Here is a 576,716-nt window from a genome sequence, read left to right on the forward strand (position 1 = left end):
GGGCCCTGGGGATAAAGGGGGTCCCCAGGATGTCACAATGGGACCTGGGGACAAGGGGCTCCACAGGATCTCACAATGGGCTCTGGGGACAATGGAGGTTCCCCAGGATGTTCACAATAGGCCCTGAGGACAAGGGGTGGTCCCCATGCTGTCACAATGGGTCCCCAGTGACAAGGGGGTCCCCAAGGTGTCACAATGGGCCCTGGGGACAATGGGGGGTCCTGGGACGTAACAATAGGCCCTGGGGACAAAGGGGGTCCCCACGGTGTTACAATGGTCCCGGGGGACAAAGGGGGATGCCCAGGATGTCACAATGGGCCCTGAGGACAAGGAGGGGTCCCCATGGTGTCACAATGGGTCCCCAGTGACAAGGAGGGTCCCCATGGTATCACGATGGGTCCTGGGGACAAGGGGTTCCCCAGGATGTAACAATGAACCCTGGGGACAATGGGGGGTCCTGGGACGTCACAATGGGTCCTGGGGACAAAGGGTGTCTCCAGGATGTCACAATGGGCTCTGGGGACAATGCGGGGTCCTGGGACGTCACACTAGGTCCTTAGGACAAAGAGGGGTCTCCAGGATGTCACAATGGGCCCTGGGGACAATGTGGGGTCCTGGGATGTCACAATGGGCCCCAGTGACAAAGGGGGTCCCCTGAATGTCACAATGGGCCCTGGGGACAATGCGGGGTCCTGGGACGTCACACTAGGTCCTTAGGACAAAGAAAGGTCCCCAGGATGTCACAATGGGCCCTGGGGACAATGTGGGGTCCTGGGATGTCACAATGGGCCCCAGTGACAAAGGGGGTCCCCTGAATGTCACAATGGGCCCTGGGGACAATGGGGGGGTCCTGGGACGTCACAATGGGCCCTGGGGACAAGGAGGGATCCCCAGGATGTCACAATGGGCCCTGGGGACAATGGGGGGTCCTGGGACGTCACAATGGGCCCTGGGGACAAGAGGGGGTCCCCAGGATGTCACAATGGGGCCTGGGGACAATGTGGGGTCCTGGGATGTCACAATGGGCCCCAGTGACAAAGGGGGTCCCCTGAATGTCACAATGGGCCCTGGGGACAATGGGGGGGTCCTGGGACGTCACAATGGGCCCTGGGGACAAGGAGGGATCCCCAGGATGTCACAATGGGCCCTGGGGACAATGGGGAGTCCTGGGACGTCAGAATGGGCCCTGGGGACAAGAGGGGGTGCGCAGGATGTCACAATGGGCCCTGGGGACAAAGAGGGGTCCCCTGAATGTCACAATGGGCCCTGGGGACAATGGGGGGTCCTGGGATGTCACAATGAGCCCTGCGGACAAGGGTGGTACCCACGGTGTGACAATGGGCCCTGGGAACAAGGGGGGGTCCCCATAGTGTCACAATGGGTCCTGGGGACAAGTGGGGTCCCCAGGATGTCACAATGGGTCCTGGGGACAATGTGGGGTCCTGGGATGTCACAATGGGCCCCAGTGACAAAGGGGGTCCCCTGAATGTCACAATGGGTCCTGGGTACAATGTGGGGTCCTGGGACGTCACAATGGGCCCTGGGGACAAGGAGGGATCCCCAGGATGTCACAATGGGCCCTGGGGACAATGGGGGGTCCTGGGAAGTCACAATGGGCCCTGGGCACAAGGAGGGATCCCCAGGATGTCACAATGGGCCCTGGGGACAATGGGGGGTCGTGGGACGTCACAATGGGCCCCAGTGACAAGGGGGGGTCCACAGGATGTCACAATGTGCCCTGGGTACAAAGAGGCGTCCCCGGAATGTCACAATAGGCCCTGGGGACAAAGGGGTGCCAAGAATGTCACAATGGGCCCTGGGGACAATGGGGGGTCCTGGGACGTCACAATGGGCCCTGGGCACAAGGAGGGATCCCCAGGATGTCACAATGGGCCCTGGGGACAATGGGGGGTCCTGGGACGTCACAATGGGCCCCAGTGACAAGGGGGGGTCCCTAGGATGTCACAATGGGCCCTGGGGACAAAGAGGGGTCCCCTGAATGTCACAATGGGCCCTGGGGACAAGGGGGTGCCGAGGATGTCACAATGGGCCCTGGGGACTATGGGGGTCCCCAGGATGTCACAATGGGCCTTGGAGACAATAGGAGGTTCTGGGATGTCACAATGGGCCCTGGGGACAATGAGTGTCCCCAGGATGTCACAATGGGCCCTGGGGACAATGGGGGGTGCCCAGGATGTGAAAATGAGTCCTGAGGACAAGGAGGGGTCCCCATGGTGTCACAATAGGCCCTGGGGACAAAGTGGGGTCCTAGAATGTCACAATGGGCCCTGGGGACAAAAGGGGTTGCCATGGTGCCACAATGGGCCCTGGGGTCAAACGCGGTCCCCATGGTGCTACAATGGGCCCTGGGGACAAAGGGGGTGTCCCCATGGTGCCACGATGGGCCCTGGGAGCAAGGGGGTGGCCAGGATGTCACAATGGGTCCTGGGGACAATGGGGGGTGCCCAGGATGTCACAATGGACCCTGAGGACAAGGGGGGGTCTCCATGGTGTCACAATGGGTCCCCAGTGACAAGGGGGGGTCCCCATGGTGCCACAATGAGCCCTGGGGACAAAGGGAGGTCCCTAGGATGTCACAATGGGCCCTGGGGACTAATGAGGTCCCCACGGTGTCACAATGCGTCCTGGAGAAAAAGGGGGGTCCCCAGGATGTCACAATGGGCCCTGAGGACAATGGGAGGTCCCCATGGTGTCACAAAGGGTCCCCAGTGACAAGGGAGGTCCCCACGGTGCCACGATGGGTCCTGTGGACAAGGAGTTCCCCAGGATGCCACAATGGGCCCTGGGGACAATGTGGGGTCCTGGGACGTCACAATGGGCCCTGGGGATACAGGGGGTCCCCAGGATGTCACAATGGGACCTGGGGACAAGGGGCTCCACAGGATCTCACAATGGGCTCTGGGGACAATTGAGGTTCCCCAGGATGTTCACAATAGGCCCTGAGGACAAGGGGTGGTCCCCATGGTGTCACAATGGTTCCCCAGTGACAAGGGGGGTCCTCAAGTGTCACAATGGGCCCTGGGGACAATGGGGGTCCTGGGACGTAACAATAGGCCCTGGGGACAAGGGGGGTCCCCACGGTGTTACAATGGTCTCGGGGGACAAAGGGGGGTGCCCAGGATGTCACAATGGGCCCTGAGGACAAGGGAGGCTCCCCATGGTGTCACGATGGGTCCTGGGGACAAGGGGGTCCCCAGGATGTAACAATGGACCCTGGGGACAATGGGGGGTCCTGGGACGTCACAATGGGCCCTGGAGACAAAGGGGGTCTCCAGGATGTCACAATGGGCTCTGGGGACAATGGGAGGTCCTGGGACATCACAATGGGTCCTGGGGACAAAGAGGGGTCCCCAGGATGTCACAATGGGCCCTGGGGACAATGGGGGGTCCTGGGATGTCACAATGGGCCCCAGTGACAAAGGGGGGTCCCCTGAATGTCACAATGGGCCCTGGGGACAACGGGAGGACATGGGACGTCACAATGGGCCCTGGGGACAAAATTGGTCCCCACGATGTCTCAATGAGCCCCAGTGACAAAGGGTGGTCCCCAGGATGTCACAATGGGCCCTGGGGACAACAGGGAGTCATGGGTCGTCCAATGGGCCCTGGGGACAAAGGGGGTCCCCAGGATGTCACAATAGGCCCTGGGGATAATGGGGCGTCCTGGGACGTCACAATGAGCCCTAGGGACAAGGGGGGGTTCCCAGGATGTCACAATGGGTCTGTGGACAAAGAGGCGTCCTCTGAATGTCACAATGGGCCCTGGGGATAAAGGGGGTCCCCAGGATGTCACAATGGCCCCTGGGGACAAAGTGGAGTTCTGGGATATCATAATGTGCCACAGTGACAAAGGGGGTCCCCATGGTGCCACAGTGAGCCCTGGGGACAAAGGGAGGTCCCCAGGATGTCACAATGGGCCCTAGGGACTAAAGGGGTCCCCACGGTGTCACAATGGGCCCTGGATATAATGGGGTATCCTTTGATGTCATAAGGGACCCTGGAGACAAGGGGGGTCCCCAGGATGTCACAATGGGCCCTGGGATAAAAGGGGGTCCTGGGATGTCACAATGAGCCCTGCGGACAAGGGTGGTACCCACGGTGTCACAATGGGCCCCGGGGACAAGGGGGGGTCCCCATAGTGTCACGATGGGTCCCCAGTGACAAGGGGGGTCCCCACGGTGCCACGATGGGCCCTGGGGACAAGGAGGGGTTCCCATTGTGTCACAATGGGCCCTGGGGTCAAAGGGGTTTCCCAGGACATCACAATGGGTTCTGGGGACAATGGGGATCCTGGGACATCACAATGGGCCCTTGGGACAACGGGGGGTCCTGGGACGTCACAATGGGCCCTGGAGACAAAGGGATTCCCCAGGATGTCACAATGGACCCTGGGGACAAAGGGAATCCCCACGGTGTCACAATGGGCCCTGGGGACAAAGGGGGTCCCAACGGTGTCACAATGGGCCCTGGGGACAAAGGGGGTCCCCAGAATGTTACAATGGGCCTGGGGGACAGTTGGGGGTCTTGGGATGTCACAATGGGCCCCAGTGACAAAAGGGGTCCCCATGGTGCCACAATGAGCCCTGGGGACAAAGGGAGGTCCCCAGGATGTCACAATGGGCCCTGGGGACTAATGGAGTCCCCACGGTGTCACAATGGGCCCTGGAGACAAAGGGGCTTCTTCAGGATATCACAATGGGCCCTTGGGACACATGGGGGTCCAGGGATGTCACAATGGGTCCCCAGTGACAAGGGGGGTCCCGACGGTGCCACGATGCGTCCTGGGGACAAGGGGGTCCCCAGGATGTCACAATGGGCCCTGGGGACAAAGGGGCTCCCCAGGATGTTCACAATGGGCCCTGAGGACAAGGGGTGGTCCCCATGTTTTCACAATGGGCCCTGGGGACAATGGGGGGTCCTGGGACGTCACAATGGACCCTGGGGACAAAGGGGGTCCCCATGGTGCCGCAATGGGCCCTGGGGAGAAAGCGGGGGTCCCCAGGATGTCACAATGGGTCCTGAGGACAAGGGGGTTCCCTATGGTGTCACAATGAGCCCTGGGGACAATGGGGGTCCTGGGATGTCACAATGGGCCCTGGGGACAAGGGGTTAGGGGGTTGTGTTAGGGGGTTGGAGGATTAGGTGGTGCAAGGCTGGGGGAGCAGGATTTTGCGGAGCCTGATTTGGGGCTACAGGGTCTGGGGTTGCAGGTTCCAGGGGTGCAGGATTTGGGGGTTCAGGGTTTAGGGGTGCAGTGGTTTGGAGTGCAGTGTTTTGGGGTGCAGGGTTTGGGGAAGGAGGATATGGGGGTGCATGGTTTAGGGTGGAGGATCTTGGGGTGCAGGGGTTTGGGGTGGAGGGCTTGGTAGGGCAGGATTTGGGGGTGGAAAGTTTAGGGGTACGGCTGGGGGTGCAGGATTTGGGGGTGAAGGGGTTGTGGGGTGCAGGGTTTGGGAGATTGGTACGTGGGGCTGGAGGATTTGGGGGTGCAGGGTTTGGAGAAGCAGGATCTGGGGGTGCAAGATTGGGGGTAGCAGGGTTTTGGGAAGCAGGGTTTCGGGGTCAGGCTTTAGGGGGACAGGGTTTGGGGGGCAGGGTTGGAAGGGATGATTTTGGGGTGCAGGGTTTAGGGCAGCAGGATCTTGGGGTGAAGGGGTTTGGGGTGAAGGGTTGGGTAGGACAGGATTTGGGGTGCAGGTTTTTAGGGTGCAACTTGTGGGGGTCAGGATTTGGGGTGCAGGGTTTGGGGGTGCAGGGTTTAGTGGTGCAGGGTTTGGGGGTGCAGGTGAATTTTGCGGTAAAGGATTTGGGGTGCAGGGTTGGGGGACGCAGGATCTGAGGGTGCAGCGTTTGGGGTGCAGAGTTAGGGGCTGCAGGATCTGGGGTGCAGGGTTTGGGGGGCACTGTTTTGGGGGGAAGGATTTGGGGGATGCAGGGTTTAAGGGTTTAGAATTTGTAGGTGTCGAATTTTGGGGTGCAGGAGGTGTGGGGTTTGGGGTTGCAGGATTTGGGGGAGAATGGTTTGGGGGTGCAAGACTTGAGGGTGCAGGGTTTGGGGGTTTGGGACGTGGGGCTGGAGGATTTGGGGGTGCAGGATTTGGGGTGCAGTGTGTGGGGGTGCAAGATCTGGGGGTGTACGAGCGTTGGGTGTGGGATTTGAAGGACAATGATTTGGGGGTGCAGGGATTGGGGGTGTAGGGTTTTGGGGTTGCTACGTTTGGAGATTCGGGATGTGGAGGTCAAGGATTTGGGGGTACAAGGGCTGGTTGCAGGATTTGGGGGTACAGGGTTGGTTGCAGGATTTGGGGTGCAGGGTTTGAAGTGCAGGGCTAAAGGGGGCAGGATTTGGAGGTGGAAGATTTGGTGGTCTGGGGTACTGGGCTGCAGGGTTTTGGGGTGCAGGATTTGGGGGTGCAGGTTCCATGTCTTCAGGAACTGGGCAAGGAGGGTTTCTTGGTGCGGACTTTTGAGTGCAAGTTTGAGGGGCCTTGATTTTGGGGTGCACGGTTTGGGGGGCAGGATTCCGGGTGTAAGGTTTTGAGGTGCAGGACTTGGGGGCGCAGGTTTCACACGTTAAGGAACTGGGGCTGCAGAGGTTGGGGGTGCAGCGTTGTGGGCTGCAGGGTTGAAGGGTGCAGGATTTAGGGGTACAGGTTTTGGGGGTGCAGGAGCTGGGGGTGCAGGCTGTAGGGATCAGAATATGGGGGTGCAGGGTTCTGGGGTGCAGGATCTGGGTGAGCAGGCTGTTGGGGTACAGAACCTTGTAGTTCAGCGTTTAGAGGCAGGATTTGGGGGTGCAGGGCTTTGGGGTGAGGGGTCTGAGGTGAGGGGTTCAGGTGTTCAGCACCTGGGGGTGCAGGACCTGAGGGTTGGAGGATTTGGGGGTGCAGGGATTTCAGGGTGCAACTTGTGGGGTGCAGGGTTTTGGGTATAGGGTTTAGGGGTGCAGAGTTTTGGGGGGGAGGATTGGGGAAGCAGGGTTTTGGGGTGCAAGGTTCAGTGGTGCAGGGTTCTGGGGGTGCAGGGTTTAGCGCCAGAATTGGGGGTGCAGGGTTTGGGATTGCAGGGTGTTGGGGGAAGGATCTGGGGGTACAAGATTGGGGGTAGCAGGGTTTTGGGGAGCAGGGTTTCAGGGTCAGGCTTTAGGGGGACAGGGTTTGGGGGGCAGGGCTGGGAGGGATGATTTGGGGGTGCAGGGTTTAGGGCAGCAGGATCTTGGGGTGAAGGGATTTGGGGTGAAGGGTTGGGTAGGACAGGATTTGGGGGTGCAGGATTTTAGGGTGCAACTTGTGGGGGCAGGATTTGGGGTACAGGAGGTTGGGGGTGCAGGGTTTGGGGTGTAGGATTTAGTGGAGCAGAGAATGGGGATGAAGGTCTTGTGGAGGCAGAATTGGGGGTGCAGGTCTTGGGGAGGCAGAATTGGGGGTGCAGATTTTGGGTGTTCAGGACCTGGGGGTGCAGGATTTGGGGATGTAGGTTTTGGGGGGTAGATTTTGGGGTGCTGGGTTCGGCACATGGGTCTGGAGGATTTGGGGGTGCAGGGTTAAGGGGTTTAGGATTTTGGGGTGCACAGTTTAGGGTGCACGTTCTGGGCATGTATGATTTCAGAGTGCAGGGCTTTGGGGTACAGGATTTGGGGGGCAGGGTTTTGGGGTCAGGATCTGGGGGTGCAGGGTGTTGGAGAGAAGGATTTGGGGGTGCAGCATTTTGAAGTGCAGGGTTTGGAGGAGGGAGGTTTTGGGGGTGAAGGATTTGGTGGTTCAGGTTTTTGGGGTGCAGTGTTAAGAGGGTGGAGGTTTAGGGGTGCAGGATTTGGGGGTTCAGGATGTGGGGGTGCAGGGTATGGGAGGGAAGGATCTGGGGCTTCAGGATTTGGGGGTGCACTGTTGGGGGTGCAGGGTTTAGAAGTCAGGTCTAAGAGTGCAGCATTTGGGGTGCAGACTGTGGGGTGCACAGGACTGGGGCACAGGATTTGGGGGTGCGGGGTTTCAGGGATCAGGATTTGGAGGTGTGGAGTTTTGGGGTGCAGGGGATGGGGTTGAAGGATCTGAGGGTGTAGGGTGGTGGGGGAAGGATTTGAGGGTGAGAGATTTGGGTGCAGGATTTGGGGGTTCAGTGTTTAGGGCAGCACAATCTTGGGGTGCAGGGGTTTGCAGTGAAAGGTTTGGCAGGCAGGATTTGGGGTGCAGGATTCTGGGGTGCTGGGTTTGGGGTACAGGATTTGGTGTTGCAGGGATGGGGTTGAAGGGCTTGGGTTTCCAGGCCTTTGAGGTGCAGGATTTGGAGGTGCAGGGTTTGGGAGGGAATTCTTTGGGGTGCATGGTTTGGGGGCAGGGTTTAGGGGTGGAGGGTATAGGACGGAAGGATTTGGGAATGCAGGGTTTGGGGTGCAGGTTTCAGGGTTCAGGAAGGTAGGGAGGGCAGGATTAGGGGGTGCAAGGTTTCAGTTGTAGGGTTTAGGGGTGCAGAGTTTGGTAGGGCCGAATTTGGGGGTGCAGGGTTTGGGGTGCAGGGTTTGGGAAGACAGGATCGGGGGTGGAGGATTTGGGGGTGCAGGATTGAGGGGCAGGGTTTTGGTGCAGGGCTTGGGGTCAGGATCTGGGGTGCAGGGTTTGGGAAGAGTATTTTGGGGTGCAGGATTTTGGGTGCCGTGTTTGCGGGGCAGGTTTGGGGTGATCACTGCACCTTTTCCTTTCTCCAGGTGCAGAGCCCGTGCCTCACTTGGTTCCCTCTGCAAACAGCGCCCATCCCAGCTCGAATCCCCCTGCCCCTCTCACCCTGTGCAGCTCTTTGTGCGCTGAGCTCCGCACTCAGCACCAGCGGGTGCGGCTCCTCCTGAGGGGCTGGGGGGAGGGGGCGGGGCCAAGGGCTGGTTTGAGGGGGCGGGGCTGAGGCGGCGAGCTGCGATTGGCCGGCCGGGACGCAGCGGCCGTTCCCGCCTGAGCCTTGGGGCGGAGCCAGAGCGGGAGTGCGGGGGGCGGCCGGGCCAGGAGCCGCCCGCAGAGCGCCCGGAGAGCGGGCTTCGGGGACTCTGCCCGGGAACGAGCGGCAGGAGGAGAGGAGACGGCCCCAGCGGTACCGGGTGAGCTTCTGGCTGGAGCCTGGGAGCTGTTCCTCCCAGCGAGGGCTGTCGGGCACTGAACGGGCTGCCCAGGGCAGGGCTGGAGCCGCCATCCCTGGAGGGGTTTCCACAGGAGCTCCTGAGGGCCGTGGGCAGTGCCGGGGGGTTGTGCTTGGACTCCAGCACCTTCAAGGTGTTTGACACCCAAAGGGATTCTGTGGCACACTCCATTTTCACATTGCCATGGAGCCCGGAGGTCCCAGCGGGGTTTGGATCAGCGTGTTCTGGAACATTCTCAGTGGTCGGGTCTGTGTGCAGAGTGTGGTGGGAACAAGAAGAGAGGAGATGGAGAGAACAGTGGGGAGGTGGAGGAGCAGGAGTGGAGGTGAATACCAGAGAGAGCGAGTGTGTGCGGATCAGCAGTGATCACCCCAAACCTGCCCCGCAGACACGGCACCCAAAATCCTGCACCCCAAAATACTCTTCCCAAACCCGCCCCCCCACATCCTTCCCCCCAGAACCCTCAAACCCCAAATCCTGCACCCTAGATTCTGCATCCCTGTTAACCCTTCACCCCAAAACCCTGCAACACAAAATCCTGCAGCACCAAATCCTGCAACCCCAATTTCGGCCCTACCAAACTCTGCACCCCTAAACCCTACAAGCGAAATCTTGCACCCCCTAAACCTGCCCTCCCAAATCCTAAACCCCCAACAATGCACCCCCAAGCCCTGCACCCCAAATCCTGCCCCCCCAACTTGCACTCTGCACCCCCAAACCGTGCACTCCTGTCGAGGGTTAGGATTGCGGGGTGACAATCAAACCCTGGCAGATGTATTGTTAACCTCCTCTCCCCCCCACTTCCCCCTTTTTCCCCTCCCTCTTCCCCCTTCCCACTCAGGACAGGCGATCGGGAGGGAAAGAAGGACAGAGAGAAGAGAGTTGGAAAAGTTAAAGATGTTTTACTAATGCTACTAATAAGAATAGAGAAAATAATACAAAATATACAAAACCAATCTTGTAAGTCTCAGCAACTGCAGAGCCAGCACCCAAAGTCCTGGATTAGACTCTGTAGCCAACCGGAGCTGGATTCAGTCTCTCACTAGGCCTCAGTTCGCAGGGACGACCAGCAAGGTCCTCTCCTAATGTCAGCCATGAGGAAAAAGGGAAAAGGCAAAAGGGACGAGATCCTCGTGATCTCCCACTTTTATATGAAGTATTCACGTGAATGGAATGTTATACACCGTTGGTCAGTCTCTCGATCACCAGTTTCTCGTTGCCCCTCTCGCGAGATGTCCATCCGTGCTTATCAATAAGTTTGCATTCCATTGCTAGGTTTAACCAAAACATGTGTCGGGTTCTCCAGGAAAATGCAGCTAATATGAAGGCTTTAGCTGACAGGCAAATTCACTAAAAGAGAAACTTGTTTTTTAACAAAACCAGGACATTCCACCCCTTATAATATGACATTCACTGAATACTTAAACCTTATCAATACAATCTATCAATACAATCTAATTAATCACTACTACTATATATATATATATATACATATGTACATATATACACAGGAGTAATTAATCAGTGGACCATCCTTTGAAAAGTTCATTAAGCTCATTTTGTCACAACAGTCTCCCAGGGCAGGGAAAATGGTACAAGTGCATCTCATGACCACTGTTTGTGGGTTAAGGACACCAACTTCCAAGAAGGTGTCGGGCGCCACTCGAAGAAGCTAGCTCTAGTTTCATCACCATTGTCTTGATCTGAAAGACACTTATTAAACATTGTTAGTGCAGCAATTCACATCATACAGTTCAGCATTGCATATTTTCACCTGAAATCAAATCCCCTTGAGGTACACACCGAACTTCTCCATCCTTAAGCATCACCCACCAGGTGCTGCCAGGTCCCTGGGCAAAAACAATCCCACGAATAGGTTTGCCTTTGCCTGAGGCAGGAGTAACCCAGACTGCCTTTCCTAAGATATTTTTCATGTGTACTACAGGGACTTTATCTCCTTCTACAGTCCGTAGAATTTCTGATTGGGCAGGCCCGGCTCGATTGGTTGATCCCCTAGTGTTGACCAACCAAGTGGCTTTTGCTAAATGTGAATCCCAGTTTTTAAAGGTTCCGCCACCAAGTGCCTTTAGTGTAGTTTTTAACAAACCATTGTACCTTTCAATTTTCCCAGAGGCTGGTGCATGATATGGAATATGATATACCCACTCAATACCATGTTCTTTGGCCCAATTGTCTATAATACTGTTTTTGAAATGAGTACCATTGTCTGATTCAATTCTTTCTGGCGTACCGTGCCGCCAAAGGACTTGCTTCTCAAGGCCCAAGATAGTATTTCGGGCTGTAGCATGAGGTACGGCATATGTTTCCAACCATCCAGTGGTTGCTTCCACCATTGTAAGTACATAACGTTTACCTTGACGTGTTTGTGGAAGTGTAATATAATCAATCTGCCAAGCTTCTCCATACTTATACTTTAACCATCGCCCCCCATACCATACAGGTTTTAACCGTTTTGCTTGTTTGATTTCGGCGCAAGTTTCACATTCATGAATAACCTGTGAAATAGTGTCCATAGTTAAATCCACCCCTCGATCACGAGCCCATTTGTATGTTGCATCTCTACCTTGATGCCCTGAAGCGTCATGGGCCCACCGAGCTAGGAAAAGTTCACCTTTATGTTGCCAGTCCAAGTCCACCTCAGCTACTTTAATCTTAGCAGCTTGATCCGCTTGTTGGTTGTTTAGATGTTCCTCGGTGGCTCGACTTTTAGGCACATGAGCATCTACATGACGAACTTTCACAGGCAGGCTCTCTAGCCGAGCAGCAATGTCTTGCCACAGTGTGGCAGCCCAAATGGGTTTACCTCTGCGCTGCCAGTTGCTTTTCTTCCATTGCTGTAGCCACCCCCACAAGGCATTTGCTACCATCCATGAGTCAGTATAGAGATAAAGTATTGGCCACTTCTCTCGTTCAGCAATGTCCAAAGCCAGCTGGATGGCTTTCACTTCTGCAAACTGACTGGATTCACCTTGTCCTTCAGTGGCTTCTGTAACTTGTCGTGTGGGACTCCACACAGCAGCTTTCCACCTTCGATGTTTTCCTACAAGACGACAGGATCCATCTGTGAACAGTGCATACTGCTTATCAGTCTCTGAAAGCGTATTATATGGTGGTGCTTCTTCAGCACGTTTTACTTCCTCCTCATCTGGAGACATCCCAAAGTCTTTGCTTTCTGGCCAGTCTGTAATAACTTCTAATATCCCTGGACGGTTGGGACTTCCAATTCGAGCTCGTTGCGTGATCAGTGCAATCCATTTACTCCATGTAACTTCGGTTGCATGATGTGGAGAGGGAACCGTCCCTTTGAACATCCAGTTCAGCACCGGCAGTCGAGGTGCCAGGAGGAGCTGTGCTTCAGTGCCGATCACTTCTGAAGCAGCTCGAACTCCTTCATATGCTGCCAGTATCTCCTTTTCAGTTGGAGCATAGTTGGCCTCAGATCCTTTGTATCCTCGACTCCAAAAACCTAAGGGTCGACCTCGGGTTTCTCCTGGTGCTTTCTGCCAGAGGCTCCAGGTAAGTCCATTATCTCCGGCTGCGGTGTAGAGCACATTTTTAACATCTAGTCCAGTTCGGACTGGTCCAAGGGCCACCGCATGAGTTATCTCACGCTTAATTTGTTCAAAGGCTTGTCGTTGTTCAGGGCCCCACTCAAATTGGTTCTTTTTACGAGTCACTCGATAGAGAGGGCTCACAATGTGGCTGTAGTCAGGAATATGCATTCTCCAAAAACCTACAACGCCCAAGAAAGTCTGTGTCTCCTTTTTATTAGTAGGTGGAGACATTGCTGCAATTTTGTTGATCACATCCATTGGGATCTGACGACGGCCATCTTGCCATTTTATTCCTAAAAACTGGATCTCTCGTGCAGGTCCCTTGACCTTGCTTCGTTTTATGGCAAAGCCAGCATCCAAAAGAATATGAATTATTCTCTCACCTTTCTCGAAGACTTCTTTCGCTGTGTCGCCCCATATGATGATGTCATCAATATATTGCAAGTGTTCTGGAGCTTCACCTTGCTCCAGCGTGGTCTGGATCAGTCCATGGCAGATGGTAGGACTGTGTTTCCACCCCTGGGGCAAGCGATTCCATGTATACTGGATGCCCCTCCAGGTGAAAGCAAACTGCGGCCTGCACTCTGCTGCTACAGGAATAGAGAAAAATGCATTAGCAATGTCAATTGTAGCATACCACTTGGCTGCCTTTGACTCCAGTTCAAATTGCAGTTCTAGCATGTCAGGCACAGCAGCACTCAGTGGTGGTGTAACTTCATTCAGGCCACGATAGTCTACAGTTAGTCTCCACTCGTCACTAGACTTACGCACTGGCCAGATTGGGCTGTTAAAAGGTGAGCGGGTCTTACTGATCACACCCTGGCTTTCCAATTGACGGATCAGCTTCTGGATAGGAATCAAAGAGTCTCGATTGGTGCGATATTGCCGGCGATGCACCGTCGTGGTAGCAACTGGCACCTGCTGATCGTCAACCATCAGCAGTCCTACAACAGAAGGGTCATCTGAAAGACCAGGCAAATCAGACAGCTGTTCAATTTTCTCAGTGTCCACAGCTGCTATACCAAATGCCCACCTATACCCTTTTGGGTCCTTAAAATACCCTCTCCTGAGGTAGTCTATACCAAGGATGCACGGAGCATCTGGACCAGTCACAATGGGATGCTTTTGCCAGTTTTTTCCAGTTAGGCTCATTTCAGCCTCTACAACAGTCAGTTCCTGGGATCCCCCAGTCACTCCAACAATATTGATGGATTGCGTTCCTTTATAATTAGAAGGAATTATTGTGCACTGAGCACCAGTGTCCACTAAAGCTTTATACTCCTGGGGTTGTGTTGTACCAGGCCATAATATTTGTACAGTCCAATAGACTCTGTTATCCCTTTCCTCCACCTGGTTGGAGGCAGGGCACCTCTAATTCCTGTTTTGCACAGTCTCTGAGTGTGAATTAGAGGTTCCTTCAAGAGCATCAGAATCTCCTCTGCTCCTTTTGTAAACTGGAGCAGCCACCTTCCTAGGAGTTTTTCCTTTTATCTCACGTACTCGTTCTTGAAGTTCTGAGGTAGGCCTTCCATGCCACTTATTCATGTTTTCTCCCTGCTCATGTAGGAAGAACCACAGTGAACCTCTTTTTGTGGGCTGTCTCTGCCCTCTCTCTCGAGATTGGAAACGCCTTCTCCTAACAGCTGAAACATAGGTTTGTGCAGGTCGTGAACGGTACGAGTCTTCTCTGAGCTCTTTGATTTCTTGCAACAGCTTTTCAAACCGGTCATCAGATTTTTCACACAGTTTCTCCACAGCGGAGACACAAGCCCGTAGAGAACCAGCAAGGCTGTCCTCAAAGTACCGGAGCTGCTCAATCACTTCATTAATTTCTTGTACACCTCTAGCCGACCAGACCATTCCTGCCAATGACTTAGCATATGCAGGTGGTGCACTTTGTACAAATCTGCGCCACATAGATTTTGTACAATTGATTCTATCTGGGTCTGTCCCCTCTTGGCTGTTTGGTCCTAGATAGATGATCTCTCGCACAGCTAATTCTCTCAGGAACTGGATACCTCTCTCCATAGTATTCCATTTCCCTAACTTGGATATACAATCTTCCTTGTAGGGAAATCTGACTTTCATAGCTGCCAGGAGTCGGGTCCAGAGAGTAGCGGCATTAGACTCTCTTGAAATTGCCCTATCAATGGTGGAATCTTTTGACAGAGATCCCAGCTGCCTGGCTTCACCACCTTCTAATTCAATTGTTTCTGCCCCATTGTCCCAGCATCGCAGCAGCCAGGTTAAAATATTCTCGCCTTCACGACGACTAAAGTCTTTTCGCAGATCTCTCAGCTCACCTGGAGAAAAGGACCGAGTGGTGGTCACTTCATCTCCACCCTGTCCTGATGATGATGCCTCTTGGGTTGATGTTGGCCCTGTGCCATCACCTGCTGCACGGGTAGTCTTTCTAGTGACTTTCTTACAACCAGCAACTGATGCTGATATGGGTTCACCATCATCTGATTCATTTCCAGAGTCTGAATGACTGTCACAGTGATTGCTGTGGTTACAGCAGCAACAGTGCCCAGTGTGTGAAGACGGGGGGCTGCCTTGTTAGCCTTTGAGGCTGGAGAGGTAACGTTATCTGCAGCGACCTTGGCAGAGGAGCTCTGCGGAGGAGCTGTAGCTTCAGCCTGTGAAGCCGCGGTTGGGGGGGCCGTGGCTGCAGCAGCAGCTTTGGCTGTTTTGCCTTTTCTCGAGCGGCTAGGAGTGCTTTTTGCTAAAGCTTCCGAAGACGCACCGCAAATCTCAGGACTAAGAAGAGACGCAAACCTCCTATTGAACCTCATTTCTCTTAACAGTAACACAAACTGACACACATTCAGCAAAACAGATAACACCATCACAGTTCTATCAAAGCTCCAAGGATATTCGAAGTTCTCTAAAACATTTGCAAACTGTCCTAGCGAAAACACAAAAGTATTGTTAGTCAGCCTTTCTAAATATTCGCTTGACCAATTAGCAAATATAGAGCCATTCTGCTCTTTAATCTCTCCTGGAGGTTTTTCAAGGTAAAGCAGAAGCGAGTAGAAATTCATTAGCGGCTGCAATATAATGAAATAAACCAGTGCCATACCACACAGAATCATCATGACCGCTGTCCAGTTTCTTGTTGTTATATAATGAATACTTCGATTCCGAAAGAAACACCAACACAGATATGGGATCAGCGAGCACAATGTAGAAAATAACTGATACAACTTTTGCCATAACATCTTTAAATCAATGTAATTCACTTTGCCTTAATACCACTAAATAATATCCCAAGCAAACAGACGCGCGAGTATCACAACTCTATGAGTTGGCACCGTGCCAAGAAAATTGAAAGGTACGTCAGAGCAGTAGAAAAGCCAAAAATCTCCAAATTTACCCCTTTCTCTCGCCCCACGTTGGGCGCCAATTATCTGTCGAGGGTTAGGATTGCGGGGTGACAATCAAACCCTGGCAGATGTATTGTTAACCTCCTCTCCCCCCCACTTCCCCCTTTTTCCCCTCCCTCTTCCCCCTTCCCACTCAGGACAGGCGATCGGGAGGGAAAGAAGGACAGAGAGAAGAGAGTTGGAAAAGTTAAAGATGTTTTACTAATGCTACTAATAAGAATAGAGAAAATAATACAAAATATACAAAACCAATCTTGTAAGTCTCAGCAACTGCAGAGCCAGCACCCAAAGTCCTGGATTAGACTCTGTAGCCAACCGGAGCTGGATTCAGTCTCTCACTAGGCCTCAGTTCGCAGGGACGACCAGCAAGGTCCTCTCCTAATGTCAGCCATGAGGAAAAAGGGAAAAGGCAAAAGGGACGAGATCCTCGTGATCTCCCACTTTTATATGAAGTATTCACGTGAATGGAATGTTATACACCGTTGGTCAGTCTCTCGATCACCAGTTTCTCGTTGCCCCTCTCGCGAGATGTCCATCCGTGCTTATCAATAAGTTTGCATTCCATTGCTAGGTTTAACCAAAACATGTGTCGGGTTCTCCAGGAAAATGCAGCTAATATGAAGGCTTTAGCTGACAGGCAAATTCACTAAAAGAGAAACTTGTTTTTTAACAAAACCAGGACAACTCCCAATCCCTGAACGCCCAAGTCCTGCACCTCCACGTCCTTAGCGCCCAAAATTTGCACCCCAGATCCTCCCCACCCAGTCCTGCACCCCTAATATTCCACCCTCTAATAATGCACCCCTAAGCCTCGCACCCTGAAAGCTGCACCCCCAGGTCCTGAGTCCCCAAACCCTGCACCCCCAAATCCCGCGCCCTTAAATCCTGTCCTCCTAAAACCCAGGACCCCCATAGTTTGCCTCCTCAAACCCTGCTCCCCAAAACCCTGCACTCCCAAACACAGCACCCCCAGGTCCTGAACACCCAAACCCTGCACCCCAAAACCCTGCACCCCCAAAAGCAGCACCCCCAGGTCCTGAACTCTGCACCCCAAACCCTGCAATCCCAAACCCTGCACCCATAATTCTGCCTTCCAAACCCTGATCCCTGAAATACTCCACCTCCAAACCCGGCACCCCCAAATCGTTCCCCAGAATCCTGCACCCCCTAACCCTGAACCCCAAATACCAAAAACCCTGCACCCCAACATCCTGCAAGGTTTGGTAACCTTGCACCCTCAAATATTGCACTCCCCAAACCTGCATCCCGAAAGCATTCCTGCCCAAATTCTGGACCCTAAGATCCTGCACCCTAAAACCCTGCACCCCCAAAATCCTTCTCCCCAACCCTGCACCCCCAAAAACTCCGCCCCCACAACCTGAGCCCCCAAACCCTGTACTAAAACCTGCAACCACAGACCTGGCACGCCCAAACTCTGCACCCCAAATCCTCCCTCCCCAAAACCTGCACCCCAAAACCGTACAAGCCCAGATCTTGCACCCCTAAATCTCTGCACTCCACAACCCTGCACCCTCAAATCCTGCACCCCTATATCCTGCCCCCCAAAACCCTGGCACCTCCAAACCCTTGACCCCCAAATCCTGCAACCCTAAACTAGGCACACCCAAACCCTTCCCCACCAAACCCTGCACCCCCAATTCCTCCATCCCCACGTCATGAGCCCCCAAACCCTGCTCCCTAAAACTCTGCACCCCCAAATCCTGAATTCCCAGGCCCTGCACCCCAAACTTAGCTGTCAAAACTGTGCACCCAAAATTCTGCCCCCACCGAACCCTAACCCTGGCTCCCCAAACCCTGCCCCCCAAACCCTGCTTCCCGTTATCCTCCAACCCCACAGCCCAAATCCCCAGAACCAGCAACCCCAAAACCCTGTACCCCCATCCCTGCACCCCAAATCATTTTCCTTCAAATCCTACCTGCAAAACTTGTACACCCCAAGATCCTGCACCCCCAAACCCTGTGCCCCAAACACTGCACCCCCAAACCCTGCCCTTCTAGATCCTGCACCCCAATACCCTGCCCCCCCACGTTCTGAACCCCCAAAACCTGCTCCCCAAACCCTACCCCCCCCTAAACTGTCCACCCCCAAACTCTGCCCTACCGAGCCCTCCACCCCAAACCCCTGCACGCCAAGATCCTGCTGCCCTAAACCCTGCACCCCCTTATCATCCTTCCCTAAACCCTGCACCCCAAACCCTGCACCCCAAACCACTGCACCCCAAACCTGACACCCCAGAACGCTGCAACGCCACATCCTGCCCCCTTAAACTGCACACCCCAGAATTCTGCACCCTAAAGTCCTGCACCCCAAAGCGTGCCCTACCAAAACTTTGTACTCCAACCCCTGCAGCCCCAAACCCTGCACCTCCAACCCTGCACCCCCAACCCTGCACCCCCAAACCCTGCACCCCAAATCCTGCACTCCAAAATCATACACCCTGAAACACTGAAACCCCAAATCCTACCCCTCAAACACTGCACCCCAAATCCTTCCTCCAGAACACTGCAGCCCTAAACCCTGCACCCTAAATCCCTGCAGCCCCAAATCCCGTCTAACCTTGGACCCCCAAAACCTGCACCCCTAGATCCTTCCCCCCAAGTGAATGCACCCCCAAAACCTGAACCCCAAACCCTGTACCCCAAAACTCTACATCAACAAATCCTGAACCCTTAAACCCTGCACCCCCAGATCCTCCCTCCCCAAATGAATGAACCCCCAAACAAAAGCTGAACCCCCAGATCCTGCTGCCCCATACCCAGCTCCCCAAACTCTGCACCCAAAAATCCTGCACTCTCATAACCCTGAACCTCAAATAATTCCCTCGACCCTGCACCCCCAAAACCTGTAACCCCAAACGCTGCACCCCCAGATCCTGTCCCCAAACTCTGCACTGCCAGATCCTGCCCCCCATAACCCTTAAAGCCCAAATATTGCACCCCCAGATCCTTCCTCAACACCCTGTACCCCCAAATTCCCCACCGAAAACCTGCAGCCCCAAACCCTGCACCCCCAAATCCCTGCACCCCCAAACCCTGACCCCCCCAGATAATGCCCCCAAAACCCTGCATCCCCAATTCTTCACCACTAAACTCTGCACCCTCAAAACGTGCACCCCTAAATTCTGCACCCCCAAATCCTTCCTCCCAAGCCACGGACCCCCAAAACCTGTAATACCAAACTCTACAACCCCGAATCCTGCACCCCAAAACCCTGAACCCCAAAATACTGCACCCCTAAATTCTGCACCCCAAACCCTGCAGGCCAACCCTGGCACCCCGACGCCCTGCACCCCCAGTTCCTGAACACAGAAAACCTGCCAATGGGAACCCCAAAACATTGCACCCCAAATCACTTTCCTTCAAATCCCACACCCAAAACTCATACACCCCAAGATGCTGCACCCCAAAACCCTGCCCCCTAAACTTTGTACCCCAAACCCTACACCCCAAAACCTGCAGTCCCAAACCCTGCACCTGAAAACTCTACACCCCCAAATCCTTCACCCCAAAATCCTGCCCTACCAAGCCCTGCACCCTCAGATCCTGCACCCCAAAACCTTCACCCCAAAACCTTCACTGCAGACCTTTCACCCCAAACCCTTCACCTGCAGGTCTGTCCCCCAAACCCTTCACACCCCAACCCTACACCCCCAAATCCTCCACCCCAAAACCCTGTACCCCAAAACCCTTTACCCTAAAAGCTGCACCAGCAGATCCTTCCCTCAACTCCCTGCACCCCCAATTCCTGCCCCACCAGACCCTACACCCCCAACCCTGCTCCTCTGTTCCTGCTCTCCACAAGCCTGCACCCCCAAATCTGTCCCCCAAAACTCTGAACCCCAACAGCACGCACGCTCGAATCCTCCACCCCTCATCCTGACCCCCAAACCCCTCACCCCAAAACCCTGCACCCCAGTACCCCAGACCACCAAATCTTGCACCTGCAAATCCTGTCCCCTTCAAACCCCTGTACCCCGAAATCTTGAACCCAAGCCCTGTACCGTGAAATCCTGCACCCAAGCCCTGTACCCCCAAATCCTTGACACCCACATCCTGAATCTTCAAAAACTGCAACCCCAAACCCTGCCCCCCCAAACCCTGCACCCCTGAACCCTGCACCCCAGATCCTGCACCACTGAACCCTGCATCCCCCAATCCCTTAACTCCCAAAACCTGCACCCCCAGACCCTGTAGCACCAAATCTGCCCCCCCTAAACCCTGCAGCCCTGAACTCTGCACCCCCAAATAATTTTCCTTCAAATCTCACACCTAAAGCTCGTAGACCCCAAGCTCATGCACCCCCAAACCTGCACCCCAAACCCTGTACCCCAGATCCTGCACCCCTGAACCCTGCATCCCCAATTCCTGCCCACCAAACCCTGCACCCCCTAACCCTGAACCCCAAATCCCTCACCCAAACACCCTGCACCCCCAAATCCTGCACCCCAAATCCTTCCCCAACACCCTGCTGCCCCAAATCCTGCACTCCCTAACCCTGAACCTGAAATCCCTCACCCAAAATCCTGCACCCCAGAACCCTGTACCCCAAAATCCTGCCCTACCCAACCCTTCACCTCGAAATTCTGTCCCCAACCCTACACCCCTAAATCCCGCACCCCCAGATCCTGCCGCCCAAATCCTGAAACCCCAAATCATGCACACCCGATTCTTCTCTCACAAGCCCTGCACCCCAAAACTCTGCACCCCGAAATCCTGTCCCCCAAAACATTGCGCCCCAAACCTTGAACCCACAAACCCTGCACACCCAGGTCCTGAACACCTGAACCCTGCACCCCCAAATCCTTTAACCCCCAAACCCTGTACCCCAAATCCTTCCCCAACACCCTGCACCCCCAAAGCCTGCACCCCATGACTCTGAACCCCCAATCCCTCACTCAAAATCCCTGCACCCACGAACCCTTCACCCCAAGATCCTTCCCCACAACACCCTGCACCCATAAATCCTGTACCCCCAGATCCTGCACCCCAGAACCCTGAACCTCCAAACTCAGCCCTACCAAACCTTCACCCTAAAATCCTGCACCCTAAAATCCTTCTCCCCAACCCCCAACCCTGCACACCCAAATCCTGCACCCCAAAACCCAGCACCACAGAACCCTTTGCCCCAAAGGCCTGCACCCCAAAATTCCTGCCACCCTAGACCCTGAACCCCCAAACCCTGCACTCTAAATCCTGCTCTCTAAACCCTTCGCCCCAAAACCCTGCGCCCTCAAATCCTGCCTCCCAAAAATGTACATCCTGAACCCCAAACCCTGCACCCCAAGATCCTGCCCCACCAAACCCTGCACCCCAAGTCCCTGCTACCCTAAACCCTGCACCCCCAAATCCTTGCCCCCCAATCCTGCTGACCAAAAGTCGGCTCCTCTAAATCCTGCACCCCAATATCCTGCCCCTCCAAAACCCTACACCCCCTAAACCCTGCACCCCAAATCTGCACCCCCAAACCCTGCACTCCCCAATCCTTCATCCCCAAGGCCGTCACCCCTCAAATGCTGCACCCCTGAAATCCTGTTCCCTGAGACCCTGCACCCCCAGGTCCTGAAACCCAAACCCCTGCACCCCAAAATACTGCACCCCAACCCCTGCAGGCCAACCCCGGCACCCCAGAGCCCTTCAACGCAAGATCCTGCACCCCCAGTTCCTGAACACGCAAAACCTGCCCCCAAACCCTGCACCCCAAAACCTTGCACCACAAATCATTTTTTTTCAAATCCCACACCCAAAACTCGTACACCCCAAGATCCTGCGCCCCAAAACCCTGCCCCCTAAACTTTGTACCCCCAAACCCTACACCCCAAAACCTGCAGTCCCAAACCCTGCCCCCCAAGCCCTACACCCCAAAATCTACAGTCCCAAACCCTGCACCCCAAAATACTGCACTCCAAAATCCTGCACGCCCAGATTTTACACTCCCAAACCCTTCACCCCCAAAACATTCACCTCCTAACACTGAGCCCCCAAATCCTGCACCCCCAAATCCTGCCTCATCAAGCCCTGTACCCAGAAGCCGTGCATCCCAAAAGCCTGCACTGTAAATCCTGCCCCCCAAACCTGCCCCCCGAAATTGTCCCCCATACAACCTTAACCCCCCCAATCCTGAATCCCCCTAATCCTGCACCCCACATCCTTGCCCCCAAGCCCTTCACCCCCAAACCTGGCATCCCAAACCCTGCCCCCCAAATATCTCGCCCCCAGATCCTTCCCCCAAACCATTTCCCCCGAATCTTGTAGGTCCAAACCCATCCCCCAAACCCCTGAACTCTGCTCCCCAAACCTTGTCACCCAAATCCATCACCCCCAGATCCTGCTCCCCAAAACCTGCACCCGAAATCGTGCCCCACTAACCCTGCACTCCCAAATTCTGACCCCCAATCAATGCACTGACAAACTCTGCACCCGCAGATCCTTCCCCCCCAAACCGGCATCCTGAAATCCCTCACCCCAGATCTCTGCACTCTCAAATCTTGCATCCCCACAAAATGTGCACCCCAAGTTCTACCCCCAGACACCCTGCCCCCATTAATCCTGTACCCCCAAATCCTGCACCCCCAAGTGCTGAAACTTCAAACACTGCACATTCAAAGCCTTCCTTGCCCTGCCCTGCACCCCCAAATCCTGCAAGCCCCTAAATCCTCCAACCCCCAGGTCCTGGAGCCCTGAACCCTGCACCCCAACCCCTCACCCCAAAGCCCTGCACCCTCAAATCCTGCCTCTAAACCCTGAACACACGAACCCTGCACCCCAAACCTCACCCGAAAGTCCTGCACCCCCAGACCCTGCTCTACCAAACCCTTCAGTGCAGACCCCTGCACCCCAAGATCCTGAATTCCAAAGTCTGCGCCCCGTGATCATCCATCCCCAAACCCTGCACCCCCAAATCCTTCACCTCAAAACCCGGCACCCCAGAATCCCGAACCACCAAATCTTGCACCCCCACATCCTGCCCCCTCAAACCCTGCACTTCAAAACCCTGCAGCCCCAAATCGTCCCCCCCAAGCCCCTGTACCCCTAAACCATGCACCCCATTATTCTTTCCCCCAAACCCTTCACCCCCCAGCCGTACAACCCCAAGTCCTGCACCCTAAATCCTACATCCCCAAACACTGCACCTCCAAATCCGGTCCCCCAACAATGCACCCCCAAACCCTGCACCCCAAATCCTGCCCCCCAGCTTGCACTCTGCACCCCCAAACCGTGCACTCCCAATCCCTGAACGCCCAAGTCCTGCACCCCCACGTCCTTAGCGCCCAAAATGTGCACCCCAGATCCTCCCCACCCAGTCCTGCACCCCTAATATTCCAGCCTCTAATAATGCACCCCTAAGCCTCGCACCCTGAAAGCTGCACCCCCAGGTCCTGAGTCCCCAAACCCTGCACCCCCAAATCCCACGCCCTTAAATCCTGTCCTCCTAAAACCCAGGACCCCCATAATTTGCCTCCCTAAACCCTGCTCCCCAAACCACTGCACCCCCAATGCAGCACCCTCAGGTCCTGAACACCCAAATCCTGCACCCCAAAACCCTGCACCCCCAAACACAGCACCCCGAAAGAATTCCCTCCCAAACCTTGCTCCTCCAAGGCCTGGAAACCCAAGCCCTTCAACCCCATCCCTGCAACACCAAATCCTGTGCCCCAAAACCCAGCACCCCAGAATCCTGCACCCCAAATCCTGCCTACCAAACCTTTCACTGCAAACCCCTGCACCCCAAGATTGTGCTGCCCTAAACAATGAACCCCCAAATCCTACACCCCCAGGTCCTTGCCTCCCAAAACTCTGCACCCCCAAATGCTGCACCTCCAATCTCTCACCCCCAAATCCTTCCGCACAGAGTCCCAGAATGTCAGGGGTTGGAAGGGACCTGGAAAGCTCATCCGGTACAATCCCCCCATGGAGCAGGAACACCCAGCTGAGGTGACACAGGAAGGCGTGTACCCCACCACCCTGCACCCCCAAATCCTTCACCCCCAAACCCTGCCCCCCAAAACTCCACCCCTCCACATCCTGAACCCTGAAACCCCGCACCCCCAAATCCTCTGCCCCAATGCTCTGCACCCTTAACACTCTGCAACCTTAAACTTCCCCCCAAACCCTGAACTCTGAAACTCTGCACCCCAAAACCCTGATCCCCCAAATTCTTTCCCAAACCCTGCACCCTTGATTCCTGCACCCCCAGTTCCTGAACTCATGAAACCTGCACCCCCAAACCCCTGCACCCCCAAACCCCGCTACTCTTAGACCTGACTTCTAAACCCTGCACCCCGAAACGGTGCACCCCCAAATCCTGAAGCCCCAGATCCTTCCCTCCCATACCCTGCAGCCCAAATCCTGAACCCCCAAATCCTGAACTCCAGGATCTTGCACCCCCAGACCCTGTACCCCCAAATCAGGCCCCAAAAACCCTGCACTCCCAACCCTGCACCCCCAAATCCTGCACCTCTAATCCTCCATCCCCTTAACACTGCACCCCCAAAACCTGCACCACCATATCTTGCACCCTCAAAACCTGAACCACCAAACCTTGCACCTCCAAAACCTCCCTCCTTCAAACCCTGCCCTTCAAAATGCTGCACCCCGAATCCTTCTCCCCAACACCCTGCACCCCCAGATCCTGACCCCAAAACCCTGCCCCCCAAATCCTGTACCCCAAAGCCCTGCACTCTCAAATCATACATGCCCAGAACGTGCACCCTAAACCGTGCACCCCAAAATCCTAAACCCCTTAACCCTGCACCCCCAAATCCTCCAGAACCATGTCCCGAACCCAGCACCCCAAAATCTACCCCCCAAAACCTACATCCCCAAATCCTGCACCCCCAGGTCCTGAACACCCAAAATCTGCACCCCCAAACCCTTAACTCCCAAAACCTGCACCCCCAATTCTGCCTCCCCAGGATCTACAACCCAATCCGTGCTCCACTAAATCCTGCACCGACAAACCCTGGACCCCCAATCCCCTGTACCCCAAATCCTGCCCCCACAAGTGGCACCCTAAAAACCTGCACCCCAAATCCTGTCCTACCCACCCTTCACCCCAAACCCCTTCACCCCAAGATCCTGCTGCCCTAAACCCTGCACCCCCAAATCATCCCTCCCAGCCCTGCCCCCCAAACCCTGTCCCCCTAAAGCCTGACCCCGAAACCCTGCTCCCCAAAACCCTGCTACCCCAAACCTTGTACCCTCAGATCCTACACCCAATATCCTGCAATCCCAAACAATGCACCCCCATATTCTGATCCATACAGCCTGCACCCCCAGATCCTGAACCCCCAAAACCTGTACCCCTAAATCCTGCACCCTTCAACCCTGCAGCCCACAATGCTGCACCCCCAACCTCTGCAGCCCCAGTTCCTTAACGTGTGAAACCTGCGCCCCCAAGTCCTGCACCCCAAAACCTTACACCCGGAATCCTGCCCCCCAAACCATGCACCCCAAAATCAAGGCCCCTCAAACTTGCACTCAAAAGTCCACACCACAAAATCCTGCCCCCCCAGTTCCTAAAGACATGGAACCTGCACCCCCAAAGCCTCACCCTAAAGCCCTGCAGCCCCAAATCCGGCCCTACCAAACCCTTCAGCCTCGCACCCCACGATCCTCCTACCCTAAACCCCAAGAGCCTGCACCCATAAATCCTGGAGCCCCAGATCCTGCACCCGACACCCTGCACCCCAGAACTCTGCACCTCCAGATCTAAACCCTTAAACCCTGCACCCCAAATCCTCCCCAAAACACTCCACCCCCAAAGCCTACAGCCCTGAATCCTGCCCCACAAACCATGCACCCCCAGATCTGTCCCCGAAACTCTGTGCCCCAACAGCACGCACGCTCAAATCCTCCACCCCACATCCTGACCCCCAAATCCCTCACCCCAAAACCCTGCACCCCAATACCCCAGACCACCAAATCTTGCACCTCCAAATCCTGCCCCCTTTAGACCTGCACTTCAAACCCTGCACCCCCAAATCCTGCAACCAAACATTGTACCCCCAAATCCTTGACCTCCACATCCCGAATCTCCAAACGCAGCAACCCCAAAACCCTACACCCCCAATCCCTGCACCCCCAAATCATTGTCCTTCAAATCCCACACCCAAAGCTCGTACACCCCCAGATCTTGCACCCCCACACACTGCACCCCAAATCCTGCACCCCCAAATCCTCCAGCCCCACGTCCCAAACCCCCAAACCCTGCACCCCCAGTTCCTGAACATGCGAACCCTGAACCCCCAAACCCGAAGCCCGAAGCCCTGCACCCCCAAATCCTGTCCTACCCAACCCTTCACCCCAAACCACTTCACCCCAAGATCCTGCTGCCCTAAACCCTGCACCCCAAAATCATCCCTCCCAACCCTGCCCCCCAAACCCTGTCCCCGTAAAGCCTGACCCCGAAACCCTGCTCCCCAAAACCCTGCTACCCCCAATCTTGCACCCCCCAACTCTGCACCCCCAGATCCTGCTGCTCCAAACCCTGCACCCCAAATCCTCCAGCCCCACGTACCGATCTCCCAAACCCTGCACCCCAGAACCCTCCACCCCACAACCCCTTCACCCCCAAATCCTGCACCCCCAGCCCTACCCCCTAAACTTTCCACCCGCAAACCCTGCCCTACCAAGCCCTCCACCCCAAACCCCTGCACCCCAAGATCCTGCACCCTAAACCCTGCACCTCCATATCCTCCTTCCCCAAATCCTGCACCCCAAAACATTGCACTCCAAACCACTCCACCCCTAAATCCTGCAACCCCAAATCCTGGCCCCCTAACCCGGCACCCCAAACTCCTGCACCCAAAGATCCTACTGCCCTAAACCCTGAACCCCCAAATCCTGCACCCCTGGAACCTGCAACCCCAGACCCTGTAGCCCCAAATCAGGCCCCGCAAAATCCTGCTCCCCCAGCCTTGCACCCTCAAATCCTGCACCACCTAATCCTCCAACCCCCTAAAACAACCCCCTAACCCCTTGTCCCCAGGGCCCATTGCGACATCCCAGGACCACCCATTGTCCCCAGGGCCCATTGTGACATCCTGGGGACCCCTCTTTGTCCCCAGGGCCCATTGTGATGTCCCAGGACCCCCCATTGTGCCCAGAGCCCATTCTGACAGCCTAGGGAGCCCCTTTGTCCCCAGGTCCCATTGTGACACCATGGGGACCACCCCTTGTTCCCAGGGCCTATTGTGACATCCCAGGACCCTCCATTGTCCCCAGGGCCCATTGTGACATCCTGGGGACCCCCCTTCGTCCCCAGGGCCGATTGTGCGACTGTGGGGACTCGCTTTGTCCCCAGGGCCCATTGTGATGTCCCAGGACCCCTCATTGTCCCCAGGACCCATCATGGCACCGTGGGGACCCCCCTTGTCACTGGGGACCCATTGTGACACCATGGGGACCTCCCACTGTCCTCAGGGCCCATTGAGACATCCTGGGGACCCCCTTTGTCACTGGGGACCCATTGTGACATCCTGGGGACCCCTCTTTATCCCCAGGGCCCATTGTGACACCGTGGGGACCCCATTAGTCCCCAGGGCCCAGTGTGACATCCTGGGGACCTCCCTTTGTCCCCAGGGCTCATTGTGGCACCATGGGGAAGCCCTTTGTCACTGGGGCACATTGTGATATCCCAGGACCCCACTTTGTCCCCAGGGCCCATTGTGACATCCCAGGACCTCCTATTGTCCCCCGGGCCCATTGTGACACCATGAGGACACCCCCTTGTCCTCAGAACTCATTGTGACATCCTGGGCACCCCCATTGTCCCCAGGGTCCACTGCGACATCATGGGGACCACCTTTGTCCCCAGGGCCCATTGTGACATCCTGGGGACCCCCTGTCCCCAGGGTCCATTGTGACGTTCAGAGGTCCCCTATTTGTCCCCAGGGCCCATTGTGACATCCTGGGGACCTCCCCTTGTCCCCAGTGCCCATTGTGGCGTCCCAGGACCCCCCATTGTCCCAGGGCCCATTGTGGCACCATGGGGACCCCCCTTGTACTCAGGAGCCATTGTGACATCCTGGGCACCCCACATTGTCCCAAGGGCCCATTGTGACATCCTCGGGACCCCACTTTGTCCCCAGAGCCCATTGTGACATCCCAGGACCCCACTTTGTCCCCAGGGCCCATTGTGACACCATGTGACACCATGTTGACCCCTCTTGTCCGCAGGGCCCATTGTGACATTCAGGGGACCCCCTTTGTCACTGGGGCCCATTGTAACATCCCAGGCCCCACTTTGTCCCCAGTGACCATTGTGACACCGTGGGGACCCAACTTGTCCCCAGGGGCCATTGTGACATCTTGGGGACCCCCCATTGTCTCCAGGGTGTTGTGACACCATGGGGACCCCCTTTGTCCCCAAGGCCCATTGTGATGTCTCAGGATCCCCCGTTGTCCCCAGGGCCCATTGTTGCACCATGGGGACCCCCTTTGTCACTGGGGCCCATTGTGACATCCTGGGGACCCCAATTTGTCCCCAGGACCCATTGTGACACCGTGGGTATCGCCCTGTGTCCCCAGGGCCCCTTGTGACACCATGGGGACCTCCCTTTGTCCCCAGGGCCCATTGTGACATCCCAGGACCCCCCTTTGTCCCCAGGGCCCATTGTGACACCGTGGGTATCGCCCTGTGTCCCCAGGGCCCATTGTGAAAGGGTGGGACCCCTCTTGTCACCAGGGCTCATTGTGACATCCTGGGGACCCCCTTTGTCCACAGAGACCATTGTGACATCGCAGGACCTCCCATTTTCCCCAGGGCCCATTGTAACATCCTGGGGATCCCCTTTGTCCCCAGGGCCCAATGTGACACTGTGGGGACCCCACCTTGTCCCGAGGGCCCATTGTTACATTCCACGACCCCTCCTTGTCCCCAGGGCCCATTGTGACATCCTGGGGACCCCTTTGTCACCAGAGTCCCTTGTGACATCCTGGGGATGCCCTTTGTCCCCAGGGCCCATTGTGACATCCTGGGGACCCCCCTTTGTCCCCAGGGCTCATTGTGACATCCTTGGGACCCCATTTGTCCCCAGGGTCCATTGTGACGTCCCAGGACCCCCTATTGTTCCCAGGGCCCATTGTGACATCCTGGCGACCCCCCATTGTCTCCAGGGCCCATTGTGACAGGGTGGGGACCCCTTTTTTCCCCAGGGCCCATTGTGACATTCAGGGAACCCACCTTTGTCCCCAGGGCCCGTTGTGACACCATGGGGACCCCCATTGTCCCCAGGGCCCATAGTGGCACCGTGGGGATCCCCCTTTTCACTGGAAACCCTTTCTGACACCGCAGGACCCCCCTTGTCCCCAGGGCCCATTGCGACATCCCAGGAACCCCCTTTGTCCCCAGGGTGCTTTGTGGCACCATGGGGACCCCCTTTGTCACTGGGGCCCATTGTGACATCCCAGGACACCCCTGGTCCCCAGGGCCCATTGTGACATCCTGGGGACCCCCCTTTGTCCCCAGGGCCCATTGTGATATTCAGGGGACACCTTTTTGTCCCCAGGGCCCATTGTGACATCCTGGGAAGCCCCCATTGTCCCCAGGGCCCATTGTGAACATCCTGGAGACGCCCTTTGTGCTCAGGGCCCATTGTGACACCGTGGGGACCCCCTTTGTCCCCAGAGCCCATTGTGGCATCCCAGGATTCCCCTTTGTCCCCAGGGCCCGTTGTGACATCCTGCTGACCCCTCTTTGTCCCCAGGGCCCATTGTGACACCGTGGGGACCCACCTAGTTCTCAGGGCCCGTTATGACATTCAGGGGAACCCTCTTTGTCTCCAGGGCCTATTGTGACATCGTGGGGAACCCCCGTTGTCTCCAGGGCCCATTGTGACGTCCCAGGACCCCCTATTGTCCCCAGGACCCATTGTGACATCCTGGGGACTCCCTTTGGAATCAGGGCCCATTGTGACATCCCAAGACCCCCCAGTGTCCCCAGGACCCATTGTGACATCCTGTGGACCCCCTTTGTCTCCAGTGCCCATTCTAACATCCTTGGGATGCCTCTTGTCCCCAGAGCCCATTGTGACATCCTGGGGACCCCACTTTGTCCCCAGGGTTCATTGTGACACCGTGGGGACCCCGCTTGTCCTCAGGGCCCATTGTGACATCCCAGGACCTCCCATTGTCCCCAGGGCCCATAGTGAACATCCTGGGGACCCCCCTTTATCCCCAGGGCCAATTGTGACATCCTGGGGACCCCCTTTGTCCCCTGTGCCCTTTGTGACATGGTGGGGACCCCCCTTGTCCCCAGGGCCCATTGTGATGTCCCAGGACCCTCCATTGTCCCCAGGGCCCATTGCGACATCCTGGGGAACCCTCTTTGTACCCAGGGGCCATTGTGACATCCCAGGACCCCCCATTGTCCCCAGGGCCCATTGTGACATCCTGCGGACCCTCTTGTCCCCCGGGCCCATCGTAGCACTGTGGGGACCCCCCCCTTTGTCTCCAGTGCCCATTGTGATATCCTTGGGACCCCCCTTGTCCCCAGAGCCCATTGTGACATCCTAGGGACCCCTCTTTGTCCCCAGGGCCCATTGTGACACCGTGGAGACCCCGCTTGTCCCCAGTGCCCATTATGACATTCAGGGGACCCCTCTTTCTCCCCAGGGCCCATTGTGACATCATGGGCACCCCCCCTTGTCTCCAGGACCCATTGTGACGTCCCAGGACCCCCTTTGCCCCAGGGCCCATTTTGACATCCTGGGGACTCCCTTTGGACTCAGGGCCCATTGTGACATCCCAGGATCCTCCAGTGTCCCGAGGGCACATTGTGACATCCTGGGGACCCCCTTCGTCCCCAGAGCCCATTGTGACATCTTGGGGACCCCCCTTTGTCCCCAGGGTTCATTGTGACACCGTGAGGACACCGCTTGTCCTCAGGACCCATTGTGACATCCGAGGACCCCCCATTGTCCCCAGGGCCCATTGTGACATCCTGGGGACCCCCTTTGTCCCCAGGGGCCATTGTGACATCCCAGGACCCCCCATTGTCCCCAGGGTCCATTGTGACATCCCAGGACCCCCCATTGTCCCCAGGGTCCATTGTGACATCCTGGGGACCCCTTTGTCACCGGAGCCCATTGTGATATCCTGGGGAGACCCCTTTGTCCCCAGGGCCCATTGTGACACCGTGGGGACCCTCTTTGTCCCCAGGGCCCATTGTGAAAGGGTGGGACCCCTCTTGTCACCAGGGCTCATTATGACATCCTGGGGACCCCTTTGTCACCGGAGCCCATTGTGACATCCTGGGGATCGCCCTGTGTCCCCAGGGCCCATTGTGACACCGTGGGGACCCTCTTTGTCCCCAGGGCCCATTGTGAAAGGGTGGGACCCCTCTTGTCACCAGGGCTCATTGTGACATCCTGGGGACCCCCTTTGTCCACAGAGACCATTGTGACATCGCAGGACCTCCCATTTTCCCCAGGGCCCATTGTAACATCCTGGGGATCCCCTTTGTCCCCAGGGCCCAATGTGACACTGTGGGGACCCCACCTTGTCCCGAGGGCCCATTGTTACATTCCACGACCCCTCCTTGTCCCCAGGGCCCATTGTGACATCCTGGGGACCCCTTTGTCACCAGAGTCCCTTGTGACATCCTGGGGATGCCCTTTGTCCCCAGGGCCCATTGTGACATCCTGGGGACCCCCCTTTGTCCCCAGGGCTCATTGTGACATCCTTGGGACCCCATTTGTCCCCAGGGTCCATTGTGACGTCCCAGGACCCCCTATTGTTCCCAGGGCCCATTGTGACATCCTGGCGACCCCCCATTGTCTCCAGGGCCAATTGTGACAGGGTGGGGACCCCTTTTTTCCCCAGGGCCCATTGTGACATTCAGGGAACCCACCTTTGTCCCCAGGGCCCGTTGTGACACCATGGGGACCCCCATTGTCCCCAGGGCCCATAGTGGCACCATGGGGATCCCCCTTTTCACTGGAAACCCTTTCTGACACCGCAGGACCCCCCTTGTCCCCAGGGCCCATTGCGACATTCCAGGAACCCCCTTTGTCCCCAGGGTGCTTTGTGGCACCATGGGGACCCCCTTTGTCACTGGGGCCCATTGTGACATCCCAGGACACCCCTGGTCCCCAGGGCCCATTGTGACATCCTGGGGACCCCCCTTTGTCCCCAGGGCCCATTGTGATATTCAGGGGACACCTTTTTGTCCCCAGGGCCCATTGTGACATCCTGGGAAGCCCCCATTGTCCCCAGGGCCCATTGTGAACATCCTGGAGACGCCCTTTGTGCTCAGGGCCCATTGTGACACCGTGGGGACCCCCTTTGTCCCCAGAGCCCATTGTGGCATCCCAGGATTCCCCTTTGTCCCCAGGGCCCGTTGTGACATCCTGGGGACCCCTCTTTGTCCCCAGGGCCCATTGTGACACCGTGGGGACCCACCTAGTTCTCAGGGCCCGTTATGACATTCAGGGGACCCCTCTTTGTCTCCAGGGCCTATTGTGACATCGTGGGGAACCCCCGTTGTCTCCAGGGCCCATTGTGACGTCCCAGGACCCCCTATTGTCCCCAGGACCCATTGTGACATCCTGGGGACTCCCTTTGGAATCAGGGCCCATTGTGACATCCCAAGACCCCCCAGTGTCCCCAGGACCCATTGTGACATCCTGTGGACCCCCTTTGTCTCCAGTGCCCATTCTAACATCCTTGGGATGCCTCTTGTCCCCAGAGCCCATTGTGACATCCTGGGGACCCCACTTTGTCCCCAGGGTTCATTGTGACACCGTGGGGACCCCGCTTGTCCTCAGGGCCCATTGTGACATCCCAGGACCTCCCATTGTCCCCAGGGCCCATAGTGAACATCCTGGGGACCCCCCTTTATCCCCAGGGCCAATTGTGACATCCTGGGGACCCCCTTTGTCCCCAGTGCCCTTTGTGACATGGTGGGGACCCCCCTTGTCCCCAGGGCCCATTGTGATGTCCCAGGACCCTCCATTGTCCCCAGGGCCCATTGCGACATCCTGCGGACCCTCTTGTCCCCCGGGCCCATCGTAGCACTGTGGGGACCCCCCCCTTTGTCTCCAGTGCCCATTGTGATATCCTTGGGACCCCCCTTGTCCCCAGAGCCCATTGTGACATCCTAGGGACCCCTCTTTGTCCCCAGGGCCCATTGTGACACCGTGGAGACCCCGCTTGTCCCCAGTGCCCATTATGACATTCAGGGGACCCCTCTTTCTCCCCAGGGCCCATTGTGACATCATGGGCACCCCCCCTTGTCTCCAGGACCCATTGTGACGTCCCAGGACCCCCTTTGCCCCAGGGCCCATTTTGACATCCTGGGGACTCCCTTTGGACTCAGGGCCCATTGTGACATCCCAGGATCCTCCAGTGTCCCGAGGGCACATTGTGACATCCTGGGGACCCCCTTCGTCCCCAGAGCCCATTGTGACATCTTGGGGACCCCCCTTTGTCCCCAGGGTTCATTGTGACACCGTGAGGACACCGCTTGTCCTCAGGACCCATTGTGACATCCGAGGACCCCCCATTGTCCCCAGGGCCCATTGTGACATCTTGGGGACCCCCTTTGTCCCCATGGGCCATTGTGACATCCCAGGACCCCCCATTGTCCCCAGGGTCCATTGTGACATCCTGGGCACCCCCTTGGCCCCAGGGCCCATTTTGACATCCTGGGGACCCCTTTGTCACCGGAGCCCATTGTGATATCCTGGGGAGACCCCTTTGTCCCCAGGGCCCATTGTGACATCCCAGGACCCCCTCGTTGTCCCCAGGGTTCATTGTGACACCGTGGGGACCCCCCCTTGTCTGCAGGGCCCATTGTGGTATCCCAGGACCCCACTTTGTCCCTACGGCCCATTTTGACACCGTGGGGACCCCGCTTGTCCTCAAGGACCATTGTGAACATTCAGGGGACCCCCATTGTCCCCAGGGCCTATTGTGACATCCTGGGGACCCCCTTGTCTGCAGGACCCATTGTGACATCCCAGGACCCCAACCAGCACTGAGTCCCTGTGGGACCCTCCCTGCCCCCCAGCCTCTTGCCACACGGCCCCCTCCCAGGGCACGCTTTGAGCCTTTGGGCCCGTTTCAAATCAAAGCTGGGATTGCTTTGGCACTTTGGGCCACTTTTGAGCTAAATCTGGGCACATTTGTGCCCTTTGGGATCGTTTCTGCCTATATCTGGGAGTTCTTTGGCTTTCCAGTTTTGTTTATACGACAAGGGGTGTTCCCACGGTGCCACAATGGCCCAGGGAACAAATGGGATCCCCAGGATGTCACAATGGGTCCTGGGGACAAGGAGGGGTTGTGGAATGTCACAATGGGCCCTTGGGACAAGGGGGGTTCTCATGGTGCCACAATGGGCCCTGGGTACAAAGGGGATCCCCAGGATGTCACAATGGGCCCTGGGGACAAGGGGGGGTTCTGGGATGTCACAATGGGCCCTGGGGACAAAGGGGGGGTCCCCAGGATTTCAAAATGGGCCCTAAGGACAATGGGGGGCCCTGGGACGTCACAATTGGCACTGGAGACAAGGGGGGGCTCCCCAGGATGTCACAATAGGCCCTGGGGACTAGGAGGGGTGCCCTGAATGTCACAATGGGCCCTGAGGACAACGGGGGGTCCTGGGACGTCACAATGTCCCCCTGTGGACAAAGGGGGTCCCCATGGTACCACAATGGGCCCTGTCGACAAACGGGGTCCCCAGGATGTCACAATGGGCCCTGGGGGCAAGAGGGGTCCCACCCTCTCACAATGGGCCCTGGGGACAAAGAGGGGTGCCCTGAATGTCACAATGGGCCCTGTGGACAAAGGGGGGTCCTCGGATGTCACGATGGGCCCTCGGGACAATTGGGGGGTCCTAAAGATATCACAATGGGCCCTGTGGACAAACGAGGGTCCCCAAAATGTCACAATTTGCCCTGGGGACAACGGGGGGTCATGGGACATCACAATGGGCCCTGGGGACAATGTGGGGTACTGGGATGTCACAATGGGCCCCAGTGACAAAGGGGGTCCCCATAGTGCCACAATGGGCCCTGGGGACAAAGGGGGCTCCCCAGGATGTCACAATGGGCCTTGGGCACAATGGGGGGTCCTCAGATGTCACAATGGGCCCCATAGACAAATGGGGTCCCCATGGTGTCACAATGGGCCGTGGGGACAAAGGGGGTCCCCTGAATGTCACAATGGGTCCTGGGGCTAGGGGGTCCCCACAGTGTCACAATGGGCCCTTGGGACAAAGTGAGATCCTGGGTTGTCACAATGGGCCCCAGTGACAAAGGGGGTCCACATGGTGCCCCAATGGGCCGTGGGGACAAAGGGAGTCCCCAGGATGTCACAATGGGCCCTGGTGACAAAGGGGGTGTCCCCATGATGTCACAATGGACCCTGGGGACAATGGGGGTTACTGTGACGTCACAATGGGCCCTGTAGACAAGGGGACTTCTCCAGGATGTCACAATGGGCCCTGGGATGTCACAATGGGCCCTGGAGACAAACGGGGTCCCCAGGATGCCATAATGGGCCCTCGGGACAAAGAGGGTCCCCACGGTATCACAATGGGTCCTAGGGATGAAGAGGGGTCCCCTGAATGTCACAATGGTCTCTGGGCACAACGGGGGTCCCCAGGGTGTCACAATGAGCCCTGGGGACAAAGGGGGTCCCCACGGTGCCACGATGGGCCCTGGGGACAATGGGGGGTCCTGCGATGTCACAATGGGTCCTGGGGACAAGAGGGGGTCCCCAGGATGTGAGAATGGGTCCTGGGGACAAAGGGGGTCTCCAGGATGTCACAATGGGCCTTGGGGACAATGGGTGGTCCTGTGATGTCACAATGGGCCCTGGGGACAAAGGGGGCTCCCAGGGATGTCACAATGGGTTCTGGGGACAAACGGGAATCTGCGATGTCACAATAGGCCCTGGGGACAAAGGGGGTGCCCATAGTGGCCCCTGGGGACAATAGGGGGTGCCCAGGATGTCACAATGGACCCTGAGGACAAAGGGGGGTCCCCAGGGTGTCACAATGGGCTTGGGGACAAAGGGGGTTCCCCAGGATGTAACAATGGGCCCTGAGGACAATGAGGGGTCCTGGGACGTCACAATGGGCCCTGGGGACAAAGGGGGTTCCCCAGGATGTCACAATGGGCTCTGTGGACAAAGGGGAGTCCTGGGACATCACAAAGGACCCCAGTGACAAAGGGGGTCCCCAGGATGTCACAGTGGGCCCTGGGAAAAAAGGGGGGTCTTGGGACGTCACAATGGGCCCTGGGGACAAATCAGGGTCCCCAGGATGTCACAATGTGCCCTGGGGACAATGGGGGGTCCTGCGATGTCACAATGGGCCCTGGGGACAACGGAGGTCCCCAGAATGTTACAATGGGCCCTGGGGACAATGGGGGGTCCTGGGACGTCACAATGGGCCCTGGGGACAAAGAGGGGTCCCCTGAATATCACAATGGGCCCTGGAGACAAAGGGGGGGTCACAAGGATTTTACAATGGGCCCTGGGAACAATGTGGGGTTCTGGGACATCACGCTTGGCCCTGGAGACAAGGCGGTGTCCCCAGGATGTCACAATAGGCCCTGGGGACAAAGAGGGATCCCCAGGATGTCACAATGGGCCCTGGGGACAAGGGGGGTCTCCATGGTGTCACAATGGGCCCTGGGGACAATGGGGGTCCCCTGAATGTCACAATGGGCCCTGGGGACAAGGGGGGTCTCCATGGTGTCACAATGGGCCCTGGGGAGAAACTGGCGTCCTGGGATGTCACAATGGGCGCCAGTGACAAAGGGAGTCCCCACAGTGTCACAGTGGGGTCTGGGGACAAAGGGGTCCCCAGGATGTTCACAATGGGCCCTGGGGACAAAGGGGGTCCCCACAGTGTCACAATGGGTCCTGGGACAAAGAGGGGTCCTAGGACGTCACAATCGGCCCTGAGGACAAGGGGGGGTTCCCTGAATCTCACAATGGGCCATGGGGACAAAGGGAGTCCCTTGAATGTCACAATGGGTCCTGGTGACAAGGGGGGTCCCCTGAATGTCACAATGGGCCCTGGGGACAAAGGGGGTCCCCAGGATGTCACAATGGGCCCTGGGGACAACGGGGGGTCCCGACACACTCACAATGGGCCCTGGGGACAAAGGGGGTCCCCAGGATGTCACAATGGGCCCTGGTGACAAGGGGGGTCCCCTGAATGTCACAATGGGCCCGTGGGACAAAGGGGGCTCCCCAGAATGTCACAATGGGTCCTGGGGACAAAGTGGGGTCCTGGGATGTCACAATGGGCCCTGGGGACAAAAAGGGGTCTTCCCCTGACACAATGGGCCCTGGGGACAATGGGGTTTCCTGGGACGTCAGAATGGGCCCTGGGGACAATGGTTGTCCCCAGGATGTCACAATGGGCTCTGGGGACAAAGGGAGTCCCCAGGATGTCACAATGGGCCCTGGGGACAAGGGGGGTCCCACGGTGTCACAATGGGCCCTGGAGAAAAGGGGGGGGGGCCCAGGATGTCACAGTAGGCCCTGGGGAAAAAGAGGGGTCCACAGGACGTCACAATGGGCCCTGGGGACAGTGGTTGTCCCCAGGATGTCACAATGGGCTCTGGGGACAAAGGGAGTCCCCAGGATGTCTCAATGGGCCCTGGGGACAAGGGGGGTCCCACGGTGTCACAATGGGCCCTGGAGAAAAGGGGGGGTCCCCAGGATGTCACAGTAGGCCCTGGGGACAAAGAGGGGTCCACAGGATGTCACAATGGGCCCTGGGGACAAACGGCGGTCCCCAGGATGTCACAATGTTTCCTGGGGACAATGGAGGGTCCACAGGATGTCACAATGGGCCCTGGGGACAAAGAGAGTTCCTCAGGTCGTCACAATGGGCCCTGTGGACAAAGAGGGTCCTGAGGATGTCACAATGGGCAATGGGGACAAGTGGACGGTCCTGGGACGTCACAATGGGCCCAGGGGACAAAGAGGGGTCCACAGGATGTCACAATGGGTCCTGGGGACAAAGGGGGGGTCCTGGAATCTCACAATGGGCCCTAGGGACAAAGAGGGGTCCCCTGAATGTCACAATGGGCCCTGAGGACAATGGGGGTCCCCACGGTGTCACAATGGGCCCTGGGGACAAAGGGAGTCCCCAGGATGTTCACAATGGGCCCTGGGGACAATGGGGGGTCCTGGGATGTCACAATGGGCCTTGGGGACAAAGGGCGTCCCCTGGATGTCACAATGGGCCCTGGGGAGAAAGTGGGGTCCTGGGACGTCACAGTGGGCCCTGGTGACAAGGGGGGTCCCCAGGATTTCACAATGGGCACTGGAGACAAACGGGGGGTTCCCGTCGTGTCACAATGCGTCCCCACAGACAAGGGGGTTCCCCACGGTGTCACAATGGGCCTTTGGGACAAAGTGGGGTCCTGGCATGTCACAGTGGACCCTGGGGACAAAGGGGGTCCCCAGGATGTCACAATGGGCCCTGGGGACAAAGAGGGGTCCCCTGAATGTCAAAATGGGCCCTGGGGACAAGGGGGGACCCCACGGTGTCACAATGGGCCCTGGGGACAAAGTGGGCTCCTGGGATGTCACAATGGGCACTGGGGAAAAGTGGGGGGGGCCCAGGATGCAACAATGGGCCCTGGGGACAAAGAGGGGCCCCCTGAATGTCACAATGGGCCCTGGGGATAACGGGGGTCCTGGGATGTCACAATAGGCTCCAGTGACAAAGGGGGTCCCCACGGTGTCACAATGGACCCTGGGGACAAAGGGGGGTCCTGCGACGTCACAATGGGCCTTGGGGACAAAGAGGGTCCCCAGGATGTCACAACGGGCCCGGGAGACAATGTGGGGTCCCCATGCTGTCACAATGCGTCCCCAGTGACAAGGGAGGTCCCCATGGTGTCACAATAGGCCCTGGGGACAAGGCGGGGTCTCCAGGATGTCACAATGGGCCCTGGGAACAAATGGGGGGTCCTGAGATGTCACAATGGGCCCTGGGGACAAAGTGGGGTCCTGGGATGTCACAATGGGGCCCAGTGACAAAGGGGTCCCCATTGTGCCACAATGGGCCCTGGGGACAAACGGGGTTCCCAGGATGTCACAATGGACCCTGGAGACAACGAGGGGTCCCTTCAATGTCACAATGGGACCTGGGGACAATGGGGGGTCCGGGAATTTAACAATGGGCCATGGGGACAAAGGGGGTCCCCAGGATGTCACAATGGGCACTGGGGACAAGGGCGGTCCCCAGTGCGTCACAATGGGCCCTGAAGATAACAGGTGGTCATGGGACGTCACAATGGGCTCTGGAGACAATGGGGGTCCCCATGGGGTCACAATGCATCCCCAGTGACAAGGGGGGTCCCCATGGTGTCACAATGGGCCCTGGGGACAAGGGGGGTCCCCACGGTGTCATAATGGGCCTTGGGTACAAAGTTGGGTCCTGAGATGTCACACTGGATGACAGTGACAAAAGGGGGCCCCATGGTGCCACAATTGGCCCTGGGGACCAAGAGGGGTCCCCTGAATGTCACAATGGGCTCTGGGGATCAAGGGGGGTCCCCACGGTGTCACAATGGGCGCTGGGGACAAGGGGGGTCCCCATGGTGTAACAATGGGCCCAAGTGACAAGGAGGGTTCCCACGGTGCGACGATGAGCCCTGGAGACATGGGGGTCCCCCGGATGTCACAATGGGTCCTGGGGACAAGGGGGGTCCCCAGGATGTCACAATGGGCCTGGAGACAAAAGGGGTACCCATGGTGCCAAAATGGGCCCTGGGGACAAAAGAGGGTCCCCAGTATGTCACAATGGGCCCTGAGGAAAAAGGGGGGTCCCTCGATATCACAATGGGCCCTGGGCACAAAGAGGGTCCCCAGGATCTCACGATGGGCACTGGGGACAAAGAGGGCGTCCCCATGGTGTCACAATGGGTCCCCAGTGACAAGGGCGGTCCCCAGGATGGCACAATGGGCCCTGAGGAAAAAGGGGGGTCCTTGGATATCACAATGGGCCCTGGGGACAAGGGTCGTCCCCACCGTGACACAATGGGCCATGGGGACAAAGGAGGTCACCCAGGATTTCACAACGGGCCCCACTGACAAAGGGAGTCCCCACGGTGTCACAACGGGCCCTGGGGACAACGAGGAGTCCTGGGATGTCACAAAGGGCCCTGGGGACAAAGGGGGGGTCCCCATGGTGTCACAATGGGTCCCCAGTGACAATGGGGGTCCCCACAGTGCCATGATGGGCCATAGGGACAAGGGGGTCCCCAGGATTTCACAATGGGCCCTGGGGACAATGAGGGGTACCCAGGATGTCACAATGGGCCCTGAGGAAAAAAAGGGGTACCCATGGTGTCACAATGGGTCCCCAGTGACAAGGGGGGTCCCCACGGTGTCACGATGGGCCCTGGGGACAAAGGGGGTCCTGGGATGTCACAATGGGCCCTGGGGACCAGGTGGGGCTCTCCAGAATGTCACAATGGGCCCCGGGGACAAAGAGGGGTCCCCTGAATGTCACAATGGGCCCTGGGGACAAGGGGGGTCCTGGGATGTCACAATGGGCCCCAGTGACAATGGGGGTCCCCATGGTGTCAAAATGGGTCCCGCGTGATAAGGGGGTTCCCCACAGTGCCACGATGGACCAGAAGGAAAAGGGGGGGTCCCCATGGTGTCAAAATGGGTTACCAGTGACGGGAAGGGTCCACATGGTGTCACGATGGGCACTGGGGACAATGGGAGGTCCTGGGATGTCACAATGAGCCCTGGGGACAAACGGGGGTCCCTGTGGTGTCACAATGGGTCCCCAGTGACAAGTGGGGTCCTGAGATGTCACAGTGGGCCCTTGGGACAGTGGGGGGTCCTGGGATGTCACAATGGGCCCTGGAGACAAGGAGGGGTCCCCAGGATGTCACAATGGGCCCTGGGGACAAGGGGGGGTTCTGGGACGTCACAATGGGCCCTGGGGAACAAGGGTTTCCCCAGGATATCACAATGGGCTCTGGGGACAAAGGGGGGTCCTGGGACATCACAATGGACCCTAGGGGACAATGGGGGGTGCACAGGATGTCACAATGGCCCCTGAGGACAAGGGGGCGTCCCCATGGTGTCACAATGTGTCCCCAGTGACAAGGGGGGTACCCATGGTGTAACAATGGGCCCTGGGCAAAATGGGTGGGTCCTGGGAGGTGTACAATGGGCCCTGGGGACAACGGGGAGTCCTGGGACGTCCAATGGATCCTCTGGACAAAGGGGGTCCCCAGGATGTCACAATGGGCCCTGGGGACAAAGTGGAATCCTGGAATGTCACAATGGGCCCCAGTGACAAAGGGAGTCCCCATGGTGCCACAATGGGCCCTGGGGAAAAAGGGGGTCCCCAGGATGTCACAATGGGCCCTGGGGACAAAGGGGGGGTCCCCATGATGTCACAATGGGTCCCCAGTGACAAGGGCGGTCCTGGGATGTCACAATGGGCCCTGGGGACAAGGGGGGGTCCTGGGATCTCACAATGGGCCCCAGTGACAAAGGGGGTCCCCATGGTGCCACAATGGGACCTGGGAACAAAGGGGGTCCCCAGGATGTCAGAATATGCCCTGGGGATAATGGGGGGTCCGCATGGTGTCACACTGGGCCCTGGGGACAAGGGGGGGTGCCCAGGATATCACAATGGATACTGAGGAGATGAGGGGGTCCCCATGGTCTTACAATGGGTCCCCAGTGATAGGGGGGGGTCCCCATGGTGTCACAATGGGCCCTGGGGACAAAGTGGACCCCTGGGATGTCACAATGGGCCCTGGGGACAAGGGGGGGTCCTCCTTGTGTCACAACGGGTCCCCCGTGACAAGGCAGGTCCCCATGGTGTCACAATGGGCTCTGGGGACAAAGGGGTCCCCAGGATGTCACAGTGGGCCCTGAAGACAAAGGTGGATCCCCTGAACGTCACAATGGGCCCTGGCGACAATGGGGGGTCCTGGGATGTCACAATGGGCACTGGGGACAAGGGGAGCTTTTGGGACATCACAATGGGCCCTGGGGACAAAGGGGCTCCCCAGGATGTCTCAATGGGCCCTGGGGACAAGGGGGTCCCCAGGATGTCACAATGGGCCCTGAGGACAACGAGTGGTCCCCATAGTGTCACAATGGGTCCTGGGGACAATGGCTGGTCCTGGGACGTCACAATGGGCCCTGGGGACAAGGGGGATCCCCACCCTGTCACAATGGGCCCTGGGGACAAAGGGGGTCCCCACGGTGTCACAATGGGCCCTTGGGAGAAAGGGAGGTCCCCAGGATGTCACAATGGGCCCTGAGGACAAGGGGAGGTCCCCATGGTGTCACAATGGGTCCCCAGTGAGAAGGGGGTCCCCCATGGTATCACAATGAGCCCTGCGGACAATGGGGGGTCCTGGGGACAAGGGGTTTAGGGGGTTGTGTTAGGGGGTTGGAGGATTAGGTGGTGCAGGATTTGGGGGTGCAAGGCTGGGGGAGCAGGATTTTGCGGGGCCTGATTTGGGGCTACAGGGTCTGGGGTTGCAGGTTCCAGGGGTGCAGGATTTGGGGGTTCAGGGTTTAGGGGTGCAGTGGTTTGGGGTGCAGGGTTTGGGGAAGGAGGATATGGAGGTGCAGGGTTTAGGGTGCAGGATCTTGGGGTGCAGGGGTTTGGGGTGGGGTACTTGGTAGGGTAGGATTTGGGGGTGGAAAGTTTAGGGGGTAGGGCTGGGGGTGCAGGATTTGGGGGTGAAGGGGTTGTGGGGTGCAGGGTTTGGGGAAGGAGGATATGGAGGTGCAGGGTTTAGGGTGCAGGGTCTTGGGGTGCAGGGGTTTGGGGTGGGGTACTTGGTAGGGTAGGATTTGGGGGTGGAAAGTTTAGGGGGTAGGGCTGGGGGTGCAGGATTTGGGGGTGAAGGGGTTGTGGGGTGCAGGGTTCTGGGGTGCAGGGTTTGGGAGATCGGTACGTGGGGCTGGAGGATTTGGGGTGCAGGGTTTGGAGCAGCAGGATCTGGGGGTGCAAGATTGGGGGTAGCAGGGTTTTGGGGAGCAGGGTTTTGGGGTCAGGCTTTAGGGGGACAGGGTTTGGGGGGCAGGGTTGGGAGGGATGATTTTGGGGTGCAGGGTTTAGGGCAGCACGATCTTCGGGTGAAGGGGTTTGGTGTGAAGGGTTGGGTAGGACAGGATTTGGGGTGCAGGTTTTTAGGGTGCAACTTGGGGTCAGGATTTGGGGTACAGGGTTTGGGGGTGCAGGGTTTAGTGGTGCAGGGTTTGGGGGTGCAGGTCTTGTGGAGGCAGAATTGGGGGTGCAGGTTTTTGGAGTTAAGGGTTTGGGGGTGCAGATTTTGGGTGTTCAGGACCTGGGGGTGCAGGATTTGGGGATGTAGGTTTGGGGCTGCAGGGCTTAGGGTTTCAGTACCTTGGGTTGAAGAGGTTTGGGGTGAAGGGTTGTGTACGGCAGGATTTGGGGTACAGGGTTTGGTTGCAGGATTTGGGGTGCAGGGTTTGAAGTGCAGGGCTAAAGGGGATGGATTTGGAGGTGCAAGATTTGGTGGTCTGGGGTACTGGGGTGCAGGGTTTTGGGGTGCAGGATTTGGGGGTGTAGGTTCCACGTCTTTAGAAACTGAGGGGGGGAGGGTTTTTTGGTGTGGACTTTTGAGTGCAAGTTTGAGGGGCCTTGATTTTGGGGTGCATGGTTTGGGGGGCAGGATTCCAGGTGTAAGGTTTTGAGGTGCAGGACTTGGGGGCGCAGGTTTCACACGTTAAGGAACTGGGGCTGCAGAGGTTGGGGGTGCAGCGTTGTGGGCTGCAGGGTTGAAGGGTGCAGGATTTAGGGGTACAGGTTTTGGGGGTGCAGGAGCTGGGGGTGCAGGCTGTAGGGATCAGAATATGGGGGTGCAGGGTTCTGGGGTGCAGGATCTGGGTGAGCAGGCTGTTGGGGTACAGAACCTTGTAGGTCAGCGTTTAGAGGCAGGATTTGGGGGTGCAGGGTTTGGGGTGAGGGGTCTGGGGTGAGGGGTCTGGGGTGAGGGGTTCAGGTGCTCAGCACCTGGGGGTGCAGGACTTGGGGGCTGGAGGATTTGGGGGTGCAGGAATTTGGAAGTGCAGGGATATGGGTGCAACTTGTGGGGTGCAAGGTTTTGGGTATAGGGTTTTGGGGTGCAGAGTTTTGGGGGGGAGGATTGGGGGAGCAGGGTTTTGGGGTGCAAGGTTCAGTGGTGCAGGGTTCTGGGGGTGCAGGGTTTAGCGCCAGAATTGGGGGTGCAGGGTTTGGGATTGCAGGGTGTTGGGGGAAGGATCTGGGGGTACAAGATTGGGGGTAGCAGGGTTTTGGGGAGCAGGGTTTCGGGGTCAGGCTTTAGGGGGACAGGGTTTGGGGGGCAGGGTTGGGAGGGATGATTTGGGGGTGCAGGGTTTACGGCAGCAGGATTTTGGGGTGAAGGGATTTGGGCTGAAGGGTGGGTAGGACAGGATTTGGGGTGCAGGATTTTAGGGTGCAACTTGTGGGGGCAGGATTTGGGGTACAGGAGGTTGGGGGTGCAGGGTTTGGGGTGTAGGATTTAGTGGAGCAGGGACTGGGGGTGAAGGTCTTGTGGAGGCAGAATTGGGGATGCAGGTCTTGGGGAGGCAGAATTGGGGTGCAGATTTTGGCTGTTCAGGACCTGGGGGTGCAGGATTTGGGGATGTAGGTTTTGGGGGGTAGATTTTGGGGTGCTGGGTTCGGGACATGGGTCTGGAGGATTTGGGGGTGCAGGGTTAAGGGGTTTAGGATTTTGGGGTGCACAGTTTAGGGTGCACGTTCTGGGCATGTATGATTTGAGAGTGCAGGGCTTTGGGGTACAGGATTTGGGGGGCAGGGTTTTGGGGTCAGGATCTGGGGGTGCAGGGTGTTGGGGAGAAGGATTTGGGGGTGCAGCATTTTGAAGGGCAGGGTTTGGAGGAGGGAGGTTTTGGGGGTGAAGGATTTGATGGTTCAGGTTTTGGGGGTGCAGTGTTAAGAGGGTGGAGGATTAGTGGCGCAGGATTTGGGGGTTCAGGATTTGGGGGTGCAGGGTATGGGAGGGAAGGATCTGGGGCTTCAGGATTTGGGGGTGCACTGTTTGGGGTGCAGGGTTTAGAAGTCAGGTCTCAGAGTGCAGGGTTTGGGGTACAGGGGCTTGGGGGAAATTTAAGGTTGCAGACTGTGGGGTGCATAGGACTGGGGCTCAGGATTTGGGGGTGCCGGGTTTCAGGGTTCAAGATTTGGAGGTGTGGAGTTTTGGGGTGCAGGGGATGGGGCTGAAGGATTTGAGGCTGCAGGGTGGTGGGGGGAGGATTTGGGGGTGAGAGATTTGGGGTGCAGGATGTGGGGGTGCAGAGTCTTAGGAGGCAAGGATCTGGGGCTGCAGGATTTGGGGGTTCAGTGTTTAGGGCAGCACAACCTCGGGGTGCAGGGGTTTGCAGTGAAAGGTTTGGTAGGGCAGGATTTGGGGTGCAGGATTCTGGGGTGCTGGGTTTGGGGTACAGGATTTGGTGTTGCAGGGATGGGGTTGAAGGGCTTGGGTTTCCAGGCCTTTGAGGTGCAGGATTTGGAGGTGCAAGGTTTGGGAGGGAATTCTTTGGGGTGCAGGGTTTGGGGTTCCAGGAGGTGGGGGAAGGACCTTGGGGTGTAGGGTTTGGGGGGGCAGGGTTTTGGGGGAAGGATTTAGGGGTGCAGGGTTTTGAAGTGCAGCGTTTCAGGGGGGCATGATTTTGGGGGTGCACATGTGGGGGTCCAGGTTTGGGGGATGCAGAGTTTGTGAATGGAGGATTTTGGGGTGCTGGGTTTGGGGCTGCCTAATTTGGGGGTGCAGTGTTTGGGTGTTCAGGACCTGGGGGTGCTGCATTTGGGAATGCAGGCTTTGGGGGTGCAGGGCTCAGGATTTGGGAGGGCAGGATAGGGGGTGTAAGATTTCAGGGTTTAGGGGTGCAAAGTTTGGTAGGGCTGAATTATAGGGGTGCAAAGTATGGTAGGGCTGAATTTAGGGGTGCAGGATTTGGTATTACAGGTTTTGGGGAATCATGGCTTGGGAGGAAGGATTTAGGGGTGCAGGGTTTCAAGATGCAGGATTTGGGGTGCAGTATTTGGGGTTGCAGGTTTGGGGGGTGCAAGTTGTGGGGCGGCAGGATATCGGGTACAGGGTTCTGGGCTGCAGGGTTTGGGGGTGCAGGATTTCAACGTGCAGGGTTCTGGGGTGCAGTATCTGGGGGTCCAGGGTTTGGCAGTGCATTGGCTTTGGGGGTTGAAGGATTTGGGGGTGCAGGGTTTAGGGATGCAGGATTTGGGGGTGCAGGATTTGGGGGTGCAGAGTTAGGGGGCAGGATTTTCAGTGCAGGGTTTCAGGGCACAGAACTTGGTGGTGCAGGATCTGGGGGTGCAGGTTTTCGGTGGGGAATTTGGGGGTGCAGGGTGTTGAGGAAGGATCTGAGGGTACAATATTTGGGCTTTAAGGGTTTAGGGGGGCAGGATCTGGCAGTGCAGAGTTTGGGGACAGGACCTGGGGGTGCAGCGTTTGGGGTTACAGGTTCTGGGGGTGCAGGGTCGAGGGAATTGTTTGAGGTGCAGGGTTATGAGAGTGCAGGATTTCTGGGTGCAGAGTTTGGGGTGCTGGGTATGGGGCAGCAGCATCTGGGGGTGTAGGTTTTGGGAGTTCATTCATTTGGGGGGAGAATCTGGGGGTGCAGGGTTTAAGGGTTCAGGATTTGGAGGTGTAGGGTTTTGGGGTAAAGGGTTCTGGGTTGAGGTTTTGGGGTGAAAGATTTGGGGATGCAGTGTTAAGGGGTGGAGGCTTAGAGGTGCAAGATTTGGGGGTGCAGAGTTTTCGTGTGTCTGATTTGGGGGTGCAGGGTCTGGGGGTGCAAGATCCTGGAATTCAGGATCTGAGGGTTCAGGATTTGGGGGTGCACAGTATGGGAGGGAAGGATCTGGGGCTTCAGGATTTGGGGGTGCACTGTTTGGGGGTGCAGGGTTTAGAAGTCAGGTCTAAGAGTGCAGCGTTTGGGGTGCAGGGGCTTGGGGGGAAATTTAAGGTTGCAGAGTGTGGGGTGCACAGGACTGGGGCTCAGGATTTGGGGGTGCGGGGTTTCAGGGTTCAGGATTTGGAGGTGTGGAGTTTTGGGGTGCAGGGGTTGGGAGTGCAGGGTGGTGGGGGTGAGAGATTTGGGTGCAGGATTTGGGGGTGCAGAGTTTTGGGAGGCAAGGATCCGGGGCTGCAGGATTTGGGGGTTCAGTGTTTAGGGCAGCACAACCTCGGGGTGCAGGGGTTTGCAGTGAAAGGTTTGGTAGGCAGGATTTGGGGTGCAGGATTCTGGGGTGCTGGGTTTGGGGTACAGGATTTGGTGTTGCAGGGATGGGGTTGAAGGGCTTGGGTTTCCAGGCCTTTGAGGTGCAGGATTTGGAGGTGCAGGGTTTGGGAGGGAATTCTTTGGGGTGCAGGGTGTGGGGGCAGGGTTTAGGGGTGGAGGTTATAGGACAGAAGGATTTGGGAATGCAGGGTTTGGGGTGCAGGTTTCGGGGTTCAGGAAGGTAGGGAGGGCAGGATTAGGGTGTGCAAGGTTTCAGTTGTAGGGTTTAGGGGTGCAGAGTTTGGTAGGGCCGAATTTGGGGGTGCAGGGTTTGGGGTGCAGGGTTTGGGAAGACAGGATCGGGGGTGGAGGATTTGGGGGTGCAGGATTGAGGGGCAGGGTTTTGGTGCAGGGCTTGGGGTCAGGATCTGGGGTGCAGGGTTTGGGAAGAGTATTTTGGGGTGCAGGATTTTGGGTGCCGTGTCTGCGGGGCAGGTTTGGGGTGATCACTGCACCTTTTCCTTTCTCCAGGTGCAGAGCCCGTGCCTCACTTGGTTCCGTCTGCAAACAGCGCCCATCCCAGCTCGAATCCCCCTGCCCCTCTCACCCTGTGCAGCTCTTTGTGCGCTGAGCTCCGCACTCAGCACCAGCGGGTGCGGCTCCTCCTGAGGGGCTGGGGGGAGGGGGCGGGGCCAAGGGCTGGTTTGAGGGGGCGGGGCTGAGGCGGCGAGCTGCGATTGGCCGGCCAGGACGCAGCGGCCGTTCCCGCCTGAGCCTTGGGGCGGAGCCAGAGCGGGAGTGCGGGGGGCGGCCGGGCCAGGAGCCGCCCGCAGAGCGCCCGGAGAGCGGGCTTCGGGGACTCTGCCCGGGAACGAGCGGCAGGAGGAGAGGAGACGGCCCCAGCGGTACCGGGTGAGCTTCTGGCTGGAGCCTGGGAGCTGTTCCTCCCAGCGAGGGCTGTCGGGCACTGAACGGGCTGCCCAGGGCAGGGCTGGAGCCGCCATCCCTGGAGGGGTTTCCACAGGAGCTCCTGAGGGCCGTGGGCAGCGCCGGGGGGTTGTGCTTGGACTCCAGCACCTTCAAGGTGTTTGACACCCAAAGGGATTCTGTGGCACACTCAATTTTCACGTTGCCATGGAGCCCGGAGGTCCCAGCGGGGTTTGGATCAGCGTGTTCTGGAACATTCTCAGTGGTCGGGTCTGTGTACAGAGTGTGGTGGGAACGAGAAGAGAGGAGGTGGAGAGAACAGTGGGGAGGTGGAGGAGCAGGAGTGGAGGTGAATACCAGAGAGAGCGAGTGTGTGCGGATCAGCAGTGATCACCCCAAACCTGCCCCGCAAACACGGCACCCAAAATCCTGCACCCCAAAATACTCTTCCCAAACCCGCACCCCAGATCCTGACCCCAAGCCCTGCACCAAAACCCTGCCCCTCAATCCTGCACCCCCAAATCCCCCACCCCCGATCCTGTCTTCCCAAACCCTGCACCCCAAACCCTGCACCCCCAAATTCGGCCCTACCAAACTCTGCACCCCTAAACCCTACAACTGAAACCTTGCACCCCCTAATCCTGCCCTCCCTACCTTCCTGAACCCCGAAACCTGCACCCCAAACCCTGCATTCCCAAATCTTTCCGTCCTATACCCTCCACCCCTAAACCCTGCCCCCAAACCCTGCACCCCAAAGAATTCCCTCCCAAACCTTGCACCTCCAAATCCTGCACCTCAAAGGCCTGGAAACCCAAGCCCTTCAACCCCATCCCTGCAACACCAAATCCTGTACCCCAAACCCAGCACCCCAGAATCCTGCACCCCAAATCCTGCCTACCAAACCTTTCACTGCAAACCCCTGCACCCCAAGATTGTGCTGCCCTAAACACTGAACCCCCAAATCCTGCAGCCCCGGATCCTTGCCTCCCAAAACTCTGCACCCCCAAATCCTGCACCCCAAATCTCTCACCCCCAAATCCTTCCCCCACCACCCTACACCCTCAGATCCTTCACCCCCATCCCCTGCACCCCAAAACTCCACACCTCCAAATCCTGAACCCTGAAACCTCGCACCCCCAAATCCTGAGCCCCAGTCCTGTGCACCCCACACTCTGCAACCTTAAATTTCCCCCCAAGCCCCTGCACCCCAAACGCTGCACTCTTAGACCTGACTTCTAAACCCTGCACCCCCAAACAGTGCACCCCCAAATCCTGAAGCCCCAGATCCTTCCCTCCCATACTGTGCACCCCCAAATCCTGAACCCCCAGATCCTGAATTCCAGGATCTTGCACCCCCCAGACCCTGCACCCCCAAATCAGACACACGAAAACTCTGCACCCCCAAATCTTGCACCTCTAAGCCTCCACCCCTTAACACTGCATCCCCAAATCTTTCACCCCAAAACCTCAACCCAGAACCCTTTACCCCAAAACCCTACACCTCCAAATCCTGAACCCTTAAACCCTGCACCCCCAGATCCTCCCCCCAAATGAATGAACCCCCAAAACCTACACCCCCAGATGCTGCTGCCCCATACCCAGCACCCCAAACTCTGCACCCAGAAATCCTGCACTCTCATAACCCTGCACCTCAAACAATTCCCTCGACCCTGCACCCCCAGAACCTGTAACCCCAATCGCTGCACCCCCAGGTCCTGTCCCCAAACTCTGCACTGCCAGATCCTGCCCCCCTAAACCCTTAAAGCCCAAATATTGTACCCTCAGATCCTTCCTCAACACCCTGCACCCCCAAATTCCCCACCGAAAACCTGCACCCCCAGATCCTGCACCACCAAGTTCTGTGCCCTGAAACCCTGCACTGAAAATCCTGCCCCCTAACTCTGCACTTCCAAATCCTGCACCCCCAAATCCTGCATCCCTAAACCCTGCACCCCCAAATCCTTCAACCCCCAAAGCCAATGCACTGCCAAACCCTGGACCCCCAGATACTGCACCCCAGAACCCTGCACATTGAAATCCTGCACCCCCAAACCCTGCAGCCCAGAACCCTATACCCGATATCCTGCCGCCCCACAACTTGCACCCCCCAAACCTGCAACCCCAAATACTGCACCCCAAATCCTGCATCTTGAAACCCTGCACCCCTAAATCCTTCCTCCCAAGCCATGATTCCCCAAAACCTGTAATACCAAATCCTGCACCCCTAAATTCAATCCTACCATACTTTGCACCCCTATAATTCAGCCCTACCAAACTTTGCACCCCTAAACCCTGAAATCTTACACCCCCTGATCCTGCCCTCCCAAATCCTGAGCCCTGCACCCCCAAAGCCTGCATTCCCAAACGCAGCACCCCCAGGTCCTGAACACCCAAACACTGCACCCCCAAATTAGGCAGCCCCAAACCCAGCACCCCAAAATCCTCCATTCACAAACTCTGCATCCCCCAAACCTGGACCCCCACATGTGCACCCCCAAAATCATGCCCCCCTGAAACGCTGCACTTCAAAACCCTGCACCCCTAAATCCTTCCCCCAAAACCCTGCCCCCCCAAACCCTACACCCCAAGGTCCTTCCCCCACCTCCTGGAACCCCAAACCCTGCACCCCAAAGAATTCCCTCCCAAACCTTGCACCTCCAAATCCTGCACCTCAAAGGCCTGGAAACCCAAGCCCTTCAACCCCATCCCTGCAACACCAAATCCTGTACCCCAAACCCAGCACCCCAGAATCCTGCACCCCAAATCCTGCCTACCAAACCTTTCACTGCAAACCCCTGCACCCCGAGGTTGTGCTGCCCCAAACACTGAACCCCCAAATCCTGCAGCCCCAGATCCTTGCCTCCCAAAACTCTGCACCCCCACATCCTGCACCCCAAATCTCTCACCCCCAAATCCTTCCCCCACCACCCTGCAGCCTCAAATCCTTCAGCCCCATCCCCTGCACCCCAAAACTCCACACCTCCAAATCTTGAACCCTGAAACCCCGCACCCCCAAATCCTGAGCCCCAGTCCTGTGCACCCCACACTCTGCAACCTTAAATTTCCCCCCAAGCCCCTGCACCCCAAACGCTGCACTCTTAGACCTGACTTCTAAACCCTGCACCCCCAAACAGTGCACCCCCAAATCCTGCACCCCTAAACCTCCACCCTGTTAACACTGCACCCCCAAAACCTGAACCACCAAATCTTTCACCCCCAAAACCTCCCTCCTCCAAACCCTGCACTTCAAAATGCTGCACCCCCAAATCCTTCTCCCCAACACCCTGCACCCCCAGATCCTGACCCCAAAACCCTGTACCCCAAAGCCCTGCACTCTCAAATCATACATGCCCAGAACGTGCACCCTAAACTGTGCACCCCAAAATCCTAAACCCCTTAACCCTGCACCCCCAAATCCTCCAGACCCATGTGCCGAACCCAGCACCCCAAAATCTGCCCCCCAAAACCTACATCCCCAAATCCTGCACCCCCAGGTCCTGAACAGCCAAAATCTGCACCCCCAATTCTGCCTCCCCAAGACCTGCATCCCCAATTCTGCCTCCACAAGACCTTCACCCCCAGTCCCTGCTCCACTAAATCCTACACCCCAAACCCTGCACCCCCAACCTCCTGTACCCCAAATCCTGCCCCCACAAGTTGCACCCCAAAACCCTGCTACCCCACATCTTGTACCCCCAGATCCTTCCCCCAACACCCTGCAATCCCAAACCCTGCACCCCCAGTTCTGGCGCTAAACCCTGCACCCCCAGAACCCTGCACCACTGAACCTTGCACCCTGAAACCCTGCTCCCCCAATCCCCCCCCCCAAAATTCTGCACCCCAAAATCGTATACCCAAAACTCTGCACCCAAGTTGCACCCATATCCCTGCACCCCCAAATCCCTGCACCCCCAAATCCTCCAACCCCCAAGTCCTGCACCCCCAGGTGCTGAACACCTGAACCCCTCACCCCAGACCCCTCACCCCAAAGCCCTGCACCCCCAAATCCTGCCTCTAAACGCTGAACTACAAGGTTCTGTACCCTAACAGCCTGCTCACCCAGATCCTGCACCCCAGAACCCTGCACCCCCATATTCTGATCCCTACAGCCTGCACCCCCAGCTCCTGCACCCCCAAAACCTGTACCCCTAAATCCTGCACCCTTCAACCCTGCAGCCCACAACGCTGCACCCCCAACCTCTGCAGCCCCAGTTCCTTAACGTGTGAAACCTGCGCCCCCAAGTCCTGCACCTCAAAACATTACACCCGGAATCCTGCCCCCCAAACCATGCACCCCAAAATCAAGGCCCCTCAAACTTGCACTCAAAAGTCCGCACCAAGAAACCCTCCCCGCCCAGTTCCTAAAGACATGGAACCTGCACCCCCAAATCCCGCACCCCAAAACCCTGCAGCCCAGTACCCCAGACCACCAAATCTTGCACCTCCAAATCCTGCCCCCTTTAGCCCTGCACTTCAAACCCTGCACCCCAAATCCTGCAACCAAACCCTGTACCCCAAATCCTGCAACCAGCCCTTGTACCCCCAAATCCTTGACCTCCACATCCCGAATCTCCAAACGCAGCAACCCCAAAACCCTACACCCCCAATCCCTGCACCCCCAGATCATTGTCCTTCAAATCCCACACCCAACGCTCGTACACCCCAAGATCTTGCACCCCCACAGACTGCACCCCAAATCCTGCACCCCTAAATCCTCCAGCCCCATGTCCCAAACCCCCAAACCCTGCACCCTCAAGTCTTGCACCCTAATTCTGCCTCCCCAAGACCTGCACCCCCAAACCCTGCACCACTAAACCCTGCACCCCCAAACCCTGTACCCCAAATCCTGACCCCCACAAGTTGCACCCTAAAAACCTGCACCCCAAATCCTGTCCTACCCAACCCTTCACCCCAAACCCCTTCACCCCAAGATCCTGCTGCCCTAAACCCTGCACCCCAAAATCATCCCTCCCAACCCTGCCCCCCAAACCCTGTCCCCCTAAAGCCTGACCCCGAAACCCTGCTCCCCAAAACCCTGCTACCCCCAATCTTGCACCCCCCAACTCTGCACCCCCAGATCCTGCTGCTCCAAACCCTGCACCCCAAATCCTCCAGCCCCACGTACCGATCTCCCAAACCCTGCACCCCAGAACCCTGCACCCCACAACCCCTTCACCCCCAAATCCTGCACCCCCAGCCCTACCCAATAAAATTTCCACCCCCAAACCCTGCCCTACCAAGCCCTCCACCCCAAACCCTTGCACCCCAAGATCCTGCTCTCCTAAACCCTGCACCCCCATATCCTCCTTCCCCAAACCCTGCACCCCAAAACACTTCACTCCAAACCATTGCACCCCTATATCCTGCAACCCCAAATCCTGGCCCCCAAACCCGGCACCCCAAACTCCTGCACCCAAAGATCCTACTGCCCTAAACCCTGAACCCCCAAATCCTGCAGCCCTGGAACCTGCAACCCCAGACTCTAGCCACAAATCAGGCCCCACAAAATCCTGCTCCCCTGGCCTTGCACCACCAAATCCTGCACCACCTAATCCTCCAACCCCCTAACACAAACACCTAACCCCTTCTCCTCAGGGCCCATTGTGACACCCTGGGGATCCCCCTTGTCCCCAGGGCCCATTGTGACACCATGGGGGACCCCCTTCTCACTGAGGACCCATTGTGACACCATGGGGTCCTCCCCTTGTCCTCAGGGCCCATTGTGACATCCTGGGGACTCCCCTTTGTCCCCAGGGCCCATTGTGACACCATGGGGACCCCCTTTGTCCCCAGGGCCAATTGTGACATCCCAGGACCCCCCTTTGTCCCCAGGGCCCATTGTGACAGGGTGGAGATCCCCCTTGTCCCCAGGCCTGTTGTGATGTCCCAGGACCCCCCATTGTCCCCAGGGCCCATTGTGACACCTTGGGGACCCCCCTTGTCACTGGGGACCCATTGAGACACCATGGTGACCACCCGTTGTCCTAAGGGCCCATTGTGACATCCTGGGGACCCCCTTGTCCCCAGGGCCCATAGTGAAGTCCCAGGACCCCCTTTGCCCCAGGGCCCATTGTGACATCCTGGGGACCCCCCTTGTCACTGGGGACCCATTGTAACACTATGGGGACCCCCCCTTGTCCCCAGAGCCCATTGTGACATCCTGGGGACCCCCTGTTTCCCCAGGACCCATTGTGGCACCATTGGGACCCCCTTTGTCACTGGGGCCCATTGTGACGTCCTGGGGACCCCCTTTGTCCCCAGGGCCCATTGTGACGTCCCCGGATCCCCCATTGTCCCCAGAGCCCATTGTGACATCCTGGGGACCCCCATTGTCCACAGGGCCCATTGTGACATTCAGGGGACAGCCTTTGTCCCTAGGGCCCATTGCGACACCGTCGGGACCCCCGTTGTCCCCAGGGGGCCCATTGTGACATCCCAGGACCCCGCATTGTCCCCAGGGCCCATTGTGACATACTGGGGACTCCCCTTTGTCCCCAGAGCCCATTGTGACACCGTGGCGACCCCCTTTGTCTCCAGGGCCCGTTGTGGCATCTAAGGACCCCCCAATTGTGCCCAGGGTTCATTGTAACATATCAGGACGCCCCATTGTCCCCAGGGCCCATTGTGACGTCCCAGGACCCCCTTTGTCCCCAGGGCCCCTTGTGTCATCCTGGGGACCTCCTTTGTTCCCAGAGCCCATTGTGACATCCTGGGGAACCCTTTGTCCCCAGGGTCCATTGTGAAATCCTGGGGACCCCTCTTTGTCCCCACGGCCCACTGTGAGATCCTGGGGACCCCCTTGTCCCCAGGGCCCATTTTGAAACCGTGGGTATCCCCCTAGTCCCCAGGGCCCACTGTGACATCCTGAGGACCCCCTTTGTCCCCAGGGCCCATTGTGACACCGTGGGGACCCCCTTTGTCCCCAGGGCCCATTGTGACAACCTGGGGACCGCCTTTGTCCCCAGGACCCATTGTGACATCCCAGGACCCCCTTTGTCCCCAGCCCCATTGTGACATCCAAGGGACCCCCCTTTGTCCCTAGGGCCCATTGTGACATTCCAGGACCCCCCATTGTCCCCAGAGCCCATTGTAACATCCAGGGCACCATCCTTGATCCGCAGGGCCCATTGTGACGTCCCAGGACCCCCCTTTGTCCCCAGGGCCCATTGTGACATCCCAGGACCCCACTTTATACTGAAGGCCCATTGTGACATCCTGGGGACCCCCTTTGCCCCAGGGCCCATTGTGATGTCCCCGGACCCCCCATTGTCCCCAGGGCCCATTGTGACATTCAGGGGACAGCCTTTGTCCCAAGGGCCCATTGTGACACCGTCGGGACCCCTGTTGTCCCCAGAGCCCATTGTGACATCCTGGAAACCCCCTTTGTCCCCAGGGCCCATTGTGACCTCCCAGGACCCCACTTTGTCCCCAGGGCCCATTGTGACATCCTCGGGACGCCCCTGGTCCCCAGAGCCCATTGTGACATCCTGGGGAGCCCCCTCTGTCCCCTGGGCCCATTGTGACACCGTGGGGACCCCCCTTGTCACTGGGGACCCATTGTAACACTATGGGGACCCCCCCTTGTCCCCAGAGCCCATTGTGACATCCTGGGGACCCCCTGTTTCCCCAGGACCCATTGTGGCACCATTGGGACCCCCTTTGTCACTGGGGCCCATTGTGACGTCCTGGGGACCCCCTTTGTCCCCAGGGCCCATTGTGACGTCCCCGGATCCCCCATTGTCCCCAGAGCCCATTGTGACATCCTGGGGACCCCCCATTGTCCACAGGGCCCATTGTGACATTCAGGGGACAGCCTTTGTCCCTAGGGCCCATTGCGACACCGTCGGGACCCCCGTTGTCCCCAGGGGGCCCATTGTGACATCCCAGGACCCCGCATTGTCCCCAGGGCCCATTGTGACATACTGGGGACTCCCCTTTGTCCCCAGAGCCCATTGTGACACCGTGGGGACCCCCTTTGTCCCCAGGGCCCATTGTGGCATCTAAGGACCCCCCAATTGTGCCCAGGGTTCATTGTAACATATCAGGACGCCCCATTGTCCCCAGGGCCCATTGTGACATCCCAGGACCCCCTTTGTCCCCAGGGCCCATTGTGTCATCCTGGGGACCTCCTTTGTCCCCAGAGCCCATTGTGACATCCTGGGGAACCCTTTGTCCCCAGGGTCCATTGTGAAATCCTGGGGACCCCTCTTTGTCCCCACGGCCCACTGTGAGATCCTGGGGACCCCCTTGTCCCCAGGGCCCATTTTGAAACCGTGGGTATCCCCCTAGTCCCCAGGGCCCACTGTGACATCCTGAGGACCCCCTTTGTCCCCAGGGCCCATTGTGACACCGTGGGGACCCCCTTTGTCCCCAGGGCCCATTGTGACAACCTGGGGACCCCCTTTGTCCCCAGGACCCATTGTGACATCCCAGGACCCCCTTTGTCCCCAGCCCCATTGTGACATCCAAGGGACCCCCCTTTGTCCCTAGGGCCCATTGTGACATTCCAGGACCCCCCATTGTCCCCAGAGCCCATTGTAACATCCAGGGCACCATCCTTGATCCGCAGGGCCCATTGTGACGTCCCAGGACCCCCCTTTGTCCCCAGGGCCCATTGTGACATCCCAGGACCCCACTTTATACTGAAGGCCCATTGTGACATCCTGGGGACCCCCTTTGCCCCAGGGCCCATTGTGACGTCCCCGGACCCCCCATTGTCCCCAGGGCCCATTGTGACATTCAGGGGACAGCCTTTGTCCCAAGGGCCCATTGTGACACCGTCGGGACCCCTGTTGTCCCCAGAGCCCATTGTGACATCCTGGAAACCCCCTTTGTCCCCAGGGCCCATTGTGACCTCCCAGGACCCCACTTTGTCCCCAGGGCCCATTGTGACATCCTCGGGACGCCCCTGGTCCCCAGAGCCCATTGTGACATCCTGGGGAGCCCCCTCTGTCCCCTGGGCCCATTGTGACACCGTGGGGACCCCCTTTGTCCCCAGGGCCCATTGTGACATTTAGGGACCTCCCAGTTGTGCCCAGGGCTCATTGTGACATCCCAAGACCCCCCATTGTCCCCAGGGCCCATTGTGACGTCCCAGGACCCCCCGTCATCCCCAGGGCCCAATGTGACATCCTGGGGACCCCCTTGTCCCCAGTGCCTATTGTGAAATCCTGGGGACCCCCTTTGTCCCCAGGGCCCATTGTGACATTCCAGGACCCCCCTTGTCCCCATGGCCCATTGTGAAATCCTGGGGACCTCCTTTGTCCCCAGGGCCCATTGTGACGTCCCAGGACCCCCCTTTGTCCCCAGGGCCCATTGTAACATTCCAGGACCCCCCTTGTCCCCAGGGCCCATTGTGACATCCTGGGGACCCGCCCTTGTCCGCAGGGCCCATTGTGAAGTCCCAGGACCCCCTTTGTCCCCAGGGCCCATTGTGACATCCTGGGGACCCCCCTTGTCACTGGGGACCCATTGTATACACCATGGGGACCCCCATTGTCCCCAGGGCCCATTGTGACATCCTGGGGACCCCCCTTGTCACTGGTGACCCATTGTGACACCATGGGGACCCCCGTTTGTCCCCAGGGCTCATTGTGACATCCCAGGACCCCCCATTGTCCCAAGGACCCATTGTGACATCTCAGGACCCCACTTGTCACTGGGGACCCATTGTGACACCATAGGGACCCCCGTTTGTCCCCAGGGCTCATTGTGACATCCCAGGACCTCCCATTGTCCCCAGGGCCCATTGTGACATCATGGGGACCGCCTTGTCCCTCTGGCCCGTTGTGGCACCGTGGGGACCTCCTTTGTCCCCAGGGCCTGTTGTGACACCATGGGGACCCCTTTTGTCAGTGTGGCCCAATGTGACATCCCAGGACCCCACTTTGTACCCAAGGCCCGTTGTGACACCATGGGGACCCCCCTTGTCCCCAGAGCCCATTGTGACATCCTGGGGACCCCCCTTGTCTCCAGGGCCCACCGTGGCACCGTGGGGACCACCCTTGTCACTGGGCCCCATTGTAACACTGTGGGGACCCCCCCTTGTCCCCAGAGCCCATTGTGACATTCTAGGGACCCCCTTGTTCCCCAGGGCCCACTGTGATGTCCCAGGACCCCCCCTTGTCTCCAGAGCCCATTGTGACATCCTGGGGACGCCCTTTTTCCCCAGGACCCATTGTGGCACCATTGGGACCCCCTTTGTCACTGCGGCCCATTGTGACTTCCCAGGACCTCACTTTGTCCCCAGGGCCCATTGTGACTTCCGGGGGACCCCCTTTGTCACCAGGGCCCATTGTGACGTCCCAGGACCCCCCTTTGTCCTTAGGGCCCATTGTGACGTCCCCGGACCTCCCATTGTCCCCAGAGCCCATTGTGACATCCTGGGGACCCCCTTTGTCCCCAGGGCCCATTGTGACATTCAGGGGACAGGCTTTGTCCCAAGGGCCCATTGTGACACCGTTGGAATCCCCGTTGTCCCCAGAGCCCATTGTGACATCCTGGGAACCCCCTTTGTGCCCAGGGCCCATTGTGACATTTCAGGACCCCACTTTGTCCCCAGGGCCCATTGTGACATCCTGGAGACGCCCTTTGTCCCCAGAGCCCGTTGTGACATCTAAGGACCCCCCAATTGTGCCCAGGGCTCATTGTGACATCCCAGGACCCCCCATTGTCCCAAGGACCCATTGTGACATCTCAGGACCCCACTTGTCACTGGGGACCCATTGTGACACCATAGGGACCCCCGTTTGTCCCCAGGGCTCATTGTGACATCCCAGGACCTCCCATTGTCCCCAGGGCCCATTGTGACATCATGGGGACCGCCTTGTCCCTCTGGCCCGTTGTGGCACCGTGGGGACCTCCTTTGTCCCCAGGGCCCGTTGTGACACCATGGGGACCCCTTTTGTCAGTGTGGCCCAATATGACATCCCAGGACCCCACTTTGTACCCAAGGCCCGTTGTGACACCGTGGGGACCCCCCTTGTCCCCAGAGCCCATTGTGACATCCTGGGGAGCCCCCTTGTCTCCAGGGCCCACCGTGGCACCGTGGGGACCAGCCTTGTCACTGGGCCCCATTGTAACACTGTGGGGACCCCCCCTTGTCCCCAGAGCCCATTGTGACATTCTGGGGACCCCCTTGTTCCCCAGGGCCCACTGTGATGTCCCAGGACCCCCCCTTGTCTCCAGAGCCCATTGTGACATCCTGGGGACGCCCTTTTTCCCCAGGACCCATTGTGGCACCATTGGGACCCCCTTTGTCACTGCGGCCCATTGTGACTTCCCAGGACCTCACTTTGTCCCCAGGGCCCATTGTGACTTCCGGGGGACCCCCTTTGTCACCAGGGCCCATTGTGACGTCCCAGGACCCCCCTTTGTCCCCAGGGCCCATTGTGACGTCCCCGGACTTCCCATTGTCCCCAGAGCCCATTGTGACATCCTGGGGACCCCCTTTGTCGCCAGGGCCCATTGTGACATTCAGGGGACAGGCTTTGTCCCAAGGGCCCATTGTGACACCGTTGGAATCCCCGTTGTCCCCAGAGCCCATTGTGACATCCTGGGAACCCCCTCTGTGCCCAGGGCCCATTGTGACATTTCAGGACCCCACTTTGTCCCCAGGGCCCATTGTGACATCCTGGAGACGCCCTTTGTCCCCAGAGCCCGTTGTGACATCTAAGGACCCCCCAATTGTGCCCAGGGCTCATTGTGACATCCCAGGACCCCCCATTGTCCCCAGGGCCAATTGTGACGTCCCAGGCCCCCCCTTTGTCCCCAGGGTCCATTGTGAGATCCTGGGGACCCCCTTGTCCCCAGGGCCCATTGTGACATCCTGGGGACCCCGTTTATCACTAGGGTCCATTGTGGCACCATGGGGATGCCCTTTGTCCCCAGGACCCATTGTGACATCCTGGGCACCCCCTTTGTCCCCAGGGCCTATTGTGACAGGGTGAGGACTCCCTTTGTCCCTAGGGCCCATTGTGACATCCTGGGGACCTCGTTTGTCCCCAGGGTCCATTGTGGCACAATGGGGACCCCCTTTGTCCCCAGGGCCCATTGTGACATCACAGGACCCCCTTTGTCCCCAGGACCCATTGTGACATCCTGGGCACCCCCATTGTCCCCAGGGCCTATTGTGACAGTGTGGGGACTCCCTTTGTCCCCAGGGCCCATTGTGAAATCCTGGGGACCCCCTTTGTCCCCAGGGCCCATTGTGACATCTCAGGACCCCCCAATTGTTTCCAGGGCTTATTGTGACATCCTGGGGACCCCCCTTTGTCCCCAGGGCCCATTGTGACATTCGGGGGACCCCTCTTTGTCCCCAGGGCCTATTGTGACATCCTGGGGACCCCCCTTTGTCCCCAAGGCCCATTGTGATAGGGTGGGGAACCCCTTTGTCTCCAGGGCCCATTGTGCCATCCTGGGGACCCCACTTTGTTCCCAGGACCCATTGTGATGTCCACAATGGCCCCGTTGTCCCAACGGGTCATTGTGACATCCTGGGGACCTCCTTTGTCCCCAGGGCCCATTGTGACGTCCCAGGACCCTCCATTTTTCCAAGAGCCCATTGTGACATCCTGGCGACCCCGCTTTTTCCTCAGGGCCCATTGTGGCACCATGGGGAGCCCCTCTGTCTCCAGGGCCCATTGTGACATTTAGGGGACTCCTCTTTGTCCCCAGGGCCCATTGTGACATCCCAGGATCCCCCAATTGTCCCCAGGGCCCATTGTGACATCCTCGGGACCCCACTTTGTCCCCAGGGCCCATTGTGACACCGTGGGTACCCTGCTTGTCCCCAGGGCTCATTGTGACATCCTGGGGACCCCCCGTTGTCCCAGGTCCCATTGTGACATCCCAGGACCCCTCTTTGTCCCCAGGGCCCATTGTGACATGCTGGGGACGCTCTTTGTCCCCAGGGCCCATTGTGCCATCCTGGGGACCCTCCTTGTCCCCAGAGCCCATTTTGGCACCATAGGGATGCCCTTTGTCACTGGGGCCCATTGTGACATCCCAGGACACCCCTTGTCTTCAGGGCCCATTGTGATATTCAGGGAACTGCTATTTGTCCCCAGGGTCCATTGTAACATCCCAGGACACCCCCTTGTCCCCAGGGCCCTTTGTGACATTCAGGGGACCCCTCTTTGTCCCCAGGGCCCGTTGTTGCATCCTGGGGTCCCCCCTTGTCCCCAGGGCCCATTTTGACATTCAGGAGAGCCCTCTTTGTCCCCAGGGCCTGTTGTGACATCCTGGGGACCCCCTTAGTCACTGGGGCCCATTGTGACATCCCAGGACCCCCCTTTGTCTGCAGGTCCCATTGTGACATTCAGGGGACCCCACTTTGTCCCCAGGGCCCACTGTGACATCCTAGGACCTCCCTTTGTCCCCAGGGCCCATTGTGACACCGTGGGGACCCCCTGTTTTCTCCAGGGCCCATTGTGACATCTGGGGGACCCCCTTGTCCCCAGGGCCCATCGTGGAACCGTGGGGACCCTCATTGTCACTTGGGCCCATTGTGACACCATGGGGACCACCCCTTTCTCCCCAGTGCCCATTCTGACATCCTGGGGACCCCACTTGTCCCCAGAGCCCATTATCACATCCTGGGGATCCCTGTGTCCCCAGGGTCCATTGTGACGTCCCAGGACCCCCCATTGTCCCCAGGGTGCATTGTGACACCATGGGGACCCCCTCTGTCCCCAGAGCCCATTGTGACATCCTGGGGAGCCCCCTTTGTCCCCAGGGCCCATTGTGACACTTCTGGACCCCCCACTGTCTCCAGGGCCCATTGTGAACATCCTGGGGACCCCTCTTTGTCCCCAGGGCCCATTGTGACATCCTGGGGAGCTCCGTATGTCACCAGGGCCCATTTTGACACCGTGGGGAACCCTGTTGTCCTCAGTGCCCATTGTGACATCCCAGGACCCCCAATTGTCCCCAGGGCCCATTGTGACACCATGGGGAACACTCTTGTCACTGCGGATGCATTGTGATACAATGGGGACCCCACCTTTGTCTCAAGTGCCCATTGTGACATCCTGGGGACCCCCTTTATCCCCAGGACCCATTGTGACGTCCCAGGACCCCACTTTGCCTTAGAAGGTCACTGATCGGACTACTGGTACATCCTGACTCTGCTTTCTCAATAAACATTGAAGAACACCTGGGGTTTTTTTGCTCCAAGGGAAAACTTCCCTCCCACGGTTCCTGGTTCCCGGTCCTGTTTCCCGGTCCGGTTTGGCTTCGCTATCAGAACAGCTGCTGCCTCCACAGCCGCGCTCAAAGTCCCCGTTGTGACACCGGGATGGCGGGAGAAGGGGGGTGGCGGGGGCGGCAGCGGCGGCGATTGGGGGGGGGCAGTCGGGGCTGGGCGGACAAGCGGCGGCTGCTGCGGCTCCTCAGGCAGCGACAGCAGCAGCGATCGGGGGGACGTGGGGGGGCGGACAAGCGGCGGCTGCTGCGGCTCCTCAGGCAGCGACAGCAGCAGCGATCGGGGGGACGTGGGGGGCAGACAAGCGGCGGCTGCTGCGGCTCCTCAGGCAGCGACAGCAGCAGCGATCGGGGGGACGTGGGGGGCGGACAAGCGGCGGCTCCTCCGGCCGCGGCCAGGACGTGGCTTCGCCGGCACCGGGGCCCGAGACCGCGCGCTGTGGGGCTGCGGGGCGGGTGTGGGGCCGGGGGGCTCCGGGGGTCCGAATAGTGACCTTCTAAGACAAAGTGGGGTCCTGGGATGTCACAATGGGCCCCAGTGACAAAGAGGGTCCCCATGGTGCCACAATGGGCCCTGGGAACAAAGAGGGGTCCCCTGAATGTCACAATGGTCCCTGGGGACAAGGGGGGTCCCACCCTGTAGTAATGGGCCCTGGGGACAAACTGGGGTCCTGGGATGTCACAATGGGCCCTGGGGACAAACAGGGTGCCCAGGATGTCATAATGGGCCCAGGGGGCAAAGAGGAGTCCCCAGGATGTCACATTAGGCCCTGGTGGAAAGAGGGGTCCCCAGGATTTCACAATGGCCTCTGGGGACTATGAGGGGTCCTGGGACGTCACAATGGGTCCTGGGGATAAAGGAGGTCCCCAGGATGTCACAATAGACCCTGGGGACAAGGGGGGTCTCCAGGATGTCACAATGGGCACCTGAGACAAAGGGGGGGTCCCCATTGTGTCACAATGCATCCCCAGTGACAAGGGGGTTCCCCATGGTGTCACAATGGGCCTCGGGGACAATTGGGGGTCCTGGGATGTCACTATGGGCCCTGGGGACAAAGGGAGGTTGCCAGGATGTCACAATGGGCCCTGGGGACAATGAGGGGTTCTGGGACGGCACAATGGGCCCTGGGCACAACTGGGGGGTCCTTAGATGGGGGGTCCTTATGTGGGGGGTGATGGTTAAAGTGTAAGTATGGAGAAGCTTGGCAGATTGATTATATTACACTTCCACAAACACGTCAAGGTAAGCGTTATGTACTTACAATGGTGGAAGCAACCACCGGATGGTTGGAAACATCTGCTGTACCTCATGCTACAGCCCGAAATATCATCTTGGGCCTTGAGAAGCAAGTCCTTTGGTGGCCGGGTACGCCAGAAAGAACTGAATCAGACAATGGTACTCATTTCAAAAACAGTATTATAGACAATTGGGCCAAAGAACATGGTATTGAGTGGGTATATCATATTCCATATCATGCACCAGCCTCTGGGAAAACTGAAAGGTACAATGGTTTGTTAAAAACTACACTAAAGGCACTGGGTGGTGGAACCTTTAAAAACTGGGATTCACATTTAGCAAAAGCCACTTGGTTGGTCAACACCAGGGGATCAACCAATGGAGCCGGGCCTGCCCAATCAGAAATTCTATGGACTGTAGAAGGAGATAAAGTCCCTGTAGTACACATGGAAAATATGTTAGGATAGGCAGTCTGGGTTCCTCCTGCCTCAGGCACAGGCAAACCTATTCGTGGGATTGTTTTTGCCCAGGGACCTGGCAGCACCTGGTGGGTGATGCTTAAGGATGGAGAAGTTCGGTGTGCACCTCAAGGGGATTTGATTTTAGGTGAAAATATGCAATGCTGAACTGTACGATGTGAATTGCCGCACTAACAATGTTTAATAAGTGTCTTTCAGATCAAGACAATGGTGATGAAACCAGCGCTGGCTTCTTCGAGTGGCGCCCGACACCTTCTTGGAAGTTGGTGTCCTTAACCCACCAACAGGGGCCATGAGATGCACTTGGACCATTTTCCCTGTCCTGGGAGACTGTGGTGACAAAATGAACTTAATGAACTTTTCAAAGGATGGTCCACTGATTAATTACTCCTGTGTATATATGTACATATGTATATATATATATATAGTAGTAGTGATTAATTAGATTGTATTGATAGATTGTATTGATAAGGTTTAAGTATTCAGTGAATGTCATATTATAAGGGGTGGAATGTCCTGGTTTTGGTAAAAACAAGTTTCTCTTTTAGTGAATTTGCCTGTCAGCCAAAGCCTTCATGTCAGCTGCATTTTCCTGGAGAACCAGACACATGTTTTGGCAAACCCAGCAATGGAATGGAAACTTATTGATAAGCACGGATGCACATCTCGCGAGAGGGGCAACGAGAAACCGGTGACCAACTGTGTATAACATTCCGTTCACGTGAATACTTCATATAAAAGCGGGAGATCACGAGGATCTTGTCCCTTTTTCCCTTCCCTTTTGCCTTTTTCCTTCCCTTCTGCTCATGGCCGACATCAGGAGAGGACCTTGCTGGTCGTCCCTGCAAACGGAAGCCAGTGAGAGACTGAATCCAGCTCCGGTTGGCTGCAGAGTCTGATCCAGGACTTTGGGTGCTGGCTCTGCAGTTGCTGAGACTTACAAGATGGGTTTTGTATATTTGTATTATTTTCTCTGTTCTTATCAGTAGCATTAGTAAAACATCTTTAACTTTTCCAACTCTCTCCCCTCTGTGCTTCTTCCCCTCCCGATCGCCTGTGCTGAGTGGGAAGGGGGGAGAGGGAGGGGCAAAAGGGGGAAGTGGGGGGGGAGAGGAGGTTGACAACACATCTGCCAGGGTTTGATTGTCACCCCGCAATCTTAACCCTCGACAGGGACAAAGAGGGTCCTGGGATGTCACAATGGGCCCTGGGGACAAAGGGCGGTCCTCAGGATATCACAATGGGCCCTGGGGACAAAGGGTGGTCGCCAGGATATCACAATGGGCTCTGGTGACAATGGGGTCCCCAGGATGTCACAATGGGCCCTGGGGACAAAGAGTGTCCCCAGGATGTCACAATGGGCCCTGGGGACAAGTTGGGGTCCCCTGAATTTCACAATGGGCCCTGGGGACAAAGAGGGCTCCCCAGCATATCACAATGGGCCCTGGGGACAATGGGGGGTCCTGGGATGTCACAATGGGCCCTGGGGACAAGGGAAGGTGCTGGGACGTCACAATGGGCCCTGGGGACAAGGTGGGGTCCCCAGGATGTCACAATGGGCCCTGGGGACAAAGAGGGGTCCCCTGAATGTCACAATGGGCCCTGGGGACAAGGGGGGGTCCCCAGGATGTCACAATGGGCCCTGGGGACAATGGGGGGTCCTAGGACATCACAATGGGCCCTGAGAACAAGGAGGGATCCCCAGGATGTCACAATGGGCCCTGGGGACAATGGGGGGTCCTGGGACGTCACAATGGGCCCTGGGGACAAGGGGGGGTCCCCAGGATGTCACAATGGGCCCTGGGGACAAAGGGGTTCCGAGGATGTCACAGTGGGCCCTGGGGACAATGGGGGGTCCTGGGATGTCACAATGGGCCCTGGGGACAAGGGTGGGTCCCCAGGATGTCACAATGGGCCTTGGGAACAAGGGGGTCCCCCAGATATCACAATGGGCCCTGGGGACAATGTAAGGTCCTGGGCTGTCACAATGGACCCTGAGGACAAGGGGGGTCCTCAGGATGTCACAATGAAGTCTTGGGACAAAGGGCGTCCCCAGGATGTCACAATGGGGCCTGGGGACCAGGGGGTGTCCTGGGATGTCACAATGGGCCCCAGTGACAAAGGGGGTCCCTATGGTGCCACAATGGGCCCTGGGGACAAAGGGGGTCCCCTGGATGTCACAATGGGCTCTGGGGACAAGGAGGGTCCCCAGGATGTCACAATGGGCCCTGGGGACAAAGAGCGTCCCCAGGATGTCAAAATGGGCCCTGGGGACTAGGGGGGGTCCTGGGATGTCACAATGGGCCCTAGTGACAAAGGGGGTCCCTATGGTGCCACAATGGGCCCTGGGGACAAAGGGGGTCCCCAGGATGTCACAATGGGCCCTGGGGACAAAGAGCGTCCCCAGCATGTCACAATGGGCCCTGGGGACAAAGGGGGTCCCCACGGTATCAGAATGGGCCCTGGGGACAAAGGGGGGTCCCCTGAATGTCACAATGGGCCCTGGGGACAATGGGGGGTCCTGGGACGTCACAATGGGCCCTGGGGACAAGGTGGGGTCCCCAGGACGTCACAATGGGCCCTGGGGACAAAGAGGGGTCCCCTGAATGTCACAATGGGCCCTGGGGACAAGGGGGGGTCCCCAGGATGTCACAATGGGCCCTGGGGACAATGGGGGGTCCTGGGACATCACAATGGGCCCTGAGGACAAGGAGGGATCCCCAGGATGTCACAATGGGCCCTGGGGACAATGGGGGGTCCTGGGACGTCACAATGGGCCCTGGGGACAAGGGGGGGTCCCCAGGATGTCACAATGGGCCCTGGGGACAAAGAGGGGTCCCCTGAATGTCACAATGGGCCCTGGGGACAAGGGGGTGCAGTGGATGTCACAATGGGCCCTGGGGACAATGGGGGGTGTCCAGGATGTCAGAATGAGTCCTGAGGACAAGGGGGGGTCCCCATGGTGTCACAATGGGTCCCCAGTGACAAGGAGGGGTCCCCATGGTGTCACAATAGGCCCTGGGGACAAAGTGGAGTCCAAGAATGTCACAATGGGCCCTGGGGACAAAAGGGGTTGCCATGGTGCCACAATGGGCCCTGGGGTCAAAGGGGGTCCCCATGGTGCTACAATGGGCCCTGGGGACAAAGGGGGGTCCTGGGATGTCACAATGGGCCCTGGGGACAAAGGGGGTCCCCATGGTGCCACAACGGGCCCTGGGAGCAAGGGGGTGGCCAGGATGTCACAATGGGTCCTGGGGAAAATGGGGGGTGCCCAGGATGTCACAATGGACCCTGAGGACAAGCGGGGGTCTCCATGATGTCACAATGGGCCTCAGTGACAAAGGGGGTCCCCTGAATGTCACAATAGGTCCTGGGGACAATGGGAGGTCCTGGGACGTCACAATGGGCCCTGGGGACAAGGAGGGATCCCCTGAATGTCACAATGGGCCCTGGGGACAAAGAGGGGTCCCCTGAATGTCACAATGGGCCCTGGGGACAAGGGGGTGCAGAGGATGTCACAATGGGCCCTGGGGACAATGGGGGGTCCTGGGACATCACAATGGGCCCTGGGGACAAGGAGGGATCCCCAGGATGTCACAATGGGCCCTTGGGACAATGGGGGGTCCTGGGACGTCACAATGGGCCCTGGGGACAAGGGGGGGTCCCCAGGATGTCACAATGGGCCCTGGGGACAAAGGGGTGCCGAGGATGTCACAGTGGGCCCTGGGGACAATGGGGGGTCCTGGGATGTCACAATGGGCCCTGGGGACAAGGGTGGGTCCCCAGGATGTCACAATGGGCCTTGGGAACAAGGGGGTCCCCCAGATATCACAATGGGCCCTGGGGACAATGTAAGGTCCTGGGCTGTCACAATGGACCCTGAGGACAAGGGGGGTCCTCAGGATGTCACAATGAAGTCTTGGGACAAAGGGCGTCCCCAGGATGTCACAATGGGGCCTGGGGACCAGGGGGTATCCTGGGATGTCACAATGGGCCCCAGTAACAAAGGGGGTCCCTATGGTGCCACAATGGGCCCTGGGGACAAAGGGGGTCCCCTGGATGTCACAATGGGCTCGGGGGACAAGGAGGGTCCCCAGGATGTCACAATGGGCCCTGGGGACAAAGAGCGTCCCCAGGATGTCACAATGGGCCCTGGGGACAAAGGGGGTCCCCACGGTATCAGAATGGGCCCTAAGGACAAAGGGGATCCCCACGGTGTTACAATGGTCCCGGGTGACAAAGGGGGATGCCCAGGATGTCACAATGGGCCCTGCAGACAAGGGTGGTACCCACGGTGCCACAATGGGCCCTGGGCACAAGGGGGGGTCCCCATAGTGTCACAATGGGTCCTGGGGACAAGAGGGGGTCCCCAGGATGTCACAATGGGCCCTGGGGACAAAGAGGGGTCCCCTGAATGTCACAATGGGCCCTGGGGACAAGGGGGTGCCGAGGATGTCACAATGGGCCCTGGGGACAATGGGGGTCCTGGGACGTCACAATGGGCCCTGGGGACACAGACGGGCCCTAGGACGTCACAATCAGTCCTGGGGACAAGGTGGGGTCCCCTGAGAGTCACAATGAGCCCTGGGAAGAGAGGGGGCTCCCAAGGACATCACAATGGGCCCTGGATGTCACAATGGGGGGTCCTGGGACGTCACAATTGGCCCTCGGGACAAGGGGGGGTACCCATAGTGTCACAATGGGTCCTGGGGAAAATGGGGTCCCCAGGATGTCACAATGGGCCCTGGGGACAATGTGGGGTCCTGGGATGTCACAATGGGCCCCAGTGACAAAGGGGGTCCCCTGAATGTTACAATGGGTCCTGAGGACAGTGGGGGGTCCTGGGACGTCACAATGGGCCCTGGGGACAAGGAGGGATCCCCAGGATGTCACAATGGGCCCTGGGGACAAGGGGGGGTCCTAAGACGTCACAATGGGCCCTGGGGCCAAGCAGGGATCCCCAGGATGTCACAATGGGCCCTGGACACAATGGGGGGTCCTGGGACGTCACAATGGGCCCCGTTGACAAGGGGGCATCCCCAGGATGTCAAAATGCGTCCTGGGGCCCAGGGGGGTCCTGCGATGTCACAATGGGCCCTGGAGACAAAGGGGTCCCCTGGATGTCACAATGGACTCTGGGGACAAAGGGGATCCCCACGGTATCAGAATGGGCCCTGGGGACAAAGGGGGGTCCTGGGATGTCACAATGAGCCCTGCGGACAAGGGTGGTACCCACAGTGTCACAATGGGCCCTGGGCACAAGGGGGGGTCCCCATAGTGTCACAATGGGTCCTGGGGACAAGTAGGGTCCCCAGGATGTGACAATGTGTCCTGGGGACAATGTGGGGTCCTGGGATGTCACAATGGGCCCCAGTGACAAAGGGGCCCCCTGAATGTCACAATGGGTCCTGGGGACAATGGGGGGTCCTGGGACGTCACAATGGGCCCTGGGGACAAGAAGGGATCCCCAGGATGTCACAATGGGCCCTGGGGACAATGGGGGATCCTGGGACGTCACAATGGGCCCCAGTGACAAGGGGGGGTCCCCAGGTTGTCACAGTGTGCCCTGGGTACAAAGAGAGGTCCCCTGAATGTCACAATGGGCCTTGGGGACAAGGGGGTGCCCTGAATGTCACAATGGGCCCTGGGGACAATGGGGGGTCCTATGACGTCACAGTGGGCCCTGGGGACAAGGAGGGATCCCCAGGATGTCACAATGGGCCCTGGGGACAATGGGGGGTCCTGGGACGTCACAATGGGCCCCAGTGACAAGGGGGGGTCCCCAGGATGTCACAATGGGCCCTGGGTACAATGGGAGTCCCCAAGGTGTCAGAACGAGCCCTGGGGACAAAGTGGAATCCTGGAATGTCACAATGGCCCCCAGTGACAAAGGGGTTCCCCATGGTGTCATAATGGGCCCTGGGGACATAAGGGGTCCCCAGGATTTCACAATAGCACTGGGGACAAAGGGGGGTCATGGGATGTCACAATGGGCCCTGGGGACAAGGGAGATCCCCATGGTGTCACAATAAGCCCTGGGGACAAAGTGGGGTCCTGGGATGTCACAATGGGCCCTGGGGACAAAGGGGGGTCCTGGGATGTCACAATGGGGCCCAGTGACAAAGAGGGTCCTCATGGTGCCACAATGGGCCCTGGGGACAAAGGGGGTCCCCTGGATGTCACAATGGGCTCTGGGGACAAGGAGGGTCCCCAGGATGGCACAATGGGCCCTGGGGACAAAGAGCGTCCCCAGCATGTCACAATGGGCCCTGGGGACAAAGAGGGGTCCCCTGAATGTCACAATGGGCCCTGGGGACAAGGGGGTGCAGTGGATGTCACAATGGGCCCTGGGGACAATGGGGGGTGTCCAGGATGTGAGAATGAGTCCTGAGGACAAGGGGGGGTCCCCATGGTGTCACAATAGGTCCCCAGTGACAAGGAGGTGTCCCCATGGTATCACAATAGGCCCTGGGGACAAAGTGGGGTCCAGGAATGTCACAATGGGCCCTGGGGACAAAAGGGCTTGCCATGGTGCCACAATGGGCCCTGGGGTCAAAGGGGGTGTCCCCATGGTGCCACAACGGGCCCTGGGAGCAAGGGGGTGGCCAGGATGTTACAATGGGTCCTGGGGAAAATGGGGGGTGCCCAGGATGTCACAATGGACCCTGAGGACAATGAGGGTCCCCAGGATGTCACAATGGGCCCTGGGGACATAGGTGGGTGCCCAGGATGTGAGAATGAGTCCTGAGGACAAGGAGGGGTCCCCATGGTGTCACAATAGGCCCTGGAGACAAAGTGGAGTCCTAGAATGTCACAATGGGCCCTGGGGACAAAAGGGGTCCCCATGGTGGTACAATGGGTCCTGGGGACAAAGGGGGGTCCTGGGATGTCACAATGGGCCCTGGGGACAAGGGGGTGTCCCCATGGTGCCACAATGGGCCCTGGGAGCAAGGGGGTGGCCAGGATGTCACAATGGGTCCTGGGGAAAATGGGGGGTGCCCAAGATTGTCACAATGGACCCTGAGGACAAGCGGGGGTCTCCATGGTGTCACAATGGGCCCCAGTGACAAAGGGGGTCCCCTGAATGTCACAATAGGTCCTGGGGACAATGGGGGGTCCTGGGACGTCACAATGGGCCCTGGGGACAAGGAGGGATCCCCAGGATGTCACAATGGGCCCTTGGGACAAAGAGGGGTCCCCTGAATGTCACAATGGGCCCTGGGGACAACGGGGGGTCCTGGGACGTCACAATGGGCCCTGGGGACAAGGGGGGTCCCCAGGATGTCACAATGGGCCCTGGGGACAAGGGGGTGCCGAGGATGTCACAATGGGCCCTGGGGACAATGGGGGGTCCTGGGATGTCAAAATGGGCCCTGGGGACAAGGGTGGGTCCCCAGGATGTCACAATGGGCCTTGGGAACAAGGGGTTCCCCCAGATATCACAATGGGCCCTGGGGACAATGTAAGGTCCTGGGCTGTCACAATGGACCCTGAGGACAAGGGGGGTCCCCAGGATGTCACAATGAAGTCTTGGAGAAAGGGGGTCCCCAGGATGTCACAATGGGGCCTGGGGACCAGGGGGGGTCCTGGGATGTCACAATGGTCCCCAGTGACAAAGGGGGTCCCTATGATGCCACAATGGGCCCTGGGGACAAAGGGGGTCCCCTGGATGTCACAATGGGCTCTGGGGACAAGGAGGGTCCCCAGGATGTCACAATGGGCCCTGGGGACTAGGGGGGGTCCTGGGATGTCACAATGGGCCCCAGTGACAAAGGGGGTCCCTTGGTGCCACAATGGGCCCTGGGGACAAAGGGGGTCCCCTGGATGTCACAATGGGCTCTGGGGACAAGGAGGGTCCCCAGGATGTCACAATGGGCCCTGGGGACAAAGAGCGTCCCCAGCATGTCACAATGGGCCCTGGGGACAAAGGGGGTCCCACGGTATCAGAATGGGCCCTGGGGACAAAGGGGGGTCCCCTGAATGTCACAATGGGCCCTGGGGACAATGGGGGGTCCTGGGATGTCACAATGAGCCCTGCAGACAAGGGTGGTACCCACGGTTTCACAATGGGCCTTGGGCACAAGGGGGGGTCCCCATAGTGCCACCATGGGTCCTGGGGACAAGTGGGGTCCCCAGGATGTCACAATGGGCCCTGGGGACAATGTGGGGTCCCCTGAATGTCACAATGGGCCCTGGGGACAAGGGGGTTCCCCATAGTGTCACAATGGGTCCTGGGGACAAGTGGGGTCCCCACGATGTCACAATGGGCCCTGGGGACAATGGGGGTACCCAGGATGTGAGAATGAGTCCTGAGGACAAGGAGGGGTCCCCATGGTGTCACAATAGGCCCTGGGGACAAAGTGGGGTCCTAGAATGTCACAATGGGCCCTGGGGACAAAAGGGGTCCCCATGGTGCTACAATGGGTCCTGGGGACAAAGGGGGGTCCTGGGATGTCACAATGGGCCCTGGGGACAAGGGGGTGTCCCCATGGTGCTACAATGGGCCCTGGGAGCAAGGGGGTGGCCAGGATGTCACAATGGGTCCTGGGGAAAATGGGGGGTGCCCAGGATGTCACAATGGACCCTGAGGATAAGCGGGGGTCTCCATGGTGTCACAATGGGCCCCCAGTGACAAGGGGGAGTCCCCATGGTGCCACTATACGCCCTGGGGAGAAACGGGTCCCCAGGATGTCACAATGGGCCCTAGGGACAAAGGGGGGTCCGCCGGATGTCACAATGGGCCCTGGGGACAAGGAGGGATCCCTAGGATGTCACAATGGGCCCTTGGGACAATGGGGTTCCTGGGATCTCACAACGGGTCCCCAGTGACAAAGGGGGTCGCCAGGATGTCTCAATGGGCCCTGAGGACAATGGGAGGTCCCCATGGTGTCACAAAGGGTCCCCAGTGACAAGGGAGGTCCCCACGGTGCCAGGATGGGTCCTGCGGACAAGGAGGTCCCCAGGATGTCACCATGGGACCTGGGGACAAAGGGGGTCCCCAGGATGTCACAATGGGCCCTGGGGACAAAGAGACTCCCCAGGATGTCACAATGGGCTCTGGGGACAATGGAGGTTCCCCAGGATGTTCACAATAGGCCCTGAGGACAAGGGGTGGTCCCCATGGTGTCACAATGGGTCCCCAGTGACAAGGGGGTCCCCAAGGTGTCACAATGGGCCCTGGGAACAATGGGGGGTCCTGGGACGTAACAATAGGCCCTAGGGACAAAGGGGGTCCCCACGGTGTTACAATGGTCCCGGGTGACAAAGGGGGATGCCCAGGATGTCACAATGGGCCCTGCAGACAAGGGTGATACCCACGGTGCCACAATGGGCCCTGGGCACAAGGGGGGGTCCCCATAGTGTCACAATGGGTCCTGGGGACAAGAGGGGGTCCCCAGGATGTCACAATGGGCCCTGGGGACAAAGAGGGGTCCCCTGAATGTCACAATGGGCCCTGGGGACAAGGGGGTGCCGAGGATGTCACAATGGGCCCTGGGGACAATGGGGGTCCTGGGACGTCACAATGGGCCCTGGGGACACAGACGGGCCCTAGGACGTCACAATCAGTCCTGGGGACAAGGTGGGGTCCCCTGAGAGTCACAATGAGCCCTGGGAAGAGAGGGGGCTCCCAAGGACATCACAATGGGCCCTGGATGTCACAATGGGGGGTCCTGGGACGTCACAATTGGCCCTGGGGACAAGGGGGGGTACCCATAGTGTCACAATGGGTCCTGGGGAAAATGGGGTCCCCAGGATGTCACAATGGGCCCTGGGGACAATGTGGGGTCCTGGGATGTCACAATGGGCCCCAGTGACAAAGGGGGTCCCCTGAATGTTACAATGGGTCCTGAGGACAGTGGGGGGTCCTGGGACGTCACAATGGGCCCTGGGGACAAGGAGGGATCCCCAGGATGTCACAATGGGCCCTGGGGACAAGGGGGGGTCCCCAGGATGTCACAATGGGCCCTGGGGACAACGGGGGGTCCTAAGACGTCACAATGGGCCCTGGGGCCAAGCAGGGATCCCCAGGATGTCACAATGGGCCCTGGACACAATGGGGGGTCCTGGGACGTCAAAATGGGCCCCGTTGACAAGGGGGCATCCCCAGGATGTCAAAATGCGCCCTGGGGCCCAGGGGGGTCCTGCGATGTCACAATGGGCCCTGGAGACAAAGGGGGTCCCCTGGATGTCACAATGGACTCTGGGGACAAAGGGGATCCCCACGGTATCAGAATGGGCCCTGGGGACAAAGGGGGGTCCTGGGATGTCACAATGAGCCCTGCGGACAAGGGTGGTACCCACGGTGTCACAATGGGCCCTGGGCACAAGGGGGGGTCCCCATAGTGTCACAATGGGTCCTGGGGACAAGTGGGGTCCCCAGGATGTGACAATGTGTCCTGGGGACAATGTGGGGTCCTGGGATGTCACAATGGGCCCCAGTGACAAAGGGGCCCCCTGAATGTCACAATGGGTCCTGGGGACAATGGGGGGTCCTGGGACGTCACAATGGGCCCTGGGGACAAGAAGGGATCCCCAGGATGTCACAATGGGTCCTGGGGAAAATGGGGGGTGCCCAGGATGTCACAATGGATCCTGAGGATAAGCGGGGGTCTCCATGGTGTCACAATGGGCCCCCAGTGACAAGGGGGAGTCCCCATGGTGCCACTATACGCCGTGGGGAGAAACGGGTCCCCAGGATGTCACAATGGGCCCTAGGGACAAAGGGGGGTCCGCCGGATGTCACAATGGGCCCTGGGGACAAGGAGGGATCCCCAGGATGTCACAATGGGCCCTGGAGACAATGGGGGGTCCTGGGACGTCACAATGGGCCCTGGGGACAAGGCGGGGTCTCCAGGATGTCACAATGGGCCCTGGGAACAAGGGGGTCCCCCAGATATCACAATGGGCCCTGGGGACCAGGGGGGGTCCTGGGATGTCACAATGGGCCCTAGTGACAAAGTGGGTCCCTATGGTGGCACAATGGGCCCTGGGGACAAAGGGGGTCCCCTGGATGTCACAATGGGCTCTGGAGACAAGGAGGGTCCCCAGGATGTCACAATGGGCCCTGGGGCCAAACGGGGTCCCCACGGTATCAGAATGGGCACTGGCGACAAAGGGGGGTCCCCTGAATGTCACAATGGGCCCTGGGGACAATGGGGGGTCCTGGGATGTCACAATGAGCCCTGCGGACAAGGGTGGTACCCACAGTGCCACAATGGGCCCTGGGCACAAGGGGGGGTCCCCATAGTGTCACAATGGGTCCTGGGGACAAGTGGGGTCCCCAGGATGTCACAATGGGCCCTGGGGACAATGTGGGGTCCTGGGATGTCACAATGGGCCCCAGAGACAAAGGGGATCCCCCTGAATGTCACAATGGGTCCTGGGGACAATGGGGGGTCCTGGGATGTCACAATGGGCCCTGGGGATAAGGGGGGGTCCCCAGGATGTCACAATGGGCCCTGGGGACAAAGAGGGGTCCCCTGAATGTCACAATGGGCCCTGGGGACAAGGGGGGGTGGCCAGGATGTCACAATGGGCCCTGGGGACAAGGGGGTGCCGAGGATGTCACAATGGGCCCTGGGGACAATGGGGGGTCCTGGAATGTCACAATGGGCCCTGGGGACAATGGAGGTCCCCAGGATGTCACAATGGGCCCTGGGGACAATGGGGGGTGCCCAGGATGTGAGAATGAGTCCTGAGGACAAGGGGGGGTCCCCATAGTGTCACAATGGGTCCCCAGTGACAAGGAGGGGTCCCCATGGTGTCACAATAGGACCTGGGGACAAAGTGGGGTCCTAGAATGTCACAATGGGCCCTGGTGACAATGGGGGATCCTGGGATGTCACAATGAGCCCTGCGGAAAAGGGTGGTAGCCACGGTGTCACAATAGGCTCTGGGCACTAAGGCGGGGTCCCCATAGTGTCACAGTGGGTCCTGGGGACAAGTGGGGTCCCCAGGATGTCAGAATGGGCCCTGGGGACAATGTGGGGTCCTGGGATTTCACAATGGGCCCCAGTGACAAAGGGGGTCCCCTGAATGTCACAATGGGCCCTGGGGACAAGGGGGTGCCGAGGATGTCACAATGGGCCCTGGGGACAATGGGGGGTCCTGGAATGTCACAATGGGCCCTGGGGACAATGGAGGTCCCCAGGATGTCACAATGGGCCCTGGGGACAATGGGGGGTGCCCAGGATGTGAGAATGAGTCCTGAGGACAAGGGGGGGTCCCCATAGTGTCACAATGGGTCCCCAGTGACAAGGAGGGGTCCCCATGGTGTCACAATAGGACCTGGGGACAAAGTGGGGTCCTAGAATGTCACAATGGGCCCTGGTGACAATGGGGGATCCTGGGATGTCACAATGAGCCCTGCGGAAAAGGGTGGTAGCCACGGTGTCACAATAGGCTCTGGGCACTAAGGCGGGGTCCCCATAGTGTCACAGTGGGTCCTGGGGACAAGTGGGGTCCCCAGGATGTCAGAATGGGCCCTGGGGACAATGTGGGGTCCTGGGATTTCACAATGGGCCCCAGTGACAAAGGGGGTCCCCTGAATGTCACAATGGGTCCTGGGGACAATGGGGGGTCCTGGGACGTCACAATGGGCCCTGGGGATAAGGGGGGGTCCCCAGGGTGTCACAATGGGCCCTGGGGACAAAGAGGGGTCCCCTGAATGTCACAATGGGTCCTGGGGACAAGAGGGTGCAGTGGATGTCACAATGGGCCCTGGGGACAATGGGGGGTGTCCAGGATGTCAAAATGGGCCCTGGGGACAAGGAGGGATTCCCAGGATGTCACAATGGGCCCTGGAGACAAGAGGGTGTCCCTAGGGTGTCACAATGGGCCGTGCGGACAAGGGTGGTACCCACGGTGTCACAATGGTCACTGGGCACAAGGGTGGGTCCCTATAGTGTCACAATGGGTCCTGGGGACAAGTGGGGTCCCCAGGATGTCACAAGGGCCCTGGGGACAATGTGGGGTCCTGGGATGTCACAATGGGCTCCCATGACAAACGGGGGCCCCTGAATGTCACAATGGGCCCTGGGGACAATGGGGGTCCTGGGACGTCCCAATGGGCCCTGGGGACAAGGAGGGATCCCCAGGATGTCACAATGGGCCCTGGGGACAATAGCGGGTCCTGGGACGTCCCAATGGGCCCTGGGGACAAGCAGGGATCCCCAGGATGTCACAATGGGCCCTGGGGACAAAGGCGGGTTCTGGGACGTCACAATGGGCCCTGGGGACAAGGGGGGGTCCCCAGTATGTCACAATGGGCCCTGGGGAAAAAGAGGGGTCCCCTGAATGTCACAATGGGCCCTGGGGACAAGGGGGTGCTGAGGATGTCACAATGGGCCCTGGGGACAATGGGGGGTCCTGGGACGTCACAATGGGCCCTGAGGACAATGGTGGGTCCCCTGAATGTCACAATGGGCCCTGGGGACAACGGGGGGTCCGCAGGATGTCACAATGGGCACTGGGGACAAAGGGTGGGTCCCCATGGTGTCACAATGGGCCCAAGTGACAAGGAGGGTCCCCACGGTGCCACGATGGGTCCTGGGGAGAAGGGCGTCCCCCAGATGTCACAATAAGCCCTGGGGACAAAGTGGGGTCCTGGAATGTCACAATGGCCCCCAGTGACAAAGGGGTTCCCCATGGTGCCACAATGGGCCCTGGGGACAAAAGGGGTCCCCAGGATTTCACAATGGCCCTGGGGACAAAGGGGGGTCCTGGGATGTCACAATGGGCCCTGGGGACAAAGGGGGTATCCCCATGGTGCCACAACGGGCCCTGGGAGCAAGGGGGTGGCCAGGATGTCACAATGGGTCCTGGGGAAAATGGGGGGTGCCCAGGATGTCACAATGGACCCTGAGGACAAGCGGGGGTCTCCATGGTATCACAATGGGCCCCAGTGACAAAGGGGGTCCCCTGAATGTCACAATGGGTCCTGGGGACAATGGGGGGTCCTGGGACGTCACAATGGGCCCTGGGGACAAGGAGGGATCCCCAGGATGTCACAATGGGCCCTGGGGACAATGGGCGGTCCTGGGACGTCACAATGGGCCCTGAGGACAAGGAGGGATCCCCAGGATGTCACAATGGGCCCTGGGGACAATGGGGGGTCGTTAGACGTCACAATGGCCCCTGGGGACAAAGAGGGGTCCCCTGAATGTCACAATGGGCCCTGGAGACAATGGGGGGTCCTGGGACGTCACAATGGGCCCCAGTGACAAGGGGGGGTCCCCAGGATGTCACAATGGGCCCTGGGGACAAAGAGGGGTCCCCTGAATGTCACAATGGGCCCTGGGGACAAGGGGGTGCAGAGGATGTCACAATGGGCCCTGGGGACAATGGGGGGTCCTGGAATGTCACAATGGGCCTTGGGGACAATGGGGGTCTCCAGGATGTCACAATGGGCCCTGGGGACAAGGGGGGGTCCCCATAGTGTCACAATGGGTCCTGGGGACAAGTGGGGTCCCCAGGATGTCACAATGGGCCCTGGGGACAATGTGGGGTCCTGGGATGTCACAATGGGCCCCAGTGACAAAGGGGGTCCCCTCAATATCAAAATGGGTCCTGGGGACAAAGTGGGCTCCTCGGATGTCACAATGGACACTGGGGACAACGGGAGGTCCTGGGACGTCACAATGGGCCCTGGGGACAAAGTTGGTCCCCACGATGTCTCAATGAGCCCCAGTGACAAAGGGGGGTCCCCAGGATGTCACAATGGGCCGTGGGGACAATGAGGGGTCCTGGGACATCACAATGGGTCCTGGGGACAAGGGGGGGACCCCTGAATGTCACAATGGACCCTAAGGACAATGTGGGGTCCTGGGATGTCACAATGGGCCCCAGTGACAAAGGGGGTCCCCTGAATGTCACAATGGGCCCTGGGGACAATGGGGGATCCTGGGACGTCAGAATGGGCCCTGGGGACACGGAGGGATTCCCAGGATGTCACAATGGGCCCTGGGGACAAGGAGGGATCCCCAGGATGTCACAATGGGCTCTAGGGACAATGGGGGGTCCTGGGAAGTCACAATGGGCCCTGGGGACAAGGGGGGGGTCCCCTGAATGTCACAATGGGCCCTGGGGAGAAAGGGGGTCCCCAGGATGTCAAAATGGGCCTTGGGGACAAAGTGGGGTTCTTGGATATCACAATGTGACACAGTGACAAAGGGGGTCCCCATGGTGCCACAATGAGCCCTGGGGACAAAGGGAGGTCCCTAGGATGTCACAATGGGCCCTTGGGACAATGGGGTTCCTGGGATGTCACAACGGGTCCCCAGTGACAAAGGGGGTCGCCAGGATGTCTCAATGGGCCCTGAGGACAATGGGAGGTCCCCATGGTGTCACAAAGGGTCCCCAGTGACAAGGGAGGTCCCCACGGTGCCAGGATGGGTCCTGCGGACAAGGAGGTCCCCAGGATGTCACCATGGGCCCTGGGGACAAAGGGGGTCCCCAGAATGTCACAATGGGCCCTGGGGACAAAGAGACTCCCCAGGATGTCACAATGGGCCCTGGGGACAAAGAGACTCCCCAGGATGTCACAATGGGCTCTGGGGACAATGAGGTTCCCCAGGATGTTCACAATAGGCCCTGAAGACAAGGGGTGGTCCCCATGGTGTCACAATGGGTCCCCAGTGACAAGGGGGTCCCCAAGGTGTCACAATGGGCCCTGGGAACAATGGGGGGTCCTGGGACGTAACAATAGGCCCTAGGGACAAAGGGGGTCCCCACGGTGTTACAATGGTCCCGGGTGACAAAGGGGGATGCCCAGGATGTCACAATGGGCCCTGAGGACAAGGAGGGGTCTCCATGGTGTCACAATGGGTCCCCAGTGACAAGGAGGGTCCCCATGGTGTCACGATGGGTCCTGGGGACAAGGGGGTCCCCAGGATGTAAGAATGAACCCTGGGGACAATGGGGGGTCCTGGGACGTCACAATGGGTCCTGGGGACAAAGGGTGTCTCCAGGATGTCACAATGGGGTCTGGGGACAATGCAGGGTCCTGGGACGTCACAATGGGTCCTTAGGACAAAGAGGGGTCCCCAGGATGTCACAATGGGCCCTGGCCCTGGGGACAATGTGGGGTCCTGGGATGTCACAATGGGCCCTGGGGACAAGGGGGTCCCCTGAATGTCACAATGGGCCCTGGGGACAATGGGGGGGTCCTGGGACGTCACAATGGGCCCTGGGGACAAGGAGGGATCCCCAGGATGTCACAATGGGCCCTGGGGACAATGGGGGGTCCTGGGACGTCACAATGGGCCCTGGGGACAAGAGGGGGTCCCCAGGATGTCACAATGGGCCCTGGGGACAAAGAGGTGTCCCCTGAATGTCACAATGGGCCCTGGGGACAAGGGGGTGCAGAGGATGTCACAATAGGCCCTGGGGACAATGGGGGGTCCTGGGACGTCACAATGGGCCCTGGGGACAAGGAGGGATCCCCAGGATGTCACAATGGGCCATGGGGACAATGGGGGGTCCCGGGACATCACAATGGGCCCGGGGAACAAGGGGGTTCCCCAGGATGTCACAATGGGCCCTGGGGACAAAGAGGGGCCCTACAACGTCACAATCAGCCCTGGGTACAAGGGGGGATCCCCTGAAAGTCACAATGAGCCTTGGGAGCAGAGGGGGCTCCCCAGGACGTCACAATGGGCCCTGGGAACAATGGGGGTCCCTTGAAGATCACAATGGGCCCTGGGGACAATGGTGGGTCCCCTGAATGTCAAAATGGGCCCTGGGGACAAAGGGGGTCCGCAGGATGTCACAATGGGCACTGGGGACAAAGGGGAGGTCCCCATGGTGTCAAAACGGGCCCAAGTGACAAGGAGGGTCCCCACGGTGCCACGATGGGTCCTGGGGACAAGGGGGTCCCCCAGATGTCACAATGGGCCCTGGGGACAATGGGGTTGCCCAGGATGTCACAATGGACCCTGGGGACAAAGGGGGATCCCCAGGATGTCACAATGGGCCCTGGGGACCAGGGGGGTCCTGCGATGTCACAATGGGCCCTGGGGAGAAAGGGGGTCCCCTGGATGTCACAATGGGCTCTGGGGACAAGGAGGGTCCCCAGGATGTCACAATGACCCCTGCGGACAAGGGGGGTGTCGATGGTGTCACAATGGGCCCTGGAAACAAGGGGGGGTCCCCATAGTGTCACAATGGGTCCTGGGGACAAGTGGGGTCCCCAGGATGTCACAATGGGTCCTGGGGACAATGTGGGGTCCTGGGATGTCAGAATGGGCCCCAGTGACAAAGGGGTTCCCCATGGTGCCACAATGGCCCCTGCGGACAAAGGGGGTCCCCAGGATTTGACAATAGCACTGGGGACAAATGGGGGTCATGGGATGTCACAGTGGGCCCTGGGGACAAGGGAGGTCCCCATGGTGTCACAATAAGCCCTGGGGACAAAGTGGGGTGCTGGGATGTCACAAAGGGCCCCAGTGACAAAAGGGGGTCCCCATGGTGCCACAATGGGCCGTGGGGACCAGGGGGGGTACTGCGATGTCACAATGGGCCCTGGGGAGAAAGGGGGTCCCCTGGATGTCACAATGGGCTCTGGGGACAAGGAGTGTCCCCAGGATGTCACAATCGGCCCTGGGGACAAACGGGGGTGTCGACGGTGTCAAAATGGGTCCTGGGGACAATGGGGTTGCCCAGGATGTCACAATGGACCCTGGGGACAAAGGGGGATCCCCAGGAACTCACAATGGGCCCTGGGGACAATGGGAGTCCCCAAGGTGTCAGAACGAGCCCTGGGGACAAAGTGGAATCCTGGAATGTCACAATGGCCCCCAGTGACAAAGGGGTTCCCCATGGTGCCACAATGGGCCCTGGGCACAAAGGGGGTCCCCAGGATTTCACAATAGCACTGGGGACAAAGGGGGGTCACGGGATGTCACAATGGGCCCTGGGGACAAGGGAGGTCCCCATGGTGTCACAATAAGCCCTGGGGACAAAGTGGGGTCCTGGGATGTCACAATGGGCCCCAGTGACAAAGGGGGTCCCCATGGTGCCACAATGGGCCATGGGGACAAAAGGGGTCCGCAGGATGTCACAATGGGCCCTGGGGACCAGGGGGGGTCCTGCGATGTCACAATGGGCCCCAGTGACAAAGGGGGTCCCCTGAATGTCACAATGGGTCCTGAAGACAATGGGGGGTCCTGGGACGTCACAATGGGCCTTGGGGACAATGGGGGGTCCTGGGATGTCACAATGGGCCCTGGGGCCAAACAGGGATCCCCAGGATGTCACAATGGGCCCTGGGGACAATGGGGGGTCCTGGGACGTCACAATGGGCCCCAGTGATAAGGGGGCATCCCCAGGATGTCATAATGGGCCCTGGGGACCAGGGGGGTCCTTCGATGTCACAATGGGCCCTGGGGACAAAGGGGGTCCCCTGGATGTCACAATGGGCCCTGGGGACAAAGGGGGGTCCTGGGATGTCTCAATGAGCCCTGCGGACAAGGGTGGTACCCACGGTGTCACAATGGGCCCTGGGAACAAGGGGGGGACCCCATAGTGTCACAATGGGTCCTGGGGACAAGTGGGGTCCCCACGATGTCACAATGTGTCCTGGGGACAATGGGGGGTCCTGGGACGTCACAATGGGCCCTGGGGACAAGGAGGGATCCCCAGGATGTCACAATGGGCCCTGGGGACAAAGAGGCGTCCCCGGAATGTCACAATGGGCCCTGGGGACAAGGGGGTGCCCTGAATGTCACAATGGGCCCTGGGGACAATGGGGGATCCTGGGACGTCACAATGGGCCCCAGTGACAAGGGGGGGTCCCCAGGATGTCACAATGTTCCCTGGGGACAAAGAGGCGTCCCCGGAATGTCACAATGGGCCCTGGGGACAAGGGGGTGCCCTGAATGTCACAATGGGCCCTGGGGACAATGGGGGGTCCTAAGACGTCACAATGGGCCCTGGGGACAAGGAGGGATCCTGGGACGTCACAATGGGCCCCAGTGACAAGGGGGGGTCCCCAGGATGTCACAATGGGCTCTGGGGACAAAGAGGGTTCCCCAGGATGTCACAATGGGCCCTGGGGACAATGGGGGGTCCTAAGACGTCACAATGAACCCTGGGGACAACGGGGGGTCCTGGGACGTCACAATGGGCCCCAGTGACAAGGGGGGGTCCCCAGGATGTCACAATGGGCCCTGGGGACAAAGAGGGTCCCCTGAATGTCACAATGGGCCCTGGGGACAAGGGGGTGCAGTGGATGTCACAATGGGCCCTGGGGACAATGGGGGGTCCTGGAATGTCACAATGGGCCCTGGGGACAATGGGGGTCCCCAGGATGTCACAATGGGCCCTGGGGACAATAGGAGGTTCTGGGATGTCACAATGGGCCCTGGGGACAATGAGGGTCCCCAGGATGTCACAATGGGCCCTGGGGACAATGGGGGGTGCCCAGGATGTGAGAATGAGTCCTGAGGACAAGGGGGTTCCCCATGGTGTCATAATGGGTCCCCAGTGACAAGGAGGGGTCCCCATGGTGTCACAATAGGCCCTGGGGACAAAGTGGGGTCCTAGAATGTCACAATGGGCCCTGGGGACAATGGGGGTCCTGGAATGTCACAATGAGCCCTGCGGACAAGGGTGGTACCCACATTGTCACAATGGGCCCTGGGCACAAGGGGTGGTCCCCATAGTGTCACAATGGGTCCTGGGGACAAGTGGGGTCCCCAGGATGTCACAATAGGTCCTGGGGACAATGTGGGGTCCTGAGATGTCACAATGGGCCCCAGTGACAAAGGGGGTCCCCTGAATGTCACAATGGGTCCTGGGTACAATGTGGGGTCCTGGGACGTCACAATGGGCCCCAGTGACAAGGGGGGGTCCCCAGGATGTCACAATGGGCCCTGAGGACAAGGAGGGATCCCCAGGATGTCACAATGGGCCCTGGGGACAAAGAGGGGTCCCCTGAATGTCACAATGGGCCCTAGGGACAAGGGCGTGCCGAGGATGTCACAATGGGCCCTGGGGACAATGGGGGGTCCTGGAATGTCACAATGGGCACTGGGGACTATGGGGGTCCCCAGGATGTCACAATGGGCCCTAGGGACAATAGGAGGTTCTGGGATGTCACAATGGGCCCTGGGGACAATGGGGGGTGCCCAGGATGTGAGAATGAGTCCTGAGGACATGGGGGGGTCCCCATGGTGTCACAATGGGTCCCCAGTGACAAGGAGAGGTCCCCATGCTGTCACAATAGGCCCTGGGGACAATGGGGTCCCCTGAATGTCACAATGGGCCCTGGGAACAAAAGTGGTTGCCATGGTGCCACAAGGGGCCCTGGGGTCAAAGGCGGTCCCCATGGTGCTAAAATGGGCCCTGGGAGCAAGGGGGTGGCCAGGATGTCACAATGGGTCCTGGGGACAATGGGGGGTGCCCAGGATGTCACAATGGACCCTGAGGACAAGGGGGGGTCTCCATGGTGTCACAATGGGTCCCCAGTGACAAGGGGGGGTCCCCATGGTGCCACAATGAGCCCTGGGGACAAAGGGAGGTCCCTACGATGTCACAATGGGCCCTGGGGACTAATGAGGTCCCCACGGTGTCACAATGCGTCCTGGAGAAAAAGAGGGGTCCCCAGGATGGTACAATGGGCTCTTGGCACAATGGGGTTCCTGGGATGTCACAATGGGTCCCCAGTGACAAAGGGGGTCCCCAGGATGTCTCAATGGGCCCTGAGGACAATGGGAGGTCCCCATGGTGTCACAAAGGGTTCCCAGTGACAAGGGAGGTCCCCACGGTGCCACGATGGGTCCTGGGGACAAGGAGGTCCCCAGGATGCCACAATGGGCCCTGGGGACAATGGGGGGTCCTGGGACGTCACAATGGGCCCTGGGGATAAAGGGGGTCCCCAGGATGTCACAATGGGACCTGGGGACAAGGGGCTCCACAGGATCTCACAATGGGCTCTGGGGACAATGGAGGTTCCCCAGGATGTTCACAATAGGCCCTGAGGACAAGGGGTGGTCCCCATGGTGTCACAATGGGTCCCCAGTGACAAGGGGGGTCCCCAAGGTGTCACAATGGGCCCTGGGGACAATGGGGGTCCCGGGACGGAATAATAGGCCCTGGGGACAAGGGGGGTCCCCACAGTGTCACAATGGGCCCTGGGGACAAAGGGGGTCCCCACGGTGTTACAATGGTCCCGGGGGACAAAGGAGGATGCCCAGGATGTCACAATGGGCCCTGAGGACAAGGGGGGCTCCCCAGGGTGTCGGAATGGGTCCCCAGTGACAAGGAGGGTCCCCATGGTGTCACGATGGGTCCTGGGGACAAGGGGGTCCCCAGGATGTAACAATGGACCCTGGGGACAATGGGGGGTCCTGGGACGTCACAATGGGCCCTGGAGACAAAGGGGGTCCACAGGATGTCACAATGGGCCCTGGGGACAATCTGGGGTCCTGGGACGTCACAATGGGCCCTGGGGACAAGGAGGGATCCCCAGGATGTCACAATGGGCCCTGGGGACAATGGGGGGTCCTGGGACGTCACAATGGGCCCTGGGGACAAGAGGGGGTCCCAAGGATGTCACAATGGGCCCTGGGGACAAAGAGGGGTCCCCTGAATGTCACAATGGGCCCTGGGGACAAGGGGGTGCCGAGGATGTCACAATGGGCCCTGGGGACAAGGGGGGGTCCCCAGGATGTCACAATGGGCCCTGGGGACAAAGAGGGGCCCTAGGACATCACAATCAGCCCTGGGGACAAGGGGGGGGTCCCCTGAAAGTCACAGTGAGCCCTGGGAACAGAGGGGGTCCCCAGGACGTCACAATGGGCCCTGGGAACAATGGGGGTCCCTTGAAGGTCACAATGGGCCCTGGGGACAATGGTGGGTGTCCTGAATGTCAAAATGGGCCCTGGGGACAAAGGGGGGGTCCGCAGGATGTCACAATGGGCACTGGGGACAAAGGGGGAGTCCCCATGGTGTCACAATGGGCCCAAGTGACAAGGAGGGCACCCACGGTGCCACGATGGGTCCTGGGGACAAGGGGGTACCCCAGATGTCGCAATGGGCCCTGGGGACATTGGGGTTGCCCAGGATGTCACAATGGGCCCTGGGGACAATGGTGGGTCCCCTGAATGGCAAAATGGGCCCTGGGGACAAAGGGGGGCCCCAGGATGTCACAATGGGCACTGGGGACAAAGGGGGCGTCCCCATGGTGTCACAATGGGCCCAAGTGACAAGGAGGGCCCCACGGTGCCACGATGGGTCCTGGGGACAAGGGGGTCCCCCAGATGTCACAATGGGCCCTGGGGACAATGGGGTTGCCCAGGATGTCACAATGGACCCTGGGGACAAAGGGGGATCCCCAGGAACTCACAATGGGCCCTGGGGACAATGGGAGTCCCCAAGGTGTCAGAACGAGCCCTGGGGACAAAGTGGAATCCTGGAATGTCACAATGGCCCCCAGTGACAAAGGGGTTCCCCATGGTGCCACAATGGGCCCTGGGCACAAAGGGGGTCCCCAGGATTTCACAATAGCACTGGGGACAAAGGGGGGTCACGGGATGTCACAATGGGCCCTGGGGACAAGGGAGGTCCCCATGGTGTCACAATAAGCCCTGGGGACAAAGTGGGGTCCTGGGATGTCACAATGGGCCCCAGTGACAAAGGGGGTCCCCATGGTGCCACAATGGGCCGTGGGGACAAAAGGGGTCCGCAGGATGTCACAATGGGCCCTGGGGACCAGGGGGGGTCCTGCGATGTCACAATGGGCCCCAGTGACAAAGGGGGTCCCCTGAATGTCACAATGGGTCCTGAAGACAATGGGGGGTCCTGGGACGTCACAATGGGCCTTGGGGACAATGGGGGGTCCTGGGATGTCACAATTGGCCCTGGGGCCAAACAGGGATCCCCAGGATGTCACAATGGGCCCTGGGGACAATGGGGGGTCCTGGGACGTCACAATGGGCCCCAGTGATAAGGGGGCATCCCCAGGATGTCATAATGGGCCCTGGGGACCAGGGGGGTCCTTCGATGTCACAATGGGCCCTGCGGACAAAGGGGGTCCCCTGGATGTCACAATGGGCCCTGGGGACAAAGGGGGGTCCTGGGATGTCTCAATGAGCCCTGCGGACAAGGGTGGTACCCACGGTGTCACAATGGGCCCTGGGAACAAGGGGGGGACCCCATAGTGTCACAATGGGTCCTGGGAACAAGTGGGGTCCCCACGATGTCACAATGTGTCCTGGGGACAATGGGGGGTCCTGGGACGTCACAATGGGCCCTGGGGACAAGGAGGGATCCCCAGGATGTCACAATGGGCCCTGGGGACAAAGAGGCGTCCCCGGAATGTCACAATGGGCCCTGGGGACAAGGGGGTGCCCTGAATGTCACAATGGGCCCTGGGGACAATGGGGGATCCTGGGACGTCACAATGGGCCCCAGTGACAAGGGGGGGTCCCCAGGATGTCACAATGTGCCCTGGGGACAAAGAGGCGTCCCCGGAATGTCACAATGGGCCCTGGGGACAAGGGGGTGCCCTGAATGTCACAATGGGCCCTGGGGACAATGGGGGGTCCTAAGACGTCACAATGGGCCCTGGGGACAAGGAGGGATCCTGGGACGTCACAATGGGCCCCAGTGACAAGGGGGGGTCCCCAGGATGTCACAATGGGCCCTGGGGACAAAGAGGGTTCCCCAGGATGTCACAATGGGCCCTGGGGACAATGGGGGGTCCTGGGACATCACAATGGGTCCTGGGGACAAGGAAGGGACCCCTGAATGACACAATGGGCCCTGGGGACAATGTGGGGTCCTGGGATGTCACAATGGGCCCCAGTGACAAAGAGGGTCCCCTGAATCTCACAATGGGCTCTGGGGACAATGGGGGGTCCTGGGACGTCACAATGGGCCCTGGGGACAAGGAGGGATCCCCAGGATGTCACTATGGGCCCTGGGGACAAGGAGGGATCCCCAGGATGTCACAAAGGGCCCTAGGGACAATGGGGGGTCCTGGGAAGTCACAATGGGCCCTGGGGACAAGGGGGGGTCCCCTGAATGTCACAATGGGCCCTGAGGACAATGGGACGTCCCCATGGTGTCACAAAGGGTCCCCAGTGACAAGGGAGGTCCCCACGTTACCAGGATGGGTCCTGGGGACAAGGAGGTCCCCAGGATGTCACAATGGGCCCTGGGGACAATAAGGGTCCCCAGGATGTCACAATGGGCCCTGGGGACAAAGAGGCTCCCCAGGATGTCACAATGGGACCTGGGGACAAGGGGGTCCCCAGGAACTCACAATGGGCTCTGGGGACAATGGAGGTTCCCCAGGATGTTCACAATGGGCCCTGAGGACAAGGGGTGGTCCCCATGGTGTCACAATGGGTCCCCAGTGACAAGGGGGTCCCCAAGGTGTCACAATGGGCCCTGGGGACAATGGGGGGTCCTGGAACGTAACAATAGGCCCTGGGGACAAAGGGGGTCCCCACGGTGTTACAATGGTCCCGGGGGACAAAGGGGGATGCCCAGGATGTCACAATGGGCCCTGAGGACAAGGAGGGGTCCCCATGGTGTCACAATGGGTCCCCAGTGACAAGGAGGGTCCCCATGGTGTCACGATGGGTCCTGGGGACAAGGGGGGTCCCCAGGATCTAACAATGAACCCTGGGGACAATGGGGGGTCCTGGGACGTCACAATGGGTCCTGGGGACAATGGGGGTCTCCAGGATGTCACAATGGGCTCTGGGGACAATGCGGGGTCCTGGGACGTCACAATGGGTCCTTAGGACAAAGAGGGGTCCCCAGGATGTCACAATGGGCCCTGGAGACAATGTGGGGTCCTGGGATGTCACAATGGGCCCCAGTGACAAAGGGGGTCCCCTGAATGTCACAATGGGCCCTGGGGACAATGGGGGGGTCCTGGGACGTCACAATGGGCCCTGGGGACAAGGAGGGATCCCCAGGATGTCACAATGGGCCCTGGGGACAATGGGGGGTCCTGGAATGTCACAATGGGCCCTGGGGACTATGGGGGTGCCCAGGATGTCACAATGGACCCTGAGGACAAGGGGGGGTCTCCATGGTGTCACAATGGGTCCCCAGTGACAAGGGGGGGTCCCCATGGTGCCACAATGAGCCCTGGGGACAAAGGGAGGTCCCTAGGATGTCACAATGGGCCCTGGGGACTAATGAGGTCCCCACAGTGTCACAAGGCGTCCTGGAGACAAAGGGGGGTCCCCAGGATGTCACAATGAGCCCTGGGGACAAAGGGAGGTCCCCACGGTGCCACAATGGGTCCTGGGGACAAGGAGTTCCCCAGGATGCCACAATGGGCCCTGGGGACAATGGGGGGTCCTGGGACGTCACAATGAGACCTGGGGATAAGGGGCTCCACAGGATCTCACAATGGGCTCTGGAGACAATGGAGGTTCCCCAGGATGTTCACAATAGGCCCTGAGGACAAGGGGTGGTCTCCATGGTGTCACGATGGGTCCTGGGACCAATGGGGGTCCTGGGACGTCACAATGGACCCTGGGGACAAGGGGGGTCCCCACAGTGTCTCAATGGGCCCTGGGGACAAAGGGGGTCCTGGGACGTAACAATACGCCCTGGGGACAAGGGGGGTCCCCACAGTGTCTCAATGGGCCCTGGGGACAAAGGGGGTCCCCACAGTGTTACAATGGTCTCGGGGGACAAAGGGGGGTGCCCAGGATGTCACAATGGGCCCTGAGGACAAGGGGGGCTCCCCATGGTGTCACGATGGGTCCTGGGGACAAGGGGGTCTCCAGGATGTCACAATGGGCCCTGGGGACAATGGGGGGTCCTGGGACATCACAATGGGCCCTGGGGACAAAGGGGGTCTCCAGGATGTCACAATGGGCTCTGGGGACAATGGGGGGTCCTGGGACATCACAATGGGTCCTGGGGACAAAGAGGGGTCCCCAGGATGTCACAATTGGCCCTGGGGACAATGGGGGGTCCTGGGATGTCACAATGGGCCCCGGGGACAATGGGGGGTCCTGGGATGTCACAATGGGCCCCAGTGACAAAGGGGGGTCCCCTGAATGTCACAATGGGCCCTGTGGACAACGGGAGGACCTGGGACGTCACAATGGGCCCTGGGGACAAAATTGGTCCCCACGATGTCTCAATGAGCCCCAGTGACAAATGCGGGTCCCCATGATGTCACAATGGGCCCTGGGGACAAGGAGGGGTCCTGGGACGTTACAATGGGCCCTGGGGACAAGGGGGGGTCCCCTGAACGTCACAATGGCCCCTGGGGAGAAAGGGGGTCCCCAGGATGTCAAAATGGGCCCTGGGGACAAAGTGGGGTTCTGGGATATCACAATGTGCCACAGTGACAAAGGGGGTCCCCATGGTGCCACAATGAGCCCTGGGGACAAAGGGAGGTCCCTAGGATGTCACAATGGGCCCCGGGGACTAATGAGGTCCCCACGGTGTCACAATGCGTCCTGGAGACAAAGGGGGGTCCCCAGGATGTCACAATGGGCCCTTGGGACAATGGGGTTCCTGGGATGTCACAATGGGTCCCCAGTGACAAAGGGGGTCCCCAGGATGTCTCAATGGGCACTGAGGACAATGGGAGGTCCCCAGGATGTCACAATGGGCCCTGGGGACAATGGGGGGTCCTGGGACGTCACAATGGACCCTGGGGACAAAGGGGTCCCCAGGATGTCACAATGGGCCCTGGGGACAAGGAGGCTCCCCAGGATGTCACAATGGGCCCTGGGGACAATGTGGGGTCCTGGGACATCACAATGGGCCGTGGGGACAAAGGGGGTCCCCAGGATGTCACAATGGGCCCTGGGGACAAAGAGGCTCCCCAGGATGTCACAATGGGACCTGGGGACAAGGGGGTCCCCAGGATCTCACAGTGGGCTCTGGGGACAATGGAGGTTCCCCAGGATGTTCACAATAGGCCCTGAGGACAAGGGGTGGTCCCCATGGTGTCACAATGTGTCCCCAGTGACAAGGGGGGTCCCCAAGGTGTCACAATGGGCCCTGGGGACAATGTGGGGTCCTGGGACGTCACAATGGGCCCTGGGGACAAGGGGGCGTTGCCAGGATGTCACAAGGGGCCCTGGGGACAAAGAGGGGTCCCTACAGTGTCACAATGGGTCCTGGGGACACAGAGGGGCCCTAGGACCTCACAATCGGACCTGGGGACAAAGAGGGGTCCCTACAGTGTCACAATGGGTCCTGGGGACACAGAGGGGCCCTAGGACCTCACAATCGGCCCTGGGGACAAAGGGGGGGTCCCCTGAAAGTCACAATGAGCCCGGGGAACAGAGGGGGTCCCCAGGATCTCACAATGGGCCCTGGGGACAAAGGGGGCTCCCCAGGATATCACAATGGGGCCTGAGGACAAGGGGAGGTCCCCATGGAGTTACAATGGGTCCCCAGCGACAAGGGGGTCCCCCATGGTGTCACAATGAGCCCTGGGGACAACGGGGGGTCCTGGGATTTTCACAATGGGCCCTGGGGACAAGGGGTTTAGGGGGTTGTGTTAGGGGGTTGTAGGATTAGGTGGTGCAGGATTTGGGGGTGCAAGGCCAGGGGAGCAGGATTTTGCGGGGCCTGATTTGGGGCTACAGGGTCTGGGGTTGCAGGTTCCAGGGGTGCAGGATTTGGGGGTTCAGGGTTTAGGGGTGCAGTGGTTTGGAGTGCAGTGTTTTGGGGTGCAGGGTTTGGGGAAGGAGGATATGGGGGTGCAGGGTTTAGGGTGCAGGATCTTGGGGTGCAGGGGTTTGGGGTGGAGGGCTTGGTAGGGCAGGATTGGGGGTGGAAAGTTTAGGGGGTAGGGCTGGGGGTGCAGGATTTGGGGGTGAAGGGGTTGTGAGGTGCAGGCTTCTGGGTTGCAGGGTTTGGGAGATCGGTACGTGGGGCTGGAGGATTTGGGGGTGCAGGGTTTGGAGCAGCAGGATCTGGGGGTGCAAGATTGGGGGTAGCAGGGTTTTGGGGAGCAGGTTTTAGGGGTCAGGCTTTAGAGGGACAGGGTTTGGGGGGCAGGGTTGGGAGGGATGATTTTGGGGTGCAGGGTTTAGGGCAGCACGATCTTGGGGTGAAAGGGTTTGGCGTGAAGGGTTGGGTAGGACAGGATTTGGGGTGCAGGTTTTTAGGGTGCAACTTGTGGGGGTCAGGATTTGGGGTACAGGGTTTGGGGGTGCAGGGTTTAGTGGTGCAGGGTTTGGGGGTGCAGGTCTTGGGGAGGCAGAATTGGGGGTGCAGGTTTTTGGAGTTCAGGGATTTGGGGGTGCAGATTTTGGGTGTTCAGGACCTGGGGGTGCAGGATTTGGGGATGTAGGTTTGGGGGGCAGGGCTTAGGGTTTCAGTATCTTGGGTTGAAGAGGTTTGGGGTGAAGGGTTGTGTACGGCAGGATTTGGGGGTGCAGGGTTCGCATGTTCAGGAACTGGGGGTGCAGGATTTGGGTTTGCAGGTTTGGGGAATTTTGGGGTAAAGGATTTGGGGTGCAGGGTTGGGGGACACAGGATCTGAGGGTGCAGCATTTGGGGTGCAGAGTTAGGGGCTGCAGGATCTGGGGTGCAGGGTTTGGGGGGCACTGTTTTGGGGGGAAGGATTTGCGAGATGCAGGGTTTAAGGGTTTAGAATTGGAGGTGTCGAATTTTGGGGTGCAGGAGGTGTGGGGTTTGGGGTTGCAGGATTTCGGGGAGAATGGTTTGGGGGTGCAAGACTTGAGGGTGCAGGGTTTGGGGGTTTGGGACATGGGGCTGGAGGATTTGGGGGTGCAGGATTTGGGGTGCAGTCTGTGGGGGTGCAAGATCTTGGGGTGTACGAGCGTTGGGTGTGGGATTTGAAGGACAATGATCTGGGGGTGCAGGGATTGGGGGTGTAGGGTTTTGGGGTTGCTGCGTTTGGAGATTCGGGATGTGGAGGTCAAGGATTTGGGGGTACAAGGGCTGGTTGCAGGATTTGGGGTGCAGGGTTTGGTTGCAGGATTTGGGGTGCAGGGTTTGAAGTGCAGGGCTAAAGGGGGCAGGATTTGGAGTTGCAAGATTTGGTGGTCTGGGGTACTGGGCTGCAGGGTTTTGGGGTGCGGGATTTGGGGGTGCAGGTTCCATGTCTTTAGGAACTGGGCGGGGAGGGTTTCTTGGTGCGGACTTTTGAGTGCAAGTTTGAGGGGCCTTGATTTTGGGGTGCATGGTTTGGGGGGCAGGATTCCGGGTGTAAGGTTTTGAGGTGCAGGACTTGGGGGCGCAGGTTTCACACGTTAAGGAACTGGGGCTGCAGAGGTTGGGGGTGCAGCGTTGTGGGCTGCAGGGTTGAAGGGTGCAGGATTTAGGGGTACAGGTTTTGGGGGTGCAGGAGCTGGGGGTGCAGGCTGTAGGGATCAGAATATGGGGGTGCAGGGTTCTGGGGTGCAGGATCTGGGTGAGCAGGCTGTTGGGGTACAGAACCTTGTAGTTCAGCGTTTAGAGGCAGGATTTGGGGGTGCAGGGCTTTGGGGTGAGGGGTCTGGGGTGAGGGGTTCAGGTGTTCAGCACCTGGGGGTGCAGGACCTGCGGGTTGGAGGATTTGGGGGTGCAGGGATTTGGGGGTGCAGGGATATGGGGTGCAACTTGTGGGGTGCAGAGTTTTGGGTATAGGATTTTGGGGTGCAGAGTTTTGGGGGGGGGGATTGGGGGAGCAGGGTTTCAGGGTGCAGGGTTCAGTGGTGCAGGGTTCTGGGGGTGCAGGGTTTAGCGCCAGAATTGGGGGTGCAGGGTTTGGGATTGCAGGGTGTTGGGGGAAGGATCTGGGGGTACAAGATGTGAGGTAGCAGGGTTTTGGGGTGCAACTTGTGGGGGCAGGATTTGGGGTACAGGAGGTTGGGGGTGCAGGGTTTGGGGTGTAGGATTTAGTGGAGCAGGGACTGGGGGTGAAGGTCTTCTGGAGGCAGAATTGGGGGTGCAGGTCTTGGGGAGGCAGAATTGGGGGTGCAGATTTTGGCTGTTCAGGACCTGGGGGTGCAGGATTTGGGGATGTAGGTTTTGGGGGGTAGATTTTGGGGTGCTGGATTCGGGACATGGGTCTGGAGGATTTGGGGGTGCAGGGTTAAGGGGTTTAGGATTTTGGGGTGCACAGTTTAGGGTGCACGTTCTGGGCATGTATGATTTGAGAGTGCAGGGCTTTGGGGTACAGGATTTGGGGTGCAGGGTTTTGGGGTCAGGATCTGGGGGTGCAGGGTGTTGGGGAGAAGGATTTGGGGGTGCAGCATTTTGAAGTGCAGGGTTTGGAGGAGGGAGGTTTTGGGGGTGAAAGATTTGGTGGTTCAGGTTTTGGGGGTGCAGTGTTAAAAGGGTGGAGGATTAGGGGCGCAGGATTTGGGGGTGCACTGTTTGGGGGTGCAGGGTTTAGAAGTCAGGTCTAAGAGTACAGCGTTTGGGGTGCAGGGGCTTGGGGGGAAATTTAAGGTTGCAGAGTGTGGGGTGCATAGGACTGGGGCTGCAGGATTTGGGGGTTCAGTGTTTAGGGCAGCACAACCTCGGGGTGCAGGGGTTTGCAGTGAAAGGTTTGGTAGGCAGGATTTGGGGTGCAGGATTCTGGGGTGCTGGGTTTGGGGTACAGGATTTGGTGTTGCAGGGATGGGGTTGAAGGGCTTGGGTTTCCAGGCCTTTGAGGTGCAGGATTTGGAGGTGCAAGGTTTGGGAGGGAATTCTTTGGGGTGCAGGGTTTGGGGTTCCAGGAGGTGGGGGAAGGACCTTGGGGTGTAGGGTTTGGGGGGCAGGGTTTTGGGGGAAGGATTTAGGGGTGCAGGGTTTTGAAGTGCAGCGTTTCAGGGGGGCATGGTTTTGGGGGTGCACATGTGGGGGTCCAGGTTTGGGGGATGCAGAGTTTGTGAATGGAGGATTTTGGGGTGCTGGGTTTGGGGCTGCCTAATTTGGGGGTGCAGTGTTTGGGTGTTCAGGACCTGGGGTTGCTGCGTTTGGGAATGCAGGCTTTGGGGGTGCAGGGCTCAGGATTTGGGAGGGCAGGATCAGGGGGTGTAAGATTTCAGGGTTTAGGGGTGCAAAGTATGGTAGGGCTGAATTATAGGGGTGCAAAGTATGGTAGGGCTGAATTTAGGGGTGCAGGATTTGGTATTACAGGTTTTGGGAATCATGGCTTGGGAGGAAGGATTTAGGGGTGCAGGGTTTCAAGATGCAGGATTTGGGGTGCAGTATTTGGGGTTGCAGGTTTGGGGGGTGCAAGTTGTGGGGCGGCAGGATATCGGGTACAGGGTTCTGGGCTGCAGGGTTTGCGGGTGCAGGATTTCAACGTGCAGGGTTCTGGGGTGCAGTATCTGGGGGTCCAGGGTTTGGCAGTGCATTGGCTTTGGGGGTTGAAGGATTTGGGGGTGCAGGGTTTAGGGATGCAGGATTTGGGGGTGCAGGATTTGGAAGTGCAGAGTTAGGGGGCAGGATTTTCAGTGCAGGGTTTCAGGGTACAGAACTTGGTGGTGCAGGATCTGGGGGTGCAGGTTTTCGGTGGGGAATTTGGGGGTGCAGGGTGTTGAGGAAGGATCTGAGGGTACAATATTTGGGCTTTAAGGGTTTAGGGGGGCAGGATCTGGCAGTGCAGAGTTTGGGGACAGGACCTGGGGGTGCAGCGATTGGGGTTACAGGTTCTGGGGGTGCAGGGTCGAGGGAATTGTTTGAGGTGCAGGGTTATGAGAGTGCAGGATTTCTGGGTGCAGAGTTTGGGGTGCGGGGTATGGGGCAGCAGCATCTGGGGGTGTAGGTTTTGGGGGTTCATTCATTTGGGGGGAGGATCTGGGGGTGCAGGGTTTAAGGGTTCAGGATTTGGAGGTGTAGGGTTTTGGGGTAAAGGGTTCTGGGTTGAGGTTTTGGGGCGAAAGATTTGGGGATGCAGTGTTAAGGGGTGGAGGCTTAGAGGTGCAAGATTTGGGGGTGCAGAGTTTTCGTGTGTCTGATTTGGGGGTGCAGGGTCTGGGGGTGCAAGATCCTGGAATTCAGGATCTGGGGGTTCAGGATTTGGGGGTGCACAGTATGGGAGGGAAGGATCTGGGGCTTCAGGATTTGGGGGTGCACTGTTTGGGGGTGCAGGGTTTAGAAGTCAGGTCTAAGAGTGCAGCGTTTGGGGTGCAGGGGCTTGGGGGGAAATTTAAGGTTGCAGAGTGTGGGGTGCACAGGACTGGGGCACAGGATTTGGGGGTGCGGGGTTTCAGGGTTCAGGATTTGGAGGTGTGGAGTTTTGGGGTGCAGGGGTTGGGAGTGCAGGGTGGTGGGGGTGAGAGATTTGGGTGCAGGATTTGGGGGTGCAGAGTCTTGGGAGGCAAGGATCCGGGTCTGCAGGATTTGGGGGTTCAGTGTTTAGGGCAGCACAATCTTGGGGTGCAGGGGTTTGCAGTGAAAGGTTTGGTAGGCAGGATTTGGGGTGCAGGATTCTGGGGTGCTGGGTTTGGGGTACAGGATTTGGTGTTGCAGGGATGGGGTTGAAGGGTTTGGGTTGCCAGGCCTTTGAGGTGCAGGATTTGGAGGTGCAAGGTTTGGGAGGGAATTCTTTGGGGTGCAGGGTTTGGGGGCAGGGTTTAGGGGTGGAGGGTATAGGACGGAAAGATTTGGGAATGCAGGGTTTGGGGTGCAGGTTTCGGGGTTCAGGAAGGTAGGGAGGGCAGGATTAGGGGGTGCAAGGTTTCAGTTGTAGGGTTTAGGGGTGCAGAGTTTGGTAGGGCCGAAGTTGGGGGTGCAGGATCTGGGGTGCAGGGTTTGGGAAGACAGGATCGGGGGTGGAGGATTAGGGGGTGCAGGATTGAGGGGCAGGGTTTTGGTGCAGGGCTTGGGGTCAGGATCTGGGGTGCAGGTTTGGGAAGAGTATTTTGGGGTGCAGGATTTTGGGTGCCGTGTCTGCGGGGCAGGTTTGGGGTGATCACTGCTGATCCGCACACACTCGCTCTCTCTGGTATTCACCTCCACTCCTGCTCCTCCACCTCCCCACTGTTCTCTCCACCTCCTCTCTTCTCATTCCCACCACACTCTGCACACAGACCCGACCACTGAGAATGTTCCAGAACACGCTGATCCAAACCCCGCTGGGACCTCCAGGCTCCATGGCAATGTGAAAATGGAGTGTGCCACAGAATCCCTTTGGGTGTCAAACACCTTGAAGGTGCTGGAGTCCCAGCACAACCCCCCGGCACTGCCCACGGCCCTCAGGAGCTCCTGTGGAAACCCCTCCAGGGATGGCGGCTCCAGCCCTGCCCTGGGCAGCCCGTTCAGTGCCCGACAGCCCTCGCTGGGAGGAACAGCTCCCAGGCTCCAGCCAGAAGCTCACCCGGTACCGCTGGGGCCGTCTCCTCTCCTCCTGCCGCTCGTTCCCGGGCAGAGTCCCCGAAGCCCGCTCTCCGGGCGCTCTGCGGGCGGCTCCTGGCCCGGCCGCCCCCCGCACTCCCGCTCTGGCTCCGCCCCAAGGCTCAGGCGGGAACGGCCGCTGCGGCCCGGCCGGCCAATCACAGCTCACCGCCTCAGCCCCGCCCCCTCAAACCAGCCCTTGGCCCCGCCCCCTCCCCCCAGCCCCTCAGGAGGAGCCGCACCCGCTGGTGCTGAGTGCGGAGCTCAGCGCACAAAGAGCTGCACAGGGTGAGAGGGGCAGGGGGATTCGAGCTGGGATGGGCGCTGCTTGCAGACGGAACCAAGTGAGGCACGGGCTCTGCACCTGGAGAAAGGAAAAGGTGCAGTGATCACCCCAAACCTGCCCCGCAGACACGGCACCCAAAATCCTGCACCCCAAAATACTCTTCCCAAACCCTGCACCCCAGATCCTGACCCCAAGCCCTGCACTAAAACCCTGCCCCTCAACCCTGCACCCCCAAATCCTCCACCCCGATCCTGTCTTCCCAAACCCTGCACCCCAAACCCTGCACCCCCAAATTCGGCCCTACCAAACTCTGCACCCCTAAACCCTACAACTGAAACCTTGCACCCCCTAATCCTGCCCTCCCTACCTTCCTGAACCCCGAAACCTGCACCCCAAACCCTGCATTCCCAAATCCTTCCGTCCTATACCCTCCACCCCTAAACCCTGCCCCCAAACCCTGCACCCCAAAGAATTCCCTCCCAAACCCTGCATCTCCAAATCCTGCACCTCAAAGGCCTGGAAACCCAAGCCCTTCAACCCCATCCCTGCAACACCAAATCCTGTACCCCAAACCCAGCACCCCAGAATCCTGCACCCCAAATCCTGCCTGCCAAACCTTTCACTGCAAACCCCTGCACCCCAAGATTGTGCTGCCCTAAACACTGAACCCCCAAATCCTGCAGACCCGGATCCTTGCCTCCCAAAACTCTGCACCCCCAAATCCTGCACCCCAAATCTCTCACCCCCACCACCCTGCACTCCCAACCCCTGCACCCCAAAACTCCACACCTCCAAATCCTGAACCCTGAAACCCCGCACCCCCAAATCCTGAGCCCCAGTCCTGTGCACCCCACAGTCTGCAACCTTAAATTTCCCCCCAAGCCCCTGCACCCCAAACGCTGCACTCTTAGACCTGACTTCTAAACCCTGCACCCCCAAACAGTGCACCCCCAAATCCTGAAGCCCCAGATCCTTCCCTCCCATACCCTGCACCCCCAAATCCTGAACCCTCAGATCCTGAATTCCAGGATCTTGCACCCCCAGACCCTGCACCCCCAAATCAGACACACGAAAACTCTCCACCCCCAAATCTTGCACCTCTAAGCCTCCACCCCTTAACACTGCATCCCCAAATCTTTCGCCCCAAAACCTCAACCCAGAACCCTTTACCCCAAAACCCTACACCTCCAAATCCTGAACCCTTAAACCCTGCACCCCCAGATCCTCCCCCCAAATGAATGAACCCCCAAAACCTACACCCCCAGATGCTGCTGCCCCATACCCAGCACCCCAAACTCTGCACCCAGAAATCCTGCACTCTCATAACCCTGCACCTCAAACAATTCCCTCGACCCTGCACCCCCAGAACCTGTAACCCCAATCGCTGCACCCCCAGGTCCTGTCCCCAAACTCTGCACTGCCAGATCCTGCCCCCCTAAACCCTTAAAGCCCAAATATTGTACCCTCAGATCCTTCCTCAACACCCTGCACCCCCAAATTCCCCACCGAAAACCTGCACCCCCAGATCCTGCACCACCAAGTTCTGTGCCCTGAAACCCTGCACTGAAAATCCTGCCCCCTAACTCTGCACTTCCAAATCCTGCACCCCCAAATCCTGCATCCCTAAACCCTGCACCCCCAAATCCTTCAACCCCCAAAGCCAATGCACTGCCAAACCCTGGACCCCCAGATACTGCACCCCAGAACCCTGCACGTTGAAATCCTGCACCCCCAAACCCTGCAGCCCAGAACCCTGTACCCGATATCCTGCCGCCCCACAACTTGCACCCCCCAAACCTGCAACCCCAAATACTGCACCCCAAATCCTGCATCTTGAAACCCTGCACCCCTAAATCCTTCCTCCCAAGCCATGATTCCCAAAACCTGTAATACCAAATCCTGCACCCCTAAATTCAGCCCTACCATACTTTGCACCCCTATAATTCAGCCCTACCATACTTTGCACCCCTAAACCCTGAAATCTTACACCCCCTGATCCTGCCCTCCCAAATCCTGAGCCCTGCACCCCCAAAGCCTGCATTCCCAAACGCAGCACCCCCAGGTCCTGAACACCCAAACACTGCACCCCCAAATTAGGCAGCCCCAAACCCAGCACCCCAAAATCCTCCATTCACAAACTCTGCATCCCCCAAACCTGGACCCCCACATGTGCACCCCCAAAACCATGCCCCCCTGAAACGCTGCACTTCAAAACCCTGCACCCCTAAATCCTTCCCCCAAAACCCTGCCCCCCCAAACCCTACACCCCAAGGTCCTTCCCCCACCTCCTGGAACCCCAAACCCTGCACCCCAAAGAATTCCCTCCCAAACCTTGCACCTCAAAGGCCTGGAAACCCAAGCCCTTCAACCCCATCCCTGCAACACCAAATCCTGTGCCCCAAACCCAGCACCCCAGAATCCTGCACCCCAAATCCTGCCCTACCAAACCTTTCACTGCAAACCCCTGCACCCCGAGGTTGTGCTGCCCTAAACACTGAACCCCCAAATCCTGCAGCCCCAGATCCTTGCCTCCCAAAACTCTGCACCCCCACATCCTGCACCCCAAATCTCTCACCCCCAAATCCTCCCCCCACCACCCTGCAGCCTCAAATCCTTCACCCCCATCCCCTGCACCCCAAAACTCCACACCTCCAAATCTTGAACCCTGAAACCCCGCACCCCCAAATCCTGTGCCCCAGTCCTATGCACCCCACACTCTGCAACCTTAAATTTCCCCCCAAGCCCCTGCACCCCAAACGCTGCACTCTTAGACCTGACTTCTAAACCCTGCACCCCCAAACAGTGCACCCCCAAATCCTGCACCCCTAATCCTCCACCCTTTTAACACTGCACCCCCAAAACCTGAACCACCAAACCTTTCATCCCCAAAACCTCCCTCCTCCAAACCCTGCACTTCAAAATGCTGCACCCCCAAATCCTTCTCCCCAACACCCTGCACCCCCAGATCCTGACCCCAAAACCCTGCACCCCAAATCCTGTACCCCAAAGCCCTGCACTCTGAAATCATACATGCCCAGAACATGCACCCTAAACTGTGCACCCCAAAATCCTAAACCTCTTAACCCTGCACCCCCAAATCCTCCAGACCCATGTGCCGAACCCAGCACCCCAAAATCTACCCCCCAAAACCTACATCCCCAAATCCTGCACCCCCAGGTCCTGAACAGCCAAAATCTGCACCCCCAATTCTGCCTCCCCAAGACCTGCACCCCCAATTCTGCCTCCACAAGACCTTCACCCCCAGTCCCTGCTCCACTAAATCCTACACCCCAAACCCTGCACCCCCAACCTCCTGTACCCCAAATCCTGCCCCCACAAGTTGCACCCCAAAACCCTGCTACCCCAAATCTTGTACCCCCAGATCCTTCCCCCAACACCCTGCAATCCCAAACCCTGCACCCCCAATTCTGGCGCTAAACCCTGCACCCCCAGAACGCTGCACCACTGAACCTTGCACCCCCCAGCCCTGCTCCCCCAATCCTCCCCCCCAAAACTCTGCACCCCAAAACCCTGCACCCCACAAGTTGCACCCCATATCCCTGCACCCCCAAATCCCTGCACCCCCAAATCCTCCAACCCCCAAGTCCTGCACCCCTAGGTGCTGAACACCTGAACCCCTCACCCCAGACCCCTCACCCCAAAGCCCTGCACCCCCAAATCCTGCCTCTAAACGCTGAACTACAAGGTTCTGTACCCCAACAGCCTGCTCACCCAGATCCTGCACCCCAGAACCCTGCACCCCCATATTCTGATCCCTACAGCCTGCACCCCCAGCTCCTGCACCCCCAAAACCTGTACCCCTAAATCCTGCACCCTTCAACCCTGCAGCCCACAACGCTGCACCCCCAACCTCTGCAGCCCCAGTTCCTTAACGTGTGAAACCTGCGCCCCCAAGTCCTGCACCCCAAAACCTTACACCCGGAATCCTGCCCCCCAAACCATGCACCCCAAAATCAAGGCCCCTCAAACTTGCACTCAAAAGTCCGCACCACAAAATCCTGCCCCCCCAGTTCCTAAAGACATGGAACCTGCACCCCCAAAGCCTCACCCTAAAGCCCTGCACCCCAAATCCGGCCCTACCAAACCCTTCAGACCCGCACCCCACGATCCTCCTACCCTAAACCCCAAAAGCCTGCACCCATAAATCCTGGAGCCCCAGATCCTGCACCCGACACCCTGCACCCCAGAACTCTGCACCTCCAGATCTAAACCCTTCAACCCTGCACCCCAAATCCTCCCCAAAACACTCCACCCCCAACGCCTACAGCCCTGAATCCTGCCCCACAAACCCTGCACCCCCAGATCTGTCCCCGAAACTCTGTGCCCCAACAGCACGCACGCTCAAATCCTCCACCCCACATCCTGACCCCCAAATCCCTCACCCCAAAACCCTGCACCCCAATACCCCAGACCACCAAATCTTGCACCTCCAAATCCTGCCCCCTTTAGACCTGCACTTCAAACCCTGCACCCCCAAATCCTGCAACCAAACATTGTACCCCCAAATCCTTGACCTCCACATCCCGAATCTCCAAACGCAGCAACCCCAATACCCTACACCCCCAATCCCTGCACCCCCAAATCATTGTCCTTCAAATCCCACACCCAACGCTCGTACACCCCCAGATCTTGCACCCCCACACACTGCACCCCAAATCCTGCACCCCCAAATCCTCCAGCCCCACGTCCCAAACCCCCAAACCCTGCACCCCCAGTTCCTGAACATGCGAACCCTGCACCCCCAAACCCGAAGCCCGAAGTCCTGCACCCCCAAATCCTGTCCTACCCAACCCTTCACCCCAAACCACTTCACCCCAAGATCCTGCTGCCCTAAACCCTGCACCCCAAAATCATCCCTCCCAACCCTGCCCCCCAAACCCTGTCCCCGTAAAGCCTGACCCCGAAACCCTGCTCCCCAAAACCCTGCTACCCCCAATCTTGCACCCCCCAACTCTGCACCCCCAGATCCTGCTGCTGCAAACCCTGCACCCCAAATCCTCCAGCCCCACGTACCGATCTCCCAAACCCTGCACCCCAGAACCCTGCACCCAACAACCGCTTCACCCCCAAATCCTGCACCCCCAGCCCTACCCCCTAAACTTTCCACCCGCAAACCCTGCCCTACCAAGCCCTCCACCCCAAACCCCTGCACCCCAAGATCCTGCACCCTAAACCCTGCACCTCCATATCCTCCTTCCCCAAATCCTGCACCCCAAAACACTGCACTCCAAACCACTGCACCCCTAAACCCTGAACCCCCAAATCCTGGCCCCCAAACCCGGCACCCCAAACTCCTGCACCCAAAGATCCTACTGCCCTAAACCCTGAACCCCCAAATCCTGCACCCCTGGAACCTGCAACCCCAGACCCTGTAGCCCCAAATCAGGCCCCGCAAAATCCTGCTCCCCCAGCCTTGCACCCCCAAATCCTGCACCACCTAATCCTCCAACCCCCTAACACAACCCCCTAACCCCTTGTCCCCAGGTTCCATTGTGACACCCTGGAAATCCCCCTTGTCCCCAGGGCCCATTGTGACACCATGGGGGACCCCCTTCTCACTGAGGACCCATTGTGACACCATGGGGTCCTCCCCTTGTCCTCAGGGCCCATTGTGACATCCTGGGGACTCCCCTTTGTCCCCAGGGCCCATTGTGGCACCATGGGGACCCCCTTTGTCCCCAGGGCCCATTGTGACAGGGTGGAGATCCCCCTTGTCCCCAGGCCTGTTGTGATGTCCCAGGACCCCCCATTGTCCCCAGGGCCCATTGTGACACCTTGGGGACCCCCCTTGTCACTGGGGACCCATTGTGACACCATGGGGACCACCCGTTGTCCTAAGGGCCCATTGTGACATCCTGGGGACCCCCTTGTCCCCAGGGCCCATAGTGAAGTCCCAGGACCCCCTTTGTCCCCAGGGCCCATTGTGACATCCTGGGGACCCCCTTGTCCCCAGGACCCATTGTGACATCTTGGGGACCCCCCCTTGTCCCCAGGGCCCATAGTGAAGTCCCAGGACCCCCTTTGTCCCCAGGGCCCATTGTGACATCCTGGGGACCCCCCTTGTCACTGGGGACCCATTGTAACACTATGGGGACCTCCTCTTGTCCCCAGAGCCCATTGTGACATCCTGGGGACCCCGTTTTTCCCCAGGACCCATTGTGGCACCATTGGGACCCCCTTTGTCACTGGGGCCCATTGTGACGTCCTGGGGACCCCCTTTGTCCCCAGGGCCCATTGTGACGTCCCCGGATCCCCCATTGTCCCCAGAGCCCATTGTGACATCCTGGGGACCCCCATTGTCCACAGGGCCCATTGTGACATTCAGGGGACAGCCTTTGTCCCTAGGGCCCATTGTGACACCGTCGGGACCCCCGTTGTCCCCAGGGGGCCCATTGTGACATCCCAGGACCCCGCATTGTCCCCAGGGCCCATTGTGACATACTGGGGACTCCCCTTTGTCCCCAGAGCCCATTGTGACACCGTGGGGACCCCCTTTGTCCCCAGGGCCCATTGTGGCATCTAAGGACCCCCCAATTGTGCCCAGGGTTCATTGTAACATATCAGGACGCCCCATTGTCCCCAGGGCCCATTGTGACGTCCCAGGACCCCCCTTGTCCCCAGGGCCCATTGTGTCATCCTGGGGACCTCCTTTGTCCCTAGAGCCCATTGTGACATCCTGGGGAACCCTTTGTCCCCAGGGTCCATTGTGAAATCCTGGTGACCCCTCTTTGTCCCCACGGCCCACTGTGAGATCCTGGGGACCCCCTTGTCCCCAGGGCCCATTTTGAAACCGTGGGTATCCCCCTAGTCCCCAGGGCCCACTGTGACATCCTGAGGACCCCCTTTGTCCCCAGGGCCCATTGTGACACCGTGGGGACCCCCTTTGTCCCCAGGGCCCATTGTGACAACCTGGGGACCCCCTTTGTCCCCAGGACCCATTGTGACATCCCAGGACCCCCTTTGTCCCCAGCCCCATTGTGACATCCAAGGGACCCCCCTTTGTCCCTAGGGCCCATTGTGACATTCCAGGAACCCCCATTGTCCCCAGAGCCCATTGTAACATCCAGGGCACCATCCTTGATCCGCAGGGCCCATTGTAACATCCAGGGCACCATCCTTGATCCGCAGGGCCCATTGTGACGTCCCAGGACCCCCCTTTGTCCCCAGGGCCCATTGTGACATCCCAGGACCCCACTTTATACTGAAGGCCCATTGTGACATCCTGGGGACCCCCTTTGCCCCAGGGCCCATTGTGACGTCCCCGGACCCCCCATTGTCCCGAGGGCCCATTGTGACATTCAGGGGACAGCCTTTGTCCCAAGGGCCCATTGTGACACCGTCGGGACCCCTGTTGTCCCCAGAGCCCATTGTGACATCCTGGAAACCCCCTTTGTCCCCAGGGCCCATTGTGACCTCCCAGGACCCCACTTTGTCCCCAGGGCCCATTGTGACATCCTCGGGACGCCCCTGGTCTCCAGAGCCCGTTGTGACATCCTGGGGAGCCCCCTCTGTCCCCTGGGCCCATTGTGACACCGTCGGGACCCCTGTTGTCCCCAGAGCCCATTGTGACATCCTGGAAACCCCCTTTGTCCCCAGGGCCCATTGTGACCTCCCAGGACCCCACTTTGTCCCCAGGGCCCATTGTGACATCCTCGGGACGCCCCTGGTCCCCAGAGCCCGTTGTGACATCCTGGGGAGCCCCCTCTGTCCCCTGGGCCCATTGTGACACCGTCGGGACCCCTGTTGTCCCCAGAGCCCATTGTGACATCCTGGAAACCCCCTTTGTCCCCAGGGCCCATTGTGACCTCCCAGGACCCCACTTTGTCCCCAGGGCCCATTGTGACATCCTCGGGACGCCCCTGGTCCCCAGAGCCCGTTGTGACATCCTGGGGAGCCCCCTCTGTCCCCTGGGCCCATTGTGACACCGTGGGGACCCCCTTTGTCCCCAGGGCCCATTGTGACATTTAGGGACCTCCCAGTTGTGCCCAGGGCTCATTGTGACATCCCAAGACCCCCCATTGTCCCCAGGGCCCATTGTGACGTCCCAGGACCCCCCGTCATCCCCAGGGCCCATTGTGACATCCTGGGGACCCCCTTGTCCCCAGTGCCTATTGTGAAATCCTGGGGACCCCCTTTGTCACCAGGGCCCATTGTGACATTCCTGGACCCCCCTTGTCCCCATGGCCCATTGTGAAATCCTGGGGACCTCCTTTGTCCCCAGGGCCCATTGTGACGTCCCAGGACCCCCCTTTGTCCCCAGGGTCCATTGTGACATCCTGGGGACCCTCTTTGTCCCCAGGGCCCATTGTGACAGGGTGGGGACTCCCTTTGTCCCCAGGGGCCATTGTGACGTCCCAGAATCCCCCTTTGTCCCCAGGGCCCATTGTGACATCTCAGGACACCCCAATTGTTTCCAGGGCCCATTGTGACGTCCTGGGGACCGCCCAGTTGTCCCCAGGGCCCATTGTGGCGTCCTGGGGACCCCCCTTTTTCCCCAGGGCCCATTGTGACATTCAGGGAACATTGTTTTGTCCCCAGGGCACATTGCGACATCTCAGGACCCCCCAATCTTCCCCAGGGCCCATTGTGGCATCCTGGGTACCCCTTTTATCCCCGGGGCCCATTGTGACATCCTGGGGACTCCCCTTGTCACTGGTGACCCATTGTGACACCATGGGGACCACCCCTTTCTCCCCAGTGCCCATTGTGACATCCTGGGGACCCCTTTGTCCCCAGAGCCCATTGTGACATTCTGGTGAGCCCCCTTTGTCCCCAGGGCCCATTGTGACATCCCAGGACCCCCTTTGTCACCAGGGCCCATTGTGACGTCCCAGGACCCCTCTTTGTCCCCAGGGCCCATTGTGACATCCCCGGACCCCCCATTGTCCCCAGAGCCCATTGTGACATCCTTGGGACCCCCATTGTCCCCAGGGCCCATTGTGACATTCAGGGGACAGCCTTTTTCCCAAGGGCCCATTGTGACACCTTCGGGACCCCCGTTGTCCCCAGGGCCCGTTGTGACACCATGGGGACCCCTTTTGTCACTGTGGCCCAATGTGACATCCCAGGACCCCACTTTGTACCCAAGGCCCATTGTGACACCGTGGGGACCCCCCTTGTCCCCAGAGCCCATTGTGACATCCTGGGGACCCCCCTTGTCTCCAGGGCCCACCGTGGCACCGTGGGGACCACCCTTGTCACTGGTCCCCATTGTAACACTATGGGGACCCCCCCTTGTCCCCAGAGCCCATTGTGACATCCTGGGGACCCCCTTGTTCCCCAGGGCCCACTGTGATGTCCCAGGACCCCCCCTTGTCCCCAGAGCCCATTGTGACATCCTGGGGACGCCCTTTTTCCCCAGGACCCATTGTGGCACCATTGGGACCCCCTTTGTCACTGGGGCCCATTGTGACTTCCCAGGACCTCACTTTGTCCCCAGGGCCCATTGTGACTTCCGGGGGACCCCCTTTGTCACCAGGGCCCATTGTGACGTCCCAGGACCCCCCTTTGTCCCCAGGGCCCATTGTGACGTCCCCGGACCTCCCATTGTCCCCAGGGCCCATTGTGACATTCAGGGGACAGGCTTTGTCCCAAGGGCCCATTGTGACACCGTTGGAATCCCCGTTGTCCCCAGAGCCCATTGTGACATCCTGGGAACCCCCTTTGTGCCCAGGGCCCATTGTGACATCCTGGAGACGCCCTTTGTCCCCAGAGCCCGTTGTGACATCTAAGGACCCCCCAATTGTGCCCAGGGCTCATTGTGACATCCCAGGACCCCCCCTTGTCCCCAGGGCCAATTGTGACATCCTGGGGACCCCGTTTGTCACTAGGGTCCATTGTGGCACCATGGGGATGCCCTTTGTCCCCAGGACCCATTGTGACATCCTGGGCACCCCCTTTGTCCCCAGGGCCTATTGTGACAGGGTGGGGACTCCCTTTGTCCCTAGGGCCCATTGTGACATCCTGGGGACCTCGTTTGTCCCCAGGGTCCATTGTGGCACCATGGGGACCCCCTTTGTCCCCAGGGCCCATTGTGACATCACAGGACCCCCTTTGTCCCCAGGACCCATTGTGACATCCTGGGCACCCCCTGTGTCCCCAGGGCCTATTGTGACAGTGTGGGGACTCCCTTTGTCCCCAAGACCCATTGTGAAATCCTGGGGACCCCCTTTGTCCCCAGGGCCCATTGTGACATCTCAGGACCCCCCAATTGTTTCCAGGGCTTATTGTGGCATCCTGGGGACCCCCCTTTGTCCCCAGGGCCCATTGTGACATTCAGGGGACCCCTCTTTGTCCCCAGGGCCTATTGTGACATCCTGGGGACCCCACTTTGTTCCCAGGACCCATTGTGATGTCCACAATGGCCCCGTTGTCCCAACGGGTCATTGTGACATCCTGGGGACCTCCTTTGTCCCCAGGGCCCATTGTGGCGTCCCAGGACCCTCCATTTTTCCAAGAGCCCATTGTGACATCCTGGCGACCCCGCTTTTTCCTCAGGGCCCATTGTGGCACCATGGGGAGCCCCTCTGTCTCCAGGGCCCATTGTGACATTTAGGGGACTCATCTTTGTCCCCAGGGCCCATTGTGACATCCCAGGATCCCCCAATTGTCCCCAGGGCCCATTGTGACATCCTCGGGACCCCCCTTTGTCCCCAGGGCCCATTGTGACACCGTGGGTACCCTGCTTGTCCCCAGGGCTCATTGTGGCATCCTGGGGACCCCGCGTTGTCCCAGGTCCCATTGTGACATCCCAGGACCCCCCTTTGTTCCCAGGGCCCATTGTGACTTCCTGGGGACCCCCTTTGTCCCCAGGGCCCATTTTGGCACCACAGGGACGCCCTTTGTCACTGGGGCCCATTGTGACATCCCAGGACACCCCTTGTCTCCAGGGCCCATTGTGATATTCAGGGAACTGCTATTTGTCCCCAGGGTCCATTGTGACATCCCAGGACACCCCCTTGTCCCCAGGGCCCTTTGTGACATTCAGGGGACCCCTCTTTGTCCCCAGGGCCCGTTGTTGCATCCTGGGGTCCCCCCTTGTCCCCAGGGCCCATTTTGACATTCAGGAGAGCCCTCTTTGTCCCCAGGGCCTGTTGTGACATCCTGGGGACCCCCTTTGTCACTGGGGCCCATTGTGGCATCCCAGGACCCCCCTTTGTCTGCAGGTCCCAATGTGACATTCAGGGGACCCCACTTTGTCCCCAGGGCCCACTGTGACGTCCTAGGACCTCCCTTTGTCCCCAGGGCCCATTGTGACACTGTGGGGACCCCCTGTTTTCCCCAGGGCCCATTGTGACATCTGGTGGACCCCCTTGTCCCCAGGGCCCATCGTGGAACCGTGGGGACCCTCTTTGTCACTAGGGCCCACTGTGACACCATGGGGACCACCCCTTTCTCCCCAGTGCCCATTGTGACATCCTGGGGACCCCACTTGTCCCCAGAGCCCATTATCACATCCTGGGGACCCCTGTGTCCCCAGGGCCCATTGTGACGTCCCAGGACCCCCCATTGTCCCCAGGGTGCATTGTGACACCGTGGGGACCCCCTTTGTCCCCAGAGCCCATTGTGACATCCTGGGGAGCCCCCTTTGTCCCCAGGGCCCATTGTAACATTTCTGGACCCCCCACTGTCTCCAGGGCCCATTGTGAACATCCTGGGGACCCCTCTTTGTCCCCAGGGCCCATTGTGACATCCTGGGCTGCCCCGTATGTCACCAGGGCCCATTTTGACACCGTGGGCACCCCCTGTTGTCCTCAGGGCCCATTGTGACATCCCAGGACCCCCAATTGTCCCCAGGGCCCATTGTGACACCATGGGGAACCCTCTTGTCACTGGGGACGCATTGTGACACAATGGGGACCCCACCTTTGTCTCAAGTGCCCATTGTGACATCCTGGGGACCCCCTTTATCCCCAGGACCCATTGTGACGTCCCAGGACCCCGTTTGTCTCCAGGGCCCATTGTGACATCCCAGGGCCCCACTTTGTCCCCAGGGCCCATTGTTACAGGGTGGGACCCACCTTGTCCCCAGGGCCCATTGTGACATCCTGGTGACTCCCTTTGTCCCCAGGGCCCATTGTGGCACCATGGGGACCCTCTTTGTCACTGGGGCCCATTGTGACATCCCAGGACCCCACTTTGCCTTAGAAGGTCACTGATCGGACTACTGGTGCATCCTGACTCTGCTTTCTCAATAAACATTGAAGAACACCTGGGGTTTGTTTGCTCCAAGGGAAAACTTCCCTCCCACGGTTCCTGGTTCCCGGTCCTGTTTCCCGGTCCGGTTTGGCTTCGCTATCAGAACAGCTGCTGCCTCCACAGCCGCCCTCAAAGTCCCCGTTGTGACACCGGGATGGCGGGAGAAGGGGGGTGGCGGGGGCGGCAGCGGCGGCGATTGGGGGGGGGCAGTCGGGGCTGGGCGGACAAGCGGCGGCTGCTGCGGCTCCTCAGGCAGCGACAGCAGCAGCGATCGGGGGGACGTGGGGGGGCGGACAAGCGGCGGCTGCTGCGGCTCCTCAGGCAGCGACAGCAGCAGCGATCGGGGGGACGTGGGGGGCGGAAAAGCGGCGGCTGCTGCGGCTCCTCAGGCAGCGACAGCAGCAGCGATCGGGGGGACGTGGGGGGCGGACAAGCGGCGGCTGCTGCGGCTCCTCAGGCAGCGACAGCAGCAGCGATCGGGGGGACGTGGGGGGGCGGAAAAGCGGCGGCTGCTGCGGCTCCTCAGGCAGCGACAGCAGCAGCGATCGGGGGGACGTGGGGGGGCGGACAAGCGGCGGCTGCTGCGGCTCCTCAGGCAGCGACAGCAGCAGCGATCGGGGGGACGTGGGGGGCGGACAAGCGGCGGCTGCTGCGGCTCCTCAGGCAGCGACAGCAGCAGCGATCGGGGGGACGTGGAGGGCGGACAAGCGGCGGCTGCTGCGGCTCCTCAGGCAGCGACAGCAGCAGCGATCGGGGGGACGTGGGGGGCGGACAAGCGGCGGCTGCTGCGGCTCCTCAGGCAGCGACAGCAGCAGCGATCGGGGGGACGTGGGGGGCGGACAAGCGGCGGCTGCTGCGGCTCCTCAGGCAGCGACAGCAGCAGCGATCGTGGGGACGTGGGGGGCGGACAAGCGGCGGCTGCTGCGGCTCCTCAGGCAGCGACAGCAGCAGCGATCGGGGGGACGTGGGGGGCGGACAAGCGGCGGCTCCTCCGGCCGCGGCCAGGACGTGGCTTCGCCGGCACCGGGGCCCGAGACCGCGCGCTGTGGGGCTGCGGGGCGGGTGTGGGGCCGGGGGTCTCCGGGGGTCCCGCAGCGGCCGCTGTGGGGCGGGATGGGGCGGCTGTGGAATTACCTGTGGGGCACTCATGGGGCTGCTGTAGGGGTCTTAAGAGGCATGTCTGGAGCACTTATGGGGCGACTATGGGGCAGGTGCTGGGCTGCTACAGCGGGACCTGTGGGGCACCCAGGTATGTGCACCCAGCACCGTGTGCACGTACACGCAGCTACACACTGATGTGTAAGCAAACACGTGGCCACACACACGCACACTTCCACAAGCGTGCCCAGTCCCATCTATTGACAGAAAGACGTACGTGAAATGTACTGACATGCTTGAGGGTAAACACGTGCGTGGATGTTTGGCATACTGCACACACGCACACGTCTGAACGATAATGCTCCAGCTTTAGCACAAATGGAGCTGACATCAAGGCACTCACATGTGGACAGACCAACGTTTATGGGCACTAAGGCTTTCGCGCACAGGTTCGTCCAAGAACAGGCACATACCTGCAGGCACCCTCCGAATGCGTGTTCTGTGCATTCTCTTAAGGGACGCTAGATGGCAGCAAAGACCATGAAATTATTAACCTCAGTCTAACCCTAGGTTTATGACATTTTTTCTTACTATAGATGCGTTTGATGCTAAAAATTCCCCCAAATTGTAATGAATATGCGATAATTGTGTGAATACAAGCATCGCAAGAGCATCCAGTTTTTGGAGCACTTGTGGAACATGATAAAGCCAGGCAGAGCCTGACAAAGCGCGACAGAGCCCAACAGGGCTTGACAGAGCCTGATAGAACTCAACAGGGGCCGACAAATCCCGACAGCGCCTGACAGCGAACAGTGGAGTCTGGCAGGGCCTGACAGAGGCTGTCAAAGCACGACAGAGCCAGAGGAGCCTGACAGAGCCCAGCAAACCCGACAGGAATAGACAAGGCCTGGGTGCACAGACCTGGGTGCGTGTGGAAAGGTTTCTGCCTGTTTTCCAGTGAGGAATGGTGTGTGTGCACGTGGACAAACAGAAGGCGAAGCAACTCGGTTCCAACACTGAAGAAGGCTGTACAGTCACGTAGACACGGGGGCTGCTCCACTCCTGCTCTCTTGCTCTCTTGCAGGACACAGAGGCCTCAGAGCCCTGTTCAGTTCAGTTCAGTTCCATACAATGTTCACTGACTGCAAGAAAATCCCTCAAATCCCCCACAATGTGGGGCTCAAAAGGGAGTCCCCCTGAAAAGAGGGGGTCACAGTCCAAAAATGCCTGAAAATTCCTGGGGGAGGATAAAACTTATTAAACCCTGTAAATATGAGCGTGAGAATTTCAAACAGAGAGAAGTCTGTCGTTTGTATTTATATATTGCAGAATGGTATTCATGTAGATATAAAATGATTTTAAAATAAAACCCCTTTTCTACTCTGTTATATAAAGGATTTTAGAATGTAAAAAATTTCTGTTGATGGTTTTAAGAATACAAACATCTTATCTATTTGTAGATTAAAAAGTGAAGGACTTGAAAAAGAAAAAAATATCTAGATAGGAACTTAAAATAGAAAAAAGTGTGAGTAGGCAGAGCTATGTATAATTACTACGTGTTACATAGTCTAAATAGGTAATAAATATCATCTATATATATCCACTCACACCCGTATACATACCTTTAATTTATTAATAAATGTAAATCGATATCCCAGTCTAAATATATATAATTGTAAATATGTCAAAATCTGTAAATTTGAAAAGATACCTGAGTGTTAAAATGGAAGTTTAAATGTATTTAAGTGTAAATAGACACTGGATCAGAGCGCAGCGCGGGACAAACGGGGACGGGTGATGATAGGCGGAGAGAATGGAAATTGACGTGCTTAGCTGGCCAATCAGATTGCGGAGAGGGAAGAGAAGGGGCGGGCCGCGGGGGAAGGGTTGTCTCGAGGGCTTCCCAATGCGCATGCGCAGAAATGGGCGCTGCGAGGTGCACGGGGCGCTCTCGGCGGCCACGTGCGCGCACCGTTGGAGCCCGGAGCGGACTCGCTGCGCCGCTGTTTCTGCGAGGCCCCGGGGAGTGCCCGGCCCGGCCCCGCCCGGCCCGCTCCGCTCCGTCTCAGAGCCGCCTGGAGAGCCGGGTCGGGCAGCCCCTTCTCGGCTCCACCTCTTCCCGAGCTAAGCCACGCCCCCTTGGGGCCGTGCCATGTTGACCGCACCCTCTCCCTACCCCAAGAGGCTCCTCCCATGGGGGCGTGCCCCAGAGAATGCCCGCCCCCAGACCACCTCCCATGGGGCGTGACACAGAGGCTCCGCCCCCCCGAGGGGCTCCCCGTGGGCGTGCCCTCTCAGTACCCGCCCCTCGGCACTGACCCCACCCCATGTAGGCGGGGCCACACCCAGCTGCCCCCTCCCATCTGTGACCCATAACCAACCCCATAGCAGCCCTATGGCTGCCCCACAGGTCCCGCTGTAGCAGCCCAGCACCTGCCCCATAGTCGCCCCATAAGTGCTCCAGACATGCCTCTTAAGACCCCTACAGCAGCCCCATGAGTGCCCCACAGGTAATTCCACAGCCGCCCCATCCCGCCCCACAGCGGCTGCTGCGGGACCCCCGGAGACCCCCGGCCCCACACCCGCCCCGCAGCCCCACAGCGCGCGGTCTCGGGCCCCGGTGCCGGCGAAGCCACGACCTGGCCGCGGCCGCAGCAGCCGCCGCTTGTCCGCCCCCCACGTCCCCCCGATCGCTGCTGCTGTCGCTGCCTGAGGAGCCGCAGCAGCCGCCGCTTGTCCGCCCCCCCACGTCCCCCCGATCGCTGCTGCTGTCGCTGCCTGAGGAGCCGCAGCAGCCGCCGCTTGTCCGCCCCCCACGTCCCCCCGATCGCTGCTGCTGTCGCTGCCTGAGGAGCCGCAGGAGCCGCCGCTTGTCCGCCCCCCACGTCCCCCCGATCGCTGCTGCTGTCGCTGCCTGAGGAGCCGCAGCAGCCGCCGCTTGTCCGCCCCCCACGTCCCCCCGATCGCTGCTGCTGTCGCTGCCTGAGGAGCCGCAGCAGCCGCCGCTTGTCCGCCCCCCCACGTCCCCCCGATCGCTGCTGCTGTCGCTGCCTGAGGAGCCGCAGCAGCCGCCGCTTGTCCGCCCAGCCCCGACTGCCCCCCCCCAATCGCCGCCGCTGCCGCCCCCGCCACCCCCCTTCTCCCGCCATCCCGGTGTCACAACGGGGACTTTGAGGGCGGCTGTGGAGGCAGCAGCTGTTCTGATAGCGAAGCCAAACCGGACCGGGAAACAGGACCGGGAACCAGGAACCGTGGGAGGGAAGTTTTCCCTTGGAGCAAACAAACCCCAGGTGTTCTTCAATGTTTATTGAGAAAGCAGAGTCAGGATGTACCAGTAGTCCGATCAGTGACCTTCTAAGGCAAAGTGGGGTCCTGGGATGTCACAATGGGCCCCAGTGACGAAGAGGGTCCCCATGGTGCCACAATGGGCCCTGGGGACAAAGGGAGTCACCAGGATGTCACAATGGGCCCTGGGGACAAACGGGGTGCCCAGGATGTCATAATGGGCCCAGGGGACAGAGAGGAGTCCCCAGGATGTCACAATGGGCCCTGGGGGAAAGGGGGGACCCCAGGATGTCACAATGGGCTCTGGGGACTATGGAGGGTCCTGGGACGTCACAATGGGTCCTGGGGATAAAGGGGGTCCCCAGGATGTCACAATGGGCACCTGAGACAAAGGGGGGGTCCCCATTGTGTCACAATGCGTCCCCAGTGACAAGGGGGTTCCCCATGGTGTCACAATGGGCCCTGGGGAAAAAGGGGGCTCCCCAGGATGTCACAATGGGCCCTGAGGACAAGGGGGGGTCCTGGGACGTCACAATGGGCCCTGGGGACATAGGGGTACCCAGGATGTCACAATGGGCACTGGGGACAAAGGGGGCTCCCCAGGATGTCACAATAGGCCCTGGGGACAAATGGGGGTCCCCTGAATGTCACAATGCACCCTGAGGACAATGGGGGTTCCTGGGACGTCACAATGGGCCCTGGGGACACAGGGGTCCCCAGGATGTGATAATGGCTTCTGGGGACAAGTGGGGTCCCCAGGATGTCACAATGGGCACTGGGGAGAAAGGGGTGGTCCCCATGGTGTCACAATGGGCCCAAGTGACAAGGAGGGTCCCCACGGTTCCACGATGGGCCCTGGGGACAACGGGGTCCACCGGATGTCACAATGGGCCCTGGGGACAAAGTGGGGTCCCCTGAATGTCACAATGGGACCTGGGGACAAAGGGGGTCCTGGGATGTCACAATGGGCCCTGGGGACAAAGGGGGTCCCCATGGTGTCACAAAGGCCCTGGGGACAACGGGGGTTCCCCAAGATGTCTCAATGGACCCCGGAGACAATGGGGGGTCCTGGAACATCACAATGGGCCCTGGGGACAAAGGGGGGTTCTGGGACTTCACAATGGGCCCTGGGGAAAAGGGAGGGTCCCCAGGATGCAACAATGGGCCCTGGGGACAAAGAGGGGTCCCCTGAATGTCACAATGGGCCCTGGGAACAAGGGGGGTCCTGGGATGTCACAATGGGCTCCAGTGACAAAGGGGGTCCCCATGGTGCCAAAATGGGCGCTCAGGAGAAAGTGGGTCCCGAGGATGTCACAATGGGCCCTGGGGACAAAGGCGGTCCTGGGACGTCACAATAGGCCCTGGGGACAAAGGGGGTCCCCATGGTGTCACAATGGGCCCTGGGGACAAAGAGGGGTTGCCTGAATGTCACAATGGGCCCTGGGGACAAGGGGGTCCCCAGGGTGTCACAATGGGCCCTGCGGAGAAGGGGTTAGGGGGTTGTGTTAGGGGGTTGGAGGATCAGGTGTTGCAAGGCCGGGGGAGCAGGAGTTTGGGGGGCCTGATTTGGGCCTACAGGGTCTGGGGTTTCAGGTTCCAGGGGTGCAGGATTTGGGGGTTCAGGGTTTAGGGGTGCAGTGGTTTGGAGTGCAGTGTTTTGGGGTGCACGGTTTAGGGGAGCAGGATCTTGGGGTGCAGGGGTTTGGGGTGGAGGGCTTGGTACGGCAGGATTTGGGGATGGAAAGTTTAGGGGGTAGGGCTGGGGGTGCAGGATTTGGGGGTGAAGGGGTTGTGGGGTGCAGGGTTCTGGGGTGCAGGGTTTGGGAGATCGGTACGTGGGGCTGGAGGATTTGGGGGTGCAGGGTTTGGAGCAGAAGGATCTGGGGGTGCAAGATTGGGGGTAGCAGGGTTTTGGGGAGCAGGGTTTCGGGGTCAGGCTTTAGGGGGACAGGGTTTGGGGGGCAGGGCTGGGAGGGATGATTTTGGGGTGCAGGGTTTAGGTCAGCAGGATCTTGGGGTGAAGGGGTTTGGGGTGAAGGGTTGGGTAGGACAGGATTTGGGGTGCAGGTTTTTAGGGTGCAACTTGTGGGGGTCAGGATTTGGGGTACAGGGTTTGGGGGTGCAGGGTTTAGTGGTGCAGGGTTTGGGGGTGCAGGTCTTGGGGAGGCAGAATTGGGGGTGCAGGTTTTTGGAGTTCAGGGATTTGGGGGTGCAGATTTTGGGTGTTCAGGACCTGGGGGTGCAGGATTTGGGGATGTAGGTTTGGGGGGGCAGGGCTTAGGGTTTCGGTACCTTGGGTTGAAGAGGTTTGGGGGGAAGGGTTGTGTACGGCAGGATTTGGGGGTGCAGGGCTTTGGGCTGAATGTTTGGGGGTGCAGGGTTCGCATGTTCAGGACCCGGGGGTGCAGGATTTGGGTTTGCAGGTTTGGGAATTTTGGGGTAAAGGATTTGGGGTGCAGGGTTGGGGACGCAGGATCTGAGGGTGCAGCGTTTGGGGTGCAGAGTTAGGGGCTGCAGGATCTGGGGTGCAGGGTTTGGGGGGCACTGTTTTGGGGGGAAGGATTTGCGAGATGCAGGGTTTAAGGGTTTAGAATTGGAGGTGTCGAATTTTGGGGTGCAGGAGGTGTGGGGTTTGGGGTTGCAGGATTTGGGGGAGAATGGTTTGGGGGTGCAAGACTTGAGGGTGCAGGGTTTGGGGGTTTGGGACATGGGGTTGGAGGATTTGGGGGTGCAGGATTTGGGGTGCAGTGTGTGGGGGTGCAAGATCTTGGGGTGTACGAGCGTTGGGTGTGGGATTTGAAGGACAATGATTTGGGGGTGCAGGGATTGGGGGTGTAGGGTTTTGGGGTTGCTGCGTTTGGAGATTCGGGATGTGGAGGTCAAGGATTTAGGGGTACAAGGGCTGGCTGCAGGATTTGGGGTACAGGGTTTGGTTGCAGGATTTGGGGTGCAGGGTTTGAAGTGCAGGGCTAAAGGGGGCAGGATTTGGAGGTGCAAGATTTGGTGGTCTGGGGTACTGGGCTGCAGGGTTTTGGGGTGCGGGATTTGGGGGTGCAGGTTCCATGTCTTTAGGAACTGGGCGGGGAGGGTTTCTTGGTGCGGACTTTTGAGTGCAAGTTTGAGGGGCCTTGATTTTGGGGTGCATGGTTTGGGGGGCAGGATTCCGGGTGTAAGGTTTTGGGGTGCAGGACTTGGGGTGCAGGTTTCACACGTTAAGGAACTGGGGCTGCAGAGGTTGGGGGTGCAGCGTTGTGGGCTGCAGGGTTGAAGGGTGCAGGATTTAGGGGTACAGGTTTTGGGGGTGCAGGAGCTGGGGGTGCAGGCTGTAGGGATCAGAATATGGGGGTGCAGGGTTCTGGGGTGCAGGATCTGGGTGAGCAGGCTGTTGGGGTACAGAACCTTGTAGGTCAGCGTTTAGAGGCAGGATTTGGGGGTGCAGGGCTTTGGGGTGAGGGGTCTGGGGTGAGGGGTTCAGGTGTTCAGCACCTGGGGGTGCAGGACTTAGGGGGCTGGAGGATTTGGGGGTTGGAGGATTTGGGGGTTGGAGGATTTGGGGGTGCAGGGATATGGGGTGCAACTTGTGGGGTGTAGGGTTTTGGGTATAGGGTTTTGGGGTGCAGAGTTTTGTGGGGGAGGATTGGGGAAGCAGGGTTTTGGGGTGCAAGGTTCAGTGGTGCAGCGTTCTGGGGGTGCAGGGTTTAGCGCCAGAATTGGGGGTGCAGGGTTTGGGATTGCAGGGTGTTGGGGGAAGGATCTGGGGGTACAAGATTTGGGGTAGCAGGGTTTTGGGGAGCAGGGTTTCGGGGTCAGGCTTTAGGGGGACAGGGTTTGGGGGGCAGGGCTGGGAGGGATGATTTGGGGGTGCAGGGTTTAGGGCAGCAGGATCTTGGGGTGAAGGGGTTTGGGGTGAAGGGTTGGGTAGGACAGGACTTGGGGTGCACGATTTTAGGGTGCAACTTGTGGGGGCAGGATTTGGGGTCCAGAAGGTTGGGGGTGCAGGGTTTGGGGGTGTAGGATTTAGTGGAGCAGGGACTGGGGGTGAAGGTCTTGTGGAGGCAGAATTGGGGGTGCAGGTCTTGGGGAGGCAGAATTGGGGGTGCAGATTTTGGCTGTTCAGGACCTGGGGGTGCAGGATTTGGGGATGTAGGTTTTGGGGGGTAGATTTTGGGGTGCTGGGTTCGGCACATGGGTCTGGAGGATTTGGGGGTGCAGGGTTAAGGGGTTTAGGATTTTGGGGTGCACAGTTTAGGGTGCACGTTCTGGGCATGTATGATTTGAGAGTGCAGGGCTTTGGGGTACAGGATTTGGGGTGCAGGGTTTTGGGGTCAGGATCTGGGGGTGCAGGGTGTTGGGGAGAAGGATTTGGAGGTGCAGCATTTTGAAGTGCAGGGTTTGGAGGAGGGAGGTTTTGGGGGTGAAAGATTTGGTGGTTCAGGTTTTGGGGGTGCAGTTTTAAGAGGGTGGAGGATTAGGGGTGCAGGATTTGGGGGTGCACTGTTTGGGGGTGCAGGGTTTAGAAGTCAGGTCTCAGAGTGCAGCGTTTGGGGTGCAGGGGTTTGGTGGGAAATTTAAGGTTGCAGAGTGTGGGGTGCACAGGACTGGGGCACAGGATTTGGGGGTGCAGGGTTTCAGGGTTCAGGATTTGGAGGTGTGGAGGTTTGGGATGCAGGGGATGGGGGTGAAGGATCTGAGGCTGCAGGGCGGTGGGGGAAGGATTTGGGGGTGAGAGATTTGGGGTGCAGGATGTGGGGGTGCAGAGTTTTGGGAGGCAAGGACCTGGGGGTGCAGGATTTGGGGGTTCAGTGTTTAGGGCAGCACAATCTTGGGGTGCAGGGGTTTGCAGTGAAAGGTTTGGTAGGCAGGATTTGGGGTGCAGGATTCTGGGGTGCTGGGTTTGGGGTACAGGATTTGGTGTTGCAGGGATGGGGTTGAAGGGCTTGGGTTTCCAGGCCTTTGAGGTGCAGGATTTGGAGGTGCAAGGTTTGGGAGGGAATTCTTTGGGGTGCAGGTTTAGGGTTCCAGGAGGTGGGGGAAGGACCTTGGGGTGTAGGGTTTGGGGGGGCAGGGTTTTGGGGGAAGGATTTGGGGGTGCAGGGTTTAGGGGTGCAGGATTTAAGGGTGCGGGGGTTTGGGTGAAGGGCTTGGTAGGGCAGGAATTTGGGGTGCAGGGTTTGGGGGTGCAGGGTGTTTGGGGAACGATCTGGGGGTACAGGGTTTGGGGTGCTGGGTTTTGGGGTTAAAGGATTTGCGGGGGCAGGGTTCAGGTGTTCAGGACCTGGGCGTGCAGGCTTTGCGGGTTCAAGGTTCCAGGTGCATTGTTTGGGGGGAGAGGATTTGGGGGTGCAGAGTTTTGGGGTGCAGGGCTTGTGAGAGAGGAATCGGGGGTGCAGGATTTGGGGGTTCAGGGTTTAGGGTAGCAGGATCTTGGGGTGCAGGATATGGGGGTGTAGTGTTTGTGAATGCAGGGTTTGGGGGTCAGGATCTGGGGTTGCATGATTTGGGGGCTCAGGGTTTGGGGATGAAGGGTCTTGGGGTGCTGGGCTTTGGGGTGCAGTGTTGGGGGGCAGGTTTTGGGGTGCAGGGTTTAGGAGGGCAGGATATGCGTGTTCAGGAACTGGGGGTGCAGGATTTTGCGTTGAAGGGCTCTGGGGTGCCGGGGTTGGCCTGCAGGGATTGGGGTGCAGTATTTTGGGGTGCAGGGGTTTGTGGTTCAGGACCTGTGGCTGCAGGGTCTTAGGGAACAGGATTTCAGGGGTGCAGGATTTAAGGGGTGCAGGGGCTTTGGGAGAGGGATTTGGGCTTCAGGGTCTGAGGGGTGCAGGGTTTGGTGGGGAAGGGTTTGGGGGTGCCTGGTTTAGGGTTGCAGGATTTGGGGATCAAGGGTTTGGAGGTGCCAGGGTTTTGGGGGGCAGGATATAGGGGTGCAGGATTTGAGGGTGCAGGGTTGTGGAGTGCAGAGATTTGCAGGTGCAAGATCTGGGATTGTAGGGTTTTGGGGTGCAGGTTTTGGGGAGGAAGGATTTGGGGTGCAGGGTTTAAAGGTTCACGATTTGGAGGTGTCAGGGTTTTGGGGGGCAGGATATAGGGGTGCAGGATTTGAGGGTGCAGGGTTGTGGAGTGCAGAGATTTGCAGGTGCAAGATCTGGGATTGTAGGGTTTTGGGGTGCAGGTTTTGGGGAGGAAGGATTTGGGGTGCAGGGTTTAAAGGTTCACGATCTGGAGGTGCAGCGCTTTGGGGTGCAGGGTTATGGGCCTACGGGTTTTGGGAGGGAAGGATCTGGGGGTCAGGGTGCAGGGATCACAGCATGGGGGTGCAGGATTCTGGGGTGCAGGATCTGGGGAGTAGGATCTGGGGGAGCAGGGTTTGGGGTGCAGAACCTTGTTGTTTAGGGTTTAGAGGCAGAATTTGGGGGTGCAGGGCTTTGGGGTGCAGGGTTCAGGTGTTCAGGACTTGGGGGTTGGAGGATTTGGGGGTTGGAAGATTTGGGGGTGCAGGGTTGGGTAAGGAAGGATCTGAGGGCGCAGGGTTTGAAGTTTCAGGACCTGGGGTGCAGGATTTGGGGCTACAGGATTAATGGGTGCAGGGTGTTTGGGGAAAGGATTTGGGGGTGCAGGGTTTTGAAGTGCAGGGTTTAAAGGGGCAGGATGTGGGGTGAACGATTTGGGGGTGCACATTTTTGGGGTGTGTAAGATTTGAGAGTGCAGGGATTTGGGGTGAGCGATTTCAGGGTGCCAGGTCTGGGGGGGAAGGATCTGCGGGTGCAGGGTTTGTCAGTGCATTGATTGGGGGTCAGAATTTGGGGGTGCAGGGTTTGTGGGGCAGGATTTTGGGTGCAGGGTTTGGGGAGCAGGATCTGGGGGTGATGGAATTGGTTGACAAGGTTTCGCAGGCCGGTTTTGGGGGAGCAGAGTTCAGGGGTGCAAGGTTTGGGGGACAGGTTTGGACATAAAAGATTAGGGGGCAAATGGTTTGGGGGAACGATTTTGGGGTGAAGGATTTGGGGGTGCAGGATTTGGGGGTGCAGGTTTTGGGGATTCATGGCTTGGGAAGAAGGATTTAGGGGAGCAGGGTTTCAAGATGCAGGATTTGGGGTGCAGTATTTGGGGTTGCATGTTTGGGGGTGCAAGTTGTGGGGCGGCAGGATATCGGGTATAGGGTTCTGGGCTGCAGGGTTTGGGGGTGCAGGATTTCAACGTGCAGGGTTCTGGGGTGCAGGATCTGGGGGTCCAGGGTTTGGCAGTGCATTGGCTTTGGGGGTTGAAGGATTTGGGGGTGCAGGATTCGGGGGTGCAGAGTTAGGGGGCAGGATTTTCAGTGCAGGGTTTCAGGGCACAGAACTTGGTGGTGCAGGATCTGGGGGTGCAGGTTTTCAGTGGGAAATTTGGGGGTGCAGGGTGTTGAGGAAGGATCTGGGGGTGCAATATTTGGGCTTTAAGGGTTTAGGGGGGCAGGATCTGGCAGTGCAGAGTTTGGGGACAGGACCTGGGGGTGCACCGTTTGGGGTTACAGGTTTTGGGGGTGCAGGGTTGAGGGAATTGTTTGAGGTGCAGGGTTATGAGAGTGCAGGATTTCTGGGTGCAGAGTTTGGGGAGCTGGGTATGGGGCAGCAGGATCTGGGGGTGGAGGTTTTGGGGGTTCATTCCTTTGGGGGGAGGATCTGGGGGTGCAGGGTTTAAGGGTTCAGGATTTGGAGGTGTAGGGTTTTGGGGTACAGGGTTCTGGGTTGAGGTTTTGGGGTGCAAGATTTGGGGGTGCAGTGTTAAGGGGTCGAGGCCTAGAGGTGCAAGATTTGGGGGTGCAGGGTGTTCGTGTGTCTGATTTGGGGGTGCAGGGTCTGGGGGTGCAAGATCCTGGAATTCAGGATCTGGGGGTTCAGGGTATGGGAGGGAAGGATCTGGGGCTTCAGGATTTGGGGGTGCACCGTTTGGGGGTGCAGGGTTTAGAAGTCAGGTCTCAGAGTGCAGCGTTTGGGGTGCAGGGGCTTGGGGGGAAATTTAAGGTTGCAGAGTGTGGGGTGCACAGGACTGGGGCACAGGATTTGGGGGTGCGGGGTTTCAGGGTTCAGGATTTGGAGGTGTGGAGTTTTCGGGTGTAGGGGTTGGGAGTGCAGGGTGGTGGGGGTGAGAGATTTGGGGTGCAGGATTTGGGGGTGCAGAGTTTTGGGAGGCAAGGATCTGGGGCTGCAGGATTTGGGGGTTCAGTGTTTGGGGCAGCACAATCTTGGGGTGCAGGGGTTTGCAGTGAAAGTTTTGGTAGGCAGGATTTGGGGTGCAGGATTCTGGGGTGCTGGTTTGGGGTACAGGATTTGGTGTTGCAGGGATGGGGTTGAAGGGCTTGGGTTTCCAGGCCTTTGAGGTGCAGGATTTGGAGGTGCAAGGTTTGGGAGGGAATTCTTTGGGGTGCAGGGTTTGGGGGCAGGGTTTAGGGGTGTAGGGTATAGGACGGAAGGATTTGGGAATGCAGGGTTTGGGGGCAGGGTTTGGGGGTGTAGGCAACGAGAAGAGAAGAGGTGGAGAGAACAGTGGGGAGGTGGAGGAGCAGGAGTGGAGGTGAATACCAGAGAGAGCGAGTGTGTGCGGATCAGCAGTGATCACCCCAAACCTGCCCCGCAGACACGGCACCCAAAATCCTGCACCCCAAAATACTCTTCCCAAACCCGCACCCCAGATCCTGACCCCAAGCCCTGCACCAAAACCCTGCCCCTCAATCCTGCACCCCCAAATCCTCCACCCCCGATCCTGTCTTCCCAAACCCTGCACCCCAAACCCTGCACCCCAGATCCTGCACCCCCAAATTCGGCCCTACCAAAGTCTGCACCCCTAAACCCTACAACTGAAACCTTGCACCCCCTAATCCTGCCCTCCCTACCTTCCTGAACCCCGAAACCTGCACCCCAAACCCTGCATTCCCAAATCCTTCCGTCCTATACCCTCCACCCCTAAACCCTGCCCCCAAACCCTGCACCCCAAAGAATTCCCTCCCAAACCTTGCACCTCCAAATCCTGCACCTCAAAGGCCTGGAAACCCAAGCCCTTCAACCCCATCCCTGCAACACCAAATCCTGTACCCCAAAACCCAGCACCCCAGAATCCTGCACCCCAAATCCTGCCTACCAAACCTTTCACTGCAAACCCCTGCACCCCAAGATTGTGCTGCCCTAAACACTGAACCCCCAAATCCTGCAGCCCCAGATCCTTGCCTCCCAAGACTCTGCACCCCCAAATCCTGCACCCCAAATCTCTCACCCCCACCACCCTGCACTCCCAACCCCTGCACCCCAAAACTCCACACCTCCAAATCCTGAACCCTGAAACCGCACACCCCCAAATCCTGTGCCCCAGTCCTGTGCACCCCACACTCTGCAACCTTAAATTTCCCCCCAAGCCCCTGCACCCCAAACGCTGCACTCTGAGACCTGACTTCTAAACCCTGCACCCCCAAACAGTGCACCCCCAAATCCTGAAGCCCCAGATCCTTCCCTCCCATACCCTGCAGCCCCAAATCCTGAACCCCCAGATCCTGAATTCCAGGATCTTGCACCCCCAGACCCTGCACCCCCAAAACCTGTAACCCCAATCGCTGCACCCCCAGGTCCTGTCCCCAAACTCTGCACTGCCAGATCCTGCCCCCCTAAACCCTTAAAGCCCAAATATTGCACCCCCAGATCCTTCCTCAACACCCTGCACCCCCAAATTCCCCACCGAAAACCTGCACCCCAGATCCTGCACCACCAAGTTCTGTGCCCTGAAACCCTGCACTGAAAATCCTGCCCCCTAACTCTGCACCCCCAAATCCTGCACCCCAAAATCCTGCATCTCTAAACCCTGCACCCCCAAATCCTTCAACCCCCAAAGCCAATGCACTGCCAAACCCTGGACCCCCAGATACTGCACCCCAGAACCCTGCACGTTGAAATCCTGCACCCCCAAACCCTGCAGCCCAGAACCCTGTACCCGATATCCTGCCGCCCCACAACTTGCACCCCCAAACCTGCAACCCCAAATACTGCAGCCCAAATCCTGCCTCTTGAAACCCTGCACCCCTAAATCCTTCCTCCCAAGCCATGAATCCCCAAAACCTGTAATACCAAATCCTGCACCCCCAAAATCGTTCCCCCAAACCGAATCTTTTATGTCCAAACCTGTCCCCCAAAACCTTGCACCCCTGAACTCTGCTCCTTCAAAGCCGGCCTGCGAAACCTTGTCAACCAATTCCATCACCCCCAGATCCTGCTCCCCAAACCCTGCACCCAAAATCCTGCCCCACAAACCCTGCGCCCTCAGATCCTTCCTTACCCAACCCTGCACCCCCAAATCTTCCAACCCCCAAGTCGTGAACACCTGAACCCTGCACCCCCAACTCCTCACCCCAAAGCCCTGCACCCCCAAATCCTGCCTCTAAACCCTGAATAACAAGGTTCTGCACCCCATATCCTGCTCCCCAGATCCTGCTCCCCAGATTCTGCACCCCAGAATCCTGCACCCCCATACTGTGATCCCTGCACCCTGCACCCCCAGATCCTTCCCTCCCAAAACCCATAGCCCCATAACCCTGCACCCCAAAGCGCTGCACCTCCAGATCGTGAACCTTTAAACCCTGCACCCCAAATCCTTCCTCCCCAAAACCTGCACCCCAAAACCCTACAATCCCAGATATTGCACCTGCAAATCTCTGCACTCCACAACCCTGCACCCTCAAATCCTGCACCCCTATATCCTGCCCCCCAAAACCCTGGCACCTCCAAACCCTTGATCCCCAGATCCTGCAACCCTAAACCAGGCACCCCCAAACCCTTCCCCACCAAACCCTGCACCCCTCAGACCCTGAAGCCCAAATCCCTCTCTCAAAGCCTCTGCACCCCTTAAATCCTGCACCCCTGAAATCCTGTTCCCTAAGACCCTGCAGCCACAGGTCCTGAACCCCAAACCCCTGCACCCCAAAATACTGCACCCCAATCCCTGCAGGCCAACCCCGGCACCCCAGAGCCCTTCAACGCAAAATCCTGCACCCCCAGTTCCTGAACACGCATATCCTGCCCTCCTAAACCCTGCACCCCAAAACCTGCCCCCCAACACTGCACCCCAAAGCCCAGCACCCCAAGACCCTTCATCCCCAAACCCTGAGCCCCCAAATCATGCACCCCCAGATCCTGACCCCCAAACCCTGCATTCACAAACACTACACCCCCATATCCTGCACCCCAAGATCCTGCTACCCTAAACCCTGAACCCCCAAATCCTGCACCCCCGATTCCTCTCTCACAAGCCCTGCACCCCAAAACTCTGCACCCCCAAATCCTCTCCCCCCAAACAATGCACCTGGAACCTTGAACCCGCAAAGCCTGCACGCCCAGGTCCTGAACACCTGAACCCTGCCCCTGCAAATCCTTTAACCCCCAAACCCAGCACCCCAAACCCTGTACCCCCAGATCGTTCCCCAAACACCCTGCACCCCCAAACCCTGCACCTCAAATTCCTGCCCTGCCAAGCCCTTCACCCAAACCCCCGCACCCTTAAATCCTGCACCCCTAAACCCTGCACCCCCAAATCCTGCACCTCCAGATCCTTCTTTCCTTCCTTCCTTCCTAAAGCCTGCACCCTAAACCCCTGCACCCCACAGTCTTGCTCCCCCTAATCCTGCCATCCGAAACCCTGCACCCCAAATTTTGCCCCCCAAACCCTGATCCCTGAACGACTGCACCTCCAAACCCTGTACCCCCAAATCCTTCCCCAACACCCTGCGCCCCCAAACCCTGCACCCCTAAGCCTGAACCCTAAATCCCTCACCCAAAACCCCTGCAGCCCCAAACCCTGCACCCCAAGATCCTGCTCCCCTAAATCTTGAACAACCAAACCTTGCACCCTCAAATCTTGCACCCCCAAACCCTGCACCCCCAAATCTCGCAGCACCAAACCCTACACCCCGAATCCTGCCCCCTAAATTCATCCCTACCAAACTTTGCACCCCTAAACCCTGAAATCTCACACCCCCTGATCCTGCCCTCCCAAATCCTGAGCCCTGCACCCCCAAAGCCTGCATTCCCAAACGCAGCACCCCCAGGTCCTGAACACCCAAACACTGCACCCCCAAATTAGGCAGCCCCATACCCAGCACCCCAAAATCCTCCATTCACAAACTCTGCACCCCCCAAACCTGGATCCCCACATGTGCACCCCCAAAATCATGCCCCCCTGAAACGCTGCACTTCAAAACCCTGCACCCCCAAATCCTTCCCCCAAAACCCTGCCCCCCCAAACCCTACACCCAAAGGTCCTTCCCCCACCTCCTGGAACCCCAAACCCTGCACCCCAAAGAATTCCCTCCCAAACCTTGCACCTCCAAATCCTGCACCTCAAAGGCCTGGAAACCCAAGCCCTTCAACCCCATCCCTGCAACACCAAATCCTGTACCCCAAACCCAGCACCCCAGAATCCGGCACCCCAAATCCTGCCCTACCAAACCTTTCACTGCAAACCCCTGCACCCCAAGATTGTGCTGCCCTAAACACTGAACCCCCAAATCCTGCAGCCCCAGATCCTTGCCTCCCAAAACTCTGCACCCCCAAATCCTGCACCCCAAATCTCTCACCCCCAAATCCTTCCCCCACCACCCTACACCCTCAGATCCTTCACCCCCACCCCCTGCACCCCAAAACTCCACACCTCCAAATCCTGAACCCTGAAACCCTGCACCCCCAAATCCTGTGCCCCAGTCCTGTGCACCCCACACTCTGCACCCCAAACGCTGCACTCTTAGACCTGACTTCTAAACCCTGCACCCCCAAACAGTGCACCCCCAAATCCTGAAGCCCCAGGTCCTGAACACCCAAAATCTGCACCCCCAATTCTGCCTCCACAAGACCTTCACCCCCAGTCCCTGCTCCACAAATCCTACACACCCAAACCCTGCACCCCCAACCTCCTGTACCCCAAATCCTGCCCCCACAAGTTGCACCCTAAAATCCTGCACCCCAAATCCAGTCCTACCCAACCCTTCAGCCCAAACCCCTTCACCCCAAGATCCTGCTGCCCTAAACCCTGCACCCCCAAATCATCCCTCCCAGCCCTGCCCCCCAAACCCTGTCCCCCTAAAGCCTGACCCCGAAACCCTGCTCCCCAAAACCCTGCTACCCCAAATCTTGTACCCCTAGATCCTTCCCCCACACCCTGCAATCCCAAACCCTGCACCCCCAATTCTGTCTCCCCAAACCCTTCACCCCCAAAACCCTGCACCACTGAACCTTGCACCCTGAAACCCCGTACTCCACAAGTTGCACCCTAAAAGCCCGAAGCCCCAAAACCTGTACCCCCAGATCCTTCCCTCCCAAACCCGGCACCCTGAAATCCCTCACCCCAAAGCCATGCTCCCCAAATCCTGCCCTACCGAACCTTGCACTACAAACCCCTACACCCCAAAATCCTGCACGCTTAAACCCTGCAGCCCCACATCCCACCTAACCCTGCCCCCCAAATCCTTCCCCCTGACCCTGCACCCTGAAACCCTTCACCCCCAGATCATACACCCCCAAACCCTGCCCCCCGAAAGCATTCACCCCCTAACACTGCACCCCCAAATCCTGGAACCCCAAACCTTGATTTCCCAAACCCTGCGCCCCAAAACCCTGCGCTTCCAAACCTTGCACCCCCTGATCCTGCACCCCAAAACCCAGCACCCCAGACCCCTGCACACCTAAATTCTGCACCCCCAGGTCCTAAACATGTGAACCCTGCACCCACAAACCCTGCGCCCCGAATTCCTCCATCCCCACGTCATGAACCCCCAAACTCTGCTCCCCAAAATCCTGCACCCCCAAACCCTACCCTTCTAGATCCTGCTCCCCAATACCCTGCACCCTCAGGTTCTGAACCCGCAAATCCTGCTCCCCCAACCCCTGCCCTACCAAACCCTTCAGCCCAAACCCTGCCCCCCCAGATCCTTCTCTCCCAAATCCTGCACCCCCCATTGTGCCGTCAAACTGTGCCCCCCGAGGTCCTGACCCTTCCAAACCTGCACCCCCAAATTCTGCCTCCCCAAGCCTGCACCCCCAAACCCTGTACTCCAAAATCCTGCACTCCCAAGCCCGGATCCCCCGAAATCCTGCCCACCCAGACCCTGCACCCCGAAATTCTACCCCACACAAACTTATCCCCCCAGCCCTGATTGCCCTAATCCTGCACCCCAGATCCTTGCCCCCAAACCCTTCACCCCAAACCTGGCATCCCAAACCCTGCACCCCAAATATCTCACCCCCAGATCCTTCCCCACTGCCTTTCACCCCCAGATCCTGACCCCCAAACCCCGCACCCCCAAATCCTTCACCCCAAAACCAATGCAACCCACACTGCGCAACGTTAAATTTCCCCCCAAACCCCTGCACCCCAAACCCCTGATCTCCCAAACTCTGCACCCCAGAACCCCGCACCCCCACATTCTGCCAACAAACCCCTGCCCCCCAGGCTCTGCAGCCCTAAATCGTGCACCTCCTCATCCAGCCCCCCAAACAATGCACCCCCAGATCCTTCCTCAACACCCTGCACCCCAAATTCCCCACCCAAACCCCTGCACCCCCAAGTCCTGTACCCCAAAGCCCTGCACCAAAAATTCTGCCCCCCAACTCTGCACTCCCAAATCCTGCACCCCCACATCCTGCACCCTGAAACCCTGTGTCCCCCAGTCCTCCACCCCCAAAACCAATGCACCACCAAACCCTGCACCCCAAATCCCTGCAACCCCAAATCCCAACTAACCCTGCACCCCAAAATCCTCCACTCCAAAACCCTGCACCTCCAGATCCTTCCCTCAAACCCTGAACACCTGAACCCTGCACCTCAAAACCCTGCACCCCAAATCCTGACCCCCAGATAATGTCCCCAAAACCCCTACATCTCCGATTCTTCCCCCTAAGCTCTGCACCCTTAAAACGTGCACCCCTAAATTCTGCACCCCCAAATCCTTCCTCCCAAGCCATGAACCCCTCAAACCTGTGATACCAAACCCTGCAACCCTGAACCCTGCGCCCCCAAACCCTGCACATCCCATAATCCTGTACCCCCAGATACTGCTCCCCAAAACCCTGCACCCCCAAACTGTATACCCGAAATGCTGCCATCCCCAAACTCGCACCCCAAACCCTGCACCCTAAAATCAAGTCCTCCCCCAACTTGCACTCAAAACGCTGCCCCCTAAGCTTTGCACCCCCAAATGCTGACCCCCAAACCCCGTGCCCCCAAATCCCACCACCCTAAATCCTTCCCCCTAATCAATGCACTTCCAAACCTTGCACCCCCAAATCCTCAACCCCATGTCCTGAACCCCAAAACCCTGCACCCCCAATTCTGCCTCCCCAAACCCGGTACCCACGGGTTCTGCACCCCAAACTCTGCACCCACAGGTTCTGAACCCCAAACTCCTGCTCCCCCAAGCCCTGCCCCCCAAACTCTGCACCCTCAATTCCCGCACTACCAAACCCTGCACCCCCAGATCCCTCACCCAAACCTGCACCCCAAATCTGGCCTCACCCAGCCCTGTGCCCCAAAACCATGAAACCCAAAAACCTGCACCCTAAATCCTGCACCCCAAATCAGGTACCCCAGATGCCGCATTCCCAAATCCTGCACCCCCAGATCCTGCACCCCAAAACCTTCACCACAAACCCTGCACCCTCCACCACCTTAACACTGCACGCCCAAACCCTGCACCCCCAAATCCTGCACCCCAAATCCTGCTCCTTCAAACCCTTTGCCCCCAAATTTTACCCCCCTAGACCTGCACCCCCAAGCCTTTCTCCCTAAAACCCTACAAACCCAAATTCTGCACCCTAAACCCTGCACCCCCAGATCCTTCCTGCAAGACTCTGCACCCCAAAATCAAGCACCCCAGATCCCGCACTTCAAAACACTGCATCCCTGAACCCCAAACACTAGATCCTGCCCCCACCAATCCTGCTCTACCATCCTCTTCACCCCAAGCCCCTGCACCCCAAATTCCGGTTACCCTAAACCCTGAAACCCCAAATCCTGCACCCAGATCCTGCAGCCCAAAGCGAGCACCCTAAAATCAAGTCCCCCCAAAACCTGCACTGAAAATGCTGAACCCCAAATCCTGCCCCCCAGATGCTGCACCCTCAGATCCTCCTGCCAAAAACCCTGCACCCCAAACACTGAACTCCCAAACTCTGCACCCAGAGCCCTGCACCCTCAAATCCTGCACCCCCAGTTCCTGAACACATGAACCCTGCACCCCCAAACCTCACCCGAAAGTCCTGCACCTGCGTATCCTGCTCTACCAAACCCTTCAGTGCAGACCCCTGCACCCCAAGATTGTGCTGCCCTAAACACTGAACCCCCAAATCCTGCAGCCCCAGGTCCTTGCCTCCCAAAACTCTGCACCCCCAAATCCTGCACCCCAAATCTCTCACCCCCAAATCCTCCCCCCACCACCCTGCAGCCTCAAATCCTTCACCCCATCCCCTGCACCCCAAAACTCCACACCTCCAAATCCTGAACCCTGAAACCCCGCACCCCCAAATCCTGTGCCCCAGTCCTGTGCACCCCACACTCTGCAACCTTAAATTTCCCCCCAAGCCCCTGCACCCCAAACGCTGCACTCTGAGACCTGACTTCTAAACCCTGCACCCCCAACAGTGCACCCCCAAATCCTGCAACCCCAGATCCTTCCCTCCCATACCCTGCACCCCCAAATCCTGAACCCCCACAAATCCTGCACCACTAATCTTCCACGCCCTTAACACTGCACCCCCAAAACCAGCACCACCAAATCCTTCACCCCCAAAACCTCCCTCCTCCAAACCCTGCACTTCAAAATGCTGCACCCCCAAATCCTTCTCCCCAACATCCTGCACCCCCAGATCCTGACCCCAAAACCCTGCATCCCAAATCCTGTACCCCAAAGCCCTGCACTCTCAAATCATACATGCCCAGAACGTGCACCCTAAACTGTGCACCCCAAAATCCTAAACCCCTTAACCCTGCACCCCCAAAACCTGTACCCCAGATCCTTCCCCCCCATAACTGGCACCCTGAAATCCCTCACCCCAAATCCCTGCACCCTCAAATCCTCCAGCCCACAAGTCCTGCACCCCCAGGTCCTGAACACCTGAACCCTGCAGACCCAAATGCTGCACCCAGAACTCTTGGTGCCCAAATCCCTGCACCCAAAAGTCTGTCTCCCGAACCTTCACACCAAAGCCCTGCACCCCAATATCCAAAAGCATCCTCTTGTGACTGGCCCAGATGCTCCGTGCATCCTTGGCATAGAGCACCATCATCATCCAACCACCATCATCATCCAACCACCACCATCATCATCCAACCACCACCATCATCATCCAACCACCACCATCATCATCCAACCACCATCATCATCCAACCACCATCATCATCATCCAACCACCACCATCATCATCCAACCATCATCATCATCATCCAACCAACCAATCCTGAACCCAACCAATGACCCCATCACCCAATCAGTGACTCCACAACCCAACCAATGACCCCATCATTCAACCAATGACCCCATCACCCAATCAGTGACCCCATGACCCAACCAATGACCCCATCATTCAACCAATGACCCCATTATTCAACTAATGACCCCATCACCCAACCAGTGACTCCATGACCCAACCAATGACCCCAGGGACCACAGTGCTACCATCTGCCATGGGCTGATCCAGACCACGCTGGAGCAAGGTGAAGCTCCAGAACACTTGCAATACATTGATGACATCATCGTATGGGGCGACACAGCGAAAGAAGTCTTCAAAAAAGGTGAGAGAATAATTCCTATTCTTTTGGATGCTGGTTTTGCCATAAAACGAAGCAAGGTCAAGGGACCTGCACGGGAGATCCAGTTTTTAGGAATAAAATGGCAAGATGGCCGTCGTCAGATCCCAATGGAGGTGATCAACAAAACTACAGCAATGTCTCCACCTACTAATAAAAAGGAGACACAGACTTTCTTGGGCGTTGTAGGTTTTTGGAGAATGCACATTCCTGACCACAGCCACATTGTGAGCCTCTCTATTGAGTGACTCGTAAAAAGAACCAATTTGAGTGGGGCCCTGAACAACGCCAAGCCTTTGAACAAATGAAGCGTGAGATAACTCATGCGGTGGCCCTTGGACCAGTCTGAACTGGACTAGATGTTAAAAATGTGCTCTACACCGCAGCCGGAGATAATGGACTTACCTGGAGCCTCTGGCAGAAAGCACCAGGAGAAACCCGAGGTCGACCCTTAGGTTTTTGGAGTCGAGGATACAAAGGATATGAGGCCAACTGTACTGCAACTGAAAAGGAGATACTGGCAGCATATGAAGGAGTTGGAGCTGCTTCAGAAGTGATCGGCACTGAAGCAGAGCTCCTCCTGCACCTCGACTGCCGGTGCTGAGCTGGGTGTTCAAAGGGACGGTTCCCTCTCCACATCATGCAACCGAAGTTACATGGAGTAAATGGATTGCACTGATCACGCAATGAGCTCGGATTGGAAGTCCCAACCGTCCAGGGATATTAGAAGTGATTACAGACTGGCCAGAAAGCAAAGACTTTGGGATGTCTCCAGATGAGGAGGAAGTAAAACGTGCTGAAGAAGCACCACCATATAATCCGCTTTCAGAGACTGATAAGCAGTGTGCACTGTTCACAGGTGGATCCTGTCGTCTGTAGGAAAACATCGAAGGTGAAAGCTGCTGTGTGGAGTCCCACACGACAAGTTACAGAAGCCACTGAAGGACAAGGTGAATCCAGTCAGTTTGCAGCAGTGAAAGCCATCCAGCTGGCTTTGGACATTGCTGAACGAGAGAAGTGGCCAATGCTTTGTCTCTATACTGACTCATGGATGGGAGCAAATGCCTTGTGGGGGTGGCTACAGCAATGGAAGAAAAGTAACTGGCAGCGCAGAGGTGAAACCATTGGGAACCACGCTGTGGGAAGACATTGCTGCTCGGCTGGAGAGCCTGCCTGGGGAAGTTGGTCATGTAGATGCTCATGTGCCTAAAAGTCAAGCCACCGAGGAACATCGAAACAACCAACAAGCGGATCAAGCTGCTAAGATCAAAGTAGCTGAGGTGGACTTGGACTGGCAACATAAAGGTGAACTTTTCCTAGCTCGGTGGGCCCATGGTGCTTCAGGGCATCAAGGTAGAGATGCAACATACAAATGGGCTCGTGATCGAGGGGTGGATTTAACTATGGACACTGTTTCACAGGTTATTCATGAATGTGAAACTTGCGCCGAAATCAAACAAGCAAAACGGTTAAAGCCTGTATGGTATGGGGGGCGATGGTTAAAGTGTAAGTATGGAGAAGCTTGGCAGATTGATTATATTACACTTCCACAAACACGTCAAGGTAAGCGTTATGTACTTACAATGGTGGAAGCAACCACTGGATGGTTGGAAACATCTGCCGTACCTCCTGCTACAGCCCGAAATACCATCTTGGGCCTTGAGAAGCAAGTCCTTTGGCGGCACGGTACGCCAGAAAGAATTGAATCAGACAATGGTACTCATTTCAAAACCAGTATTATAGACAATTGGGCCAAAGAACATGGTATTGAGTGGGTATATCATATTCCATATCATGCACCAGCCTCTGGGAAAACTGAAAGGTGCAATGGTTTGTTAAAAACTACACTAAAGGCACTGGGTGGTGGAGCCTTTAAAAACTGGGATTCACATTTAGCAAAAGCCACTTGGTTGGTCAACACCAGGGGATCAACCAATCGAGCCAGGCCTGCCCAATCAGAAATTCTATGGACTGTAGAAGGAGATAAAGTCCCTGTAGTACACATGAAAAATATGTTAGGAAAGGCAGTCTGGGTTCCTCCTGCATCGGGCACAGGCAAACCTATTCGTGGGATTGTTTTTGCCCAGGGACCTGGCAGCACCTGGTGGGTGATGCTCAAGGATGGAGAAGTTCGGTGTGCACCTCAAGGGGATTTGATTTTAGGTGAAAATATGCAATGCTGAACTGTACGATGTGAATTGCCGCACTAACAATGTTTAATAAGTGTCTTTCAGATCAAGACAATGGTGATGAAACCAGCGCTGGCTTCTTCGAGTGGCGCCCGACACCTTCTTGGAAGTTGGTGTCCTTAACCCACCAACAGGGGTCATGAGATGCACTTGGACCATTTTCCCTGCCCTGGGAGACTGTGGTGACAAAATGAACTTAATGAACTTTTCAAAGGATGGTCCACTGATTAATTACTCCTGTGTATATATGTACATATGTATGTATATATATAGTAGTAGTGATTAATTAGATTGTATTGATAGATTGTATTGATAAGGTTTAAGTATTCAGTGAATGTCATATTATAAGGGGTGGAATGTCCAGGTTTTGGTAAAAACAGGTTTCTCTTTTAGTGAATTTTGCCTGTCAGCTAAAGCCTTCATGTCAGCTGCATTTTCCGGGAGAACCAGACACATGTTTTGGCAAACCCAGCAATGGAATGGAAACTTATTGACAAGCACAGATGGACATCTCGCGAGAGGGGCAATAAGAAACCGGTGACCAACTGTGTATAACATTCCGTTCACGTGAATACTTCATATAAAAGCGGGAGATCACGAGGATCTTGTCCCTTTTTCCCTTCCCTTTTGCCTTTTTCCTTCCCTTCTGCTCATGGCCGACATCAGGAGAGGACCTTGCTGGTCGTCCCTGCGAACGGAGGCCAGTGAGAGACTGAATCCAGCTCCGGTTGGCTGCAGAGCCTGATCCAGGACTTTGGGTGCTGGCTCTGCAGTTGCTCAGACTTACAAGATGGGTTTTGTATATTTTGTATTATTTTCTCTGTTCTTATCAGTAGCATCAGTAAAACATCTTGAACTTTTCCAACTCTCTCCCCTCTGTGCTTCTTCCCCTCCCGATCACCTGTGCTGAGTGGGAAGGGGGAGAGGGAGGGGCAAAAGGGGGAATTGGGGGGGGAGAGGAGGATGACAACACATCTGGCAGGGTTTGATTGTCACCCCGCAATCCTAACCCTCCACAGGGACAAAGGGGGTCCTGGGATGTCACAATGGGCCCTGGGGACAAGTTGGGGTCCCCTGAATTTCACAATGGACCCTGGGGAAAAAGAGGGCTCCCCAGCATATCACAATGGGCCCTGGGGACAATGGGGGGTCCTGGGACGTCACAATGGGCCCTGGGGACAAGGAGGGTCCCCAGCATGTCACAATGGGCCCTGGGGACAAAAGGGGTCCCCACGGTATCAGAATGGGCCCTGGGGACAAAGGGGGGTCCCCTGAATGTCACAATGGGCCCTGGGGACAATGGGGGGTCCTGGGATGTCTCAATGAGCCCTGCAGACAAGGGTGGTACCCACGGTGTCACAATGGGCCCTGGGCACAACGGGGGGTCCCCATAGTGTCACAATGGGTCCTGGGGACAATGGGGGGTCCTGGGACGTCACAATGGGCCCTGGGGACAAGGGGGGGTCCCCAGGATGTCACAATGGGCCCTGGGGACAAAGAGGGGTCCCCTGAATGTCACAATGGGCCCTGGGGACAAGGGGGTGCAGAGGATGTCACAATGGGCCCTGGGGACAATGGGGGGTCCTGGGATGTCACAATGGGCCCTGGGGACAAGGAGGGATCCCCAGGATGTCACAATGTGCCCTGGGGACAATGGGGGGTCCTGGGACGTCTCAATGGGCCTTGGGGACAAGGGGGGGTCCCCAGGATGTCACAATGGGCCCTGGGGACAAAGTAAGGTCCTGGGATGTCACAATGGGCCCTGGGGACAAGGGGGGGTCCCCAGGATGTCACAATGGGCCTTGGGAACAAGGGGGTCCCCCAGATATCACAATGGGCCCTGGGGACAATGTAAGGTCCTGGGCTGTCACAATGGACCCTGAGGACAAGGGGGGTCCCCAGGATGTCACAATGAAGTCTTGGGACAAAGGGGGTCCCCAGGATGTCACAATGGGCCCTGGGGACCAGGGGGGGTCCTGGGATGTCACAATGGGCCCCAGTGACAAAGGGGGTCCCTATGGTGCCACAATGGGCCCTGGGGACAAAGGGGGTCCCCTGGATGTCACAATGGGCTCTGGGGACAAGGAGGGTCCCCAGGATGTCACAATGGGCCCTGGGGACAAAGAGCATCCCCAGCATGTCACAATGGGCTCTGGGGACAAAGGGGGTCCCCACGGTATCAGAATGGGCCCTGGGGACAAAGGGGGGCCCCCTGAATGTCACAATGGGCCCTGGGGACAATGGGGGGTCCTGGGATGTCACAATGAGCCCTGCAGACAAGGGTGGTACCCACAGTGTCACAATGGGCCCTGGGCACAAGGGGGGGTCCCCATAGTGTCACAATGGACCCTGGGGACAAGGGGGTGCCGAGGATGTCACAATGGGCCCTGGGGACAATGGGGGGTCCTGGGACCTCACAATGGGCCCTGAGGACAACGGTGGGTCCCCTGAATGTCAAAATGGGCCCTGGGGACAAAGGGGGGTCCGCAGGATGTCACAATGGGCACTGGGGACAAAGGGGGGGTCCCCAGGATGTCACAATGGGCCCTGGGGACAATGTGGGGTCCTGGGATTTCACAATGGGCCCCAGTGACAAAGGGGGTCCCCTGAATGTCACAATGGGTCCTGGGGACAATGGGGGGTCCTGGGACGTCACAATGGGCCCTGCGGACAAGGAGGGATTCCGAAAATGTCACAATGGGCCCTGGGGACAAGGGGGTGTCCCCAGGATGTCACAATAGGCCCTGCGGACAAGGGTGGTACCCACGGTGTCACAATGGGCACTGGGCACAAGGTGGGGTCCCTATAGTGTCACAATGGGTCCTGGGGACAAGTGGAGTCCCCTGAAAGTCACAATGGGCCCTTGGGACAATGTGGGGTCCTGGGATCTCACAATGGGCCCCAATGACAAATGGGGGCCCCTGAATGTCACAATGGGTCCTGGGGACAATGGGGGGTCCTGGGACGTCACAATGGGCCCTGGGGACAAAGGGCGGTCCTCAGGATATCACAATGGGCCATGGGGACAAAGGGTGGTCGCCAGGATATCACAATGGGCTCTGGTGACAATGGGGTCCCCAGGATGTCACAATGGGCCCTGGGGACAACAGGCGGTCCTGGGATGTCACAATGGGCCCTGGGGACAAAGAGGGCTCCCCAGCATATCACAATGGGCCCTGGGGAAAATGGGGGGTCCTGGGACGTCACAATGGGCCCTGGGGACAAGGAGGGATCCACAGGATGTCACAATGGGCCCTGGGGACAATGGGGGGTCCTGGGACGTCACAATGGGCCCTGGGGACAAGGAGGGATCCACAGGATGTCACAATGGGCCCTGGGGACAATGGGGGGTCCTGGGACGTCACAATGGGCCCTGGGGACAAGGAGGGATCTCCAGGATGTCACAATGGGCCCTGGGGACAAGGAGGGATCCCCAGGATGTCACAATGGGCCCTGGGGACAAAGAGGGGTCACCTGAATGTCACAATGGGCCCTGGGGACAAGGGGGTACAGAGGATGTCACAATGGGCCCTGGGGACAATTGGGGGTCCTCGGACATCACAATGGGCCCTGAAGACAAGGAGGGATCCCCAGGATGTCACAATGGGCCCTGGGGACAATGGGGGGTCCTGGGACGTCACAATGGGCCCTGGGGACAAAGGGGGGTCCCCAGGATGTCACAATGGGCCCTGGGGACAAAGGGGGGTCCTGGGATGTCACAATGGGCTCTGGGGACAAAGGGGGTGTCCCCATGGTGTCACAACGGGCCCTGGGAGCAAGGGGGTGGCCAGGATGTCACAATGGGCCCTGGGGACAAAGAGGGGTCCCCTGAATGTCACAATGGGCCCTGGGGACAGGGGGGTGCAGTGGATGTCACAATGGGCCCTGGGGACAATGTGGGGTGTCCAGGATGTGAGAATGAGTCCTGAGGACAAGCGGGGGTCTCCATGGTGTCACAATGGGCCCCAGTGACAAAGGGGTGCCCTGAATGTCACAATAGGTCCTGGGGACAATGGGGGGTCCTGGGACGTCACAATGGGCCCTGGGGACAAGGGGGTGCCGAGGATGTCACAATGGGCCCTGGGGACAAGGGAGATTCCCATGGTGTCACAATAAGCCCTGGGGACAAAGTGGGGTCCTGGGATGTCACAATGGGCCCTGGGGACAATAGGGGTCCTGGGACGTCACAATGGGCCCTGGGGACAATGGGGGTCCTCACGGTGCCACGATGGGTCCTGGGGACAAGGGCGTCCCCCTAGATGTCACAATGGGCCCTGGGGACAATGGGGTTGCCCAGGATGTCACAATGGACCCTGGGGACAAAGGGGGGTGCGCAGGATGTCACAATGGGCATTAGGGACAAAGGGGGGGTCTCCATGGTGTCACAATGGGTCCCCAGTGACAAGGAGGGTTCCCCATGGTGTCACAATAAGCCCTGGGGACAAAGTGGGGTCCTAGAATGTCACAATGAGCCCTGGGGACAAAGGGGGGTCCTGGGATGTCACAATGAGCCCTGCGGACAAGGGTGGTACCCACAGTGTCACAATGGGCCCTGGGCACAAGGGGGGGTCCCCATAGTGTCACAATGGGTCCTGGGGACAAGTGGGGTCCCCAGGATGTCACAATGGGCCCTGGGGACAATGTGGGGTCCTGGGATTTCACAATGGGCCCCAGTGACAAAGGAGGTCCCCTGAATGTCACAATGGGCCCTGGGGACAATGGGGGGTCCTGGGACGTCACAATGGGCCCTGGGGACAAGGAGGGATCCCCAGGATGTCACAATGGGTACTGGAGACAAAGAGGGGGTCCCCATGGTGTCACAATGGGCCCAAGTGACAAGGAGGGTCCCCACGGTGCCACGATGGGTCCTGGGGACAAGGGCGTTCCCCAGATGTTACAATGGGCCCTGGGGACAAAATGGGTCCCCAGGATTTCACAATAGCACTGCGGATAAAGGGGGGTCATGGGATGTCACAATGGGCCCTGGGGACAAGGGAGATCCCCATGGTGTCACAATAAGCCCTGGGGACAAAGTGGGGTCCTGGGATGTCACAATGGGCCCCAGTGACAAAGGGGGTCCCCATTGTGCCACAATGGGCCGTGGGGACCAATGGGGTCCCCAGGATGTCACAATGAACCCTGGGGACAAACGGTGGTCCTGGGACATTTCAATGGGCCCGGGAGACAAAGGGGGGACCCCAGGATGTCACAATGGGCCCTGGGGACAAAGGGGGTCCCCTGGATGTCACAATGGGCTCTGGGGACAAGGAGGGTCCCCAGGATGTCACAATGGGCCCTGGGGACAAAGGGGGGTGTCGACGGTGTCAAAATGGGCCCTGGGGACAAAGGGCGTCCCCAGGATGTCACAATGGGCCCTGGGGACAAAGGGGGGTGTCGACGGTGTCAAAATGGGCCCTGGGGACAAAGGGCGTCCCCAGGATGTCACAATGGGCCCTGGGGACAAAGGGGGGTCCTGTGAATGTCACAATGGGCCCTAGGGACAAGGGGGTGCCGAGGAGGTCACAATGGGCCCTGGGGACAATGGGGGGTCCTGGGACGTCACAATGGGCCCTGGGGACAAGAGGGGATCCCTAGGATGTCACAATGGGCCCTGGGGACTAATGTGGTCCCCACGGTGTCACAATATGTCCTGGAGACAAAGGGGGGTCCCCAGGATGTCACAATGGGCCCTTGGGACAATGGGAGGTCCCCATGGTGTCACAATGGGTCCCCAGTGACAAAGGGGGTCCCCAGGATGTCTCAATGGGCCCTGAGGACAATGGGAGGTCCCCATGGTGTCACAATGGGTCCCCAGTGACAAGGGAGGTCTCCACGGTGCCAGGATGGGTCCTGGGGACAAGGAGGTCCCCAGGATGTCACAATGGGCCCTGGGGACAAAGAGGCTCCCCAGGATGTCACAATGGGACCTGGGGACAAGGGGGTCTCCAGGAACTCACAATGGGCTCTGGGGACAATGGAGGTTCCCCAGGATGTTCACAATAGGCCGTGAGGACAAGGGGTGGTCCCCATGCTGTCACAATGGGTCTCCAGTGACAAGGGGGTCCCCAAGGTGTCACAATGGGCCCTGGGGACAATGGGGGGTCCTGGGACGTAACAATAGGCCCTGGGGACAAGGGGGTTCCCCACAGTGTCACAATGGGCTCTGGGGACAATGGAGGTTCCCCAGGATGTCACAATGGGCTCTGAGGACAAGGGGGGGTCCCCATGGTGTCACAATGGGTCCCCAGTGACAAGGAGGGTCCCCATGGTGTCATGATGGGTCCTGGGGACAAGGGGGTCCCCAGGATGTAACAATGGACCCTGGGGACAATGGGGGGTCCTGGGACGTCACAATGGGCCCTGGAGACAAAGGGGGTCTCCAGGATGTCACAATGGGCTCTGGGGACAATGCCGGGTCCTGGGACGTCACAATGGGCCCCAGTGACATGGGGGTCCCCAGGATGTCACAATGGGCCCTGGGGACAATGTGGGGTCCTGGGATGTCACAATGGGCCCCAGTGACAAAGGGGGTCCCCTGAATGTCACAATGGGCCCTGGGGACAATGGGGGTTCCTAGGACGTCACAATTGGCCCTGGGGACAAGGGCGGGTCTCCAGGATGTCACAATGGGCCCTGGGAACAAGGGGGGGTACCCATAGTGTCACAATGGGTCCTGGAAAAAATGGGGTCCCCAGGATGTCACAATGGGCCCTGGGGACAATGTGGGGTCCTGGGATGTCACAATGGGCCACAGTGACAAAGGTGGTCTCCTGAATGTTACAATGGGTCCTGAGGATAGTGGGGGGTCCTGGGACGTCACAATGAGCCCTGGGGACAAGGGGGGGTCCCCAGGATGTCACAATGGGCCCTGGACACAATGTGGGGTCCTGGGACGTCACAATGGGCCCCGTTGACAAGGGGGCATCCCCAGGATGTCAAAATGCGCCCTGGGGCCCAGGGGGGTCCTGCGATGTCACAATGGGCCCTGGGGACAAAGGGGGTCCCCTGGATGTCACAATGGACTCTGGGGACAAAGGGGATCCCCACGGTATCAGAATGGGCCCTGGGGACAAAGGGGGGTTCTGGGATGTCACAATGAGCCCTGCGGACAAGGGTGGTACCCACGGTGTCACAATGGGCCCTGGGCACAAGGGGGGGTCCCCATAGTGTCACAATGGGTCCTGGGGACAAGTGGGGTCCCCAGGATGTGACAATGTGTCCTGGGGACAATGTGGGGTCCTGGGATGTCACAATGGGCCCCAGTGACAAAGGGGCCCCCTGAATGTCACAGTGGGCCCTGGGGACAATGGGGGGTCCTGGGACGTCACAATGGGCCCTGGGGACAAGGAGGGATCCCCAGGATGTCACAATGGGCCCTGGGGACAATGTGGGGTCCTGGGACGTCACAATGGGCCCCAGCGACAAGGGGGGGTCCCCAGGATGTCAAAGCGTGCCCTGGGTACAAAGAGGCGTCCCCGGAATGTCACAATGGGCCCTGGGGACAAAGGGCGGTCCTCAGGATATCACAATGGGCCCTGGGGACAAAGAGTGGTCGCCAGGATATCACAATGGGCTCTGGTGACAATGGGGTCCCCAGGATGTCACAATGGGCCCTGGGGACAAAGAGTGTCCCCAGGATGTCACAATGGGCCCTGGGGACAAGCTGGGGTCCCCTGAATTTCACAATGGGCCCTGGGGACAAAGAGGGCTCCCCAGCATATCACAATGGGCACTGGGGACAATGGCGGGTCCTGGGACGTCACAATGGGCCCTGGGGACAAGGGGGGGTCCCCAGGATGTCACAATGGGCTCTGGGGACAATGGGGGTCCCCAGGATGTCACAATGGGCCCTGGGGACAAAGACCGTCCCCAGCATGTCACAATGGGCCCTGGGGACAAAGGGGGTCCACACGGTATCAGAATGGGCCCTGGGGACAAAGGGGGGTCCCCTGAATGTCACAATGGGCCCTGGGGACAATGGGGGGTCCTGGGATGTCACAATGGGCCCTGGGGACAAGGGGGGGTCCCCAGGATGTCACAATGGGCCCTGGGGACAAAGAGGGGTCCCCTGAATGTCACAATGGGCCCTGGGGACAAGGGGGTGCAGTGGATGTCACAATGGGCCCTGGGGACAATGGGGGGTGTCCAGGATGTCAGAATGAGTCCTGAAGACAAGGGGGGGTCCCCATGGTGTCACAATGGGTCCCCAGTGACAAGGAGGGGTCCCCATGGTGTCACAATAGGCCCTGGGGACAAAGCGGGGTCCAAGAATGTCACAATGGGCCCTGGGGACAAAAGGGGTTGCCATGGTGCCACAATGGGCTCTGGGGTCAAAGGGGGTCCCCATGGTGCTACAATGGGTCCTGGGGACAAAGGGGGGTCCTGGGATGTCACAATGGTTCCTGGGGACAAAGGCGGTGTCCCCATGGTGCCACAATGGGCCCTGGGAGCAAGGGGGTGGCCAGGATGTCACAATGGGTCCTGGGGAAAATGGGGGGTGCCCAGGATGTCACAATGGACCCTGAGGACAAGCGGGGGTCTCCATGGTGTCACAATGGGCCCCAGTGACAAAGGGGGTCCCCTGAATGTCACAATAGGTCCTGGGGACAATGGGGGGTCCTGGCACGTCACAATGGGCCCTGGGGACAAGGAGGGATCCCCAGGATGTCACAATGGGCCCTGGGGACAAAGAGGGGTCCCCTGAATGTCACAATGGGCCCTGGGGACAAGGGGGTACAGAGGATGTCACAATGGGCCCTGGGGACAATGGGGGGTCCTGGGACATCACAATGGGCCCTGGGGACAAGGAGGGATGGCCAGGATGTCACAATGGGCCCTGGGGACAATGGGGGGTCCTGGGACGTCACAATGGGCCCTGGGGACAAGGGTGGGTCCCCAGGATGTCACAATGGGCCCTGGATACAAGGGTGGGTCCCCAGGATGTCACAATGGGCCTTGGGAACAAGGGGGTCCCCCAGATATCACAGTGGGCCCTGGGGACAATGTAAGGTCCTGGGCTGTCACAATGGACCCTGAGGACAAGGGGGGTCCCCAGGATGTCACAATGAAGTCTTGGGACAAAGGGGGTCCCCAGGATGTCACAATGGGGCCTGGGGACCAGGGGAGGTCCTGGGATGTCACAATGGGCCCCAGTGACAAAGAGGGTCCCTATGGTGCCACAATGGGCCCTGGGGACAAGAGGGGGTCCCCAGGATGTCACAATGGGCCCTGGGGACAAAGAGGGGTCCCCTGAATATCACAATGGGCCCTGGGGACAAGGGGGTGCCGAGGATGTCACAATGGGCCCTGGGGACAATGGGGGCCCTAGGACGTCACAATGGGCCCTGGGAACAATGGGGGGACCTGGGACGTCACAATTGGCCCTGGGGACAAGGGCGGGTCTCCAGGATGTCACAATGGGCCCTGGGAACAAGGGGGGGTACCCATAGTGTCACAATGGGTCCTGGGGAAAATGGGGTCCCCAGGATGTCACAATGGGCCCTGGGGACAATGTGGGGTCCTGGGATGTCACAATGGGCCCCAGTGACAAAGGGGGTCCCCTGAATGTTACAATGGGTCCTGAGGACAGTGGGGGGTCCTGGGACGTCACAATGGGCCCTGGGGACAAGGAGGGATCCCCAGGATGTCACAATGGGCCCTGGGGACAAGGGGGGGTCCCCAGGATGTCACAATGCGACCTGGGGACAACGGGGGGTCCTAAGACGTCACAATGGGCCCTGGGGCCAAGCAGGGATCCCCAGGATGTCACAATGGGCCCTGGACATAATGGGGGGTCCTGGGACGTCACAATGGGCCCCGTTGACAAGGGGGCATACCCAGGATGTCAAAATGCACCCTGGGGCCCGGGGGGTCCTGCGATGTCACAATGGGCCCTGGGGACAAAGGGGGTCCCCTGGATGTCACAATGGACTCTGGGGACAAAGGGGATCCCCACGGTATCAGAATGGGCCCTGGGGACAAAGGGGGGTCCTGGGATGTCACAATGAGCCCTGCGGACAAGGGTGGTACCCACGGTGTCACAATGGGCCCTGGGCACAAGGGGGGGTCCCCATAGTGTCACAATCGGTCCTGGGGACAAGTGGGGTCCCCAGCATGTGACAATGTGTCCTGGGGACAATGGGGGGTCCTGGGATGTCACAATGGGCCCCAGTGACAAGGGGGGGTCCCCAGGATGTCACAGTGTGCCCTGGGTACAAAGAGGCGTCCCCGGAATGTCACAATGGGCCCTGGGGACAAGGGGGTGCCCTGAATGTCACAATGGGCCCTGGGGACAATGGGGGGTCCTAAGACGTCACAATGGGCCCTGGGGACAAGGAGGGATCCCCAGGATGTCACAATGGGCCCTGGGGACAATGGGGGGTCCTGGGACGTCACAATGGGCCCCAGTGACAAGGGGGGGTCCCCAGGATGTCACAATGGGACCTGGGGACAAAGAGGTGTCCCCTGAATGTCACAATGGGCCCTGGGGACAAGGGGGTGCAGTGGATGTCACAATGGGCCCTGGGGACAATGGGGGGTCCTGGAATGTCACAATGGGCCCTGGGGACAATGGGGGTCCCCAGGATGTCACAATGGGCCCTGGGGACAATGGGAGTCCCCAAGGTGTCAGAACGAGCCCTGGGGACAAAGTGGAATCCTGGAATGTCACAATGGCCCCCAGTGACAAAGGGGTTCCCCATGGTGTCACAATGGGCCCTGGGGACATAAGGGGTCCCCAGGATTTCACAATTGCACTGGGGACAAAGGGGGGTCATGGGATGTCACAATGGGCCCTGGGGACAAGGGAGATCCCCATGGTGTCACAATAAGCCCTGGGGACAATGTGGGGTCCTGGGATGTCACAATGGGCCCTGGGGACAAAGGGGGGTCCTGGGATGTCACAATGGGGCCCAGTGACAAAGAGGGTCCTCATGGTGCCACAATGGGCCCTGGGGACAAAGGGGGTCCCCTGGATGTCACAATGGGCTCTGGGGACAAGGAGGGTCCCCAGGATGTCACAATGGGCCCTGGGGACAAAGAGCGTCCCCAGGATGTCACAATGGGCCCTGGGGACAAAGAGGGGTCCCCTGAATGTCACAATGGGCCCTGGGGACAATGGGGGGTGTCCAGGATGTGAGAATGAGTCCTGAGGACAAGGGGGGGTCCCCATGGTGTCACAATGGGTCCCCAGTGACAAGGAGGTGTCCCCATGGTGTCACAATAGGCCCTGGGGACAAGTTGGGGTCCAAGAATATCACAATGGGCCCTGGGGACAAAAGGGCTTGCCATGGTGCCACAATGGGCCCTGGGGTCAAAGGGGGTGTCCCCATGGTGCCACAACGGGCCCTGGGAGCAAGGGGGTGGCCAGGATGTCACAATGGGTCCTGGGGAAAATGGGGGGTGCCCAGGATGTCACAATGGACCCTGAGGACAAGCGGGGTCTCCATGGTGTCACAATGGGCCCCAGTGACAAAGGGGGTCCCCTGAATGTCACAATAGGTCCTGGGGACAATGGGGGGTCCTGGGACGTCACAATGGGCCCTGGGGACAAGGAGGGATCCCCAGGATGTCACAATGGGCCCTGGGGACAAGGGGGTGCAGAGGATGTCACAATGGGCCCTGGGGACAATGGGGGGTCCTGGGATGTCACAATGGGCCCTGGGGACAATGGGGGGTCCTGGGACGTCACAATGGGCACTGGGGACAAGGGGGGGTCCCCAGGATGTCACAATGGGCCCTGGGGACAAGGGGGTGCTGAGGATGTCACAATGGGCCCTGGGGACAATGGGGGGTCCTGGGATGTCACAATGGGCCCTGGGGACAAGGGCGGGTCCCCAGGATGTCACAATGGGCCCTGGGGACAGGGGCGGGTCCCCAGGATGTCACAATGGGCCTTGGGAACAAGGGGTTCCCCCAAATATCACAATGGGCCCTGGGGACAATGTAAGGTCCTGGGCTGTCACAATGGACCCTGAGGACAAGGGGGGTCCCCAGGATGTCACAATGGGCCCTGGGGACCAGGGGGGGTCCTGGGATGTCACAATGGGCCCTGGGGACAAAGGGGGTCCCTATGGTGCCACAATGGGCCCTGGGGACAAAGGGGGTCCCCTGGATGTCACAATGGGCTCTGGGGACAAGGAGGGTCCCCAGGATGTCACAATGGGCCCTGGGGACAACGGGGGTCCCCACGGTATCAGAATGGGCCCTGGGGACAAAGGGGGGTCCCCTGAATGTCACAATGGGCCCTGGGGACAATGGGGGATCCTGGGATGTCACAATGAGCCCTGCAGACAAGGGTGGTACCCACGGTGTCACAATGGGCCCTAGGCACAAGGGGGGGTCCCCATAGTGCTACACTGAGTCCTGGGGACAAGTGGGGTCCCCAGGATGTCACAATGGGCCCTGGGGACAAGGGGGGGTCCCCATAGTGTCACAATGGGTCCTGGGGACAAGTGGGGTCCCCACGATGTCACAATGGGCCCTGGGGCCAATGGGGGGTACCCAGGATGTGAGAATGAGTCCTGAGGACAACGGGGGGTCCCCATGGTGTCACAATGGGTCCCCAGTGACAAGGAGGGGTCCCCATGGTGTCACAATAGGCCCTGGGAACAAAGTGGGGTCCAAGAATGTCACAATGGGCCCTGGGGACAAAAGGGGTCCCCATGGTGCTACAATGGGTCCTGGGGACAAAGGGGGGTCCTGGGATGTGACAATGGGCCCTGGGGACAAAGGGGGTGTCCCCATGGTGCTACAATGGGCCCTGGGAGCAAGGGGGTGGCCAGGATGTCACAATGGGTCCTGGGGAAAATGGGGGGTGCCCAGGATGTCACAATGGACCCTGAGGACAAGCAGGGGTCTCCATGGTGTCACAATGGGCCCCCATTGACAAGGGGGAGTCCCCATGGTGCCACTATACGCCCTGGGGAGAAACGGGTCCCCAGGATGTCACAATGGGCCCTAGGGACAAAGGGGGGTCCGCCGGATGTCACAATGGGCCCTGGGGACAAGGAGGGATCCCCAGGATGTCACAATGGGCCCTGGAGACAATGGGGGGTCCTGGGACGTCACAATGGGCCCTGGCGACAAGGCGGGGTCTCCAGGATGTCACAATGGGCCCTGGGAAGAAGGGGGTCCCCCAGATATCACAATAGGCCCTGGGGACAAAGTAAGGTCCTGGGCTGTGACAATGGACCCTGAGGACAAGGGGGGTCCCCAGGATGTCACAATGAAGTCTTGGGACAATGGGGGTCCCCTGGATGTCACAATGGGCCCTGGGGACCAGGGGGGGTCCTGGGATGTCACAATGGGCCATAGTGACAAAGTGGGTCCCTATGGTGGCACAATGGGCCCTGGGGACAAAGGGGGTCCGCAGGATGTCACAATGGGCTCTGGAGACAAGGAGGGTCCCCAGGATGTCACAATGGGCCCTGGGGACAAACGGGGTCCCCACGGTATCAGAATGGGCCTTGGCGACAAAGGGGGGTCCCCTGAATGTCACAATGGGCCCTGGGGACAATGGGGGGTCCTGGGATGTCACAATGAGCCCTGCAGACAAGGGTGGTACCCACAGTGCCACAATGGGCCCTGGGCACAAGGGGGGGTCCCCATAGTGTCACAATGGGTCCTGGGGACAAGTGGGGTCCCCAGGATGTCACAATGGGCCCTGGGGACAATGTGGGGTCCTGGGATGTCACAATGGGCCCCAGAGACAAAGGGGGTCCCCCTGAATGTCACAATGGGTCCTGGGGACAATGGGGGGTCCTGGGACGTCAAAATGGGCCCTGGGGACAAGGAGCGATCCCCAGGATGTCACAATGGGCCCTGGGGACAATGGGGGGTCCTGGGATGTAACAATGGGCCCTGGGGATAAGGGGGGGTCCCCAGGATGTCACAATGGGCCTTGGGGACAAAGAGGGGTCCCCTGAGTGTCACAATGGGCCCTGGGGACCAGGGTGGGTCCTGCGATGTCACAATGGGCCCTGGGGACAAAGGGAGTCCCCTGTATGTCACAATGGGCTCTGGGGACAAAGGGGGGTCCTGCGATGTCACAATGAGCCCTGCGGTCAAGGGTGGTACCCACGGTGTCACAATGGGCCCTGGGAACAAGGGGGGGTCCCCATAGTGTCACAATGGGTCCTGGGGAAAATGGGGTCCCCAGGATGTCACAATGGGCCCTGGGGAAAATGGGGTCCCCAGGATGTCACAATGGGCCCTGGGGACAAGGGGGGGTCCCCACGATGTCACAATGTGCCCTGGGTACAAAGAGGCGTCCCCTGAATGTCGCAATGGGCCCTGGGGACAATGGGGGGTCCTAAGACGTCACAATGGGCCCTGGGGACAAGGAGGGATCCCCAGGATGTTACAATGGGCCCTGGGGACAAAGAGGGGTCCCCTGAATGTCACAATGGGCCCTGGGGACAAGGGGGTGCAGTGGATGTCACAATGGGCCCTGGGGACAATGGGGGGTCCTGGAATGTCACAATGGGCCTTGGGGACAATGGGGGTCCCCAGGATGTCACAATGGGTCCTGGGGACAATGGGGTTGCCCAGGATGTCACAACGGGCCCTGGGGACAATGTGGGGTCCTGGGATGTCACAATGGGCCCCAGTGACAAAGGGGCCCCATGAATGTCACAATGGGTCCTGGGGACAATGGGGGGTCCTGGGATGTCACAATGGGCCCCAGTGACAAATGGGACCCCTGAATGTCACAATGGGTCTTGGGGACAATGTGGGGTCCTGGGACGTCACAATGGGCCCTGGGGACAATGGGGGGTCCTGGGATGTCACAATGGGCCCCAGTGACAAAGGGGACCCCTGAATGTCACAATGGGTCCTGGGGACAATGGGGGGTCCTGGGACGTCACAATGGGCCCTGGGGACAATGGGGGGTCCTGGGACGTCACAATGGGCCCCAGTGACAAGGGGGGGTCCCCAGGATGTCACAGTGTGCCCTGGGTACAAAGAGGCGTCCCCGGAATGTCACAATGGGCCCTGGGGACAAGGGGGTGCCCTGAATGTCACAATGGGCCCTGGGGACAATGGGGGGTCCTGGGACGTCACAATGGGCCCGAGTGACAAGGGGGGGTCCCCAGGATGTCACAATGGGCCCTGGGGACAAAGAGGGGTCCCCTGAATGTCACAATGGGCCCTGGGGACAAGGGGGTGCAGTGGATGTCACAATGGGCCCTGGGGACAATGGGGGGTCCTGGAATGTCACAATGGGCTCTGGGGACAAGGAGGGTCCCCAGGATGTCATAATGGGCCCTGTGGACAAAGGGGGGTTCGCAGGATGTCACAATGGGCCCCAGTGACAAAGAGGGTCCTCATGCTGCCACAATGGGCCCTGGGGACAAAGGGGGTCCCCTGGATGTCACAATGGGCTCTGGGGACAAGGAGGGTCCCCAGGATGTCACAATGGGCCCTGTGGACAACGAGCGTCCCCAGCATGTCACAATGGGCCCTGGGGACAAAGGGGGTCCCCACGGTATCAGAATGGGCCCTGGGGACAAAGGGGGTCCCCTGAATGTCACAATGGGCCCTGGGGACAGTGGGGGGTCCTGGGACGTCTCAATGGGCCCTGGGGACAAGGGGGGTCTCCAGGATGTCACAATGGGCCCTGGGGACAATGGGGGGTCCTGGGATTTCACAATGGGCCCCAGTGACAAAGGGGGTCCCCTGAATGTCACAATGGGCCCTGGGGACAATGGGGGGTCCTGGGACGTCACAATGGGCCCTGGGGACAAGGAGGGATCCCCAGGATGTCACAATGGGTACTGGAGACAAAGAGGGGGTCCCCATGGTGTCACAATGGGCCCAAGTGACAAGGAGGGTCCCCACAGTGCCACGATGGGTCCTGGGGACAAGGGCGTTCCCCAGATGTCACAATGGGCCCTGGGGACAAAAGGGGTCCCCAGGATTTCACAATAGCACTGCGGATAAAGGGGGGTCATGGGATGTCACAATGGGCCCTGGGGACAAGGGAGATCCCCATGGTGTCACAATAAGCCCTGGGGACAAAGTGGGGTCCTGGGATGTCACAATGGGCCCCAGTGACAAAGGGGGTCCCCATTGTGCCACAATGGGCCGTGGGGACCAATGGGGTCCCCAGGATGTCACAATGAACCCTGGGGACAAACGGTGGTCCTGGGACATTTCAATGGGCCCGGGGGACAAAGGGGGGACCCCAGGATGTCACAATGGGCCCTGGGGACAAAGGGGGTCCCCTGGATGTCACAATGGGCTCTGGGGACAAGGAGGGTCCCCAGGATGTCACAATGGGCCCTGGGGACAAAGGGGGGTGTCGACGGTGTCAAAATGGGCCCTGGGGACAAAGGGCGTCCCCAGGATGTCACAATGGGCCCTGGGGACAAAAAGGGGTGTCGACGGTGTCAAAATGGGCCCTGGGGACAAAGGGCGTCCCCAGGATGTCACAATGGGCTTTGGGAAAAAGGGGGTGCCGAGGAGGTCACAATGGGCCCTGGGGACAATGGGGGGTCCTGGGACGTCACAATGGGCCCTGGGGACAAGAGGGGATCCCTAGGATGTCACAATGGGCCCTGGGGACTAATGTGGTCCCCACGGTGTCACAATATGTCCTGGAGACAAAGGGGGGTCCCCAGGATGTCACAATGGGCCCTTGGGACAATGGGGTTCCTGGGATGTCACAATGGGTCCCCAGTGACAAAGGGGGTCACCAGGATGTCTCAATGGGCCCTGAGGACAATGGGAGGTCCCCATGGTGTCACAATGGGTCCCCAGTGACAAGGGAGGTCTCCACGGTGCCAGGATGGGTCCTGGGGACAAGGAGGTCCCCAGGATGTCACAATGGGCCCTGGGGACAAAGAGGCTCCCCAGGATGTCACAATGGGACCTGGGTACAAGGGGGTCTCCAGGAACTCACAATGGGCTCTGGGGACAATGGAGGTTCCCCAGGATGTTCACAATAGGCCCTGAGGACAAGGGGTGGTCCCCATGCTGTCACAATGGGTCTCCAGTGACAAGGGGGTCCCCAAGGTGTCACAATGGGCCCTGGGGACAATGGGGGGTCCTGGGACGTAACAATAGGCCCTGGGGACAAGGGGGTTCCCCACAGTGTCACAATGGGCCCTGGGGACAAAGGGGGTCCGCACGGTGTTACAATGGTCCCGGGGGACAAAGGGGGATGCCCAGGATGTCACAATGGGCCCTGAGGACAAGGGGGGGTCCCCATGGTGTCACAATGGGTCCCCAGTGACAAGGAGGGTCCCCATGGTGTCATGATGGGTCCTGGGGACAAGGGGGTCCCCAGGATGTAACAATGGACCCTGGGGACAATGGGGGGTCCTGGGACGTCACAATGGGCCCTGGAGACAAAGGGGGTCTCCAGGATGTCACAATGGGCTCTGGGAACAATGCCGGGTCTTGGGACGTCACAATGGGCCCCAGTGACATGGGGGTCCCCAGGATGTCACAATGGGCCCTGGGGACAATGTGGGGTCCTGGGATGTCACAATGGGCCCCAGTGACAAAGGGGGTCCCCTGAATGTCACAATGGGCCCTGGGGACAATGGGGGTTCCTGGGACGTCACAATGGGCCCTGGGGACAAGGAGGGATCCCCAGGATGTCACAATGGGCCCTGGGGACAATGGGGGTTCCTGGGACGTCACAATTGGCCCTGGGGACAAGGGCGGGTCTCCAAGATGTCACAATGGGTCCTGGGAACAAGGGGGGGTACCCATAGTGTCACAATGGGTCCTGGGGAAAATGGGGTCCCCAGGATGTCACAATGGGCCCTGGGGACAATGTGGGGTCCTGGGATGTCACAATGGGCCACAGTGACAAAGGTGGTCTCCTGAATGTTACAATGGGTCCTGAGGATAGTGGGGGGTCCTGGGACGTCACAATGGGCCCTGGGGACAAGGGGGGGTCCCCAGGATGTCACAATGGGCCCTGGACACAGTGGGGGGTCCTGGGACGTCACAATGGGCCCCGTTGACAAGGGGGCATCCCCAGGATGTCAAAATGCGCCCTGGGGCCCAGGGGGGTCCTGCGATGTCACAATGGGCCCTGGGGACAAAGGGGGTCCCCTGGATGTCACAATGGACTCTGGGGACAAAGGGGATCCCCACGGTATCAGAATGGGCCCTGGGGACAAAGGGGGGTTCTGGGATGTCACAATGAGCCCTGCGGACAAGGGTGGTACCCACAGTGTCACAATGGGCCCTGGGCACAAGGGGGGGTCCCCATAGTGTCACAATGGGTCCTGGGGACAAGTGGGGTCCCCAGGATGTGACAATGTGTCCTGGGGACAATGTGGGGTCCTGGGATGTCACAATGGGCCCCAGTGACAAAGGGGCCCCCTGAATGTCACAGTGGGCCCTGGGAACAATGGGGGGTCCTGGGACGTCACAATGGGCCCTGGGGACAAGGAGGGATCCCCAGGAGGTCACAATGGGCCCTGGGGACAATGTGGGGTCCTGGGACGTCACAATGGGCCCCAGTGACAAGGGGGGTCCCCAGGATGTCAAAGTGTGCCCTGGGTACAAAGAGGCGTCCCCGGAATGTCACAATGGGCCCTGGGGACAAAGGGCGGTCCTCAGGATATCACAATGGGCCCTGGGGACAAAGGGTGGTCGCCAGGATATCACAATGGGCTCTGGTGACAATGGGGTCCCCAGGATGTCACAATGGGCCCTGGGGACAAAGAGTGTCCCCAGGATGTCACAATGGGCCCTGGGGACAAGTTGGGGTCCCCTGAATTTCAGAATGGGCCCTGGGGACAAAGAGGGCTCCCCAGCATATCACAATGGGCCCTGGGGACAATGGGGGGTCCTGGGACGTCACAATGGGCCCTGGGGACAAGGGGGGGTCCCCAGGATGTCACAATGGGCCCTGGGGACAAAGGGGGGTCCCCTGAATGTCACAATGGGCCCTGGGGACAATGGGGGGTCCTGGGATGTCACAATGGGCCCTGGGGACAAGGGGGGGTCCCCAGGATGTCACAATGGGCCCTGGGGACAAAGAGGGGTCCCCTGAATGTCACAATGGGCCCTGGGGACAATGGGGGGTGTCCAGGATGTCAGAATGAGTCCTGAAGACAAGGGGGGGTCCCCATGGTGTCACAATAAGTCCCCAGTGACAAGGAGGGGTCCCCATGGTGTCACAATAGGCCCTGGGGACAAAGCGGGGTCCAAGAATGTCACAATGGGCCCTGGGGACAAAAGGGGTTGCCATGGTGCCACAATGGGCTTTGGGGTCAAAGGGGGTCCCCATGGTGCTACAATGGGCCCCAGTGACAAAGGGGGTCCCCTGAATGTCACAATAGGTCCTGGGGACAATGGGGGGTCCTGGATGTCACAATGGGCCCTGGGGACAAGGAGGGATCCCCAGGATGTCACAATGGGCCCTGGGGACAAAGAGGGGTCCCCTGAATGTCACAGTGGGCCCTGGGGACAAGGGTGGGTCCCCAGGATGTCACAATGGGCCTTGGGAACAAGGGGGTCCCCCAGATATCACAATGGGCCCTGGGTACAATGTAAGGTCCTGGGCTGTCACAATGGACCCTGAGGACAAGGGGGGTCCCCAGGATGTCACAATGAAGTCTTGGGACAAAGGGGGTCCCCAGGATGTCACAATGGGGCCTGGGGACCAGGGGAGGTCCTGGGATGTCACAATGGGCCCCAGTGACAAAGAGGGTCCCTATGGTGCCACAATGGGCCCTGGGGACAAAGGGGGTCCCCTGGATGTCACAATGGGCTCTGGGGACAAGGAGGGTCCCCAGGATGTCACAATGGGCCCTGGGGACAAGAGGGGGTCCCCAGGATGTCACAATGGGCCCTGGGGACAAAGAGGGGCGTCGCCTGAATGTCACAATGGGCCCTGGGGACAAGGGGGTGCCGAGGATGTCACAATGGGCCCTGGGGACAATGGGGGTCCTGGGACGTCACAATGGGCCCTGGGGACACAGAGGGGCCCTAGGACGTCACAATGGGCACTGGGAACAATGGAGGGGTCCTGGGACGTCACAATTGGCCCTGGGGACAAGGGCGGGTCTCCAGGATGTCACAATGGGCCCTGGGAACAAGGGGGGGTACCCATAGTGTCACAATGGGTCCTGGAAAAAATGGGGTCCCCAGGATGTCACAATGGGCCCTGGGGACAATGTGGGGTCCTGGGATGTCACAATGGGCCCCAGTGACAAAGGGGGTCCCCTGAATGTTACAATGGGTCTTGAGGACAGTGGGGGGTCCTGGGACGTCACAATGGGCCCTGGGGACAAGGAGGGATCCCCAGGATGTCACAATGGGCCCTGGGGACAAGGGGGGGTCCTAAGACGTCACAATGGGCCCTGGGGCCAAGCAGGGATCCCCAGGATGTCACAATGGGCCCTGGACACAATGGGGGGTTCTGGGACGTCACAATGGGCCCCGTTGACAAGGGGGCATCCCCAGGATGTCAAAATGCACCCTGGGGCCCAGGGGGGTCCTGCGATGTCACAATGGGCCCTGGGGACAAAGGGGGTCCCCTGGATGTCACAATGGACTCTGGGGACAAAGGGGATCCCCACGGTATCAGAATGGGCCCTGGGGACAAAGGGGGGTCCTGGGATGTCACAATGAGCCCTGCGGACAAGGGTGGTACCCACGGTGTCACAATGGGCCCTGGGCACAAGGGGGGGTCCCCATAGTGTCACAATGGGTCCTGGGGACAAGTGGGGTCCCCAGCATGTGACAATGTGTCCTGGGGACAATGTGGGGTCCTGGGATGTCACAATGGGCCCCAGTGACAAAGGGGCCCCCTGAATGTCACAATGGGTCCTGGGGACAATGGGGGGTCCTGGGACGTCACAATGGGCCCCAGTGACAAGGGGGGGTCCCCAGGATGTCACAGTGTGCCCTGGGTACAAAGAGGCGTCCCCGGAATGTCACAATGGGCCCTGGGGACATAAGGGGTCCCCAGGATTTCATAATTGCACTGGGGACAAAGGGGGGTCATGGGATGTCACAATGGGCCCTGGGGACAATGGGGGGTCCTAAGACGTCACAATGGGCCCTGGGGACAAGGAGGGATCCCCAGGATGTCACAATGGGCCCTGGGGACAATGGGGGGTCCTGGGACGTCACAATGGGCCCCAGTGACAAGGGGGGGTCCCCAGGATGTCACAATGGGCCCTGGGGACAAAGAGGGGTCCCCTGAATGTCACAATGGGCCCTGGGGACAAGGGGGTGCAGTGGATGTCACAATGGGCCCTGGGGACAATGGGGGGTCCTGGAATGTCACAATGGGCCCTGGGGACATAAGGGGTCCCCAGGATTTCATAATTGCACTGGGGACAAAGGGGGGTCATGGGATGTCACAATGGGCCCTGGGGACAAGGGAGATCCCCATGGTGTCACAATAAGCCCTGGGGACAAAGTGGGGTCCTGGGATGTCACAATGGGCCCTGGGGACAAAGGGGGGTCCTGGGATGTCACAATGGGGCCCAGTGACAAAGAGGGTCCTCATGGTGCCGCAATGGGCCCTGGGGACAAAGGGGGTCCCCTGGATGTCACAATGGGCTCTGGGGACAAGGAGGGTCCCCAGGATGTCACAATGGGCCCTGGGGACAAAGAGCGTCCCCAGCATGTCACAATGGGCCCTGGGGACAAAGAGGGGTCCCCTGAATGTCACAATGGGCCCTGGGGACAAGGGAGTGCAGTGGATGTCACAATGGGCCCTGGGGACAATGGGGGGTGTCCAGGATGTGAGAATGAGTCCTGAGGACAAGGGGGGGTCCCCATGGTGTCACAATGGGTCCCCAGTGACAAGGAGGTGTCCCCATGGTGTCACAATACGCCCTGGGGACAAAGTGGGGTCCAAGAATGTCACAATGGGCCCTGGGGACAAAAGGGTTTGCCATGGTGCCCCAATGGGCCCTGGGGTCAAAGGGGGTGTCCCCATGGTGCCACAACGGGCCCTGGGAGCAAGGGGGTGGCCAGGATGTCACAATGGGTCCTGGGGAAAATGGGGGGTGCCCAGGATGTCACAATGGACCCTGAGGACAATGAGGGTCCCCAGGATGTCACAATGGGCCCTGGGGACAATGGCGGGTGCCCAGGATGTGAGAATGAGTCTTGAGGACAAGGAGGGGTCCCCATGGTGTCACAATAGGCCCTGGGGACAAAGGGGGGTCCTGGGATGTCACAATGGGCCCTGGGGACAAGGGGGTGTCCCCATGGTGCCACAATGGGCCCTGGGAGCAAGGGGGTGGCCAGGATGTCACAATGGGTCCTGGGGAAAATGGGGGGTGCCCAGGATGTCACAATGGACCCTGAGGACAAGCGGGGGTCTCCATGGTGTCACAATGGGCCCCAGTGACAAAGGGGGTCCCCTGAATGTCACAATAGGTCCTGGGGACAATGGGGGGTCCTGGGACGTCACAATGGGCCCTGGGGACAAGGAGGGATCCCCAGGATGTCACAATGGGCCCTGGGGACAAGGGGGTGCAGAGGATGTCACAATGGGCCCTGGGGACAATGGGGGGTCCTGGGATGTCACAATGGGCCCTGGGGACAATGGGGGGTCCTGGGACGTCACAATGGGCCCTGGGGACAAGGGGGGGTCCCCAGGATGTCACAATGGGCCCTGGGGACAAGGGGGTGCCGAGGATGTCACAAAGGGCCCTGGGGACAATGGGGGGTCCTGGGATGTCACAATGGGCCCTGGGGACAAGGGCGGGTCGCCAGGATGTCACAATGGGCCTTGGGAACAAGGGGTTCCCCCAGATATCACAATGGGCCCTGGGGACAATGTAAGGTCCTGGGCTGTCACAATGGACCCTGAGGACAAGGGGGGTCCCCAGGATGTCACAATGGGCCCTGGGGACCAGGGGTGTCCTGGGATGTCACAATGGGCCCTGGGGACAATGGCGGGTGCCCAGGATGTGAGAATGAGTTTTGAGGACAAGGAGGGGTCCCCATGGTGTCACAATAGGCCCTGGGGACAAAGGGGGGTCCTGGGATGTCACAATGGGCCCTGGGAACAAGGGGGGGTACCCATAGTGTCACAATGGGTCCTGGAAAAAATGGGGTCCCCAGGATGTCACAATGGGCCCTGGGGACAATGTGGGGTCCTGGGATGTCACAATGGGCCCCAGTGACAAAGGGGGTCCCCTGAATGTTACAATGGGTCTTGAGGACAGTGGGGGGTCCTGGGACGTCACAATGGGCCCTGGGGACAAGGAGGGATCCCCAGGATGTCACAATGGGCCCTGGGGACAAGGGGGGGTCCCCAGGATGTCACAATGGGCCCTGGGGACAACGGGGGGTCCTAAGACGTCACAATGGGCCCTGGGGCCAAGCAGGGATCCCCAGGATGTCACAATGGGCCCTGGACACAATGGGGGGTTCTGGGACGTCACAATGGGCCCCGTTGACAAGGGGGCATCCCCAGGATGTCAAAATGCACCCGGGGGCCCAGGGGGGTCCTGCGATGTCACAATGGGCCCTGGGGACAAAGGGGGCCCCCTGGATGTCACAATGGACTCTGGGGACAAAGGGGATCCCCACGGTATCAGAATGGGCCCTGGGGACAAAGGGGGGTCCTGGGATGTCACAATGAGCCCTGCGGACAAGGGTGGTACCCACGGTGTCACAATGGGCCCTGGGCACAAGGGGGGGTCCCCATAGTGTCACAATGGGTCCTGGGGACAAGTGGGGTCCCCAGCATGTGACAATGTGTCCTGGGGACAATGTGGGGTCCTGGGATGTCACAATGGGCCCCAGTGACAAAGGGGCCCCCTGAATGTCACAATGGGTCCTGGGGACAATGGGGGGTCCTGGGACGTCACAATGGGCCCCAGTGACAAGGGGGGGTCCCCAGGATGTCACAGTGTGCCCTGGGTACAAAGAGGCGTCCCCGGAATGTCACAATGGGCCCTGGGGACAAGGGGGTGCCCTGAATGTCACAATGGGCCCTGGGGACAATGGGGGGTCCTAAGACGTCACAATGGGCCCTGGGGACAAGGAGGGATCCCCAGGATGTCACAATGGGCCCTGGGGACAATGGGGGGTCCTGGGACGTCACAATGGGCCCCAGTGACAAGGGGGGGTCCCCAGGATGTCACAATGGGCCCTGGGGACAAAGAGGGGTCCCCTGAATGTCACAATGGGCCCTGGGGACAATGGGGTGCAGTGGATGTCACAATGGGCCCTGGGGACAATGGGGGGTCCTGGAATGTCACAATGGGCCCTGGGGACATAAGGGGTCCCCAGGATTTCATAATTGCACTGGGGACAAAGGGGGGTCATGGGATGTCACAATGGGCCCTGGGGACAAGGGAGATCCCCATGGTGTCACAATAAGCCCTGGGGACAAAGTGGGGTCCTGGGATGTCACAATGGGCCCTGGGGACAAAGGGGGGTCCTGGGATGTCACAATGGGGCCCAGTGACAAAGAGGGTCCTCATGGTGCCACAATGGGCCCTGGGGACAAAGGGGGTCCCCTGGATGTCACAATGGGCTCTGGGGACAAGGAGGGTCCCCAGGATGTCACAATGGGCCCTGGGGACAAAGAGCGTCCCCAGCATGTCACAATGGGCCCTGGGGACAAAGAGGGGTCCCCTGAATGTCACAATGGGCCCTGGGGACAAGGGAGTGCAGTGGATGTCACAATGGGCCCTGGGGACAATGGGGGGTGTCCAGGATGTGAGAATGAGTCCTGAGGACAAGGGGGGGTCCCCATGGTGTCACAATGGGTCCCCAGTGACAAGGAGGTGTCCCCATGGTGTCACAATACGCCCTGGGGACAAAGTGGGGTCCAAGAATGTCACAATGGGCCCTGGGGACAAAAGGGTTTGCCATGGTGCCACAATGGGCCCTGGGGTCAAAGGGGGTGTCCCCATGGTGCCACAACGGGCCCTGGGAGCAAGGGGGTGGCCAGGATGTCACAATGGGTCCTGGGGAAAATGGGGGGTGCCCAGGATGTCACAATGGACCCTGAGGACAATGAGAGTCCCCAGGATGTCACAATGGGCCCTGGGGACAATGGCGGGTGCCCAGGATGTGAGAATGAGTCTTGAGGACAAGGAGGGGTCCCCATGGTGTCACAATAGGCCCTGGGGACAAAGGGGGGTCCTGGGATGTCACAATGGGCCCTGGGGACAAGGGGGTGTCCCCATGGTGCCACAATGGGCCCTGGGAGCAAGGGGGTGGCCAGGATGTCACAATGGGTCCTGGGGAAAATGGGGGGTGCCCAGGATGTCACAATGGACCCTGAGGACAAGCGGGGGTCTCCATGGTGTCACAATGGGCCCCAGTGACAAAGGGGGTCCCCTGAATGTCACAATAGGTCCTGGGGACAATGGGGGGTCCTGGGACGTCACAATGGGCCCTGGGGACAAGGAGGGATCCCCAGGATGTCACAATGGGCCCTGGGGACAAGGGGGTGCAGAGGATGTCACAATGGGCCCTGGGGACAATGGGGGGTCCTGGGATGTCACAATGGGCCCTGGGGACAATGGGGGGTCCTGGGACGTCACAATGGGCCCTGGGGACAAGGGGGGGTCCCCAGGATGTCACAATGGGCCCTGGGGACAAGGGGGTGCCGAGGATGTCACAATGGGCCCTGGGGACAATGGGGGGTCCTGGGATGTCACAATGGGCCCTGGGGACAAGGGCGGGTCCCCAGGATGTCACAATGGGCCTTGGGAACAAGGGGTTCCCCCAGATATCACAATGGGCCCTGGGGACAATGTAAGGTCCTGGGCTGTCACAATGGACCCTGAGGACAAGGGGGGTCCCCAGGATGTCACAATGGGCCCTGGGGACCAGGGGGGGTCCTGGGATGTCACAATGGGCCCTGGGGACAATGGCGGATGCACAGGATGTGAGAATGAGTCTTGAGGACAAGGAGGGGTCCCCATGGTGTCACAATAGGCCCTGGGGACAAAGGGGGGTCCTGGGATGTCACAATGGGCCCTGGGGACAAGGGGGTGTCCCCATGGTGCCACAATGGGCCCTGGGAGCAAGGGGGTGGCCAGGATGTCACAATGGGTCCTGGGGAAAATGGGGGGTGCCCAGGATGTCACAATGGACCCTGAGGACAAGCAGGGGTCTCCATGGTGTCACAATGGGCCCCCAGTGACAAGGGGGAGTCCCCATGGTGCCACTATACGCCCTGGGGAGAAACGGGTCCCCAGGATGTCACAATGGGCCCTAGGGACAAAGGGGGGTCCGCCGGATGTCACAATGGGCCCTGGGGACAAGGAGCGATCCCCAGGATGTCACAATGGGCCCTGGAGACAATGGGGGGTCCTGGGACGTCACAATGGGCCCTGGGGACAAGGCGGGGTCTCCAGGATGTCACAATGGGCCCTGGTGACAATGGGGGGTCCTGGGACGTCACAATGGGCCCTGGGGACAAGGCGGGGTCTCCAGGATGTCACAATGGGCCCTGGGAACAAGGGGGTGCAGTGGATGTCACAATGGGCCCTGGGGACAAAGTAAGGTCCTGGGCTGTGACAATGGACCCTGAGGACAAGGGGGGTCCCCAGGATGTCACAATGAAGTCTTGGGACAATGGGGGTCCCCTGGATGTCACAATGGGCCCTGGGGACATACGGGGTCCCCACGGTATCAGAATGGGCCCTGGCGACAAAGGGGGGTCCCCTGAATGTCACAATGGGCCCTGGGGACAATGGGGGGTCCTGGGATGTCACAATGAGCCCTGTGGTCAAGGGTGGTACCCACAGTGCCACAATGGGCCCTGGGCACAAGGGGGGGTCCCCATAGTGTCACAATGGGTCCTGGGGACAAGTGGGGTCCTCAGGATGTCACAATGGGCCCTGGGGACAATGTGGGGTCCTGGGATGTCACAATGGGCCCCAGAGACAAAGGGGGTCCCCCTGAATGTCACAATGGGTCCTGGGGACAATGGGGGGTCCTGGGACGTCAAAATGGGCCCTGGGGACAAGGAGAGATCCCCAGGATGTCACAATGGGCCCTGGGGACAATGGGAGGTCCTGGGATGTCACAATGGGCCCTGGGGATAAGGGGGGGTCCCCAGGATGTCACAATGGGCCCTGGGTACAAAGAGGGGTCCCCTGAGTGTCACAATGGGCCCTGGGGACAAGGGGGGGTGCCCAGGATGTCACAATGGGCCCTGGGAACAAGGGGGTGCCGAGGATGTCACAATGGGCCCTGGGGACAATGGGGGGTCCTGGAATGTCACAATGGGCCCTGGGGACAATGGGGGGTGCCCAGGATGTGAGAATGAGTCCTGAGGACAAGGGGGGGTCCCCATAGTGTCACAATGGGTCCCCAGTGACAAGGAGGGGTCCCCATGGTGTCACAATAGGCCCTGGGGACAAAGTGGGGTCCAAGAATGTCACAATGGGCCCTGGGGACAAGGGCGTGCCGAGGATGTCACAATGGGCCCTGGGGACAATGGGGGGTCCTGGGATGTCACAATGGGCCCTGGGGACAAGGGGGTCCCCCAGATATCACAATGGGCCCTGGGGACAATGTAAGGTCCTGGGCTGTCACAATGGACCCTGAGGACAAGGGGGGTCCCCAGGATGTGACAATGAAGTCCTGGGACAAAGGGGGTCCCCAGGATGTCACAATGGGGCCTGGGGACCAGGGGGTGTCCTGGGATGTCACAATGGGCCCCAGTGACAAAGGGGGTCCCTATGGTGCCACAATGGGCCCTGGGGACAAAGGGGGTCCCCTGGATGTCACAATGGGCTCTGGGGACAAGGAGGTTCCCCAGGATGTCACAATGGCCCTGGGGACAAAGAGCATCCCCAGGATGTCACAATGGGCCCTGGGGACTAGGGGGGGTCCTGGCATGTCACAATGGGCCCTGGGGACAAAGGGGGTCCCTATGGTGCCACAATGGGCCCTGGGGACAAAGGGGGTCCCCTGGATGTCACAATGGGCTCTGGGGACAAGGAGGGTCCCCAGAATGTCACAATGGGCCCTGGGGACAAAGAGCGTCCCCAGCATGTCCCAATGTGTCCTGGGGACAATGTGGGGTCCTGGGATGTCACAATGTGCCCTGGGTACAAAGAGGCGTCCCCTGAATGTCGCAATGGGCCCTGGGGACAATGGGGGGTCCTAAGACGTCACAATGGGCCCTGGGGACAAGGAGGGATCCCCAGGATGTCACAATGGGCCCTGGGGACAATGGGGGGTCCTGGGATGTCACAATGGGCCCCAGTGACAAGGGGGGGTCCCCAGGATGTCACAGTATGCCCTGGGTACAAAGAGGGGTCCCCTGAATGTCACAATGGGCCCTGGGGACAATGGGGGTACCTGGAATGTCACAATGGGCCCTGGGGACAAGGGGGTGCCCTGAATGTCACAATGGGCCCTGGGGACAATGGGGGGTCCTGGGACGTCACAATGGGCCCGAGTGACAAGGGGGGGTCCCCAGGATGTCACAATGGGCCCTGGGGACAAAGAGGGGTCCCCTGAATGTCACAATGGGCCCTGGGGACAAGGGGGTGCAGTGGATGTCACAATGGGCCCTGGGGACAATGGGGGTCCCCGGAATGTCACAATGGGCCCTGGGGACAAGGGGGTGCCCTGAATGTCACAATGGGCCCTGGGGAGAATGGGGGGTCCTGGGACGTCACAATGGGCCCGAGTGACAAGGGGGGGTCCCCAGGATGTCACAATGGGCCCTGGGGACAAAGAGGGGTCCCCTGAATGTCACAATGGGCCCTGGGGACAAGGGGGTGCAGTGGATGTCACAATGGGCCCTGGGGACAATGGGGGTACCTGGAATGTCACAATGGGCCCTAGGGACAATGGGGGTCCCCAGGATGTCACAATGGGCCCTGGGGACAAAGGGGGGTCCTGGGATGTCACAATGGGCCCCAGTGACAAAGGGGGTCCCCATGGTGCCACAATGGGCCCTGGGGACAAGGGGGTTTCCCTGGATGTCACAATGGGCCCTGGGGACAAGGGGGTTCCCCAGGATGTCACAATGGGCCCTGGAGACAAAGGGGGTCCCCCAGATATCACAATGGGCCCTGGGGACAATGTAAGGTCCTGGGCTGTCACAATGGACCCTGAGGACAAGGGGGGTCCCCAGGATGTGACAATGAAGTCCTGGGACAAAGGGGGTCCCCAGGATGTCACAATGGGGCCTGGGGACCAGGGGGTGTCCTGGGATGTCACAATGGGCCCCAGTGACAAAGGGGGTCCCTATGGTGCCACAATGGGCCCTGGGGACAAAGGGGGTCCCCTGGATGTCACAATGGGCTCTGGGGACAAGGAGGTTCCCCAGGATGTCACAATGGCCCTGGGGACAAAGAGCGTCCCCAGGATGTCACAATGGGCCCTGGGGACTAGGGGGGGTCCTGGGATGTCACAATGGGCCCTGCGGACAAAGGGGGTCCCTATGGTGCCACAATGGGCCCTGGGGACAAAGGGGGTCCCCTGGATGTCACAATGGGCTCTGGGGACAAGGAGGGTCCCCAGAATGTCACAATGGGCCCTGGGGACAAAGAGCGTCCCCAGCATGTCACAATGTGTCCTGGGGACAATGTGGGGTCCTGGGATGTCACAATGGGCCCTGGGGACAAGGAGGGATCCCCAGGATGTCACAATGGGCCCTGGGGACAATGGGGGGTCCTGGGACTTCACAATGGGCCCCAGTGACAAGGGGGGGTCCCCAGGTTGTCACAGTGTGCCCTGGGTACAAAGAGGCGTCCCCGGAATGTCACAATGGGCCCTGGGGACAAGGGGGTCCCCTGAATGTCACAATGGGCCCTGGGGACAAGGGGGTGCAGTGGATGTCACAATGGGCCCTGGGGACAATGGGGGGTCCTGGAATGTCACAATGGGCCCTAGGGACAATGGGGGTCCCCAGGATGTCACAATGGGCCCTGGGGACAAAGGGGGGTCCTGGGATGTCACAATGGGCCCCAGTGACAAAGGGGGTCCCCATGGTGCCACAATGGGCCCTGGGAACAAGGGGGTTTCCCTGGATGTCACAATGGGCCCTGGGGACAAGGGGGTTCTCTAGGATGTCACAATGGGCCCTGGAGACAAAGGGGGTCCCCACCGTATCAGAATGGGCCCTGGGGCAAAGGGGGGTCCTGTGAATGTCACAATGGGCCCTAGGGATAAGGGGGTGCCGAGGAGGTCACAATGGGCCCTGGGGACAATGGGGGGTCCTGGGACGTCACAATGGGCCCTGGGGACAAGAGGGGATCCCTAGGATGTCACAATGGGCCCTGGGGACTAATGAGGTCCCCACGGTGTCACAATATGTCCTGGAGACAAAGGGGGGTCCCCTGAATGTCACAATGGGCCCTGGGGACAATGGGGGGTCCTGGGACGTCACAATGGGCCCTGGGGACAAGAGTGGGTCCCCAGGATGTCACAATGGGCCCTGGGGACAAAGAGGGGTCCCCTGAATGTCACAATGGGCCCTGGGGACAAGGGGGTGCCGAGGATGACACAATGGGCCCTGGGGACAATGGGGGTCCTGGGACGTCACAATGGGCCTTGGGGACACAGAGGGGCCCTAGGATGTCACAATCAGCCCTGGGGACAAGGGGGGATCCCCTGAAAGTCACAATGAGCCCTGGGAACAGAGGGGGGTCCTGGGACGTCACAATGGGCCCTGGGGACAAGGGGGGGTCTCCAGGATGTCACAATGGGCCATGGGGACAAAGAGGGGTCCCTAAAGTGTCACAATGGGCCCTGGGGACACAGAGGGGCCCTGGGACGTCACAATCAGCCCTGGGGACAAAGTGGGGTCCTGGGATGTCACAATGGGCCCCAGTGACAAAGGGGGTCCCCATGGTGCCACAATTGTCCGTGGGGACAAAAGGGGTGCCCAGGATGTCACAATGGGCCCTGGGGACCAGGGTGGGTCCTGCGATGTCACAATGGGCCCTGGGGACAAAGGGGGTCCCCTGTATGTCACAATGGGCTCTGGGGACAAAGGGGGGTCCTGCGATGTCACAATGAGCCCTGCGGTCAAGGGTGGTACCCACGGTGTCACAATGGGCCCTGGGAACAAGGGGGGGTCCCCATAGGGTCACAATGGGTCCTGGGGAAAATGGGGTCCCCAGGATGTCACAATGGGCCCTGGGGACAATGTGGGGTCCTGGGATGTCACAATGGGCCCCAGTGACAAAGGGGTTCCCTGAATGTTACAATGGGTCCGGAGGACAATGGGGGGTCCTGGGACGTCACAATAGGCCCTGGGGACAAGGAGGGATCCCCAAGATGTCACAATGGGACCTGGGGACAAGGGGGGGTCCCCAGGATGTCATAATGTGCCCTGGGTACAAAGAGGCGTCCCCTGAATGTCGCAATGGGCCCTGGGGACAATGGGGGGTCCTAAGACGTCACAATGGGCCCTGGGGACAAGGAGGGATCCCCAGGATGTCACAATGGGCCCTGGGGACAATGGGGGGTCCTGGGACGTCACAATGGGCCCCAGTGACAACGGGGGTCCCCAGGATGTCACAATGGGCCCTGGGGACAAAGAGGGGTCCCCTGAATGTCACAATGGGCCCTGGGGACAAGGGGGTGCAGTGGATGTCACAATGGGCCCTGGGGACAATGGGGGGTCCTGGAATGTCACAATGGGCCTTGGGGACAATGGGGGTCCCCAGGATGTCACAATGGGCCCTGGGGACAATGGGGTTGCCCAGGATGTCACAATGGGCCCTGGGGACAATGGGAGTACCCAAGGTGTCAGAACGAGCCCTGGGGACAAAGTGAAATCCTGGAATGTCACAATGGCCCCCAGTGACAAAGGGGTTCCCCACGGTGTCACAATGGGCCCTGCGGACAAAAGGGGTCCCCAGGATTTCACAATAGCACTGGGGACAAAGGGGGGTCATGGGATGTCACAATGGGCCCTGGGGACAAGGAGGGTCCCCAGGATGTCACAATGGGCCCTGTGGACAAAGGGGGGTTCGCAGGATGTCACAATGGGCCCCAGTGACAAAGAGGGTCCTCATGGTGCCACAATGGGCCCTGGGGACAAAGGGGGTCCCCTGGATGTCACAATGGGCTCTGGGGACAAGGAGGGTCCCCAGGATGTCACAATGGGCCCTGTGGACAAAGAGCGTCCCCAGCATGTCACAATGGGCCCTGGGGACAAAGGGGGTCCCCACGGTATCAGAATGGGCCCTGGGGACAAAGGGGGTCCCCTGAATGTCACAATGGGCCCTGGGGACAGTGGGGGGTCCTGGGACGTCTCAATGGGCCCTGGGGACAAGGGGGGTCCCCAGGATGTCACAATGGGCCCTGGGGACAAATAGGGGTCCCCTGAATGTCACAATGGGCCCTGGGGACAAGGGGGTGCAGTGGATGTCACAATGGGCCCTGGGGACAATGGGGGGTGTCCAGGATGTGAGAATGAGTCCTGAGGACAAGGGGGGGTCCCCATGGTGTCACAATGGGTCCCCAGTGACAAGGAGGGGTCCCCATGGTGTCACAATAGGCCCTGGGGACAAAGTGGGGTCCAAGAATGTCAGAATGGGCCCTGGGGACAAAAGGGGTTGCCATGGTGCCACAATGGGCCCTGGGGTCAAAGGGGGTCCCCATGGTGCTACAATGGCCCTGGGGACAAAGGGGGGTCCTGGGATGTCACAATGGGTCCTGGGGACAAAGGGGGTGTCCCCATGGTGCCACAACGGGCCCTGGGAGCAAGGGGGTGGCCAGGATGTCACAATGGGTCCTGGGGAAAATGGGGCGTGCCCAGGATGTCACAATGGACCCTGAGGACAAGCGGGGGTCTCATTGGTGTCACAATGGGCCCCAGTGACAAAGGGGGTCCCCTGAATGTCACAATAGGTCCTGGGGACAATGGGGGGTCCTGGGACGTCACAATGGGCCCTGGGGACAAGGAGGGATCCCCAGGATGTCACAATGGGCCCTGGGGACAAAGAGGGGTCCCCTGAATGTCACAATGGGCCCTGGGGACAAGGGGGTGCAGAGGATGTCACAATGGGCCCTGGGGACAATGGGGGGTCCTGGGACATCACAATGGGCCCTGGGGACAAGGAGGGATCCCCAGGATGTCACAATGGGCCCTGGGGACAATGGGGGGTCCTGGGACGTCACAATGGGCCCTGGGGACAAGGGGGGGTCCCCAGGATGTCACAATGGGCCCTGGGGACTATGGGGTGCCGAGGATGTCACAATGGGCCCTGGGGACAATGGGGGGTCCTGGGACGTCACAATGGGCCCTGGGGATAAGGGGGGGTCCCCAGGATGTCACAATGGGCCCTGGGGACTATGGGGTGCCGAGGATGTCACAATGGGCCCTGGGGACAATGGGGGGTCCTGGGACGTCACAATGGGCCCTGGGGACAAGGGGGGGTCCCCAGGATGTCACAATGGGCCCTGGGGACTATGGGGTGCCGAGGATGTCACAATGGGCCCTGGGGACAATGTAAGGTCCTGGGCTGTCACAATGGACCCTGAGGACAAGGGGGGTCCCCAGGATGTCACAATGAAGTCTTGGGACAAAGGGGGTCCCCAGGATGTCACAATGGGGCCTGGGGACCAGGGGGTTCCTGGGATGTCACAATGGGCCCCAGTGACAAAGGGGGTCCCTATGGTGCCACAATGGGCCCTGGGGACAAAGGGGGTCCCCTGGATGTCACAATGGGCCCTGGGGACAAAGAGCGTCCCCAGCATGTCACAATGGGCCCTGGGGACAAAGGGGGTCCCCACGGTATCAGAATGGGCCCTGGGGACAAAGGGGGGTCCCCTGAATGTCACAATGGGCCCTGGGGACAATGGGGGGTCCTGGGATGTCACAATGAGCCCTGCAGACAAGGGTGGTACCCATGGTGTCACAATGGGCCCTGGGCACAAGGGGGGGTCCCCATAGTGTCACAATGGGTCCTGGGGACAAGTGGGGTCCCCAGGATGTCACAATGGGCCCTGGGGACAATGTGGGGTCCCCTGAATGTCACAATGGGCCCTGGGGACAAGGGGTGCCGAGGATGTCACAATGGGCCCTGGGGACAATGGTGGGTCCCCTGAATGTCAAAATGGGCCCTGGGGACAAAGGGGGGTCCGCAGGATGTCACAATGGGCACTGGGGACAAAGGGGGTGTCCCCAGAATGTCACAATGGGCCCTGGGGACAATGTGGGGTCCTGGGATTTCCTAATGGGCCCCAGTGACAAAGGGGGTCCCCTGAATGTCACAATGGGTCCTGGGGACAATGGGGGGTCCTGGGACGTCACAATGGGCCCTGGGGACAAGGAGGGATTCCCAGGATGTCACAATGGGCCCTGGGGACAATGGCGGGTCCTGGGACGTCACAATGGGCCCTGGGGACAATGGGGGGTCCCCTGGATGTCACAATGGGCCCTGGGGACAAGGAGGGATTCCCAGGATGTCACAGTGGGCCCTGGGGACAAGGGGGTGTCCCCAGGATTTCACAATGGGCCCTGCGGACAAGGGTGGTGCCCCGGTGTCACAATGGGCACTGGGCACAAGGGGGGGTCCCTATAGTGTCACAATGGGTCCTGGGGACAAGTGGGGTCCCCTGAAAGTCACAATGGGCCCTGGGGACAATGTGGGGTCCTGGGATGTCACAATGGGCCCCAGTGACAAACGGGGGCCCCTGAATGTCACAATGGGCCCTGGGGACAATGGGGGGTCCTGGGAAGTCAAAATGGGCCCTGGGGACAAGGAAGGATCCCCAGGATGTCACAATGGGCCCTGGGGACAAAGAGGCGTCCCCTGAATGTCACAATGGGCCCTGGGGAAAAGGGGGTGCCGAGGATGTCACAATGGGCCCTGTGGACAAGGGAGATCCACATAGTGTCACAATAAGCCCTGGGGACAAAGTGGGGTCCTGGGATGTCACAATGGGCCCTGGGGACAATGGGGGTCCTGGGACGTCACAATGGGCCCTGGGGACAATGGGGGTCCCCACGGTGCCACGATGGGTCCTGGGGACAAGGGCGTCCCCCTAGATGTCACAATGGGCCCTGGGGACAATGGGGTTGCCCAGGATGTCACAATGGACCCTGGGGACAAAGGGGGGTGCGCAGGATGTCACAATGGACACTGGGGACAATGGGGGGGTCCCCATGGTGTCACAATGGGTCCCCAGTGACAAGGAGGGTTCCCCATGGTGTCACAATAGGCCCTGGGGACAAAGTGGGGTCCTAGAATGTCACAATGATCCCTGGGGACAAAGGGGGGTCCTGGGATGTCACAATGAGCCCTGCGGACAAGGGTGGTACCCACAGTGTCACAATGCGCTCTGGGCACAAGGGGGGGTCCCCATAGTGTCACAATGGGTCCTGGGGACAAGTGGGGTCCCCAGGATGTCACAATGGGCCCTGGGGACAATGGGGGGTCCTGGGACATCACAATGGGCCCTGGGGACAAGGAGGGATCCCCAGGATGTCACAATGAGTACTGGAGACAAAGGGGGGGTCCCCATGGTGTCACAATGGGCCCAAGTGACAAGGAGCGTCCCCACGGTGCCACGATGGGTCCTGGGGACAAGGGCGTCCCCCAGATGTCACAATGGGCCCTGGGGACAATGGGGTTGCCCAGGATGTCACAATGGACCCTGGGGACAAAGGGGGGTTCACAGGATGTCACAATGGGCGCTGGGGAGAATGGGGGGGTCCCCGTGGTGTCACAATGGGCCCAAGTGACAAGGAGGGTCCCCACAGTGCCACAATGGGTCCTGGGGACAAGGGCGTTCCCCAGATGTCACAATGGGCCCTGGGGACAATGGGGTTGCCCAGGATGTCACAATGGGCCCTGGGGACAATGGGAGTCCCCAAGGTGTCAGAACGAGCCCTGGGGACAAAGTGGAATCCTGGGATGTCACAATGGCCCCCAGTGACAAAGGGGTTCCCCATGGTGCCACAATGGGCCCTCGGGACAAAAGGGGTCCCCAGGATTTCACAATAGCACTGGGGACAAAGGGGGGTCATGGGATGTCACAATGGGCCCTGGGGACAAGGGAGATCCCCATGGTGTCACAATAAGCCCTATGGACAAAGTGGGGTCCTGGGATGTCACAATGGGCCCAGTGACAAACGGGGTCCCCATGGTGCCACAACGGGCCGTGGGGACAAATGGGGTCCCCAGGATGTCACAATGAACCCTGGGGACAAACGGTGGTCCTGGGACATTTCAATGGGCCCTCGGACAAAGGGGGGACCCCAGGATGTCACAATGGGCTATGGGGACAAAGGGGGTCCCCTGGATGTCACAATGGGCTCTGGGGACAAGGAGGGTCCCCAGGATGTCACAATGGGCCCTGGGGACAAAGGGAGGTGTCGACGGTGTCAAAATGGGCCCTGGGGACAAAGGGGGGTCCCGTGAATGTCACAATGGGCCCTAGGGACAAGGGGGTGCCGAGGAGGTCACAATGGGCCCTGGGGACAATGGGGGGTCCTGGGACGTCACAATGGGCCCTGGGGACAAGAGGGGATCCCTAGGATGTCACAATGGGCCCTGGGGACTAATGTGGTCCCCACGGTGTCACAATATGTCCTGGAGACAAAGGGGGGTCCCCAGGATGTCACAATGGGCCCTTGGGACAATGGGGTTCCTGGTATGTCACAATGGGTCCCCAGTGACAAAGGGGGTCCCCAGGATGTCTCAATGGGCCCTGAGGACAATGGGAGGTCCCCATGGTGTCACAATGGGTCCCCAGTGACAAGGGAGGTCTCCACGGTGCCAGGATGGGTCCTGGGGACAAGGAGGTCCCCAGGATGTCACAATGGGCCCTGGGGACAAAGAGGCTCCCCAGGATGTCACAATGGGACCTGGGTACAAGGGGGTCTCCAGGAACTCACAATGGGCTCTGGGGACAATGGAGGTTCCCCAGGATGTTCACAATAGGCCCTGAGGACAAGGGGTGGTCCCCATGCTGTCACAATGGGTCTCCAGTGACAAGGGGGTCCCCAAGGTGTCACAATGGGCCCTGGGGACAATGGGGGGTCCTGGGACGTAACAATAGGCCCTGGGGACAAGGCGGTTCCCCACAGTGTCACAATGGGCCCTGGGGACAAAGGGGGTCCGCACGGTGTTACAATGGTCCCGGGGGACAAGGGGGGATGCCCAGGATGTCACAATGGGCCCTGAGGACAAGGGGGGGTCCCCATGGTGTCACAATGGGTCCCCAGTGACAAGGAGGGTCCCCATGGTGTCATGATGGGTCCTGGGGACAAGGGGGTCCCCAGGATGTAACAATGGACCCTGGGGACAATGGGGGGTCCTGGGACGTCACAATGGGCCCTGGAGACAAAGGGGGTCTCCAGGATGTCACAATGGGCTCTGGGGACAATGCGGGGTCCTGGGACATCACAATGGGCCCCAGTGACATGGGGGTCCCCAGTATGTCACAATGGGCCCTGGGGACAATGGGGGTTCCTGGGACGTCACAATGGGCACTAGGGACAAGGAGGGATCCCCAGGATGTCACAATGGGCCCTGGGGACAAAGAGGGGTCCCCTGAATGTCACAATGGGCCCTGGGGACAAGGGAGGGTCCCCAGGATGTCACAATGGGCCCTGGGGACAACGGGGGGTCCTAAGACGTAACAATGGGCCCTGGGGCCAAGCAGGGATCCCCAGGATGTCACAATGGGCCCTGGACACAATGGGGGGTCCTGGGACGTCACAATGGGCCCTGGGAACAAGGGGGTGTCTCCAGGATGTCACAATGGGCCCTGGGAACAAGGGGGTCCCCTAGATATCACAATGGGCCCTGGGGACACAGAGGGGCCCTAAAACGTCACAATCAGTCCTGGGGAGAAGGTGGGGTCCCCTGAGAGTCACAATGAGCCCTGGGAAGAGAGGGGGCTCCCAAGGACATCACAATGGGCCCTGGGAACAATGGGGGGTCCTGGGACGTCACAATTGGCCCTGGGGACAAGGGCGGGTCTCCAGGATGTCACAATGGGCCCTGGGAACAAGGGGGGGTACCCATAGTGTCACAATGGGTCCTGGGGAAAATGGGGTCCCCAGGATGTCACAATGGGCCCTGGGGACAATGTGGGGTCCTGGGATGTCACAATGGGCCCCAGTGACAAAGGGGGTCCCCTGAATGTCACAATGGGTCCTGAGGACAGTGGGGGGTCCTGGGACGTCACAATGGGCCCTGGGGACAAGGAGGGATCCCCAGGATGTCACAATGGGCCCTGGGGACAAGGGAGGGTCCCCAGGATGTCACAATGGGCCCTGGGGACAACGGGGGGTCCTAAGACGTCACAATGGGCCCTGGGGCCAAGCAGGGATCCCCAGGATGTCACAATGGGTCCTGGACACAATGGGGGGTCCTGGGACGTCGCAATGGGCCCTGGGAACAAGGGGGTGTCTCCAGGATGTCACAATGGGCCCTGGGAACAAGGGGGTCCCCCAGATATCACAATGGGCCCTGGGGACAAAGTAAGGTCCTGGGCTGTGACAATGGACCCTGAGGACAAGGGGGGTCCCCAGGATGTCACAATGAAGTCTTGGGACAATGGGGGTCCCCTGGATGTCACAATGGGCCCTGGGGACCAGGGGGGGTCCTGGGATGTCACAATGGGCCCCAGTGACAAAGTGGGTCCCTATGGTGCCACAATGGGCCCTGGGGACAAAGGGGGTCCCCTGGATGTCACAATGGGCTCTGGAGACACGGAGGGTCCCCAGGATGTCACAATGGGCCCTGGGGACATACGGGGTCCCCACGGTATCAGAATGGGCCCTGGCGACAAAGGGGGCTCCCCTGAATGTCACAATGGGCCCTGGGGACAATTGGGGGTCCTGGGATGTCACAATGAGCCCTGCAGACAAGGGTGGTACCCACCGTGCCACAATGGGCCCTGGGCACAAGTGGATGTCCCCATAGTGTCACAATGGGTCCTGGGGACAAGTGGGGTCCCCAGGATGTCACAATGGGCCCTGGGGACAATGTGGGGTCCTGGGATGTCACAATGGGCCCCAGAGACAAAGGGGGTCCCCCTGAATGTCACAATGGGTCCTGGGGACAATGGGGGGTCCTGGGACGTCAAAATGGGCCCTGGGGACAAGGAGAGATCCCCAGGATGTCACAATGGGCCCTGGGGACAATGGGGGGTCCTGGGATGTCACAATGGGCCCTGGGGATAAGGGGGGGTCCCCAGGATGTCAAAATGGGCCCTGGGGACAAAGAGGGGTCCCCTGAATGTCACAATGGGCCCTGGGGACAAGGGGGGGTGCCAAGGATGTCACAATGGGCCCTGGGGACAAGGGGGTGCCGAGGATGTCACAATGGGCCCTGGGGACAATGGGGGGTCCTGGAATGTCACAATGGGCCCTGGGGACAAGGGGGGGTCCTCAGGATGTCACAATGGGTCCCCAGTGACAAGGAGGGGTCCCCATGGTGTCACAATAGGCCCTGGGGACAAAGTGGGGTCCAACAATGTCACAATGGGCCCTGGGGACAAAAGGGGTTGCCATGGTGCCACAATGGGCCCTGGGGTCAAAGGGGGGTCCTGGGATGTCACAATGGGCCCTGGGGACAAGCGGGGGTCTCCATGGTGTCACAATGGGCCCCAGTGACAAAGGTGGTCCCCTGAATGTCACAATAGGTCCTGGGCACAATGGGGGGTCCTGGAACGTCACAATGGGTCCTGGGGACAAGGAGGGATCCCCAGGATGTCACAATGAGCCCTAGGGACAAAGAGGGGTCCCCTGAATGTCACAATGGGCCCTGGAAACAAGGGGGGGTCCCCAGGATGTCACAATGGGCCCGGGGGACAAAGGGGTGCCGAGGATGTCACAATGGGCCCTGGGGACAATGGGGGGTCCTGGGATGTCACAATGGGCCCTGGGGACAAGGGGGTCCCCCAGATATCACAATGGGCCCTGGGGACAATGGGGGGTCCCCTGAATGTCAAAATGGGCCCTGGGGACAAGGAGGGATTCCCAGGATGTCACAATGGGCCCTGGAGACAAGGTGGTGTCCCTAGGATGTCACAATGGGCCGTGCGGACAAGGGTGGTACCCACGGTGTCACAATGGTCACTGGGCACAAGGGGGGGTCCCTATAGTGTCACAATGGGTCCTGGGGACAAGTGGGGGTACCCAGGATGTCACAAGGGCCCTGGGGACAATGTGGGGTCCTGGGATGTCACAATTGGCCCCCGTGACAAACGGGGGCCCCTGAATGTCACAATGGGCCCTGGGGACAATGGGGGGTCCTGGGATGTCCCAATGGGCCCTGGGGACAAGCAGGGATCCCCAGGATGTCACAATGGGCCCTGGGGACAATGGCGGGTTCTGGGACGTCACAATGGGCCCTGGGGACAAGGGGGGTTCCCCAGGATGTCACAATGGGCCCTGGGGAAAAAGAGGGGTCCCCTGAATGTCACAATGGGCCCTGGGGACAAGGGGGTGCTGAGGATGTCACAATGGGCCATGGGGACAATGGGGGGTCCTGGGACGTCACAATGGGCCCTGAGGACAATGGTGGGTCCCCTGAATGTCACAATGGGCCCTGGGGACAACGGGGGGTCCGCAGGATGTCACAATGGGCACTGGGGACAAAGGGTGGGTCCCCATGGTGTCACAATGGGCCCAAGTGACAAGGAGGGTCCCCACGGTGCCACGATGGGTCCTGGGGACAAGGGCGTCCCCCAGATGTCACAATAAGCCCTGGGGACAAAGTGGGGTCCTGGGATGTCACAATGGGCCCTGGGGACAATGGGAGTCCCCAAGGTGTCAGAACGAGCCCTGGGGACAAAGTGGAATCCTGGAATGTCACAATGGCCCCCAGTGACAAAGGGGTTCCCCATGGTGCCACAATGGGCCCTGGGGACAAAAGGGGTCCCCAGGATTTCACAATGGCCCTGGGGATAAAGGGGGGTCCTGGGACATCACAATGGGCCCTGGGGACAAGGGGGGGACCCCTGAATGTCACAATGGGCCCTGGGGACAATGTGGGGTCCTGGGATGTCACAATAGGCCCCAGTGACAAAGGGGGTCCCCTGAATGTCACAATGGGCCCTGGGGACAATGGGGGATCCTGGGACGTCAGAATGGGCCCTGGGGACACGGAGGGATCCCCAGGATGTCACAATGGGCCCAGGGGACAAGGAGGGATCCCCAGGATGTCACAATGGGCTCTAGGGACAATGGGGGGTCCTGGGAAGTCACAATGGGCCCTGGGGACAAGGGGGGGGTCCCCTGAATGTCACAATGGGCCCTGGGGAGAAAGGGGGTCCCCAGGATGTCAAAATGGGCCTTGGGGACAAAGTGGGGTTCTTGGATATCACAATGTGACACAGTGACAAAGGGGGTCCCCATGGTGCCACAATGAGCCCTGGGGACAAAGGGAGGTCCCTAGGATGTCACAATGGGCCCTTGGGAAAATGGGGTTCCTGGGATGTCACAACGGGTCCCCAGTGACAAAGGGGGTCCCCAGGATGTCTCAATGGGCCCTGAGGACAACGGGAGGTCCCCATGGTGTCACAAAGGGTCCCCAGTGACAAGGGAGGTCCCCAGGGTGCCAGGATGGGACCTGCGGACAAGGAGGTCCCCAGGATGTCACCATGGGCCCTGGGGACAAAGGGGGTCCCCAGGATGTCACAATGGGCCCTGGGGACAAAGAGACTCCCCAGGATGTCACAATGGGACCTGGGGACAAGGGGGTCCCCAGGAACTCACAATGGGCTCTGGGGACAATGGAGGTTCCCCAGGATGTTCACAATAGGCCCTGAGGACAAGGGGTGGTCCCCATGGTGTCACAATGGGTCCCCAGTGACAACGGGGTCCCCAAGGTGTCACAATGGGCCCTGGGAACAATGGGGGGTCCTGGGACGTAACAATAGGCCCTAGGGACAAAGGGGGTCCCCACGGTGTTACAATGGTCCCGGGTGACAAAGGGGGATGCCCAGGATGTCACAATGAGCCCTGAGGACAAGGAGGGGACTCCATGGTGTCACAATGGGTCCCCAGTGACAAGGAGGGTCCCCATGGTGTCACGATGGGTCCTGGGGACAAGGGGGTCCCCAGGATGTAAGAATGAACCCTGGTGACAATGGGGGGTCCTGGGACGTCACAATGGGTCCTGGGGACAAAGGGTGTCTCCAGGATGTCACAATGGGCTCTGGGGACAATGCAGGGTCCTGGGACGTCACAATGGGTCCTTAGGACAAAGAGGGGTCCCCAGGATGTCACAATGGGCCCTGGGGACAATGTGGGGTCCTGGGATGTCACAATGGGCCCCAGTGACAAAGGGGGTCCCCTGAATGTCACAATGGACCCTGGGGACAATGGGGGGGTCCTGGGACGTCACAATGGGCCCTGGGGACAAGGAGGGATCCCCAGGATGTCACAATGGGCCCTGGGGACAATGGGGGGTCCTGGGACGTCACAATGGGCCCTGGGGACAAGAGGGGGTCCCCAGGATGTCACAATGGGCCCTGGGGACAAAGAGGTGTCCCCTGAATGTCACAATGGGCCCTGGGGACAAGGGGGTGCAGAGGATGTCACAATAGGCCCTGGGGACAATGGGGGGTCCTGGGACGTCACAATGGGCCCTGGGGACAAGGAGGGATCCCCAGGATGTCACAATGGGCCATGGGGACAATGGGGGGTCCCGGGACATCACAATGGGCCCGGGGAACAAGGGGGTTCCCCAGGATGTCACAATGGGCCCTGGGGACAAAGAGGGGCCCTACAACGTCACAATCAGCCCTGGGTACAAGGGGGGATCCCCTGAAAGTCACAATGAGCCTTGGGAGCAGAGGGGGCTCCCCAGGACGTCACAATGGGCCCTGGGAACAATGGGGGTCCCTTGAAGATCACAATGGGCTCTGGGGACTAATGAGGTCCCCACGGTGTCACAATGCGTCCTGGAGAAAAAGGGGGGTCCCCAGGATGGTACAATGGGCTCTTGGCACAATGGGGTTCCTGGGATGTCACAATGGGTCCCCAGTGACAAAGGGGGTCCCCAGGATGTCTCAATGGGCCCTGAGGACAATTGGAGGTCCCCATGGTGTCACAAAGGGTCCCCAGTGACAAGGGAGGTCCCCACGGTGCCACGATGCGTCCTGGGGACAAGGAGGTCCCCAGGATGCCACAATGGGCCCTGGGGACAATGGGGGGTCCTGGGAAGTCACAATGGGCCCTGGGGATAAAGGGGGTCCCCAGGATGTCACAATGGGACCTGGGGACAAGGGGCTCCACAGGATCTCACAATGGGCTCTGGGGACAATGGAGGTTCCCCAGGATGTTCACAATAGGCCCTGAGGACAAGGGGTGGTCCCCATGGTGTCACAATGGGTCCCCAGTGACAAGGGGGGTCCCCAAGTGTCACAATGGGCCCTGGAGACAATGGGGGTCCTGGGACGTAACAATAGGCCCTGGGGACAAGGGGGGGGTCCCCTGAATGTCACAATGGCCCCTGGGGAGAAAGGGGGTCCCCAGGATGTCAAAATGGGCCATGGGGACAAAGTGGGGTTCTGGGATATCACAATGTGCCACAGTGACAAAGGGGGTCCCCATGGTGCCACAATGAGCCCTGGGGACAAAGGGAGGTCCCTAGGATGTCACAATGGTCCCCGGGGACTAATGAGGTCCCCACGGTGTCACAATGCGTCCTGGAGACAAAGGGGGGTCCCCTGGATGTCACAATGGGCCCTTGGGACAATGGGGTTCCTGGGAAGTCGCAATGGGTCCCCAGTGACAAAGGGGGTCCCCAGGATGTCTCAATGGGCACTGAGGACAATGGGAGATCCCCAGGATGTCACAATGGGCCCTGGCGACAATGGGGGGTCCTGGGACGTCACAATGGGCCCTGGGGTCAAAGGGGGTCCCCTGAATGTCACAATGGGCCCTGGGGACAAAGAGGCTCCCCAGGATGTCACAATGGGCCCTGGGGAAAATGTGGGGTCCTGGGACATGACAATGGGCCCTGGGGACAAGGAGGGATCCCCAGGATGTCACAATGGGCCCTGGGGACAATGGGGGGTCCTGGGACGTCACAATGGGCCCTGGGGACAAGAGGGGGTCCCCAGGATGTCACAATGGGCCCTGGGGACAAAGAGGTGTCCCCTGAATGTCACAATGGGCCCTGGGGACAAGGGGGTGCAGAGGATGTCACAATAGGCCCTGGGGACAATGGGGGGTCCTGGGACGTCACAATGGGCCCTGGGGACAAGGAGGGATCCCCAGGATGTCACAATGGGCCATGGGGACAATGGGGGGTCCCGGGACATCACAATGGGCCCGGGGAACAAGGGGGTTCCCCAGGATGTCACAATGGGCCCTGGGGACAAAGAGGGGCCCTACAACGTCACAATCAGCCCTGGGTACAAGGGGGGATCCCCTGAAAGTCACAATGAGCCTTGGGAGCAGAGGGGGCTCCCCAGGACGTCACAATGGGCCCTGGGAACAATGGGGGTCCCTTGAAGATCACAATGGGCTCTGGGGACTAATGAGGTCCCCACGGTGTCACAATGCGTCCTGGAGAAAAAGGGGGGTCCCCAGGATGGTACAATGGGCTCTTGGCACAATGGGGTTCCTGGGATGTCACAATGGGTCCCCAGTGACAAAGGGGGTCCCCAGGATGTCTCAATGGGCCCTGAGGACAATTGGAGGTCCCCATGGTGTCACAAAGGGTCCCCAGTGACAAGGGAGGTCCCCACGGTGCCACGATGCGTCCTGGGGACAAGGAGGTCCCCAGGATGCCACAATGGGCCCTGGGGACAATGGGGGGTCCTGGGAAGTCACAATGGGCCCTGGGGATAAAGGGGGTCCCCAGGATGTCACAATGGGACCTGGGGACAAGGGGCTCCACAGGATCTCACAATGGGCTCTGGGGACAATGGAGGTTCCCCAGGATGTTCACAATAGGCCCTGAGGACAAGGGGTGGTCCCCATGGTGTCACAATGGGCCCTGGGGACAAGGAGGGGTCCTGGGACGTTACAATGGGCCCTGGGGACAAGGGGGGGTCCCCTGAACGTCACAATGGCCCCTGGGGAGAAAGGGGGTCCCCAGGATGTCAAAATGGGCCCTGGGGACAAAGTGGGGTTCTGGGATATCACAATGTGCCACAGTGACAAAGGGGGTCCCCATGGTGCCACAATGAGCCCTGGGGACAAAGGGAGGTCCCTAGGATGTCACAATGGTCCCCGGGGACTAATGAGGTCCCCACGGTGTCACAATGCGTCCTGGAGACAAAGGGGGGTCCCCAGGATGTCACAATGGGCCCTTGGGACAATGGGGTTCCTGGGATGTCACAATGGGTCCCCAGTGACAAAGGGGGTCCCCAGGATGTCTCAATGGGCACTGAGGACAATGGGAGGTCCCCAGGATGTCACAATGGGCCCTGGGGACAATGGGGGGTCCTGGGACGTCACAATGGACCCTGGGGACAAAGGGGTCCCCAGGATGTCACAATGGGCCCTGGGGACAAGGAGGCTCCCCAGGATGTCACAATGGGCCCTGGGGACAATGTGGGGTCCTGGGACATCACAATGGGCCGTGGGGACACAGGGGGTCCCCAGGATGTCACAATGGGCCCTGGGGACAAAGAGGCTCCCCAGGATGTCACAATGGGACCTGGGGACAAAGAGGGTCCCCAGGATCTCACAGTGGGCTCTGGGGACAATGGAGGTTCCCCAGGATGTTCACAATAGGCCTTGAGGACAAGGGGTGGTCCCCATGGTGTCACAATGTGTCCCCAGTGACAAGGGGGGTCCCCAAGGTGTCACAATGGGCCCTGGGGACAATGTGGGGTCCTGGGACGTCACAATGGGCCCTGGGGACAAGGGGGCGTTGCCAGGATGTCACAAGGGGCTCTGGGGACAAAGAGGGGTCCCTACAGTGTCACAATGGGTCCTGGGGACACAGAGGGGCCCTAGGACCTCACAATCGGCCCTGGGGACAAAGGGGGGGTCCCCTGAAAGTCACAATGAGCCCGGGGAACAGAGGGGGTCCCCAGGATCTCACAATGGGCCCTGGGGACAAAGGGGGCTCCCCAGGATATCACAATGGGGCCTGAGGACAAGGGGAGGTCCCCATGGAGTTACAATGGGGCCCCAGCGACAAGGGGGTCCCCCATGGTGTCACAATGAGCCCTGGGGACAACGGGGGGTCCTGGGATGTCACAATGGGCCCTGGGGACAAGGGGTTTAGGGGGTTGTGTTAGGGGGTTGTAGGATTAGGTGGTGCAGGATTTGGGGGTGCAAGGCCAGGGGATCAGGATTTTGCGGGGCCTGATTTGGGGCTACAGGGTCTGGGGTTGCAGGTTCCAGGGGTGCAGGATTTGGGGGTTCAGGGTTTAGGGGTGCAATGGTTTGGAGTGCAGTGTTTTGGGGTGCAGGGTTTGGGGAAGGAGGATATGGGGGTGCAGGGTTTAGGGTGCAGGATCTTGGGGTGCAGTGGTTTGGGGTGGAGGGCTTGGTAGGGCAGGATTTGGGGGTGGAAATTTTAGGGGTAGGGCTGGGGGTGCAGGATTTGGGGGTGAAGGGGTTGTGAGGTGCAGGCTTCTGGGTTGCAGGGTTTGGGAGATCGGTACGTGGGGCTGGAGGATTTGGGGGTGCAGGGTTTGGAGCAGCAGGATCTGGGGGTGCAAGATTGGGGGTAGCAGGGTTTTGGGGAGCAGGGTTTAGGGGTCAGGCTTTAGGGGGACAGGGTTTGGGGGGCAGGGTTGGGAGGGATGATTTTGGGGTGCAGGGTTTAGGGCAGCAGGATCTTGGGGTGAAGGGGTTTGGTGTGAAGGGTTGGGTAGGACAGGATTTGGGGTGCAGGTTTTTAGGGTGCAACTTGTGGGGGTCAGGATTTGGGGTACAGGGTTTGGGGGTGCAGGGTTTAGTGGTGCAGGGTTTGGGGGTGCAGGTCTTGGGGAGGCAGAATTGGGGGTGCAGGTTTTTGGAGTTCAGGGATTTGGGGGTGCAGATTTTGGGTGTTCAGGACCTGGGGGTGCAGGATTTGGGGATGTAGGTTTGGGGGGCAGGGCTTAGGGTTTCAGTATCTTGGGTTGAAGAGGTTTGGGGTGAAGGGTTGTGTACGGCAGGATTTGGGGGTGCAGGGCTTTGGGCTGAATGTTTGGGGGTGCAGGGTTCGCATGTTTAGGAACTGGGGGTGCAGAATTTGGGTTTGCAGGTTTGGGGAATTTTGCGGTAAAGGATTTGGGGTGCAGGGTTGGGGGACGCAGGATCTGAGGGTGCAGCGTTTGGGGTGCAGAGTTAGGGGCTGCAGGATCTGGGGTGCAGGGTTTGGGGGGCACTGTTTTGGGGGGAAGGATTTGCGAGATGCAGGGTTTAAGGGTTTAGAATTGGAGGTGTCGAATTTTGGGGTGCAGGAGGTGTGGGGTTTGGGGTTGCAGGATTTGGGGGAGAATGGTTTGGGGGTGCAAGACTTGAGGGTGCAGGGTTTGGGGGTTTGGAACATGGGGCTGGAGGATTTGGGGGTGCAGGATTTGGGGTGCAGTGTGTGGGGGTGCAAGATCTTGGGGTGTATGAGCGTTGGGTGTGGGATTTGAAGGACAATGATTTGGGGGTGCAGGGATTGGGGGTGTAGGGTTTTGGGGTTGCTGCGTTTGGAGATTCGGGATGTGGAGGTCAAGGATTTAGGGGTACAAGGGCTGGTTGCAGGATTTGGGGTGCAGGGTTTGGTTGCAGGATTTGGGGTGCAGGGTTTGAAGTGCAGGGCTAAAGGGGGCAGGATTTGGAGTTGCAAGATTTGGTGGTCTGGGGTACTGGGCTGCAGGGTTTTGGGGTGCGGGATTTGGGGGTGCAGGTTCCATGTCTTTAGGAACTGGGCGGAGAGGGTTTCTTGGTGCGGACTTTTGAGTGCAAGTTTGAGGGGCCTTGATTTTGGGGTGCATGGTTTGGGGGGCAGGATTCCGGGTGTAAGGTTTTGAGGTGCAGGACTTGGGGGCGCAGGTTTCACACGTTAAGGAACTGGGGCTGCAGAGGTTGGGGGTGCAGCGTTGTGGGCTGCAGGGTTGAAGGGTGCAGGATTTAGGGGTACAGGTTTTGGGGGTGCAGGAGCTGGGGGTGCAGGCTGTAGGGATTAGAATATGGGGGTGCAGGGTTCTGGGGTGCAGGATCTGGGTGAGCAGGCTGTTAGGGTACAGAACCTTGTAGTTCAGCGTTTAGAGGCAGGATTTGGGGGTGCAGGGCTTTGGGGTGAGGGGTCTGGGGTGAGGGGTTCAGGTGTTCAGCACCTGGGGGTTCAGGACCTGAGGGTTGGAGGATTTGGGGGTGCAGGGATTTGGGGGTGCAGGGATATGGGGTGCAACTTGTGGGGTGCAGAGTTTTGGGTATAGGATTTTGGGGTGCAGAGTTTTGGGGGGGGGGATTGGGGGAGCAGGGTTTCAGGGTGCAAGGTTCAGTGGTGCAGGGTTCTGGGGGTGCAGGGTTTAGCGCCAGAATTGGGGGTGCAGGGTTTGGGATTGCAGGGTGTTGGGGGAAGGATCTGGGGGTACAAGATGTGGGGTAGCAGGGTTTTGGGGTGCAACTTGTGGGGGCAGGATTTGGGGTACAGGAGGTTGGGGGTGCAGGGTTTGGGGTGTAGGATTTAGTGGAGCAGGGACTGGGGGTGAAAGTCTTGTGGAGGCAGAATTGGGGGTGCAGGTCTTGGGGAGGCAGAATTTGGGGTGCAGATTTTGGCTGTTCAGGACCTGGGGGTGCAGGATTTGGGGATGTAGGTTTTGGGGGGCAGATTTTGGGGTGCTGGGTTCGGCACATGGGTCTGGAGGATTTGGGGGTGCAGGGTTAAGGGGTTTAGGATTTTGGGGTGCACAGTTTAGGGTGCACGTTCTGGGCATGTATGATTTCAGAGTGCAGGGCTTTGGGGTACAGGATTTGGGGTGCAGGGTTTTGGGGTCAGGATCTGGGGGTGCAGGGTGTTGGGGAGAAGGATTTGGGGGTGCAGCATTTTGAAGTGCAGGGTTTGGAGGAGGGAGGTTTTGGGGGTGAAAGATTTGGTGGTTCAGGTTTTGGGGGTGCAGTGTTAAAAGGGTGGAGGATTAGGGGTGCAGGATTTGGGGGTGCACTGTTTGGGGGTGCAGGGTTTAGAAGTCAGGTCTAAGAGTGCAGCGTTTGGGGTGCAGGGGCTTGGGGGGAAATTTAAGGTTGCAGAGTGTGGGGTGCATAGGACTGGGGCTGCAGGATTTGGGGGTTCAGTGTTTAGGGCAGCACAACCTCGGGGTGCAGGGGTTTGCAGTGAAAGGTTTGGTAGGCAGGATTTGGGGTGCAGGATTCTGGGGTGCTGGGTTTGGGGTACAGGATTTGGTGTTGCAGGGATGGGGTTGAAGGGCTTGGGTTTCCAGGCCTTTGAGGTGCAGGATTTGGAGGTGCAAGTTTTGGGAGGGAATTCTTTGGGGTGCAGGGTTTGGGGTTCCAGGAGGTGGGGGAAGGACCTTGGGGTGTAGGGTTTGGGGGGGCAGGGTTTTGGGGGAAGGATTTAGGGGTGCAGGGTTTTGAAGTGCAGCGTTTCAGGGGGGCATGGTTTTGGGGGTGCACATGTGGGGGTCCAGGTTTGGGGGATGCAGAGTTTGTGAATGGAGGATTTTGGGGTGCTGGGTTTGGGGCTGCCTAATTTGGGGGTGCAGTGTTTGGGTGTTCAGGACCTGGGGTTGCTGCGTTTGGGAATGCAGGCTTTGGGGGTGCAGGGCTCAGGATTTGGGAGGGCAGGATCAGGGGGTGTAAGATTTCAGGGTTTTAGGGGTTCAAAGTATGGTAGGGCTGAATTATAGGGGTGCAAAGTATGGTAGGGCTGAATTTAGGGGTGCAGGATTTGGTATTACAGGTTTTGGGGAATCATGGCTTGGGAGGAAGGATTTAGGGGTGCAGGGTTTCAAGATGCAGGATTTGGGGTGCAGTATTTGGGGTTGCAGGTTTGGGGGGTGCAAGTTGTGGGGCGGCAGGATATCGGGTACAGGGTTCTGGGCTGCAGGGTTTGGGGGTGCAGGATTTCAACGTGCAGGGTTCTGGGGAGCAGTATCTGGGGGTCCAGGGTTTGGCAGTGCATTGGCTTTGGGGGTTGAAGGATTTGGGGGTGCAGGGTTTAGGGATGCCGGATTTGGGGGTGCAGGATTTGGAAGTGCAGAGTTAGGGGGCAGGATTTTCAGTGCAGGGTTTCAGGGCACAGAACTTGGTGGTGCAGGATCTGGGGGTGCAGGTTTTCGGTGGGGAATTTGGGGGTGCAGGGTGTTGAGGAAGGATCTGAGGGTACAATATTTGGGCTTTAAGGGTTTAGGGGGGCAGGATCTGGCAGTGCAGAGTTTGGGGACAGGACCTGGGGGTGCAGCGATTGGGGTTACAGGTTCTGGGGGTGCAGGGTCGAGGGAATTATTTGAGGTGCAGGGTTATGAGAGTGCAGGATTTCTGGGTGCAGAGTTTGGGGTGCGGGGTATGGGGCAGCAGCATCTGGGGGTGTAGGTTTTGGGGGTTCATTCATTTGGGGGGAGGATCTGGGGGTGCAGGGTTTAAGGGTTCAGGATTTGGAGGTGTAGGGTTTTGGGGTAAAGGGTTCTGGGTTGAGGTTTTGGGGTGAAAGATTTGGGGATGCAGTGTTAAGGGGTGGAGGCTTAGAGGTGCAAGATTTGGGGGTGCAGAGTTTTCGTGTGTCTGATTTAAGGGTGCAGGGTCTGGGGGTGCAAGATCCTGGAATTCAGGATCTGGGGGTTCAGGATTTGGGGGTGCACAGTATGGGAGGGAAGGATCTGGGGCTTCAGGATTTGGGGGTGCACTGTTTGGGGGTGCAGGGTTTAGAAGTCAGGTCTAAGAGTGCAGCGTTTGGGGTGCAGGGGTTTGGGGGGAAATTTAAGGTTGCAGAGTGTGGGGTGCACAGGACTGGGGCACAGGATTTGGGGGTGCGCGGTTTCAGGGTTCAGGATTTGGAGGTGTGGAGTTTTGGGGTGCAGGGGTTGGGAGTGCAGGGTGGTGGGGGTGAGAGATTTGGGTGCAGGATTTGGGGGTGCAGAGTCTTGGGAGGCAAGGATCTGGGGCTGCAGGATTTGGGGGTTCAGTGTTTAGGGCAGCACAATCTTGGGGTGCAGGGGTTTGCAGTGAAAGGTTTGGTAGGCAGGATTTGGGGTGCAGGATTCTGGGGTGTTGGGTTTGGGGTACAGGATTTGGTGTTGCAGGGATGGGGTTGAAGGGTTTGGGTTGCCAGGCCTTTGAGGTGCAGGATTTGGAGGTGCAAGGTTTGGGAGGGAATTCTTTGGGGTGCAGGGTTTGGGGGCAGGGTTTAGGGGTGGAGGGTATAGGACGGAAAGATTTGGGAATGCAGGGTTTGGGGTGCAGGTTTCGGGGTTCAGGAAGGTAGGGAGGGCAGGATTAGGGGGTGCAAGGTTTCAGTTGTAGGGTTTAGGGGTGCAGAGTTTGGTAGGGCCGAATTTGGGGGTGCAGGATCTGGGGTGCAGGGTTTGGGAAGACAGGATCGGGGGTGGAGGATTAGGGGGTGCAGGATTGAGGGGCAGGGTTTTGGTGCAGGGTTTGGGGTCAGGATCTGGGGTGCAGGTTTGGGAAGAGTATTTTGGGGTGCAGGATTTTGGGTGCCGTGTCTGCGGGGCAGGTTTGGGGTGATCACTGCTGATCCGCACACACTCGCTCTCTCTGGTATTCACCTCCACTCCTGCTCCTCCACCTCCCCACTGTTCTCTCCACCTCTTCTCTTCTCATTCCCACCACACTCTGCACACAGACCCGACCACTGAGAATGTTCCAGAACACGCTGATCCAAACCCCGCTGGGACCTCCAGGCTCCATGGCAATGTGAAAATGGAGTGTGCCACAGAATCCCTTTGGGTGTCAAACACCTTGAAGGTGCTGGAGTCCAAGCACAACCCCCCGGCACTGCCCACGGCCCTCAGGAGCTCCTGTGGAAACCCCTCCAAGGATGGCGGCTCCAGCCCTGCCCTGGGCAGCCCGTTCAGTGCCCGACAGCCCTCGCTGGGAGGAACAGCTCCCAGGCTCCAGCCAGAAGCTCACCCGGTACCGCTGGGGCCGTCTCCTCTCCTCCTGCCGCTCGTTCCAAGGCAGAGTCCCCGAAGCCCGCTCTCCGGGCGCTCTGCGGGCGGCTCCTGGCCCGGCCGCCCCCCGCACTTCCGCTCTGGCTCCGCCCCAAGGCTCAGGCGGGAACGGCCGCTGCGTCCCGGCCGGCCAATCGCAGCTCGCCGCCTCAGCCCCGCCCCCTCAAACCAGCCCTTGGCCCCGCCCCCTCCCCCCAGCCCCTCAGGAGGAGCCGCACCCGCTGGTGCTGAGTGCGGAGCTCAGAGCACAAAGAGCTGCACAGGGTGAGAGGGGCAGGGGGATTCGAGCTGGGATGGGCGCTGTTTGCAGACGGAACCAAGTGAGGCACGGGCTCTGCACCTGGAGAAAGGAAAAGGTGCAGTGATCACCCCAAACCTGCCCCGCAGACACGGCACCCAAAATCCTGCACCCCAAAATACTCTTCCCAAACCCTGCACCCCAGATCCTGACCCCAAGCCCTGCACCAAAACCCTGCCCCTCAATCCTGCACCCCCAAATCCTCCACCCCGATCCTGTCTTCCCAAACCCTGCACCCCAAATCCTGCACCCCCAAATTCGGCCCTACCAAACTCTGCACCCCTAAACCCTACAACTGAAACCTTGCACCCCCTAATCCTGCCCTCCCTACCTTCCTGAACCCCGAAACCTGCACCCCAAACCCTGCATTCCCAAATCCTTCCGTCCTATACCCTCCACCCCTAAACCTGCCCCCAAACCCTGCACCCCAAAGAATTCCCTCCCAAACCCTGCATCTCCAAATCCTGCACCTCAAAGGCCTGGAAACCCAAGCCCTTCAACCCCATCCCTGCAACACCAAATCCTGTACCCCAAACCCAGCACCCCAAAGAATTCCCTCCCAAACCCTGCATCTCCAAATCCTGCACCTCAAAGGCCTGGAAACCCAAGCCCTTCAACCCCATCCCTGCAACACCAAATCCTGTACCCCAAACCCAGCACCCCAGAATCCTGCACCCCAAATCCTGCCTACCAAACCTTTCACTGCAAACCCCTGCACCCCAAGATTGTGCTGCCCTAAACACTGAACCCTCAAATCCTGCAGACCCGGATCCTTGCCTCCCAAAACTCTGCACCCCCAAATCCTGCACCCCAAATCTCTCACCCCCACCACCCTGCACTCCCAACCCCTGCACCCCAAAACTCCACACCTCCAAATCCTGAACCCTGAAACCGCGCACCCCCAAATCCTGTGCCCCAGTCCTGTGCACCCCACACTCTGCAACCTTAAATTTCCCCCCAAGCCCCTGCACCCCAAACGCTGCACTCTTAGACCTGACTTCTAAACCCTGCACCCCCAAACAGTGCACCCCCAAATCCTGAAGCCCCAGATCCTTCCCTCCCATACCCTGCACCCCCAAATCCTGAACCCTCAGATCCTGAATTCCAGGATCTTGCACCCCCAGACCCTGCACCCCCAAATCAGACACACGAAAACTCTCCACCCCCAAATCTTGCACCTCTAAGCCTCCACCCCTTAACACTGCATCCCCAAATCTTTCACCCCAAAACCTCAACCCAGAACCCTGTACCCCAAAACCCTACACCTCCAAATCCTGAACCCTTAAACCCTGCACCCCCAGATCCTCCCCCCAAATGAATGAACCCCCAAAACCTACACCCCCAGATCCTGCTGCCCCATACCCAGCACCCCAAACTCTGCACCCAGAAATCCTGCACTCTCATAACCCTGCACCTCAAACAATTCCCTCGACCCTGCACCCCCAGAACCTGTAACCCCAATCGCTGCACCCCCAGGTCCTGTCCCCAAACTCTGCACTGCCAGATCCTGCCCCCTTAAACCCTTAAAGCCCAAATATTGTACCCTCAGATCCTTCCTCAACACCCTGCACCCCCAAATTCCCCACCGAAAACCTGCACCCCCAGATCCTGCACCACCAAGTTCTGTGCCCTGAAACCCTGCACTGAAAATCCTGCCCCCTAACTCTGCACCCCCGAATCCTGCACCCCCAAATCCGGCATCCCTAAACCCTGCACCCCCAAATCCTTCAACCCCCAAAGCCAATGCACTGCCAAACCCTGGACCCCCAGATACTGCACCCCAGAACCCTGCACGTTGAAATCCTGCACCCCCAAACCCTGCAGCCCAGAACCCTGTACCCGATATCCTGCCGCCCCACAACTTGCACCCCCCAAACCTGCAACCCCAAATACTGCACCCCAAATCCTGCATCTTGAAACCCTGCACCCCTAAATCCTTCCTCCCAAGCCATGATTCCCCAAAACCTGTAATACCAAATCCTGCACCCCTAAATTCAGCCCTACCATACTTTGCACCCCTATAATTCAGCCCTACCATACTTTGCACCCCTAAACCCTGAAATCTTACACCTCCTGATCCTGCCCTCCCAAATCCTGAGCCCTGCACCCCCAAAGCCTGCATTCCCAAACGCAGCAACCCCAGGTCCTGAACACCCAAACACTGCACCCCCAAATTAGGCAGCCCCAAACCCAGCACCCCAAAATCCTCCATTCACAAACTCTGCATCCCCCAAACCTGGACCCCCACATGTGCACCCCCAAAACCATGCCCCCCTGAAACGCTGCACTTCAAAACCCTGCACCCCTAAATCCTTCCCCCAAAACCCTGCCCCCCCAAACCCTACACCCCAAGGTCCTTCCCCCACCTCCTGGAACCCCAAACCCTGCACCCCAAAGAATTCCCTCCCAAACCTTGCACCTCAAAGGCCTGGAAACCCAAGCCCTTCAACCCCATCCCTGCAACACCAAATCCTGTACCCCAAACCCAGCACCCCAGAATCCTGCACCCCAAATCCTGCCCTACCAAACCTTTCACTGCAAACCCCTGCACCCCGAGGTTGTGCTGCCCTAAACACTGAACCCCCAAATCCTGCAGCCCCAGATCCTTGCCTCCCAAAACTCTGCACCCCCACATCCTGCACCCCAAATCTCTCACCCCCAAATCCTCCCCCCACCACCCTGCAGCCTCAAATCCTTCACCCCCATCCCCTGCACCCCAAACCTCCACACCTCCATATCCTGAACCCTGAAACCCCGCACCCCCAAATCCTGTGCCCCAGTCCTATGCACCCCACACTCTGCAACCTTGAATTTCCCCCCAAGCCCCTGCACCCCAAACGCTGCACTCTTAGACCTGACTTCTAAACCCTGCACCCCCAAACAGTGCACCCCCAAATCCTGCACCCCTAATCCTCCACCCTTTTAACACTGCACCCCCAAAACCTGAACCACCAAATCTTTCACCCCCAAAACCTCCCTCCTCCAAACCCTGCACTTCAAAATGCTGCACCCCCAAATCCTTCTCCCCAACACCCTGCACCCCCAGATCCTGACCCCAAAACCCTGCACCCCAAATCCTGTACCCCAAAGCCCTGCACTCTGAAATCATACATGCCCAGAACGTGCACCCTAAACTGTGCACCCCAAAATCCTAAACCCCTTAACCCTGCACCCCCAAATCCTCCAGACCCATGTGCCGAACCCAGCACCCCAAAATCTGCCCCCCAAAACCTACATCCCCAAATCCTGCACCCCCAGGTCCTGAACAGCCAAAATCTGCACCCCCAATTCTGCCTCCCCAAGACCTGCACCCCCAATTCTGCCTCCACAAGACCTTCACCCCCAGTCCCTGCTCCACTAAATCCTACACCCCAAACCCTGCACCCCCAACCTCCTGTACCCCAAATCCTGCCCCCACAAGTTGCACCCCAAAACCCTGCTACCCCAAATCTTGTACCCCCAGATCCTTCCCCCAACACCCTGCAATCCCAAACCCTGCACCCCCAATTCTGGCGCTAAACCCTGCACCCCCAGAACGCTGCACCACTGAACCTTGCACCCCCCAACCCTGCTCCCCCAATCCTCCCCCCCAAAACTCTGCACCCCAAAACCCTATACCCAAAACCCTGCACCCCACAAGTTGCACCCCATATCCCTGCACCCCCAAATCCCTGCACCTCCAAATCCTCCAACCCTCAGGTCCTGCACCCCCAGGTGCTGAACACCTGAACCCCTCACCCCAGACCCCTCACCCCAAAGCCCTGCACCCCCAAATCCTGCCTCTAAACGCTGAACTACAAGGTTCTGTACCCTAACAGCCTGCTCACCCAGATCCTGCACTCAGAACCCTGCACCCCCATATTCTGATCCCTACAGCCTGCACCCCCAGCTCCTGCACCCCCAAAACCTGTACCCCTAAATCCTGCACCCTTCAACCCTGCAGCCCACAACGCTGCACCCCCAACCTCTGCAGCCCCAGTTCCTTAACGTGTGAAACCTGCGTCCCCAAGTCCTGCACCCCAAAACCTTACACCCGGAATCCTGCCCCCCAAACCATGCACCCCAAAATCAAGGCCCCTCAAATTTGCACTCAAAAGTCCGCACCACAAAATCCTGCCCCCCCAGTTCCTAAAGACATGGAACCTGCACCCCCAAAGCCTCACCCTAAAGCCCTGCACCCCAAATCCGGCCCTACCAAACCCTTCAGCCCCGCACCCCACGATCCTCCTACCCTAAACCCCAAAAGCCTGCACCCATAAATCCTGGAGCCCCAGATCCTGCACCCGACACCCTGCACCCCAGAACTCTGCACCTCCAGATCTAAACCCTTCAACCCTGCACCCCAAATCCTCCCCAAAACACTCCACCCCCAATGCCTACAGCCCTGAATCCTGCCCCACAAACCCTGCACCCCCAGATCTGTCCCCCGAAACTCTGTGCCCCAACAGCACGCACGCTCAAATCCTCCACCCCACATCCTGACCCCCAAATCCCTCACCCCAAAACCCGGCACCCCAATACCCCAGACCACCAAATCTTGCACCTCCAAATCCTGCCCCCTTTAGACCTGCACTTCAAACCCTGCACCCCCAAATCCTGCAACCAAACATTGTACCCCCAAATCCTTGACCTCCACATCCCGAATCTCCAAACGCAGCAACCCCAAAACCCTACACCCCCAATCCCTGCACCCCCAAATCATTGTCCTTCAAATCCCACACCCAACGCTCGTACACCCCCAGATCTTGCACCCCCACACACTGCACCCCAAATCCTGCACCCCCAAATCCTCCAGCCCCACGTCCCAAACCCCCAAACCCTGCACCCCCAGTTCCTGAACATGCGAACCCTGCACCCCCAAACCCGAAGCCCGAAGTCCTGCACCCCCAAATCCTGTCCTACCCAACCCTTCACCCCAAACCACTTCACCCCAAGATCCTGCTGCCCTAAACCCTGCACCCCAAAATCATCCCTCCCAACCCTGCCCCCCAAACCCTGTCCCCGTAAAGCCTGACCCCGAAACCCTGCTCCCCAAAACCCTGCTACCCCCAATCTTGCACCCCCCAACTCTGCACCCCCAGATCCTGCTGCTCCAAACCCTGCACCCCAAATCCTCCAGCCCCACGTACCGATCTCCCAAACCCTGCACCCCACAACCCTGCACCCAACAACCGCTTCACCCCCAAATCCTGCACCCCCAGCCCTACCCCCTAAACTTTCCACCCGCAAACCCTGCCCTACCAAGCCCTCCACCCCAAACCCCTGCACCCCAAGATCCTGCACCCTAAACCCTGCACCCCCATATCCTCCTTCCCCAAACCCTGCACCCCAAAACACTGCACTCCAAACCACTGCACCCCTAAACCCTGAACCCCCAAATCCTGCACCCCTGGAACCTGCAACCCCAGACCCTGTAGCCCCAAATGAGGCCCCGCAAAATCCTGCTCCCCCAGCCTTGCACCCCCAAATCCTGCACCACCTAATCCTCCAACCCCCTAACACAACCCCCTAACCCCTTGTCCCCAGGGCCCATTGTGACACCATGGGGGGCCCCCTTCTCACTGAGGACCCATTGTGACACCATGGGGTCCTCCCCTTGGTCTCGGGGCCCATTGTGACATCCTGGGGACTCCCCTTTGTCCCCAGGGCCCATTGTGGCACCATGGGGACCCCCTTTGTCCCCAGGGCCCATTGTGACAGGGTGGAGATCCCCCTTGTCCCCAGGCCTGTTGTGATGTCCCAGGACCCCCCATTGTCCCCAGGGCCCATTGTGACACCTTGGGGACCCCCCTTGTCACTGGGGACCCATTGTGACACCATGGGGACCACCCGTTGTCCTAAGGGCCCATTGTGACATCCTGGGGACCCCCTTGTCCCCAGAGCCCATAGTGAAGTCCCAGGACCCCCTTTGTCCCCAGGGCCCATTGTGACATCCTGGGGACCCCCTTGTCCCCAGGACCCATTGTGACATCTTGGGGACCCCCCTTTGTCCCCAGGGCCCATAGTGAAGTCCCAGGACCCCCTTTGTCCCCAGGGCCCATTGTGACATCCTGGGGACCCCCCTTGTCACTGGGGACCCATTGTAACACTATGGGGACCTCCTCTTGTCCCCAGAGCCCATTGTGACATCCTGGGAGCCCCCTTTTTCCCCAGGACCCATTGTGGCACCATTGCGACCCCCTTTGTCACTGGGGCCCATTGTGACGTCCTGGGGACCCCCTTTGTCCCCAGGGCCCATTGTGACGTCCCTGGATCCCCCATTGTCCCCAGAGCCCATTGTGACATCCTGGGGACCCCCATTGTCCACAGGGCCCATTGTGACATTCAGGGGACAGCCTTTGTCCCTAGGGCCCATTGTGACACCGTCGGGACCCCCGTTGTCCCCAGGGGGCCCATTGTGACATCCCAGGACCCCGCATTGTCCCCAGGGCCCATTGTGACATACTGGGGACTCCCCTTTGTCCCCAGAGCCCATTGTGACACCGTGGGGACCCCCTTTGTCCCCAGGGCCCATTGTGGCATCTAAGGACCCCCCAATTGTGCCCAGGGTTCATTGTAACATATCAGGACGCCCCATTGTCCCCAGGGCCCATTGTGACGTCCCAGGACCCCCTTTGTCCCCAGGGCCCATTGTGTCATCCTGGGGACCTCCTTTGTCCCCAGAGCCCATTGTGACATCCTGGGGAACCCTTTGTCCCCAGGGACCATTGTGAAATCCTGGGGACCCCTCTTTGTCCCCACGGCCCACTGTGAGATCCTGGGGACCCCCTTGTCCCCAGGGCACATTTTGAAACCGTGGGTATCCCCCTAGTCCCCAGGGCCCACTGTGACATCCTGAGGACCCCCTTTGTCCCCAGGGCCCATTGTGACACCGTGGGGACCCCCTTTGTCCCCAGGGCCCATTGTGACAACCTGGGGACCCCCTTTGTCCCCAGGACCCATTGTGACATCCCAGGACCCCCTTTGTCCCCAGCCCCATTGTGACATCCAAGGGACCCCCCTTTGTCCCTAGGGCCCATTGTGACATTCCAGGACCCCCCATTGTCCCCAGAGCCCATTGTAACATCCAGGGCACCATCCTTGATCCGCAGGGCCCATTGTGACGTCCCAGGACCCCCCTTTGTCCCCAGGGCCCATTGTGACGTCCCCGGACCCCCCATTGTCCCCAGGGCCCATTGTGACATTCAGGGGACAGCCTTTGTCCCAAGGGCCCATTGTGACACCGTCGGGACCCCTGTTGTCCCCAGAGCCCATTGTGACATCCTGGAAACCCCCCTTGTCCCCAGGGCCCATTGTGACCTCCCAGGACCCCACTTTGTCCCCAGGGCCCATTGTGACATCCTCGGGACGCCCCTGGTCCCCAGAGCCCGTTGTGACATCCTGGGGAGCCCCCTCTGTCCCCTGGGCCCATTGTGACACCGTGGGGACCCCCTTTGTCCCCAGGGCCCATTGTGACATTTAGGGACCTCCCAGTTGTGCCCAGGGCTCATTGTGACATCCCAAGACCCCCCATTGTCCCCAGGGCCCATTGTGACGTCCCAAGACCCCCCGTCATCCCCAGGGCCCATTGTGACATCCTGGGGAGCCCCTTGTCCCCAGTGCCTATTGTGAAATCCTGGGGACCTCCTTTGTCCCCAGGGCCCATTGTGACGTCCCAGGACCCCCCTTTGTCCCCAGGGTCCATTGTGACATCCTGGGGACCCTCTTTGTCCCCAGGGCCCATTGTGACAGGGTGGGGACTCCCTTTGTCCCCAGGGCCCATTGTGACGTCCCAGAATCCCCCTTTGTCCCCAGGGCCCATTGTGACATCTCAGGACACCCCAATTGTCCCCAGGGCCCATTGTGGCGTCCTGGGGACCCCCCTTTTTCCCCAGGGCCCATTGTGACATTCAGGGAACATTGTTTTGTCCCCAGGGCACATTGCGACATCTCAGGACCCCCCAATCTTCCCCAGGGCCCATTGTGGCATCCTGGGTACCCCTTTTATCCCCGGGGCCCATTGTGACATCCTGGGGACTCCCCTTGTCACTGGTGACCCATTGTGACACCATGGGGACCACCCCATTCTCCCCAGTGCCCATTGTGACATCCTGGGGACCCCTTTGTCCCCAGAGCCCATTGTGACATTCTGGTGAGCCCCCTTTGTCCCCAGGGCCCATTGTGACATCCCAGGACCCCCTTTGTCACCAGGGCCCATTGTGACGTCCCAGGACCCCTCTTTGTCCCCAGGGCCCATTGTGACATCCCCGGACCCCCCATTGTCCCCAGAGCCCATTGTGACATCCTTGGGACACCCATTGTCCCCAGGGCCCATTGTGACATTCAGGGGACAGCCTTTTTCCCAAGGGCCCATTGTGACACCATCGGGACCCCCGTTGTCCCCAGGGCCAATTGTGACACCATGGGGACCCTCCTCGTCACTGCGGACCCATTGTGACACCATGGGGACCTGCCCTTGTCCTCAGGGCCCATTGTGACATCCTGGGGACCCTCTTGTCCCCAGGGCCCATAGTTGCACCCTGAGGACCCCCTCTTTATTCCCAGTGCCCATTGTGACATCCCAGGACCCCCCTATGTCCCCAGGGCCCATTGTGACACCATGGGGACACCCCTTTGACTCCAGGGCCCATTGTCACATCCCAGGACCCCCCAATTGTCCCCAGGGCCCATTGTGACATCCTGGGGACCCCCCTTGTCACTGGGGACCCATTGTATACACCATGGGGACCCCTCTTTGTCCCCAGGGCCCATTGTGACATCCTGGGGACCCCCCTTGTCGCTGGTGACCCATTGTGACACCATGGGGACCCCAGTTTGTCCCCAGGGCTCATTGTGACATCCCAGGACCCCCCATTGTCCCAAGGACCCATTGTGACATCTCAGGACCCTACTTGTCACTGGGGACCCATTGTGACACCATAGGGACCCCCGTTTGTCCCCAGGGCTCATTGTGACATCCCAGGACCTCCCATTGTCCCCAGGGCCCATTGTGACATCATGGGGACCGCCTTGTCCCTCTGGCCCGTTGTGGCACCGTGGGGACCTCCTTTGTCCCCAGGGCCCGTTGTGACACCATGGGGACCCCTTTTGTCACTGTGGCCCAATGTGACATCCCAGGACCCCACTTTGTACCCAAGGCCCATTGTGACACCGTGGGGACCCCCCTTGTCCCCAGAGCCCATTGTGACATCCTGGGGACCCCCCTTGTCTCCAGGGCCCACCGTGGCACCGTGGGGACCACCCTTGTCACTGGGCCCCATTGTAACACTATGGGGACTCCCCTTGTCCCCAGAGCCCATTGTGACATCCTGGGGACCCCCTTGTTCCCCAGGGCCCACTGTGATGTCCCAGGACCCCCCCTTGTCCCCAGAGCCCATTGTGACATCCTGGGGACGCCCTTTTTCCCCAGGACCCATTGTGGCACCATTGGGACCCCCTTTGTCACTGGGGCCCATTGTGACTTCCCAGGACCTCACTTTGTCCCCAGGGCCCATTGTGACTTCCGGGGGACCCCCTTTGTCACCAGGGCGCACTGTGATGTCCCAGGACCCCCCCTTGTCCCCAGAGCCCATTGTGACATCCTGGGGACGCCCTTTTTCCCCAGGACCCATTGTGGCACCATTGGGACCCCCTTTGTCACTGGGGCCCATTGTGACTTCCCAGGACCTCACTTTGTCCCCAGGGCCCATTGTGACTTCCGGGGGACCCCCTTTGTCACCAGGGCCCATTGTGACATCCCAGGACCCCCCTTTGTCCCCAGGGCCCATTGTGACGTCCCCGGACCTCCCATTGTCCCCAGGGCCCATTGTGACATTCAGGGGACAGGCTTTGTCCCAAGGGCCCATTGTGACACCGTTGGAATCCCCGTTGTCCCCAGAGCCCATTGTGACATCCGGGGAACCCCCAATTGTGCCCAGGGCCCATTGTGACATTTCAGGACCCCCCATTGTCCCCAGGGCCAATTGTGACGTCCCAGGCCCCCCCTTTGTCCCCAGGGTCCATTGTGAGATCCTGGGGACCCCCTTGTCCCCAGGGCCCATTGTGACATCCTGGGGACCCTGTTTGTCACTAGGGTCCATTGTGGCACCATGGGGATGCCCTTTGTCCCCAGGGCCCATTGTGACATCACAGGACCCCCTTTGTCCCCAGGACCCATTGTGACATCCTGGGCACCCCCTTTGTCCCCAGGGCCTATTGTGACAGGGTGGGGACTCCCTTTGTCCCTAGGGCCCATTGTGACATCCTGGGGACCTCGTTTGTCCCCAGGGTCCATTGTGGCATCCTGGGGACCCCCTTTGTCCCCAGGGCCCATTGTGGCATCACAGGACCCCCTTTGTCCCCAGGACCCATTGTGACATCCTGGGCACCCCCTGTGTCCCCAGGGCCTATTGTGACAGTGTGGGGACTCCCTTTGTCCCCAAGGCCCATTGTGAAATCCTGGGGACCCCCTTTGTCCCCAGGGCCCATTGTGACATCTCAGGACCCCCCAATTGTTTCCAGGGCTTATTGTGACATCCTGGGGACCCCCCTTTGTCCCCAGGGCCCATTGTGACATTCAGGGGACCCCTCTTTATCCCCAGGGCCTATTGTGACATCCTGGGGACCCCACTTTGTTCCCAGGACCCATTGTGATGTCCACAATGGCCCCGTTGTCCCAAGGGGTCATTGTGACATCCTGGGGACCTCCTTTGTCCCCAGGGCCCATTGTGACGTCCCAGGACCCTCCATTTTTCCAAGAGCCCATTGTGACATCCTGGCGACCCCGCTTTTTCCTCAGGGCCCATTGTGGCACCATGGGGAGCCCCTCTGTCTCCAGGGCCCATTGTGACATTTAGGGGACTCATCTTTGTCCCCAGGGCCCATTGTGACATCCTGGGGACCCCCGTTGTCCCAGGTCCCATTGTGACATCCCAGGACCCCCCTTTGTTCCCAGGGCCCATTGTGACTTCCTGGGGACCCCCTTTGTCCCCAGGGCCCATTTTGGCACCATAGGGATGCCCTTTGTCACTGGGGCCCATTGTGACATCCCAGGACACCCCTTGTCTCCAGGGCCCATTGTGATATTCAGGGAACTGCTATTTGTCCCCAGGGTCCATTGTGACATCCCAGGACACCCCCTTGTCCCCAGGGCCCTTTGTGACATTCAGGGGACCCCTCTTTGTCCCCAGGGCCCGTTGTTGCATCCTGGGGTCCCCCCTTGTCCCCAGGGCCCATTTTGACATTCAGGAGAGCCCTCTTTGTCCCCAGGGCCTGTTGTGACATCCTGGGGACCCCCTTTGTCACTGGGGCCCATTGTGGCATCCTAGGACCCCCCTTTGTCTGCAGGTCCCAATGTGACATTCAGGGGACCCCACTTTGTCCCCAGGGCCCACTGTGACGTCCTAGGACCTCCCTTTGTCCCCAGGGCCCATTGTGACACTGTGGGGAGCCCCTGTTTTCCCCAGGGCCCATTGTGACATCTGGTGGACCCCCTTGTCCCCAGGGCCCATCGTGGAACCGTGGGGACCCTCTTTGTCACTAGGGCCCATTGTGACACCATGGGGACCACCCCTTTCTCCCCAGTGCCCATTGTGACATCCTGGGGACCCCACATGTCCCCAGAGCCCATTATCACATCCTTGGGACCCCTGTGTCCCCAGGGCCCATTGTGACGTCCCAGGACCCCCCATTGTCCCCAGGGTGCATTGTGACACCGTGGGGACCCCCTTTGTCCCCAGAGCCCATTGTGACATCCTGGGGAGCCCCCTTTGTCCCCAGGGCCCATTGTGACATTTCTGGACCCCCCACTGTCTCCAGGGCCCATTGTGAACATCCTGGGGACCCCTCTTTGTCCCCAGGGCCCATTGTGACATCCTGGGCCGCCCCGTATGTCACCAGGGCCCATTTTGACACCGTGTGGACCCCCTGTTGTCCTCAGGGCCCATTGTGACATCCCAGGACCCCCAATTGTTCCCAGGGCCCATTGTGACACCATGGGGAACCCTCTTGTCACTGGGGACGCATTGTGACACAATGGGGACCCCACCTTTGTCTCAAGTGCCCATTGTGACATCCTGGGGACCCCCTTTATCCCCAGGACCCATTGTGACGTCCCAGGACCCCATTTGTCCCCAGGGCCCATTGTGACATCCCAGGGCCCCACTTTGTCCCCAGGGCCCATTGTTACAGGGTGGGACCCCCCTTGTCCCCAGGGCCCATTGTGACATCCTGGTGACTCCCTTTGTCCCCAGGGCCCATTGTGGCACCATGGGGACCCTCTTTGTCACTGGGGCCCATTGTGACATCCCAAGACCCTACTTTGTCTTAGAACGTCACTGATCGGACTACTGGTACATCCTGACTCTGCTTTCTCAATAAACATTGAAGAACACCTGGGGTTTGTTTGCTCCAAGGGAAAACTTCCCTCCCACGGTTCCTGGTTCCCGGTCCTGTTTCCCGGTCTGGTTTGGCTTCGCTATCAGAACAGCTGCTGCCTCCACAGCCGCCCTCAAAGTCCCCGTTGTGACACCGGGATGGCGGGAGAAGGGGGGTGGCGGGGGCGGCAGCGGCGGCGATTGGGGGGGGGCAGTCGGGGCTGGGCGGACAAGCGGCGGCTGCTGCGGCTCCTCAGGCAGCGACAGCAGCAGCGATCGGGGGGACGTGGGGGGGCGGACAAGCGGCGGCTGCTGCGGCTCCTCAGGCAGCGACAGCAGCAGCGATCGGGGGGACGTGGGGGGCAGACAAGCGGCGGCTCCTGCGGCTCCTCAGGCAGCGACAGCAGCAGCGATCGGGGGGACGTGGGGGGGCGGACAAGCGGCGGCTGCTGCGGCTCCTCAGGCAGCGACAGCAGCAGCGATCGGGGGGACGTGGGGGGCGGACAAGCGGCGGCTCCTGCGGCTCCTCAGGCAGCGACAGCAGCAGCGATCGGGGGGACGTGGGGGGCGGACAAGCGGCGGCTGCTGCGGCTCCTCAGGCAGCGACAGCAGCAGCGATCGGGGGGACATGGGGGGGCGGACAAGCGGCGGCTGCTGCGGCTCCTCAGGCAGCGACAGCAGCAGCGATCGGGGGGACGTGGGGGGCGGACAAGCGGCGGCTGCTGCGGCCGCGGCCAGGTCGTGGCTTCGCCGGCACCGGGGCCCGAGACCGCGCGCTGTGGGGCTGCGGGGCGGGTGTGGGGCCGGGGGTCTCCGGGGGTCCCGCAGCAGCCGCTGTGGGGCGGGATGGGGCGGCTGTGGAATTACCTGTGGGGCACTCATGGGGCTGCTGTAGGGGTCTTAAGAGGCATGTCTGGAGCACTTATGGGGCGACTATGGGGCAGGTGCTGGGCTGCTACAGCGGGACCTGTGGGGCAGCCATAGGGCTGCTATGGGGTTGGTTATGGGTCACAGATGGGAGGGGGCAGCTGGGTGTGGCCCCGCCTACATGGGGTGGGGTCAGTGCCGAGGGGCGGGTACTGAGAGGGCACGCCCACGGGGAGCCCCTCGGGGGGGCGGAGCCTCTGTGTCACGCCCCATGGGAGGTGGTCTGGGGGCGGGCATTCTCTGGGGCACGCCCCCATGGGAGGAGCCTCTTGGGGTAGGGAGAGGGTGCGGTCAACATGGCACGGCCCCAAGGGGGCGTGGCTTAGCTCGGGAAGAGGTGGAGCCGAGAAGGGGCTGCCCGACCCGGCTCTCCAGGCGGCTCTGAGACGGAGCGGAGCGGGCCGGGCGGGGCCGGGCCGGGCACTCCCCGGGGCCTCGCAGAAACAGCGGCGCAGCGAGTCCGCTCCGGGCTCCAACGGTGCGCGCACGTGGCCGCCGAGAGCGCCCCGTGCACCTCGCAGCGCCCATTTCTGCGCATGCGCATTGGGAAGCCCTCGAGACAACCCTTCCCCCGCGGCCCACCCCTTCTCTTCCCTCTCCGCAATCTGATTGGCCAGCTAAGCACGTCAATTTCCATTCTCTCCGCCTATCATCACCCGTCCCCGTTTGTCCCGCGCTGCGCTCTGATCCAGTGTCTATTTACACTTAAATACATTTAAACTTCCATTTTAACACTCAGGTATCTTTTCAAATTTACAGATTTTGACATATTTACAATTATATATATTTAGACTGGGATATCGATTTACATTTATTAATAAATTAAAGGTATGTATACGGGTGTGAGTGGATATATATAGATGATATTTATTACCTATTTAGACTATGTAACACGTAGTAATTATACATAGCTCTGCCTACTCACACTTTTTTCTATTTTAAGTTCCTATCTAGATATTTTTTTCTTTTTCAAGTCCTTCACTTTTTAATCTACAAATAGATAAGATGTTTGTATTCTTAAAACCATCAACAGAAATTTTTTACATTCTAAAATCCTTTATATAACAGAGTAGAAAAGGGGTTTTATTTTAAAATCATTTTATATCTACATGAATACCATTCTGCAATATATAAATACAAACGACAGACTTCTCTCTGTTTGAAATTCTCACGCTCATATTTACAGGGTTTAATAAGTTTTATCCTCCCCCAGGAATTTTCAGGCATTTTTGGACTGTGACCCCCTCTTTTCAGGGGGACTCCCTTTTGAGCCCCACATTGTGGGGGATTTGAGGGATTTTCTTGCAGTCAGTGAACATTGTATGGAACTGAACTGAACTGAACAGGGCTCTGAGGCCTCTGTGTCCTGCAAGAGAGCAGGAGAGCAGGAGTGGAGCAGCCCCCGTGTCTACGTGACTGTACAGCCTTCTTCAGTGTTGGAACCGAGTTGCTTCGCCTTCTGTTTGTCCACGTGCACACACACCATTCCTCACTGGAAAACAGGCAGAAACCTTTCCACACGCACCCAGGTCTGTGCACCCAGGCCTTGTCTATTCCTGTCGGGTTTGCTGGGCTCTGTCAGGCTCCTCTGGCTCTGTCGTGCTTTGACAGCCTCTGTCAGGCCCTGCCAGACTCCACTGTTCGCTGTCAGGCGCTGTCGGGATTTGTCGGCCCCTGTTGAGTTCTATCAGGCTCTGTCAAGCCCTGTTGGGCTCTGTCGCGCTTTGTCAGGCTCTGCCTGGCTTTATCATGTTCCACAAGTGCTCCAAAAACTGGATGCTCTTGCGATGCTTGTATTCACACAATTATCGCATATTCATTACAATTTGGGGGAATTTTTAGCATCAAACGCATCTATAGTAAGAAAAAATGTCATAAACCTAGGGTTAGACTGAGGTTAATAATTTCATGGTCTTTGCTGCCATCTAGCGTCCCTTAAGAAAATGCACAGAACACGCATTCGGAGGGTGCCTGCAGGTATGTGCCTGTTCTTGGACGAACCTGTGCGCGAAAGCCTTAGTGCCCATAAACGTTGGTCTGTCCACATGTGAGTGCCTTGATGTCAGCTCCATTTGTGCTAAAGCTGGAGCATTATCGTTCAGACGTGTGCGTGTGTGCAGTATGCCAAACATCCACGCACGTGTTTACCCTCAAGCATGTCAGTACATTTCACGTACGTCTTTCTGTCAATAGATGGGACTGGGCACGCTTGTGGAAGTGTGCGTGTGTGTGGCCACGTGTTTGCTTACACATCAGTGTGTAGCTGCGTGTACGTGCACACGGTGCTGGGTGCACATACCTGGGTGCCCCACAGGTCCCGCTGTAGCAGCCCAGCACCTGCCCCATAGTCGCCCCATAAGTGCTCCAGACATGCCTCTTAAGACCCCTACAGCAGCCCCATGAGTGCCCCACAGGTAATTCCACAGCCGCCCCATCCCGCCCCACAGCGGCCGCTGCGGGACCCCCGGAGACCCCCGGCCCCACACCCGCCCCGCAGCCCCACAGCGCGCGGTCTCGGGCCCCGGTGCCGGCGAAGCCACGTCCTGGCCGCGGCCGGAGGAGCCGCCGCTTGTCCGCCCCCCACGTCCCCCCGATCGCTGCTGCTGTCGCTGCCCGAGGAGCCGCAGGAGCCGCCGCTTGTCCGCCCCCCCACGTCCCCCCGATCGCTGCTGCTGTCGCTGCCTGAGAAGCCGCAGGAGCCGCCGCTTGTCCGCCCCCCCACGTCCCCCCGATCGCTGCTGCTGTCGCTGCCTGAGGAGCCGCAGCAGCCGCCGCTTGTCCGCCCCCCACGTCCCCCCAATCGCTGCTGCTGTCGCTGCCTGAGGAGCCGCAGCAGCCGCCGCTTGTCCGCCCCCCACGTCCCCCCGATCGCTGCTGCTGTCGCTGCCTGAGGAGCCGCAGGAGCCGCCGCTTGTCCGCCCCCCCACGTCCCCCCGATCGCTGCTGCTGTCGCTGCCTGAGGAGCCGCAGCAGCCGCCGCTTGTCCGCCCCCCACGTCCCCCCGATCGCTGCTGCTGTCGCTGCCTGAGGAGCCGCAGCAGCCGCCGCTTGTCCGCCCAGCCCCGACTGCCCCCCCCCAATCGCCGCCGCTGCCGCCCCCGCCACCCCCCTTCTCCCGCCATCCTGGTGTCACAACGGGGACTTTGAGCGCGGCTGTGGAGGCAGCAGCTGTTCTGATAGCGAAGCCAAACCGGACCGGGAAACAGGACCGGGAACCAGGAACCGTGGGAGGGAAGTTTTCCCTTGGAGCAAACAAACCCCAGGTGTTCTTCAATGTTTATTGAGAAAGCAGAGTCAGGATGTACCAGTAGTCCGATCAGTGACCTTCTAAGGCAAAGTGGGGTCCTGGGATGTCACAACGGGCCCCAGTGACAAAGAGGGTCCCCATGGTGCCACAATGGGCCCTGGGGACAAAGGGAGTCACCAGGATGTCACAATGGGCCCTGGGGACAAGGGGGGTCCCACCCTGTAACAATGGGCCCTGGGGACAAAGTGGGGCCCTGGGATGCCACAATGGGCCCTGGGGACAAATGGGGTCCTGGGACGTCACAATGGGTCCTGGGGATAAAGGGGGTCCCCAGGATGTCACAATGGGCACTTGAGACAAAGGTGGGGTCCCCATTGTGTCACAATGCGTCCCCAGTGACAAGAGGGTTCCCCATGGTGTCACAATGGGCCCTGGGGACAATTGGGGGTCCTGGGATGTCACAATGGGCCCTGAGGACAACAGGGGGTCCACACGGTGTCAAAATGGGCCCTGGTGACATACGGGGCAGCCCAGGATGTCACAATGGGCCCTGGGGACAAAGAGGGGTCCCCAGGATGTCACAATGGGCTCTGGGGACAGAGGGGGTCCCCACGGTGTCACAATGCACCCTGGGGACAATGGGGGGTCCTGGGACGTCACAATGGGCCCTGGGGACACAGGGGTCCCAAGGATGTGATAATGGGCTCTGGGGACAAGTGGGGTCCCCAGGATGTCACAATGGGCACTGGGGAGAAAGGGGTGGTCCCCATGGTGTCACAATGGGCCCTAGTGACAAGGAGGGTCCCCACGGTTCCACGATGGGCCCTGGGGACAAGGGGGTCCACCAGATGTCACAATGGGCCCTGGGGAAAACAGGGGCTCCCCACAGTGTCACAATGGGCCCTGGGGACAAAGGGAGGTCCTAGGACGTCACAGTGGGCCCTGGGGACAAAGTGGGGTCCCCTGAATGTCACATTGGGACCTGCAGACAAAGGGGGGTCCTGGGATGTAACAATGGGCCCCAGTGACAAAGGGGGTCCCCAGGATGTCACAACAGGCCCTGGGGACAAAGAGGGCTCTCCTGAATGTCAAAATGGGCCCTGGGGACAAGGGGGGACCCCAGGATGCAACAACGGGCCCTGGGGACAAAGAGGGGTCCCCTGAATGTCACAAAGGGCCCTGGAGACAAGGGGGTGTCCTGGGATGTCCAAATGGACCCTGGGGACAAATAGCAGTTCCCTGAATATCACAATGGGCCCTGGAGACAAGGGGTGTCCTGGGATGTCACAATGGGCCCCAGTGACAAACGGCGTCCCTATGGTGCCAAAATGGGCCCTGGGGACAAAGGGGGTCCCCAGGAAGTCACAATGGGCCCTGGGGAAAAAGGGGGGTCCTGGGATGTCACAATGGGACCTGGGACAACGGGGGTCCCCAGGATGTCACAATGAGCCCTGGGGACAAGCAGGGTGCCCACGGTGTCACAGGGGGCCCTGGGGACAAAGGGGGGTCCCGAAGATGTCACAATGGGACCTGGGGACAATTGGGGGATCCTGGGATGTCACAATGGGCCCTGGGGACAAAGAGGAGTCCCCTAAATGTCACAATGGGCCCTGGAGACAGAGGGGCTCCCCATGGTGCCACAATGGGCCCTGAGGAAAAAGCGGGGTCGCCAGGATGTCACAATGGGCTCTTGGAAAAATGGAGGGTCCTGGGACGTCACAATGGGCCCTGGGGACAAAGGAGGTCCCCAGGATGTCACAATGACCCCTTGGGACAACGGGGCCATTGTGGACATCACAATGGGTCCTGGGAACAAAGTGGGGTCCCCAGGATGGCACAATGGGCCCTGGAGACAAAGGGGTTCCCCACCCTATCACAATGGGCCTTGGGGACAAAGGGGGATTCCCAGGATGTCACAATAGGCCCTGGGGATAAAGAGGGGTCCCCTGAATGTCACAATAGGCCCTGGGGACAAAGGGGGGTCCCCAGGATGTCACAATAAGCCCTGGAAACAATTGGGGGGTCCTGAGATGTCACAATGGGCCCTGCGGACAAAGGGGGTCCCCAGAATTTCACAATGGACCCTGGGGACAAAGGGAGTCCCCACACTGTCACAATAGGCCCTGGGGACAAAGGGGGTCCCCAGGATGTCACAATGGGTCCTGGGGACAAAGGGGGTCCTGTGATGTCACAATGGGCCCTGGGGACAAAGGGGGTCCCCATGGTGCCACAATGGACCCTGGGGACAAACGAGGTCCCCAGGATGTCACAATGGGCCCTAGGGAAAAAGGGAGTCCCCACCCTGTCACAATAGGCCCTGGGGACAAAGGGGGTGCCCAGGATGTCACAACGGGCCCTAGGGACAAAGGGGGGTCCCCAGGATGTCACAATGGGCCCTGGGGACAAAGGGGGGGCCTGGGACGTCACAATGGGCCCTGGGGACAATGGGGGGTCCTGGGATGTCACAATGAGCCCTGGGCACAAAGGGGGTTCCCAGGATGTCACAATGGGCTCTGGGGACAACGGGGATTCCAACGGTGTCACAATGGGCCCTTGGGACAAAGGCTGTCCCCTGGATGTCACAATGGGCCCTGGGGACAAAGGGGGTCCCCAGGATGTCACAATGGGTCTTGGGACAATGGGGGGTCCGGGGACGTCACAATGGGCCCTGGGGACAAAGGGGGGTCCTGGGACGTCACAATGGGCCCTGGTGACAAAGGGGGTCCCCCGGAAGTCCCAATGGGCCCTGGGGACAAAGTGAGGTCCTGGGAAGTCACAATGGGCCCCAGTGACAAAGGGGGTCCCAATGGTGCCACAATGGGTCCTGGGGAAAAAGGGCGTCCCCAGGATGTCACAATGGGCTCTGGTGACAAGGGGGGTCCCCACGGTGTCACAATGGGCCAGAGGGACAAGGCGGTCCCCATGATGTCACAATGGGCCCTGGGGACAATGGGAGGTCCTGGGATGTCACAATGACCCCTGGGGACAAACGGGGGTCCCTATGGTGTCACAATGGGTCCCCAGTGACAAGTGGGGTCCTGAGATGTCACAATGGGTCCTTGGGACAATGGGGGGTCCCCATGGTGTCACAATGAGCCCTGGGGACAACGGGGCCATTGTGGACATCACAATGGGTCCTGGGAACAAAGTGGGGTCCCCAGGATGGCACAATGGGCCCTGGAGACAAAGGGGTTCCCCACCCTATCACAATGGGCCTTGGGGACAAAGGGGGATCCCCAGGATGTCACAATAGGCCCTGGGGATAAAGAGGGGTCCCCTGAATGTCACAATGGGCCCTGGGGACAAAGGGGGGTCCCCAGGATGTCACAATAAGCCCTGGAAACAATTGGGGGGTCCTGAGATGTCACAATGGGCCCTGCGGACAAAGGGGGTCCCCAGAATTTCACAATGGACCCTGGGGACAAAGGGAGTCCCCACACTGTCACAATAGGCCCTGGGGACAAAGGGGGTCCCCAGGATGTCACAATGGGTCCTGGGGACAAAGGGGGTCCTGTGATGTCACAATGGGCCCTGGGGACAAAGGGGGTCCCCATGGTGCCACAATGGACCCTGGGGACAAACGAGGTCCCCAGGATGTCACAATGGGCCCTAGGGAAAAAGGGAGTCCCCACCCTGTCACAATAGGCCCTGGGGACAAAGGGGGTGCCCAGGATGTCACAACGGGCCCTAGGGACAAAGGGGGGTCCCCAGGATGTCACAATGGGCCCTGGGGACAAAGGGGGGGCCTGGGACGTCACAATGGGCCCTGGGGACAATGGGGGGTCCTGGGATGTCACAATGAGCCCTGGGCACAAAGGGGGTTCCCAGGATGTCACAATGGGCTCTGGGGACAACGGGGATTCCAACGGTGTCACAATGGGCCCTTGGGACAAAGGCTGTCCCCTGGATGTCACAATGGGCCCTGGGGACAAAGGGGGTCCCCAGGATGTCACAATGGGTCTTGGGACAATGGGGGGTCCGGGGACGTCACAATGGGCCCTAGGGACAAAGGGGGGTCCTGGGACGTCACAATGGGCCCTGGTGACAAAGGGGGTCCCCCGGAAGTCCCAATGGGCCCTGGGGACAAAGTGAGGTCCTGGGAAGTCACAATGGGCCCCAGTGACAAAGGGGGTCCCAATGGTGCCACAATGGGTCCTGGGGAAAAAGGGCGTCCCCAGGATGTCACAATGGGCTCTGGTGACAAGGGGGGTCCCCACGGTGTCACAATGGGCCAGAGGGACAAGGCGGTCCCCATGATGTCACAATGGGCCCTGGGGACAATGGGAGGTCCTGGGATGTCACAATGAGCCCTGGGGACAAACGGGGGTCCCTATGGTGTCACAATGGGTCCCCAGTGACAAGTGGGGTCCTGAGATGTCACAATGGGTCCTTGGGACAATGGGGGGTCCCCATGGTGTCACAATGAGCCCTGGGGACAAACGGGGGTCCCCATGGTGTCACAATGGGTCACCAGTGACAAGGGGGGTCCCCAGGATGTCACAATGGGCCCTGGGGACAATGGGGGTCCCCATGGTGTATACAATGGGTCCCCAGTGACAAGGGGGGTCCCCAGGATGTCACAATGGGCCCTGGGGACAATTGGGAGGTCCTGGGATGTGACAATGGGCCCTGGATTCAAAGGGGTGTCCCCATGGTGTCACAATGGGCCCTGGGGACATAGGGGGGTCCTGGGATGTCACAATGGGCACTGGGAATAAAGAGGGGGTCCCCAGGGTGCAACTATGGGCCCTGGGGACAAGAGGGTCCCCAGGATGTCACAATGGGCCCTGAGGACAAGGGCAGGTCCCCATGGTGTCACAATGGGTCCGCAGTGACAAGGGGAGTCCCCAGGATGTCACAATGGGCCCCGGGGATAAAAGGGGTACCCAGGATGCCACAATGGGCCCTGGAGACAACTGGGCGGTCCCCAGGATGTCACAATGGGCCCTGGAAACAATTGGGGTGTCCTGAGATGTCACAATGGGCCCTGGGGACAAAGGGGGATCCTGGGACATCACAATGGCCCCTGGGGACAAAGGGAGTCCCCACCCTGTCACAATGGGCCCTGGGGACAAAGAGGGTCCCCAGGATGTCACAATGGACCCTAAGGACAAAGGGGGGTCCTGGGACGTCACAATGGGCCCTGGGGACAAAGGAGGTCCCCAGGATTTCACAATGGGCCATGGGGACAAGGGGGGTCCTGGAATGTCACAATGGGCCCTGGGGACAAAGGGGGTGCCCAGGATTTCACAATAGGCACTGGGGACAAGGGGGTCCCCAGGATGTCACAATGGGCCCTGGGGATGACGGGGGGTCCTGGGACGTCACAATGGGCCCTGGGGACAATGGGGGGTCTTGGGATGTCACAATGAGCCCTGGGCACAACTGGGAGGTCCCTAAATGTCACAATGGGCCCTGGGGACAAAGGGGGTCCCCACGGTGTCACAATGGGCCCAGGGGACAGAGGGGAGTCCCCAGGATGTCACAACGGGCTCTGGGGACCAGGGGCGTCCCGAGGATGTCACAATGGGCCCTGGGGACAAAGTGGGGTCCTGGGAGGTCACAATGTGCCCTGGGCACAAAGGGGGTTTCCAGGATGTCACAATGGGCTCTGGGGACAACAGGGGTCCCGACAGTGTCACAATGGGCCCTTGGGACAAAGGCTGTCCCCTGAATGTCACAATGGGCCCTGGGGACAATGGGAGTCCCCAGGATGTCACAATGGACCCTGGGGACAATGGGGGGTCCGGGGACGTCACAATGGGCCCTGGGGACAAAGGGGGTCCCCAGGATGTCACAATGGGCCTTCAGTATAAAGTGGGGTCCTGGGATGTCACAATGGGCCCTGGGGACAAAGGGGGGTCCTGGGATGTCACAATGGGCTCTGCGGATCAAGGATGGTGCCCTGGATATCACAATGGGCTCTGGGGACAATGGGGGGTCCTGGAATGTCACAATGGTCCCTAGGGACAAAGGGGGGTCCCATGGATGTCACAATGGGGCTGGGGACAAAGGGGGTCCTGGGATGTCACAATGGGCCCTGGGGACAAAGGGGGTCCTCACGGTGTCACAATGGGCCCTGAGGACAAAGGGGGTCCCCAGGTTATCACAATGGGCCCTGGGGACAAAGGGGGTCCCCACGGTGTCACAATGGGCCCTGGGGACAAAGGGGGTCCTCAGGATGTCACAATGGGCCCTGGGGACAAGGGGGATACCCACGGTTTCAAAATGGGCCCTGGGGACAAGGGGGTCCCCAGGATCTCACAGTGGGCCGTGGGGACAAAGAGGGGTCCCCAGGATTTCACAACGGACCCTGGGGACAAAGGGGGGTCCTGGGACGTCACAATGGGCCCTGGGGACAAAGGGTTCCCCAGGATGTCACAATGGGCTCTGGGGACAAAGGAGGTCCCCAGGATGACACAATGGGCCCTGGGGATGACGGGGGGTCCTGGGACGTCACAATGGGCCCTGGGGACAATGGGGCGTCCTGATATGTTACAATGAACCCTGGGCACAATTGGGGGGTCCTTAGATGCCACAATGGGCCCTGGGGACAAAGGGGGTCCCCACGGTGTCACAATGGGCTCTGGGGACAAAGGGGAGTCCCCAGTATGTCACAATGGGCCCTGGGGACAATGGGGGGTCCTGGGATGTCACAATGGGCCCTGGGGACAACGGGGGTCCCGACGGTGTCACAATGGGCCCTAGGGACAAAGGCTGTCCCCTGAATGTCACAATGGGCCCTGTGGACAATGGGGGTCCCCAGGATGTCACAATGGGCTCTGGGGACAATGGGGGATCCGGGGACGTCACAATGGGCCCTGGGGACAAAGGGGGTCCCCAGGACGTCACAATGGGCCCCAGTGACAAAGGGGGTCCCAATGGTGCCACAATGGGTCCTGGGGAAAAAGGGGGTCCCCAGGATGTCACAATGGGCTCTGGGGACAAGGCGGGGTCCCCATAGTGTTACAATGGGTCCCCAGTGACAAGGGGGGTCCCCAGGATGTCACAATGGGCCCTGGGGACAAAGGGGGTCCTGGGACTTCACTATGGGCCCTGGGGACAAGGGGGTCCCCAGGATGTCACAATGGGCCCTTAGGACAAGGGGGGTCCCCAAGGTGTCACAATGGGCCCTGGGGACAATGGGGAGTCCTGGGACATCACAACAGGCCTGGGGACAAGGGGGATCTCCACCCTGTCACAATGGGCCCTGGGGACAAAGGGGGGTCCTGGGATGTCCCAATTGGCCCTGGGGACAAAGGGGGTCCCCATGGTGCCACAATGGGCCCTGGGGACAAAGGGGAGTCCCCAGGATGTCACAATGGGCCCTGAGGACAAGGGGGTCCCCCATGGTGTCACAATGGGCCCTGGGGACAAGGGGGATCCCCAGGGTGTCACAATGGACCCTGGGGAGAAGGGTTTAGGGGGTTGTGTTAGGGGGTTGGAGGATTAGGTGGTGCAGGATTTGGGGGTGCAAGGATTTTGCGGGGCCTGATTTGTGGCTGCAGAGTCTGGGGTTGCAGGTTCCAGGGGTGCAGGATTTGGGGGTTCAGGGTTTAGGGCAGTAGGATATTTGGGTGCAGGAGTTTGGAGTGCCGGGTTTGGGGGCCAGGATTTGGGGTTGCAGGATTTAGGGGTGCAGTGGTTTGGAGTGCAGTGTTTTGGGGTGCAGGGTTTGGGGAAGGAGGATATGGAGGTGCAGGGTGTCGGGTGCAGGATCTGGGGCTCCAGGATTTATGGGTGCAGGCTCTTGGGGTTTAGGGTAGGAGGATCTTGGAGTGCGGGGCTGAAGGGTTTGGTAGGGCCGGATTTGGGGTGCAGGGCTTTAGGGTGAGGCTTTGGGGGTGCAGGTTCCATGTCTTTAGGAACTGGGGGGGCAGGATTTTGTGGTGCGGACTTTTGAGTGCAAGTTTGAGGGGCCTTGATTTTGGGGTGCACGGTTTGGGGGGGCAGGATTCCGGGTGTAAGGTTTTGGGGTGCAGGACTTGGGGGTGCAGGTTTCACATGTTAAGGAACTGGGGGCTGCAGAAGTTGGGGGTGCAGCGTTTTGGGGTGCAGGGTTGAAGGGTGCAGGATTCAGGGGTACAGGTTTTGGGAGATAAGGATCTGGGGGTGCAGGTTGTAGGGATCAGAATATGGGGGTGCATTGTTTGGGATTGCAGGATATTGGGTGCAGGATCTGGGGGTACAAGATTTGGGGTGGCAGGGTTTTGGGGAGCAGGGTTTCGGGGTCAGGCTTTAGGGGGACAGGGTTTGGGGGGCAGGGTTGGGAGGGATGATTTGGGGGTGCAGGGTTTAGGGCAGCAGGATCTTGGGGTGAAGGGGGCTGGGGTGAATGGTTGGGTAGGACAGGATTTGGGGTGCAGGTTTTTAGGGTGCAACTTGTGGGGGTCAGGATTTGGGGTACAGGGGATTGGGGGTCCAGAGTTTGTGGGTGCAGGATTTAGTGGAGCAGGGATTGGGTTGCAGATCCTGGGGAGGCAGAATTGGGGGTGCAGGTTTTGGGAGTTAAGGGTTTGGGGGTGCAGGTCTTGGGTGTTCAGGACCTGGGGGTGCATTATTTGGGGATGTAGGTTTTGGGGGGTAGATTTTGGGGTGCTGTGTTCGGGACATGGGTCTGGAGGATTTGAGGGTGCAGGGTTAAGGGGTTTAGGACTTTGGGGTTCACAGTTTAGGGTGCACGTTCTGGGCATGTATGATTTCAGAGTGCAGGGCTTTGGGGTACAGGATTCGGGGTGCAGGGTTTTGGGGTCAGGATCTGGGGGTGCAGGGTGTTGGGGAGAAGGATTCGGGGTGCAGCATTTTGAAGGGCAGGGTTTTGAGGAGGGAGGTTTTGGAGGTGCAAGGTTTGGTGGTGCAGGTTTTGAGGGTGCAAGATATGGTGGTGCAGGTTTTGGGGGTGCAGTGTTAAGGGGGTGGAGGATTAGAGGTGCAGGATTTGGGGGTGCAGGGTTGGGGGTGCAGGGTTTTTGGGGCCTGATTTGGGGGTACAGGGTCTGGGGGTGCAAGATCCTGGAGTTCAGGATTTGGGGGTTCAGATTTGGGGCTGCAGGGTATGGGAGGGAAGGATCTGGGGCTTCAGGATTAGGGGGTGCCACCGTTTGGGGGTGCAGGGTTTAGAAGTCAGGTCTAAGAGTGCAGGGTTTGGGGTACAGGGGTTTGGGGGTGCAGGTTTCATGAGTTCAGGAACTGGGGGTGCAGGAATCAAGGGTGCAGGGTTTGGGGAAAGAATTTGGGGGATCAGGGTTTTGGGGTGCAGAGTTTCAGAGTTCAGGGTTTGGGGGGAAGTTTAAGGTTGCAGAGTGTTAAGGGTGCAGAGCATTGGGGCAGAGGATTTGGGGGTGCGGGGTTTCAGGGTTCAGGATGTGGAGGGGTGGAGTTTTGGGGGGCAGGGTTTGGGGGTGAAGGATTTGGGGGTGCAGGGTGGTGGGGTACACGCCTTCCTGTGTCACCTCAGCTGGGTGTTCCTGCTCCACGGGGGGATTGCACCGGATGAGCTTTCCAGGTCCCTTCAACCCCTGACATTCTGGGACTCTGTGCGGAAGGATTTGGGGGTGAGAGATTGGAGGTGCAGCATTTGGGGGTGCAGAGTTTTGGGAGGCAAGGACCTGGGGCTGCATGATTTGGGGGTTCATTGTTTAGGGCAGCACAATCTTGGGGTGCAGGGGTTTGCAGTGAAAGGTTTGGTAGGCAGGATTTGGGGTGCAGGATTCTGGGGTGCTGGGTTTGGGGTACAGGATTTGGTGTTGCAGGGATGGGGTTGAAGGGCTTGGGTTTCCAGGCCTTTGAGGTGCAGGATTTGGAGGTGCAAGGTTTGGGAGGGAATTCTTTGGGGTGCAGGGTTTGGGGTTCCAGGAGGTGGGGGAAGGACCTTGGGGTGTAGGGTTTGGGGGGCAGGGTTTTGGGAGAAGGATTTGGGGGTGCAGGGTTTTGAAGTGCAGCGTTTCAGGGGGGCATGGTTTTGGGGGTGCACATGTGGGAGTCCAGGTTTGGGGGATGCAGAGTTTGTGAATGGAGGATTTTGGGGTGCTGGGTTTGGGGCTGCCTAATTTGGGGGTGCAGTGTTTGGGTGTTCAGGACCTGGGGGTGCTGCGTTTGGGAATGCAGGCTTTGGGGGTGCAGGGCTCAGGATTTTGGAGGGCAGCATTAGGGGGTGTAAGATTTCAGGGTTTAGGGGTGCAAAGTTTGGTAGGGCTGAATTTAGGGGGCAGGATTTGGAGGGCAGGGTTTGGTGCAGCGAGATTTGGGGGTGCAGGGTTTGGGGGTGCAAGATTTGAGGGTGCAAGGTTTGGGTGTTCAAGATTTAGGGGAGCAGGATCTTGGGGTGCAGGGTTTGGGGGTGCAGGGTGTTGGGGAAGGATTTGGGGGTACAGGGTTTGGAGGTGCAGTCGTTCAGGGATCGGGGTTTGGGGGGCAGAATTTGGGGTGCAGGGTTTGGGATGGCAGGATTAGGGGGAGCAAGACTGTGGGGTGCAGGGGTTTGGGGTGAAGGGTTTGGTAGGGCAGGATTTGGGGTGCAGGCTTTAGGAAGGAAGGAAGGAAAGAAGGATCTGGAGGTGCAGGATTTGGGGTCCAGGGTTTAGGGGTGCAGGATTTAAGGGTGCGGGGGTTTGGGTGAAGGGCTTGGCAGGGCAGGAATTTGAGGTGCAGGGTGTTTGGGGAACGATCTGGGGGTACAGGGTTTGGGGTGCTGGGTTTGGGGGTTAAAGGATTTGCGGGGGCAGGGTTCAGGTGTTCAGGACCTGGGCGTGCAGGCTTTGCGGGTTCAAGGTTCCAGATGCATTGTCTGGGGGGAGAGGATTTGGGGGTGCAGAGTTTTGGGGTGCAGGGCTTGTGAGAGAGGAATCGGGGTGCAGGATTTGGGGGTTCAGGGTTTAGGGTAGCAGGATCTTGGGGTGCAGGATATGGGGGTGTAGTGTTTGTGGGTGCAGGGTTTTGGGGGTCAGGATCTGGGGGTGCATGATTTGGGGGCTCAGGGTTTGGGGATGAAGGGTCTTGGGGTGCTGGGCTTTGGGCTGCAGTGTTGGGGGGCAGGTTTTGGGGTGCAGGGTTTGGGGGCAGGTTTTGCGTGTTCAGGAACTGGGGGTGCAGGATTTTGCGTTGAAGGGCTCTGGGGTGCCGGGGTTGCCTGCAGGGATTGGGGTGCAGTATTTTGGGGTGCAGGGGTTTGGGGTTCAGGACCTGTGGCTGCAGGGTCTTAGGGAACAGGATTTCAGGGGTGCTGCATTTGAGGGGTGCAGGGGCTTTGGGAGAGGGATTTGCGCTTCAGGGTCTGAGGGGTGCAGGGTTTGGTGGGGAAGGATTTGGGGGTGCCTGGTTTAGGGTTGCAGGATTTGGGGGTCAAGGGTTTGGAGGTGCCAGGGTTTTGGGGGGCAGGATATAGGGGTGCAGGATTTGAGGGTGCAGGGTTGTGGAGTGCAGAGATTTGCAGGTGCAAGATCTGGGATTGTAGGGTTTTGGGGTGCAGGTTTTGGGGAGGAAGGATTTGGGGTGCAGGGTTTAAAGGTTCACGATCTGGAGGTGCAGCGTTTTGGGGTGCAGGGTTATCGGGCTACGGGTTTTGGGAGGGAAGGATCTGGGGGTCAGGGTGCAGGGATCACAGTATGGGGGTGCAGGATTCTGGGGTGCAGGATCTGGGGAGCAGGATCTGGGGAGCAGGATATGGGGTGCAGAACCTTGTTGTTCAGGGTTTAGAGGCAGGATTTGGGGGTGCAGGGCTTTGGGGTGAGGAGTTGGGGGTGCAGGGTTCAGGTGTTCAGGACTTGGGGGTTGGAAGATTTGGGGGTGCAGGGTTGGGTAAGGAAGGATCTGAGGGCGCAGGGTTTGTGGGGCAGGATTTTGGGTGCAGGGTTTGGGGAGCAGGATCTGGGGGTGATGGAATTGGTTGACAAGGTTTCGCGGGCCGGCTTTGAAGGAGCAGAGTTCAGGGGTGCAAGGTTTTGGGGGACAGGTTTGGACATAAAAGATTTGGGGGCGAATGGTTTGGGGGAACGATTTTGGGGGTGCAGGATTTGGGGGTGCAGGATTTGGTATTACAGGTTTTGGGTAAACACGGCTTGGGAAGAAGGATTTAGGGGTGCAGGGTTTCAAGATGCAGGATTTGGGGTGCAGTATTTGGGGTTGCAGGTTTGGGGGTGCAAGTTGTGGGGCAGCAGGATATCGGGTACAGGGTTCTGGGCTGCAGGGTTTGGGGGTGCAGGATGTCAACGTGCAGGGTTCTGGGGTGCAGTATCTGGGGGTCCAGGGTTTGGCAGTGCATTGGCTTTCGGGGTTGAAGGATTTGGGGGTGCAGGGTTTAGGGATGCAGGATTTGGGGGTGCAGGATTTGGGGGTGCAGAGTTAGGGGGCAGGATTTTCAGTGCAGGGCTTCAGGGCACAGAACTTGGTGGTGCAGGATCTGGGGGTGCAGGTTTTCGGTGGGGAATTTGGGGGTGCAGGGTGTTGAGGAAGGATCTGGGGGTGCAATATTTGGGCTTTAAGGGTTTAGGGGGGCAGGATCTGGCAGTGCAGAGTTTGGGGACAGGACCTGGGGGTGCAGCGTTTGGGGTTACAGGTTTTGGGGGTGCAGGGTTGAGGGAATTGTTTGAGGTGCAGGGTTATGAGAGTGCAGGATTTCTGGGTGCAGAGTTTGGGGTGCGGGGTATGGGGCAGCAGCATCTGGGGGTGTAGGTTTTGGGGGTTCATTCCTTTGGGGGGAGGATCTGGGGGTGCAGGGTTTAAGGGTTCAGGATTTGGAGGTGTAGGGTTTTGGGGTACAGGGTTCTGGGTTGAGGTTTTGGGGTGAAAGATTTGGGGGTGCAGTGTTAAGGGGTGGAGGCTTAGAAGTGCAAGATTTGGGGGTGCAGGGTGTTCGTGTGTCTGATTTGGGGGTGCAGGGTCTGGGGGTGCAAGATCCTGGAATTCAGGATCTGGGGGTTCAGGATTTGGGGCTGCAGGGTATGGGAGGGAAGGATCTGGGGCTTCAGGATTTGGGGGTGCACTGTTTGGGGGTGCAGGGTTTAGAAGTCAGATCTCAGAGTGCAGCGTTTGGGGTGCAGGGGCTTGGGGGGAAATTTAAGGTTGCAGAGTGTGGGGTGCACAGGACTGGGGCACAGGATTTGGGGGTGCGGGGTTTCAGGGTTCAGGATTTGGAGGTGTGGAGTTTTGGGGTGTAGGGGTTGGGAGTGCAGGGTGGTGGGGGTGAGAGATTTGGGTGCAGGATTTGGGGGTGCAGAGTCTTGGGAGGCAAGGATCCGGGGCTGCAGGATTTGGGGGTTCAGTGTTTAGGGCAGCACAATCTTGGGGTGCAGGGGTTTGCAGTGAAAGGTTTGGTAGGGCAGGATTTGGGGTGCAGGATTCTGGGGTGCTGGGTTTGGGGTACAGGATTTGGTGTTGCAGGGATGGGGTTGAAGGGCTTGGGTTTCCAGGCCTTTGAGGTGCAGGATTTGGAGGTGCAAGGTTTGGGAGGGAATTCTTTGGGGTGCAGGGTTTGGGGGCAGGGTTTAGGGGTGGAGGGTATAGGACGGAAGGATTTGGGAATGCAGGGTTTGGGGTGCAGGTTTCGGGGTTCAGGAAGGTAGGGAGGGCAGGATTAGGGGGTGCAAGGTTTCAGTTGTAGGGTTTAGGGGTGCAGAGTTTGGTAGGGCCGAATTTGGGGGTGCAGGATTTGGGGTGCAGGGTTTGGGAAGACAGGATCGGGGGTGGGGGATTTGGGGGTGCAGGATTGAGGGGCAGGGTTTTGGTGCAGGGCTTGGGGTCAGGATCTGGGGTGCAGGGTTTGGGAAGAGTATTTTGGGGTGCAGGATTTTGGGTGCCGTGTCTGCGGGGCAGGTTTGGGGTGATCACTGCACCTTTTCCTTTCTCCAGGTGCAGAGCCCGTGCCTCACTTGGTTCCGTCTGCAAACAGCGCCCATCCCAGCTCGAATCCCCCTGCCCCTCTCACCCTGTGCAGCTCTTTGTGCGCTGAGCTCCGCACTCAGCACCAGCGGGTGCGGCTCCTCCTGAGGGGCTGGGGGGAGGGGGCGGGGCCAAGGGCGGGTTTGAGGGGGCGGGGCTGAGGCGGCGAGCTGCGATTGGCCGGCCGGGCCGCAGCGGCCGTTCCCGCCTGAGCCTTGGGGCAGAGCCAGAGCGGAAGTGTGGGGGGCAGCCGGGCCAGGAGCCGCCCGCAGAGCGCCCGGAGAGCGGGCTTCGGGGACTCTGCCCGGGAACGAGCGGCAGGAGGAGAGGAGACGGCCCCAGCGGTACCGGGTGAGCTTCTGGCTGGAGCCTGGGAGCTGTTCCTCCCAGCGAGGGCTGTCGGGCACTGAACAGGCTGCCCAGGGCAGGGCTGGAGCCGCCATCCCTGGAGGGGTTTCCACAGGAGCTCCTGAGGGCCGTGGGCAGTGCCGGGGGGTTGTGCTTGGACTCCAGCACCTTCAAGGTGTTTGACACCCAAAGGGATTCTGTGGCACACTCAATTTTCACGTTGCCATGGAGCCCGGAGGTCCCAGCGGGGTTTGGATCAGCGTGTTCTGGAACATTCTCAGTGGTCGAGTCTGTGTGCAGAGTGTGGTGGGAACGAGAAGAGAGGAGATGGAGAGAACAGTGGGGAGGTGAAGGAGCAGGAATGGAGGTGAATACCAGAGAGAGCGAGTGTGTGCGGATCAGCAGTGATCACCCCAAACCTGCCCCGCAGACACGGCACCCAAAATCCTGCACCCCAAAATACTCTTCCCAAACCTGCACCCCAGATCCTGACCCCAAGCCCTGCACCAAAACCCTGCCCCTCAGTCCTGCACCCCCAAATCCTCCACCCCCGATCCTGTCTTCCCAAACCCTGCACCCCAAATCCTGCACCCCCAAATTCGGCCCTACCAAAGTCTGCACCCCTAAACCCTACAACTGAAACCTTGCACCCCCTAATCCTGCCCTCCCTACCTTCCTGAACCCCGAAACCTGCACCCCAAACCCTGCATTCCCAAATCCTTCCGTCCTATACCCTACACCCCCAAACCCTGCCCCCAAACCCTGCACCCAAAAGAATTCCCTCCCAAACCTTGCACCTCCAAATCCTGCACCTCAAAGGCCTGGAAACCCAAGCCCTTCAACCCCATCTCTGCAACACCAAATCCTGTACCCCAAACCAGCACCCCAGAATCCTGCACCCCAAATCCTGCCTACCAAACCTTTCACTGCAAACCCCTGCACCCCAAGATTGTGCTGCCCCAAACACTGAACCCCCAAATCCTGCAGCCCCAGATCCTTGCCTCCCAAAACTCTGCACCCCCAAATCCTGCACCCCAAATCTCTCACCCTCACCACCCTGCACTCCCAACCCCTACACCCCAAAACTCCACACCTCCAAATCCTGAACCCTGAAACCCCGCACCCCCAAATCCTGTGCCCCAGTCCTGTGCACCCCACACTCTGCAACCTTAAATTTCCCCCCAAGCCCCTGCACCCCAAACGCTGCACTCTTAGACCTGACTTCTAAACCCTGCACCCCCACACAGTGCACCCCCAAATCCTGAAGCCCCAGATCCTTCCCTCCCATACCCTGCAGCCCCAAATCCTGAACCCCCAGATCCTGAATTCCAGGATCTTGCACCCCCAGACCCTGCACCCCCAAATCAGACACACGAACACCCTGCACCCCCAAATCTTGCACTTCTAAGCCTCCACCCCTTAACACTGCACCCCCAAATCTTTCACCCCAAAACCTCAACCCAGAACCCTGTACCCCAAAACCCTACACCTCCAAATCCTGAACCCTTAAACCCTGCACCCCCAGATCCTCCCCCCAAAGGAATGCACCCCCAAAACCTGCACCCCCAGATCCTGCTGCCCCATACCCAGCACCCCAAACTCTGCACCCAGAAATCCTGCACTCTCATAACCCTGCACCTCAAACAATTCCCTCAACCCTGCACCCCCAAAACCTGTAACCCCAAACGCTGCACCCCCAGGTCCTGTCCCCACACTCTGCACTGCCAGATCCTGCCCCCCTAAACCCTTAAAGCCCAAATATTGTACCCTCAGATCCTTCCTCAACACCCTGCACCCCCAAATTCCCCACCGAAAACCTGCACCCCAGATCCTGCACCATCAAGTTCTGTGCCCTGAAACCCTGCACTGAAAATCCTGCCCCCTAACTCTGCACTTCCAAATCCTGCACCCCCAAATCCTGCATCCCTAAACCCTGCACCCCCAAATCCTTCAACCCCCAAAGCCAATGCACTGCCAAACCCTGGACCCCCAGATACTGCACCCCAGAACCCTGCACGTTGAAATCCTGCACCCCCAAACCCTGCAGCCCAGAACCCTCTACCCGATATCCTGCCGCCCCACAACTTGCACCCCCAAACCTGCAACCCCAAATACTGCACCCCAAATCCTGCATCTTGAAACCCTGCACCCCTAAATCCTTCTTCCCAAGCCATGAATCCCCAAATCCTGCACCCCCAAATCCTGCACCCCCAAATCCTTCACCCCAAAATCGTTCCCCCAAACCATTCGCCCCCGAATCTTTTATGTCCAAACCTGTCCCCCAAACCTTGCACCCCTGAACTCTGCTCCCCCAAAGCCGGCCTGCGAAACCTTGTCAACCAATTCCATCACCCCCAGATCCTGCTCCCCAAACCCTGCACCCAAAATCCTGCCCCACAAACCCTGCGCCCTCAAATTCTGACCCCCAATCAATGCACTGACAAACCCTGCACCTGCAGATCCTTCCCCCCCAGACCTGGCACCCTGAAATCGCTCACCCCAAATCCCTGCACTCTCAAATCTTGCACACCCCAAAAATGTACACCCCCAAATCGTTCACCCCACATCCTGCCCCTTTAAACCCTGCACTTCAAAACCCTGCACCCCCAAATCCTTTCCCCAAACACCCTGCACCCATTAATCCTGTACCCCCAAATCCTGCACCCCAGGTCCTGAAACTTCAAACCCTGCGCCCTCAGATCCTTCCTTACCCAACCCTGCACCCCCAAATCTTCCAACCCCCAAATCCTCCAACCCCCAAGTCCTGAACACCTGAACCCTGCACCCCCAACTCCTCACCCCAAAGCCCTGCACCCCCAAATTCTGCCTCTAAACCCTAAACAACAAGGTTCTGCACCCCAAACCCTGCTCCCCCATATCCTGCTCCCCAGATCCTGCACCCCAGAATCCTGCACCCCCATGCTGTGATCCCTGCACCCTGACCCCCAGATCCTTCCCTCCCAAAACCCGTAGGCCCATAACCCTGCACCCCAAAGCGCTGCACCTCCAGATCGTGAACCTTTAAACCCTGCACCCCAAATCCTTCCTCCCCAAAACCTGCACCCCAAAACCCTACAATCCCAGATCTTGCACCTGCAAATCTCTGCACTCCACAACCCTGCACCCTCAAATCCTGCACCCCTATATCCTGCCCCCCAAAACCCTGGCACCTCCAAACCCTTGACCCCCAAATCCTGCAACCCTAAACCAGGCACCCCCAAACCCTTCCCCACCAAACCCTGCACCCCTCAGACCCTGAAGCCCAAATCCCTCTCCCAAAGCCCCTGCACCCCTGAAATCCTGTTCCCTAAGACCCTGCAGCCACAGGTCCTGAACCCCAAACCCCTGCACCCCAAAATACTGCACCCCAATCCCTGCAGGCCAACCCCGGCACCCCAGAGCCCTTCAACGCAAAATCCTGCACCCCCAGTTCCTGAACACGCAAATCCTGCCCTCCTAAACCCTGCACCACAAAACCTGCCCCCCAACACTGCACCCCAAAGCCCAGCACCCCAAGACCCTTCATCCCCAAACCCTGAGCCCCCAAATCATGCACCTCCAGATCCTGAACCCCAAACCCTGTACCCACAAACACTGCACCCCCATATCCTGCACCCCAAGATCCTGCTACTCTAAACCCTGAACCCCCAAATCCTGCACCCCCGATTCCTCTCTCACAAGCCCTGCACCCCAAAACTCTGCACCCCCAAATCCTCTCCCCCCAAACAATGCACCTGGAACCTTGAACCCGCAAAGCCTGCACGCCCAGGTCCTGAACACCTGAACCCTGCCCCCGCAAATCCTTTAACCCCCAAACCCAGCACCCCAAACCCTGTACCCCCAGATCGTTCCCCAAACACCCTGCACCCCCAAACCCTGCACCCCAAATTCCTGCCCTACCAAGCCCTTCACCCAAACCCCCGCACCCTTAAATCCTGCACTTCAAAACCCTGCACCCCCAAATCCTTCCCCCAAAACCCTGCCCCCCCAAACCCTTCACCCCAAGGTCCTTCCCCCACCTCCTGGAACCCTAAACCTGCACCCCAAAGAATTCCCTCCCAAACCTTGCACCTCCAAATCCTGCACCTCAAAGGCCTGGAAACCCAAGCCCTTCAACCCCATCCCTGCAACACCAAATCCTGTACCCCAAACCAGCACCCCAGAATCCTGCACCCCAAATCCTGCCTACCAAACCTTTCACTGCAAACCCCTGCACCCCAAGATTGTGCTGCCCTAAACACTGAACCCCCAAATCCTGCAGCCCCGGATCCTTGCCTCCCAAAACTCTGCACCCCCAAATGCTGCACCCCAAATCTCTCACCCCCAAATCCTTCCCCCACCGCCCTGCAGCCTCAGATCCTTCACCCCCATCCCCTGCACTCCAAACCTCCACACCTCCAAATCCTGAACCCTCAAACCCCGCACCCCCAAATCCTGTGCCCCAGTCCTGTGCACCCCACACTCTGCAACCTTAAATTTCCCACCAAACCCCTGCACCCCAAACGCTGCACTCTGAGACCTGACTTCTAAGCCCTGCACCCCCAAACGGTGCACCCCCAAATCCTGAAGCCCCAGATCCTTCCCTCCCATACTCTGCACCCCCAAATCCTGCACCCCCAAATCCTGCACCCCTAATCCTCCACCCTCTTAAAACTGCACCCCCAAAACCTGAACCACCAAATCTTTCACCCCCAAAACCTCACTCCTCCAAACCCTGCACTTCAAAATGCTGCACCCCCAGATCCTGACCCCAAAACCCTGCACCCCAAATCCTGTACCCCAAAGCCCTGCACTCTCAAATCATACATGCCCAGAACGTGCACCCTAAACTGTGCACCCCAAAATCCTAAACCTTTTAACCCTGCACCCCCAAATCCTCCAGACCCATGTCCCAAACCCAGCACCCCAAAATCTACCCCCCAAAAACCTACATCCCCAAATCCAGCACCCCCAGGTCCTGAACAGCCAAAATCTGCACCCCCAGTTCTGCCTCCCCAAGACCTGCACCCCCAATTCTGCCTCCACAAGACCTTCACCCCCAGTCCCTGCTCCACTAAATCCTACACCCCCAAACCCTGCACCCCCAACCTCCTGGACCCCAAATCCTGCCCACACAAGTTGCACCCTAAAATCGTGCACCCCAAGGCCTGTCCTACCCAACCCTTCACCCCAAACCCCTTCACCCCAAGATCCTCCTGCCCTAAACCCTGCACCCCCAAATCATCCCTCCCAGCCCTGCCCCCCAAACCCTGTCCCCCTAAAGCCTGACCCCGAAACCCTGCTCCCCAAAACCCTGCTACCCCAAATCTTGTACCCCGAGATCCTTCCCCCAACACCCTGCAATCCCAAACCCTGCACCCCCAATTCTGGCGCTAAACCCTGCACCCCCAAAACCCTGCACCACTGAACCTTGCACCCCAAAACCCTATACACAAAACCCTGCACCCCACAAGTTGCACCCCATATCCCTGCACCCCCAAATCCTCCAACCCCCAAATCCTCCAACCCCCTAAGTCCTGCACCCCCAGGTGCTGAACACCTGAACCCCTCACCCCAGACCCCTCACCCCAGACCCCTCACCCCAAAGCCCTGCACCCCCAAATCCTGAAACCCCCAAATCCTCCAACCCCCTAAGTCCTGCACCCCCAGGTGCTGAACACCTGAACCCCTCACCCCAGACCCCTCACCCCAGACCCCTCACCCCAAAGCCCTGCACCCCCAAATCCTGCCTCTAAACGCTGACCTACAAGGTTCTGTACCCCAACAGCCTGCTCACCCAGATCCTGCACCCCAGAACCCTGCACCCCCATATTCTGATCCCTACAGCCTGCACCCCCAGCTCCTGCACCCCCAAAACCTGTACCCCTAAATCCTGCACCCTTCAACCCTACAGCCCACAACGCTGCACCCCCAACCTCTGCAGCCCCAGTTCCTTAACGTGTGAAACCTGCACCCCCAAGTTCTGCACCTCAAAACCTTACACCCGGAATCCTGCCCCCCAAACCATGCACCCCAAAATCAAGGCCCCTCAAACTTGCACTCAAAGGTCCGCACCAAGAAACCCTCCCCCCCCAGTTCCTAAAGACATGGAACCTGCACCCCCAAATCCCGCACCCCAAAATCCTGCACCCCAGTACCCCAGACCACCAAATCTTGCACCTCCAAATCCTGCCCCTATTAGCCCTGCACTTCAAACCCTGCACCCCAATTCCTGCAACCAAACCCTGTACCCCAAATCCTGCAGCCAGCCCTTGTACCCCTAAATCCTTGACCTCCACATCCCGAATCTCCAAACGCAGCAACCCCAAAACCCTACACCCCCAATCCCTGCACCCCCAAATCATTGTCCTTCAAATCCCACACACAAAGCTCGTACACCCCAAGATCTTGCACCCCCACACACTGCACTCCAAATCCTGCACCCCCAAATCCTCCAGCCCCATGCCCCAAACCCCCAAACCCTGCACCCTCAAGTCTTGCACCCCCAAACCATTCTCCCCCAAATCCTGCAACCCCAAACCCCACACCTCCTGCACCCCAAAATTCGACACCTCCAAATTCTAAACCCTTAAACCCTGCATCCCCCAAATCCTTCCCCCCAAAACAGTGCCCCCCAAACCCTGCACCCCAGATCCTGCAGCCCCTAACTCTGCACCCCAAACGCTGCACCCTCAGATCCTGCGTCCCCAACCCTGCACCCCAAATCCTTTACCGCAAAATTCCCCAAACCTGCAAACCCAAATCCTGCACCCCCAGTTCCTGAACATGCGAACCCTGCACCCCCAAACCCTCAGCCTAAAGCCCTGCACCCCCAAATCCTGCCGTACACAACCCTTCCCCCCAAACCTCTTCAACCCAAGATACTGAAACCCTAAGCCCTGCCCCCCCAAACCTACATCCCCAAATCCTGCACCCCCAGGTCCTGAACACCCAAAATCTGCACCCCTAAATCCCTGAACTCCAAAAACCTGCACCCCCAATTCTGCCTCCCCAAGACCCGCACCCCCAAACCCTGCACCATTAAACCCTGCACACCGAAACCCTGTACCCCAAATCCTGACCCCCACAAGTTGCACCCTAAAAACCTGCACCCCAAATCCTGTCCAACCCAACCCTTCACCCCAAACCCCTTCACCCCAAGATCCTGCTGACCTAAACCCTGCACCCCAAAACCCTGCTACCCCCAATCTTGCACCCCCCAACTCTGTACCCTCAGATCCTGCTGCTCCAAACCCTGCACCCCCAAATCCTCCAGCCCCACGTCCCGATCTCCCAAACCCTGCACCCCACAACCCTGCACCCCACAACCCCTTCACCCCGAAATCCTGCACCCCCAGCCCTACCCAATAAACTTTCCAGCCCCAAATCCTGCCCTACCAAGCCCCCCACCCCAAACCCCTGCACCCCAAGATCCTGCACCCTAAACCCTGCACCTCCATATCATCCTTCCCCAAACCCTGCACCCCAAAACACTGCACTCCAAACCACTGCACCCCTAAACCCTGAACCCCCAAATCCTGCACCCCTGGAACCTGCACACCCAGACTCTGTAGCCCCAAATCAGGCCCCCCAAAATCCTGCTCCCCCAGCCTTGCACCCCCAAATCCTGCACCACCTAATCCTCCAACCCCCTAACACAACCCCATAACCCCTTGTCCCCAGGGCCCATTGTGACATCCTGGGGACCCCCCCTTTGTCCCCAGGGCCCATTGTGACATTCAGGGGACCAACCTTTGTCCTTAGGGCCCATTGTGACACTATGGGGACCCCCCCTTGTCACTGGGAACCCATTGTGACACCATGGGGACCCCCCTTTGTCCCCAGGGCCCATTGTGACATCCTGGGGACCCCCCTTTGTCCCCAGGGCCCATTGTGACATTCAGGGGACCAACCTTTGTCCCCAGGGCCCATTGTGACACTATGGGGACCCCCCCTTGTCACTGGGAACCCATTGTGACACCATGGGGACCCCCCTTTGCCCCCAGGGCCCATCTTGACACCATGGGGACCCCCCTTGCCACTGGGGACACATTTTGACACTGTGGGGACCCCACCCTGTCCCCAGGGCCCATTGTGACACCGTGGGGACCCCCTTTTTACCCAGGGTCCATTGTGATGTCCTGGGGACCCCGACTTGTCCCCAGGGTCCATTGTGACGTCCCAGGACCCCCCGTTGTCCCCAGTGCCCATTATGACATCCCAGGACCCCACTTTGTCCCCAGGGCCCATTGTGACACCATGGAGACCCAGCCGTGTCCTGAGGGCCCATTGTGACATCCCGGGCACCCCCTTTTCCCCAGGGCCCATTGTGACATTCTGGGGACCCTTTTTGTCCCCAGGGCCCATTGTGACAGGGTGGGGCCCCCCTTGTCACTGCATACCCATTGTGACACTATGGGCACCCCACATTGTTCCCAGGGCCCATTGTGACATCCGGGGGACCCCCTTGTCCCCAGGGCCTATAGTGGCACCGTGGGGACCCCTCTTGTCACTTGGGCCCATTGTGACACCGTGGGGACCCCCCCTTTGTCCCCAGAGCACATTGTGACATCCCAGGACCCCCCATTGTCCCCAGAGCCCATTGTGACATCCTGGGGACCCCCTTTGTCCCCAGGGCCCATTGTGACACCGTGGGGACCCTATTGTCCCCATGGTCCGTCGTGGCACCGTGGGGACCCCCTTTGTCCCCAGGGTCCATTGTGACATCCCAGGACCCCCCATTGTCCCCAGGGTCCATTGTGACATCCTGGGGACCATCCTTTGTTCCCAGGACCCACTGTGACATTCAAGGGACTCCCCATTGTCCCCAGGGCCCATTGTGACGTCCCAGGACCCCTCATTGTCCCCAGGGCCCATTGTGACATCCTGGGCACCCCCTTTGTCCCCAGGGCTCACTGTGGCACCATGGGGACCCCTTTTGTCACTGGGGCCCATTCTGGCACCATGGGGACCCCTTTGTCCCCAGTGCCCATTGTGACGTCACAGGACCCCACTTTGTCCCCAGGGACCATTGTAGACACCATGGGCACCACATTTGTCCCTGGGGCCCATTGTGACATCCCAGGACCCCCCATTGTTACCAGGGCCCATTGTGACATCATGGGGACCCCCCTTTGTCCCCAGGGCTCGTTGTGACGTCCCAGGACCCCTCGTTTTCCCCAGGCCCCATTGTGACATCCTGGGGACCCCCCCCTTGTCCCCAGGGCCCATTGTGACACCGTGGGCACCCTCCATTGTCCCCAGGGCCCACTGAGACATCCTGGGGACACCCTTTGTCCCCAGGCCCCATTGTGGCACCATGGGCACCCTCTTTGTCCCCAGGGCCCTTTGTGACATCCGGGGGACCCCCTTGTCCCCAGGGCCCATTGTGACACCGTGGAGACCCCCCCTTTGTCCCCAGAGGACATTGTGACATCCCAGGACCCTCCATTGTCCCCAGAGCCCATTGTGACATCCTGGGAACCCCTCTTCGTCCCCAGGGCCCATTGTGATGTCCCAGGACCCCGCTTTGTCCCCAGGGCCCATTGTGACACCATGGGGACCCCATTTGTCACTGGGGCCCATTTTGACATCCCAGGACCCCGCTTTGTCCGCAGGGCCCATTGTGACACCGTCGGGAACCCCCTTGTGCCCAGGACCCATTGTGACATCCTGGGGACCCCCCTTTGTCCCCAGGGCCCATTGTGACACCGTGGAGACCCCACTTGTTCGCAGGACCCGTTGTGGCATTCTGTGGACTCCCTTTGTCCCCATGGCCCATGATGACACCATGGGGACCCCATTTGTCACTGTTCCCCATTGTGACATCCCAGGACCCCCCATTGTCCCCAGGGCCCACTGAGATATCCTGGGGACCACCCTTTTTCCCCAAGGCCCATTGTGACACCGTCGGGATACCCCATGTCCCCAGGGCCCATTGTGACCTCCTGGGGACCCCCCTTGTCCTGAGGACCCATTGTGACATCCTGGGGAGACCCCATTGTCCCCAAGGCCCATTGTGGCACCATGGGGACCCCCTTTGTCCCCAGGGCCCATTGTGACATCCTGGGGACCCCCTGTGTCCCCAGGGCCCATTGTGACACCATGGGGACCTCCTTTATCCCCACGGCCCATCGTGACATCCCAGGAGCCCCCGTTGTCCCCAGGGCACATTGTGACATCCTGGGGACCCCCTTGTCCCCAGGGCCCATTGTGACATCCTGGGACCCCCCTTTTCCCCAGGGCCCATTGTGACATCCCAGGATCCCGTTTGTCCCCAGGGCCCATTGTAACGTCCCAGGACCCCCCATTTACCCCAGGGCCCATTGTGACATCCTGGAGTCTCCCTTTTGTCCCCAGGGCCCATTGTGACACTGTGGGGACCTCCTTTGTCCCCAGGGCTCATTGTGACATCCTGGGGAATCCCTTTGTCCCCATGGGCCATTGCGACATCCCAGGACCCCTCCCCTTGTCCCCAGGGCCCATCGTGACACCGTAGGGACCCCCCTTGTCACTGGGGACCCATTTTGACATCCCAGGACCCCCTATTGTCCGCAGGCCTCATTGTGACACCATGGGGACCCCATTTGTCACTGGGGCCCATTGTGACATCCCAGGACCCCTCATTGTCCCCAGGGCCCATTGTGACATCCTGGGGACCCCCCATTGTGCCAAGGGCCCATTATGACACCATGGGGATCCCCTTTGTCCCCAGGGCCCATTGTGACGTCCCAGGACCCCCCGTTGTCCCCAGGGCCCATTGTGACATCCTGGGGACCCCACTTGTCCCCAGGGCCCATTGTGACATCCCAGGACCCCCTTTGTCCTTAGGTCCCATTGTGACATCATGGGGAACCCCCTTGTCCTCAGGGCCCATTGTGACAGCCCAGGACCTTACTTTGTCCCCAGGGCCCATTGTGACATCCCGGGACCCCCTTTGTCCCCAGGTCCCATTGTGACATCATGGGGAACCCCCTTGTCCTCAGGGCCCATTGTGACAGCCCAGGACCTTACTTTGTCCCCAGGGCCCATTGTGATATTCGGGGGACCCCCTTGTCCCCAGGGCCCATAGTGGCACCATGGGGACCCCCCTTTTCCCCAGTGCCCATTGTGACATCCTGGGGACCCCGCTTGTCCCCAGGGCCCGTTGTGACATCCTGGGGACTCACTATGTGCCCAGGTCCCATTGTGACATCCTAGGACCCCCATTGTCCCCAGAGCCCATTGTGACATCCTGGGGACCCCCTTGTCCCCTGGGCCCATTGTAATGTCCCAGGACCCCACTTTGTCCTCAGGGCCCATTGTGACATCCTGGGGACCCCCTTTGTCGCCAGGGCCCATTGTGGCACCATGGGACCGCCTTTGTCACTGGGCACCATTGTGACATTCCAGGATTCCACTTTGTCCCCAGGGCCCGTTCTGACACCGTGGGGACCCCCATTGTCCCCAGGGCCCATTGTGACATCCTGGGGACCGCCCTTTGTCCCCAGGGAACATTGTGACATTCATGTGACCCATCTTTGTCCCCAACCCCGTTGTAACACCATGATGACCCCCTTGTCACTGGGGACACATTGCGACACCATGAGGACCCCCCATAGTCCCCAGGGCCCATTGTGACGTCCCAGGACCCCCCGTTATCCCCAGGGCCCATTGTGACATCTTGGGGACCCCCTTGTCCCCAGGGCCCATTGTGACATCCTGGGGATCCCCAATTGTCCCAGGGCCCATTGTGACATTCCAGGACCCTCTTTGTTCCCAGGCCCCATTGTGACATTCTGGGGACCCCACTTTGTCCCCAGGGCCCATTGTGACATCCTGGGAACCCCATTTGTCTCCAGGGCCCATTGCGACGTCCCAGGACCCCCTTTGTCCCCAGGGCCCATTGTGGCACCATGGGGACCTCCTTTGTCCCCAGGGCTTATTGTGACACCATGGGGACCCCCGTAGTCCCCAGAGCCCTTTGTGACATTCAGGGGACCCCTCTTTGTCCCCAGGGCCTATTGTGTCATCCTAATGATCCCCCCTTGTCTATAGGGCCCATTGTGACGTCCCAGGACCCCTCATTGTCCCCAGGGACCATTGTGACATCCTGGGGACCCCCTTTTGTCCCCAGGGCCAATTGTGACACTGTGGGGACCCCCCTTTGTCCCCAGGGCCTATTGTGACACCGTCGGGACCCCCCTTGTCCCCAAGGCCCATTGTGACATCCTGGGGACCTCCTTTGTGGCACCATGGGGACCCCCTTTGTCACTGGGACCCATTGTGACATCTCAGGACCCCACTTTGCCCCCAGGGCTCATTGTGAAATCCTGGGGACTCCCATTGTCCCCAGGGCCCATTGTGACATCCTGGTGAACCCCTTTGTCACTGGGGCCCATTGTGTCATCCCAGGACCCCACTTTGTCCCTAGGGCGCATTGTGACACCGTGGGGACCCCTTTGTCCCCAGGGCCCATTGTTACATTCAGGGGACCCACCTTTTCCCCAGGGCCCATTGTAACATCCTGGGGACCCTTTTTGTCCCCAGGGCCCATTGTGACAGGGTGGGGCCCCCCTTATCACTGCAGACCCATTGTGACACTATGGGCACCCCACATTGTTCCCAGGGCCCATTGTGACATCCGGGGGACCCCCTTGTCCCCAGGGCCTATAGTGGCACCGTGGGGACCCCTCTTGTCACTTGGGCCCATTCTGACACCGTGGGGACCCCCGCTTTGTCCCCAGAGCACATTGAGACATCCCAGGACCCCCCATTGTCCCCAGAGCCCATTGTGACATCCTGGGGACCCCTTTTGTCCCAAGGGCCCATTGTGGCACCGTGGGGACCCTTTTTGTCCCCAGGGCCCATTGTGACATCCCAGGACCCCCCATTGTCCCCAGGGTCCATTGTGACATCCTGGGGACCATCCTTTGTTCCCAGGACCCACTGTGACATTCAAGGGACTCCCCATTGTCCCCAGAGCCCATTGTGATGTCCCAGGACCCCTCATTGTCCCCAGGGCCCATTGTGACATCCTGGGCACCCCCTTTGTCCCCAGGGCTCACTGTGGCACCATGGGGACCCCTTTTGTCACGGGGCCCATTGTGGCACCATGGGGACCCCCTTTGTCCCCAGTGCCCATTGTGACGTCCCAGGACCCCACTTTGTCCCCAGGGACCATTGTAGACACCATGGGCACCACATTTGTCCCTGGGGCCCATTGTGACATCCCAGGACCCCCCATTGTTACCAGGGCCCATTGTGACATCATGGGGACCCCCCTTTGTCCCCAGGGCTCATTGTGACGTCCCAGGACCCCTCGTTTTCCCCAGGCCCCATTGTGACATCCTGGGGACCCCCCCTTGTCCCCAGGGCCCATTGGGACACCGTGGGCACCCCCATTGTCCCCAGGGCCCACTGAGACATCCTAGGGACACCCTTTGTCCCCAGGCCCCATTGTGGCACCTTGGGCACCCTCTTTGTCCCCAGGACCCTTTGTGACATCCGGGGGACCCCCTTGTCCCCAGGGCCCATAGTGGCACCGTGGGGACCCCTTTTGTCACTTGGGCCCATTGTGACACCGTGGAGACCCCCCCTTTGTCCCCAGAAGACATTGTGACATCCCAGGACCCTCCATTGTCCCCAGAGCCCATTGTGACATCCTGGGGACCCCTCTTCGTCCCCAGGGCCCATTGTGATGTCCCAGGACCCCGCTTTCTCCCCAGGGCCCATTGTGACACCATGGGGACCCCATTTGTCACTGGGGCCCATTTTGACATCCCAGGACCCCGCTTTGTCTCCAGGGCCCATTGTGACACCGTCGGGAACCCCCTTGTGCCCAGGACCCATTGTGACATCCTGGGGACCCCCCTTTGTCCCCAGGACCCATTGTGACACCGTGGAGACCCCACTTGTTCGCAGGACCCGTTGTGACAGCCCAGGACCTTACTTTGTCCCCAGGGCCCATTGTGATATTCGGGGGACCCCCTTGTCCCCAGGGCCCATAGTGGCACCATGGGGACCCCCCTTTTCCCCAGAGCCCATTGTGACATCCTGGGGAACCCCTTTGTCACTGGGGCCCATTGTGTCATCCCAGGACCCCACTTTGTCCCTAGGGCCCATTGTGACACCGTGGGGACCCCTTTGTCCCCAGGGCCCATTGTTACATTCAGGGGACCCCCCTTTTCCCCAGGGCCCATTGTGACATCCTGGGGACCCTTTTTGTCCCCAGGGCCCATTGTGACAGGGTGGGACCCCCCTTGTCACTGCGGACCCATTGTGACACTATGGGCACTCCCCATTGTTCCCAGGGCCCATTGTGACATCCGGGGGACCCCCTTGTCCCCAGGGCCTATAGTGGCACCGTGGGGACCCCTCTTGTCACTTGGGCCCATTGTGACACCGTGGGGACCCCCCCTTTGTCCCCAGAGCACATTGTGACATCCCAGGACCCCCCATTGTCCCCAGAGCCCATTGTGACATCATGGGGACCCCTTTTGTCCCAAGGGCCCATTGTGGCACCATGGGGACCCCCTTTGTCCCCAGGGCCCATTGTGACATCCTGGGGACCCTATTGTCCCCATGGTCCGTCGTGGCACCGTGGGGACCCCCTTTGTCCCCAGGGCCCATTGTGACATCCCAGGACCCCCCATTGTCCCCAGGGTCCATTGTGACATCCTGGGGACCATCCTTTGTTCCCAGGACCCACTGTGACATTCAAGGGACTCCCCATTGTCCCCAGGGCCCATTGTGACGTCCCAGGACCCCTCATTGTCCCCAGGGTCCATTGTGACATCCTGGGCACCCCCTTTGTCCCCAGGGCTCAGTGTGGCACCATGGGGACCCCTTTTGTCACTGGGGCCCATTGTGGCACCATGGGGACCCCCTTTGTCCCCAGTGTCCATTGTGACGTCCCAGGACCCCTCATTTCCCCAGGGACCATTGTGACACCATGGGTACCCCGCCTTGTCCCCACGGCCCATTGTGACATCCTGGGACCCCCGTTTGTCCCCAGTGCTCATTGTGAAATCCTGGGTACCCCCTTTGTCCCCAGGGCCCATTGTGACCTTCAAGGGAACCCACATTGTCCCCAGGGCTCATTGTGACGTCCTAGGACCCCCCGTAGTCCCCAGGACCCATTGTGACATCCTGGGGACCCCCCTCTGTTCTTAGGGGTCATTGTGACACTGAGGAGACCCCCCCTTGTCCCCAGGGCCGATTGTGATGTCCTAGGGTCCCCCTTTGTCCCCAGGGCCCATTGTGACTGCATAGGGACCCCCTTTGTCCCCAGGGCCCATTGTGACATCCCAGGAACCCCCGTTGTCCCCAGGGCCCATTGTGACATCCCGGAGACCCCCCTATGTCCCCAGGGCCCATTGTAATGTCCCAGGACCCCTCTTTGTCCCCAGGGCCCGTTGTGACACTGTGGGGACCCCCTTTGTTTCCAGGGACCATTGTGACATCCTGGGGACCCCCATTGTCACTGGGGCCCACTGTGACATCCCAGGATGCCCTCTGGTCCCCATGGCCCATTGTGACTCCATGGGGACCCCATTTGTCACTGGGGCCCATTGTGACATCCTGGGGACCCCCTTTTGTCCCCAGGGCCAATTGTGACACTGTGGGGACCCCCCTTTGTCCCCAGGGCCTATTGTGACACTGTCGGGACCCCCATTGTCCCCAAGGCCCATTGTGACATCCTGGGGACCTCCTTTGTGGCACCATGGGGACCCCCTTTGTCACTGGGACCCATTGTGACATCTCAGGACCCCACTTTGCCCCCAGGGCTCATTGTGAAATCCTGGGGACTTCCATTGTCCCCAGGGCCCATTGTGACATCCTGGGGAACCCCTTTGTCACTGGGGCCCATTGTGTCATCCCAGGACCCCACTTTGTCCCTAGGGCCCATTGTGACACCGTGGGGACCCCTTTGTCCCCAGGGCCCATTGTTACATTCAGGGGACCCCCCTTTTCCCCAGGGCCCATTGTGACATCCTGGGGACCCTTTTTGTCCCCAGGGCCCATTGTGACAGGGTGGGGCCCGCCTTGTCACTGCGGACCCATTGTGACACTATGGGCACCCCCCATTGTTCCCAGGGCCCATTGTGACATCCGGGGGACCCCCTTGTCCCCAGGGCCTATAGTGGCACCGTGGGGACCCCTCTTGTCACTTGGGCCCATTCTGACACCGTGGGGACCCCCGCTTTGTCCCCAGAGCACATTGAGACATCCCAGGACCCCCCATTGTCCCCAGAGCCCATTGTGACATCCTGAGGACCCCTTTTGTCCCCAGGGTCCATTGTGACACCCTGGGGACCCTATTGTCCCCATGGTCCGTCGTGGCACCGTGGGGACCCCCTTTGTCCCCAGGGCCCATTGTGACATCCCAGGACCCGCCATTGTCCCCAGGGCCCATTGTGACATCCTGGGGGCCATCCTTTGTTCCCAGGACCCACTGTGACATTCAAGGGACTCCCCATTGTCCCCAGGGCCCATTGTGACGTCCCAGGACCCCTCATTGTCCCCAGGGCCCATTGTGACGTCCCAGGACCCCTCATTGTCCCCAGGGCCCATTGTGACATCCTGGGCACCCCCTTTGTCCCCAGGGCTCACTGTGGCACCATGGGGACCCCTTTTGTCACTGGGGCCCATTGTGGCACCATGGGGACCCCCTTTGTCCCCAGTGCCCATTGTGACGTCCCAGGACCCCACTTTGTCCCCAGGGACCATTGTAGACACCATGGGCACCACATTTGTCCCTGGGGCCCATTGTGACATGCCAGGACCCCCCATTGTTACCAGGGCCCATTGTGACATCCTGGGGACCCCCCCTTGTCCCCAGGGCCCATTTTGACACCGTGGGCACCCCCATTGTCCCCAGGGCCCACTGAGACATCCTGGGGACACCCTTTGTCCCCAGGCCCCATTGTGGCACCTTGGGCACCCTCTTTGTCCCCAGGACCCTTTGTGACATCCGGGGGACCCCCTTGTCCCCAGGGCCCATAGTGGCACCGTGGGGACCCCTTTTGTCACTTGGGCCCATTGTGACACCGTGGAGACCCCCCCTTTGTCCCCAGAGGACATTGTGACATCCCAGGACCCTCCATTGTCCCCAGAGCCCATTGTGACATCCTGGGGACCCCTCTTCGTCCCCAGGGCCCATTGTGATGTCCCAGGACCCCGCTTTGTCCCCAGGGCCCATTGTGACACCATGGGGACCCCATTTGTCACTGGGGCCCATTTTGACATCCCAGGACCCTGCTTTGTCCCCAGGGCCCATTGTGACACCATGGGGACCCCATTTGTCACTGGGGCCCATTTTGACATCCCAGGACCCCGCTTTGTCTCCAGGGCCCATTGTGACACCGTCGGGAACCCCCTTGTGCCCAGGACCCATTGTGACATCCTGGGGACCCCCCTTTGTCCCCAGGGCCCATTGTGACACCGTGGAAACCCCACTTGTTCGCAGGACCCGTTGTGGCATTCTGTGGACTCCCTTTGTCCCCATGGCCCATGATGACACCATGGGGAACCCATTTGTCACTGGGGCCCATTGTGACATCCCAGGACCCCCCATTGTCCCCAGGGCCCACTGAGATATCCTGGGGACCACCCTTTTTCCCCAAGGCCCATTGTGACACCGTCGGGATACCCCATGTCCCCAGGGCCCATTGTGACCTCCTGGGGACCCCCCTTGTCCTGAGGACCCATTGTGACATCCTGGGGAGACCCCATTGTCCCCAAGGCCCATTGTGGCACCATGGGGACCCCCTTTGTCCCCAGGGCCCATTGTGACATCCTGGGGACCCCCTGTGTCCCCAGGGCCCATTGTGACACCATGGGGACCTCCTTTATCCCCACGGCCCATCGTGACATCCCAGGAGCCCCCGTTGTTCCCAGGGCACATTGTGACATCCTGGGGACCCCCTTGTCCCCAGGGCCCATTGTGACATCCTGGGACCCCCCTTTTCCCCAGGGCCCATTGTGACATCCCAGGATCCCGTTTGTCCCCAGGGCCCATTGTAACGTCCCAGGACCCCCCATTTACCCCAGGGCCCATTGTGACATCCTGGAGTCCCCCTTTTGTCCCCTGGACCCATTGTGACACTGTGGGGACCTCCTTTGTCCCCAGGGCCCATTGTGACACTGTGGGGACCCCCTTTGTCTTCAGGGCTCATTGTGACATCCTGGGGAATCCCTTTGTCCCCATGGGCCATTGCGACATCCCAGGACCCCTCCCCTTGTCCCCAGGGCCCATCGTGACACCGTAGGGACCCCCCTTGTCACTGGAGACCCATTTTGACATCCCAAGACCCCCTATTGTCCGCAGGCCTCATTGTGACACCATGGGGACCCCATTTGTCACTGGGGCCCATTGTGACATCCCAGGACCCCTCATTGTCCCCAGGGCCCATTGTGACATCCTGGGGAGCCCCTCGTCCCCAGTGCCCTTTGTGACATCCTAGGGACCCCCGTTGTCCCCAGTGCCCATTGTGACATTCTGGGGACCCCCTTTGTCACCTGGGCCTATTGTGGCACCATGGGCACCCCCCATTGTCACCAGGGCCCATTGTGACATCCCAGGACCCCAATTTGTCCCCAGGGACCATTGTGACACCGTGGGGACCCCCTTTGTCCCCAGGGCCCATTGTGAACATCCTGGGGACCCCCTTGTCCCCAGGGCCCATTGTGAACGTCCCAGGACCCCCCGTTGTCCCCAGGGCCCATTCTGGCATCCTGAGGACCTCCCTTGTCCCCAGGGCCCATTGTGACATCCTGGGGACCCTGTTTGTCCCCAGGGCCCATTGTGGCAATATGGGGACCCCCTTTGTCACTGAGGCCCATTGTGACATCCCAGGACCCCCTCTGGTCCCCAGGGCCCATTCTGACATCCTGGGGACCTTCTTTGTCCCAGACCCCATTGTGACATCCTGGGGACCCCCCATTGTGCCAAGGGCCCATTATGACACCATGGGGATCCCCTTTGTCCCCAGGGCCCATTGTGACGTCCCAGGACCCCCCGTTGTCCCCAGGGCCCATTGTGACATCCTGGGGACCCCGCTTGTCCCCAGGGCCCATTGTGACATCCTGGGACCCCCTTTGTCCCCAGGTCCCATTGTGACATCATGGGGAACCCCCTTGTTCTCAGGGCCCATTGTGACAGCCCAGGACCTTACTTTGTCCCCAGGGCCCATTGTGATATTCGGGGGACCCCCTTGTCCCCAGGGCCCATAGTGGCACCATGGGGACCCCCCTTTTCCCCAGAGCCCATTGTGACATCCTGGGGAACCCCTTTGTCACTGGGGCCCATTGTGTCATCCCAGGACCCCACTTTGTCCCTAGGGCCCATTGTGACACCGTGGGGACCCCTTTGTCCCCAGGGCCCATTGTTACATTCAGGGGACCCCCCTTTTCCCCAGGGCCCATTGTGACATCCTGGGGACCCTTTTTGTCCCCAGGGCCCATTGTGACAGGGTGGGACCCCCCTTGTCACTGCGGACCCATTGTGACACTATGGGCACTCCCCATTGTTCCCAGGGCCCATTGTGACATCCGGGGGACCCCCTTGTCCCCAGGGCCTATAGTGGCACCGTGGGGACCCCTCTTGTCACTTGGGCCCATTGTGACACCGTGGGGACCCCCCCTTTGTCCCCAGAGCACATTGTGACATCCCAGGACCCCCCATTGTCCCCAGAGCCCATTGTGACATCATGGGGACCCCTTTTGTCCCAAGGGCCCATTGTGGCACCATGGGGACCCCCTTTGTCCCCAGGGCCCATTGTGACACCCTGGGGACCCTGTTGTCCCCATGGTCCGTCGTGGCACCGTGGGGACCCCCTTTGTCCCCAGGGCCCATTGTGACATCCCAGGACCCCCCATTGTCCCCAGGGTCCATTGTGACATCCTGGGGACCATCCTTTGTTCCCAGGACCCACTGTAACATTCAAGGGACTCCCCATTGTCCCCAGGGCCCATTGTGACGTCCCAGGACCCCTCATTGTCCCCAGGGCCCATTGTGACATCCAGGGCACCCCCTTTGTCCCCAGGGCTCAGTGTGGCACCATGGGGACCCCTTTTGTCACTGGGGCCCATTGTGGCACCATGGGGACCCCCTTTGTTCCCAGTGCCCACTGTGAACGTCCCAGGACCCCCTGTTGTCCCCAGGGCCCATTGTGACATTCCAGGACCCCCCATTGTCCCCAGGGTCCATTGTGACATCCTGGGGACCACCCTTTGTTCCCAGGACCCACTGTGACATTCAAGGGACTCCCCATTGTCCCCAGGGCCCATTGTGACATCCTGGGGAGCCCCTCGTCCCCAGTGCCCTTTGTGACATTCTAGGGACCCCCGTTGTCCCCAGTGCCCATTGTGACATTCTGGGGACCCCCTTTGTCACCTGGGCCTATTGTGGCACCATGGGCACCCCCCATTGTCACCAGGGCCCATTGTGACATCCCAGGACCCCAATTTGTCCCCAGGGACCATTGTGACACCGTGGGGACCCCCTTTGTCCCCAGGGCCCATTGTGAACATCCTGGGGACCCCCTTGTCCCCAGGGCCCATTGTGAACGTCCCAGGACCCCCCGTTGTCCCCAGGGCCCATTCTGGCATCCTGAGGACCTCCCTTGTCCCCAGGGCCCATTGTGACATCCTGGGGACCCTGTTTGTCCCCAGGGCCCATTGTGGCAATATGGGGACCCCCTTTGTCACTGAGGCCCATTGTGACATCCCAGGACCCCCTCTGGTCCCCAGGGCCCATTCTGACATCCTGGGGACCTTCTTTGTCCCAGACCCCATTGTGACATCCTGGGGACCCCCCATTGTGCCAAGGGCCCATTATGACACCATGGGGATCCCCTTTGTCCCCAGGGCCCATTGTGACGTCCCAGGACCCCCCGTTGTCCCCAGGGCCCATTGTGACATCCTGGGGACCCCGCTTGTCCCCAGGGCCCATTGTGACATCCTGGGACCCCCTTTGTCCCCAGGTCCCATTGTGACATCATGGGGAACCCCCTTGTTCTCAGGGCCCATTGTGACAGCCCAGGACCTTACTTTGTCCCCAGGGCCCATTGTGATATTCGGGGGACCCCCTTGTCCCCAGGGCCCATAGTGGCACCATGGGGACCCCCCTTTTCCCCAGAGCCCATTGTGACATCCTGGGGAACCCCTTTGTCACTGGGGCCCATTGTGTCATCCCAGGACCCCACTTTGTCCCTAGGGCCCATTGTGACACCGTGGGGACCCCTTTGTCCCCAGGGCCCATTGTTACATTCAGGGGACCCCCCTTTTCCCCAGGGCCCATTGTGACATCCTGGGGACCCTTTTTGTCCCCAGGGCCCATTGTGACAGGGTGGGACCCCCCTTGTCACTGCGGACCCATTGTGACACTATGGGCACTCCCCATTGTTCCCAGGGCCCATTGTGACATCCGGGGGACCCCCTTGTCCCCAGGGCCTATAGTGGCACCGTGGGGACCCCTCTTGTCACTTGGGCCCATTGTGACACCGTGGGGACCCCCCCTTTGTCCCCAGAGCACATTGTGACATCCCAGGACCCCCCATTGTCCCCAGAGCCCATTGTGACATCATGGGGACCCCTTTTGTCCCAAGGGCCCATTGTGGCACCATGGGGACCCCCTTTGTCCCCAGGGCCCATTGTGACACCCTGGGGACCCTGTTGTCCCCATGGTCCGTCGTGGCACCGTGGGGACCCCCTTTGTCCCCAGGGCCCATTGTGACATCCCAGGACCCCCCATTGTCCCCAGGGTCCATTGTGACATCCTGGGGACCATCCTTTGTTCCCAGGACCCACTGTAACATTCAAGGGACTCCCCATTGTCCCCAGGGCCCATTGTGACGTCCCAGGACCCCTCATTGTCCCCAGGGCCCATTGTGACATCCAGGGCACCCCCTTTGTCCCCAGGGCTCAGTGTGGCACCATGGGGACCCCTTTTGTCACTGGGGCCCATTGTGGCACCATGGGGACCCCCTTTGTTCCCAGTGCCCACTGTGAACGTCCCAGGACCCCCTGTTGTCCCCAGGGCCCATTGTGACATTCCAGGACCCCCCATTGTCCCCAGGGTCCATTGTGACATCCTGGGGACCACCCTTTGTTCCCAGGACCCACTGTGACATTCAAGGGACTCCCCATTGTCCCCAGGGCCCATTGTGACATCCTGGGGAGCCCCTCGTCCCCAGTGCCCTTTGTGACATTCTAGGGACCCCCGTTGTCCCCAGTGCCCATTGTGACATTCTGGGGACCCCCTTTGTCACCTGGGCCTATTGTGGCACCATGGGCACCCCCCATTGTCACCAGGGCCCATTGTGACATCCCAGGACCCCAATTTGTCCCCAGGGACCATTGTGACACCGTGGGGACCCCCTTTGTCCCCAGGGCCCATTGTGAACATCCTGGGGACCCCCTTGTCCCCAGGGCCCATTGTGAACGTCCCAGGACCCCCCGTTGTCCCCAGGGCCCATTCTGGCATCCTGAGGACCTCCCTTGTCCCCAGGGCCCATTGTGACATCCTGGGGACCCTGTTTGTCCCCAGGGCCCATTGTGGCAATATGGGGACCCCCTTTGTCACTGAGGCCCATTGTGACATCCCAGGACCCCCTCTGGTCCCCAGGGCCCATTCTGACATCCTGGGGACCTTCTTTGTCCCAGACCCCATTGTGACATCCTGGGGACCCCCCATTGTGCCAAGGGCCCATTATGACACCATGGGGATCCCCTTTGTCCCCAGGGCCCATTGTGACGTCCCAGGACCCCCCGTTGTCCCCAGGGCCCATTGTGACATCCTGGGGACCCCGCTTGTCCCCAGGGCCCATTGTGACATCCTGGGACCCCCTTTGTCCCCAGGTCCCATTGTGACATCATGGGGAACCCCCTTGTTCTCAGGGCCCATTGTGACAGCCCAGGACCTTACTTTGTCCCCAGGGCCCATTGTGATATTCGGGGGACCCCCTTGTCCCCAGGGCCCATAGTGGCACCATGGGGACCCCCCTTTTCCCCAGAGCCCATTGTGACATCCTGGGGAACCCCTTTGTCACTGGGGCCCATTGTGTCATCCCAGGACCCCACTTTGTCCCTAGGGCCCATTGTGACACCGTGGGGACCCCTTTGTCCCCAGGGCCCATTGTTACATTCAGGGGACCCCCCTTTTCCCCAGGGCCCATTGTGACATCCTGGGGACCCTTTTTGTCCCCAGGGCCCATTGTGACAGGGTGGGACCCCCCTTGTCACTGCGGACCCATTGTGACACTATGGGCACTCCCCATTGTTCCCAGGGCCCATTGTGACATCCGGGGGACCCCCTTGTCCCCAGGGCCTATAGTGGCACCGTGGGGACCCCTCTTGTCACTTGGGCCCATTGTGACACCGTGGGGACCCCCCCTTTGTCCCCAGAGCACATTGTGACATCCCAGGACCCCCCATTGTCCCCAGAGCCCATTGTGACATCATGGGGACCCCTTTTGTCCCAAGGGCCCATTGTGGCACCATGGGGACCCCCTTTGTCCCCAGGGCCCATTGTGACACCCTGGGGACCCTGTTGTCCCCATGGTCCGTCGTGGCACCGTGGGGACCCCCTTTGTCCCCAGGGCCCATTGTGACATCCCAGGACCCCCCATTGTCCCCAGGGTCCATTGTGACATCCTGGGGACCATCCTTTGTTCCCAGGACCCACTGTAACATTCAAGGGACTCCCCATTGTCCCCAGGGCCCATTGTGACGTCCCAGGACCCCTCATTGTCCCCAGGGCCCATTGTGACATCCAGGGCACCCCCTTTGTCCCCAGGGCTCAGTGTGGCACCATGGGGACCCCTTTTGTCACTGGGGCCCATTGTGGCACCATGGGGACCCCCTTTGTTCCCAGTGCCCACTGTGAACGTCCCAGGACCCCCTGTTGTCCCCAGGGCCCATTGTGACATTCCAGGACCCCCCATTGTCCCCAGGGTCCATTGTGACATCCTGGGGACCACCCTTTGTTCCCAGGACCCACTGTGACATTCAAGGGACTCCCCATTGTCCCCAGGGCCCATTGTGACATCCTGGGGAGCCCCTCGTCCCCAGTGCCCTTTGTGACATTCTAGGGACCCCCGTTGTCCCCAGTGCCCATTGTGACATTCTGGGGACCCCCTTTGTCACCTGGGCCTATTGTGGCACCATGGGCACCCCCCATTGTCACCAGGGCCCATTGTGACATCCCAGGACCCCAATTTGTCCCCAGGGACCATTGTGACACCGTGGGGACCCCCTTTGTCCCCAGGGCCCATTGTGAACATCCTGGGGACCCCCTTGTCCCCAGGGCCCATTGTGAACGTCCCAGGACCCCCCGTTGTCCCCAGGGCCCATTCTGGCATCCTGAGGACCTCCCTTGTCCCCAGGGCCCATTGTGACATCCTGGGGACCCTGTTTGTCCCCAGGGCCCATTGTGGCAATATGGGGACCCCCTTTGTCACTGAGGCCCATTGTGACATCCCAGGACCCCCTCTGGTCCCCAGGGCCCATTCTGACATCCTGGGGACCTTCTTTGTCCCAGACCCCATTGTGACATCCTGGGGACCCCCCATTGTGCCAAGGGCCCATTATGACACCATGGGGATCCCCTTTGTCCCCAGGGCCCATTGTGACGTCCCAGGACCCCCCGTTGTCCCCAGGGCCCATTGTGACATCCTGGGGACCCCGCTTGTCCCCAGGGCCCATTGTGACATCCTGGGACCCCCTTTGTCCCCAGGTCCCATTGTGACATCATGGGGAACCCCCTTGTTCTCAGGGCCCATTGTGACAGCCCAGGACCTTACTTTGTCCCCAGGGCCCATTGTGATATTCGGGGGACCCCCTTGTCCCCAGGGCCCATAGTGGCACCATGGGGACCCCCCTTTTCCCCAGAGCCCATTGTGACATCCTGGGGAACCCCTTTGTCACTGGGGCCCATTGTGTCATCCCAGGACCCCACTTTGTCCCTAGGGCCCATTGTGACACCGTGGGGACCCCTTTGTCCCCAGGGCCCATTGTTACATTCAGGGGACCCCCCTTTTCCCCAGGGCCCATTGTGACATCCTGGGGACCCTTTTTGTCCCCAGGGCCCATTGTGACAGGGTGGGACCCCCCTTGTCACTGCGGACCCATTGTGACACTATGGGCACTCCCCATTGTTCCCAGGGCCCATTGTGACATCCGGGGGACCCCCTTGTCCCCAGGGCCTATAGTGGCACCGTGGGGACCCCTCTTGTCACTTGGGCCCATTGTGACACCGTGGGGACCCCCCCTTTGTCCCCAGAGCACATTGTGACATCCCAGGACCCCCCATTGTCCCCAGAGCCCATTGTGACATCATGGGGACCCCTTTTGTCCCAAGGGCCCATTGTGGCACCATGGGGACCCCCTTTGTCCCCAGGGCCCATTGTGACACCCTGGGGACCCTGTTGTCCCCATGGTCCGTCGTGGCACCGTGGGGACCCCCTTTGTCCCCAGGGCCCATTGTGACATCCCAGGACCCCCCATTGTCCCCAGGGTCCATTGTGACATCCTGGGGACCATCCTTTGTTCCCAGGACCCACTGTAACATTCAAGGGACTCCCCATTGTCCCCAGGGCCCATTGTGACGTCCCAGGACCCCTCATTGTCCCCAGGGCCCATTGTGACATCCAGGGCACCCCCTTTGTCCCCAGGGCTCAGTGTGGCACCATGGGGACCCCTTTTGTCACTGGGGCCCATTGTGGCACCATGGGGACCCCCTTTGTTCCCAGTGCCCACTGTGAACGTCCCAGGACCCCCTGTTGTCCCCAGGGCCCATTGTGACATTCCAGGACCCCCCATTGTCCCCAGGGTCCATTGTGACATCCTGGGGACCACCCTTTGTTCCCAGGACCCACTGTGACATTCAAGGGACTCCCCATTGTCCCCAGGGCCCATTGTGACGTCCCAGGACCCCTCATTGTCCCCAGGGCCCATTGTGACATCCTGGGCGCCCCCTTTGTCCCCAGGGCTCACTGTGGCACCATGGGGACCCCTTTTGTCACTGGGGCCCATTGTGGCACCATGGGGATCCCCTTTGTCCCCAGGGCCCATTGTGACGTCCCAGGACCCCCTGTTGTCCCCAGGGCCCATTGTGACATCCTGGGGACCCCACTTGTCCCCAGGGCCCATTGTGACATCCTGGGGACCCCCTTTGTCCCCAGGTCCCATTGTGACATCATGGGGAACCCCCTTGTCCTCAGGGCCCATTGTGACAGCCCAGGACCTTACTTTGTCCCCAGGGCTCAGTGTGATATTCGGGGGACCCCCTTGTCCCCAGGGCCCATAGTGGCACCACGGGGACCCCCCTTTTCCCCAGTGCCCATTGTGACATCCTGGGGACCCCGCTTGTCCCCAGGGCCCATTGTGACATCCTGGGGACCCACTATGTGCCCAGGTCCCATTGTGACATCCTAGGACCCCCATTTTCCCCAGAGCCCATTGTGACATCCTGGGGAACCCCTTGTCCCCTGGGCCCATTGTAATGTCCCAGGACCCCACTTTGTCCTCAGGGCCCATTGTGACATTCTGGGGACCCCCTTTGTCGCCAGGGCCCATTGTGGCACCATGGGACCGCCTTTGTCACTGGGGACCATTGTGACATTCCAGGATTCCACTTTGTCCCCAGGGCCCATTCTGACACCGTGGGGACCCCCATTGTCCCCAGGGCCCATTGTGACATCCTGGGGACCGCCCTTTGTCCCCAGGGAACATTGTGACATTCATGTGACCCATCTTTGTCCCCAAGGCCCATTGTAACACCATGATGACCCCCTTGTCACTGGGGACACGTTGCGACACCATGAGGACCCCCCATAGTCCCCAGGGCCCATTGTGACATCTTGGGGACCCCCTTGTCCCCAGGGCCCATTGTGACATCCTGGGGATCCCCAGTTGTCCCAGGGCCCATTGTGACATTCCAGGACCCTCTTTGTTTCCAGGCCCCATTGTGACATTCTGGGGACCCCACTTTGTCCCCAGGGCCCATTGTGACATCCTGGGAACCCCATTTGTCTCCAGGGCCCATTGCGACGTCCCAGGACCCCCTTTGTCCCCAGGGCCCATTGTGGCACCATGGGGACCTCCTTTGTCCTCAGGGCTTATTGTGACACCATGGGGACCCCCCTTGTCCCCAGGGCCCTTTGTGACATTCAGGGGACCCCTCTTTGTCCCCAGGGCCTATTGTGTCATCCTAATGATCCCCCCTTGTCTATAGGGCCCATTGTGACGTCCCAGGACCCCTCATTGTCCCCAGGGACCATTGTGACACCATGGGTACCCCGCCTTGTCCCCACGGCCCAATGTGACATCCTGGGACCCCCGTTTGTCCCCAGTGCTCATTGTGAAATCCTGGGTACCCCCTTTGTCCCCAGGGCCCATTGTGACATCCTGAGGAACCCCTTTGTCCCCAGGGCCCATTGTGACCTTCAAGGGAACCCACATTGTCCCCAGGGCCCATTGTGACGTCCTAGGACCCCCCGTAGTCCCCAGGACCCATTGTGACATCCTAGGGACCCCCCTCTGTTCTTAGGGGTCATTGTGACATTGAGGAGACCCCCCCTTGTCCCCAGGGCCGATTGTGACGTCCTAGGGTCCCCCTTTGTCCCCAGGGCCCATTGTGACTGCATAGGGACGCCCTTTGTCCCCAGGGCCCATTGTGACATCCCAGGAACCCCCGTTGTCCCCAAGGCCCATTGTGACATCCCGGAGACCCCCCTATGTCCCCAGGGCCCATTGTAATGTCCCAGGACCCCTCTTTGTCCCCAGGGCCCATTGTGACACTGTGGGGACCCCCTTTGTTTCCAGGGACCATTGTGACTCCATGGGGACCCCATTTGTCACTGGGGCCCATTGTGACATCCCAGGACACCGCATTGTCCCCAGGGCCCTTTGTGAAATTCAGGGGACCCCTCCTTGTCCCCAGGGCCTATTGTGTCATCCTAAGGATCCCCCCTTGTCTCTAGGGCCCATTGTGACGTCCCAGGGCCCCTCATTGTCCCCAGGGACCATTGTGACATCCTGGGGACCCCCTTTTGTCCCCAGGGCCAATTGTGACACTGTGGGGACCCCCCTTTGTCCCCAGGGCCTATTGTGACACCGTCGGGACCCCCCTTGTCCCCAAGGCCCATTGTGACATCCTGGGGACATCCTTTGTGGCACCATGGGGACCCCCTTTGTCACTGGGACCCATTGTGACATCTCAGGACCCCACTTTGCCCCCAGGGCTCATTGTGAAATCCTGGGGCCTCCCATTGTCCCCAGGGCCCATTGTGACATCCTGGGGAACCCCTTTGTCACTGGGGCCCATTGTGTCATCCCAGGACCCCACTTTGTCCCTAGGGCCCATTGTGACACCGTGGGGACCCCTTTGTCCCCAGGGCCCATTGTTACATTCAGGGGACCCCCCTTTTCCCCAGGGCCCATTGTGACAGGGTGGGGCCCGCCTTGTCACTGCGGACCCATTGTGACACTATGGGCACCCCCCATTGTTCCCAGGGCCCATTGTGACATCCGGGGGACCCCCTTGTCCCCAGGGCCTATAGTGGCACCGTGGGGACCCCTCTTGTCACTTGGGCCCATTGTGACACCGTGGGGACCCCCCCTTTGTCCCCAGAGCCCATTGTGACATCCTGGGGACCCCTTTTGTCCCAAGGGCCCATTGTGGCACCATGGGGACCCCCTTTGTCCCCAGGACCCATTGTGACATCCCAGGACCCGCCATTGTCCCCAGGGTCCATTGTGACATCCTGGGGGCCATCCTTTGTTCCCAGGACCCACTGTGACATTCAAGGGACTCCCCATTGTCCCCAGGGCCCATTGTGACGTCCCAGGACCCCTCATTGTCCCCAGGGCCCATTGTGACATCCTGGGCACCCCCTTTGTCCCCAGGGCTCACTGTGGCACCATGGGGACCCCTTTTGTCACTGGGGCCCATTGTGGTACCATGGGGACCCCCTTTGTCCCCAGTGCCCATTGTGACGTCCCAGGACCCCACTTTGTCCCCAGGGCCCATTGTGACATCCTGGGGACCCTATTGTCCCCATGGTCCGTCGTGGCACCGTGGGGACCCCCTTTGTCCCCAGGGCCCATTGTGACATCCCAGGACCCCCCATTGTCCCCAGGGTCCATTGTGACATCCTGGGGACCATCCTTTGTTCCCAGGACCCACTGTGACATTCAAGGGACTCCCCATTGTCCCCAGGACCCATTGTGACGTCCCAGGACCCCTCATTGTCCCCAGGGTCCATTGTGACATCCTGGGCACCCCCTTTGTCCCCAGGGCTCAGTGTGGCACCATGGGGACCCCTTTTGTCACTGGGGCCCATTGTGGCACCATGGGGACCCCCTTTGTCCCCAGTGCCCATTGTGACGTCACAGGACCCCACTTTGTCCCCAGGGACCATTGTAGACACCATGGGCACCACATTTGTCCCTGGGGCCCATTGTGACATGCCAGGACCCCCCATTGTTACCAGGGCCCATTGTGACATCATGGGGACCCCCCTTTGTCCCCAGGGCTCATTGTGACGTCCCAGGACCCCTCGTTTTCCCCAGGCCCCATTGTGACATCCTGGGGATCCGCCTTTGTCCCCAGGCCCCATTGTGACACCGTGGGCACCCTCTTTGTCCCCAGGGCCCTTTGTGACATCCGGGGGACCCCCTTGTCCCCAGGGCCCATAGTGGCACCGTGGAGACCCCTCTTGTCACTTGGGCACATTGTGACACCGTGGAGAACCCCCTTTGTCCCCAGAGGACATTGTGACATCCCAGGACCCTCCATTGTCCCCAGAGCCCATTGTGACATCCTGGGGCCCCCTCTTCGTCCCCAGGGCCCATTGTGATGTCCCAGGACCCCGCTTTGTCCCCAGGGCCCATTGTGACACCATGGGGACCCCATTTGTCACTGGGGCCCATTTTGACATCCCAGGACCCCGCTTTGTCCCCAGGGCCCATTGTGACACCGTCGGGAACCCCCTTGTGCCCAGGACCCATTGTGACATCCTGGGGACCCCACTTTGTCCCCAGGGCCCATTGTGACACCGTGGAGACCCCACTTGTTCGCAGGACCCGTTGTGGCATTCTGTGGACTCCCTTTGTCCCCAGGGCCCATTGTGACACCATGGGGACCCCATTTGTCACTGGGGCCCATTGTGACATCCCAGGACCCCCCATTGTCCCCAGGGCCCACTGAGATATCCTGGGGACCACCCTTTTTCCCCAAGGCCCATTGTGACACCGTCGGGATACCCCATGTCCCCAGGGCCCATTGTGACATCCCAGGACCTCCCATTGTCCCCAGGGCCCATTGTGACACTGTGGGGACCCCGCTTGTCCTCAGGGCCCATTATGACATTTAGGGGACCCCTCTTTGTCCCCAGGGCCCATTGTGACATCCTTGGGACCTCATTTGTCCCCAGGGCCCATTGTTGTACCATGGGGACCCCCTTTGTCCCCAGGGCCCATTGTGACATCACAGGACCCCAGTTTGTCCCTAGGGCCCATTGTGGCACTGTGAGGACCCCGCTCGTCCTCAAGGACCATTGTGACATTCAGGGGACCCCTCTTTGTCCTCAGGGCACATTGTGACATTCAGGGGACCCCTCTTTGTCCTCAGGGCACATTGTGACATCCCAGGACCACCCCTTGTCCCCAGGGCCCATTGTGACATTCAGGGGACCCCTCTTTGTCCCCAGGGCCCATTGTGACGTCCCAGGACCCTCCATTGTCCCCAGGGGCCATTGTGACTTTGCAGGACCCCCCATTGTCCCCAGGGCCCATTGTGACATCCCAGGACCCCTCATTCTCCCCAGGACCCATGTGATATCCTGGGGACACCCTTGTCCTCAGAGCCCATCATGGCCCCGTGGGGAACCCCTCTTTGTCCCCAGAGCCCATTGTTACATCCTGGGGAGCCCCCTTTGTCCCCAGGGCCCATTGTGACATCCTGGGGAGCCCCCTGTGTCCCCAAGGCCCATTGTGACTTCCCAGGACTCCCCATTGTCCCCAGGGCCCATTGTGACATCCCAGGACCGCTCATTGTCCTCAGATACCATTATTATATCCTGGGGACCCCCATTTGTCCCCAGGGCCCATTGTGACTTTCAGGGGATCCTCCTTTGTCCCCACGCCCATTGTGACACCATGGTGACCCCCCGTTTTGTCTCCAGGGCCCATCGTGACATCCCAGGACCCCCCATTGTCCCCAAGACCCATTGTGACATCTTGGGGAGCCCCCTTTGTCCCCAGGGCCCATTGTGACATCCCAGGACCCCCCATTGTCCCCAAGGCCCATTGTGACATCCTGGGGACCCCCTTTGTCCCCAGGGCCCATTGTGATATCGCAGGACCCCGCATTGTCCCCAGGGCACATTGTGACACCACGGGGACCCCCTTTGTCACTGGGGCCCAATGCGACATCCCAGGACCCCACTTTGTCCCCAGGGCCCATTGTGACACCGTGGGGACCCCCCTTGTCCCAAGGGCCCATTGTGACACTCAGGGGACCTATCTTGGTCCCCAGAGCCCATTGTGACATCGTGGGGAGCCCCCAGTGTCTCCAGGACCCATTGTAAACATCCTGGGGATCCCCCTTTGTCCCCAGGGCCCATTGTGACATCGTGGGGACCCCCCTTTTCCCCAGGGCCCATTGTAATATCCTGGGGATCCCCCATTGTTCCCAGGGCCCATTGTGACACCATGGGGACCCCCATTGTCACCAGGGCCCATTGTGACACTATGGGGACCCCCTCTTTGTCCCCAGGGCCCATTGTGACAATTAGGGAACCCCGCCTTGTCCCAAGGGCCCATTGTGATGTCACAAGACCCCCCCTTTTTCCCAGGGCCCATTGTGACATCCTGGGGACCCCCTTTGTCCCCAGGGCCCATTGTGACATCCCAGGACCCCCCATGGTCCCCAGAGGCCATTGTGACATCCTGGGGACCCCCTTTGTCCCCAGGGCCCATTGTGACTTTCAGGGGATCCCCCTTTGTCCCCAGGGCCCATTGTGACACCATGGGGACCCCACCTTGTCCTAAGGGCCCGTTCTGACATCCTGGGCACCCCCCATTGTCCCCAGGGGCCATTGTGACATCCTGGGGCCCATTGTGACACTATGGGGACCCCCCCTTGTCCTCAGGGCCCACTGTGACATCCTGGGGACCCCCCCTTGTCCCCGCCATCCGTGTCCCCGCGGTGCCACCTCCACTGTCCCCTCTGTCCTGCAGATCCCCAGTGGTACCCGGCCCAGCAGTCCCTGCGCCTGGACCCCAGTGAGTGGCCCCAGGTGTCCCCAAGGTGTCCCCGCATTGTCCCTGGGTGTCCCATGGTGTCCCTGGGAGTCCCTGTGTGTCCTGTGGTGTCCCCAGGTGACCCTGGTGTCCCCAGGTGTCCCTGTGGTGTCCCATGGTGTCCCTGTGGTGTTCCCCCAGTGTCTGCCGGTGTCCCCAAGTGGCCCCGTGGTGTCCCCCGCTGTCCTCTGGTGTCCCTGTGTTCTCTCCTGCGTATCCCTGTGGTGTCCCTTTGTTGTCACTGGGTGTCACTGCTGTCCCTGCTCTCCCTGCTGTCCCTGGGTGTCCCCACTGTCCCCAGTGTCCCTGGGTGTCCCCACTGTCCCTGGGTGTCCCCACTGTACCCAGTGTCCCTGGGTATCTCTGGGTGTCCCCACTGTCCCCGCTGTCCCTGCTCTCCCCACTGTCCCTGGGTGTCCCCACTGTCCCTGGGTGTCCCTGCTCTCCCCAGTGTCCCCACTCTCCCTGCTGTCCCTGCTGTCCCCACTGTCCCCAGCATCCCTGGGTGTCCCTCCTGTCCCCACTGTCCCTGCTCTCCCCAGTGTCCCTGGGTGTCCCTGCTCTCCCTGTTGTCCCCACTGTCCCCAGTGTCCCTGGTGTCCCCAGTATCCCTGGTGGCCCTGGGTGTCCCCACTGTCCCTGGGTGTCCCTGCTGTCCCCGGTGTCCCCACTGTCCCTGGTGTCCCCACTATCCCCACTGTCCCTGGGTGTCCCATAGTGTCCCCGGTGTTCCCATGTCCCTGTCCCTGGTGTCCCCATGTCCCTGTCCCTGGTGTCCCCATGTGCCTGTCCCCAGTGTCCCCATGTGCCTGTGCCCGGTGTCCCCATGTAACGGTCAGTCTGTCCATCCATCTGTCCGTCCCTCTGTCCCCGTGTCCGTCCCTCTGTCCCTTCCTCTGTCCGTCCATCCGTCCCTCTGTCCCTCTGTCCCTCTGTCCCCATGTCCGTCCCTGTAGAGGGTTAAGATTGCGGGGTGACAATCAAACCCTGGCAGATGTGTTGTCAACCTCCTCTCCCCCCCACTCCCCCTTTTGCCCCTCCCTCTCCCCCCTTCCCACTCAGCACAGGCGATCGGGAGGGGAAGAAGCACAGAGGGGAGAGAGTTGGAAAAGTTCAAGATGTTTTACTGATGCTATTGATAAGAATCGAGAAAATAATACAAATATACAAAACCCATCTTGTAAGTCTCAGCAACTGCAGAGCCAGCACCCAAAGTCCTGGATCAGACTCTGCAGCCAACCGGAGCTGGATTCAGTCTCTCACTGGCCTCCGTTCGCAGGGACGACCAGCAAGGTCCTCTCCTGATGTCGGCCATGAGCAGAAGGGAAGGAAAAAGGCAAAAGGGAAGGGAAAAAGGGACGAGATCCTCGTGATCTCCCGCTTTTATATGAAGTATTCACGTGAACGGAATGTTATACACAGTTGGTCACCGGTTTCTTATTGCCCCTCTCGTGAGATGTCCATCTGTGCTTGTCAATAAGTTTCCATTCCATTGCTGGGTTTGCCAAAACATGTGTCTGGTTCTCCAGGAAAATGCAGCTGACATGAAGGCTTTGGCTGACAGGCAAAATTCACTAAAAGAGAAACTTGTTTTTACCAAAACCAGGACAGCTGGGGCACAGAGGCTGCTGAGACATGGAGATGGACTGGGACACGGGGGTGGGCTGGGACATAGAGATAGGCTGGGACATGGATGGCCTGGGTCACAGAGACTGCTGGGATGTGCAGACGGGCTGGGTCATGGGCACGAGTCAGAGCCAGCACAGGAGCAGGGAGGCTGGGGCAGCTCCATCCTGCAGACATGTGCTTGTCCTGGCCATGCCAGCCATGGGATACGTGCCCCAGCACAGACACACACCCGTGGGACACACAGCTGGCCACAGGGACCCCAGAGACACACGCACGCCCCGTGCCATCATTCCAGTTCACTGGTGGAGCCGTGGTGGTCACTGGGGTGGCGGTGGCGGTGGCCAAGGGTGGCGAGGGTGGCACCGAGGTGCTCACAGTCCAAACTGATCACTGTGTTTAAAAAGATAATCGAGGGGGAAGGGCAACCAAAGAGCCAGGAATCCATATTTCAAATAAATCAATAAGGTGAGAGGGTTGTTAATTAGATGAATGAGACAGGTAAACTGAGGCCAGCCCTGGGGAGTCTGTAACCCCTGCAGTGCCAAGCGATGGGGAGCAGGGCAGGGAATGTGCAGCTGGGGTTGGTGGATGTGTAAGCGGGGGCTTTTTGTCCCATTCCCTGTGCTGTCTTTGGGTAGAACACCTGGTCTTGCCAAATCGTTTATAAAATACGCTTTGCTGAGAGATCCTGCCCGGGGCTGTTCTCTTGGCAAGGGGATTGTTTCCCACAGCAGGCTTTGGCAGCAGAAGTTTGGCAGGACAAGAGGGCCCATGAGGTCAGAAAGCACAGCAGAGCTGGAACGTGGGGTCACGGGCACCAAACTCAGCTCGGGTGGGAGCCAAGAGGGTCCCCTCGTGTGCAGGGCCCAAAGCGCCATCTGTGGCATCTGCCCGTCCTTCTGAGCGCCCAGAGCCTCCCTCTTGGGGCCAAATCCTCATGTTTAGGGTCCCAACGCGTCTTTCATCACCCACGGCCTTTGGTCAGGGCCCGCAGCTTCATTTTCAGGTGGAGCTCGCTGCCTGGCAACAACCGCCTGGAAGTCTGTGGACAGCCAGGGGATGAAATGCAGCCAATCACATTTGAGGAGGTGGGGCAAGTCATGTGATTGAAATGTAAGCAGCCAATCGAGCTTTGAGACCTGCAGGACAGTTGGCGACAGTTGGACAAACTGGGCAGCGCTCAGGGGCGGGCTGTGCTGGCTGCACCAATCACACCTGGTGGGAGTGCAGCAGAGGGATGATTGACAAATAACCTGACCAATCATTTGGTGGGGGGAGCCAGTGGGAAATCCCAGACAGCCAATCAGAGAAAAGAGCGGGTCAGGGAAGGCAGACACTGTGGGGGGAGTAACCCCTCAGGCCGCCAATCAGAGAGAGTATCACCTCAGGGCAGGGCAAGCCCCAAAGCAGGACAGAATCACTGCCCAGGCAGCCAATCAGCTGCAGGATCAGCTCAGGGGAGGAGACTGACAGCCCTCCCGACCAATGGTGGCGCAGCCCAGGCTGAGCAGGCGGTTGCTCTGCAGGTGGCCAGCGTGAGCTTTGCCATGGCGCCCGTGGAGCTGCCCGAGGCCGAGCAGCGCCCGGCCCAGCCCTGGGGCCCTTTTTCCTCCCTCTGGGGCCCTGGAGATGTCTTGCTGCCTCTGGCCCAGGTGTGTGTGGGCTGCTCTGGCCTTGTTCTCCTGGGCGGGGGAGGGGGCAGGGGGCACTTGCTGGAGAGGAGCAGCTGGGGCTGGGGCTGGAGCTGGAGAGAGCAGGAGAAGGGGAAGCAGCTGGAGGGTGAAGTGCAGGGGATCCCCACAGCTGCTGCTGCAGCTGCACCAGAGACAGCTGCCCCTCTGGGTGAGGAAGAGTCCCTGTGAGCAGCCTCAGCAGAGCAGATCACAAACGTGCACCGCAGGGTCTGTGTAAGTGGGGAAAATCACTGTCCGGCCGTATAGTGTGTGTGTGTGTGGGGTGCGTCTGGGGAGCCTCGTGCTGTGAGAGCTGTCAGACACCCATGTGTTCTCTTAGGTGCGGGATGGACAAACGGCTGGAGCTACAGAATAGGAGGGGAGGGAAAGGCAGGCAGACAGAAGGGCCTGAACTGCACAGCTTGCCTGGCAGTGCAAAGAGCAGGAACTGTGGTGAGTCCTGGGCCCCTGGGCTCATTTCATCCTGTTTTGTGCTCCAGTCCCTCCCTGCTCCCTCCTCTTTCCTACCGTGTCCTTCTCCCTCTTCATCTCTTCTCTCTCTGCCCCTCTCTGCTTCTTCCTCACCGTTTCCTCCACCCGTCTCCACCTCTGTGCAGGGTTTCTCGTATCTCCCTCTCTGTCTCCGCTGCTCTGTGCTTCTCATCATCCCTGGTTTCTCTTTGTCACCATTCTGCTCTGTTGCTGTGTCCTGCTCCCTGCCCCATCATTTCTCACTGTATCCCTCTGTCCTGCTCCCTGCACCTATTCCTGCCCCTCTTCTTTTTTACTCCCTCTCCATCTTGCTGCCCGCCCCAGGATTTTTTCCCCAATCTCTGTCCTGCCCCCAACCCTTGTTGTTCTTTCTCTCTCCTGCTCCCCTTCTGTCTTTCTGCCTGTCTTCCCTTTCCCGGCTGCTTCTTTCTCCAGCTCTGTCCAGATTACTGCCCCTCTTCCTTTTGATGTCTTTCTGTCCTGGTTTTCTTTCTGTCTCCCATCCCTGTTCCCAGTGCCATCCCTTCTCACTATATCACCCCTGTCCAGCTGGCTCTGCCTTTTCTTTGTCTTCTCTTCCTCTTTCCTGCTCTTCAGCCCTCTTTTCCTCTTTCTCCAGCTCCTTGCTGCATGTTTCCCCTTTCCAGTCTCTTCATTTGGATCCCAACTTTGCTTTATTTCTCACTCCCTTTGTTCTGTTCCCTGTCTTTCTTTTTGTCTCTCCATCTGTGCATCCCCCTCCCTGTCTTTCTCCAGCCCCTTCCTGCTTCTCCTCCTCCCCCCTCCCCATCCCTCTGTCCTGCTCATCAGCCCTGCTGGTTCTTCCTCCCTGTCTCATCCCAGCTCATTGTGCCTTTTTGCCTTCATCTCTCCGTCCTTTTCCCTGTGTGTTTGTTTCTCTCTCAGCTCCTCTGTCTTCTCTCTTGTCTGATTTGTCTCTTGCTAGTCCTCTGTCCTTCTCCCCAGCAGCTTCAACTGAATGGCCAGGTGTCCCTGCACTCTGGTGGTTCCTCATCACTGCCCTGGGCTGTGTCTGTAGGGCTGGGGATCATTTAGGAGCTGCTCTCCTTCTGCAGACAGCAGAGCCTGGTGCAGCTACAGCAGAGGTTGTTCTCAGCTGCTGCTTATGCAGCTTGTTGGAAGAGCAGCTGTGGGCCTTCTTTGGAAGGGAGGTTTCTTGTTCTGTGCTTACTGCTCCTGGGGACCCTGCACAGGAGCGGTGTTGGGGTCTGCAGGGACGGGTGGGACCTGCTGTGATTCCTGGTGAACGTGAACTGAACTTGTCCTGATGTACTCGAATGAAAACAGACTGACTGGAGATGGTTTACTGCCCTGTTTCAGTTCCAAACTACATGCTTGGCACTGGAGAACATGAGACTTTGTGCTGCTTTCCAGATGTCAGCTGAGAACATCACTGCCTTTGGTACCAGGGCAGGTGGTCTGTGATCAGGGGTGCGGACTTGCATGGCAGTGCTTTAATGAACATTTTATGGTCTTGCCACTTCAAAGCCCTTCATTTTCCTAGAAATTTGAAGATGGCATTTCTCATTCGGAGGTTCAGACTTCGGTTGGACTTGATGTTGAATGGTCCATACAATGGGGTGCATAAAAGAAGAATCTCGCTTCCTTGTTGTTGTTGTTTTCTAACGCTGTCTGAATTTGGTAAGCAAGAGGAAGAGTGGCTTGCAGTGTCTGCTTTTGAGAGGAACGTATTCTTGACTGTCTCCATCTCTGTATGGTGAAGCTTTCTGCCTGCACTATGATTTTGCTGGGCTGTGAGGCTGTGTTGGAGCAGCAGAGGTCAGAAGTGGTGGCTTTAAAGGCATTGAAGCTGTGGTCAAACTAGCAGGAAAAGCTGGTTTCTTCCCAGAGAGCTGCCTGACAAATATAGCTACAAGTAAAGACCCTTGAAGTTGGCTTTTTTTATTTAAATTTACTATTAATATGTAGCTTTTGGGATTGATTGATTGATTGATTTCTGGGAAGCAAGAAGTGAGAGCCTGTGCACTCCCACAGGCAGAGCTGCCTCCCAAAATAGGTGCACCCTTCTCCACTTCTGTTCCTTCCATGCTGGTGTAGCACAAGGCCATGCAGCAGTGTGCAGATGTGGTGATTCCAATGTGACTGTGAGGTCAGAGCCCCTCGGTGACGTGCTGTGCTGTGTCTTGGCAGCAGCAGCATCATGGGGCGAGCGTGGGGGCCACGGTCCTCACCCTGTTCCTCCTCCTGGTGTCCCTGCCAGCCCGGGACGCCCAGGCTGCTCCAGCCGAGCGCAGGGAGCAGGTGGGCGGGCAGGGGCAGCACCCAGCCCCGAGCAGCTCAGCAGGGCAGCAGTGGGGCCAGGGCTGGGGCTGGGGCCGGGAGAGCAGCCGGGCTGGGCCGGGCAGGGCGAGCCAGGCAGCACCAGGGTGTGGGCAGGGGGCAGACACCCGCAGGGAGGGGAGAGGGGCTGCGGCTGCTTCAGGGGCAGGTTCTGGGCAAGCAGGGGCTGGGAGTGCTGGCACAGGGCAGAAACCAGCACTGAGTCCCTGTGGGGCCCTCCCTGCCCCCCAGCCTCGTGCCACACGGCCCCATCCCAGGGCGCGCTTTGAGCCTTTGGGCCCGTTTCAAATCAAAGCTGGGATTGCTTTGGCACTTTGGGCCACTTTAGAGCTAAACCTGGGCACATTTGTGCCCTTTGGGATCGTTTCTGCCTATATCTGGGAGTTCTTTGGTTTTCCAGTTTTGTTTATACCCAAATCTGGGGGTGTTTGGGCCATTTTTGGCCATTTTTTTACCCAAATCTGGGCATACTTCGACTCTTTGGTCCAGTTTCACCCTGAATCTGGGGATGTTATACCCCTTTTTGGCCAGTTTTGCTCAAATCTAGTGGTGCTTTGGTTTTTTCTGCCTCTCTTGACCCGATATACTCAGGTGCTTTTGCCCATTTTTTCCCCTGATATGGGCAGTGTGATCCCAAATATGGGATGTTTTCATGTTTGCCGACAGCTTTGCACCCAAGTGTGGATGTTTTTGCCTCTTTGGGCCACTTTTTGCCCAAATACTCAGATTGTTTTGCCTGTATTGACCAATTTAGCCCCCAAATATTTGGAATATTTTGTCATTTTGCCAGTTTTTTCCCCAAATACGGCTATTTTTCTGCAAGATATGGGCACTGTTGTCCTAAATATGTTGTGTTGTGTTTTGTTTTTTCTCTCTTGTCTATGTCCTCTTTTACCTGGAATGCAGGAGTGTTGCTCGGTGAGCCTGGAAACCTCTCTGATCTGTGCTTGACTCCAGGACATGGCATTGGCAGAGTTGATCGAGCTTCTCAGCTGGGTCCTGGTTAGGAGCCTTGGGCTGTCCCAGAGGTGAGTTGTCACTGTCTGTCTGCTTGAGCGAATAAACACTCGTGTTTTAATAGGTTATTCATGTGTGATTGTACCCAAGATCCTCTCAGAGGCTTTCCAAAAGCTTTTTGTGCCTTGGTGGTATTACACAGACAAGTCATGAATGTTCAATTTGCCTGAAAACCTGCTAGGTCTCAGCAAAAAGGTCACCCGTGCTCTGTTTCTAGCTGTGGGAACACACACCTCTGTATGTGTCTCGTGTCATTATCTCACCCTCTCCCATCACAGCAGGTGACTGAGGAAGCAGGAGATCACAACGTGCCATGGAAGCTCCCCACCCGTGTTTGACTCCCTGTTTGGTTCCTGCAGTCCATGCTGATCAAGCCTCTTGGTGTAATCCTGTTCCTGAGCCTGAGGGGAATCGCAGGGGTAAGTGTTCAGTGTTCATTGGTTACTGGCCTTTTGCGTTTGTTAGTATTTGGTTTATTATTTGTGAACGTTTTCTTGCAATAGTTGAGCCTTGCAGTAGCCAGCAGGCTCTGATTTAGGAGAAACATGGATGATCATTTTTTGCCCTGGTGCTCCATGCTCCCACGTTAGTGTGGGTTTCCTTTTGTGTGTGTGAGAGGTCTCCTGGTCAGAAGGCCCTGAGAGGCCCCGTGTTGGTCCATCTGGTCCTTGAGGGGTGTTGCATGTGGCCTGGACACAGTAGTTTGGAAGCTGCCAGGTCCCAGACAAGGGGTCTGCAGCCCCTCTGCAGCTTTGGCAATTTCAGCATGCGTCTGGGTCCCGTGTTGTTGCCTGACCCCCGTCCAGGCGCTGCAGGTCATTTCACAACGTGAAATGGAAACGCTTTTCCTTTCTGCTCGATTCCAGCCGTCCCTGTAGGCAGCGGCTACTTGACTGCTTCACTTGAGTGTGCCCGTGAGCCTCGGGGCGATCCCACAGGTACGACCTGGGAACAAATGAGCGTTTCCATGTTAATTTTCCGTTCCTGTGAAATTTAGCTTGCTGCTTTCTTGGCTGACGCTCGGTCACGCAGAGGGGAAGTGGGTCCAGCTCAGTGCTGTGCCCCAGAGGGCTCTGCCTTGCAAAGCTCTTTGCCAACTGCTCCATCTCTGCGCCGCTCGCAGTGCCGGCTGCCGAGGCAGCAGCAGGTTGGGGCTGAGTTTAGAGCTGGGTGAGCTCCAGGGAGTCCTTTCTCCTGACAGCTCCAGGCCTGTTAGTGGCCACTGCAAGTGCTGGATAAATGTTGGCAAGATGCTCCTGACTGGAAGGAGAGAGGAGCTGCCACTGGGATGGGTTTGGATCCTGCGGTGGCTCACGGAGGTGGCCATTGCGGAGGGGCAGTGTGAGCTCTGGTGCTGCTGTCTCCAGGTTGGATCACCAGACCACCGTGCTGGTTCACCAGATCTTTGGCAGATCCCTGTGCTCCCGTGGTGAGCGCCGGCTGCCAGGTCCTGGGCCTGTGACTCTCAGGGCAGTGGTTTCCCTGAGAGCCTTGGAGCAAAAACCTTTTGGGAAAACTGCTGAGTGTGTGTAACTTCTCCAGAGCTGCAGCTGGTCAGTCTGGATGTTCCTGTGCGTTGTGGGGTGTGTTGTGGTGATGGAAAATGCTGTTGGCTGTGGGCCCCAGCTCTTTGCCACCAGCTGAAGAACCCACGTTGGCAGTTACGGAGCAACACTTGCTGTCCCAGCACGCAGTGGAATTGCACGCTGTGAATCCTGGTGCCGACATCCCAGAGCCCAAAGCTGGAGAGGGGGAACACGGCAGCTGCCTGTGCTGTGCTGGGGTGGTGTTGGGTGCAGGTGTTGTGCCAGGGTGTGCTTACTGCTCTTGCTTTTGCAGTGAAGTTCTCAGTGTGCAGGAGCATCTGGGAGACCTCTGACCCTTTCCTGGACCTGGCGCTGGAGATCAGGTACTGGGGCAGGGTCTGGGTGGGGGGAGCTCTGCTCTCACAGGGGATGTTCCTGCAGCTGCACCGTTCCTGCTCTCAAGGCTGCTTAACTGCCAGTGTCAGGCAGGGTGTGGGCAAGAGGGAAGCAGCTGCTGTTGTTGTGCTGCCTCTGTCTGGCAAAGCAGAGCCCGTTGCCTGAGCATGAGCCACGACTCCTCCAGTGAGGCTCCGCGCTGTGGGGGACAGTGCAGCCGTCCCTCATGGCATGCTGGCCAGGGCCTGGCTGGGGGCAGGCTCAGGGTTTTGGTGCAGTCTGGGGCCCTGTGCTCATGCTCTGTTTTATCTCTTGGGGCCAGCGCCTCTGATCAGGTGAAAAAAGCTGTGACCAACAGACCCGTGTCTTCACCAGTGACAGGCCAGGTGAGTCCTGAAGGCTGTTCAGGGCCAGAGCACCATGTCACCACTACCAGCCAAGAAGCTGGTGTTTTGTGCCAAAAAGTGAGTCTGAGCTTCTGCCTGGGGTCTTCAATAGGTGCCTTGTGTCTTGTGATCTGGAGATTGTGTTGGGGACAGTGTAGACCGGATGCTGGGTGTCTTGCTCAGCTGGAGGCAGACAGGGAGAGCCCCTCAGCCCCAGGGCTGCAGCAATTGCTCTGGTTTGGGGTGCAGGGCCAGGTCCCTGCTGTTGTTCCCATCCCGGATTAAGGCTGGAGGAACGCCTCCTGTCTTCTTGCTCAGGACAGAGGGGCAAGTCCAGGGGGGTGCCAGGAGGAAGAGGGGGGCTCCTGATCTGGCCTTCAGATCATGTCAGCCTGTTTTCCTGTTCTGCAGGCTGTCCTCATCTGCACTGCATCAGGCAAATCCTGAAAAGCCGACCTTCAGCTGCGTCCTCAGCTCAGCCTTTTGGCTCCCAGCTGTCTTAGGGTTAGGATTTACAGTAAAGGTTAGAGTTAGGGTAAAAATTAGGGCTTAGTTTAAGGGTTAAGTTCGGGTTAGATTTAGAGTTAGGGTTAGGATTAGGTTTAGGTTTAGCATTTAGATAAGGGTTAGGTTTTAGTTAAGGTTGAGGGTTAGTGTTAGGTAAGGTTTTGGGTTAGGGGATAGAGTTAGGGTTAGAGTTTGGGATAGGCTTAGGGAGCATGGTTAGGGTTTTGAGTGAGGGTTATGGGTCAGGTTTTGGGTTAGACTTAGTGTTAGAGTTAGGATTAAATTTTGGGCAAGAGGTTAGAGCGTAGCGTTAAGGGTTAGGATTAGAAGTTTGTGATTGGGTTATATGAGGTTTAAGTTACGGTTAAGTAGTAGGGTTAAGGTATAGGGTTCGATTTAGGGTAAAGGTAAGTGTTAGGAGTTACAGTTAGGGTTAGGCTTAGGAATTAGGGAGTGGGGTTAGACTTTGGGGTTACGGGTTTGATTTATGTTTAAGGGGGAGGGTTAGATCGAAGGTTAGAAATAGGGTTAAACGCAGGGCAAGGGTCAGAGTTAGGGTTAGAATTACTGTTAGGGTTAGGAGTATGTGTTTCAGTTAGATGATGTTTCGGATTAGGGTTATGTGTTAGAGTTAGGCTTTAGGGTTAGGAATTATGGTTAGTGCTAGACTTAAGAGCTAGGGATTAGTCTGAGAGTTAGGATTTTAGGTTCGGGTATGTGTTTGCATTTGGGTTTAGGTTAGGTGTTCATGTGTTAGGGTTAGGATTTGATTAGTGTTAGGGATAGAGAGTAGTGTCAGTGGAAGTGGTTGGGGTTAGGGGTTGGTTTTAGGAAGTAGGGCTGGGGTTAGGGTTACGTTTGGGTTAGAGTTAGTGGTAGGGTCAGGGTTTGATTAGGATTAGGGTTAGAGTTAAGGTTAGGGGTTTTGGGTGAGGGATAGAGTTTGGTTTTAGGTTTAGGCATAGATTTCTGATTAGAGTAAGAGGGCTAAGCATTAGGTTTAGAGTTGGAGTTAGGGGTAGAGGTTGGTCTTCGATTTAGCCTTGCTTTAGGATTACAGTAAGTGATTGGACTAATATTAGAAGTTTAGATGAAGGGATAGGTGTTAGGGGTAGGGTTAGGGTTATTATTAGGGTTTGATTAGGATTAGGTTTAGGGCTTATGGGTAGGGATGTGGTTAGTGATAAGGGTTAGTATTAGGGTTAATGTTAGGAGTAAGGATTAAGGTTAGGGGTTAGGGAATAGTGTTTGTGTAAGCAGTAAGACTTCAGGTTTAGGGGGAAAGGGTAGGAATATGGTTAAGGTTGGCATAGGGTTAGGAGTTGGGGTTAGGGAATAGTGTTTGTGTAAGCAGTAAGACTTCAGGTTTAGGGGGAAAGGGTAGGAATATGGTTAAGGTTGGCATAGGGTTAGGAGTTTGGGTTAGGCTTAGTCTTAAGCTTAGGAGTTTGGTTTAGGCTTAGACTTAGGGTTAGGAGTTTGAGTTAGGATTTAGGGTTAGTCTTAAGGCTAGGAGTTTGGGTTAGGGTTAGGAGTTTCCGTTAGGGTTAGGCTTAGTGTTAGGAGTTTGGCTTAGGCGTCTGGGTTGGGCTTAGGCGTCTGGGTTGGGCTTAGGCGTCTGGGTTGGGCTTAGGCGTCTGGGTTGGGCTTAGGCGTCTGGGTTGGGCTTAGGCGTCTGGGTTGGGCTTAGGCGTCTGGGTTGGGCTTAGGCGTCTGGGTTGGGCTTAGGCGTCTGGGTTGGGCTTAGGCGTCTGGGTTGGGCTTAGGCGTCTGGGTTGGGCTTAGGCGTCTGGGTTGGGCTTAGGCGTCTGGGTTGGGCTTAGGCGTCTGGGTTGGGCTTAGGCGTCTGGGTTGGGCTTAGGCGTCTGGGTTGGGCTTAGGCGTCTGGGTTGGGCTTAGGCGTCTGGGTTGGGCTTAGGCGTCTGGGTTGGGCTTAGGCGTCTGGGTTGGGCTTAGGCGTCTGGGTTGGGCTTAGGCGTCTGGGTTGGGCTTAGGCGTCTGGGTTGGGCTTAGGCGTCTGGGTTGGGCTTAGGCGTCTGGGTTGGGCTTAGGCGTCTGGGTTGGGCTTAGGCGTCTGGGTTGGGCTTAGGCGTCTGGGTTGGGCTTAGGCGTCTGGGTTGGGCTTAGGCGTCTGGGTTGGGCTTAGGCGTCTGGGTTGGGCTTAGGCGTCTGGGTTGGGCTTAGGCGTCTGGGTTGGGCTTAGGCGTCTGGGTTGGGCTTAGGCGTCTGGGTTGGGCTTAGGCGTCTGGGTTGGGCTTAGGCGTCTGGGTTGGGCTTAGGCGTCTGGGTTGGGCTTAGGCGTCTGGGTTGGGCTTAGGCGTCTGGGTTGGGCTTAGGCGTCTGGGTTGGGCTTAGGCGTCTGGGTTGGGCTTAGGCGTCTGGGTTGGGCTTAGGCGTCTGGGTTGGGCTTAGGCGTCTGGGTTGGGCTTAGGCGTCTGGGTTGGGCTTAGGCGTCTGGGTTGGGCTTAGGCGTCTGGGTTGGGCTTAGGCGTCTGGGTTGGGCTTAGGCGTCTGGGTTGGGCTTAGAGTTAGGAGTTTGGGTTAGGGTTAAGGGTTTGGGTTTGGCTTAGAGTTAAGGATTTGGGTTAGGGTTAAGGGATTGGGATAAGGGTTAAGAGATTGGGTTAGGGTTAAGGGATTGGGTTAGGATTCGGTTTAGGGTTAGGAATTAGGCTTAGGTTTAGGATTAGGATTAGCGTTATGGTCTGGGTTAGGAGTTTGGGTTAGGGTTAGGAGTTGGGGTTAGGAGTTGGGGTTAGGAGTTGGGGTTAGGAGTTGGGGTTAGGAGTTGGGGTTAGGAGTTGGGGTTAGGAATCTTAACCCTCGACAGGGACAAAGGGGGTCCCCAGGATGTCACAATGGGCCCTGGGGACAACAGGGGGCCCTGGGAAGTCACAATGGGCCCTGGGGACAAAGGGGGGTCGCCAGGATATGACAGTGGGCTCTGGTGACAGTGGGGTCCCTGGGATGTCACAATGAGCCCTGGGGACAACAGGGGGCCCTGGGAAGTCACAATGGGCCCTGGGGACAATGGGCGGTCCTGGGATGTCACAATGGGCCCTGGGGACAAAGAGGGTCCCCTGAATGTCACAATGGGCCCTGAGGACAAATGGGGGTCCCGACGGTGTCACAATGGGCCCTGGGGACAAAGGGGGTCCCCAGGATGTCTCAATGGGCTTGGGGACAAGTTGGGGTCCTGGGATGTCACAATGGACCCTGGGGACAGAGGGGGTCCCCAGGATGCCACAATGGGCCCTGGAGACAAGGGGGGGTCCCCAGGATGTCACAATAGGCCCTGGGGAGAAAGTGGGGTCTTGGGATGTCACAATGGGCCCTGGGGACAAAGGGCATCCCCAGGATGTCACAATGGACTCTGGTGACAAAGGGGTCCCCAGGATGTCACAATGGGCTCTGGGGACAAGGGGGGGTTCTGGGATGTCACAATTGAACCTGGGGACAAAGGAGGGGTCCCCAGGATTTCACAATGGGCCCTAAGGACAATGGGGGGTCCTGCGACGTCACAATGGGCACTGGAGACAAGGCGGGGTCCCCAGGATGTCACAACAGGCCCTGGGGACAAAGAGGGTCCCCACGGTGTCAAAATGGGCCCTGGGGACAATGGGAGTCCCCAGCATGTGACAATGGGCCCTGGGGACAGAGAGGGGTGCCCTGAATGTCACAATGGGCCCTGGGGACAAGGGGGGGTCCCTGGATGTCACAATGGGCCCCAGTGAAAAAGGGATCCCCCATGGTGCCAAAATGGGCCCTGGGGACAAAGTAAGGTCCTGGAATGTCACAATGGGACCCAGTAACAAAGGGGGTCCCCATGGTGCGAAAATGGGCCCTGGGGACAAAGGGGGTCCCTAGGATGTCACAATGGGCCCTGGGGACAAAGGGGGTCCCCAGGATGTCACAATGGGCCCTGGGGACAAAGGGGGTCCCCAGGATGTCACAATGGGCCCTGGGGACAAAGGGCGCTCCCGAGGATGTCACAATGGGCTCTGGGCACAAAGGGGGTCCCCAGGATGTCACAATGGGTCCTGGGGACTAAGGGGGTCCCCACGGTGTCCCAATGATCCCTGGGGACAATGGGGGGCCCTGGGAAGTCACAATGGGCCCTGGGGACAAGGGGTTAGGGGGTTGTGTTAGGGGTTTGGAGGATTAGGTGGTGCAGGATTTGGGGGTGCAAGGCCGGGGCAGCAGGATTTTGGGGGGCCTGATTTGGGGCTACAGGGTCTGGGGTTGCAGGTTCCAGGGATGCAGGATTTGGGGGTTCAGGGTTTAGGGGTGCAGTGGTTTGGAGTGCAGTGTTTTGGGATGCACGGTTTGGGGAAGGATGATATGGAGGTGCAGGGTTTAGGGTGCAGGATCTTGGGGTGCAGGGGTTTGGGGTGGAGGGCTTGGTAGGGCAGGATTTGGGGGTGGAAAGTTTATTGGGTAGGGCTGGGGGTGCAGGATTTGGGGGTGAAAGGGTTGTGGGGTGCAGGGTTGTGGGGTGCAGGGTTTGGGAGATCGGGACGTGGGGCTGGAGGATTTGGGGGTGCAGGGTTTGGAGCAGCAGGATCTGAGGGTGCAGAGTTGGGGGGTGCAAGATTGGGGGTAGCAGGGTTTTGGGGAGCAGGGTTTAGGGGTCAGGCTTTAGGGGGACAGGGTTTGGGGGGCAGGGTTGGGAGGGATGATTTTGGGGTGCAGGGTTTAGGGCAGCAGGATCTTGGGGTGAAGGGGTTTGGGGAGAAGGGTTGGGGAGGACAGGATTTGGGGTGCAGGTTTTTAGGGTGCAACTTGTGGGGGTCAGGATTTGGGGTACAGGGTTTGGGTGTGCAGGGTTTAGTGGTGCAGGGTTTGGGGGTGCAGGTCTTGGGGAGGCAGAATTGGGGATGCAGGTTTTTGGAGTTAAGGGATTTGGGGGTGCAGATTTTGGGTGTTCAGGACCTGGGGGTGCAGGATTTGGGGATGTAGGTTTGGGGGGGGCAGGACTTAGGGTTTCAGTATCTTGGGTTGAAGAGGTTTGGGGTGAAGGGTTGTGTACGGCAGGATTTGGGGGTGCAGGGCTTCAGGCTGAAGGTTTGGGGGTGCAGGGTTCGCATGTTCAGGACCCGGGGGTGCAGGATTTGGGTTTGCAGGTTTGGGGAATTTTGGGGTAAAGGATTTGGGGTGCAGGGTTGGGGGACGCAGGATCTGAGGGTGCAGCGTTTGGGGTGCAGAGTTAGGGGCTGCAGGATCTGGGGTGCAGGGTTTGGGGGGCACTGTTTTGGGGGGAAGGATTTGCGAGATGCAGGGTTTAAGGGTTTAGAATTTGGAGGTGTCGAATTTTGGGGTGCAGGAGGTGTGGGGTTTGGGGTTGCAGGATTTGGGGAGAATGGTTTGGGGGTGCAAGACTTGAGGGTGCAGGGTTTGGGGGTTTGGGACATGGGGCTGGAGGATTTGGGGGTGCAGGATTTGGGGTGCAGTGTGTGGGGGTGCAAGATCTTGGGGTGTACGAGCGTTGGGTGTGGGATTTGAAGGACAATGATTTGGGGGTGCAGGGATTGGGGGTGCAGGGTTTTGGGGTTGCTGCGTTTGGAGATTCGGGATGTGGAGGTCAAGGATTTAGGGGTACAGGGTTTGGTTGCAGGATTTGGGGTACAGGGTTTGGTTGCAGGATTGGGGGTGCAGGGTTTGAAGTGCAGGGCTAAAGGGGGCAGGATTTGGAGGTGCAAGATTTGGTCGTCTGGGGTACTGGGGTGCAGGGTTTTGGGGTGCGGGATTTGGGGGTGCAGGTTCCATGTCTTTAGGAACTGGGCGGGGAGGGTTTCTTGGTGCGGACCTTTGAGTGCAAGTTTGAGGGGCCTTGATTTTGGGGTGCATGGTTTGGGGGGCAGGATTCCGGGTGTAAGGTTTTGAGGTGCAGGACTTGGGGGCGCAGGTTTCACACGTTAAGGAACTGGGGCTGCAGAGGTTGGGGGTGCAGCGTTGTGGGCTGCAGGGTTGAAGGGTGCAGGATTTAGGGGTACAGGTTTTGGGGGTGCAGGAGCTGGGGGTGCAGGCTGTAGGGATCAGAATATGGGGGTGCAGGGTTCTGGGGTGCAGGATCTGGGTGAGCAGGCTGTTGGGGTACAGAACCTTGTAGTTCAGCGTTTAGAGGCAGGATTTGGGGTGCAGGGCTTTGGGGTGAGGGGTCTGGGGTGAGGGGTTCAGGTGTTCAGCACCTGGGGGTACAGGACTTGGGGGTTGGAGGATTTGGGGGTGCAGGGATTTAGGGGTGCAGGGCTTTGGGGTGCAACTTACGGGGTACAGGGTTTTGGGGTGCAGAGTTTTGGGGGAGCAGGGTTTTGGGGTGCAAGGTTCAGTGGTGCAGGGTTCTGGGGGTGCAGAGTTTGGGATTGCAGGGTGTTGGGGGAAGGATCTGGGGGTACAAGATTTGGGGTAGCAGGGTTTTGGGGAGCAGGGTTTCGGGGTCAGGCTTTAGGGGGACAGGGTTTGGGGGGCAGGGCTGGGAGGGATGATTTGGGGGTGCAGGGTTTAGGGCAGCAGGATCTTGGGGTGAAGGGTTGGGTAGGACTGGATTTGGGGGTGCAGGTTTTTAGGGTGCAAATTGTGGGGGCAGGATTTGGGGTACAGGGGTTTGGGGGTGCAGGGTTTCTGTGTGCAGGGTGTGGGATTGCAGGATTTGGGGTGCAGTGTTTGGAAGTGCAGGATCTGGAGAGTCAGGATTTGGGGGTGCACAGTTTGAGGGTGCACAGTTTGAGGGTGCACATGTTTTGGGGTGCATGATTTGAGGGTGCAGGATCTGGGGGTGCAGGGTTTGGGGGTGCAGGGTTTGGCATTGCAGGATTTGAGGATGCAGGGTTTGGGGTCTGCAGGGTTGGAGGGTTCGGGACATCGGGTTGGAGGATTTGGGGGTGCAGGACCTGGGAGGGAAGGATCTTGGGGTGTAGGGTTTGGTTGTGCAGGACATGGGGGTTCAGGGTTTAGGGCAGCAGGATCCTGGGGTGCAGGGATTTGGGGTGAAGAGTTTGGGAGGGCACGATCCGGGGGTGCAGGTTTTGGGGTGCAGGGTTTCAGCACCAGGATCTGGGGGTGCAGGGTGTTGAGGTTTTGGAGGTGCAGTGTTTGGGGGGACAGGCGGTCCAGGGTTCTGGGGTGAGAGTTTTTGAGTGAAGGATGTGGGGTGGCAGGGTTTGGGGTGCAGGGTTTGGGGTGAAGGGTTTGGTAGGGCAGGATTTGGGGTGTGCGGTTTGCGTGTTCAGGAACTGAGGGACCAGGGGTTGGGAATGATGATCCCAGTGTGCAGGATTTGGGGTGCAGGTTTTGGGGTGCAGGCTTTAGGGGTTCAGGAACTGGGAGTGCAAGATTTAGGGAAGCAGAATTTGGGGGTGAAGGGTTTGGGATTCAGGATCTGGGGTGCAGGATTTGGGGGTGCAGGGTCAGGACCACAACCTGCGGCTGCAGATTTTGGGGCTGCAGGTTTTCAACGCGCAGGGTTTGGGGGATGCTGGGTTTTGAATTGCAGGGTTTGGGAGGACAAGATTTGGGGGTGCAGGGCTTGTGGGTGCAGGGGTTTAGGGTGCAGGATTTGGGGGGCAGGACTAGGGGGGACAGGTTTGGGCTGTAGGGTTTGTGGGTGCAGCGCTCTGGGGTGCAGGATTTGGGGTTGTAGGAGGCACAATCTGCGGGTGCAGCTTTTCAAGTTGCAGGGTTTGGGGGTGTAGGATTTAGGGGGCAGGACTCGGGGGGGGTCATGGGGGTACAGGATTTGGGGCTGCAGGGTTTTGGGTGCCAGAATTGGGGGTTCAGGGTTTAGGGCAGCAGGATCCTGGGTCAAAGGGAATGGTAGGGCAGGATTTGGGGGTGCAAGATTTGGGGTGAGGGTTTGTGGGTGCTGGGTTTGGATGGGTGGCCTAGGGAGGCAGAATTTGGGGTGCAGGATTCGAGGGTGCATGCTTTTGGGGTGCAAGTTTTGGAGTTGCAGGATTTGGGTGTCTAGAACCTGTGGGTGCAGGATTTGGGCACGCAGGGTTTGGGGGTGCAGGGGTTTGGGTGCAGAGTTTGGGGGCGCAGGTTTCGTGCGCTCAGGACTTGGGGGTGCAGGGTTTCCGGGCACAGGGTTTGCTGCTGCATTGTTTGATGTGGCAGCATTTGGGGGTGCAGGGTTTAGAGGGGTGGGGTTTCTGGGTGCAGGATTTCGGGGTGCAGGGTGTGGGATTGAAAGATCTGGGGGTGCGGGGTTTGGGGGTTCACGGTTCAGGGCAGCAGGATCTTGGGGTGCAGGGGTTTGCCTGAAGGTTCGGCAGACAGACTTTTGGGTGCAGGGATTTGGGGCATCAGAGCTCAGGGGTGCAGGATTGGGGTTTGCAGGGTTTGGGGGTGCAGGGTTTGGGAGTAAAAGGTTTGGGGGAAGGATCTGGGGGTGGAGGATTTTGGAGGGTTCAGCAAGTGGGGTGAAGGATCTGGGGGTGCAGGGTTTGGAGGGAAGGGTTTGGGGTGCAGGTCTCGCATGTTCAGAATCTGTGGGGGTGCAGGGTTTAGGGTACAGGGTTTGGGGTGCAGTGCTCAGGTGTTCAGGCCCAGGGGATGCAGGATTTGGGGGGTCAAGGATTGGGGATGCAGTGTTTGGCAGGGAAGGATTTGGGGGTGCAGCGTTTTGGGGTTGTAGGAGGCAGGATCTGGGGTGCTACTTTTGAAGTTGCAGGTTCTGGGGGTGCAGGGTTTGGAGATCGGGATTTGGGGTGCAGGATTTATCATTGCAGGGTGTTATGCATTTAGAGCAGGAGGATTTTGGGGGGCAGGGACTGTTAGGGCAGGATTTGGGGGTGCAGGGCTTTGAAGCAGTAGGGGCGAGGGTTTGGGGCTGCAGGTTCCACATGTTTAAGAACTCGGGGTTCAGGATTGGGGTGCACGGTTGGTGTGTGCAGGATTTGGGGGTGCAGGGTGTGGGGCTGCAGGGTTCTGGGGTGGAGGACTTTGGGGGGTCAGAACTTGGGGATGCAGGGTATGGGCACGAAGGTTTTGGGGCTGCAGGATTTTGGGGTACAGAACCTGAAGTGCAGAGCTTGGGGGTGCAGGGTTTGGGGGTGAAATGTTTGGTGTGGCAGAATGCGGGGGTGCAGGGTTTAGAGGTGCAGGATTTGGGGGAGCAGGGTTTTGGGGTGCATGTGTATGGGGGTGCAAGTTTCATGCGTTCAGGATTTGGGGTTGCAGGAATTGAGGGTGCAGGGTTTGGTAAAAGAATTTGGGGGTGCAAGGTTTTGGGGTGCAGAGTTTGGGAGTTCAGGGTTTGGGGTGCAGGGGCTTGCGGGGAAATTTAATGTTGCAGAGTGTGGGGTGCATAGGACTTGGGCACAGGATTTGGGGGTGCAGGGTTTCAGGGTTCAGGATTTGGAGGTGTGGAGTTTTGGGGTGCAGGGGATGGGGGTGAAGGATCTGAGGGTGTAGGGTGGTGGGGGAAGGATTTGGGGTGAGAGATTTGGGGTGCAGGATTTCGGGGTGCAGAGTTTTGGGAGGCAAGGATCCGGGGCTGCAGGATTTGGGGGTTCAGTGTTTAGGGCAGCACAATCTTGGGGTGCAGGGGTTTGCAGTGAAAGGTTTGGTAGGCAGGATTTGGGGTGCAGGATTCTGGGGTGCTGGGTTTTGGGGCACAGGATTTGGTGTTGCAGGGATGGGGTTGAAGGGCTTGGGTTTCCAGGCCCTTGAGGTGCAGGATTTGGAGGTGCAAGGTTTGGGAGGGAATTCTTTGGAGTGCAGGGTTTGGGGTTCCAGGAGGTGGGGTGTAGGGTTTGGGGGTGCAGGGTGTTGGGGGCAGGATTTGGGGGTGCAGGGCTTAGGTGTTCAGAACCTGGGGGTGCAGGTTTCAGGGTGTGAGGTTTAGGGGTGCATTATTAGAGGATGGAAGATTAGGGGTGCAGGACTGGGTGGGGAGGATCTGGGGTGCACATTTTGGGCGTTAAGGACGTGGGGGTGCAGGACTTGGGCGTTCAGGGATGGCGAGTGCACGGTTTGGGGGTGCAGAGTGCAAGCTGGGGGGGCAGGATTTGGGGTGCAGGGTTTGGTGCTGCAGGAGATTGTGTTGCAGGGTTTTGGAGTGGACGGTTATATGGCTGCAGAATCCAGAGTGCAGGATTTAGGGTGCAGGACTTGGGGGTGTAGGGCTGTGGGGTGAAGGGTTTGGGGGAAAGAATAATGGGGTGCATGGTTTAGGGGTACAGGGGCTTAGGGGGAACGATTTGGGGCTGCAGGGTTTTGAAGTGCAGGGTTTAAGGGGGCAGGATTTGGGGGTGCAAGATTTGGTGGTTCGGGATTCTGGGGTGCTGGGTTTTGAGGTGAAGGATTTGGGGGTGCAGGGTTCGGGGTGCAGGATATCAGCAAACAGGGCTTGTGGTGCAGAACCTTGTTGTTCAGGGTTTAGAGGCAGGATTTGGGGGTGCAGGGTTTGGGGTGCAGGGTTTGGGGGCAGGTTTTGTGTGTTCAGGAACTGGGGGTGTGGGATTTTGCGTTGAAGGGCTCTGGGGTGCCGGGGTTGGCCTGAAGGGGTTGGGGTGCAGTATTTTGGGGTGCAGGGGTTTGGGTTTCAGGACCTGGGGGTGCAGGATCTCAGGGAACAGGATTTCAGGGGTGCTGCATTTGAGGGGTGACAGCCTTGGGGGTCTTGGGGATGAAGGATTGGGGAGTGCAGGGTTTGGGGGTGCAGATTTGGGGTGCAGGGTTTAGGGGGTGTAGGGTTTTGGAGGGGCAGGATATTGGGGTGCAGGATTTAGAGGAGCCGACTTCTGGTCAGCAGGATTGGGGGGGCAAGGATTTGGGGGTGCAGGGTTTAGGGTAGCAGGGACTTGGGGTGCAGGGTTTGGGGTTCAGGGTTCGGGATGTACATTTTTGGGAGGCAGGATTTGAGGGCGCAGGGTTTTGGGGCGAAGGGTTTAGAGAGCAGGATTTAGAGTGCAGGGTTTGGGGCTTCAGGGTCTAGGGTGGCAGGAATTTTGGGGTGCAGGCCTTTGGGGCAAAGGGTTCTGTGGTGCTGGGTTTTGGGGTGCAGGATTTGGGTGTGCAGGGTTGGGGGTTGGGGAGAAGGATTTTAGGGTGCAGGATTTTAGGGTGAAGGTTTGGTAGGGCTGAGTTTGGAGGTTCAGGGTTCTGGGGGGCAGGGTGTTGGGTGCAGGATCTGGGGTACAGGATTTATGGGTGCAGGGTGTTGTGGGGAAGGATCTTGGGGTGAAGGGTTTGGGGGTGCAGGGATTTTGAGTGAGGGATTGGGGGTTCAGAGTTATGGGGTGCAGGCTTTGGGGGTGCAGGGTGTTGGGGAAGGATTTGGGGTGCAGGATTTGGGGGTGCAGGGTGTTTGGGTGAGGGATTTGGGGTTCAGGGTTAGGGGGTGCAGGGTTTGGTGGGCAGGAATTGGGGATGCAGGGTTCAGGGGTGCAGGATCTGGGGTACAGGGTTTGGGGTGCAGGTTTGGGGGTGCATGAGCTTGGGGTCTACGAGCTTTGGGTGTGAGATTTGAAGGAAAATTATTTGGTGGTGCAGAGTTCAGGGCTGCAGGGTTTAGGGGGGCAGATTTGGTGCTACAGGGTCTGGGGGTGCAGGTTTTGGGAGTTAAGGGATTTGGGGATGCAGGGTTCAGTGGTGCAGGATCTGGGCTGCAGGGTTCAGGGGGGCAGGGTTTGGGGGGGCAGGGTTTGGGGTTGCAGTTTTTGAAGATCCAAGATGTGGGTGTCAAGGATTTGGGGGTACAGGGTTTGGGTGCAGGATTTCACGGTACAGGGCTTGGGTTCAAGATTTCGGGGTACAGGGGTTTGAAGGGGACAGGATTTGCAGGTGCAAGATTTGGTGGGCTGGGGTACTGGGGTGCAGGGTTTTGGGGTGAGGGGTTTGCGGGTCAGGATGAGGGGTGGAGGATTCGAGCGTGCGTGCTGTTGGGGTTCAGAGTTTTGGGGGACAGATTTGGGGGTGCAGGCTTGTGGAGAGCAGGAACAGAGGAGCAGGGTTGGGGGTGCAGGGTCTGGTGGGGCAGGAATTGGGGGTGCAGGGAGTTGAGGGAAGGATCTGCTGGTGCAGCTTTTAGGGTAAAGGGTTTTGGCGTACGGGGTTTTGGGGTGGAGGATTTGGGGGTGTAGGGTTGGGGGGTGAAGGGTTTGGGGGACAGAGCTTCAGGTGAAGGGTTTGGGGTGAAAGGTTTGCAGTGAAGGTTTTGGGGTGAAGGTTTTGGGGTGCAGGATCTGAGGGTGCAGGGCTTGGTAGGGCAGGATTTTGGGGTGAAGGATTTGGGGGTGTAGAGTTTTCGGGTGCAGGGTTTGGGACTGCAGGTTTTGGGGTGTAGGGTTTGGGGGCAGGGTGTGGGGTACAAAGTTTAGGGGGCAGGGTTTTGGGGTGCAGCATCTTGGGGTGTATGAGTTTTGGGTGTGGGAATTGAAGGAAAGTGATTTGGGGTGCAAGGTTTTGGGGTTTCCATTGGCAGGTTTTCTGTGTTCAGGAACTGGGGGTGCAGGGCGTTGGGGTGCCGGGGTTGGCCTGCAGGGTTTGGGGTGCAGAATTTAGGGGTGCAGTATTTTGGGGTGCAGGGTTTTGGGGTGCAGGATTCGGGGTTGTAGAGTTTGGTATTACAGGTTTTGGGGGTCCGTGGCTTGGGAGGAAGGATTTGGGGGTGCAGAATTTAGGGGTGCACGTTTTGAGGGTGCAGAGTTTAGGGGTGAAGAATTGGGGATGCAGGGTTTTGGGGGCATTATCTGGGGGGTCAGGATTTGGGGGTGCAGGGATTTGGGGGTGCAGGTTTCGGTGGGGAATTTGGGGGTGCAGGGTGTTGAGGAAGGACCTAGGGGTGCAATATTTGGGTTTTAAGGGTTTAGGGGGTAGGATCTGGCAGTGCAGAGTTTGGGGACAGGATCTGGGGGTGCAGCGTTTGGGGTTACAGGTTTTGGGGGTGCAGGGTCGAGGGAATTGTTTGAGGTGCAGGGTTAGGAGAGTGCAGGATTTCCAGGTGCAGAGTTTGGGGTGCTGGGTATGGGGCAGCAGGATCTGGGGGTTCAGGTTTTGGGGGTGCATTCACTTGGGGGGAAGGATCTAGGGGTGCAGGTTTTGGGGGTCCAAGGTTAGACGGGATTTGGGGCTGCAGGGATTTAGGGTGCAGGGTTTAGGGCTGCAGTGTTCTGGAGGAAGGATTTGGGGTGCAGTGTTTGAGGGGTAGGATTTGGGGTTTCAGTGTTTCAGGGTGTATGATTTTGGAGTGCAGGATTTGGGGTGCAGGGTACGGGGGTGCAGGGTTGGAGGTGCAGGGTTTGGGGTACAAAGTTTTGGTAGGGCATGCTTTGGGGTGCAGGACTCTAGGGTGCAGAATTCGGGGGTGTGCAGTTTAAGGGGGCAGGATGTGGCGTTGCAGCATTCTGGGGTGTCAGGTTTGGGGTGCAGTGGTTTGGAGTGCAGGGTTTAGGGAAGGATGATAAGCGGGTGCAGGGTTTAGGGCAGCAGGATCTTGGGGTGCAGGGGTTTGGGGTGGAGGGCTCGGTAGGGCAGAGTTTGGGGGTGGACAGTTTAGGGGGGTAGGGTTTGGGGAGCAGGTTTTGGGGGTTCAGAACCTGGGGGGGCAGGGTATTGGGGTGCAGGATCTAGAAGGGCAGGGTTTGGGGGTGCAGTGTTTGGGGCACAGGGTTTAGGGGTGCAGGATCTTGGGGTGTACAAGTTTTGCAGGTAGGATTTGAAGGAAAATGATTTGGGGTGCAGGGATGGGGGTACAGGGTTTTGGGGTTGCTGGTTCTGGGGATTTGGGCTGTGGGGCTGGAGGATAACGGGAAGCAGGGTTTGGGGGGCAGTGTTTGGGGAGCCAGGGTTAGGGTTCGGTGGGGGCAGAATTTTGGGTGCACAGTTTTGACAGCTAAGTTTGGGGTGCAGGGCCTGGGAATTCAGGGTTTGGGGGTGCAGAGTTTTGGGGAGCAGGGTTTGCGGGTTCATGACGTGGGGATGGAGGAATTGGGGGTGCAGGGTTTGGTGGGGAAGGGTTTGGGGGTGCCTGGCTTAGGGTTGCAGGATTTGGGGGTCAAGGGTTTGGAGGTGCATGCGTTTGGGGGCAGGATATAGGGGTGCAGGATTTGAGGGTGCAGGGTTGTGGAGTGCAGAGATTTAGGGGTGCAAGATCTGGGATTGTAGGGTTTTGGGGTGCAGGTTTTGGGGAGGGAGGATTTGGGGTGCAGAGTTTGGGCGTGCCAGGTCTGTGGTTGCAGGTTTTAGTACAGGGTTTGGGGGTTCAGGTTGTGGGGGCGGAGTTTTTGGGGGTGCAGGGTTGGGGAGAAGGATTTTGGGGGTGCAGGGTTTTAGGGTGCAGGATCTTAGGGTACAGAATTTGGGCAGGAATGCTTTCGGGATGCAGGTTTGGGGAGTGCAATATTTGAGGGTGCAAGGTTACCAAACCTTGCAGGATCTTGGGGTGCAGGGTTTTTGGTATTTGGGGTTCACGGTTAGGGGGTGCAGGGTGTTGGGGAACGATTTGGGGGTGCAGGGTTTGGAGGTGGAGTGTTTCAGGGATCAGGGTTTGGGAGGCAGAATTATGGGTGCAGGGTTTGGGATTGCAGGGTTTGGGGTGCAGAGTTTGCGTGTTCAGGACCTGGGGGTGCTGTGTTTGGGGGTGCAGGGTTTTGGGGAGCAGGGTTTGGGGAGGCAAACTATGGGGGTCCTGGGTTTTAGGAGGACAGGATTTAAAGGCGCGGGATTTGGGGGTGCAGGGTTTGGGGACTCAGGACCTGGGGGTGCAGCTTTCAGGGTGCGAGGCTTAGGGGTGCATTATTAGAGGGTGGAATATTAGGGGTGCAGGACTGGGTGGGGAGGATCTGGGGTGCACATTTTGGGCGTTAAGGACGTGGGGGTGCAGGACTTGGGCGTTCAGGGATTGGGAGTGCACGGTTTGGGGGTGCAGAGTGCAAGCTGGGGGGGCAGGATTTGGGGTGCAGGGTTTGGGGGTGCATTGTTGGGGGACAGGATTTGGGGGTGCAGGGTTTGGGGATGCAGGATTTAGGGTGCAGGACTTGGGGTTGTACGGCTGGGGGGTGAAGGGTTTGGGGGAAAGAATAATGGGGTGCATGGTTTAGGGGTACAGGGGCTTGGGGGGGACGATTTGGGGCTGCAGGGTTTGAAGTGCAGGGTTTAAGGGGGCAGGATTTGGGGGTGCAAGATTTGGTGGTTCGGGATTCTGGGGTGCCGGGTTTTGAGGTGAAGGATTTGGGGGTGCAGGGTTTGGGGATGGATGATCACGGGGTGCAGACTTTGGAATTCAGGATCTTGGGGTGCAGGGGTCTGCAGTGAAGGGTTTGGTAGAGCAGGGTCGGGGGGTGCAGGACTTTCGGGTGAGGTTTGGGGTGCAGGGTTCGTGTGTTCAGGGTTAGGGGTGCAGGATTTGAGGGTGCAGGGCTCTGGGTGCAGAGTTTGGGAGTTCAGGGTTTGGGGTGCAGGGTTTTTGGCAGGAGGATCTGAGGGTGCAGGATCTGGGGATGCTGGATCTGGGGCTGCAGCGTTTTCAGTGCAGGTTTTGGGGGGACTTGATTTTGGGGTGCTCGCTGTGGGGCTGCAGGATCTGGGGGCAGGATTTGGGGTTTCAGGGTTGAGGGTAACAGGAATTTGGGGTGCAGGGGCTTGGGGTGAAGAGCATGGTAGGGCAGGATTTGGGGGGGCAGGATTGGGGAAAAAAGGAAGGAAGGAAGGAAGACCTGGGGGTGTAGGATTTGGGGGTGCAGGGTTTACGGTAGCAGGATCTTGGGGTGCAGGATATGGGGGTGCAGGGTGTAGGGATCAGAATTTGGGGGTACAGGGTTTGGGGTGCAGGATATCAGCGAACAGGGCTTGGGGTGCAGAACCTTGTTGTTCAGGGTTTAGAGGCAGGATTTGGGGGTGCAGGGCTTTGGGGTGAGGGGTTGGGGTGCAGGGTTCAGGGCTCCAGGACCTGGGGGTTGGAGGATTTAGGGGGTTGCAGGATTTGGGGGTGCAGGGCAGGGCAAGGAAGGCTTTGAATGTGCAGTGTTTGAAGTTTCAGCACCTGAGGGTGCAGGATTTGGGGGTACAGGATTAATGGGGGCAGGGTGTCTGGGGGTAGAACTTGGGGTGCACATTTTGTGAGGATGCAAGATTTGAGAGTGCAGGGATTTGGGGTGAGGGATTTCAGGGTGCCGGGTTGGGGGGGGAAGGATCTGTGGGTGCAGGGTTTGTCAGTGCATTGATTGGGGGTCAGAATTTGGGGGTGCAGGGTTCGTGGGGCACGATTTTGGGTGCAGGTTTTGGGGAGCAGGATCTGGGGGTGATGGATTTGGGTGACAAGGTTTGGAGGAGCAGAGTTCAGGGGTTTGGGGGATGGGTTTGGACCTACAAGATTCGGGGGAAATGGTTTGGGGGAAGGATCTGGGGGCGAGATATTTGGGGGGCAGGGTTTGGGATGCCAGGTTTGGGGGTGAAGGGCTTGGGGGCAAGGATCTGGGGTGCAGGATTAGGGGGATTCAGGATTGGGGGGGTTAAGGTTGTATGGGGGACAATTTCGGGGTGCAGGTTTGGGGGGCAGGATTTACAGTGCAGGCTTTTGGGATGCACGGCTTCAGGGTACAGGGCTTGATGAGGCAGGATTTGGGGGTGCAGGATTTGGGGGCTCAGTGTTAGGAGGTGAATGTTTTGGGGGTGAAGGGTTTGGGAGTGTAAAATCTGGGGGTGCAGGATTTTGGAGTGCAGTATTTTGGGGTGCAGGGTTTGGGACTGTAGATTTTGGGGTGTAGGGTTTGGGGGGCAGGGTGGGTGTTTTGGTGTAATACACTGAAAAGCAGAGCAGAAATGCTGAAATATTCCCATGGTATGCATGGTCTTAGGAGCAAAGCACTGTGACTCAGCCTAAGTAGATCTGCCGCTTATTCTTTTGTACTGCCAGCAGATTGTGGAAGTAGAGTATAAAACCCATCCTTATGGAGAGATCTTTGCATTTTAGGCTTAGTCTAAGTGTCTCAAGTAGCCGTGGTTTTTGATTGGGCCTAATCCGTCAGGTCTGATGGCTTTCCTCCTCGTCTCCAGATGAATGTGGTAGAAAATATAAAGCAAGGAAACGTCCTTTGGCCCAGCCTTGCCTTGCCTTATTTCCTTCTCATCCTGTTCTCTGTGCCAGCCTCTCTCACTAAGCCCTCGTCTGGCTGCATGTCTCTTCTTTCCTCTCTCCTTTTCTCAAACTCTCCTGCTTCCTGGCTTTTGTCTTTCCATTCCTCCATTTCAGTCCTGCAGCCTGGCACTAGATTTTCCTCTTCCCTCCCTTTGGCTTGCTCCCTTCGCTTTCTCCCTTTGTTCCATATCCTTCTTTCCGACTTGTCTCTTGGAGACTTTTGGCCACGCTGGACCCAAGTCTGGGGATGTTTTGGAAACTTTTCCGAGGCCTCGCTGGTGACAGGGGGGACAGCAGGCAGTGACAGGCCCGGGGCTGACAGGCTCCCCCTCCCCTAGGGGGCGCTCGGCTGCCACACCCAGCTGACATAGAACCTTTGTCACAATGCCCGCTACCGTGGTGAGGATGCGGGCACTCTGCGGGTGACAGGGACACAGCAGGACTTGGTGTCAGCTCAGCAATTTCTCAGTACCCCAAAGAAGCTGAATTCTGCAAATTGCTGCTGTTGTTCTTGAAATGACGTCATCAGGTGGGTGTTTTGGTGTAATACACTGAAAAGCAGAGCAGAAATGCTGAAATATTCCCATGGTATGCATGGTCTTAGGAGCAAAGCACCGTGACTCAGCCTAAGTAGATCTGCCGCTTATTCTTTTGTACTGCCAGCAGATTGTGGAAGTAGAGTATAAAAACCATCCTGATGGAGAGATCTTTGTGTTTTAGCCTTGTCTAAGTGTCTCAAGTAGCCGGGGTTTCTGTTTGGGCCTAATCCATAAGGTCTGATGGCTTTCCTCCTCATCTCAAAATGAATGTGGTACAAAATATGTAACCAAGGAAATGTCCTTTGGCCTAGCCTTGCCTTGCCTTGCCTTATTTCCTTCTCATCCTTTTCTCTGTCCCAGCCTGTCAAGGGTTAGGATTGCGGGGTGACAATCAAACCCTGGCAGATGTATTGTTAACCTCCTCTCCCCCCACTTCCCCCTTTTGCCCCTCCCTCTCCCCCCTTCCCACTCAGGGCAGGCGATCAAGAGGGAAAGAAGGACAGAGAGAAGAGAGTTGGAAAAGTTCAAGATGTTTTACTGATGCTACTGATAAGAATAGAGAAAATAATACAAAATATACAAAACCAATCTTGTAAGTCTCAGCAACTGCAGAGCCAGCACCCAAAGTCCTGGATTAGGCTCTGCAGCCAACCGGAGCTGGATTCAGTCTCTCACTGGCCTCAGTTCGCAGGGACGACCAGCAAGGTCCTCTCCTAATGTCAGCCATGAGGAAAAAAAGGGAAAAGGGGTGAGATCCTCGTGATCTCCCACTTTTATATGAAGTATTCACGTGAACGGAATGTTATTCACCGTTGGTCAGTCCCTCAGTCATCAGTTTTCTCATTGCCCCCCTCGCGAGATGTCCATCCGTGCTTATCAATAAGTTTGCATTCCCTTGCTGGGTTTAACCAAAACATGTGTTGGGTTCTCCAGGAAAATGCAGCTGACATGAAGGCTTTAGCTGACAGGCAAATTCACTAAAAGAGAAACTTGTTTTTAACAAAACCAGGACATTCCACCCCTTATAATATGACATTCACTGAATACTTAAACCTTATCAATACAATCTATCAATACAATCTAATTAATCACTACTACTATATATATATATACATATGTACATATATACACAGGAGTAATTAATCAGTGGACCATCCTTTGAAAAGTTCATTAAGTTCATTTTGTCACCACAGTCTCCCAGGGCAGGGAAAATGGTCCAAGTGCATCTCATGGCCCCTGTTTGTGGGTTAAGGACACCAACTTCCAAGAAGGTGTCGGGCGCCACTCGAAGAAGCCAGCGCTGGTTTCATCACCATTGTCTTGATCTGAAAGACACTTATTAAACATTGTTAGTGCGGCAATTCACATCATACAGTTCAGCATTGCATATTTTCACCTAAAATCCAATCCCCTTGAGGTGCACACCGAACTTCTCCATCCTTAAGCATCACCCACCAGGTGCTGCCAGGTCCCTGGGCAAAAACAATCCCACGAATAGGTTTGCCTGTGCCTGAGGCAGGAGTAACCCAGACTGCCTTTCCTAAGATATTTTTCATGTGTACTACAGGGACTTTATCTCCTTCTACAGTCCATAGAATTTCTGATTGGGCAGGCCCGGCTCGATTGGTTGATCCCCTGGTGTTGCCCAACCAAGTGGCTTTTGCTAAATGTGAATCCCAGTTTTTAAAGGCTCCACCACCAAGTGCCTTTAGTGTAGTTTTTAACAAACCATTGTACCTTTCAGTTTTCCCAGAGGCTGGTGCATGATATGGAATATGATATACCCACTCAATACCATGTTCTTTGGCCCAATTGTCTATAATACTGTTTTTGAAATGAGTACCATTGTCTGATTCAATTCTTTCTGGCGTACCCGGCCACCAAAGGACTTGCTTCTCAAGGCCAAAGATGGTATTTCGGGCTGTAACATGAGGTACGGCAGATGTTTCCAACCATCCAGTGGTTGCTTCCACCATTGTAAGTACATAACACTTACCTTGACGTGTTTGTGGAAGTGTGATATAATCAATCTGCCAAGCTTCTCCATACTTATACTTTAACCATCGCCCCCCATACCATACAGGCTTTAACCGTTTCGCTTGTTTGATTTCGGCGCAAGTTTCACATTCATGAATAACGTGTGAAACAGTGTCCATAGTTAAATCCACCCCTCGATCACGAGCCCATTTTCATGTTGCATCTCTACCTTGATGCCCTGAAGCACCATGGGCCCACCGAGCTAGGAAAAGTTCACCTTTATGTTGCCAGTCCAAGTCCACCTCAGCTACTTTAATCTTAGCAGCTTGATCCGCTTGTTGGTTGTTTCGATGTTCCTCGGTGGCTTGACTTTTAGGCACATGAGCATCTACATGACCAACTTCCCCAGGCAGGCTCTCCAGCCGAGCAGCAATGTCTTCCCACAGCGTGGTTCCCAATGGTTTCACCTCTGCGCTGCCAGTTACTTTTCTTCCATTGCTGTAGCCACCCCCACAAGGCATTTGCTCCCATCCATGAGTCAGTATAGAGACAAAGTATTGGCCACTTCTCTCGTTCAGCAATGTCCAAAGCCAGCTGGATGGCTTTCACTGCTGCAAACTGACTGGATTCACCTTGTCCTTCAGTGGCTTCTGTAACTTGTCGTGTGGGACTCCACACAGCAGCTTTCACCTTCGATGTTTTCCTACAGACGACAGGATCCACCTGTGAACAGTGCACACTGCTTATCAGTCTCTGAAAGCGTATTATATGGTGGTGCTTCTTCAGCACGTTTTACTTCCTCCTCATCTGGAGACATCCCAAAGTCTTTGCTTTCTGGCCAGTCTGTAATCACTTCTAATATCCCTGGACGGTTGGGACTTCCAATTCGAGCTCATTGCGTGATCAGTGCAATCCATTTACTCCATGTAACTTCGGCTGCATGATGTGGAGAGGGAACCGTCCCTTTGAACACCCAGCTCAGCACCGGCAGTCGAGGTGCAGGAGGAGCTGTGCTTCAGTGCCCATCACTTCTGAAGCAGCTCGAACTCCTTCATATGCTGCCAGTCTCTCCTTTTCAGTTGCAGTACAGTTGGCCTCAGATCCTTTGTATCCTCGACTCCAAAAACCTAAGGGTCGACCTCGGGTTTCTCCTGGTGCTTTCTGCCAGAGGCTCCAGGTAAGTCCATTATCTCCGGCTGCGGTGTAGAGCACATTTTTAACATCTAGTCCAGTTCGAACTGGTCCAAGGGCCACCGCATGAGTTATCTCACGCTTCATTTGTTCAAAGGCTTGGCGTTGTTCAGGGCCCCACTCAAATTGGTTCTTTTTTACGAGTCACTCGATAGAGAGGCTCACAATGTGGCTGTAGTCAGGAATGTGCATTCTCCAAAAACCTACAACGCCCAAGAAAGTCTGTGTCTCCTTTTTATTAGTAGGTGGAGACATTGCTGCAGTTTTGTTGATCACCTCCATTGGGATCTGACGACGGCCATCTTGCCATTTTATTCCTAAAAACTGGATCTCCCGTGCATGTCCCTTGACCTTGCTTCGTTTTATGGCAAAACCAGCATCCCAAATAATCTGAATTATTCTCTCACCTTTTTTGAAGACTTCTTTCGCTGTGTCGCCCCATACGATGATGTCATCAATATACTGCAAGTGTTCTGGAGCTTCACCTTGCTCCAGCGTGGTCTGGATCAGCCCATGGCAGATGGTAGCACTGTGGGCCCTGGGGTCATTGGTTGGGTCATGGAGTCACTGGTTGGGTGATGGGGTCATTAGTTGAATAATGGGGTCATTGGTTGAATGATGGGGTCATTGGTTGGGTCATGGGGTCACTGATTGGGTGATGGGGTCATTGGTTGAATGATGGGGTCATTGGTTGGGTTGTGGAGTCACTGATTGGGTGATGGGGTCACTGGTTGGGTTCAGGATTGGTTGGTTGGATGATGATGATGGTGGTTGGATGATGATGATGGTGGTTGGATGATGATGGTGGTGGTTGGATGATGATGGTGGTGGTTGGATGATGATGGTGGTGGTTGGATGATGATGGTGGTGGTTGGATGATGATGGTGGTGGTTGGATGATGATGGTGGTGGTTGGATGATGATGGTGGTGGTTGGATGATGATGGTGGTGGTTGGATGATGATGGTGGTGGTTGGATGATGATGGTGCTCTATGCCAAGGATGCACAGAGCATCTGGGCCAGTCCCAAGGGGATGCTTTTGGATATTGGGGTGCAGGGCTTTGGTGTGAAGGTTCGGGAGACAGACTTTTGGGTGCAGGGATTTGGGCACCAAGAGTTCTGGGTGCAGCATTTGGGTCTGCAGGGTTCAGGTGTTCAGGACCTGGGGGTGCAGGACTTGTGGGCTGGAGGATTTGAGGGTGCAGGGATTTGGGGTGAGGGATTTCAGGGTGCCAGTTATGGGGGGGAAGGATCTGGGGTACAGGTTTTGGGGGTGCAGGGTTAAGGGGTTTAGGATTTTGGGGTGCACAGTTTAGGGTGCACGTTCTGGGCATGTATGATTTGAGAGTGCACGGCTTCAGGGTACAGGGCTTGATGAGGCAGGATTTGGGGGTGCAGGATTTGGGGGCTCAGTGTTAGGAGGTGAATGTTTTGGGGGTGAAGGGTTTGGGAGTGTAAAATCTGGGGGTGCAGGATTTTGAAGTGCAGTATTTTGGGGTGCATGGTTTGGGACTGTAGATTTTGGGGTGCAGGGTTTGGGGGGCAGGGTTTGGGGGTACAAAGTTTAGGGGGCAGGGTTTTGGGGTGCAGGATCTTGGGGTGTACGAGTTTTGGGTGTGGGATTTGAAGGAAAATGATTTGTGGTGCAAGGTTTTGGGGTGCAGGGTTTGGGGGGCAGGTTTTGCGTGTTCAGGAACTGGGGGTGCGGGATTTTGCGTTGAAGGGCTCTGGGGTGCCGGGGTTGGCCTGCAGGGGTTGGGGTGCAGTATTTTGGGGTGCAGGGGTTTGGGTTTCAGGACCTGGGGGTGCAGGGTCTCAGGGAACAGGATTTCAGCGGTGCAGCATTTGAGGGGTGACGGCCTTGGGGATGAAGGATTGGGGAGTGCAGGGTTTGGGGGTGCAGATTTGGGGTGCAGGGTTTAGGGGGTGTAGGGTTTTGGAGGGGCAGGATATTGGGGTGCAGGATTTAGAGGAGCCGACTTTTGGGCAGCAGGATTGGGGGGCAAGGATTTGGGGGTGCAGGGCTTAGGGTAGCAGGGACTTTGGGTGCAGGGTTTGGTAGGGCAGGATCTTGGGGTGCAGGGTTTGGGGTTCAGGGTTCGGGATGTACGTTTTTGGGAGGCAGGATTTGAGGGCGCAGGGTTTTGGGGCGAAGGGTTTAGAGAGCAGGATTTAGAGTGCAGGGTTTGGGGGTTCAGGGTCTAGGGTGGCAGGAATTTTGGGGTGCAGGCCTTTGGGGCAAAAGGTTCTGTGGTGCTGGGTTTTGGGGTGCAGGATTTGGGTGTGCAGGGTTGGGGGTTGGGGAGAAGGATTTTAGTGTGCAGGATTTTAGGGTGAAGGTTTGGTAGGGCTGAGTTTGGAGGTTCAGGGTTCTGGGGGGCAGGGTGTTGGGTGCAAGATCTGGGGGTACAGGATTTATGGGTGCAGGGTGTTGTGGGGTGCAGGGATTTTGAGTGAGGGATTGGAGGTTCAGAGTTAGGGGGTGCAGGCTTTGGGGGTGCAGGGTGTTCGGGTGAGGGATTTGGGGTTCAGGGTTAGGGGGTGCAAGATTTGAGGGGTGCATGGGTTTTGGGTGAGGGATTTGGGGTTCAGGGTTAGGGGGTGCAGGGTTTGGTGGGCAGGAATTGGGGGTGCAGGGTGTTGGGGGAAGGATTTGCTGGTGCAGGCTTTAGGGTAAAGGGGTTTGCGGTGCAGGGTTGCGGGGTGGAGGATTTGGGGGTGAAGGTTTGGGGGTGCAGGATTTGGGGGAAGGATCTGTTGGTTCAAGATCTGGGGGTTCAGGATTTTCTGGTGCAGAATTGGGGGTGCGGGATTTAGGGTGTAGGGTTGGAGGGTCAAGGGTTTGGGGAATAGAATTTTGACGTGAAGGGTTTGGGGTGAAGGGTTGGTAGGGCAGGATTTTGGGGTGCAGTGCTATGGGGGTGGAGGATCAGGTAGTGCAGGATTTGGGGGTGCAAGGCGTGTGGGGTTGCAGGGTTTTGGGGGGCCTGATTTGGTGCTACAGGGTCTGGGGGTGCAGCTTTTGAGAGTAAAGGGATTTGGGGATGAGAGTTCAGTGGTGCAGGATCTGGGGTGCAGGGTTCAGGGGGGCAGGGTTTGGGGGGGCACGGTTTGGGGTTGCAGATTTTGGAGATTCGGGTTGTGGGTGTCAAGGATTTGGGGGTACAGGGTTTGGGTGCAGGATTTGGGGGTACAGGGGTTTGAAGGGGACAGGATTTGCAGGTGCAAGATTTGGTGCGCTGGAGTACTGGGGTGCAGGGTTTGCAGGGTGCAGGGTTTTTGGGTGCACGGTTGTGGAAGGTGGGATTTGGGGGTGCAGCGTTTGGGGTTGCAGGATTTGGGGTGCAGGTTTGTGGAGAGCAGGAACAGAGGAGCAGGGTTGGGGGTGCAGGGTCTGGTGGGGCAGGAATTGGGGGTGCAGGGAGTTGGGGGAAGGATCTGCTGGTGCAGCTTTTAGGGTAAAGGGTTTTGGGGTACAGGGTTTTGGGGTGGAGGATTTGGGGGTGTAGGGTTGGGGGTTGAAGGGTTTGGGGGACAGAGCTGCAGGTGAAGGGTTTGGGGTGAAAGGTTTGCAGTGAAGGTTTTGGGGTGCAGGATCTGAGGGTGCAGGGCTTGGTAGGGCAGGATTTTGGGGTGAAGGATTTGGGGGTGTAGAGTTTTCGGGTGCAGGGTTTGGGACTGCAGGTTTTGGGGTGTAGGGTTTGGGGGCAGGGTGTGGGGTACAAAGTTTAGGGGGCAGGGTTTTGGGGTGCAGCATCTTGGGGTGTATGAGTTTTGGGTGTGGGATTTGAAGGAAAGTGATTTGGGCTGCAGGGTTTGGGGTTTCCATTGACAGGAACTGGGGGTGCAGGGCGTCGGGGTGCCGGGGTTGGTCTGCAGGGTTTGGGGTGCAGAATTTAGGGGTGCAGTATTTTGGGGTTCAGGGTTTTGGGGTGCAGGATTGGGGATTCAGGGTTTTGGGGGCATTATCTGGGGGGTCAGGATTTGGGGGTGCAGGGTTTGGGGCTGCAGGTTTTGGGTGGGGAATTTGGGGGTACAGGGTGTTGAGGAAGGATCTGGGGGTGCAATATTTGGGCTTTAAGGGTTACGGGGGGCAGGATCTGGCAGTGCAGAGTTTGGGGACAGGACCTGGGGGTGCAGCGTCTGGGGTTACAGGTTTTGGGGGTGCAGGGTGGAGGAAATTATTTGAGGTGCAGGGTTATGAGAGTACAGGATTTCCAGGTGCAGAGTTTGGGGTGCTGGGTATGGGGCAGCAGCATCTGGGGGTTCAGGTTCTGGGGGTGCATTCACTTGGGGGGATGGATCTAGGGGTGCAGGTTTTGGGGGTCCAAGGTTAGACGGGATTTGGGGCTGCAGGGATTTAGGGTGCAGGGTTTAGGGCTGCAGTGTTCTGGAGGAAGGATTTGGGGTGCAGTGTTTGAGGGGTAGGATTTGGGGTTTCAGTGTTTCAGGGTGCAGGATTTGGGGTGCAGGGTTTGGGGGTGAAGGGTTGGAGGTGCAGGGTTTGGGGCTGCAGGGTTTGGGGTACAAAGTTTTGGTAGGGCATGCTTTGGGGTGCAGGACTTTAGGGTGCAGAATTCGGGGGTGTGCAGTTTAAGGGGGCAGGATGTGGCGTTGCAGCATTCTGGGGTGTCAGGTTTGGGGTGCAGTGGTTTGGGGTGCAGGGTTTAGGGAAGGATGATAAGGGGGTGCAGGGTTTAGGGCAGCAGGATCTTGGGGTGCAGGGGTTTGGGGTGGAGGGCTCGGTAGGGCAGAGTTTGGGGGTGGACAGTTTAGGGGGGTAGGGTTTGGGGAGCAGGTTTTGGGGGTTCAGAACCTGGGGGGGGCAGGGTATTGGGGTGCAGGATCTAGAAGGGCAGGGTTTGGGGGTGCAGTGTTTGGGGCACAGGGTTTGGGGGTGCAGGATCTTGGGGTGTACAAGTTTTGCAGGTAGGATTTGAAGGAAAATGATTTGGGGTGCAGGGATGGGGGTACAGGGTTTTGGGGTTGCTGGTTCTGGGGATTTGGGCTGTGGGGTTGGAGGATAACGGGAAGCAGGGTTTGGGGGGCAGTGTTTGGGGAGCCAGGGTTAGGGTTCGGTGGGGGCAGAATTTTGGGTGCACAGTTTTGACAGCTAAGTTTGGGGTGCAGGGCCTGGGAATTCAGGGTTTGGGGGTGCAGAGTTTTGGGGAGCAGGGTTTGGGGGTTCATGACGTGGGGATGGAGGAATTGGGGGTGCAGGGTTTGGTGGGGAAGGGTTTGGGGGTGCCTGGCTTAGGGTTGCAGGATTTGGGGGTCAAGGGTTTGGAGGTGCATGCGTTTGGGGGCAGGATATAGGGGTGCAGGATTTGAGGGTGCAGGGTTGTGGAGTGCAGAGATTTAGGGGTGCAAGATCTGGGCTTGTACGGTTTTGGGGTGCAGGTTTTGGGGAGGGAGGATTTGGGGTGCAGAGTTTGGGCGTGCCAGGTCTGTGGTTGCAGGTTTTAGTACAGGGTTTGGGGGTTCAGGTTGTGGGGGCGGAGTTTTTGGGGGTGCAGGGTTGGGGAGAAGGATTTTGGGGGTGCAGGGTTTTAGGGTGCAGGATCTTAGGGTACAGAATTTGGGCAGGAATGCTTTCGGGATGCAGGTTTGGGGAGTGCAATATTTGAGGGTGCAAGGTTACCAAACCTTGCAGGATCTTGGGGTGCAGGGTTTTGGTATTTGGGGTTCAGGGTTAGGGGGTGCAGGGTGTTGGGGAACGATTTGGGGGTGCAGGGTTTGGAGGTGGAGTGTTTCAGGGATCAGGGTCTGGGAGGCAGAATTATGGGTGCAGGGTTTGGGATGGCAGGGTTTGGGGTGCAGAGTTTGCGTGTTCAGGACCTGAGGGTGCTGCCTTTGGGGGTGCAGGGTTTTGGGGTGCAGGGTTTGGGTGTTCAGGACCTGGGGGTGCTGGGTTTGGGGGTGCAGGGTTTTGGGGAGCAGGGTTTGGGGAGGCAAATTATGGGGGTCCTGGGTTTTAGGAGGACAGGATTTAAAGGCGCGGGATTTGGGGGTGCAGGGTTTGGGGACTCAGGACCTGGGGGTGCAGCTTTCAGGGTGCGAGGCTTAGGGGTGCATTATTAGAGGGTGGAATATTAGGGGTGCAGGACTGGGTGGGGAGGATCTGGGGTGCACATTTTGGGCGTTAAGGACGTGGGGGTGCAGGACTTGGGCGTTCAGGGATTGGGAGTGCACGGTTTGGGGGTGCAGAGTGCAAGCTGGGGGGGCAGGATTTGGGGTGCAGGGTTTGGGAAGACAGGATCGGGGGTGGAGGATTTGGGAGTGCAGGATTGAGGGGCAGGGTTTTGGTACAGGGCTTGGGGTCAGGATCTGGGGCTGCAGGATTTGGGGGTTCAGTGTTTAGGGCAGCACAATCTTGGGGTGCAGGGGTTTGCAGTGAAAGGTTTGGTAGGCAGGATTTGGGGTGCAGGATTCTGGGGTGCTGGGTTTGGGGTACAGGATTTGCTGCTGCAGGGATGGGGTTGAAGGGCTTGGGTTTCCAGGCCTTTGAGGTGCAGGATTTGGAGGTGCAAGGTTTGGGAGGGAATTCTTTGGGGTGCAGGGTTTGGGGGCAGGTTTAGGGGTGTAGGGTATAGGACGGAAGGATTTGGGAATGCAGGGTTTGGGGTGCACGTTTCGGGGTTCAGGAAGGTAGGGAGGGCAGGATTAGGGGGTGCAAGGTTTCAGTTGTAGGGTTTAGGGGTGCAGAGTTTGGTAGGGCCGAATTTGGGGGTGCAGGATTTGGGAAGACAGGATCGGGGGTGGAGGATTTGGGGTGAAGGATTGAGGGGCAGGGTTTTGGTGCAGGGCTTGGGGTCAGGATCTGGGGTGCGGGTTTGGGAAGAGTATTTTGGGGTGCAGGATTTTGGGTGCCGTGTCTGCGGGGCAGGTTTGGGGTGATATCCCCCATATCCTGCTCCCCAGATCCTGCACCCCAGAATCCTGCACCCCCATACTGTGATCCCTGCACCCCCAGACCCTTCCCTCCCAAAACCTGTAGCCCCATAACCCTGCACCCCAAAACGCTGCACCTCCAGATCGTGAACCTTTAAACCCTGCACCCCAAATCCTTCCTCCCCAAAACCTGCACCCCAAAACCCTACAATCCCAGATCTTGCACCTGCAAATCTCTGCACTCCACAACCCTGCACCCTCAAATCCTGCACCCCTATATCCTGCCCCCCAAAACCCCGGCACCTCCAAACCCTGCACCCCAGATCCTGCAACCCTAAACCAGGCACCCCAAACCCTTCCCCACCAAACCCTGCACCCCTCAGACCCTGAAGCCCAAATCCCTCTCCCAAAGCCCCTGCACCCCTTAAATCCTGCACCCCTGAAATCCGGTTCCCTAAGACCCTGCACCCCCAGGTCCTGAACCCCAAACCCCTGCACCCCAAAATACTGCACCCCAATCCCTGCAGGCCAACCCCGGCACCCCAGAGCCCTTCAACGCAAAATCCTGCACCCCCAGTTCCTGAACACGCAAAACCTGCCCCCAAACCCTGCACCCCAAAACCTGCCCCCCAACACTGCACCCCAAAGCCCAGCACCCCAAGACCCTTCATCCCCAAACCCTGAGCCCCCAAATCATGCACCCCCAGATCCTGACCCCCAAAACACTGCACCCCCATATCCTGCACCCCAAGATCCTGCTACCCTAAACCCTGAACCCCCAAATCCTGCACCCCCGATTCCTCTCTCACAAGCCCTGCACCCCAAAACTCTGCACCCCCAAATCCTCTCCCCCCAAACAATGCACCTGGAACCTTGAACCCGCAAAGCCTGCACGCCCAGGTCCTGAACACCTGAACCCTGCCCCTGCAAATCCTTTAACCCCCAAACCCAGCACCCCAAACCCTGTACCCCCAGATCGTTCCCAAAACACCCTGCACCCCCAAACCCTGCACCCCAAATTCCTGCCCTACCAAGCCCTTCACCCAAACCCCCGCACCCTTAAATCCTGCACCCCTAAACCCTGCACCCCCAAATCCTGCACCTCCAGATCCTTCTTTCCTTCCTTCCTTCCTAAAGCCTGCACCCCAAATCGTGCCCTACCAAACCCTTCACCCCAAACCCCTGCACCCCACAGTCTTGCTCCCCCTAATCCTGCCATCCCAAACCCTGCACCCCAAATTCTGCCCCCCAAACCCTGCTCCCTGAAACACTGCACCTCCAAACCCTGTACCCCCAAATCCTTCCCCAACACCCTGCACCCCCAAACCCTGCACCCCTAAGCCTGAACCCTAAATCCCTCACCCAAAAGCCCTGCACCCCCAAACCCTGCATCCCAAGATCCTGCTCCCCTAAATCTTGAACACCCAAACCTTGCACCCTCAAATCTTGCACCCCCAAACCCTGCACCCCCAAATCTCACAGCACCAAACCCTACACCCCAAATCCTGCACCCCTAAATTCAGCCCTACCAAACTTTGCACCCCTAAACCCTGAAATCTCACACCCCCTGATCCTGCCCTCCCAAATCCTGAGCCCTGCACCCCCAAAGCCTGCATTCCCAAACGCAACACCCCCAGGTCCTGAACACCCAAACACTGCACCCCCAAATTAGGCAGTCCGAAACCCTGCACCCCAAAATCCTCCATTCACAAACTCTGCACCCCCCAAACCTGGACCCCACATGTGCACCCCCAAAATCATGCTCCCCTGAAACGCTGCACTTCAAAACCCTGCACCCCCAAATCCTTCCCCCAAAACCCTGCCCCCCCAAACCCTACACCCCAAGGTCCTTCCCCCACCTCCTGGAACCCCAAACCCTGCACCCCAAAGAATTCCCTCCCAAACCTTGCACCTCCAAATCCTGCACCTCAAAGGCCTGGAAACCCAAGCCCTTCAACCCCATCCCTGCAACACCAAATCCTGTACCCCAAACCCAGCACCCCAGAATCCTGCACCCCAAATCCTGCCTACCAAACCTTTCACTGCAAACCCCTGCACCCCGAGGTTGTGCTGCCCTAAACACTGAAACCCCAAATCCTGCAGCCCCAGATCCCTGCCTCCCAAAACTCTGCACCCCCACATCCTGCACCCCAAATCTCTCACCCCCAAATCCTCCCCCCACCACCCTGCAGCCTCAAATCCTTCACCCCCATCCCCTGCACCCCAAAACTCCACACCTCCAAATCCTGAACCCTGAAACCCCGCACCCCCAAATCCTGAGCCCCAGTCCTGTGCACCCCACACTCTGCAACCTTAAATTTCCCCCCAAGCCCCTGCACCCCAAACACTGCACTCTTAGACCTGACTTCTAAACCCTGCACCCCCAAACAGTGCACCCCCAAATCCTGAAGCCCCAGATCCTTCCCTCCCATACCCTGCACCCCCAAATCCTGAACCCCCAGATCCTGAATTCCAGGATCTTGCACCCCCAGACCCTGCACCCCCAAATCAGACACACAAAAACTCTGCACCCGCAAATCTTGCACCTCTAAGCCTCCACCCCTTAACACTGCACCCCCAAATCTTTCACCCCAAAACCTCAACCCAGAACCCTTTACCCCAAAACCCTACACCTCCAAATCCTGAACCCTTAAACCCTGCACCCCCAGATCCTCCCCCCAAATGAATGCACCCCCAAAACCTGCACCCCCAGATCCTGCTGCCCCATACCCAGCACCCCAAACTCTGCACCCAGAAATCCTGCACTCTCATAACCCTGCACCTCAAACAGTTCCCTCAACCCTGCACCCCCAAAACCTGTAACCCCAATCGCTGCACCCCCAGGTCCTGTCCCCAAACTCTGCACTGCCAGATCCTGCCCCCCTAAGCCCTTAAAGCCCAAATATTGCACCCCCAGATCCTTCCTCATCACCCTGCACCCCCAAATTCCCCACCGCAAACCTGCACCCCCAGATCCTGCACCACCAAGTTCTGTGCCCTGAAGCCCTGCACTGAAAATCCTGCCCCCTAACTCTGCACCCCCAAATCCTGCACCCCCAAATCCTGCATTCCTAAACCCTGCACCCCCAAATCCTTCAACCCCCAAAGCCAATGCACTGCCAAACCCTGGACCCCCAGATACTGCACCCCAGAACCCTGCACGTTGAAATCCTGCACCCCCAAACCCTGCACCCCCAAATCTCACAGCACCAAACCCTACACCCCAAATCCTGCACCCCTAAATTCAGCCCTACCAAACTTTGCACCCCTAAACCCTGAAATCTCACACCCCCTAATCCTGCCCTCCCAAATCCTGAGCCCTGCACCCCCAAAGCCTGCATTCCCAAACGCAACACCCCCAGGTCCTGAACACCCAAACACTGCACCCCCAAATTAGGCAGTCCGAAACCCTGCACCCCAAAATCCTCCATTCACAAACTCTGCACCCCCCAAACCTGGACCCCACATGTGCACCCCCAAAATCATGCTCCCCTGAAACGCTGCACTTCAAAACCCTGCACCCCCAAATCCTTCCCCCAAAACCCTGCCCCCCCAAACCCTACACCCCAAGGTCCTTCCCCCACCTCCTGGAACCCCAAACCCTGCACCCCAAAGAATTCCCTCCCAAACCTTGCACCTCCAAATCCTGCACCTCAAAGGCCTGGAAACCCAAGCCCTTCAACCCCATCCCTGCAACACCAAATCCTGTACCCCAAACCCAGCACCCCAGAATCCTGCACCCCAAATCCTGCCTACCAAACCTTTCACTGCAAACCCCTGCACCCCAAGATTGTGCTGCCCTAAACACTGAACCCCCAAATCCTGCAGCCCCAGATCCTTGCCTCCCAAAACTCTGCACCCCCAAATCCTTCCCCCACCACCCTGCAGCCTCAAATCCTTCACCCCCAACCCCTGCACCCCAAAACTCCACACCTCCAAATCCTGTGCCCCAGTCCTATGCACCCCATACTCTGCACCCCAAACCCTGCACTCTTAGACCTGACTTCTAAACCCTGCACCCCCAAACGGTACACCCCCAAATCCTGAAGCCCCAGATCCTTCCCTCCTATACCCTGCACCCCCAAATCCTGAACCCCCAAACCCTGCACCCCTAAACTTCCACCCCCTTAACACTGCACCCCCAAAACCTGAACCACCAAATCTTTCACCCCCAAAACCTCCCTCCTCCAAACCCTGCACTTCAAAATGCTGCACCCCCAAATCCTTCTCCCCAACACCCTGCACCCCCAGATCCTGACCCCAAAACCCTGCACCCCAAATCCTGTACCCCAAAGCCCTGCACTCTCAAATCATACAGGCCCAGAACGTGCACCCTAAACTGTGCACCCCAAAATCCTAAACCCCTTAACGCTGCACCCCCAAATCCTCCAGACCCATGTCCCGAACCCAGCACCCCAAAATCTACCCCCCAAAACCTACATCCCCAAATCCTGCACCCCCAGGTCCTGAACAGCCAAAATCTGCACCCCCAATTCTGCCTCCCCAAGACCTGCACCCCCAATTCTGCCTCCACAAGACCTTCACCCCCAGTCCCTGCTCCACTAAATCCTACACCCCAAACCCTGCACCCCCAACCTCCTGTACCCCAAATCCTGCCCCCACAAGTTGCACCCTAAAATCCTGCAACTCCAAATCCTGTCCTACCCACCCTTCAGCCCAAACCCCTTCACCCCAAAATCCTGCTGCCCTAAACCCTGCACCCCCAAATCATCCCTCCCAACCCTGCCCCCCAAACCCTGTCCCCCTAAAGCCTGACCCCGAAACCCTGCTCCCCAAAACCCTGCTACCCCCAATCTTGTACCCCCAGATCCTTCCCCCAACACCCTGCAATCCCAAACCCTGCACCCCCAATTCTGGCGCTAAACCCTGCACCCCCAGAACCCTGCACCACTGAACCTTGCACCCCAAAACCCTGCTCCCCCAATCCTCCCCCCCAAAACTCTGCACCCCAAAACCCTATACCCAAAACCTTGCACCCCACAAGTTGCACCCATATCCCTGCACCCCCAAATTCCTTCACCCCCAAATCCTCCAACCCTCAGGTCCTGCACCCCCAGGTGCTGAACACCTGAACCCCTCACCCCAGACCCCTCACCCCAAAGCCCTGCACCCCCAAATCCTGCCTCTAAACGCTGAACTACAAGGTTCTGTACCCTAACAGCCTGCTCACCCAGATCCTGCACCCCAGAACCCTGCACCCCCATATTCTGATCCCTACAGCCTGCACCCCCAGCTCCTGCACCCCCAAAACCTGTACCCCTAAATCCTGCACCCTTCAACCCTGCAGCCCACAACGCTGCACCCCCAACCTCTGCAGCCCCAGTTCCTTAACGTGTGAAACCTGCGTCCCCAAGTCCTGCACCCCAAAACCTTACACCCGGAATCCTGCCCCCCAAACCATGCACCCCAAAATCAAGGCCCCTCAAACTTGCACTCAAAAGTCCGCATCAAGAATCCCTCCCCGCCCAGTTCCTAAAGACGTGAAACCTGCACCCCGAAATCCCGCACCCCAAAACCCTGCACCCCAGTACCCCAGACCACCAAATCTTGCACCTCCAAATCCTGCCCCCTTTAGCCCTGCACTTCAAACCCTGCACCCCAAATCCTTGACACCCAAGTCACAAATCTCCAAACACAGCAACCCCAAAACCCTACACCCCCAGTCCCTGCACCCCCAAATAATTTTCCTTCAAATCCCACACCCAAAGCTCGTACACCCCAAGATCTTGCACCCCCACACACTGCACCCCAAATCCTGCCCACCCAGACCCTGCACCTCCTGCACCCCAAAATTTTACATCTCCAAATCCTAAAGCCTTAAACCCTGTATCCGACATATCCTTCCCCCCAAAACAGTGCCCCCCAAACCCTGCACCCCAGATCCTGCAGCCCCTAACTCTGCGTGCCCCAACCACGAACCTCCAAATTCTTCCACCTCCAAACCCTACACCCCAAATCCTGTACCTCAAATATTCCCCCAACCCTGCACCCCAAAACCCTGCAACCCTGGTTCCTGAACATGTGAACCCTGCAACCCCAAACCCTCAGCCCATAGTCCTGCACCCCCAAATCCTGCCCTACCCAACCCTTCACCCCAAACCCCCTCACCCCAAGACCCTGTACTGACAAACCCTTCACCTCAAAATTCTGTCCCCCAAACCCTTCACCCCCAACCCTACACCCCTAAATCCCACACCCCCAGATCCTGCCCCCCAAACCCTACACCTCAACACCCTGCACCCCCAAACCCTGCACCCCCAAATCCTGCATCCCCAGATCCTTCTCACCCAAACTGCACCTCCAAAAACTGCACCCCTAGATCCAGATACTGTAAGCACTGAACCCTCAAATCCTGCACCCCAAATGCAGCCCCCCCAATCCTGCCTCCCCACACGCCATACTCAAATCCTGCACCCCCAAATCCTGCTCCTCCAAACCCTTTGCCCCCCAATTTTGTCCCCTAAGACCTTCACCCCCAAGCCCTTCACCCTAAAACCCTACACCCCCATATCCTGCTCACCCAATTCTTGCACCCCCAGATCCTTCCTGCAAGACTCTGCACCCCAAAATAGGGCACCCCAGATCCCGCACTTCAAACCAATGCATCCCTGAACCCTGAAACCCCAAATCCTCCCCCCCAGATCCTGCACCCTCAGATCCTCCTGCCAAAAATCCTGCACCCCAAACCCTGAACTCCCAAACTCGGCACCCAAAGCCCTCAAACCCTGCACCCCCAGTTCCTGAACACATGAACCCTGCACCCCCAAACCCCACCCTAAAGTCCTGCACCCCCATATCCTACTCTACCAAACCCTTCAGTGCAGACCCCTGCACCCCAAGATCCTGAATTCCAAAGTCTGCACCCCCTAATCATCCACCCCCAAACCCTGCACCCCAAACCTTGAACCCCCACATCCTGCAGCCTCAAGTCCTGAACCTTCAAACCCTGCACCTGCAAATTGTGCCCCCGAACCTGGCAGCCACACTCCCTGAACACGGGAACCCTGCACCCCGAAACCCTGCACCCTCAAACCCTGCACCCCGAACCCTGCACCCCGAAACCCTGCACCCTCAAACCCTGCACCCCGAACCCTCACCCCAAGGTGCTGCTCCCCAAGGTCCTGCTCCCCAGATCCTGCATCCTCAGATCCTGCACCTCTAAACCCTGCACCCCCAGATCCTTCACCTCAAATCCCAGCACCCCAGAATCCCGAACCACCGAACCTTGCACTTCAAACCCTGCCCCCTTAAACCCTGCACTTCAAACCCTGCAGCCCCAAATCGTTCCCCCCAAGCCCCTGTGCCCCTAAACCATGCACCCCAATATTCTTCCCCCCAAAGCCTGCAGCCCCAGCCCTACACCCCCATACCCTGCACCCCAAAACTCCACACCTCCAAATCCTGAACCCTGAACCCCCGCACCCCCAAATCCTGTGCCCCAGTCCTGTGCACCCCACACTCTGCAACCTTAAATTTCCCCCCAAGCCCCTGCACCCCAAACCCTGCACTCTGAGACCTGACTTCTAAACCCTGCACCCCAAACAGTGCAACCCCAAATCCTGAAGCCCCAGATCCTTCCCTCCCATACCCTGCAGCCCCAAATCCTGAACCCCCAAACCCTGCACCCCTAATCCTCCACCCCCTTAACACTGCACCCCCAAAACCTGAACCACCAAATCTTGCACCCCCAAAACCTCCCTCCTCCAAACCCTGCACTTCAAAATGCTGCACCCCCAAATCCTTCTCCCCAACACCCTGCACCCCCAGATCCTGCACCCCAAAGCCCTGCACTCTCAAATCACGCACTCCCAAAACTTGTGCACCCTAAACCATGCGCCCCCAAACAGTGCACCCCAAATCCTGACTCTCCAGATCTTGCACCCCCAAAACCTGCAACTTCAAAAGCTGCGCCCCAGATCCTGCCTCCTGCAACCCCAAGTCCTGCACCCCAATACCCTGCACCCCCAGAACACTGCACCCACAAACTCTGCACCCTCAGATCCTGCAGCTTAACACCCTGCACACCCAAACGCTTCAGCCCCTGCCTCCCAAAACCCTGTGCCCCCTAACCCTGCACCCCAGAACCCTGCACCCCAGAACCCTGCACCCCAGAACCCTGCACCCCAAGGTCTTGAACACCCAAAATCTACACCCCAATTCTGCCTTCCCAAGACCTGCACTCCCAAACCCCTGTACCCCAAATCCTGCCCCCACAAGTTGCACCCTAAAAACCTGCACCCCAAATCCTGTCCTACCCAACCCTTCACCCCAAACCCCTTCACCCCAAGATCCTGCTGCCCTAAACCCTGCACCCCCAAATCATCCCTCCCGGCCCTGCCCCCCAAACCCTGTCCCCCTAAAGCCTGACCCCGAAACCCTGCTCCCCAAAACCCTGCTACCCCAAACCTTGTACCCCCAGATCCTTCCCCCAACACCCTGCAATCCCAAACCCTGCACCCCCAATTCTGTCTCCCCAAACCCTTCACCCCCAAACCCCTGCACCACTGAACCTTGCACCCTGAAACCCCGTACTCCATAAGTTGCACCCTAAAAGCCCGAAGCCCCAAAACCTGTACCCCCAGATCCTTCCCTCCCAAACCCGGCACCCTGAAATCCCTCACCCCAAAGCCCTGCACCCCCAAATCCTGCCCTACCGAACCTTGCACTACAAACCCCTACACCCCAAAATCCTGCACGCTTAAACCCTGCAGCCCCACATCCCACCTAACCCTGCCCCCCAAATCCTTCCCCCTGACCCTGCACCCTGAAACCCTTCACCCCCAGATCATACACGCCCAAACCCTGCCCCTCGAAAGCATTCACCCCCTAACACTGCACCCCCAAATCCTGGAACCCCAAACCTTGATTTCCCAAACCCTGCGCCCCAAAACCCTGCACTTCCAAACCTTGCACCCCCTGATCCTGCACCCCAAAACCCAGCACCCCAGACCCCTGCACACCTAAATTCTGCACCCCCAGGTCCTAAACATGTGAACCCTGCACCCACAAACCCTGCACCCCGAATTCCTCCATCCCCACGTCATGAACCCCCAAACTCTGCTCCCCAAAATCCTGCACCCCCAAACCCTGCCCTTCTAGATCCTGCTCCCCAATACCCTGCACCCTCAGGTTCTGAACCCGCAAATCCTGCTCCCCCAACCCCTGCCCTACCAAACCCTTCAGCCCAAACCCTGCCCCCCCAGATCCTTCTCTCCCAAATCCTGCACCCCACATTGTGCTGTCCAAACTGTTCCCCCCGAGGTCCTGACCCTTCCAAACCTGCACCCCCAAATTCTGCCTCCCCAAGCCTGCACCCCCAAACCCTGTACTCCAAAATCCTGCACTCCCAAGCCCGGATGCCCCGAAATCCTGCCCACCCAGACCCTGCACCCCGAAATTCTGCCCCACACAAACTTATCCCCCCAGCCCTGATTGCCCTAATCCTGCACCCCAGACCCTTGCCCCCAAACCCTTCACCCCAAACCTGGCATCCCAAACCCTGCACCCCAAATATCTCACCCCCAGATCCTTCCCCACTGCCTTTCACCCCCAGATCCTGACCCCCAAACCCCGCACCCCCAAATCCTTCACCCCAAAACCAATGCAACCCACACTGCGCAACGTTAAATTTCCCCCCAAACCCCTGCACCCCAAACCCCTGATCTCCCAAACTCTGCACCCCAGAACCCCGCAGCCCCACATTCTGCCAACAAACCCCTGCCCCCCAGGCTCTGCAGCCCTAAATCGTGCACCTCCTCATCCAGCCCCCCAAACAATGCACCCCCAGATCCTTCCTCAACACCCTGCACCCCAAATTCCCCACCCAAACCCCTGCACCCCCAAGTCCTGTACCCCAAAGCCCTGCACCAAAAATTCTGCCCCCCAACTCTGCACTCCCAAATCCTGCACCCCCACATCCTGCACCCTGAAACCCTGTGTCCCCCAGTCCTCCACCCCCAAAACCAATGCACCACCAAACCCTGCACCCCAAATCCCTGCAACCCCAAATCCCAACTAACCCTGCACCCCAAAATCCTCCACTCCAAAGCCCTGCACCTCCAGATCCTTTCCTCAAACCCTGAACACCTGAACCCTGCACCTCAAAACCCTGCACCCCAAATCCTGACCCCCAGATAATGTCCCCAAAACCCCTACATCTCCGATTCTTCCCCCTAAGCTCTGCACCCTTAAAACGTGCACCCCTAAATTCTGCACCCCCAAATCCTTCCTCCCAAGCCATGAACCCCTCAAACCTGTGATACCAAACCCTGCAACCCTGAACCCTGCGCCCCCAAACCCTGCACATCCCATAATCCTGTACCCCCAGATACTGCTCCCCAAAACCCTGCACCCCCAAACTGTATACCCGAAATGCTGCCATCCCCAAACTCGCACCCCAAACCCTGCACCCTAAAATCAAGTCCTCCCCCAACTTGCACTCAAAACGCTGCCCCCTAAGCTTTGCACCCCCAAATGCTGACCCCCAAACCCCGTGCCCCCAAATCCCACCACCCTAAATCCTTCCCCCTAATCAATGCACTTCCAAACCTTGCACCCCCAAATCCTCAACCCCATGTCCTGAACTCCAAAACCCTGCACCCCCAATTCTGCCTCCCCAAACCCGGTACCCACGGGTTCTGCACCCCAAACTCTGCACCCACAGGTTCTGAACCCCAAACTCCTGCTCCCCCAAGCCCTGCCGCCCAAACTCTGCACCCTCAATTCCCGCACTACCAAACCCTGCACCCCCAGATCCCTCACCCAGACCTGCACCCCAAATCTGGCCTCACCCAGCCCTGTGCCCCAAAACCCAAGATCCTGCTCGCCTACATCTTGAACACCCAAACCTTGCACCATCAGATTTTGCATCCTCAAATCCTGCACCCCGAAAGTATTCATGCCCAAATCCTGCACCCCCAGATCCTGCACCCCAAAACCTTCACTACAAACCCTGCACCCTCCACCACCTTAGCACTGCACGCCCAAACCCTGCACCCCCAAATCCTGCACCCCAAATCCTGCTCCTTCAAACCCTTTGCCCCCAAATTTTACCCCCCTAGACCTGCACCCCCAAGCCTTTCTCCCTAAAACCCTACACCCCCAAATTCTGCACCCTAAACCCTGCACCCCCAGATCCTTCCTGCAAGACTCTGCACCCCAAAATCGAGCACCCCAGATCCCGCACTTCACTGCATCCCTGAACCCCGAACCCTAAATCCTGCACCCAGATCCTGCAGCCCAAAGCGAGCACCCTAAAATCAAGTCCCCCCAAAACCTGCACTGAAAATGCTGAACCCCAAATCCTGCCCCCCAGATCCTGCACCCTCAGATCCTCCTGCCAAAAACCCTGCACCCCAAACCCTGAACTCCCAAACTCTGCACCCAGAGCCCTGCACCCTCAAATCCTGCACCCCCAGTTCCTGAACACATGAACCCTGCACCCCCAAACCTCACCCGAAAGTCCTGCACCCCCAAATCCTGCTCTACCAAACCCTTCAGTGCAGACCCCTGCACCCCAAGATTGTGCTGCCCTAAACACTGAACCCCCAAATCCTGCAGCCCCAGATCCTTGCCTCCCAAAACTCTGCACCCCCAAATCCTGCACCCCAAATCTCTCACCCCCAAATCCTTCCCCCACCACCCTGCAGCCTCAAATCCTTCACCCCATCCCCTGCACCCCAAAACTCCACACCTCCAAATCCTGAACCCTGAAACCCTGCACCCCCAAATCCTGTGCCCCAGTCCTGTGCACCCCACACTCTGCAACCTTAAATTTCCCCCCAAATCCCTGCACCCCAAACTCTGCACTCTTAGACCTGACTTCTAAACCCTGCACCCCCAACAGTGCACCCCCAAATCCTGAAGCCCCAGATCCTTCCCTCCCATACCCTGCAGCCCCAAATCCTGAACCCCACAAATCCTGCACCACTAATCCTCCACGCCCTTAACACTGCACCCCCAAAACCAGCACCACCAAATCCTTCACCCCCAAAACCTCCCTCCTCCAAACCCTGCACTTCAAAATGCTGCACCCCCAAATCCTTCTCCCCAACACCCTGCACCCCCAGATCCTGACCCCAAAACCCTGCACCCCAAATCCTGTACCCCAAAGCCCTGCACTCTCAAATCATACATGCCCAGAACGTGCACCCTAAACTGTGCACCCCAAAATCCTAAACCCCTTAACCCTGCACCCCCAAAACCTGTACCCCAGATCCTTCCCCCCCATAACTGGCACCCTGAAATCCCTCACCCCAAATCCCTGCACCCTCAAATCCTCCAGCCCACAAGTCCTGCACCCCCAGGTCCTGAACACCTGAACCCTGCAGACCCAAATGCTGCACCCAGAACTCTTGGTGCCCAAATCCCTGCACCCAAAAGTCTGTCTCCCGAACCTTCACACCAAAGCCCTGCACCCCAATATCCAAAAGCATCCCCTTGGGACTGGCCCAGATGCTCCGTGCATCCTTGGCATAGAGCACCATCATCATCCAACCACCACCATCATCATCCAACCACCACCATCATCATCCAACCACCACCATCATCATCCAACCACCACCATCATCATCCAACCACCACCATCATCATCCAACCACCATCATCATCATCCAACCAACCAATCCTGAACCCAACCAGTGACCCCATCACCCAATCAGTGACTCCACAACCCAACCAATGACCCCATCATTCAACCAATGACCCCATCACCCAATCAGTGACCCCATGACCCAACCAATGACCCCATCATTCAACCAATGACCCCATTATTCAACTAATGACCCCATCACCCAACCAGTGACTCCATGACCCAACCAATGACCCCAGGGCCCACAGTGCTACCATCTGCCATGGGCTGATCCAGACCACGCTGGAGCAAGGTGAAGCTCCAGAACACTTGCAGTATATTGATGACATCATCGTATGGGGCGACACAGCGAAAGAAGTCTTCAAAAAAGGTGAGAGAATAATTCAGATTATTTGGGATGCTGGTTTTGCCATAAAACGAAGCAAGGTCAAGGGACATGCACGGGAGATCCAGTTTTTAGGAATAAAATGGCAAGATGGCCGTCGTCAGATCCCAATGAAGGTGATCAACAAAACTGCAGCAATGTCTCCACCTACTAATAAAAAGGAGACACAGACTTTCTTGGGCGTTGTAGGTTTTTGGAGAATGCACATTCCTGACTACAGCCACATTGTGAGCCTCTCTATCGAGTGACTCGTAAAAAAGAACCAATTTGAGTGGGGCCCTGAACAACGCCAAGCCTTTGAACAAATGAAGCGTGAGATAACTCATGCGGTGGCCCTTGGACCAGTTCGAACTGGACTAGATGTTAAAAATGTGCTCTACACCGCAGCCGGAGATAATGGACTTACCTGGAGCCTCTGGCAGAAAGCACCAGGAGAAACCCGAGGTCGACCCTTAGGTTTTTGGAGTCGAGGATACAAAGGATCTGAGGCCAACTGTACTGCAACTGAAAAGGAGAGACTGGCAGCATATGAAGGAGTTCGAGCTGCTTCAGAAGTGATGGGCACTGAAGCACAGCTCCTCCTGCACCTCGACTGCCGGTGCTGAGCTGGGTGTTCAAAGGGACGGTTCCCTCTCCACATCATGCAGCCGAAGTTACATGGAGTAAATGGATTGCACTGATCACGCAATGAGCTCGAATTGGAAGTCCCAACCGTCCAGGGATATTAGAAGTGATTACAGACTGGCCAGAAAGCAAAGACTTTGGGATGTCTCCAGATGAGGAGGAAGTAAAACGTGCTGAAGAAGCACCACCATATAATACGCTTTCAGAGACTGATAAGCAGTGTGCACTGTTCACAGGTGGATCCTGTCGTCTGTAGGAAAACATCGAAGGTGAAAGCTGCTGTGTGGAGTCCCACACGACAAGTTACAGAAGCCACTGAAGGACAAGGTGAATCCAGTCAGTTTGCAGCAGTGAAAGCCATCCAGCTGGCTTTGGACATTGCTGAACGAGAGAAGTGGCTAATACTTTGTCTCTATACTGACTCATGGATGGGAGCAAATGCCTTGTGGGGGTGGCTACAGCAATGGAAGAAAAGTAACTGGCAGCGCAGAGGTGAAACCATTGGGAACCACGCTGTGGGAAGACATTGCTGCTCGGCTGGAGAGCCTGCCTGGGGAAGTTGGTCATGTAGATGCTCATGTGCCTAAAAGTCAAGCCACCGAGGAACATCGAAACAACCAACAAGCGGATCAAGCTGCTAAGATTAAAGTAGCTGAGGTGGACTTGGACTGGCAACATAAAGGTGAACTTTTCCTAGCTCGGTGGGCCCATGGTGCTTCAGGGCATCAAGGTAGAGATGCAACATGAAAATGGGCTCGTGATCGAGGGGTGGATTTAACTATGGACACTGTTTCACACGTTATTCATGAATGTGAAACTTGCGCCGAAATCAAACAAGCGAAACGGTTAAAGCCTGTATGGTATGGGGGGCGATGGTTAAAGTATAAGTATGGAGAAGCTTGGCAGATTGATTATATCACACTTCCACAAACACGTCAAGGTAAGCGTTATGTACTTACAATGGTGGAAGCAACCACTGGATGGTTGGAAACATCTGCCGTACCTCATGTTACAGCCCGAAATACCATCTTTGGCCTTGAGAAGCAAGTCCTTTGGTGGCCGGGTACGCCAGAAAGAATTGAATCAGACAATGGTACTCATTTCAAAAACAGTATTATAGACAATTGGGCCAAAGAACATGGTATTGAGTGGGTATATCATATTCCATATCATGCACCAGCCTCTGGGAAAACTGAAAGGTACAATGGTTTGTTAAAAACTACACTAAAGGCACTTGGTGGTGGAGCCTTTAAAAACTGGGATTCACATTTAGCAAAAGCCACTTGGTTGGGCAACACCAGGGGATCAACCAATCGAGCCGGGCCTGCCCAATCAGAAATTCTATGGACTGTAGAAGGAGATAAAGTCCCTGTAGTACACATGAAAAATATCTTAGGAAAGGCAGTCTGGGTTACTCCTGCCTCAGGCACAGGCAAACCTATTCGTGGGATTGTTTTTGCCCAGGGACCTGGCAGCACCTGGTGGGTGATGCTTAAGGATGGAGAAGTTCGGTGTGCACCTCAAGGGGATTGGATTTTAGGTGAAAATATGCAATGCTGAACTGTATGATGTGAATTGCCGCACTAACAATGTTTAATAAGTGTCTTTCAGATCAAGACAATGGTGATGAAACCAGCGCTGGCTTCTTCGAGTGGCGCCCGACACCTTCTTGGAAGTTGGTGTCCTTAACCCACAAACAGGGGCCATGAGATGCACTTGGACCATTTTCCCTGCCCTGGGAGACTGTGGTGACAAAATGAACTTAATGAACTTTTCAAAGGATGGTCCACTGATTAATTACTCCTGTGTATATATGTACATATGTATATATATATATAGTAGTAGTGATTAATTAGATTGTATTGATAGATTGTATTGATAAGGTTTAAGTATTCAGTGAATGTCATATTATAAGGGGTGGAATGTCCTGGTTTTGTTAAAAACAAGTTTCTCTTTTAGTGAATTTGCCTGTCAGCTAAAGCCTTCATGTCAGCTGCATTTTCCTGGAGAACCCAACACATGTTTTGGTTAAACCCAGCAAGGGAATGCAAACTTATTGATAAGCACGGATGGACATCTCGCGAGGGGGGCAATGAGAAAACTGATGACTGAGGGACTGACCAACGGTGAATAACATTCCGTTCACGTGAATACTTCATATAAAAGTGGGAGATCACGAGGATCTCGCCCCTTTTCCCTTTTTTTCCTCATGGCTGACATTAGGAGAGGACCTTGCTGGTCGTCCCTGCGAACTGAGGCCAGTGAGAGACTGAATCCAGCTCCGGTTGGCTGCAGAGCCTAATCCAGGACTTTGGGTGCTGGCTCTGCAGTTGCTGAGACTTACAAGATTGGTTTTGTATATTTTGTATTATTTTCTCTATTCTTATCAGTAGCATCAGTAAAACATCTTGAACTTTTCCAACTCTCTTCTCTCTGTCCTTCTTTCCCTCTTGATCGCCTGCCCTGAGTGGGAAGGGGGGAGAGGGAGGGGCAAAAGGGGGAAGTGGGGGGAGAGGAGGTTAACAATACATCTGCCAGGGTTTGATTGTCACCCCGCAATCCTAACCCTTGACAGGCTGGGACAGAGAAAAGGATGAGAAGGAAATAAGGCAAGGCAAGGCAAGGCTAGGCCAAAGGACATTTCCTTGGTTACATATTTTGTACCACATTCATTTTGAGATGAGGAGGAAAGCCATCAGACCTTATGGATTAGGCCCAAACAGAAACCCCGGCTACTTGAGACACTTAGACAAGGCTAAAACACAAAGATCTCTCCATCAGGATGGTTTTTATACTCTACTTCCACAATCTGCTGGCAGTACAAAAGAATAAGCGGCAGATCTACTTAGGCTGAGTCACAGTGCTTTGCTCCTAAGACCATGCATACCATGGGAATATTTCAGCATTTCTGCTCTGCTTTTCAGTGTATTACACCAAAACACCCACCTGATGACGTCATTTCAAGAACAACAGCAGCAATTTGCAGAATTCAGCTTCTTTGGGGAACTGAGCAATTGCTGAGCTGACACCAAGTCCTGCTGTGTCCCTGTCACCCGCAGAGTGCCCGCATCCTCACCACGGTAGCGGGCATTGTGACAAAGGTTCTATGTCAGCTGGGTGTGTCAGCCGAGCGCCCCCTAGGGGAGGGGGAGCCTGTCAGCCCCGGGCCTGTCACTGCCTGCTGTCCCCCCTGTCACCAGCGAGGCCTCGGAAAAGTTTCCAAAACATGCCCAGACTTGGGTCCAGCGTGGCCAAAAGTCTCCAAGAGACAAGTCGGAAAGAAGGATATGGAACAAAGGGAGAAAGCGAAGGGAGCAAGCCAAAGGGAGGGAAGAGGAAAATCTAGTGCCGGGCTGCAGGACTGAAATGGAGGAATGGAAAGACAAAAGCCAGGAAGCAGGAGAGTTTGAGAAAAGGAGAGAGGAAAGAAGAGACATGCAGCCAGACGAGGGCTTAGTGAGAGAGGCTGGCACAGAGAACAGGATGAGAAGGAAATAAGGCAAGGCAAGGCTGGGCCAAAGGACGTTTCCTTGCTTTATATTTTCTACCACATTCATCTGGAGACGAGGAGGAAAGCCATCAGACCTGACGGATTAGGCCCAATCAAAAACCACGGCTACTTGAGACACTTAGACTAAGCCTAAAATGCAAAGATCTCTCCATAAGGATGGGTTTTATACTCTACTTCCACAATCTGCTGGCAGTACAAAAGAATAAGCGGCAGATCTACTTAGGCTGAGTCACAGTGCTTTGCTCCTAAGACCATGCATACCATGGGAATATTTCAGCATTTCTGCTCTGCTTTTCAGTGTATTACACCAAAACACCCACCCTGCCCCCCAAACCCTACACCCCAAAATCTACAGTCCCAAACCCTGCACCCCAAAATACTGCACTCCAAAATCCTGCACCCCCAGATTTTACACTCCCAAACCCTTCACCCCCAAAACATTCACCTCCTAACACTGAGCCCCCAAATCCTGCACCCCCAAATCCTGCCTCATCAAGCCCTGTACCCTGAAGCCGTGCATCCCAAAAGCCTGCACTGTAAATCCTGCCCCCCAAACCTGCACCCTGAAATTGTCCCCCATACAACCTTAACCCCCCCAATCCTGAATCCCCCTAATCCTGCACCCCAGATCCTTGCCCCCAAGCCCTTCACCCCCAAACCTGGCATCCCAAACCCTGCCCCCCAAATATCTCGCCCCCAGATCCTTCCCCCAAACCATTTCCCCCGAATCTTGTAGGTCCAAACCCATCCCCCAAACCCCTGAACTCTGCTCCTCCAAACCTTGTCACCCAAATCCATCACCCCCAGATCCTGCTCCCCAAAACCTGCACCCAAAATCGTGCCCCACGAACCCTGCACCCCCAAATTCTGACCCCCAATCAATGCACTGACAAACCCTGCACCCGCAGATCCTTCCCCCCCAAACCGGCACCCTGAAATCCCTCACCCCAAATCCCTGCACTCTCAAATCTTGCATCCCCACAAAATGTGCACCCCAAGTTCTACCCCCAGACACCCTGCCCCCATTAATCCTGTACCCCCAAATCCTGCACCCCCAAGTGCTGAAACTTCAAACACTGCACATTCAAAGCCTTCCTTGCCCTGCCCTGCACCCCCAAATCCTGCAACCCCCTAAATCCTCCGACCCCCAGGTCCTGGAACCCTGAACCCTGCACCCCAACCCCTCACCCCAAAGCCCTGCACCCCCAAATCCTGCCTCTAAACCCTGAACAACAAGGTTCTGCACCCCAAGCCCTGTTCGCTGATATCCTGCACCCCAAACCCTGTACCCCCAAATTCTGATCCCTACACCCTGCACCCCCAGATCCTGCACCCCAAGATCCTGCTACCGTAAACCCTGCACCCCCAGGTCTTCCTTCCTTCCTTCCTTCCTTCCTTCCTTCCTTCCTTCCTTCCTTCCTTCCTTCCTTCCTTCCTTCCTTCCTTCCTTCCTTCCTTCCTTCCTTTTTTTCCCCAATCCTGCCCCCCCAAATCCTGCCCTACCATGCTCTTCACCCCAAGCCCCTGCACCCCAAATTCCCTTTACCCTCAACCCTGAAACCCCAAATCCTGCCCCCAGATCCTGCAGCCCCACAGCGAGCACCTCAAAATCAAGTCCCCCCAAAACCTGCACTGAAAACGCTGCAGCCCCAGATCCAGCATCCCCAGATCCTGCACCCTCAGATCCTCCTGCCAAAAACCCTGCACCCCAAACCCTGAACTCCCAAACTCTGCACCCAGAGCCCTGCACCCTCAAATCCTGCACCCCTAACCCTGAACACACGAACCCTGCACCCCAAACCTCACCCGAAAGTCCTGCACCCCCAGACCCTGCTCTACCAAACCCTTCACTGCAGACCCCTGCACCCCAAGATCCTGAATTCCAAAGTCTGCACCCCGTGATCATCCATCCCCAAACCCTGCACCCCCAAATCCTTCACCTCAAAACCCGGCACCCCAGAATCCCGAACCACCAAATCTTGCACCCCCAAATCCTGCCCCCTCAAACCCTGCACTTCAAAACCCTGCAGCCCCAAATTGTCCCCCCCAAGCCCCTGTACCCCTAAACCATGCACCCCATTATTCTTTCCCCCAAACCCTTCACCCCCCAGCCGTACAACCCCAAGTCCTGCACCCTAAATCCTACATCCCCAAACCCTGGACCCCCAAATCCGGTCCCCCAACAATGCACCCCCAAACCCTGCACCCCAAATCCTGCCCCCCAGCTTGCACTCTGCACCCCCAAACCGTGCACTCCCAATCCCTGAACGCCCAAGTCCTGCACCCCCACGTCCTTAACGCCCAAAATGTGCACCCCAGATCCTCCCCACCCAGTCCTGCACCCCTAATATTCCACCCTCTAATAATGCACCCCTAAGCCTCGCACCCTGAAAGCTGCATCCCCAGGTCCTGAGTCCCCAAACCCTGCACCCCCAAATCCCGCGCCCTTAAATCCTGTCCTCCTAAAACCCAGGACCCCCATAATTTGCCTCCCTAAACCCTGCTCCCCAAACCACTGCACCCCCAATGCAGCACCCCCAGGTCCTGAACACCCAAACCCTGCACCCCCAAACACAGCACCCCGAAAGAATTCCCTCCCAAACCTTGCACCTCCAAATCCTGCACCTCCAAGGCCTGGAAACCCAAGCCCTTCAACCCCATCCCTGCAACACCAAATCCTGTGCCCCAAAACCCAGCACCCCAGAATCCTGCACCCCAAATCCTGCCCTACCAAACCTTTCACTGCAAACCCCTGCACCCCAAGATTGTGCTGCCCTAAACAATGAACCCCCAAATCCTGCAGCCCCAGGTCCTTGCCTCCCAAAACTCTGCACCCCCAAATGCTGCACCCCAAATCTCTCACCCCCAAATCCTTCCGCACAGAGTCCCAGAATGTCAGGGGTTGAAGGGACCTGGAAAGCTCATCCGGTGCAATCCCCCCGTGGAGCAGGAACACCCAGCTGAGGTGACACAGGAAGGCCTGTACCCCACCACCCTGCACCCCCAAATCCTTCACCCCCAAACCCTGCCCCCCAAAACTCCACCCCTCCACATCCTGAACCCTGAAACCCCGCACCCCCAAATCCTCTGCCCCAATGCTCTGCACCCTTAACACTCTGCAACCTTAAACTTCCCCCCAAACCCTGAACTCTGAAACTCTGCACCCCAAAACCCTGATCCCCCAAATTCTTTCCCAAACCCTGCACCCTTGATTCCTGCACCCCCAGTTCCTGAACTCATGAAACCTGCACCCCCAAACCCCTGCACCCCAAACCCTGCACTCTTAGACCTGACTTCTAAACCCTGCACCCCGAAACGGTGCACCCCCAAATCCTGAAGCCCCAGATCCTTCCCTCCCATACCCTGCACCCCCACATCCTGAACCCCCAAATCCTGAACTCCAGGATCTTGCACCCCCAGACCCTGTACCCCCAAATCAGGCCCCAAAAACCCTGCACTCCCAACCCTGCACCCCCAAATCCTGCACCTCTAATCCTCCACCCCCTTAACACTGCACCCCCAAAACCTGCACCACCATATCTTGCACCCTCAAAACCTGCACCACCAAACCTTGCACCTCCAAAACCTCCCTCCTCAAAACCCTGCCCTTCAAAATGCTGCACCCCGAATCCTTCTCCCCAACACCCTGCACCCCCAGATCCTGACCCCAAAACCCTGCACCCCAAATCCTGTACCCCAAAGCCCTGCACTCTCAAATCATACACACCCAAAACGTGTGCACCCTAAACCGTGCACCCCAAAATCCTAAACCCCTTAACCCTGCACCCTCAAATCCTCCAGACCCATGTCCCGAACCCAGCACCCCAAAATCTACCCCCCAAAACCTACATCCCCAAATAATGCACCCCCAGGTCCTGAACACCCAAAATCTGCACCCCCAAACCCTTAACTCCCAAAACCTGCACCCCCAATTCTGCCTCCCCAGGATCTGCAACTCAATCCCTGCTCCACTAAATCCTGCACCCACAAACCCTGGACCCCCAATCCCCTGTACCCCAAATCCTGAACCCCACAAGTTGCACCCTAAAATCCTGCACCCCAAATCCTGTCCTACCCAACCCTTCACCCCAAACCCCTTCACCCCAAGATCCTGCTGAACTAAACACTGCACCCCCAAATCATCCCTCCCAACCCTGCCCCCCAAAACCTGTCCCCCTAAAGCCTGACCCCGAAACCCTGCTCCCCAAAACCCTGCTACCCCAAACCTTGTACCCTCAGATCCTGCACCCAATATCCTGCAATCCCAAACAATGCACCCCCATATTCTGATCCCTACAACCTGCACCCCCAGATCCTTATCTCCCAAAACCTGTACCCCTGAATCCTGCACCCTTCAACCCTGCACCCCAAAACGCTGCACCCCCAACTTCTGCAGCCCCCAGTTCCTTAATGTGTGAAACCCACACCCCCAAGTTCTGCACCCCAAAACCTTACACCCGGAATCCTGCCCCCCCAAACCGTGCACCCCAAAATCAAGGCCCCTCAAACTTGCACTCAAAAGTCCGCACCACAAAATCCTGCCCCCCCAGTTCCTAAAGACATGGAACCTGCACCCCCAAAGCCTCACCCTAAAGCCCTGCAGCCCCAAATCCGGCCCTACCAAACCCTTCAGCCCCGCACCCCACGATCCTCCTACCCTGAACCCCAAGAGCCTGCACCCATAAATCCTGGAGCCCCAGATCCTGCACCCAACACCCTGCACCCCAGAACTCTGCACCTCCAGATCTAAACCCTTCAACCCTGCACCCCAAATCCTCCCCAAAACACTCCACCCCCAACGCCTACAGCCCTAAATGCTGCCCCACAAACCCTGCACCCCCAGATCTGTCCCCGAAACTCTGTGCCCCAACAGCACGCACACTCAAATCCTCCACCCCACATCCTGACCCCCAAATCCCTCACCCCAAAACCCTGCACCCCAGTACCCCAGACCACCAAATATTGCACCTCCAAATCCTGCCCCCTTTAGCCCTGCACTTCAAACCCTGCACCCCAAATCCTGCAACCAAACCCTGTACCCCTAAATCCTTGACCTCCACATCCCGAATCTCCAAACGCAGCAACCCCAAACCCTGCACCCCCAATCCCTGCACCCCCAAATCATTGTCCTTCAAATCCCACACCCAAAGCTCGTACACCCCAAGATTTTGCACCCCCACACACTGCACCCCAAATCCTGCACCCCCGAATCCTCCAGCCCCATGTCCCAAACCCCGAAACCCTGCAGCCTCAAATCTTGCATCCCCAAAACCCCAGCACCCCAAACTGTTCTCTCCCAAATCCTGCAAACTGCAAATCCTGCACCTCCTGCACCCCAAAATTCGACACCTCCAAATCTTAAACCCTTAAACCCTGCATCCCCCAAATCCTTCCCCCCAACACAGTGCCCCCCAAACCCTGCACCCCCAGTTCCTGCAGCCGCTAACTCTGCACCCCAAACGCTGCACCCTCAGATCCTGCGTCCCCCAACCCTGCACCCCAAATCCTTTACCCCAAAATTCCCCAAACCTGCAAACCCAAATCCTGCACCCCCAGTTCCTGAACATGCGAACCCTGCACCCCCAAACCTGCAGCCCAAAGCCCTGCACCCCCAAATCCTGCCGTACACAACCCTTCCCCCCAAACCTCTTCAACCCAAGATACTGAAACCCTAAGCCCTGCCCCCACCAAACCTACATCCCCAAATCCTGCACCCCCAGGTCCTGAACACCCAAAATCTGCACCCCCAAATCCCTTAACTCCAAAAACCTGCACCCCCAATTCTGCCTCCACAAGACCTGCACCCCCAAACCCTGCACCACTAAACCCTGCACCCCAAACCCTGTACCCCAAATCCTGACCCCCACAAGTTGCACCCTAAAAACCTGCACCCCAAATCCTGTCCTACCAAACCCTTCACCCCAAACCCCTTCACCCCAAGATCCTGCTGCCCTAAACCCTGCACCCCAAAATCATCCCTCCCAGCCCTGCCCCCCAAACCCTGTCCCCCTAAAGCCTGACCCCGAAACCCTGCTCCCCAAAACCCTGCTACACCCCAATCTTGCACCCCCCAACTCTGCACCCCCAGATCCTGCTGCTCCAAACCCTGCACCCCCAAATCCTCCAGCCCCACGTACCGATCTCCCAAACCCTGCACCCCACAACCCTGCACCCCACAACCCCTTCACCCCCAAATCCTGCACCCCCAGCCCTACCCCCAAAATTTTCCACCCCCAAATCCTGCCCTACCAAGCCCCCCACCCCAAACCCCTGCACCCCAAGATCCTGCTCCCCTAAACCCTGCACCCCCATATCCTCCTTCCCCAAACCCTGCACCCCAAAACACTGCACTCCAAACCACTGCACCCCTAAATCCTGCAACCCCAAATCCTGGCCCCCAAACCCGGCACCCCAAACTCCTGCACCCAAAGACCCTACTGCCCTACACCCTGAACCCCCAAAACCTGCACCCCTGGAACCTGCAACCCCAGACCCTGTAGCCCCAAATCAGGCCCCGCAAAATCCTGCTCCCCCGGCCTTGCACCCCCAAATCCTGCACCACCTAATCCTCCAACCCCCTAACACAACCCCCTAACCCCTTCTCCCCAGGGCCCATTGTGAACCATGGGGGACCCCCTTGTCACTGGGGACCCATTGTGACACCATGGGGACCTCCCCTTGTCCTCAGGGACCATTGTGACATCCTGGGGACCCCCCTTTGTCCCAGGGCCCCTTGTGGCACCATGGGGACCCCCTTTGTCCCCAGGGAAAGTTGTGACATCCCAGCACCACCCATTGCCCCCAGGGCCCATGGTGACATCCCAGGACCCCCCATTGTCCCCAAGGCCCATTGTGACATTCAGGGGACCCCACTTTCTCCCCAAGGTCGATGGTGACACCCTGGGGACCCCCCTTGTCACTGGAAACCCATTCTGACACCATGGGGAACCCCTTTGTCCTCAGGGCCCATTGTGGAACCATGGGGACCCCCTTTGTCACTGCGGCCAATTGTGAAATCCCAGGACCACCCATTGTCCCCAGGGCCCATTGTGACACCCTGGGGACCCCCCCTTGTCACTGGAAACCCACTGTGACACTGTGGGTACCCCCTTTGTCGTCAGGGTCCATTGTGACATCATGGGCACCCCCCATTGTCCCCAGGGGCCACTGTGACATTCAAGGGACCCCTCTTTGTCCCCAGAGCCCACTGTCACATCCTGCGGATCCCCACTTGACTCCAGGGCCCATTGTGGCACCACGGGGACCCCTCTTTGTCCCCAAGGCCCATTGTGACATCCTAGGACCCCACATTGTCCCCAGGGCCCATTGTGGCACCATGGGGACCCCCTTTGTCACTGGGACTCATTGTGACATCCCAGGACCCCCTTTGTCCCAAGACCCCATTGTGACATCCTGGGGACCACCCTTTGTCCCCAGGGCCCGTTAAGACATTCAGGGGACCCCCCTTTGTCCCCAGGGCCCATTGTGACACCGTCAGGATCCCCCTTGTCCCCAGGGCCCATTGTGACATCCTGGGGATCCTGTTTGTCCCCAGGACCCATTGTAGCACCATGGGGACCCCCTTTGTCACTGGGGCCCATTGTGACATTCCAGGACCCCCTCGTTCCCAGGGCCCATTGTGACCTTCTGGGGACCCCCTTTGTCTCCATGGCCCATTGTGACATCCTGGGGACCCCCCCTTGTCCCCAGGGCCCATTGTGACACCGTGGGCACCCCCTTTGTCCCCACGGCCCATTGTGACATCCTGGGGACCCCCTTTGTCCCTAGGGCCCATTGCAACGTCCCACGACCCCTCGTTGTCCCCAGTGCTCACTGTGACATCCCAGGACTCCACTTTGTCCCCAGGGCCCATTGTGACACCATGGGGACCCCCTTTCTCCCCTGCACCCACTGTGACATCCGGCGGACCTCCTTTGTCCCCAGGGCCCATTGTGACACCATGGGTACTCCATTTGTCACTTGGTCCCATTGTGATATCCTGGGGACCCCTCATTGTCCCCAGGGCCCATTGTGACATTCAGGGGACCCCCCTTCGTCCCCAGGGCCCATAGTGACACTGTGGGGATCCCCTTTATCCCCAGTGCCCATTGTGACACCTTGGGGACTCCCATTGTCCCCTGGGCCCATTGTGACGTCCCTGCACCCCCCGTTGTTCCCAGTACCCATTGTGACATCCCAGGACTTCATTTTGTCCCCAGGGCCCATTGTGACATTCAGGGGAACCCTCTTTGTCCCCAGGGCTCATTGTGACGTCCCAGGACCCCAATTGTCCCCAGGGCCCATTGTGACATCCTGGGGACCCCTCTTTGTCCCCAGGGCCCAAAGTGACACCGTGGGGCCCCCCTTTTTCCCCAGGGCCCATTGTGACATCCTGGGGACCCCCAATCGTCCCCAGGGCCCATTGTGACATCCTGGGGACCCCTTGTCCCCAGGGCCCATAGTGGCATCACGTGGACCCCACTTGTCACTGGGGACCCATTGTGACATCCTGGGGACCCTCCTTTGTCTCCAGTGCCCATTGTGACATCCCAGGATCTCCGGTTGACCCCAGTGCCCATTGTGACATCCCAGGACCCCACTTTGTCCCCAGAGCCCACTGTGACATCCTGGGGACCCCCTTTGTCCTCAGGGCACATTATGACACTGTTGGTACCGCGTTGTCCCCAGGGCCCATTGTGACGTCCCAAGACCCTCTTTGTCTCCAGGGCCCATTGTGACATCCTGGGGACCCCGCTTTGTCCTCAGGGCCCATAGCGACACCGTGGGGACCCCCTTTATCCCCAGGGCCTATTGTGACACCGTGGGGACCCCCCTTGTCCCCAGGGCCCATTGTGATGTCCCAGGACCCCCATTGTCCCCAGGGCCCATTGTGACATCCTGGGGTCCCCTTTGTCCCCAGTGCCCATTGTGACATCCTGGGGACCCCCTTTCTCCCTAGGGCCCATTGTGATGTCCCAGGATGCCCCATTGTCCCCAGGGCTCATTGTGACATCTTGGGGAACCCCTTTGTCCCTGGGGCCCATTGTGAAACTGTGGGGACCCCCGCTGTCTTCATGGCCAATTGTGACATCCTGGGGACCCCGCATTGTCCCCTGGGCCCCGTTGTGACATCCTGGGGACACCCTTTGTCCCCAGGGCCCATTGTGATGTCCCAGGACCCCCCATTGTCCCCAGATCCCATTGTGACATCCTGGGGACTCCCCTTTGTCCCCAGAGCCCATTGTGACATCCTGGGGACCCCTCTTTGTCCCCAGCGTCCATTGTGACGTCCCAGGAACCCCCATTATCCCCAGGGCCCATTGTGACATCCTGGGGACCCCCTTTGTCCCCAGGGCCCATTGGGACGTCCCAGGACCCCCCCTTGTCCACAGAGCCCATTGTGAAATCCTGGGGACCCCCCTTTGTCCTCAGGGCTCATTGTGACACTGTGGGGACCCCCCTTGTCACTGGGGACCCATTGTGACGTCCCAGGACCCTCTCTGTTTCCAGGGCCCATTGTGACATCCTGGGGACCCCCCCTTGTCCCCAGGGCCCATAGTGACACCGTGGGGACCCCCTTTATCCCCAGGGCCCATTGTGACACCGTGGGGACCCCCCTTGTCCCCAGGACCCCCTTTCTCCGCAGGGCCCATTGTGACATCCTGGGGACCCTCATTGTCCCCAGACCCCATTGTGACATCCTGGGGAACCCCCCTTGTCCTCAGGGCCCATTGTGACATCCTGGGTTCCCCCTTGTCCCCAGGACCCGTAGGAACAGCATGGGGACCACCCTTGTCATTGTGGACCCATTGTGACATCTGGGGGACCCCCCTTTGTCCCCAGGGCCCATTGTGACATCCTGGGGACCCCCTTTCTCTCTAGGGCCCATTGTGACGTCCCAGCACCCCCCGTTGTCCCCAGGGCCCATTGTGACATCCTGGGGACCCCCCCTTGTCCCCAGGGCCCATTGTGACACCGTGGGCACTCCTGTGAAGGGATTTCGTTAGAAGGAGATATGTTGTTGAATTAGTCAGGCCCAAATGAATCTCAAGGCCACTTCGAGAAGCTTTGAACAGAATCTGCTGTGAGAAAGACGGGCGTTTCTTCATTAACGGGGCCTCAGCATGGCGTGAGTCGTCGGACCTGTCATCGGTGGGGCTCCAGCGTGTGGACTGCCCATGATACTCATTTAGCGAATCCATGCTTGGAGCGTGGATTCGTGATTAGAGAATAGTTGCGTATATAAGGAGACATGTGTCTGTAATAAATGGCTTTGGCGTGATTCACATTGAATCGGAGTGCTGAGTCCTTTATCGTTCCAACAGAGCGGGACAAAGAGAGGGAAGAGGAAAAACTAGTGCTGGGCTAGTTCCTCATGCAGATGGTGGAGGAGCCGACCAGGAGAGGTGCACTGCTGGATCTCATCCTCACTAACAAAGAGGGTCTGGTCGAAGCAGTAAAGGTCGAGGGCTGCCTGGGTTGCAGTGACCACGAGATGGTGGAGTTCAGCATCTCGTGTGGCAGGAACAGAATAGCAAGTAGAATTGCAACCCTGGACTTTGGCAGGGCTAATTTCGGCCTTTTCAAGCAATTGCTGGGGGAAATCCCATGGGCAAGACTGCTTGAAGGAAAAGGGGCCCAAGAGAGCTGGATTGCATTCAGAGATTGCTTCTTCCATGCTCAGGATCAGAGCATCCCCACACGTAGGAAGTCGAGGAAGGGAGCCAGAAGGCCTGCGTGGTTGAATAGGGATCTGTTGGGTATGCTCAAGCAGAAGAGGCGAGTTTACAGGTCATGGAAGCAGGGACTGGCCACTTGGGAGGAATATAAGGCTGCTGTTAGAGGATGCAGGAGGGCAGCTAGGGTAGCCAAGGCCTCCTTAGAATTACAGCTGGCGAGAGGGGTCAAGGACAGCAAGAAGAACTTTTTCAAATACATAGCAGATAAAACTAATACCAGAGGCAATGTAGGCCCACTGATGAATGAGGTGGGTGCCCTGGTGGCAGAAGACACAGAGAAGGCAGAATTGCTGAATGCCTTCTTTGTCTACTCCACTGGAGGCTGTCCTGGGGAACCCTGTACCCCTGAGAACCTGGATGAAGGAGGAGTTTGCTTTAGTCGATGAGGACTGGGTTAGGGAACAATTAAATAGTCTGGACATCCATAAATCCATGGGCCCAGATGGGATGCATCCGCGGGTGCTGAGGGAGCTGGCTGAAGTCATTGTTAGACCGCTCTCCATCATTTTTGCCAAGTCTTGGGAAACGGGAGAGGTGCCCGAGGATTGGAGGAAAGCAAATGTCACTGCAGTCTTCAAAAAGGGCAAGAAGGAGGACCCGGGTAATTATAGACCGGTCAGCCTCACCTCTGTCCCTGGGAAAGTAATGGAACAGCTTATCCTTGGTGCCATCTCAAGGCACATCAGGGATAAGAGGGTCATTAGGGGCAGTCAGCACGGCTTTACCAAGGGTAAGTCATGCTTGACCAACCTCATAGCCTTTTATGAGAATGTACCAAGGTGGATGGATGATGGCAGAGCGGTGGATGTGGTCTACCTTGACTTCAGTAAAGCCTTTGACACAGTCCCTCACAGCATCCTCACAGCTAAATTGAGGAGGTGTGGTCTGGACAATAGAGTAGTGAGGTGGGTTGCAAACTGGCTTAAAGAGAGAAGCCAGAGAGTGGTGGTCAATGGTGCGGAGTCCAGTTGGAGGCCAGTATCTAGTGGAGTGCCTCAGGGGTCAGTACTGGGGCCAATATTATTCAATATATTCATTAACGATTTAGACGAGGGAATTGAGTGTACCATCAGCAAGTTTGCTGATGACACTAAGCTGGGAGGAGTGGCTGACACTGGAAGCTGTGCTGCCATCCAGCGGGACCTGGACAGGCTGGAGAGTTGGGCGGGGGATAACCTGATGGAATTTAACAAGGGAAAGTGTAGAGTCCTGCATCTGGGCAGGAACAACCCCAGGTTCCAGTATAGGTTGGGGAATGACCTATTAGAGAGCAGTGTAGGGGAAAGGGACCTGGGGGTCCTGGTGGACAACAGGATGCCCATGAGCCAGCACTGTGCCCTTGTGGCCAGGAAGGCCAATGGCATCCTGGGGTGTATTACAAGGGGGGTGGTCAGTAGATCGAGAGAGGTCCTCCTTCCCCTCTACTCCACCCTGGTGAGACCCCATCTGGAATATTGTGTCCAGTTCTGGGCCCCTCAGTTCAAGAAGGACAGGGAACTGCTGGAGAGGGTCCAGCGTAGGGCACCAAAGATGATTAAGGGAGTGGAGCACCTCCCTTATGAAGAAAGGCTGAGGGAGCTGGGGCTCTTTAGTTTGGAGAAGAGGAGACTGAGGGGTGACCTTATTAATGTTTATAAATATATAAAGGGTGAGTGCCATGAGGATGGAGTCAGGCTCTTCTCAGTGGCAAACAATGATAGGACAAGGGGCAATGGGATCAAGCTGGAACACAAGAGGTTCCACTTAAATTTGAGAAAGAACTTCTCAGTGAGGGTGACAGAGCACTGGAACAGGCTGCCCAGGGAGGTTGTGGAGTCTCCTTCCCTGGAGACATTCAAAGCCTGCCTGGACACCTTCCTGTGCGACCTCACCTAGGCGTTCCTGCTCCAGCAGGGGGATTGGACTAGATGATCTTTTGAGGTCCCTTCCAATCCCAAACATACTGTGATACTGTGATACTGTGATTTCTGCTCTGGTTTTCAGTGTATTACACCAAAACACCCACCTGATGACGTCATTTCAAGAGCAACAGCAGCAATTTGCAGAATTCAGCTTCTTTGGGGAACTGAGAAATTGCTGAGCTGACACCAAGTCCTGCTGTGTCCCTGTCACCCGCAGAGTGCCCGCATCCTCACCACGGTAGCGGGCATTGTGACAAAGGTTCTATGTCAGCTGGGTGTGGCAACCGAGCGCCCCCTAGGGGAGGGGGAACCTGTCAGCCCCGGGCCTGTCACTGCCTGCTGTCCCCCCTGTCAGCAGCGAGGCCTCTGAAAAGTTTCCAAAACATGCCCAGACTTGGGTCCAGCGTGGCCAAAAGTCTCCAAGAGACAAGTCGGAAAGAAGGATATGGAACAAAGAGAGAAAGCGAAGGGAGCAAGCCAAAGGGAGGGAAGAGGAAAATCTAGTGCCGGGCTGCAGGACTGAAATGGAGGAATGGAAAGACAAAAGCCAGGAAGCAGGAGAGTTTGAGAAAAGGAGAGAGGAAAGAAGAGACATGCAGCCAGACGAGGGCTTAGTGAGAGAGGCTGGGACAGAGAACAGGATGAGAAGGAAATAAGGCAAGGCAAGGCTGGGCCAAAGGACGTTTCCCTGCTTTATATTTTCTACCACATTCATCTGGAGACGAGGAGGAAAGCCATCAGACCTGACGGATTAGGCCCAATCAAAAACCCCGGCTACTTGAGACACTTAGACTAAGCCTAAAATGCAAAGATCTCTCCATAAGGATGGGTTTTATACTCTACTTCCACAATCTGCTGGCAGTACAAAAGAATAAGCGGCAGATCTACTTAGGCTGAGTCACGGTGCTTTGCTCCTAAGACCATGCATACCATGGGAATATCTCAGCATTTCTGCTCTGGTTTTCAGTGTATTACACCAAAACGCCCACCTGATGATGTCATTTCAAAAACAACAGCAGCAATTTGCAGAATTCAGCTTCTTTGGGGAACTCAGAAATTGCTGAGCTGACACCAAGTCCTGCTGTGTCCCTGTCACCCGCAGAGTGCCCGCATCCTCACCACGGTAGCGGGCATTGTGACAAAGGTTCTATGTCAGCTGGGTGTGGCAGCCGAGCGCCCCCTAGGGGAGGGGGAGCCTGTCAGCCCCGGGCCTGTCACTGCCTGCTGTCTCCCCTCTCAGCAGTGAGGCCTCGGAAAAGTTTCCAAAACATCCGCAGACTTGGGTCCAGCGTGGCCAAAAGTCTCGAAGAGACAAGTCGGAAAGAAGGATATGGAACAAAGGGAGAAAGCGAAGGGAGCAAGCCAAAGGGAGGGAAGAGGAAAATCTAGTGCCGGGCTGCAGGACTGAAATGGAGGAATGGAAAGACAAAAGCCAGGAAGCAGGAGAGTTTGAGAAAAGGAGAGAGGAAAGAAGAGACATGCAGCCAGACGAGGGCTTAGTGAGAGAGGCTGGGACAGAGAACAGGATGAGAAGGAAATAAGGCAAGGCAAGGCTGGGCCAAAGGACGCTTCCTTGCTTTATATTTTCTACCACATTCATCTGGAGACGAGGAGGAAAGGCATCAGACCTGATGGATTAGGCCCAATCAAAAACCCCGGCTACTTGAGACACTTAGACTAAGCTTAAAATGCAAAGATCTCTCCATAAGGATGGGTTTTATACTCTACTTCCACAATCTGCTGGCAGTACAAAAGAATAAGCGGCAGATCTACTTAGGCTGAGTCACGGTGCTTTGCTCCTAAGACCATGCATACCATGGGAATTTTTCAGAATTTCTGCTCTGGTTTTCAGTGTATTACACCAAAACGCCCACCTGATGACGTCATTTCAAGAACAACAGCAGCAATTTGCATAATTCAGCTTCTTTGGGGAACTCAGAAATTGCTGAGCTGACACCAAGTCCTGCTGTGTCCCTGTCACCCGCAGAGTGCCCGCATCCTCACCACGGTAGCAGGCATTGTGACAAAGGTTCTATGTCAGCTGGGTGTGGCAGCCGAGCGCCCCCTAGGGGAGGGGGAGCCTGTCAGCCCCGGGCCTGTCACTGCCTGCTGTCCCCCCTGTCACCAGCGAGGCCTCTGAAAAGTTTCCAAAACATCCCCAGACTTCGGTCCAGCGTGGCCAAAAGTCTCCAAGAGACAAGTCGGAAAGAAGGATATGAAACAAAGGGAGAAAGCGAAGGGAGCAAGCCAAAGGGAGGGAAGAGGAAAATCTAGTGCCGGGCTGCAGGACTGAAATGGAGGAATGGAAAGACAAAAGCCAGGAAGCAGGAGAGTTTGAGAAAAGGAGAGAGGAAAGAAGAGACATGCAGCCAGACGAGGGCTTAGTGAGAGAGGCTGGGACAGAGAACAGGATGAGAAGGAAATAAGGCAAGGCAAGGCTGGGCCAAAGGACGTTTCCCTGCTTTATATTTTCTACCACATTCATCTGGAGACGAGGAGGAAAGCCATCAGACCTGACGGATTAGGCCCAATCAAAAACCCTGGCTACCTGAGACACTTAGACTAAGCCTAAAATGCAAAGATCTCTACATAAGGATGGCTTTTATACTCTACTTCCACAATCTGCTGGCAGTACAAAAGAATAAGCAGCAGATCTACTTAGGCTGACTCACGGTGCTTTGCTCCTAAGACCATGCATACCATGGTTATATTTCAGCATTTCTGCTCTGGTTTTCAGTGTATTACACCAAAACACCCACCTGATGACGTCATTTCAAGAACAACAGCAGCAATTTGCAGAATTCAGCTTCTCTGGGGAACTGAGAAATTGCTGAGCTGACACCAAGTCCTGCTGTGTCCCTGTCACCCGCAGAGTGCCCGCATCCTCACCACGGTAGCGGGCATTGTGACAAAGGTTCTATGTCAGCTGGGTGTGGCAGCCGAGCGCCCCCTAGGGGAGGGGGAGCCTGTCAGCCCCGGGCCTGTCGCTGCCTGCTGTCCCCCCTGTCACCAGCGAGGCCTCGGAAAAGTTTCCAAAACGTCCCCAGACTTGGGTCCCGCGTGGCCAAAAGTCTCCAAGAGACAAGTCGGAAAGAAGGATATGGAACAAAGAGAAAGCGAAGGGAGCAAGCCAAAGGGAGGGAAGAGGAAAATCTCGTGCCGGGGTGCAGGACTGAAATGGAGGAATGGAAAGACAAAAGCCAGGAAGCACGAGAGTTTGAGAAAAGGAGAGAGGAAAGAAGAGACATGCAGTCAGACGAGGGCTTAGTGAGAGAGGCTGGGACAGAGAACAGGATGAGAAGGAAATAAGGCAAGGCAAGGCTGGGCCAAAGGACGTTTCCTTGCTTTATATTTTCTACCACATTCATCTGGAGACGAGGAGGAAAGCCATCAGACCTGACGGATTAGGCCCAATCAAAAACCCCGGCTACTTGAGACACTTAGACTAAGCTTAAAATGCAAAGATCTCTCCATAAGGATGGGTTTTATACTCTACTTCCACAATCTGCTGGCAGTACAAAAGAATAAGCGGCAGATCTACTTAGGCTGAGTCACGGTGCTTTGCTCCTAAGACCATGCATACCATGGGAATATTTCAGCATTTCTGCTCTGGTTTTCAGTGTATTACACCAAAACACCCACCTGATGACGTCATTTCAAGAGGAACAGCAGCAATTTGCAGAATTCAGCTTCTTTGGGGAAGTGTGAAATTGCTGAGCTGACACCAAGTCCTGCTGTGTCCCTGTCACCCGCAGAGTGCCCGCATCCTCACCACGGTAGCGGGCATTGTGACAAAGGTTCTATGTCAGCTGGGTGTGGCAGCCGAGCGCCCCCTAGGGGAGGGGGAGCCTGTCAGCCCCGGGCCTGTCACTGCCTGCTGTCTCCCCCCTCAGCAGCGAGGCCTCAGAAAAGTTTCCAAAACATGCCCAGACTTGGGTCCAGCGTGGCCAAAAGTCTCCAAGAGACAAGTCAGAAAGAAGGATATGGAACAAAGGGAGAAAGCGAAGGGAGCAAGCCAAAGGGAGGGAAGAGGAAAATCTAGTGCCGGGCTGCAGGACTGAAATGGAGGAATGGAAAGACAAAAGCCAGGAAGCAGGAGAGTTTGAGAAAAGGAGAGAGGAAAGAAGAGACATGCAGCCAGACGAGGGGTTCGTGAGAGAGGCTAGGACAGAGAACAGGATGAGAAGGAAATAAGGCAAGGCAAAATACGCCAAAGGACGTTTCCTTCCTTTATATTTTCTACCACATTCATCTGGAGACGAGGAGGAAAGCCATCAGACCTGATGGATTAGGCCCAATCAAAAACCCCGGCTACTTGAGACACTTGGACTAAGCCTAAAATGCAAAGATCTAGCCATAAGGATGGTTTTTATACTCTACTTCCAAAATCTGTTGGCAATAGAAAAGAATAAGCGGCAGATCTACTTAGGCTGAGTCACGGTGCTTTGCTCCTAAGACCATGCATACCATGGGAATATTTCAGCATTTCTGCTCTGGTTTTCAGTGTATTACACCAAAACACCCACCTGATGACGTCATTTCAAGAGCAACAGCAGCAATTTGTAGAATTGAACTTCTTTGGGGAACTGAGAACTTGCTGAGCTGACACCAAGTCCTGCTGTGTCCCTGTCACCCGCAGAGTGCCCGCATCCTCACCACGGTAGCGGGCACTGTGACAAAGGTTCTATGTCAGCTGGGTGTGGCAGCCGAGCGCCCCCTAGGGTAGGGGGAGCCTGTCAGCCCCGGGCCTGTCACTGCCTGCTGTCCCCCCTGTCAGCAGCAAGGCCTCTGAAAAGTTTCCAAAACATCCCCAGACTTGGGTCCAGCGTGGCCAAAAGTATCCAAGAGACAAGTTGGAAAGAAGGATATGGAACAAAGGGAGAAAGCGAAGGGAGCAAGCCAAAGGGAGGGAAGAGGAAAATCTAGTGCCGGGCTGCAGGACTGAAATGGAGGAATGGAAAGACAAAAGCCAGGAAGCAGGAGAGTTTGAGAAAAGGAGAGAGGAAAGAAGAGACATGCAGCCAGACGAGGGCTTAGTGAGAGAGGCTGGCACAGAGAACAGGATGAGAAGGAAATAAGGCAAGGCAAGGCTAGGCCAAAGGATGTTTCCTTGCTTTATATTTTCTACCACATTCATCTGGAGACGAGGAGGAAAGGCATCAGACCTGATGGATTAGGCCCAATCAAAAACCCCGGCTTCTTGAGACACTGGACTAAGCGTAAAATGCAAAGATCTCTCCATAAGGATGGTTTTTATACTCTACTTCCAAAATCTGCTGGCAATAGAAAAGAATAAGTGGCAGATCTACTTAGGCTGAGTCACGGTGCTTTGCTCCTAAGACCATGCATACCATGGGAATATTTCAGCATTTCTGCTCTGGTTTTCAGTGTATTACACCAAAACACCCACCTGATGACGTCATTTCAAGAGCAACAGCAGCAATTTGCAGAATTCAACTTCTTTGGGGAACTGAGAACTTGCTGAGCTGACACCAAGTCCTGCTGTGTCCCTGTCACCCGCAGAGTGCCCACATCCTCACCACGGTAGCGGGCATTGTGACAAAGGTTCTATGTCAGCTGGGTGTGGCAGCCGAGCGCCCCCTAGGGGAGGGGGAGCCTGTCAGCCCCGGGCCTGTCACTGCCTGCTGTCTCCCCCCTGTCAGCAGCGAGGCCTCTGAAAAGTTTCCAAAACATCCGCAGACTTGGGTCCAGCGTGGCCAAAAGTCTCCAAGAGACAAGTCGGAAAGAACGATATGGAACAAAGGGAGAAAGCGAAGGGAGCAAGCCAAAGGGAGGGAAGAGGAAAATCTAGTGCCGGGCTGCAGGACTGAAATGGAGGAATGGAAAGACAAAAGCCAGGAAGCAGGAGAGTTTGAGAAAAGGAGAGAGGAAAGAAGAGACACGCAGCCAGACGAGGGCTTAGTGAGAGAGGCTGGCACAGAGAACAGGATGAGAAGGAAATAAGGCAAGGCAAGGCAAGGCTAGGCCAAAGGACGTTTCCTTGCTTTATATTTTCTACCACATTCATCTGGAGACGAGGAGGAAAGCCATCAGACCTGATGGATTAGGCCCAATCAAAAACCCCGGCTACTTGAGACACTTAGACTAAGCCTAAAATGCAAAGATCTCTCCATAAGGATGGTTTTTATACTCTACTTCCACAATCTGCTGGCAGTACAAAAGAATAAGCGGCAGATCTACTTAGGCTGAGTCACGGTGCTTTGCTCCTAAGACCATGCATACCATGGGAATTTTTCAGAATTTCTGCTCTGGTTTTCAGTGTATTACACCAAAACACCCACCTGATGACGTCATTTCAAGAGCAACAGCAGCAATTTGCAGAATTCAGCTTCTTTGGGGTACTGAGAAATTGCTGAGCTGACACCAAGTCCTGCTGTGTCCCTGTCACCCGCAGAGTGCCCGCATCCTCACCACGGTAGCGGGCATTGTGACAAAGGTTCTATGTCAGCTGGGTGTGGCAGCCGAGCGCCCCCTAGGGGAGGGGGAGCCTGTCAGCCCCGGGCCTGTCACTGCCTGCTGTCCCCCCTGTCACCAGCGAGGCCTCGGAAAAGTTTCCAAAACATCCCCAGACTTGGGTCCAGCGTGGCCAAAAGTCTCCAAGAGACAAGTCGGAAAGAACGATATGGAACAAAGGGAGAAAGCGAAGGGAGCAAGCCAAAGGGAGGGAAGAGGAAAATCTCGTGCCGGGCTGCAGGACTGAAATGGAGGAATGGAAAGACAAAAGCCAGGAAGCAGGAGAGTTTGAGAAAAGGAGAGAGGAAAGAAGAGACATGCAGCCAGACGAGGGCTTAGTGAGAGAGGCTGGCACAGAGAACAGGATGAGAAGGAAATAAGGCAAGGCAAAATATGCCAAAGGACGTTTCCTTGCTTTATATTTTCTATCACATTCATCTGGAGACGAGGAGGAAAGCCATCAGACCTGATGGATTAGGCCCAATCAAAAACCCCGGCTACTTGAGACACTTGGACTAAGCCTAAAATGCAAAGATCTCTCCATAAGGATGGTTTTTATACTCTACTTCCAAAATCTGCTGGCAATAGAAAAGAATAAGTGGCAGATCTACTTAGGCTGAGTCACGGTGCTTTGCTCCTAAGACCATGCATACCATGGGAATATTTCAGCATTTCTGCTCTGGTTTTCAGTGTATTACACCAAAACACCCACCTGATGACGTCATTTCAAGAGCAACAGCAGCAATTTGCAGAATTCAACTTCTTTGGGGAACTGAGAACTTGCTGAGCTGACACCAAGTCCTGCTGTGTCCCTGTCACCCGCAGAGTGCCCGCATCCTCACCACGGTAGCGGGCACTGTGACAAAGGTTCTATGTCAGCTGGGTGTGGCAGCCGAGCGCCCCCTAGGGGAGGGGGAGCCTGTCAGCCCCGGGCCTGTCGCTGCCTGCTGTCCCCCCTGTCAGCAGCAAGGCCTCTGAAAAGTTTCCAAAACATCCCCAGACTTGGGTCCAGCGTGGCCAAAAGTCTCCAAGAGACAAGTCGGAAAGAAGGATATGGAACAAAGGGAGAAAGCGAAGGGAGCAAGCCAAAGGGAGGGAAGAGGAAAATCTAGTGCCGGGCTGCAGGACTGAAATGGAGGAATGGAAAGACAAAAGCCAGGAAGCAGGAGAGTTTGAGAAAAGGAGAGAGGAAAGAAGAGACATGCAGCCAGACGAGGGCTTAGTGAGAGAGGCTGGGACAGAGAACAGGATGAGAAGGAAATAAGGCAAGGCAAAATATGCCAAAGGACGTTTCCCTGCTTTATATTTTCTACCACATTCATCTGGAGACGAGGAGGAAAGCCATCAGACCTGATGGATTAGGCCCAATCAAAAACCCCGGCTACTTGAGACACTTGGACTAAGCCTAAAATGCAAAGATCTCTCCATAAGGATGGTTTTTACACTCTACTTCCACAATCTGCTGGCAATAGAAAAGAATAAGTGGCAGATCTACTTAGGCTGAGTCACGGTGCTTTGCTCCTAAGACCATGCATACCATGGGAATATTTCAGCATTTCTGCTCTGGTTTTCAGTGTATTACACCAAAACACCCACCTGATGACGTCATTTCAAGAGCAACAGCAGCAATTTGCAGAATTCAACTTCTTCGGGGAACTGAGAACTTGCTGAGCTGACACCAAGTCCTGCTGTGTCCCTGTCACCCGCAGAGTGCCCGCATCCTCACCACGGTAGCGGGCACTGTGACAAAGGTTCTATGTCAGCTGGGTGTGGCAGCCGAGCGCCCCCTAGGGTAGGGGGAGCCTGTCAGCCCTGGGCCTGTCGCTGCCTGCTGTCCCCCCTGTCAGCAGCAAGGCCTCTGAAAAGTTTCCAAAACATCCCCAGACTTGGGTCCAGCGTGGCCAAAAGTCTCCAAGAGACAAGTCGGAAAGAAGGATATGGAACAAAGGGAGAAAGCGAAGGGAGCAAGCCAAAGGGAGGGAAGAGGAAAATCTAGTGCCGGGCTGCAGGACTGAAATGGAGGAATGGAAAGACAAAAGCCAGGAAGCAGGAGAGTTTGAGAAAAGGAGAGAGGAAAGAAGAGACATGCAGCCAGACGAGGGCTTAGTGAGAGAGGCTGGCACAGAGAACAGGATGAGAAGGAAATAAGGTAAGGCAAGGCTGGGCCAAAGGACGTTTCCTTGCTTTATATTTTCTACCACATTCATCTGGAAACGAGGAGGAAAGCCATCAGACCTGATGGATTAGGCCCAATCAAAAACCCCGGCTACTTAAGACACTTAGACTAAGCCTAAAATGCAAAGATCTCTCCATAAGGATTGTTTTTATACTCTACTTCCAAAATCTGCTGGCAATAGAAAAGAATAAGTGGCAGATCTACTTAGGCTGAGTCACGGTGCTTTGCTCCTAAGACCATGCATACCATGGGAATATTTCAGCATTTCTGCTCTGGTTTTCAGTGTATTACACCAAAACACCCACCTGATGACGTCATTTCAACAGCAACAGCAGCAATTTGCAGAATTCAACTTCTTTGGGGAACTGAGAACTTGCTGAGCTGACACCAAGTCCTGCTGTGTCCCTGTCACCCGCAGAGTGCCCGCATCCTCACCACGGTAGCGGGCACTGTGACAAAGGTTCTATGTCAGCTGGGTGTGGCAGCCGAGCGCCCCCTAGGGTAGGGGGAGCCTGTCAGCCCCGGGCCTGTCACTGCCTGCTGTCCCCCCTGTCAGCAGCGAGGCCTCGGAAAAGTTTCCAAAACATCCCCAGACTTGGGTCCAGCGTGGCCAAAAGTCTCCAAGAGACAAGTCGGAAAGAAGGATATGGAACAAAGGGAGAAAGCGAAGGGAGCAAGCCAAAGGGAGGGAAGAGGAAAATCTAGTGCCGGGCTGCAGGACTGAAATGGAGGAATGGAAAGACAAAAGCCAGGAAGCAGGAGAGTTTGAGAAAAGGAGAGAGGAAAGAAGAGACATGCAGCCAGACGAGGGCTTAGTGAGAGAGGCTGGCACAGAGAACAGATTGAGAAGGAAATAAGGCAAGGCAAGGCTGGGCCAAAGGACGTTTCCTTGCTTTATATTTTCTACCACATTCATCTGGAGACGAGGAGGAAAGCCATCAGACCTGATGGATTAGGACGAATCAAAAACCCCGGCTACTTGAAACACTTAGACTAAGCCTAAAATGCAAAGATCTCTCCATAAGGATGGGTTTTATACTCTACTTCCACAATCTGCTGGCAGTACAAAAGAATAAGCGGCAGATCTACTTAGGCTGAGTCACGATGCTTTGCTCCTAAGACCATGCATACCATGGGAATATTTCAGCATTTCTGCTCTGGTTTTCAGTGTATTACACCAAAACACCCACCTGATGACGTCATTTCAAGAGCAACAGCAGCAATTTGCAGAATTCAACTTCTTTGGGGAACTGAGAACTTGCTGAGCTGACACCAAGTCCTGCTGTGTCCCTGTCACCCGCAGAGTGCCCGCATCCTCACCACGGTAGCGGGCACTGTGACAAAGGTTCTATGTCAGCTGGGTGTGGCAGCCGAGCGCCCCTAGGGTAGGGGGAGCCTGTCAGCCCTGGGCCTGTCGCTGCCTGCTGTCCCCCCTGTCAGCAGCAAGGCCTCTGAAAAGTTTCCAAAACATCCCCAGACTTGGGTCCAGCGTGGCCAAAAGTCTCCAAGAGACAAGTCGGAAAGAAGGATATGGAACAAAGGGAGAAAGCGAAGGGAGCAAGCCAAAGGGAGGGAAGAGGAAAATCTAGTGCCGGGCTGCAGGACTGAAATGGAGGAATGGAAAGTCAAAAGTCAGGAAGCAGGAGAGTTTGAGAAAAGGAGAGAGGAAAGAAGAGACATGCAGCCAGACGAGGGCTTAGTGAGAGAGGCTGGGACAGAGAACAGGATGAGAAGGAAATAAGGCAAGGCAAAATATGCCAAAGGACGTTTCCTTGCTTTATATTTTCTACCACATTCATCTGGAGACGAGGAGGAAAGCCATCAGACCTGATGGATTAGGCCCAATCAAAAACCCCGGCTACTTGAGACACTTTGACTAAGCCTAAAATGCAAAGATCTCTCCATAAGGATGGTTTTATACTCTACTTCCACAATCTGCTGGCAGGACAAAAGAATAAGCGGCAGATCTACTTAGGCTGAGTCACGGTGCTTTGCTCCTAAGACCATGCATACCATGGGAATATTTCAGCATTTCTGCTCTGGTTTTCAGTGTATTACACCAAAACACCCACCTGATGACATCATTGCAACAGCAACAGCAGCAATTTGCAGAATTCAGCTTCTTTGGGGAACTGAGAAATTGCTGAGCTGACACGAAGTCCTGCTGTGTCCCTGTCACCCGCAGAGTGCCCGCATCCTCACCACGGTAGCGGGCACTGTGACAAAGGTTCTATGTCAGCTGTTGCTCTTGCGACCGTCAAGAGAGCTACAACGAAGCATGCCGAACGGAGAAAATAGCAGCAGCTCATCTGTTCACACCTTGTTTCTGCCATGTGCTTGAACGCCAAGACGTTCGCGCTTCTGTGAGATGAAAGACGTCCTTCTTCATATGTGGTTGCTCACACCGGTCCACTTGTTAGTGTATCCATTCAGTGCTGGGCTGCGGGGCATTCAGAAGTGGCTCTGTGGAGACGTCTGCATAGAGGCAGCTGTCAGAACACGCACACTCGATTGTTCACCAAAACATATGCAGACGCGTCCTTACCCTGTAGATTTGGATGCACAGAGTTCCCTGTGTTCGCAAGAGACAAGGGAATCGCGTCTGTACGCACAGAAGCAATAGCGGACCGTTTCCCTCGAAGTGAACACGAAAGAGCCGTCTATACACTCGCAGACACGGGAACGTGCCTCAATGCGGTCACAGAGGCAGCAGCTTTTGCACAGGTGCTCTGGTGATTCTGGCACACTCCTGAAAGTCGCGCACACTGCTGTTCACTCGCTAAACGACCTCTTGGGAAACACGTCTCTGGTCCATGTACCGCTCAGATTTCTTCTCGTGTAACTGTGAACTGTGTCAGCGCGGGGATTCCGTCTCTGTTGAGCAGATGTCAGTCCTGCCTCGCTTTTGCTTTGTTGCCTCTACCAAGATGATTTCCCGTTTCTCTCTTCACTGGAGCAGGCAGACACAGCCAACGCACAGCAAGTGTCAAGAGACACACTCCATCCGCTGAGCTCAACGCTTGTGCAGATGCACATGTGCGACGAAGTCAACACACGTGCTTGTGGAGAGAAAGAAAGGGACTCCCAGGCGTGTGGAGCGACGGGGAGAAAGAGTGGGCGCTGAGGAACACAGTTTCAAACAGACTCTCTCCACACAAACAGGCACCTGTCTGCAGGTATCCTAGATCTTGATTCTTGAACTTGAGGAAACACGCGTCTGAGCAAAACTCCCAAACGCTTCCAGGAAAGACACAGGCTCTCCCACAAGCACACAAGTGTTTGCCCTCAGCTATAGATCAGCGACAAGCTTGTGAAGAGATGCCCTGCTATTCTTTCGCCTTATGGCATCATGTGTTTCGTTTCTCTTGGAGATTGATTGCTAAACGTCTTTCCTAGGGCGACTGTGAAGCATTTGCCACCGGAGGAGAAGTAGTACGGAGCAGCATTCAGTACTGTCTACGTCACGGCCCCTTATAAGATGGCGGCACTGGCGCACACACACGCAGAGGAGACGGCGGCACTGGCGCACACACACACAGAGGAGACGGCGGCACTGGCGCGCACACACACAGAGGAGACGGCGGCACTGGCGCACACACACACAGAGGAGACGGCGGCACTGGCGCACACACACACAGAGGAGATGGCGGCACTACTTAAAAACTTCAAGATGCTGGGAAGAAGTGCCAGTCCCTTAGACTGGAGGGGTACAGAGCACAGCTGCCGATGCAGCCCAGAACTACACCATAAAACACAACTGCGCAGAAACATCCAAAATGCAAAAACCATCCACGCTTTCAGCTGCTGATACAAGAAAACCAGGACCCGATTGGCGCTACGCCAACTGGCACCGGCGTTCTGGATCCCGGGATGGCGCCCGGGATGCCTGTCGGGTCCCTCAAGCGCGACGAGACCCCGGGACCGTTTGACAGGCACAATGCAAGCCTCCCGACCTGCAAGACAACACTGACACTAGGCTGGAGCTGCCCTGCCCGGGACACGCTGGCATCGCACTGTGAAGTTCCCTGGACCCTTCGCCTGCCCAAAAGGGACTGTTCCTGGATCACCCTTGCCCCAAAGAGAACTTTACCCCCCTCCCTGCAGTTCCCAACCCCTTCCCAGCCCCCCAGCCTCCACTTATCTTTCAGAGGGCCAAGAGACTGAATCCATCTTCAACAGAGGAAAACACCACATGTGTTGATAGAGATCGTCCTGCATCACCAAGTTCTTCCTTGTCCTGGTTTTGTCAAAAAACAAGTTTCTCTTTTAGTGAATTTTTGCCTGTCAGCTAAAGCCTTCATATTAGCTGCATTTTCCTGGAGAACCCAACACATGTTTTGGTTAAACCTAGCAATGGAATGCAAACTTATTGATAAGCACGGATGGACATCTCGCGAGAGGGGCAACGAGAAACTGATGAGCGAGAGACTGACCAACGGTGTATAACATTCCGTTCACGTGAATACTTCATATAAAAGTGGGAGATCACGAGGATCTCGGCCCCTTTTTTCCCTTTTTGCCCTTTTTCCCTTTTTCCTCATGGCTGACATTAGGAGAGGACCTTGCTGGTCATCCCTGCGAACTGAGGCCTAGTGAGAGACTGAATCCAGCTCCGGTTGGCTACAGAGTCTAATCCAGGACTTTGGGTGCTGGCTCTGCAGTTGCTGAGACTTACAAGATTGGTTTTGTATATTTTGTATTATTTTCTCTATTCTTATTACTAGCATTAGTAAAACATCTTTAACTTTTCCAACTCTCTTCTCTCTGTCCTTCTTTCCCTCCCGATCGCCTGTCCTGAGTAGGAAGGGGGGAGAGGGAGGGGCAAAAGGGGGAAGTGGGGGGGAGAGGAGGTTGACAACACATCTGCCAGGGTTTGATTGTCACCCCGCAATATTAACCCTTGACAGATAATTGGCACCCAACGTGGCGCAAGAGAAAGGGGTAAATTTGGAGATTTTTGGCTTTTCTACTGCTCTGACGTACCTTTCAATTTTCTTGGCATGGTGCCAGCTCATAGAGTTGTGATACTCACGCGTCTGTTTGCTTTGGATATTATTTAGTGGTATTAAGGCAAAGTGAATTACATCGATTTAAAGATGTTATGGCAAAAGTTGTATCAGTTATTTTCTACATTGTGCTCGCTGATCCCATATCTGTGTTGGTGTTTCTTTCTGAATCGAAGTATTCATTATATAACAACAAGAAACTGGACAGCGGTCATGATGATACTGTGTGGTATGGCACTGGTTTATTTCATTATACTGCAGCCGCTAATGAATTTCTACTCGCTTCTGCTTTACCTTGAAAAACCTCCAGGAGAGATTAAAGAGCAGAATGGCTCTATATTTGCTAATTGGTCAAGCGAATCTTTAGAAAGGCTGACTAACAATACTTTTGTGTTTTCGCTAGGACAGTTTGCAAATGTTTTAGAGAACTTTGAATATCCTTGGAGGTTTGATAGAACTGTGATGGTGTTATCTGGTTTGCTGAATGTGTGTCAGTTTGTGTTACTGTTAAGAGAAATGAGGTTCAATAGGAGGTTTGCGTCTCTTTTTAGTCCTGAGATTTGCGGTGCGTCTTCGGAAGCTTTAGCAAAAAGCACTCCTAGCCGCTCGAGAAAAGGCAAAACAGCCAAAGCTGCTGCTGCAGCCACTGCCCCCCCAACCGCGGCTTCACAGGCTGAAGCTCCAGCTCCTCCGCAGAGCTCCTCTGCCAAGGTCGCTGCAGATAACGTTACTTCTCCAGCCTCAAAGGCTAACAAGGCAGCCCCCCCGCCTTCACACACTGGGCACTGTTGCTGTTGTAACCACAGCAATCACTGTGACAGTCATTCAGACTCTGGAAATGAATCAAATGATGGTGAACCCATATCAGCATCAGTTGCTGGTTGTAAGAAAGTCACTAGAAAGACTACCCGTGCAGCAGGTGATGGCACAGGGCCAACATCAACCCAAGAGGCATCATCATCAGGGCAGGGTGGAGATGAAGTGACCACCACTCGGTCCTTTTCTCCAGGTGAGCTGAGAGATCTGCGAAAAGACTTTAGTCGTCGTGAAGGTGAGAATATTTTAACCTGGCTGCTGCGATGCTGGGACAATGGGGCAGACACAATTGAATTGGAAGGTGGTGAATCCAGGCAGCTGGGATCTCTGTCAAAAGATTCCACCATTGATAGGGCAATTTCAAGAGAGTCTAATGCCACTACTCTCTGGACCCGACTCCTGCAGCTATGAAAGTCAGATTTCCCTACAAGGAAGATTGTATATCCACGTTAGGGAAATGGAATACAATGGAGAGAGGTATCCAGTTCCTGAGAGAATTAGCTGTGCGAGAGATCATCTATCTAGGACCAAACAGCCAAGAGGGGACAGACCCAGATAGAATCAATTGTACAAAATCTATGTGGCACAGATTTGTACAAAGTGCACCACCTGCATATGCTAAGTCATTGGCAGGAATGGTCTGGTCAGCTAGAGGTGTACAAGAAATTAATGAAGTGATTGAGCAGCTCCGGTACTTTGAGGACAGCCTTGCTGGTTCTCTACGGGCTTGTGTCTCCGCTGTGGAGAAACTGTGTGAAAAATCTGATGACCGGTTTGAAAAGCTGTTGCAAGAAATCAAAGAGCTCAGAGCAGACTCGTACCGTTCACGACCTGCACAAACCTATGTTTCAGCTGTTAGGAGAAGGCGTTTCCAATCTCGAGAGAGAGGGCAGAGACAGCCCACAAAAAGAGGTTCACTGTGGTTCTTCCTACATGAGCAGGGAGAAAACATGAGTAAGTGGCATGGAAGGCCTACCTCAGAACTTCAGGAACGAGTACGTGAGATAAAAGGAAAAACTCCTAGGAAGGTGGCTGCTCCAGTTTACAAAAGGAGCAGAAGAGATTCTGATGCTCTTGAAGGAACCTCTAATTCACACCCAGAAACTGTGCAAAACAGGAATTAGAGGTGCCCTGCCTCCAACCAGGTGGAGGAAAGGGATAACAGAGTCTATTGGACTGTACAAATATTATGGCCTGGTACAACACAACCCCACGAGTACAAAGCTTTAGTGGACACTGGTGCTCAGGGCACAATAATTCCTTCTAATTATAAAGGAACGCAATCCATCAATATTGTTGGAGTGACTGGGGGATCCCAGGAGCTGACTGTTGTAGAGGCTGAAATGAGCCTAACTGGAAAAAACTGGCAAAAGCATCCCATTGTGACTGGTCCAGATGCTCCGTGCATCCTTGGTATAGACTACCTCAGGAGAGGGTATTTTAAGGACCCAAAAGGGTATAGGTGGGCATTTGGTATAGCAGCTGTGGACACTGAGAAAATTGAACAGCTGTCTGATTTGCCTGGTCTTTCAGATGACCCTTCTGTTGTAGGACTGCTGAGGGTTGATGATCAGCAGGTGCCAATTGCTACCACGACGGTGCATCGCCGGCAATATCGCACCAATCGAGACTCTTTGATTCCTATCCAGAAGCTGATCCGTCAATTGGAAAGCCAGGGTGTGATCAGTAAGACTCGCTCACCTTTTAACAGCCCAATCTGGCCAGTGCGTAAGTCTAGTGACGAGTGGAGACTAACTGTAGATTATCGTGGCCTGAATGAAGTTACACCACCACTGAGTGCTGCTGTGCCTGACATGCTAGAACTGCAATTTGAACTGGAGTCAAAGGCAGCCAAGTGGTATGCTACAATTGACATTGCTAATGCATTTTTCTCTATTCCTGTAGCAGCAGAGTGCAGGCCGCAGTTTGCTTTCACCTGGAGGGGCATCCAGTATACATGGAATCGCTTGCCCCAGGGCTGGAAACACAGTCCTACCATCTGCCATGGACTGATCCAGACCACGCTGGAGCAAGGTGAAGCTCCAGAACACTTGCAATATATTGATGACATCATCGTATGGGGCGACACAGCGAAAGAAGTCTTCAAGAAAGGTGAGAGAATAATTCATATTCTTTTGGATGCTGGTTTTGCCATAAAACGAAGCAAGGTCAAGGGACCTGCACGAGAGATCCAGTTTTTAGGAATAAAATGGCAAGATGGCCATCGTCAGATCCCAATGGATGTGATCAACAAAATTGCAGCAATGTCTCCACCTACTAATAAAAAGGAGACACAGACTTTCTTGGGCGTTGTAGGTTTTTGGAGAATGCATATTCCTGACTACAGCCACATTGTGAGCCCTCTCTATCGAGTGACTCGTAAAAAGAACCAATTTGAGTGGGGCCCTGAACAACGACAAGCCTTTGAACAAATTAAGCGTGAGATAACTCATGCGGTGGCCCTTGGACCAGTCCGAACTGGACTAGATGTTAAAAATGTGCTCTATACCGCAGCCGGAGATAATGGACTTTCCTGGAGCCTCTGGCAGAAAGCACCAGGAGAAACCCGAGGTCGACCCTTAGGTTTTTGGAGTCGAGGATACAAAGGATCTGAGGCCAACTATACTCCAACTGAAAAGGAGAGACTGGCAGCATATGAAGGAGTTCGAGCTGCTTCAGAAGTGATGGGCACTGAAGCACAGCTCCTCCTGGTACCTCGACTGCCAGTGCTGAGCTGGATGTTCAAAGGGACGATTCCCTCTCCACATCATGCAACCGAAGTTACATGGAGTAAATGGATTGCACTGATCACGCAATGAGCTCGAATTGGAAGTCCCAACCGTCCAGGGATATTAGAAGTGATTACAGACTGGCCAGAAAGCAAAGACTTTGGGATGTCTCCAGATGAGGAGGAAGTAAAACGTGCTGAAGAAGCACCACCATATAATACGCTTTCAGACACTGATAAGCAGTATGCACTGTTCACAGATGGATCCTGTCGTCTTGTAGGAAAACATCGAAGGTGAAAGCTGCTGTGTGGAGTCCCACACGACAAGTTACAGAAGCCACTGAAGGACAAGGTGAATCCAGTCAGTTTGCAGAAGTGAAAGCCATCCAGCTGGCTTTGGACATTGCTGAACGAGAGAAGTGGCCAATACTTTATCTCTATACTGACTCATGGATGGTAGCAAATGCCTTGTGGGGGTGGCTACAGCAATGGAAGAAAAGCAACTGGCAACGCAGAGGTAAACCCATTTGGGCTGCCACACTGTGGCAAGACATTGCTGCTCGGCTGGAGAGCCTGCCTGTGAAAGTTCGTCATGTAGATGCTCATGTGCCTAAAAGTCGAGCCACCGAGGAACATCTAAACAACCAACAAGCGGATCAAGCTGCTAAGATTAAAGTAGCTGAGGTGGACTTGGACTGGCAACATAAAGGTGAACTTTTCCTAGCTCGGTGGGCCCATGATGCTTCAGGGCATCAAGGTAGAGATGCAACATACAAATGGGCTTGTGATCGAGGGGTGGATTTAACTATGGACACTATTTCACAGGTTATTCATGAATGTGAAACTTGCGCCGAAATCAAACAAGCAAAACGGTTAAAACCTGTATGGTATGGGGGGCGATGGTTAAAGTATAAGTATGGAGAAGCTTGGCAGATCGATTATATTACACTTCCACAAACACGTCAAGGTAAGCGTTATGTACTTACAATGGTGGAAGCAACCACTGGATGGTTGGAAACATCTGCCGTACCTCATGTTACAGCCCGAAATACCATCTTGGGCCTTGAGAAGCAAGTCCTTTGGCGGCACGGTACGCCAGAAAGAATTGAATCAGACAACGGTACTCATTTCAAAAACAGTATTATAGACAATTGGGCCAAAGAACATGGTATTGAGTGGGTATATCATATTCCATATCATGCACCAGCCTCTGGGAAAATTGAAAGGTACAATGGTTTGTTAAAAACTACACTAAAGGCACTTGGTGGCGGAACCTTTAAAAACTGGGATTCACATTTAGCAAAAGCCACTTGGTTGGTCAACACTAGGGGATCAACCAATGGAGCCGGGCCTGCCCAATCAGAAATTCTATGGACTGTAGAAGGAGATAAAGTCCCTGTAGTACACATGAAAAATATGTTAGGAAAGGCAGTCTGGGTTCCTCCTGCCTCAGGCAAAGGCAAACCTATTCGTGGGATTGTTTTCGCCCAGGGACCTGGCAGCACCTGGTGGGTGATGCTTAAGGATGGAGAAGTTCGGTGTGTACCTCACGGGGATTTGATTTCAGGTGAAAATATGCAATGCTGAACTGTATGATGTGAATTGCCGCACTAACAATGTTTAATAAGTGTCTTTCAGATCAAGACAATGGTGATGAAACTAGAGCAAGCTTCTTTGAGTGGCGCCCGACACCTTCTTGGAAGTTGGTGTCCTTAACCCATAAACAGTGGTCATGAGATGCACTTGTACCATTTTTCTTGCCCTGGGAGACTGTTGTGACAAAGTGAACTTAATGAACTTTTCAAAGGATGGTCCACTGATTAATTACTCCTGTGTATATATGTACATATATATATATATATATATATATAGTAGTAGTGATTAATTAGATTGTATTGATAGATTGTATTGATAAGGTTTAAGTATTCAGTGAATGTCATATTATAAGGGGTGGAATGTCCTGGTTTTGTTAAAAACAAGTTTCTCTTTTAGCGAATTATTGCCGGTCAGCTAAAGCCTTCATATTAGCTGCATTTTCCTGGAGAACCCAACACATGTTTTGGTTAAACCTAGCAATGGAATGCAAACTTATTGATAAGCATGGATGGACATCTCGCGAGAGGGGCAACGAGAAACTGGTGATCGAGAGACTGACCAACGGTGTATAACATTCCATTCACGTGAATACTTCATATAAAAGTGGGAGATCACGAGGATCTCGTCCCTTTGCTTTTTTTTCCCTTTTTCCTCATGACTGACATTAGGAGAGGACCTTGCTGGTCGTCCCTGCGAACTGAGGCCTAGTGAGAGACTGAATCCAGCTCCGGTTGGCTACAGAGTCTAATCCAGGACTTTGGGTGCTGGCTCTGCAGTTGCTGAGACTTACAAGATTGGTTTTGTATATTTTGTATTATTTTCTCTATTCTTATTAGTAGCATTAGTAAAACATCTTTAACTTTTCCAACTCTCTTCTCTCTGTCCTTCTTTCCCTCCCGATCGCCTGTCCTGAGTGGGAAGGGGGGAGAGGGAGGGGCAAAAAGGGGGAAGTGGGGGGGAGAGGAGGTTAACAATACATCTGCCAGGGTTTGATTGTCACCCCGCAATCCTAACCATCGACACCCCAAATCTAAACCCCAAATCTAAACCTAATCCCAACGCCTAACCCCAAATCTAAACCTAACCCCAAATCTAAACCTAACCTCAACCCCTAACCCCAAATCTAAACCTAACCCCAAATCTAAACCCCATATCTAAACCTAACCCCAAATCTAAACCTAAACCCAAATCTAAACCTAACCCCAGCCCCTAACCCCAAATCTAAACCTAACCCCAAATCTAAACCCCAAATCTAAACCTAACCCCAAATCTAAACCTAACCCCAACCCCTAACCCCAAATCTAAACCTAACCCCAAATCTAAACCCCAAATCTAAACCTAACCCCAAATCTAAACCCCAAATCTAAACCTAACCCCAAATCTAAACCTAACCCCAACCCCTAACCATAAATCTAAACCCCAAATCTAAACCTAACCCCAAATCTAAACCTAACCCCAAATCTAAACCCCAAATCTAAACCTAACCCCAAATCTAACCCCAAATCTAAACCCCAAATCTAGACCTAACCCCAAATCTAAACCTAACCCCAAATCTAAACCCCAAATCTAAACCTAACCCCAAATCTAAACCTAACCTCAACCCCTAACCCCAAATCTAAACCTAACCCCAAATCTAAACCCCAAATCTAAACCTAACCCCAAATCTAAACCTAATCCCCACCCCTAATCCCAAATCTAAACCTAACCCCAAATCTAAACCTAACCCCAAATCTAAACCTAACCCCAAATCTAAACCCCAAATCTAAACCTAACCCCTAACCCCTAACCCCAAATCTAAACCTAACCCCAAATCTAAACCCCAAATCTAAACTTAACCCCAAATCTAAACCTAACCCCAACCCCTAACCCCAAATCTAAACCTAACCCCAAATATAAACCCCAAATCTAAACCTAACCCCAACCCCTAACCCCAAATCTAAACCAAACCCCAAATCTAAACCCCAAATCTAAACCTATCCCCAAATCTAAACCCCAAATCTAAACCTAACCCCAAATCTAAACGTAACCCCAAATCTAAACCCCAAATCTAAACCTAACCCCAAATCTAAACCTAACCCCAACCCCTAACCCCAAATCTAAACGTAACCCCAAATCTAAACCCCAAATCTAAACCTAACCCCAAATCTAAACCCCAAATCGAAACCTAACCCCAAATCTAAACCTAACCCCAACACCTAACCCCAAATCTAAACCTAACCCCAAATCTAAACCCCAAATCTAAACCTAACCCCAACCCCTAACCCCAAATCTAAACCCCAAATCTAAACCTAACCCCAAATCTAAACCCCAAATCTAAACCTAACCCCAAATCTAAACCTAACCCCAAATCTAAACCCCAAATCTAAACCTAACCCCAAATCTAAACCTAACCCCAACCCCTAACCCCAAATCTAAACCTAACCCCAAATCTAAACGCCAAATCTCAACCTAACGCCAAATCTAAACCCCAAATCGAAACCTAACCCCAAATCGAAACCTAACCCCAAATCTAAACCTAACCCCAACCCCTAACCATAAATCTAAACCCCAAATCTAAACCTAACCCCAAATCTAAACCCCAAATCTAAACCTAACCCCAAATCTAAACCTAACCCCAAATCTAAACCCCAAATCTAAACCTAACCCCAAATCTAAACACCAAATCTAAACCTAACCCCAAATCTAAACCTAACCCCAAACCTAAACCCCAAATCTAAACCTAACCCCAAATCTAAACCTAACCCCAAATCTAAACCCCAAATCTAAACCTAACCCCAAATCTAAACCTAACCCCAACCCCTAACCCCAAATCTAAACCTAACCCCAAATCTAAACCCCAAATCTAAACCTAACCCCAAATCTAAACCTAACCCCAAATCTAAACCCCAAATCTAAACCTAACCCCAAATCTAAACCTAACCCCAACCCCTAACCCCAAATCTAAACCTAACACCAAATCTAAACCCAACCCCAAATCTAAACCCCAAATCTAAACCTAACCCCAAATCTAAACCTAACCCCAACCCGTAACCCCAAATCTAAACCTAACCCCAAATCTAAACCCCAAATGTAAACCTAACCCCAAATCTAAACCCCAAATCTAAACCTAACCCCAACCCCTAACCCCAAATCTAAACCTAACCCCAAATCTAAACCCCAAATCTAAACCTAACCCCAAATCTAAACCTAACCCCAACCCCTACCCCAAATCTAAACCTAACCCCAAATCTAAACCTAACCCCAACCCCTAACCCAAAATCTAACCTAAACCCAAATCTAAACCCCAAATCTAAACCTAACGCCAAATCTAAACCTAACCCCAAATCTAACCCCCAAATCTAAACCTAACCCCAAATCTAAACCTAACCCCAAATCTAAACCCCGAATCTAAACCTAACCCCAAATCTAAACCTAACCCCAAATCTAAACCCCAAATCTAAACCTAACCCCAAATCTAAACCTAACCCCAACCCCTAACCCCAAATCTAAACCTAACCCCAAATCTAAACCCCAAATCTAAACCTAACCCCAAATCTAAACCTAACCCCAACCCCTAACCCCAAATCTAAACCTAACCCCAAATCTAAACCTAACCCCAACCCCTAACCCCAAATCTAAACCTAACCCCAAATCTAAACCCCAAATCTAAACCTAACCCCAAATCTAAACCTAACCCCAACCCCTAACCCCAAATCTAAACCTAACCCCAAATCTAAACCTAACCCCAACCCCTAACCCCAAATCTAAACCTTACCCCAAATCTAAACCCCAAATCTAAACATAACCCCAACCCCTAACCCTAAATCTAAACCCCAAATCTAAACCTATCCCCAAATCTAAACCCCAAATCTAAACCTATCCCCAAATCTAAACCTAACCCCAAATCTAAACCCCAAATCTAAACCTATCCCCAAATCTAAACCTAACCCCAACCCCTAACCCCAAATCTAAACCTAACCCCAAATCTAAACCCCAAATCTAAACCTAACCCCAAATCTAAACCCCAAATCTAAACCTAACCCCAAATCTAAACCTAACCCCAACCCCTAACCCCAAATCTAAACCTAACCCCAAATCTAAACCAAAACCCCAAATCTAACCCCCAAATCTAAACCTAACCCCAAATCTAAATCCCAAATCTAAACCTAACCCCAAACCTAAACCTAACCCCAAATCTAAACCCCAAATCTAAACCTCACCCCAAATCTAAACCTAACCCCAACCCCTAACACCAAATCTAAACCTAACCCCAAATCTAAACCCCAAATCTAAACCTAACCCCAAATCTAAACCTAACCCCAAATCTAAACCCCAAATCTAAACCTAACCCCAAATCTAAACCTAACCCCAACCTTTAACCCCAAATCTAAACCTAACCCCAAGTGTAAACCAAAACCCCAAATCTAAACCCCAAATCTAAACCTAAACCCAAATCTAAACCCCAAATCTAAACCTAACCCCAAATCTAAACCTAACCCCAAATCTAAACCCCAAATCTAAACCTCACCCCACATCTAAACCTAACCCCAACCCCTAACCCCAAATCTAAACCTAACCCCAAATCTAAACCCCAAATCTAAACCTAACCCCAAATCTAAACCTAACCCCAAATCTAAACCCCAAATATAAACCTAACCCCAAATCTAAACCTAACCCCAAATCTAAACCCCAAATCTAAACCTAAACCCCAATATAAACCCCAAATCTAAACCTAACCCCAAATCTAAACCTAACCCCAACCCCTAACCCCAAATCTAAACCTAACCCCAAATCTAAACCTAACCCCAAATCTAAACCCCAAATCTAAACCTAACCCCAAATCTAAACCTAACCCCAACCCCTAACCCCAAATCTAAACCTTACCCCAAATCTAAACCCCAAATCTAAACCTAACCCCAACCCCTAACCCTAAATCTAAACCCCAAATCTAAACCTATCCCCAAATCTAAACCCCAAATCTAAACCTATCCCCAAATCTAAACCTAACCCCAAATCTAAACCCCAAATCTAAACCTAACCCCAAATCTAAACCTAACCCCAACCCCTAACCCCAAATCTAAACCTAACCCCAACCCCTAACCCCAAATCTAAACCTAACCCCAAATCTAAACCCCAAATCTAAATCTAACCCCAACCCCTAACCCCAAATCTAAACCTAACCCCAAATCTAAACCAAAACCCCAAATCTAAACCCCAAATCTAAACCTAACCCCAAATCTAAACGTAACCCCAACCCTAACCCCAAACCTAAACCTAACCCCAAATCTAACCCCCAAATCTAAACCTAACCCCAAATCTAAATCCCAAATCTAAACCTAACCCCAAACCTAAACCTAACCCCAAATCTAAACCCCAAATCTAAACCTCACCCCAAATCTAAACCTAACCCCAACCCCTAACACCAAATCTAAACCTAACCCCAAATCTAAACCCCAAATCTAAACCTAACCCCAAATCTAAACCTAACCCCAAATCTAAACCCCAAATCTAAACCTAACCCCAAATCTAAACCTAACCCCAACCTTTAACCCCAAATCTAAACCTAACCCCAAGTGTAAACCAAAACCCCAAATCTAAACCCCAAATCTAAACCTAAACCCAAATCTAAACCCCAAATCTAAACCTAACCCCAAATCTAAACCTAACCCCAAATCTAAACCCCAAATCTAAACCTCACCCCACATCTAAACCTAACCCCAACCCCTAACCCCAAATCTAAACCTAACCCCAAATCTAAACCCCAAATCTAAACCTAACCCCAAATCTAAACCTAACCCCAAATCTAAACCCCAAATATAAACCTAACCCCAAATCTAAACCTAACCCCAAATCTAAACCCCAAATCTAAACCTAAACCCCAATATAAACCCCAAATCTAAACCTAACCCCAAATCTAAACCTAACCCCAAATCTAAACCCCAAATCTAAACCTAACCCCAAATCTAAACCTAACCTCAACCCCTAACCCCAAATCTAAACCTAACCCCAAATCTAAACCCCAAATCTAAACCTAACCCCAAATCTAAACCCCAAATCTAAACCTAACCCCAAATCTAAACCTAACCCCAACCCCTAACCCCAAATCTAAACCTAACCCCAAATCTAAACCTAACCCCAAATCTAAACCTAACCCCAACCCCTAACCCCAAATCTAAACCTAACCCCAAATCTAAACCTATCCCCAACCCCTAACCCCAAATCTAAACCTAACCCCAAATCTAAACCTAACCCCAAATCTAAACCCCAAATCTAAACCTAACCCCAAATCTAAACCTAACCCCAACCCCTAACCCCAAATCTAAACCTAACCCCAAATCTAAACCTAACCCCAACCCCTAACCCCAAATCTAAACCTTACCCCAAATCTAAACCCCAAATCTAAACCTAACCCAAACCCCTAACCCTAAATCTAAACCCCAAATCTGAACCTAACCCCAAATCTAAACCCCAAATCTAAACCCCAAATCTAAACCTATCCCCAAATCTAAACCTAACCCCAAATCTAAACCCCAAATCTAAACCAAAACCCAAATCTAAACCTAACCCCAACCCCTAACCCCAAATCTAAACCTAACCCCAAATCTAAACCCCAAATCTAAACCTAACCCCAAATCTAAACCTAACCCCAAATCTAAACCCCAAATCTAAACCTAACCCCAAATCTAAACCAAAACCCCAAATCTAAACCCCAAATCTAAACCTAACCCCAAATCTAAACGTAACCCCAACCCTAACCCCAAACCTAAACCTAACCCCAAATCTAACCCCCAAATCTAAACCTAACCCCAAATCTAAATCCCAAATCTAAACCTAACCCCAAACCTAAACCTAACCCAAAATCTAAACCCCAAATCTAAACCTCACCCCAAATCTAAACCTAACCCCAACCCCTAACCCCAAATCTAAACCTAACCCCAAATCTAAACCTTAAATCTAAACCTAACCCCAAATCTAAACCTAACCCCAAATCTAAATCCCAAATCTAAACCTAACCCCAAATCTAAACCTAACCCCAACCTTTAACCCCAAATCTAAACCTAACCCCAAATGTAAACCAAAACCCCAAATCTAAACCCCAAATCTAAACCTAACCCCAAATCTAAACCCCAAATCTAAACCTAACCCCAAATCTAAACCTAACCCCAAATCTAAACCCCAAATCTAAACCTCACCCCACATCTAAACCTAACCCCAACCCCTAACCCCGAATCTAAACCTAACCCCAAATCTAAACCCCAAATCTAAACCTAACCCCAAATCTAAACCTAACCCCAAATCTAAACCCCAAATCTAAACCTAACCCCAAATCTAAACCTAACCCCAAATCTAAACCCCAAATCTAAACCTAACCCCAAATCTAAACCTAACCCCAAATCTAAACCCCAAATCTAAACCTAACCCCAAATCTAAACCTAACCCCAACCCCTAACCCCAAATCTAAACCTAACCCCAAATCTAAACCTAACCCCAACCCCTAACCCCAAATCTAAACCTAACCCCAAATCTAAACCTAACCCCAAATCTAAACCCCAAATCTAAACCTAACCCCAAATCTAAACCTAACCCCAACCCCTAACCCCAAATCTAAACCTAACCCCAAATCTAAACCTAACCCCAACCCCTAACCCCAAATCTAAACCTTACCCCAAATCTAAACCCCAAATCTAAACCTAACCCCAACCCCTAACCCTAAATCTAAACCCCAAATCTGAACCTAACCCCAAATCTAAACCCCAAATCTAAACCTATCCCCAAATCTAAACCTAACCCCAAATCTAAACCCCAAATCTAAACCAAAACCCGAATCTAAACCTAACCCCAACCCCTAACCCCAAATCTAAACCTAACCCCAAATCTAAACCCCAAATCTAAACCTAACCCCAAATCTAAACCTAACCCCAAATCTAAACCCCAAATCTAAACCTAACCCCAAATCTAAACCAAAACCCCAAATCTAAACCCCAAATCTAAACCTAACCCCAAATCTAAACGTAACCCCAACCCTAACCCCAAACCTAAACCTAACCCCAAATCTAACCCCCAAATCTAAACCTAACCCCAAATCTAAATCCCAAATCTAAACCTAACCCCAAATCTAAACCTAACCCCAAACTTTAACCCCAAATCTAAACCCCAAATCTAAACCTAACCCCAAATCTAAACGTAACCCCAACCCTAACCCCAAACCTAAACCTAACCCCAAATCTAACCCCCAAATCTAAACCTAACCCCAAATCTAAATCCCAAATCTAAACCTAACCCCACATCTAAACCTAACCCCAACCTTTAACCCCAAATCTAAACCTAACCCCAAATGTAAACCAAAACCCCAAATCTAAACCCCAAATCTAAACCTAACCCCAAATCTAAACCCCAAATCTAAACCTAACCCCAAATCTAAACCTAACCCCAAATCTAAACCCCAAATCTAAACCTCACCCCACATCTAAACCTAACCCCAACCCCTAACCCTGAATCTAAACCTAACCCCAAATCTAAACCCCAAATCTAAACCTAACCCCAAATCTAAACCTAACCCCAAATCTAAACCCCAAATCTAAACCTAACCCCAAATCTAAACCTAACCCCAAATCTAAACCCCAAATCTAAACCTAACCCCAAATCTAAACCTAACCCCAAATCTAAACCCCAAATCTAAACCTAACCCCAAATCTAAACCTAACCCCAAATCTAAACCCCAAATCTAAACCTAACCCCAAATCTAAACCTAACCCCAACCCCTAACCCCAAATCTAAACCTAACCCCAAATCTAAACCTAACCCCAACCCCTAACTCCAAATCTAAACCTAACCCCAAATCTAAACCTAACCCCAAATCTAAACCCCAAATCTAAACCTAACCCCAAATCTAAACCTAACCCCAACCCCTAACCCCAAATCTAAACCTAACCCCAAATCTAAACCTAACCCCAACCCCTAACCCCAAATCTAAACCTTACCCCAAATCTAAACCCCAAATCTAAACCTAACCCCAACCCCTAACCCTAAATCTAAACCCCAAATCTAAACCTAACCCCAAATCTAAACCCCAAATCTAAACCTATCCCCAAATCTAAACCTAAACCCCAAATCTAAACCCCAAATCTAAACCTAACCCCAAATCTAAACCTAACCCCAACCCCTAACCCCAAATCTAAACCTAACCCCAAATCTAAACCTAACCCCAACCCCTAACTCCAAATCTAAACCTAACCCCAAATCTAAACCTAACCCCAAATCTAAACCCCAAATCTAAACCTAACCCCAAATCTAAACCTAACCCCAACCCCTAACCCCAAATCTAAACCTAACCCCAAATCTAAACCTAACCCCAACCCCTAACCCCAAATCTAAACCTTACCCCAAATCTAAACCCCAAATCTAAACCTAACCCCAACCCCTAACCCTAAATCTAAACCCCAAATCTAAACCTAACCCCAAATCTAAACCCCAAATCTAAACCTATCCCCAAATCTAAACCTAAACCCCAAATCTAAACCCCAAATCTAAACCAAACCCCAAATCTAAACCTAACCCCAACCCCTAACCCCAAATCTAAACCTAACCCCAAATCTAAACCCCAAATCTAAACCTAACCCCAAATCTAAACCTAACCCCAACCCCTAACCCCAAATCTAAACCTAACCCCAAATCTAAACCAAAACCCCAAATCTAAACCCCAAATCTAAACCTAACCCCAAATCTAAACGTAACCCCAACCCTAACCCCAAACCTAAACCTAACCCCAAATCTAACCCCCAAATCTAAACCTAACCCCAAATCTAAATCCCAAATCTAAACCTAACCCCAAACCTAAACCTAACCCCAAATCTAAACCCCAAATCTAAACCTCACCCCAAATCTAAACCTAACCCCAACCCCTAACACCAAATCTAAACCTAACCCCAAATCTAAACCCCAAATCTAAACCTAACCCCAAATCTAAACCTAACCCCAAATCTAAAACCCAAATCTAAACCTAACCCCAAATCTAAACCTAACCCCAACCTTTAACCCCAAATCTAAACCTAACCCCAAATGTAAACCAAAACCCCAAATCTAAACCCCAAATCTACACCTAACCCCAAATCTAAACCCCAAATCTAAACCTAACCCCAAATCTAAACCTAACCCCAAATCTAAACCCCAAATCTAAACCTCACCCCACATCTAAACCTAACCCCAACCCCTAACCCCGAATCTAAACCTAACCCCAAATCTAAACCCCAAATCGAAACCTAACCCCAAATCTAAACCTAACCCCAACCTTTAACCCCAAATCTAAATCTAACCCCAAATGTAAACCAAAACTCCAAATCTAAACCCCAAATCTAAACCTAACCCCAAATCTAAACCTAACGCCAAATCTAAATCCCAAATCTAAACCTAACCCCAAATCTAAACCTCACCCCAAATCTAAACCTAACCCCAACCCCTAACCCCAAATCTAAACCTAACCCCAACCCCTAACCCCAAATCTAAACCTAACCCCAAATCTAAACCTAACCCGAACGCCTAACCCCAAATCTAAACCTAACCCCAAATCTAAACCCCAAATCTAAACCTAACCCCAAATCTAAACCCCAAATCTAAACCTAACCCCAAATCTAAACCTAACCCCAACCCCTAACCATAAATCTAAACCCCAAATCTAAACCTAACCCCAAATCTAAACCTAACCCCAAATCTATGTTTCGATTTGGGATTTAGGTTTGGGGTTAGGTTTAGATTTGGGGTTTAGATTTGGGGTTAGGTTTAGATTTGGGGTTTGGTTTAGATTTGGGGTTTAGATTTGGGGTTAGGTTTAGATTTGGGGTTAGGGGTTGGAGTTAGGTTTAGATTTGGGGTTTAGATTTGGGGTTAGGTTTAGATTTGGGGTGAGGTTTAGATTTGGGGTTTAGATTTGGGGTTAGGTTTAGATTTGGGGTTAGGTTTAGATTTGGGGTTTAGATTTGGGGTTAGGTTTAGATTTGGGGTTTAGATTTGGGGGCTGCGGGGCATTCAGAAGTGGCTCTGTGGAGACGTCTGCATAGAGGCAGCTGTCAGAACACGCACACTCGATTGTTCACCAAAACATATGCAGACGCGTCCTTAGCCTGTAGATTTGGATGCACAGAGTTCCCTGTGTTCGCAAGAGACAAGGGAATCGCGTCTGTACGCACAGAAGCAATAGCGGACCGTTTGCCTCGGAGTGAACGCGAAAGAGCCGTCTGTATACTCGCAGACACGGGAACGTGCCTCAATGCGGTCACAGAGGCAGCAGCTTTTGCACAGATGCTCTGGTGATTCTGGCACTTTCCAGGCACACTCCTGAAAGTCGCGCACACTGCTGTTCACTCGCTAAACGACCTCTTGGGAAACACGTCTCCGGTTGATGGACCGCTCAGATTGCTTCTCGTGTAACTGTGAACTGCGTCAGCGCAGGGAATCCGTCTCTGTTGAGCAGATGTCAATCCTGCCTCGGTTTTGCTTTGTTGCCTCTACCAAGATGATTTCCCGTTTCTCTCTTCACTGGAGCAGGCAGACACAGCCAACGCACATCAAGTGTCAAGAGACACGCTCTGCTGAGCTCAACGCTTGTGCAGATGCACATGTGCGACGAAGTCAACACACGTGCTTGTGGAGAGAAAGAAAGGGACTCCCAGGCGTGTGGAGCGACGGGGAGAAAGAGCGGGCGCTGAGGAACACAGTTTCAAACAGACTGTCTCCACACAAACAGGCACCTGTCTGCAGGTATCCTAGATCTTGATTCTTGAACTTGAGGAAACACGCATCTGAGCAAAACTCCCAAACGCTTCCAGGAAAGACACAGGCTCTCCTACAAGCACGCAAGTGTTTGCCCTCAGCTATAGATCAGGGACAAGCTTGTGAAGAGATGCCCTGCTATTCTTTCGCCTTATGGCATCATGTGTTTCGTTTCTCTTGGAGATCGATTGCTAAACGTCTTTCCTAGGGCGACTGTGAAGCATTTGCCACCGGAGGAGAAGTAGCACGGAGCAGCATTCAGTACTACCTACGAGTGTCTTTGCTACCCTACTAGCGGAGCTCCAAGAACAGGCACACATCTTCAGGTACCTTCCAAATGTGGATTCCCCTGCAGCCCCGTAGGCGGGCGTGCAGTACGCCAACCATCAACGGACGTTTTTCCCCTCAAGCCTGTCAGGACGTTGCTCGTCCGTCTTTCCCTCAATAGATGGGAGTAGGCGCGCTTGCGGATGTGTGCGTGTGTGTGGCCACGCGTTTGCTTAGGCATCAGTGTGTGAAAAGGTAGGTGCTTTTCTCTAGCTGCGTGTGCGTGCACGTGGTGCTGGGTGCACATCCCTGGGTGCTCGTGGAAAGGTTTCTGCATGGTTTTCGCTGAGGTATCGTGTGTGTGCACATGGACAAAGAGAAGGCGCAGCAACCAGGTTCCAGCGCCGAAGAAGGCAAAAGGCGAGGTTTCCGGCGCTATCTCCTTCTCTCCCCAGACCTAGTCGCGCAAAGCAAGCCGCTAAGCCGGCGACCGGCAAGAGAGCTACAACGAAGCATGCCGAACGGAGAAAATAGCAGCAGCTCATCTGTTCACACCTTGTTTCTGCCATGTGCTTGAACGCCAAGACGTTCGCGCTTCTGTGAGATGAAAGACGTCCTTCTGCATATGTGGTTGCTCACACCGGTGCACTTGTTAGTGTATCCATTCAGTCCTGGGCTGCGGGGCATTCAGAAGTGGCTCTGTGGAGACGTCTGCATAGAGGCAGCTGTCAGAACACGCACACTCGATTGTTCACCAAAACATATGCAGACGCGTCCTTAGCCTGTAGATTTGGATGCACAGAGTTCCCTGTGTTCGCAAGAGACAAGGGAATCGCGTCTGTACGCACAGAAGCAATAGCGGACCGTTTGCCTCGGAGTGAACGCGAAAGAGCCGTCTGTATACTCGCAGACACAGGAACGTGCCTCAATGCGGTCACAGAGGCAGCAGCTTTTGCACAGATGCTCTGGTGATTCTGGCACTTTCCAGGCACACTCCTGAAAGTCGCGCACACTGCTGTTCACTCGCTAAACGACCTCTTGGGAAACACGTCTCCGGTCGATGGACCGCTCAGATTGCTTCTCGTGTAACTGTGAACTGTGTCAGCGCAGGGAATCCGTCTCTGTTGAGCAGATGTCAATCCTGCCTCGGTTTTGCTTTGTTGCCTCTACCAAGATGATTTCCCGTTTCTCTCTTCACTGGAGCAGGCAGACACAGCCAACGCACATCAAGTGTCAAGAGACACGCTCTGCTGAGCTCAACGCTTGTGCAGATGCACATGTGCGACGAAGTCAACACACGTGCTTGTGGAGAGAAAGAAAGGGACTCCCAGGCGTGTGGAGCGACGGGGAGAAAGAGCGGGCGCTGAGGAACACAGTTTCAAACAGACTGTCTCCACACAAACAGGCACCTGTCTGCAGGTATCCTAGATCTTGATTCTTGAACTTGAGGAAACACGCGTCTGAGCAAAACTCCCAAACGCTTCCAGGAAAGACACAGGCTCTCCCACAAGCACACAAGTGTTTGCCCTCAGCTATAGATCAGGGACAAGCTTGTGAAGAGATGCCCTGCTATTCTTTCGCCTTATGGCATCATGTGTTTCGTTCCTCTTGGAGATCGATTGTTAAACGTCTTTCCTAGGGCGACTGTGAAGCATTTGCCAGCGGAGGAGAAGTAGCACGGAGCAGCATTCAGTGCTGCCTACGAGTGTCTTTGCTACCCTACTAGCGGAGCTCCAAGAACAGGCACACATCTTCAGGTACCTTCCAAATGTGGATTCCCCTGCAGCCCCGCAGGCGGGCGTGCAGTACGCCAACCATCAACGGACGTTTTTCCCCTCAAGCCTGTCAGGACGTTGCTCGTCCGTCTTTCCCTCAATAGATGGGAGTAGGCGCGCTTGCGGATGTGTGCGTGTGTGTGGCCACGCGTTTGCTTAGGCATCAGTGTGTGAAAAGGTAGGTGCTTTTCTCTAGCTGCGTGTGCGTGCACGTGGTGCTGGGTGCACATCCCTGGGTGCTCGTGGAAAGGTTTCTGCATGGTTTTCGCTGAGGAATCGTGTGTGTGCACATGGACAAAGAGAAGGCGCAGCAACCAGGTTCCAGCGCCGAAGAAGGCAAAAGGCGAGGTTTCCGGCGCTATCTCCTTCTCTCCCCAGACCTAGTCGCGCAAAGCAAGCCGCTAAGCCGGCGACCGGCAAGAGAGCTACAACGAAGCATGCCGAACAGAGAAAATAGCAGCAGGTCGTCTGTTCACACCTTGTTTCTGCCATGTGCTTGAACGCCAAGACGTTCGCGCTTCTGTGAGATGAAAGACGTCCTTCTGCATATGTGGTTGCCCACACCGGTGCACTTGTTAGTGTATCCATTCAGTCCTGGGCTGCGGGGCATTCAGAAGTGGCTCTGTGGAGACGTCTGCATAGAGGCAGCTGTCAGAACACGCACACTCGATTGTTCACCAAAACATATGCAGACGCGTCCTTAGCCTGTAGATTTGGATGCACAGAGTTCCCTGTGTTCGCAAGAGACAAGGGAATCGCGTCTGTACGCACAGAACCAATAGCGGACCGTTTCCCTCGGAGTGAACGCGAAAGAGCCGTCTGTATACTCGCAGACACGGGAACGTGCCTCAATGCGGTCACAGAGGCAGCAGCTTTTGCACAGATGCTCTGGTGATTCTGGCACTTTCCAGGCACACTCCTGAAAGTCGCGCACACTGCTGTTCACTCGCTAAACGACCTCTTGGGAAACACGTCTCCGGTCGATGGACCGCTCAGATTGCTTCTCGTGTAACTGTGAACTGTGTCAGCGCAGGGAATCCGTCTCTGTTGAGCAGATGTCAATCCTGCCTCGGTTTTGCTTTGTTGCCTCTACCAAGATGATTTCCCGTTTCTCTCTTCACTGGAGCAGGCAGACACAGCCAACGCACGTCAAGTGTCAAGAGACACGCTCTGCTGAGCTCAACGCTTGTGCAGATGCACATGTGCGACGAAGTCAACACACGTGCTTGTGGAGAGAAAGAAAGGGACTCCCAGGCGTGTGGAGCGACGGGGAGAAAGAGCGGGCGCTGAGGAACACAGTTTCAAACAGACTGTCTCCACACAAACAGGCACCTGTCTGCAGGTATCCTAGATCTTGATTCTTGAACTTGAGGAAACATGCGTCTGAGCAAAACTCCCAAACGCTTCCAGGAAAGACACAGGCTCTCCCACAAGCACACAAGTGTTTGCCCTCAGCTATAGATCAGGGACAAGCTTGTGAAGAGATGCCCTGCTATTCTTTCGCCTTATGGCATCATGTGTTTCGTTCCTCTTGGAGATCGATTGTTAAACGTCTTTCCTAGGGCGACTGTGAAGCATTTGCCAGCGGAGGAGAAGTAGCACGGAGCAGCATTCAGTACTGCCTACGAGTGTCTTTGCTACCCTACTAGCGGAGCTCCAAGAACAGGCACACATCTTCAGGTACCTTCCAAATGTGGATTCCCCTGCAGCCCCGTAGGCGGGCGTGCAGTATGCCAACCATCAACGGACGTTTTTCCCCTCAAGCCTGTCAGGACGTTGCTCGTCCGTCTTTCCCTCAATAGATGGGAGTAGGCGCGCTTGCGGATGTGTGCGTGTGTGTGGCCACGCGTTTGCTTAGGCATCAGTGTGTGAAAAGGTAGGTGCTTTTCTCTAGCTGCGTGTGCGTGCACGTGGTGCTGGGTGCACATCCCTGGGTGCTCGTGGAAAGGTTTCTGCATGGTTTTCGCTGAGGAATCGTGTGTGTGCACATGGACAAAGAGAAGGCGCAGCAACCAGGTTCCAGTGCCGAAGAAGGCAAAAGGCAAGGTTTCCGGCGCTATCTCCTTCTCTCCCCAGAGCTAGTCGCGCAAAGCAAGCCGCTAAGCCGGCGACCGGCAAGAGAGCTACAACGAAGCATGCCGAACGGAGAAAATAGCAGCAGGTCGTCTGTTCACACCTTGTTTCTGCCATGTGCTTGAACGCCAAGACGTTCGCGCTTCTGTGAGATGAAAGACGTCCTTCTGCATATGTGGTTGCTCACACCCGTGCACTTGTTAGTGTATCCATTCAGTCCTGGGCTGCGGAGCATTCAGAAGTGGCTCTGTGGAGACGTCTGCATAGAGGCAGCTGTCAGAACACGCACACTCGATTGTTCACCAAAACATATGCAGACGCGTCCTTAGCCTGTAGATTTGGATGCACAGAGTTCCCTGTGTTCGCAAGAGACAAGGGAATCGCGTCTGTACGCACAGAAGCAATAGCGGACCGTTTCCCTCGGAGTGAACGCGAAAGAGCCGTCTATATACTCGCAGACACGGGAACGTGCCTCAATGCGGTCACAGAGGCAGCAGCTTTTGCACAGATGCTCTGGTGATTCTGGCACTTTCCAGGCACACTCCTGAAAGTCGCGCACACTGCTGTTCACTCGCTAAACGACCTCTTGGGAAACACGTCTCCGGTCGATGGACCGCTCAGATTGCTTCTCGTGTAACTGTGAACTGTGTCAGCGCAGGGAATCCGTCTCTGTTGAGCAGATGTCAATCCTGCCTCGCTTTTGCTTTGTTGCCTCTACCAAGATGATTTCCCGTTTCTCTCTTCACTGGAGCAGGCAGACACAGCCAACGCACATCAAGTGTCAAGAGACACGCTCTGCTGAGCTCAACGCTTGTGCAGATGCACATGTGCGACGAAGTCAACACACGTGCTTGTGGAGAGAAAGAAAGGGACTCCCAGGCGTGTGGAGCGACGGGGAGAAAGAGCGGGCGCTGAGGAACACAGTTTCAAACAGACTGTCTCCACACAAACAGGCACCTGTCTGCAGGTATCCTAGATCTTGATTCTTGAACTTGAGGAAACACGCGTCTGAGCAAAACTCCCAAACGCTTCCAGGAAAGACACAGGCTCTCCCACAAGCACACAAGTGTTTGCCCTCAGCTATAGATCAGGGACAAGCTTGTGAAGAGATGCCCTGCTATTCTTTCGCCTTATGGCATCATGTGTTTCATTCCTCTTGGAGATCGATTGTTAAACGTCTTTCCTAGGGCGACTGTGAAGCATTTGCCAGCGGAGGAGAAGTAGCACGGAGCAGCATTCAGTACTGCCTACGAGTGTCTTTGCTACCCTACTAGCGGAGCTCCAAGAACAGGCACACATCTTCAGGTACCTTCCAAATGTGGATTCCCCTGCAGCCCCGTAGGCGGGCGTGCAGTACGCCAACCATCAACGGACGTTTTTCCCCTCAAGCCTGTCAGGACGTTGCTCGTTTGTCTTTCCCTCAATAGATGGGAGTAGGCGCTCTTGCGGATGTGTGCGTGTGTGTGGCCACGCGTTTGCTTAGGCATCAGTGTGTGAAAAGGTAGGTGCTTTTCTCTAGCTGCGTGTGCTGGGTGCACGTGGTGCTGGGTGCACATCCCTGGGTGCTCGTGGAAAGGTTTCTGCATGGTTTTCGCTGAGGAATCGTGTGTGTGCACATGGACAAAGAGAAGGCGCAGCAACCAGGTTCCAGCGCCGAAGAAGGCAAAAGGCAAGGTTTCCGGCGCTATCTCCTTCTCTCCCCAGACCTAGTCGCGCAAAGCAAGCCGCTAAGCCGGCGACCGGCAAGAGAGCTACAACGAAGCATGCCGAACGGAGAAAATAGCAGCAGCTCGTCTGTTCACACCTTGTTTCTGCCATGTGCTTGAACGCCAAGACGTTCGCGCTTCTGTGAGATGAAAGACGTCCTTCTGCATATGTGGTTGCTCACACCGGTGCACTTGTTAGTGTATCCATTCAGTCCTGGGCTGCGGGGCATTCAGAAGTGGCTCTGTGGAGACGTCTGCATAGAGGCAGCTGTCAGAACACGCACACTCGATTGTTCACCAAAACATATGCAGACGCGTCCTTAGCCTGTAGATTTGGATGCACAGAGTTCCCTGTGTTCGCAAGAGACAAGGGAATCGCGTCTGTAGGCACAGAAGCAATAGCGGACCGTTTCCCTCGGAGTGAACGCGAAAGAGCCGTCTGTATACTCGCAGACACGGGAACGTGCCTCAATGCGGTCACAGAGGCAGCAGCTTTTGCACAGATGCTCTGGTGATTCTGGCACTTTCCAGGCACACTCCTGAAAGTCGCGCACACTGCTGTTCACTCGCTAAACGACCTCTTGGGAAACACGTCTCCGGTCGATGGACCGCTCAGATTGCTTCTCGTGTAACTGTGAACTGTGTCAGCGCAGGGAATCCGTCTCTGTTGAGCAGATGTCAATCCTGCCTCGGTTTTGCTTTGTTGCCTCTACCAAGATGATTTCCCGTTTCTCTCTTCACTGGAGCAGGCAGACACAGCCAACGCACATCAAGTGTCAAGAGACACGCTCTGCTGAGCTCAACGCTTGTGCAGATGCACATGTGCGACGAAGTCAACACACGTGCTTGTGGAGAGAAAGAAAGGGACTCCCAGGCGTGTGGAGCGACGGGGAGAAAGAGCGGGCGCTGAGGAACACAGTTTCAAACAGACTGTCTCCACACAAACAGGCACCTGTCTGCAGGTATCCTAGATCTTGATTCTTGAACTTGAGGAAACACGCGTCTGAGCAAAACTCCCAAACGCTTCCAGGAAAGACACAGGCTCTCCCACAAGCACACAAGTGTTTGCCCTCAGCTATAGATCAGGGACAAGCTTGTGAAGAGATGCCCTGCTATTCTTTCGCCTTATGGCATCATGTGTTTCGTTCCTCTTGGAGATCGATTGTTAAACGTCTTTCCTAGGGCGACTGTGAAGCATTTGCCAGCGGAGGAGAAGTAGCACGGAGCAGCATTCAGTACTGCCTACGAGTGTCTTTGCTACCCTACTAGCGGAGCTCCAAGAACAGGCACACATCTTCAGGTACCTTCCAAATGTGGATTCCCCTGCAGCCCCGTAGGCGGGCGTGCAGTACGCCAACCATCAACGGACGTTTTTCCCCTCAAGCCTGTCAGGACGTTGCTCGTCCGTCTTTCCCTCAATAGATGGGAGTAGGCGCGCTTGCGGATGTGTGCGTGTGTGTGGCCACGCGTTTGCTTAGGCATCAGTGTGTGAAAAGGTAGGTGCTTTTCTCTAGCTGCGTGTGCTGGGTGCACGTGGTGCTGGGTGCACATCCCTGGGTGCTCGTGGAAAGGTTTCTGCATGGTTTTCGCTGAGGAATTGTGTGTGTGCACATGGACAAAGAGAAGGCGCAGCAACCAGGTTCCAGCGCCGAAGAAGGCAAAAGGCAAGGTTTCCGGCGCTATCTCCTTCTCTCCCCAGACCTAGTCGCGCAAAGCATGCCGCTAAGCCGGCGACCGGCAAGAGAGCTACAACGAAGCATGCCGAACGGAGAAAATAGCAGCAGCTCATCTGTTCACACCTTGTTTCTGCCATGTGCTTGAACGCCAAGACGTTCGCGCTTCTGTGAGATGAAAGACGTCCTTCTGCATATGTGGTTGCTCACACCGGTGCACTTGTTAGTGTATCCATTCAGTCCTGGGCTGCGGGGCATTCAGAAGTGGCTCTGTGGAGACGTCTGCATAGAGGCAGCTGTCAGAACACGCACACTCGATTGTTCACCAAAACATATGCAGACGCGTCCTTAGCCTGTAGATTTGGATGCACAGAGTTCCCTGTGTTCGCAAGAGACAAGGGAATCGCGTCTGTACGCACAGAAGCAATAGCGGACCGTTTCCCTCGGAGTGAACGCGAAGAGCCGTCTATGTACTCGCAGACACGGGAACGTGCCTCAATGCGGTCACAGAGGCAGCAGCTTTTGCACAGATGCTCTGGTGATTCTGGCACTTTCCACGCACACTCCTGAAAGTCGCGCACAGTGCTGTTCACTCGCTAAACGACCTCTTGGGAAACACGTCTCCGGTCGATGGACCGCTCAGATTGCTTCTCGTGTAACTGTGAACTGTGTCAGCGCAGGGAATCCGTCTCTGTTGAGCAGATGTCAATCCTGCCTCGCTTTTGCTTTGTTGCCTCTACCAAGATGATTTCCCGTTTCTCTCTTCACTGGAGCAGGCAGACACAGCCAACGCACATCAAGTGTCAAGAGACACGCTCTGCTGAGCTCAACGCTTGTGCAGATGCACATGTGCGACGAAGTCAACACACGTGCTTGTGGAGAGAAAGAAAGGGACTCCCAGGCGTGTGGAGCGACGGGGAGAAAGAGCGGGCGCTGAGGAACACAGTTTCAAACAGACTGTCTCCACACAAACAGGCACCTGTCTGCAGGTATCCTAGATCTTGATTCTTGAACTTGAGGAAACACGCGTCTGAGCAAAACTCCCAAACGCTTCCAGGAAAGACACAGGCTCTCCCACAAGCACACAAGTGTTTGCCCTCAGCTATAGATCAGGGACAAGCTTGTGAAGAGATGCCCTGCTATTCTTTCGCCTTATGGCATCATGTGTTTCGTTCCTCTTGGAGATCGATTGTTAAACGTCTTTCCTAGGGCGACTGTGAAGCATTTGCCAGCGGAGGAGAAGTAGCACGGAGCAGCATTCAGTACTGCCTACGAGTGTCTTTGCTACCCTACTAGCGGAGCTCCAAGAACAGGCACACATCTTCAGGTACCTTCCAAATGTGGATTCCCCTGCAGCCCCGTAGGCGGGCGTGCAGTACGCCAACCATCAACGGACGTTTTTCCCCTCAAGCCTGTCAGGACGTTGCTCGTCCGTCTTTCCCTCAATAGATGGGAGTAGGCGCGCTTGCGGATGTGTGCGTGTGTGTGGCCACGCGTTTGCTTAGGCATCAGTGTGTGAAAAGGTAGGTGCTTTTCTCTAGCTGCGTGTGCGTGCACGTGGTGCTGGGTGCACATCCCTGGGTGCTCGTGGAAAGGTTTCTGCATGGTTTTCGCTGAGGAATCGTGTGTGTGCACATGGACAAAGAGAAGGCGCAGCAACCAGGTTCCAGCGCCGAAGAAGGCAAAAGGCAAGGTTTCCGGCGCTATCTCCTTCTCTCCCCAGACCTAGTCGCGCAAAGCAAGCCGCTAAGCCGGCGACCGGCAAGAGAGCTACAACGAAGCATGCCGAACGGAGAAAATAGCAGCAGGTCGTCTGTTCACACCTTGTTTCTGCCATGTGCTTGAACGCCAAGACGTTCACGCTTCTGTGAGATGAAAGACGTCCTTCTGCATATGTGGTTGCTCACACCGGTGCACTTGTTAGTGTATCCATTCAGTCCTGGGCTGCGGGGCATTCAGAAGTGGCTCTGTGGAGACGTCTGCATAGAGGCAGCTGTCAGAACACGCACACTCGATTGTTCACCAAAACATATGCAGACGCGTCCTTAGCCTGTAGATTTGGATGCACAGAGTTCCCTGTGTTCGCAAGAGACAAGGGAATCGCGTCTGTAGGCACAGAAGCAATAGCGGACCGTTTCCCTCGGAGTGAACGCGAAAGAGCCGTCTGTATACTCGCAGACACGGGAACGTGCCTCAATGCGGTCACAGAGGCAGCAGCTTTTGCACAGATGCTCTTGTGATTCTGGCACTTTCCAGGCACACTCCTGAAAGTCGCGCACACTGCTGTTCACTCGCTAAACGACCTCTTGGGAAACACGTCTCCGGTCGATGGACCGCTCAGATTGCTTCTCGTGTAACTGTGAACTGTGTCAGCGCAGGGAATCCGTCTCTGTTGAGCAGATGTCAATCCTGCCTCGGTTTTGCTTTGTTGCCTCTACCAAGATGATTTCCCGTTTCTCTCTTCACTGGAGCAGGCAGACACAGCCAACGCACGTCAAGTGTCAAGAGACACGCTCTGCTGAGCTCAACGCTTGTGCAGATGCACATGTGCGACGAAGTCAACACACGTGCTTGTGGAGAGAAAGAAAGGGACTCCCAGGCGTGTGGAGCGACGGGGAGAAAGAGCGGGCGCTGAGGAACACAGTTTCAAACAGACTGTCTCCACACAAACAGGCACCTGTCTGCAGGTATCCTAGATCTTGATTCTTGAACTTGAGGAAACACGCGTCTGAGCAAAACTCCCAAACGCTTCCAGGAAAGACACAGGCTCTCCCACAAGCACACAAGTGTTTGCCCTCAGCTATAGATCAGGGACAAGCTTGTGAAGAGATGCCCTGCTATTCTTTCGCCTTATGGCATCATGTGTTTCGTTCCTCTTGGAGATCGATTGTTAAACGTCTTTCCTAGGGCGACTGTGAAGCATTTGCCAGCGGAGGAGAAGTAGCACGGAGCAGCATTCAGTACTGCCTACGAGTGTCTTTGCTACCCTACTAGCGGAGCTCCAAGAACAGGCACACATCTTCAGGTACCTTCCAAATGTGGATTCCCCTGCAGCCCCGTAGGCGGGCGTGCAGTACGCCAACCATCAACGGACGTTTTTCCCCTCAAGCCTGTCAGGACGTTGCTCGTCCGTCTTTCCCTCAATAGATGGGAGTAGGCGCGCTTGCGGATGTGTGCGTGTGTGTGGCCACGCGTTTGCTTAGGCATCAGTGTGTGAAAAGGTAGGTGCTTTTCTCTAGCTGCGTGTGCTGGGTGCACGTGGTGCTGGGTGCACATCCCTGGGTGCTCGTGGAAAGGTTTCTGCATGGTTTTCGCTGAGGAATTGTGTGTGTGCACATGGACAAAGAGAAGGCGCAGCAACCAGGTTCCAGCGCCGAAGAAGGCAAAAGGCAAGGTTTCCGGCGCTATCTCCTTCTCTCCCCAGACCTAGTCGCGCAAAGCATGCCGCTAAGCCGGCGACCGGCAAGAGAGCTACAACGAAGCATGCCGAACGGAGAAAATAGCAGCAGCTCATCTGTTCACACCTTGTTTCTGCCATGTGCTTGAACGCCAAGACGTTCGCGCTTCTGTGAGATGAAAGACGTCCTTCTGCATATGTGGTTGCTCACACCGGTGCACTTGTTAGTGTATCCATTCAGTCCTGGGCTGCGGGGCATTCAGAAGTGGCTCTGTGGAGACGTCTGCATAGAGGCAGCTGTCAGAACACGCACACTCGATTGTTCACCAAAACATATGCAGACGCGTCCTTAGCCTGTAGATTTGGATGCACAGAGTTCCCTGTGTTCGCAAGAGACAAGGGAATCGCGTCTGTACGCACAGAAGCAATAGCGGACCGTTTCCCTCGGAGTGAACGCGAAGAGCCGTCTATGTACTCGCAGACACGGGAACGTGCCTCAATGCGGTCACAGAGGCAGCAGCTTTTGCACAGATGCTCTGGTGATTCTGGCACTTTCCACGCACACTCCTGAAAGTCGCGCACACTGCTGTTCACTCGCTAAACGACCTCTTGGGAAACACGTCTCCGGTCGATGGACCGCTCAGATTGCTTCTCGTGTAACTGTGAACTGTGTCAGCGCAGGGAATCCGTCTCTGTTGAGCAGATGTCAATCCTGCCTCGCTTTTGCTTTGTTGCCTCTACCAAGATGATTTCCCGTTTCTCTCTTCACTGGAGCAGGCAGACACAGCCAACGCACATCAAGTGTCAAGAGACACGCTCTGCTGAGCTCAACGCTTGTGCAGATGCACATGTGCGACGAAGTCAACACACGTGCTTGTGGAGAGAAAGAAAGGGACTCCCAGGCGTGTGGAGCGACGGGGAGAAAGAGCGGGCGCTGAGGAACACAGTTTCAAACAGACTGTCTCCACACAAACAGGCACCTGTCTGCAGGTATCCTAGATCTTGATTCTTGAACTTGAGGAAACACGCGTCTGAGCAAAACTCCCAAACGCTTCCAGGAAAGACACAGGCTCTCCCACAAGCACACAAGTGTTTGCCCTCAGCTATAGATCAGGGACAAGCTTGTGAAGAGATGCCCTGCTATTCTTTCGCCTTATGGCATCATGTGTTTCGTTCCTCTTGGAGATCGATTGTTAAACGTCTTTCCTAGGGCGACTGTGAAGCATTTGCCAGCGGAGGAGAAGTAGCACGGAGCAGCATTCAGTACTGCCTACGAGTGTCTTTGCTACCCTACTAGCGGAGCTCCAAGAACAGGCACACATCTTCAGGTACCTTCCAAATGTGGATTCCCCTGCAGCCCCGTAGGCGGGCGTGCAGTACGCCAACCATCAACGGACGTTTTTCCCCTCAAGCCTGTCAGGACGTTGCTCGTCCGTCTTTCCCTCAATAGATGGGAGTAGGCGCGCTTGCGGATGTGTGCGTGTGTGTGGCCACGCGTTTGCTTAGGCATCAGTGTGTGAAAAGGTAGGTGCTTTTCTCTAGCTGCGTGTGCTGGGTGCACGTGGTGCTGGGTGCACATCCCTGGGTGCTCGTGGAAAGGTTTCTGCATGGTTTTCGCTGAGGAATCGTGTGTGTGCACATGGACAAAGAGAAGGCGCAGCAACCAGGTTCCAGCGCCGAAGAAGGCAAAAGGCAAGGTTTCCGGCGCTATCTCCTTCTCTCCCCAGACCTAGTCGCGCAAAGCAAGCCGCTAAGCCGGCGACCGGTAAGAGAGCTACAACGAAGCATGCCGAACGGAGAAAATAGCAGCAGCTCGTCTGTTCACACCTTGTTTCTGCCATGTGCTTGAACGCCAAGACGTTCGCGCTTCTGTGAGATGAAAGACGTCCTTCTGCATATGTGGTTGCCCACACCGGTGCACTTGTTAGTGTATCCATTCAGTCCTGGGCTGCGGGGCATTCAGAAGTGGCTCTGTGGAGACGTCTGCATAGAGGCAGCTGTCAGAACACGCACACTCGATTGTTCACCAAAACATATGCAGACGCGTCCTTAGCCTGTAGATTTGGATGCACAGAGTTCCCTGTGTTCGCAAGAGACAAGGGAATCGCGTCTGTACGCACAGAACCAATAGCGGACCGTTTCCCTCGGAGTGAACGCGAAAGAGCCGTCTGTATACTCGCAGACACGGGAACGTGCCTCAATGCGGTCACAGAGGCAGCAGCTTTTGCACAGATGCTCTGGTGATTCTGGCACTTTCCAGGCACACTCCTGAAAGTCGCGCACACTGCTGTTCACTCGCTAAACGACCTCTTGGGAAACACGTCTCCGGTCGATGGACCGCTCAGATTGCTTCTCGTGTAACTGTGAACTGTGTCAGCGCAGGGAATCCGTCTCTGTTGAGCAGATGTCAATCCTGCCTCGGTTTTGCTTTGTTGCCTCTACCAAGATGATTTCCCGTTTCTCTCTTCACTGGAGCAGGCAGACACAGCCAACGCACGTCAAGTGTCAAGAGACACGCTCTGCTGAGCTCAACGCTTGTGCAGATGCACATGTGCGACGAAGTCAACACACGTGCTTGTGGAGAGAAAGAAAGGGACTCCCAGGCGTGTGGAGCGACGGGGAGAAAGAGCGGGCGCTGAGGAACACAGTTTCAAACAGACTGTCTCCACACAAACAGGCACCTGTCTGCAGGTATCCTAGATCTTGATTCTTGAACTTGAGGAAACATGCGTCTGAGCAAAACTCCCAAACGCTTCCAGGAAAGACACAGGCTCTCCCACAAGCACACAAGTGTTTGCCCTCAGCTATAGATCAGGGACAAGCTTGTGAAGAGATGCCCTGCTATTCTTTCGCCTTATGGCATCATGTGTTTCGTTCCTCTTGGAGATCGATTGTTAAACGTCTTTCCTAGGGCGACTGTGAAGCATTTGCCAGCGGAGGAGAAGTAGCACGGAGCAGCATTCAGTACTGCCTACGAGTGTCTTTGCTACCCTACTAGCGGAGCTCCAAGAACAGGCACACATCTTCAGGTACCTTCCAAATGTGGATTCCCCTGCAGCCCCGTAGGCGGGCGTGCAGTATGCCAACCATCAACGGACGTTTTTCCCCTCAAGCCTGTCAGGACGTTGCTCGTCCGTCTTTCCCTCAATAGATGGGAGTAGGCGCGCTTGCGGATGTGTGCGTGTGTGTGGCCACGCGTTTGCTTAGGCATCAGTGTGTGAAAAGGTAGGTGCTTTTCTCTAGCTGCGTGTGCGTGCACGTGGTGCTGGGTGCACATCCCTGGGTGCTCGTGGAAAGGTTTCTGCATGGTTTTCGCTGAGGAATCGTGTGTGTGCACATGGACAAAGAGAAGGCGCAGCAACCAGGTTCCAGTGCCGAAGAAGGCAAAAGGCAAGGTTTCCGGCGCTATCTCCTTCTCTCCCCAGACCTAGTCGCGCAAAGCAAGCCGCTAAGCCGGCGACCGGCAAGAGAGCTACAACGAAGCATGCCGAACGGAGAAAATAGCAGCAGGTCGTCTGTTCACACCTTGTTTCTGCCATGTGCTTGAACGCCAAGACGTTCGCGCTTCTGTGAGATGAAAGACGTCCTTCTGCATATGTGGTTGCTCACACCCGTGCACTTGTTAGTGTATCCATTCAGTCCTGGGCTGCGGAGCATTCAGAAGTGGCTCTGTGGAGACGTCTGCATAGAGGCAGCTGTCAGAACACGCACACTCGATTGTTCACCAAAACATATGCAGACGCGTCCTTAGCCTGTAGATTTGGATGCACAGAGTTCCCTGTGTTCGCAAGAGACAAGGGAATCGCGTCTGTACGCACAGAAGCAATAGCGGACCGTTTCCCTCGGAGTGAACGCGAAAGAGCCGTCTATATACTCGCAGACACGGGAACGTGCCTCAATGCGGTCACAGAGGCAGCAGCTTTTGCACAGATGCTCTGGTGATTCTGGCACTTTCCAGGCACACTCCTGAAAGTCGCGCACACTGCTGTTCACTCGCTAAACGACCTCTTGGGAAACACGTCTCCGGTCGATGGACCGCTCAGATTGCTTCTCGTGTAACTGTGAACTGTGTCAGCGCAGGGAATCCGTCTCTGTTGAGCAGATGTCAATCCTGCCTCGGTTTTGCTTTGTTGCCTCTACCAAGATGATTTCCCGTTTCTCTCTTCACTGGAGCAGGCAGACACAGCCAAGGCACATCAAGTGTCAAGAGACACGCTCTGCTGAGCTCAACGCTTGTGCAGATGCACATGTGCGACGAAGTCAACACACGTGCTTGTGGAGAGAAAGAAAGGGACTCCCAGGCGTGTGGAGCGACGGGGAGAAAGAGCGGGCGCTGAGGAACACAGTTTCAAACAGACTGTCTCCACACAAACAGGCACCTGTCTGCAGGTATCCTAGATCTTGATTCTTGAACTTGAGGAAACACGCGTCTGAGCAAAACTCCCAAACGCTTCCAGGAAAGACACAGGCTCTCCCACAAGCACACAAGTGTTTGCCCTCAGCTATAGATCAGGGACAAGCTTGTGAAGAGATGCCCTGCTATTCTTTCGCCTTATGGCATCATGTGTTTCGTTCCTCTTGGAGATCGATTGTTAAACGTCTTTCCTAGGGCGACTGTGAAGCATTTGCCAGCGGAGGAGAAGTAGCACGGAGCAGCATTCAGTACTACCTACGAGTGTCTTTGCTACCCTACTAGCGGAGCTCCAAGAACAGGCACACATCTTCAGGTACCTTCCAAATGTGGATTCCCCTGCAGCCCCGTAGGCGGGCGTGCAGTACGCCAACCATCAACGGACGTTTTTCCCCTCAAGCCTGTCAGGACGTTGCTCGTCCGTCTTTCCCTCAATAGATGGGAGTAGGCGCGCTTGCGGATGTGTGCGTGTGTGTGGCCACGCGTTTGCTTAGGCATCAGTGTGTGAAAAGGTAGGTGCTTTTCTCTAGCTGCGTGTGCTGGGTGCACGTGGTGCTGGGTGCACATCCCTGGGTGCTCGTGGAAAGGTTTCTGCATGGTTTTCGCTGAGGAATCGTGTGTGTGCACATGGACAAAGAGAAGGCGCAGCAACCAGGTTCCAGCGCCGAAGAAGGCAAAAGGCAAGGTTTCCGGCGCTATCTCCTTCTCTCCCCAGACCTAGTCGCGCAAAGCAAGCCGCTAAGCCGGCGACCGGCAAGAGAGCTACAACGAAGCATGCCGAACGGAGAAAATAGCAGCAGCTCATCTGTTCACACCTTGTTTCTGCCACGTGCTTGAACGCCAAGACGTTCGCGCTTCTGTGAGATGAAAGACGTCCTTCTGCATATGTGGTTGCTCACACCGGTGCACTTGTTAGTGTATCCATTCAGTCCTGGGCTGCGGGGCATTCAGAAGTGGCTCTGTGGAGACGTCTGCATAGAGGCAGCTGTCAGAACACGCACACTCGATTGTTCACCAAAACATATGCAGACGCGTCCTTAGCCTGTAGATTTGGATGCACAGAGTTCCCTGTGTTCACAAGAGACAAGGGAATCGCGTCTGTACGCACAGAAGCAATAGCGGACCGTTTCCCTCGGAGTGAACGCGAAAGAGCCGTCTATATACTCGCAGACACGGGAACGTGCCTCAATGCGGTCACAGAGGCAGCAGCTTTTGCACAGATGCTCTGGTGATTCTGGCACTTTCCAGGCACACTCCTGAAAGTCGCGCACACTGCTGTTCACTCGCTAAACGACCTCTTGGGAAACACGTCTCCGGTCGATGGACCGCTCAGATTGCTTCTCGTGTAACTGTGAACTGTGTCAGCGCAGGGAATCCGTCTCTGTTGAGCAGATGTCAATCCTGCCTCGCTTTTGCTTTGTTGCCTCTACCAAGATGATTTCCCGTTTCTCTCTTCACTGGAGCAGGCAGACACAGCCAACGCACATCAAGTGTCAAGAGACACGCTCTGCTGAGCTCAACGCTTGTGCAGATGCACATGTGCGACGAAGTCAACACACGTGCTTGTGGAGAGAAAGAAAGGGACTCCCAGGCGTGTGGAGCGACGGGGAGAAAGAGCGGGCGCTGAGGAACACAGTTTCAAACAGACTGTCTCCACACAAACAGGCACCTGTCTGCAGGTATCCTAGATCTTGATTCTTGAACTTGAGGAAACACGCGTCTGAGCAAAACTCCCAAACGCTTCCAGGAAAGACACAGGCTCTCCCACAAGCACACAAGTGTTTGCCCTCAGCTATAGATCAGGGACAAGCTTGTGAAGAGATGCCCTGCTATTCTTTCGCCTTATGGCATCATGTGTTTCGTTCCTCTTGGAGATCGATTGTTAAACGTCTTTCCTAGGGCGACTGTGAAGCATTTGCCAGCGGAGGAGAAGTAGCACGGAGCAGCATTCAGTACTGCCTACGAGTGTCTTTGCTACCCTACTAGCGGAGCTCCAAGAACAGGCACACATCTTCAGGTACCTTCCAAATGTGGATTCCCCTGCAGCCCCGTAGGCGGGCGTGCAGTAAGCCAACCATCAACGGACGTTTTTCCCCTCAAGCCTGTCAGGACGTTGCTCGTCCGTCTTTCCCTCAATAGATGGGAGTAGGCGCGCTTGCGGATGTGTGCATGTGTGTGGCCACGCGTTTGCTTAGGCATCAGTGTGTGAAAAGGTAGGTGCTTTTCTCTAGCTGCGTGTGCTGGGTGCACGTGGTGCTGGGTGCACATCCCTGGGTGCTCGTGGAAAGGTTTCTGCATGGTTTTCGCTGAGGAATTGTGTGTGTGCACATGGACAAAGAGAAGGCGCAGCAACCAGGTTCCAGCGCCGAAGAAGGCAAAAGGCAAGGTTTCCGGCGCTATCTCCTTCTCTCCCCAGAGCTAGTCGCGCAAAGCAAGCCGCTAAGCCGGCGACCGGCAAGAGAGCTACAACGAAGCATGCCGAACGCAGAAAATAGCAGCAGCTCGTCTGTTCACACCTTGTTTCTGCCATGTGCTTGAACGCCAAGACGTTCGCGCTTCTGTGAGATGAAAGACGTCCTTCTGCATATGTGGTTGCTCACACCGGTGCACTTGTTAGTGTATCCATTCAGTCCTGGGCTGCGGGGCATTCAGAAGAGGCTCTGTGGAGACGTCTGCATAGAGGCAGCTGTCAGAACACGCACACTCGATTGTTCACCAAAACATATGCAGACGCGTCCTTAGCCTGTAGATTTGGATGCACAGAGTTCCCTGTGTTCGCAAGAGACAAGGGAATCGCGTCTGTACGCACAGAAGCAATAGCGGACCGTTTCCCTCGGAGTGAACGCGAAAGAGCCGTCTATATACTCGCAGACACGGGAACGTGCCTCAATGCGGTCACAGAGGCAGCAGCTTTTGCACAGATGCTCTGGTGATTCTGGCACTTTCCAGGCACACTCCTGAAAGTCGCGCACACTGCTGTTCACTCGCTAAACGACCTCTTGGGAAACACGTCTCCGGTCGATGGACCGCTCAGATTGCTTCTCGTGTAACTGTGAACTGTGTCAGCGCAGGGAATCCGTCTCTGTTGAGCAGATGTCAATCCTGCCTCGCTTTTGCTTTGTTGCCTCTACCAAGATGATTTCCCGTTTCTCTCTTCACTGGAGCAGGCAGACACAGCCAACGCACATCAAGTGTCAAGAGACACGCTCTGCTGAGCTCAACGCTTGTGCAGATGCACATGTGCGACGAAGTCAACACACGTGCTTGTGGAGAGAAAGAAAGGGACTCCCAGGCGTGTGGAGCGACGGGGAGAAAGAGCGGGCGCTGAGGAACACAGTTTCAAACAGACTGTCTCCACACAAACAGGCACCTGTCCGCAGGTATCCTAGATCTTGATTCTTGAACTTGAGGAAACACGCGTCTGAGCAAAACTCCCAAACGCTTCCAGGAAAGACACAGGCTCTCCCACAAGCACACAAGTGTTTGCCCTCAGCTATAGATCAGGGACAAGCTTGTGAAGAGATGCCCTGCTATTCTTTCGCCTTATGGCATCATGTGTTTCGTTCCTCTTGGAGATCGATTGTTAAACGTCTTTCCTAGGGCGACTGTGAAGCATTTGCCAGCGGAGGAGAAGTAGCACGGAGCAGCATTCAGTACTGCCTACGAGTGTCTTTGCTACCCTACTAGCGGAGCTCCAAGAACAGGCACACATCTTCAGGTACCTTCCAAATGTGGATTCCCCTGCAGCCCCGTAGGCGGGCGTGCAGTATGCCAACCATCAACGGACGTTTTTCCCCTCAAGCCTGTCAGGACGTTGCTCGTCCGTCTTTCCCTCAATAGATGGGAGTAGGCGCGCTTGCGGATGTGTGCGTGTGTGTGGCCACGCGTTTGCTTAGGCATCAGTGTGTGAAAAGGTAGGTGCTTTTCTCTAGCTGCGTGTGCGTGCACGTGGTGCTGGGTGCACATCCCTGGGTGCTCGTGGAAAGGTTTCTGCATGGTTTTCGCTGAGGAATCGTGTGTGTGCACATGGACAAAGAGAAGGCGCAGCAACCAGGTTCCAGTGCCGAAGAAGGCAAAAGGCAAGGTTTCCGGCGCTATCTCCTTCTCTCCCCAGACCTAGTCGCGCAAAGCAAGCCGCTAAGCCGGCGACCGGCAAGAGAGCTACAACGAAGCATGCCGAACGGAGAAAATAGCAGCAGGTCGTCTGTTCACACCTTGTTTCTGCCATGTGCTTGAACGCCAAGACGTTCGCGCTTCTGTGAGATGAAAGACGTCCTTCTGCATATGTGGTTGCTCACACCCGTGCACTTGTTAGTGTATCCATTCAGTCCTGGGCTGCGGAGCATTCAGAAGTGGCTCTGTGGAGACGTCTGCATAGAGGCAGCTGTCAGAACACGCACACTCGATTGTTCACCAAAACATATGCAGACGCGTCCTTAGCCTGTAGATTTGGATGCACAGAGTTCCCTGTGTTCGCAAGAGACAAGGGAATCGCGTCTGTACGCACAGAAGCAATAGCGGACCGTTTCCCTCGGAGTGAACGCGAAAGAGCCGTCTATATACTCGCAGACACGGGAACGTGCCTCAATGCGGTCACAGAGGCAGCAGCTTTTGCACAGATGCTCTGGTGATTCTGGCACTTTCCAGGCACACTCCTGAAAGTCGCGCACACTGCTGTTCACTCGCTAAACGACCTCTTGGGAAACACGTCTCCGGTCGATGGACCGCTCAGATTGCTTCTCGTGTAACTGTGAACTGTGTCAGCGCAGGGAATCCGTCTCTGTTGAGCAGATGTCAATCCTGCCTCGGTTTTGCTTTGTTGCCTCTACCAAGATGATTTCCCGTTTCTCTCTTCACTGGAGCAGGCAGACACAGCCAAGGCACATCAAGTGTCAAGAGACACGCTCTGCTGAGCTCAACGCTTGTGCAGATGCACATGTGCGACGAAGTCAACACACGTGCTTGTGGAGAGAAAGAAAGGGACTCCCAGGCGTGTGGAGCGACGGGGAGAAAGAGCGGGCGCTGAGGAACACAGTTTCAAACAGACTGTCTCCACACAAACAGGCACCTGTCTGCAGGTATCCTAGATCTTGATTCTTGAACTTGAGGAAACACGCGTCTGAGCAAAACTCCCAAACGCTTCCAGGAAAGACACAGGCTCTCCCACAAGCACACAAGTGTTTGCCCTCAGCTATAGATCAGGGACAAGCTTGTGAAGAGATGCCCTGCTATTCTTTCGCCTTATGGCATCATGTGTTTCGTTCCTCTTGGAGATCGATTGTTAAACGTCTTTCCTAGGGCGACTGTGAAGCATTTGCCAGCGGAGGAGAAGTAGCACGGAGCAGCATTCAGTACTACCTACGAGTGTCTTTGCTACCCTACTAGCGGAGCTCCAAGAACAGGCACACATCTTCAGGTACCTTCCAAATGTGGATTCCCCTGCAGCCCCGTAGGCGGGCGTGCAGTACGCCAACCATCAACGGACGTTTTTCCCCTCAAGCCTGTCAGGACGTTGCTCGTCCGTCTTTCCCTCAATAGATGGGAGTAGGCGCGCTTGCGGATGTGTGCGTGTGTGTGGCCACGCGTTTGCTTAGGCATCAGTGTGTGAAAAGGTAGGTGCTTTTCTCTAGCTGCGTGTGCTGGGTGCACGTGGTGCTGGGTGCACATCCCTGGGTGCTCGTGGAAAGGTTTCTGCATGGTTTTCGCTGAGGAATCGTGTGTGTGCACATGGACAAAGAGAAGGCGCAGCAACCAGGTTCCAGCGCCGAAGAAGGCAAAAGGCAAGGTTTCCGGCGCTATCTCCTTCTCTCCCCAGACCTAGTCGCGCAAAGCAAGCCGCTAAGCCGGCGACCGGCAAGAGAGCTACAACGAAGCATGCCGAACGGAGAAAATAGCAGCAGCTCATCTGTTCACACCTTGTTTCTGCCATGTGCTTGAACGCCAAGACGTTCGCGCTTCTGTGAGATGAAAGACGTCCTTCTGCATATGTGGTTGCCCACACCGGTGCACTTGTTAGTGTATCCATTCAGTCCTGGGCTGCGGGGCATTCAGAAGTGGCTCTGTGGAGACGTCTGCATAGAGGCAGCTGTCAGAACATGCACACTCGATTGTTCACCAAAACATATGCAGACGCGTCCTTAGCCTGTAGATTTGGATGCACAGAGTTCCCTGTGTTCGCAAGAGACAAGGGAATCGCGTCTGTACGCACAGAAGCAATAGCGGACCGTTTCCCTCGGAGTGAACGCGAAGAGCCGTCTATGTACTCGCAGACACGGGAACGTGCCTCAATGCGGTCACAGAGGCAGCAGCTTTTGCACAGATGCTCTGGTGATTCTGGCACTTTCCAGGCACACTCCTGAAAGTCGCGCACACTGCTGTTCACTCGCTAAACGACCTCTTGGGAAACACGTCTCCGGTCGATGGACCGCTCAGATTGCTTCTCGTGTAACTGTGAACTGTGTCAGCGCAGGGAATCTGTCTCTGTTGAGCAGATGTCAATCCTGCCTCGCTTTTGCTTTGTTGCCTCTACCAAGATGATTTCCCGTTTCTCTCTTCACTGGAGCAGGCAGACACAGCCAACGCACATCAAGTGTCAAGAGACACGCTCTGCTGAGCTCAACGCTTGTGCAGATGCACATGTGCGACGAAGTCAACACACGTGCTTGTGGAGAGAAAGAAAGGGACTCCCAGGTGTGTGGAGCGACGGGGAGAAAGAGCGGGCGCTGAGGAACACAGTTTCAAACAGACTGTCTCCACACAAACAGGCACCTGTCTGCAGGTATCCTAGATCTTGATTCTTGAACTTGAGGAAACACGCGTCTGAGCAAAACTCCAAACGCTTCCAGGAAAGACACAGGCTCTCCCACAAGCACACAAGTGTTTGCCCTCAGCTATAGATCAGGGACAAGCTTGTGAAGAGATGCCCTGCTATTCTTTCGCCTTATGGCATCATGTGTTTCGTTCCTCTTGGAGATCGATTGTTAAACGTCTTTCCTCGGGCGACTGTGAAGCATTTGCCAGCGGAGGAGAAGTAGCACGGAGCAGCATTCAGTACTGCCTACGAGTGTCTTTGCTACCCTACTAGCGGAGCTCCAAGAACAGGCACACATCTTCAGGTACCTTCCAAATGTGGATTCCCCTGCAGCCCCGTAGGCGGGCGTGCAGTACGCCAACCATCAACGGACGTTTTTCCCCTCAAGCCTGTCAGGACGTTGCTCGTCCGTCCTTCCCTCAATAGATGGGAGTAGGCGCGCTTGCGGATGTGTGCGTGTGTGTGGCCACGCGTTTGCTTAGGCATCAGTGTGTGAAAAGGTAGGTGCTTTTCTCTAGCTGCGTGTGCTGGGTGCACGTGGTGCTGGGTGCACATCCCTGGGTGCTCGTGGAAAGGTTTCTGCATGGTTTTCGCTGAGGAATCGTGTGTGTGCACATGGACAAAGAGAAGGCGCAGCAACCAGGTTCCAGCGCAAAAGAAGGCAAAAGGCAAGGTTTCCGGCGCTATCTCCTTCTCTCCCCAGACCTAGTCGCGCAAAGCAAGCCGCTAAGCCGGCGACCGGCAAGAGAGCTACAACGAAGCATGCCGAACGGAGAAAATAGCAGCAGCTCATCTGTTCACACCTTGTTTCTGCCATGTGCTTGAACGCCAAGACGTTCGCGCTTCTGTGAGATGAAAGACGTCCTTCTGCATATGTGGTTGCCCACACCGGTGCACTTGTTAGTGTATCCATTCAGTCCTGGGCTGCGGGGCATTCAGAAGTGGCTCTGTGGAGACGTCTGCATAGAGGCAGCTGTCAGAACACGCACACTCGATTGTTCACCAAAACATATGCAGACGCGTCCTTAGCCTGTAGATTTGGATGCACAGAGTTCCCTGTGTTCGCAAGAGACAAGGGAATCGCGTCTGTACGCACAGAAGCAATAGCGGACCGTTTCCCTTGGAGTGAACGCGAAGAGCCGTCTATGTACTCGCAGACACGGGAACGTGCCTCAATGCGGTCACAGAGGCAGCAGCTTTTGCACAGATGCTCTGGTGATTCTGGCACTTTCCAGGCACACTCCTGAAAGTCGCGCACACCGCTGTTCACTCGCTAAACGACCTCTTGGGAAACACGTCTCCGGTCGATGGACCGCTCAGATTGCTTCTCGTGTAACTGTGAACTGTGTCAGCGCAGGGAATCCGTCTCTGTTGAGCAGATGTCAATCCTGCCTCGCTTTTGCTTTGTTGCCTCTACCAAGATGATTTCCCGTTTCTCTCTTCACTGGAGCAGGCAGACACAGCCAACGCACATCAAGTGTCAAGAGACACGCTCTGCTGAGCTCAACGCTTGTGCAGATGCACATGTGCGACGAAGTCAACACACGTGCTTGTGGAGAGAAAGAAAGGGACTCCCAGGCGTGTGGAGCGACGGGGAGAAAGAGCGGGCGCTGAGGAACACAGTTTCAAACAGACTGTCTCCACACAAACAGGCACCTGTCTGCAGGTATCCTAGATCTTGATTCTTGAACTTGAGGAAACACGTGTCTGAGCAAAACTCCCAAACGCTTCCAGGAAAGACACAGGCTCTCCCACAAGCACACAAGTGTTTGCCCTCAGCTATAGATCAGGGACAAGCTTGTGAAGAGATGCCCTGCTATTCTTTCGCCTTATGGCATCATGTGTTTCGTTCCTCTTGGAGATCGATTGTTAAACGTCTTTCCTCGGGCGACTGTGAAGCATTTGCCAGCGGAGGAGAAGTAGCACGGAGCAGCATTCAGTACTGCCTACGAGTGTCTTTGCTACCCTACTAGCGGAGCTCCAAGAACAGGCACACATCTTCAGGTACCTTCCAAATGTGGATTCCCCTGCAGCCCCGTAGGCGGGCGTGCAGTACGCCAACCATCAACGGACGTTTTTCCCCTCAAGCCTGTCAGGACGTTGCTCGTCCGTCTTTCCCTCAATAGATGGGAGTAGGCGCGCTTGCGGATGTGTGCGTGTGTGTGGCCACGCGTTTGCTTAGGCATCAGTGTGTGAAAAGGTAGGTGCTTTTCTCTAGCTGCGTGTGCTGGGTGCACGTGGTGCTGGGTGCACATCCCTGGGTGCTCGTGGAAAGGTTTCTGCATGGTTTTCGCTGAGGAATCGTGTGTGTGCACATGGACAAAGAGAAGGCGCAGCAACCAGGTTCCAGCGCCGAAGAAGGCAAAAGGCAAGGTTTCCGGCGCTATCTCCTTCTCTCCGCAGACCTAGTCGCGCAAAGCAAGCCGCTAAGCCGGCGACCGGCAAGAGAGCTACAACGAAGCATGCCGAACGGAGAAAATAGCAGCAGCTCATCTGTTCACACCTTGTTTCTGCCATGTGCTTGAACGCCAAGACGTTCGCGCTTCTGTGAGATGAAAGACGTCCTTCTGCATATGTGGTTGCCCACACCGGTGCACTTGTTAGTGTATCCATTCAGTCCTGGGCTGCGGGGCATTCAGAAGTGGCTCTGTGGAGACGTCTGCATAGAGGCAGCTGTCAGAACACGCACACTCGATTGTTCACCAAAACATATGCAGACGCGTCCTTAGCCTGTAGATTTGGATGCACAGAGTTCCCTGTGTTCGCAAGAGACAAGGGAATCGCGTCTGTACGCACAGAAGCAATAGCGGACCGTTTCCCTCGGAGTGAACGCGAAGAGCCGTCTATGTACTCGCAGACACGGGAACGTGCCTCAATGCGGTCACAGAGGCAGCAGCTTTTGCACAGATGCTCTGGTGATTCTGGCACTTTCCAGGCACACTCCTGAAAGTCGCGCACACCGCTGTTCACTCGCTAAACGACCTCTTGGGAAACACGTCTCCGGTCGATGGACCGCTCAGATTGCTTCTCGTGTAACTGTGAACTGTGTCAGCGCAGGGAATCCGTCTCTGTTGAGCAGATGTCAATCCTGCCTCGCTTTTGCTTTGTTGCCTCTACCAAGATGATTTCCCGTTTCTCTCTTCACTGGAGCAGGCAGACACAGCCAACGCACATCAAGTGTCAAGAGACACGCTCTGCTGAGCTCAACGCTTGTGCAGATGCACATGTGCGACGAAGTCAACACACGTGCTTGTGGAGAGAAAGAAAGGGACTCCCAGGCGTGTGGAGCGACGGGGAGAAAGAGCGGGCGCTGAGGAACACAGTTTCAAACAGACTGTCTCCACACAAACAGGCACCTGTCTGCAGGTATCCTAGATCTTGATTCTTGAACTTGAGGAAACACGCGTCTGAGCAAAACTCCCAAACGCTTCCAGGAAAGACACAGGCTCTCCCACAAGCACACAAGTGTTTGCCCTCAGCTATAGATCAGGGACAAGCTTGTGAAGAGATGCCCTGCTATTCTTTCGCCTTATGGCATCATGTGTGTCGTTTCTCTTGGAGATCGATTGTTAAACGTCTTTCCTAGGGCGACTGTGAAGCATTTGCCAGCGGAGGAGAAGTAGCACGGAGCAGCATTCAGTACTGCCTACGAGTGTCTTTGCTACCCTACTAGCGGAGCTCCAAGAACAGGCACACATCTTCAGGTACCTTCCAAATGTGGATTCCCCTGCAGCCCCGTAGGCGGGCGTGCAGTACGCCAACCATCAACGGACGTTTTTCCCCTCAAGCCTGTCAGGACGTTGCTCGTCCGTCTTTCCCTCAATAGATGGGAGTAGGCGCGCTTGCGGATGTGTGCGTGTGTGTGGCCACGCGTTTGCTTAGGCATCAGTGTGTGAAAAGGTAGGTGCTTTTCTCTAGCTGCGTGTGCTGGGTGCACGTGGTGCTGGGTGCACATCCCTGGGTGCTCGTGGAAAGGTTTCTGCATGGTTTTCGCTGAGGAATCGTGTGTGTGCACATGGACAAAGAGAAGGCGCAGCAACCAGGTTCCAGCGCCGAAGAAGGCAAAAGGCAAGGTTTCCGGCGCTATCTCCTTCTCTCCCCAGACCTAGTCGCGCAAAGCAAGCCGCTAAGCCGGCGACCGGCAAGAGAGCTACAACGAAGCATGCCGAACGGAGAAAATAGCAGCAGCTCATCTGTTCACACCTTGTTTCTGCCATGTGCTTGAACGCCAAGACGTTCGCGCTTCTGTGAGATGAAAGACGTCCTTCTGCATATGTGGTTGCTCACACCGGTGCACTTGTTAGTGTATCCATTCAGTCCTGGGCTGCGGGGCATTCAGAAGTGGCTCTGTGGAGACGTCTGCATAGAGGCAGCTGTCAGAACACGCACACTCGATTGTTCACCAAAACATATGCAGACGCGTCCTTAGCCTGTAGATTTGGATGCACAGAGTTCCCTGTGTTCGCAAGAGACAAGGGAATCGCGTCTGTACGCACAGAAGCAATAGCGGACCGTTTCCCTCGGAGTGAACGCGAAAGAGCCGTCTGTATACTCGCAGACACGGGAACGTGCCTCAATGCGGTCACAGAGGCAGCAGCTTTTGCACAGATGCTCTGGTGATTCTGGCACTTTCCACGCACACTCCTGAAAGTCACGCACACTGCTGTTCACTCGCTAAACGACCTCTTGGGAAACACGTTTCCGGTCGATGGACCGCTCAGATTGCTTCTCGTGTAACTGTGAACTGTGTCAGCGCAGGGAATCCGTCTCTGCTGAGCAGATGTCAATCCTGCCTCGCTTTTGCTTTGTTGCCTCTACCAAGATGATTTCCCGTTTCTCTCTTCACTGGAGCAGGCAGACACAGCCAACGCACATCAAGTGTCAAGAGACACGCTCTGCTGAGCTCAACGCTTGTGCAGATGCACATGTGCGACGAAGTCAACACACGTGCTTGTGGAGAGAAAGAAAGGGACTCCCAGGCGTGTGGAGCGACGGGGAGAAAGAGCGGGCGCTGAGGAACACAGTTTCAAACAGACTGTCTCCACACAAGAAGGCACCTGTCTGCAGGTATCCTAGATCTTGATTCTTGAGCTTGAGGAAACACGCGTCTGAGCAAAACTCCCAAACGCTTCCAGGAAAGACACAGGCTCTCCCACAAGCACACAAGTGTTTGCCCTCAGCTATAGATCAGGGACAAGCTTGTGAAGAGATGCCCTGCTATTCTTTCGCCTTATGGCATCATGTGTTTCGTTCCTCTTGGAGATCGATTGTTAAACGTCTTTCCTAGGGCGACTGTGAAGCATTTGCCAGCGGAGGAGAAGTAGCACGGAGCAGCATTCAGTACTGCCTACGAGTGTCTTTGCTACCCTACTAGCGGAGCTCCAAGAACAGGCACACATCTTCAGGTACCTTCCAAATGTGGATTCCCCTGCAGCCCCGTAGGCGGGCGTGCAGTACGCCAACCATCAACGGACGTTTTTCCCCTCAAGCCTGTCAGGACGTTGCTCGTCCGTCTTTCCCTCAATAGATGGGAGTAGGCGCGCTTGCGGATGTGTGCGTGTGTGTGGCCACGCGTTTGCTTAGGCATCAGTGTGTGAAAAGGTAGGTGCTTTTCTCTAGCTGCGTGTGCTGGGTGCACGTGGTGCTGGGTGCACATCCCTGGGTGCTCGTGGAAAGGTTTCTGCATGGTTTTCGCTGAGGAATCGTGTGTGTGCACATGGACAAAGAGAAGGCGCAGCAACCAGGTTCCAGCGCCGAAGAAGGCAAAAGGCAAGGTTTCCGGCGCTATCTCCTTCTCTCCCCAGACCTAGTCGCGCAAAGCAAGCCGCTAAGCCGGCGACCGGCAAGAGAGCTACAACGAAGCATGCCGAACGGAGAAAATAGCAGCAGCTCATCTGTTCACACCTTGTTTCTGCCATGTGCTTGAACGCCAAGACGTTCGCGCTTCTGTGAGATGAAAGACGTCCTTCTGCATATGTGGTTGCTCACACCGGTGCACTTGTTAGTGTATCCATTCAGTCCTGGGCTGCGGGGCATTCAGAAGTGGCTCTGTGGAGACGTCTGCATAGAGGCAGCTGTCAGAACACGCACACTCGATTGTTCACCAAAACATATGCAGACGCGTCCTTAGCCTGTAGATTTGGATGCACAGAGTTCCCTGTGTTCGCAAGAGACAAGGGAATCGCGTCTGTACGCACAGAAGCAATAGCGGACCGTTTCCCTCGGAGTGAACGCGAAGAGCCGTCTATATACTCGCAGACACGGGAACGTGCCTCAATGCGGTCACAGAGGCAGCAGCTTTTGCACAGATGCTCTGGTGATTCTGGCACTTTCCAGGCACACTCCTGAAAGTCGCGCACACCGCTGTTCACTCGCTAAACGACCTCTTGGGAAACACGTCTCCGGTCGATGGACCGCTCAGATTGCTTCTCGTGTAACTGTGAACTGTGTCAGCGCAGGGAATCCGTCTCTGTTGAGCAGATGTCAATCCTGCCTCGCTTTTGCTTTGTTGCCTCTACCAAGATGATTTCCCGTTTCTCTCTTCACTGGAGCAGGCAGACACAGCCAACGCACATCAAGTGTCAAGAGACGCTCTGCTGAGCTCAACGCTTGTGCAGATGCACATGTGCGACGAAGTCAACACACGTGCTTGTGGAGAGAAAGAAAGGGACTCCCAGGCGTGTGGAGCGACGGGGAGAAAGAGCGGGCGCTGAGGAACACAGTTTCAAACAGACTGTCTCCACACAAACAGGCACCTGTCTGCAGGTATCCTAGATCTTGATTCTTGAACTTGAGGAAACACGCGTCTGAGCAAAACTCCCAAACGCTTCCAGGAAAGACACAGGCTCTCCCACAAGCACACAAGTGTTTGTCCTCAGCTATAGATCAGGGACAAGCTTGTGAAGAGATGCCCTGCTATTCTTTCGCCTTATGGCATCATGTGTGTCGTTTCTCTTGGAGATCGATTGTTAAACGTCTTTCCTAGGGCGACTGTGAAGCATTTGCCACTGGCGGAGAAGTAGCACGGAGCAGCATTCAGTACTGCCTACGAGTGTCTTTGCTACCCTACTAGCGGAGCTCCAAGAACAGGCACACATCTTCAGGTACCTTCCAAATGTGGATTCCCCTGCAGCCCCGTAGGCGGGCGTGCAGTACGCCAACCATCAACGGACGTTTTTCCCCTCAAGCCTGTCAGGACGTTGCTCGTCCGTCTTTCCCTCAATAGATGGGAGTAGGCGCGCTTGCGGATGTGTGCGTGTGTGTGGCCACGCGTTTGCTTAGGCATCAGTGTGTGAAAAGGTAGGTGCTTTTCTCTAGCTGCGTGTGCTGGGTGCACGTGGTGCTGGGTGCACATCCCTGGGTGCTCGTGGAAAGGTTTCTGCATGGTTTTCGCTGAGGAATCGTGTGTGTGCACATGGACAAAGAGAAGGCGCAGCAACCAGGTTCCAGCGCCGAAGAAGGCAAAAGGCAAGGTTTCCGGCGCTATCTCCTTCTCTCCCCAGACCTAGTCGCGCAAAGCAAGCCGCTAAGCCGGCGACCGGCAAGAGAGCTACAACGAAGCATGCCGAACGGAGAAAATAGCAGCAGCTCATCTGTTCACACCTTGTTTCTGCCATGTGCTTGAACGCCAAGACGTTCGCGCTTCTGTGAGATGAAAGACGTCCTTCTGCATATGTGGTTGCCCACACCGGTGCACTTGTTAGTGTATCCATTCAGTCCTGGGCTGCGGGGCATTCAGAAGTGGCTCTGTGGACACGTCTGCAGAGAGGCAGCTGTCAGAACACGCACACTCGATTGTTCACCAAAACATATGCAGACGCGTCCTTAGCCTGTAGATTTGGATGCACAGAGTTCCCTGTGTTCGCAAGAGACAAGGGAATCGCGTCTGTACGCACAGAAGCAAGAGCGGACCGTTTCCCTCGGAGTGAACGCGAAGAGCCGTCTATGTACTCGCAGACACGGGAACGTGCCTCAATGCGGTCACAGAGGCAGCAGCTTTTGCACAGATGCTCTGGTGATTCTGGCACTTTCCAGGCACACTCCTGAAAGTCGCGCACACTGCTGTTCACTCGCTAAACGACCTCTTGGGAAACACGTCTCCGGTCGATGGACCGCTCAGATTGCTTCTCGTGTAACTGTGAACTGTGTCAGCGCAGGGAATCCGTCTCTGTTGAGCAGATGTCAATCCTGCCTCGCTTTTGCTTTGTTGCCTCTACCAAGATGATTTCCCGTTTCTCTCTTCACTGGAGCAGGCAGACACAGCCAACGCACATCAAGTGTCAAGAGACACGCTCTGCTGAGCTCAACGCTTGTGCAGATGCACATGTGCGACGAAGTCAACACACGTGCTTGTGGAGAGAAAGAAAGGGACTCCCAGGCGTGTGGAGCGACGGGGAGAAAGAGCGGGCGCTGAGGAACACAGTTTCAAACAGACTGTCTCCACACAAACAGGCACCTGTCTGCAGGTATCCTAGATCTTGATTCTTGAACTTGAGGAAACACGCGTCTGAGCAAAACTCCCAAACGCTTCCAGGAAAGACACAGGCTCTCCCACAAGCACACAAGTGTTTGTCCTCAGCTATAGATCAGGGACAAGCTTGTGAAGAGATGCCCTGCTATTCTTTCGCCTTATGGCATCATGTGTGTCGTTTCTCTTGGAGATCGATTGTTAAACGTCTTTCCTCGGGCGACTGTGAAGCATTTGCCAGCGGAGGAGAATTAGCACGGAGCAGCATTCAGTACTGCCTACGAGTGTCTTTGCTACCCTACTAGCGGAGCTCCAAGAACAGGCACACATCTTCAGGTACCTTCCAAATGTGGATTCCCCTGCAGCCCCGTAGGCGGGCGTGCAGTACGCCAACCATCAACGGACGTTTTTCCCCTCAAGCCTGTCAGGACGTTGCTCGTCCGTCTTTCCCTCAATAGATGGGAGTAGGCGCGCTTGCGGATGTGTGCGTGTGTGTGGCCACGCGTTTGCTTAGGCATCAGTGTGTGAAAAGGTAGGTGCTTTTCTCTAGCTGCGTGTGCGTGCACGTGGTGCTGGGTGCACATCCCTGGGTGCTCGTGGAAAGGTTTCTGCATGGTTTTCGCTGAGGAATCGTGTGTGTGCACATGGACAAAGAGAAGGCGCAGCAACCAGGTTCCAGCGCCGAAGAAGGCAAAAGGCAAGGTTTCCGGCGCTATCTCCTTCTCTCCCCAGACCTAGTCGCGCAAAGCAAGCCGCTAAGCCGGCGACCGGCAAGAGAGCTACAACGAAGCATGCCGAACGGAGAAAATAGCAGCAGCTCATCTGTTCACACCTTGTTTCTGCCATGTGCTTGAACGCCAAGACGTTCGCGCTTCTGTGAGATGAAAGACGTCCTTCTGCATATGTGGTTGCTCACACCGGTGCACTTGTTAGTGTATCCATTCAGTCCTGGGCTGCGGGGCATTCAGAAGTGGCTCTGTGGAGACGTCTGCATAGAGGCAGCTGTCAGAACACGCACACTCGATTGTTCACCAAAACATATGCAGACGCGTCCTTAGCCTGTAGATTTGGATGCACAGAGTTCCCTGTGTTCGCAAGAGACAAGGGAATCGCATCTGTACGCACAGAAGCAATAGCGGACCGTTTCCCTCGGAGTGAACGCGAAAGAGCCGTCTATGTACTCGCAGACACGGGAACGTGCCTCAATGCGGTCACAGAGGCAGCAGCTTTTGCACAGATGCTCTGGTGATTCTGGCACTTTCCAGGCACACTCCTGAAAGTCGCGCACACTGCTGTTCACTCGCTAAACGACCTCTTGGGAAACACGTCTCCGGTCGATGGACCGCTCAGATTGCTTCTCGTGTAACTGTGAACTGTGTCAGCGCAGGGAATCCGTCTCTGTTGAGCAGATGTCAATCCTGCCTCGGTTTTGCTTTGTTGCCTCTACCAAGATGATTTCCCGTTTCTCTCTTTACTGGAGCAGGCAGACACAGCCAACGCACATCAAGTGTCAAGAGACACGCTCTGCTGAGCTCAACGCTTGTGCAGATGCACATGCGCGACGAAGTCAACACACGTGCTTGTGGAGAGAAAGAAAGGGACTCCCAGGCGTGTGGAGCGACGGGGAGAAAGAGCGGGCGCTGAGGAACACAGTTTCAAACAGACTGTCTCCACACAAACAGGCACCTGTCTGCAGGTATCCTAGATCTTGATTCTTGAACTTGAGGAAACACGCGTCTGAGCAAAACTCCCAAACGCTTCCAGGAAAGACACAGGCTCTCCCACAAGCACACAAGTGTTTGCCCTCAGCTATAGATCGGGACAAGCTTGTGAAGAGATGCCCTGCTATTCTTTCGCCTTATGGCATCATGTGTTTCGTTCCTCTTGGAGATCGATTGTTAAACGTCTTTCCTCGGGCGACTGTGAAGCATTTGCCAGCGGAGGAGAAGTAGCACGGAGCAGCATTCAGTACTGCCTACGAGTGTCTTTGCTACCCTACTAGCGGAGCTCCAAGAACAGGCACACATCTTCAGGTACCTTCCAAATGTGGATTCCCCTGCAGCCCCGTAGGCGGGCGTGCAGTACGCCAACCATCAACGGACGTTTTTCCCCTCAAGCCTGTCAGGACGTTGCTCGTCCGTCTTTCCCTCAATAGATGGGAGTAGGCGCGCTTGCGGATGTGTGCGTGTGTGTGGCCACGCGTTTGCTTAGGCATCAGTGTGTGAAAAGGTAGGTGCTTTTCTCTAGCTGCGTGTGCGTGCACGTGGTGCTGGGTGCACATCCCTGGGTGCTCGTGGAAAGGTTTCTGCATGGTTTTCGCTGAGGAATTGTGTGTGTGCACATGGACAAAGAGAAAGCGCAGCAACCAGGTTCCAGCGCCGAAGAAGGCAAAAGGCAAGGTTTCCGGCGCTATCTCCTTCTCTCCCCAGACCTAGTCACGCAAAGCAAGCCGCTAAGCCGGCGACCGGCAAGAGAGCTACAACGAAGCATGCCGAACGGAGAAAATAGCAGCAGCTCATCTGTTCACACCTTGTTTCTGCCATGTGCTTGAACGCCAAGACGTTCGCGCTTCTGTGAGATGAAAGACGTCCTTCTGCATATGTAGTTGCTCACACCGGTGCACTTGTTAGTGTATCCATTCAGTCCTGGGCTGCGGGGCATTCAGAAGTGGCTCTGTGGAGACGTCTGCATAGAGGCAGCTGTCAGAACACGCACACTCGATTGTTCACCAAAACATATGCAGACGCGTCCTTAGCCTGTAGATTTGGATGCACAGAGTTCCCTGTGTTCGCAAGAGACAAGGGAATCGCGTCTGTACGCACAGAAGCAATAGCGGACCGTTTCCCTCGGAGTGAACGCGAAAGAGCCGTCTATATACTCGCAGACACGGGAACGTGCCTCAATGCGGTCACAGAGGCAGCAGCTTTTGCACAGATGCTCTGGTGATTCTGGCACTTTCCAGGCACACTCCTGAAAGTCGCGCACACTGCTGTTCACTCGCTAAACGACCTCTTGGGAAACACGTCTCCGGTCGATGGACCGCTCAGATTGCTTCTCGTGTAACTGTGAACTGTGTCAGCGCAGGGAATCCGTCTCTGTTGAGCAGATGTCAATCCTGCCTCGCTTTTGCTTTGTTGCCTCTACCAAGATGATTTCCCGTTTCTCTCTTCACTGGAGCAGGCAGACACAGCCAACGCACATCAAGTGTCAAGAGACACGCTCTGCTGAGCTCAACGCTTGTGCAGATGCACATGCGCGACGAAGTCAACACACGTGCTTGTGGAGAGAAAGAAAGGGACTCCCAGGCGTGTGGAGCGACGGGGAGAAAGAGCGGGCGCTGAGGAACACAGTTTCAAACAGACTGTCTCCACACAAACAGGCACCTGTCTGCAGGTATCCTAGATCTTGATTCTTGAACTTGAGGAAACACGCGTCTGAGCAAAACTCCCAAACGCTTCCAGGAAAGACACACGCTCTCCCACAAGCACACAAGTGTTTGCCCTCAGCTATAGATCGGGACAAGCTTGTGAAGAGATGCCCTGCTATTCTTTCGCCTTATGGCATCATGTGTTTCGTTCCTCTTGGAGATCGATTGTTAAACGTCTTTCCTCGGGCGACTGTGAAGCATTTGCCAGCGGAGGAGAAGTAGCACGGAGCAGCATTCAGTACTGCCTACGAGTGTCTTTGCTACCCTACTAGCGGAGCTCCAAGAACAGGCACACATCTTCAGGTACCTTCCAAATGTGGATTCCCCTGCAGCCCCGTAGGCGGGCGTGCAGTACGCCAACCATCAACGGACGTTTTTCCCCTCAAGCCTGTCAGGACGTTGCTCGTCCGTCTTTCCCTCAATAGATGGGAGTAGGCGCGCTTGCGGATGTGTGCGTGTGTGTTGCCACGCGTTTGCTTAGGCATCAGTGTGTGAAAAGGTAGGTGCTTTTCTCTAGCTGCGTGTGCGTGCACGTGGTGCTGGGTGCACATCCCTGGGTGCTCGTGGAAAGGTTTCTGCATGGTTTTCGCTGAGGAATCGTGTGTGTGCACATGGACAAAGAGAAGGCGCAGCAACCAGGTTCCAGCGCCGAAGAAGGCAAAAGGCAAGGTTTCCGGCGCTATCTCCTTCTCTCCCCAGACCTAGTCGCGCAAAGCAAGCCGCTAAGCCGGCGACCGGCAAGAGAGCTACAACGAAGCATGCCGAACGGAGAAAATAGCAGCAGCTCATCTGTTCACACCTTGTTTCTGCCATGTGCGTGAACGCCAAGACGTTCGCGCTTCTGTGAGATGAAAGACGTCCTTCTGCATATGTGGTTGCCCACACCGGTGCACTTGTTAGTGTATCCATTCAGTCCTGGGCTGCGGGGCATTCAGAAGTGGCTCTGTGGACACGTCTGCAGAGAGGCAGCTGTCAGAACACGCACACTCGATTGTTCACCAAAACATATGCAGACGCGTCCTTAGCCTGTAGATTTGGATGCACAGAGTTCCCTGTGTTCGCAAGAGACAAGGGAATCGCGTCTGTACGCACAGAAGCAATAGCGGACCGTTTCCCTCGGAGTGAACGCGAAAGAGCCGTCTATATACTCGCAGACACGGGAACGTGCCTCAATGCGGTCACAGAGGCAGCAGCTTTTGCACAGATGCTCTGATGATTCTGGCACTTTCCACGCACACTCCTGAAAGTCGCGCACACTGCTGTTCACTCGCTAAACGACCTCTTGGGAAACACGTCTCCGGTCGATGGACCGCTCAGATTGCTTCTCGTGTAACTGTGAACTGTGTCAGCGCAGGGAATCCGTCTCTGTTGAGCAGATGTCAATCCTGCCTCGCTTTTGCTTTGTTGCCTCTACCAAGATGATTTCCCGTTTCTCTCTTCACTGGAGCAGGCAGACACAGCCAACGCACATCAAGTGTCAAGAGACACGCTCTGCTGAGCTCAACGCTTGTGCAGATGCACATGCGCGACGAAGTCAACACACGTGCTTGTGGAGAGAAAGAAAGGGACTCCCAGGCGTGTGGAGCGACGGGGAGAAAGAGCGGGCGCTGAGGAACACAGTTTCAAACAGACTGTCTCCACACAAACAGGCACCTGTCTGCAGGTATCCTAGATCTTGATTCTTGAACTTGAGGAAACACGCGTCTGAGCAAAACTCCCAAACGCTTCCAGGAAAGACACACGCTCTCCCACAAGCACACAAGTGTTTGCCCTCAGCTATAGATCGGGACAAGCTTGTGAAGAGATGCCCTGCTATTCTTTCGCCTTATGGCATCATGTGTTTCGTTCCTCTTGGAGATCGATTGTTAAACGTCTTTCCTCGGGCGACTGTGAAGCATTTGCCAGCGGAGGAGAAGTAGCACGGAGCAGCATTCAGTACTGCCTACGAGTGTCTTTGCTACCCTACTAGCGGAGCTCCAAGAACAGGCACACATCTTCAGGTACCTTCCAAATGTGGATTCCCCTGCAGCCCCGTAGGCGGGCGTGCAGTACGCCAACCATCAACGGACGTTTTTCCCCTCAAGCCTGTCAGGACGTTGCTCGTCCGTCTTTCCCTCAATAGATGGGAGTAGGCGCGCTTGCGGATGTGTGCGTGTGTGTTGCCACGCGTTTGCTTAGGCATCAGTGTGTGAAAAGGTAGGTGCTTTTCTCTAGCTGCGTGTGCGTGCACGTGGTGCTGGGTGCACATCCCTGGGTGCTCGTGGAAAGGTTTCTGCATGGTTTTCGCTGAGGAATCGTGTGTGTGCACATGGACAAAGAGAAGGCGCAGCAACCAGGTTCCAGCGCCGAAGAAGGCAAAAGGCAAGGTTTCCGGCGCTATCTCCTTCTCTCCCCAGACCTAGTCGCGCAAAGCAAGCCGCTAAGCCGGCGACCGGCAAGAGAGCTACAACGAAGCATGCCGAACGGAGAAAATAGCAGCAGCTCATCTGTTCACACCTTGTTTCTGCCATGTGCGTGAACGCCAAGACGTTCGCGCTTCTGTGAGATGAAAGACGTCCTTCTGCATATGTGGTTGCCCACACCGGTGCACTTGTTAGTGTATCCATTCAGTCCTGGGCTGCGGGGCATTCAGAAGTGGCTCTGTGGACACGTCTGCAGAGAGGCAGCTGTCAGAACACGCACACTCGATTGTTCACCAAAACATATGCAGACGCGTCCTTAGCCTGTAGATTTGGATGCACAGAGTTCCCTGTGTTCGCAAGAGACAAGGGAATCGCGTCTGTACGCACAGAAGCAATAGCGGACCGTTTCCCTTGGAGTGAACGCGAAAGAGCCGTCTATATACTCGCAGACACGGGAACGTGCCTCAATGCGGTCACAGAGGCAGCAGCTTTTGCACAGATGCTCTGATGATTCTGGCACTTTCCACGCACACTCCTGAAAGTCGCGCACACTGCTGTTCACTCGCTAAACGACCTCTTGGGAAACACGTCTCCGGTCGATGGACCGCTCAGATTGCTTCTCGTGTAACTGTGAACTGTGTCAGCGCAGGGAATCCGTCTCTGTTGAGCAGATGTCAATCCTGCCTCGCTTTTGCTTTGTTGCCTCTACCAAGATGATTTCCCGTTTCTCTCTTCACTGGAGCAGGCAGACACAGCCAACGCACATCAAGTGTCAAGAGACACGCTCTGCTGAGCTCAACGCTTGTGCAGATGCACATGTGCGACGAAGTCAACACACGTGCTTGTGGAGAGAAAGAAAGGGACTCCCAGGCGTGTGGAGCGACGGGGAGAAAGAGCGGGCGCTGAGGAACACAGTTTCAAACAGACTGTCTCCACACAAACAGGCACCTGTCTGCAGGTATCCTAGATCTTGATTCTTGAACTTGAGGAAACACGCGTCTGAGCAAAACTCCCAAACGCTTCCAGGAAAGACACAGGCTCTCCCACAAGCACACAAGTGTTTGCCCTCAGCTATAGATCAGGGACAAGCTTGTGAAGAGATGCCCTGCTATTCTTTCGCCTTATGGCATCATGTGTTTCGTTCCTCTTGGAGATCGATTGTTAAACGTCTTTCCTAGGGCGACTGTGAAGCATTTGCCAGCGGAGGAGAAGTAGCACGGAGCAGCATTCAGTACTGCCTACGAGTGTCTTTGCTACCCTACTAGCGGAGCTCCAAGAACAGGCACACATCTTCAGGTACCTTCCAAATGTGGATTCCCCTGCAGCCCCGTAGGCGGGCGTGCAGTACGCCAACCATCAACGGACGTTTTTCCCCTCAAGCCTGTCAGGACGTTGCTCGTCCGTCTTTCCCTCAATAGATGGGAGTAGGCGCGCTTGCGGATGTGTGCGTGTGTGTGGCCACGCGTTTGCTTAGGCATCAGTGTGTGAAAAGGTAGGTGCTTTTCTCTAGCTGCGTGTGCTGGGTGCACGTGGTGCTGGGTGCACATCCCTGGGTGCTCGTGGAAAGGTTTCTGCATGGTTTTCGCTGAGGAATCGTGTGTGTGCACATGGACAAAGAGAAGGCGCAGCAACCAGGTTCCAGCGCCGAAGAAGGCAAAAGGCAAGGTTTCCGGCGCTATCTCCTTCTCTCCCCAGACCTAGTCGCGCAAAGCAAGCCGCTAAGCCGGCGACCGGCAAGAGAGCTACAACGAAGCATGCCGAACGGAGAAAATAGCAGCAGCTCATCTGTTCACACCTTGTTTCTGCCATGTGCGTGAACGCCAAGACGTTCGCGCTTCTGTGAGATGAAAGACGTCCTTCTGCATATGTGGTTGCCCACACCGGTGCACTTGTTAGTGTATCCATTCAGTCCTGGGCTGCGGGGCATTCAGAAGTGGCTCTGTGGAGACGTCTGCATAGAGGCAGCTGTCAGAACACGCACACTCGATTGTTCACCAAAACATATGCAGACGCGTCCTTAGCCTGTAGATTTGGATGCACAGAGTTCCCTGTGTTCGCAAGAGACAAGGGAATCGCGTCTGTACGCACAGAAGCAATAGCGGACCGTTTCCCTCGGAGTGAACGCGAAAGAGCCGTCTATATACTCGCAGACACGGGAACGTGCCTCAATGCGGTCACAGAGGCAGCAGCTTTTGCACAGATGCTCTGATGATTCTGGCACTTTCCACGCACACTCCTGAAAGTCGCGCACACTGCTGTTCACTCGCTAAACGACCTCTTGGGAAACACGTCTCCGGTCGATGGACCGCTCAGATTGCTTCTCGTGTAACTGTGAACTGTGTCAGCGCAGGGAATCCGTCTCTGTTGAGCAGATGTCAATCCTGCCTCGGTTTTGCTTTGTTGCCTCTACCAAGATGATTTCCCGTTTCTCTCTTCACTGGAGCAGGCAGACACAGCCAACGCACATCAAGTGTCAAGAGACACACTCTGCTGAGCTCAACGCTTGTGCAGATGCACATGTGCGACGAAGTCAACACACGTGCTTGTGGAGAGAAAGAAAGGGACTCCCAGGCGCGTGGAGCGACGGGGAGAAAGAGCGGGCGCTGAGGAACACAGTTTCAAACAGACTGTCTCCACACAAACAGGCACCTGTCTGCAGGTATCCTAGATCTTGATTCTTGAACTTGAGGAAACACGCGTCTGAGCAAAACTCCCAAACGCTTCCAGGAAAGACACACGCTCTCCCACAAGCACACAAGTGTTTGCCCTCAGCTATAGATCAGGGACAAGCTTGTGAAGAGATGCCCTGCTATTCTTTCGCCTTATGGCATCATGTGTTTCGTTCCTCTTGGAGATCGATTGTTAAACGTCTTTCCTAGGGCGACTGTGAAGCATTTGCCAGCGGAGGAGAAGGAGCATGGAGCAGCATTCAGTACTGCCTACGAGTGTCTTTGCTACCCTACTAGCGGAGCTCCAAGAACAGGCACACATCTTCAGGTACCTTCCAAATGTGGATTCCCCTGCAGCCCCGTAGGCGGGCGTGCAGTACGCCAACCATCAACGGACGTTTTTCCCCTCAAGCCTGTCAGGACGTTGCTCGTCCGTCTTTCCCTCAATAGATGGGAGTAGGCGCACTTGCGGATGTGTGCGTGTGTGTGGCCACGCGTTTGCTTAGGCATCAGTGTGTGAAAAGGTAGGTGCTTTTCTCTAGCTGCGTGTGCTGGGTGCACGTGGTGCTGGGTGCACATCCCTGGGTGCTCGTGGAAAGGTTTCTGCATGGTTTTCGCTGAGGAATCGTGTGTGTGCACATGGACAAAGAGAAGGCGCAGCAACCAGGTTCCAGCGCCGAAGAAGGCAAAAGGCAAGGTTTCCGGCGCTATCTCCTTCTCTCCGCAGACCTAGTCGCGCAAAGCAAGCCGCTAAGCCGGCGACCGGCAAGAGAGCTACAACGAAGCATGCCGAACGGAGAAAATAGCAGCAGCTCATCTGTTCACACCTTGTTTCTGCCATGTGCTTGAACGCCAAGACGTTCGCGCTTCTGTGAGATGAAAGACGTCCTTCTGCATATGTGGTTGCTCACACCGGTGCACTTGTTAGTGTATCCATTCAGTCCTGGGCTGCGGGGCATTCAGAAGTGGCTCTGTGGAGACGTCTGCATAGAGGCAGCTGTCAGAACACGCACACTCGATTGTTCACCAAAACATATGCAGACGCGTCCTTAGCCTGTAGATTTGGATGCACAGAGTTCCCTGTGTTCGCAAGAGACAAGGGAATCGCGTCTGTACGCACAGAAGCAATAGCGGACCGTTTTTCTCGGAGTGAACGCAAAAGAGCCGTCTATGTACTCGCAGACACGGGAACGTGCCTCAATGCGGTCACAGAGGCAGCAGCTTTTGCACAGATGCTCTGGTGATTCTGGCACTTTCCAGGCACACTCCTGAAAGTCGCGCACACTGCTGTTCACTCGCTAAACGACCTCTTGGGAAACACGTCTCCGGTCGATGGACTGCTCAGATTGCTTCTCGTGTAACTGTGAACTGTGTCAGCGCAGGGAATCCGTCTCTGTTGAGCAGATGTCAATCCTGCCTCGCTTTTGCTTTGTTGCCTCTACCAAGATGATTTCCCGTTTCTCTCTTCACTGGAGCAGGCAGACACAGCCAACGCACATCAAGTGTCAAGAGACACGCTCTGCTGAGCTCAACGCTTGTGCAGATGCACATGTGCGACGAAGTCAACACACGTGCTTGTGGAGAGAAAGAAAGGGACTCCCAGGCGTGTGGAGCGACGGGGAGAAAGAGCGGGCGCTGAGGAACACAGTTTCAAACAGACTGTCTCCACACAAACAGGCACCTGTCTGCAGGTATCCTAGATCTTGATTCTTGAACTTGAGGAAACACGCGTCTGAGCAAAACTCCCAAACGCTTCCAGGAAAGACACAGGCTCTCCCACAAGCACACAAGTGTTTGCCCTCAGCTATAGATCAGGGACAAGCTTGTGAAGAGATGCCCTGCTATTCTCTCGCCTTATGGCATCATGTGTTTCGTTCCTCTTGGAGATCGATTGTTAAACGTCTTTCCTCGGGCGACTGTGAAGCATTTGCCAGCGGAGGAGAAGTAGCACGGAGCAGCATTCAGTACTGCCTACGAGTGTCTTTGCTACCCTACTAGCGGAGCTCCAAGAACAGGCACACATCTTCAGGTACCTTCCAAATGTGGATTCCCCTGCAGCCCCGTAGGCGGGCGTGCAGTACGCCAACCATCAACGGACGTTTTTCCCCTCAAGCCTGTCAGGACGTTGCTCGTCCGTCTTTCCCTCAATAGATGGGAGTAGGCGCGCTTGCGGATGTGTGCGTGTGTGTGGCCACGCGTTTGCTTAGGCATCAGTGTGTGAAAAGGTAGGTGCTTTTCTCTAGCTGCGTGTGCGTGCACGTGGTGCTGGGTGCACATCCCTGGGTGCTCGTGGAAAGGTTTCTGCATGGTTTTCGCTGAGGAATCGTGTGTGTGCACATGGACAAAGAGAAGGCGCAGCAACCAGGTTCCAGCGCCGAAGAAGGCAAAAGGCAAGGTTTCCGGCGCTATCTCCTTCTCTCCCCAGACCTAGTCGCGAAAAGCAAGCCGCTAAGCCGGCGACCGGCAAGAGAGCTACAACGAAGCATGCCGAACGGAGAAAATAGCAGCAGCTCATCTGTTCACACCTTGTTTCTGCCATGTGCTTGAACGCCAAGACGTTCGCGCTTCTGTGAGATGAAAGACGTCCTTCTGCATATGTGGTTGCTCACACCGGTGCACTTGTTAGTGTATCCATTCAGTCCTGGGCTGCGGGGCATTCAGAAGTGGCTCTGTGGAGACGTCTGCATAGAGGCAGCTGTCAGAACACGCACACTCGATTGTTCACCAAAACATATGCAGACGCGTCCTTAGCCTGTAGATTTGGATGCACAGAGTTCCCTGTGTTCGCAAGAGACAAGGGAATCGCGTCTGTACGCACAGAAGCAATAGCGGACCGTTTCCCTCGGAGTGAACGCGAAAGAGCCGTCTATATACTCGCAGACACGGGAACGTGCCTCAATGCGGTCACAGAGGCAGCAGCTTTTGCACAGATGCTCTGGTGATTCTGGCACTTTCCACGCACACTCCTGAAAGTCGCGCACACTGCTGTTCACTCGCTAAACGACCTCTTGGGAAACACGTCTCCGGTCGATGGACCGCTCAGATTGCTTCTCGTGTAACTGTGAACTGTGTCAGCGCAGGGAATCCGTCTCTGTTGAGCAGATGTCAATCCTGCCTCGCTTTTGCTTTGTTGCCTCTACCAAGATGATTTCCCGTTTCTCTCTTCACTGGAGCAGGCAGACACAGCCAACGCACATCAAGTGTCAAGAGACACGCTCTGCTGAGCTCAACGCTTGTGCAGATGCACATGCGCGACGAAGTCAACACACGTGCTTGTGGAGAGAAAGAAAGGGACTCCCAGGCGTGTGGAGCGACGGGGAGAAAGAGCGGGCGCTGAGGAACACAGTTTCAAACAGACTGTCTCCACACAAACAGGCACCTGTCTGCAGGTATCCTAGATCTTGATTCTTGAACTTGAGGAAACACGCGTCTGAGCAAAACTCCCAAACGCTTCCAGGAAAGACACAGGCTCTCCCACAAGCACACAAGTGTTTGCCCTCAGCTATAGATCGGGACAAGCTTGTGAAGAGATGCCCTGCTATTCTTTCGCCTTATGGCATCATGTGTTTCGTTCCTCTTGGAGATCGATTGTTAAACGTCTTTCCTCGGGCGACTGTGAAGCATTTGCCAGCGGAGGAGAAGTAGCACGGAGCAGCATTCAGTACTGCCTACGAGTGTCTTTGCTACCCTACTAGCGGAGCTCCAAGAACAGGCACACATCTTCAGGTACCTTCCAAATGTGGATTCCCCTGCAGCCCCGTAGGCGGGCGTGCAGTACGCCAACCATCAACGGACGTTTTTCCCCTCAAGCCTGTCAGGACGTTGCTCGTCCGTCTTTCCCTCAATAGATGGGAGTAGGCGCGCTTGCGGATGTGTGCGTGTGTGTGGCCACGCGTTTGCTTAGGCATCAGTGTGTGAAAAGGTAGGTGCTTTTCTCTAGCTGCGTGTGCGTGCACGTGGTGCTGGGTGCACATCCCTGGGTGCTCGTGGAAAGGTTTCTGCATGGTTTTCGCTGAGGAATTGTGTGTGTGCACATGGACAAAGAGAAAGCGCAGCAACCAGGTTCCAGCGCCGAAGAAGGCAAAAGGCAAGGTTTCCGGCGCTATCTCCTTCTCTCCCCAGACCTAGTCACGCAAAGCAAGCCGCTAAGCCGGCGACCGGCAAGAGAGCTACAACGAAGCATGCCGAACGGAGAAAATAGCAGCAGCTCATCTGTTCACACCTTGTTTCTGCCATGTGCTTGAACGCCAAGACGTTCGCGCTTCTGTGAGATGAAAGACGTCCTTCTGCATATGTAGTTGCTCACACCGGTGCACTTGTTAGTGTATCCATTCAGTCCTGGGCTGCGGGGCATTCAGAAGTGGCTCTGTGGAGACGTCTGCATAGAGGCAGCTGTCAGAACACGCACACTCGATTGTTCACCAAAACATATGCAGACGCGTCCTTAGCCTGTAGATTTGGATGCACAGAGTTCCCTGTGTTCGCAAGAGACAAGGGAATCGCGTCTGTACGCACAGAAGCAATAGCGGACCGTTTCCCTCGGAGTGAACGCGAAAGAGCCGTCTATATACTCGCAGACACGGGAACGTGCCTCAATGCGGTCACAGAGGCAGCAGCTTTTGCACAGATGCTCTGGTGATTCTGGCACTTTCCAGGCACACTCCTGAAAGTCGCGCACACTGCTGTTCACTCGCTAAACGACCTCTTGGGAAACACGTCTCCGGTCGATGGACCGCTCAGATTGCTTCTCGTGTAACTGTGAACTGTGTCAGCGCAGGGAATCCGTCTCTGTTGAGCAGATGTCAATCCTGCCTCGCTTTTGCTTTGTTGCCTCTACCAAGATGATTTCCCGTTTCTCTCTTCACTGGAGCAGGCAGACACAGCCAACGCACATCAAGTGTCAAGAGACACGCTCTGCTGAGCTCAACGCTTGTGCAGATGCACATGTGCGACGAAGTCAACACACGTGCTTGTGGAGAGAAAGAAAGGGACTCCCAGGCGTGTGGAGCGACGGGGAGAAAGAGCGGGCGCTGAGGAACACAGTTTCAAACAGACTGTCTCCACACAAACAGGCACCTGTCTGCAGGTATCCTAGATCTTGATTCTTGAACTTGAGGAAACACGCGTCTGAGCAAAACTCCCAAACGCTTCCAGGAAAGACACAGGCTCTCCCACAAGCACACAAGTGTTTGCCCTCAGCTATAGATCAGGGACAAGCTTGTGAAGAGATGCCCTGCTATTCTCTCGCCTTATGGCATCATGTGTTTCGTTCCTCTTGGAGATCGATTGTTAAACGTCTTTCCTCGGGCGACTGTGAAGCATTTGCCAGCGGAGGAGAAGTAGCACGGAGCAGCATTCAGTACTGCCTACGAGTGTCTTTGCTACCCTACTAGCGGAGCTCCAAGAACAGGCACACATCTTCAGGTACCTTCCAAATGTGGATTCCCCTGCAGCCCCGTAGGCGGGCGTGCAGTACGCCAACCATCAACGGACGTTTTTCCCCTCAAGCCTGTCAGGACGTTGCTCGTCCGTCTTTCCCTCAATAGATGGGAGTAGGCGCGCTTGCGGATGTGTGCGTGTGTGTGGCCACGCGTTTGCTTAGGCATCAGTGTGTGAAAAGGTAGGTGCTTTTCTCTAGCTGCGTGTGCGTGCACGTGGTGCTGGGTGCACATCCCTGGGTGCTCGTGGAAAGGTTTCTGCATGGTTTTCGCTGAGGAATCGTGTGTGTGCACATGGACAAAGAGAAGGCGCAGCAACCAGGTTCCAGCGCCGAAGAAGGCAAAAGGCAAGGTTTCCGGCGCTATCTCCTTCTCTCCCCAGACCTAGTCGCGCAAAGCAAGCCGCTAAGCCGGCGACCGGCAAGAGAGCTACAACGAAGCATGCCGAACGGAGAAAATAGCAGCAGCTCATCTGTTCACACCTTGTTTCTGCCATGTGCTTGAACGCCAAGACGTTCGCGCTTCTGTGAGATGAAAGACGTCCTTCTGCATATGTGGTTGCTCACACCGGTGCACTTGTTAGTGTATCCATTCAGTCCTGGGCTGCGGGGCATTCAGAAGTGGCTCTGTGGAGACGTCTGCATAGAGGCAGCTGTCAGAACACGCACACTCGATTGTTCACCAAAACATATGCAGACGCGTCCTTAGCCTGTAGATTTGGATGCACAGAGTTCCCTGTGTTCGCAAGAGACAAGGGAATCGCATCTGTACGCACAGAAGCAATAGCGGACCGTTTCCCTCGGAGTGAACGCGAAAGAGCCGTCTATGTACTCGCAGACACGGGAACGTGCCTCAATGCGGTCACAGAGGCAGCAGCTTTTGCACAGATGCTCTGGTGATTCTGGCACTTTCCAGGCACACTCCTGAAAGTCGCGCACACTGCTGTTCACTCGCTAAACGACCTCTTGGGAAACACGTCTCCGGTCGATGGACCGCTCAGATTGCTTCTCGTGTAACTGTGAACTGTGTCAGCGCAGGGAATCCGTCTCTGTTGAGCAGATGTCAATCCTGCCTCGGTTTTGCTTTGTTGCCTCTACCAAGATGATTTCCCGTTTCTCTCTTTACTGGAGCAGGCAGACACAGCCAACGCACATCAAGTGTCAAGAGACACGCTCTGCTGAGCTCAACGCTTGTGCAGATGCACATGCGCGACGAAGTCAACACACGTGCTTGTGGAGAGAAAGAAAGGGACTCCCAGGCGTGTGGAGCGACAGGGAGAAAGAGCGGGCGCTGAGGAACACAGTTTCAAACAGACTGTCTCCACACAAACAGGCACCTGTCTGCAGGTATCCTAGATCTTGATTCTTGAACTTGAGGAAACACGCGTCTGAGCAAAACTCCCAAACGCTTCCAGGAAAGACACAGGCTCTCCCACAAGCACACAAGTGTTTGCCCTCAGCTATAGATCGGGACAAGCTTGTGAAGAGATGCCCTGCTATTCTTTCGCCTTATGGCATCATGTGTTTCGTTCCTCTTGGAGATCGATTGTTAAACGTCTTTCCTCGGGCGACTGTGAAGCATTTGCCAGCGGAGGAGAAGTAGCACGGAGCAGCATTCAGTACTGCCTACGAGTGTCTTTGCTACCCTACTAGCGGAGCTCCAAGAACAGGCACACATCTTCAGGTACCTTCCAAATGTGGATTCCCCTGCAGCCCCGTAGGCGGGCGTGCAGTACGCCAACCATCAACGGACGTTTTTCCCCTCAAGCCTGTCAGGACGTTGCTCGTCCGTCTTTCCCTCAATAGATGGGAGTAGGCGCGCTTGCGGATGTGTGCGTGTGTGTGGCCACGCGTTTGCTTAGGCATCAGTGTGTGAAAAGGTAGGTGCTTTTCTCTAGCTGCGTGTGCTGGGTGCACGTGGTGCTGGGTGCACATCCCTGGGTGCTCGTGGAAAGGTTTCTGCATGGTTTTCGCTGAGGAATCGTGTGTGTGCACATGGACAAAGAGAAGGCGCAGCAACCAGGTTCCAGCGCCGAAGAAGGCAAAAGGCAAGGTTTCCGGCGCTATCTCCTTCTCTCCCCAGACCTAGTCGCGCAAAGCAAGCCGCTAAGCCGGCGACCGGCAAGAGAGCTACAACGAAGCATGCCGAACGGAGAAAATAGCAGCAGCTCATCTGTTCACACCTTGTTTCTGCCATGTGCTTGAACGCCAAGACGTTCGCGCTTCTGTGAGATGAAAGACGTCCTTCTGCATATGTGGTTGCTCACACCGGTGCACTTGTTAGTGTATCCATTCAGTCCTGGGCTGCGGGGCATTCAGAAGTGGCTCTGTGGAGACGTCTGCATAGAGGCAGCTGTCAGAACACGCACACTCGATTGTTCACCAAAACATATGCAGACGCGTCCTTAGCCTGTAGATTTGGATGCACAGAGTTCCCTGTGTTCGCAAGAGACAAGGGAATCGCGTCTGTACGCACAGAAGCAATAGCGGACCGTTTTTCTCGGAGTGAACGCAAAAGAGCCGTCTATGTACTCGCAGACACGGGAACGTGCCTCAATGCGGTCACAGAGGCAGCAGCTTTTGCACAGATGCTCTGGTGATTCTGGCACTTTCCACGCACACTCCTGAAAGTCGCGCACACTGCTGTTCACTCGCTAAACGACCTCTTGGGAAACACGTCTCCGGTCGATGGACCGCTCAGATTGCTTCTCGTGTAACTGTGAACTGTGTCAGCGCAGGGAATCCGTCTCTGTTGAGCAGATGTCAATCCTGCCTCGCTTTTGCTTTGTTGCCTCTACCAAGATGATTTCCCGTTTCTCTCTTCACTGGAGCAGGCAGACACAGCCAACGCACATCAAGTGTCAAGAGACACGCTCTGCTGAGCTCAACGCTTGTGCAGATGCACATGCGCGACGAAGTCAACACACGTGCTTGTGGAGAGAAAGAAAGGGACTCCCAGGCGTGTGGAGCGACGGGGAGAAAGAGCGGGCGCTGAGGAACACAGTTTCAAACAGACTGTCTCCACACAAACAGGCACCTGTCTGCAGGTATCCTAGATCTTGATTCTTGAACTTGAGGAAACACGCGTCTGAGCAAAACTCCCAAACGCTTCCAGGAAAGACACAGGCTCTCCCACAAGCACACAAGTGTTTGCCCTCAGCTATAGATCGGGACAAGCTTGTGAAGAGATGCCCTGCTATTCTTTCGCCTTATGGCATCATGTGTTTCGTTCCTCTTGGAGATCGATTGTTAAACGTCTTTCCTCGGGCGACTGTGAAGCATTTGCCAGCGGAGGAGAAGTAGCACGGAGCAGCATTCAGTACTGCCTACGAGTGTCTTTGCTACCCTACTAGCGGAGCTCCAAGAACAGGCACACATCTTCAGGTACCTTCCAAATGTGGATTCCCCTGCAGCCCCGTAGGCGGGCGTGCAGTACGCCAACCATCAACGGACGTTTTTCCCCTCAAGCCTGTCAGGACGTTGCTCGTCCGTCTTTCCCTCAATAGATGGGAGTAGGCGCGCTTGCGGATGTGTGCGTGTGTGTGGCCACGCGTTTGCTTAGGCATCAGTGTGTGAAAAGGTAGGTGCTTTTCTCTAGCTGCGTGTGCGTGCACGTGGTGCTGGGTGCACATCCCTGGGTGCTCGTGGAAAGGTTTCTGCATGGTTTTCGCTGAGGAATCGTGTGTGTGCACATGGACAAAGAGAAGGCGCAGCAACCAGGTTCCAGCGCCGAAGAAGGCAAAAGGCAAGGTTTCCGGCGCTATCTCCTTCTCTCCCCAGACCTAGTCGCGCAAAGCAAGCCGCTAAGCCGGCGACCGGCAAGAGAGCTACAACGAAGCATGCCGAACGGAGAAAATAGCAGCAGCTCATCTGTTCACACCTTGTTTCTGCCATGTGCTTGAACGCCAAGACGTTCGCGCTTCTGTGAGATGAAAGACGTCCTTCTGCATATGTGGTTGCTCACACCGGTGCACTTGTTAGTGTATCCATTCAGTCCTGGGCTGCGGGGCATTCAGAAGTGGCTCTGTGGAGACGTCTGCATAGAGGCAGCTGTCAGAACACGCACACTCGATTGTTCACCAAAACATATGCAGACGCGTCCTTAGCCTGTAGATTTGGATGCACAGAGTTCCCTGTGTTCGCAAGAGACAAGGGAATCGCATCTGTACGCACAGAAGCAATAGCGGACCGTTTCCCTCGGAGTGAACGCGAAAGAGCCGTCTATGTACTCGCAGACACGGGAACGTGCCTCAATGCGGTCACAGAGGCAGCAGCTTTTGCACAGATGCTCTGGTGATTCTGGCACTTTCCAGGCACACTCCTGAAAGTCGCGCACACTGCTGTTCACTCGCTAAACGACCTCTTGGGAAACACGTCTCCGGTCGATGGACCGCTCAGATTGCTTCTCGTGTAACTGTGAACTGTGTCAGCGCAGGGAATCCGTCTCTGTTGAGCAGATGTCAATCCTGCCTCGGTTTTGCTTTGTTGCCTCTACCAAGATGATTTCCCGTTTCTCTCTTTACTGGAGCAGGCAGACACAGCCAACGCACATCAAGTGTCAAGAGACACGCTCTGCTGAGCTCAACGCTTGTGCAGATGCACATGCGCGACGAAGTCAACACACGTGCTTGTGGAGAGAAAGAAAGGGACTCCCAGGCGTGTGGAGCGACGGGGAGAAAGAGCGGGCGCTGAGGAACACAGTTTCAAACAGACTGTCTCCACACAAACAGGCACCTGTCTGCAGGTATCCTAGATCTTGATTCTTGAACTTGAGGAAACACGCGTCTGAGCAAAACTCCCAAACGCTTCCAGGAAAGACACACGCTCTCCCACAAGCACACAAGTGTTTGCCCTCAGCTATAGATCGGGACAAGCTTGTGAAGAGATGGCCTGCTATTCTTTCGCCTTATGGCATCATGTGTTTCGTTCCTCTTGGAGATCGATTGTTAAACGTCTTTCCTCGGGCGACTGTGAAGCATTTGCCAGCGGAGGAGAAGTAGCACGGAGCAGCATTCAGTACTGCCTACGAGTGTCTTTGCTACCCTACTAGCGGAGCTCCAAGAACAGGCACACATCTTCAGGTACCTTCCAAATGTGGATTCCCCTGCAGCCCCGTAGGCGGGCGTGCAGTACGCCAACCATCAACGGACGTTTTTCCCCTCAAGCCTGTCAGGACGTTGCTCGTCCGTCTTTCCCTCAATAGATGGGAGTAGGCGCGCTTGCGGATGTGTGCGTGTGTGTGGCCACGCGTTTGCTTAGGCATCAGTGTGTGAAAAGGTAGGTGCTTTTCTCTAGCTGCGTGTGCTGGGTGCACGTGGTGCTGGGTGCACATCCCTGGGTGCTCGTGGAAAGGTTTCTGCATGGTTTTCGCTGAGGAATCGTGTGTGTGCACATGGACAAAGAGAAGGCGCAGCAACCAGGTTCCAGCGCCGAAGAAGGCAAAAGGCAAGGTTTCCGGCGCTATCTCCTTCTCTCCCCAGACCTAGTCGCGCAAAGCAAGCCGCTAAGCCGGCGACCGGCAAGAGAGCTACAACGAAGCATGCCGAACGGAGAAAATAGCAGCAGCTCATCTGTTCACACCTTGTTTCTGCCACGTGCTTGAACGCCAAGACGTTCGCGCTTCTGTGAGATGAAAGACGTCCTTCTGCATATGTGGTTGCTCACACCGGTGCACTTGTTAGTGTATCCATTCAGTCCTGGGCTGCGGGGCATTCAGAAGTGGCTCTGTGGAGACGTCTGCATAGAGGCAGCTGTCAGAACACGCACACTCGATTGTTCACCAAAACATATGCAGACGCGTCCTTAGCCTGTAGATTTGGATGCACAGAGTTCCCTGTGTTCGCAAGAGACAAGGGAATCGCGTCTGTACGCACAGAAGCAATAGCGGACCGTTTTTCTCGGAGTGAACGCGAAAGAGCCGTCTATGTACTCGCAGACACGGGAACGTGCCTCAATGCGGTCACAGAGGCAGCAGCTTTTGCACAGATGCTCTGGTGATTCTGGCACTTTCCAGGCACACTCCTGAAAGTCGCGCACACTGCTGTTCACTCGCTAAACGACCTCTTGGGAAACACGTCTCCGGTCGATGGACCGCTCAGATTGCTTCTCGTGTAACTGTGAACTGTGTCAGCGCAGGGAATCCGTCTCTGTTGAGCAGATGTCAATCCTGCCTCGCTTTTGCTTTGTTGCCTCTACCAAGATGATTTCCCGTTTCTCTCTTCACTGGAGCAGGCAGACACAGCCAACGCACATCAAGTGTCAAGAGACACGCTCTGCTGAGCTCAACGCTTGTGCAGATGCACATGTGCGACGAAGTCAACACACGTGCTTGTGGAGAGAAAGAAAGGGACTCCCAGGCGTGTGGAGCGACGGGGAGAAAGAGCGGGCGCTGAGGAACACAGTTTCAAACAGACTGTCTCCACACAAACAGGCACCTGTCTGCAGGTATCCTAGATCTTGATTCTTGAACTTGAGGAAACACGCGTCTGAGCAAAACTCCCAAACGCTTCCAGGAAAGACACAGGCTCTCCCACAAGCACACAAGTGTTTGCCCTCAGCTATAGATCAGGGACAAGCTTGTGAAGAGATGCCCTGCTATTCTTTCGCCTTATGGCATCATGTGTTTCGTTCCTCTTGGAGATCGATTGTTAAACGTCTTTCCTCGGGCGACTGTGAAGCATTTGCCAGCGGAGGAGAAGTAGCACGGAGCAGCATTCAGTACTGCCTACGAGTGTCTTTGCTACCCTACTAGCGGAGCTCCAAGAACAGGCACACATCTTCAGGTACCTTCCAAATGTGGATTCCCCTGCAGCCCCGTAGGCGGGCGTGCAGTACGCCAACCATCAACGGACGTTTTTCCCCTCAAGCCTGTCAGGACGTTGCTCGTCCGTCTTTCCCTCAATAGATGGGAGTAGGCGCGCTTGCGGATGTGTGCGTGTGTGTGGCCACGCGTTTGCTTAGGCATCAGTGTGTGAAAAGGTAGGTGCTTTTCTCTAGCTGCGTGTGCGTGCACGTGGTGCTGGGTGCACATCCCTGGGTGCTCGTGGAAAGGTTTCTGCATGGTTTTCGCTGAGGAATCGTGTGTGTGCACATGGACAAAGAGAAGGCGCAGCAACCAGGTTCCAGCGCCGAAGAAGGCAAAAGGCAAGGTTTCCGGCGCTATCTCCTTCTCTCCCCAGACCTAGTCGCGCAAAGCAAGCCGCTAAGCCGGCGACCGGCAAGAGAGCTACAACGAAGCATGCCGAACGGAGAAAATAGCAGCAGCTCATCTGTTCACACCTTGTTTCTGCCATGTGCTTGAACGCCAAGACGTTCGCGCTTCTGTGAGATGAAAGACGTCCTTCTGCATATGTGGTTGCCCACACCGGTGCACTTGTTAGTGTATCCATTCAGTCCTGGGCTGCGGGGCATTCAGAAGTGGCTCTGTGGAGACGTCTGCATAGAGGCAGCTGTCAGAACACGCACACTCGATTGTTCACCAAAACATATGCAGACGCGTCCTTAGCCTGTAGATTTGGATGCACAGAGTTCCTTGTGTTCGCAAGAGACAAGGGAATCGCGTCTGTACGCACAGAAGCAATAGCGGACCGTTTCCCTCGGAGTGAACGCGAAAGAGCCGTCTATATACTCGCAGACACGGGAACGTGCCTCAATGCGGTCACAGAGGCAGCAGCTTTTGCACAGATGCTCTGGTGATTCTGGCACTTTCCAGGCACACTCCTGAAAGTCGCGCACACTGCTGTTCACTCGCTAAACGACCTCTTGGGAAACACGTCTCCGGTCGATGGACCGCTCAGATTGCTTCTCGTGTAACTGTGAACTGTGTCAGCGCAGGGAATCCGTCTCTGTTGAGCAGATGTCAATCCTGCCTCGCTTTTGCTTTGTTGCCTCTACCAAGATGATTTCCCGTTTCTCTCTTCACTGGAGCAGGCAGACACAGCCAACGCACATCAAGTGTCAAGAGACACGCTCTGCTGAGCTCAACGCTTGTGCAGATGCACATGCGCGACGAAGTCAACACACGTGCTTGTGGAGAGAAAGAAAGGGACTCCCAGGCGTGTGGAGCGACGGGGAGAAAGAGCGGGCGCTGAGGAACACAGTTTCAAACAGACTGTCTCCACACAAACAGGCACCTGTCTGCAGGTATCCTAGATCTTGATTCTTGAACTTGAGGAAACACGCGTCTGAGCAAAACTCCCAAACGCTTCCAGGAAAGACACAGGCTCTCCCACAAGCACACAAGTGTTTGCCCTCAGCTATAGATCAGGGACAAGCTTGTGAAGAGATGCCCTGCTATTCTTTCGCCTTATGGCATCATGTGTTTCGTTCCTCTTGGAGATCGATTGTTAAACGTCTTTCCTCGGGCGACTGTGAAGCATTTGCCAGCGGAGGAGAAGTAGCACGGAGCAGCATTCAGTACTGCCTACGAGTGTCTTTGCTACCCTACTAGCGGAGCTCCAAGAACAGGCACACATCTTCAGGTACCTTCCAAATGTGGATTCCCCTGCAGCCCCGTAGGCGGGCGTGCAGTACGCCAACCATCAACGGACGTTTTTCCCCTCAAGTCTGTCAGGACGTTGCTCGTCCGTCTTTCCCTCAATAGATGGGAGTAGGCGCGCTTGCGGATGTGTGCGTGTGTGTGGCCACGCGTTTGCTTAGGCATCAGTGTGTGAAAAGGTAGGTGCTTTTCTCTAGCTGCGTGTGCGTGCACGTGGTGCTGGGTGCACATCCCTGGGTGCTCGTGGAAAGGTTTCTGCATGGTTTTCGCTGAGGAATCGTGTGTGTGCACATGGACAAAGAGAAGGCGCAGCAACCAGGTTCCAGCGCCGAAGAAGGCAAAAGGCAAGGTTTCCGGCGCTATCTCCTTCTCTCCCCAGACCTAGTCGCGCAAAGCAAGCCGCTAAGCCGGCGACCGGCAAGAGAGCTACAACGAAGCATGCCGAACGGAGAAAATAGCAGCAGCTCATCTGTTCACACCTTGTTTCTGCCATGTGCTTGAACGCCAAGACGTTCGCGCTTCTGTGAGATGAAAGACGTCCTTCTGCATATGTGGTTGCCCACACCGGTGCACTTGTTAGTGTATCCATTCAGTCCTGGGCTGCGGGGCATTCAGAAGTGGCTCTGTGGAGACGTCTGCATAGAGGCAGCTGTCAGAACACGCACACTCGATTGTTCACCAAAACATATGCAGACGCGTCCTTAGCCTGTAGATTTGGATGCACAGAGTTCCTTGTGTTCGCAAGAGACAAGGGAATCGCGTCTGTACGCACAGAAGCAATAGCGGACCGTTTCCCTCGGAGTGAACGCGAAAGAGCCGTCTATATACTCGCAGACACGGGAACGTGCCTCAATGCGGTCACAGAGGCAGCAGCTTTTGCACAGATGCTCTGGTGATTCTGGCACTTTCCAGGCACACTCCTGAAAGTCGCGCACACTGCTGTTCACTCGCTAAACGACCTCTTGGGAAACACGTCTCCGGTCGATGGACCGCTCAGATTGCTTCTCGTGTAACTGTGAACTGTGTCAGCGCAGGGAATCCGTCTCTGTTGAGCAGATGTCAATCCTGCCTCGCTTTTGCTTTGTTGCCTCTACCAAGATGATTTCCCGTTTCTCTCTTCACTGGAGCAGGCAGACACAGCCAACGCACATCAAGTGTCAAGAGACACGCTCTGCTGAGCTCAACGCTTGTGCAGATGCACATGCGCGACGAAGTCAACACACGTGCTTGTGGAGAGAAAGAAAGGGACTCCCAGGCGTGTGGAGCGACGGGGAGAAAGAGCGGGCGCTGAGGAACACAGTTTCAAACAGACTGTCTCCACACAAACAGGCACCTGTCTGCAGGTATCCTAGATCTTGATTCTTGAACTTGAGGAAACACGCGTCTGAGCAAAACTCCCAAACGCTTCCAGGAAAGACACAGGCTCTCCCACAAGCACACAAGTGTTTGCCCTCAGCTATAGATCGGAACAAGCTTGTGAAGAGATGCCCTGCTATTCTTTCGCCTTATGGCATCATGTGTTTCGTTCCTCTTGGAGATCGATTGTTAAACGTCTTTCCTCGGGCGACTGTGAAGCATTTGCCAGCGGAGGAGAAGTAGCACGGAGCAGCATTCAGTACTGCCTACGAGTGTCTTTGCTACCCTACTAGCGGAGCTCCAAGAACAGGCACACATCTTCAGGTACCTTCCAAATGTGGATTCCCCTGCAGCCCCGTAGGCGGGCGTGCAGTACGCCAACCATCAACGGACGTTTTTCCCCTCAAGCCTGTCAGGACGTTGCTCGTCCGTCTTTCCCTCAATAGATGGGAGTAGGCGCGCTTGCGGATGTGTGCGTGTGTGTGGCCACGCGTTTGCTTAGGCATCAGTGTGTGAAAAGGTAGGTGCTTTTCTCTAGCTGCGTGTGCGTGCACGTGGTGCTGGGTGCACATCCCTGGGTGCTCGTGGAAAGGTTTCTGCATGGTTTTCGCTGAGGAATCGTGTGTGTGCACATGGACAAAGAGAAGGCGCAGCAACCAGGTTCCAGCGCCGAAGAAGGCAAAAGGCAAGGTTTCCGGCGCTATCTCCTTCTCTCCCCAGACCTAGTCGCGCAAAGCAAGCCGCTAAGCCGGCGACCGGCAAGAGAGCTACAACGAAGCATGCCGAACGGAGAAAATAGCAGCAGCTCATCTGTTCACACCTTGTTTCTGCCATGTGCTTGAACGCCAAGACGTTCGCGCTTCTGTGAGATGAAAGACGTCCTTCTGCATATGTGGTTGCTCACACCGGTGCACTTGTTAGTGTATCCATTCAGTCCTGGGCTGCGGGGCATTCAGAAGTGGCTCTGTGGAGACGTCTGCATAGAGGCAGCTGTCAGAACACGCACACTCGATTGTTCACCAAAACATATGCAGACGCGTCCTTAGCCTGTAGATTTGGATGCACAGAGTTCCCTGTGTTCGCAAGAGACAAGGGAATCGCATCTGTACGCACAGAAGCAATAGCGGACCGTTTCCCTCGGAGTGAACGCGAAAGAGCCGTCTATGTACTCGCAGACACGGGAACGTGCCTCAATGCGGTCACAGAGGCAGCAGCTTTTGCACAGATGCTCTGGTGATTCTGGCACTTTCCAGGCACACTCCTGAAAGTCGCGCACACTGCTGTTCACTCGCTAAACGACCTCTTGGGAAACACGTCTCCGGTCGATGGACCGCTCAGATTGCTTCTCGTGTAACTGTGAACTGTGTCAGCGCAGGGAATCCGTCTCTGTTGAGCAGATGTCAATCCTGCCTCGGTTTTGCTTTGTTGCCTCTACCAAGATGATTTCCCGTTTCTCTCTTTACTGGAGCAGGCAGACACAGCCAACGCACATCAAGTGTCAAGAGACACGCTCTGCTGAGCTCAACGCTTGTGCAGATGCACATGCGCGACGAAGTCAACACACGTGCTTGTGGAGAGAAAGAAAGGGACTCCCAGGCGTGTGGAGCGACGGGGAGAAAGAGCGGGCGCTGAGGAACACAGTTTCAAACAGACTGTCTCCACACAAACAGGCACCTGTCTGCAGGTATCCTAGATCTTGATTCTTGAACTTGAGGAAACACGCGTCTGAGCAAAACTCCCAAACGCTTCCAGGAAAGACACAGGCTCTCCCACAAGCACACAAGTGTTTGCCCTCAGCTATAGATCAGGGACAAGCTTGTGAAGAGATGCCCTGCTATTCTTTCGCCTTATGGCATCATGTGTTTCGTTCCTCTTGGAGATCGATTGTTAAACGTCTTTCCTCGGGCGACTGTGAAGCATTTGCCAGCGGAGGAGAAGTAGCACGGAGCAGCATTCAGTACTGCCTACGAGTGTCTTTGCTACCCTACTAGCGGAGCTCCAAGAACAGGCACACATCTTCAGGTACCTTCCAAATGTGGATTCCCCTGCAGCCCCGTAGGCGGGCGTGCAGTACGCCAACCATCAACGGACGTTTTTCCCCTCAAGCCTGTCAGGACGTTGCTCGTCCGTCTTTCCCTCAATAGATGGGAGTAGGCGCGCTTGCGGATGTGTGCGTGTGTGTGGCCACGCGTTTGCTTAGGCATCAGTGTGTGAAAAGGTAGGTGCTTTTCTCTAGCTGCGTGTGCGTGCACGTGGTGCTGGGTGCACATCCCTGGGTGCTCGTGGAAAGGTTTCTGCATGGTTTTCGCTGAGGAATCGTGTGTGTGCACATGGACAAAGAGAAGGCGCAGCAACCAGGTTCCAGCGCCGAAGAAGGCAAAAGGCAAGGTTTCCGGCGCTATCTCCTTCTCTCCCCAGACCTAGTCGCGCAAAGCAAGCCGCTAAGCCGGCGACCGGCAAGAGAGCTACAACGAAGCATGCCGAACGGAGAAAATAGCAGCAGCTCATCTGTTCACACCTTGTTTCTGCCATGTGCTTGAACGCCAAGACGTTCGCGCTTCTGTGAGATGAAAGACGTCCTTCTGCATATGTGGTTGCCCACACCGGTGCACTTGTTAGTGTATCCATTCAGTCCTGGGCTGCGGGGCATTCAGAAGTGGCTCTGTGGAGACATCTGCATAGAGGCAGCTGTCAGAACACGCACACTCGATTGTTCACCAAAACATATGCAGACGCGTCCTTAGCCTGTAGATTTGGATGCACAGAGTTCCCTGTGTTCGCAAGAGACAAGGGAATCGCGTCTGTACGCACAGAAGCAATAGCGGACCGTTTCCCTCGGAGTGAACGCGAAGAGCCGTCTATGTACTCGCAGACACGGGAACGTGCCTCAATGCGGTCACAGAGGCAGCAGCTTTTGCACAGATGCTCTGGTGATTCTGGCACTTTCCAGGCACACTCCTGAAAGTCGCGCACACTGCTGTTCACTCGCTAAACGACCTCTTGGGAAACACGTCTCCGGTCGATGGACCGCTCAGATTGCTTCTCGTGTAACTGTGAACTGTGTCAGCGCAGGGAATCCGTCTCTGTTGAGCAGATGTCAATCCTGCCTCGCTTTTGCTTTGTTGCCTCTACCAAGATGATTTCCCGTTTCTCTCTTCACTGGAGCACGCAGACACAGCCAACGCACATCAAGTGTCAAGAGACACGCTCTGCTGAGCTCAACGCTTGTGCAGATGCACATGTGCGACGAAGTCAACACACGTGCTTGTGGAGAGAAAGAAAGGGACTCCCAGGCGTGTGGAGCGACGGGGAGAAAGAGCGGGCGCTGAGGAACACAGTTTCAAACAGACTGTCTCCACACAAACAGGCACCTGTCTGCAGGTATCCTAGATCTTGATTCTTGAACTTGAGGAAACACGCGTCTGAGCAAAACTCCCAAACGCTTCCAGGAAAGACACAGGCTCTCCCACAAGCACACAAGTGTTTGCCCTCAGCTATAGATCAGGGACAAGCTTGTGAAGAGATGCCCTGCTATTCTTTCGCCTTATGGCATCATGTGTTTCGTTCCTCTTGGAGATCGATTGTTAAACGTCTTTCCTCGGGCGACTGTGAAGCATTTGCCAGCGGAGGAGAAGTAGCACGGAGCAGCATTCAGTACTGCCTACGAGTGTCTTTGCTACCCTACTAGCGGAGCTCCAAGAACAGGCACACATCTTCAGGTACCTTCCAAATGTGGATTCCCCTGCAGCCCCGTAGGCGGGCGTGCAGTACGCCAACCATCAACGGACGTTTTTCCCCTCAAGCCTGTCAGGACGTTGCTCGTCCGTCTTTCCCTCAATAGATGGGAGTAGGCGCGCTTGCGGATGTGTGCGTGTGTGTGGCCACGCGTTTGCTTAGGCATCAGTGTGTGAAAAGGTAGGTGCTTTTCTCTAGCTGCGTGTGCTGGGTGCACGTGGTGCTGGGTGCACATCCCTGGGTGCTCGTGGAAAGGTTTCTGCATGGTTTTCGCTGAGGAATCGTGTGTGTGCACATGGACAAAGAGAAGGCGCAGCAACCAGGTTCCAGCGCCGAAGAAGGCAAAAGGCAAGGTTTCCGGCGCTATCTCCTTCTCTCCGCAGACCTAGTCGCGCAAAGCAAGCCGCTAAGCCGGCGACCGGCAAGAGAGCTACAACGAAGCATGCCGAACGGAGAAAATAGCAGCAGCTCATCTGTTCACACCTTGTTTCTGCCATGTGCTTGAACGCCAAGACGTTCGCGCTTCTGTGAGATGAAAGACGTCCTTCTGCATATGTGGTTGCCCACACCGGTGCACTTGTTAGTGTATCCATTCAGTCCTGGGCTGCGGGGCATTCAGAAGTGGCTCTGTGGAGACATCTGCATAGAGGCAGCTGTCAGAACACGCACACTCGATTGTTCACCAAAACATATGCAGACGCGTCCTTAGCCTGTAGATTTGGATGCACAGAGTTCCCTGTGTTCGCAAGAGACAAGGGAATCGCGTCTGTACGCACAGAAGCAATAGCGGACCGTTTCCCTCGGAGTGAACGCGAAGAGCCGTCTATGTACTCGCAGACACGGGAACGTGCCTCAATGCGGTCACAGAGGCAGCAGCTTTTGCACAGATGCTCTGGTGATTCTGGCACTTTCCAGGCACACTCCTGAAAGTCGCGCACACTGCTGTTCACTCGCTAAACGACCTCTTGGGAAACACGTCTCCGGTCGATGGACCGCTCAGATTGCTTCTCGTGTAACTGTGAACTGTGTCAGCGCAGGGAATCCGTCTCTGTTGAGCAGATGTCAATCCTGCCTCGGTTTTGCTTTGTTGCCTCTACCAAGATGATTTCCCGTTTCTCTCTTCACTGGAGCAGGCAGACACAGCCAACGCACATCAAGTGTCAAGAGACACGCTCTGCTGAGCTCAACGCTTGTGCAGATGCACATGTGCGACGAAGTCAACACACGTGCTTGTGGAGAGAAAGAAAGGGACTCCCAGGCGTGTGGAGCGACGGGGAGAAAGAGCGGGCGCTGAGGAACACAGTTTCAAACAGACTGTCTCCACACAAACAGGCACCTGTCTGCAGGTATCCTAGATCTTGATTCTTGAACTTGAGGAAACACGTGTCTGAGCAAAACTCCCAAACGCTTCCAGGAAAGACACAGGCTCTCCCACAAGCACACAAGTGTTTGCCCTCAGCTATAGATCAGGGACAAACTTGTGAAGAAATGCCCTGCTATTCTTTCGCCTTATGGCATCATGTGTTTCGTTCCTCTTGGAGATCGATTGTTAAACGTCTTTCCTCGGGCGACTGTGAAGCATTTGCCAGCGGAGGAGAAGTAGCACGGAGCAGCATTCAGTACTGCCTACGAGTGTCTTTGCTACCCTACTAGCGGAGCTCCAAGAACAGGCACACATCTTCAGGTACCTTCCAAATGTGGATTCCCCTGCAGCCCCGTAGGCGGGCGTGCAGTACGCCAACCATCAACGGACGTTTTTCCCCTCAAGCCTGTCAGGACGTTGCTCGTCCGTCTTTCCCTCAATAGATGGGAGTAGGCGCGCTTGCGGATGTGTGCGTGTGTGTGGCCACGCGTTTGCTTAGGCATCAGTGTGTGAAAAGGTAGGTGCTTTTCTCTAGCTGCGTGTGCGTGCACGTGGTGCTGGGTGCACATCCCTGGGTGCTCGTGGAAAGGTTTCTGCATGGTTTTCGCTGAGGAATCGTGTGTGTGCACATGGACAAAGAGAAGGCGCAGCAACCAGGTTCCAGCGCCGAAGAAGGCAAAAGGCAAGGTTTCCGGCGCTATCTCCTTCTCTCCCCAGACCTAGTCGCGCAAAGCAAGCCGCTAAGCCGGCGACCGGCAAGAGAGCTACAACGAAGCATGCCGAACGGAGAAAATAGCAGCAGCTCATCTGTTCACACCTTGTTTCTGCCATGTGCTTGAACGCCAAGACGTTCGCGCTTCTGTGAGATGAAAGACGTCCTTCTGCATATGTGGTTGCCCACACCGGTGCACTTGTTAGTGTATCCATTCAGTCCTGGGCTGCGGGGCATTCAGAAGTGGCTCTGTGGAGACATCTGCATAGAGGCAGCTGTCAGAACACGCACACTCGATTGTTCACCAAAACATATGCAGACGCGTCCTTAGCCTGTAGATTTGGATGCACAGAGTTCCCTGTGTTCGCAAGAGACAAGGGAATCGCGTCTGTACGCACAGAAGCAATAGCGGACCGTTTCCCTCGGAGTGAACGCGAAGAGCCGTCTATGTACTCGCAGACACGGGAACGTGCCTCAATGCGGTCACAGAGGCAGCAGCTTTTGCACAGATGCTCTGGTGATTCTGGCACTTTCCAGGCACACTCCTGAAAGTCGCGCACACTGCTGTTCACTCGCTAAACGACCTCTTGGGAAACACGTCTCCGGTCGATGGACCGCTCAGATTGCTTCTCGTGTAACTGTGAACTGTGTCAGCGCAGGGAATCCGTCTCTGTTGAGCAGATGTCAATCCTGCCTCGGTTTTGCTTTGTTGCCTCTACCAAGATGATTTCCCGTTTCTCTCTTCACTGGAGCAGGCAGACACAGCCAACGCACATCAAGTGTCAAGAGACACGCTCTGCTGAGCTCAACGCTTGTGCAGATGCACATGTGCGACGAAGTCAACACACGTGCTTGTGGAGAGAAAGAAAGGGACTCCCAGGCGTGTGGAGCGACGGGGAGAAAGAGCGGGCGCTGAGGAACACAGTTTCAAACAGACTGTCTCCACACAAACAGGCACCTGTCTGCAGGTATCCTAGATCTTGATTCTTGAACTTGAGGAAACACGTGTCTGAGCAAAACTCCCAAACGCTTCCAGGAAAGACACAGGCTCTCCCACAAGCACACAAGTGTTTGCCCTCAGCTATAGATCAGGGACAAGCTTGTGAAGAAATGCCCTGCTATTCTTTCGCCTTATGGCATCATGTGTTTCGTTCCTCTTGGAGATCGATTGTTAAACGTCTTTCCTCGGGCGACTGTGAAGCATTTGCCAGCGGAGGAGAAGTAGCACGGAGCAGCATTCAGTACTGCCTACGAGTGTCTTTGCTACCCTACTAGCGGAGCTCCAAGAACAGGCACACATCTTCAGGTACCTTCCAAATGTGGATTCCCCTGCAGCCCCGTAGGCGGGCGTGCAGTACGCCAACCATCAACGGACGTTTTTCCCCTCAAGCCTGTCAGGACGTTGCTCGTCCGTCTTTCCCTCAATAGATGGGAGTAGGCGCGCTTGCGGATGTGTGCGTGTGTGTGGCCACGCGTTTGCTTAGGCATCAGTGTGTGAAAAGGTAGGTGCTTTTCTCTAGCTGCGTGTGCGTGCACGTGGTGCTGGGTGCACATCCCTGGGTGCTCGTGGAAAGGTTTCTGCATGGTTTTCGCTGAGGAATCGTGTGTGTGCACATGGACAAAGAGAAGGCGCAGCAACCAGGTTCCAGCGCCGAAGAAGGCAAAAGGCAAGGTTTCCGGCGCTATCTCCTTCTCTCCCCAGACCTAGTCGCGCAAAGCAAGCCGCTAAGCCGGCGACCGGCAAGAGAGCTACAACGAAGCATGCCGAACGGAGAAAATAGCAGCAGCTCATCTGTTCACACCTTGTTTCTGCCATGTGCTTGAACGCCAAGACGTTCGCGCTTCTGTGAGATGAAAGACGTCCTTCTGCATATGTGGTTGCCCACACCGGTGCACTTGTTAGTGTATCCATTCAGTCCTGGGCTGCGGGGCATTCAGAAGTGGCTCTGTGGAGACATCTGCATAGAGGCAGCTGTCAGAACACGCACACTCGATTGTTCACCAAAACATATGCAGACGCGTCCTTAGCCTGTAGATTTGGATGCACAGAGTTCCCTGTGTTCGCAAGAGACAAGGGAATCGCGTCTGTACGCACAGAAGCAATAGCGGACCGTTTCCCTCGGAGTGAACGCGAAGAGCCGTCTATGTACTCGCAGACACGGGAACGTGCCTCAATGCGGTCACAGAGGCAGCAGCTTTTGCACAGATGCTCTGGTGATTCTGGCACTTTCCAGGCACACTCCTGAAAGTCGCGCACACTGCTGTTCACTCGCTAAACGACCTCTTGGGAAACACGTCTCCGGTCGATGGACCGCTCAGATTGCTTCTCGTGTAACTGTGAACTGTGTCAGCGCAGGGAATCCGTCTCTGTTGAGCAGATGTCAATCCTGCCTCGCTTTTGCTTTGTTGCCTCTACCAAGATGATTTCCCGTTTCTCTCTTCACTGGAGCACGCAGACACAGCCAACGCACATCAAGTGTCAAGAGACACGCTCTGCTGAGCTCAACGCTTGTGCAGATGCACATGTGCGACGAAGTCAACACACGTGCTTGTGGAGAGAAAGAAAGGGACTCCCAGGCGTGTGGAGCGACGGGGAGAAAGAGCGGGCGCTGAGGAACACAGTTTCAAACAGACTGTCTCCACACAAACAGGCACCTGTCTGCAGGTATCCTAGATCTTGATTCTTGAACTTGAGGAAACACGCGTCTGAGCAAAACTCCCAAACGCTTCCAGGAAAGACACACGCTCTCCCACAAGCACACAAGTGTTTGCCCTCAGCTATAGATCAGGGACAAGCTTGTGAAGAGATGCCCTGCTATTCTTTCGCCTTATGGCATCATGTGTTTCGTTCCTCTTGGAGATCGATTGTTAAACGTCTTTCCTCGGGCGACTGTGAAGCATTTGCCAGCGGAGGAGAAGTAGCACGGAGCAGCATTCAGTACTGCCTACGAGTGTCTTTGCTACCCTACTAGCGGAGCTCCAAGAACAGGCACACATCTTCAGGTACCTTCCAAATGTGGATTCCCCTGCAGCCCCGTAGGCGGGCGTGCAGTACGCCAACCATCAACGGACGTTTTTCCCCTCAAGCCTGTCAGGACGTTGCTCGTCCGTCTTTCCCTCAATAGATGGGAGTAGGCGCGCTTGCGGATGTGTGCGTGTGTGTGGCCACGCGTTTGCTTAGGCATCAGTGTGTGAAAAGGTAGGTGCTTTTCTCTAGCTGCGTGTGCTGGGTGCACGTGGTGCTGGGTGCACATCCCTGGGTGCTCGTGGAAAGGTTTCTGCATGGTTTTCGCTGAGGAATCGTGTGTGTGCACATGGACAAAGAGAAGGCGCAGCAACCAGGTTCCAGCGCCGAAGAAGGCAAAAGGCAAGGTTTCCGGCGCTATCTCCTTCTCTCCGCAGACCTAGTCGCGCAAAGCAAGCCGCTAAGCCGGCGACCGGCAAGAGAGCTACAACGAAGCATGCCGAACGGAGAAAATAGCAGCAGCTCATCTGTTCACACCTTGTTTCTGCCATGTGCTTGAACGCCAAGACGTTCGCGCTTCTGTGAGATGAAAGACGTCCTTCTGCATATGTGGTTGCTCACACCGGTGCACTTGTTAGTGTATCCATTCAGTCCTGGGCTGCGGGGCATTCAGAAGTGGCTCTGTGGAGACGTCTGCATAGAGGCAGCTGTCAGAACACGCACACTCGATTGTTCACCAAAACATATGCAGACGCGTCCTTAGCCTGTAGATTTGGATGCACAGAGTTCCCTGTGTTCGCAAGAGACAAGGGAATCGCGTCTGTACGCACAGAAGCAATAGCGGACCGTTTCCCTCGGAGTGAACGCGAAGAGCCGTCTATGTACTCGCAGACACGGGAACGTGCCTCAATGCGGTCACAGAGGCAGCAGCTTTTGCACAGATGCTCTGGTGATTCTGGCACTTTCCAGGCACACTCCTGAAAGTCGCGCACACTGCTGTTCACTCGCTAAACGACCTCTTGGGAAACACGTCTCCGGTCGATGGACCGCTCAGATTGCTTCTCGTGTAACTGTGAACTGTGTCAGCGCAGGGAATCCGTCTCTGTTGAGCAGATGTCAATCCTGCCTCGCTTTTGCTTTGTTGCCTCTACCAAGATGATTTCCCGTTTCTCTCTTCACTGGAGCACGCAGACACAGCCAACGCACATCAAGTGTCAAGAGACACGCTCTGCTGAGCTCAACGCTTGTGCAGATGCACATGTGCGACGAAGTCAACACACGTGCTTGTGGAGAGAAAGAAAGGGACTCCCAGGCGTGTGGAGCGACGGGGAGAAAGAGCGGGCGCTGAGGAACACAGTTTCAAACAGACTGTCTCCACACAAACAGGCACCTGTCTGCAGGTATCCTAGATCTTGATTCTTGAACTTGAGGAAACACGCGTCTGAGCAAAACTCCCAAACGCTTCCAGGAAAGACACAGGCTCTCCCACAAGCACACAAGTGTTTGCCCTCAGCTATAGATCAGGGACAAGCTTGTGAAGAGATGCCCTGCTATTCTTTCGCCTTATGGCATCATGTGTTTCGTTCCTCTTGGAGATCGATTGTTAAACGTCTTTCCTCGGGCGACTGTGAAGCATTTGCCAGCGGAGGAGAAGTAGCACGGAGCAGCATTCAGTACTGCCTACGAGTGTCTTTGCTACCCTACTAGCGGAGCTCCAAGAACAGGCACACATCTTCAGGTACCTTCCAAATGTGGATTCCCCTGCAGCCCCGTAGGCGGGCGTGCAGTACGCCAACCATCAACGGACGTTTTTCCCCTCAAGCCTGTCAGGACGTTGCTCGTCCGTCTTTCCCTCAATAGATGGGAGTAGGCGCGCTTGCGGATGTGTGCGTGTGTGTGGCCACGCGTTTGCTTAGGCATCAGTGTGTGAAAAGGTAGGTGCTTTTCTCTAGCTGCGTGTGCTGGGTGCACGTGGTGCTGGGTGCACATCCCTGGGTGCTCGTGGAAAGGTTTCTGCATGGTTTTCGCTGAGGAATCGTGTGTGTGCACATGGACAAAGAGAAGGCGCAGCAACCAGGTTCCAGCGCCGAAGAAGGCAAAAGGCAAGGTTTCCGGCGCTATCTCCTTCTCTCCGCAGACCTAGTCGCGCAAAGCAAGCCGCTAAGCCGGCGACCGGCAAGAGAGCTACAACGAAGCATGCCGAACGGAGAAAATAGCAGCAGCTCATCTGTTCACACCTTGTTTCTGCCATGTGCTTGAACGCCAAGACGTTCGCGCTTCTATGAGATGAAAGACGTCCTTCTGCATATGTGGTTGCTCACACCGGTGCACTTGTTAGTGTATCCATTCAGTCCTGGGCTGCGGGGCATTCAGAAGTGGCTCTGTGGAGACGTCTGCATAGAGGCAGCTGTCAGAACACGCACACTCGATTGTTCACCAAAACATATGCGGACGCGTCCTTAGCCTGTAGATTTGGATGCACAGAGTTCCCTGTGTTCGCAAGAGACAAGGGAATCGCGTCTGTACGCACAGAAGCAGTAGCGGACCGTTTCCCTCGGAGTGAACGCGAAGAGCCGTCTATGTACTCGCAGACACGGGAACGTGCCTCAATGCGGTCACAGAGGCAGCAGCTTTTGCACAGATGCTCTGGTGATTCTGGCACTTTCCAGGCACACTCCTGAAAGTCGCGCACACTGCTGTTCACTCGCTAAACGACCTCTTGGGAAACACGTCTCCGGTCGATGGACCGCTCAGATTGCTTCTCGTGTAACTGTGAACTGTGTCAGCGCAGGGAATCCGTCTCTGTTGAGCAGATGTCAATCCTGCCTCGCTTTTGCTTTGTTGCCTCTACCAAGATGATTTCCCGTTTCTCTCTTCACTGGAGCACGCAGACACAGCCAACGCACATCAAGTGTCAAGAGACACGCTCTGCTGAGCTCAACGCTTGTGCAGATGCACATGTGCGACGAAGTCAACACACGTGCTTGTGGAGAGAAAGAAAGGGACTCCCAGGCGTGTGGAGCGACGGGGAGAAAGAGCGGGCGCTGAGGAACACAGTTTCAAACAGACTGTCTCCACACAAACAGGCACCTGTCTGCAGGTATCCTAGATCTTGATTCTTGAACTTGAGGAAACACGCGTCTGAGCAAAACTCCCAAACGCTTCCAGGAAAGAAACAGGCTCTCCCACAAGCACACAAGTGTTTGCCCTCAGCTATAGATCAGGGACAAGCTTGTGAAGAGATGCCCTGCTATTCTTTCGCCTTATGGCATCATGTGTGTCGTTTCTCTTGGAGATCGATTGTTAAACGTCTTTCCTAGGGCGACTGTGAAGCATTTGCCAGCGGAGGAGAAGGAGCACGGAGCAGCATTCAGTACTGCCTACGAGTGTCTTTGCTACCCTACTAGCGGAGCTCCGAGAACAGGCACACATCTTCAGGTACCTTCCAAATGTGGATTCCCCTGCAGCCCCGTAGGCGGGCGTGCAGTACGCCAACCATCAACGGACGTTTTTCCCCTCAAGCTTGTCAGGACATTGCTCGTCCGTCTTTCCCTCAATAGATGGGAGTAGGCGCGCTTGCGGATGTGTGCGTGTGTGTGGCCACGCGTTTGCTTAGGCATCAGTGTGTGAAAAGGTAGGTGCTTTTCTCTAGCTGCGTGTGCGTGCACGTGGTGCTGGGTGCACATCCCTGGGTGCTCGTGGAAAGGTTTCTGCATGGTTTTCGCTGAGGAATCGTGTGTGTGCACATGGACAAAGAGAAGGCGCAGCAACCAGGTTCCAGCGCCGAAGAAGGCAAAAGGCAAGGTTTCCGGCGCTATCTCCTTCTCTCCGCAGACCTAGTCGCGCAAAGCAAGCCGCTAAGCCGGCGACCGGCAAGAGAGCTACAACGAAGCATGCCGAACGGAGAAAATAGCAGCAGCTCATCTGTTCACACCTTGTTTCTGCCATGTGCTTGAACGCCAAGACGTTCGCGCTTCTGTGAGATGAAAGACGTCCTTCTGCATATGTGGTTGCTCACACCGGTGCACTTGTTAGTGTATCCATTCAGTCCTGGGCTGCGGGGCATTCAGAAGTGGCTCTGTGGAGACGTCTGCATAGAGGCAGCTGTCAGAACACGCACACTCGATTGTTCACCAAAACATATGCAGACGCGTCCTTAGCCTGTAGATTTGGATGCACAGAGTTCCCTGTGTTCGCAAGAGACAAGGGAATCGCGTCTGTACGCACAGAAGCAATAGCGGACCGTTTCCCTCGGAGAGAACGCGAAGAGCCGTCTATGTACTCGCAGACACGGGAACGTGCCTCAATGCGGTCACAGAGGCAGCAGCTTTTGCACAGATGCTCTGGTGATTCTGGCACTTTCCAGGCACACTCCTGAAAGTCGCGCACACTGCTGTTCACTCGCTAAACGACCTCTTGGGAAACACGTCTCCGGTCGATGGACCGCTCAGATTGCTTCTCGTGTAACTGTGAACTGTGTCAGCACAGGGAATCCGTCTCTGTTGAGCAGATGTCAATCCTGCCTCGCTTTTGCTTTGTTGCCTCTACCAAGATGATTTCCCGTTTCTCTCTTCACTGGAGCAGGCAGACACAGCCAACGCACATCAAGTGTCAAGAGACACGCTCTGCTGAGCTCAACGCTTGTGCAGATGCACATGTGCGACGAAGTCAACACACGTGCTTGTGGAGAGAAAGAAAGGGACTCCCAGGCGTGTGGAGCGACGGGGAGAAAGAGCGGGCGCTGAGGAACACAGTTTCAAACAGACTGTCTCCACACAAACAGGCACCTGTCTGCAGGTATCCTAGATCTTGATTCTTGAACTTGAGGAAACACGCGTCTGAGCAAAACTCCCAAACGCTTCCAGGAAAGACACAGGCTCTCCCACAAGCACACAAGTGTTTGCCCTCAGCTATAGATCAGGGACAAGCTTGTGAAGAGATGCCCTGCTATTCTTTCGCCTTATGGCATCATGTGTTTCGTTCCTCTTGGAGATCGATTGTTAAACGTCTTTCCTCGGGCGACTGTGAAGCATTTGCCAGCGGAGGAGAAGTAGCACGGAGCAGCATTCAGTACTGCCTACGAGTGTCTTTGCTACCCTACTAGCGGAGCTCCAAGAACAGGCACACATCTTCAGATACCTTCCAAATGTGGATTCCCCTGCAGCCCCGTAGGCGGGCGTGCAGTACGCCAACCATCAACGGACGTTTTTCCCCTCAAGCCTGTCAGGACGTTGCTCGTCCGTCTTTCCCTCAATAGATGGGAGTAGGCGCGCTTGCGGATGTGTGCGTGTGTGTGGCCACGCGTTTGCTTAGGCATCAGTGTGTGAAAAGGTAGGTGCTTTTCTCTAGCTGCGTGTGCGTGCACGTGGTGCTGGGTGCACATCCCTGGGTGCTCGTGGGAAGGTTTCTGCATGGTTTTCGCTGAGGAATCGTGTGTGTGCACATGGACAAAGAGAAGGCGCAGCAACCAGGTTCCAGCGCCGAAGAAGGCAAAAGGCAAGGTTTCCGGCGCTATCTCCTTCTCTCCGCAGACCTAGTCGCGCAAAGCAAGCCGCTAAGCCGGCGACCGGCAAGAGAGCTACAACGAAGCATGCCGAACAGAGAAAATAGCAGCAGCTCATCTGTTCACACCTTGTTTCTGCCATGTGCTTGAACGCCAAGACGTTCGCGCTTCTGTGAGATGAAAGACGTCCTTCTGCATATGTGGTTGCTCACACCGGTGCACTTGTTAGTGTATCCATTCAGTCCTGGGCTGCGGGGCATTCAGAAGTGGCTCTGTGGAGACGTCTGCATAGAGGCAGCTGTCAGAACACGCACACTCGATTGTTCACCAAAACATATGCAGACGCGTCCTTAGCCTGTAGATTTGGATGCACAGAGTTCCCTGTGTTCGCAAGAGACAAGGGAATCGCGTCTGTACGCACAGAAGCAATAGCGGACCGTTTCCCTCGGAGTGAACGCGAAGAGCCGTCTATGTACTCGCAGACACGGGAACGTGCCTCAATGCGGTCACAGAGGCAGCAGCTTTTGCACAGATGCTCTGGTGATTCTGGCACTTTCCAGGCACACTCCTGAAAGTCGCGCACACTGCTGTTCACTCGCTAAACGACCTCTTGGGAAACACGTCTCCGGTCGATGGACCGCTCAGATTGCTTCTCGTGTAACTGTGAACTGTGTCAGCGCAGGGAATCCGTCTCTGTTGAGCAGATGTCAATCCTGCCTCGCTTTTGCTTTGTTGCCTCTACCAAGATGATTTCCCGTTTCTCTCTTCACTGGAGCACGCAGACACAGCCAACGCACATCAAGTGTCAAGAGACACGCTCTGCTGAGCTCAACGCTTGTGCAGATGCACATGTGCGACGAAGTCAACACACGTGCTTGTGGAGAGAAAGAAAGGGACTCCCAGGCGTGTGGAGCGACGGGGAGAAAGAGCGGGCGCTGAGGAACACAGTTTCAAACAGACTGTCTCCACACAAACAGGCACCTGTCTGCAGGTATCCTAGATCTTGATTCTTGAACTTGAGGAAACACGCGTCTGAGCAAAACTCCCAAACGCTTCCAGGAAAGAAACAGGCTCTCCCACAAGCACACAAGTGTTTGCCCTCAGCTATAGATCAGGGACAAGCTTGTGAAGAGATGCCCTGCTATTCTTTCGCCTTATGGCATCATGTGTGTCGTTTCTCTTGGAGATCGATTGTTAAACGTCTTTCCTAGGGCGACTGTGAAGCATTTGCCAGCGGAGGAGAAGGAGCACGGAGCAGCATTCAGTACTGCCTACGAGTGTCTTTGCTACCCTACTAGCGGAGCTCCGAGAACAGGCACACATCTTCAGGTACCTTCCAAATGTGGATTCCCCTGCAGCCCCGTAGGCGGGCGTGCAGTACGCCAACCATCAACGGACGTTTTTCCCCTCAAGCTTGTCAGGACATTGCTCGTCCGTCTTTCCCTCAATAGATGGGAGTAGGCGCGCTTGCGGATGTGTGCGTGTGTGTGGCCACGCGTTTGCTTAGGCATCAGTGTGTGAAAAGGTAGGTGCTTTTCTCTAGCTGCGTGTGCGTGCACGTGGTGCTGGGTGCACATCCCTGGGTGCTCGTGGAAAGGTTTCTGCATGGTTTTCGCTGAGGAATCGTGTGTGTGCACATGGACAAAGAGAAGGCGCAGCAACCAGGTTCCAGCGCCGAAGAAGGCAAAAGGCAAGGTTTCCGGCGCTATCTCCTTCTCTCCGCAGACCTAGTCGCGCAAAGCAAGCCGCTAAGCCGGCGACCGGCAAGAGAGCTACAACGAAGCATGCCGAACGGAGAAAATAGCAGCAGCTCATCTGTTCACACCTTGTTTCTGCCATGTGCTTGAACGCCAAGACGTTCGCGCTTCTGTGAGATGAAAGACGTCCTTCTGCATATGTGGTTGCTCACACCGGTGCACTTGTTAGTGTATCCATTCAGTCCTGGGCTGCGGGGCATTCAGAAGTGGCTCTGTGGAGACGTCTGCATAGAGGCAGCTGTCAGAACACGCACACTCGATTGTTCACCAAAACATATGCAGACGCGTCCTTAGCCTGTAGATTTGGATGCACAGAGTTCCCTGTGTTCGCAAGAGACAAGGGAATCGCGTCTGTACGCACAGAAGCAATAGCGGACCGTTTCCCTCGGAGAGAACGCGAAGAGCCGTCTATGTACTCGCAGACACGGGAACGTGCCTCAATGCGGTCACAGAGGCAGCAGCTTTTGCACAGATGCTCTGGTGATTCTGGCACTTTCCAGGCACACTCCTGAAAGTCGCGCACACTGCTGTTCACTCGCTAAACGACCTCTTGGGAAACACGTCTCCGGTCGATGGACCGCTCAGATTGCTTCTCGTGTAACTGTGAACTGTGTCAGCACAGGGAATCCGTCTCTGTTGAGCAGATGTCAATCCTGCCTCGCTTTTGCTTTGTTGCCTCTACCAAGATGATTTCCCGTTTCTCTCTTCACTGGAGCAGGCAGACACAGCCAACGCACATCAAGTGTCAAGAGACACGCTCTGCTGAGCTCAACGCTTGTGCAGATGCACATGTGCGACGAAGTCAACACACGTGCTTGTGGAGAGAAAGAAAGGGACTCCCAGGCGTGTGGAGCGACGGGGAGAAAGAGCGGGCGCTGAGGAACACAGTTTCAAACAGACTGTCTCCACACAAACAGGCACCTGTCTGCAGGTATCCTAGATCTTGATTCTTGAACTTGAGGAAACACGCGTCTGAGCAAAACTCCCAAACGCTTCCAGGAAAGACACAGGCTCTCCCACAAGCACACAAGTGTTTGCCCTCAGCTATAGATCAGGGACAAGCTTGTGAAGAGATGCCCTGCTATTCTTTCGCCTTATGGCATCATGTGTTTCGTTCCTCTTGGAGATCGATTGTTAAACGTCTTTCCTCGGGCGACTGTGAAGCATTTGCCAGCGGAGGAGAAGTAGCACGGAGCAGCATTCAGTACTGCCTACGAGTGTCTTTGCTACCCTACTAGCGGAGCTCCAAGAACAGGCACACATCTTCAGATACCTTCCAAATGTGGATTCCCCTGCAGCCCCGTAGGCGGGCGTGCAGTACGCCAACCATCAACGGACGTTTTTCCCCTCAAGCCTGTCAGGACGTTGCTCGTCCGTCTTTCCCTCAATAGATGGGAGTAGGCGCGCTTGCGGATGTGTGCGTGTGTGTGGCCACGCGTTTGCTTAGGCATCAGTGTGTGAAAAGGTAGGTGCTTTTCTCTAGCTGCGTGTGCGTGCACGTGGTGCTGGGTGCACATCCCTGGGTGCTCGTGGGAAGGTTTCTGCATGGTTTTCGCTGAGGAATCGTGTGTGTGCACATGGACAAAGAGAAGGCGCAGCAACCAGGTTCCAGCGCCGAAGAAGGCAAAAGGCAAGGTTTCCGGCGCTATCTCCTTCTCTCCGCAGACCTAGTCGCGCAAAGCAAGCCGCTAAGCCGGCGACCGGCAAGAGAGCTACAACGAAGCATGCCGAACAGAGAAAATAGCAGCAGCTCATCTGTTCACACCTTGTTTCTGCCATGTGCTTGAACGCCAAGACGTTCGCGCTTCTGTGAGATGAAAGACGTCCTTCTGCATATGTGGTTGCTCACACCGGTGCACTTGTTAGTGTATCCATTCAGTCCTGGGCTGCGGGGCATTCAGAAGTGGCTCTGTGGAGACGTCTGCATAGAGGCAGCTGTCAGAACACGCACACTCGATTGTTCACCAAAACATATGCAGACGCGTCCTTAGCCTGTAGATTTGGATGCACAGAGTTCCCTGTGTTCGCAAGAGACAAGGGAATCGCGTCTGTACGCACAGAAGCAATAGCGGACCGTTTCCCTCGGAGTGAACGCGAAGAGCCGTCTATGTACTCGCAGACACGGGAACGTGCCTCAATGCGGTCACAGAGGCAGCAGCTTTTGCACAGATGCTCTGGTGATTCTGGCACTTTCCAGGCACACTCCTGAAAGTCGCGCACACTGCTGTTCACTCGCTAAACGACCTCTTGGGAAACACGTCTCCGGTCGATGGACCGCTCAGATTGCTTCTCGTGTAACTGTGAACTGTGTCAGCGCAGGGAATCCGTCTCTGTTGAGCAGATGTCAATCCTGCCTCGCTTTTGCTTTGTTGCCTCTACCAAGATGATTTCCCGTTTCTCTCTTCACTGGAGCACGCAGACACAGCCAACGCACATCAAGTGTCAAGAGACACGCTCTGCTGAGCTCAACGCTTGTGCAGATGCACATGTGCGACGAAGTCAACACACGTGCTTGTGGAGAGAAAGAAAGGGACTCCCAGGCGTGTGGAGCGACGGGGAGAAAGAGCGGGCGCTGAGGAACACAGTTTCAAACAGACTGTCTCCACACAAACAGGCACCTGTCTGCAGGTATCCTAGATCTTGATTCTTGAACTTGAGGAAACACGCGTCTGAGCAAAACTCCCAAACGCTTCCAGGAAAGACACACGCTCTCCCACAAGCACACAAGTGTTTGCCCTCAGCTATAGATCAGGGACAAGCTTGTGAAGAGATGCCCTGCTATTCTTTCGCCTTATGGCATCATGTGTTTCGTTCCTCTTGGAGATCGATTGTTAAACGTCTTTCCTAGGGCGACTGTGAAGCATTTGCCAGCGGAGGAGAAGGAGCACGGAGCAGCATTCAGTACTGCCTACGAGTGTCTTTGCTACCCTACTAGCGGAGCTCCAAGAACAGGCACACATCTTCAGGTACCTTCCAAATGTGGATTCCCCTGCAGCCCCGTAGGCGGGCGTGCAGTACGCCAACCATCAACGGACGTTTTTCCCCTCAAGCCTGTCAGGACGTTGCTCGTCCGTCTTTCCCTCAATAGATGGGAGTAGGCGCGCTTGCGGATGTGTGCGTGTGTGTGGCCACGCGTTTGCTTAGGCATCAGTGTGTGAAAAGGTAGGTGCTTTTCTCTAGCTGCGTGTGCGTGCACGTGGTGCTGGGTGCACATCCCTGGGTGCTCGTGGGAAGGTTTCTGCATGGTTTTCGCTGAGGAATCGTGTGTGTGCACATGGACAAAGAGAAGGCGCAGCAACCAGGTTCCAGCGCCGAAGAAGGCAAAAGGCAAGGTTTCCGGCGCTATCTCCTTCTCTCCGCAGACCTAGTCGCGCAAAGCAAGCCGCTAAGCCGGCGACCGGCAAGAGAGCTACAACGAAGCATGCCGAACGGAGAAAATAGCAGCAGCTCATCTGTTCACACCTTGTTTCTGCCATGTGCTTGAACGCCAAGACGTTCGCGCTTTTGTGAGATGAAAGACGTCCTTCTGCATATGTGGTTGCTCACACCGGTGCACTTGTTAGTGTATCCATTCAGTCCTGGGCTGCGGGGCATTCAGAAGTGGCTCTGTGGAGACGTCTGCATAGAGGCAGCTGTCAGAACACGCACACTCGATTGTTCACCAAAACATATGCAGACGCGTCCTTAGCCTGTAGATTTGGATGCACAGAGTTCCCTGTGTTCGCAAGAGACAAGGGAATCGCGTCTGTACGCACAGAAGCAATAGCGGACCGTTTCCCTCGGAGTGAACGCGAAGAGCCGTCTATGTACTCGCAGACACGGGAACGTGCCTCAATGCGGTCACAGAGGCAGCAGCTTTTGCACAGATGCTCTGGTGATTCTGGCACTTTCCAGGCACACTCCTGAAAGTCGCGCACACTGCTGTTCACTCGCTAAACGACCTCTTGGGAAACACGTCTCCGGTCGATGGACCGCTCAGATTGCTTCTCGTGTAACTGTGAACTGTGTCAGCGCAGGGAATCCGTCTCTGTTGAGCAGATGTCAATCCTGCCTCGGTTTTGCTTTGTTGCCTCTACCAAGATGATTTCCCGTTTCTCTCTTCACTGGAGCACGCAGACACAGCCAACGCACATCAAGTGTCAAGAGACACGCTCTGCTGAGCTCAACGCTTGTGCAGATGCACATGTGCGACGAAGTCAACACACGTGCTTGTGGAGAGAAAGAAAGGGACTCCCAGGCGTGTGGAGCGACGGGGAGAAAGAGCGGGCGCTGAGGAACACAGTTTCAAACAGACTGTCTCCACACAAACAGGCACCTGTCTGCAGGTATCCTAGATCTTGATTCTTGAACTTGAGGAAACACGCGTCTGAGCAAAACTCCCAAACGCTTCCAGGAAAGACACACGCTCTCCCACAAGCACACAAGTGTTTGCCCTCAGCTATAGATCAGGGACAAGCTTGTGAAGAGATGCCCTGCTATTCTTTCGCCTTATGGCATCATGTGTTTCGTTCCTCTTGGAGATCGATTGTTAAACGTCTTTCCTAGGGCGACTGTGAAGCATTTGCCAGCGGAGGAGAAGGAGCATGGAGCAGCATTCAGTACTGCCTACGAGTGTCTTTGCTACCCTACTAGCGGAGCTCCAAGAACAGGCACACATCTTCAGGTACCTTCCAAATGTGGATTCCCCTGCAGCCCCGTAGGCGGGCGTGCAGTACGCCAACCATCAACGGACGTTTTTCCCCTCAAGCCTGTCAGGACGTTGCTCGTCCGTCTTTCCCTCAATAGATGGGAGTAGGCGCGCTTGCGGATGTGTGCGTGTGTGTGGCCACGCGTTTGCTTAGGCATCAGTGTGTGAAAAGGTAGGTGCTTTTCTCTAGCTGCGTGTGCGTGCACGTGGTGCTGGGTGCACATCCCTGGGTGCTCGTGGAAAGGTTTCTGCATGGTTTTCGCTGAGGAATCGTGTGTGTGCACATGGACAAAGAGAAGGCGCAGCAACCAGGTTCCAGCGCCGAAGAAGGCAAAAGGCAAGGTTTCCGGCGCTATCTCCTTCTCTCCGCAGACCTAGTCGCGCAAAGCAAGCCGCTAAGCCGGCGACCGGCAAGAGAGCTACAACGAAGCATGCCGAACGGAGAAAATAGCAGCAGCTCATCTGTTCACACCTTGTTTCTGCCATGTGCTTGAACGCCAAGACGTTCGCGCTTCTGTGAGATGAAAGACGTCCTTCTGCATATGTGGTTGCTCACACCGGTGCACTTGTTAGTGTATCCATTCAGTCCTGGGCTGCGGGGCATTCAGAAGTGGCTCTGTGGAGACGTCTGCATAGAGGCAGCTGTCAGAACACGCACACTCGATTGTTCACCAAAACATATGCAGACGCGTCCTTAGCCTGTAGATTTGGATGCACAGAGTTCCCTGTGTTCGCAAGAGACAAGGGAATCGCGTCTGTACGCACAGAAGCAATAGCGGACCGTTTCCCTCGGAGAGAACGCGAAGAGCCGTCTATGTACTCGCAGACACGGGAACGTGCCTCAATGCGGTCACAGAGGCAGCAGCTTTTGCACAGATGCTCTGGTGATTCTGGCACTTTCCAGGCACACTCCTGAAAGTCGCGCACACTGCTGTTCACTCGCTAAACGACCTCTTGGGAAACACGTCTCCGGTCGATGGACCGCTCAGATTGCTTCTCGTGTAACTGTGAACTGTGTCAGCGCAGGGAATCCGTCTCTGTTGAGCAGATGTCAATCCTGCCTCGCTTTTGCTTTGTTGCCTCTACCAAGATGATTTCCCGTTTCTCTCTTCACTGGAGCACGCAGACACAGCCAACGCACATCAAGTGTCAAGAGACACGCTCTGCTGAGCTCAACGCTTGTGCAGATGCACATGTGCGACGAAGTCAACACACGTGCTTGTGGAGAGAAAGAAAGGGACTCCCAGGCGTGTGGAGCGATGGGGAGAAAGAGCGGGCGCTGAGGAACACAGTTTCAAACAGACTGTCTCCACACAAACAGGCACCTGTCTGCAGGTATCCTAGATCTTGATTCTTGAACTTGAGGAAACACGCGTCTGAGCAAAACTCCCAAACGCTTCCAGGAAAGACACAGGCTCTCCCACAAGCACACAAGTGTTTGCCCTCAGCTATAGATCAGGGACAAGCTTGTGAAGAGATGCCCTGCTATTCTTTCGCCTTATGGCATCATGTGTTTCGTTCCTCTTGGAGATCGATTGTTAAACGTCTTTCCTAGGGCGACTGTGAAGCATTTGCCAGCGGAGGAGAAGGAGCACGGAGCAGCATTCAGTACTGCCTACGAGTGTCTTTGCTACCCTACTAGCGGAGCTCCAAGAACAGGCACACATCTTCAGGTACCTTCCAAATGTGGATTCCCCTGCAGCCCCGTAGGCGGGCGTGCAGTATGCCAACCATCAACGGACGTTTTTCCCCTCAAGCCTGTCAGGACGTTGCTCGTCCGTCTTTCCCTCAATAGATGGGAGTAGGCGCGCTTGCGGATGTGTGCGTGTGTGTGGCCACGCGTTTGCTTAGGCATCAGTGTGTGAAAAGGTAGGTGCTTTTCTCTAGCTGCGTGTGCGTGCACGTGGTGCTGGGTGCACATCCCTGGGTGCTCGTGGAAAGGTTTCTGCATGGTTTTCGCTGAGGAATCGTGTGTGCACATGGACAAAGAGAAGGCGCAGCAACCAGGTTCCAGCGCCGAAGAAGGCAAAAGGCAAGGTTTCCGGCGCTATCTCCTTCTCTCCGCAGACCTAGTCGCGCAAAGCAAGCCGCTAAGCCGGCGACCGGCAAGAGAGCTACAACGAAGCATGCCGAACGGAGAAAATAGCAGCAGCTCATCTGTTCACACCTTGTTTCTGCCATGTGCTTGAACGCCAAGACGTTCGCGCTTCTGTGAGATGAAAGACGTCCTTCTGCATATGTGGTTGCTCACACCGGTGCACTTGTTAGTGTATCCATTCAGTCCTGGGCTGCGGGGCATTCAGAAGTGGCTCTGTGGAGACGTCTGCATAGAGGCAGCTGTCAGAACACGCACACTCGATTGTTCACCAAAACATATGCAGACGCGTCCTTAGCCTGTAGATTTGGATGCACAGAGTTCCCTGTGTTCGCAAGAGACAAGGGAATCGCGTCTGTACGCACAGAAGCAATAGCGGACCGTTTCCCTCGGAGTGAACGCGAAGAGCCGTCTATGTACTCGCAGACACGGGAACGTGCCTCAATGCGGTCACAGAGGCAGCAGCTTTTGCACAGATGCTCTGGTGATTCTGGCACTTTCCAGGCACACTCCTGAAAGTCGCGCACACTGCTGTTCACTCGCTAAACGACCTCTTGGGAAACACGTCTCCGGTCGATGGACCGCTCAGATTGCTTCTCGTGTAACTGTGAACTGTGTCAGCGCAGGGAATCCGTCTCTGTTGAGCAGATGTCAATCCTGCCTCGCTTTTGCTTTGTTGCCTCTACCAAGATGATTTCCCGTTTCTCTCTTCACTGGAGCACGCAGACACAGCCAACGCACATCAAGTGTCAAGAGACACGCTCTGCTGAGCTCAACGCTTGTGCAGATGCACATGTGCGACGAAGTCAACACACGTGCTTGTGGAGAGAAAGAAAGGGACTCCCAGGCGTGTGGAGCGACGGGGAGAAAGAGCGGGCGCTGAGGAACACAGTTTCAAACAGACTGTCTCCACACAAACAGGCACCTGTCTGCAGGTATCCTAGATCTTGATTCTTGAACTTGAGGAAACACGCGTCTGAGCAAAACTCCCAAACGCTTCCAGGAAAGACACACGCTCTCCCACAAGCACACAAGTGTTTGCCCTCAGCTATAGATCAGGGACAAGCTTGTGAAGAGATGCCCTGCTATTCTTTCGCCTTATGGCATCATGTGTTTCGTTCCTCTTGGAGATCGATTGTTAAACGTCTTTCCTAGGGCGACTGTGAAGCATTTGCCAGCGGAGGAGAAGGAGCATGGAGCAGCATTCAGTACTGCCTACGAGTGTCTTTGCTACCCTACTAGCGGAGCTCCAAGAACAGGCACACATCTTCAGGTACCTTCCAAATGTGGATTCCCCTGCAGCCCCGTAGGCGGGCGTGCAGTACGCCAACCATCAACGGACGTTTTTCCCCTCAAGCCTGTCAGGACGTTGCTCGTCCGTCTTTCCCTCAATAGATGGGAGTAGGCGCGCTTGCGGATGTGTGCGTGTGTGTGGCCACGCGTTTGCTTAGGCATCAGTGTGTGAAAAGGTAGGTGCTTTTCTCTAGCTGCGTGTGCGTGCACGTGGTGCTGGGTGCACATCCCTGGGTGCTCGTGGAAAGGTTTCTGCATGGTTTTCGCTGAGGAATCGTGTGTGTGCACATGGACAAAGAGAAGGCGCAGCAACCAGGTTCCAGCGCCGAAGAAGGCAAAAGGCAAGGTTTCCGGCGCTATCTCCTTCTCTCCGCAGACCTAGTCGCGCAAAGCAAGCCGCTAAGCCGGCGACCGGCAAGAGAGCTACAACGAAGCATGCCGAACGGAGAAAATAGCAGCAGCTCATCTGTTCACACCTTGTTTCTGCCATGTGCTTGAACGCCAAGACGTTCGCGCTTCTGTGAGATGAAAGACGTCCTTCTGCATATGTGGTTGCTCACACCGGTGCACTTGTTAGTGTATCCATTCAGTCCTGGGCTGCGGGGCATTCAGAAGTGGCTCTGTGGAGACGTCTGCATAGAGGCAGCTGTCAGAACACGCACACTCGATTGTTCACCAAAACATATGCAGACGCGTCCTTAGCCTGTAGATTTGGATGCACAGAGTTCCCTGTGTTCGCAAGAGACAAGGGAATCGCGTCTGTACGCACAGAAGCAATAGCGGACCGTTTCCCTCGGAGTGAACGCGAAGAGCCGTCTATGTACTCGCAGACACGGGAACGTGCCTCAATGCGGTCACAGAGGCAGCAGCTTTTGCACAGATGCTCTGGTGATTCTGGCACTTTCCAGGCACACTCCTGAAAGTCGCGCACACTGCTGTTCACTCGCTAAACGACCTCTTGGGAAACACGTCTCCGGTCGATGGACCGCTCAGATTGCTTCTTGTGTAACTGTGAACTGTGTCAGCGCAGGGAATCCGTCTCTGTTGAGCAGATGTCAATCCTGCCTCGCTTTTGCTTTGTTGCCTCTACCAAGATGATTTCCCGTTTCTCTCTTCACTGGAGCACGCAGACACAGCCAACGCACATCAAGTGTCAAGAGACACGCTCTGCTGAGCTCAACGCTTGTGCAGATGCACATGTGCGACGAAGTCAACACACGTGCTTGTGGAGAGAAAGAAAGGGACTCCCAGGCGTGTGGAGCGATGGGGAGAAAGAGCGGGCGCTGAGGAACACAGTTTCAAACAGACTGTCTCCACACAAACAGGCACCTGTCTGCAGGTATCCTAGATCTTGATTCTTGAACTTGAGGAAACACGCGTCTGAGCAAAACTCCCAAACGCTTCCAGGAAAGACACACGCTCTCCCACAAGCACACAAGTGTTTGCCCTCAGCTATAGATCAGGGACAAGCTTGTGAAGAGATGCCCTGCTATTCTTTCGCCTTATGGCATCATGTGTTTCGTTCCTCTTGGAGATCGATTGTTAAACGTCTTTCCTAGGGCGACTGTGAAGCATTTGCCAGCGGAGGAGAAGGAGCACGGAGCAGCATTCAGTACTGCCTACGAGTGTCTTTGCTACCCTACTAGCGGAGCTCCAAGAACAGGCACACATCTTCAGGTACCTTCCAAATGTGGATTCCCCTGCAGCCCCGTAGGCGGGCGTGCAGTATGCCAACCATCAACGGACGTTTTTCCCCTCAAGCCTGTCAGGACGTTGCTCGTCCGTCTTTCCCTCAATAGATGGGAGTAGGCGCGCTTGCGGATGTGTGCGTGTGTGTGGCCACGCGTTTGCTTAGGCATCAGTGTGTGAAAAGGTAGGTGCTTTTCTCTAGCTGCGTGTGCGTGCACGTGGTGCTGGGTGCACATCCCTGGGTGCTCGTGGAAAGGTTTCTGCATGGTTTTCGCTGAGGAATCGTGTGTGCACATGGACAAAGAGAAGGCGCAGCAACCAGGTTCCAGCGCCGAAGAAGGCAAAAGGCAAGGTTTCCGGCGCTATCTCCTTCTCTCCGCAGACCTAGTCGCGCAAAGCAAGCCGCTAAGCCGGCGACCGGCAAGAGAGCTACAACGAAGCATGCCGAACGGAGAAAATAGCAGCAGCTCATCTGTTCACACCTTGTTTCTGCCATGTGCTTGAACGCCAAGACGTTCGCGCTTCTGTGAGATGAAAGACGTCCTTCTGCATATGTGGTTGCTCACACCGGTGCACTTGTTAGTGTATCCATTCAGTCCTGGGCTGCGGGGCATTCAGAAGTGGCTCTGTGGAGACGTCTGCATAGAGGCAGCTGTCAGAACACGCACACTCGATTGTTCACCAAAACATATGCAGACGCGTCCTTAGCCTGTAGATTTGGATGCACAGAGTTCCCTGTGTTCGCAAGAGACAAGGGAATCGCGTCTGTACGCACAGAAGCAATAGCGGACCGTTTCCCTCGGAGTGAACGCGAAGAGCCGTCTATGTACTCGCAGACACGGGAACGTGCCTCAATGCGGTCACAGAGGCAGCAGCTTTTGCACAGATGCTCTGGTGATTCTGGCACTTTCCAGGCACACTCCTGAAAGTCGCGCACACTGCTGTTCACTCGCTAAACGACCTCTTGGGAAACACGTCTCCGGTCGATGGACCGCTCAGATTGCTTCTCGTGTAACTGTGAACTGTGTCAGCGCAGGGAATCCGTCTCTGTTGAGCAGATGTCAATCCTGCCTCGCTTTTGCTTTGTTGCCTCTACCAAGATGATTTCCCGTTTCTCTCTTCACTGGAGCACGCAGACACAGCCAACGCACATCAAGTGTCAAGAGACACGCTCTGCTGAGCTCAACGCTTGTGCAGATGCACATGTGCGACGAAGTCAACACACGTGCTTGTGGAGAGAAAGAAAGGGACTCCCAGGCGTGTGGAGCGACGGGGAGAAAGAGCGGGCGCTGAGGAACACAGTTTCAAACAGACTGTCTCCACACAAACAGGCACCTGTCTGCAGGTATCCTAGATCTTGATTCTTGAACTTGAGGAAACACGCGTCTGAGCAAAACTCCCAAACGCTTCCAGGAAAGACACACGCTCTCCCACAAGCACACAAGTGTTTGCCCTCAGCTATAGATCAGGGACAAGCTTGTGAAGAGATGCCCTGCTATTCTTTCGCCTTATGGCATCATGTGTTTCGTTCCTCTTGGAGATCGATTGTTAAACGTCTTTCCTAGGGCGACTGTGAAGCATTTGCCAGCGGAGGAGAAGGAGCACGGAGCAGCATTCAGTACTGCCTACGAGTGTCTTTGCTACCCTACTAGCGGAGCTCCAAGAACAGGCACACATCTTCAGGTACCTTCCAAATGTGGATTCCCCTGCAGCCCCGTAGGCGGGCGTGCAGTACGCCAACCATCAACGGACGTTTTTCCCCTCAAGCCTGTCAGGACGTTGCTCGTCCGTCTTTCCCTCAATAGATGGGAGTAGGCGCGCTTGCGGATGTGTGCGTGTGTGTGGCCACGCGTTTGCTTAGGCATCAGTGTGTGAAAAGGTAGGTGCTTTTCTCTAGCTGCGTGTGCGTGCACGTGGTGCTGGGTGCACATCCCTGGGTGCTCGTGGAAAGGTTTCTGCATGGTTTTCGCTGAGGAATCGTGTGTGTGCACATGGACAAAGAGAAGGCGCAGCAACCAGGTTCCAGCGCCGAAGAAGGCAAAAGGCAAGGTTTCCGGCGCTATCTCCTTCTCTCCGCAGACCTAGTCGCGCAAAGCAAGCCGCTAAGCCGGCGACCGGCAAGAGAGCTACAACGAAGCATGCCGAACGGAGAAAATAGCAGCAGCTCATCTGTTCACACCTTGTTTCTGCCATGTGCTTGAACGCCAAGACGTTCGCGCTTCTGTGAGATGAAAGACGTCCTTCTGCATATGTGGTTGCTCACACCGGTGCACTTGTTAGTGTATCCATTCAGTCCTGGGCTGCGGGGCATTCAGAAGTGGCTCTGTGGAGACGTCTGCATAGAGGCAGCTGTCAGAACACGCACACTCGATTGTTCACCAAAACATATGCAGACGCGTCCTTAGCCTGTAGATTTGGATGCACAGAGTTCCCTGTGTTCGCAAGAGACAAGGGAATCGCGTCTGTACGCACAGAAGCAATAGCGGACCGTTTCCCTCGGAGTGAACGCGAAGAGCCGTCTATGTACTCGCAGACACGGGAACGTGCCTCAATGCGGTCACAGAGGCAGCAGCTTTTGCACAGATCCTCTGGTGATTCTGGCACTTTCCAGGCACACTCCTGAAAGTCGCGCACACTGCTGTTCACTCGCTAAACGACCTCTTGGGAAACACGTCTCCGGTCGATGGACCGCTCAGATTGCTTCTCGTGTAACTGTGAACTGTGTCAGCGCAGGGAATCCGTCTCTGTTGAGCAGATGTCAATCCTGCCTCGCTTTTGCTTTGTTGCCTCTACCAAGATGATTTCCCGTTTCTCTCTTCACTGGAGCACGCAGACACAGCCAACGCACATCAAGTGTCAAGAGACACGCTCTGCTGAGCTCAACGCTTGTGCAGATGCACATGTGCGACGAAGTCAACACACGTGCTTGTGGAGAGAAAGAAAGGGACTCCCAGGCGTGTGGAGCGACGGGGAGAAAGAGCGGGCGCTGAGGAACACAGTTTCAAACAGACTGTCTCCACACAAACAGGCACCTGTCTGCAGGTATCCTAGATCTTGATTCTTGAACTTGAGGAAACACGCGTCTGCGCAAAACTCCCAAACGCTTCCAGGAAAGACACACGCTCTCCCACAAGCACACAAGTGTTTGCCCTCAGCTATAGATCAGGGACAAGCTTGTGAAGAGATGCCCTGCTATTCTTTCGCCTTATGGCATCATGTGTTTCGTTCCTCTTGGAGATCGATTGTTAAACGTCTTTCCTCGGGCGACTGTGAAGCATTTGCCAGCGGAGGAGAAGTAGCACGGAGCAGCATTCAGTACTGCCTACGAGTGTCTTTGCTACCCTACTAGCGGAGCTCCAAGAACAGGCACACATCTTCAGGTACCTTCCAAATGTGGATTCCCCTGCAGCCCCGTAGGCGGGCGTGCAGTACGCCAACCATCAACGGACGTTTTTCCCCTCAAGCCTGTCAGGACGTTGCTCGTCCGTCTTTCCCTCAATAGATGGGAGTAGGCGCGCTTGCGGATGTGTGCGTGTGTGTGGCCACGCGTTTGCTTAGGCATCAGTGTGTGAAAAGGTAGGTGCTTTTCTCTAGCTGCGTGTGCGTGCACGTGGTGCTGGGTGCACATCCCTGGGTGCTCGTGGGAAGGTTTCTGCATGGTTTTCGCTGAGGAATCGTGTGTGTGCACATGGACAAAGAGAAGGCGCAGCAACCAGGTTCCAGCGCCGAAGAAGGCAAAAGGCAAGGTTTCCGGCGCTATCTCCTTCTCTCTGCAGACCTAGTCGCGCAAAGCAAGCCGCTAAGCCGGCGACCGGCAAGAGAGCTACAACGAAGCATGCCGAACAGAGAAAATAACAGCAGCTCATCTGTTCACACCTTGTTTCTGCCATGTGCTTGAACGCCAAGACGTTCGCGCTTCTGTGAGATGAAAGACGTCCTTCTGCATATGTGGTTGCTCACACCGGTGCACTTGTTAGTGTATCCATTCAGTCCTGGGCTGCGGGGCATTCAGAAGTGGCTCTGTGGAGACGTCTGCATAGAGGCAGCTGTCAGAACACGCACACTCGATTGTTCACCAAAACATATGCAGACGCGTCCTTAGCCTGTAGATTTGGATGCACAGAGTTCCCTGTGTTCGCAAGAGACAAGGGAATCGCGTCTGTACGCACAGAAGCAATAGCGGACCGTTTCCCTCGGAGTGAACGCGAAGAGCCGTCTATGTACTCGCAGACACGGGAACGTGCCTCAATGCGGTCACAGAGGCAGCAGCTTTTGCACAGATCCTCTGGTGATTCTGGCACTTTCCAGGCACACTCCTGAAAGTCGCGCACACTGCTGTTCACTCGCTAAACGACCTCTTGGGAAACACGTCTCCGGTCGATGGACCGCTCAGATTGCTTCTCGTGTAACTGTGAACTGTGTCAGCGCAGGGAATCCGTCTCTGTTGAGCAGATGTCAATCCTGCCTCGCTTTTGCTTTGTTGCCTCTACCAAGATGATTTCCCGTTTCTCTCTTCACTGGAGCACGCAGACACAGCCAACGCACATCAAGTGTCAAGAGACACGCTCTGCTGAGCTCAACGCTTGTGCAGATGCACATGTGCGACGAAGTCAACACACGTGCTTGTGGAGAGAAAGAAAGGGACTCCCAGGCGTGTGGAGCGACGGGGAGAAAGAGCGGGCGCTGAGGAACACAGTTTCAAACAGACTGTCTCCACACAAACAGGCACCTGTCTGCAGGTATCCTAGATCTTGATTCTTGAACTTGAGGAAACACGCGTCTGAGCAAAACTCCCAAACGCTTCCAGGAAAGACACACGCTCTCCCACAAGCACACAAGTGTTTGCCCTCAGCTATAGATCAGGGACAAGCTTGTGAAGAGATGCCCTGCTATTCTTTCGCCTTATGGCATCATGTGTTTCGTTCCTCTTGGAGATCGATTGTTAAACGTCTTTCCTAGGGCGACTGTGAAGCATTTGCCAGCGGAGGAGAAGGAGCACGGAGCAGCATTCAGTACTGCCTACGAGTGTCTTTGCTACCCTACTAGCGGAGCTCCAAGAACAGGCACACATCTTCAGGTACCTTCCAAATGTGGATTCCCCTGCAGCCCCGTAGGCGGGCGTGCAGTATGCCAACCATCAACGGACGTTTTTCCCCTCAAGCCTGTCAGGACGTTGCTCGTCCGTCTTTCCCTCAATAGATGGGAGTAGGCGCGCTTGCGGATGTGTGCGTGTGTGTGGCCACGCGTTTGCTTAGGCATCAGTGTGTGAAAAGGTAGGTGCTTTTCTCTAGCTGCGTGTGCGTGCACGTGGTGCTGGGTGCACATCCCTGGGTGCTCGTGGAAAGGTTTCTGCATGGTTTTCGCTGAGGAATCGTGTGTGTGCACATGGACAAAGAGAAGGCGCAGCAACCAGGTTCCAGCGCCGAAGAAGGCAAAAGGCAAGGTTTCCGGCGCTATCTCCTTCTCTCCGCAGACCTAGTCGCGCAAAGCAAGCCGCTAAGCCGGCGACCGGCAAGAGAGCTACAACGAAGCATGCCGAACGGAGAAAATAGCAGCAGCTCATCTGTTCACACCTTGTTTCTGCCATGTGCTTGAACGCCAAGACGTTCGCGCTTCTGTGAGATAAAAGACGTCCTTCTGCATATGTGGTTGCTCACACCGGTGCACTTGTTAGTGTATCCATTCAGTCCTGGGCTGCGGGGCATTCAGAAGTGGCTCTGTGGAGACGTCTGCATAGAGGCAGCTGTCAGAACACGCACACTCGATTGTTCACCAAAACATATGCAGACGCGTCCTTAGCCTGTAGATTTGGATGCACAGAGTTCCCTGTGTTCGCAAGAGACAAGGGAATCGCGTCTGTACGCACAGAAGCAATAGCGGACCGTTTCCCTCGGAGTGAACGCGAAGAGCCGTCTATGTACTCGCAGACACGGGAACGTGCCTCAATGCGGTCACAGAGGCAGCAGCTTTTGCACAGATCCTCTGGTGATTCTGGCACTTTCCAGGCACACTCCTGAAAGTCGCGCACACTGCTGTTCACTCGCTAAACGACCTCTTGGGAAACACGTCTCCGGTCGATGGACCGCTCAGATTGCTTCTCGTGTAACTGTGAACTGTGTCAGCGCAGGGAATCCGTCTCTGTTGAGCAGATGTCAATCCTGCCTCGCTTTTGCTTTGTTGCCTCTACCAAGATGATTTCCCGTTTCTCTCTTCACTGGAGCACGCAGACACAGCCAACGCACATCAAGTGTCAAGAGACACGCTCTGCTGAGCTCAACGCTTGTGCAGATGCACATGTGCGACGAAGTCAACACACGTGCTTGTGGAGAGAAAGAAAGGGACTCCCAGGCGTGTGGAGCGACGGGGAGAAAGAGCGGGCGCTGAGGAACACAGTTTCAAACAGACTGTCTCCACACAAACAGGCACCTGTCTGCAGGTATCCTAGATCTTGATTCTTGAACTTGAGGAAACACGCGTCTGCGCAAAACTCCCAAACGCTTCCAGGAAAGACACACGCTCTCCCACAAGCACACAAGTGTTTGCCCTCAGCTATAGATCAGGGACAAGCTTGTGAAGAGATGCCCTGCTATTCTTTCGCCTTATGGCATCATGTGTTTCGTTCCTCTTGGAGATCGATTGTTAAACGTCTTTCCTCGGGCGACTGTGAAGCATTTGCCAGCGGAGGAGAAGTAGCACGGAGCAGCATTCAGTACTGCCTACGAGTGTCTTTGCTACCCTACTAGCGGAGCTCCAAGAACAGGCACACATCTTCAGGTACCTTCCAAATGTGGATTCCCCTGCAGCCCCGTAGGCGGGCGTGCAGTACGCCAACCATCAACGGACGTTTTTCCCCTCAAGCCTGTCAGGACGTTGCTCGTCCGTCTTTCCCTCAATAGATGGGAGTAGGCGCGCTTGCGGATGTGTGCGTGTGTGTGGCCACGCGTTTGCTTAGGCATCAGTGTGTGAAAAGGTAGGTGCTTTTCTCTAGCTGCGTGTGCGTGCACGTGGTGCTGGGTGCACATCCCTGGGTGCTCGTGGGAAGGTTTCTGCATGGTTTTCGCTGAGGAATCGTGTGTGTGCACATGGACAAAGAGAAGGCGCAGCAACCAGGTTCCAGCGCCGAAGAAGGCAAAAGGCAAGGTTTCCGGCGCTATCTCCTTCTCTCTGCAGACCTAGTCGCGCAAAGCAAGCCGCTAAGCCGGCGACCGGCAAGAGAGCTACAACGAAGCATGCCGAACGGAGAAAATAGCAGCAGCTCATCTGTTCACACCTTGTTTCTGCCATGTGCTTGAACGCCAAGACGTTCGCGCTTCTGTGAGATGAAAGACGTCCTTCTGCATATGTGGTTGCTCACACCGGTGCACTTGTTAGTGTATCCATTCAGTCCTGGGCTGCGGGGCATTCAGAAGTGGCTCTGTGGAGACGTCTGCATAGAGGCAGCTGTCAGAACACGCACACTCGATTGTTCACCAAAACATATGCAGACGCGTCCTTAGCCTGTAGATTTGGATGCACAGAGTTCCCTGTGTTCGCAAGAGACAAGGGAATCGCGTCTGTACGCACAGAAGCAATAGCGGACCGTTTCCCTCGGAGTGAACGCGAAGAGCCGTCTATGTACTCGCAGACACGGGAACGTGCCTCAATGCGGTCACAGAGGCAGCAGCTTTTGCACAGATGCTCTGGTGATTCTGGCACTTTCCAGGCACACTCCTGAAAGTCGCGCACACTGCTGTTCACTCGCTAAACGACCTCTTGGGAAACACGTCTCCGGTCGATGGACCGCTCAGATTGCTTCTCGTGTAACTGTGAACTGTGTCAGCGCAGGGAATCCGTCTCTGTTGAGCAGATGTCAATCCTGCCTCGCTTTTGCTTTGTTGCCTCTACCAAGATGATTTCCCGTTTCTCTCTTCACTGGAGCACGCAGACACAGCCAACGCACATCAAGTGTCAAGAGACACGCTCTGCTGAGCTCAACGCTTGTGCAGATGCACATGTGCGACGAAGTCAACACACGTGCTTGTGGAGAGAAAGAAAGGGACTCCCAGGCGTGTGGAGCGACGGGGAGAAAGAGCGGGCGCTGAGGAACACAGTTTCAAACAGACTGTCTCCACACAAACAGGCACCTGTCTGCAGGTATCCTAGATCTTGATTCTTGAACTTGAGGAAACACGCGTCTGAGCAAAACTCCCAAACGCTTCCAGGAAAGACACACGCTCTCCCACAAGCACACAAGTGTTTGCCCTCAGCTATAGATCAGGGACAAGCTTGTGAAGAGATGCCCTGCTATTCTTTCGCCTTATGGCATCATGTGTTTCGTTCCTCTTGGAGATCGATTGTTAAACGTCTTTCCTAGGGCGACTGTGAAGCATTTGCCAGCGGAGGAGAAGGAGCACGGAGCAGCATTCAGTACTGCCTACGAGTGTCTTTGCTACCCTACTAGCGGAGCTCCAAGAACAGGCACACATCTTCAGGTACCTTCCAAATGTGGATTCCCCTGCAGCCCCGTAGGCGGGCGTGCAGTACGCCAACCATCAACGGACGTTTTTCCCCTCAAGCCTGTCAGGACGTTGCTCGTCCGTCTTTCCCTCAATAGATGGGAGTAGGCGCGCTTGCGGATGTGTGCGTGTGTGTGGCCACGCGTTTGCTTAGGCATCAGTGTGTGAAAAGGTAGGTGCTTTTCTCTAGCTGCGTGTGCGTGCACGTGGTGCTGGGTGCACATCCCTGGGTGCTCGTGGGAAGGTTTCTGCATGGTTTTCGCTGAGGAATCGTGTGTGTGCACATGGACAAAGAGAAGGCGCAGCAACCAGGTTCCAGCGCCGAAGAAGGCAAAAGGCAAGGTTTCCGGCGCTATCTCCTTCTCTCCGCAGACCTAGTCGCGCAAAGCAAGCCGCTAAGCCGGCGACCGGCAAGAGAGCTACAACGAAGCATGCCGAACGGAGAAAATAGCAGCAGCTCATCTGTTCACACCTTGTTTCTGCCATGTGCTTGAACGCCAAGACGTTCGCGCTTCTGTGAGATGAAAGACGTCCTTCTGCATATGTGGTTGCTCACACCGGTGCACTTGTTAGTGTATCCATTCAGTCCTGGGCTGCGGGGCATTCAGAAGTGGCTCTGTGGAGACGTCTGCATAGAGGCAGCTGTCAGAACACGCACACTCGATTGTTCACCAAAACATATGCAGACGCGTCCTTAGCCTGTAGATTTGGATGCACAGAGTTCCCTGTGTTCGCAAGAGACAAGGGAATCGCGTCTGTACGCACAGAAGCAATAGCGGACCGTTTCCCTCGGAGTGAACGCCAAGAGCCGTCTATGTACTCGCAGACACGGGAACGTGCCTCAATGCGGTCACAGAGGCAGCAGCTTTTGCACAGATGCTCTGGTGATTCTGGCACTTTCCAGGCACACTCCTGAAAGTCGCGCACACTGCTGTTCACTCGCTAAACGACCTCTTGGGAAACACGTCTCCGGTCGATGGACCGCTCAGATTGCTTCTCGTGTAACTGTGAACTGTGTCAGCGCAGGGAATCCGTCTCTGTTGAGCAGATGTCAATCCTGCCTCGCTTTTGCTTTGTTGCCTCTACCAAGATGATTTCCCGTTTCTCTCTTCACTGGAGCACGCAGACACAGCCAACGCACATCAAGTGTCAAGAGACACGCTCTGCTGAGCTCAACGCTTGTGCAGATGCACATGTGCGACGAAGTCAACACACGTGCTTGTGGAGAGAAAGAAAGGGACTCCCAGGCGTGTGGAGCGACGGGGAGAAAGAGCGGGCGCTGAGGAACACAGTTTCAAACAGACTGTCTCCACACAAACAGGCACCTGTCTGCAGGTATCCTAGATCTTGATTCTTGAACTTGAGGAAACACGCGTCTGAGCAAAACTCCCAAACGCTTCCAGGAAAGACACACGCTCTCCCACAAGCACACAAGTGTTTGCCCTCAGCTATAGATCAGGGACAAGCTTGTGAAGAGATGCCCTGCTATTCTTTCGCCTTATGGCATCATGTGTTTCGTTCCTCTTGGAGATCGATTGTTAAACGTCTTTCCTCGGGCGACTGTGAAGCATTTGCCAGCGGAGGAGAAGGAGCACGGAGCAGCATTCAGTACTGCCTACGAGTGTCTTTGCTACCCTACTAGCGGAGCTCCAAGAACAGGCACACATCTTCAGGTACCTTCCAAATGTGGATTCCCCTGCAGCCCCGTAGGCGGGCGTGCAGTACGCCAACCATCAACGGACGTTTTTCCCCTCAAGCCTGTCAGGACGTTGCTCGTCCGTCTTTCCCTCAATAGATGGGAGTAGGCGCGCTTGCGGATGTGTGCGTGTGTGTGGCCACGCGTTTGCTTAGGCATCAGTGTGTGAAAAGGTAGGTGCTTTTCTCTAGCTGCGTGTGCGTGCACGTGGTGCTGGGTGCACATCCCTGGGTGCTCGTGGGAAGGTTTCTGCATGGTTTTCGCTGAGGAATCGTGTGTGTGCACATGGACAAAGAGAAGGCGCAGCAACCAGGTTCCAGCGCCGAAGAAGGCAAAAGGCAAGGTTTCCGGCGCTATCTCCTTCTCTCCGCAGACCTAGTCGCGCAAAGCAAGCCGCTAAGCCGGCGACCGGCAAGAGAGCTACAACAAAGCATGCCGAACGGAGAAAATAGCAGCAGCTCATCTGTTCACACCTTGTTTCTGCCATGTGCTTGAACGCCAAGACGTTCGCGCTTCTGTGAGATGAAAGACGTCCTTCTGCATATGTGGTTGCTCACACCGGTGCACTTGTTAGTGTATCCATTCAGTCCTGGGCTGCGGGGCATTCAGAAGTGGCTCTGTGGAGACGTCTGCATAGAGGCAGCTGTCAGAACACGCACACTCGATTGTTCACCAAAACATATGCAGACGCGTCCTTAGCCTGTAGATTTGGATGCACAGAGTTCCCTGTGTTCGCAAGAGACAAGGGAATCGCGTCTGTACGCACAGAAGCAATAGCGGACCGTTTCCCTCGGAGTGAACGCGAAGAGCCGTCTATGTACTCGCAGACACGGGAACGTGCCTCAATGCGGTCACAGAGGCAGCAGCTTTTGCACAGATGCTCTGGTGATTCTGGCACTTTCCAGGCACACTCCTGAAAGTCGCGCACACTGCTGTTCACTCGCTAAACGACCTCTTGGGAAACACGTCTCCGGTCGATGGACCGCTCAGATTGCTTCTCGTGTAACTGTGAACTGTGTCAGCGCAGGGAATCCGTCTCTGTTGAGCAGATGTCAATCCTGCCTCGCTTTTGCTTTGTTGCCTCTACCAAGATGATTTCCCGTTTCTCTCTTCACTGGAGCACGCAGACACAGCCAACGCACATCAAGTGTCAAGAGACACGCTCTGCTGAGCTCAACGCTTGTGCAGATGCACATGTGCGACGAAGTCAACACACGTGCTTGTGGAGAGAAAGAAAGGGACTCCCAGGCGTGTGGAGCGACGGGGAGAAAGAGCGGGCGCTGAGGAACACAGTTTCAAACAGACTGTCTCCACACAAACAGGCACCTGTCTGCAGGTATCCTAGATCTTGATTCTTGAACTTGAGGAAACACGCGTCTGAGCAAAACTCCCAAACGCTTCCAGGAAAGACACACGCTCTCCCACAAGCACACAAGTGTTTGCCCTCAGCTATAGATCAGGGACAAGCTTGTGAAGAGATGCCCTGCTATTCTTTCGCCTTATGGCATCATGTGTTTCGTTCCTCTTGGAGATCGATTGTTAAACGTCTTTCCTAGGGCGACTGTGAAGCATTTGCCAGCGGAGGAGAAGGAGCATGGAGCAGCATTCGGTACTGCCTACGAGTGTCTTTGCTACCCTACTAGCGGAGCTCCAAGAACAGGCACACATCTTCAGGTACCTTCCAAATGTGGATTCCCCTGCAGCCCCGTAGGCGGGCGTGCAGTACGCCAACCATCAACGGACGTTTTTCCCCTCAAGCCTGTCAGGACGTTGCTCGTCCGTCTTTCCCTCAATAGATGGGAGTAGGCGCGCTTGCGGATGTGTGCGTGTGTGTGGCCACGCGTTTGCTTAGGCATCAGTGTGTGAAAAGGTAGGTGCTTTTCTCTAGCTGCGTGTGCGTGCACGTGGTGCTGGGTGCACATCCCTGGGTGCTCGTGGGAAGGTTTCTGCATGGTTTTCGCTGAGGAATCGTGTGTGTGCACATGGACAAAGAGAAGGCGCAGCAACCAGGTTCCAGCGCCGAAGAAGGCAAAAGGCAAGGTTTCCGGCGCTATCTCCTTCTCTCCGCAGACCTAGTCGCGCAAAGCAAGCCGCTAAGCCGGCGACCGGCAAGAGAGCTACAACGAAGCATGCCGAACGGAGAAAATAGCAGCAGCTCATCTGTTCACACCTTGTTTCTGCCATGTGCTTGAACGCCAAGACGTTCGCGCTTCTGTGAGATGAAAGACGTCCTTCTGCATATGTGGTTGCTCACACCGGTGCACTTGTTAGTGTATCCATTCAGTCCTGGGCTGCGGGGCATTCAGAAGTGGCTCTGTGGAGACGTCTGCATAGAGGCAGCTGTCAGAACACGCACACTCGATTGTTCACCAAAACATATGCAGACGCGTCCTTAGCCTGTAGATTTGGATGCACAGAGTTCCCTGTGTTCGCAAGAGACAAGGGAATCGCGTCTGTACGCACAGAAGCAATAGCGGACCGTTTCCCTCGGAGTGAACGCCAAGAGCCGTCTATGTACTCGCAGACACGGGAACGTGCCTCAATGCGGTCACAGAGGCAGCAGCTTTTGCACAGATGCTCTGGTGATTCTGGCACTTTCCAGGCACACTCCTGAAAGTCGCGCACACTGCTGTTCACTCGCTAAACGACCTCTTGGGAAACACGTCTCCGGTCGATGGACCGCTCAGATTGCTTCTCGTGTAACTGTGAACTGTGTCAGCGCAGGGAATCCGTCTCTGTTGAGCAGATGTCAATCCTGCCTCGGTTTTGCTTTGTTGCCTCTACCAAGATGATTTCCCGTTTCTCTCTTCACTGGAGCACGCAGACACAGCCAACGCACATCAAGTGTCAAGAGACACGCTCTGCTGAGCTCAACGCTTGTGCAGATGCACATGTGCGACGAAGTCAACACACGTGCTTGTGGAGAGAAAGAAAGGGACTCCCAGGCGTGTGGAGCGACGGGGAGAAAGAGCGGGCGCTGAGGAACACAGTTTCAAACAGACTGTCTCCACACAAACAGGCACCTGTCTGCAGGTATCCTAGATCTTGATTCTTGAACTTGAGGAAACACGCGTCTGAGCAAAACTCCCAAACGCTTCCAGGAAAGACACAGGCTCTCCCACAAGCACACAAGTGTTTGCCCTCAGCTATAGATCAGGGACAAGCTTGTGAAGAAATGCCCTGCTATTCTTTCGCCTTATGGCATCATGTGTTTCGTTCCTCTTGGAGATCGATTGTTAAACGTCTTTCCTAGGGCGACTGTGAAGCATTTGCCAGCGGAGGAGAAGGAGCACGGAGCAGCATTCAGTACTGCCTACGAGTGTCTTTGCTACCCTACTAGCGGAGCTCCAAGAACAGGCACACATCTTCAGGTACCTTCCAAATGTGGATTCCCCTGCAGCCCCGTAGGCGGGCGTGCAGTACGCCAACCATCAACGGACGTTTTTCCCCTCAAGCCTGTCAGGACGTTGCTCGTCCGTCTTTCCCTCAATAGATGGGAGTAGGCGCGCTTGCGGATGTGTGCGTGTGTGTGGCCACGCGTTTGCTTAGGCATCAGTGTGTGAAAAGGTAGGTGCTTTTCTCTAGCTGCGTGTGCGTGCACGTGGTGCTGGGTGCACATCCCTGGGTGCTCGTGGAAAGGTTTCTGCATGGTTTTCGCTGAGGAATCGTGTGTGTGCACATGGACAAAGAGAAGGCGCAGCAACCAGGTTCCAGCGCCGAAGAAGGCAAAAGGCAAGGTTTCCGGCGCTATCTCCTTCTCTCCGCAGACCTAGTCGCGCAAAGCAAGCCGCTAAGCCGGCGACCGGCAAGAGAGCTACAACGAAGCATGCCGAACGGAGAAAATAGCAGCAGCTCATCTGTTCACACCTTGTTTCTGCCATGTGCTTGAACGCCAAGACGTTCGCGCTTCTGTGAGATGAAAGACGTCCTTCTGCATATGTGGTTGCCCACACCGGTGCACTTGTTAGTGTATCCATTCAGTCCTGGGCTGCGGGGCATTCAGAAGTGGCTCTGTGGAGACGTCTGCATAGAGGCAGCTGTCAGAACACGCACACTCGATTGTTCACCAAAACATATGCAGACGCGTCCTTAGCCTGTAGATTTGGATGCACAGAGTTCCCTGTGTTCGCAAGAGACAAGGGAATCGCGTCTGTACGCACAGAAGCAATAGCGGACCGTTTCCCTCGGAGTGAACGCGAAGAGCCGTCTATGTACTCGCAGACACGGGAACGTGCCTCAATGCGGTCACAGAGGCAGCAGCTTTTGCACAGATGCTCTGGTGATTCTGGCACTTTCCAGGCACACTCCTGAAAGTCGCGCACACTGCTGTTCACTCGCTAAACGACCTCTTGGGAAACACGTCTCCGGTCGATGGACCGCTCAGATTGCTTCTCGTGTAACTGTGAACTGTGTCAGCGCAGGGAATCCGTCTCTGTTGAGCAGATGTCAATCCTGCCTCGCTTTTGCTTTGTTGCCTCTACCAAGATGATTTCCCGTTTCTCTCTTCACTGGAGCACGCAGACACAGCCAACGCACATCAAGTGTCAAGAGACACGCTCTGCTGAGCTCAACGCTTGTGCAGATGCACATGTGCGACGAAGTCAACACACGTGCTTGTGGAGAGAAAGAAAGGGACTCCCAGGCGTGTGGAGCGACGGGGAGAAAGAGCGGGCGCTGAGGAACACAGTTTCAAACAGACTGTCTCCACACAAACAGGCACCTGTCTGCAGGTATCCTAGATCTTGATTCTTGAACTTGAGGAAACACGCGTCTGAGCAAAACTCCCAAACGCTTCCAGGAAAGACACAGGCTCTCCCACAAGCACACAAGTGTTTGCCCTCAGCTATAGATCAGGGACAAGCTTGTGAAGAAATGCCCTGCTATTCTTTCGCCTTATGGCATCATGTGTTTCGTTCCTCTTGGAGATCGATTGTTAAACGTCTTTCCTCGGGCGACTGTGAAGCATTTGCCAGCGGAGGAGAAGGAGCACGGAGCAGCATTCAGTACTGCCTACGAGTGTCTTTGCTACCCTACTAGCGGAGCTCCAAGAACAGGCACACATCTTCAGGTACCTTCCAAATGTGGATTCCCCTGCAGCCCCGTAGGCGGGCGTGCAGTACGCCAACCATCAACGGACGTTTTTCCCCTCAAGCCTGTCAGGACGTTGCTCGTCCGTCTTTCCCTCAATAGATGGGAGTAGGCGCGCTTGCGGATGTGTGCGTGTGTGTGGCCACGCGTTTGCTTAGGCATCAGTGTGTGAAAAGGTAGGTGCTTTTCTCTAGCTGCGTGTGCGTGCACGTGGTGCTGGGTGCACATCCCTGGGTGCTCGTGGGAAGGTTTCTGCATGGTTTTCGCTGAGGAATCGTGTGTGTGCACATGGACAAAGAGAAGGCGCAGCAACCAGGTTCCAGCGCCGAAGAAGGCAAAAGGCAAGGTTTCCGGCGCTATCTCCTTCTCTCCGCAGACCTAGTCGCGCAAAGCAAGCCGCTAAGCCGGCGACCGGCAAGAGAGCTACAACAAAGCATGCCGAACGGAGAAAATAGCAGCAGCTCATCTGTTCACACCTTGTTTCTGCCATGTGCTTGAACGCCAAGACGTTCGCGCTTCTGTGAGATGAAAGACGTCCTTCTGCATATGTGGTTGCTCACACCGGTGCACTTGTTAGTGTATCCATTCAGTCCTGGGCTGCGGGGCATTCAGAAGTGGCTCTGTGGAGACGTCTGCATAGAGGCAGCTGTCAGAACACGCACACTCGATTGTTCACCAAAACATATGCAGACGCGTCCTTAGCCTGTAGATTTGGATGCACAGAGTTCCCTGTGTTCGCAAGAGACAAGGGAATCGCGTCTGTACGCACAGAAGCAATAGCGGACCGTTTCCCTCGGAGTGAACGCGAAGAGCCGTCTATGTACTCGCAGACACGGGAACGTGCCTCAATGCGGTCACAGAGGCAGCAGCTTTTGCACAGATGCTCTGGTGATTCTGGCACTTTCCAGGCACACTCCTGAAAGTCGCGCACACTGCTGTTCACTCGCTAAACGACCTCTTGGGAAACACGTCTCCGGTCGATGGACCGCTCAGATTGCTTCTCGTGTAACTGTGAACTGTGTCAGCGCAGGGAATCCGTCTCTGTTGAGCAGATGTCAATCCTGCCTCGCTTTTGCTTTGTTGCCTCTACCAAGATGATTTCCCGTTTCTCTCTTCACTGGAGCACGCAGACACAGCCAACGCACATCAAGTGTCAAGAGACACGCTCTGCTGAGCTCAACGCTTGTGCAGATGCACATGTGCGACGAAGTCAACACACGTGCTTGTGGAGAGAAAGAAAGGGACTCCCAGGCGTGTGGAGCGACGGGGAGAAAGAGCGGGCGCTGAGGAACACAGTTTCAAACAGACTGTCTCCACACAAACAGGCACCTGTCTGCAGGTATCCTAGATCTTGATTCTTGAACTTGAGGAAACACGCGTCTGAGCAAAACTCCCAAACGCTTCCAGGAAAGACACACGCTCTCCCACAAGCACACAAGTGTTTGCCCTCAGCTATAGATCAGGGACAAGCTTGTGAAGAGATGCCCTGCTATTCTTTCGCCTTATGGCATCATGTGTTTCGTTCCTCTTGGAGATCGATTGTTAAACGTCTTTCCTAGGGCGACTGTGAAGCATTTGCCAGCGGAGGAGAAGTAGCACGGAGCAGCATTCGGTACTGCCTACGAGTGTCTTTGCTACCCTACTAGCGGAGCTCCAAGAACAGGCACACATCTTCAGGTACCTTCCAAATGTGGATTCCCCTGCAGCCCCGTAGGCGGGCGTGCAGTACGCCAACCATCAACGGACGTTTTTCCCCTCAAGCCTGTCAGGACGTTGCTCGTCCGTCTTTCCCTCAATAGATGGGAGTAGGCGCGCTTGCGGATGTGTGCGTGTGTGTGGCCACGCGTTTGCTTAGGCATCAGTGTGTGAAAAGGTAGGTGCTTTTCTCTAGCTGCGTGTGCGTGCACGTGGTGCTGGGTGCACATCCCTGGGTGCTCGTGGGAAGGTTTCTGCATGGTTTTCGCTGAGGAATCGTGTGTGTGCACATGGACAAAGAGAAGGCGCAGCAACCAGGTTCCAGCGCCGAAGAAGGCAAAAGGCAAGGTTTCCGGCGCTATCTCCTTCTCTCCGCAGACCTAGTCGCGCAAAGCAAGCCGCTAAGCCGGCGACCGGCAAGAGAGCTACAACGAAGCATGCCGAACGGAGAAAATAGCAGCAGCTCATCTGTTCACACCTTGTTTCTGCCATGTGCTTGAACGCCAAGACGTTCGCGCTTCTGTGAGATGAAAGACGTCCTTCTGCATATGTGGTTGCTCACACCGGTGCACTTGTTAGTGTATCCATTCAGTCCTGGGCTGCGGGGCATTCAGAAGTGGCTCTGTGGAGACGTCTGCATAGAGGCAGCTGTCAGAACACGCACACTCGATTGTTCACCAAAACATATGCAGACGCGTCCTTAGCCTGTAGATTTGGATGCACAGAGTTCCCTGTGTTCGCAAGAGACAAGGGAATCGCGTCTGTACGCACAGAAGCAATAGCGGACCGTTTCCCTCGGAGTGAACGCCAAGAGCCGTCTATGTACTCGCAGACACGGGAACGTGCCTCAATGCGGTCACAGAGGCAGCAGCTTTTGCACAGATGCTCTGGTGATTCTGGCACTTTCCAGGCACACTCCTGAAAGTCGCGCACACTGCTGTTCACTCGCTAAACGACCTCTTGGGAAACACGTCTCCGGTCGATGGACCGCTCAGATTGCTTCTCGTGTAACTGTGAACTGTGTCAGCGCAGGGAATCCGTCTCTGTTGAGCAGATGTCAATCCTGCCTCGCTTTTGCTTTGTTGCCTCTACCAAGATGATTTCCCGTTTCTCTCTTCACTGGAGCACGCAGACACAGCCAACGCACATCAAGTGTCAAGAGACACGCTCTGCTGAGCTCAACGCTTGTGCAGATGCACATGTGCGACGAAGTCAACACACGTGCTTGTGGAGAGAAAGAAAGGGACTCCCAGGCGTGTGGAGCGACGGGGAGAAAGAGCGGGCGCTGAGGAACACAGTTTCAAACAGACTGTCTCCACACAAACAGGCACCTGTCTGCAGGTATCCTAGATCTTGATTCTTGAACTTGAGGAAACACGCGTCTGAGCAAAACTCCCAAACGCTTCCAGGAAAGACACAGGCTCTCCCACAAGCACACAAGTGTTTGCCCTCAGCTATAGATCAGGGACAAGCTTGTGAAGAAATGCCCTGCTATTCTTTCGCCTTATGGCATCATGTGTTTCGTTCCTCTTGGAGATCGATTGTTAAACGTCTTTCCTAGGGCGACTGTGAAGCATTTGCCAGCGGAGGAGAAGGAGCACGGAGCAGCATTCAGTACTGCCTACGAGTGTCTTTGCTACCCTACTAGCGGAGCTCCAAGAACAGGCACACATCTTCAGGTACCTTCCAAATGTGGATTCCCCTGCAGCCCCGTAGGCGGGCGTGCAGTACGCCAACCATCAACGGACGTTTTTCCCCTCAAGCCTGTCAGGACGTTGCTCGTCCGTCTTTCCCTCAATAGATGGGAGTAGGCGCGCTTGCGGATGTGTGCGTGTGTGTGGCCACGCGTTTGCTTAGGCATCAGTGTGTGAAAAGGTAGGTGCTTTTCTCTAGCTGCGTGTGCGTGCACGTGGTGCTGGGTGCACATCCCTGGGTGCTCGTGGAAAGGTTTCTGCATGGTTTTCGCTGAGGAATCGTGTGTGTGCACATGGACAAAGAGAAGGCGCAGCAACCAGGTTCCAGCGCCGAAGAAGGCAAAAGGCAAGGTTTCCGGCGCTATCTCCTTCTCTCCGCAGACCTAGTCGCGCAAAGCAAGCCGCTAAGCCGGCGACCGGCAAGAGAGCTACAACGAAGCATGCCGAACGGAGAAAATAGCAGCAGCTCATCTGTTCACACCTTGTTTCTGCCATGTGCTTGAACGCCAAGACGTTCGCGCTTCTGTGAGATGAAAGACGTCCTTCTGCATATGTGGTTGCCCACACCGGTGCACTTGTTAGTGTATCCATTCAGTCCTGGGCTGCGGGGCATTCAGAAGTGGCTCTGTGGAGACGTCTGCATAGAGGCAGCTGTCAGAACACGCACACTCGATTGTTCACCAAAACATATGCAGACGCGTCCTTAGCCTGTAGATTTGGATGCACAGAGTTCCCTGTGTTCGCAAGAGACAAGGGAATCGCGTCTGTACGCACAGAAGCAATAGCGGACCGTTTCCCTCGGAGTGAACGCGAAGAGCCGTCTATGTACTCGCAGACACGGGAACGTGCCTCAATGCGGTCACAGAGGCAGCAGCTTTTGCACAGATGCTCTGGTGATTCTGGCACTTTCCAGGCACACTCCTGAAAGTCGCGCACACTGCTGTTCACTCGCTAAACGACCTCTTGGGAAACACGTCTCCGGTCGATGGACCGCTCAGATTGCTTCTCGTGTAACTGTGAACTGTGTCAGCGCAGGGAATCCGTCTCTGTTGAGCAGATGTCAATCCTGCCTCGCTTTTGCTTTGTTGCCTCTACCAAGATGATTTCCCGTTTCTCTCTTCACTGGAGCACGCAGACACAGCCAACGCACATCAAGTGTCAAGAGACACGCTCTGCTGAGCTCAACGCTTGTGCAGATGCACATGTGCGACGAAGTCAACACACGTGCTTGTGGAGAGAAAGAAAGGGACTCCCAGGCGTGTGGAGCGACGGGGAGAAAGAGCGGGCGCTGAGGAACACAGTTTCAAACAGACTGTCTCCACACAAACAGGCACCTGTCTGCAGGTATCCTAGATCTTGATTCTTGAACTTGAGGAAACACGCGTCTGAGCAAAACTCCCAAACGCTTCCAGGAAAGACACAGGCTCTCCCACAAGCACACAAGTGTTTGCCCTCAGCTATAGATCAGGGACAAGCTTGTGAAGAAATGCCCTGCTATTCTTTCGCCTTATGGCATCATGTGTTTCGTTCCTCTTGGAGATCGATTGTTAAACGTCTTTCCTCGGGCGACTGTGAAGCATTTGCCAGCGGAGGAGAAGGAGCACGGAGCAGCATTCAGTACTGCCTACGAGTGTCTTTGCTACCCTACTAGCGGAGCTCCAAGAACAGGCACACATCTTCAGGTACCTTCCAAATGTGGATTCCCCTGCAGCCCCGTAGGCGGGCGTGCAGTACGCCAACCATCAACGGACGTTTTTCCCCTCAAGCCTGTCAGGACGTTGCTCGTCCGTCTTTCCCTCAATAGATGGGAGTAGGCGCGCTTGCGGATGTGTGCGTGTGTGTGGCCACGCGTTTGCTTAGGCATCAGTGTGTGAAAAGGTAGGTGCTTTTCTCTAGCTGCGTGTGCGTGCACGTGGTGCTGGGTGCACATCCCTGGGTGCTCGTGGGAAGGTTTCTGCATGGTTTTCGCTGAGGAATCGTGTGTGTGCACATGGACAAAGAGAAGGCGCAGCAACCAGGTTCCAGCGCCGAAGAAGGCAAAAGGCAAGGTTTCCGGCGCTATCTCCTTCTCTCCGCAGACCTAGTCGCGCAAAGCAAGCCGCTAAGCCGGCGACCGGCAAGAGAGCTACAACAAAGCATGCCGAACGGAGAAAATAGCAGCAGCTCATCTGTTCACACCTTGTTTCTGCCATGTGCTTGAACGCCAAGACGTTCGCGCTTCTGTGAGATGAAAGACGTCCTTCTGCATATGTGGTTGCTCACACCGGTGCACTTGTTAGTGTATCCATTCAGTCCTGGGCTGCGGGGCATTCAGAAGTGGCTCTGTGGAGACGTCTGCATAGAGGCAGCTGTCAGAACACGCACACTCGATTGTTCACCAAAACATATGCAGACGCGTCCTTAGCCTGTAGATTTGGATGCACAGAGTTCCCTGTGTTCGCAAGAGACAAGGGAATCGCGTCTGTACGCACAGAAGCAATAGCGGACCGTTTCCCTCGGAGTGAACGCGAAGAGCCGTCTATGTACTCGCAGACACGGGAACGTGCCTCAATGCGGTCACAGAGGCAGCAGCTTTTGCACAGATGCTCTGGTGATTCTGGCACTTTCCAGGCACACTCCTGAAAGTCGCGCACACTGCTGTTCACTCGCTAAACGACCTCTTGGGAAACACGTCTCCGGTCGATGGACCGCTCAGATTGCTTCTCGTGTAACTGTGAACTGTGTCAGCGCAGGGAATCCGTCTCTGTTGAGCAGATGTCAATCCTGCCTCGCTTTTGCTTTGTTGCCTCTACCAAGATGATTTCCCGTTTCTCTCTTCACTGGAGCACGCAGACACAGCCAACGCACATCAAGTGTCAAGAGACACGCTCTGCTGAGCTCAACGCTTGTGCAGATGCACATGTGCGACGAAGTCAACACACGTGCTTGTGGAGAGAAAGAAAGGGACTCCCAGGCGTGTGGAGCGACGGGGAGAAAGAGCGGGCGCTGAGGAACACAGTTTCAAACAGACTGTCTCCACACAAACAGGCACCTGTCTGCAGGTATCCTAGATCTTGATTCTTGAACTTGAGGAAACACGCGTCTGAGCAAAACTCCCAAACGCTTCCAGGAAAGACACACGCTCTCCCACAAGCACACAAGTGTTTGCCCTCAGCTATAGATCAGGGACAAGCGTGTGAAGAGATGCCCTGCTATTCTTTCGCCTTATGGCATCATGTGTTTCGTTCCTCTTGGAGATCGATTGTTAAACGTCTTTCCTAGGGCGACTGTGAAGCATTTGCCAGCGGAGGAGAAGGAGCATGGAGCAGCATTCGGTACTGCCTACGAGTGTCTTTGCTACCCTACTAGCGGAGCTCCAAGAACAGGCACACATCTTCAGGTACCTTCCAAATGTGGATTCCCCTGCAGCCCCGTAGGCGGGCGTGCAGTACGCCAACCATCAACGGACGTTTTTCCCCTCAAGCCTGTCAGGACGTTGCTCGTCCGTCTTTCCCTCAATAGATGGGAGTAGGCGCGCTTGCGGATGTGTGCGTGTGTGTGGCCACGCGTTTGCTTAGGCATCAGTGTGTGAAAAGGTAGGTGCTTTTCTCTAGCTGCGTGTGCGTGCACGTGGTGCTGGGTGCACATCCCTGGGTGCTCGTGGGAAGGTTTCTGCATGGTTTTCGCTGAGGAATCGTGTGTGTGCACATGGACAAAGAGAAGGCGCAGCAACCAGGTTCCAGCGCCGAAGAAGGCAAAAGGCAAGGTTTCCGGCGCTATCTCCTTCTCTCCGCAGACCTAGTCGCGCAAAGCAAGCCGCTAAGCCGGCGACCGGCAAGAGAGCTACAACGAAGCATGCCGAACGGAGAAAATAGCAGCAGCTCATCTGTTCACACCTTGTTTCTGCCATGTGCTTGAACGCCAAGACGTTCGCGCTTCTGTGAGATGAAAGACGTCCTTCTGCATATGTGGTTGCTCACACCGGTGCACTTGTTAGTGTATCCATTCAGTCCTGGGCTGCGGGGCATTCAGAAGTGGCTCTGTGGAGACGTCTGCATAGAGGCAGCTGTCAGAACACGCACACTCGATTGTTCACCAAAACATATGCAGACGCGTCCTTAGCCTGTAGATTTGGATGCACAGAGTTCCCTGTGTTCGCAAGAGACAAGGGAATCGCGTCTGTACGCACAGAAGCAATAGCGGACCGTTTCCCTCGGAGTGAACGCCAAGAGCCGTCTATGTACTCGCAGACACGGGAACGTGCCTCAATGCGGTCACAGAGGCAGCAGCTTTTGCACAGATGCTCTGGTGATTCTGGCACTTTCCAGGCACACTCCTGAAAGTCGCGCACACTGCTGTTCACTCGCTAAACGACCTCTTGGGAAACACGTCTCCGGTCGATGGACCGCTCAGATTGCTTCTCGTGTAACTGTGAACTGTGTCAGCGCAGGGAATCCGTCTCTGTTGAGCAGATGTCAATCCTGCCTCGGTTTTGCTTTGTTGCCTCTACCAAGATGATTTCCCGTTTCTCTCTTCACTGGAGCACGCAGACACAGCCAACGCACATCAAGTGTCAAGAGACACGCTCTGCTGAGCTCAACGCTTGTGCAGATGCACATGTGCGACGAAGTCAACACACGTGCTTGTGGAGAGAAAGAAAGGGACTCCCAGGCGTGTGGAGCGACGGGGAGAAAGAGCGGGCGCTGAGGAACACAGTTTCAAACAGACTGTCTCCACACAAACAGGCACCTGTCTGCAGGTATCCTAGATCTTGATTCTTGAACTTGAGGAAACACGCGTCTGAGCAAAACTCCCAAACGCTTCCAGGAAAGACACAGGCTCTCCCACAAGCACACAAGTGTTTGCCCTCAGCTATAGATCAGGGACAAGCTTGTGAAGAAATGCCCTGCTATTCTTTCGCCTTATGGCATCATGTGTTTCGTTCCTCTTGGAGATCGATTGTTAAACGTCTTTCCTAGGGCGACTGTGAAGCATTTGCCAGCGGAGGAGAAGGAGCACGGAGCAGCATTCAGTACTGCCTACGAGTGTCTTTGCTACCCTACTAGCGGAGCTCCAAGAACAGGCACACATCTTCAGGTACCTTCCAAATGTGGATTCCCCTGCAGCCCCGTAGGCGGGCGTGCAGTACGCCAACCATCAACGGACGTTTTTCCCCTCAAGCCTGTCAGGACGTTGCTCGTCCGTCTTTCCCTCAATAGATGGGAGTAGGCGCGCTTGCGGATGTGTGCGTGTGTGTGGCCACGCGTTTGCTTAGGCATCAGTGTGTGAAAAGGTAGGTGCTTTTCTCTAGCTGCGTGTGCGTGCACGTGGTGCTGGGTGCACATCCCTGGGTGCTCGTGGAAAGGTTTCTGCATGGTTTTCGCTGAGGAATCGTGTGTGTGCACATGGACAAAGAGAAGGCGCAGCAACCAGGTTCCAGCGCCGAAGAAGGCAAAAGGCAAGGTTTCCGGCGCTATCTCCTTCTCTCCGCAGACCTAGTCGCGCAAAGCAAGCCGCTAAGCCGGCGACCGGCAAGAGAGCTACAACGAAGCATGCCGAACGGAGAAAATAGCAGCAGCTCATCTGTTCACACCTTGTTTCTGCCATGTGCTTGAACGCCAAGACGTTCGCGCTTCTGTGAGATGAAAGACGTCCTTCTGCATATGTGGTTGCCCACACCGGTGCACTTGTTAGTGTATCCATTCAGTCCTGGGCTGCGGGGCATTCAGAAGTGGCTCTGTGGAGACGTCTGCATAGAGGCAGCTGTCAGAACACGCACACTCGATTGTTCACCAAAACATATGCAGACGCGTCCTTAGCCTGTAGATTTGGATGCACAGAGTTCCCTGTGTTCGCAAGAGACAAGGGAATCGCGTCTGTACGCACAGAAGCAATAGCGGACCGTTTCCCTCGGAGTGAACGCGAAGAGCCGTCTATGTACTCGCAGACACGGGAACGTGCCTCAATGCGGTCACAGAGGCAGCAGCTTTTGCACAGATGCTCTGGTGATTCTGGCACTTTCCAGGCACACTCCTGAAAGTCGCGCACACTGCTGTTCACTCGCTAAACGACCTCTTGGGAAACACGTCTCCGGTCGATGGACCGCTCAGATTGCTTCTCGTGTAACTGTGAACTGTGTCAGCGCAGGGAATCCGTCTCTGTTGAGCAGATGTCAATCCTGCCTCGCTTTTGCTTTGTTGCCTCTACCAAGATGATTTCCCGTTTCTCTCTTCACTGGAGCACGCAGACACAGCCAACGCACATCAAGTGTCAAGAGACACGCTCTGCTGAGCTCAACGCTTGTGCAGATGCACATGTGCGACGAAGTCAACACACGTGCTTGTGGAGAGAAAGAAAGGGACTCCCAGGCGTGTGGAGCGACGGGGAGAAAGAGCGGGCGCTGAGGAACACAGTTTCAAACAGACTGTCTCCACACAAACAGGCACCTGTCTGCAGGTATCCTAGATCTTGATTCTTGAACTTGAGGAAACACGCGTCTGAGCAAAACTCCCAAACGCTTCCAGGAAAGACACAGGCTCTCCCACAAGCACACAAGTGTTTGCCCTCAGCTATAGATCAGGGACAAGCTTGTGAAGAAATGCCCTGCTATTCTTTCGCCTTATGGCATCATGTGTTTCGTTCCTCTTGGAGATCGATTGTTAAACGTCTTTCCTCGGGCGACTGTGAAGCATTTGCCAGCGGAGGAGAAGTAGCACGGAGCAGCATTCAGTACTGCCTACGAGTGTCTTTGCTACCCTACTAGCGGAGCTCCAAGAACAGGCACACATCTTCAGGTACCTTCCAAATGTGGATTCCCCTGCAGCCCCGTAGGCGGGCGTGCAGTACGCCAACCATCAACGGACGTTTTTCCCCTCAAGCCTGTCAGGACGTTGCTCGTCCGTCTTTCCCTCAATAGATGGGAGTAGGCGCGCTTGCGGATGTGTGCGTGTGTGTGGCCACGCGTTTGCTTAGGCATCAGTGTGTGAAAAGGTAGGTGCTTTTCTCTAGCTGCGTGTGCGTGCACGTGGTGCTGGGTGCACATCCCTGGGTGCTCGTGGAAAGGTTTCTGCATGGTTTTCGCTGAGGAATCGTGTGTGTGCACATGGACAAAGAGAAGGCGCAGCAACCAGGTTCCAGCGCCGAAGAAGGCAAAAGGCAAGGTTTCCGGCGCTATCTCCTTCTCTCCCCAGACCTAGTCGCGCAAAGCAAGCCGCTAAGCCGGCGACCGGCAAGAGAGCTACAACGAAGCATGCCGAACGGAGAAAATAGCAGCAGCTCATCTGTTCACACCTTGTTTCTGCCATGTGCTTGAACGCCAAGACGTTCGCGCTTCTGTGAGATGAAAGACGTCCTTCTGCATATGTGGTTGCCCACACCGGTGCACTTGTTAGTGTATCCATTCAGTCCTGGGCTGCGGGGCATTCAGAAGTGGCTCTGTGGAGACATCTGCATAGAGGCAGCTGTCAGAACACGCACACTCGATTGTTCACCAAAACATATGCAGACGCGTCCTTAGCCTGTAGATTTGGATGCACAGAGTTCCCTGTGTTCGCAAGAGACAAGGGAATCGCGTCTGTACGCACAGAAGCAATAGCGGACCGTTTCCCTCGGAGTGAACGCGAAAGAGCCGTCTATATACTCGCAGACACGGGAACGTGCCTCAATGCGGTCACAGAGGCAGCAGCTTTTGCACAGATGCTCTGGTGATTCTGGCACTTTCCAGGCACACTCCTGAAAGTCGCGCACACTGCTGTTCACTCGCTAAACGACCTCTTGGGAAACACGTCTCCGGTCGATGGACCGCTCAGATTGCTTCTCGTGTAACTGTGAACTGTGTCAGCGCAGGGAATCCGTCTCTGTTGAGCAGATGTCAATCCTGCCTCGCTTTTGCTTTGTTGCCTCTACCAAGATGATTTCCCGTTTCTCTCTTCACTGGAGCACGCAGACACAGCCAACGCACATCAAGTGTCAAGAGACACGCTCTGCTGAGCTCAACGCTTGTGCAGATGCACATGTGCGACGAAGTCAACACACGTGCTTGTGGAGAGAAAGAAAGGGACTCCCAGGCGTGTGGAGCGACGGGGAGAAAGAGCGGGCGCTGAGGAACACAGTTTCAAACAGACTGTCTCCACACAAACAGGCACCTGTCTGCAGGTATCCTAGATCTTGATTCTTGAACTTGAGGAAACACGCGTCTGAGCAAAACTCCCAAACGCTTCCAGGAAAGACACACGCTCTCCCACAAGCACACAAGTGTTTGCCCTCAGCTATAGATCAGGGACAAGCTTGTGAAGAGATGCCCTGCTATTCTTTCGCCTTATGGCATCATGTGTTTCGTTCCTCTTGGAGATCGATTGTTAAACGTCTTTCCTAGGGCGACTGTGAAGCATTTGCCAGCGGAGGAGAAGGAGCACGGAGCAGCATTCAGTACTGTCTACGAGTGTCTTTGCTACCCTACTAGCGGAGCTCCAAGAACAGGCACACATCTTCAGGTACCTTCCAAATGTGGATTCCCCTGCAGCCCCGTAGGCGGGCGTGCAGTACGCCAACCATCAACGGACGTTTTTCCCCTCAAGCCTGTCAGGACGTTGCTCGTCCGTCTTTCCCTCAATAGATGGGAGTAGGCGCGCTTGCGGATGTGTGCGTGTGTGTGGCCACGCGTTTGCTTAGGCATCAGTGTGTGAAAAGGTAGGTGCTTTTCTCTAGCTGCGTGTGCGTGCACGTGGTGCTGGGTGCACATCCCTGGGTGCTCGTGGAAAGGTTTCTGCATGGTTTTCGCTGAGGAATCGTGTGTGTGCACATGGACAAAGAGAAGGCGCAGCAACCAGGTTCCAGCGCCGAAGAAGGCAAAAGGCAAGGTTTCCGGCGCTATCTCCTTCTCTCCGCAGACCTAGTCGCGCAAAGCAAGCCGCTAAGCCGGCGACCGGCAAGAGAGCTACAACGAAGCATGCCGAACGGAGAAAATAGCAGCAGCTCATCTGTTCACACCTTGTTTCTGCCATGTGCTTGAACGCCAAGACGTTCGCGCTTCTGTGAGATGAAAGACGTCCTTCTGCATATGTGGTTGCTCACACCGGTGCACTTGTTAGTGTATCCATTCAGTCCTGGGCTGCGGGGCATTCAGAAGTGGCTCTGTGGAGACGTCTGCATAGAGGCAGCTGTCAGAACACGCACACTCGATTGTTCACCAAAACATATGCAGACGCGTCCTTAGCCTGTAGATTTGGATGCACAGAGTTCCCTGTGTTCGCAAGAGACAAGGGAATCGCGTCTGTACGCACAGAAGCAATAGCGGACCGTTTCCCTCGGAGTGAACGCGAAGAGCCGTCTATGTACTCGCAGACACGGGAACGTGCCTCAATGCGGTCACAGAGGCAGCAGCTTTTGCACAGATGCTCTGGTGATTCTGGCACTTTCCAGGCACACTCCTGAAAGTCGCGCACACTGCTGTTCACTCGCTAAACGACCTCTTGGGAAACACGTCTCCGGTCGATGGACCGCTCAGATTGCTTCTCGTGTAACTGTGAACTGTGTCAGCGCAGGGAATCCGTCTCTGTTGAGCAGATGTCAATCCTGCCTCGCTTTTGCTTTGTTGCCTCTACCAAGATGATTTCCCGTTTCTCTCTTCACTGGAGCACGCAGACACAGCCAACGCACATCAAGTGTCAAGAGACACGCTCTGCTGAGCTCAACGCTTGTGCAGATGCACATGTGCGACGAAGTCAACACACGTGCTTGTGGAGAGAAAGAAAGGGACTCCCAGGCGTGTGGAGCGACGGGGAGAAAGAGCGGGCGCTGAGGAACACAGTTTCAAACAGACTGTCTCCACACAAACAGGCACCTGTCTGCAGGTATCCTAGATCTTGATTCTTGAACTTGAGGAAACACGCGTCTGAGCAAAACTCCCAAACGCTTCCAGGAAAGACACACGCTCTCCCACAAGCACACAAGTGTTTGCCCTCAGCTATAGATCAGGGACAAGCTTGTGAAGAGATGCCCTGCTATTCTTTCGCCTTATGGCATCATGTGTTTCGTTCCTCTTGGAGATCGATTGTTAAACGTCTTTCCTAGGGCGACTGTGAAGCATTTGCCAGCGGAGGAGAAGGAGCACGGAGCAGCATTCAGTACTGCCTACGAGTGTCTTTGCTACCCTACTAGCGGAGCTCCAAGAACAGGCACACATCTTCAGGTACCTTCCAAATGTGGATTCCCCTGCAGCCCCGTAGGCGGGCGTGCAGTATGCCAACCATCAACGGACGTTTTTCCCCTCAAGCCTGTCAGGACGTTGCTCGTCCGTCTTTCCCTCAATAGATGGGAGTAGGCGCGCTTGCGGATGTGTGCGTGTGTGTGGCCACGCGTTTGCTTAGGCATCAGTGTGTGAAAAGGTAGGTGCTTTTCTCTAGCTGCGTGTGCGTGCACGTGGTGCTGGGTGCACATCCCTGGGTGCTCGTGGGAAGGTTTCTGCATGGTTTTCGCTGAGGAATCGTGTGTGTGCACATGGACAAAGAGAAGGCGCAGCAACCAGGTTCCAGCGCCGAAGAAGGCAAAAGGCAAGGTTTCCGGCGCTATCTCCTTCTCTCCGCAGACCTAGTCGCGCAAAGCAAGCCGCTAAGCCGGCGACCGGCAAGAGAGCTACAACGAAGCATGCCGAACGGAGAAAATAGCAGCAGCTCATCTGTTCACACCTTGTTTCTGCCATGTGCTTGAACGCCAAGACGTTCGCGCTTCTGTGAGATGAAAGACGTCCTTCTGCATATGTGGTTGCTCACACCGGTGCACTTGTTAGTGTATCCATTCAGTCCTGGGCTGCGGGGCATTCAGAAGTGGCTCTGTGGAGACGTCTGCATAGAGGCAGCTGTCAGAACACGCACACTCGATTGTTCACCAAAACATATGCAGACGCGTCCTTAGCCTGTAGATTTGGATGCACAGAGTTCCCTGTGTTCGCAAGAGACAAGGGAATCGCGTCTGTACGCACAGAAGCAATAGCGGACCGTTTCCCTCGGAGTGAACGCGAAGAGCCGTCTATGTACTCGCAGACACGGGAACGTGCCTCAATGCGGTCACAGAGGCAGCAGCTTTTGCACAGATGCTCTGGTGATTCTGGCACTTTCCAGGCACACTCCTGAAAGTCGCGCACACTGCTGTTCACTCGCTAAACGACCTCTTGGGAAACACGTCTCCGGTCGATGGACCGCTCAGATTGCTTCTCGTGTAACTGTGAACTGTGTCAGCGCAGGGAATCCGTCTCTGTTGAGCAGATGTCAATCCTGCCTCGCTTTTGCTTTGTTGCCTCTACCAAGATGATTTCCCGTTTCTCTCTTCACTGGAGCACGCAGACACAGCCAACGCACATCAAGTGTCAAGAGACACGCTCTGCTGAGCTCAACGCTTGTGCAGATGCACATGTGCGACGAAGTCAACACACGTGCTTGTGGAGAGAAAGAAAGGGACTCCCAGGCGTGTGGAGCGACGGGGAGAAAGAGCGGGCGCTGAGGAACACAGTTTCAAACAGACTGTCTCCACACAAACAGGCACCTGTCTGCAGGTATCCTAGATCTTGATTCTTGAACTTGAGGAAACACGCGTCTGAGCAAAACTCCCAAACGCTTCCAGGAAAGACACACGCTCTCCCACAAGCACACAAGTGTTTGCCCTCAGCTATAGATCAGGGACAAGCTTGTGAAGAGATGCCCTGCTATTCTTTCGCCTTATGGCATCATGTGTTTCGTTCCTCTTGGAGATCGATTGTTAAACGTCTTTCCTAGGGCGACTGTGAAGCATTTGCCAGCGGAGGAGAAGGAGCACGGAGCAGCATTCAGTACTGCCTACGAGTGTCTTTGCTACCCTACTAGCGGAGCTCCAAGAACAGGCACACATCTTCAGGTACCTTCCAAATGTGGATTCCCCTGCAGCCCCGTAGGCGGGCGTGCAGTATGCCAACCATCAACGGACGTTTTTCCCCTCAAGCCTGTCAGGACGTTGCTCGTCCGTCTTTCCCTCAATAGATGGGAGTAGGCGCGCTTGCGGATGTGTGCGTGTGTGTGGCCACGCGTTTGCTTAGGCATCAGTGTGTGAAAAGGTAGGTGCTTTTCTCTAGCTGCGTGTGCGTGCACGTGGTGCTGGGTGCACATCCCTGGGTGCTCGTGGAAAGGTTTCTGCATGGTTTTCGCTGAGGAATCGTGTGTGTGCACATGGACAAAGAGAAGGCGCAGCAACCAGGTTCCAGCGCCGAAGAAGGCAAAAGGCAAGGTTTCCGGCGCTATCTCCTTCTCTCCGCAGACCTAGTCGCGCAAAGCAAGCCGCTAAGCCGGCGACCGGCAAGAGAGCTACAACGAAGCATGCCGAACGGAGAAAATAGCAGCAGCTCATCTGTTCACACCTTGTTTCTGCCATGTGCTTGAACGCCAAGACGTTCGCGCTTCTGTGAGATGAAAGACGTCCTTCTGCATATGTGGTTGCTCACACCGGTGCACTTGTTAGTGTATCCATTCAGTCCTGGGCTGCGGGGCATTCAGAAGTGGCTCTGTGGAGACGTCTGCATAGAGGCAGCTGTCAGAACACGCACACTCGATTGTTCACCAAAACATATGCAGACGCGTCCTTAGCCTGTAGATTTGGATGCACAGAGTTCCCTGTGTTCGCAAGAGACAAGGGAATCGCGTCTGTACGCACAGAAGCAATAGCGGACCGTTTCCCTCGGAGTGAACGCGAAGAGCCGTCTATGTACTCGCAGACACGGGAACGTGCCTCAATGCGGTCACAGAGGCAGCAGCTTTTGCACAGATCCTCTGGTGATTCTGGCACTTTCCAGGCACACTCCTGAAAGTCGCGCACACTGCTGTTCACTCGCTAAACGACCTCTTGGGAAACACGTCTCCGGTCGATGGACCGCTCAGATTGCTTCTCGTGTAACTGTGAACTGTGTCAGCGCAGGGAATCCGTCTCTGTTGAGCAGATGTCAATCCTGCCTCGCTTTTGCTTTGTTGCCTCTACCAAGATGATTTCCCGTTTCTCTCTTCACTGGAGCACGCAGACACAGCCAACGCACATCAAGTGTCAAGAGACACGCTCTGCTGAGCTCAACGCTTGTGCAGATGCACATGTGCGACGAAGTCAACACACGTGCTTGTGGAGAGAAAGAAAGGGACTCCCAGGCGTGTGGAGCGACGGGGAGAAAGAGCGGGCGCTGAGGAACACAGTTTCAAACAGACTGTCTCCACACAAACAGGCACCTGTCTGCAGGTATCCTAGATCTTGATTCTTGAACTTGAGGAAACACGCGTCTGCGCAAAACTCCCAAACGCTTCCAGGAAAGACACACGCTCTCCCACAAGCACACAAGTGTTTGCCCTCAGCTATAGATCAGGGACAAGCTTGTGAAGAGATGCCCTGCTATTCTTTCGCCTTATGGCATCATGTGTTTCGTTCCTCTTGGAGATCGATTGTTAAACATCTTTCCTCGGGCGACTGTGAAGCATTTGCCAGCGGAGGAGAAGTAGCACGGAGCAGCATTCAGTACTGCCTACGAGTGTCTTTGCTACCCTACTAGCGGAGCTCCAAGAACAGGCACACATCTTCAGGTACCTTCCAAATGTGGATTCCCCTGCAGCCCCGTAGGCGGGCGTGCAGTACGCCAACCATCAACGGACGTTTTTCCCCTCAAGCCTGTCAGGACGTTGCTCGTCCGTCTTTCCCTCAATAGATGGGAGTAGGCGCGCTTGCGGATGTGTGCGTGTGTGTGGCCACGCGTTTGCTTAGGCATCAGTGTGTGAAAAGGTAGGTGCTTTTCTCTAGCTGCGTGTGCGTGCACGTGGTGCTGGGTGCACATCCCTGGGTGCTCGTGGGAAGGTTTCTGCATGGTTTTCGCTGAGGAATCGTGTGTGTGCACATGGACAAAGAGAAGGCGCAGCAACCAGGTTCCAGCGCCGAAGAAGGCAAAAGGCAAGGTTTCCGGCGCTATCTCCTTCTCTCCGCAGACCTAGTCGCGCAAAGCAAGCCGCTAAGCCGGCGACCGGCAAGAGAGCTACAACGAAGCATGCCGAACGGAGAAAATAGCAGCAGCTCATCTGTTCACACCTTGTTTCTGCCATGTGCTTGAACGCCAAGACGTTCGCGCTTCTGTGAGATGAAAGACGTCCTTCTGCATATGTGGTTGCTCACACCGGTGCACTTGTTAGTGTATCCATTCAGTCCTGGGCTGCGGGGCATTCAGAAGTGGCTCTGTGGAGACGTCTGCATAGAGGCAGCTGTCAGAACACGCACACTCGATTGTTCACCAAAACATATGCAGACGCGTCCTTAGCCTGTAGATTTGGATGCACAGAGTTCCCTGTGTTCGCAAGAGACAAGGGAATCGCGTCTGTACGCACAGAAGCAATAGCGGACCGTTTCCCTCGGAGTGAACGCGAAGAGCCGTCTATGTACTCGCAGACACGGGAACGTGCCTCAATGCGGTCACAGAGGCAGCAGCTTTTGCACAGATCCTCTGGTGATTCTGGCACTTTCCAGGCACACTCCTGAAAGTCGCGCACACTGCTGTTCACTCGCTAAACGACCTCTTGGGAAACACGTCTCCGGTCGATGGACCGCTCAGATTGCTTCTCGTGTAACTGTGAACTGTGTCAGCGCAGGGAATCCGTCTCTGTTGAGCAGATGTCAATCCTGCCTCGCTTTTGCTTTGTTGCCTCTACCAAGATGATTTCCCGTTTCTCTCTTCACTGGAGCACGCAGACACAGCCAACGCACATCAAGTGTCAAGAGACACGCTCTGCTGAGCTCAACGCTTGTGCAGATGCACATGTGCGACGAAGTCAACACACGTGCTTGTGGAGAGAAAGAAAGGGACTCCCAGGCGTGTGGAGCGACGGGGAGAAAGAGCGGGCGCTGAGGAACACAGTTTCAAACAGACTGTCTCCACACAAACAGGCACCTGTCTGCAGGTATCCTAGATCTTGATTCTTGAACTTGAGGAAACACGCGTCTGCGCAAAACTCCCAAACGCTTCCAGGAAAGACACACGCTCTCCCACAAGCACACAAGTGTTTGCCCTCAGCTATAGATCAGGGACAAGCTTGTGAAGAGATGCCCTGCTATTCTTTCGCCTTATGGCATCATGTGTTTCGTTCCTCTTGGAGATCGATTGTTAAACATCTTTCCTCGGGCGACTGTGAAGCATTTGCCAGCGGAGGAGAAGTAGCACGGAGCAGCATTCAGTACTGCCTACGAGTGTCTTTGCTACCCTACTAGCGGAGCTCCAAGAACAGGCACACATCTTCAGGTACCTTCCAAATGTGGATTCCCCTGCAGCCCCGTAGGCGGGCGTGCAGTACGCCAACCATCAACGGACGTTTTTCCCCTCAAGCCTGTCAGGACGTTGCTCGTCCGTCTTTCCCTCAATAGATGGGAGTAGGCGCGCTTGCGGATGTGTGCGTGTGTGTGGCCACGCGTTTGCTTAGGCATCAGTGTGTGAAAAGGTAGGTGCTTTTCTCTAGCTGCGTGTGCGTGCACGTGGTGCTGGGTGCACATCCCTGGGTGCTCGTGGGAAGGTTTCTGCATGGTTTTCGCTGAGGAATCGTGTGTGTGCACATGGACAAAGAGAAGGCGCAGCAACCAGGTTCCAGCGCCGAAGAAGGCAAAAGGCAAGGTTTCCGGCGCTATCTCCTTCTCTCCGCAGACCTAGTCGCGCAAAGCAAGCCGCTAAGCCGGCGACCGGCAAGAGAGCTACAACGAAGCATGCCGAACGGAGAAAATAGCAGCAGCTCATCTGTTCACACCTTGTTTCTGCCATGTGCTTGAACGCCAAGACGTTCGCGCTTCTGTGAGATGAAAGACGTCCTTCTGCATATGTGGTTGCTCACACCGGTGCACTTGTTAGTGTATCCATTCAGTCCTGGGCTGCGGGGCATTCAGAAGTGGCTCTGTGGAGACGTCTGCATAGAGGCAGCTGTCAGAACACGCACACTCGATTGTTCACCAAAACATATGCAGACGCGTCCTTAGCCTGTAGATTTGGATGCACAGAGTTCCCTGTGTTCGCAAGAGACAAGGGAATCGCGTCTGTACGCACAGAAGCAATAGCGGACCGTTTCCCTCGGAGTGAACGCGAAGAGCCGTCTATGTACTCGCAGACACGGGAACGTGCCTCAATGCGGTCACAGAGGCAGCAGCTTTTGCACAGATGCTCTGGTGATTCTGGCACTTTCCAGGCACACTCCTGAAAGTCGCGCACACTGCTGTTCACTCGCTAAACGACCTCTTGGGAAACACGTCTCCGGTCGATGGACCGCTCAGATTGCTTCTCGTGTAACTGTGAACTGTGTCAGCGCAGGGAATCCGTCTCTGTTGAGCAGATGTCAATCCTGCCTCGCTTTTGCTTTGTTGCCTCTACCAAGATGATTTCCCGTTTCTCTCTTCACTGGAGCACGCAGACACAGCCAACGCACATCAAGTGTCAAGAGACACGCTCTGCTGAGCTCAACGCTTGTGCAGATGCACATGTGCGACGAAGTCAACACACGTGCTTGTGGAGAGAAAGAAAGGGACTCCCAGGCGTGTGGAGCGACGGGGAGAAAGAGCGGGCGCTGAGGAACACAGTTTCAAACAGACTGTCTCCACACAAACAGGCACCTGTCTGCAGGTATCCTAGATCTTGATTCTTGAACTTGAGGAAACACGCGTCTGAGCAAAACTCCCAAACGCTTCCAGGAAAGACACACGCTCTCCCACAAGCACACAAGTGTTTGCCCTCAGCTATAGATCAGGGACAAGCTTGTGAAGAGATGCCCTGCTATTCTTTCGCCTTATGGCATCATGTGTTTCGTTCCTCTTGGAGATCGATTGTTAAACGTCTTTCCTAGGGCGACTGTGAAGCATTTGCCAGCGGAGGAGAAGGAGCACGGAGCAGCATTCAGTACTGCCTACGAGTGTCTTTGCTACCCTACTAGCGGAGCTCCAAGAACAGGCACACATCTTCAGGTACCTTCCAAATGTGGATTCCCCTGCAGCCCCGTAGGCGGGCGTGCAGTACGCCAACCATCAACGGACGTTTTTCCCCTCAAGCCTGTCAGGACGTTGCTCGTCCGTCTTTCCCTCAATAGATGGGAGTAGGCGCGCTTGCGGATGTGTGCGTGTGTGTGGCCACGCGTTTGCTTAGGCATCAGTGTGTGAAAAGGTAGGTGCTTTTCTCTAGCTGCGTGTGCGTGCACGTGGTGCTGGGTGCACATCCCTGGGTGCTCGTGGGAAGGTTTCTGCATGGTTTTCGCTGAGGAATCGTGTGTGTGCACATGGACAAAGAGAAGGCGCAGCAACCAGGTTCCAGCGCCGAAGAAGGCAAAAGGCAAGGTTTCCGGCGCTATCTCCTTCTCTCCGCAGACCTAGTCGCGCAAAGCAAGCCGCTAAGCCGGCGACCGGCAAGAGAGCTACAACAAAGCATGCCGAACGGAGAAAATAGCAGCAGCTCATCTGTTCACACCTTGTTTCTGCCATGTGCTTGAACGCCAAGACGTTCGCGCTTCTGTGAGATGAAAGACGTCCTTCTGCATATGTGGTTGCTCACACCGGTGCACTTGTTAGTGTATCCATTCAGTCCTGGGCTGCGGGGCATTCAGAAGTGGCTCTGTGGAGACGTCTGCATAGAGGCAGCTGTCAGAACACGCACACTCGATTGTTCACCAAAACATATGCAGACGCGTCCTTAGCCTGTAGATTTGGATGCACAGAGTTCCCTGTGTTCGCAAGAGACAAGGGAATCGCGTCTGTACGCACAGAAGCAATAGCGGACCGTTTCCCTCGGAGTGAACGCGAAGAGCCGTCTATGTACTCGCAGACACGGGAACGTGCCTCAATGCGGTCACAGAGGCAGCAGCTTTTGCACAGATGCTCTGGTGATTCTGGCACTTTCCAGGCACACTCCTGAAAGTCGCGCACACTGCTGTTCACTCGCTAAACGACCTCTTGGGAAACACGTCTCCGGTCGATGGACCGCTCAGATTGCTTCTCGTGTAACTGTGAACTGTGTCAGCGCAGGGAATCCGTCTCTGTTGAGCAGATGTCAATCCTGCCTCGCTTTTGCTTTGTTGCCTCTACCAAGATGATTTCCCGTTTCTCTCTTCACTGGAGCAGGCAGACACAGCCAACGCACATCAAGTGTCAAGAGACACGCTCTGCTGAGCTCAACGCTTGTGCAGATGCACATGTGCGACGAAGTCAACACACGTGCTTGTGGAGAGAAAGAAAGGGACTCCCAGGCGTGTGGAGCGACGGGGAGAAAGAGCGGGCGCTGAGGAACACAGTTTCAAACAGACTGTCTCCACACAAACAGGCACCTGTCTGCAGGTATCCTAGATCTTGATTCTTGAACTTGAGGAAACACGCGTCTGAGCAAAACTCCCAAACGCTTCCAGGAAAGACACACGCTCTCCCACAAGCACACAAGTGTTTGCCCTCAGCTATAGATCAGGGACAAGCTTGTGAAGAGATGCCCTGCTATTCTTTCGCCTTATGGCATCATGTGTTTCGTTCCTCTTGGAGATCGATTGTTAAACGTCTTTCCTAGGGCGACTGTGAAGCATTTGCCAGCGGAGGAGAAGGAGCACGGAGCAGCATTCGGTACTGCCTACGAGTGTCTTTGCTACCCTACTAGCGGAGCTCCAAGAACAGGCACACATCTTCAGGTACCTTCCAAATGTGGATTCCCCTGCAGCCCCGTAGGCGGGCGTGCAGTACGCCAACCATCAACGGACGTTTTTCCCCTCAAGCCTGTCAGGACGTTGCTCGTCCGTCTTTCCCTCAATAGATGGGAGTAGGCGCGCTTGCGGATGTGTGCGTGTGTGTGGCCACGCGTTTGCTTAGGCATCAGTGTGTGAAAAGGTAGGTGCTTTTCTCTAGCTGCGTGTGCGTGCACGTGGTGCTGGGTGCACATCCCTGGGTGCTCGTGGGAAGGTTTCTGCATGGTTTTCGCTGAGGAATCGTGTGTGTGCACATGGACAAAGAGAAGGCGCAGCAACCAGGTTCCAGCGCCGAAGAAGGCAAAAGGCAAGGTTTCCGGCGCTATCTCCTTCTCTCCGCAGACCTAGTCGCGCAAAGCAAGCCGCTAAGCCGGCGACCGGCAAGAGAGCTACAACGAAGCATGCCGAACGGAGAAAATAGCAGCAGCTCATCTGTTCACACCTTGTTTCTGCCATGTGCTTGAACGCCAAGACGTTCGCGCTTCTGTGAGATGAAAGACGTCCTTCTGCATATGTGGTTGCTCACACCGGTGCACTTGTTAGTGTATCCATTCAGTCCTGGGCTGCGGGGCATTCAGAAGTGGCTCTGTGGAGACGTCTGCATAGAGGCAGCTGTCAGAACACGCACACTCGATTGTTCACCAAAACATATGCAGACGCGTCCTTAGCCTGTAGATTTGGATGCACAGAGTTCCCTGTGTTCGCAAGAGACAAGGGAATCGCGTCTGTACGCACAGAAGCAATAGCGGACCGTTTCCCTCGGAGTGAACGCCAAGAGCCGTCTATGTACTCGCAGACACGGGAACGTGCCTCAATGCGGTCACAGAGGCAGCAGCTTTTGCACAGATCCTCTGGTGATTCTGGCACTTTCCAGGCACACTCCTGAAAGTCGCGCACACTGCTGTTCACTCGCTAAACGACCTCTTGGGAAACACGTCTCCGGTCGATGGACCGCTCAGATTGCTTCTCGTGTAACTGTGAACTGTGTCAGCGCAGGGAATCCGTCTCTGTTGAGCAGATGTCAATCCTGCCTCGCTTTTGCTTTGTTGCCTCTACCAAGATGATTTCCCGTTTCTCTCTTCACTGGAGCACGCAGACACAGCCAACGCACATCAAGTGTCAAGAGACACGCTCTGCTGAGCTCAACGCTTGTGCAGATGCACATGTGCGACGAAGTCAACACACGTGCTTGTGGAGAGAAAGAAAGGGACTCCCAGGCGTGTGGAGCGACGGGGAGAAAGAGCGGGCGCTGAGGAACACAGTTTCAAACAGACTGTCTCCACACAAACAGGCACCTGTCTGCAGGTATCCTAGATCTTGATTCTTGAACTTGAGGAAACACGCGTCTGAGCAAAACTCCCAAACGCTTCCAGGAAAGACACACGCTCTCCCACAAGCACACAAGTGTTTGCCCTCAGCTATAGATCAGGGACAAGCTTGTGAAGAGATGCCCTGCTATTCTTTCGCCTAATGGCATCATGTGTTTCGTTCCTCTTGGAGATCGATTGTTAAACGTCTTTCCTAGGGCGACTGTGAAGCATTTGCCAGCGGAGGAGAAGGAGCACGGAGCAGCATTCAGTACTGCCTACGAGTGTCTTTGCTACCCTACTAGCGGAGCTCCAAGAACAGGCACACATCTTCAGGTACCTTCCAAATGTGGATTCCCCTGCAGCCCCGTAGGCGGGCGTGCAGTACGCCAACCATCAACGGACGTTTTTCCCCTCAAGCCTGTCAGGACGTTGCTCGTCCGTCTTTCCCTCAATAGATGGGAGTAGGCGCGCTTGCGGATGTGTGCGTGTGTGTGGCCACGCGTTTGCTTAGGCATCAGTGTGTGAAAAGGTAGGTGCTTTTCTCTAGCTGCGTGTGCGTGCACGTGGTGCTGGGTGCACATCCCTGGGTGCTCGTGGGAAGGTTTCTGCATGGTTTTCGCTGAGGAATCGTGTGTGTGCACATGGACAAAGAGAAGGCGCAGCAACCAGGTTCCAGCGCCGAAGAAGGCAAAAGGCAAGGTTTCCGGCGCTATCTCCTTCTCTCCGCAGACCTAGTCGCGCAAAGCAAGCCGCTAAGCCGGCGACCGGCAAGAGAGCTACAACGAAGCATGCCGAACGGAGAAAATAGCAGCAGCTCATCTGTTCACACCTTGTTTCTGCCATGTGCTTGAACGCCAAGACGTTCGCGCTTCTGTGAGATGAAAGACGTCCTTCTGCATATGTGGTTGCTCACACCGGTGCACTTGTTAGTGTATCCATTCAGTCCTGGGCTGCGGGGCATTCAGAAGTGGCTCTGTGGAGACGTCTGCATAGAGGCAGCTGTCAGAACACGCACACTCGATTGTTCACCAAAACATATGCAGACGCGTCCTTAGCCTGTAGATTTGGATGCACAGAGTTCCCTGTGTTCGCAAGAGACAAGGGAATCGCGTCTGTACGCACAGAAGCAATAGCGGACCGTTTCCCTCGGAGTGAACGCCAAGAGCCGTCTATGTACTCGCAGACACGGGAACGTGCCTCAATGCGGTCACAGAGGCAGCAGCTTTTGCACAGATGCTCTGGTGATTCTGGCACTTTCCAGGCACACTCCTGAAAGTCGCGCACACTGCTGTTCACTCGCTAAACGACCTCTTGGGAAACACGTCTCCGGTCGATGGACCGCTCAGATTGCTTCTCGTGTAACTGTGAACTGTGTCAGCGCAGGGAATCCGTCTCTGTTGAGCAGATGTCAATCCTGCCTCGCTTTTGCTTTGTTGCCTCTACCAAGATGATTTCCCGTTTCTCTCTTCACTGGAGCACGCAGACACAGCCAACGCACATCAAGTGTCAAGAGACACGCTCTGCTGAGCTCAACGCTTGTGCAGATGCACATGTGCGACGAAGTCAACACACGTGCTTGTGGAGAGAAAGAAAGGGACTCCCAGGCGTGTGGAGCGACGGGGAGAAAGAGCGGGCGCTGAGGAACACAGTTTCAAACAGACTGTCTCCACACAAACAGGCACCTGTCTGCAGGTATCCTAGATCTTGATTCTTGAACTTGAGGAAACACGCGTCTGAGCAAAACTCCCAAACGCTTCCAGGAAAGACACACGCTCTCCCACAAGCACACAAGTGTTTGCCCTCAGCTATAGATCAGGGACAAGCTTGTGAAGAGATGCCCTGCTATTCTTTCGCCTTATGGCATCATGTGTTTCGTTCCTCTTGGAGATCGATTGTTAAATGTCTTTCCTCGGGCGACTGTGAAGCATTTGCCAGCGGAGGAGAAGGAGCACGGAGCAGCATTCAGTACTGCCTACGAGTGTCTTTGCTACCCTACTAGCGGAGCTCCAAGAACAGGCACACATCTTCAGGTACCTTCCAAATGTGGATTCCCCTGCAGCCCCGTAGGCGGGCGTGCAGTACGCCAACCATCAACGGACGTTTTTCCCCTCAAGCCTGTCAGGACGTTGCTCGTCCGTCTTTCCCTCAATAGATGGGAGTAGGCGCGCTTGCGGATGTGTGCGTGTGTGTGGCCACGCGTTTGCTTAGGCATCAGTGTGTGAAAAGGTAGGTGCTTTTCTCTAGCTGCGTGTGCGTGCACGTGGTGCTGGGTGCACATCCCTGGGTGCTCGTGGGAAGGTTTCTGCATGGTTTTCGCTGAGGAATCGTGTGTGTGCACATGGACAAAGAGAAGGCGCAGCAACCAGGTTCCAGCGCCGAAGAAGGCAAAAGGCAAGGTTTCCGGCGCTATCTCCTTCTCTCCGCAGACCTAGTCGCGCAAAGCAAGCCGCTAAGCCGGCGACCGGCAAGAGAGCTACAACGAAGCATGCCGAACGGAGAAAATAGCAGCAGCTCATCTGTTCACACCTTGTTTCTGCCATGTGCTTGAACGCCAAGACGTTCGCGCTTCTGTGAGATGAAAGACGTCCTTCTGCATATGTGGTTGCTCACACCGGTGCACTTGTTAGTGTATCCATTCAGTCCTGGGCTGCGGGGCATTCAGAAGTGGCTCTGTGGAGACGTCTGCATAGAGGCAGCTGTCAGAACACGCACACTCGATTGTTCACCAAAACATATGCAGACGCGTCCTTAGCCTGTAGATTTGGATGCACAGAGTTCCCTGTGTTCGCAAGAGACAAGGGAATCGCGTCTGTACGCACAGAAGCAATAGCGGACCGTTTCCCTCGGAGTGAACGCCAAGAGCCGTCTATGTACTCGCAGACACGGGAACGTGCCTCAATGCGGTCACAGAGGCAGCAGCTTTTGCACAGATGCTCTGGTGATTCTGGCACTTTCCAGGCACACTCCTGAAAGTCGCGCACACTGCTGTTCACTCGCTAAACGACCTCTTGGGAAACACGTCTCCGGTCGATGGACCGCTCAGATTGCTTCTCGTGTAACTGTGAACTGTGTCAGCGCAGGGAATCCGTCTCTGTTGAGCAGATGTCAATCCTGCCTCGCTTTTGCTTTGTTGCCTCTACCAAGATGATTTCCCGTTTCTCTCTTCACTGGAGCACGCAGACACAGCCAACGCACATCAAGTGTCAAGAGACACGCTCTGCTGAGCTCAACGCTTGTGCAGATGCACATGTGCGACGAAGTCAACACACGTGCTTGTGGAGAGAAAGAAAGGGACTCCCAGGCGTGTGGAGCGACGGGGAGAAAGAGCGGGCGCTGAGGAACACAGTTTCAAACAGACTGTCTCCACACAAACAGGCACCTGTCTGCAGGTATCCTAGATCTTGATTCTTGAACTTGAGGAAACACGCGTCTGAGCAAAACTCCCAAACGCTTCCAGGAAAGACACACGCTCTCCCACAAGCACACAAGTGTTTGCCCTCAGCTATAGATCAGGGACAAGCTTGTGAAGAGATGCCCTGCTATTCTTTCGCCTTATGGCATCATGTGTTTCGTTCCTCTTGGAGATCGATTGTTAAACGTCTTTCCTCGGGCGACTGTGAAGCATTTGCCAGCGGAGGAGAAGGAGCACGGAGCAGCATTCAGTACTGCCTACGAGTGTCTTTGCTACCCTACTAGCGGAGCTCCAAGAACAGGCACACATCTTCAGGTACCTTCCAAATGTGGATTCCCCTGCAGCCCCGTAGGCGGGCGTGCAGTACGCCAACCATCAACGGACGTTTTTCCCCTCAAGCCTGTCAGGACGTTGCTCGTCCGTCTTTCCCTCAATAGATGGGAGTAGGCGCGCTTGCGGATGTGTGCGTGTGTGTGGCCACGCGTTTGCTTAGGCATCAGTGTGTGAAAAGGTAGGTGCTTTTCTCTAGCTGCGTGTGCGTGCACGTGGTGCTGGGTGCACATCCCTGGGTGCTCGTGGGAAGGTTTCTGCATGGTTTTCGCTGAGGAATCGTGTGTGTGCACATGGACAAAGAGAAGGCGCAGCAACCAGGTTCCAGCGCCGAAGAAGGCAAAAGGCAAGGTTTCCGGCGCTATCTCCTTCTCTCCGCAGACCTAGTCGCGCAAAGCAAGCCGCTAAGCCGGCGACCGGCAAGAGAGCTACAACAAAGCATGCCGAACAGAGAAAATAGCAGCAGCTCATCTGTTCACACCTTGTTTCTGCCATGTGCTTGAACGCCAAGACGTTCGCGCTTCTGTGAGATGAAAGACGTCCTTCTGCATATGTGGTTGCTCACACCGGTGCACTTGTTAGTGTATCCATTCAGTCCTGGGCTGCGGGGCATTCAGAAGTGGCTCTGTGGAGACGTCTGCATAGAGGCAGCTGTCAGAACACGCACACTCGATTGTTCACCAAAACATATGCAGACGCGTCCTTAGCCTGTAGATTTGGATGCACAGAGTTCCCTGTGTTCGCAAGAGACAAGGGAATCGCGTCTGTACGCACAGAAGCAATAGCGGACCGTTTCCCTCGGAGTGAACGCGAAGAGCCGTCTATGTACTCGCAGACACGGGAACGTGCCTCAGTGCGGTCACAGAGGCAGCAGCTTTTGCACAGATGCTCTGGTGATTCTGGCACTTTCCAGGCACACTCCTGAAAGTCGCGCACACTGCTGTTCACTCGCTAAACGACCTCTTGGGAAACACGTCTCCGGTCGATGGACCGCTCAGATTGCTTCTCGTGTAACTGTGAACTGTGTCAGCGCAGGGAATCCGTCTCTGTTGAGCAGATGTCAATCCTGCCTCGCTTTTGCTTTGTTGCCTCTACCAAGATGATTTCCCGTTTCTCTCTTCACTGGAGCAGGCAGACACAGCCAACGCACATCAAGTGTCAAGAGACACGCTCTGCTGAGCTCAACGCTTGTGCAGATGCACATGTGCGACGAAGTCAACACACGTGCTTGTGGAGAGAAAGAAAGGGACTCCCAGGCGTGTGGAGCGACGGGGAGAAAGAGCGGGCGCTGAGGAACACAGTTTCAAACAGACTGTCTCCACACAAACAGGCACCTGTCTGCAGGTATCCTAGATCTTGATTCTTGAACTTGAGGAAACACGCGTCTGAGCAAAACTCCCAAACGCTTCCAGGAAAGACACACGCTCTCCCACAAGCACACAAGTGTTTGCCCTCAGCTATAGATCAGGGACAAGCTTGTGAAGAGATGCCCTGCTATTCTTTCGCCTTATGGCATCATGTGTTTCGTTCCTCTTGGAGATCGATTGTTAAACGTCTTTCCTAGGGCGACTGTGAAGCATTTGCCAGCGGAGGAGAAGGAGCACGGAGCAGCATTCGGTACTGCCTACGAGTGTCTTTGCTACCCTACTAGCGGAGCTCCAAGAACAGGCACACATCTTCAGGTACCTTCCAAATGTGGATTCCCCTGCAGCCCCGTAGGCGGGCGTGCAGTACGCCAACCATCAACGGACGTTTTTCCCCTCAAGCCTGTCAGGACGTTGCTCGTCCGTCTTTCCCTCAATAGATGGGAGTAGGCGCGCTTGCGGATGTGTGCGTGTGTGTGGCCACGCGTTTGCTTAGGCATCAGTGTGTGAAAAGGTAGGTGCTTTTCTCTAGCTGCGTGTGCGTGCACGTGGTGCTGGGTGCACATCCCTGGGTGCTCGTGGGAAGGTTTCTGCATGGTTTTCGCTGAGGAATCGTGTGTGTGCACATGGACAAAGAGAAGGCGCAGCAACCAGGTTCCAGCGCCGAAGAAGGCAAAAGGCAAGGTTTCCGGCGCTATCTCCTTCTCTCCGCAGACCTAGTCGCGCAAAGCAAGCCGCTAAGCCGGCGACCGGCAAGAGAGCTACAACGAAGCATGCCGAACGGAGAAAATAGCAGCAGCTCATCTGTTCACACCTTGTTTCTGCCATGTGCTTGAACGCCAAGACGTTCGCGCTTCTGTGAGATGAAAGACGTCCTTCTGCATATGTGGTTGCTCACACCGGTGCACTTGTTAGTGTATCCATTCAGTCCTGGGCTGCGGGGCATTCAGAAGTGGCTCTGTGGAGACGTCTGCATAGAGGCAGCTGTCAGAACACGCACACTCGATTGTTCACCAAAACATATGCAGACGCGTCCTTAGCCTGTAGATTTGGATGCACAGAGTTCCCTGTGTTCGCAAGAGACAAGGGAATCGCGTCTGTACGCACAGAAGCAATAGCGGACCGTTTCCCTCGGAGTGAACGCCAAGAGCCGTCTATGTACTCGCAGACACGGGAACGTGCTTCAATGCGGTCACAGAGGCAGCAGCTTTTGCACAGATGCTCTGGTGATTCTGGCACTTTCCAGGCACACTCCTGAAAGTCGCGCACACTGCTGTTCACTCGCTAAACGACCTCTTGGGAAACACGTCTCCGGTCGATGGACCGCTCAGATTGCTTCTCGTGTAACTGTGAACTGTGTCAGCGCAGGGAATCCGTCTCTGTTGAGCAGATGTCAATCCTGCCTCGCTTTTGCTTTGTTGCCTCTACCAAGATGATTTCCCGTTTCTCTCTTCACTGGAGCACGCAGACACAGCCAACGCACATCAAGTGTCAAGAGACACGCTCTGCTGAGCTCAACGCTTGTGCAGATGCACATGTGCGACGAAGTCAACACACGTGCTTGTGGAGAGAAAGAAAGGGACTCCCAGGCGTGTGGAGCGACGGGGAGAAAGAGCGGGCGCTGAGGAACACAGTTTCAAACAGACTGTCTCCACACAAACAGGCACCTGTCTGCAGGTATCCTAGATCTTGATTCTTGAACTTGAGGAAACACGCGTCTGAGCAAAACTCCCAAACGCTTCCAGGAAAGACACACGCTCTCCCACAAGCACACAAGTGTTTGCCCTCAGCTATAGATCAGGGACAAGCTTGTGAAGAGATGCCCTGCTATTCTTTCGCCTTATGGCATCATGTGTTTCGTTCCTCTTGGAGATCGATTGTTAAACGTCTTTCCTAGGGCGACTGTGAAGCATTTGCCAGCGGAGGAGAAGGAGCACGGAGCAGCATTCAGTACTGCCTACGAGTGTCTTTGCTACCCTACTAGCGGAGCTCCAAGAACAGGCACACATCTTCAGGTACCTTCCAAATGTGGATTCCCCTGCAGCCCCGTAGGCGGGCGTGCAGTATGCCAACCATCAACGGACGTTTTTCCCCTCAAGCCTGTCAGGACGTTGCTCGTCCGTCTTTCCCTCAATAGATGGGAGTAGGCGCGCTTGCGGATGTGTGCGTGTGTGTGGCCACGCGTTTGCTTAGGCATCAGTGTGTGAAAAGGTAGGTGCTTTTCTCTAGCTGCGTGTGCGTGCACGTGGTGCTGGGTGCACATCCCTGGGTGCTCGTGGAAAGGTTTCTGCATGGTTTTCGCTGAGGAATCGTGTGTGTGCACATGGACAAAGAGAAGGCGCAGCAACCAGGTTCCAGCGCCGAAGAAGGCAAAAGGCAAGGTTTCCGGCGCTATCTCCTTCTCTCCGCAGACCTAGTCGCGCAAAGCAAGCCGCTAAGCCGGCGACCGGCAAGAGAGCTACAACGAAGCATGCCGAACGGAGAAAATAGCAGCAGCTCATCTGTTCACACCTTGTTTCTGCCATGTGCTTGAACGCCAAGACGTTCGCGCTTCTGTGAGATGAAAGACGTCCTTCTGCATATGTGGTTGCTCACACCGGTGCACTTGTTAGTGTATCCATTCAGTCCTGGGCTGCGGGGCATTCAGAAGTGGCTCTGTGGAGACGTCTGCATAGAGGCAGCTGTCAGAACACGCACACTCGATTGTTCACCAAAACATATGCAGACGCGTCCTTAGCCTGTAGATTTGGATGCACAGAGTTCCCTGTGTTCGCAAGAGACAAGGGAATCGCGTCTGTACGCACAGAAGCAATAGCGGACCGTTTCCCTCGGAGTGAACGCGAAGAGCCGTCTATGTACTCGCAGACACGGGAACGTGCCTCAATGCGGTCACAGAGGCAGCAGCTTTTGCACAGATGCTCTGGTGATTCTGGCACTTTCCAGGCACACTCCTGAAAGTCGCGCACACTGCTGTTCACTCGCTAAACGACCTCTTGGGAAACACGTCTCCGGTCGATGGACCGCTCAGATTGCTTCTCGTGTAACTGTGAACTGTGTCAGCGCAGGGAATCCGTCTCTGTTGAGCAGATGTCAATCCTGCCTCGCTTTTGCTTTGTTGCCTCTACCAAGATGATTTCCCGTTTCTCTCTTCACTGGAGCACGCAGACACAGCCAACGCACATCAAGTGTCAAGAGACACGCTCTGCTGAGCTCAACGCTTGTGCAGATGCACATGTGCGACGAAGTCAACACACGTGCTTGTGGAGAGAAAGAAAGGGACTCCCAGGCGTGTGGAGCGACGGGGAGAAAGAGCGGGCGCTGAGGAACACAGTTTCAAACAGACTGTCTCCACACAAACAGGCACCTGTCTGCAGGTATCCTAGATCTTGATTCTTGAACTTGAGGAAACACGCGTCTGAGCAAAACTCCCAAACGCTTCCAGGAAAGACACACGCTCTCCCACAAGCACACAAGTGTTTGCCCTCAGCTATAGATCAGGGACAAGCTTGTGAAGAGATGCCCTGCTATTCTTTCGCCTTATGGCATCATGTGTTTCGTTCCTCTTGGAGATCGATTGTTAAACGTCTTTCCTAGGGCGACTGTGAAGCATTTGCCAGCGGAGGAGAAGGAGCACGGAGCAGCATTCAGTACTGCCTACGAGTGTCTTTGCTACCCTACTAGCGGAGCTCCAAGAACAGGCACACATCTTCAGGTACCTTCCAAATGTGGATTCCCCTGCAGCCCCGTAGGCGGGCGTGCAGTATGCCAACCATCAACGGACGTTTTTCCCCTCAAGCCTGTCAGGACGTTGCTCGTCCGTCTTTCCCTCAATAGATGGGAGTAGGCGCGCTTGCGGATGTGTGCGTGTGTGTGGCCACGCGTTTGCTTAGGCATCAGTGTGTGAAAAGGTAGGTGCTTTTCTCTAGCTGCGTGTGCGTGCACGTGGTGCTGGGTGCACATCCCTGGGTGCTCGTGGAAAGGTTTCTGCATGGTTTTCGCTGAGGAATCGTGTGTGTGCACATGGACAAAGAGAAGGCGCAGCAACCAGGTTCCAGCGCCGAAGAAGGCAAAAGGCAAGGTTTCCGGCGCTATCTCCTTCTCTCCGCAGACCTAGTCGCGCAAAGCAAGCCGCTAAGCCGGCGACCGGCAAGAGAGCTACAACGAAGCATGCCGAACGGAGAAAGTAGCAGCAGCTCATCTGTTCACACCTTGTTTCTGCCATGTGCTTGAACGCCAAGACGTTCGCGCTTCTGTGAGATGAAAGACGTCCTTCTGCATATGTGGTTGCTCACACCGGTGCACTTGTTAGTGTATCCATTCAGTCCTGGGCTGCGGGGCATTCAGAAGTGGCTCTGTGGAGACGTCTGCATAGAGGCAGCTGTCAGAACACGCACACTCGATTGTTCACCAAAACATATGCAGACGCGTCCTTAGCCTGTAGATTTGGATGCACAGAGTTCCCTGTGTTCGCAAGAGACAAGGGAATCGCGTCTGTACGCACAGAAGCAATAGCGGACCGTTTCCCTCGGAGTGAACGCGAAGAGCCGTCTATGTACTCGCAGACACGGGAACGTGCCTCAATGCGGTCACAGAGGCAGCAGCTTTTGCACAGATCCTCTGGTGATTCTGGCACTTTCCAGGCACACTCCTGAAAGTCGCGCACACTGCTGTTCACTCGCTAAACGACCTCTTGGGAAACACGTCTCCGGTCGATGGACCGCTCAGATTGCTTCTCGTGTAACTGTGAACTGTGTCAGCGCAGGGAATCCGTCTCTGTTGAGCAGATGTCAATCCTGCCTCGCTTTTGCTTTGTTGCCTCTACCAAGATGATTTCCCGTTTCTCTCTTCACTGGAGCACGCAGACACAGCCAACGCACATCAAGTGTCAAGAGACACGCTCTGCTGAGCTCAACGCTTGTGCAGATGCACATGTGCGACGAAGTCAACACACGTGCTTGTGGAGAGAAAGAAAGGGACTCCCAGGCGTGTGGAGCGACGGGGAGAAAGAGCGGGCGCTGAGGAACACAGTTTCAAACAGACTGTCTCCACACAAACAGGCACCTGTCTGCAGGTATCCTAGATCTTGATTCTTGAACTTGAGGAAACACGCGTCTGAGCAAAACTCCCAAACGCTTCCAGGAAAGACACACGCTCTCCCACAAGCACACAAGTGTTTGCCCTCAGCTATAGATCAGGGACAAGCTTGTGAAGAGATGCCCTGCTATTCTTTCGCCTTATGGCATCATGTGTTTCGTTCCTCTTGGAGATCGATTGTTAAACGTCTTTCCTAGGGCGACTGTGAAGCATTTGCCAGCGGAGGAGAAGGAGCACGGAGCAGCATTCAGTACTGCCTACGAGTGTCTTTGCTACCCTACTAGCGGAGCTCCAAGAACAGGCACACATCTTCAGGTACCTTCCAAATGTGGATTCCCCTGCAGCCCCGTAGGCGGGCGTGCAGTATGCCAACCATCAACGGACGTTTTTCCCCTCAAGCCTGTCAGGACGTTGCTCGTCCGTCTTTCCCTCAATAGATGGGAGTAGGCGCGCTTGCGGATGTGTGCGTGTGTGTGGCCACGCGTTTGCTTAGGCATCAGTGTGTGAAAAGGTAGGTGCTTTTCTCTAGCTGCGTGTGCGTGCACGTGGTGCTGGGTGCACATCCCTGGGTGCTCGTGGAAAGGTTTCTGCATGGTTTTCGCTGAGGAATCGTGTGTGTGCACATGGACAAAGAGAAGGCGCAGCAACCAGGTTCCAGCGCCGAAGAAGGCAAAAGGCAAGGTTTCCGGCGCTATCTCCTTCTCTCCGCAGACCTAGTCGCGCAAAGCAAGCCGCTAAGCCGGCGACCGGCAAGAGAGCTACAACGAAGCATGCCGAACGGAGAAAATAGCAGCAGCTCATCTGTTCACACCTTGTTTCTGCCATGTGCTTGAACGCCAAGACGTTCGCGCTTCTGTGAGATGAAAGACGTCCTTCTGCATATGTGGTTGCTCACACCGGTGCACTTGTTAGTGTATCCATTCAGTCCTGGGCTGCGGGGCATTCAGAAGTGGCTCTGTGGAGACGTCTGCATAGAGGCAGCTGTCAGAACACGCACACTCGATTGTTCACCAAAACATATGCAGACGCGTCCTTAGCCTGTAGATTTGGATGCACAGAGTTCCCTGTGTTCGCAAGAGACAAGGGAATCGCGTCTGTACACACAGAAGCAATAGCGGACCGTTTCCCTCGGAGTGAACGCCAAGAGCCGTCTATGTACTCGCAGACACGGGAACGTGCCTCAATGCGGTCACAGAGGCAGCAGCTTTTGCACAGATCCTCTGGTGATTCTGGCACTTTCCAGGCACACTCCTGAAAGTCGCGCACACTGCTGTTCACTCGCTAAACGACCTCTTGGGAAACACGTCTCCGGTCGATGGACCGCTCAGATTGCTTCTCGTGTAACTGTGAACTGTGTCAGCGCAGGGAATCCGTCTCTGTTGAGCAGATGTCAATCCTGCCTCGCTTTTGCTTTGTTGCCTCTACCAAGATGATTTCCCGTTTCTCTCTTCACTGGAGCAGGCAGACACAGCCAACGCACATCAAGTGTCAAGAGACACGCTCTGCTGAGCTCAACGCTTGTGCAGATGCACATGTGCGACGAAGTCAACACACGTGCTTGTGGAGAGAAAGAAAAGGACTCCCAGGCGTGTGGAGCGACGGGGAGAAAGAGCGGGCGCTGAGGAACACAGTTTCAAACAGACTGTCTCCACACAAACAGGCACCTGTCTGCAGGTATCCTAGATCTTGATTCTTGAACTTGAGGAAACACGCGTCTGCGCAAAACTCCCAAACGCTTCCAGGAAAGACACACGCTCTCCCACAAGCACACAAGTGTTTGCCCTCAGCTATAGATCAGGGACAAGCTTGTGAAGAGATGCCCTGCTATTCTTTCGCCTTATGGCATCATGTGTTTCGTTCCTCTTGGAGATCGATTGTTAAACGTCTTTCCTAGGGCGACTGTGAAGCATTTGCCAGCGGAGGAGAAGGAGCACGGAGCAGCATTCAGTACTGCCTACGAGTGTCTTTGCTACCCTACTAGCGGAGCTCCAAGAACAGGCACACATCTTCAGGTACCTTCCAAATGTGGATTCCCCTGCAGCCCCGTAGGCGGGCGTGCAGTACGCCAACCATCAACGGACGTTTTTCCCCTCAAGCCTGTCAGGACGTTGCTCGTCCGTCTTTCCCTCAATAGATGGGAGTAGGCGCGCTTGCGGATGTGTGCGTGTGTGTGGCCACGCGTTTGCTTAGGCATCAGTGTGTGAAAAGGTAGGTGCTTTTCTCTAGCTGCGTGTGCGTGCACGTGGTGCTGGGTGCACATCCCTGGGTGCTCGTGGGAAGGTTTCTGCATGGTTTTCGCTGAGGAATCGTGTGTGTGCACATGGACAAAGAGAAGGCGCAGCAACCAGGTTCCAGCGCCGTAGAAGGCAAAAGGCAAGGTTTCCGGCGCTATCTCCTTCTCTCCCCAGACCTAGTCGCGCAAAGCAAGCCGCTAAGCCGGCGACCGGCAAGAGAGCTACAACGAAGCATGCCGAACGGAGAAAATAGCAGCAGCTCATCTGTTCACACCTTGTTTCTGCCATGTGCTTGAACGCCAAGACGTTCGCGCTTCTGTGAGATGAAAGACGTCCTTCTGCATATGTGGTTGCTCACACCGGTGCACTTGTTAGTGTATCCATTCAGTCCTGGGCTGCGGGGCATTCAGAAGTGGCTCTGTGGAGACGTCTGCATAGAGGCAGCTGTCAGAACACGCACACTCGATTGTTCACCAAAACATATGCAGACGCGTCCTTAGCCTGTAGATTTGGATGCACAGAGTTCCCTGTGTTCGCAAGAGACAAGGGAATCGCGTCTGTACGCACAGAAGCAATAGCGGACCGTTTCCCTCGGAGTGAACGCCAAGAGCCGTCTATGTACTCGCAGACACGGGAACGTGCCTCAATGCTGTCACAGAGGCAGCAGCTTTTGCACAGATGCTCTGGTGATTCTGGCACTTTCCAGGCACACTCCTGAAAGTCGCGCACACTGCTGTTCACTCGCTAAACGACCTCTTGGGAAACACGTCTCCGGTCGATGGACCGCTCAGATTGCTTCTCGTGTAACTGTGAACTGTGTCAGCGCAGGGAATCCGTCTCTGTTGAGCAGATGTCAATCCTGCCTCGCTTTTGCTTTGTTGCCTCTACCAAGATGATTTCCCGTTTCTCTCTTCACTGGAGCAGGCAGACACAGCCAACGCACATCAAGTGTCAAGAGACACGCTCTGCTGAGCTCAACGCTTGTGCAGATGCACATGTGCGACGAAGTCAACACACGTGCTTGTGGAGAGAAAGAAAGGGACTCCCAGGCGTGTGGAGCGACGGGGAGAAAGAGCGGGCGCTGAGGAACACAGTTTCAAACAGACTGTCTCCACACAAACAGGCACCTGTCTGCAGGTATCCTAGATCTTGATTCTTGAACTTGAGGAAACACGCGTCTGAGCAAAACTCCCAAACGCTTCCAGGAAAGACACACGCTCTCCCACAAGCACACAAGTGTTTGCCCTCAGCTATAGATCAGGGACAAGCTTGTGAAGAGATGCCCTGCTATTCTTTCGCCTTATGGCATCATGTGTTTCGTTCCTCTTGGAGATCGATTGTTAAACGTCTTTCCTAGGGCGACTGTGAAGCATTTGCCAGCGGAGGAGAAGGAGCACGGAGCAGCATTCAGTACTGCCTACGAGTGTCTTTGCTACCCTACTAGCGGAGCTCCAAGAACAGGCACACATCTTCAGGTACCTTCCAAATGTGGATTCCCCTGCAGCCCCGTAGGCGGGCGTGCAGTACGCCAACCATCAACGGACGTTTTTCCCCTCAAGCCTGTCAGGACGTTGCTCGTCCGTCTTTCCCTCAATAGATGGGAGTAGGCGCGCTTGCGGATGTGTGCGTGTGTGTGGCCACGCGTTTGCTTAGGCATCAGTGTGTGAAAAGGTAGGTGCTTTTCTCTAGCTGCGTGTGCGTGCACGTGGTGCTGGGTGCACATCCCTGGGTGCTCGTGGAAAGGTTTCTGCATGGTTTTCGCTGAGGAATCGTGTGTGTGCACATGGACAAAGAGAAGGCGCAGCAACCAGGTTCCAGCGCCGAAGAAGGCAAAAGGCAAGGTTTCCGGCGCTATCTCCTTCTCTCCGCAGACCTAGTCGCGCAAAGCAAGCCGCTAAGCCGGCGACCGGCAAGAGAGCTACAACGAAGCATGCCGAACGGAGAAAGTAGCAGCAGCTCATCTGTTCACACCTTGTTTCTGCCATGTGCTTGAACGCCAAGACGTTCGCGCTTCTGTGAGATGAAAGACGTCCTTCTGCATATGTGGTTGCTCACACCGGTGCACTTGTTAGTGTATCCATTCAGTCCTGGGCTGCGGGGCATTCAGAAGTGGCTCTGTGGAGACGTCTGCATAGAGGCAGCTGTCAGAACACGCACACTCGATTGTTCACCAAAACATATGCAGACGCGTCCTTAGCCTGTAGATTTGGATGCACAGAGTTCCCTGTGTTCGCAAGAGACAAGGGAATCGCGTCTGTACGCACAGAAGCAATAGCGGACCGTTTCCCTCGGAGTGAACGCGAAGAGCCGTCTATGTACTCGCAGACACGGGAACGTGCCTCAATGCGGTCACAGAGGCAGCAGCTTTTGCACAGATGCTCTGGTGATTCTGGCACTTTCCAGGCACACTCCTGAAAGTCGCGCACACTGCTGTTCACTCGCTAAACGACCTCTTGGGAAACACGTCTCCGGTCGATGGACCGCTCAGATTGCTTCTCGTGTAACTGTGAACTGTGTCAGCGCAGGGAATCCGTCTCTGTTGAGCAGATGTCAATCCTGCCTCGCTTTTGCTTTGTTGCCTCTACCAAGATGATTTCCCGTTTCTCTCTTCACTGGAGCACGCAGACACAGCCAACGCACATCAAGTGTCAAGAGACACGCTCTGCTGAGCTCAACGCTTGTGCAGATGCACATGTGCGACGAAGTCAACACACGTGCTTGTGGAGAGAAAGAAAGGGACTCCCAGGCGTGTGGAGCGACGGGGAGAAAGAGCGGGCGCTGAGGAACACAGTTTCAAACAGACTGTCTCCACACAAACAGGCACCTGTCTGCAGGTATCCTAGATCTTGATTCTTGAACTTGAGGAAACACGCGTCTGAGCAAAACTCCCAAACGCTTCCAGGAAAGACACACGCTCTCCCACAAGCACACAAGTGTTTGCCCTCAGCTATAGATCAGGGACAAGCTTGTGAAGAGATGCCCTGCTATTCTTTCGCCTTATGGCATCATGTGTTTCGTTCCTCTTGGAGATCGATTGTTAAACGTCTTTCCTAGGGCGACTGTGAAGCATTTGCCAGCGGAGGAGAAGGAGCACGGAGCAGCATTCAGTACTGCCTACGAGTGTCTTTGCTACCCTACTAGCGGAGCTCCAAGAACAGGCACACATCTTCAGGTACCTTCCAAATGTGGATTCCCCTGCAGCCCCGTAGGCGGGCGTGCAGTACGCCAACCATCAACGGACGTTTTTCCCCTCAAGCCTGTCAGGACGTTGCTCGTCCGTCTTTCCCTCAATAGATGGGAGTAGGCGCGCTTGCGGATGTGTGCGTGTGTGTGGCCACGCGTTTGCTTAGGCATCAGTGTGTGAAAAGGTAGGTGCTTTTCTCTAGCTGCGTGTGCGTGCACGTGGTGCTGGGTGCACATCCCTGGGTGCTCGTGGAAAGGTTTCTGCATGGTTTTCGCTGAGGAATCGTGTGTGTGCACATGGACAAAGAGAAGGCGCAGCAACCAGGTTCCAGCGCCGAAGAAGGCAAAAGGCAAGGTTTCCGGCGCTATCTCCTTCTCTCCGCAGACCTAGTCGCGCAAAGCAAGCCGCTAAGCCGGCGACCGGCAAGAGAGCTACAACGAAGCATGCCGAACGGAGAAAATAGCAGCAGCTCATCTGTTCACACCTTGTTTCTGCCATGTGCTTGAACGCCAAGACGTTCGCGCTTCTGTGAGATGAAAGACGTCCTTCTGCATATGTGGTTGCTCACACCGGTGCACTTGTTAGTGTATCCATTCAGTCCTGGGCTGCGGGGCATTCAGAAGTGGCTCTGTGGAGACGTCTGCATAGAGGCAGCTGTCAGAACACGCACACTCGATTGTTCACCAAAACATATGCAGACGCGTCCTTAGCCTGTAGATTTGGATGCACAGAGTTCCCTGTGTTCGCAAGAGACAAGGGAATCGCGTCTGTACGCACAGAAGCAATAGCGGACCGTTTCCCTCGGAGTGAACGCCAAGAGCCGTCTATGTACTCGCAGACACGGGAACGTGCCTCAATGCGGTCACAGAGGCAGCAGCTTTTGCACAGATGCTCTGGTGATTCTGGCACTTTCCAGGCACACTCCTGAAAGTCGCGCACACTGCTGTTCACTCGCTAAACGACCTCTTGGGAAACACGTCTCCGGTCGATGGACCGCTCAGATTGCTTCTCGTGTAACTGTGAACTGTGTCAGCGCAGGGAATCCGTCTCTGTTGAGCAGATGTCAATCCTGCCTCGCTTTTGCTTTGTTGCCTCTACCAAGATGATTTCCCGTTTCTCTCTTCACTGGAGCACGCAGACACAGCCAACGCACATCAAGTGTCAAGAGACACGCTCTGCTGAGCTCAACGCTTGTGCAGATGCACATGTGCGACGAAGTCAACACACGTGCTTGTGGAGAGAAAGAAAGGGACTCCCAGGCGTGTGGAGCGACGGGGAGAAAGAGCGGGCGCTGAGGAACACAGTTTCAAACAGACTGTCTCCACACAAACAGGCACCTGTCTGCAGGTATCCTAGATCTTGATTCTTGAACTTGAGGAAACACGCGTCTGAGCAAAACTCCCAAACGCTTCCAGGAAAGACACACGCTCTCCCACAAGCACACAAGTGTTTGCCCTCAGCTATAGATCAGGGACAAGCATGTGAAGAGATGCCCTGCTATTCTTTCGCCTTATGGCATCATGTGTTTCGTTCCTCTTGGAGATCGATTGTTAAACGTCTTTCCTCGGGCGACTGTGAAGCATTTGCCAGCGGAGGAGAAGGAGCACGGAGCAGCATTCAGTACTGCCTACGAGTGTCTTTGCTACCCTACTAGCGGAGCTCCAAGAACAGGCACACATCTTCAGGTACCTTCCAAATGTGGATTCCCCTGCAGCCCCGTAGGCGGGCGTGCAGTACGCCAACCATCAACGGACGTTTTTCCCCTCAAGCCTGTCAGGACGTTGCTCGTCCGTCTTTCCCTCAATAGATGGGAGTAGGCGCGCTTGCGGATGTGTGCGTGTGTGTGGCCACGCGTTTGCTTAGGCATCAGTGTGTGAAAAGGTAGGTGCTTTTCTCTAGCTGCGTGTGCGTGCACGTGGTGCTGGGTGCACATCCCTGGGTGCTCGTGGGAAGGTTTCTGCATGGTTTTCGCTGAGGAATCGTGTGTGTGCACATGGACAAAGAGAAGGCGCAGCAACCAGGTTCCAGCGCCGAAGAAGGCAAAAGGCAAGGTTTCCGGCGCTATCTCCTTCTCTCCGCAGACCTAGTCGCGCAAAGCAAGCCGCTAAGCCGGCGACCGGCAAGAGAGCTACAACAAAGCATGCCGAACGGAGAAAATAGCAGCAGCTCATCTGTTCACACCTTGTTTCTGCCATGTGCTTGAACGCCAAGACGTTCGCGCTTCTGTGAGATGAAAGACGTCCTTCTGCATATGTGGTTGCTCACACCGGTGCACTTGTTAGTGTATCCATTCAGTCCTGGGCTGCGGGGCATTCAGAAGTGGCTCTGTGGAGACGTCTGCATAGAGGCAGCTGTCAGAACACGCACACTCGATTGTTCACCAAAACATATGCAGACGCGTCCTTAGCCTGTAGATTTGGATGCACAGAGTTCCCTGTGTTCGCAAGAGACAAGGGAATCGCGTCTGTACGCACAGAAGCAATAGCGGACCGTTTCCCTCGGAGTGAACGCCAAGAGCCGTCTATGTACTCGCAGACACGGGAACGTGCCTCAATGCGGTCACAGAGGCAGCAGCTTTTGCACAGATGCTCTGGTGATTCTGGCACTTTCCAGGCACACTCCTGAAAGTCGCGCACACTGCTGTTCACTCGCTAAACGACCTCTTGGGAAACACGTCTCCGGTCGATGGACCGCTCAGATTGCTTCTCGTGTAACTGTGAACTGTGTCAGCGCAGGGAATCCGTCTCTGTTGAGCAGATGTCAATCCTGCCTCGCTTTTGCTTTGTTGCCTCTACCAAGATGATTTCCCGTTTCTCTCTTCACTGGAGCACGCAGACACAGCCAACGCACATCAAGTGTCAAGAGACACGCTCTGCTGAGCTCAACGCTTGTGCAGATGCACATGTGCGACGAAGTCAACACACGTGCTTGTGGAGAGAAAGAAAGGGACTCCCAGGCGTGTGGAGCGACGGGGAGAAAGAGCGGGCGCTGAGGAACACAGTTTCAAACAGACTGTCTCCACACAAACAGGCACCTGTCTGCAGGTATCCTAGATCTTGATTCTTGAACTTGAGGAAACACGCGTCTGAGCAAAACTCCCAAACGCTTCCAGGAAAGACACACGCTCTCCCACAAGCACACAAGTGTTTGCCCTCAGCTATAGATCAGGGACAAGCTTGTGAAGAGATGCCCTGCTATTCTTTCGCCTTATGGCATCATGTGTTTCGTTCCTCTTGGAGATCGATTGTTAAACGTCTTTCCTAGGGCGACTGTGAAGCATTTGCCAGCGGAGGAGAAGGAGCACGGAGCAGCATTCGGTACTGCCTACGAGTGTCTTTGCTACCCTACTAGCGGAGCTCCAAGAACAGGCACACATCTTCAGGTACCTTCCAAATGTGGATTCCCCTGCAGCCCCGTAGGCGGGCGTGCAGTACGCCAACCATCAACGGACGTTTTTCCCCTCAAGCCTGTCAGGACGTTGCTCGTCCGTCTTTCCCTCAATAGATGGGAGTAGGCGCGCTTGCGGATGTGTGCGTGTGTGTGGCCACGCGTTTGCTTAGGCATCAGTGTGTGAAAAGGTAGGTGCTTTTCTCTAGCTGCGTGTGCGTGCACGTGGTGCTGGGTGCACATCCCTGGGTGCTCGTGGGAAGGTTTCTGCATGGTTTTCGCTGAGGAATCGTGTGTGTGCACATGGACAAAGAGAAGGCGCAGCAACCAGGTTCCAGCGCCGAAGAAGGCAAAAGGCAAGGTTTCCGGCGCTATCTCCTTCTCTCCGCAGACCTAGTCGCGCAAAGCAAGCCGCTAAGCCGGCGACCGGCAAGAGAGCTACAACGAAGCATGCCGAACGGAGAAAATAGCAGCAGCTCATCTGTTCACACCTTGTTTCTGCCATGTGCTTGAACGCCAAGACGTTCGCGCTTCTGTGAGATGAAAGACGTCCTTCTGCATATGTGGTTGCTCACACCGGTGCACTTGTTAGTGTATCCATTCAGTCCTGGGCTGCGGGGCATTCAGAAGTGGCTCTGTGGAGACGTCTGCATAGAGGCAGCTGTCAGAACACGCACACTCGATTGTTCACCAAAACATATGCAGACGCGTCCTTAGCCTGTAGATTTGGATGCACAGAGTTCCCTGTGTTCGCAAGAGACAAGGGAATCGCGTCTGTACGCACAGAAGCAATAGCGGACCGTTTCCCTCGGAGTGAACGCCAAGAGCCGTCTATGTACTCGCAGACACGGGAACGTGCCTCAATGCGGTCACAGAGGCAGCAGCTTTTGCACAGATCCTCTGGTGATTCTGGCACTTTCCAGGCACACTCCTGAAAGTCGCGCACACTGCTGTTCACTCGCTAAACGACCTCTTGGGAAACACGTCTCCGGTCGATGGACCGCTCAGATTGCTTCTCGTGTAACTGTGAACTGTGTCAGCGCAGGGAATCCGTCTCTGTTGAGCAGATGTCAATCCTGCCTCGCTTTTGCTTTGTTGCCTCTACCAAGATGATTTCCCGTTTCTCTCTTCACTGGAGCAGGCAGACACAGCCAACGCACATCAAGTGTCAAGAGACACGCTCTGCTGAGCTCAACGCTTGTGCAGATGCACATGTGCGACGAAGTCAACACACGTGCTTGTGGAGAGAAAGAAAAGGACTCCCAGGCGTGTGGAGCGACGGGGAGAAAGAGCGGGCGCTGAGGAACACAGTTTCAAACAGACTGTCTCCACACAAACAGGCACCTGTCTGCAGGTATCCTAGATCTTGATTCTTGAACTTGAGGAAACACGCGTCTGCGCAAAACTCCCAAACGCTTCCAGGAAAGACACACGCTCTCCCACAAGCACACAAGTGTTTGCCCTCAGCTATAGATCAGGGACAAGCTTGTGAAGAGATGCCCTGCTATTCTTTCGCCTTATGGCATCATGTGTTTCGTTCCTCTTGGAGATCGATTGTTAAACGTCTTTCCTAGGGCGACTGTGAAGCATTTGCCAGCGGAGGAGAAGGAGCACGGAGCAGCATTCAGTACTGCCTACGAGTGTCTTTGCTACCCTACTAGCGGAGCTCCAAGAACAGGCACACATCTTCAGGTACCTTCCAAATGTGGATTCCCCTGCAGCCCCGTAGGCGGGCGTGCAGTACGCCAACCATCAACGGACGTTTTTCCCCTCAAGCCTGTCAGGACGTTGCTCGTCCGTCTTTCCCTCAATAGATGGGAGTAGGCGCGCTTGCGGATGTGTGCGTGTGTGTGGCCACGCGTTTGCTTAGGCATCAGTGTGTGAAAAGGTAGGTGCTTTTCTCTAGCTGCGTGTGCGTGCACGTGGTGCTGGGTGCACATCCCTGGGTGCTCGTGGGAAGGTTTCTGCATGGTTTTCGCTGAGGAATCGTGTGTGTGCACATGGACAAAGAGAAGGCGCAGCAACCAGGTTCCAGCGCCGAAGAAGGCAAAAGGCAAGGTTTCCGGCGCTATCTCCTTCTCTCCGCAGACCTAGTCGCGCAAAGCAAGCCGCTAAGCCGGCGACCGGCAAGAGAGCTACAACGAAGCATGCCGAACGGAGAAAATAGCAGCAGCTCATCTGTTCACACCTTGTTTCTGCCATGTGCTTGAACGCCAAGACGTTCGCGCTTCTGTGAGATGAAAGACGTCCTTCTGCATATGTGGTTGCTCACACCGGTGCACTTGTTAGTGTATCCATTCAGTCCTGGGCTGCGGGGCATTCAGAAGTGGCTCTGTGGAGACGTCTGCATAGAGGCAGCTGTCAGAACACGCACACTCGATTGTTCACCAAAACATATGCAGACGCGTCCTTAGCCTGTAGATTTGGATGCACAGAGTTCCCTGTGTTCGCAAGAGACAAGGGAATCGCGTCTGTACGCACAGAAGCAATAGCGGACCGTTTCCCTCGGAGTGAACGCCAAGAGCCGTCTATGTACTCGCAGACACGGGAACGTGCCTCAATGCGGTCACAGAGGCAGCAGCTTTTGCACAGATGCTCTGGTGATTCTGGCACTTTCCAGGCACACTCCTGAAAGTCGCGCACACTGCTGTTCACTCGCTAAACGACCTCTTGGGAAACACGTCTCCGGTCGATGGACCGCTCAGATTGCTTCTCGTGTAACTGTGAACTGTGTCAGCGCAGGGAATCCGTCTCTGTTGAGCAGATGTCAATCCTGCCTCGCTTTTGCTTTGTTGCCTCTACCAAGATGATTTCCCGTTTCTCTCTTCACTGGAGCACGCAGACACAGCCAACGCACATCAAGTGTCAAGAGACACGCTCTGCTGAGCTCAACGCTTGTGCAGATGCACATGTGCGACGAAGTCAACACACGTGCTTGTGGAGAGAAAGAAAGGGACTCCCAGGCGTGTGGAGCGACGGGGAGAAAGAGCGGGCGCTGAGGAACACAGTTTCAAACAGACTGTCTCCACACAAACAGGCACCTGTCTGCAGGTATCCTAGATCTTGATTCTTGAACTTGAGGAAACACGCGTCTGAGCAAAACTCCCAAACGCTTCCAGGAAAGACACACGCTCTCCCACAAGCACACAAGTGTTTGCCCTCAGCTATAGATCAGGGACAAGCTTGTGAAGAGATGCCCTGCTATTCTTTCGCCTTATGGCATCATGTGTTTCGTTCCTCTTGGAGATCGATTGTTAAACGTCTTTCCTCGGGCGACTGTGAAGCATTTGCCAGCGGAGGAGAAGTAGCACGGAGCAGCATTCAGTACTGCCTACGAGTGTCTTTGCTACCCTACTAGCGGAGCTCCAAGAACAGGCACACATCTTCAGGTACCTTCCAAATGTGGATTCCCCTGCAGCCCCGTAGGCGGGCGTGCAGTACGCCAACCATCAACGGACGTTTTTCCCCTCAAGCCTGTCAGGACGTTGCTCGTCCGTCTTTCCCTCAATAGATGGGAGTAGGCGCGCTTGCGGATGTGTGCGTGTGTGTGGCCACGCGTTTGCTTAGGCATCAGTGTGTGAAAAGGTAGGTGCTTTTCTCTAGCTGCGTGTGCGTGCACGTGGTGCTGGGTGCACATCCCTGGGTGCTCGTGGGAAGGTTTCTGCATGGTTTTCGCTGAGGAATCGTGTGTGTGCACATGGACAAAGAGAAGGCGCAGCAACCAGGTTCCAGCGCCGTAGAAGGCAAAAGGCAAGGTTTCCGGCGCTATCTCCTTCTCTCTGCAGACCTAGTCGCGCAAAGCAAGCCGCTAAGCCGGCGACCGGCAAGAGAGCTACAACGAAGCATGCCGAACGGAGAAAATAGCAGCAGCTCATCTGTTCACACCTTGTTTCTGCCATGTGCTTGAACGCCAAGACGTTCGCGCTTCTGTGAGATGAAAGACGTCCTTCTGCATATGTGGTTGCTCACACCGGTGCACTTGTTAGTGTATCCATTCAGTCCTGGGCTGCGGGGCATTCAGAAGTGGCTCTGTGGAGACGTCTGCATAGAGGCAGCTGTCAGAACACGCACACTCGATTGTTCACCAAAACATATGCAGACGCGTCCTTAGCCTGTAGATTTGGATGCACAGAGTTCCCTGTGTTCGCAAGAGACAAGGGAATCGCGTCTGTACGCACAGAAGCAATAGCGGACCGTTTCCCTCGGAGTGAACGCGAAGAGCCGTCTATGTACTCGCAGACACGGGAACGTGCCTCAATGCGGTCACAGAGGCAGCAGCTTTTGCACAGATGCTCTGGTGATTCTGGCACTTTCCAGGCACACTCCTGAAAGTCGCGCACACTGCTGTTCACTCGCTAAACGACCTCTTGGGAAACACGTCTCCGGTCGATGGACCGCTCAGATTGCTTCTCGTGTAACTGTGAACTGTGTCAGCGCAGGGAATCCGTCTCTGTTGAGCAGATGTCAATCCTGCCTCGCTTTTGCTTTGTTGCCTCTACCAAGATGATTTCCCGTTTCTCTCTTCACTGGAGCAGGCAGACACAGCCAACGCACATCAAGTGTCAAGAGACACGCTCTGCTGAGCTCAACGCTTGTGCAGATGCACATGTGCGACGAAGTCAACACACGTGCTTGTGGAGAGAAAGAAAGGGACTCCCAGGCGTGTGGAGCGACGGGGAGAAAGAGCGGGCGCTGAGGAACACAGTTTCAAACAGACTGTCTCCACACAAACAGGCACCTGTCTGCAGGTATCCTAGATCTTGATTCTTGAACTTGAGGAAACACGCGTCTGAGCAAAACTCCCAAACGCTTCCAGGAAAGACACACGCTCTCCCACAAGCACACAAGTGTTTGCCCTCAGCTATAGATCAGGGACAAGCTTGTGAAGAGATGCCCTGCTATTCTTTCGCCTTATGGCATCATGTGTTTCGTTCCTCTTGGAGATCGATTGTTAAACGTCTTTCCTAGGGCGACTGTGAAGCATTTGCCAGCGGAGGAGAAGTAGCACGGAGCAGCATTCAGTACTGCCTACGAGTGTCTTTGCTACCCTACTAGCGGAGCTCCAAGAACAGGCACACATCTTCAGGTACCTTCCAAATGTGGATTCCCCTGCAGCCCCGTAGGCGGGCGTGCAGTACGCCAACCATCAACGGACGTTTTTCCCCTCAAGCCTGTCAGGACGTTGCTCGTCCGTCTTTCCCTCAATAGATGGGAGTAGGCGCGCTTGCGGATGTGTGCGTGTGTGTGGCCACGCGTTTGCTTAGGCATCAGTGTGTGAAAAGGTAGGTGCTTTTCTCTAGCTGCGTGTGCGTGCACGTGGTGCTGGGTGCACATCCCTGGGTGCTCGTGGGAAGGTTTCTGCATGGTTTTCGCTGAGGAATCGTGTGTGTGCACATGGACAAAGAGAAGGCGCAGCAACCAGGTTCCAGCGCCGAAGAAGGCAAAAGGCAAGGTTTCCGGCGCTATCTCCTTCTCTCCGCAGACCTAGTCGCGCAAAGCAAGCCGCTAAGCCGGCGACCGGCAAGAGAGCTACAACGAAGCATGCCGAACGGAGAAAATAGCAGCAGCTCATCTGTTCACACCTTGTTTCTGCCATGTGCTTGAACGCCAAGACGTTCGCGCTTCTGTGAGATGAAAGACGTCCTTCTGCATATGTGGTTGCTCACACCGGTGCACTTGTTAGTGTATCCATTCAGTCCTGGGCTGCGGGGCATTCAGAAGTGGCTCTGTGGAGACGTCTGCATAGAGGCAGCTGTCTGAACACGCACACTCGATTGTTCACCAAAACATATGCAGACGCGTCCTTAGCCTGTAGATTTGGATGCACAGAGTTCCCTGTGTTCGCAAGAGACAAGGGAATCGCGTCTGTACGCACAGAAGCAAGAGCGGACCGTTTCCCTCGGAGTGAACGCCAAGAGCCGTCTATGTACTCGCAGACACGGGAACGTGCCTCAATGCGGTCACAGAGGCAGCAGCTTTTGCACAGATGCTCTGGTGATTCTGGCACTTTCCAGGCACACTCCTGAAAGTCGCGCACACTGCTGTTCACTCGCTAAACGACCTCTTGGGAAACACGTCTCCGGTCGATGGACCGCTCAGATTGCTTCTCGTGTAACTGTGAACTGTGTCAGCGCAGGGAATCCGTCTCTGTTGAGCAGATGTCAATCCTGCCTCGCTTTTGCTTTGTTGCCTCTACCAAGATGATTTCCCGTTTCTCTCTTCACTGGAGCACGCAGACACAGCCAACGCACATCAAGTGTCAAGAGACACGCTCTGCTGAGCTCAACGCTTGTGCAGATGCACATGTGCGACGAAGTCAACACACGTGCTTGTGGAGAGAAAGAAAGGGACTCCCAGGCGTGTGGAGCGACGGGGAGAAAGAGCGGGCGCTGAGGAACACAGTTTCAAACAGACTGTCTCCACACAAACAGGCACCTGTCTGCAGGTATCCTAGATCTTGATTCTTGAACTTGAGGAAACACGCGTCTGAGCAAAACTCCCAAACGCTTCCAGGAAAGACACACGCTCTCCCACAAGCACACAAGTGTTTGCCCTCAGCTATAGATCAGGGACAAGCTTGTGAAGAGATGCCCTGCTATTCTTTCGCCTTATGGCATCATGTGTTTCGTTCCTCTTGGAGATCGATTGTTAAACGTCTTTCCTAGGGCGACTGTGAAGCATTTGCCAGCGGAGCAGAAGGAGCACGGAGCAGCATTCAGTACTGCCTACGAGTGTCTTTGCTACCCTACTAGCGGAGCTCCAAGAACAGGCACACATCTTCAGGTACCTTCCAAATGTGGATTCCCCTGCAGCCCCGTAGGCGGGCGTGCAGTACGCCAACCATCAACGGACGTTTTTCCCCTCAAGCCTGTCAGGACGTTGCTCGTCCGTCTTTCCCTCAATAGATGGGAGTAGGCGCGCTTGCGGATGTGTGCGTGTGTGTGGCCACGCGTTTGCTTAGGCATCAGTGTGTGAAAAGGTAGGTGCTTTTCTCTAGCTGCGTGTGCGTGCACGTGGTGCTGGGTGCACATCCCTGGGTGCTCGTGGGAAGGTTTCTGCATGGTTTTCGCTGAGGAATCGTGTGTGTGCACATGGACAAAGAGAAGGCGCAGCAACCAGGTTCCAGCGCCGAAGAAGGCAAAAGGCAAGGTTTCCGGCGCTATCTCCTTCTCTCCGCAGACCTAGTCGCGCAAAGCAAGCCGCTAAGCCGGCGACCGGCAAGAGAGCTACAACGAAGCATGCCGAACGGAGAAAATAGCAGCAGCTCATCTGTTCACACCTTGTTTCTGCCATGTGCTTGAACGCCAAGACGTTCGCGCTTCTGTGAGATGAAAGACGTCCTTCCGCATATGTGGTTGCTCACACCGGTGCACTTGTTAGTGTATCCATTCAGTCCTGGGCTGCGGGGCATTCAGAAGTGGCTCTGTGGAGACGTCTGCATAGAGGCAGCTGTCAGAACACGCACACTCGATTGTTCACCAAAACATATGCAGACGCGTCCTTAGCCTGTAGATTTGGATGCACAGAGTTCCCTGTGTTCGCAAGAGACAAGGGAATCGCGTCTGTACGCACAGAAGCAATAGCGGACCGTTTCCCTCGGAGTGAACGCCAAGAGCCGTCTATGTACTCGCAGACACGGGAACGTGCCTCAATGCGGTCACAGGGGCAGCAGCTTTTGCACAGATGCTCTGGTGATTCTGGCACTTTCCAGGCACACTCCTGAAAGTCGCGCACACTGCTGTTCACTCGCTAAACGACCTCTTGGGAAACACGTCTCCGGTCGATGGACCGCTCAGATTGCTTCTCATGTAACTGTGAACTGTGTCAGCTCAGGGAATCCGTCTCTGTTGAGCAGATGTCAATCCTGCCTCGCTTTTGCTTTGTTGCCTCTACCAAGATGATTTCCCGTTTCTCTCTTCACTGGAGCAGGCAGACACAGCCAACGCACATCAAGTGTCAAGAGACACGCTCTGCTGAGCTCAACGCTTGTGCAGATGCACATGTGCGATGAAGTCAACACACGTGCTTGTGGAGAGAAAGAAAGGGACTCCCAGGCGTGTGGAGCGACGGGGAGAAAGAGCGGGCGCTGAGGAACACAGTTTCAAACAGACTGTCTCCACACAAACAGGCACCTGTCTGCAGGTATCCTAGATCTTGATTCTTGAACTTGAGGAAACACGCGTCTGAGCAAAACTCCCAAACGCTTCCAGGAAAGACACACGCTCTCCCACAAGCACACAAGTGTTTGCCCTCAGCTATAGATCAGGGACAAGCTTGTGAAGAGATGCCCTGCTATTCTTTCGCCTTATGGCATCATGTGTTTCGTTCCTCTTGGAGATCGATTGTTAAACGTCTTTCCTAGGGCGACTGTGAAGCATTTGCCAGCGGAGGAGAAGGAGCACGGAGCAGCATTCAGTACTGCCTACGAGTGTCTTTGCTACCCTACTAGCGGAGCTCCAAGAACAGGCACACATCTTCAGGTACCTTCCAAATGTGGATTCCCCTGCAGCCCCGTAGGCGGGCGTGCAGTACGCCAACCATCAACGGACGTTTTTCCCCTCAAGCCTGTCAGGACGTTGCTCGTCCGTCTTTCCCTCAATAGATGGGAGTAGGCGCGCTTGCGGATGTGTGCGTGTGTGTGGCCACGCGTTTGCTTAGGCATCAGTGTGTGAAAAGGTAGGTGCTTTTCTCTAGCTGCGTGTGCGTGCACGTGGTGCTGGGTGCACATCCCTGGGTGCTCGTGGGAAGGTTTCTGCATGGTTTTCGCTGAGGAATCGTGTGTGTGCACATGGACAAAGAGAAGGCGCAGCAACCAGGTTCCAGCGCCGTAGAAGGCAAAAGGCAAGGTTTCCGGCGCTATCTCCTTCTCTCTGCAGACCTAGTCGCGCAAAGCAAGCCGCTAAGCCGGCGACCGGCAAGAGAGCTACAACGAAGCATGCCGAACGGAGAAAATAGCAGCAGCTCATCTGTTCACACCTTGTTTCTGCCATGTGCTTGAACGCCAAGACGTTCGCGCTTCTGTGAGATGAAAGACGTCCTTCTGCATATGTGGTTGCTCACACCGGTGCACTTGTTAGTGTATCCATTCAGTCCTGGGCTGCGGGGCATTCAGAAGTGGCTCTGTGGAGACGTCTGCATAGAGGCAGCTGTCAGAACACGCACACTCGATTGTTCACCAAAACATATGCAGACGCGTCCTTAGCCTGTAGATTTGGATGCACAGAGTTCCCTGTGTTCGCAAGAGACAAGGGAATCGCGTCTGTACGCACAGAAGCAATAGCGGACCGTTTCCCTCGGAGTGAACGCGAAGAGCCGTCTATGTACTCGCAGACACGGGAACGTGCCTCAATGCGGTCACAGGGGCAGCAGCTTTTGCACAGATGCTCTGGTGATTCTGGCACTTTCCAGGCACACTCCTGAAAGTCGCGCACACTGCTGTTCACTCGCTAAACGACCTCTTGGGAAACACGTCTCCGGTCGATGGACCGCTCAGATTGCTTCTCATGTAACTGTGAACTGTGTCAGCGCAGGGAATCCGTCTCTGTTGAGCAGATGTCAATCCTGCCTCGCTTTTGCTTTGTTGCCTCTACCAAGATGATTTCCCGTTTCTCTCTTCACTGGAGCACGCAGACACAGCCAACGCACATCAAGTGTCAAGAGACACGCTCTGCTGAGCTCAACGCTTGTGCAGATGCACATGTGCGACGAAGTCAACACACGTGCTTGTGGAGAGAAAGAAAGGGACTCCCAGGCGTGTGGAGCGACGGGGAGAAAGAGCGGGCGCTGAGGAACACAGTTTCAAACAGACTGTCTCCACACAAACAGGCACCTGTCTGCAGGTATCCTAGATCTTGATTCTTGAACTTGAGGAAACACGCGTCTGAGCAAAACTCCCAAACGCTTCCAGGAAAGACACACGCTCTCCCACAAGCACACAAGTGTTTGCCCTCAGCTATAGATCAGGGACAAGCTTGTGAAGAGATGCCCTGCTATTCTTTCGCCTTATGGCATCATGTGTTTCGTTCCTCTTGGAGATCGATTGTTAAACGTCTTTCCTAGGGCGACTGTGAAGCATTTGCCAGCGGAGGAGAAGGAGCACGGAGCAGCATTCAGTACTGCCTACGAGTGTCTTTGCTACCCTACTAGCGGAGCTCCAAGAACAGGCACACATCTTCAGGTACCTTCCAAATGTGGATTCCCCTGCAGCCCCGTAGGCGGGCGTGCAGTACGCCAACCATCAACGGACGTTTTTCCCCTCAAGCCTGTCAGGACGTTGCTCGTCCGTCTTTCCCTCAATAGATGGGAGTAGGCGCGCTTGCGGATGTGTGCGTGTGTGTGGCCACGCGTTTGCTTAGGCATCAGTGTGTGAAAAGGTAGGTGCTTTTCTCTAGCTGCGTGTGCGTGCACGTGGTGCTGGGTGCACATCCCTGGGTGCTCGTGGAAAGGTTTCTGCATGGTTTTCGCTGAGGAATCGTGTGTGTGCACATGGACAAAGAGAAGGCGCAGCAACCAGGTTCCAGCGCCGAAGAAGGCAAAAGGCAAGGATTCCGGCGCTATCTCCTTCTCTCCGCAGACCTAGTCGCGCAAAGCAAGCCGCTAAGCCGGCGACCGGCAAGAGAGCTACAACGAAGCATGCCGAACGGAGAAAATAGCAGCAGCTCATCTGTTCACACCTTGTTTCTGCCATGTGCTTGAACGCCAAGACGTTCGCGCTTCTGTGAGATGAAAGACGTCCTTCTGCATATGTGGTTGCTCACACCGGTGCACTTGTTAGTGTATCCATTCAGTCCTGGGCTGCGGGGCATTCAGAAGTGGCTCTGTGGAGACGTCTGCATAGAGGCAGCTGTCAGAACACGCACACTCGATTGTTCACCAAAACATATGCAGACGCGTCCTTAGCCTGTAGATTTGGATGCACAGAGTTCCCTGTGTTCGCAAGAGACAAGGGAATCGCGTCTGTACGCACAGAAGCAATAGCGGACCGTTTCCCTCGGAGTGAACGCGAAGAGCCGTCTATGTACTCGCAGACACGGGAACGTGCCTCAATGCGGTCACAGAGGCAGCAGCTTTTGCACAGATGCTCTGGTGATTCTGGCACTTTCCAGGTACACTCCTGAAAGTCGCGCACACTGCTGTTCACTCGCTAAACGACCTCTTGGGAAACACGTCTCCGGTCGATGGACCGCTCAGATTGCTTCTCGTGTAACTGTGAACTGTGTCAGCGCAGGGAATCCGTCTCTGTTGAGCAGATGTCAATCCTGCCTCGCTTTTGCTTTGTTGCCTCTACCAAGATGATTTCCCGTTTCTCTCTTCACTGGAGCACGCAGACACAGCCAACGCACATCAAGTGTCAAGAGACACGCTCTGCTGAGCTCAACGCTTGTGCAGATGCACATGTGCGACGAAGTCAACACACGTGCTTGTGGAGAGAAAGAAAGGGACTCCCAGGCGTGTGGAGCGACGGGGAGAAAGAGCGGGCGCTGAGGAACACAGTTTCAAACAGACTGTCTCCACACAAACAGGCACCTGTCTGCAGGTATCCTAGATCTTGATTCTTGAACTTGAGGAAACACGCGTCTGAGCAAAACTCCCAAACGCTTCCAGGAAAGACACACGCTCTCCCACAAGCACACAAGTGTTTGTTCTCAGCTATAGATCAGGGACAAGCTTGTGAAGAGATGCCCTGCTATTCTTTCGCCTTATGGCATCATGTGTTTCGTTCCTCTTGGAGATCGATTGTTAAACGTCTTTCCTAGGGCGACTGTGAAGCATTTGCCAGCGGAGGAGAAGGAGCACGGAGCAGCATTCAGTACTGCCTACGAGTGTCTTTGCTACCCTACTAGCGGAGCTCCAAGAACAGGCACACATCTTCAGGTACCTTCCAAATGTGGATTCCCCTGCAGCCCCGTAGGCGGGCGTGCAGTACGCCAACCATCAACGGACGTTTTTCCCCTCAAGCCTGTCAGGACGTTGCTCGTCCGTCTTTCCCTCAATAGATGGGAGTAGGCGCGCTTGCGGATGTGTGCGTGTGTGTGGCCACGCGTTTGCTTAGGCATCAGTGTGTGAAAAGGTAGGTGCTTTTCTCTAGCTGCGTGTGCGTGCACGTGGTGCTGGGTGCACATCCCTGGGTGCTCGTGGAAAGGTTTCTGCATGGTTATCGCTGAGGAATCGTGTGTGTGCACATGGACAAAGAGAAGGCGCAGCAACCAGGTTCCAGCGCCGAAGAAGGCAAAAGGCAAGGTTTCCGGCGCTATCTCCTTCTCTCCGCAGACCTAGTCGCGCAAAGCAAGCCGCTAAGCCGGCGACCGGCAAGAGAGCTACAACGAAGCATGCCGAACGGAGAAAATAGCAGCAGCTCATCTGTTCACACCTTGTTTCTGCCATGTGCTTGAACGCCAAGACGTTCGCGCTTCTGTGAGATGAAAGACGTCCTTCTGCATATGTGGTTGCTCACACCGGTGCACTTGTTAGTGTATCCATTCAGTCCTGGGCTGCGGGGCATTCAGAAGTGGCTCTGTGGAGACGTCTGCATAGAGGCAGCTGTCAGAACACGCACACTCGATTGTTCACCAAAACATATGCAGACGCGTCCTTAGCCTGTAGATTTGGATGCACAGAGTTCCCTGTGTTCGCAAGAGACAAGGGAATCGCGTCTGTACGCACAGAAGCAATAGCGGACCGTTTCCCTCGGAGTGAACGCGAAGAGCCGTCTATGTACTCGCAGACACGGGAACGTGCCTCAATGCGGTCACAGGGGCAGCAGCTTTTGCACAGATGCTCTGGTGATTCTGGCACTTTCCAGGCACACTCCTGAAAGTCGCGCACACTGCTGTTCACTCGCTAAACGACCTCTTGGGAAACACGTCTCCGGTCGATGGACCGCTCAGATTGCTTCTCATGTAACTGTGAACTGTGTCAGCGCAGGGAATCCGTCTCTGTTGAGCAGATGTCAATCCTGCCTCGCTTTTGCTTTGTTGCCTCTACCAAGATGATTTCCCGTTTCTCTCTTCACTGGAGCAGGCAGACACAGCCAACGCACATCAAGTGTCAAGAGACACGCTCTGCTGAGCTCAACGCTTGTGCAGATGCACATGTGCGACGAAGTCAACACACGTGCTTGTGGAGAGAAAGAAAGGGACTCCCAGGCGTGTGGAGCGACGGGGAGAAAGAGCGGGCGCTGAGGAACACAGTTTCAAACAGACTGTCTCCACACAAACAGGCACCTGTCTGCAGGTATCCTAGATCTTGATTCTTGAACTTGAGGAAACACGCGTCTGAGCAAAACTCCCAAACGCTTCCAGGAAAGACACACGCTCTCCCACAAGCACACAAGTGTTTGCCCTCAGCTATAGATCAGGGACAAGCTTGTGAAGAGATGCCCTGCTATTCTTTCGCCTTATGGCATCATGTGTTTCGTTCCTCTTGGAGATCGATTGTTAAACGTCTTTCCTAGGGCGACTGTGAAGCATTTGCCAGCGGAGGAGAAGGAGCACGGAGCAGCATTCAGTACTGCCTACGAGTGTCTTTGCTACCCTACTAGCGGAGCTCCAAGAACAGGCACACATCTTCAGGTACCTTCCAAATGTGGATTCCCCTGCAGCCCCGTAGGCGGGCGTGCAGTACGCCAACCATCAACGGACGTTTTTCCCCTCAAGCCTGTCAGGACGTTGCTCGTCCGTCTTTCCCTCAATAGATGGGAGTAGGCGCGCTTGCGGATGTGTGCGTGTGTGTGGCCACGCGTTTGCTTAGGCATCAGTGTGTGAAAAGGTAGGTGCTTTTCTCTAGCTGCGTGTGCGTGCACGTGGTGCTGGGTGCACATCCCTGGGTGCTCGTGGAAAGGTTTCTGCATGGTTTTCGCTGAGGAATCGTGTGTGTGCACATGGACAAAGAGAAGGCGCAGCAACCAGGTTCCAGCGCCGAAGAAGGCAAAAGGCAAGGTTTCCGGCGCTATCTCCTTCTCTCCGCAGACCTAGTCGCGCAAAGCAAGCCGCTAAGCCGGCGACCGGCAAGAGAGCTACAACGAAGCATGCCGAACGGAGAAAATAGCAGCAGCTCATCTGTTCACACCTTGTTTCTGCCATGTGCTTGAACGCCAAGACGTTCGCGCTTCTGTGAGATGAAAGACGTCCTTCTGCATATGTGGTTGCTCACACCGGTGCACTTGTTAGTGTATCCATTCAGTCCTGGGCTGCGGGGCATTCAGAAGTGGCTCTGTGGAGACGTCTGCATAGAGGCAGCTGTCAGAACACGCACACTCGATTGTTCACCAAAACATATGCAGACGCGTCCTTAGCCTGTAGATTTGGATGCACAGAGTTCCCTGTGTTCGCAAGAGACAAGGGAATCGCGTCTGTACGCACAGAAGCAATAGCGGACCGTTTCCCTCGGAGTGAACGCCAAGAGCCGTCTATGTACTCGCAGACACGGGAACGTGCCTCAATGCGGTCACAGAGGCAGCAGCTTTTGCACAGATGCTCTGGTGATTCTGGCACTTTCCAGGCACACTCCTGAAAGTCGCGCACACTGCTGTTCACTCGCTAAACGACCTCTTGGGAAACACGTCTCCGGTCGATGGACCGCTCAGATTGCTTCTCGTGTAACTGTGAACTGTGTCAGCGCAGGGAATCCGTCTCTGTTGAGCAGATGTCAATCCTGCCTCGCTTTTGCTTTGTTGCCTCTACCAAGATGATTTCCCGTTTCTCTCTTCACTGGAGCAGGCAGACACAGCCAACGCACATCAAGTGTCAAGAGACACGCTCTGCTGAGCTCAACGCTTGTGCAGATGCACATGTGCGACGAAGTCAACACACGTGCTTGTGGAGAGAAAGAAAGGGACTCCCAGGCGTGTGGAGCGACGGGGAGAAAGAGCGGGCGCTGAGGAACACAGTTTCAAACAGACTGTCTCCACACAAACAGGCACCTGTCTGCAGGTATCCTAGATCTTGATTCTTGAACTTGAGGAAACACGCGTCTGAGCAAAACTCCCAAACGCTTCCAGGAAAGACACACGCTCTCCCACAAGCACACAAGTGTTTGTTCTCAGCTATAGATCAGGGACAAGCTTGTGAAGAGATGCCCTGCTATTCTTTCGCCTTATGGCATCATGTGTTTCGTTCCTCTTGGAGATCGATTGTTAAACGTCTTTCCTAGGGCGACTGTGAAGCATTTGCCAGCGGAGGAGAAGGAGCACGGAGCAGCATTCAGTACTGCCTACGAGTGTCTTTGCTACCCTACTAGCGGAGCTCCAAGAACAGGCACACATCTTCAGGTACCTTCCAAATGTGGATTCCCCTGCAGCCCCGTAGGCGGGCGTGCAGTACGCCAACCATCAACGGACGTTTTTCCCCTCAAGCCTGTCAGGACGTTGCTCGTCCGTCTTTCCCTCAATAGATGGGAGTAGGCGCGCTTGCGGATGTGTGCGTGTGTGTGGCCACGCGTTTGCTTAGGCATCAGTGTGTGAAAAGGTAGGTGCTTTTCTCTAGCTGCGTGTGCGTGCACGTGGTGCTGGGTGCACATCCCTGGGTGCTCGTGGAAAGGTTTCTGCATGGTTTTCGCTGAGGAATCGTGTGTGTGCACATGGACAAAGAGAAGGCGCAGCAACCAGGTTCCAGCGCCGAAGAAGGCAAAAGGCAAGGTTTCCGGCGCTATCTCCTTCTCTCCGCAGACCTAGTCGCGCAAAGCAAGCCGCTAAGCCGGCGACCGGCAAGAGAGCTACAACGAAGCATGCCGAACGGAGAAAATAGCAGCAGCTCATCTGTTCACACCTTGTTTCTGCCATGTGCTTGAACGCCAAGACGTTCGCGCTTCTGTGAGATGAAAGACGTCCTTCTGCATATGTGGTTGCTCACACCGGTGCACTTGTTAGTGTATCCATTCAGTCCTGGGCTGCGGGGCATTCAGAAGTGGCTCTGTGGAGACGTCTGCATAGAGGCAGCTGTCAGAACACGCACACTCGATTGTTCACCAAAACATATGCAGACGCGTCCTTAGCCTGTAGATTTGGATGCACAGAGTTCCCTGTGTTCGCAAGAGACAAGGGAATCGCGTCTGTACGCACAGAAGCAATAGCGGACCGTTTCCCTCGGAGTGAACGCGAAGAGCCGTCTATGTACTCGCAGACACGGGAACGTGCCTCAATGCGGTCACAGAGGCAGCAGCTTTTGCACAGATGCTCTGGTGATTCTGGCACTTTCCAGGCACACTCCTGAAAGTCGCGCACACTGCTGTTCACTCGCTAAACGACCTCTTGGGAAACACGTCTCCGGTCGATGGACCGCTCAGATTGCTTCTCGTGTAACTGTGAACTGTGTCAGCGCAGGGAATCCGTCTCTGTTGAGCAGATGTCAATCCTGCCTCGCTTTTGCTTTGTTGCCTCTACCAAGATGATTTCCCGTTTCTCTCTTCACTGGAGCACGCAGACACAGCCAACGCACATCAAGTGTCAAGAGACACGCTCTGCTGAGCTCAACGCTTGTGCAGATGCACATGTGCGACGAAGTCAACACACGTGCTTGTGGAGAGAAAGAAAGGGACTCCCAGGCGTGTGGAGCGACGGGGAGAAAGAGCGGGCGCTGAGGAACACAGTTTCAAACAGACTGTCTCCACACAAACAGGCACCTGTCTGCAGGTATCCTAGATCTTGATTCTTGAACTTGAGGAAACACGCGTCTGAGCAAAACTCCCAAACGCTTCCAGGAAAGACACACGCTCTCCCACAAGCACACAAGTGTTTGCCCTCAGCTATAGATCAGGGACAAGCTTGTGAAGAGATGCCCTGCTATTCTTTCGCCTTATGGCATCATGTGTTTCGTTCCTCTTGGAGATCGATTGTTAAACGTCTTTCCTAGGGCGACTGTGAAGCATTTGCCAGCGGAGGAGAAGGAGCACGGAGCAGCATTCAGTACTGCCTACGAGTGTCTTTGCTACCCTACTAGCGGAGCTCCAAGAACAGGCACACATCTTCAGGTACCTTCCAAATGTGGATTCCCCTGCAGCCCCGTAGGCGGGCGTGCAGTACGCCAACCATCAACGGACGTTTTTCCCCTCAAGCCTGTCAGGACGTTGCTCGTCCGTCTTTCCCTCAATAGATGGGAGTAGGCGCGCTTGCGGATGTGTGCGTGTGTGTGGCCACGCGTTTGCTTAGGCATCAGTGTGTGAAAAGGTAGGTGCTTTTCTCTAGCTGCGTGTGCGTGCACGTGGTGCTGGGTGCACATCCCTGGGTGCTCGTGGAAAGGTTTCTGCATGGTTTTCGCTGAGGAATCGTGTGTGTGCACATGGACAAAGAGAAGGCGCAGCAACCAGGTTCCAGCGCCGAAGAAGGCAAAAGGCAAGGTTTCCGGCGCTATCTCCTTCTCTCCGCAGACCTAGTCGCGCAAAGCAAGCCGCTAAGCCGGCGACCGGCAAGAGAGCTACAACGAAGCATGCCGAACGGAGAAAATAGCAGCAGCTCATCTGTTCACACCTTGTTTCTGCCATGTGCTTGAACGCCAAGACGTTCGCGCTTCTGTGAGATGAAAGACGTCCTTCTGCATATGTGGTTGCTCACACCGGTGCACTTGTTAGTGTATCCATTCAGTCCTGGGCTGCGGGGCATTCAGAAGTGGCTCTGTGGAGACGTCTGCATAGAGGCAGCTGTCAGAACACGCACACTCGATTGTTCACCAAAACATATGCAGACGCGTCCTTAGCCTGTAGATTTGGATGCACAGAGTTCCCTGTGTTCGCAAGAGACAAGGGAATCGCGTCTGTACGCACAGAAGCAATAGCGGACCGTTTCCCTCGGAGTGAACGCCAAGAGCCGTCTATGTACTCGCAGACACGGGAACGTGCCTCAATGCGGTCACAGAGGCAGCAGCTTTTGCACAGATGCTCTGGTGATTCTGGCACTTTCCAGGCACACTCCTGAAAGTCGCGCACACTGCTGTTCACTCGCTAAACGACCTCTTGGGAAACACGTCTCCGGTCGATGGACCGCTCAGATTGCTTCTCGTGTAACTGTGAACTGTGTCAGCGCAGGGAATCCGTCTCTGTTGAGCAGATGTCAATCCTGCCTCGCTTTTGCTTTGTTGCCTCTACCAAGATGATTTCCCGTTTCTCTCTTCACTGGAGCACGCAGACACAGCCAACGCACATCAAGTGTCAAGAGACACGCTCTGCTGAGCTCAACGCTTGTGCAGATGCACATGTGCGACGAAGTCAACACACGTGCTTGTGGAGAGAAAGAAAGGGACTCCCAGGCGTGTGGAGCGACGGGGAGAAAGAGCGGGCGCTGAGGAACACAGTTTCAAACAGACTGTCTCCACACAAACAGGCACCTGTCTGCAGGTATCCTAGATCTTGATTCTTGAACTTGAGGAAACACGCGTCTGAGCAAAACTCCCAAACGCTTCCAGGAAAGACACACGCTCTCCCACAAGCACACAAGTGTTTGTTCTCAGCTATAGATCAGGGACAAGCTTGTGAAGAGATGCCCTGCTATTCTTTCGCCTTATGGCATCATGTGTTTCGTTCCTCTTGGAGATCGATTGTTAAACGTCTTTCCTAGGGCGACTGTGAAGCATTTGCCAGCGGAGGAGAAGGAGCACGGAGCAGCATTCGGTACTGCCTACGAGTGTCTTTGCTACCCTACTAGCGGAGCTCCAAGAACAGGCACACATCTTCAGGTACCTTCCAAATGTGGATTCCCCTGCAGCCCCGTAGGCGGGCGTGCAGTACGCCAACCATCAACGGACGTTTTTCCCCTCAAGCCTGTCAGGACGTTGCTCGTCCGTCTTTCCCTCAATAGATGGGAGTAGGCGCGCTTGCGGATGTGTGCGTGTGTGTGGCCACGCATTTGCTTAGGCATCAGTGTGTGAAAAGGTAGGTGCTTTTCTCTAGCTGCGTGCGCGTGCACGTGGTGCTGGGTGCACATCCCTGGGTGCTCGTGGGAAGGTTTCTGCATGGTTTTCGCTGAGGAATCGTGTGTGTGCACATGGACAAAGAGAAGGCGCAGCAACCAGGTTCCAGCGCCGAAGAAGGCAAAAGGCAAGGTTTCCGGCGCTATCTCCTTCTCTCCGCAGACCTAGTCGCGCAAAGCAAGCCGCTAAGCCGGCGACCGGCAAGAGAGCTACAACGAAGCATGCCGAACGGAGAAAATAGCAGCAGCTCATCTGTTCACACCTTGTTTCTGCCATGTGCTTGAACGCCAAGACGTTCGCGCTTCTGTGAGATGAAAGACGTCCTTCCGCATATGTGGTTGCTCACACCGGTGCACTTGTTAGTGTATCCATTCAGTCCTGGGCTGCGGGGCATTCAGAAGTGGCTCTGTGGAGACGTCTGCATAGAGGCAGCTGTCAGAACACGCACACTCGATTGTTCACCAAAACATATGCAGACGCGTCCTTAGCCTGTAGATTTGGATGCACAGAGTTCCCTGTGTTCGCAAGAGACAAGGGAATCGCGTCTGTACGCACAGAAGCAATAGCGGACCGTTTCCCTCGGAGTGAACGCGAAGAGCCGTCTATGTACTCGCAGACACGGGAACGTGCCTCAATGCGGTCACAGGGGCAGCAGCTTTTGCACAGATGCTCTGGTGATTCTGGCACTTTCCAGGCACACTCCTGAAAGTCGCGCACACTGCTGTTCACTCGCTAAACGACCTCTTGGGAAACACGTCTCCGGTCGATGGACCGCTCAGATTGCTTCTCATGTAACTGTGAACTGTGTCAGCGCAGGGAATCCGTCTCTGTTGAGCAGATGTCAATCCTGCCTCGCTTTTGCTTTGTTGCCTCTACCAAGATGATTTCCCGTTTCTCTCTTCACTGGAGCAGGCAGACACAGCCAACGCACATCAAGTGTCAAGAGACACGCTCTGCTGAGCTCAACGCTTGTGCAGATGCACATGTGCGACGAAGTCAACACACGTGCTTGTGGAGAGAAAGAAAGGGACTCCCAGGCGTGTGGAGCGACGGGGAGAAAGAGCGGGCGCTGAGGAACACAGTTTCAAACAGACTGTCTCCACACAAACAGGCACCTGTCTGCAGGTATCCTAGATCTTGATTCTTGAACTTGAGGAAACACGCGTCTGAGCAAAACTCCCAAACGCTTCCAGGAAAGACACACGCTCTCCCACAAGCACACAAGTGTTTGCCCTCAGCTATAGATCAGGGACAAGCTTGTGAAGAGATGCCCTGCTATTCTTTCGCCTTATGGCATCATGTGTTTCGTTCCTCTTGGAGATCGATTGTTAAACGTCTTTCCTAGGGCGACTGTGAAGCATTTGCCAGCGGAGGAGAAGGAGCACGGAGCAGCATTCAGTACTGCCTACGAGTGTCTTTGCTACCCTACTAGCGGAGCTCCAAGAACAGGCACACATCTTCAGGTACCTTCCAAATGTGGATTCCCCTGCAGCCCCGTAGGCGGGCGTGCAGTACGCCAACCATCAACGGACGTTTTTCCCCTCAAGCCTGTCAGGACGTTGCTCGTCCGTCTTTCCCTCAATAGATGGGAGTAGGCGCGCTTGCGGATGTGTGCGTGTGTGTGGCCACGCGTTTGCTTAGGCATCAGTGTGTGAAAAGGTAGGTGCTTTTCTCTAGCTGCGTGTGCGTGCACGTGGTGCTGGGTGCACATCCCTGGGTGCTCGTGGAAAGGTTTCTGCATGGTTTTCGCTGAGGAATCGTGTGTGTGCACATGGACAAAGAGAAGGCGCAGCAACCAGGTTCCAGCGCCGAAGAAGGCAAAAGGCAAGGTTTCCGGCGCTATCTCCTTCTCTCCGCAGACCTAGTCGCGCAAAGCAAGCCGCTAAGCCGGCGACCGGCAAGAGAGCTACAACGAAGCATGCCGAACGGAGAAAATAGCAGCAGCTCATCTGTTCACACCTTGTTTCTGCCATGTGCTTGAACGCCAAGACGTTCGCGCTTCTGTGAGATGAAAGACGTCCTTCTGCATATGTGGTTGCTCACACCGGTGCACTTGTTAGTGTATCCATTCAGTCCTGGGCTGCGGGGCATTCAGAAGTGGCTCTGTGGAGACGTCTGCATAGAGGCAGCTGTCAGAACACGCACACTCGATTGTTCACCAAAACATATGCAGACGCGTCCTTAGCCTGTAGATTTGGATGCACAGAGTTCCCTGTGTTCGCAAGAGACAAGGGAATCGCGTCTGTACGCACAGAAGCAATAGCGGACCGTTTCCCTCGGAGTGAACGCGAAGAGCCGTCTATGTACTCGCAGACACGGGAACGTGCCTCAATGCGGTCACAGAGGCAGCAGCTTTTGCACAGATGCTCTGGTGATTCTGGCACTTTCCAGGCACACTCCTGAAAGTCGCGCACACTGCTGTTCACTCGCTAAACGACCTCTTGGGAAACACGTCTCCGGTCGATGGACCGCTCAGATTGCTTCTCGTGTAACTGTGAACTGTGTCAGCGCAGGGAATCCGTCTCTGTTGAGCAGATGTCAATCCTGCCTCGCTTTTGCTTTGTTGCCTCTACCAAGATGATTTCCCGTTTCTCTCTTCACTGGAGCAGGCAGACACAGCCAACGCACATCAAGTGTCAAGAGACACGCTCTGCTGAGCTCAACGCTTGTGCAGATGCACATGTGCGACGAAGTCAACACACGTGCTTGTGGAGAGAAAGAAAGGGACTCCCAGGCGTGTGGAGCGACGGGGAGAAAGAGCGGGCGCTGAGGAACACAGTTTCAAACAGACTGTCTCCACACAAACAGGCACCTGTCTGCAGGTATCCTAGATCTTGATTCTTGAACTTGAGGAAACACGCGTCTGAGCAAAACTCCCAAACGCTTCCAGGAAAGACACACGCTCTCCCACAAGCACACAAGTGTTTGCCCTCAGCTATAGATCAGGGACAAGCTTGTGAAGAGATGCCCTGCTATTCTTTCGCCTTATGGCATCATGTGTTTCGTTCCTCTTGGAGATCGATTGTTAAACGTCTTTCCTAGGGCGACTGTGAAGCATTTGCCAGCGGAGGAGAAGGAGCACGGAGCAGCATTCAGTACTGCCTACGAGTGTCTTTGCTACCCTACTAGCGGAGCTCCAAGAACAGGCACACATCTTCAGGTACCTTCCAAATGTGGATTCCCCTGCAGCCCCGTAGGCGGGCGTGCAGTACGCCAACCATCAACGGACGTTTTTCCCCTCAAGCCTGTCAGGACGTTGCTCGTCCGTCTTTCCCTCAATAGATGGGAGTAGGCGCGCTTGCGGATGTGTGCGTGTGTGTGGCCACGCGTTTGCTTAGGCATCAGTGTGTGAAAAGGTAGGTGCTTTTCTCTAGCTGCGTGTGCGTGCACGTGGTGCTGGGTGCACATCCCTGGGTGCTCGTGGGAAGGTTTCTGCATGGTTTTCGCTGAGGAATCGTGTGTGTGCACATGGACAAAGAGAAGGCGCAGCAACCAGGTTCCAGCGCCGAAGAAGGCAAAAGGCAAGGTTTCCGGCGCTATCTCCTTCTCTCCGCAGACCTAGTCGCGCAAAGCAAGCCGCTAAGCCGGCGACCGGCAAGAGAGCTACAACGAAGCATGCCGAACGGAGAAAATAGCAGCAGCTCATCTGTTCACACCTTGTTTCTGCCATGTGCTTGAACGCCAAGACGTTCGCGCTTCTGTGAGATGAAAGACGTCCTTCCGCATATGTGGTTGCTCACACCGGTGCACTTGTTAGTGTATCCATTCAGTCCTGGGCTGCGGGGCATTCAGAAGTGGCTCTGTGGAGACGTCTGCATAGAGGCAGCTGTCAGAACACGCACACTCGATTGTTCACCAAAACATATGCAGACGCGTCCTTAGCCTGTAGATTTGGATGCACAGAGTTCCCTGTGTTCGCAAGAGACAAGGGAATCGCGTCTGTACGCACAGAAGCAATAGCGGACCGTTTCCCTCGGAGTGAACGCGAAGAGCCGTCTATGTACTCGCAGACACGGGAACGTGCCTCAATGCGGTCACAGGGGCAGCAGCTTTTGCACAGATGCTCTGGTGATTCTGGCACTTTCCAGGCACACTCCTGAAAGTCGCGCACACTGCTGTTCACTCGCTAAACGACCTCTTGGGAAACACGTCTCCGGTCGATGGACCGCTCAGATTGCTTCTCATGTAACTGTGAACTGTGTCAGCGCAGGGAATCCGTCTCTGTTGAGCAGATGTCAATCCTGCCTCGCTTTTGCTTTGTTGCCTCTACCAAGATGATTTCCCGTTTCTCTCTTCACTGGAGCAGGCAGACACAGCCAACGCACATCAAGTGTCAAGAGACACGCTCTGCTGAGCTCAACGCTTGTGCAGATGCACATGTGCGACGAAGTCAACACACGTGCTTGTGGAGAGAAAGAAAGGGACTCCCAGGCGTGTGGAGCGACGGGGAGAAAGAGCGGGCGCTGAGGAACACAGTTTCAAACAGACTGTCTCCACACAAACAGGCACCTGTCTGCAGGTATCCTAGATCTTGATTCTTGAACTTGAGGAAACACGCGTCTGAGCAAAACTCCCAAACGCTTCCAGGAAAGACACACGCTCTCCCACAAGCACACAAGTGTTTGCCCTCAGCTATAGATCAGGGACAAGCTTGTGAAGAGATGCCCTGCTATTCTTTCGCCTTATGGCATCATGTGTTTCGTTCCTCTTGGAGATCGATTGTTAAACGTCTTTCCTAGGGCGACTGTGAAGCATTTGCCAGCGGAGGAGAAGGAGCACGGAGCAGCATTCAGTACTGCCTACGAGTGTCTTTGCTACCCTACTAGCGGAGCTCCAAGAACAGGCACACATCTTCAGGTACCTTCCAAATGTGGATTCCCCTGCAGCCCCGTAGGCGGGCGTGCAGTACGCCAACCATCAACGGACGTTTTTCCCCTCAAGCCTGTCAGGACGTTGCTCGTCCGTCTTTCCCTCAATAGATGGGAGTAGGCGCGCTTGCGGATGTGTGCGTGTGTGTGGCCACGCGTTTGCTTAGGCATCAGTGTGTGAAAAGGTAGGTGCTTTTCTCTAGCTGCGTGTGCGTGCACGTGGTGCTGGGTGCACATCCCTGGGTGCTCGTGGAAAGGTTTCTGCATGGTTTTCGCTGAGGAATCGTGTGTGTGCACATGGACAAAGAGAAGGCGCAGCAACCAGGTTCCAGCGCCGAAGAAGGCAAAAGGCAAGGTTTCCGGCGCTATCTCCTTCTCTCCGCAGACCTAGTCGCGCAAAGCAAGCCGCTAAGCCGGCGACCGGCAAGAGAGCTACAACGAAGCATGCCGAACGGAGAAAATAGCAGCAGCTCATCTGTTCACACCTTGTTTCTGCCATGTGCTTGAACGCCAAGACGTTCGCGCTTCTGTGAGATGAAAGACGTCCTTCTGCATATGTGGTTGCTCACACCGGTGCACTTGTTAGTGTATCCATTCAGTCCTGGGCTGCGGGGCATTCAGAAGTGGCTCTGTGGAGACGTCTGCATAGAGGCAGCTGTCAGAACACGCACACTCGATTGTTCACCAAAACATATGCAGACGCGTCCTTAGCCTGTAGATTTGGATGCACAGAGTTCCCTGTGTTCGCAAGAGACAAGGGAATCGCGTCTGTACGCACAGAAGCAATAGCGGACCGTTTCCCTCGGAGTGAACGCGAAGAGCCGTCTATGTACTCGCAGACACGGGAACGTGCCTCAATGCGGTCACAGAGGCAGCAGCTTTTGCACAGATGCTCTGGTGATTCTGGCACTTTCCAGGCACACTCCTGAAAGTCGCGCACACTGCTGTTCACTCGCTAAACGACCTCTTGGGAAACACGTCTCCGGTCGATGGACCGCTCAGATTGCTTCTCGTGTAACTGTGAACTGTGTCAGCGCAGGGAATCCGTCTCTGTTGAGCAGATGTCAATCCTGCCTCGCTTTTGCTTTGTTGCCTCTACCAAGATGATTTCCCGTTTCTCTCTTCACTGGAGCAGGCAGACACAGCCAACGCACATCAAGTGTCAAGAGACACGCTCTGCTGAGCTCAACGCTTGTGCAGATGCACATGTGCGACGAAGTCAACACACGTGCTTGTGGAGAGAAAGAAAGGGACTCCCAGGCGTGTGGAGCGACGGGGAGAAAGAGCGGGCGCTGAGGAACACAGTTTCAAACAGACTGTCTCCACACAAACAGGCACCTGTCTGCAGGTATCCTAGATCTTGATTCTTGAACTTGAGGAAACACGCGTCTGAGCAAAACTCCCAAACGCTTCCAGGAAAGACACACGCTCTCCCACAAGCACACAAGTGTTTGCCCTCAGCTATAGATCAGGGACAAGCTTGTGAAGAGATGCCCTGCTATTCTTTCGCCTTATGGCATCATGTGTTTCGTTCCTCTTGGAGATCGATTGTTAAACGTCTTTCCTAGGGCGACTGTGAAGCATTTGCCAGCGGAGGAGAAGGAGCACGGAGCAGCATTCAGTACTGCCTACGAGTGTCTTTGCTACCCTACTAGCGGAGCTCCAAGAACAGGCACACATCTTCAGGTACCTTCCAAATGTGGATTCCCCTGCAGCCCCGTAGGCGGGCGTGCAGTACGCCAACCATCAACGGACGTTTTTCCCCTCAAGCCTGTCAGGACGTTGCTCGTCCGTCTTTCCCTCAATAGATGGGAGTAGGCGCGCTTGCGGATGTGTGCGTGTGTGTGGCCACGCGTTTGCTTAGGCATCAGTGTGTGAAAAGGTAGGTGCTTTTCTCTAGCTGCGTGTGCGTGCACGTGGTGCTGGGTGCACATCCCTGGGTGCTCGTGGGAAGGTTTCTGCATGGTTTTCGCTGAGGAATCGTGTGTGTGCACATGGACAAAGAGAAGGCGCAGCAACCAGGTTCCAGCGCCGAAGAAGGCAAAAGGCAAGGTTTCCGGCGCTATCTCCTTCTCTCCGCAGACCTAGTCGCGCAAAGCAAGCCGCTAAGCCGGCGACCGGCAAGAGAGCTACAACGAAGCATGCCGAACGGAGAAAATAGCAGCAGCTCATCTGTTCACACCTTGTTTCTGCCATGTGCTTGAACGCCAAGACGTTCGCGCTTCTGTGAGATGAAAGACGTCCTTCTGCATATGTGGTTGCTCACACCGGTGCACTTGTTAGTGTATCCATTCAGTCCTGGGCTGCGGGGCATTCAGAAGTGGCTCTGTGGAGACGTCTGCATAGAGGCAGCTGTCAGAACACGCACACTCGATTGTTCACCAAAACATATGCAGACGCGTCCTTAGCCTGTAGATTTGGATGCACAGAGTTCCCTGTGTTCGCAAGAGACAAGGGAATCGCGTCTGTACGCACAGAAGCAATAGCGGACCGTTTCCCTCGGAGTGAACGCGAAGAGCCGTCTATGTACTCGCAGACACGGGAACGTGCCTCAATGCGGTCACAGAGGCAGCAGCTTTTGCACAGATGCTCTGGTGATTCTGGCACTTTCCAGGCACACTCCTGAAAGTCGCGCACACTGCTGTTCACTCGCTAAACGACCTCTTGGGAAACACGTCTCCGGTCGATGGACCGCTCAGATTGCTTCTCGTGTAACTGTGAACTGTGTCAGCGCAGGGAATCCGTCTCTGTTGAGCAGATGTCAATCCTGCCTCGCTTTTGCTTTGTTGCCTCTACCAAGATGATTTCCCGTTTCTCTCTTCACTGGAGCACGCAGACACAGCCAACGCACATCAAGTGTCAAGAGACACGCTCTGCTGAGCTCAACGCTTGTGCAGATGCACATGTGCGACGAAGTCAACACACGTGCTTGTGGAGAGAAAGAAAGGGACTCCCAGGCGTGTGGAGCGACGGGGAGAAAGAGCGGGCGCTGAGGAACACAGTTTCAAACAGACTGTCTCCACACAAACAGGCACCTGTCTGCAGGTATCCTAGATCTTGATTCTTGAACTTGAGGAAACACGCGTCTGAGCAAAACTCCCAAACGCTTCCAGGAAAGACACACGCTCTCCCACAAGCACACAAGTGTTTGCCCTCAGCTATAGATCAGGGACAAGCTTGTGAAGAGATGCCCTGCTATTCTTTCGCCTTATGGCATCATGTGTTTCGTTCCTCTTGGAGATCGATTGTTAAACGTCTTTCCTAGGGCGACTGTGAAGCATTTGCCAGAGGAGGAGAAGTAGCACGGAGCAGCATTCAGTACTGCCTACGAGTGTCTTTGCTACCCTACTAGCGGAGCTCCAAGAACAGGCACACATCTTCAGGTACCTTCCAAATGTGGATTCCCCTGCAGCCCCGTAGGCGGGCGTGCAGTACGCCAACCATCAACGGACGTTTTTCCCCTCAAGCCTGTCAGGACGTTGCTCGTCCGTCTTTCCCTCAATAGATGGGAGTAGGCGCGCTTGCGGATGTGTGCGTGTGTGTGGCCACGCGTTTGCTTAGGCATCAGTGTGTGAAAAGGTAGGTGCTTTTCTCTAGCTGCGTGTGCGTGCACGTGGTGCTGGGTGCACATCCCTGGGTGCTCGTGGAAAGGTTTCTGCATGGTTTTCGCTGAGGAATCGTGTGTGTGCACATGGACAAAGAGAAGGCGCAGCAACCAGGTTCCAGCGCCGAAGAAGGCAAAAGGCAAGGTTTCCGGCGCTATCTCCTTCTCTCCGCAGACCTAGTCGCGCAAAGCAAGCCGCTAAGCCGGCGACCGGCAAGAGAGCTACAACGAAGCATGCCGAACGGAGAAAATAGCAGCAGCTCATCTGTTCACACCTTGTTTCTGCCATGTGCTTGAACGCCAAGACGTTCGCGCTTCTGTGAGATGAAAGACGTCCTTCTGCATATGTGGTTGCTCACACCGGTGCACTTGTTAGTGTATCCATTCAGTCCTGGGCTGCGGGGCATTCAGAAGTGGCTCTGTGGAGACGTCTGCATAGAGGCAGCTGTCAGAACACGCACACTCGATTGTTCACCAAAACATATGCAGACGCGTCCTTAGCCTGTAGATTTGGATGCACAGAGTTCCCTGTGTTCGCAAGAGACAAGGGAATCGCGTCTGTACGCACAGAAGCAATAGCGGACCGTTTCCCTCGGAGTGAACGCGAAGAGCCGTCTATGTACTCGCAGACACGGGAACGTGCCTCAATGCGGTCACAGAGGCAGCAGCTTTTGCACAGATGCTCTGGTGATTCTGGCACTTTCCAGGCACACTCCTGAAAGTCGCGCACACTGCTGTTCACTCGCTAAACGACCTCTTGGGAAACACGTCTCCGGTCGATGGACCGCTCAGATTGCTTCTCGTGTAACTGTGAACTGTGTCAGCGCAGGGAATCCGTCTCTGTTGAGCAGATGTCAATCCTGCCTCGCTTTTGCTTTGTTGCCTCTACCAAGATGATTTCCCGTTTCTCTCTTCACTGGAGCACGCAGACACAGCCAACGCACATCAAGTGTCAAGAGACACGCTCTGCTGAGCTCAACGCTTGTGCAGATGCACATGTGCGACGAAGTCAACACACGTGCTTGTGGAGAGAAAGAAAGGGACTCCCAGGCGTGTGGAGCGACGGGGAGAAAGAGCGGGCGCTGAGGAACACAGTTTCAAACAGACTGTCTCCACACAAACAGGCACCTGTCTGCAGGTATCCTAGATCTTGATTCTTGAACTTGAGGAAACACGCGTCTGAGCAAAACTCCCAAACGCTTCCAGGAAAGACACACGCTCTCCCACAAGCACACAAGTGTTTGCCCTCAGCTATAGATCAGGGACAAGCTTGTGAAGAGATGCCCTGCTATTCTTTCGCCTTATGGCATCATGTGTTTCGTTCCTCTTGGAGATCGATTGTTAAACGTCTTTCCTAGGGCGACTGTGAAGCATTTGCCAGCGGAGGAGAAGGAGCACAGAGCAGCATTCAGTACTGCCTACGAGTGTCTTTGCTACCCTACTAGCGGACCTCCAAGAACAGGCACACATCTTCAGGTACCTTCCAAATGTGGATTCCCCTGCAGCCCCGTAGGCGGGCGTGCAGTACGCCAACCATCAACGGACGTTTTTCCCCTCAAGCCTGTCAGGACGTTGCTCGTCCGTCTTTCCCTCAATAGATGGGAGTAGGCGCGCTTGCGGATGTGTGCGTGTGTGTGGCCACGCGTTTGCTTAGGCATCAGTGTGTGAAAAGGTAGGTGCTTTTCTCTAGCTGCGTGTGCGTGCACGTGGTGCTGGGTGCACATCCCTGGGTGCTCGTGGGAAGGTTTCTGCATGGTTTTCGCTGAGGAATCGTGTGTGTGCACATGGACAAAGAGAAGGCGCAGCAACCAGGTTCCAGCGCCGAAGAAGGCAAAAGGCAAGGTTTCCGGCGCTATCTCCTTCTCTCCGCAGACCTAGTCGCGCAAAGCAAGCCGCTAAGCCGGCGACCGGCAAGAGAGCTACAACGAAGCATGCCGAACGGAGAAAATAGCAGCAGCTCATCTGTTCACACCTTGTTTCTGCCATGTGCTTGAACGCCAAGACGTTCGCACTTCTGTGAGATGAAAGACGTCCTTCTGCATATGTGGTTGCTCACACCGGTGCACTTGTTAGTGTATCCATTCAGTCCTGGGCTGCGGGGCATTCAGAAGTGGCTCTGTGGAGACGTCTGCATAGAGGCAGCTGTCAGAACACGCACACTCGATTGTTCACCAAAACATATGCAGACGCGTCCTTAGCCTGTAGATTTGGATGCACAGAGTTCCCTGTGTTCGCAAGAGACAAGGGAATCGCGTCTGTACGCACAGAAGCAATAGCGGACCGTTTCCCTCGGAGTGAACGCGAAGAGCCGTCTATGTACTCGCAGACACGGGAACGTGCCTCAATGCGGTCACAGAGGCAGCAGCTTTTGCACAGATGCTCTGGTGATTCTGGCACTTTCCAGGCACACTCCTGAAAGTCGCGCACACTGCTGTTCACTCGCTAAACGACCTCTTGGGAAACACGTCTCCGGTCGATGGACCGCTCAGATTGCTTCTCGTGTAACTGTGAACTGTGTCAGCGCAGGGAATCCGTCTCTGTTGAGCAGATGTCAATCCTGCCTCGCTTTTGCTTTGTTGCCTCTACCAAGATGATTTCCCGTTTCTCTCTTCACTGGAGCAGGCAGACACAGCCAACGCACATCAAGTGTCAAGAGACACGCTCTGCTGAGCTCAACGCTTGTGCAGATGCACATGTGCGACGAAGTCAACACACGTGCTTGTGGAGAGAAAGAAAGGGACTCCCAGGCGTGTGGAGCGACGGGGAGAAAGAGCGGGCGCTGAGGAACACAGTTTCAAACAGACTGTCTCCACACAAACAGGCACCTGTCTGCAGGTATCCTAGATCTTGATTCTTGAACTTGAGGAAACACGCGTCTGAGCAAAACTCCCAAACGCTTCCAGGAAAGACACACGCTCTCCCACAAGCACACAAGTGTTTGCCCTCAGCTATAGATCAGGGACAAGCTTGTGAAGAGATGCCCTGCTATTCTTTCGCCTTATGGCATCATGTGTTTCGTTCCTCTTGGAGATCGATTGTTAAACGTCTTTCCTAGGGCGACTGTGAAGCATTGGCCAGAGGAGGAGAAGTAGCACGGAGCAGCATTCAGTACTGCCTACGAGTGTCTTTGCTACCCTACTAGCGGAGCTCCAAGAACAGGCACACATCTTCAGGTACCTTCCAAATGTGGATTCCCCTGCAGCCCCGTAGGCGGGCGTGCAGTACGCCAACCATCAACGGACGTTTTTCCCCTCAAGCCTGTCAGGACGTTGCTCGTCCGTCTTTCCCTCAATAGATGGGAGTAGGCGCGCTTGCGGATGTGTGCGTGTGTGTGGCCACGCGTTTGCTTAGGCATCAGTGTGTGAAAAGGTAGGTGCTTTTCTCTAGCTGCGTGTGCGTGCACGTGGTGCTGGGTGCACATCCCTGGGTGCTCGTGGAAAGGTTTCTGCATGGTTTTCGCTGAGGAATCGTGTGTGTGCACATGGACAAAGAGAAGGCGCAGCAACCAGGTTCCAGCGCCGAAGAAGGCAAAAGGCAAGGTTTCCGGCGCTATCTCCTTCTCTCCGCAGACCTAGTCGCGCAAAGCAAGCCGCTAAGCCGGCGACCGGCAAGAGAGCTACAACGAAGCATGCCGAACGGAGAAAATAGCAGCAGCTCATCTGTTCACACCTTGTTTCTGCCATGTGCTTGAACGCCAAGACGTTCGCGCTTCTGTGAGATGAAAGACGTCCTTCTGCATATGTGGTTGCTCACACCGGTGCACTTGTTAGTGTATCCATTCAGTCCTGGGCTGCGGGGCATTCAGAAGTGGCTCTGTGGAGACGTCTGCATAGAGGCAGCTGTCAGAACACGCACACTCGATTGTTCACCAAAACATATGCAGACGCGTCCTTAGCCTGTAGATTTGGATGCACAGAGTTCCCTGTGTTCGCAAGAGACAAGGGAATCGCGTCTGTACGCACAGAAGCAATAGCGGACCGTTTCCCTCGGAGTGAACGCCAAGAGCCGTCTATGTACTCGCAGACACGGGAACGTGCCTCAATGCGGTCACAGAGGCAGCAGCTTTTGCACAGATCCTCTGGTGATTCTGGCACTTTCCAGGCACACTCCTGAAAGTCGCGCACACTGCTGTTCACTCGCTAAACGACCTCTTGGGAAACACGTCTCCGGTCGATGGACCGCTCAGATTGCTTCTCGTGTAACTGTGAACTGTGTCAGCGCAGGGAATCCGTCTCTGTTGAGCAGATGTCAATCCTGCCTCGCTTTTGCTTTGTTGCCTCTACCAAGATGATTTCCCGTTTCTCTCTTCACTGGAGCACGCAGACACAGCCAACGCACATCAAGTGTCAAGAGACACGCTCTGCTGAGCTCAACGCTTGTGCAGATGCACATGTGCGACGAAGTCAACACACGTGCTTGTGGAGAGAAAGAAAGGGACTCCCAGGCGTGTGGAGCGACGGGGAGAAAGAGCGGGCGCTGAGGAACACAGTTTCAAACAGACTGTCTCCACACAAACAGGCACCTGTCTGCAGGTATCCTAGATCTTGATTCTTGAACTTGAGGAAACACGCGTCTGAGCAAAACTCCCAAACGCTTCCAGGAAAGACACACGCTCTCCCACAAGCACACAAGTGTTTGCCCTCAGCTATAGATCAGGGACAAGCTTGTGAAGAGATGCCCTGCTATTCTTTCGCCTTATGGCATCATGTGTTTCGTTCCTCTTGGAGATCGATTGTTAAACGTCTTTCCTAGGGCGACTGTGAAGCATTTGCCAGCGGAGGAGAAGGAGCACGGAGCAGCATTCAGTACTGCCTACGAGTGTCTTTGCTACCCTACTAGCGGAGCTCCAAGAACAGGCACACATCTTCAGGTACCTTCCAAATGTGGATTCCCCTGCAGCCCCGTAGGCGGGCGTGCAGTACGCCAACCATCAACGGACGTTTTTCCCCTCAAGCCTGTCAGGACGTTGCTCGTCCGTCTTTCCCTCAATAGATGGGAGTAGGCGCGCTTGCGGATGTGTGCGTGTGTGTGGCCACGCGTTTGCTTAGGCATCAGTGTGTGAAAAGGTAGGTGCTTTTCTCTAGCTGCGTGTGCGTGCACGTGGTGCTGGGTGCACATCCCTGGGTGCTCGTGGGAAGGTTTCTGCATGGTTTTCGCTGAGGAATCGTGTGTGTGCACATGGACAAAGAGAAGGCGCAGCAACCAGGTTCCAGCGCCGAAGAAGGCAAAAGGCAAGGTTTCCGGCGCTATCTCCTTCTCTCCGCAGACCTAGTCGCGCAAAGCAAGCCGCTAAGCCGGCGACCGGCAAGAGAGCTACAACGAAGCATGCCGAACGGAGAAAATAGCAGCAGCTCATCTGTTCACACCTTGTTTCTGCCATGTGCTTGAACGCCAAGACGTTCGCGCTTCTGTGAGATGAAAGACGTCCTTCTGCATATGTGGTTGCTCACACCGGTGCACTTGTTAGTGTATCCATTCAGTCCTGGGCTGCGGGGCATTCAGAAGTGGCTCTGTGGAGACGTCTGCATAGAGGCAGCTGTCAGAACACGCACACTCGATTGTTCACCAAAACATATGCAGACGCGTCCTTAGCCTGTAGATTTGGATGCACAGAGTTCCCTGTGTTCGCAAGAGACAAGGGAATCGCGTCTGTACGCACAGAAGCAATAGCGGACCGTTTCCCTCGGAGTGAACGCGAAGAGCCGTCTATGTACTCGCAGACACGGGAACGTGCCTCAATGCGGTCACAGAGGCAGCAGCTTTTGCACAGATGCTCTGGTGATTCTGGCACTTTCCAGGCACACTCCTGAAAGTCGCGCACACTGCTGTTCACTCGCTAAACGACCTCTTGGGAAACACGTCTCCGGTCGATGGACCGCTCAGATTGCTTCTCGTGTAACTGTGAACTGTGTCAGCGCAGGGAATCCGTCTCTGTTGAGCAGATGTCAATCCTGCCTCGCTTTTGCTTTGTTGCCTCTACCAAGATGATTTCCCGTTTCTCTCTTCACTGGAGCACGCAGACACAGCCAACGCACATCAAGTGTCAAGAGACACGCTCTGCTGAGCTCAACGCTTGTGCAGATGCACATGTGCGACGAAGTCAACACACGTGCTTGTGGAGAGAAAGAAAGGGACTCCCAGGCGTGTGGAGCGACGGGGAGAAAGAGCGGGCGCTGAGGAACACAGTTTCAAACAGACTGTCTCCACACAAACAGGCACCTGTCTGCAGGTATCCTAGATCTTGATTCTTGAACTTGAGGAAACACGCGTCTGAGCAAAACTCCCAAACGCTTCCAGGAAAGACACACGCTCTCCCACAAGCACACAAGTGTTTGCCCTCAGCTATAGATCAGGGACAAGCTTGTGAAGAGATGCCCTGCTATTCTTTCGCCTTATGGCATCATGTGTTTCGTTCCTCTTGGAGATCGATTGTTAAACGTCTTTCCTAGGGCGACTGTGAAGCATTTGCCAGCGGAGGAGAAGGAGCACAGAGCAGCATTCAGTACTGCCTACGAGTGTCTTTGCTACCCTACTAGCGGACCTCCAAGAACAGGCACACATCTTCAGGTACCTTCCAAATGTGGATTCCCCTGCAGCCCCGTAGGCGGGCGTGCAGTACGCCAACCATCAACGGACGTTTTTCCCCTCAAGCCTGTCAGGACGTTGCTCGTCCGTCTTTCCCTCAATAGATGGGAGTAGGCGCGCTTGCGGATGTGTGCGTGTGTGTGGCCACGCGTTTGCTTAGGCATCAGTGTGTGAAAAGGTAGGTGCTTTTCTCTAGCTGCGTGTGCGTGCACGTGGTGCTGGGTGCACATCCCTGGGTGCTCGTGGGAAGGTTTCTGCATGGTTTTCGCTGAGGAATCGTGTGTGTGCACATGGACAAAGAGAAGGCGCAGCAACCAGGTTCCAGCGCCGAAGAAGGCAAAAGGCAAGGTTTCCGGCGCTATCTCCTTCTCTCCGCAGACCTAGTCGCGCAAAGCAAGCCGCTAAGCCGGCGACCGGCAAGAGAGCTACAACGAAGCATGCCGAACGGAGAAAATAGCAGCAGCTCATCTGTTCACACCTTGTTTCTGCCATGTGCTTGAACGCCAAGACGTTCGCACTTCTGTGAGATGAAAGACGTCCTTCTGCATATGTGGTTGCTCACACCGGTGCACTTGTTAGTGTATCCATTCAGTCCTGGGCTGCGGGGCATTCAGAAGTGGCTCTGTGGAGACGTCTGCATAGAGGCAGCTGTCAGAACACGCACACTCGATTGTTCACCAAAACATATGCAGACGCGTCCTTAGCCTGTAGATTTGGATGCACAGAGTTCCCTGTGTTCGCAAGAGACAAGGGAATCGCGTCTGTACGCACAGAAGCAATAGCGGACCGTTTCCCTCGGAGTGAACGCGAAGAGCCGTCTATGTACTCGCAGACACGGGAACGTGCCTCAATGCGGTCACAGAGGCAGCAGCTTTTGCACAGATGCTCTGGTGATTCTGGCACTTTCCAGGCACACTCCTGAAAGTCGCGCACACTGCTGTTCACTCGCTAAACGACCTCTTGGGAAACACGTCTCCGGTCGATGGACCGCTCAGATTGCTTCTCGTGTAACTGTGAACTGTGTCAGCGCAGGGAATCCGTCTCTGTTGAGCAGATGTCAATCCTGCCTCGCTTTTGCTTTGTTGCCTCTACCAAGATGATTTCCCGTTTCTCTCTTCACTGGAGCAGGCAGACACAGCCAACGCACATCAAGTGTCAAGAGACACGCTCTGCTGAGCTCAACGCTTGTGCAGATGCACATGTGCGACGAAGTCAACACACGTGCTTGTGGAGAGAAAGAAAGGGACTCCCAGGCGTGTGGAGCGACGGGGAGAAAGAGCGGGCGCTGAGGAACACAGTTTCAAACAGACTGTCTCCACACAAACAGGCACCTGTCTGCAGGTATCCTAGATCTTGATTCTTGAACTTGAGGAAACACGCGTCTGAGCAAAACTCCCAAACGCTTCCAGGAAAGACACACGCTCTCCCACAAGCACACAAGTGTTTGCCCTCAGCTATAGATCAGGGACAAGCTTGTGAAGAGATGCCCTGCTATTCTTTCGCCTTATGGCATCATGTGTTTCGTTCCTCTTGGAGATCGATTGTTAAACGTCTTTCCTAGGGCGACTGTGAAGCATTGGCCAGAGGAGGAGAAGTAGCACGGAGCAGCATTCAGTACTGCCTACGAGTGTCTTTGCTACCCTACTAGCGGAGCTCCAAGAACAGGCACACATCTTCAGGTACCTTCCAAATGTGGATTCCCCTGCAGCCCCGTAGGCGGGCGTGCAGTACGCCAACCATCAACGGACGTTTTTCCCCTCAAGCCTGTCAGGACGTTGCTCGTCCGTCTTTCCCTCAATAGATGGGAGTAGGCGCGCTTGCGGATGTGTGCGTGTGTGTGGCCACGCGTTTGCTTAGGCATCAGTGTGTGAAAAGGTAGGTGCTTTTCTCTAGCTGCGTGTGCGTGCACGTGGTGCTGGGTGCACATCCCTGGGTGCTCGTGGAAAGGTTTCTGCATGGTTTTCGCTGAGGAATCGTGTGTGTGCACATGGACAAAGAGAAGGCGCAGCAACCAGGTTCCAGCGCCGAAGAAGGCAAAAGGCAAGGTTTCCGGCGCTATCTCCTTCTCTCCGCAGACCTAGTCGCGCAAAGCAAGCCGCTAAGCCGGCGACCGGCAAGAGAGCTACAACGAAGCATGCCGAACGGAGAAAATAGCAGCAGCTCATCTGTTCACACCTTGTTTCTGCCATGTGCTTGAACGCCAAGACGTTCGCGCTTCTGTGAGATGAAAGACGTCCTTCTGCATATGTGGTTGCTCACACCGGTGCACTTGTTAGTGTATCCATTCAGTCCTGGGCTGCGGGGCATTCAGAAGTGGCTCTGTGGAGACGTCTGCATAGAGGCAGCTGTCAGAACACGCACACTCGATTGTTCACCAAAACATATGCAGACGCGTCCTTAGCCTGTAGATTTGGATGCACAGAGTTCCCTGTGTTCGCAAGAGACAAGGGAATCGCGTCTGTACGCACAGAAGCAATAGCGGACCGTTTCCCTCGGAGTGAACGCCAAGAGCCGTCTATGTACTCGCAGACACGGGAACGTGCCTCAATGCGGTCACAGAGGCAGCAGCTTTTGCACAGATCCTCTGGTGATTCTGGCACTTTCCAGGCACACTCCTGAAAGTCGCGCACACTGCTGTTCACTCGCTAAACGACCTCTTGGGAAACACGTCTCCGGTCGATGGACCGCTCAGATTGCTTCTCGTGTAACTGTGAACTGTGTCAGCGCAGGGAATCCGTCTCTGTTGAGCAGATGTCAATCCTGCCTCGCTTTTGCTTTGTTGCCTCTACCAAGATGATTTCCCGTTTCTCTCTTCACTGGAGCACGCAGACACAGCCAACGCACATCAAGTGTCAAGAGACACGCTCTGCTGAGCTCAACGCTTGTGCAGATGCACATGTGCGACGAAGTCAACACACGTGCTTGTGGAGAGAAAGAAAGGGACTCCCAGGCGTGTGGAGCGACGGGGAGAAAGAGCGGGCGCTGAGGAACACAGTTTCAAACAGACTGTCTCCACACAAACAGGCACCTGTCTGCAGGTATCCTAGATCTTGATTCTTGAACTTGAGGAAACACGCGTCTGAGCAAAACTCCCAAACGCTTCCAGGAAAGACACACGCTCTCCCACAAGCACACAAGTGTTTGCCCTCAGCTATAGATCAGGGACAAGCTTGTGAAGAGATGCCCTGCTATTCTTTCGCCTTATGGCATCATGTGTTTCGTTCCTCTTGGAGATCGATTGTTAAACGTCTTTCCTAGGGCGACTGTGAAGCATTTGCCAGCGGAGGAGAAGGAGCACGGAGCAGCATTCAGTACTGCCTACGAGTGTCTTTGCTACCCTACTAGCGGAGCTCCAAGAACAGGCACACATCTTCAGGTACCTTCCAAATGTGGATTCCCCTGCAGCCCCGTAGGCGGGCGTGCAGTACGCCAACCATCAACGGACGTTTTTCCCCTCAAGCCTGTCAGGACGTTGCTCGTCCGTCTTTCCCTCAATAGATGGGAGTAGGCGCGCTTGCGGATGTGTGCGTGTGTGTGGCCACGCGTTTGCTTAGGCATCAGTGTGTGAAAAGGTAGGTGCTTTTCTCTAGCTGCGTGTGCGTGCACGTGGTGCTGGGTGCACATCCCTGGGTGCTCGTGGGAAGGTTTCTGCATGGTTTTCGCTGAGGAATCGTGTGTGTGCACATGGACAAAGAGAAGGCGCAGCAACCAGGTTCCAGCGCCGAAGAAGGCAAAAGGCAAGGTTTCCGGCGCTATCTCCTTCTCTCCGCAGACCTAGTCGCGCAAAGCAAGCCGCTAAGCCGGCGACCGGCAAGAGAGCTACAACGAAGCATGCCGAACGGAGAAAATAGCAGCAGCTCATCTGTTCACACCTTGTTTCTGCCATGTGCTTGAACGCCAAGACGTTCGCGCTTCTGTGAGATGAAAGACGTCCTTCTGCATATGTGGTTGCTCACACCGGTGCACTTGTTAGTGTATCCATTCAGTCCTGGGCTGCGGGGCATTCAGAAGTGGCTCTGTGGAGACGTCTGCATAGAGGCAGCTGTCAGAACACGCACACTCGATTGTTCACCAAAACATATGCAGACGCGTCCTTAGCCTGTAGATTTGGATGCACAGAGTTCCCTGTGTTCGCAAGAGACAAGGGAATCGCGTCTGTACGCACAGAAGCAATAGCGGACCGTTTCCCTCGGAGTGAACGCGAAGAGCCGTCTATGTACTCGCAGACACGGGAACGTGCCTCAATGCGGTCACAGAGGCAGCAGCTTTTGCACAGATGCTCTGGTGATTCTGGCACTTTCCAGGCACACTCCTGAAAGTCGCGCACACTGCTGTTCACTCGCTAAACGACCTCTTGGGAAACACGTCTCCGGTCGATGGACCGCTCAGATTGCTTCTCGTGTAACTGTGAACTGTGTCAGCGCAGGGAATCCGTCTCTGTTGAGCAGATGTCAATCCTGCCTCGCTTTTGCTTTGTTGCCTCTACCAAGATGATTTCCCGTTTCTCTCTTCACTGGAGCACGCAGACACAGCCAACGCACATCAAGTGTCAAGAGACACGCTCTGCTGAGCTCAACGCTTGTGCAGATGCACATGTGCGACGAAGTCAACACACGTGCTTGTGGAGAGAAAGAAAGGGACTCCCAGGCGTGTGGAGCGACGGGGAGAAAGAGCGGGCGCTGAGGAACACAGTTTCAAACAGACTGTCTCCACACAAACAGGCACCTGTCTGCAGGTATCCTAGATCTTGATTCTTGAACTTGAGGAAACACGCGTCTGAGCAAAACTCCCAAACGCTTCCAGGAAAGACACACGCTCTCCCACAAGCACACAAGTGTTTGCCCTCAGCTATAGATCAGGGACAAGCTTGTGAAGAGATGCCCTGCTATTCTTTCGCCTTATGGCATCATGTGTTTCGTTCCTCTTGGAGATCGATTGTTAAACGTCTTTCCTAGGGCGACTGTGAAGCATTTGCCAGCGGAGGAGAAGGAGCACGGAGCAGCATTCGGTACTGCCTACGAGTGTCTTTGCTACCCTACTAGCGGAGCTCCAAGAACAGGCACACATCTTCAGGTACCTTCCAAATGTGGATTCCCCTGCAGCCCCGTAGGCGGGCGTGCAGTACGCCAACCATCAACGGACGTTTTTCCCCTCAAGCCTGTCAGGACGTTGCTCGTCCGTCTTTCCCTCAATAGATGGGAGTAGGCGCGCTTGCGGATGTGTGCGTGTGTGTGGCCACGCATTTGCTTAGGCATCAGTGTGTGAAAAGGTAGGTGCTTTTCTCTAGCTGCGTGTGCGTGCACGTGGTGCTGGGTGCACATCCCTGGGTGCTCGTGGAAAGGTTTCTGCATGGTTTTCGCTGAGGAATCGTGTGTGTGCACATGGACAAAGAGAAGGCGCAGCAACCAGGTTCCAGCGCCGAAGAAGGCAAAAGGCAAGGTTTCCGGCGCTATCTCCTTCTCTCCGCAGACCTAGTCGCGCAAAGCAAGCCGCTAAGCCGGCGACCGGCAAGAGAGCTACAACGAAGCATGCCGAACGGAGAAAATAGCAGCAGCTCATCTGTTCACACCTTGTTTCTGCCATGTGCTTGAACGCCAAGACGTTCGCGCTTCTGTGAGATGAAAGACGTCCTTCTGCATATGTGGTTGCTCACACCGGTGCACTTGTTAGTGTATCCATTCAGTCCTGGGCTGCGAGGCATTCGGAAGTGGCTCTGTGGAGACGTCTGCATAGAGGCAGCTGTCAGAACACGCACACTCGATTGTTCACCAAAACATATGCAGACGCGTCCTTAGCCTGTAGATTTGGATGCACAGAGTTCCCTGTGTTCGCAAGAGACAAGGGAATCGCGTCTGTACGCACAGAAGCAATAGCGGACCGTTTCCCTCGGAGTGAACGCGAAGAGCCGTCTATGTACTCGCAGACACGGGAACGTGCCTCAATGCGGTCACAGAGGCAGCAGCTTTTGCACAGATGCTCTGGTGATTCTGGCACTTTCCAGGCACACTCCTGAAAGTCGCGCACACTGCTGTTCACTCGCTAAACGACCTCTTGGGAAACACGTCTCCGGTCGATGGACCGCTCAGATTGCTTCCCGTGTAACTGTGAACTGTGTCAGCGCAGGGAATCCGTCTCTGTTGAGCAGATGTCAATCCTGCCTCGCTTTTGCTTTGTTGCCTCTACCAAGATGATTTCCCGTTTCTCTCTTCACTGGAGCACGCAGACACAGCCAACGCACATCAAGTGTCAAGAGACACGCTCTGCTGAGCTCAACGCTTGTGCAGATGCACATGTGCGACGAAGTCAACACACGTGCTTGTGGAGAGAAAGAAAGGGACTCCCAGGCGTGTGGAGCGACGGGGAGAAAGAGCGGGCGCTGAGGAACACAGTTTCAAACAGACTGTCTCCACACAAACAGGCACCTGTCTGCAGGTATCCTAGATCTTGATTCTTGAACTTGAGGAAACACGCGTCTGAGCAAAACTCCCAAACGCTTCCAGGAAAGACACACGCTCTCCCACAAGCACACAAGTGTTTGCCCTCAGCTATAGATCAGGGACAAGCTTGTGAAGAGATGCCCTGCTATTCTTTCGCCTTATGGCATCATGTGTTTCGTTCCTCTTGGAGATCGATTGTTAAACGTCTTTCCTAGGGCGACTGTGAAGCATTTGCCAGCGGAGGAGAAGGAGCACGGAGCAGCATTCAGTACTGCCTACGAGTGTCTTTGCTACCCTACTAGCGGAGCTCCAAGAACAGGCACACATCTTCAGGTACCTTCCAAATGTGGATTCCCCTGCAGCCCCGTAGGCGGGCGTGCAGTACGCCAACCATCAACGGACGTTTTTCCCCTCAAGCCTGTCAGGACGTTGCTCGTCCGTCTTTCCCTCAATAGATGGGAGTAGGCGCGCTTGCGGATGTGTGCGTGTGTGTGGCCACGCGTTTGCTTAGGCATCAGTGTGTGAAAAGGTAGGTGCTTTTCTCTAGCTGCGTGTGCGTGCACGTGGTGCTGGGTGCACATCCCTGGGTGCTCGTGGGAAGGTTTCTGCATGGTTTTCGCTGAGGAATCGTGTGTGTGCACATGGACAAAGAGAAGGCGCAGCAACCAGGTTCCAGCGCCGAAGAAGGCAAAAGGCAAGGTTTCCGGCGCTATCTCCTTCTCTCCGCAGACCTAGTCGCGCAAAGCAAGCCGCTAAGCCGGCGACCGGCAAGAGAGCTACAACGAAGCATGCCGAACGGAGAAAATAGCAGCAGCTCATCTGTTCACACCTTGTTTCTGCCATGTGCTTGAACGCCAAGACGTTCGCGCTTCTGTGAGATGAAAGACGTCCTTCTGCATATGTGGTTGCTCACACCGGTGCACTTGTTAGTGTATCCATTCAGTCCTGGGCTGCGGGGCATTCAGAAGTGGCTCTGTGGAGACGTCTGCATAGAGGCAGCTGTCAGAACACGCACACTCGATTGTTCACCAAAACATATGCAGACGCGTCCTTAGCCTGTAGATTTGGATGCACAGAGTTCCCTGTGTTCGCAAGAGACAAGGGAATCGCGTCTGTACGCACAGAAGCAATAGCGGACCGTTTCCCTCGGAGTGAACGCGAAAGAGCCGTCTATGTACTCGCAGACACGGGAACGTGCCTCAATGCGGTCACAGAGGCAGCAGCTTTTGCACAGATGCTCTGGTGATTCTGGCACTTTCCAGGCACACTCCTGAAAGTCGCGCACACTGCTGTTCACTCGCTAAACGACCTCTTGGGAAACACGTCTCCGGTCGATGGACCGCTCAGATTGCTTCCCGTGTAACTGTGAACTGTGTCAGCGCAGGGAATCCGTCTCTGTTGAGCAGATGTCAATCCTGCCTCGCTTTTGCTTTGTTGCCTCTACCAAGATGATTTCCCGTTTCTCTCTTCACTGGAGCACGCAGACACAGCCAACGCACATCAAGTGTCAAGAGACACGCTCTGCTGAGCTCAACGCTTGTGCAGATGCACATGTGCGACGAAGTCAACACACGTGCTTGTGGAGAGAAAGAAAGGGACTCCCAGGCGTGTGGAGCGACGGGGAGAAAGAGCGGGCGCTGAGGAACACAGTTTCAAACAGACTGTCTCCACACAAACAGGCACCTGTCTGCAGGTATCCTAGATCTTGATTCTTGAACTTGAGGAAACACGCGTCTGAGCAAAACTCCCAAACGCTTCCAGGAAAGACACACGCTCTCCCACAAGCACACAAGTGTTTGCCCTCAGCTATAGATCAGGGACAAGCTTGTGAAGAGATGCCCTGCTATTCTTTCGCCTTATGGCATCATGTGTTTCGTTCCTCTTGGAGATCGATTGTTAAACGTCTTTCCTAGGGCGACTGTGAAGCATTTGCCAGCGGAGGAGAAGGAGCACGGAGCAGCATTCAGTACTGCCTACGAGTGTCTTTGCTACCCTACTAGCGGAGCTCCAAGAACAGGCACACATCTTCAGGTACCTTCCAAATGTGGATTCCCCTGCAGCCCCGTAGGCGGGCGTGCAGTACGCCAACCATCAACGGACGTTTTTCCCCTCAAGCCTGTCAGGACGTTGCTCGTCCGTCTTTCCCTCAATAGATGGGAGTAGGCACGCTTGCGGATGTGTGCGTGTGTGTGGCCACGCGTTTGCTTAGGCATCAGTGTGTGAAAAGGTAGGTGCTTTTCTCTAGCTGCGTGTGCGTGCACGTGGTGCTGGGTGCACATCCCTGGGTGCTCGTGGGAAGGTTTCTGCATGGTTTTCGCTGAGGAATCGTGTGTGTGCACATGGACAAAGAGAAGGCGCAGCAACCAGGTTCCAGCGCCGAAGAAGGCAAAAGGCAAGGTTTCCGGCGCTATCTCCTTCTCTCCGCAGACCTAGTCGCGCAAAGCAAGCCGCTAAGCCGGCGACCGGCAAGAGAGCTACAACGAAGCATGCCGAACGGAGAAAATAGCAGCAGCTCATCTGTTCACACCTTGTTTCTGCCATGTGCTTGAACGCCAAGACGTTCGCGCTTCTGTGAGATGAAAGACGTCCTTCTGCATATGTGGTTGCTCACACCGGTGCACTTGTTAGTGTATCCATTCAGTCCTGGGCTGCGGGGCATTCAGAAGTGGCTCTGTGGAGACGTCTGCATAGAGGCAGCTGTCAGAACACGCACACTCGATTGTTCACCAAAACATATGCAGACGCGTCCTTAGCCTGTAGATTTGGATGCACAGAGTTCCCTGTGTTCGCAAGAGACAAGGGAATCGCGTCTGTACGCACAGAAGCAATAGCGGACCGTTTCCCTCGGAGTGAACGCCAAGAGCCGTCTATGTACTCGCAGACACGGGAACGTGCCTCAATGCGGTCACAGAGGCAGCAGCTTTTGCACAGATGCTCTGGTGATTCTGGCACTTTCCAGGCACACTCCTGAAAGTCGCGCACACTGCTGTTCACTCGCTAAACGACCTCTTGGGAAACACGTCTCCGGTCGATGGACCGCTCAGATTGCTTCTCGTGTAACTGTGAACTGTGTCAGCGCAGGGAATCCGTCTCTGTTGAGCAGATGTCAATCCTGCCTCGCTTTTGCTTTGTTGCCTCTACCAAGATGATTTCCCGTTTCTCTCTTCACTGGAGCACGCAGACACAGCCAACGCACATCAAGTGTCAAGAGACACGCTCTGCTGAGCTCAACGCTTGTGCAGATGCACATGTGCGACGAAGTCAACACACGTGCTTGTGGAGAGAAAGAAAGGGACTCCCAGGCGTGTGGAGCGACGGGGAGAAAGAGCGGGCGCTGAGGAACACAGTTTCAAACAGACTGTCTCCACACAAACAGGCACCTGTCTGCAGGTATCCTAGATCTTGATTCTTGAACTTGAGGAAACACGCGTCTGAGCAAAACTCCCAAACGCTTCCAGGAAAGACACAGGCTCTCCCACAAGCACACAAGTGTTTGCCCTCAGCTATAGATCAGGGACAAGCTTGTGAAGAGATGCCCTGCTATTCTTTCGCCTTATGGCATCATGTGTTTCGTTCCTCTTGGAGATCGATTGTTAAACGTCTTTCCTAGGGCGACTGTGAAGCATTTGCCAGCGGAGGAGAAGGAGCACGGAGCAGCATTCGGTACTGCCTACGAGTGTCTTTGCTACCCTACTAGCGGAGCTCCAAGAACAGGCACACATCTTCAGGTACCTTCCAAATGTGGATTCCCCTGCAGCCCCGTAGGCGGGCGTGCAGTACGCCAACCATCAACGGACGTTTTTCCCCTCAAGCCTGTCAGGACGTTGCTCGTCCGTCTTTCCCTCAATAGATGGGAGTAGGCGCGCTTGCGGATGTGTGCGTGTGTGTGGCCACGCGTTTGCTTAGGCATCAGTGTGTGAAAAGGTAGGTGCTTTTCTCTAGCTGCGTGTGCGTGCACGTGGTGCTGGGTGCACATCCCTGGGTGCTCGTGGGAAGGTTTCTGCATGGTTTTCGCTGAGGAATCGTGTGTGTGCACATGGACAAAGAGAAGGCGCAGCAACCAGGTTCCAGCGCCGAAGAAGGCAAAAGGCAAGGTTTCCGGCGCTATCTCCTTCTCTCCGCAGACCTAGTCGCGCAAAGCAAGCCGCTAAGCCGGCGACCGGCAAGAGAGCTACAACGAAGCATGCCGAACGGAGAAAATAGCAGCAGCTCATCTGTTCACACCTTGTTTCTGCCATGTGCTTGAACGCCAAGACGTTCGCGCTTCTGTGAGATGAAAGACGTCCTTCTGCATATGTGGTTGCTCACACCGGTGCACTTGTTAGTGTATCCATTCAGTCCTGGGCTGCGGGGCATTCAGAAGTGGCTCTGTGGAGACGTCTGCATAGAGGCAGCTGTCAGAACACGCACACTCGATTGTTCACCAAAACATATGCAGACGCGTCCTTAGCCTGTAGATTTGGATGCACAGAGTTCCCTGTGTTCGCAAGAGACAAGGGAATCGCGTCTGTACGCACAGAAGCAATAGCGGACCGTTTCCCTCGGAGTGAACGCCAAGAGCCGTCTATGTACTCGCAGACACGGGAACGTGCCTCAATGCGGTCACAGAGGCAGCAGCTTTTGCACAGATGCTCTGGTGATTCTGGCACTTTCCAGGCACACTCCTGAAAGTCGCGCACACTGCTGTTCACTCGCTAAACGACCTCTTGGGAAACACGTCTCCGGTCGATGGACCGCTCAGATTGCTTCCCGTGTAACTGTGAACTGTGTCAGCGCAGGGAATCCGTCTCTGTTGAGCAGATGTCAATCCTGCCTCGCTTTTGCTTTGTTGCCTCTACCAAGATGATTTCCCGTTTCTCTCTTCACTGGAGCAGGCAGACACAGCCAACGCACATCAAGTGTCAAGAGACACGCTCTGCTGAGCTCAACGCTTGTGCAGATGCACATGTGCGACGAAGTCAACACACGTGCTTGTGGAGAGAAAGAAAGGGACTCCCAGGCGTGTGGAGCGACGGGGAGAAAGAGCGGGCGCTGAGGAACACAGTTTCAAACAGACTGTCTCCACACAAACAGGCACCTGTCTGCAGGTATCCTAGATCTTGATTCTTGAACTTGAGGAAACACGCGTCTGAGCAAAACTCCCAAACGCTTCCAGGAAAGACACACGCTCTCCCACAAGCACACAAGTGTTTGCCCTCAGCTATAGATCAGGGACAAGCTTGTGAAGAGATGCCCTGCTATTCTTTCGCCTTATGGCATCATGTGTTTCGTTCCTCTTGGAGATCGATTGTTAAACGTCTTTCCTAGGGCGACTGTGAAGCATTTGCCAGCGGAGGAGAAGGAGCACGGAGCAGCATTCGGTACTGCCTACGAGTGTCTTTGCTACCCTACTAGCGGAGCTCCAAGAACAGGCACACATCTTCAGGTACCTTCCAAATGTGGATTCCCCTGCAGCCCCGTAGGCGGGCGTGCAGTACGCCAACCATCAACGGACGTTTTTCCCCTCAAGCCTGTCAGGACGTTGCTCGTCCGTCTTTCCCTCAATAGATGGGAGTAGGCGCGCTTGCGGATGTGTGCGTGTGTGTGGCCACGCGTTTGCTTAGGCATCAGTGTGTGAAAAGGTAGGTGCTTTTCTCTAGCTGCGTGTGCGTGCACGTGGTGCTGGGTGCACATCCCTGGGTGCTCGTGGGAAGGTTTCTGCATGGTTTTCGCTGAGGAATCGTGTGTGTGCACATGGACAAAGAGAAGGCGCAGCAACCAGGTTCCAGCGCCGAAGAAGGCAAAAGGCAAGGTTTCCGGCGCTATCTCCTTCTCTCCGCAGACCTAGTCGCGCAAAGCAAGCCGCTAAGCCGGCGACCGGCAAGAGAGCTACAACGAAGCATGCCGAACGGAGAAAATAGCAGCAGCTCATCTGTTCACACCTTGTTTCTGCCATGTGCTTGAACGCCAAGACGTTCGCGCTTCTGTGAGATGAAAGACGTCCTTCTGCATATGTGGTTGCTCACACCGGTGCACTTGTTAGTGTATCCATTCAGTCCTGGGCTGCGGGGCATTCAGAAGTGGCTCTGTGGAGACGTCTGCATAGAGGCAGCTGTCAGAACACGCACACTCGATTGTTCACCAAAACATATGCAGACGCGTCCTTAGCCTGTAGATTTGGATGCACAGAGTTCCCTGTGTTCGCAAGAGACAAGGGAATCGCGTCTGTACGCACAGAAGCAATAGCGGACCGTTTCCCTCGGAGTGAACGCGAAGAGCCGTCTATGTACTCGCAGACACGGGAACGTGCCTCAATGCGGTCACAGAGGCAGCAGCTTTTGCACAGATGCTCTGGTGATTCTGGCACTTTCCAGGCACACTCCTGAAAGTCGCGCACACTGCTGTTCACTCGCTAAACGACCTCTTGGGAAACACGTCTCCGGTCGATGGACCGCTCAGATTGCTTCTCGTGTAACTGTGAACTGTGTCAGCGCAGGGAATCCGTCTCTGTTGAGCAGATGTCAATCCTGCCTCGCTTTTGCTTTGTTGCCTCTACCAAGATGATTTCCCGTTTCTCTCTTCACTGGAGCACGCAGACACAGCCAACGCACATCAAGTGTCAAGAGACACGCTCTGCTGAGCTCAACGCTTGTGCAGATGCACATGTGCGACGAAGTCAACACACGTGCTTGTGGAGAGAAAGAAAGGGACTCCCAGGCGTGTGGAGCGACGGGGAGAAAGAGCGGGCGCTGAGGAACACAGTTTCAAACAGACTGTCTCCACACAAACAGGCACCTGTCTGCAGGTATCCTAGATCTTGATTCTTGAACTTGAGGAAACACGCGTCTGAGCAAAACTCCCAAACGCTTCCAGGAAAGACACACGCTCTCCCACAAGCACACAAGTGTTTGCCCTCAGCTATAGATCAGGGACAAGCTTGTGAAGAGATGCCCTGCTATTCTTTCGCCTTATGGCATCATGTGTTTCGTTCCTCTTGGAGATCGATTGTTAAACGTCTTTCCTAGGGCGACTGTGAAGCATTTGCCAGCGGAGGAGAAGGAGCACGGAGCAGCATTCAGTACTGCCTACGAGTGTCTTTGCTACCCTACTAGCGGAGCTCCAAGAACAGGCACACATCTTCAGGTACCTTCCAAATGTGGATTCCCCTGCAGCCCCGTAGGCGGGCGTGCAGTACGCCAACCATCAACGGACGTTTTTCCCCTCAAGCCTGTCAGGACGTTGCTCGTCCGTCTTTCCCTCAATAGATGGGAGTAGGCGCGCTTGCGGATGTGTGCGTGTGTGTGGCCACGCGTTTGCTTAGGCATCAGTGTGTGAAAAGGTAGGTGCTTTTCTCTAGCTGCGTGTGCGTGCACGTGGTGCTGGGTGCACATCCCTGGGTGCTCGTGGAAAGGTTTCTGCATGGTTTTCGCTGAGGAATCGTGTGTGTGCACATGGACAAAGAGAAGGCGCAGCAACCAGGTTCCAGCGCCGAAGAAGGCAAAAGGCAAGGTTTCCGGCGCTATCTCCTTCTCTCCGCAGACCTAGTCGCGCAAAGCAAGCCGCTAAGCCGGCGACCGGCAAGAGAGCTACAACGAAGCATGCCGAACGGAGAAAATAGCAGCAGCTCATCTGTTCACACCTTGTTTCTGCCATGTGCTTGAACGCCAAGACGTTCGCGCTTCTGTGAGATGAAAGACGTCCTTCTGCATATGTGGTTGCTCACACCGGTGCACTTGTTAGTGTATCCATTCAGTCCTGGGCTGCGAGGCATTCAGAAGTGGCTCTGTGGAGACGTCTGCATAGAGGCAGCTGTCAGAACACGCACACTCGATTGTTCACCAAAACATATGCAGACGCGTCCTTAGCCTGTAGATTTGGATGCACAGAGTTCCCTGTGTTCGCAAGAGACAAGGGAATCGCGTCTGTACGCACAGAAGCAATAGCGGACCGTTTCCCTCGGAGTGAACGCGAAGAGCCGTCTATGTACTCGCAGACACGGGAACGTGCCTCAATGCGGTCACAGAGGCAGCAGCTTTTGCACAGATGCTCTGGTGATTCTGGCACTTTCCAGGCACACTCCTGAAAGTCGCGCACACTGCTGTTCACTCGCTAAACGACCTCTTGGGAAACACGTCTCCGGTCGATGGACCGCTCAGATTGCTTCTCGTGTAACTGTGAACTGTGTCAGCGCAGGGAATCCGTCTCTGTTGAGCAGATGTCAATCCTGCCTCGCTTTTGCTTTGTTGCCTCTACCAAGATGATTTCCCGTTTCTCTCTTCACTGGAGCAGGCAGACACAGCCAACGCACATCAAGTGTCAAGAGACACGCTCTGCTGAGCTCAACGCTTGTGCAGATGCACATGTGCGACGAAGTCAACACACGTGCTTGTGGAGAGAAAGAAAGGGACTCCCAGGCGTGTGGAGCGACGGGGAGAAAGAGCGGGCGCTGAGGAACACAGTTTCAAACAGACTGTCTCCACACAAACAGGCACCTGTCTGCAGGTATCCTAGATCTTGATTCTTGAACTTGAGGAAACACGCGTCTGAGCAAAACTCCCAAACGCTTCCAGGAAAGACACACGCTCTCCCACAAGCACACAAGTGTTTGCCCTCAGCTATAGATCAGGGACAAGCTTGTGAAGAGATGCCCTGCTATTCTTTCGCCTTATGGCATCATGTGTTTCGTTCCTCTTGGAGATCGATTGTTAAACGTCTTTCCTAGGGCGACTGTGAAGCATTTGCCAGCGGAGGAGAAGGAGCACGGAGCAGCATTCGGTACTGCCTACGAGTGTCTTTGCTACCCTACTAGCGGAGCTCCAAGAACAGGCACACATCTTCAGGTACCTTCCAAATGTGGATTCCCCTGCAGCCCCGTAGGCGGGCGTGCAGTACGCCAACCATCAACGGACGTTTTTCCCCTCAAGCCTGTCAGGACGTTGCTCGTCCGTCTTTCCCTCAATAGATGGGAGTAGGCGCGCTTGCGGATGTGTGCGTGTGTGTGGCCACGCGTTTGCTTAGGCATCAGTGTGTGAAAAGGTAGGTGCTTTTCTCTAGCTGCGTGTGCGTGCACGTGGTGCTGGGTGCACATCCCTGGGTGCTCGTGGGAAGGTTTCTGCATGGTTTTCGCTGAGGAATCGTGTGTGTGCACATGGACAAAGAGAAGGCGCAGCAACCAGGTTCCAGCGCCGAAGAAGGCAAAAGGCAAGGTTTCCGGCGCTATCTCCTTCTCTCCGCAGACCTAGTCGCGCAAAGCAAGCCGCTAAGCCGGCGACCGGCAAGAGAGCTACAACGAAGCATGCCGAACGGAGAAAATAGCAGCAGCTCATCTGTTCACACCTTGTTTCTGCCATGTGCTTGAACGCCAAGACGTTCGCGCTTCTGTGAGATGAAAGACGTCCTTCTGCATATGTGGTTGCTCACACCGGTGCACTTGTTAGTGTATCCATTCAGTCCTGGGCTGCGAGGCATTCAGAAGTGGCTCTGTGGAGACGTCTGCATAGAGGCAGCTGTCAGAACACGCACACTCGATTGTTCACCAAAACATATGCAGACGCGTCCTTAGCCTGTAGATTTGGATGCACAGAGTTCCCTGTGTTCGCAAGAGACAAGGGAATCGCGTCTGTACGCACAGAAGCAATAGCGGACCGTTTCCCTCGGAGTGAACGCGAAGAGCCGTCTATGTACTCGCAGACACGGGAACGTGCCTCAATGCGGTCACAGAGGCAGCAGCTTTTGCACAGATGCTCTGGTGATTCTGGCACTTTCCAGGCACACTCCTGAAAGTCGCGCACACTGCTGTTCACTCGCTAAACGACCTCTTGGGAAACACGTCTCCGGTCGATGGACCGCTCAGATTGCTTCTCGTGTAACTGTGAACTGTGTCAGCGCAGGGAATCCGTCTCTGTTGAGCAGATGTCAATCCTGCCTCGCTTTTGCTTTGTTGCCTCTACCAAGATGATTTCCCGTTTCTCTCTTCACTGGAGCACGCAGACACAGCCAACGCACATCAAGTGTCAAGAGACACGCTCTGCTGAGCTCAACGCTTGTGCAGATGCACATGTGCGACGAAGTCAACACACGTGCTTGTGGAGAGAAAGAAAGGGACTCCCAGGCGTGTGGAGCGACGGGGAGAAAGAGCGGGCGCTGAGGAACACAGTTTCAAACAGACTGTCTCCACACAAACAGGCACCTGTCTGCAGGTATCCTAGATCTTGATTCTTGAACTTGAGGAAACACGCGTCTGAGCAAAACTCCCAAACGCTTCCAGGAAAGACACACGCTCTCCCACAAGCACACAAGTGTTTGCCCTCAGCTATAGATCAGGGACAAGCTTGTGAAGAGATGCCCTGCTATTCTTTCGCCTTATGGCATCATGTGTTTCGTTCCTCTTGGAGATCGATTGTTAAACGTCTTTCCTAGGGCGACTGTGAAGCATTTGCCAGCGGAGGAGAAGGAGCACGGAGCAGCATTCGGTACTGCCTACGAGTGTCTTTGCTACCCTACTAGCGGAGCTCCAAGAACAGGCACACATCTTCAGGTACCTTCCAAATGTGGATTCCCCTGCAGCCCCGTAGGCGGGCGTGCAGTACGCCAACCATCAACGGACGTTTTTCCCCTCAAGCCTGTCAGGACGTTGCTCGTCCGTCTTTCCCTCAATAGATGGGAGTAGGCACGCTTGCGGATGTGTGCGTGTGTGTGGCCACGCGTTTGCTTAGGCATCAGTGTGTGAAAAGGTAGGTGCTTTTCTCTAGCTGCGTGTGCGTGCACGTGGTGCTGGGTGCACATCCCTGGGTGCTCGTGGGAAGGTTTCTGCATGGTTTTCGCTGAGGAATCGTGTGTGTGCACATGGACAAAGAGAAGGCGCAGCAACCAGGTTCCAGCGCCGAAGAAGGCAAAAGGCAAGGTTTCCGGCGCTATCTCCTTCTCTCCGCAGACCTAGTCGCGCAAAGCAAGCCGCTAAGCCGGCGACCGGCAAGAGAGCTACAACGAAGCATGCCGAACGGAGAAAATAGCAGCAGCTCATCTGTTCACACCTTGTTTCTGCCATGTGCTTGAACGCCAAGACGTTCGCGCTTCTGTGAGATGAAAGACGTCCTTCTGCATATGTGGTTGCTCACACCGGTGCACTTGTTAGTGTATCCATTCAGTCCTGGGCTGCGGGGCATTCAGAAGTGGCTCTGTGGAGACGTCTGCATAGAGGCAGCTGTCAGAACACGCACACTCGATTGTTCACCAAAACATATGCAGACGCGTCCTTAGCCTGTAGATTTGGATGCACAGAGTTCCCTGTGTTCGCAAGAGACAAGGGAATCGCGTCTGTACGCACAGAAGCAATAGCGGACCGTTTCCCTCGGAGTGAACGCGAAGAGCCGTCTATGTACTCGCAGACACGGGAACGTGCCTCAATGCGGTCACAGAGGCAGCAGCTTTTGCACAGATGCTCTGGTGATTCTGGCACTTTCCAGGCACACTCCTGAAAGTCGCGCACACTGCTGTTCACTCGCTAAACGACCTCTTGGGAAACACGTCTCCGGTCGATGGACCGCTCAGATTGCTTCTCGTGTAACTGTGAACTGTGTCAGCGCAGGGAATCCGTCTCTGTTGAGCAGATGTCAATCCTGCCTCGCTTTTGCTTTGTTGCCTCTACCAAGATGATTTCCCGTTTCTCTCTTCACTGGAGCACGCAGACACAGCCAACGCACATCAAGTGTCAAGAGACACGCTCTGCTGAGCTCAACGCTTGTGCAGATGCACATGTGCGACGAAGTCAACACACGTGCTTGTGGAGAGAAAGAAAGGGACTCCCAGGCGTGTGGAGCGACGGGGAGAAAGAGCGGGCGCTGAGGAACACAGTTTCAAACAGACTGTCTCCACACAAACAGGCACCTGTCTGCAGGTATCCTAGATCTTGATTCTTGAACTTGAGGAAACACGCGTCTGAGCAAAACTCCCAAACGCTTCCAGGAAAGACACACGCTCTCCCACAAGCACACAAGTGTTTGCCCTCAGCTATAGATCAGGGACAAGCTTGTGAAGAGATGCCCTGCTATTCTTTCGCCTTATGGCATCATGTGTTTCGTTCCTCTTGGAGATCGATTGTTAAACGTCTTTCCTAGGGCGACTGTGAAGCATTTGCCAGCGGAGGAGAAGGAGCACGGAGCAGCATTCGGTACTGCCTACGAGTGTCTTTGCTACCCTACTAGCGGAGCTCCAAGAACAGGCACACATCTTCAGGTACCTTCCAAATGTGGATTCCCCTGCAGCCCCGTAGGCGGGCGTGCAGTACGCCAACCATCAACGGACGTTTTTCCCCTCAAGCCTGTCAGGACGTTGCTCGTCCGTCTTTCCCTCAATAGATGGGAGTAGGCGCGCTTGCGGATGTGTGCGTGTGTGTGGCCACGCGTTTGCTTAGGCATCAGTGTGTGAAAAGGTAGGTGCTTTTCTCTAGCTGCGTGTGCGTGCACGTGGTGCTGGGTGCACATCCCTGGGTGCTCGTGGGAAGGTTTCTGCATGGTTTTCGCTGAGGAATCGTGTGTGTGCACATGGACAAAGAGAAGGCGCAGCAACCAGGTTCCAGCGCCGAAGAAGGCAAAAGGCAAGGTTTCCGGCGCTATCTCCTTCTCTCCGCAGACCTAGTCGCGCAAAGCAAGCCGCTAAGCCGGCGACCGGCAAGAGAGCTACAACGAAGCATGCCGAACGGAGAAAATAGCAGCAGCTCATCTGTTCACACCTTGTTTCTGCCATGTGCTTGAACGCCAAGACGTTCGCGCTTCTGTGAGATGAAAGACGTCCTTCTGCATATGTGGTTGCTCACACCGGTGCACTTGTTAGTGTATCCATTCAGTCCTGGGCTGCGGGGCATTCAGAAGTGGCTCTGTGGAGACGTCTGCATAGAGGCAGCTGTCTGAACACGCACACTCGATTGTTCACCAAAACATATGCAGACGCGTCCTTAGCCTGTAGATTTGGATGCACAGAGTTCCCTGTGTTCGCAAGAGACAAGGGAATCGCGTCTGTACGCACAGAAGCAATAGCGGACCGTTTCCCTCGGAGTGAACGCGAAAGAGCCGTCTATGTACTCGCAGACACGGGAACGTGCCTCAATGCGGTCACAGAGGCAGCAGCTTTTGCACAGATACTCTGGTGATTCTGGCACTTTCCAGGCACACTCCTGAAAGTCGCGCACACTGCTGTTCACTCGCTAAACGACCTCTTGGGAAACACGTCTCCGGTCGATGGACCGCTCAGATTGCTTCCCGTGTAACTGTGAACTGTGTCAGCGCAGGGAATCCGTCTCTGTTGAGCAGATGTCAATCCTGCCTCGCTTTTGCTTTGTTGCCTCTACCAAGATGATTTCCCGTTTCTCTCTTCACTGGAGCACGCAGACACAGCCAACGCACATCAAGTGTCAAGAGACACGCTCTGCTGAGCTCAACGCTTGTGCAGATGCACATGTGCGACGAAGTCAACACACGTGCTTGTGGAGAGAAAGAAAGGGACTCCCAGGCGTGTGGAGCGACGGGGAGAAAGAGCGGGCGCTGAGGAACACAGTTTCAAACAGACTGTCTCCACACAAACAGGCACCTGTCTGCAGGTATCCTAGATCTTGATTCTTGAACTTGAGGAAACACGCGTCTGAGCAAAACTCCCAAACGCTTCCAGGAAAGACACACGCTCTCCCACAAGCACACAAGTGTTTGCCCTCAGCTATAGATCAGGGACAAGCTTGTGAAGAGATGCCCTGCTATTCTTTCGCCTTATGGCATCATGTGTTTCGTTCCTCTTGGAGATCGATTGTTAAACGTCTTTCCTAGGGCGACTGTGAAGCATTTGCCAGCGGAGGAGAAGGAGCACGGAGCAGCATTCGGTACTGCCTACGAGTGTCTTTGCTACCCTACTAGCGGAGCTCCAAGAACAGGCACACATCTTCAGGTACCTTCCAAATGTGGATTCCCCTGCAGCCCCGTAGGCGGGCGTGCAGTACGCCAACCATCAACGGACGTTTTTCCCCTCAAGCCTGTCAGGACGTTGCTCGTCCGTCTTTCCCTCAATAGATGGGAGTAGGCGCGCTTGCGGATGTGTGCGTGTGTGTGGCCACGCGTTTGCTTAGGCATCAGTGTGTGAAAAGGTAGGTGCTTTTCTCTAGCTGCGTGTGCGTGCACGTGGTGCTGGGTGCACATCCCTGGGTGCTCGTGGGAAGGTTTCTGCATGGTTTTCGCTGAGGAATCGTGTGTGTGCACATGGACAAAGAGAAGGCGCAGCAACCAGGTTCCAGCGCCGAAGAAGGCAAAAGGCAAGGTTTCCGGCGCTATCTCCTTCTCTCCGCAGACCTAGTCGCGCAAAGCAAGCCGCTAAGCCGGCGACCGGCAAGAGAGCTACAACGAAGCATGCCGAACGGAGAAAATAGCAGCAGCTCATCTGTTCACACCTTGTTTCTGCCATGTGCTTGAACGCCAAGACGTTCGCGCTTCTGTGAGATGAAAGACGTCCTTCTGCATATGTGGTTGCTCACACCGGTGCACTTGTTAGTGTATCCATTCAGTCCTGGGCTGCGGGGCATTCAGAAGTGGCTCTGTGGAGACGTCTGCATAGAGGCAGCTGTCAGAACACGCACACTCGATTGTTCACCAAAACATATGCAGACGCGTCCTTAGCCTGTAGATTTGGATGCACAGAGTTCCCTGTGTTCGCAAGAGACAAGGGAATCGCGTCTGTACGCACAGAAGCAATAGCGGACCGTTTCCCTCGGAGTGAACGCGAAGAGCCGTCTATGTACTCGCAGACACGGGAACGTGCCTCAATGCGGTCACAGAGGCAGCAGCTTTTGCACAGATGCTCTGGTGATTCTGGCACTTTCCAGGCACACTCCTGAAAGTCGCGCACACTGCTGTTCACTCGCTAAACGACCTCTTGGGAAACACGTCTCCGGTCGATGGACCGCTCAGATTGCTTCTCGTGTAACTGTGAACTGTGTCAGCGCAGGGAATCCGTCTCTGTTGAGCAGATGTCAATCCTGCCTCGCTTTTGCTTTGTTGCCTCTACCAAGATGATTTCCCGTTTCTCTCTTCACTGGAGCACGCAGACACAGCCAACGCACATCAAGTGTCAAGAGACACGCTCTGCTGAGCTCAACGCTTGTGCAGATGCACATGTGCGACGAAGTCAACACACGTGCTTGTGGAGAGAAAGAAAGGGACTCCCAGGCGTGTGGAGCGACGGGGAGAAAGAGCGGGCGCTGAGGAACACAGTTTCAAACAGACTGTCTCCACACAAACAGGCACCTGTCTGCAGGTATCCTAGATCTTGATTCTTGAACTTGAGGAAACACGCGTCTGAGCAAAACTCCCAAACGCTTCCAGGAAAGACACACGCTCTCCCACAAGCACACAAGTGTTTGCCCTCAGCTATAGATCAGGGACAAGCTTGTGAAGAGATGCCCTGCTATTCTTTCGCCTTATGGCATCATGTGTTTCGTTCCTCTTGGAGATCGATTGTTAAACGTCTTTCCTAGGGCGACTGTGAAGCATTTGCCAGCGGAGGAGAAGGAGCACGGAGCAGCATTCGGTACTGCCTACGAGTGTCTTTGCTACCCTACTAGCGGAGCTCCAAGAACAGGCACACATCTTCAGGTACCTTCCAAATGTGGATTCCCCTGCAGCCCCGTAGGCGGGCGTGCAGTACGCCAACCATCAACGGACGTTTTTCCCCTCAAGCCTGTCAGGACGTTGCTCGTCCGTCTTTCCCTCAATAGATGGGAGTAGGCACGCTTGCGGATGTGTGCGTGTGTGTGGCCACGCGTTTGCTTAGGCATCAGTGTGTGAAAAGGTAGGTGCTTTTCTCTAGCTGCGTGTGCGTGCACGTGGTGCTGGGTGCACATCCCTGGGTGCTCGTGGGAAGGTTTCTGCATGGTTTTCGCTGAGGAATCGTGTGTGTGCACATGGACAAAGAGAAGGCGCAGCAACCAGGTTCCAGCGCCGAAGAAGGCAAAAGGCAAGGTTTCCGGCGCTATCTCCTTCTCTCCGCAGACCTAGTCGCGCAAAGCAAGCCGCTAAGCCGGCGACCGGCAAGAGAGCTACAACGAAGCATGCCGAACGGAGAAAATAGCAGCAGCTCATCTGTTCACACCTTGTTTCTGCCATGTGCTTGAACGCCAAGACGTTCGCGCTTCTGTGAGATGAAAGACGTCCTTCTGCATATGTGGTTGCTCACACCGGTGCACTTGTTAGTGTATCCATTCAGTCCTGGGCTGCGGGGCATTCAGAAGTGGCTCTGTGGAGACGTCTGCATAGAGGCAGCTGTCAGAACACGCACACTCGATTGTTCACCAAAACATATGCAGACGCGTCCTTAGCCTGTAGATTTGGATGCACAGAGTTCCCTGTGTTCGCAAGAGACAAGGGAATCGCGTCTGTACGCACAGAAGCAATAGCGGACCGTTTCCCTCGGAGTGAACGCGAAGAGCCGTCTATGTACTCGCAGACACGGGAACGTGCCTCAATGCGGTCACAGAGGCAGCAGCTTTTGCACAGATGCTCTGGTGATTCTGGCACTTTCCAGGCACACTCCTGAAAGTCGCGCACACTGCTGTTCACTCGCTAAACGACCTCTTGGGAAACACGTCTCCGGTCGATGGACCGCTCAGATTGCTTCTCGTGTAACTGTGAACTGTGTCAGCGCAGGGAATCCGTCTCTGTTGAGCAGATGTCAATCCTGCCTCGCTTTTGCTTTGTTGCCTCTACCAAGATGATTTCCCGTTTCTCTCTTCACTGGAGCACGCAGACACAGCCAACGCACATCAAGTGTCAAGAGACACGCTCTGCTGAGCTCAACGCTTGTGCAGATGCACATGTGCGACGAAGTCAACACACGTGCTTGTGGAGAGAAAGAAAGGGACTCCCAGGCGTGTGGAGCGACGGGGAGAAAGAGCGGGCGCTGAGGAACACAGTTTCAAACAGACTGTCTCCACACAAACAGGCACCTGTCTGCAGGTATCCTAGATCTTGATTCTTGAACTTGAGGAAACACGCGTCTGAGCAAAACTCCCAAACGCTTCCAGGAAAGACACACGCTCTCCCACAAGCACACAAGTGTTTGCCCTCAGCTATAGATCAGGGACAAGCTTGTGAAGAGATGCCCTGCTATTCTTTCGCCTTATGGCATCATGTGTTTCGTTCCTCTTGGAGATCGATTGTTAAACGTCTTTCCTAGGGCGACTGTGAAGCATTTGCCAGCGGAGGAGAAGGAGCACGGAGCAGCATTCGGTACTGCCTACGAGTGTCTTTGCTACCCTACTAGCGGAGCTCCAAGAACAGGCACACATCTTCAGGTACCTTCCAAATGTGGATTCCCCTGCAGCCCCGTAGGCGGGCGTGCAGTACGCCAACCATCAACGGACGTTTTTCCCCTCAAGCCTGTCAGGACGTTGCTCGTCCGTCTTTCCCTCAATAGATGGGAGTAGGCGCGCTTGCGGATGTGTGCGTGTGTGTGGCCACGCGTTTGCTTAGGCATCAGTGTGTGAAAAGGTAGGTGCTTTTCTCTAGCTGCGTGTGCGTGCACGTGGTGCTGGGTGCACATCCCTGGGTGCTCGTGGGAAGGTTTCTGCATGGTTTTCGCTGAGGAATCGTGTGTGTGCACATGGACAAAGAGAAGGCGCAGCAACCAGGTTCCAGCGCCGAAGAAGGCAAAAGGCAAGGTTTCCGGCGCTATCTCCTTCTCTCCGCAGACCTAGTCGCGCAAAGCAAGCCGCTAAGCCGGCGACCGGCAAGAGAGCTACAACGAAGCATGCCGAACGGAGAAAATAGCAGCAGCTCATCTGTTCACACCTTGTTTCTGCCATGTGCTTGAACGCCAAGACGTTCGCGCTTCTGTGAGATGAAAGACGTCCTTCTGCATATGTGGTTGCTCACACCGGTGCACTTGTTAGTGTATCCATTCAGTCCTGGGCTGCGGGGCATTCAGAAGTGGCTCTGTGGAGACGTCTGCATAGAGGCAGCTGTCTGAACACGCACACTCGATTGTTCACCAAAACATATGCAGACGCGTCCTTAGCCTGTAGATTTGGATGCACAGAGTTCCCTGTGTTCGCAAGAGACAAGGGAATCGCGTCTGTACGCACAGAAGCAATAGCGGACCGTTTCCCTCGGAGTGAACGCGAAAGAGCCGTCTATGTACTCGCAGACACGGGAACGTGCCTCAATGCGGTCACAGAGGCAGCAGCTTTTGCACAGATGCTCTGGTGATTCTGGCACTTTCCAGGCACACTCCTGAAAGTCGCGCACACTGCTGTTCACTCGCTAAACGACCTCTTGGGAAACACGTCTCCGGTCGATGGACCGCTCAGATTGCTTCCCGTGTAACTGTGAACTGTGTCAGCGCAGGGAATCCGTCTCTGTTGAGTAGATGTCAATCCTGCCTCGCTTTTGCTTTGTTGCCTCTACCAAGATGATTTCCCGTTTCTCTCTTCACTGGAGCAGGCAGACACAGCCAACGCACATCAAGTGTCAAGAGACACGCTCTGCTGAGCTCAACGCTTGTGCAGATGCACATGTGCGACGAAGTCAACACACGTGCTTGTGGAGAGAAAGAAAGGGACTCCCAGGCGTGTGGAGCGACGGGGAGAAAGAGCGGGCGCTGAGGAACACAGTTTCAAACAGACTGTCTCCACACAAACAGGCACCTGTCTGCAGGTATCCTAGATCTTGATTCTTGAACTTGAGGAAACACGCGTCTGAGCAAAACTCCCAAACGCTTCCAGGAAAGACACACGCTCTCCCACAAGCACACAAGTGTTTGCCCTCAGCTATAGATCAGGGACAAGCTTGTGAAGAGATGCCCTGCTATTCTTTCGCCTTATGGCATCATGTGTTTCGTTCCTCTTGGAGATCGATTGTTAAACGTCTTTCCTAGGGCGACTGTGAAGCATTTGCCAGCGGAGGAGAAGGAGCACGGAGCAGCATTCAGTACTGCCTACGAGTGTCTTTGCTACCCTACTAGCGGAGCTCCAAGAACAGGCACACATCTTCAGGTACCTTCCAAATGTGGATTCCCCTGCAGCCCCGTAGGCGGGCGTGCAGTACGCCAACCATCAACGGACGTTTTTCCCCTCAAGCCTGTCAGGACGTTGCTCGTCCGTCTTTCCCTCAATAGATGGGAGTAGGCGCGCTTGCGGATGTGTGCGTGTGTGTGGCCACGCGTTTGCTTAGGCATCAGTGTGTGAAAAGGTAGGTGCTTTTCTCTAGCTGCGTGTGCGTGCACGTGGTGCTGGGTGCACATCCCTGGGTGCTCGTGGGAAGGTTTCTGCATGGTTTTCGCTGAGGAATCGTGTGTGTGCACATGGACAAAGAGAAGGCGCAGCAACCAGGTTCCAGCGCCGAAGAAGGCAAAAGGCAAGGTTTCCGGCGCTATCTCCTTCTCTCCGCAGACCTAGTCGCGCAAAGCAAGCCGCTAAGCCGGCGACCGGCAAGAGAGCTACAACGAAGCATGCCGAACGGAGAAAATAGCAGCAGCTCATCTGTTCACACCTTGTTTCTGCCATGTGCTTGAACGCCAAGACGTTCGCGCTTCTGTGAGATGAAAGACGTCCTTCTGCATATGTGGTTGCTCACACCGGTGCACTTGTTAGTGTATCCATTCAGTCCTGGGCTGCGGGGCATTCAGAAGTGGCTCTGTGGAGACGTCTGCATAGAGGCAGCTGTCAGAACACGCACACTCGATTGTTCACCAAAACATATGCAGACGCGTCCTTAGCCTGTAGATTTGGATGCACAGAGTTCCCTGTGTTCGCAAGAGACAAGGGAATCGCGTCTGTACGCACAGAAGCAATAGCGGACCGTTTCCCTCGGAGTGAACGCCAAGAGCCGTCTATGTACTCGCAGACACGGGAACGTGCCTCAATGCGGTCACAGAGGCAGCAGCTTTTGCACAGATGCTCTGGTGATTCTGGCACTTTCCAGGCACACTCCTGAAAGTCGCGCACACTGCTGTTCACTCGCTAAACGACCTCTTGGGAAACACGTCTCCGGTCGATGGACCGCTCAGATTGCTTCTCGTGTAACTGTGAACTGTGTCAGCGCAGGGAATCCGTCTCTGTTGAGCAGATGTCAATCCTGCCTCGCTTTTGCTTTGTTGCCTCTACCAAGATGATTTCCCGTTTCTCTCTTCACTGGAGCACGCAGACACAGCCAACGCACATCAAGTAAGAGACACGCTCTGCTGAGCTCAACGCTTGTGCAGATGCACATGTGCGACGAAGTCAACACACGTGCTTGTGGAGAGAAAGAAAGGGACTCCCAGGCGTGTGGAGCGACGGGGAGAAAGAGCGGGCGCTGAGGAACACAGTTTCAAACAGACTGTCTCCACACAAACAGGCACCTGTCTGCAGGTATCCTAGATCTTGATTCTTGAACTTGAGGAAACACGCGTCTGAGCAAAACTCCCAAACGCTTCCAGGAAAGACACAGGCTCTCCCACAAGCACACAAGTGTTTGCCCTCAGCTATAGATCAGGGACAAGCTTGTGAAGAGATGCCCTGCTATTCTTTCGCCTTATGGCATCATGTGTTTCGTTCCTCTTGGAGATCGATTGTTAAACGTCTTTCCTAGGGCGACTGTGAAGCATTTGCCAGCGGAGGAGAAGGAGCACGGAGTAGCATTCGGTACTGCCTACGAGTGTCTTTGCTACCCTACTAGCGGAGCTCCAAGAACAGGCACACATCTTCAGGTACCTTCCAAATGTGGATTCCCCTGCAGCCCCGTAGGCGGGCGTGCAGTACGCCAACCATCAACGGACGTTTTTCCCCTCAAGCCTGTCAGGACGTTGCTCGTCCGTCTTTCCCTCAATAGATGGGAGTAGGCGCGCTTGCGGATGTGTGCGTGTGTGTGGCCACGCGTTTGCTTAGGCATCAGTGTGTGAAAAGGTAGGTGCTTTTCTCTAGCTGCGTGTGCGTGCACGTGGTGCTGGGTGCACATCCCTGGGTGCTCGTGGGAAGGTTTCTGCATGGTTTTCGCTGAGGAATCGTGTGTGTGCACATGGACAAAGAGAAGGCGCAGCAACCAGGTTCCAGCGCCGAAGAAGGCAAAAGGCAAGGTTTCCGGCGCTATCTCCTTCTCTCCGCAGACCTAGTCGCGCAAAGCAAGCCGCTAAGCCGGCGACCGGCAAGAGAGCTACAACGAAGCATGCCGAACGGAGAAAATAGCAGCAGCTCATCTGTTCACACCTTGTTTCTGCCATGTGCTTGAACGCCAAGACGTTCGCGCTTCTGTGAGATGAAAGACGTCCTTCTGCATATGTGGTTGCTCACACCGGTGCACTTGTTAGTGTATCCATTCAGTCCTGGGCTGCGGGGCATTCAGAAGTGGCTCTGTGGAGACGTCTGCATAGAGGCAGCTGTCAGAACACGCACACTCGATTGTTCACCAAAACATATGCAGACGCGTCCTTAGCCTGTAGATTTGGATGCACAGAGTTCCCTGTGTTCGCAAGAGACAAGGGAATCGCGTCTGTACGCACAGTAGCAATAGCGGACCGTTTCCCTCGGAGTGAACGCGAAAGAGCCGTCTATGTACTCGCAGACACGGGAACGTGCCTCAATGCGGTCACAGAGGCAGCAGCTTTTGCACAGATGCTCTGGTGATTCTGGCACTTTCCAGGCACACTCCTGAAAGTCGCGCACACTGCTGTTCACTCGCTAAACGACCTCTTGGGAAACACGTCTCCGGTCGATGGACCGCTCAGATTGCTTCCCGTGTAACTGTGAACTGTGTCAGCGCAGGGAATCCGTCTCTGTTGAGCAGATGTCAATCCTGCCTCGCTTTTGCTTTGTTGCCTCTACCAAGATGATTTCCCGTTTCTCTCTTCACTGGAGCAGGCAGACACAGCCAACGCACATCAAGTGTCAAGAGACACGCTCTGCTGAGCTCAACGCTTGTGCAGATGCACATGTGCGACGAAGTCAACACACGTGCTTGTGGAGAGAAAGAAAGGGACTCCCAGGCGTGTGGAGCGACGGGGAGAAAGAGCGGGCGCTGAGGAACACAGTTTCAAACAGACTGTCTCCACACAAACAGGCACCTGTCTGCAGGTATCCTAGATCTTGATTCTTGAACTTGAGGAAACACGCGTCTGAGCAAAACTCCCAAACGCTTCCAGGAAAGACACACGCTCTCCCACAAGCACACAAGTGTTTGCCCTCAGCTATAGATCAGGGACAAGCTTGTGAAGAGATGCCCTGCTATTCTTTCGCCTTATGGCATCATGTGTTTCGTTCCTCTTGGAGATCGATTGTTAAACGTCTTTCCTAGGGCGACTGTGAAGCATTTGCCAGCGGAGGAGAAGGAGCACGGAGCAGCATTCAGTACTGCCTACGAGTGTCTTTGCTACCCTACTAGCGGAGCTCCAAGAACAGGCACACATCTTCAGGTACCTTCCAAATGTGGATTCCCCTGCAGCCCCGTAGGCGGGCGTGCAGTACGCCAACCATCAACGGACGTTTTTCCCCTCAAGCCTGTCAGGACGTTGCTCGTCCGTCTTTCCCTCAATAGATGGGAGTAGGCGCGCTTGCGGATGTGTGCGTGTGTGTGGCCACGCGTTTGCTTAGGCATCAGTGTGTGAAAAGGTAGGTGCTTTTCTCTAGCTGCGTGTGCGTGCACGTGGTGCTGGGTGCACATCCCTGGGTGCTCGTGGGAAGGTTTCTGCATGGTTTTCGCTGAGGAATCGTGTGTGTGCACATGGACAAAGAGAAGGCGCAGCAACCAGGTTCCAGCGCCGAAGAAGGCAAAAGGCAAGGTTTCCGGCGCTATCTCCTTCTCTCCGCAGACCTAGTCGCGCAAAGCAAGCCGCTAAGCCGGCGACCGGCAAGAGAGCTACAACGAAGCATGCCGAACGGAGAAAATAGCAGCAGCTCATCTGTTCACACCTTGTTTCTGCCATGTGCTTGAACGCCAAGACGTTCGCGCTTCTGTGAGATGAAAGACGTCCTTCTGCATATGTGGTTGCTCACACCGGTGCACTTGTTAGTGTATCCATTCAGTCCTGGGCTGCGGGGCATTCAGAAGTGGCTCTGTGGAGACGTCTGCATAGAGGCAGCTGTCAGAACACGCACACTCGATTGTTCACCAAAACATATGCAGACGCGTCCTTAGCCTGTAGATTTGGATGCACAGAGTTCCCTGTGTTCGCAAGAGACAAGGGAATCGCGTCTGTACGCACAGAAGCAATAGCGGACCGTTTCCCTCGGAGTGAACGCGAAAGAGCCGTCTATGTACTCGCAGACACGGGAACGTGCCTCAATGCGGTCACAGAGGCAGCAGCTTTTGCACAGATGCTCTGGTGATTCTGGCACTTTCCAGGCACACTCCTGAAAGTCGCGCACACTGCTGTTCACTCGCTAAACGACCTCTTGGGAAACACGTCTCCGGTCGATGGACCGCTCAGATTGCTTCCCGTGTAACTGTGAACTGTGTCAGCGCAGGGAATCCGTCTCTGTTGAGCAGATGTCAATCCTGCCTCGCTTTTGCTTTGTTGCCTCTACCAAGATGATTTCCCGTTTCTCTCTTCACTGGAGCAGGCAGACACAGCCAACGCACATCAAGTGTCAAGAGACACGCTCTGCTGAGCTCAACGCTTGTGCAGATGCACATGTGCGACGAAGTCAACACACGTGCTTGTGGAGAGAAAGAAAGGGACTCCCAGGCGTGTGGAGCGACGGGGAGAAAGAGCGGGCGCTGAGGAACACAGTTTCAAACAGACTGTCTCCACACAAACAGGCACCTGTCTGCAGGTATCCTAGATCTTGATTCTTGAACTTGAGGAAACACGCGTCTGAGCAAAACTCCCAAACGCTTCCAGGAAAGACACACGCTCTCCCACAAGCACACAAGTGTTTGCCCTCAGCTATAGATCAGGGACAAGCTTGTGAAGAGATGCCCTGCTATTCTTTCGCCTTATGGCATCATGTGTTTCGTTCCTCTTGGAGATCGATTGTTAAACGTCTTTCCTAGGGCGACTGTGAAGCATTTGCCAGCGGAGGAGAAGGAGCACGGAGCAGCATTCAGTACTGCCTACGAGTGTCTTTGCTACCCTACTAGCGGAGCTCCAAGAACAGGCACACATCTTCAGGTACCTTCCAAATGTGGATTCCCCTGCAGCCCCGTAGGCGGGCGTGCAGTACGCCAACCATCAACGGACGTTTTTCCCCTCAAGCCTGTCAGGACGTTGCTCGTCCGTCTTTCCCTCAATAGATGGGAGTAGGCGCGCTTGCGGATGTGTGCGTGTGTGTGGCCACGCGTTTGCTTAGGCATCAGTGTGTGAAAAGGTAGGTGCTTTTCTCTAGCTGCGTGTGCGTGCACGTGGTGCTGGGTGCACATCCCTGGGTGCTCGTGGGAAGGTTTCTGCATGGTTTTCGCTGAGGAATCGTGTGTGTGCACATGGACAAAGAGAAGGCGCAGCAACCAGGTTCCAGCGCCGAAGAAGGCAAAAGGCAAGGTTTCCGGCGCTATCTCCTTCTCTCCGCAGACCTAGTCGCGCAAAGCAAGCCGCTAAGCCGGCGACCGGCAAGAGAGCTACAACGAAGCATGCCGAACGGAGAAAATAGCAGCAGCTCATCTGTTCACACCTTGTTTCTGCCATGTGCTTGAACGCCAAGACGTTCGCGCTTCTGTGAGATGAAAGACGTCCTTCTGCATATGTGGTTGCTCACACCGGTGCACTTGTTAGTGTATCCATTCAGTCCTGGGCTGCGGGGCATTCAGAAGTGGCTCTGTGGAGACGTCTGCATAGAGGCAGCTGTCAGAACACGCACACTCGATTGTTCACCAAAACATATGCAGACGCGTCCTTAGCCTGTAGATTTGGATGCACAGAGTTCCCTGTGTTCGCAAGAGACAAGGGAATCGCGTCTGTACGCACAGAAGCAATAGCGGACCGTTTCCCTCGGAGTGAACGCCAAGAGCCGTCTATGTACTCGCAGACACGGGAACGTGCCTCAATGCGGTCACAGAGGCAGCAGCTTTTGCACAGATGCTCTGGTGATTCTGGCACTTTCCAGGCACACTCCTGAAAGTCGCGCACACTGCTGTTCACTCGCTAAACGACCTCTTGGGAAACACGTCTCCGGTCGATGGACCGCTCAGATTGCTTCTCGTGTAACTGTGAACTGTGTCAGCGCAGGGAATCCGTCTCTGTTGAGCAGATGTCAATCCTGCCTCGCTTTTGCTTTGTTGCCTCTACCAAGATGATTTCCCGTTTCTCTCTTCACTGGAGCACGCAGACACAGCCAACGCACATCAAGTGTCAAGAGACACGCTCTGCTGAGCTCAACGCTTGTGCAGATGCACATGTGCGACGAAGTCAACACACGTGCTTGTGGAGAGAAAGAAAGGGACTCCCAGGCGTGTGGAGCGACGGGGAGAAAGAGCGGGCGCTGAGGAACACAGTTTCAAACAGACTGTCTCCACACAAACAGGCACCTGTCTGCAGGTATCCTAGATCTTGATTCTTGAACTTGAGGAAACACGCGTCTGAGCAAAACTCCCAAACGCTTCCAGGAAAGACACACGCTCTCCCACAAGCACACAAGTGTTTGCCCTCAGCTATAGATCAGGGACAAGCTTGTGAAGAGATGCCCTGCTATTCTTTCGCCTTATGGCATCATGTGTTTCGTTCCTCTTGGAGATCGATTGTTAAACGTCTTTCCTAGGGCGACTGTGAAGCATTTGCCAGCGGAGGAGAAGGAGCACGGAGCAGCATTCAGTACTGCCTACGAGTATCTTTGCTACCCTACTAGCGGAGCTCCAAGAACAGGCACACATCTTCAGGTACCTTCCAAATGTGGATTCCCCTGCAGCCCCGTAGGCGGGCGTGCAGTACGCCAACCATCAACGGACGTTTTTCCCCTCAAGCCTGTCAGGACGTTGCTCGTCCGTCTTTCCCTCAATAGATGGGAGTAGGCGCGCTTGCGGATGTGTGCGTGTGTGTGGCCACGCGTTTGCTTAGGCATCAGTGTGTGAAAAGGTAGGTGCTTTTCTCTAGCTGCGTGTGCGTGCACGTGGTGCTGGGTGCACATCCCTGGGTGCTCGTGGGAAGGTTTCTGCATGGTTTTCGCTGAGGAATCGTGTGTGTGCACATGGACAAAGAGAAGGCGCAGCAACCAGGTTCCAGCGCCGAAGAAGGCAAAAGGCAAGGTTTCCGGCGCTATCTCCTTCTCTCCGCAGACCTAGTCGCGCAAAGCAAGCCGCTAAGCCGGCGACCGGCAAGAGAGCTACAACGAAGCATGCCGAACGGAGAAAATAGCAGCAGCTCATCTGTTCACACCTTGTTTCTGCCATGTGCTTGAACGCCAAGACGTTCGCGCTTCTGTGAGATGAAAGACGTCCTTCTGCATATGTGGTTGCTCACACCGGTGCACTTGTTAGTGTATCCATTCAGTCCTGGGCTGCGAGGCATTCAGAAGTGGCTCTGTGGAGACGTCTGCATAGAGGCAGCTGTCAGAACACGCACACTCGATTGTTCACCAAAACATATGCAGACGCGTCCTTAGCCTGTAGATTTGGATGCACAGAGTTCCCTGTGTTCGCAAGAGACAAGGGAATCGCGTCTGTACGCACAGAAGCAATAGCGGACCGTTTCCCTCGGAGTGAACGCGAAGAGCCGTCTATGTACTCGCAGACACGGGAACGTGCCTCAATGCGGTCACAGAGGCAGCAGCTTTTGCACAGATGCTCTGGTGATTCTGGCACTTTCCAGGCACACTCCTGAAAGTCGCGCACACTGCTGTTCACTCGCTAAACGACCTCTTGGGAAACACGTCTCCGGTCGATGGACCGCTCAGATTGCTTCTCGTGTAACTGTGAACTGTGTCAGCGCAGGGAATCCGTCTCTGTTGAGCAGATGTCAATCCTGCCTCGCTTTTGCTTTGTTGCCTCTACCAAGATGATTTCCCGTTTCTCTCTTCACTGGAGCACGCAGACACAGCCAACGCACATCAAGTGTCAAGAGACACGCTCTGCTGAGCTCAACGCTTGTGCAGATGCACATGTGCGACGAAGTCAACACACGTGCTTGTGGAGAGAAAGAAAGGGACTCCCAGGCGTGTGGAGCGACGGGGAGAAAGAGCGGGCGCTGAGGAACACAGTTTCAAACAGACTGTCTCCACACAAACAGGCACCTGTCTGCAGGTATCCTAGATCTTGATTCTTGAACTTGAGGAAACACGCGTCTGAGCAAAACTCCCAAACGCTTCCAGGAAAGACACACGCTCTCCCACAAGCACACAAGTGTTTGCCCTCAGCTATAGATCAGGGACAAGCTTGTGAAGAGATGCCCTGCTATTCTTTCGCCTTATGGCATCATGTGTTTCGTTCCTCTTGGAGATCGATTGTTAAACGTCTTTCCTCGGGCGACTGTGAAGCATTTGCCAGCGGAGGAGAAGGAGCACGGAGCAGCATTCAGTACTGCCTACGAGTGTCTTTGCTACCCTACTAGCGGAGCTCCAAGAACAGGCACACATCTTCAGGTACCTTCCAAATGTGGATTCCCCTGCAGCCCCGTAGGCGGGCGTGCAGTACGCCAACCATCAACGGACGTTTTTCCCCTCAAGCCTGTCAGGACGTTGCTCGTCCGTCTTTCCCTCAATAGATGGGAGTAGGCGCGCTTGCGGATGTGTGCGTGTGTGTGGCCACGCGTTTGCTTAGGCATCAGTGTGTGAAAAGGTAGGTGCTTTTCTCTAGCTGCGTGTGCGTGCACGTGGTGCTGGGTGCACATCCCTGGGTGCTCGTGGAAAGGTTTCTGCATGGTTTTCGCTGAGGAATCGTGTGTGTGCACATGGACAAAGAGAAGGCGCAGCAACCAGGTTCCAGCGCCGAAGAAGGCAAAAGGCAAGGTTTCCGGCGCTATCTCCTTCTCTCCGCAGACCTAGTCGCGCAAAGCAAGCCGCTAAGCCGGCGACCGGCAAGAGAGCTACAACGAAGCATGCCGAACGGAGAAAATAGCAGCAGCTCATCTGTTCACACCTTGTTTCTGCCATGTGCTTGAACGCCAAGACGTTCGCGCTTCTGTGAGATGAAAGACGTCCTTCTGCATATGTGGTTGCTCACACCGGTGCACTTGTTAGTGTATCCATTCAGTCCTGGGCTGCGGGGCATTCAGAAGTGGCTCTGTGGAGACGTCTGCATAGAGGCAGCTGTCAGAACACGCACACTCGATTGTTCACCAAAACATATGCAGACGCGTCCTTAGCCTGTAGATTTGGATGCACAGAGTTCCCTGTGTTCGCAAGAGACAAGGGAATCGCGTCTGTACGCACAGAAGCAATAGCGGACCGTTTCCCTCGGAGTGAACGCCAAGAGCCGTCTATGTACTCGCAGACACGGGAACGTGCCTCAATGCGGTCACAGAGGCAGCAGCTTTTGCACAGATACTCTGGTGATTCTGGCACTTTCCAGGCACACTCCTGAAAGTCGCGCACACTGCTGTTCACTCGCTAAACGACCTCTTGGGAAACACGTCTCCGGTCGATGGACCGCTCAGATTGCTTCTCGTGTAACTGTGAACTGTGTCAGCGCAGGGAATCCGTCTCTGTTGAGCAGATGTCAATCCTGCCTCGCTTTTGCTTTGTTGCCTCTACCAAGATGATTTCCCGTTTCTCTCTTCACTGGAGCACGCAGACACAGCCAACGCACATCAAGTGTCAAGAGACACGCTCTGCTGAGCTCAACGCTTGTGCAGATGCACATGTGCGACGAAGTCAACACACGTGCTTGTGGAGAGAAAGAAAGGGACTCCCAGGCGTGTGGAGCGACGGGGAGAAAGAGCGGGCGCTGAGGAACACAGTTTCAAACAGACTGTCTCCACACAAACAGGCACCTGTCTGCAGGTATCCTAGATCTTGATTCTTGAACTTGAGGAAACACGCGTCTGAGCAAAACTCCCAAACGCTTCCAGGAAAGACACACGCTCTCCCACAAGCACACAAGTGTTTGCCCTCAGCTATAGATCAGGGACAAGCTTGTGAAGAGATGCCCTGCTATTCTTTCGCCTTATGGCATCATGTGTTTCGTTCCTCTTGGAGATCGATTGTTAAACGTCTTTCCTAGGGCGACTGTGAAGCATTTGCCAGCGGAGGAGAAGGAGCACGGAGCAGCATTCAGTACTGCCTACGAGTATCTTTGCTACCCTACTAGCGGAGCTCCAAGAACAGGCACACATCTTCAGGTACCTTCCAAATGTGGATTCCCCTGCAGCCCCGTAGGCGGGCGTGCAGTACGCCAACCATCAACGGACGTTTTTCCCCTCAAGCCTGTCAGGACGTTGCTCGTCCGTCTTTCCCTCAATAGATGGGAGTAGGCGCGCTTGCGGATGTGTGCGTGTGTGTGGCCACGCGTTTGCTTAGGCATCAGTGTGTGAAAAGGTAGGTGCTTTTCTCTAGCTGCGTGTGCGTGCACGTGGTGCTGGGTGCACATCCCTGGGTGCTCGTGGGAAGGTTTCTGCATGGTTTTCGCTGAGGAATCGTGTGTGTGCACATGGACAAAGAGAAGGCGCAGCAACCAGGTTCCAGCGCCGAAGAAGGCAAAAGGCAAGGTTTCCGGCGCTATCTCCTTCTCTCCGCAGACCTAGTCGCGCAAAGCAAGCCGCTAAGCCGGCGACCGGCAAGAGAGCTACAACGAAGCATGCCGAACGGAGAAAATAGCAGCAGCTCATCTGTTCACACCTTGTTTCTGCCATGTGCTTGAACGCCAAGACGTTCGCGCTTCTGTGAGATGAAAGACGTCCTTCTGCATATGTGGTTGCTCACACCGGTGCACTTGTTAGTGTATCCATTCAGTCCTGGGCTGCGAGGCATTCAGAAGTGGCTCTGTGGAGACGTCTGCATAGAGGCAGCTGTCAGAACACGCACACTCGATTGTTCACCAAAACATATGCAGACGCGTCCTTAGCCTGTAGATTTGGATGCACAGAGTTCCCTGTGTTCGCAAGAGACAAGGGAATCGCGTCTGTACGCACAGAAGCAATAGCGGACCGTTTCCCTCGGAGTGAACGCCAAGAGCCGTCTATGTACTCGCAGACACGGGAACGTGCCTCAATGCGGTCACAGAGGCAGCAGCTTTTGCACAGATGCTCTGGTGATTCTGGCACTTTCCAGGCACACTCCTGAAAGTCGCGCACACTGCTGTTCACTCGCTAAACGACCTCTTGGGAAACACGTCTCCGGTCGATGGACCGCTCAGATTGCTTCTCGTGTAACTGTGAACTGTGTCAGCGCAGGGAATCCGTCTCTGTTGAGCAGATGTCAATCCTGCCTCGCTTTTGCTTTGTTGCCTCTACCAAGATGATTTCCCGTTTCTCTCTTCACTGGAGCACGCAGACACAGCCAACGCACATCAAGTGTCAAGAGACACGCTCTGCTGAGCTCAACGCTTGTGCAGATGCACATGTGCGACGAAGTCAACACACGTGCTTGTGGAGAGAAAGAAAGGGACTCCCAGGCGTGTGGAGCGACGGGGAGAAAGAGCGGGCGCTGAGGAACACAGTTTCAAACAGACTGTCTCCACACAAACAGGCACCTGTCTGCAGGTATCCTAGATCTTGATTCTTGAACTTGAGGAAACACGCGTCTGAGCAAAACTCCCAAACGCTTCCAGGAAAGACACACGCTCTCCCACAAGCACACAAGTGTTTGCCCTCAGCTATAGATCAGGGACAAGCTTGTGAAGAGATGCCCTGCTATTCTTTCGCCTTATGGCATCATGTGTTTCGTTCCTCTTGGAGATCGATTGTTAAACGTCTTTCCTCGGGCGACTGTGAAGCATTTGCCAGCGGAGGAGAAGGAGCACGGAGCAGCATTCAGTACTGCCTACGAGTGTCTTTGCTACCCTACTAGCGGAGCTCCAAGAACAGGCACACATCTTCAGGTACCTTCCAAATGTGGATTCCCCTGCAGCCCCGTAGGCGGGCGTGCAGTACGCCAACCATCAACGGACGTTTTTCCCCTCAAGCCTGTCAGGACGTTGCTCGTCCGTCTTTCCCTCAATAGATGGGAGTAGGCGCGCTTGCGGATGTGTGCGTGTGTGTGGCCACGCGTTTGCTTAGGCATCAGTGTGTGAAAAGGTAGGTGCTTTTCTCTAGCTGCGTGTGCGTGCACGTGGTGCTGGGTGCACATCCCTGGGTGCTCGTGGAAAGGTTTCTGCATGGTTTTCGCTGAGGAATCGTGTGTGTGCACATGGACAAAGAGAAGGCGCAGCAACCAGGTTCCAGCGCCGAAGAAGGCAAAAGGCAAGGTTTCCGGCGCTATCTCCTTCTCTCCGCAGACCTAGTCGCGCAAAGCAAGCCGCTAAGCCGGCGACCGGCAAGAGAGCTACAACGAAGCATGCCGAACGGAGAAAATAGCAGCAGCTCATCTGTTCACACCTTGTTTCTGCCATGTGCTTGAACGCCAAGACGTTCGCGCTTCTGTGAGATGAAAGACGTCCTTCTGCATATGTGGTTGCTCACACCGGTGCACTTGTTAGTGTATCCATTCAGTCCTGGGCTGCGGGGCATTCAGAAGTGGCTCTGTGGAGACGTCTGCATAGAGGCAGCTGTCAGAACACGCACACTCGATTGTTCACCAAAACATATGCAGACGCGTCCTTAGCCTGTAGATTTGGATGCACAGAGTTCCCTGTGTTCGCAAGAGACAAGGGAATCGCGTCTGTACGCACAGAAGCAATAGCGGACCGTTTCCCTCGGAGTGAACGCCAAGAGCCGTCTATGTACTCGCAGACACGGGAACGTGCCTCAATGCGGTCACAGAGGCAGCAGCTTTTGCACAGATACTCTGGTGATTCTGGCACTTTCCAGGCACACTCCTGAAAGTCGCGCACACTGCTGTTCACTCGCTAAACGACCTCTTGGGAAACACGTCTCCGGTCGATGGACCGCTCAGATTGCTTCTCGTGTAACTGTGAACTGTGTCAGCGCAGGGAATCCGTCTCTGTTGAGCAGATGTCAATCCTGCCTCGCTTTTGCTTTGTTGCCTCTACCAAGATGATTTCCCGTTTCTCTCTTCACTGGAGCACGCAGACACAGCCAACGCACATCAAGTGTCAAGAGACACGCTCTGCTGAGCTCAACGCTTGTGCAGATGCACATGTGCGACGAAGTCAACACACGTGCTTGTGGAGAGAAAGAAAGGGACTCCCAGGCGTGTGGAGCGACGGGGAGAAAGAGCGGGCGCTGAGGAACACAGTTTCAAACAGACTGTCTCCACACAAACAGGCACCTGTCTGCAGGTATCCTAGATCTTGATTCTTGAACTTGAGGAAACACGCGTCTGAGCAAAACTCCCAAACGCTTCCAGGAAAGACACACGCTCTCCCACAAGCACACAAGTGTTTGCCCTCAGCTATAGATCAGGGACAAGCTTGTGAAGAGATGCCCTGCTATTCTTTCGCCTTATGGCATCATGTGTTTCGTTCCTCTTGGAGATCGATTGTTAAACGTCTTTCCTCGGGCGACTGTGAAGCATTTGCCAGCGGAGGAGAAGGAGCACGGAGCAGCATTCAGTACTGCCTACGAGTGTCTTTGCTACCCTACTAGCGGAGCTCCAAGAACAGGCACACATCTTCAGGTACCTTCCAAATGTGGATTCCCCTGCAGCCCCGTAGGCGGGCGTGCAGTACGCCAACCATCAACGGACGTTTTTCCCCTCAAGCCTGTCAGGACGTTGCTCGTCCGTCTTTCCCTCAATAGATGGGAGTAGGCGCGCTTGCGGATGTGTGCGTGTGTGTGGCCACGCGTTTGCTTAGGCATCAGTGTGTGAAAAGGTAGGTGCTTTTCTCTAGCTGCGTGTGCGTGCACGTGGTGCTGGGTGCACATCCCTGGGTGCTCGTGGAAAGGTTTCTGCATGGTTTTCGCTGAGGAATCGTGTGTGTGCACATGGACAAAGAGAAGGCGCAGCAACCAGGTTCCAGCGCCGAAGAAGGCAAAAGGCAAGGTTTCCGGCGCTATCTCCTTCTCTCCGCAGACCTAGTCGCGCAAAGCAAGCCGCTAAGCCGGCGACCGGCAAGAGAGCTACAACGAAGCATGCCGAACGGAGAAAATAGCAGCAGCTCATCTGTTCACACCTTGTTTCTGCCATGTGCTTGAACGCCAAGACGTTCGCGCTTCTGTGAGATGAAAGACGTCCTTCTGCATATGTGGTTGCTCACACCGGTGCACTTGTTAGTGTATCCATTCAGTCCTGGGCTGCGGGGCATTCAGAAGTGGCTCTGTGGAGACGTCTGCATAGAGGCAGCTGTCAGAACACGCACACTCGATTGTTCACCAAAACATATGCAGACGCGTCCTTAGCCTGTAGATTTGGATGCACAGAGTTCCCTGTGTTCGCAAGAGACAAGGGAATCGCGTCTGTACGCACAGAAGCAATAGCGGACCGTTTCCCTCGGAGTGAACGCCAAGAGCCGTCTATGTACTCGCAGACACGGGAACGTGCCTCAATGCGGTCACAGAGGCAGCAGCTTTTGCACAGATGCTCTGGTGATTCTGGCACTTTCCAGGCACACTCCTGAAAGTCGCGCACACTGCTGTTCACTCGCTAAACGACCTCTTGGGAAACACGTCTCCGGTCGATGGACCGCTCAGATTGCTTCTCGTGTAACTGTGAACTGTGTCAGCGCAGGGAATCCGTCTCTGTTGAGCAGATGTCAATCCTGCCTCGCTTTTGCTTTGTTGCCTCTACCAAGATGATTTCCCGTTTCTCTCTTCACTGGAGCACGCAGACACAGCCAACGCACATCAAGTGTCAAGAGACACGCTCTGCTGAGCTCAACGCTTGTGCAGATGCACATGTGCGACGAAGTCAACACACGTGCTTGTGGAGAGAAAGAAAGGGACTCCCAGGCGTGTGGAGCGACGGGGAGAAAGAGCGGGCGCTGAGGAACACAGTTTCAAACAGACTGTCTCCACACAAACAGGCACCTGTCTGCAGGTATCCTAGATCTTGATTCTTGAACTTGAGGAAACACGCGTCTGAGCAAAACTCCCAAACGCTTCCAGGAAAGACACACGCTCTCCCACAAGCACACAAGTGTTTGCCCTCAGCTATAGATCAGGGACAAGCTTGTGAAGAGATGCCCTGCTATTCTTTCGCCTTATGGCATCATGTGTTTCGTTCCTCTTGGAGATCGATTGTTAAACGTCTTTCCTCGGGCGACTGTGAAGCATTTGCCAGCGGAGGAGAAGGAGCACGGAGCAGCATTCAGTACTGCCTACGAGTGTCTTTGCTACCCTACTAGCGGAGCTCCAAGAACAGGCACACATCTTCAGGTACCTTCCAAATGTGGATTCCCCTGCAGCCCCGTAGGCGGGCGTGCAGTACGCCAACCATCAACGGACGTTTTTCCCCTCAAGCCTGTCAGGACGTTGCTCGTCCGTCTTTCCCTCAATAGATGGGAGTAGGCGCGCTTGCGGATGTGTGCGTGTGTGTGGCCACGCGTTTGCTTAGGCATCAGTGTGTGAAAAGGTAGGTGCTTTTCTCTAGCTGCGTGTGCGTGCACGTGGTGCTGGGTGCACATCCCTGGGTGCTCGTGGGAAGGTTTCTGCATGGTTTTCGCTGAGGAATCGTGTGTGTGCACATGGACAAAGAGAAGGCGCAGCAACCAGGTTCCAGCGCCGAAGAAGGCAAAAGGCAAGGTTTCCGGCGCTATCTCCTTCTCTCCGCAGACCTAGTCGCGCAAAGCAAGCCGCTAAGCCGGCGACCGGCAAGAGAGCTACAACGAAGCATGCCGAACGGAGAAAATAGCAGCAGCTCATCTGTTCACACCTTGTTTCTGCCATGTGCTTGAACGCCAAGACGTTCGCGCTTCTGTGAGATGAAAGACGTCCTTCTGCATATGTGGTTGCTCACACCGGTGCACTTGTTAGTGTATCCATTCAGTCCTGGGCTGCGAGGCATTCAGAAGTGGCTCTGTGGAGACGTCTGCATAGAGGCAGCTGTCAGAACACGCACACTCGATTGTTCACCAAAACATATGCAGACGCGTCCTTAGCCTGTAGATTTGGATGCACAGAGTTCCCTGTGTTCGCAAGAGACAAGGGAATCGCGTCTGTACGCACAGAAGCAATAGCGGACCGTTTCCCTCGGAGTGAACGCCAAGAGCCGTCTATGTACTCGCAGACACGGGAACGTGCCTCAATGCGGTCACAGAGGCAGCAGCTTTTGCACAGATGCTCTGGTGATTCTGGCACTTTCCAGGCACACTCCTGAAAGTCGCGCACACTGCTGTTCACTCGCTAAACGACCTCTTGGGAAACACGTCTCCGGTCGATGGACCGCTCAGATTGCTTCTCGTGTAACTGTGAACTGTGTCAGCGCAGGGAATCCGTCTCTGTTGAGCAGATGTCAATCCTGCCTCGCTTTTGCTTTGTTGCCTCTACCAAGATGATTTCCCGTTTCTCTCTTCACTGGAGCACGCAGACACAGCCAACGCACATCAAGTGTCAAGAGACACGCTCTGCTGAGCTCAACGCTTGTGCAGATGCACATGTGCGACGAAGTCAACACACGTGCTTGTGGAGAGAAAGAAAGGGACTCCCAGGCGTGTGGAGCGACGGGGAGAAAGAGCGGGCGCTGAGGAACACAGTTTCAAACAGACTGTCTCCACACAAACAGGCACCTGTCTGCAGGTATCCTAGATCTTGATTCTTGAACTTGAGGAAACACGCGTCTGAGCAAAACTCCCAAACGCTTCCAGGAAAGACACAGGCTCTCCCACAAGCACACAAGTGTTTGCCCTCAGCTATAGATCAGGGACAAGCTTGTGAAGAGATGCCCTGCTATTCTTTCGCCTTATGGCATCATGTGTTTCGTTCCTCTTGGAGATCGATTGTTAAACGTCTTTCCTCGGGCGACTGTGAAGCATTTGCCAGCGGAGGAGAAGGAGCACGGAGCAGCATTCAGTACTGCCTACGAGTGTCTTTGCTACCCTACTAGCGGAGCTCCAAGAACAGGCACACATCTTCAGGTACCTTCCAAATGTGGATTCCCCTGCAGCCCCGTAGGCGGGCGTGCAGTACGCCAACCATCAACGGACGTTTTTCCCCTCAAGCCTGTCAGGACGTTGCTCGTCCGTCTTTCCCTCAATAGATGGGAGTAGGCGCGCTTGCGGATGTGTGCGTGTGTGTGGCCACGCGTTTGCTTAGGCATCAGTGTGTGAAAAGGTAGGTGCTTTTCTCTAGCTGCGTGTGCGTGCACGTGGTGCTGGGTGCACATCCCTGGGTGCTCGTGGAAAGGTTTCTGCATGGTTTTCGCTGAGGAATCGTGTGTGTGCACATGGACAAAGAGAAGGCGCAGCAACCAGGTTCCAGCGCCGAAGAAGGCAAAAGGCAAGGTTTCCGGCGCTATCTCCTTCTCTCCGCAGACCTAGTCGCGCAAAGCAAGCCGCTAAGCCGGCGACCGGCAAGAGAGCTACAACGAAGCATGCCGAACGGAGAAAATAGCAGCAGCTCATCTGTTCACACCTTGTTTCTGCCATGTGCTTGAACGCCAAGACGTTCGCGCTTCTGTGAGATGAAAGACGTCCTTCTGCATATGTGGTTGCTCACACCGGTGCACTTGTTAGTGTATCCATTCAGTCCTGGGCTGCGGGGCATTCAGAAGTGGCTCTGTGGAGACGTCTGCATAGAGGCAGCTGTCAGAACACGCACACTCGATTGTTCACCAAAACATATGCAGACGCGTCCTTAGCCTGTAGATTTGGATGCACAGAGTTCCCTGTGTTCGCAAGAGACAAGGGAATCGCGTCTGTACGCACAGAAGCAATAGCGGACCGTTTCCCTCGGAGTGAACGCCAAGAGCCGTCTATGTACTCGCAGACACGGGAACGTGCCTCAATGCGGTCACAGAGGCAGCAGCTTTTGCACAGATACTCTGGTGATTCTGGCACTTTCCAGGCACACTCCTGAAAGTCGCGCACACTGCTGTTCACTCGCTAAACGACCTCTTGGGAAACACGTCTCCGGTCGATGGACCGCTCAGATTGCTTCTCGTGTAACTGTGAACTGTGTCAGCGCAGGGAATCCGTCTCTGTTGAGCAGATGTCAATCCTGCCTCGCTTTTGCTTTGTTGCCTCTACCAAGATGATTTCCCGTTTCTCTCTTCACTGGAGCACGCAGACACAGCCAACGCACATCAAGTGTCAAGAGACACGCTCTGCTGAGCTCAACGCTTGTGCAGATGCACATGTGCGACGAAGTCAACACACGTGCTTGTGGAGAGAAAGAAAGGGACTCCCAGGCGTGTGGAGCGACGGGGAGAAAGAGCGGGCGCTGAGGAACACAGTTTCAAACAGACTGTCTCCACACAAACAGGCACCTGTCTGCAGGTATCCTAGATCTTGATTCTTGAACTTGAGGAAACACGCGTCTGAGCAAAACTCCCAAACGCTTCCAGGAAAGACACACGCTCTCCCACAAGCACACAAGTGTTTGCCCTCAGCTATAGATCAGGGACAAGCTTGTGAAGAGATGCCCTGCTATTCTTTCGCCTTATGGCATCATGTGTTTCGTTCCTCTTGGAGATCGATTGTTAAACGTCTTTCCTCGGGCGACTGTGAAGCATTTGCCAGCGGAGGAGAAGGAGCACGGAGCAGCATTCAGTACTGCCTACGAGTGTCTTTGCTACCCTACTAGCGGAGCTCCAAGAACAGGCACACATCTTCAGGTACCTTCCAAATGTGGATTCCCCTGCAGCCCCGTAGGCGGGCGTGCAGTACGCCAACCATCAACGGACGTTTTTCCCCTCAAGCCTGTCAGGACGTTGCTCGTCCGTCTTTCCCTCAATAGATGGGAGTAGGCGCGCTTGCGGATGTGTGCGTGTGTGTGGCCACGCGTTTGCTTAGGCATCAGTGTGTGAAAAGGTAGGTGCTTTTCTCTAGCTGCGTGTGCGTGCACGTGGTGCTGGGTGCACATCCCTGGGTGCTCGTGGAAAGGTTTCTGCATGGTTTTCGCTGAGGAATCGTGTGTGTGCACATGGACAAAGAGAAGGCGCAGCAACCAGGTTCCAGCGCCGAAGAAGGCAAAAGGCAAGGTTTCCGGCGCTATCTCCTTCTCTCCGCAGACCTAGTCGCGCAAAGAAAGCCGCTAAGCCGGCGACCGGCAAGAGAGCTACAACGAAGCATGCCGAACGGAGAAAATAGCAGCAGCTCATCTGTTCACACCTTGTTTCTGCCATGTGCTTGAACGCCAAGACGTTCGCGCTTCTGTGAGATGAAAGACGTCCTTCTGCATATGTGGTTGCTCACACCGGTGCACTTGTTAGTGTATCCATTCAGTCCTGGGCTGCGGGGCATTCAGAAGTGGCTCTGTGGAGACGTCTGCATAGAGGCAGCTGTCAGAACACGCACACTCGATTGTTCACCAAAACATATGCAGACGCGTCCTTAGCCTGTAGATTTGGATGCACAGAGTTCCCTGTGTTCGCAAGAGACAAGGGAATCGCGTCTGTACGCACAGAAGCAATAGCGGACCGTTTCCCTCGGAGTGAACGCCAAGAGCCGTCTATGTACTCGCAGACACGGGAACGTGCCTCAATGCGGTCACAGAGGCAGCAGCTTTTGCACAGATGCTCTGGTGATTCTGGCACTTTCCAGGCACACTCCTGAAAGTCGCGCACACTGCTGTTCACTCGCTAAACGACCTCTTGGGAAACACGTCTCCGGTCGATGGACCGCTCAGATTGCTTCTCGTGTAACTGTGAACTGTGTCAGCGCAGGGAATCCGTCTCTGTTGAGCAGATGTCAATCCTGCCTCGCTTTTGCTTTGTTGCCTCTACCAAGATGATTTCCCGTTTCTCTCTTCACTGGAGCACGCAGACACAGCCAACGCACATCAAGTGTCAAGAGACACGCTCTGCTGAGCTCAACGCTTGTGCAGATGCACATGTGCGACGAAGTCAACACACGTGCTTGTGGAGAGAAAGAAAGGGACTCCCAGGCGTGTGGAGCGACGGGGAGAAAGAGCGGGCGCTGAGGAACACAGTTTCAAACAGACTGTCTCCACACAAACAGGCACCTGTCTGCAGGTATCCTAGATCTTGATTCTTGAACTTGAGGAAACACGCGTCTGAGCAAAACTCCCAAACGCTTCCAGGAAAGACACACGCTCTCCCACAAGCACACAAGTGTTTGCCCTCAGCTATAGATCAGGGACAAGCTTGTGAAGAGATGCCCTGCTATTCTTTCGCCTTATGGCATCATGTGTTTCGTTCCTCTTGGAGATCGATTGTTAAACGTCTTTCCTAGGGCGACTGTGAAGCATTTGCCAGCGGAGGAGAAGGAGCACGGAGCAGCATTCAGTACTGCCTACGAGTGTCTTTGCTACCCTACTAGCGGAGCTCCAAGAACAGGCACACATCTTCAGGTACCTTCCAAATGTGGATTCCCCTGCAGCCCCGTAGGCGGGCGTGCAGTACGCCAACCATCAACGGACGTTTTTCCCCTCAAGCCTGTCAGGACGTTGCTCGTCCGTCTTTCCCTCAATAGATGGGAGTAGGCGCGCTTGCGGATGTGTGCGTGTGTGTGGCCACGCGTTTGCTTAGGCATCAGTGTGTGAAAAGGTAGGTGCTTTTCTCTAGCTGCGTGTGCGTGCACGTGGTGCTGGGTGCACATCCCTGGGTGCTCGTGGAAAGGTTTCTGCATGGTTTTCGCTGAGGAATCGTGTGTGTGCACATGGACAAAGAGAAGGCGCAGCAACCAGGTTCCAGCGCCGAAGAAGGCAAAAGGCAAGGTTTCCGGCGCTATCTCCTTCTCTCCGCAGACCTAGTCGCGCAAAGCAAGCCGCTAAGCCGGCGACCGGCAAGAGAGCTACAACGAAGCATGCCGAACGGAGAAAATAGCAGCAGCTCATCTGTTCACACCTTGTTTCTGCCATGTGCTTGAACGCCAAGACGTTCGCGCTTCTGTGAGATGAAAGACGTCCTTCTGCATATGTGGTTGCTCACACCGGTGCACTTGTTAGTGTATCCATTCAGTCCTGGGCTGCGGGGCATTCAGAAGTGGCTCTGTGGAGACGTCTGCATAGAGGCAGCTGTCAGAACACGCACACTCGATTGTTCACCAAAACATATGCAGACGCGTCCTTAGCCTGTAGATTTGGATGCACAGAGTTCCCTGTGTTCGCAAGAGACAAGGGAATCGCGTCTGTACGCACAGAAGCAATAGCGGACCGTTTCCCTCGGAGTGAACGCCAAGAGCCGTCTATGTACTCGCAGACACGGGAACGTGCCTCAATGCGGTCACAGAGGCAGCAGCTTTTGCACAGATGCTCTGGTGATTCTGGCACTTTCCAGGCACACTCCTGAAAGTCGCGCACACTGCTGTTCACTCGCTAAACGACCTCTTGGGAAACACGTCTCCGGTCGATGGACCGCTCAGATTGCTTCTCGTGTAACTGTGAACTGTGTCAGCGCAGGGAATCCGTCTCTGTTGAGCAGATGTCAATCCTGCCTCGCTTTTGCTTTGTTGCCTCTACCAAGATGATTTCCCGTTTCTCTCTTCACTGGAGCACGCAGACACAGCCAACGCACATCAAGTGTCAAGAGACACGCTCTGCTGAGCTCAACGCTTGTGCAGATGCACATGTGCGACGAAGTCAACACACGTGCTTGTGGAGAGAAAGAAAGGGACTCCCAGGCGTGTGGAGCGACGGGGAGAAAGAGCGGGCGCTGAGGAACACAGTTTCAAACAGACTGTCTCCACACAAACAGGCACCTGTCTGCAGGTATCCTAGATCTTGATTCTTGAACTTGAGGAAACACGCGTCTGAGCAAAACTCCCAAACGCTTCCAGGAAAGACACACGCTCTCCCACAAGCACACAAGTGTTTGCCCTCAGCTATAGATCAGGGACAAGCTTGTGAAGAGATGCCCTGCTATTCTTTCGCCTTATGGCATCATGTGTTTCGTTCCTCTTGGAGATCGATTGTTAAACGTCTTTCCTAGGGCGACTGTGAAGCATTTGCCAGCGGAGGAGAAGGAGCACGGAGCAGCATTCAGTACTGCCTACGAGTGTCTTTGCTACCCTACTAGCGGAGCTCCAAGAACAGGCACACATCTTCAGGTACCTTCCAAATGTGGATTCCCCTGCAGCCCCGTAGGCGGGCGTGCAGTACGCCAACCATCAACGGACGTTTTTCCCCTCAAGCCTGTCAGGACGTTGCTCGTCCGTCTTTCCCTCAATAGATGGGAGTAGGCGCGCTTGCGGATGTGTGCGTGTGTGTGGCCACGCGTTTGCTTAGGCATCAGTGTGTGAAAAGGTAGGTGCTTTTCTCTAGCTGCGTGTGCGTGCACGTGGTGCTGGGTGCACATCCCTGGGTGCTCGTGGGAAGGTTTCTGCATGGTTTTCGCTGAGGAATCGTGTGTGTGCACATGGACAAAGAGAAGGCGCAGCAACCAGGTTCCAGCGCCGAAGAAGGCAAAAGGCAAGGTTTCCGGCGCTATCTCCTTCTCTCCGCAGACCTAGTCGCGCAAAGCAAGCCGCTAAGCCGGCGACCGGCAAGAGAGCTACAACGAAGCATGCCGAACGGAGAAAATAGCAGCAGCTCATCTGTTCACACCTTGTTTCTGCCATGTGCTTGAACGCCAAGACGTTCGCGCTTCTGTGAGATGAAAGACGTCCTTCTGCATATGTGGTTGCTCACACCGGTGCACTTGTTAGTGTATCCATTCAGTCCTGGGCTGCGGGGCATTCAGAAGTGGCTCTGTGGAGACGTCTGCATAGAGGCAGCTGTCAGAACACGCACACTCGATTGTTCACCAAAACATATGCAGACGCGTCCTTAGCCTGTAGATTTGGATGCACAGAGTTCCCTGTGTTCGCAAGAGACAAGGGAATCGCGTCTGTACGCACAGAAGCAATAGCGGACCGTTTCCCTCGGAGTGAACGCCAAGAGCCGTCTATGTACTCGCAGACACGGGAACGTGCCTCAATGCGGTCACAGAGGCAGCAGCTTTTGCACAGATGCTCTGGTGATTCTGGCACTTTCCAGGCACACTCCTGAAAGTCGCGCACACTGCTGTTCACTCGCTAAACGACCTCTTGGGAAACACGTCTCCGGTCGATGGACCGCTCAGATTGCTTCTCGTGTAACTGTGAACTGTGTCAGCGCAGGGAATCCGTCTCTGTTGAGCAGATGTCAATCCTGCCTCGCTTTTGCTTTGTTGCCTCTACCAAGATGATTTCCCGTTTCTCTCTTCACTGGAGCAGGCAGACACAGCCAACGCACATCAAGTGTCAAGAGACACGCTCTGCTGAGCTCAACGCTTGTGCAGATGCACATGTGCGACGAAGTCAACACACGTGCTTGTGGAGAGAAAGAAAGGGACTCCCAGGCGTGTGGAGCGACGGGGAGAAAGAGCGGGCGCTGAGGAACACAGTTTCAAACAGACTGTCTCCACACAAACAGGCACCTGTCTGCAGGTATCCTAGATCTTGATTCTTGAACTTGAGGAAACACGCGTCTGAGCAAAACTCCCAAACGCTTCCAGGAAAGACACACGCTCTCCCACAAGCACACAAGTGTTTGCCCTCAGCTATAGATCAGGGACAAGCTTGTGAAGAGATGCCCTGCTATTCTTTCGCCTTATGGCATCATGTGTTTCGTTCCTCTTGGAGATCGATTGTTAAACGTCTTTCCTAGGGCGACTGTGAAGCATTTGCCAGCGGAGGAGAAGGAGCACGGAGCAGCATTCAGTACTGCCTACGAGTGTCTTTGCTACCCTACTAGCGGAGCTCCAAGAACAGGCACACATCTTCAGGTACCTTCCAAATGTGGATTCCCCTGCAGCCCCGTAGGCGGGCGTGCAGTACGCCAACCATCAACGGACGTTTTTCCCCTCAAGCCTGTCAGGACGTTGCTCGTCCGTCTTTCCCTCAATAGATGGGAGTAGGCGCGCTTGCGGATGTGTGCGTGTGTGTGGCCACGCGTTTGCTTAGGCATCAGTGTGTGAAAAGGTAGGTGCTTTTCTCTAGCTGCGTGTGCGTGCACGTGGTGCTGGGTGCACATCCCTGGGTGCTCGTGGGAAGGTTTCTGCATGGTTTTCGCTGAGGAATCGTGTGTGTGCACATGGACAAAGAGAAGGCGCAGCAACCAGGTTCCAGCGCCGAAGAAGGCAAAAGGCAAGGTTTCCGGCGCTATCTCCTTCTCTCCGCAGACCTAGTCGCGCAAAGCAAGCCGCTAAGCCGGCGACCGGCAAGAGAGCTACAACGAAGCATGCCGAACGGAGAAAATAGCAGCAGCTCATCTGTTCACACCTTGTTTCTGCCATGTGCTTGAACGCCAAGACGTTCGCGCTTCTGTGAGATGAAAGACGTCCTTCTGCATATGTGGTTGCTCACACCGGTGCACTTGTTAGTGTATCCATTCAGTCCTGGGCTGCGGGGCATTCAGAAGTGGCTCTGTGGAGACGTCTGCATAGAGGCAGCTGTCTGAACACGCACACTCGATTGTTCACCAAAACATATGCAGACGCGTCCTTAGCCTGTAGATTTGGATGCACAGAGTTCCCTGTGTTCGCAAGAGACAAGGGAATCGCGTCTGTACGCACAGAAGCAATAGCGGACCGTTTCCCTCGGAGTGAACGCGAAAGAGCCGTCTATGTACTCGCAGACACGGGAACGTGCCTCAATGCGGTCACAGAGGCAGCAGCTTTTGCACAGATGCTCTGGTGATTCTGGCACTTTCCAGGCACACTCCTGAAAGTCGCGCACACTGCTGTTCACTCGCTAAACGACCTCTTGGGAAACACGTCTCCGGTCGATGGACCGCTCAGATTGCTTCCCGTGTAACTGTGAACTGTGTCAGCGCAGGGAATCCGTCTCTGTTGAGCAGATGTCAATCCTGCCTCGCTTTTGCTTTGTTGCCTCTACCAAGATGATTTCCCGTTTCTCTCTTCACTGGAGCAGGCAGACACAGCCAACGCACATCAAGTGTCAAGAGACACGCTCTGCTGAGCTCAACGCTTGTGCAGATGCACATGTGCGACGAAGTCAACACACGTGCTTGTGGAGAGAAAGAAAGGGACTCCCAGGCGTGTGGAGCGACGGGGAGAAAGAGCGGGCGCTGAGGAACACAGTTTCAAACAGACTGTCTCCACACAAACAGGCACCTGTCTGCAGGTATCCTAGATCTTGATTCTTGAACTTGAGGAAACACGCGTCTGAGCAAAACTCCCAAACGCTTCCAGGAAAGACACACGCTCTCCCACAAGCACACAAGTGTTTGCCCTCAGCTATAGATCAGGGACAAGCTTGTGAAGAGATGCCCTGCTATTCTTTCGCCTTATGGCATCATGTGTTTCGTTCCTCTTGGAGATCGATTGTTAAACGTCTTTCCTAGGGCGACTGTGAAGCATTTGCCAGCGGAGGAGAAGGAGCACGGAGCAGCATTCAGTACTGCCTACGAGTGTCTTTGCTACCCTACTAGCGGAGCTCCAAGAACAGGCACACATCTTCAGGTACCTTCCAAATGTGGATTCCCCTGCAGCCCCGTAGGCGGGCGTGCAGTACGCCAACCATCAACGGACGTTTTTCCCCTCAAGCCTGTCAGGACGTTGCTCGTCCGTCTTTCCCTCAATAGATGGGAGTAGGCGCGCTTGCGGATGTGTGCGTGTGTGTGGCCACGCGTTTGCTTAGGCATCAGTGTGTGAAAAGGTAGGTGCTTTTCTCTAGCTGCGTGTGCGTGCACGTGGTGCTGGGTGCACATCCCTGGGTGCTCGTGGGAAGGTTTCTGCATGGTTTTCGCTGAGGAATCGTGTGTGTGCACATGGACAAAGAGAAGGCGCAGCAACCAGGTTCCAGCGCCGAAGAAGGCAAAAGGCAAGGTTTCCGGCGCTATCTCCTTCTCTCCGCAGACCTAGTCGCGCAAAGCAAGCCGCTAAGCCGGCGACCGGCAAGAGAGCTACAACGAAGCATGCCGAACGGAGAAAATAGCAGCAGCTCATCTGTTCACACCTTGTTTCTGCCATGTGCTTGAACGCCAAGACGTTCGCGCTTCTGTGAGATGAAAGACGTCCTTCTGCATATGTGGTTGCTCACACCGGCGCACTTGTTAGTGTATCCATTCAGTCCTGGGCTGCGGGGCATTCAGAAGTGGCTCTGTGGAGACGTCTGCATAGAGGCAGCTGTCTGAACACGCACACTCGATTGTTCACCAAAACATATGCAGACGCGTCCTTAGCCTGTAGATTTGGATGCACAGAGTTCCCTGTGTTCGCAAGAGACAAGGGAATCGCGTCTGTACGCACAGAAGCAATAGCGGACCGTTTCCCTCGGAGTGAACGCGAAAGAGCCGTCTATGTACTCGCAGACACGGGAACGTGCCTCAATGCGGTCACAGAGGCAGCAGCTTTTGCACAGATGCTCTGGTGATTCTGGCACTTTCCAGGCACACTCCTGAAAGTCGCGCACACTGCTGTTCACTCGCTAAACGACCTCTTGGGAAACACGTCTCCGGTCGATGGACCGCTCAGATTGCTTCCCGTGTAACTGTGAACTGTGTCAGCGCAGGGAATCCGTCTCTGTTGAGCAGATGTCAATCCTGCCTCGCTTTTGCTTTGTTGCCTCTACCAAGATGATTTCCCGTTTCTCTCTTCACTGGAGCAGGCAGACACAGCCAACGCACATCAAGTGTCAAGAGACACGCTCTGCTGAGCTCAACGCTTGTGCAGATGCACATGTGCGACGAAGTCAACACACGTGCTTGTGGAGAGAAAGAAAGGGACTCCCAGGCGTGTGGAGCGACGGGGAGAAAGAGCGGGCGCTGAGGAACACAGTTTCAAACAGACTGTCTCCACACAAACAGGCACCTGTCTGCAGGTATCCTAGATCTTGATTCTTGAACTTGAGGAAACACGCGTCTGAGCAAAACTCCCAAACGCTTCCAGGAAAGACACACGCTCTCCCACAAGCACACAAGTGTTTGCCCTCAGCTATAGATCAGGGACAAGCTTGTGAAGAGATGCCCTGCTATTCTTTCGCCTTATGGCATCATGTGTTTCGTTCCTCTTGGAGATCGATTGTTAAACGTCTTTCCTAGGGCGACTGTGAAGCATTTGCCAGCGGAGGAGAAGGAGCACGGAGCAGCATTCAGTACTGCCTACGAGTGTCTTTGCTACCCTACTAGCGGAGCTCCAAGAACAGGCACACATCTTCAGGTACCTTCCAAATGTGGATTCCCCTGCAGCCCCGTAGGCGGGCGTGCAGTACGCCAACCATCAACGGACGTTTTTCCCCTCAAGCCTGTCAGGACGTTGCTCGTCCGTCTTTCCCTCAATAGATGGGAGTAGGCGCGCTTGCGGATGTGTGCGTGTGTGTGGCCACGCGTTTGCTTAGGCATCAGTGTGTGAAAAGGTAGGTGCTTTTCTCTAGCTGCGTGTGCGTGCACGTGGTGCTGGGTGCACATCCCTGGGTGCTCGTGGGAAGGTTTCTGCATGGTTTTCGCTGAGGAATCGTGTGTGTGCACATGGACAAAGAGAAGGCGCAGCAACCAGGTTCCAGCGCCGAAGAAGGCAAAAGGCAAGGTTTCCGGCGCTATCTCCTTCTCTCCGCAGACCTAGTCGCGCAAAGCAAGCCGCTAAGCCGGCGACCGGCAAGAGAGCTACAACGAAGCATGCCGAACGGAGAAAATAGCAGCAGCTCATCTGTTCACACCTTGTTTCTGCCATGTGCTTGAACGCCAAGACGTTCGCGCTTCTGTGAGATGAAAGACGTCCTTCTGCATATGTGGTTGCTCACACCGGTGCACTTGTTAGTGTATCCATTCAGTCCTGGGCTGCGGGGCATTCAGAAGTGGCTCTGTGGAGACGTCTGCATAGAGGCAGCTGTCAGAACACGCACACTCGATTGTTCACCAAAACATATGCAGACGCGTCCTTAGCCTGTAGATTTGGATGCACAGAGTTCCCTGTGTTCGCAAGAGACAAGGGAATCGCGTCTGTACGCACAGAAGCAATAGCGGACCGTTTCCCTCGGAGTGAACGCCAAGAGCCGTCTATGTACTCGCAGACACGGGAACGTGCCTCAATGCGGTCACAGAGGCAGCAGCTTTTGCACAGATGCTCTGGTGATTCTGGCACTTTCCAGGCACACTCCTGAAAGTCGCGCACACTGCTGTTCACTCGCTAAACGACCTCTTGGGAAACACGTCTCCGGTCGATGGACCGCTCAGATTGCTTCTCGTGTAACTGTGAACTGTGTCAGCGCAGGGAATCCGTCTCTGTTGAGCAGATGTCAATCCTGCCTCGCTTTTGCTTTGTTGCCTCTACCAAGATGATTTCCCGTTTCTCTCTTCACTGGAGCACGCAGACACAGCCAACGCACATCAAGTGTCAAGAGACACGCTCTGCTGAGCTCAACGCTTGTGCAGATGCACATGTGCGACGAAGTCAACACACGTGCTTGTGGAGAGAAAGAAAGGGACTCCCAGGCGTGTGGAGCGACGGGGAGAAAGAGCGGGCGCTGAGGAACACAGTTTCAAACAGACTGTCTCCACACAAACAGGCACCTGTCTGCAGGTATCCTAGATCTTGATTCTTGAACTTGAGGAAACACGCGTCTGAGCAAAACTCCCAAACGCTTCCAGGAAAGACACACGCTCTCCCACAAGCACACAAGTGTTTGCCCTCAGCTATAGATCAGGGACAAGCTTGTGAAGAGATGCCCTGCTATTCTTTCGCCTTATGGCATCATGTGTTTCGTTCCTCTTGGAGATCGATTGTTAAACGTCTTTCCTAGGGCGACTGTGAAGCATTTGCCAGCGGAGGAGAAGGAGCACGGAGCAGCATTCAGTACTGCCTACGAGTATCTTTGCTACCCTACTAGCGGAGCTCCAAGAACAGGCACACATCTTCAGGTACCTTCCAAATGTGGATTCCCCTGCAGCCCCGTAGGCGGGCGTGCAGTACGCCAACCATCAACGGACGTTTTTCCCCTCAAGCCTGTCAGGACGTTGCTCGTCCGTCTTTCCCTCAATAGATGGGAGTAGGCGCGCTTGCGGATGTGTGCGTGTGTGTGGCCACGCGTTTGCTTAGGCATCAGTGTGTGAAAAGGTAGGTGCTTTTCTCTAGCTGCGTGTGCGTGCACGTGGTGCTGGGTGCACATCCCTGGGTGCTCGTGGGAAGGTTTCTGCATGGTTTTCGCTGAGGAATCGTGTGTGTGCACATGGACAAAGAGAAGGCGCAGCAACCAGGTTCCAGCGCCGAAGAAGGCAAAAGGCAAGGTTTCCGGCGCTATCTCCTTCTCTCCGCAGACCTAGTCGCGCAAAGCAAGCCGCTAAGCCGGCGACCGGCAAGAGAGCTACAACGAAGCATGCCGAACGGAGAAAATAGCAGCAGCTCATCTGTTCACACCTTGTTTCTGCCATGTGCTTGAACGCCAAGACGTTCGCGCTTCTGTGAGATGAAAGACGTCCTTCTGCATATGTGGTTGCTCACACCGGTGCACTTGTTAGTGTATCCATTCAGTCCTGGGCTGCGAGGCATTCAGAAGTGGCTCTGTGGAGACGTCTGCATAGAGGCAGCTGTCAGAACACGCACACTCGATTGTTCACCAAAACATATGCAGACGCGTCCTTAGCCTGTAGATTTGGATGCACAGAGTTCCCTGTGTTCGCAAGAGACAAGGGAATCGCGTCTGTACGCACAGAAGCAATAGCGGACCGTTTCCCTCGGAGTGAACGCCAAGAGCCGTCTATGTACTCGCAGACACGGGAACGTGCCTCAATGCGGTCACAGAGGCAGCAGCTTTTGCACAGATGCTCTGGTGATTCTGGCACTTTCCAGGCACACTCCTGAAAGTCGCGCACACTGCTGTTCACTCGCTAAACGACCTCTTGGGAAACACGTCTCCGGTCGATGGACCGCTCAGATTGCTTCTCGTGTAACTGTGAACTGTGTCAGCGCAGGGAATCCGTCTCTGTTGAGCAGATGTCAATCCTGCCTCGCTTTTGCTTTGTTGCCTCTACCAAGATGATTTCCCGTTTCTCTCTTCACTGGAGCACGCAGACACAGCCAACGCACATCAAGTGTCAAGAGACACGCTCTGCTGAGCTCAACGCTTGTGCAGATGCACATGTGCGACGAAGTCAACACACGTGCTTGTGGAGAGAAAGAAAGGGACTCCCAGGCGTGTGGAGCGACGGGGAGAAAGAGCGGGCGCTGAGGAACACAGTTTCAAACAGACTGTCTCCACACAAACAGGCACCTGTCTGCAGGTATCCTAGATCTTGATTCTTGAACTTGAGGAAACACGCGTCTGAGCAAAACTCCCAAACGCTTCCAGGAAAGACACACGCTCTCCCACAAGCACACAAGTGTTTGCCCTCAGCTATAGATCAGGGACAAGCTTGTGAAGAGATGCCCTGCTATTCTTTCGCCTTATGGCATCATGTGTTTCGTTCCTCTTGGAGATCGATTGTTAAACGTCTTTCCTAGGGCGACTGTGAAGCATTTGCCAGCGGAGGAGAAGGAGCACGGAGCAGCATTCGGTACTGCCTACGAGTGTCTTTGCTACCCTACTAGCGGAGCTCCAAGAACAGGCACACATCTTCAGGTACCTTCCAAATGTGGATTCCCCTGCAGCCCCGTAGGCGGGCGTGCAGTACGCCAACCATCAACGGACGTTTTTCCCCTCAAGCCTGTCAGGACGTTGCTCGTCCGTCTTTCCCTCAATAGATGGGAGTAGGCGCGCTTGCGGATGTGTGCGTGTGTGTGGCCACGCGTTTGCTTAGGCATCAGTGTGTGAAAAGGTAGGTGCTTTTCTCTAGCTGCGTGTGCGTGCACGTGGTGCTGGGTGCACATCCCTGGGTGCTCGTGGGAAGGTTTCTGCATGGTTTTCGCTGAGGAATCGTGTGTGTGCACATGGACAAAGAGAAGGCGCAGCAACCAGGTTCCAGCGCCGAAGAAGGCAAAAGGCAAGGTTTCCGGCGCTATCTCCTTCTCTCCGCAGACCTAGTCGCGCAAAGCAAGCCGCTAAGCCGGCGACCGGCAAGAGAGCTACAACGAAGCATGCCGAACGGAGAAAATAGCAGCAGCTCATCTGTTCACACCTTGTTTCTGCCATGTGCTTGAACGCCAAGACGTTCGCGCTTCTGTGAGATGAAAGACGTCCTTCTGCATATGTGGTTGCTCACACCGGTGCACTTGTTAGTGTATCCATTCAGTCCTGGGCTGCGGGGCATTCAGAAGTGGCTCTGTGGAGACGTCTGCATAGAGGCAGCTGTCAGAACACGCACACTCGATTGTTCACCAAAACATATGCAGACGCGTCCTTAGCCTGTAGATTTGGATGCACAGAGTTCCCTGTGTTCGCAAGAGACAAGGGAATCGCGTCTGTACGCACAGAAGCAATAGCGGACCGTTTCCCTCGGAGTGAACGCCAAGAGCCGTCTATGTACTTGCAGACACGGGAACGTGCCTCAATGCGGTCACAGAGGCAGCAGCTTTTGCACAGATGCTCTGGTGATTCTGGCACTTTCCAGGCACACTCCTGAAAGTCGCGCACACTGCTGTTCACTCGCTAAACGACCTCTTGGGAAACACGTCTCCGGTCGATGGACCGCTCAGATTGCTTCTCGTGTAACTGTGAACTGTGTCAGCGCAGGGAATCCGTCTCTGTTGAGCAGATGTCAATCCTGCCTCGCTTTTGCTTTGTTGCCTCTACCAAGATGATTTCCCGTTTCTCTCTTCACTGGAGCACGCAGACACAGCCAACGCACATCAAGTGTCAAGAGACACGCTCTGCTGAGCTCAACGCTTGTGCAGATGCACATGTGCGACGAAGTCAACACACGTGCTTGTGGAGAGAAAGAAAGGGACTCCCAGGCGTGTGGAGCGACGGGGAGAAAGAGCGGGCGCTGAGGAACACAGTTTCAAACAGACTGTCTCCACA

The sequence above is a fragment of the Patagioenas fasciata genome, chromosome W, assembly GCF_037038585.1.
Source record: "Patagioenas fasciata isolate bPatFas1 chromosome W, bPatFas1.hap1, whole genome shotgun sequence".
Classification (NCBI taxonomy): domain Eukaryota; kingdom Metazoa; phylum Chordata; class Aves; order Columbiformes; family Columbidae; genus Patagioenas; species Patagioenas fasciata.